Source organism: Diceros bicornis, chromosome 32, assembly GCF_020826845.1.
Source record: "Diceros bicornis minor isolate mBicDic1 chromosome 32, mDicBic1.mat.cur, whole genome shotgun sequence".
Taxonomy (NCBI): Eukaryota; Metazoa; Chordata; class Mammalia; order Perissodactyla; family Rhinocerotidae; genus Diceros; species Diceros bicornis.
The window spans coordinates 3,170,647-3,702,258 of record NC_080771.1 but is presented as its reverse complement, the minus strand read 5'-3'; the positions used below and the strand labels follow the sequence as shown (position 1 = coordinate 3,702,258).

Here is a 531,612-nt window from a genome sequence, read left to right as displayed (position 1 = left end):
GCCGTGCAAAGATAAGGGCTAAGAAGGATTCTAGCACTGGAATTTTTCCGCTATTGATACTTTGTGTGTTTTATTCATCCTTCAATCTTCCTCTATCCCACTGGGCAGTAGAATTAATTGACCCTTCCACCCTCGTTATTTCCCTTTGTAGATTCCTTTATCTTAGCACTTTTCAAGTTTCCAAAGAGAGCCTTCCTTTGGACCAAACCATTTACATACTTTATCTCATTTAATCCTCCAAGATGATATTTTTTAAACTGTGGGTCAAAACCCCTGAGGTCATGAAATCCATTTAATGAGTCATGACTGTTATTTATTTATTTTTTGCGGAAGAAGATTGGCCCCCGGCTAACATCTGTGCCCATCTTCCTCTACTTTATATGTGGGACGCCTGCCACAGCATGGCTTGATAAGTGGTGTGTAAGTCTGTGCCTGGGATCTGAACCTGCCAATGGACTGCCCAAGCAGAGCGCCCGAACTTAACCACTACACCACCGGGCCGGCCCCATGACTGTCATTTTTTTAAAATGAACTGAAGTAAAACAAAAAATATCAGCATCACTGGAAATAAAGATAAGTATTGTTCCACGATTTTTTGTTTTGGTTGTGTGTATGTGTGCTACTGTGTTCTGATCGTAATGTAAGGTGTATACCTAGCTGAGGGTACCAGTAAAAAAAAAGTTTGGAAGTTTGAAAGCCACCAAGGTAGGTGTTAATAGGCTCATTTTACAACTGGGAAAAGTAAAGATGAGTTTGCCCAGGTCTTGCAATTATTGCCATAGCCTGGATTTAAGCCCTAAGTCAAACTATCCCTTTTGACTTCTTGCTCAGTGTTCCGTTTCTCCATCTCCAAGTTTATTCATCACCTTTCCCTTTGACGCCCAACAGTGCTTAGAGGATGGCTATTGAACATCTGTTATATAACAGGCTCTCCTGGGCTAGATCCTGGGGAGGTGGGGAGTGGCACAGACTGATGAATCGGACATTGCAAAGCATTGTGGTAAGAGGGAGCTTTGCTAACTTGCCTTCAAAGGAGACAGTTGTGTTAACTGCAGGGCTTTTGTTTGCCTGATGGGGTATTCAAGTTTCTAGCAAGAGCTTGGGACAACAGGGAAGACGAAGGCCTACCTCCTGGGGTTCTCTCTGTCCATCTTTCATTTTCAACTGTGTTCAGATAAATATTGAACATGCCTTTGAAAGTGTGTGTATTATTAGCCTGTCCTTGGCATCTACATGTATGGATCACGGGGGTCCGGGGGCAGTAAGGGAGAGGGAGAGGAAAATAGGGCCTCATAGTCAGGTTAAAAATTTTGGAACATGAGGTAATGGGAAGACCAAGGGATATAGATTTGTAGAAACATCATATCGATGAGATTTGTCAAGAAGACAGTCAACAAGTATTTAAGGAATGAATGTGCCAGGCACTGGGATATGAGCCGAGAATGCAAAGATCTCTCACTCTTGCCCTCTGTAAGGGTAAAGTTTAGTGTGAAAACAAAAGACAAAACACCAAAGGCTCTTAAAACATCAGTGATAAGATGAAGATCTGCTTCAAAGAGGGATATCCAGTACAATAGCTAACGTTTGCTATATTTTACTATGGGCTTTGGCCCTCCACGTTTGGTAGTTCAGGAGCATTATATCTCCTTTAAACCTCACAACCACAGCTCTGTGAGCCAAAGGGTGTTATCACACCCATTTCAGAGATAAGTATACAGATGAGCAGAGAGTTGATCAGCCCCAAACCCTGTAGCTGGAGTTACTGTCGATTCTTCTCTCTCTCTCTCCCTTTATCTTTTTCTACATGGTACATCAGATCAGCTAGCAAATCCTGTTGGCTCTACCCTCAACATATATTTAAAATTTAGTCACTTCTTACCACTTCCACTGCTGCCTCTCTGGTCCAGGCCTCCACATAACCTGCATTCACCGCAGTGGCCTCCCAGTGGTCTGCTTCTACCCTTGTCCCAAAGACTGGTTTGTAAAACACAGAAAGATCACAGTGCTCTTGTGCTCAGAACCTTCCAGTGGCTCCTCAAAGTGACCACATTAGTGATCTTCATACCATCTCCATAGCTACACCTTCTAAAATAATTTTGACAAACGATATGCCTCCTTACGCATTTTTAAAGTGATGTCTGAAATTTCCGTCATGGGTTTGGATGCTTGTAAAAGATGTAATTTTTGATATATTGTAGTTATTGACATTAGGAAATAAAACTGTTGTATTACTCTTTTAAAGGTATTCAGTGGAATCTAAATACCATGGCAATTTGACACCCACCATCATCCCTTTAAAAATACGTGAATATCTCTTATGAACGTAGACACAAAATTCCTCAAAGCAATATTAGCAAATCTAATTCAGCAACATGTAAAAAGGATTACACAACGTGATGAAGTGTGATTTATCCCAGAAATGCAAAGTTAGTTTGATGTCAGGAAAGGAATTAGTGTAATATATCAATAGGATAAAAGATAAAACCCACATGATATGATGAGATATGAGAAAGTGGAACACTCATACATTGCGAGTAGGAATGTAAAATGGTGCAGCCACTTTGGAAAACAGTTTGGTGGTTCCTCAAAAAGTTAAACATAATGTATGAACCAGCAATTCTAATCCTAGGTATATACCCAAGAGAATTAAAACATATGTTCACAGAAAACCTAGTACACCAATATGCATGGCAGCATTATTCATAATAGTCAGAGTGGAAACAACCCAAATGTCCACCAACTAATAAATGGATAGAAAAATATGGTGTTTCTATATAGTGGAATATTACTAAGCAATAAAAAAGAATAAAGTACTGATAAATGCTACAAAATGGATGAACCTTGAAAACATTATGTTAAGTGAAAGAAGGCAGACACAAAGACAACATATTGTATGATTTTATTCATGTGAAATATCCAGGATAGACAAATTCGTGGAGAGAGACAGAAGAACAGTGATTGCCAGGGGTTTAGGGAAAGGGAAAATGAGGAGTGACTGATAATGGGTATGAGATTTCTTTTTGGGGTGATGAAAATGTTCTGAAATTAGGTAGGGATGATGGTTGCATAACTTTATAAATATACTAAAAACTACTGAATTGTACACTTTAAAAGTGAATTTTATGGTATATGAATTATATCTCAATTTTAAAAAATGGAGAGAAACCCGTCATGATCATCTCAATAGTTGCAGAAAAAGCATTTGACAAAACCCAACAGCCCTTCATGATAAAAACACACAGGAATAGAAGGAAACTTCTTCAACGTGATAAAGAGCATCTATAAAACCCGCAGCTCACGTCATAGTTAACGGTGAATGCTTTCTTCCTAAGATCAAGGAGCGGGCAAGGATGTCCACTCTTACCACTTCTGTTCAACATCACATTGGAGGTTCTAATCAAGCAGTAAAATGAGATCAAAGGAATTTGGGTTGAAAAGGAAGAGGTAAAACTACCTACTTGTATAAGACATGATCTTATATGTAGACAATCCTAAGGAATCCACCAATAAACTGTTAGAACTAACAAACGCATTCAGCAAGGTTGCAAGATACAAGATCAATGTACAAAAATCAACTGTATGTCTCTACACTAGCAATAAACAATCAAAAATGAAATTAATAAGACAATTCCACTTACAATAGCATCAAGAAGAATAAAGTATTTAAGGATAAATTTAACAAAAGAAAGGCAAAACTTGTACTCTGAAAACTGCAAAACACTACTGAAAGAAATTAATGAAGACATATATATATACATATATATATATAAATGGAAAGACATCCCATGATCATGGATTCAAAGACAATATTGTTAAAATACAAGTATTCCCCAAAATGATCTAAAGAGTCAATGCAATACCTATTAAAATTCCAGCTGGCTTTTCTGCAGAAATTGACAAGTTGATTTTAAAATTCATGTGGACATGCAAGGGATCCAAATAGCCAAAACAATTTTGAAAAAAGGAAACAGAGAACTCACACTTCTCTGTTTCAAAACTTACTACATATTTGTAGTAATCAAGACAATGTGGTACTGGTCTATGACAGACATATAGATCAATGGAATAGAATTGAGACTTCAGAAATAAACACTGCATTTATGGTCAATTGATTTTTGGCAAGGGTGCCAAGACAATTCCATGGGGAAAGAATAGTCTTCTCAACAAACGATGCTGAGACAAACTGAATAATAGGAACATGGAGGTGCAGATATCTCTTCGAGACAGTGATTTCGTCTCCTTCAGATGTGTCCTCAGAAGTGGAATTGCTGGATCATATGGTAGTTCTATTTTTAATTTTTAAAATTAAACCTCCATACTGTTTTCCATAATGGCTGTACAAATAGCAATTCTATTATTATTTTTCATTATTATACATCTAAGCACTGAAACCCTTTTTCACGTAAAGAAACAGATGGGTATAGAAGGAATTTTGTAAAAGCAACGTTGCTCAATTCTTTAAAGTCCTCTTGAGTCATCTGTCAGAAATCACATAATAACCCCTCACACCCATTAGGTTGGCTACTATAAAAAAAGGTGTTGGTGAGGATGTGGAGAAATTGGAACACTTGTGCACTGCTGATGGGAATGTAAAATACTGCAGCAGCTATGGAAAACAGTATGGCTGTTCCTCAAAAAATTAAAAATAGAATTACCATATGATCCAGCAATCCCACTTCTGGGTATATACCCAAAAGAATTGAGAGCAGGGTCTCGAAGAGATATTTGTGTATTTACGTTCCTAGCAGCACAATTCACACACACTAGCCACAGGGTGGAAGCAATCCAAGTATCCATTGATGGATGAATGGATAAACAAAATGTGGTATACACACACAGTGGAATATTATTCAGGCTTAAAAAGGAAGGAAATTCTGACACATGCTACAATGTGGATGAACCTTGAGGACATTATGCTAAATGAAATAAGCCAGTCACAAAAGGACAAATACTGCATGATTTCAATTATATGGGGCACCTAGAGTACTTAAATTCATAGAGACAGAAAGTAGAATAGTGGTTGTCAAGGGCTGGGGAAATTCTTGTTTAATGTGTATAGAGTTACAGTTCTGCAAGATGAAAAGAGATCTGCTGGATGGATAGTGGTGGTGCTTGCACAATAGTGTGAATGTACTAATGCCACTGAACTGTACACTTAAAAGTGGTTAAGATGGTAAACCTACGCATATTTTACCAAGATTTAAAAATTTTTAAAAAGTCATATAATAATCTGGGGCCGGCCTGGTGGCATAGTGGTTAAGTTAGCAAGCTCTGCTTTGGCGGCCGGGGTTTGCAGGTTCGGATCCCAGGTGTGGACCTGCGTACTGCTCATCAAGCCATGCTGTGGCGGCATCCCACATATAAAGTAGAGGAAGATGGGCACAGATGTTTGCCCAAGGCCAATCTTCCTCAGCAAAAAGAGGAAGATTGGCAATGGATGTTAGCTCAGGGCTGATCTTCCTCTCACACACACACACACACACAAGTCATATAATAATCTATCAAAAAATGTTTTTATTGCTTTTCTGCTAGATTAGGTCCTCCTCAGTACTGTGGAAACTTCCCCTTTCACAAAAGGATTTTTTACTTGGCCCTTAGCCCTCTCATGTCCTCAGATTCTGGAAAATATAAAAGGCTTTACCCAGACTTATTGAAGGAGAACTAATTTTACCTGGTCCTCCTTCACTTAAAGACCACTTGTTTAACCCAATACACTCAGAAACAATTGGGACAATTGTAATGCTCGTAATTTCAATACATCTTTGCTAATATTTTTTGAAAAATAAAAAAGTTTTTATCTTACAATGTACCTTAAATATATTTTTGTCAAAAACTGGAAGGACCTGATGGAGCTCATTTAATTTACAGACACTTTTCACCATTTACTCTAATTGGCAAAGGCCGTCTTTATGGTCAAACCAATTAGCGAAATCACACTTCGTTTCTCTCAGAAACTTTATTTCCTTTTTCGATGCGAATCCTCGAGAAAATCAACATGAGCCAGAATTGCTTGTATCCAAAGCAGTGCTTCACTCTTAACAGAAATCTGTGCAAGACAGGAAAGGCAAGAGTGTAGGATGGATTTGAGGTGCCTTGGTTTAAGGAGGCTTGGAAGGTGCCCTATTTCACATAAGATGCCCTGACAGTTCCTGCAGTGGGTGCCCAGTCTTCTCTGCCAGGTCCATGCCCTGTCGTAATTCAGGGGCGCGGGAGCTGGGCCTTTCTTTTGTAAACTGGTCCTAGGAGCAATTGTGCAAGAGGGGGGGAGAAGGAGAATGAAGGTCCCAGAGCGAGGGAACCGGCCATCCTTGTTGTCTGGAGCCCCCCACCCTTGCTGTCTCAGTCTGGGGGGTCAGGGGACCTCTCAGAGGATGTGCCCTTACGTTGAGTCTCCCCTAAACCTGCTGTTACCCATCTTCACCATTTTAGTAAATGGCCCAGCATCCACCAGTTGTGCGGCCAAGAAGCTGAGAGTCGTCCTGGATTCCTGTCCTGCCCTCTCACATTCCTTATCCCATCCATCAAGTTCTGTCACCTTGCTTCCAAAATGTATCCCAGATTTCGTCACTTCTCACCTCTCCCCGCATCACCCAAGTCCAGGCCGCCATCACCCTTGCCTGGAAGATTGCAAGAGCCTCTCAACTGTCTTCCTTCCTCCCACCTCCTGTCTTCTTCCTGCAGTAGCAAGAGGGGTCCTGTCCCTCCCTTATCTAAAGCTTCCCCATTGCTTCCCTTTGCACTTAGCATAAAATCTGAGTAATATTCGACCTAGTAAGGTGACCAACTTGTCCTGGGCCACACCAGGACAGTTGGTCACCCTATACAAGGCTCGGTAGGCTCTGACCCTGCCTAACTCCATGACTGCTGCTCACAGGACTCCCCTCCCCCTCCCCTCTCCCCTCCTCCCTTCCTCCACACCCTCACTCCCCCTCCACTTTTGATTTATTTGGTTCCAATCCCGTGGACTCCTTGCTGTTCCTTGAAAGAGTCCAGCGTGTCTCAGGACCTTTGCGCTTGCTGTCTCCTCTCCTTGGAACTCTCTTGCCCTGGCTTGCTCTTGTAAGTTGGGCTTCAGCCCAGTGTCCCCTCCTCAAAGGGGCCCTGGATCACTCCAGCTTAAGCAGCTCTTCTACTGTCACCGCCTGCCCTGGCTCCTTCCTGTTTATTCACTGTGGAATTTGAAGCTCTCTGTGCTTTGCTTTTTTTCCCATTAAAAATAGGGACAGGTGCTACCCCCAAAGGACAGGAGTGGGGCTACAATGAGACCCTCCTTGCCAAGCCCTCAAATCACTGCTGGGACACAGTACATGCTTCATAGCAACAGCCCTGTCTTGTTTTCTTCCTAGCGCCTGTCAATATCTGAGACAATCATGCTTATTTATTTCTTCCATGTTTTTTGTCTGTCTCTCTAACTAGAATGTGGGCTACATCAGGGCGAAGATCTACTTTCCATCTTCACTGCCTAGAACAGTGGCTGGCGCGGATCAAGGGCTCAAGACGCATGTTAAGTGTGAATGAAGCTTGATGGTTGCCAACAAGGTGGAAGCACCTAATGCCACCGAATTGTATACTCAAAAGTGGCTAAAATGGTGAAATTTATGTCATGCATATGTTATCACAATAAAAAAATGAACACTGATGTCGCATAATGCATATTTAATAACTTTCTTAGTTACGGGGAAAAAAAAAAAAAAGAGTGAATGAAGCTGGGTCCGCGCGCCTCAGGAGTGGCTGCTGCTGAGAGGGGCAGGCAGGGCTTGCAGCTCTCTGGGACTCTTTTGACTTCACACTCCTCCTTTTCATTGCCTCTCGCTGGCGTGCTCATCCTCTGGGGAGGTGAGCGGAGGTGGGGACTGGGAATCCCAGGAGACCTGCCACTGAGGTTGCGGTGCTCTGGGAAGAGTTTTGTTTCCTTCACGCGGTCCTTCCGGGGAGCCCTTGGCGGGCTGAGCTCCACACACCGGTTTTGCCCCTCTTCCGTGGACAGAGTGTCTGCAGCTGATCAATACTGTGCCACTCACCAGCTGTGTGATCTCAGGTAGGTTACCGGAGCTCCCTGAGCTTCAGTTATTTCCCCGTAAATGACAGCAGGAAGGGAAGCTCTCTTACGGGACTGGGGTGAGGACTGAATGCGATACAGCACGCACGATGCTTAGAAAAGTGCCCACTCTGTACACAGCAAGTGCTACATAAATGTTAGCTGTCAGTGTTAACATTTTAACTCTCCTTCCATGTACAAGCTGAAAATCTAGGAGTTATGCGTGCCCTGTCTTTGCCCCTATTTCCATTCTTCAAAATGTGTCTTAAATCCACTCGTTGTTTCTTCCACACGTTCTCAAGTGTTGCCTTTCACACTCATTTGCCTGGTCAGGGATATGTGCACTTGCTCCTTATTTCCATATGGACCGCCAGTTGTGCCAGCGCCATCTACTGAATCGCCCACCCTTTCTCTGCTGATCTGCTTGGATGGCTCTGTCATATGTCAAGTTTCTACGTCTGCGAGGGTCTGTTTCCGGACTCTGTTCCATGGACCAGTCATTATTGATGTTCCTTCCTCCTCCTTCCTTATATACAATCCATCAACAAGTCCGTACCACCTCCAAAACACCTCTTGAGTCATCTCCGCTCGTCGCCACTGCCGCCATCATTTCCCAGCGGGACGATTGAGGTGGCTCCCACCCGCTCCCCTCCCACTCCGCTCTGGAACCCACCCCTGGCCATCTCCTTATTGCAACCTACGAGACCACTTTCCCCTTTTAAAATGACAGAATATTTGATATATACAAGAAATATAAAAGGACCACGTGTGGAGGTTCTGAAGCATGACCATGGAACAACCCTTGTGAGCCCACCTTGCTACCTAGGAAACGGAACAGCAGCAAATCCTCTGATGTCCTGAGTGTCCTCAACACTACTGGGAATTCGTTCTTTTTTTTTTTTTAATTTGTTCTTTCAAAATTATTCCTTTGTAGTTTTGCCACGTATATATGTATTCCTAAGCAATTTATGATTTGGTTTTGCTTGTTTGTAAATTTTACAAAAATAGTATCATGTTGTGAATATTTCTGAGAATTGGTTTGTTTATTCACCGGTACTAATTCTAAGATTCACTTGTGTTGATGTGTGTAGCCACGGATCAGTCATTTTCACTGGTACTTAGTAATCTATTGTAAAATCCGTTATTTACGCATTCCACTATTGATAGACATTTGGATTGTTGCTTTTTCTTTTCTCTCCTGTTTCTATTCTGGACAATGCGTGTACATGTCTCCTGGTGTACTTGCATAGGGGTTTCTTCTGGGTCGTGGCTTTCAAATTTTTCCTTTCTACTCTCAGTGAGGATTGTGTGTTATGTCATGACCCAGGATACACAGACACATATATTTATCTTAACTTTCGGTGATGCACCTTGGCCTTTTCTATACAATTCTATTTCATTTTTTAAAAAGATGTTGATGCAGACCACAAAATGATTTCATGACCAACCAATTCATAGTGCAGAAAATCTGGTAGTCTAGTTTAGGTGTATACCCAGGAGTAGGATTGCTGGGTCATGTGGTGTGAACAGTCAACTGTATCATATAGACCAAATTGCTCCCAAAGTAGTTATGATAACTGATCCCTCACCAGCTCCATATGAGAATTGACATTTGCTCTACACCCTTACTTGGTGATGTGAGACTTCTTAATTTTTGCCAATACAGTGGATTTAAAGTGAGATTTCACTATGGTTCATCTTTAGTAATATGCCTGTCCATATCTTTTGCCATTTTACTCTTGTATTTTTTTGTCTTTTTCTTAGTGATTTGTTAGAGTTCTTTATATGTTATGGATACTAATCTTTTACTGGTAATATTTATTGTATCATCTCTCATTTTATATCTTGTCTTTTCACTTCCTTAATCAGCAAAAGATGATGAACAGAAATTATTAATTTTAATTTAGTCAAATTTATCAATAGTTTCCTTGGTAGTTAGTACTTTTTGGATCTTGCTTAAAAAATTCTTCCCTTTTGTAAGGTCGTAAAGATATTCTCCAAAATTTTCTGCTAAATAAAATTTTTAAAATTTAAATCTTTAACCACCAGGAATTTATATGATTCTCTTTATTTCCATATGGATTATCACTTGTCCCAGCACCATGTACTAAATAATCTGTCCTTTCCCCACTGATCTACTCAGGCAAGGCTGTCATGTCAGCCTTCTCTAAGTGTATGGGTCCATTTCTGTGCTCTCATCAGTCCCCTTCATCACTGTGTCTACCCCTGATCAGTACCACAATATTGTAGTTAAGGAGTGTCTTGAGTCTTCTTGGCCCTTTGCTCGTCCGTATATATCCACTTTAGACTCAGCTGGACAAGTTTTCTGACAAACTCTGTGGAGACTTTGGAATTGCACTGACTCTAGAAATTGTTTGGAGGAGAGTTGACATCTTTATGATACTGACTATCCCATCAGTAACATCACATAGCTCTCCATTTTTTAAATTGAAATATAGTTGACATATAACATTGTATTAGTTTTAAGTGTACAACATAATGATTTGATATATGTATATATTGCGAAATGGTTGCCACATCAAGTTCAGTTAACATCCATCCTCACATATAGTTACAAATTTCTTTCTCCTGTGATGAGAGCTTTTAAGATTTACTCTCTTAGGAACTTTCAAATATACAGTACAGTATTAACTATAGTCACCATGCTGTACATTATATCCCCAGACTGACTTATTTATCTTATAACTGGAAGTTTGTACCTTTTGACGCCCTTTACACATTTCACACCCCACCCCCTGCCACCTCTAGCAACCACCCATCTGTTCTCTATATCTATGAATTCAGGGTTTTTTTTTTATTATTATTATTCCACCTATAAGGAAGATCATTTGGTATTTGTTTTTCTCTGTCTGACTTATCTCACTTAGCATAATACCCTCAAGTTCCATCCATGTTGTTGCAAATGGCAAGATTTCCTTCCTTTTTATAGCTAAATAATATTCCATTCGATATATAAACCACAGTTTCTTTATCCATTCACCTGTTGATGGACATTTAGGTTGTTCCCATGTCTTGGCTATCGTAAGTAATGCTGCAGTGAACATGGGGTTGCAGATATCTTTTCAAGATAGTGATTTCATTTTCTTTGGATAAATACCCAGCAGTGAAATTGCTGGGTCATGTGGTAATCCTATTTTTAATTTTTTGAGGGAACTCTATACTGTTTTCCATAGTGGTTGCACCAATTTACATTCACACCAACAGTGCACAAAGGTTCCCTTTTCTCCACATCCTCCCCCACACTTGTTATTTCTCGTCTCTTTGATAGTAGCCATTCTAACAGGTGTGAGGTGATATCTCATTGTGGTTTTGATTTGCATTTCTCTGATGATTAGTGATGTTGAGGACCTTTTCATGTACCTGTTGGCTATTTGTATGTCTTCTTTGGAAAAATGTCTATTCATACCCTCTGCCCATTTTTTAATTGGATGGTTTGTTTTTTGTGATTGAGTTGTATGAGTTTTTTATATATTTTGGACGTTAACCCCTTATCAGATATATGATTTGCAAACATATTTTCCTATTTAGTAAGTTGCCTTTTCATTTTGTTGATGGTTCCCTTTGCTGTGCAAAAGCTTTTTAGTTTGATGTAGTCCCACTTGTTTCTTTTTGCTTTTGTTGCCTTAGCTTTTGGTGTCAAATCCAAAAAATCAGTGCCAAGACTGAGGTCAAGGAGGTTACCTTCTATGTTTTCTTCTAGGAGTTTTATAGTTTCAGGTTTTACATTCAAGTCTTTAATCCACTTTGAGTTAATTTTTGTGTGTGCTGTAAGATAGTGGTCCAGTTTCATGCTTTTGCACGTGGCTGTCCAGTTTTTCTAATACAGTTTATTGGAGCGGGTGTCCTTTCCCCATGTATATTCTTGGCTCCTTTGTTGTAAGTTAATTGACCATGTATGCATGGATTTATTTCTGGGCACTCTATTCTGTTAGCTCTCCATTTATTTAGACTTTCTTGTGTGTCCTTCAATAATGATTTGTTTTTTCCCCATACTATAGATTTAAGAGAGGGATTTTAAAAATGTAAATTAGATCTCTTCCCTTCTTTGGTTATAATTTGATAATGGCTGTCCCTTGCCCTTAAAATAAAGCCCAAATTCCTTACCTGGATATACACAACCTGGCCCTGACTACCTCTCCAATTTTGTCTAACAGTACTGCAACTTCCTCCAGGACTGGCCAGTCTCTCGGGCTTCTGGTCTGTTCCTCTTGCTTACGTTAGAGAAGCTGCAATAGGCAGCCAGTGTTTACCCTCTGCTGGAAGTCTTCCCACCTCCCCACACCCCACCCTCTGCCTGGCTACGTCCACCTCCAATATCTCTACTCCAAAGAGACCTTTTCTGAACATCCTACTCCAAATCATTCAATCGTGCCATGCCCTTTTATCGCCAGAGACAGTGCCCTCTTCTTTTCCCTTCCAACTCTTTATTGCCTTTGGCAGTTGCTTGGTTCATTTATGTGTCTGTTTGTCTAATATCTCGTTCCCCCGAACAGCCTGCAAGCTCCTGAGGGACCTTGGCTGTTTGGTTCACAAGGCACCTGGTGCATTGTTTAGCACATAATAGATGCTCAATGAACGTTTGTTGAAGGAGGGAGAGAGGAAAGGAAGGAGGGACTTCCAGCCTATAGCTAGGAAAGAAGAAACAAAGCCAAATAATGGACATCAGGCGTAAAAATGGGCTGGATTTTGAAAAGGTAGCAGAGCATAGGCCTTGGTGGTTATAGCTTTTTAAAATTACATCATTAATGTAATATAGAATACATTCTAGTTGTCAAAGATTCAGATGATACAGAAATATAAGGAATAGGGGCTGGCCCGGTGGCATAGTAGTTAAGTTTGCACTCTCCGCTTCAGTGGCCTGGGGTTCACCAGTTTGGATCCTGGGCGCGGACCTACTCACTGCTCATCAAGCCATGCTGAGGCGGCGTCCCACATAGAAGAACTACAACTCTACAACTATGATACACAACTTTGTACTAGGGCTTTGGGGAGAAAAAGGAAAAAACAGGAAGATTGGCAACAGATGTTAGCAAAGGGCCAGTCTTCCCCCCCCCAAATATATATATAAAAGAAAAACTACAAAACTCCTCTTCAAACCCACTCCCCATCTCAAGGGTAACCACTATTCATTGCTAGTTTGGTGAATATATTTACAGATTTTTTCTATCTACTTATGTATTTTTGTATATGTACAAAATACACCAATGCACACATAGATTTATTTTTCTTTTTAAAAACCATGAATAGAATCATACCTTACTAATTATTGTGTGAAATGCTTTCTTCATTTAATATTGTGACATGGAGATCTTTCCATTTCAATTCAGATAGATATTTAACCATTCCTCACTTCATGGACAGTTAGTCTGTTGAAATAGTTGACTATTATAAACAAGGCTGAAATGAATGTTCTTTGTATTAGAGTTCTCCAGAGAAACCCAATGCATAGGATATGCATACCTAGAGAGATTCATTTTAAAGAACTGGCCTGTGAGATTATGGAGGCTAGTGAGTCCAAAATCTGCAGGGAAGGCCATGAGGCTGGAGACCCAGAGAAGAGCTGATACTGCAGTCAAAGTCTGAAGGTCGTCTGCTGGTAGACTTCCTTCTTGCGTGGGGGAGGTCAGTCTTTTCTTCTCTTTAGGTCTTCAATTGATTGGACGATGCCCACCCACGTTAGGGAGGGCAATCTGCTTTACTCAAAGTATACCAATTTATGTTAATCTCATCCAGAAACACCCTCACAGAAACACTCAGAATAATGTTTGACCAAGTATCTGGGCATCTTGGCCCAGCCAAGTTGACACACAAAATTAACCATCACATTCATGAAGATATATCTTTGCGCATATGTGTAAACTTTTTTATGAACTAGATTCCTAACAGGGTAATTGCGGTTTCAAGGGGTATGAACCATTTAAGTGTTGATAGATAGATGATGCTGCCGCATTACGCTCCTAGAGGGTTCAGACGGAGAGATGCAGACTCTCTCCAATGGTACACGACAGTGAGTCTGGGCATGCTTGAGCCTAGCTCAGGGAAAATCACGTTGAGTATGTGTTCCTCCAAATCTCTGCTTTGTTTCTGCTTCAGGGCCTTTGCACGTGCTCCTTAGCAGCCTGGAATTCACTTCTCCCTGACAACACCCTTTGTTTGCTCTTCTACACATCGTTCCCCACTGGGCCCCCAATTAGGTCAGCTTCTGCTGTCATAACATCCTATGCTTCTTCACAGCAAGAGTTATCTCCAGGTGGAATTGTGGGTTCACCTCTGGCCCCCAGGTGCACGTTAGATCCCAGCACATGTCAATCCTTGTCAGCCTCAGAGCCTTTCATTTGCTGTTCTTTGCCCGGATCTCCTTCCCCTAGGTCTTCAAAAGACTGACAACTTCTCGTCCAAAACTGAGCTTAAATGTTACCTCCTCAGAAAGGTCTTCCTGACTGTCCCTCTCACCTTCCAATCTCTCTCTGCATTCATTTCCTAGGGCTGCTGTAACAAACTATCACAAACTCGAGTAGCTTAAAACAAAAGCAATTGATTCTCTCACGGTTCTGGGGGCCAGAAGTCTGAAATTAAGGTCGGTATGGTGGGTTCCTTCTGGAGGCTCCAAGGGAGAATCCGTCCCATGCCTCTCCTAGCTTCCGGTGGCTGCCGGCATTCCTTGGCTTGTAGATGCATGACTCCAATCTTCACCTCTGTCTTCACTTCACCTTCTCCTTGTGTCTTCTCCCCTTTTCTTGTCTTGCAAGGATACCTGTCACTGGATTTTGCCCATCCAGATAACCTAGGGTGATCTCATCTTGAGATCCTTAATTACATCTGCAAAGTTGCTTTTTCAAATAAAGTCACAGTCATAGGTTCTGGGTAGACATATATTTTGGCAGCCACCATTAACCATGACACCCTCTATCACATTATCCTCTTTCTTTTTTTCCAGAATGCTTACACATCTGAAATGACGAGTTTATTAATGTTTTCTATCTAATGCTTATGGACTATTAGTGGGTTACGAAGTACAGAGGGTTTGGACTAGCATTTAAATTTGGCATAGAAATTTAAAAGCAAACACAATAGAATAGAAAATATTGGAGTCTATCACTTATAAGGATGAGAGGTGAGACCACTTGCATCCATATGGCTTGAATATCAGGACTGAGAACTGAGGCCACCTGGCTTAATTATTTGTTCCAGGGAAAGCCAGTCCAGGAAGATAAGGCTGTAAACCAATAAATAACTCCACTGTTGGCTTCAGGAAATTCCTGTAAACCTGTTTGGCCAGATAGTTTGTTCACATGGGCAAATAGCTCGGTTATCAATGAACAGTTAACACGACTACACGACAAATCCTCACTTGCGTGGTTACCAATTCTAGACTATAATGTCTGGAATTTTGTCCAGTCCCAGTCAGTTCCTCCCCGAGAGTCTCACCTTGAACCACTTGAGCCTATACCCCAAACCCTATGCATACCTCTCCTGCCCTCCCTCTTCTGAGACACCACCAAGACTATCAAGGTGGTCTTCTCCCTCATGAATTTAGCTGTGTTGGGTGAGCAGGTTTTCTGGTGGTCTTTTCAGGAGCTGACATTCAATAAATCTGGAAGTCCCCCCAGGATCCAGCTGAGACCCCTCACTGACAGTTTTAGATTCTCAACCAGGGAACAGCATGCTCCTGGAACAGCTCTGGAATCTCCCGCACAGGAGTCTTTGAAATCTTACCTATCAGGCGTGTCTTGCAATGAAGCTGATTTCTCTTTGTTGAGCTCCTAAATGTTGAGCTTGATTTGTCTCATAGGAATGAGGAAACCATTTTAGGATTGTCTGATGATCTGATAGGATTTGAAACATTTTCTCCTGGGTGGAAATCTTCCTGTTACTAACAACGTTACCGTGTTATTACTATCTGTTCTCATCACCTCTTATTGTGAGTCTCTAGAGAAAGTTCATAGGAAAGAGCGTGTACATGGGTCTGATTATTCTGGTCTCATGTTGGCCTTGAGGCTGATCAAGGCTCCAGCCAATTCCACTCATGGTGGGAGCTCTCTTCCTGCCTTGCAGACAGCTGCCTTCTCCCTACATCCTCACATGGCCTTTCTTTGGTGTGTGTGTGGGTGGGTGCATGGGGTAGTGGTGGGGGAAAAGTGGATGGGTGAGGGGAAGAGGAGAGAGAGAGAAAGAGAGAGAGAGAGTGCAGGGAGCTCTCTGTCATCTCTTCTTGTAAGGACACTTATCCTATAGGATCCAGGCCTACTCTTATAACCTCATTTAACCTTAATTACCTCCTTAAATGCTCTATCTCCAAATACAGCCACAATGGGGGCTAGGGCTTCGATGTATGAACTTGGGGGCACAAACATTAAGTCCCATAACACACAGTGGAATATTATTCAGCCTTAAAAAGGAAGGAAATTCTGACACACGCTACACGTGGATGAATATTGAAGACATTACGCTAAGTGAAATAAGCCAGTTGCAAAATGACAAATACTGTATGATTCCACTTACATGAGGCACCTAGAGTAGTCAAAATCACAGAGACAAGAAGTAGAATGGTCTGCAGGGAGGCCAGAGGCTGCAGGGAGTGGGGAATGGGAAATCAGTGTTTAATGGGTACAGAATTTCAGCTTTGTAAGATGAAAAGAGTTCTAGAGATGGATGGTGGTGATGGTTGCACAACAATATGAATGTAGTTAACGGGCCAGAACTGTACCTTAAAAGTGGTTAAAGTGGTAAATTTTATGTTATGTATAGTTTGCCACAATTGAAAATAATAATAAAGAAAACTCTCACAAAAAGCGTATAGATTTCCTTGTACTCAAAGCGCTAGAGGAAGAAAAGGTTAAAGTTGTAAAAAGAAAAAAACTTTATTGATGAATTTGGAATAGTTCTAGGAACATATAGTTCAAGGCTTCCAGATCTATATCAATTGGTTCATATGTTAGTTAGACACTTGGCTGCAAAAAATCGGATAGAAAAGTTACAATGGGAAGCTCCCGAGGGTGGCCTAAGAGATCCCAAATTTCCCGGGGAGTCGGAGGGGTTTAGTAAAGCTGCAGACGTTTGACAGGATGTTCTGGGGATTATTTCCTGTGAAAATAGATCAGAGTTTCATCTTGACACAAGAACAAGAAAGATGAATCCATTGAAGATGTCAGGGATAGACTCTGTAACACCTTTTTGGATTTTATTGCTTTTTTTAATGAAGTTTTTTATGGTGATAAAATATACTTAACAAAATTTACTATTCTAACTATTTTTAAGAGTACAGTTCTGGTGCATTAAGTACATTCATATTGTTGTGCAACCATCACCACCATCTGTCTCCAGAACTCTTTTCATCTTGCAAAACTGAAACTCTGTACCCATTAAACAGTAACTCCCAATTCTCCCGTTCCCTCAGCCCCTGGCAACCTCCATTCTACTCCATGTCTCTATGATTTTGACTGCTCTAGATGACTCATGTAAGTAGAATCATACAGTATTTGTCCTTTTATGACACTTAGCATAATGTCCTCAAGTTTCATCCATGTTGTAGCATGTGTCAGAATTTCCTTCTTCTTTAAGGCTGAATAACATTTCACTGTATGTACATACACATTTTGTTTATCCATTCTTCCATTGATGAACACTCAGGTTGCTTCCACCTTTTGGCTATTGTGTGTGAATCCTGCTGCTATGAATATGGGTGTACAAATAACCCTCGAGACCTTGCTTTCAATTCTTTTGTATATATATCCAAAAGCGGGATTGTTGGATCATATGGTATTTCTATTTTTAATTTTTTGAGGAACTGCCATCCTGTTTTCTACAGTGGCTGCACCATTTTACATGCCCACCAACAGTGCACATGCATTCCAATTTCTCCACATCCTCACCAACATTTATTATTTTCAGTTTTTTGATAGCAGCCATCCTCACGGGTATGATTTGTGGTTTTGATTTGCATTTTCCTTACAACTGATGATGATGAGCACCTTTCCTGTGCTTTGTGCCGCGTGTACCATCTTTGAAGAAATGTCTGCTCAAATCCCATTTTGCCCATTTTTAAATTGGATTATTTTTCTTTTCATCATTGAATTGAGAGAGTTCCTTATAAAGAACTGGATACAAGTTCTTCATCAGATATAAGATTTACAAATATTTTCTTAATGGTGTCCTTTGAAGCACAAAATGTTAAATAACATTTTGATGAAATCCAACTTGCCAGTTTTTGAATGCTTGTGCTTTTGGTACCATATCTAAGAAATCTGTTTCTAACCCAAGGTTGTGATTATTTACTCCTATGTTTTCTTCTAAGAGTTTTATTCTTTTGGTTCTTTCATTTAGGTCTGTGATCCATTTTTAGTTGATTTTTGTGTGTGGTACAGTCAAATAGACTTGTTAGTGTCCATCCCTATGATGAACATTCCAGTCTTCTAAGACGGACGATGTGTGGAGCCATGCTGGGGATTGGATGAAATAAAGCTCTGTTCCCTTCAGTGTCTCTTGTTGAATTTCTTTGCTTTGTTCTGCCTTCTCCACTCTCTTTAATCTTGTTCTGACGTTTTTACACCAGGATAATGCACTGGAGTAAGATTCTGGGTGGTGAGAGGTGGGTCTTTCTTTTGTCCAGTGGGATGGGGAGATTGTGCAAGAGCAGAGGGGCAAGGAGATCACAGCCTTCTCTCAGCCCGTTAGATCAGGTCCATTTGGGAAAGAGCACTTAGGGAAGTGGAGGGCCTGAAATTGTCTTCAGAGTATCTATGCTAGTGCTCACGAACACCACAGAAAGTCTTCCTCTCCCGATGTTTGTGTATCCATTTTGAAGAGTGCTGCTTAAGATTCATCTCAGGTGTCACCTTTTCCAGGAAGCGCTCTCTGATTTTCCTCACTCACCTTTGTGTTCCTTCCTCTCCCCCAAAGATCCTTGCACATCACCCTTTGTTTTACTTCTCTAAACTATATGTATTCATTTATTCAACCAACAAATATTTTATTAATTGCTTGCTATGTGCCAGGTGCTGCATTTGGCACTGAAGATAACATGGTGAGCAAAGAAATAGGCATGTCCCTCTCTTCATGGAGCATTCAGTCCAGTGGGGCAGACAATGTTAACTAAACAGCCACACAAATAAACGTAAACTTACAAGTACAGCAGGTACAGGGGAGAGGTACGTGAAACTCAGTATAGTGTGAATTCCCAGGGAAGGACGTGCCCTAAGCTGTCAGGTGGTCAGGAAGGCTTCTCTGAGGAGATGAGACTTAACTGAGTTGGAGGAAGGGCAAGGAGGAGTGAAAGGAGGGTGGTGAGTGGGTAGGCATTCCTGGTGGAGGTCACAGCATGTGCAAAGGCCCCCTGGGCCCGCTCCAAAGTTCCCAGGAACTACTAGATAGATGGGGTAAGAAGACAATTAGAAAGTGAGAGCTGTGCTCAGGCAGCAAAGACCTTAAAAAGGCTTTTCTTTGGTATTCTGCATTACAGAATTTTTAATCTCAGCAAAATCTAAGTTAAGAAAACACAGATGTAAGTCTTCATGATACTGGAGTGCACAATGGCTTCTTAGATATGACACCTAAAGCACAATCAGCCAAAGAAAAAGTAGATAAACTGAACTTTGTCAAAATTAAAAACTTTTGTGCTTCAATGGATACTCTCAAGAAAGTGAAAAAGCAACACACAGAATGGGAAAAAAATACTTGCAAATCATGTATCTGAAAAGGGTCTAGTATCCAGAATATATAAAGAACTCTTACCACTCAACAACAAAAAGACAGCCGAATTGAAATTTGTTCCTACAAAAACTTGTACACAAATGTTCATAGCAGCATTAATCATAATAGCCAAGAAGTGGAAACAACCCAAATGACCATCAACTGAGGAATGGATGAACAAAAGGTAGTATAGCCATACGATGGAATATTATTCAGCCATAAAAAGGAATGAAGTACTGATGTATCACACAACATGGATAGTCCTTGAAAACATGCTAAGTGGAAGAAGCCAGACACAAAAGAGAACATTCCATTCATGTGAAATGTCCAGAATACACAAATCCATAGAGACAGAAAGTATATTAGTGGTTGCCAGGGGCTGGGAGGAGGGGAGAATAGACAGTGACTACTACTAGATTTTTCTGAAGGGTCATGAAAATGTTCTGGAGTTAGATAAGTGGTGATGATTGCACAACTTTGTGAACATACTAAAAAACACATACCATAACATTCGCCTTTAAAAGGGTGAATATTATGTTGGGTGAATTATATTGAAAAAAAAATGGAAAGGTTCCTTAACTTGGTGTTTCTCTTTCCTCTTTATTTTAATGCTTTATTGTTTCTGCCTTTTAGTCTTAGACAGCTCAGCATCTTTTAGGAGGTGGGCAATGCACAAATCAATTCATTAAGAAAAAGAAAAGAAGAATCCCGCTGGCCCCAATCTGGCCTTGGACAGCGTGTTGCGTGGTGGTTTGGTTTCACCATGTCTCCTTTATCAATCAGCGCCTAGTTCTGAAGGACGAGAGAGGGCACAAAAGCAGAGCCGAAATCAGTGAAATAAAATTCATGTTGTTGGTTTTTTTAATTACGCATTTCTTCTGTGATTTTTAGTTCCTATTTACATTCTTTTCTCCAATCCATGGGACATTCTGCCAGCGCTCCCTGGATCTTCTCTAGACGTTTTATTGACTCAAACTTTTTCTTTGGCAAAGAAATAGAGTTTGGAGGGTATCTCTGGGTTGTGATTAGCTGGTCTTCATTGTCATGTTTGCTTGAAAATTGGTATAATAGGGTGCAGGGTGGGGGCTGGAAGCAAGCATTGTGACGTGTAAAAGTTTCACTGTGCTCTCGATTTCAAGAAAATGATTTTCTAATTTAATCCTAAAAAAGGCAATTTATTTTTCTAGGACTTAAGATTTCTTTGTTGGTCAGGCTGCATAGAGGACAATATGGAAGACCTTCAGGAGCTAAAAGGTAAAGTGAAATATCCTTTACATGTGTGTCTTGGTTTTTAGATGTTCCTACGGTAAAATAGCAAAATTAGATGAAGATATCAATGCAGATATCAAGATTTAATTTTGGCAATTGTTGCTGATTTCACTTCAGTTGTGGTTTATATAACTTAAAAAACGACATCCTTTTCAATCTTTTCTCATAGGAAAAGTAATAAATATTTTTTCTAACTTTCATTTTGGAATAATTATAGACTCACAAGAAGTTGCAAAAAATATTTGTTTTTAAATATTCAAACAACACAAAAAACAAAATAAGAAAGTGCAAATCCTCTATAACCCCAACCCTGAGCATATGCCAGTGGTAACAGTCTGGTATGTGTTCCTTAGGCTTTTTGTTATATTGCTGGAGAAGTCTGTAAACAAAGTGAACTCTTGATTTTTGCATGTTTGAAGGTAGTCTGCAAACTTAATTGCTTACGCATACTCATTAACATTTCACCTCTGCAAACGGCAAAATAGACACCATCAGGTCTTTGCACTGTCTTTTTTTTTCTTTTTTTTCGTCACTGCAGTTTTTATACATTACTTACAGGCTCGGTGGCCCTTACTCAGAGCCTAGTTACTCCTAGAGGGCTGGGGTTGGGCCCCACTGTGGCCTTGCTTCTCAAACTTTAGGTGCCTGAAAATCGCTTGAAGAACTTGTTGAAGTGCAGTTTCCCAGATCCCATCCCTGCTATTTTTAAGGTCTGGGCCCCGGGGAGTGGCGTGTTCCTGCTCTTGGTGCTGGAACCACTTTGCAAATCCCGCACCAACACATTGCTGGTCCCGGCTATCTGGGAAACTTTGCAGCCTGCTAAGCCCAGATACACTCGGCACATGATGCAGGGCTGGTTGCTGTGGGTTGAGTCTGGGTGCTTGTAAATGAAGCCCGTGTGGGTCCTGTCGTAGATCTGGGAGCGCACACCAGACTCAGGCCAGCCTACTGCCTGCTCGGCATAGAGCAGGCACTCCTTGGATATCTGCGGGTGGGTGTTGAGTGAATGAACGAATGTTTATTTGCTTTCCCCTCTCATAGTGCATGTGAAGTGGTAAAGAAGCAGTATCATATAGACTAAAGCCTTACACCAAAAGAAAGTGGGAAAAAAATGTAAAAGGAGGACAGAAACATTCAAAATCACAGATGTTTTGGACCATAGATTAGTTTTCCATTTCTTAATCCATTCCCATAAATTATCATAAACTTAGCAGTTTAAAAGAATACAGTTTTGTTATCTTACAGTTTTGTAGGTCCGAAGTGCAACGTGGGTCTCACCAGGCTAAAATCAAGGAGTCAGCAGGCTGTGGTCCTTTCTGGAGAGGCTGTAAGAGAGAATCTGTTTCCTTGCTCATTCAGAATATTGGTAGAACTTAGTTCCTTGCAGTTGTAGGACTGAGGTCTCCGTTTCCTTGCTGGCTGTCAGCGGAGGGCCATTTGCAGCTTCTAGAGGCCGCTTGCATTCCTTGGCTTGAGACCGTTTCCTCCATCCTCAAAACCAACAATGCGTATCCCTCTCACGCTTCACATCTCTCCTCCTTCTCCACTCATCTCTCTGACTGCAGCCAGGAAAGGTTTTCATGTGATTAGATAGTGCCCATCCAGATATTCAGTCCAGTCCCCCATCCCAAGGCCTATGCCCTTAACCGCATCTCCAGAGTCCCTTTTGCCGTGTAGGTTAACATACTCACAGGATCTCTTCAGTTGTGGATGTCTTTGGAGGCCATTCAAAAGAATGCCACAGGCCTGCCACAGGCCAGCTAGGACAAAAGGCCTCGGTAGTTCCTGGGAGCATCACCCCATCATGGGACAGCACAGTTTCTTGTTTCTTTGATTCTAAGATGCCACTCATTAAAAAAAACCTTTTTATTACGGAAAATTTCAAACATAAACTGAAGTAGAGAAACAGTGTTAATATACTGCTATGTACCCATCATTTTATTCCAGTAAATACTGGTTCTTGGCCAACTTGTGTCACCTATCCTCTCCCCACTCCAGTTTGAAATTGTTTTGAGGCAAATGTCAGAAAACATATTTTATCTATATATATTTTTAGAAGATAGGGATTCTGTTTTTATTACATAATCATGGTTTACTAATACAGCTCCCCCGAATCAATGATTTAATAGCATCAAATATCTAAACACTGTTTATATTTTCTTGATTGTCTTATACAATTGTTTACAGTTTGTTTGGATTGAGATCTAAATAAAGCCTACATATTACATTTGATTGACATCTCTCTTTTTTTTATTGTGTAAAATATACATAACATAAAAATGACCATTTTAACCATTTTAAGCGTACAGTTTAGTGGCATTAAGTACATTCACCTTGTTGTGCAATCATCATCACCATCCGTCTCCAGAACTTTTTCATCTTCCCAAAATGAATCTCTGTACCTATTAAACAGTAACTCCCCATTCCTCCTCTCCTAGCCTGTATCAGAAGGTCCTTTTTAGAAAATGTACCATGTTAACCATTTTTAAGTGTACAGTTCAGTAGTGTTATTTGCGTGGTTATGGACAGAGCTCCAGAACTTCTTCATCTTGCAGAACTGAAACTCTATACCTACTAAACAACAACTTCCCTTTTCTCCTCCCCGCCAGCCCTTAATAACCATCATTTTACTTTCTATTTTTATGAATTTGACTGCTTTAGTGCTGTGTCGTTGCCAGCCTGTTGGTGGCGCTCTGGAGAAGGAATGCCTGAGGCACGTGCCTGGCCCCTATTACTCTTGGTGAGCCCTACAGACCTGTCTCCCACCAGGGCCAGTGTTGTGACTGGGCTGGTCTTTGTGTTTTTATCGATCACAGGATGTGCCTGAGCAAAAAACCATCAGAGAACTTTGAGGAACAAGACTTATTACTCACAGTTCCTGGAGAGTGCACGGCACGCCCGAGGGCCACACTGCAAGGGCGAGGGGAGAGGGAGACAGAGAGAGAAACAGAGAGAGAATCCCTGCCTCTGCCTTTATTAGGATCTGAGGGTGGGGTGTCTGAGATTTCGAGGGGTCGCTCAATATTGGTTAATTTGGATCATAAGAGCAGAAGTTAGGGCAGAGAGTGGAGGCAGGGCTAGTTACCGAGATCACCCAGGGTTTTCTGAAAGGGGAACTTTATGGGTGTGGGTGACCTGGTTCTTTATCTGGTTGTTTTACTAGTAGCTGTGTTGTATACCGGGCAGTGTGTTTATTGGGTGTCTTTTGAAATGGATGCCTCGGCAATCAAAAGCTTAAGTCAGGCACTTACACTACATTGAGTTACCTCATATAAGTGAAATCATACAATATTTGTCCTTCTGTGGCTGGTTTATTTTCTTTAGCACAGTGTCCTCAAGTTTCGTCCATGTTGTCTGTAGCACGTGACAGGATTTCCTTCCTTTTGAGGCTGTGTAGTATTCCATTGTGTGCATGATGGTTAATTTTATGTGTTAACTTGGCCGGGCCATGGGTGTCCAGATATTTGGTCAAACATTATTCTGGGTGTTTCTGTGAGAGTGTTTTTGGATGAGATTAACATTTAGATTGGTGGACTTTGGGTAAAGCAGATTGCCCTCCATAATGTGTGTGGGCCTCATCCAATCAGTTAAAGGCCTGAATAGAACTAAAAGAATGGTCTACCCCAGTATGTGAGAATGCTCCAGCAGGTCCGACTTCATCTGCAACATCAGTTCTTCCTGGTTCTTCAGCAGACGGCCTTCAGACTCAAACCGGAACATTGGCTCTCCTGGGCCTCCAGCCCACCAGTCCGCCCTGTAGATTTTGGACTTGCCAGACTCCATAGCCACATGAACCAGTTCCTTGTAATAAATCTCTGTATACACATCCCATTGGTTCTGTTTCTCTGCAGGAATCTGACCAATAACAGTATGTATAAACCACATTTTGTTTATCCATTCTTCCATTGATGGACATTTGGATTGCTTCCACCTCTTGGCTATTATGAATAATGCTGCTGTGAACACGAGTGTGCAAATATCTCTTAGATATTTCAATTCTTTTGGATACATACCCAGAAGCGGGATTGCCGGATCACATGGTAGCTCTATTTTTAACTTTTAGGAGCTGCCAGTCTATTTTCCATAGCTGTTGTACCTTTTCATAATCCTGCCAATGGTGCACAAGTTTTCCAACCTCTCCACATCCCCACCAACGCTTGTTATTTTCTGTTTTTTTGAAAGTGGCCATCCTAATGGGTGTGAAGTGATACCTTAGTGTGGTTTTGACATGCATTTCTCTCACGATTGGTGATGTTGAGCATCTTTTCAGGTGCTTATTGGACATTTGCATTTATTGTTGGAAAAATGTCTGTTCAAGTCATTTGCCCATTTTTGAATTGGATTGTTCGTTTTTTGGTTGTTGAGTTGTAGGAATTCTTTATATGTTCTGCATATCAGTCCCTTATTAGATACATGATTTACAAAAATTTTCTCCCATTTTGTGGGTTGCCTTTTCACTCTGTGGGTAGTGATCTTTTATGTGCAAAAGCTTTTAATTTTGATATAGTCCAGTTTATCTATTTTTTCTTTTGTTGTCTTTGCTTTTGGTGTAATAAAGAAATCATGCCAAATCCAATATCGTAAAGCTTTCCCTCTATGTTTTCTTCTAAGAGTTTAATAATTTCAGGTCTTACATTTAGATCTTTGATCCACTTTGAGTTAATTTTTGTATATGGTATAAGAAAAAAGAGTCCAACTTCATTCTTTTGCAGGTGGATATCCAGTTTTCCCGGTACAACTTATTAAAAGGACTGTCCTTTTCCCATTGAATGATCTTGACACCATGTCAAAAATCATTTAATCCTATATATAAGGGTATATTTCTGGGCTTTCTCTTCTGTTCTACATGTTCTACTGGTTTATGTGTCTGTTTTTACACCAGTACTGCACTGTTTTGATTACCATAGCTTTGTAGCAAGTTTTGAAACCTCCAACTCTGTTCCTCTTTTTCCAAATTATTTGGGCTTTTGAAGTCCCTTGAAATTCCGTATGAATTTTAGGATGGAATTTTCAATTTCTGCAAAAAACGTCATTGGGGTTTTGATAGGAATTGAGAAGGATTGGTGTTAATTCTTCTTTAAATGTTTGGTTGAATTCACCAGTGAAGCCATCTGGTTGTGGGCTGTTTTCTGTGGAGGTTTTTAATTACTGATTCAATCTCCTTACTAGTTATTGGTCTATTCAGATTTTTTATTTGTTCATGATTCAGTCTTGGTAGGTTGTGTGTTTCTAGGAATTGGTCCGTTTCATCTAGGTTATCTAAATTTGTGGTGTATAATCGTCATAGTACTCCTCATAATCCTTTTTATTTCTATAAACCTGGCAGTAATGTCCCCACTTTCTTATCTGATTTTAGTTATTTGTATATTCTCTCCTTTTTTCTTTTCTAATCCAGCTAAAGGTTTTTTGATTTTGTTGATCTTTTCAAAGAACCAACTCTTGGTTTCATTGATTGTCTCTATTTTCTTTTAGTTTCTTTTATTTATCTCTGATCTAACCTGTATTGTTTCCTTCCTTCCACTAGCTTTGGGTTATTTTGTTCTTTTCCTAGTTCCTTAAGTTGTAAAATTAGGTTGTTGATTTGAGATCTTTTTTAATGTAAATGTTTACAGCTATAAATTTTTCTCTTAGCATTGCTTTCACTGCATCTCACAAGTTTTGGTATGTTGTGTTTTCATTTTCATTTGTCTCAAAAATTTTTCAAATTTTCCTGGAGATTTCTTCAACTCTTTGGTTGTTTAAAAGTCTATGACTTTCCACGTATTTGTGGATTTTCAGTTTTCCTTTTACCATTGATGTCTAGTTTCATTCCATTGTGATCAGAAAGGATACTTTGTATGATTTCAGTGTTTTTAAATTTATTAAGACTTGTTTTGTGGCCTAACATAGTCTACCCTTGAGAATGTTTAATGCACACTTGAAAAATGTGTATCTGCTATTGTTGGGTGGAATGTTCTGTAGTGGTTGATATCTCTTAAGCCTTCTTAAATCTACAGGTTCCTTCATCTTTTTTTTTTTTTTTTTAATATTTTGTTGTTGAAAAAGCAGGTCCTTTGTCCTCTAGAGTTTCCCACAGTCTAGATAGTGCCAATTGTATCCTCTGGTGTCAGTTAACTTTCTTTCTGTCCCCTGTATTTCCTGTAAGTTGTAGGCAGATCTAGAGGTGTGACACGATGTGACATGATTCAGGTTCTTTTTTTGGCAACATAATTCCCTAGGTGACACTCACTTCTGTTGAGAAGTACCTAAAGCCTAGCTATCTTTCCGTGTATACTGTTAGCAACCATTGATTTTTTGTCTAGGTCCATTCATTCATTGGGTGTTGCAAGATGTTGATAATCAATTATTATATTTTTCATTCATTATTTATTAGCTGGACTTCTCTGTAGTACCTCTTATAAACTGTTTGGTTATTCTGAGATACAGTTCCAGTTGGAAGGAAAAAACATTCATCTTAATGGTAGCTTTTAAGAGGAAAATACACAACCTTAAATGTATGTATTAATTGTAAGAAGAATCCTTAATTTCAGATATGAAAAAAAATACTGGTCTTATACTTGAGAAAATACAGTAGTGATGATTATAATTGACCTTGAGTAGTCAAGAAACAGCTAAGTGAGGAAAGATTATTTCAGGTATTAAAGAAGGATGAGATGGGTCTAGTACATTTTAGAAAGGCCCATTAGAAAAAGCTTAAAATGAAAAGCTTTGACACTATATGTGTGTGTGTATGAACTCTCTTATACCCCAAATATGCTGGATAATGAAATGTTACCATATATGAATCAACTTTCTTAAGCCATTTAGAACAAGATAGAGTAAAAACACATATGAAAAATTTTCCTAAGTCTATCTGTTTGACATACTTGAAGTATATAAATTATCCCAGAATATGATTTGACAAAGAACACTTCTGTGTATCTAAAGAGTGCTTGTTTTAATATCTGGTATTTTGGTCTTTCCTTTGGCCCATATCTTTTGTTTGGTCATTTCAACAGAATACATTAATTTCCTAGCCCTTGCGGAAGTTAAAGGTATAAATTGTTTCTAGGTGTGGGATTGATTGGTGACCATTAAGCCCTTGCATCTCTGTGGAGTTACTTGGCAACGTTTTTCATCTCACTTCCGATATTGTTAATCAGATTTCCCTGTGATCATGTGCTGACACCTAGGCAGTAACTGAGGGAGGAGGCTATGTTGTGGTTTTTATGTGGCATAGGCTGCTTATCAACTCATAATCCCCAATAATGGAAGGTGTTAATATATCTGTATTGACCAGCATGATCCCCACATATAAGAAATGGTAGCAAAACAGCAGGATGGAGTCAGGTCAGACATTTACTCTCCTACAAAGTAAGGAGGCAACAGAGTCCTAATAGGTTGTATTGCTGGAGATTGGAGAGACCTACAGTTGAAGTTAACGAGATCAACATAAAATGCTTAAGATATGGCATGCAAAATTTGTATATGTGTTACTGATGAAACTCAAGAGTATTTTCCCCTGTCCAAAGAGAGTGGAGCATCTTCCAAGTTTCTTCAAAGAGTAAGTTCAGCTTTGATCTTATTACTTGTAATATGTTTAGGTTATTGGTAATATATCCATATATTGGGGTTTGGATGGAATATATAGAAAAATAGAAGCACTAGGAGTAGCAGTCTTCCTATATTTATGCAGCATTTTCTGAGGAAGAGAGACACATGATCTGGCAGACGTGAGTGTTCTAGATCACTGAGAAGGTGCATTCCAGAAGGGGCCATGGGGTGTAGCGAAGAGAGCATTTGACCAAGGGTCAGGATATTGGAGTTAAGTGCTACCCAATATTTACCTTGTTACCTTGGGCTTCATTAGTAGTTGTTGAACGAACGGACAAACCACATTCTTCCATCCCTTAGCGTTGGTTTACTTACCTGTAAAATACAGATGCCAATCTCTACCCCATGGAGTGGTAGTGAGGACAGATAGAACAGTGGAGATGAAAGATTGTACAACTCTGTTCAAGTACGGTGTTGGCCGAGGAAGTAGAGCGTTCCAGGTTCTAGCTGGGACTGTCAACTCCGTGTTACATGTTATTCAAGCCCTCTCCAGCCTACCATTTTAATTCTTTGGTTACTTGTTATCAGGAGTGAGGGAGCTCAAGGTAGCAGACAGGGGTGTTCTGGTCATTGCGAGGTAGTTGAAAATTCATGGGTTGGTCCCTTGACTTGGAAGTCAGGCTCTGTGGGTTGGGTTGGTGTGACTTGGTTTCCTGGACCTGATCACACCTGCCTGATTGGGGAAAATATCAGGCTTCTGAACTTGCAAAGCTGAAGACCTGTGCAGACCTTCACTAAAGTCAAGATGACCTCATGGGGCCTGCTCAGCTAGCCTGGTCTTTAACACCAACCATCTGAAAACTACCGTGATTAGAATTTTCCTGGGGAAATCTTTGGACATCAAAAGTTACAGAATCAGAAATTTTAGTGTCTTGGAATGAGATTTTCTTCATTAGTATAATCTGAATATGGTAGATGATGTGTGTATATACACACATGTATTTATGTGTATATATAACATTTCTAGTTACATTGATTCATGAAAGTAGTTGCCATAAACCAAGCATGACCAAGCAACTGTTAACTTAATATTAACTGGTTTGAAGAACCTGGTACTCAGATCCAATACTTTCTCCAGTATGATCGTAGTTTCTTTTTGCAAATGCCTGCAGGACCCTGAAAGGATTAGAAAATATTAGTTTCCTAGGGCTGCCATAACAAAGTACCACAGACTAGGGGGCTTCAAACAACAGAAATTTATTCTCTCACAGTTCTGGAGGCCAGAAGTCTGAAATCAAGGTGTTGGCAAGGTTGGTTCCTCTGAGGCTCTGAGCGAGACTCTATTCCATGCCTCTCTTCCAGCTTCTGGTGATTGCCAGCAATCACGGGCACTCCTTGGCTTTTGGCCGCATCACTCCAATCTCTGCCTCTATAGTCACATGGCATTCTCTCTCTTTGTCTTTGCCTCAAAAATTCCTTCCGTGTCCAAATTTCCCAAATGCACTAGTCATCGGATTAGAACCCACTCTAATACAGCATGACCTCATCTTACCTTGATCACATCTCCAAAGACTCTGGTTTCAAATAAGGTCACATTCACAGGTACCAGGGGTTAGGACTTGAACATATCTTTTTGCGAGATACAATTCAACCCACAACAGACAGTAAACTGAATGTTTAAAGTGACACTTGGAAACTGTTTTACCTTGGAAGAAGTTAAGGTTCTTACTGAAGACTCGGGTTACATATCCTATCTCATCTTGTGTTTGAGGAGGATGGAGCAGAGGATGGTACAATGGACAGCTCTTGAAGTTTAAGGTCACTCTCTGTTTACCACAGAGGAGGAATCTGACAGCATTGAGTGCTTTCCATATCATTCATTTCTTTCTTCTTCTTTTTTTTTTTTTTGGTGAAGAAGATCAGCCCTGAGCTAACATCCATGCTAATCCTCCTCTTTTTGCTGAGGAAGACCAGCTCTGAGCTAACATCTATTGCCAATCCTCCTCCTTTTTTCCCCCAAAACCCCAGTAGATAGTTGTATGTCATAGTTGCACATCCTTCTAGTTGCTGTATGTGGGACGTGGCCTCAGCGTGGCTGGAGAAGCGGTGCGTTGGTGCACGCCCAGGATCCGAACCCGGGCCGCCAGCAGCGGAGCGCACGCACTTAACCGCTAAGCCACGGGGCCGGCCCCATATCATTCATTTCTGATAAACATTTGTATCACTTCATTTCTTTTTCTTAAAAATTAAAAAAAAAAAACCAACTCTTACAGCAGTTTCTACCATTTGTGTTAGTTTTTTGAGAATGCCATTAATTCCCACGGAGAATACCTTTTGAATGTGGTGTATGGTATAATTGAGGTCCAGTTCCGAGCTGGCTTTGTAAATCTGATTGTTTTCTCAATTGTGTGCTTTTTTTGAGAGCTAGAATTTTAGGATAATATGTAGATTTGTCTCTAGGCCTATGGGGTTAATATTGTGGACATTTACTCTCTTACTTGAGGAATTGAAACCTTTTCACGTGTTCTGTAAGTATTTAGTGTACTGGCTCTGGGTGAATGAGAAAGGGCACATTTTGAAGGTCATGCTTAGCAGATGTTAGGTGCTCAACAATTATTTATCAATAAATGAAATTGGATTCCCAGCTCATCCAGGTATCCCTAAAGCACGTATCGAATGATTGGCAAACAGGTATAAGGAGCAGAGAGTCTCTGATATCTTTTCCTGAAAAGATACTGAAGAGGAATTAGGAAAAAGTAGACCCATCTGTCTGTCTGACGTGGCGGGGCAGTCAAGGCTCCGTGTACACACGACCTTCGATAGGGTTTTCTAGCACATGGTGCCGGTCTCGGGGGATCAGCCAAGGCCCAAGAAGCATCTGATTTGCCTTAAAAGCTCTCATTCCTGCTAGTCATCTACTTTCCCTCGATGACTTCTCCCAATTACTAGCATCAGCATTTTCTTTCTTCTATTTTTTTCACTTAGATTTTTAAAATAATAAGGGCAAAATGCAATAAAACATTCAAATCGTTGACCCACATCAACACCATTACAGAGAAAAAGCTGTCGAGGTTCCAGAGAATGAGTATCATCTTATAGGTCTCCCTGCGGGGCAGCTTGAAGCGCTGGACGGACGGCGGTTGAGGGGTCCTGGCGCACAGGGAAGTGCGGGTTTTCTGGATGTGGTGGTCGCAAAAGGCCGAGGAAGTTCCAGGTCTGGTTTCTGTAACTACCAGGTTCCTTAACTGCTCGAGACCTAGCAGTCTTCATGCGTGGAATGAGAGGGGCTGGGCGCTATGAAACCTACAAGTCTATTGAGTTTTACAGTTAAAAAAATCATTCACTGTAGCGAATTCATTTATTCTGCAGTTATTCATTAAACACCTAGGATGTGGCTAGTGCTGTTTCAGTTCCTGGGGAAACAGGGACAGACGGACAAAAATCTGTCTTCTAGGAGCTTTTCTACTTGGAATTAGATAATACACAAACAAGCAAAAAGACGTATATGTGACCACGGCTGCCCGACAGTGTGAAGGTCGAGAACAAGGAAGGTGAGAAACTGCCTCAGCCAAGAGGAGCCTGAGGAGACACGACCACTGAACGAGCTGCGGTGTCCCGGGCGGGACCCCCTTGCCTTCCCGTCAACAGGAAAAAGACGTTAGGTAAAAACTCAGGAAACTGGAATACAGTGTGGACCTCAGTTAATAATAGTGTATCGGTGTTGGTTCATTACGTGTGACAAATGCACCACACTAATCTAAGATGCTGATAATGGGGGAAACTTGTTGTAGGTTATGCGGGAACTATCTTATATTGGTACCACCTTCACACTTTTTCCGAAAATCTAAAACTGTTCTAAAAAATAAAGTTTATTTTTAAAACATATATACACACACGTGTGTGTGTGTATGTGTGTGTATGTGTGTAGTATATCAGATGTTGATGAGTCACATGGAGAGAAGTAAAGCCAGCAAGAGGGGGAGGGGAGCACAGGTGGTGGGGAAGGTGAGGGAGGGCCCGACAGAGGAGGAGACATTTGGGCAGAGCCCTGGATGGAGCGAGAGAGTGGGCCATGTGGGTTTGGGAGGACGAGTGTTTAAGACAGAGGGAATGCAAGGGGCAAGGCCCTGCAGGAGAGAGCAGCTAGGCGGCATGCTGGTTGCCATGGAGGGAGCCAGGGAGAACAGATTCAGGTAGGGAATTAGGTCAGACAGGTGGGGGTGTGGGAGGGTAGGATACTGGGGGGAAGGTGCTGGGCAGCGTGAACCTTTTAAGTCTGGGTAAGGGCTTTGGCATCGCCTCCAGGCCAGATGCGGACAAAGCTGTAGGTCTGGCCTTCTTCCCAGTGGCACGGAGCCCGCATCACCGTGGCCCTCCTTCCACAGGCTTCTGACAGTTACCACTTGAGGGCATTGTTAGGCTTTAGAGCAGGGTTCCGACAACTACAGCCTTAGGGCCAAACCCTATCCCATCCGTTTTCTACAAAGCTCTACAAAGGTGAGCCGCACCTTTTCTCTCCCTTCCTTCAGTGAGGTTGCTTCCTACATTCCTCGTACGATTTGTAATTGTTTTGTCACATTCTATATTCCATCCTGGGATCCTCTTGACTTCCTAAGTGATTTGTTAAAATTTGCATACTTTACAGGTCACTATGCCGTGAAGTTCAATGGATTTTGACAAATGCATAATGTCACGTAACTACCTTTACTGTATCATGCAGAATAATTTCACTGCCTGGAAAAAAAAACCCATGCTTCACCTATTCAACTCCCTTCCTTCCTGTCAAACCCTGGCCCCCGCTGACCTTTTCACCATGTCTATATTTTACCTTTTCCAGATGTCATATAATGGGAATCATACAGTAGGTAGCCTTTTCAGACGGGCTTCTTTCATTTAGGAATATGCATTTAAGATTCATCCAGGTCTTTTTGTGGCTTGATAGCTCATATCTTTTTATCTCGTAATAATATTCGTTTTATGGATGTACCACAATTTGTTTATCCACTCACCTACCGAAGGACATCTTGGTTGCTTCCAGTGTTTGATGATTATGAATAAAGCTGCTATAAACATTCGTGTGGAGGTTTTTGTGTGGACATAACTTTTTAAATCAGTTGGGTGTGATTGCTGAATTGTACGGTAATGTTACGCTTAGCTGTGTACTGACCCCTGCTTTTGAGAGTATTACGGGAGCCCCCTGCGACTTTTTTTTTGGTCTGTGTCCCTTTGACAGTGCCGTGTTACTACTCTTTTCCTATTTCTGGAGGCTTGATTGAAATTTCTCCAGAGGAGTGCTAAAATTCAAATTGTTTTCAGTGAAATTTGAAATTATGATGGAACTTCTAAGAGTAGATTCTTAAAAATCTTTTTAATTTTAAAATTTATCCCCAGTGGGTCCTACCCTGAGAACTTAATAGATCAGCTGTCTAATAAGTTGAGGTAATTGAGATACGCCAGTAAGAAGTTAAAAATAATCGTACTTGCATTCCTGCAGGCTTTGGGAGTGACGTGCATTTAATTTAAAATTGCGAGGAAAGTGCTTCGATGGACTCTCTTTCTGTAGATGTTTAAGGTTCTTTCCATGTAAAGACCTCAGAATCTAAATGATTTCTGACCAGCACTAAAACTTGAAACACATTGAAACCATTGATGTTAAAGAAGGAAAAAGATGAAGCAGGAAAGAGGCTCGGATCTTTTTCAGCTTTATTGACGTATAGTTATTGATGTGTAATATTGATGTGCAATAATACACTGCACATATTTAAAATGTGCAGGTTGAGTTTTGACATGTGGATGTCAGGCCAGCTCTACAGTCAAGATCATGAACACAGCTATTACCCTCAAAGTTTCCTCATTCCTCTTTGTAATCTCCCCTTCTCCAAGCAACAACTGATCTGTCACCTAGTTTGCATTTTCTAGAATTTTACATAAATTTATATTTTATGTATATAATTTTATGTAAATAATTCAAATGGAATCATACAGTGTATACTCTTTGGAGGGGATGTTTTTGGTTGCTTTCAGCATGAGCATTGTGAGACTCATCCATATTGTTGGGTGGATCCGTACTTCATTTCTTTATGGCTGAGTAGTATGCCATTTTCTGGTGCTGTGGACTGAATTGGGTTCCCCTATAATTCATATGTTGAAGCCCTAACCCCCAATGTGGCTGTATTTGGAGATGGGGCTTTGAGGAGGTGATTAAAGTTAAGTAAGGTCAAAAGCATGAGGTCCTAATCTGATAGGACTGGCCGCCTTGTAAGAGGAGGAAGAGAGAGAGATCCCTTTCCCCATGTGCACACACCCAGGATAGGCTGTGTGAGAACACAGCAAGAAGGCGGCCGTCTGCAAGCTGGGAAGAGAGCTCTCACCAGAACTTGACCATGTGGGCTCCTGATCCCAGACTTCCAGCCTCCAGAGCTCTGAGAAAATAAACATCTGTTGTTTAAGCCGCCAGCCTATGGTATTTTGCTATGGCAGCCTGAGCAGACTAAGATATATGGATAAGCCGTATTTTGTTTTTTTGTTCACCTGTTGATGGTCATTTCCACTTTTGGCTTCTATAAATAAAGCCGCTGTGAACATTCATGTACAAATCTTTGTGTAGACACGTGCTTTCATTTTTATTGGGTAAATATCTGGGAGTGGGCTGGCTGGATTATGTGTGTTTTACTTTTTAAGAAACAGTCAAACTGTTTTCTGAGGTGCTTGTACCGTTTTACCTTCCCTCCAGCAGCCCATGAGAGCTCCGGGTCCTCCACATCAGTCTTGAGGCTTCAATTTTGAATGGCTCTTCCAGAGGTGGTCCACCCAGATGTGTGGCGAGGGCCCATCGCCTGCTGTCGCGTGGCTAGGAGAGGCGTGGGCAGGCAGCCATTTCGCTCTGGAGCCCTCCCCCATACACTTTATGTTTTTAAACGAGAATTTCCTATGCCTATGGGAATTTACTTTCCGTAAACATTTAGAATGACTTCATATCTTTATCCCTCCTACTGGTCCTTCTGTGATTGCTTTTCCTGATCTTTTTTACTTGCAGACTCCCTGCGTTAAGCCCAGAGTTTCTGGGCTGTGAGGTATTGAAAGGAGCCTGTTTTAGAGTCAGACACAACTGGATTTGAATTTGGACTTCACAGCTTAGCTGTGTGGCAAGTCATATGAGCCTCAGTTTCTTCATCTGTTTTTACAAAGTTTGTGTGGGGAGGTTGATATTAGCCAGCTTGCACGGTTGTTATAAGGCTTAAATATATAAATATAATATTGAAGGCGTCTTCACTGAACATCTGGGAAACTGTATTCATTTCCCAAGATATATTTGTAATTATAAGTTCCATTTTCTGTTTGACAGGCGTTGACCTACTGCCTGCTGAGTAGGAGAGGAACTGAAGTTTTAATGGGTGCCACCAGTGACAGGGAGGCCACAGAGAATATGGCAAAATACAGTGGCATCGCTGGGGCTCAAGGTGACCTTGCAACTTTAATAATGTCCGAGCTGCCTTTGGCCATTTGCGCTGTGCTGGGGATGTGTTTCACGTGCATGTTTATGTACTTCCACAAAGGCAATTCCCTCCTGAGGGCACTTCCCCTATGCAGCCCATCTGGGAATCCCCAACCTCCAGTTTTAAGGAGAAGGACAGGAACACACCATGGCTCTGGGAGGGATGTTTTTCAGGCTTCTGGGGTCCTAGCGAGTGTGTGCACCTGCCTTTCTCAGCGCTTGGGCTGCAGTGTGTGAGCTCAGGCCTTTTGGCCTGCGGAATCCTTTGTCCAGCTGGCCGAGGTGCACTGAGTGCATGGGGCATTCCCTGCCGTGGAGAAATGGGAAGTTATTCTTTGATGTCTGAGCAAGACTGCTCAGCTGATGTTACTGGAGTTGGAAAGGTTGCCCTGAAAGGAGTTGGAGCGGTCAGGTGGTTGACATTACATGGCCAGGTATGCTGGAGCCGGAACTGCAAGGGAAATGGGAGGTCCTGGTGAGGCGGGAAGTGTGGGTCTCGGTAGGCACGGGCTTCCTTTTGCCAGGTGGGGGTGTCTGGAGGCCTCCTCTGCTCTGCCTGACCACTGGGTTCCAAGTATCCTGCAGCGTTCCTCCTTAGAGCCGGCTGGCTTTCTTGGCATCATTCAGTCTAGTTGCTAGGAAGCAGAATAAGGCAAATGCAACTTCCTTTTGACTTACTCACATTGAACCATCTGCTTATTTCTTCTCATGGCCTTCAAACTTGGCGAGGATCAGCGAGAAGAGGGTCGAGTGGAGCATCTGTGCTCCTTATCCCTTTTGGAAGTGGAATGCTTTCTAATAACTCTTTAACCCTCTCAGTCCTAATTCATAATAGGTAATCTTGTTTAGCCCCTTGTTTCTTTCAGCTAACAATTTGGAGCAGGCATTTTCTTCCTAGGTTTTGCCCTTTATTTGTGTCTTAGATTTAGATTTATGTTATTTGTTAACCACACAACTTTTAAATGAAGACAATGGTATCTATTGTGTCAAAATGCATTTGGCATGGAAATATTTGTAACAGTGGTCTTAATCGAAGATATTTAATACTTGGAATTGATGCACCTGAATCATTTAGGAATTTTCTTTCAGAAGCTCCATTGTGGAATTTGTGTCAGATACATCAAAGGTGGCAGATCATCCACGAAAATTTATGGTGATGTTGGTGGAGCATCTAGCAAAGAGAAGCTTTAAAAAAAGAAACCAGCAATTTTTTTTTATAATTACCAAAGACACCAACATTACACACATACTTTTAGGTTTAGTTCAGGTCACTGGGGCATATCAGATTCGTAATGTTGAAGCCCCCTTTTCGGTGAGTTTATCCTGGTCTTTCTTGTGCCAGAGCTCTGCCTTCAGTTGTCAACTCCGCAAAAGCGGTTGAGCAAACAAGCTAGACAAAAATGGAAGCAGACATTACAAAGTAGAGGTGCTGAGAAAGAAAAAGTCTTGAGAAAAGCCATTGTTCGAGTTTTAAAAATCCAGTTTAACTGAAGATTTAATCACCTTCGAGTGTACCAGAACTGTGGAAACTAATGTATAGACTACGGGAAATCATTTCTTCTTAAGTGTAATTTTGTCTTTGTTGGTTTTTTAGCGGTGAGCCATATAAACCTTTTTTGCCAGCTTCTTATTCTCCCCAAGAGGGCTACTTAAAGGAGGGTGAAGACATGCTAAGGCAAAATTTTATTGTTGTGGCTCAATTTGCTAAAAGCTTTAGTAGTAATTTAGATGTGTTCTTACTGTGCAGACCTATGTGTTTGTTAAAATTGATGTTATTAATATTTGCTTTTTGGGGAAGTCCCTCAGGTGAACTTGATCGGATTAAGCCGTTCTGCTTTAACTTTTACCTTTCCAGAGTCATATGGACTCTGGTAACCCAAGCCGACCTACAGACTGAAGAGACTCAGAACCCAGGCCTTTCTCTGTAGGTTTTCATCATCTCCACATGGGCAGCCCACTGTGGGTTATCTGCAACACACCCTAGACTCCCCTCTTCCACACCTCACACTTTTTTTTTGTGCTATCGTCTAACCACTGGTATGTGCTCAAAAAATGCAGATTTATTTTATTATGAGACAAATCAGCACCCCAGAGGCAAGTATAAAAATAAGTCACTTAAAAATGTTTTTTTAATCTAAGGAATGGATAAATAGATATAACAGTGTGATGATAAAAGTGAAAATCCCTTTTCAAAACTCTCCCAATTCTTTTTCCTTGTTTTTAACTTAAATGGTTCAGACTAGTATATTATTCTAGAACTTGCTTCTTTCACTTACCAGTATGTCGTGGAGGACCATTCACCTTCATTGTTTTTGACCACTGTGTAGTATTCCAAAGTGTATAAACCAGTTTTGAAGGTTATCTTGTTAGTTTACTCTGTCTTTTACAGTTCAGGAGTGGGGTTCTTCTAACTATCTAAAAAGGTAAATCAACATGGTGGTTCAGGATTCCTGACTTGGATCTACCTCTGTAGTTTTGGTGTAAGCAGTTTTCCTTGAATTGTATTTGAATTGATTTTTATAAGTATGAACCTTGACAGGGCCTCTCTCTTGCCTGCATTAAAGATGAGATTTGTGTCAGATTAGATTAATAATTCAAAATTGAAAAATGCTTTCCTGAACTGCAGAAGCCCTTGGAAGTATAGAATTCAGGAGTGACTCTTAATGGAGATTAGTTTCTCTCAGGTAACATTTCCCGAAAACGAGACTTAGAACGCTTGCACTGTCAGGCGATCCTGGTCTGAAAGAAGCCTGGAGGCAGAGATGGATGATGATGGCTTCTGTCTGCTGAGGGTCCACTCTGCCCCAGGCACTGTGGTAAGGACTTTACCTGTATTACCTCATTTAATCCTCAGAGCAATACTTAGAGGTAGGTTCTTCTAATATCCCCATTTTACAGGTGAGGAAACTGAGGCATAACAATGTCACCCAGTTAGTAAGTGACAGGGCTGAGATTCAAACCCAGGCAGTTGCAATTTTAACATCATACTACCTCTCCTGGATGACCAGGTACCAGCTTCTGGGGCACCTCCCCATCTCCTCTATTTTACTTAGAGTGGTGGTGGGGTATTTGCATACCACTTCATTGAAAGAAAGTGTGTCAAGTGTGAGGGAAAGCCAGGAAGAACACAATGTAGGAAGGGTTAGGGAAAGCAGGCAGCTAAAGACTGGCCTCTGGAGTTGGTGGCCAGTGTTTGTCAGAGGCAGTAGACAAAGGTAAAGCCTGCTTGGGTGAGGGAGACATCCTTGTGTAGCTCAGGATTCTCAGGGCAGTAGGGGAGTGTGGACTCAGGCAGAAGCTTTGCATCTAAAAGTCTGGAGCTGTGTCTCTGCTCTGTCAGGAGGTTGGATGTGGATGAGAACTCGAATGAAAGTCGTCCAGGGGCAGAGCAAGGGGATCGGCGCTTGCTGGCAGCTTGCTGAATAGTCATGGTTTGAGGGAGCGTGTTCTGCGGCCCCTCTGCCATGCAGCTTGGTGCCTCTGGTAAGAGAAGAGCTCACCGCATCTGCCAAGAGCATTCTCTCCCTGGCAGGACATTCCTTGTAGACAGAAACATTGGTGTCTGGATGCTGGGGAGCTGCAGTAAAAATGCCTGATTTAGGGTACATAGCGCATCTAATTCCCCCTTTCTTCTGTTAAATCACAGCAAAGGGGACTACTTTAGACAGCCAACAGATTACTCAGCATCTGTGCACTATTTCACACGCCTTTAGCAAGGGAACATAGGTTGCCCACAGGAGCTGTAGAGTGTTTAGGAGTAAAGTGAGCAGATCTTGTTGATTCATTTTTCACCCATATCCAACGAAGACCTTCATAGATAAGCACCCCTTCTTTAAAAGATGAACACTTCTGATAAAATTGTCCCATGTCCTTTAGAATACACACCTTAACGTATGAATCTCTGTCTGTCTATATTGGAGTCTTGCTTGACAAAGATCAGTGGCTCCATATAGTTCTTTTCATCATAACAGGCAAGATGAAATGAATGGGGAAGGGCGGAAAATCCCAGAAACTCATAATATTCTAAATTCAGAACAGATTATTGGGCATCATTTTACCTCTAAGTAGACACAGCCTTTATTTAAGTGTCAATATATCGCGCTAGGTGATCTGGTATTTATTTTTTGGCTTTTGGGGACACTTTTAGAGGGAAACTATGTTTGCACAAACTATTATATTTTCATGCATCCAACAGCACTGAAGAATTACGGCAGAATGTGGCAGATTATTCAAAAGGGAATGAAGGGGACCTTGAGCGGTACCAGTGCTTTCCATTAGGTAAGAGTCTTGTTGAGATTCTACTTCTGTTTGCCTTGTCTCTTCTTTGTAGAACCGTTGTCTTTCATTTACACTTTTGCAAGAAACTCTAAAAACCTTCAGTGATTCTTTTGGCCTTGCAAAAGCAAGAATATATCAGTATTTTTCAGATGATGCCAGTGGCAGTGATGCTCGGAAGGAGGGGCTTTCCAGCACTTCCATCAAGGGATTCAGAAATAGTGTGATCGAGAGAGGCCTTCAGAGTGCATTATTGTTTCCACCAACGAAAGACAGAGGTAGATTTACTTCTCTTTCGTGTGTCAAATGAGATTGTGCCCAAACTGAATAAATAAGTGTTCAGCCTTGAGTATGTAAGTCACTGAGAGTTGAGATTCTTGAAATGCTCTCTGCTTTAGGAATTTCAAGAATTATGCTGTTGGGTTCACCAAACTGGTGGTAGAGGCATCTTGTGGTGGGGAGATCTCTGAAGATCACTGTCTTATTTAGCTTTTCTGTATTGCTCGAGTTTTCTACATTGAGCATCTATTGGTTTTATAATCAGAAAAAAAAAAAAACAAAGCTATTTTCAGATACTATGTACCAGGCACTGTTCTGGGGATGCTTTAGTGAACTCACAGACTCCTGCCTCAGGGCGCCGACAGTCTAGTGCAGTACGCCACAAAATTGGCCTCAGCGATCTTTCAGAGAAGGGCTCCTCTCCTTTCTCAACTGCTTGTTGAATTCCTCTCAGCCTTTTCTGTGCTGTTTTTTCTTCAGTGTGGGATGTCTGTTCCTTCTTCGCCTAACTCATGCAGGCAGCTTACGCACAATTGCAGTCTGGTGTTCTGGGAGGCCTGCCCCGCTGTTCCCGCCCTCGAGGCTGTGTCCAGCTCGTCTTTTGGGTCCGTGTAGTGCCCTGATCTCACGCACCGTTGGCAGGCCCTTGAGGGCAGAGGGGGCCTTGCTATGGTATGATAACTGTGTCTCTGCATTATGTTGAGTTCCGTAGTGCTTGGCAAAGAGCCTGGCGTGTAGACAGTTGGTTGCAGGCACACACTCTTACTCCAGGCTACTGAGTGAGTGGCACTGAAGACCCAGGCGTGATGAGGACTAACAGTTCCTCAACAGGAGACCAGACATGCAGAAAACTTAGCTCAGCATTAAGGCAGCATTGTTTTCCCACTTTATGTGAAAATCTGCAATCTTAAAATGACTCAGAATTTTTATTCTTTTATTCTGTGGATCTCCTTTACAGAAACCTACTTTATTTGTAGATAGCATCTTTACTGTAAGATTTCTGAAAGCAATATTATAGCTCCATCTCATTTGGCGGGTATTTGGGGGAGACCTTGGAAGACAGCGTTCTGGAATGAATGAGGTCAGTCACAGCGTGGGGGGGTGGGGATGCCAATTCCTCTGACATGAGAAAGTTATGGAATTTCCCTTAAATAATTGAAAGACAACCAGACATGCCCTGGGTTAATTTGATCATGTAATAATTTAAACCAATCTTGAGGCAGCAAAGACTCAGCTGCCTACTGGCTTTGTTTTTCCTCCACATTTAGCAACTTTGGTGCAATACTCTGCATCAACCAGGGAAACTACGGTCATCTTTGACTAGATTATCTTTCTCCAAACTTGTAGCAAGCATCCCATCCAACTTGTAGCATCTTGTGCGTCTTTTAGAACTGTGACTGACTCCAGCTGTCATTCGCCGGACACGCCCTGGTATTCTCGCCACTTTCCGTCTGCAGAGCCGGGCTGACAGGTATTCATCTGAGTGCAGTGTTTTGTGGTGGGGAGGAAGGAGTCCTGGAGATTCCTCTTCTCTCCCCCTCCATCTGGAGTGGCGTTCAGAAACTGCTCCTCAGACACTACCCCGCCCCGGCCTGGCGTTCCGCGGTTCTGGCGTGCAGCCATGGATTCGGATCCTTGGTGGACGCGGCTCCGGCTCTCCTCTGCCCTGTGCAGTCTGCATCTGCCAGGGAACCCGTGAACTAGGCTGTGCTGCTTGCTCTGTTGTCACTTTGAGTCGGAAAGATTTGTAGTGATAAATTAGTGGGCTAATTCATTCCTTTATACTCCAAAACAGTAATTAATTTTCAAATCATGTCCTCCAACATGAACTAGCATTGTAGTAACTTGGACTCATGGGCTGTCACTCTGTAAATATGAACCGTGTCTTGTTTTTCTTGTTTTCCTCTTGGATTTATTTTCTGAAATCATCCATATTCTCCTAAATTGCCAGAAAAGCATTTTTCCTGCCATCATATTAATTTTTAATACACAAAACATACATTTAACGTGCATTTGTTATATGTAAAGCTCCATGCTAGGCACAGCGAGGAACATAAAGATAATTAAGTGAGAATTCCTATTTGTCCCACATGCAGTCTAGTAAGATAAAACGTGCATAAATAACAAGTGGAGATGGGGAGAGGGAATATGCTGAGTTGTTCCTGCCCTAAGGAGAGTACACACGAGGAGGAGCAGACTACCATTGTGGGGTCCAAGGAGGTGAATCAAGGGGGTTTCAGGGAGAAATGTCATTTGAGCTGGGTCTTTGAGGAGAGGGCCGCTAAGTGTCTAGCAAACAGAAGGGCAGGGAAGGCACCACTGGGAAAAGTGGGAGGAGAGTTGACTGTCCAGAGATCGCAAATTAAATTTGAGAAGAGAATAGGCTGTCTGAAGTTCAGTAGGTTACAAACCTATTAAGACAGGTTGAAGCCATGTCTTGCCAGGACTTTGAAAGCCAGGGTAAGAAGGTTAGGATGCTGAGCAGTTACTGTGGCTTTTTTGAAAGTAGTTCTTTTAACAAGATTACTCAGAGACTGACGTGGAGGATGGATTGGAGGGAAAAGAAATTGAAGATAGAAGATGTGATAGGAGGCCTTTGTATGTTTCTAGTATTGGGAGGAATGGAAGCATAAGCCCAAAGGAGAGGCCTAGGACAGATTCTCCAGGACTTGAGGACCGAGGCAGAGAAAACAGGAGGTCAGATGCCTCTGGGTTTTGATCCAGGGTTTGTTACGGGATGGCTGATGTTGACCAAGATGGTTAACTCCAGTATCATCCATTTGCTCTTTAGCAAGGAATTGTCTCAGTGGATGATCTCAACACGTATTGGTCTATCCCAGGAACTAGTTGTAAATGAGCATTCTCTCATTTTTCTGAAGATAATAGTCTCATCTGTTTTTTAATACAATCTTAAATTTTCTTTCATGGTCTTTAAATTGAAATAACTCCATCAAATAACACTTGAATGATTTCATTTTGAAGAATGCTGGCCACGTTCATGGTGCTTGCCCAGTGTATCCTGCCATCTGAAGACATGGCGTTGACATACTCTGCTTTCTTTATTAAATTACAGACACAGTCAGCCATATGTGGACACTATGTTATCAAAAAAGTAAGTTTCCTTTTGGTTAGAGTTGCCTCCAGTTCTCTTAACCGATTCCATCAGGCGGATAACTTACCCTTGAATATTTTTAACTCGTCTAAGAATGAAAACAAGTTGTAGGGCATGCGTGATTTTTGAAAAAATATAGCATCTTCCACTTCATTTACCTAAATACAGTAAAAATATAGTCTCTCACCTCTCACTTGCATAGATTTATGATGCATCAAAGTATCTGTGGAACAACTGCTTGGCGACATAGATTTTTCTTTTGTTTGACTGAAAGTGACCCACATTTTTATTGTGTGTGTGTGTGTGTGAGTGTGTGTGTGTGTGTTTAAGGGAATACACAATAGTCATAGGTCATCGGTTGTAGGATCATGGCCTCGTGGTGGAAATGACTTACCTTACCTCTGAGTCAGGCCTTGCTCGAGTGCCCTAGGAAGTTAAAGCTGATGGGTCCCCACTTTGTATTCTTGTTGAATAGTCTAATGTAAAACTTTCCTCTTGTACTCTAATTATGCATCATGAGTCTATCAAAGTAAATTAAGCTCAATCTAGAACTATCACTTAAAATAGATTCTGCTTTGGTATACTTTGAAGGTTCACATTTGTCAGTAACTAAACTGGGTCTAGTTGAGGAAAAATGACTCGAATAGGTATCACAGAGTACTCTCCTGTGTATTAGAGGCAAATGAAACTTAAATTGTCTTCACTGCTTCTTACTTAAGAATCCAAAATATCTCGTCCAAAATATTATGTAACCAATTCAGTTCTCTTACGTAAAACTTTGACCAAATCTCGCCACTATCTTTTCTACCCTTGGTGATAAGTCTAAAAGACTTTGTGTTCATCGTTCTCTGCATTCTCGTAGACTACCTTTCTTGCCAACTTTGCCTTTTCTATATATCTCAAACTTTAATTATTCTTAGGCTCATGAGTGTGCACACAAATGAACTCTCTTTTCCTCCCTAAAATACATAGACTTCGGCAGATGTGCACATCCTAGACCACCCTCTTCTCCTCCCTCCTGGTCAGAGCTGCTGCTTCAAGAGAGGAGGGGCTGCCCTGGGGAGGGCTGCCTTGCAGCTCCCTTAGAGCAGACGAGCGTGGGTTTTCTATTCCTCTCGTCTTTGCAGAAGCTTTTGGTGCTGTTCTGTTCAGTCTGGACACACTGAGTTCCTCCCGTGTGCCAGGCACTGGACAAGGTGTCAGACCAACACTGCTTCTTTCTCTGCCCAGGTAAGCAGCAGCCAGGTGGGCCTCTCCAACAGGCCCTGGATCGTTCATCCCAGCTCGAGTCTTCTTAGCTGTGTAGAATTTTCATTGCCAGGTTGGAAGACCTTGTCCTCAGGCGGAGACCTTGTGGAGCGCTAGTAGCTGGATTAGTTTCATGCCCATAGCTTCTGGAGCCTGCAGAGAAGTCAATGTAGGATCGACGTTCCATATCCAGCCGTAATATTGGTTCTGAAAAGAGAAAAGTGAAGAGCCCTTGGTCTCCATCATCTCGGGGATGCCAGGACAATTTTTCTTCTGATCATTCCGTTAGCTTTGCCTCTTTGTAGCCACCCACGTCCACCTGGCCAGCTCTTGCTCAGTACTGTTCTCAAGAGTATGAAACTGCAGTTTTTCAAAGCATAGAAAATGCCTAATTTATTTTAAATAAATAACGATTAAACCACATTTATATCATACGTAAGTTCTGAAAATGTAGAAGGAAGTGCATACTTTCAAAAATTACAAATCCCAGTCTCCTAAGATGGGGGTGGGCAACAGTATAATTTGAACAGGTTGTCAAAGGACTGATCACATCTAGGTACTTAAATGTTTACGTTCACCCAGGATCATGTACGAAATTATCACTAAAGGAAGTAGGTTGAATAAATTGCTTATACTAAAATACTTAAAAAAAAAATAAAGGACTACTTCGAAAAGGCATATAATCTATTTCTAATGTTACAAATTCAGAAAATAGTTTCTTGGGCCAGCCCGGTGGCGCAAGCAGTTAAGTGCGTGCGCTCTGCTGCGGCAGCCCGGGGTTTGCCGGGTTGGATCCCGGGCGCGCACCGACGCACTGCTTGGCAAGCCATGCTGTGGCGGCGTTCCATATAAAGTGGAGGAAGATGGGCACGGATGTCAGCCCAGGGCCAGTCTTCCTCAGCAAAAAGAGGAGGATTGGCAGATGTTAGCACAGGGCTGATCTTCCTCACAAAAACAAAAAAAGAAAAAGAAAATAGTTTCTTTTTCATGTCCAGAATAGTATTGATAAGTACATATTTCATTTCTCATCCATGAATTTAATTATTGACCTTTGATCATAAGTAAAAAGAACACTTTGTTTTCTCCTATAAGCTATGTCTGTTTGAGTAAAATTAGCCTTAGCCGGGCTTCCGTTCACAATGCTCTACAGCCAATAGTTTGTTTCAGACCTTGCACACAGCCGTCATTCACAAGCATGTGGAGCTGCTTCTGAGACGAGACAAACATTTAAAATAGTCAAACGATGTAATGTCAGAGCCTTAAGGCAAATATATATCCACATTTCTTCCTAAATGTAACCTTAATATACAGAGTTTAAGATTTAGCCAAATACTGTAATAATCTCCATTGTAGCTCTGTAGGGCCCCTTGGGTCCTAAATTTGTTCAAACCTGGTGATACATGGCAAGACAGGGTAGGGGGCCTCCCATCTAAAATTAAACTTTTATCAAGTCTTATTCTCAGTAGATAAACCTAGGAGAGAGCAGAAGACACTTATGCATTGACTACAGCCATTCTGTTACATAAAAGCTGCTCTCGGTGTCTAGGATTTATTTTATACGTAATATGTAGGGCCTGGAGCACTCCTGACCTGACCTGGAAAGGCTTTAACAGAGTCTCAGATCTCACAGGCCTGAGCCAAAGACTGCAGACCCACGTAGAGGATGTGGCTTACTCCTTATGCACAGTGACAGAGCTCAAAAGCCCTGCACCAACCAGCATATCAGTCTGTCTTTTATCAAAGTATCGATTATATGACGTTGAAAGATAAATAAAGACTAAGAGGTTTAGGATGAAAACCAGCAGCCCCTCGCGTCACTCTTTCCTCACCTGCTCTGCTCTCTGAAGGCTGCCACTCTCAGCTCCTGGTTGTTTCATCTGTGAACCACGCTCCTCTCAAGTCATATATCCTGATTGCTGGGGCCAAATAAAACACCTTTGCTTTTAGGGTATGTTTTTTTTTTAACTTTTCGAGTAGCCAGTGATGGTTAAAGTTGCATCCTGTCTTTTTTTAGGCTAGGTTTGTTCAGCCCTAGAATTCCCATTGACACACATGCCACCTATCTCCTCTCTCTCTCGTCAGCTTAGCATGACGCTGTCTAATTGTGAAATGAGGGTTTGTATGGAAATGGTAAACCAAGCTGCCACATGTTATAATTTTGAAACAGAATGGAATGTTTGATTTTGAAATCTGACAAGGCACCTGCTGTTGAGGGTCCCAGTCTCTTGAATCAGCAGGCAATCACATCCATACTGAAAGCTGAGACAGTTTAAACGACACGTAGTTAGATTAACTATGGTGTTTTCTGTTTGTTTTTTCTCTTGTCTTTTTGTAAATGTGATTTAAAAGAAATCAGGGCACCCATTTGATGTAAAGCAGGCTCTTTCTTGTCCCTAGTACATCGTCATATGCACCTGGAGGATGCTGGTGGTTAAAGAATACAGAAGATTTTTCACTCAGCGGGAGCATGAGGAACAGGCTGGCATTTCTCTGAGCGCTGGAGGTCTGGAAGACGGCTTCCTGGCCCGGAAGCGCCTGACCAGCTGCTCTGTCCCTTCGGGCATTCGGCGTCTTCTCTTTCTGTGAAGGAGGGAACCTCTGTATAGGAGTGTGTTGGACCTGCTCATCGACTCCATGAAGACCAGGCAAGGACCACTGGAGGGTATTGACACCATCCCTTTTCCCTCCCCATTTTAACCCCCAGAAAATCCTTTTCTGCAAATCCATGTGTGCAAGAGAACTAGGAATTTTTCATTTAGTTGAGAAAATACACCTCTGTAATCTAAAGGTCTCTGATTTGGACATGTTCCAGATAGGAATACACTGTTTCAATGCTTAACTTTTATAGACTAAAATACTTCTTCTAAACCTAAATTTTCTTTTAAACCAGATTTTTCATATGTAAATAGGATGGCTTCTCTATATAGATGGACATGTAGGAAATATTTTCAGTTTCTTACCAGTTTATTTTTCTGATTCTAAGTTTCATTTTTTTTGTTAACTGAGACATTTTTAAGGTTACTTTTAAGTGTATGGTAAATGTGAAGAAGCAGTTCCTAATCTTGACGATCTTAAAGAGCATTCCAGTTACAAGCCAAACTCCTTCAAGTAGAGACTTTTCAGTTTGCTTGTTTTGAGTTAAGTAGGTGAGAAGAAAATACTAACCACTTGTCCCTTGTAGGAAGGAGTAGGTGAAGTTATAGGACCATGTTAAAGCTTTAAAGAAATTGTTCATCTGATAAAATGTAGAAAGTGTTTTATTTTTGTACACTTTTATTGTACTCACTTTTCTGGGTGGAGAGGGAACCCATAAAATTAAAACACAACAGTTTTTTTCTCTGAGTGCTTATTTTATTTATTTTCTATTGAGATATAATTGGCATAAACATTATATTAGTTTCAGGTGTACAGCATTATGATCTGATATTTGTACATATGGTGTAATGATGACCACAATACGTCTACCGACTTATGGAGAAACATCCTGTTTCTCTGATTATAAAAACCTAAGTCAGAAAAGGTGAAGGTCTTCCTTGAATTCCCTGGGTTGTTCTTTACGCATCCGGCTGGCCTCTGCAGCAGGCTTCAGCTGACGGCTTGTTTTCTTCATTTTTCCAGGCTTTGAGACACCAGACCCTTTGGCCAGCAGTGATCATTCGTCAGTTCAGGGTAGGAATACCCCGTCACGGACAAGCTGCCTCCACTTCTTCCAACTCTGGAAAGAGATCCTTCCTGGGCCCTCGGCCTCCGGTTCCTGTCACGGCCCCTTTGTTAGATGACAAGCCAAGAGGAGGTCTCCTCCCACTACCAGGTCCTGGCTTCCCTCCAGGAGAAAGACTCAGCCGTAGCCCTTCTGCTTCTCCGAGAGTCCCCTGAGGAAAGTGGAAGATTCAGAGTCACTACAGTGTTTGTTGTCGTATTTGTAATGAATGTTAGGACTCCAGAAGACCAGGAGAGACCCTCGGGGTTGTGTGTGGGTGACGCTCCTCTTGAATGAGTTGCCTACGCTGTAACACAGGGAGAAGTTCAGAGGAGCTCTTCTACCAAGGTTTGTGGCCAAGTTTAAAGCGGTTTAAACTGGGTTCTCAGAATAAGCACACTGAATCCGGTAGTGTTCCTGAGGCTTCTTTTCTGAGTAGTTGGTCCTACATGGTATCTGACATCTGCCTGAAATGAGGTTGTATGACTGTGGACTTCTTCCACTGTGAGTGAGAGGAACCCGACTCAGTTAGCTTAAAACAAGAAGGAGACCTGACGGGCCTGCATAACTGGCAGTCCCCGGAGATGACTACCTTCAGGCCTAACTGGATCCTGCTGCTCAGGTGCGTTCATCACCCATCCATAATTACCTCTGGGAGGAGGTCTGGGTGGATCCGACCCTTGGGGTGCAGACTTTCAGTCAGGCCCAGCGTTCAGCCCCGTGCCCTGCTTATGCCTCTGTGGTTCCTGGTGCGCCCCGTGTCTGAGCCTTTCCTGCCTTTTGAGGGTAAAGAGTTTTAACTCTGCAGGCACTAGGATGTAGCTTCCCCCACTTAGTCACTGTTCCCTGTGTTCCTATCTTCCAAATACTTGTTTGTACACTCCTGTCTCCTCTCCTGTCTCCTTGTCTATTGGCAGTGGAGCAGAGAAGGAACCGGATGGGGCACAGTTTCAATCTGCCGTGTTGAAGAGGAAGTGGTTAGTGAAGTCTTTGTGGGAAGGTGGCTGTTCACCTGGGCCCTAAATAAAATTTGGCCCTGGGGATGCATTGGTGCATAAGAGGCAATATTGCTTTGGCCTCTTATGTGAACAGGGGTTATCTTAGCCCAACATCTTTCCTACGGGCACAATATTTCTATTCACTCTCACCGCGGATCAACATAGAGGGAATGTGCCCTCTTGCTTTGGTCGCCGTATGTGTACACGTCTTTTATTGTCAAGGTTAGCGCATTGAAGGTCCACGGCCCCGGGACGAACGTTTCTGTGCCCCCTTCCCGTTCTGACCTGTTGACTTTCGGGCTGAGTGAGAGTGTAGCTCTGCATCTTCTGGGTTCCTGTCACAGCCCGTGCCTTCCTCGGCCACGTCTTTGTTCCTTCTGTTCCTTCTGCTGTGCTCACGGGCTCCCCTGTGCCCCAGCCCACCCCTTCTTGGATCACCCACAGGCCCATTCTCACCACCTGGGCTTTCCTGGGAGAAGTGGGTGAATTAAGGAGAGAGGGCTCAGGGAGAAATCTTTTTGCTCTGAGTCGCTTCTCATCCTTGCCATTAGTTTAAAAACAAAACTCTTCCAGACCTTCAGAAAGGGCTAGGCGCTTGCTTCAAGGCCTGAGAAATGTCCTGTTCAGCAGGGTGGGGACCGTCTGCCCGAGCGGGAAGTGCCCGGGTGCCAGACCGCGCGCCAGACCACGCGCCAGACCACGGTGGGCCCGTGTTCTGGGGGGACGGAGGTTAGATTCTGAGGAACACAGAGCTTGCTGTATGGTATGGCCTGTCTGGGGACCTCACTGCTTTGGAGGTTTGAGAAAATGTATTCCAAGCGTCAAAACAGAATGTTTGGAACAAAACCCACTTGTGAGAAGGTGAGAGTGGAGGACCGGGACGTCAGGACAGGCATGGAGTAGACTAAGGGTTTGCAAACTTCTTCTTAAAGGGCCAGATATTTTATAAAATAGAACTATTTTATTTTAGGCTTTGTGGGCCAAGAAACAAAATCGAGGATGTTATATACATACTTATGTAACCATTTAAAATGTAACCATTTAAAAATGAGAAAACCATTCTTAGCTTGCAGATCATACCAAAACAGACAGCAGGCTGGATTTGGCCCCCAGACTCTAGTTTGCTGACCCCTGGAGGACCACTGAGGCACAGTCCGGGCCCAGAGAGGACTTGGTAGAGTGCTGAGGAACTCAGGTGGGGCCTGGTGTGCATGGCGGGGGCTCTCTGCTCAGCCCCTGACCCTTCCCCTTAGGAAATGTCCCCTTGGGGAGAGCAGCTAGAACCGGGTTCAACACATGTCTTCTTGTTTGTGTTTTGGTTACTGTTCTCTGCAGACTGGTCAACCCCAAAGGTCTGTCTCCCCCTCCCCTGCTTCTGGCAGCCCCCTGCAAGAGGCCTGCTCCGTTGGGATGCCCCCCTCCCAAGCCTGCCAAGCCTCCACTACTTGGGGAGAAACCAGGCCTTTTAGCAACACCACCAGCTGAGTAGCCAAGGGAGCGGTGAATGCCGTTCTAGGCTCACGCCATCCAATAGAAGTTTCTGTGATGGAGGAGATGTTCTGTAGCTGCCCTGTCCAACATGGTAGCCATCAGCCACACGTGGCTGTCGAGCACTGGAAATGTGGCTAGTACGACTGAGGAACTGGATTTTCAATTTTAATTAATTTAAATGACTATGGTCACATAGGAATTACACAGTGGTCAGGTGTGGCTAGTGGCTATTCGAATGGTCAGCACGGTTCTAGGCTGTGGGAGGTGTCAAGAAGCTGTAGCAATAGGTAGGGAATGTGTTGTGTTTTTACCGTGTGGAAATCTATTATTTCTTCATCTTTTTCTCCCTCTCTCCTCTTTTTTTTTTTTTTAAAGATTTTATTTATTTATTTTTCCCCCCAAAGCCCCAGTAGATAGTTGTATGTCATAGTTGCACATCCTTCTAGTTACTGTATGTGGGACGCGGCCTCAGCATGGCTGGAGAAGCGGTGCGTTTGTGCGCGCCCAGGATCCGAACCCGGGCCGCCAGCATCGGAGCGTGCACACTTAACGGCTAAGCCACGGGGCCGGCCCCCCTCCTCTTTTTTAAAGCTGCAAATGTACTTAAAAGGGGAAGTATATAAATGCTATCATTGTCAATTGCTGTAAAATAGAATATAACCATAAAAAAAAGAACAAAAGCAGTGTTAGTAAATTCCTACTAGACGCTGTTGCCTGCCGCTGTCTCTGAGCTTTAGACTTGCGCTCCCTCTGGTTCAGAAAGGGGCTTTCTAGGGGTCAAGGAGGTGTTAACGGGACACCAACACTACTGGAAACTCCTTGACTCTGCAGAAGGATTGCAAGAGGTTGGCAGAGGGAGTATCTTCTCATGGGGTTGAATGTCATTTAGTTGTGCGCCTGTGCATAGTTTATGCAAATGCAATCATGTAGACTTATTGGGATGATCATTTCATAGTATATAAAATATATAAGATAAGTGTATAAATAAATATAAAAATATATAAATATATATGGTATATATCAATATAAAATATCGAATCATTATGTTGTACACCTGAAACTAATATGTATGTGAATTATATCTCAATTCAAAAAAGAAATTAGGGGGCCAGCCCGTGGCGTAGTGGTTAAGTTCGCACACTTCACTTTGGTGGCCCGGGGTTTGCCTGTTCGGATCCTGGGCGCGGACCTATGCATTGCTCATCAAGCCATGCTGAGGCAGCGTCCCACATAGAGCAACTAGAAGGATGTGCAACTATGACATACAACTATCTACTGGGGCTTTGGGGATAAAAAAGGAAAAAAGGAGGAAGATTGGCAACAGATGTTAGCACAGGGCCAAACTTCCTCAAAAAAAAAAAAGAAAAAATTAAAAAATAATTTTGTATAGACATGCAAATAAGTTATTTCCAGTGGAGGTTCTATTGACTTCCCTTCTCCAATGTGGAAGAATCCTGTTTTGCTTTGATTTGTACATTTATTTCAATATTTCTGATCTAAAAATGTGATTTTGTTTGGATTATTCTTTCAACTGGTTGCAACACCTTACTGGTTTCCTCTTTAATAGTGAGTTAAATAAAATCTTCAACACATGTTCATTTAAAAAAAATGGAATCATGCAGTATATATTTTGTGGACTAGCTTCTTTTGCTTAGTAGAATGCTTTTGAGGTTCACCCATATTGTTATGAGAGCCCATAGATTGTTCCTTTTTGTCGCTGAACAGGAGATCATTGTGCGGATATGCCACAGGCTGTCTGTCCATTCTCCTGATGACAGACTTCGGTTGTTTCCACTCTTTGGCTATTATGAGATTGCTTATACATGTCCTTTTGTGGACATACATTTTCCTTTCTCTTAGGTAGATACCTAGGAGTAGAATTGCTGGGCAGTAAGGTAGATGTGTGTTTAGTGTAATAAGAATCGGCAGAGTGGCTCTACCATTTTTCGTAGCCACCAGCAACGTCTGAGAGCTGGGGCTGCTCCACACCCTCACTGCATTTTGGTCTTGTCGGTCTTGGATTTCAGCCTTTCCAGTGGGTGTGAAATGTTTGTCACTGTTGTTTTAGTTTACATTTCTCTGATGACTAATGGTGAGCACCTTTTTCTTTTTCATTGTTTATCTGTTTAGGGAAATGGGTTAGTGAAGACTCACAAGGTCTTTTTGTCAGTGTATTAGTGTCCTAGGGCTGCTGTAACGAAGTACTACAAACTGGGTGGCTTAAAACAACACAGATTGTCTCACAGTTCTGGAGGCCAGAGGTCTGAAATCAAGGTGTCGGCCGGGCTGTGCTTCCTCTGAAACCTGTAGGGGAGACTCCTTTCTTGATTCTTCTAGCTTCTGGCAGTTGCCAGCAATCCTTGGTGTTCCTTGGCTTGTAGATGCATCACTGCCATCTCTGCCTCCGTCGTCACATGGCCATCCTCCCTCGTGTGTCTTCATGTTGTCTGTCACCTGTGTGTGTGTTTTGTCTTTCCACAACTTTAAAATAAACCTTTTTCCCTTTGCCTTGAGGCATTTCCTTAGAGTACATGAACATGTAGGTCTTTTCCTACGTGGTGTGAAGTCTTACACGTGGCTGGGAGCTCTTTGGCTTGCTCCATTGGCATTTAGTTCCTGTCCTACCAACTGTTTGACATGGGGCCGGGTGGAAACTCTAGTTAGTGGCCACATACCAGGTTGTAGAGGGACAGGAGGCTGAGAAACTCATCCTCGTGGAGCCCCTGCATCCCCTCCTGCGGGTCTGGCCTCAGGTCTGGTGTGTGCTGGGCCTTCGTCTCCGAGCCCTTATCCTGTCTTAACGAGACGTCTTTAGGGGCGCTTGAGCCCTCCCTTGCCCATGAACATACATAAACTTTCCAGACACATTCAGAGAATCACTAGCATCTACAGGGGAAGGACTTTTTGTTTTCTTAGAGTTATCTGAATAATTTAGGAGAACAAGATTAGAACAGTAACTTGTGTTAAGGTTTTGAAGACAGTGTATATATATTTTGTGTGTGTGTGTGTGTGAGGAAGATCAGCCCTGAGCTAACATCCATGCCAATCCTCCTCTTTTTGCTGAGGAAGACCGGCTCTGAGCTAACATTTATTGCCAATCCTCCTCCTTTTTTTTTCCCCTTTTTCCCCCCAAAACCCCAGTAGATAGTTGTGTGTCATAGCTGCACATCCTTCTAGTTGCTGTATGTGGGACGCGGCCTCAGCATGGCCGGAGAAGCGGTGTGTCAGTGCACACCCGGGATCCGAACCCAGGCCGCCAGTAGCGGAGCACGCACACTTAATCACTAAGCCACGGGGCCGACCCCAAGACAGGGTATATTTTTTAAAAGCACAGATTTTTCTGATGTTGGCTGGTTTCTTCTTTTTTTAAAAAAAAAAATTAGTATTTTTACAAATATATGATATATACACATGGTACAAAATTCAAAAGAAACAAAAAGTAAACAGTAAAAAGTGGTTCTCCCACTTCTGTTTCGTAGCTCTGCAGTTTCTTGTGCCTCCTTCCATGGATATTTACCCACACGCCAGAGTTCGTGAATGTACCTCAAATGGTATGTACTGCAAACAGTCGTCTGCATCTTTCAGTATTTTCTCCATTATACCTTGAAAATGATTGTAAATCAGGTATATTACTGCCTCCTTTTAATGATTGCAATTATTCTGGAGTATAGATGTGCCTTAATAAATTAATAAATTCATCAGATCTTATTGATGGACATTTTAGGTCATTTATAATCTTTTGCTGCTTAAGCAAAAGAGGATTTATTTTGATGTAAGTTGGTTTTGCATTTCCATTATAGAGCAACAAGTTTTAGAGCCAATTTCAAATATTCCTAATTGTTGCTCAACGAGAAATGACAAAACTGAGTTTCTCCTATTAGATAGGAATATAAAGAAACCTCAGGTTGTGAATTTTATGAATGAAATATTTTACTTTGGCTAAACACTCATGCTTATCATCAGGCCATAAATTAGTAGGATAGGTAACATTTGGGAAGGAGGTCCAATGAGGAATATTTTCTGGTGTTGTAGTAGGAAGTTTAGGGTATTATAATAGACACTGATTTATCCCATTGATTTGTCCATGGATTTTGGATAAAAGAGTTTACTAGATTGAAACTTTTTTTTTTTAAAGATTTTATTTATTTATTTATTTTTCTCCCCAAAGCCCCAGTAGATAGTTGTATGTCATAGCTGCACGTCCCTCTAGTTGCTGTATGTGGGACGCGGCCTCAGCATGGCCGGAGCAGTGGCGCACGTGCCCAGGATCCGAACCCGGGCCGCCAGCAGCAGAGCGCGTGCGCTTAACCGCTAAGCCATGGGGCCGGCCCTGAAACTTCTAATAATATTTTTTTCTACAGTCTGCTAAATATATTTTTATTTTCCACTTTAGCCTGTGATGTTTGTTTCAAATCCCTTGGGAACAAAGCAGGTCTGTCTGCGCTGCTGTGTGGGCCGAGACAAGAGCCTGGCTAGAGTCTTTGTCCAGATTTCTCGGGGTCCTTTGATATGTGGCTATATTCATTTCCTATTGTGTGTAACAAGTTACCACGAACTTAGAGCTTGAAACAACTCACATTTACAGTCTTGCAGATTCCGTGGGGCAGGAGTCTGGGTACAGGTTAGCTGGGTCCTCAGTGTCACAGACTGAAAAGCAGTGTATGGGCAGAGACTGGGGTCTCATCTGACACTCAGGGGCCTCTTCCAAGCTCACAGGTTGTTGACAGAATTAACTACCTTGTGGTTGTACGACCGAGGTCCCCATTTTCTTACTAGTTGTCAGCTGGAGACCCTCTCACCTCCTAGGGATCCTCAGGTCTTTGCCACATAGCCCTGTCCTCTCATAGTGTGACTTTTTGCTTTCTTCCAGGCCACTAGGAGAGTCTCTGAGGCTTCACTTTTCTCTCTCTTTTTTTTTTTACAGGAGAAAAACAAACAGAAGTTTGGTAACACGTATACCTCCTGTACACATGGGAGATACCCAGGGAAACTGAGTAACTCCAGGCCTCACCTTTTAAAGGGCTTGCCTGATTAGGTCAGGCCCACCCACCTAGGATAACCTCCCTTTTGGTGAACTCAGAGTGATCTCCCATAATATTAATTGGTTCTACCTACACTCAAAGAGAGGGGATTTTGCAAGGCATGTACAGCAGGGGGCAGGAATCCTGGAGGTCATCTTAGATTTCTGCCTCCCACAGTGGGTGGTTATGAGTTATGAGTGCCGCTCTTATAGGGGAGGTGAGCTAGAATTGTTACAGCTTTTTTCTATATGATGATTTAGTAATTAGGCAATAATGAGCCTTTATTCTTATGTGAGACTGTCCCCAAATCCCAGTAGGCAGGTGTGCAGTTCTGCTTGTCCCCACATTGACAGCCAATTGCTTCCCTATTATTCAAAAACACTGACTTTTCAGAAATGATCTCTCCTGTTAACAGAGTCTTCTCTATTTCTCTCCTTCAACCCTAAAACATCATGCTCTTTCCTTCTAAGCCAAATATCTCAGCTGCTGGTCCTCCACACTGCTGTCCCGCAGTGGGAGGGAGGAGACGTCTCGCTGTGGAGCCTGTAGGGAGGAAGCATCACTCCGTTGGAAACCTCTCTCTCTTCACAGCCACCAGCACGTACTCTGGAATTCTGTAGACTCTTAACTCTATCCCCTTCACGGGTCTCAGGGAGACTGGTTTTGAAACTGACCAGTGCTGCCAAACGGGAACCGGAATATAGTGACAATGCCCTGAAGGAGGGATGCTGGTCAGTGCAGCTCCATTTAAGACGAGAAAGTGCAAGTGGAGAAAGCCTCCTGTCTCAGCACAGAGGGAACGAGTGTCTACAGACTCAAAGTTGGGGGTGGTTTTATGAGGGTTTATAATAACAATTCATTTGTTATTCAGGATCCAGCCAGCGGAAAATAATAAACCTTTAAAAGCGTTGAGGAGGGGCCGGCCCCGTGGCTTGGCGGTTAAGTGTGCACGCTCCACTGCTGGTGCACCGGGTTCGGATCCTGGGCGCTCACTGACGCACCGCTTCTCCGGCCATGCTGAGGCCGCGTCCCACATACAGCAACTAGAAGGATGTGCAGCTATGACATACAACTATCTACTGGGGCTTTGGGGGAAAAAAAATAAATAAATAAAATAAAATAAAAATAAAAGTGTTGAGGAGGTTGCTTTTCTGAATTGAGAAAAAGTCTGCATGTTAGAACCATTGTCGGAGACACATTGCCCCAAACCGCATCCTGATTTCTGGATTCAGAGGTATTAAATCCCGTCCCTGGGGAGGGGTGGTAACAAACTGAGGTGACCTGTGATTTCCTTGAGTCTCTGTCTGGAGATTTCACAGTGGGGTGCCCGGTGGTATGCACCGTGCCGCTTTTTGAACACTTGGGAGGACGGGTAGAGAGACTGGCCCCCTTCTGCCTTGTGAAATGTGCAGCCGTGCTCCAAAGTCTTCCCATATCTGCTCCCTTCACTGCTCGTCTTTGACCATGTGGTGGAAAAATACCAGCTTCTGTCGTAGAAAACTCGAGTTCCAGCCCTGGCTCCATTGGTCAGTCCGGCTGGGCAGCTCATGACGTGGAATGAGCCTGTCTTGTAGTCAGGACCACGCAGATGTGTTTCCAGAGTGACTTTGGGCAGGTCGCATCACCTGTCTGGACCTCTTTTTCCTCTTCTTGTAAATCAGATTAACCTCGCTCCATCCCGTATGGTTAGGAGGGGTAAATGATACAGTAGGAGAAAGGACTTTGGAGACTTATACAGGACTGTAATTCATCGTTTCTGAGATGCATACTATTTCTCATTAATATCTCTGAAGTCATGACATATTGTGTAATTGCAGGCATCTCACCGCGATAATTAGCATTTTTGTTTCATATTGTAATGTGAAATAATGGTTAGTCTCACAAACAATGATGGCGATGGTTATCAATGAGTTACCACAGGTTACAGGTCAGGAATTGACAGAAGCTAAAAGCTGGAAGCTATTAGAGGGGGCAGAGGTGGGAGCCAGCATGGCCATGCCCCGTCTCCCTGCAGGGTGCTTGCCTTCCTTGTCACTTGCACCGGAAGCCTGTGCGTGCTCCTCCCCACCCCAGGCAGCAGTTCCTTTCAGTCAGAGTTCTGGTGGCTTAGCTTCAAACCACCTTCAGCCACTCCTTGGGTTGGAATGTTGGTGTTGTTAAGAAGAAAAGCAGAAACATCCCTTCTCCACGACCCCTGCTGCACTGTGAACGGAGCCTTCTGCCACATCTCCTCTTTCTTACGGCTCTTTCCCTCCACAGTCATCCAAGGCCGTCCCAGCGGCTCCCCGGGCAGGAGGCCCTGTGGTCTGCTCTGCTGTCTTTTTCTTTGGTGGAACTTGTGCACGTCGAAACGCACTTTTGGTCTCCATGGTCTCACAGAATCCTTTTCACACCCCCGGTGGCTTGTCTCTGAATCATTCCCCCGGCTCAGTCCCACCTTCGACAGAGTGGTTTCCCCGGGCGGTGTGTGGACCACCAGTGTTACGTCAGATGACTTTAGGGGGCACATGGACACACTCTTTTGTTATGGTAGTTCACTCAACACCAAACATTGGCTAAACACCTCCCAGGTTCATACATAATGATGTGTAGATGTACATTTTTTATAGTAGTTTTAGTTTGAAAAATTTCAACCTACAGAAAAACTATAAGATTATAATGAATTCACATATGAGTTTCACATATTCACCCATCATTGACATTTTGTCTGACTTGCTTTGTCTCTCTCCCTCCGTATATAATTAATATATATATATACATATAATATCTGAATCTTTTTTTTGTTTAGCCATTTGAGAGTAAGTTGCAGCAAGTGCCCCTCACACTTAGAGACTTCAGCACTTATTCCTACGAATAAAGATATTACTTTCTTAACCATAGTTGTCAAAATCAGGAAATTTGATATCAATACAACGTTATTATCTATGTATACATATTTGCTACACTCTCGGTATCATCTTCTAAAGTAACTCTTCCCCACTCCAGGATGCAGTTCAGGTCACGCCTACATTCAGTTATCGTGTCTCTTGGGTTCCCTTCCTTTTTAAGAGTATAAGCCTCTTGTTTTGTGGAAGACCCTTCAATTTGAGGTCTGTATTTAGTTTTCCAATTACTTTCCTTTTATAACAAGTGACTCTGGTTTTCCATTTTTGGTAATGCAAAATTTCCTTTTAAAATAAATTTATTTAAAATTAACCAGTGAGTCAATTTAAAGAAAAATAAAAGTGAATATGAGTACAAGAGACACAAACGTGGTGACAGTTGTATACGAATGACTGAAATTTGGAAAATCTAGTAAAATCTGTAGAGGGTCCAGAATGCCATCCTCTCCTGGTGCCTGGTGGTGGAGGCCAGCGCAGGCTGCCTCAGGCCGTGGGTCCGTGAGCCTGTAAGGCTGGAGCCAGCCCCAGTGAGCCCTCTGCATCCGCCTCTGCAGCCCCTTGCCTCTCCAAGCACAACCTGTTCCTGTGATTTCCCCATGTCCCACGGATGGTGTTTTCCTCTTTTCTCCTTTTGCCTCAATTCTCCAAGCTGTGAAGCCTCAAGTTCTCACTCGCTTTGAAGCCTTTCCTATGGGGAGTGGGCTGGTCGTCTGAACTACAATCTGCCCTTAGTGGAATCCTACTTTTTCTGGTGGGCTTTTTACTTTTTGTTTTTGTATGTATGTATTTATTTATGTTAAGGTGTGATTGACATACAAAAAAGCTGTACATATTTAACGTATGCATCTTCCTGAATTTGAAGGTAGTTATACTCCCGTGAAACTGTCACCAAATACAATGATCTGAACTTATCTATCACTTCTAGAAGTTTCTTTCTTCTCTCTCTCTTTTTTTTTTTTTTTGATAAGAACATTTAGAATAAGATCTACTCTCTTAACAAATTTTTGAGTATACGATGCAGTGCTGTTAACTATAGGCACTATGCTGTACAGCAGATCTCTGGGACTCATTCGTCTTGCATAACTGAGACAACGTACCTTTGACCAACACCTCCTGACGCCTCCTCCTCCAGCTCTTGGTAATCACCATTCCACTTTCTGCTTCTATGATTTGACTGTTTTAGATTTGTTATAAAAGTGGGATCATGTGGTATTCGTTCTTCTGCGTCTGGCTTATTTCCTTTAGCATGTTTTCCAAGTTCATTCATGTTGTAGCAAATGGTAGGATTTCCTTCTTTTTTAAGGGAAAAAACATGTATGTATATACCACATTTTCTTTATGTGTACGCATATACCACATTTTCTTTACCCATTTGTCCATTGATGGACATTTAGGTGGTTTTTTGGGAATGATTTGTTAAATCTTTTCTTTGGTGAGGCTCATATCTTAGGTCTCCAGCCAGGCTCCAAGTTCCGAGAGGGGAGGGACCCACTCTCATTCTTCAGTCTCCAAAGCGTGGAGCTCCCGGCCTTGAACATAGATGTCTGGGAAGTGCAGCCTCTCTCACTCTCACTGCCTCTCTCACAGGCCTGTGTCGCTCTTTGCCTGGGCCTCTGTGGTCACCCCTTCGATGGTGCCCTCACTCGAGGCCCTCCTGACTGCTGACAGCATCATTTCTATAACACTAAGCCAGTGTTCTGGAAATGGTGCAAATCTAATCCACTTGCCCCTGTGCTATTCCCCACCCCAAATATGTACTTAAAACCTTTCATTGCCTACAGGAGTGTTTTTCAAATTAGGGACACAGACCCCTGGGGTCTTCAAAATTGTATCAAGGTGACTATGAGTTCTACAGAGGATCTTTTGATTTTGTGTTTCAGTTTTAATGATAATCTTCAAAACATTTTTTAATATAATCTTATACTGGATTATCTGGATCACCACTTATAACCGATCCTGTCGTGCAACTTCAGTGCCTGTGTTTCTATTTGGTTTGCTTTGGGGCCAAGAGAACATCCAAAGTGATAGGGTTTTAACTGTTCACACAGTGTTTTTCTCATGCTGTGTGTGTGTGTGTGTGTGTGTGTGTGTGTGTGTGTCTTTGTGTGAGTCTGCAGCTTGGAGAAGCGTGGGGCCGTGGGCTGAAGCCACACTCCTAAATCCAGCTTCAGGGCCCTCCATGCTCAGGCTCAGGTCCACCTCCCCAGCCTCAAGTCTTCCCTCTGTCCATGTGAATCTGTGCTACGGCTTCCTCCTTGCCCCCCCACACTTTTAGTGTACCCACTGAATTCCTTTTCACCTCTCCAGACTCAACTCAATGTTCCATCCTCTCCGAGGCCTGCTCAGACTTCGCCAGAGGTGACATTTCCTCCCTAGTTTCTGTAGTTTCTGGAATGCCCTCAGTGACAGCATTTATCTCATTGATGCCATCTAGGGCTCACTTGCCTGTCTCCCTAGCAGACTATGAGCCCCCAGGGGACAGGACTATGCTCTCTGCCTTTTGGTGCCTGGAACCCAGCAGGTGCATAATACACGCTTGTCACATGGTTTTGTCTAGGGCCAGGAGTTTGTGGTCCCACCAGATGTCCTTTGTCCTTGGAAGTCTCTTCCCATGATATCCTTGAGTTAGTGTCCTAAGGAGCTGGGAGGTTTGCTGCTCTGAGGGATTGTCTAGCACCCTGCCATGTTTATAGTAGATGCTCAATTAACATTTCCTGATTTCTCTGCTCAAGACTGAGATCGAGGGTAATTTCCTTCCCCTATGGGCAAATGTTTTGCAAAGAAAAAAGAGAAATCAGAACTGTCGATTAACTTTCTAAAGAAGCATTACTGGCATATTATTTTGCAGTTTTCCTTAAAATCTGCCTCACTTAGCTATAGCATTGGAGTGTTTGTTGAAATACATTGCATGAGTTGCTTATGGAATATTCTGGACACATTGAAGTTTTCCTTGAATTATTTCCCCAGCGCAGGCTACTCTTGTGCTCACTTGGCATCTTAACCTTTTTTTGCGATGACTCTAGTTATACTTATTCCACAGTATTTTTTTTTTTTTTGGTGAGGAAGATCGGCCATGAGCTAACATGTGCCAATCCTCCTCTTTTTTTGCTGAGGAAGACTGGCCCCGGGCTAACATCCATGCCCATCTTCCTCCACTTTATATGGGACGCCGCCACAGCATGGCTTGACAAATGGTGCATCGGTGTGCGCCCGGGATCCGAACCAGCGAACCCCGGGCCGCCACAGCAGATTGCGCGCACTTAACCACTTGAGCCACCGGGCCGGCCCCTATTCCACAGTATTTTTCATAGCAACCCCCCAAATCCGCTGAGTCTGTCCTGCCAGCTGTGCTCTTTGGCTGCCAAAGGGAACCCCCCCAACGGCCCTTGGTGGTCGACATACTGTATGATGCTCGTGTTCCCTGAGGCTGCTGGGCAAATGAATTGCCTTGACCTTGAACCCTTCTCTCTCCTGTGCTTGTTTGTGTATGATAAACTTTCTGAAGATGTTTGGAAAGTAAATGTTTGAACTGCGCCTCCTTATTTGATCAACCTTTTGCACTCCCAGTTCTGTCGGACTGGAGAGGCGCTGCCTGGCTGGCATGACGGCAGTAGGAGGGATGTCGACAGCGCTCGCTTAAGAAGGCGCCTCAGCCTCTGTCTGCATCTGGATTGTTTCCTGGTACTCCTCTGGCAGAGGCTGGCTGTTAGGTAGAAATTAATGTAAAGGGCATTTTTTTTTGCTGGTAGAGCCCTGCATAGTCTCCCCTGAGAATCACATTGAAGGGCACTGTAATCTCCGGGGATTCTGTTGTCTCAGATCTGACACTTGAGCAGGGTAATAGTGACAACCCTTTTATAATAGGAGTTATAAATACTCAGGGAGTATTATAGGAGCAATATATACTCAAGGCAGGAAACTTGGAAGATTCAGAAACATCATGAATAAAAAAGACACAATTTCAACACCCCGAGGTGGCTGCCGGTGCCTCTTTCTTATGTTTGCTTCCACACATTTTCTCCACACATTTATGGCTTCATTTTACAAATATATCTTACTGTTTCTTTCACTCCTCAGTAGGGCATAAACATCTCACCGTGTCAATATTTGTTCTTTTACTATATGTAGATAGCACATTTTACTTACCCAATCCCTTGTCGGACATTAAGTTTGGGTCTAATTTTCTGTTATTATGGTTATTTTATGAGAAACATCTTCATTCATGCATCTTTGCTGGCATCTCTTTTATAATTTCCCGAGGATGAATTCTGAGAAATAGAATTCTTGAATCAAAGGGAATATATATATTTTGACACCAAAATAAGAATAGATTGACTTAATAAATGTCATTCATGTAGAAAACTAGAGCTTAATCTACAATCCCACAATCAGTGTTGATAGCCGGGCGGCTCTCCTTTACAATTCCTTTCTGCTCTGCTGTGGATGGAATTGGGTTCTGCATGTTGGGAAGCAGCGGTTAAGAACACAGACTTTGGAGCCACGCTGCCTGGGTTCTGATCCCCAGTCCACCACTTACTGGTTATGTGACCCTGGCAAGTCTCTTGGCCTCAGTTTCCTCATCTACAAAATGGAGACAATAAAAGTACCCACCTTATAAACTTGTAATAAAAAATGAAATGAATTACCATACATAAAGAGCTTAGAATAGCTCCTGGCACATAGCAAGTGTTTGCTGTTATTTTATTATCTAGATTTTCACTTCACATGTCACTCTGCATATGAATGAATATGAATCCAGTTCTTCTTTTTAGTGGCTATATAGTATTCCATTATGTACAAGAACGTGCCTTAACGTGTGCGTGCCTGTGTGTGTGTGTGTTACCGGTCTTGTGCTCTTGCTAGTTATCTCCTTCTGATAAATTCCTAGAGCAGAGGTTGATGGGGGCTCGCTCTTAAAGGCTTTCAGATATATATACTTCTGAGTTGTATCTTCAGGAAGAGGAGTTAGCATGCCTGCTGGGCAGTGAAGCCACTGTTTCAGTGTGATTGTGTCTAAAGGAGATGTGCTTTGCTGGGTGGTGTCATCTCGTCACCTGGGCATAAACGGAATTGTGAGAACAATGGCAAACAGAAACTTGAGTGTTAAACCAGAATGGCGGAGACCCGCACAGCTGCTGTGAGGAGCTGCCTGTCAGAAGCCAAGACGCACATCAGCAACCAGGAATTCCAAACGGCCTGGTCGCCGTCACTGTATCTGCCTCTCTTACAGGACATACAATACAGGGAAATTCTCCAAATGAAGGATAATTGTTGGGTTGCGGAGAAGGAATTGTTTGGTTGATTATTTTTGATTGTTTTTGTCCTAATTTTCCCTACCCTTTAAGATATTTTAATTGGAAAAGTAATTCATGGAAAAACTTCCAACTGGTAAAAAAAGGTTTAGAATGAAAAATAAATCCCCCGCCTCCTCTAGACCCTGGTCTTCTTCCCAGAGGCAACCAATGTTACCAGTTTCCTGTGTTCTTCTAGAAATATTCTACTCCTGTGCAAATACATAGCTGTGTCCTTACTGTTTTTCTAGGACTAAGAGTGTGCTAAAGTGCTGCTCTGTGCTTTGCTTCTTTCACATAACAGCATAAAAAGGTTTTCATTTTTCTTAACCTGTGTGAAAGGTATTCGGCATTAATGCCCTTCAGTGGTGAATGAGCAGGTGACTAAGTGATGGAATGGAATACTTCTCATAGAGTTTAGGGGGTAGTGATTTTCTGACCAGCTGCTAATCTTGCTAAGAAAGTCCCGCAAAAGTTAAACGAACAGTTATCTCGGCCCTTCTGCCGTTGCGTCATGCAGACCAAACCTGGAGCAGAAGTTGGCGGGACCTGGCACTTCAAGATGGAGTTGAGCAGCTTGACTGACGAGCTGTGGGTGACTGAAGGGAGACAGTCTCCCTTCCAGCCCCCGTTTCCTCATTTTTGAAATGAAGAGTTCCGTTACAGGGTCTCAGGTGACAGGTGAGCCGTGCGAGGTCAGGCTTTGCCTCGTTCCCCACTGCACGCCCCCCTCCCAGCAGGGCACCCAGATCGCAGAGGGCCGCTGAACGTGCTCCCCTCCAGCTGCAGCACCCTGCCCTTCCCTGTGTCCTTCTCTGTGTCGTCCCCATCACATGCAGGGAGACACGGGCTCTGCCGGGACAGCGGCCCTGACCTCGTGGAATTCAGTCACCGGCAGATCCAGGGAGAAGGGCATTGCCAGAAGGGAGGAGGAGGAATCTTCCACAGCAGCGAGCTGGCTGGTTTATGTGTCCCCATTGTTTGTTTGTCTGTTTGTTTTTTCAGTGGCCCATTTCATTGCCAGGAGAGGCAGCCCACACTGGACATTCTCACCCTGCAGCTGACAGACCTCAATACCAAGCTGTTTCCTGAGACAATGACAGCTACCAGTTATGTGTATACACTGCGTCAGGTGCTTACTCGTATCCTTTCATTTAATCCTCACACTTACCTTCGGAAATAGGTACATATCATCTCAGAGAGGTTGGGTCACTTGGGCAAGATCACACAGCTAATAAGTAGCAGAACTGCAAACCCCACCATGTAACTCCCGTGTAGGAGCAGGGGGCCTTTTGGGGGTAGGTTCACATCTCACTTTGGCTTTTTCTATAAATTATATTGTGTGACCATGGGCAAGGCCTCTCCTCTGGTTGAACAGTGAGAAAGGCTCACATCGTCTCCAAGACTTTCAGAGCTCCGCATGTTAGAATTCTGGGAGGTTGGAGCTGTTTTGCTGTCAGGAGACACATGGCATGTTCAAAGGTCTTTCACTGAAGAGAGTGTGATGAAGGGGCTGGTTACAGAGGTGCGGGAACCCCACGAAGGATGGCGAGGCGCTCGGGGACTAGGAGCAACACAAAGCTGTTGCTGTCCCTAGGCCTGAGGGACCGGGAGGGGCGGTGGAGTCGGTGGGGTCAGCGCGAGCGGAGCAGCGGGAGAGGGATCTCGGGAGCCGTGGCCTCCCACTCGGCCCCCTGTGTCTGCTCCGCACGGCACCGCCTGGGAAGGGCAGCCAGGCCAGGGAAGTCAGGGAGGGGTGCAGTGTGCGCACTTCCCGCACAGAGCGGGCTGGCGTGTGTGGGGCGGACAGAGCGCCCGGCACAGGGGTGTCCGGGCTTGCGGCCTGTCCTCTGAGGAGGCATGCAGTTACACACCCACGGGCACCCGCTGGCAGCCCAGGCCTTCTTCTCAAAACGGGCGGCGAAGCGGCAGGCCGCGCCTCCTCTGATTCCTGTGGGCAGTGCTGATGTTTCTGACAGATGCCAACCTTTCCTGGCATCCGTCCTTCAGGATGAGTTTGGGTGAATGACTACTGCATCTAGAATTTCCCTAGAAATAAATGTCCTTGCTCATCAAGAATTCATCTTGGGCTCCTGATTCCAGGGAGAAAAGGATTCTGGGCCACTCCAAAAACTCAAGCAGGAGGGGTGAGTAGAGGAGGAGAAGTAGCCATCTTTGGGGGCTGCAGTGTGTGATTGTTGCCCAGGGTGACTCGGGTAGTGGCTTCTGGGAGCTGTCACTTCCTGGTACCCACCCCGCCTGGCCCTCTCCAGCAGCCCTTACCCTACCCACGACCCAGGCGTTGCTCCAGGATCCAGCTGGCAGCGGCCCCCAGGGCTGCGGGGCCCTCCCACCAGCCCCGGTGTCCGCTCTGCGCTGCCTCACCTCCACGCCGGGCAGCTGGACACCGAGTGTCCTGCCCGGGCCTCTCTCTGCGACAGCATTCCCGCGTGGTCGCTTCCGAGCCTGCAGGGGGCACGCGGGGAGCCAGCGCGGCAGCTCCCTGCTCTAAGAGAGGATCAATTGTCATCGACTCCTGTCAGAACATGTCAGGGGCTTTAAACGCTTGACTTTGATCCACAGTTTCCACCTTTGGGTCCGTCTCTTAAGGAAATGAAGGATTTGCATTGTGGATGAAAATGTGTCTAGAAATCTGTAAGGGGACTTACAGTCAGAAACCCAACTCACCCAGACTGCAGCAAGCAGGAGACTTTATTAGCTCTCGTGAGACACAAGTCAAGGGGCGTCCGGCATTCGGCCGGCTGGATCCGCGGCTCTCGTGCTGCCCTTTGCTCTCTGGCGGTGGCGGGACTCACACCGGCCGCTCTAGGCTTCCGCCTTGACCTCCCAGGAGCACCGGTGGACAGGACAAGGAGGCCTCTCTTCAGAGCTCACAGCCGACCGAGAGTTGAGTCTCTGGCTCTGACTGGGCCACACGCTCGCCCTGGACACAATCGTGTGGCCAGAGGGATGGAAGAAGGCGGCTGGTCAGGCCTCAGTCACATGCCGTCTCCTGGCGTGGGGAATAAGGCCGTCCCCACATGGACACGCTGTGAGGCAGCAGGGGCTCCCTGGGGATCCCAGGGGTGCTCTTGCCAAAAGAAGGGGAGCGCTGGGAGGGCAAAGACTTCCTCACAGCATCACGTGAAAAAGCGAGAAGCTGAACAAATGACCAGCTCTGGAAGAATGGCTTAAATTGTGGATTATTGATAAGACGGAATACTATGCAACCATTAAAACATATGTTAAAATTAGATTTATGGAGAAAATGTGATGAGAGGATTTATGCTAGAGCGCTTTGGAAAAATAGGTTACAGTGTACATACGCAGTGTGCTCTCAACTGTGTAAAACAGTTATACTTTGAAAAATGCTGATAGAAAATATACAGAAATGTTCATAGTAATTATCTCATGGTGATATGGGTGAATTTCATTCTGTAATCTTTTTCTTTCTTAATTTTAAATACCCATTATATGTATGCCTAAGGAACAAACAGTAACTTTTAAAATCTGAGCTGCAAGATGACTTCCACTGGACCAGCGTGTGGCTGTTCTGCAGCCAGCCGGGGATGAGAATGTGTGACAGGGATGGAGACGGTGGGGCAGGGTGGGGGTGACAAGGAGGGGAGGGGAGGGGGGCAGCTCTGCCAAGGCCACAATTGTGAACCTTGAAGGAGCTGCAGGCAAGCTTTGGCCCAGCTGGAAGCGACCTGTGGGCGGTGCGGTTGGGGGTCCGCAGTGGCTCTCGGTTCCCTTGACAGACAGACTGAAGGTCCACTCTCAGGACCTTGTCCGTTCGTGTGTTCATTCTTTCAGTCAATCACTCATTCATTCAGTAGACGGGTGCCTCTGTGTCCTGGGGGATGTGGAAGGAGACAGGCGTGTCCTCGTCCCCCTGAAGCTCAGAGTCCTGCACGAGGACGTGCGTGCATGCAGATGGCTCACTGCTGGTTTACCAAGTTTTGTGGGCCTGTCGACGCGTAGTCATTGGCAGAGGAGCTTTAGAGAGGAAGCCTACACGCCGTGAGGACACAGAAGCTAATTCTGAGGGAGGGACAGTGGGGTCCCCACACACGAGCTGAGGCGCAGGACAGGACCATGCTTGGCACGAGAGGGAGTGTTAGGCAATGAATGAGCCCCGGCGCTGCCTCCCTGCTCTGAGTGAGGGGCTGTGGTTACCATGCCCTGGACGTCCTAGACAGAAACTGAACGCCTGGGGGGTGGCCAGACAGAGTGGAGTGGGATGTGGGGAGTCCAGGGACAGCAGAAGAGGGCTCAGGGGCCAGAGAGGCAGCTCCGGGGAGGTGGCAGAGGAGGAGCAGGGAGTCATTCAGGCTTCTGCTCAGAGCAGGTGAAGCAGAGAGCAGCCCAGCCGTTAGAGGAGGGGTGGCCCTATGGTCAGGGGCTCAGCTCTCCTATGCAGCCAGCAGTCCCAAGCTCTGAGACCCAGCAAGCTGCAGTTTCTCACCTGGAAAAGGGGACTTCATCCTGCTCTCTCTGGGGAGTACGTGGGGATCAGGGCTAATGAGCCGAAGCCCCTGGGCTGGAGTCAGTGGACTGTAGGGGCACAGTACCCAGGAGAAGGGCGGGAAACAAACCCGTGCCCACTTCCCAGCTGGCACCTTGGCCTCAGCCACACCAGAAGGCAGGTCAGTGTGGCAGATTTTATTTCCTAAAGAGAGCCATGACCGTCTCCCATCCTATGTGTTCTCTTGTGATATGACCTTGCCAATCTGCCTGCCTCCTGGAGGTGAGTCATGAAGCTTCTGCCAGCTCCCCTCCCATCCCTCTTCCTCTCTCTCACCCTCTCTGGGATGTTCACCCTTGGAACCAGGGCCGCCATGCTTCAAGGTAGCCCAGGGCACGTGGAGAGGCCACATGGAGACGTGAGGGTTGACAGCCCTGCTGAGGTCCTAGCCGACCTAGGGCGTCAAAGGTGAGTGAGGAAACCTTTGAGCTGACCCCAGTACAGTCACTGTCTGACTGCTTCTGCATGTGAGACTGAGTGGGAGCTGCCCGGCTGGGTCCAGTCGAGCTCCAGAACCATGGCAGATACCGCGAATGACTGCTGTTGTCTTTTAATAGACTTTATTTTTTTAGACCAGTTTTAGGCTCATACCAAAATCGAGCAGAAGGTGTTTCCCATACACCCCCTTCCCCCACATACACACAGCCTCCCCTACTATCAAAATCCTGAACCAGAGTGTACATTTGTTACAACCGATGAACCTATATTGACACATAATTGTCACCCAGGGTCCATAGTTTACATTAGGATTTGCTCTTGGTGTTGTAATTCTATGGGTCTGGGCAAATGTATAATGACGTGCATGTATCCAGCATTATATCATACAGACTAGTTCCACTGCCCTAAAAATCCTCTGTGCTCTGCCTGTTCATCCCTCTCTCCCTTTCCCCTAACCCCTGGCTACCACTAATCCTTTTACTGTCTCCATAGCTTTGTGTTTTCCAGAATGTCATATAGTTGGAATCATACAGTATGTAGCCTTTTCAGATTGGCTTCTTTCACTGAGTAATATGCATTTAAGTTTCCTCCATGTCTTTGCATGGCTTGATAGCTCAGTTCTTTTAAACACTGATTAATAATCCATTGTCTGGATGTATCATAGTTTGTTTATCCATTCTCCTACTGAGGACATCTTGGTTGCCTCCAGATTTGGCAATTATGAATTAAAGCTGCTGTAAAAACCCGTGTGCAGGTTTTTGCGCGCACATAAACTTTCAACTCCTTTGAGTGAATACTGAGGAGCATGATTGCCGGCTCAGATGGTAAGAGTATGTTTAGTTTTGTAAGAAACTGCCAAACTGTTTTCCAAAGTGACCGTGCCATTTTGCATTTCCCATCAGCGATGAATGTGAGTCCATGTTGCTACACAGTGTTTTGGATTTTGGCCATTCTAATAGGTGTGTATCTCATTGTTGTTTTAATTTGCATTTCCCTAATGACATATGATGTAGAGCATCTTTTCTCTTTTTTTCTTGCTTTATTGAGATGTAATTGACATATAACATGGTGTAAGTTTAAGATATACAACATGATTTGATATATGTATACATTGTGAAATGATTACCACAATAAGGTTACTTAACATATCCATCACCTCACATAGTTACCTTTTTATTTTTTTGTGGTGAGAACATTTAGGATCTACTCTCTTAGCAACTTTCAAGTATACAATACAGTATTGTTAACTATAGTCACCACGCTATACATCAGATCTCCAGAACTTATTCATCTTATAACTGGAAGTTTGTACCCTTTGACCAACATCTCCCCATTTCTCCCACCACCCTCAGCCCCTGGCAACCACCAATCTACACTCTTTCTATGAATTTGGCTTTTTTAGATTCCATGTAAGGAGATTATACAGTATTTCTCTTTCTGTGCCTGACTTCACTTAGCATAATTCCCTTAAGGTTCATTCATGTTGTTGCAAATGGTAGGACTTCCTTCTTGTTTTAAGGCTGAGTTATATTTCAGTGTGAGTGTGTGTGTGTGTATTTTCTTTATCCATTCACCTATCAATAGGCACTTAGGTTGTGTTCATGTCTTGGCTATTGTGAATAATGCTGCAATGAACAAGGGGGTGCAGATATCTCTTCAACATAGTGATTTCATTTCCTTTGGCTATGCACCCAGAAGTGGGATTGCTGGGTCATGTGGTAGTTCTATTTTTAATTTTTTTGAGGAAGGTCTATACTGTTTTCATAGTGGTTGCACCAATTTACATTCCCACCAGCAGTGCACAAGGGTTCCCTTTTCTCCACATCATCCCCAACACCTGAAGTCTCTTGTCTTTTTGATGACAGCCATTCTGACAGGTGTGAGGTGATGTCACATTGTGGTTTTCATTTCCACTTCTCTGATGATTAGTGATGTTGAGCACCTTTTCATATACCTGTTAGCCCTTTGTATGTCTTCTGTGGAAAAACGTCTATTCAGATCCTTTGCCCATTTTTTAATTGGATTTTTTTTTCTATTGAGTTGTATGAATTCTTCATATATTTTGGATATTAACCCTTTCTCAGATATATCATTTGCAAATATTTCTCCCATTTGGTGGGTTGCCTTTTCGTTTCGTTGATTGTTTCTTTTGCTGTGCAGAAGCTTTTTAGTTTGATGTAGTCCTCTTCTTTATTTTAGCTTTTGTTGCTTGTGCTTTTGGTATCATATCCAAAAAAATCATTCCAAGATCAATGTTGAGGGGCTTTCTCCCTATGTTTTCTTCTAGGACTTTTATGGTTTCAGGTGTTATATTTAAGTCTTTAGTCCACTTGGAGTTTATTTTTTTGAGTGGTGTAAGATAGGGGTCCAATTTTATTCTTTTGCATGTGGATATCCAGTTTTCCCCACACCATTTATTGAAGAGACTATCTTTCCTCATTGAGTATTCTTGGCTTTCTTGTCAAGTTGACTATATATGCATGGGTTTATTTCTGTGCTCTCGATTCTGTTCCATTTGTCTATGTGTCTATTTTTATGCCAGTACCATACTGTTTTGATTACCATAGCTTTGTAATGTAGTTTGAAATCAGGAAGTGTGACAGGGCATCTTTTCATATGCTATTTCCCATCTGTCTATCTTCTTTGGTGGGGTGTCTGTTCAGTTCTTTGGCCCATTTTTTAATCAGGTCATTTGTTTTCTTTTTTTTTTTTCTTTTTGTGAGGAAGATCAGCCCTGAGCTAACATTCATGCCAATCCTCCTCTTTTTGCTGAGGAAGACCAGCTCTGAGCTAACATCTATTGCTAATCCTCTTCCTTTTTTTTCCCCAAAGCCCCAGTAGATAGTTGTATGTCATACTTGCACATCCTTCTAGTTGTTGTATGTGGGACGCGGCCTCAGCATGGCCAGAGAAGCGGTGCATCGGTGCGCACCCGGGATCCAAACCCGGGCCGCCAGTAGCGGAGCGTGTGCACTTAACTGCTAAGCCATGGGGCCAGCTCATCTGTTTTCTTGTTGAATTTTAAGAATTCTTTGTATATTTTGGATAACAGTCCTTTATCAGATGTGTCCTTTGCAAATAGTTTCTTCCAGTCTGTGGTTTGTCTTCTCATTTTTATAACATTCTCTTTCATAGAGTAGAAGTTTTTAATTTTAATGAAGTCCAGCTTATCAATTATTTCTTTCATGGATTTTATCTTTTTTTTTTTTTTTGTGAGGAAGATCAGCCCTGAGCTAACATCTGCCGATCCTCCTCTTTTTTTTGCTGAGGAAGACTGGCCCTGAGCTAACATCCATGCCTATCTTTCTCTACTTTATATGGGACGCCGCCACAGCATGGCTTGACAAGCGGTGCGTCGGTGTGTGCCCGGGATCCAAACCGGTGAACCCCAGGGCACCGCAGCGGAGCGTGTGCACTTAACAGCTTGCGCCACCGGGCCGGCCTCCCATGGATTTTACCTTTGATGTATCTAAAAAGTTATTGCCATACCCAAGGATATCTAGATTTTCTCCTCTATTATCTTCTAGGAGTTTTATAGTTTTTCACTTTACATTTTAGGCCTATGATCCATTTTGGGTTAACTTTTGTGAAGGGAGTAAAGTCTGTGTCTTGATTCATTTTTTTGCAAGTGGATGTCCAGTTGTTCCAGCACCATTTGTTGAAAAGACTATCTTTTCTCTATTGTGTTGCCTTGGCTCCCTTGTCAAAGATCAGTTGACTATGTTTATGGGGGTCTATTTCTGAGCTCTCTATTGTAGTCCTTTGATCTATTTGTCTATTCTTTTATCCAATATCACACTATCTTGATTACTGTAGATTTATAGTTCCTCTTGAGGTCGAGTAGTGCCAGCCCTCCAACTTTGTTCTTCTCCTTCAATATTGAGTTGGGGATTCTGGGTCTTTTTTTGTCTCTCCATATGAACTTTAGGATCAGCTTGTTCATATCCACAAAATTTCTTGCTGGGGATTTTGATTGGGATTGTGTTTAATCTATAGACCAACTTGGAAAGAACTGCCATCTTGACAATATCGAGTCTTCCTATCCATGAAGGTGGAACATCTCTCCATTTATTTAGTTCTTCTTTGATTTCTTACATCAGAGTTTTGTAGTTTTCCTCATACAGACCTTGTACATATTTCGTTAGATTTATACCTAAGTATTTCATTTTTTTGAGTGCTAATGTAAATGGTATTGTGTTTTTAATTTCAAATTCCACTTGTTTGTTGCTGGTATCGAGGAAAGCAATTGACTTGTAGTTAACCTTGTATCCTACAACCTTGCTATAATCACTTACTAGTTCTAAGAGGGTTTTTTTTTTAATTTTTTTTATTCATTTATTTATTTATTCCCCCCAAAGCCCCAGTAGATAGTTGTATGTCATAGCTGCACATCCTTCTAGTTGCTGTATGTGGGACACAGCCTCAGCGTGGCCGCAGAAGCGGTGCGTCGGTGTGCGCCTGGGATCCGAACCCAGGCCGCCAGCAGCGGAGCGCGTGCACTTAACCGCTAAGCCACGGGGCCGGCCCTCTAAGAGGGTTTTTGTTTGTTTGTTTCTTTTGGATTTTCTACGAAGACAATTAGGATAATTAGTTTTTAGAGTAGAAGGATGCTTCTTAGAGTAGAAGATGCATCCGTGTTGGGGCATCATGGCCCCAGGTTGCCAGGGGTGGGGTGCTGGGAGCTGAGACCGAAGCTGTCTGGGGAGCTGTGGGTGCCTGGGCTGCCCCAGAGCTGTGTGAGGCAATAGCCTGGTGTTGCAGGACTGGAGATTCAGTGGAGGCAGCCCCTCTCCCCCCGGGGCGTTTTCCAAGCAGGGCCAGGGGCCATGGGTGGCTTCCGTCCTCCAGCCTGCCAAACTGGTGCTAGTGCCTTTTTTCTGTGCTTGGCACAAAGTAGCAGCTTCCAGGCATAAAAGAGCCAAAACCAAACCAAACCTGGGATAACAAAACACCACCTTTTGCAGGAGACATCTGTCGTTTTTGCCTGGGGATCTTCGGATCACAATGCCTTGTTTGGAGAACCACCCCTTCCCAGCTCTCAGCCCCGGGACTGACTTCTCAAGCCTGGGGCTCCAGTGGTGGTCACGTGACTGTGGTCTGGCCAATCAGCGTATCCCACAGGCTTGGCCTCTGTGATTGGTTCAAGGGTGGGCCTGGGACTCCAGCTGGTGGAACCAGAGCCCTCCCCAGGACTTAGGCTAGAACTTACTGGGAATGAGGCAGGCTGCCCTTTCTAGTGAGGATGCCAAATTTAGAATGTCATCCTGGAGCTGGGACTGGGAGAGAGGCACGAGGGGGAAGGCCTGGGGAGCCTGCCTGAGAATGAAGCCACCGCAGAGGAGAGCACAGGCAAGAGAGAAACTGGGCTCTGACGTGAATGTCTGAGGCCTTGGGTCATACGGTGTTGGAAGGCAGCCATGCCTTGGCATTTTCAGTTACGTGAGCCAATAAATCCCCTTTTAAACTTAATCCAGCTTGAGTGGTGTTTGTCACTTAGAAGCGAAAGAGCCTAAACTGCCATCCGCGAAGAACTGTGCAGAAGGCTGTCTGCAGCAGACCTGGTTCTGGAAAGACAAACTCCAGACTCTCAGGAAAGAAGCTGGGTTTGTGCATCTCTCTCTTCCTAGAGCTGGAGCCTTCTCCCTACTGCCTCTAGCCCCCCGACACTCACGCCTGGGCTGATCCCTAAATCCAGCTGAGCCCTGTTACCCACCTGCAGCCCTGCCTTCTGGGAGGGCTGAGCAGCACCTCCCCGGAATGCAGCTGCCTGGGAGTCCGTCTGTCCTTCGTTCTCCTCCAGGAAAGTGTGAGTCCTGGGGAGGTGGAGCCCAGTCTGGCCCCTCCCCACAGGCTCTGGTGCCTTGCCCGCCGCTTGCCTGGTGCTTGGTGAACGGAATGGAAAAAGGAAAGCAGCCCAACAGGAGACCTGATCACCTGGAAATCTGGGCATGGGCAGACTTGGGACAAGGAAAGAGCACTGGACTTGGAGTCTAAAGGCAAAGGAAGGCACCGTGGCCTTGCCGTTTTCCAGTGACTTGCTCAGACCTGTTTGAGCTCCAGCTGCCTCACCCATGGCAGGGAGATCATGAGCCCGGCCCTCGATGGGTCAAGAAAAACACTGGTGAGGCCAGCACGCGGGCCTGTTCACTGGACACCCACCTTGTGCCACATTCTTTACTCGTGCAAGCTCATCCGATCCACTCTGCTACTGGATGGGGAAGCCTGCTTTATTAGCCCTGTTTTACAGACGAGGAAACTGAGGCACAGCGAGGTTAAGTCACTTGCCAAATGCCACACAGCTGGTCAGTGGAGAAGGTTGCAGTTGAGCCCAGATCTGCTGACTCCAGGGCTCTTGTCTCTCTGAGGGCACAGAGGCAACTTGGAACCCATCCCAGGCTCCAGACGTCCCTGAGACGAAGGCCCTCCACCCACACGCGGCAGTTGGTGTCTGGTCCTGGGCGGTGTGCGAGGCCAGCCCATTTCCACTTTTGAGGCTTCCATGCGTTAAAAAGCGAGGAAGCACAAAACAAATTTCTACTGTTGTAGGTTCTTCACACGACCAGATTCAACAGACGGACGCTCCCAACACACACACAACGGTGCCGTCTAACTGTGTCAGGGCAATTAGCATTTTTCTTTTTAAAAATTAATTTACCGGTCACTGAAGGCAACATGGCCAGGTAACGGGACCAGAAGTTTCAGGATGAAGGATGTCCCTCCTTTCCATCCTGTTCCTGTGACTTCCGTAACAGCACTTGGAGGGAAGGTCAAAGGCACACATTTGAGGCCCTTGTCATGGTGAAGGAAGGATGGGCCCAAGGGCTCCCCTCCACCTCGGTTAGGGCTTGGGAGGGGCATCCGGGAGGCAATGCCACGGGGAGTTCAGCCCCGCACCTCCATCCCCATCACCCGCTGGAGTCCCTGCCAGCCCGTGGTTTCCTGAGAACTTCCAGCCACCAGAAGGGGGCAGACTGTGACTTCTGAAGCTGGGACACAATGGGTCTGTGAGGAGGCAGGTGGGAGGGGACGGAGGTGCCAGGCTGCCATCATGACCACGACCACCTCGGGACAAGCTGGGCCCCAGTTGGCTGGGCCTGACTCCCCAAAAACTTCAGGTGTGGTCCGGCTCAGAGGACCCCCCCCCCGTCCTGTGCCCTGTGTCACGTCGCCCAGCGGAGGCAGCCGGGACAGACTTGGCAGTGGGCGGTCTGGCTGCACGCGGGGCAGCTGGGGGCTTGTCTTGAAGCCGATGAACAGGTACAGCATCTTTACCTGGATTGTGTGTTCACTCGGGGGGCTTGAGGGGCTGCTGGAAATTTGGGGTGGGGTAAGTTCCCCCAAGCCACCCCGAGGCCTAGCCCCTGCTCAGGGAAACCCTCCAGGCCTCAGAAGCCTCCAGAGCCACCACACTGCCCTGCGTGGAAGGCACAGTGGCAAATCTCTGAAATGCCCTGGTGCGTCGTGGCTGCAGGAGGGCAGTGCCGGGAAATGGGGGTGCGTCTCCTCCCACTCCCTGACGCCCGGCCCACTGCCCCACAGCCACCACCACAGCACGCAGAGGGCCGGCGGTGTGCTAGGTGTTCCTCGTTGGCCGGCCTTTCAGCAGTAGGTTCTTCCTGGGCCCGGCAGCCAGCCTCCCAGACCTCAGTCCCTACCCAAATCGAGTCCTTTGTGGATTCCCTGCAGCCAGCAGCCGAGGCCTCAGAAAGCTCAAACAAAGAGAATTTTAAAGTGACACAAGCTGGACACGTAGCCACGAGAGGGTGTCTGCCAGATTAAGGCGAGCTCCAGCTCGGGCCTTTGAAGGACACTTGATTTCCCAGGGTGAAGATGGATTTTCACAACAGAATTAAGAAAAGCCTCATCACCCAGACTTGTCTGTCGTGCAGGCCTCGCTGTGGGGGGGCTGCGGGGGAGGGTCGGGGGCGCTGATATTTCTCACATCCCCATTGCACACGCTGCCCCACATGGTGGCACCGATGTCAGAGTCCCAGACCTGTCCCTGCACAGAGCGTCCTGACCCCACGCCCGCCTCCTCTAGCCGTCCTCCACCTGCAGCAGAATGGCCTTTTCCCAGCCCAAGTCCCACCACACTAGCCCCCTGCTTACAGTATTTCCATTACTCCTGCTGCCTCAGGACAGAGTCCGGGCCTTTACCTGCCTCTGTGAGGCCCTACCCACCTTTCCCGCCTGTGGTCACCTGCTTCCCCCCTCTTCCCTCCCACACACCACCAGCTGCCTGCACTGCTTCCCAGCCCTTGAGCCCTTGACTTCCCTTTGGACCATCATGCATTGCCCTGCCTCTGCCTAGACCCTCCTCTACTCTGTGCAGCCAACTCCTCTTCATCCTTCAAGTGTCTGCTTAAATGTGAGGCCCCAGCCCCACATTTCCTCTAAACTCCCACCTCTAGCCTCTTGCTGGAAACCCCTTGACTGGAAGGAAGGGTATCCCTTCTGGACAAGGCCTGAGTCCCTTGGTGAGGCATCTGGACTTGGCATGCAGCATTTGGTCCATTACTCAGTCACCACGCAGACTGGCCCTTTGAGCCATGCACAGTGCTCAGACTTGGGGGCCACCAAGAGGAATAAACACAGCCCCGCTTCCCAGTTCCAAACTTATCCCAGGAGTTCTCGTCCTTTCTGCTCAGGAAAAACTTCCAAATAAATAAATTTTAGAGGCTTGTGGGAAGGGATTAAAGGGCTCAAAGCAACTCTCAGCAGGCAAGAGTGACATGTCACCGGCAGAAGTGGGCGGCGGAGCCCATGGGAGCCCACCCTTTTACTGTCTGCTCAGGGAGTCCGTTGGTGGCAGGACAAGGCAGGGCACCCCTGGCATGGCTGCCAGAGCTAATGGGGAGCAGTCAGAGGACATGGCAGCAAAGCAGTGCCCTGGGAGATGGGACATCCTGTCCCGGCTCCCACTAGTCCCTCTCTGACCCTGGACAAACAGTTAAATCAAAGTTGCAAATCAAATGGCCACAGGGGGCAGACAGCAGCATAAATGAGTCCCTTGTGTAGGGAGAGCCCCACCTGAAGCCCACCTAAAGGGTTGGCTACTCCAGCCCCCGGTACCTGGCATCAAAAGGGGATGCCAGAGTTGCCAGATCTTATGATTGTTTTCAAGAAAATTTTTAAAAATCTGGATTATATATAGAATTTCCCATTTTCAGTGTTGGCTCAAGTAAAACGATGACAACACACCAGAAAGGCAAGTGGGTAGGGCAGTCTCTGGATTAAGCTCTTGGAGGGTCCATCTGTAAAATAAGGGTGCTATTTCCTGGCTGGGGGGCCACCCACAGCCCCTCCCAATGAATCAGCTCCACCCCTAGGCCACATGACCCCTGGCCACTGCTGATTGGACCAGCGAGCGGCAGGCACCTGCCCCAGGGCAGCCAATCCCAGGCTGGCAGCAATTTATGCTGTGACCTGGGGCCCATAGCTGCCTTGGGCCACCCCATCCCCACTCTTCATTCTCCAGGGCCTCCCAAACCCAACCCCCTTTGTCATTCAGATCCGATGGAACCTCCTTGCTGAAGCCTTTTCTGATCACCCTGTTTAAAGTGCCCACCAACCCAGGGCAGGTTTGTTTCCTTCTCCATTTTGTTCTCTGATGTGTCCACAACACCCAGAATGGTGTCTGACACATCACAGATGCTCACCAACTATTTGTTGAAGAGACCAGTGAGTTCCCACGAGAGTCCGTCTCCCATGTCACTCCACGATGTCCTCCCACCCCCCACGTGACTTGTGTGTGCTAGCCTCAGCGAGACTCTTTCTGGCAACCGAAAGAGGCAGATTAAGGTGTGACCTCACTGGCTGTTCTGTGGAGTAAAGCAGGTGACACGGTGACGGGGCCAAGCGCAGACCAGCTCCTAGCAGCTGCTCGATACACCCGTGGATTTGTTTCCTTTGAGGTCTTCTCTCTCTTTCAGTCACTGCCTCCCTTGTGCGGATGTTCCGATGTGAACGTTTTGGGGGCCTCAGCAGACAGATGGAGGCCCCATTTGTCATTTGGAAAGTCCTCTGGGCCGTTCCCGGGCCCCACACTTCCCCAGGTTTGCAGCCGTCCTGAAACCCCGCGCCTCGGCTGGTTCCGGGCCTGCTCGCAGTGTCCAGATGCGGACTATGAGTGTCACGCTGGAGTCTACTGCTGATAAAGAGATCACTGAGCAGCCGGTGCATACTGTGTGTCATCCAAAAAGAAAATCAATTTTAGACATCAGATAAAACACGACGGGCGTTTTAAGAATGTATTTTACAAGCAGGGCACTGTGAAGGGAGCAGGGTTGGTGGTGAGTTGGGGCCTCGCTGCAAAGCCCCGTCAGTGAGGTCTGACGTGGACCCTCCTAGGGGCTCCACCATCTCCGACTCAGCCTCGCAGCCCCACCTGCACCCCCCATGCCCAGACTTGAGGGCGCCTGCAGGCCAGGCTGCTGGAGGCTGGGGAAGCCAGCCAGCGAGGGTCTCACACTCCAGGTGACTGCCACGCTGACGCTGAAGACCCTTCCAGATTGAGAGCCAGGAGGCTGGTGCTGGTCCAGGCCTGGCTGGAGTCTTCTTGGGGACAGTGGGCCATCCACTCTGCTTCTCTGGGACCCAGCCTTCTTTTCTTTGAAATGGGGATAACCACATCCACCCACAAGAGGGTTAAATGAGGTCCAGGGAGGGGTGGTTAAAACACTTTGAAAATAAATCTATTTATTTTAAATAGTAAAACCCTCACATGACAAAAATTTTCAAACAATGCAAAAGACTCTAAGAAACAGAGTAAGTTTTTCCTTCCCGTCCTTGGACTCCTGCTCCTCCTTTCCTCTCCCCAGAGGCAGCCTCTCTTAGCAGCTTCTTGAGCCTATCCTTCCAGAGACGGTCCTTGCATGCACATGCACACTGGTACACACTGTTCTGGACTTGGCTTTTCCCCATTAGTCCTACACCTTGGAGCTTTTCCATGTCCATTCCTAGAGAGTCACTTCCTCCTTTTTGGTGCCTATCCCTAACCACGCGGGCTTTACCACCATCCTGCTAAGCTACACCAACAACTTCCCACCCATCTGAGCAAGGGCTGTGCCAGTGCAGGGCTAGTGGGAGGAGCTAAGGGGAGGGAGGGGCCAGGGGCGGGGCTAGTGGGAGGGGTTAAGGAAAGGGGGCGACCTAGGGGGGAAGGAAGGGGCAAGGTGGAACGGAGAGGAAGAAGAAACAGAAGGGGCTCTGTCCACCTAGCTAGAGATAGATCCTTCAGAGCTGGGATGAGGGGAAGAGGAACCTTACACTATATTGTGAATAATAATAATAACAACAGCTATTATTTATTGAAAAAAAATCCATTGTGCTGATGTTCTATGCTCCGTGATCCAGTCTCCTACCCTTGATCACAGAGTGCTGCAAACAGTGCCGCAGCCAATAGCATGGTCCGGGCGCCAGTGCTTGGAGAGGGGAATCACCCGTAGGCTCAGGTGTCAGGTCAGGGACCTGCAGAAACAGCCCTCTTAGCCTGAAGAGCCTGTGCTTTTGTCCCTGACTGAACCATAATGAAGGAGGATGGTGGTGGCAGGGACCTGTAGCAACGGTTTCAGGGCTTGGCTTTGCTGACTTTTTTTTCTTCTCCCCAAAGCCCCAGTGCGTGGTTGTATATCCTAGTTGTGAGTCCTTCTAGTTCTTCTACGTGAGCCGCTGCCACAGCATGGCCACTGATGGACAGGTAGTGTGGTTCTGCCACTGGGAAGCCAACCGGGGCCGCGGAAGCGGTGAGAGCACCGAACTTGAACCAAGAGGCCATCAGGGCCGGCTCCGGCTTTGCTGACTTTATTCACGAATCTTCTTCCTCAGCCCAAATCTTATTTTGCACCTGTCTTGTAGTGGGAGCTGAACCATCCACAAAAGTGAGGTTTATAGACATCCAGCTCTTATCCTGGAGGAACATCTATGCAGACTGTGCCATCATCCTGAGTGAAGAAACTTCTAGATTCGCGAGGGTCCACTCTGGAGAGGGAGAGGGTCGGGGCCCCTGTGCCCTGAAATTCCCTCTCCTCGGGAACGTCTTGATGTCATAGACACAGGACGATGGTGCCTGCTTCGTAAAGGCTCCCCCCAGGGCTCTGCCCCACCACTCCCTCTTCTTCTCGAACAGGCATCACCCCCGAATCTGCAGACCTGTCCCTGCCAGCCAAGGCCAGGCTGTTCCTGGATCCTCCCGGCCCGCATCTTCTGCGGATGATTGACAGTGAGGTGTCAGCTCAAAGGAGCCCTGCATCACCAGCGGGGGCCTGGCCCCACCCCACAGGTCCTGTTGGACAAACTGCAACAGAATCCGACTCACCCAGACTGTCGCCATACGGAGCCCTCACCCTGGGGCCTGGGAGAGGCTGGCCAAATACTCTGGTATGGTTTCTAGTCCCCATCAGGAACCAGGGGAGGCCTCTTTCCCGGGAGAAGACTAATATTCGATGGACTTGTAAGCTATCTGTTTTATAGTCACATAATCATAATATCTGCTCTGTTGTTTTCACATGTATTTTCTCATTTCACTCAGGGAAGTGGGTAGGACAGGTATTATTTCCATTCAGCAGATGGGGAAACTGAGTCTCCAAGACACTGTGTGTGGGAGATGCGTAGGTTGCCTGCCCCTTAGCCATTCCCAGCCCTCACACAAACACATACCCTTCTTCACCACCGTTTGCTTGTTCTTCCTCCCGGGAGAAGTGGGTCACTTCACAGCCCATAGTGTGATTTTTGATTGATCAAGCTGTGTTGGTCTCCTGCTCTTGCCCGGGACTGACTAAGCACGGGCATGAGATGCAGTGCTGGCTGAGAAGTCTCCTGGGGGCTGTGGGGACGTTTTCCTTGCTTTGTTAAAAGGACCCAAGTTAGGGATACTCCCTTTTATTTTTTGCCTCTGGTCATTGTCGGCTTCATGCAGTTTCTGGAACTGTGGTAGCCACCTTGGAGCCTTGGAGAAAGTCAGCCTAAGGTGCAAGTGGATGTGCTGAGGATGCGTATCTGTTATCTATGGCCACCATAATGCTGCGTAACAACCTCAGAACCTCAGAGGCATTCAGCAAGAAGCATTTATTGCTCATGTGACTGGAGTCTGCCAATCTAGGCTGGTTCAGATCTGCCCCACATGTCTCTCATCCTCCAGCGGGTTCCAGGGTGATGGCAGAGGTGCAAAAGACAACCCCAATGTGCGTGCCATTTCAAGCCTCTGCCACATACATGTGCTAATGTCACATGGGTCAAAGTAAGCCACATACCTGAGCCCAGTGTCAAAGCGGGCAGGGCCAGTGACTCCTCTGGGGATGTGGGCACTGCAGAGTCACAGGGCAGAGGGCGTGGATGAGGGCATAAAGAATAGGGCCATTGTTCTAGTCTACCACAGAGGGCAGGGCAGAGAGATAAAAGGAATCTATTCCTTGATGATGTGCTAGAGTTGCTAAGTTGGCCAAGCCTGGAGCTGCCCTACTTTGGAGCTTTTGGTTATTCAAGAAAAGAAAAAGTTCTCGTTGGTTAAGCCATTTTGAGTTGAGTCTTCTGTTACTTGCAGCCAAAATCACTAATGAGCCCAAAATCACCCAGCTAGAAAGTGGTGGAGCTGAGACCTGGGCAGGACCCTCAGACGCTAGGTCTGAGCCTCTTGCGATGTCTTTCTGCTGTGGCCTTTGCCGTGTACTATAAGCCTCCTGCTCTCCAGTCCCAGGCCATCAGGAGCTATGTCATGCACAGGGCCCAGCGGGGAATCCTGGAGCAGCTCTTCTGAAGCACCGCCCACAGCCCTGCGTGTGGTCTTGGGAAAGGCTCAGGTCTCAGCAAGCCGGGCCGGTTTCCTCTGCGGACAGTGATTACCCCACTGGGGAAAGGGGCCCATGCAATGGCTTCTGGCCTAGGCTTTGGGGCATACCATGTACGAAGACAGCCTCACCCAACAATTCTCTCCATGCTTATCAAATCGGGGCTGTCCAGAGCCATTTGGTCCATCCTCCTGCCCCCGTGTAAGCCCATACCTAAACCACATGAAGCTGATGAGCAGTGAGTCGAGGCCACTGTAATGTTCCCACCAAAGACAGTGGCTTCCCTGGGCCTCCTGTGCACAGAGGACCCACAACAATCCCAGAGGGTCCACAAACCATCTTTAGTCTCCTTCTTTCAGCCCATTCCATGAGATTTACTTGCAAAGGGTAAATCTAATGGATTAGATTCTCCCCTTCTTTCCCCAGGTGGGGAAGGTGGATGTGGTTCTCCACAGTCATACCTTGGAAGAGGGTACACAAGCTAGAATTAGGTTTAGCTACATATAGTGGAAAACCTCAAAATAATAGTGGCTTAAAGAAGATAAAAATTTATTTCTCTCTTGTGAAACAAGTCTAGATGTAGACAGCCCAGGGTGGTAGGACAGCTCTACCACCATCAGTGACACAGGTTCCTTCTCTTTTTCTGCCCCACCAGCCTTGGCATTGGCTTCCATCCTCAAGGACACTGTATAGTCCAAGATGGCTGCCAGAGCTCCAGCCATCGTGACCAGGATCACAGGAAAGTGGAAACACAGGAGAGGAAAAAGGGGCTCCTCTCAGCTCTGTCAGTTCCCTTTAAACATCCTTCCCAGAAGTCCCACTCGACAGTTAAATTCCCTTCTCATTGGTTGTAACATAGTCCCTGGCTGCAAAGGAAGCTGGGAAATGTCTTTTATGCCAGGGAACAATATGATCACCTAAAAATGTTTGATAACTTCAAAGAGAAGGAAGAATGGATGTTGGGGAAAGTAAATAGCAGCTTCTGCCACAGAGAATTCAAACGTACATCTTAGGTCAATGCTTATTTACTGGGCACCTAGTGTATGCGAGGCACGGGGCTGGGCTGTGCCATAAAGAGCTGTGACATAAGATGTGGTCCTCACTTTTAAGGAGCCAACAGTCTAGAGTGGATGGTGGACCACAGCTGAAATGGTTCTCATAGTTATGGATTGTTTTGACAACAGAATGTTTAAAAAGAAAAAATTTGCCATTGTTGAAACTTAGGAGAATTCACAATTGATCTGGATCTTTGGAGTTTCTTGAAACACTTGAAGTTCTGGCGACACCAGACCTGCTTTATGGCATCAATTGGCTAGAGAAGTGGCCGCCCCTCTAGAAAGGCCCCTCTGCTGTTCGCCGCAGGCCCCGCCAAGCTCCATTGCCTCACATGGCTCAAGATACCTGCGTGGCCATGGCAGGCATTTGGGTTTACAACCTCTGCTTGGAGAGGAGGACCCAGATGGGTCTCTGGACAGGTTTCAAATGTCTCTGTGTGGACAGCAAGCTGACCCTGCTGAAACCACCCTTGTAGCTGTGAACTCACGTGAACTTGTGCCTCTCAGGGAGGAAAATGGCTCTGAACTAAAAAAGCAAATCAAACCCACACGCCTTCCAGAAATCCTGAGCTCATCTCTAAAGGAGAGACTGAAGATGTGAAAATATCCTTTTTCAACTTGTCTTTTTTAGAAGGTGTTTCTGGCCTGTGGAGACAGGGCGGGCTGACAGAGGTAGGCCTTTCTCTCTCCCCAACAGATGACCCCCGTGTCGGGCCAGAGGCGGGTCCACCTCGCCAAGGAGAGTTCTGCCAGAAGCTCCCCAAAATTCAGCAGGGACCCCGGCTCCCCACTAGGTTCCCCTTGGAGCAGAGGCCCCTCATTAGTGCTCAGAGCCTTCTGTGCAGGCTGCTCCCGGAAATCTTTCTCTTGAGCCCAGGGCTGGCGAGATCTTGCTGGAACCACCTTCCGTCTCGCTTCAGAGCGCCTGCCTGGCCAAAACAAGCCCGGAGCTGTGCGAGCTGCAGGGAGCCACAGCCATTGTGGGTGGCCTCCCCACTGCCCGGCCCAAGGGCGTCTTGCAGCTATAAATTGAGTAAATTGAAAATGTTACTGAGGGTTGGAGATAAAAGAGAGAGCTGGGTGTCTCCATGAATAAAACATGGGAGGGAGGCCATTTCTTGGAAAAATAGAGAGAATAAATTGTGGCAGATCAATTTTATCTAATTTCTTGGCCAAGCCTCTGACACGCAAATGAATGTGCTCATAATTTATGAGTGAGCTACAGAGATCGCCAGAGGGAAGGGGGCCTGGATCTCTGGTGGAGGAAGGACGGGCATGGCTAAGGCTTTAGCAAAAGTCCACCAAGCTTTTTCTCCGTAAAATCTAAAGATTTAGGAACTCTCCTGGAGAAGGCAAAAGCCAGGCAGAGTACGCTCTGGATTAGTGGGCCTGTCTTTGGGGCCACTTCCTCTGGGCACTCACTCAGTGTCCCAGCCACACCAACAGCCAGCTGGCCAGCCCCGACCACAACAGGCATGGTCAGGCCACCAGGCCTTTGCTCAGCGGGTCTCCGTCACCCAGCACCCCAGCTCACCAGCCAGATTCCCCTCTTGACTTTTGGTTTCCAGCCCGAGTCTTCCCCGGGAGGCTCCAGGGGTTCCCCTTCCTTCTGTGCTCTGGAAAGATGTGTCTGCCCCTCTTGCTTAGAGGTGGCACGCTGGCCCAATCCGACCCACAGATGTGTTTTCTTTGGCCTGAGCAATGACTGTAAAACGTCTGAATCGGTTGCCAACATTGAGAAACTGAGAGATTTCCCATGCGCTTCAGGATGTCAGGCTTCTCGTGAAAGATCAGAACGCTGGTTACACAGGCTTGTGTTTTTGCTGCCAATACGTGGCTGAAATCAAGAAGTAGCAACTGGTCCTTCAAGATGGAGGCTGAATCCCCCAATTTGCTGCAGACTACACTGCTCCCTATTGCCTCTCTGGCCCTGAAGCCAAATGTCTGTTGCCATTTATTATTGGGTTTGCACTGTTGTTTTCTTATAGTGGAGGTAATGGGAAAGTGAAGTATCTCTTCTTGTGCCTCTAACCAAGTGGGAAAGTTGGAACGACAGGGAGAGCAAGTTTCAAGAGGGAGAGGAAGGTACCTATTTGGTAGGAGTGATGAATGACCCCTGCGGCCAACGTGTAAAGAGGGTCATTGTGGGGAGAAGTGCACCAGGCTCATCGTGGCTGAGTTCCCTGCAAAGCCCTGCAGGGCTGGAGTTCCCAGCCTGTTTTCGAAGTCCCAACTCCTTTGTCTCACCCTTCGGGTTCTCTGCTCTGAAACCACAGTGACTCAGAGCTGGGGAGCTTGGACAGGGAGGGTAAGCAGCCCAAGCTGGCCTTTGGAGGCCACTCAGGCCACCCTCCACTCAGGCCACCCTCCCTGTGGGACATACTTTCTGTGGGAGCCTAGGAGACAGGCTCTGCTCCCACTTTACAGATGTGCAGACAGAGGCAGAGAGAGATTGTAAGTCGTGCAACACGGCTGGTCAGTTGGGAGTGACTGGATTTGAACGCATGTCTAGCTGGCTCCAAGCCTGGCTGCACCAGCACCCTTTGGCTCTCTCTCAATGCCCCTTCCTGGGCCTGCAGGATGACGAGTCTTGTAGTCAGAACCAACTAAAAAGCCTGGGTGGACAGTGGCTACACACAAGGCACCACATGATCTGCACCCTCTCCCCTTCCCTCATGACGCTCCTTCTGTCGCTCGACCACGTCAGAAGCAGGAGCTACAAGCTCACACCCCAGCTAGTCCTTCCAGAAGCTCAGTGCCCCTGCCTCTGGGCCTTCGCACTGCTGTTTCTTCCCCCAGATCTTCATAGTTGTGCTTCCTTCTTATCATCAATGCCCCAGTCACCTCCTCCAACTGGTCTCCCTGGTCACTTGTGACCCTGTTTTCATAGATCTCATGTTCCTCTAGAATCACTTTGTTTATTTATTTTGCTTTTGTGCGGATTGTCTCTCTCTTACCCCTAGCAGTTAAGCTCCAGGAGGGCAGAGACCTAACCTGTTCGCCGCTGTACCCTCATAGTCTGCACAAAGTGGGTGCTCAATAATGATTTAAAGATGAGTGAGGGGCCGACCCCGTGGCTTAGCGGTTAAGTGCGCGCTCCGCTGCTGGCGGCCCGGGTTCGGATCCCGGGCGTGCACCGACGCACCGCTTCTCTGGCCATGCTGAGGCCGCGTCCCACATAGAGCAACTAGAAGGATGTGTAGCTATGACATACAACTGTCTACTGGGGCTTTGGGGGAAAAAGATAAATAAATAAATAAAATTAAAAAAAAAATAAAGATGAGTGAAAAGTTGCGTATCCAGGTGTCTGACCCAGGGGAGACTTCAGAGAGGAGGGGTGCTGGGAAGGAGGTTCTATGAGAGTGAGGTGAGATAGAAGGGGGTGGGGGCTGGCACCACTGCCCTCTGAAGTGTCAGGAGGGGTGAGGCTGGCTGCTGGCTCTGAGGCTGCCCAAGTGTCTGCTGGTTACAACCTGACTTTAGAACTCCCGGGGGGTCCATAGCATCCATATCTAGAAGGATTTGCAAGCCCACCAGTGCAGGGACTGCTGTGAGGAGAGGCCACTGGGAAGAGGGTGTCATCAGTTAGGTGGGCTCAAGGTGAGGCCTGGGGTGTCCCCCTCCATCACTCCCGGGGCATCCTCATGGCAGCAGCGAGAATCTGAGCATCCTGGAATGTCAGGGATGGAGGGAAACTGAGGCTCCGAGTGGGGACCACCTGGTCTGGGTCTCTGTGGACACAGGAGTTTGCTCAGGGTCTGCACCTGGGTCCTCTGCGAGTTGAGGGGTGCGGAGGGATGCAGGAACTGTGGGTTTTTAGTCTCCAGATAGATGGAAACAGGTAGAGAAATGCCCAAATGGGTTTCAAAAATTGTGATGTATTTTAAATTTTTGCACTGAACAAACTGACACGCTAATACACTCAAAAAATAGTATGCAAAGCTATCATGCTCTTCAGAAGATAATCATAATGTTTAGAAACAGTGATCAATTCCCGTGTCCTGCTGGGGTGGTCTGGGAGCGAATGGATGTCCTTCGGTGATGGATGTGGTCTCCTTTATTTATTCCTGCCAGCGGGTCTCTGTGGCTCTAAGGGTAGGCCCATTGGGAGACCCTTCAGAGCCCAAAGTTGTGGCCTTTTGTGGGGTGGGAGGCAAAAGCCACATGGCCTCCCTGAGACAGGCCTGGGTCAGAATCCCTCTGAGCCTCAGTTTTCTGATCTAAAAACTGGGCACACTTCTCTGTCCTCTACAGGGCTGAGCTGAGGACGACTGCGTGTGAAGTGCTCAGCACTGACTAAGTGCTGGTTGCTTGCTTCATCCGCAGAGCTGGGATCCATCCCCAAAGCCCCTGTTCTTTCTACACACACTCCCCACCCCCCGACCCCCTAAGCTCATCTCTTGGGAAGGTTTCAGAACTCTGCTAAGAGGACCTATCCCTTGAAAGCAGAAATGGGATTTTTCTTCCCAAATCCGTTCCTTGGGGGGAGTCTTCAAAGAGAATTCTTGTAATTTCCCGTTATAAAATTTTATGTGCAATTACAAACAATGAACTGCGAGCATTAATTGGGCAGACTGGGAGATTTTCTGTTTTTAAATCATGGACTATTTTAAAACCTCCCAGATCCCAAGAAACTGGCCGGAGGCAATAAACTTCCAGAGGGTGGCCCGGGCAGCAGCCCGCCCCTGCAGGCTGCATCTGGGATTCCAGAAGAGGGGGCCGCACTGTGCCCGGCAGAGCTGGAGGCCTGCTCCAGCGACGGGGCGACAGGCTTCCCAGTTCTCCCAGCACACGTGTGTGTGGATAATGGCTTCCCACCCATGCTGCTGCCTGGTCTGTGTCCATCCATGCATCCAACCACACAATATTTCTGGAGTATCTACTATGTGCCAAGCACTGGGCATGGAGCTGTGAACAAAACAGACACAAATCCCTCCCCTCCTGGAGCTGATGCTTTAACAAGGGAGACAAAGCTAGAGGACACGTTAAATGAGAGCATTATACAGTAATTCGGGTGGGGGATTGGACGGGGGGTGCTGCAAGTGGAATAGGGTGGTCAGGGCAGGCTTCCCTGGGAAGGGGGCATCCGAGCAAAGATCTGAAGGAGGCTGGGAAGCAAGGCGCGGAGCCGTCTGGGCTGGAAGTGTCCCAGGCAGAAGGGAAAGAGCGAGGGCAAAGGCCCTGAGGAAGGCCGAGGAAGAGGGGCGGCCGTGCGGGCCTGCGCACCCTTGGGAGGACTTGGAGCTGACTCAGAGGAGCAGGAGCCACCGCAGGGTCCCAACAAGGAGTGACACGTGCTGGTCCCCTTGTGAAAAGGCCTGCCCTGGCTGCTAGGTTGAGAATAGAGCTGCTCCGTCCACTATGGAAGCCACGAGCCACACGTGGCTGTCGAGTCCTTGAAACGTGGCTGGGCTGATAGAGATGTGCCATATGTACGTGCACAGCGGATGCTGAAGACTCACTGTGGGAGAAAGAAGGTAAACCATCTCATTAACTGTTTTAAAACCTTGATTACGTGTTGGAATGATAATATTTTGGATATATTTGGTTAAAATATATATTATTAAAATGTTATCCATTTCTTTTTAGGTTTTAATGTGGCTCCTAGAAAACGTACAGTTCCATACATGACTTGTATTATATTTCTATTGGACAACACTGTTCTAGACAGCGCCAGCCAAGGGCAGAAGCTGGGAGATGGTGAGGAGGCCACAGCCATAATCCAGACGAGGGCATGGCGGCGGAGCCACGGGACACAGCGGTGAGAAGTGGTGGGATTCTAGGCGTATTGGGAAGGGGAGTTTGTGCTTGCTTCACAGACGTGTGTGGAACGAGTACTTGGCACAGGCTCTGCCCACGGAGCTGGGGCGGGGAGATGTGGGGAAGGGAGATGGGGACCAGAGGCTCAGAGTCATCTCATGGAACCAGGCTCTGCTGTGCCCCAGGGAGGGGCTGCTCGTGGTCCAGGCCAGAGGAGAGCTGAGTGTGTGCATGGGGGCAGTGTAAGCCCAGGTCTCGTGTGACAGGTGATTGAATCCGGGGCCTTTACTTCCTCATCCGTAAAATGGAGACAGGAGGGCCCCACCTCCCAGAGCTTCGAAAGTTAAGTGAGTGGTGTACGCAAGGCCTGGCATAGGCTATGTGTGCAATCGAGGGGGTGCCACCGTCATTGCAGACGCGGGGACCATGAGCGGGGGGAGCCGGGGCTGGGGGCGCCTGCTGCCTCTCTGATGAGTCTGCTCTACTTCTGCAAGGAGTCCCCCAGGAACACCTGTACCCGTTTTACTCGAAGTGCGCAGGCCAAGATGTTGGCCCGGTCTGCACAAGCGGAAGGAGCCCCCAGGCCCCTCCCAGGCCACCGCCACGATGGTGGACGGAGGCCTGGTGGCCGTGGAGGAAGCAGCGTGTCCTGCAGCATCCTTGCCGGGTTGGGGGCAGAGGGACCATGAACTGGTGGATGGGGACTTTGGAGGCGGGGTGGTGGTGCTTCGGGGGCGCCCTGTGGTGTGACAGAGGGAGGAAGCTCAGTCTGCGTAATGAGGAATGCAGGCAGTGGAGGGGCTAGGAATCGCAGCCACCCAGGACACGCCTCTGCTTCTGTGGCCTCTGCCAGCAGGGTGGTGGGAGGGAATCTCTGCGTCCTCCTACCACCCCCTTTCAGCTCAGCGTAGTGCTGAGCCGTGTACACAGCAGGTCCTGAATAAATATCAATTGTACAGAATAAGCAAGGCAGTCTTGGGATGTACTAGGATAATGTTTGTTGAATGCATAACAGAAAGAGTGCTGGATAGAAATACGGATCACGTCTACTGTTGATTGAGTTATATGCAACTAACATCTGTCCACTTCTGTCCACCCGCCACCTCCCGGACCCGGGCCTCCATTGCCTTTCACCTGGACACCCACAGCAGCCTCCTGACTGGTTTCCTTTCTTCCACTCTTGCCCCCTCAATCCTTTCTCCACACAGCAGCCAGAGGGTAAGACTTACATTTGAAAATGTAAATCAGATAATGCCGTATCCCTGGTTAAATCTTTCTACAGGCTTGCCTGCAATCAGAATACAATTTTACAAGGCCCTACACGATCTGGCTCCACGTCCCTGGCCAACTTCATGCCTTAACACTCTTGCTCTCTATACCTTCTTTCCTTTCCTAGAACGCAAGTCAGTTCCTGCCTCAGGGCCTTTGCACTTGCTGCTACTCCGCCTAGAATGCAGTTTCCTCCCATTTTTGCCTGGGTAACGTCTCATCATGTCTCAGTGCAAGTGTCTCCTCCTCAGAGAGGACTTCCTTGAGCCCCTCAATCTAAGAAACCCTAAATTACTTCTTATTTGAATACCTGCCTGTCATATGTCACCATCCACAACTTACTTGTTTATGTACTTGGTTGCCTGTGTATTGTGTCTCCCCCACCAGAGTATAAGCTTCCTGAAGCTTTGTCCATCCTTGTCCCATACCAATCCTTTGTCCATACCCTCCCATACACAGCCCAGGGCCTGGAACATAGTAAGTACACAAGAAATATCTGTCAGATGAATGAATGTGCTTATTTGTACTAATCTTGAGCACTCTGTACGTATTATCTCATTTAATCCTCGTGAGGTTCCTCTGTCATCACCATCATGGAGACAAATAAACTGTCTGAGGATTGAAACCTCATGTCAGACTCCACAGCTCGTGCTGTTCAACACTGCATGACACCGTCCCTCAGACCCGGGCTCTGGCCCTGCCTCCCCCAGGAACCGACTCTGTGACCTTGGTCAAGTACCATCTGGCTTGGGGCTTAAAAAATTAAGTGAGATAATATGTGAAATAAATAAGTGACACAAAAAAGTGGGCCTTGGGACAGGAGCCACCGGGCCAAGGGTCTCTGCCTGCAGCTTGGGGGTCCTCCCTTGTCTAGTGAGATCTTCTTTGATCTCCCCTCAGCTCCAGCATCTCCTTCTCGCTGACCCCATCTCGCTAGGCTCCTGTGTGGAGCCCCCTCACCCCCACCCCTCACTCCCTTCTTAGCATTACTCACACGGTGACCTGGTGACTTGCTGGTGGCCCCTTGGCAGGATCCGTTTGCTGGTGGGCATGGCTCCCAACATTGGTTCCTGAACACAGGCTGCACGCAGTGGTGTCAGTTGAATGAATAAGCAACTCCTGTGTGGGGGAGGAGGAGAGAGGGCTGATGCTCATTCCTGCCCCAGGCTCCACGCCTTCCTCTCTAAGTGGGGAGAACTGCACATTTAGAGTCTGCAAGTCCAGAGGAGGGGGAGGCTGGAGAGCCTTGTTTCCAGCACATTCTACGCAGGATGTGCTAACAGCAGTGTTAGTAGCAGCTGCCAGCAGGCTCAGTGCTCACTCACCATCTCAGGTAGTCCCACCTTGAGGTGGGTCCCTGGATCCACCCACATTAGAGACGTGGGCTTACAGGCTCAGAGAGCTCTAGCGCCTTCCAGAGGTCACCGGGCAAGGAGCAGAGCGGGGACTCATGCCCACGTCTGTCTGATTCCGCAGCCCGAGCCCTTGGCCCTCACACTTCCTGCCCGGTCTTGCTCAAGTAGAAAGATGAGAAAGGAAGGAATATGCTCCCTCCCGGTCTCCTGACACGTCCCTCCCTCCAGATGCTGGGTGCTCAAATGCCTCGTCTTTAAGTCAGATTTCCTTGTTATCCAAGACGTAGATATGACCCGATGTTTGGATGCCGGGTTCTCAGAACACGCTCTTACATGAAAGCAGAAGAGACAGCAGACAGACCTAAGAAGCACTTCCTGCCTATAGCTGATAAAATACTGTTCTGGGCAGCTTCCACCTGGCCGAGCTGGAAAGCAGGGCTGGACGCGATGAGACTGAGGTCGCTTGGGCCCAGAGGCTGACTCTCCTGAGCTCCTGGCTCTTGGGACCCACCTCGGAAAGAGTGAGGCCAGCCAGGCCTGAGGCCTCCTGGGACCCACAGCCCTGTGCTCCCGGAGCAGCAGGAGCCCAGGAGGCCTGGAGTGCACCCGGGGGAGAGAGAGAGAGCGTTGGTAAACTTTTCCGAGCAATCTTCCAGTGGCCTGAGCTTCCTCTGAGGACATGGCCTGCTGCTTCTTCAGGCTCCGTCTCCCATGGGTGCAGGGCCCTGGGGAGGGGGCCGTGGGTGATTGGAGCCTGGCAACTCCCAAGCAAACCACGCCCCCCTCAGGGCCCCTTCCAGGAAGGCCCCTGACCCCGGAGCCTCACTTTCCAGTCCCGTCCCTCAGGGACCTGTCCCCTCCCAGGCTGGGGCCCAGGTTGCTGAGCAGAGGCCCCTGAAGACCCTGGGGGCCACAAGACACGTGGAGAAAGCCCCGAGGTCTGTGCTCTCAGGCCCTGTTGCCGGCCCCTCCCACTCGGTGACTGGAGCTGAACTCCCCGTGCTCCTGGAGGGTGGGGCCTCCCCTGGGGCCGTGAAAGCCTGGGTGGAACGTGGAATATCTGAGTAGTTAAAGACAGCAGAAGGATCTGCCAGGAGCAGCTTACAGGCTCTCCTAACACATGTTTGGTTATTTGGATTTCCAAGCACAGGAAGGGAGCCTGCCCTCCCCGAGGGAGGCTGGTGCAGGAGCAGCTCTTTCCTCCTTTCCCCCACCTCCTCTTGCTAGTCTCACCGCATGGAGCCAATCACTCCATCATTCGTTCAGCGGTACTGACTGAGCGCCAGCCCTGAGCCAGGCACGCCAGGCGCCAGGGATACAGCGCTGAACAGGAAGGGCAGAGTCCTGACCTCAAGGAGCGGCAGCCAGTAAGCAGGAGAATAACAGACAAATAAACTGTCTTCCAAAAGTGATAGGCGCTGTGGTGACAGTAAATCAGAACGATTTGACAGAAGGTGATGGGGTGGGGGGACGTGAAACAGGGCAATCGGGGACGGCCTCTCTGAGGAGGGGACATTTCCACTGAGGCCTGATGGATGGACTGAGGCCCGGTGCAAGGGCACAGGTCCTGAGGCAGGGAGTGGCGGAGGAGTTCCAGAGCAGGAGGACGCCGGAGGGTCAGTGCACGGTGGTCAGAGGGCGTCTGAGAGGCGAGGTCAGCGGGGCCCTGTCATGCTGCACCAGGCTGGCTGTGGGCGCAGGATGACTTTTACTCTAATTATCAGAGAAGCCACTGGAAAGCGTTAGCAGGGCATTGCTGTGATCGTTGTTCTGGAGGCTACAAGGGGAGCAGGTCAGAGGGGCGAGTGCGGGTGGGGGAGACTGTTAGGGCGGAGGATGGGTTGGGGGCTCCCTGGGACGCCCGAGGTCCTTCGGGTGCTCTGAGAGAGGCTTGGGCTTCCACTTCAGCCTTTAAGGTAACGATGCTCCCCCAGCGGAGGCATTTGCAACTGGGTTCACCCTGCTTTTTCATTTACCATTTGTGGCCGCCGTAGGGTTAGAAGAGGGGCCAAGGCAATTGCTTAAAAAAATGGTTCTGCTTTCCAGAGTGTGAGGAGCAGGAGAGACGGGACTTCACCTCCGGCCGGGGAAGGCCAGGCCTGGCAGCTGGTCAGTGGGCACCACGACTGGCTTCACCCCAGGGCAAAGCCCAGTGCAGCAGGCAGAGGAGGCTGGTCCCCCCACTGTCCCCCGAACTGGAGCCAGCGCAGCATGACGTGGAAGCTCGCTGCTGTGATCAGTGTGCTACTAGTAATAACCTTCTCTGAGGGATGCACTGGGGCAGCAGCTCATCCCGGGCTCCCGACCATCACCGGGATGGTCCCGTCTCTCATTGTCAGTGGGCAAGGAGTACCTGGTTGTGAATTCTAAAGAGAACCTCTCATGTTAGGTCTGGTGAAGGCAGAGGAATAGCTGGGGCAGGAGAAGGTTGGAAAAGGTGGAGGGGTGTGCCAAGACTTCACTTCTCCAAAGGCTCTGGAAGAACAGGGGTAGAGTAACAAGGATGCATAAAGAGTCCCTTACAATTGCTTAAAATTCTAACTCTGGGCTTCCCCATTCATGAGACTAGATGGTTCTGCCAAGATGGGAGCTTCAAGGGAGCATGGAGATGTCAGCCAGCCCTGAAAACTTCTGGCCGGAGAAATCTGAGGTCACGAATGGCCTCGGGGCAGCACCGAGGTGCAGAGTGTAGATGCTGAGCAGGGCTCTTCTGTGTTTGGATCTGACCCTGAAGAGCTGCTCAGTCAGAAGCAGACCTGGAGACAAGGCGTGGCGTGTGAGTGTGTGTTTAGAGGTGATCTCAGAGTACCAGGAGGGGACTGGGGAGATGAGACAGGGAAAGGAAAGACCAGTGCAGAGTGGGCTTCCAGCAGCTGGAGCTCAGCCCCTCTGGGGGACTCTGGGAATCAGTGTACAGGGTGTGCCCGAGGGTGGGGGAGCTGGGGCATTTATACACCGACTCTCCACCCCATTAGTTGAAGGCTGCTTGTAGGGCCTTAACTCCACAGCACCGAGGCCTGCCATGTGCATGGGCAGAGACAGCTTGAGTGACCAGAAAAAGACCTCAGGCAAAGAGATGGAGGTGCTGGCAGTTGGAGGTCAGGCATTCGGGAGCTGAAATGGCACAGGGGGATGTGGGCGGAGCATCTACAGCGTTTGCTACTGCAAGTTACTTGGCCCAAGCCTCAGTTCTTCATCTGTACAATTAGGAAATTAAAGCAACCCTGTTTTAAAAACATGTCAGAAGCCCTGTCTCAAAGGGTGATGGTGGGATTTAGGGGGAGAACACTCATACAGCTTGATTTCGTGTCGGGCACACAGCACGTGCTCTGCACGCGGGTGCTCCACTCACGTAGCCTCTGATGGATACTCACAGAGTGCCTCACGGCGCCAGACTAGCAGGGAGGGAGACAACGGTGAACACAGATGATTGGCTCCATCCCTGTCCCTGGACCTTAGAATCTCACAAGGAAGACAGTGACAAAGAATGACAAGGAATGACAGGTGTGACAAGGCCGCAGAAGGGCAAGCAGGGGGCGGCCATGGGAGCCCCAAAGGAGGCACCGTTACACCTTAGGAAGGTGCCGTGTGGGAGACACAGCAGCCTGGGGTCTCCCAGAAATCCAACATGGCCCATTTCTTTGGACTGGGTGATGCTTTTGGTTTGTGTTTAGGGATCAAGAGATAAGAAAAATACAAATCTTGAAACACCAGCATCATCTGGTGCAGGGACGGGGTCACCTTGGGAGAGAAGTGAGGGCCTGCCTGGGGGAGTGGGGCTCTGCCTCCTGCCTCACACTGACTCCTGGAGAGACCGAGGCAGATCGGCCTCCCTGCTAAAACAATTCCCTCTCCTTCCTCCTCCACCTCGCCTCACGAAGAGTTGGTCTTATGTGTGAAGTGAGTGGGGGCGGGATTCCACTATTGGAGTTGACACTGTGGGTGCCTGCCTGTAGCCCCTCGGCACTCACCATCGTGGGTGTGCCCCTCTCACGGCCCCCAACTGCCAGCCCTTTATTTCCTCTGGCCCCTGGAGCCCGCTGTGTCTGAGCTCCAGGCAGGCTGGAGGTGGGGAGGAGTCGGCACTCCATGTCCTTCAGGTAGAGCAGCTCTGGCACTCCAGCTGTCTCCCGGCGTCCCCTGCACAATGACACAGCCTTTGAAGGCTGCCCTCCCTTCCCTGCTTCCCTTCCCCACTCCCGTAGTGTGTTTCTTGGCAGTGCCTCCTAAATAATCTACTTGCCCTGGAATCCCCGTCTTGGGAACCTATAAGCAGGAGTGGGGAGGCTGACCTGGCTTTGCCTCCGCAGCCCCTTCCAGTTCTCCTCACCGTCAGCCATGCACCATCGTGAGGCCCCAGACTCCAGGTTCTGCTCAGCGATGCTCTTCATGCCTTACCCACTACCCTCCACCTGGAATGTCTTTCCTCCCCTCGGCAAACTTCACGGATCTTCTTCCACAAGCTCGGCAGCTTGTCACTTTCCCCCTAAGCTCACCTGACAGTTTCTCCATCTCCCTTTGTCACAGATGGATGTGGGGGATACTATTACTTACTTGATATTTTTATTTAAATCAATGTTTTAATCTGCACACTTTTTTTATTGTGGTAAAATATACATAACATAAAATTTACCATTTTAACCATATTTAAGTGTATAATTCAGTGGCATTAAAGTGTGAAACCATCACCACCACCCATTTCCAGAACTTTATCATCATCCCAAACTGAAACTCTGTCCCATTAAACAGTAATCCCCCATCCCCTCTCCCCCAGCCCCTGGTAACCTCTGTTCTACTCTCTGTCTCTATGAATTTGCCTATTCTAGGTGCCTCATATAGATGGCATCATACAACATTCATTCTTCTGTGTCTGGCTTGTTTCACTTAGCATAATGTTTTCAAGGTTCATCCATGCTGTAGCATGTGTCAGAATTTCATTTCTTTTTATGGCTGACTAATATTCCATTGTATGTATGCACCACATTTGTTTATCCATTCATCTGTCGATGGAATTTTGGGTCGGCTCACTTTTTAAAATCACCTATGTCTTAAGCAATAATATCCATGACAGCAAGAGTTGAATGGTATACTTTGTTTTGAACACTCATGAAAATAAACCTATAACTAACAAAGTAAGAAATTAAAAGTGTGTCTGCAACCATGTGAAATGACCCTGCCTGTCACCAGGGTTCACATGCCACTTGGGACAACATTGTAGGCATTTACAGGACAAAACCAAGCCTCATCCATTGCTTTGTCTCTAGGCCTAGCCAGTGCCCAGTACCTTATAGATGCTCAAAATTGTTTGCTGAATGGTTTAGGGCTGGGGCTCAGAGTCTCCTCTGGCTAGGAGAAGCCAGAGCTGCGTTCCTTCAACCACCCAGCACAACCCAGGAGCTCATGTCCCCACCAACTTGTGCTGGGGCTTGGGGCCCTGGAGCCTGGTTATGCCAGCACTGCCTGTGCCCTGCTCATATTCCCTCCTCCCTACCACTTCAGTGCCCACCGGCCTGACCTCCGGCTGCCAGCCCCTGCCTCCCTCTGCCTGCAGGCTTTCTCTGGGCAATAGAGCCCGGTTTGCCACCCACACAGCAGGCTGAAAGTGCCAGAGATTTAACGGCCCCTGGAACTAGCCCTCACCCGATGACTGAGAGTCGGGAGATAAATGCCCCATCCCTCAGCCCCTGGTGGGATAACTCTGAAGTGGTGTGTGCCCCACACTGGCTCCCAGGGCTGCCCACGGGATGGAGCCCTGGTTGACTTCCATGGTAACAGGCTTGATAACAGAGCCGTTGCTGGCTGCCATCCCCTCCCTGTCTGCGTCCCCTCTCTCCCTCCGGTACTTTCTGAGACCACCTCCCAAGTAAACAACTTACACTGGAACCCTTGTCTCAGCCTCTCCACCTGGGAGAACACAAACTAAGACACTGGAAAACATTAGGTTTCAGCTAATTTTCCGTGCCCAAGAAACCCATTTTTTCTTCCTGATTGCTTTCAATGCAGCAATTGGAGTGCGGGTCGGTGGTGGGGAGGAACAGAAATTGCTAGGCTTTCCAGAGGTCTGTTTTCCACAGGGGTTACCCCAACTGGATAGAGCTTCTCAAAGAAATAGAAACATTGTAATTAACATATGAAATCCTTACTTCTGATGTTATTAAATTTGTTACGCTTATACAGTGCAGAGCACATTGAAAAGGCAAATTAAAATGTTATGTGTTAATAAGCCTGGATTAAATTGGGCTTTGAGAACCCGGGAAAGAGGAGCTAGTCCCACATGGACGCCGTGTAGGGTGTTTAAAGAGCCTTTCGCTCCCCTTGAAGCTGCTGCCGCTGAAATTACTCAAGGACACACAGGATCCTAAGAGGACCCTCCCGGTCTGAAAGGATAGACTCTGAGGGTGCTCTGTCGAGTGGATGTTTGGAGGTGGGTTTCTGTACACTTCAGTCCCCCGACAGGAGCGTGGAGAAAGGGAGGGGAAATTAAGAAAGCTCTTGAAAGGAACGGAAAAAAACCCATTCTCAGCAGAGGAAGCCCTAGGAGCTGGAGCCTGGAACATGAGGCTCGCCTGCCATAGGCTCTTGGTGACTGGTGTCCCAAACTTGGAGGACTCGAGTGAACAAGCTTCGTCCAGGATGGGGCTGTGCTGTTCCTGACCCTTGGAAGGGTGTAATGTGGAAACCCAGAGGAAACCGGGAAACAGCTCTCTCCCAGTGAGGTCGCCCAGGGCATCCTGGGCATGCCCAGGGGCTTCCTCCCAGTCCTCCTCCCATTTCCTATGGCACTGGGAGGCTCTCTCTCCTTCTTGGCCTTCCAAACACTGCTCTCTCCCCTGGTCTCCTCCTGCCTCTGCTGAGGATTCTAGATCTCTCTCCTCTGTCTAGATCTTCCCCCTAAAACTTTATGCCTAGTGCACATGGGCTACCTCCACCCAGGACCTCCAAGCACAACATCCCCCAAATGGAGACTGCCCTCTTCCCCCCTGATGGCTCCCTACCCTGTGTCTCATCTATCCTAAGATCCAAGTGAGAATCCAGAGAACCATCCTGATGCTGTATTAGTTATCTATTGCTGTGTAACAAATTGCCCTAAAACTTAGCAGCATTAACGCAAGAAACATCTATCATCTCACACTTATTCTCTGGGTCAGGAATCTGGGAGGGGCTTAGCTGGGTGGTTCCGGATCAAGATCTCTCATGAGGTTGCAGTCAAGATGTTGGGCAGGACTGCAGTCACCTGAAGGCTGGACTGGGGCTGGAGGAATTGCTTCTAAGGTGGCTCACTCATATGGCGGTTGGCAGGACACCTCAGTTCCTCGCCATGTGGACCTCTCCAGCAGCTTGCTTGAGTATCCTCATGATCTGGCAACTGGCTTCCCCAAGAGCCAGTGATCTGAGAGAGAGAGCAAGGAGAAAACTGTGATGCCTTTTATGACCTAGACATACACCATCATTTTTACCATATTCATCAGAATCAAGCCACCAAGGAGAGCCCACACTCAAGGCGAGGGAATTAGCCTCCCTTTTGGAGGGAGGAGTGTCAAAGGGTTTATGGACATATTTTAAAACTGCCACAGATGCTTCCTTGCCATATCTGACCATCCTCAAATCCCATTGGTTAACATGCCTTTCTTTAATTATAAAAGTTATACAGGTTCACTGCAAATGATTTAGAAAACATAGAAAACTAGAAAGCAGGGGAAACACCTCTAATCCTACCGCCTAAATAACTGCGATTTACAATCTGAGGCATTTCCATCCAGGCTTTTTTCTGTGGACCACTGAATTAGTTAGGTGGGGGCAGGAGAGGTGTTGCAAGAGGCCAGCCAGCGCTGGAGCCGTGGGAGCGGGGCCACCCGGAGCTGTGGCCTTAAACTGCCAACGCCATAGAGAGGCAACGGGAGCCAGAGAAATTAATACCCTGGCCTCTCCCTTCTCCCACCCTCTCATCTCCTCCGGTGCCTCCCATTGGCTGAGCCACAGGAACTCAGAGGGTAGGGAGCCTCAGGGATGCAGTCTGTGTGGTGAGACCAGGACTGAGAGGGAGGAGAGAATGAAGAGTGTGTCCAGAGAGGACGGATGGAGAGTCGAGAGCAAGGTGGATAAGCACATTTTAGGAAAATCGGGGTTATATTTTTATATGGTTTTGAATTCTTTTTGTTTTAAATTAAACTTAAAATTATATATTGTAGGAATTTTTCCAAGTCACTAAATATTCTTCAAAATCATGATATATAATGGCTCTGGAACATTCCAGGGACTGACACTTACTGACTTCCCCTCAAGCTTCTCCCCTCTCTTCCCCGTCATGGCCCCCATCTTGGCCCTTGCACCAACTTGCTGGTTCATCTCCCCATCTGTGGCTTCACATCATCCAATCCCTTCTCTACCAGCCTCTGGAGGGATCGTCCTGTGACTCGATCTTTTCATGTTATTTTCTTGCTTAGGACCCCTCAAAGGCTCCCCACGGTTCTTGGGGGGAGCCCCAGACTCTTCCATGTGTCTGGCAAGGGCCTCCAGGCGCTGGCACCTCCACTTCTCCAGATGAAGCCCCAGGCGCTCCCCACAGGCATCAAAGGATCCAGCTACCCTGGTCTCTGCTGATGGGAGGCAGAGCAGTGTAATGGTTAGTGCCTGGGCATTGGAGCTGGGCTGCCTGGGTTCGAATCTCAGCTCTCCTACTTGCCAGCTCTCTGACTTTGCACAAGTCTCCCCAGCTGGAAAACAGGGGTAATGACATGTCTTAGCGGGGGACTCAGTGAGTTAATACATGAAGAGAGGTTAGAATGGTCCTGGGAGCCCTTAAGTGCTCAATATATCTGTAAGAGGTTCTCCTCCTCCTCCTCCTCATTCCTATTCTCTGCACACACTGGAGCAGTTCTGAAACACGGCCTTCCACCAAGAGCCGGGGTCCAGGGCCCCTCCCCTGGAATCTGGGTGGGCTTGTGACTGCTTCGACCGACAGAATGCAGTGGCAGTGATGCCTTGTGACTTCTGAGGCTGGGTTATAAATGGTGGGGCAGCCTCTATCTCCTGCTGGAATGCTCATTATTCCGTAAGGCTGCCATGACGTGAGGCAGCCCACGCTGCACAGACAGGACACGTGTGGACGCTCTGGGCAGCAGTCCTGGCTCTGAGTCAGCCTGGTCCAGTGCCTGACATGTGAGTGAATGAGACTGCAGACGATTCCAGCCCCCAGTTTTGAGCTGCTCCAGCTACAAGCTTTCCAGCTGAGGCCCCAGACATGGAGGACCAGAGACGAGCTGACTCCACTCTGCCCCATTCAAATTCCTGACTTACAGAGTCTGTGAACATAATAAAATGGTTGTTTTAAGCTGTTAAATTTTGTACTTTCTTTCACTGCAATAGATAACTGATACACACACGATGTTCTTCTTTTTCTCTCCTTGGCAAACTTCTGCACATTCTTCAAGGCCCTGGGAAAATGTTGCCTCCTCCTCTGTGAAGCCTTCTCTGATTCCTCCCTGCCCCGGCGGCATCTTCTGTGTGCCTCAGATGGCCCTTTCCTCACTGTGTGGATCTGTTTTCTCACCCGTCTCTCCCCTTAGACCAGGCATCCTGGAGGGTAGGAACTTGGGTCCACCTTTATCTCCCCAACATCTGGTCAAGGTAGTAGGTTCCATTTGCTGAATGAATGAATGAATGAATGAGGCCAGAGCTGTTTCTCCACAGGAGTTGGCCTGCATGACAGAACTATCTGGAAGATATTGGCATAGTTTCCACATGATGGGACTAGCTAGATAGCGGGACAGTGAAGAAAAATCCTAACTTATTCAAATCCTATAAAATCACCTGGGGGGCTTGTGTTCTGCCACAGTGTTCTGCGGTCAGGTCAGCTGGATCACACTCTGTGCGGGAGAGGCTCAGGTCTTGGCGCTTTGAAAATACTTGCTAGGTGATTCTGATGTGCAGCCAGCGTGGAGAGCAGCTGCCGTTCAACCGTGACGACAACATTAATGATGATGCCGGCTAGTGCTTTCTGAGTACTGAGTACCGTGTGCCAAGGGTTGTCCTATGGTTGTTCATGGATTAGCTCCTCTAATTGACACCACAACCCTATGAGGAGAAGCTACAATCCCACTTCTCCCACTTCCTAACAGCTTTACCGAGGTATAATGGACATACAATAAACTACAGCTTTTAAAGTATATAATTTGATGTTTTGACATATATGTGTGAGTGTATATATATGTCAACGCAAATCAGCACAATCAAGAGAGTGAATATATCCATCACCCCCAAAAGTTTCCTTGTGCCTCCTTGTAATCGCCCCCACCTGCCCCTCCCTAGCTCCTTCTGTCCACAAGTAACCACTGATCTGCTTTCTGTCACTGTAAATTAGTTTGCAGTTTCTAGAATGTTATATAAACAAAATCATGCAGTATGTTCTTTTTTGGTCTGGTTTCATTCACTCATAATAACACTGAGAATCTTCCACTTTGCTGTGTATATTGATAGTCCATTCCTTTTCATTGCTGAGTAGTACTCCATTGCATAGAGGTATCACATCATTCCTCATTTTATTTGTTTCTTTGTTTATTTATTTATAATTGAGGTAAAATTGGTTATAACCATCCATAGGTTCAGAAAAATGAAATGACGTGCCCAAGGTCACTTGGCTGGCAAGTCGTGAACTTGAACCCAGGTGGTTGCATCCAGGGTCAACTCATATAATTGCCGCTTCTGCCTTCTCTCTAACTGGGCCATGATGCCCTTCCCTGTGGTAGGCAGAATAATGTCCACCCCTAAAGATGTCTGTGCCAATCCCTGGAATCTGTGAATACGATATGGAAGATGGCAAGGGGGAATTAAGGTTGCCAGCAGCTGACTTTAAGATAAAGACATCATCCTTGGTTGTCCTGGTGGGTCCAATATAATCACGAGGGTCCTTTAAAGTGGGAGAGGGAGACAGAAGAAGAGGTCAGAGTCAGGTATTTGAAGATGCTATGCTGCTGGATTTGAAGATGGAGGAAGGGTCCAAGAGCCAAGGAATGGAGGTGGCCTTACAAGCTGAAAAAGACAGAGAAATGGATTCTCTCCTGGAGCCTCCAGAAGGAACATGGCCCTGTCAACACCTTGATTTTACCCCAGGGAGACCCATTTCAGACTTCTGACCTCTAGATCTGCAAGATAACAATTGTGTTGTTTTAAATCACTATGCTTGTGGTAATTTGTTACAGCAAATAGGAAACTAATACAGTGACCTTGACCAAGTCCTTCTGGAAGGTATGTCTGAGCCCCAGGAGGGCAGCCAGGTGCTGTACGGTGTCCAGGGGCAGCTGGGGCAGAAGGAGGCTATCAGAGGATGTTCACACCCCAGGCCTTGCCCCAAGCTCAGCCCCAAGCTCTGGCTGAAATATTCCCAAGGTCCCAGCGGGGCGGCTGGGAGGTGGGGGTCCTGGAGCTCAGAGATGTCTGGGCAGAACAAATCGTTCCCTAGTTCTTTGCGGGCTGAGGGTGAACATGAGAGGCAGGCATTCTCCATCACCTGAGCCAGACAGACCCAGGCCCCCACTGCCGAGGATGCTGGGAGTGTGGGCATGCTGGCCCAGGGTCAGCCATGCCGCGGGTGCTCAGAAAACAGGGAAGATCAAAGCCCTCGGAGAAGGAGGGCTGGTGGGAGCCTGTGGGAGCTGACAGCAAGTGAGAGCATGCTTAGCTCTCCAGTGTTCTAGGCAGACAACAGCAGGGCTGGCCTGGCTGTGAGGAAGGGGGTCAGGGTCAGCCTCGGGTCAGGAAGGAGCTGGACTTTCCTAACCGCACTGAAGCTGAGGACCGATAGGATGAGATTTATGTGTGCGACAGTCCCCCCGGCTGTTCTGTGGTACAACTGGAGGGGAACGAGATAGGAGACCACCTAGGAGGTGAGCTGCACTTGTCAGCTGAGAGCAATGGTGGCTGGCGCCAGATGGGTGGCAGCGAGCTGGAGAGGAGGGGACATCTTTGGGAGGAGAGGGGCAGCTGACAGCCGGTGGGAAGCCCCCTCACCCCAGGATGAGCCCAGACCTGGCCGTGTTGTGGCTTCAGGATTTGTGTCCCGAAGGCATGAAGGCCAGCCCCCAGCTGCAGTGAGCACACATTCCAGGCCTGGCCAAACCCGGCCAAGTGTGAGGCCGAAAGAAAACAAACGCTGCAAAGCCCCGAATCCCTGAGAGAGTTTAAGGGATCTCTTTATTGTCCTCATTTCTTGGCAGGCAGAATTCCTGTGGAAGTTTAAGAAAGCCTTCCTGAGGAAGGGCGAGAGCTGGAGGCACTTCCTGACCCCGTGAGCATGTTCTCGGTCCACCATCCATCTGGGCAGAAGGAGGGATGACAGTGAGCTGTCCAGGTGGTAACTGGGGCCCAGGTGCCCTTTCCGGCCCTGAAGATGAGACCTTCATCGAGGCAGGGTCTGGGGAGACTGACCCTGCAGAGCTGGGGCACTGATGAGAAACCTGGGAGGTGGGACCCTACCCTGTAGGCTCCACCCTCAAGGAGGTAGCCTTGACATGGTATCCAGGGCCCAAGACTGCCCTGGCTGTCCTCCCACTGACCAGGGCTCTGGGGAGCTGACAGCCCAGTCAGCAGGGCCAGGGGGCATCTGGACAGCCACGGTCTCTCCTCCAGCCTGTCTCTTCCCTGTCCCTGCCATGGTAACAGGCAACCACATCTCCAACTGTTGTGGGCTGAATTGTGTCCTCCCCCATTCCTATTTTCATATGTTGAAGTCCTAACCCCCAGGACCTCAGAATGGGGCTGTATTTGGAGAAAGGGTCTGTACAGAGGCAATCAAGTCAAAATGAGGACATTAGAGTGGGCCCTAAGCCAATGTGACTGGTTTCCTTATAAGAAAAGGGAATTTGGACACAGACACACAGAGGGAAGACCGTGTGGAGACACAGGGAGAAGACGGCCATCTACATCCACGGAGAGAGACCGCAGAAGAAACCAACCCTGGTGACTGTTTGGTCTCAGGCTTCTAGCCTCCGGAATTGTGAGAGAATCCATTTCTATTGTCAAAACTGTGCGGTCTATGGTACATTGTTACTGCCGCCCCCGCAAACCGTTACACCTACCATCAGGGCATTAACAGCAGCGAACATGGACTTCGAGCTTACCGTGTGCCAGGACTGGTGCCAGCCTGATCCCCGTGTTGTCGCTCTTAATCCTCACTGACCCTGGAAGGTAGGGACCAAGGACGTTGTTGAATCCGCCTGGCTCTGCCACCTGCCAGCTATGTGATTTCAGGTAAATCACTTTGCCTCTCTGGGCCTTAGTTTCCTCATCTGTCCACTGGCGCTGGAATAATACCCACATCCCAGGGTTGTTTTAAAGAATGATTTAAAATATAGAAAGGGTTTGGACCAGTTCCTGGAGTATAGTTAGTGCTCACTAAATGTTGGCTATGACTATTCTTCCCATTTTACACATATGAAAATAGAGGTTCTGAGAGGTTAAGTAACTTGTCCAAGGTCACACAGCAAATGATGGGGCCAGGATTTGAATCCAGACAAAGCTGACTCCAAGCAAGCTCCACTTGGCTGCCTCCTCCCTCCCTCCCCCTCTGCTGCCCAGAGCACATGACGACCACCTCTGTGGCTGCACTACCGAAATTGTCGGTTTGGAGTTTGCCTCCCCTGTCACAAGAGCTTTTCCCCTCACAAAGAGCTTCTCTTTGGGGCTGGGCCTTGTCTCCTGTGCCAGAGCACCCCCAGCTCTGAACACGGGCCTCTGTGCATATTTGTGCGGGAACCAGGCTCAAACTGTTCTCAGCCTAAGGTCATCTCCAGCTCCACCCGGCAGTTCATTTCCTCCTCCCGCCCTCACTGCAGCCCTGGGCAGTGGGCAGGGAAGCGGAAGTGAGGTTCAGAGAGGTGAGCAACTTGCCAACGACACACAGCTGGGAGCAGGAGGACAGGGAGGAGGACCCTGCTCTTTCTACAGGCCCAGGTCCCATCCTCTGGCTCACCAGGAGAGGCAGCCCCAGAAGGAGACGAGACTGTGCCTGCGGTCCTGGGGGACCAGAGCCTCGCGACCACGAGTGGTCTGCTCCCCTGAGCAGAGGCCTGTACCAGCACCCCCAAATGCTGCCTCCGCATTGCTTCTGCCATGGTAATAGCCAGGTGTATCTGCAAACCGCTCCCTGGGCTCAGAGGCTTGCAAGCTCAGACACCCACACCATGAGGAGGGCGCGAGGGACGCCTCGGGGCATCTGTGGCCCTCACTGGAGAGACTTGTATCCAGAAACTCAAGAGGTGTCCTGGATCTGCTTCCTCACCTGGTTAGGGGTGGCCCAGCCCACATTTCCTGCGTCCTCTGCAGGCCCTCCTTGTAGCCTCCACTCTGATCCTGTCGTTTATTGCGGAGGTGAGAAAATCCAGCAACTCTGGCCTGCTTAGAGGCCTCACCGCCAGCCCTCCACCTCTGAGGCCCACGAGGTGGGGACATGGTTCCCTAGACCACAGACTGAGGCAGGCCCGGGGTGCTCCTCACCATCGTATGCCCCTTGCCTCCTCACCCTCACTGCCCTCAGGCATTGAGTTGCTGACTTTTTTTCCTTGACAGAGGGCTGGCGACCAAGAAAGGGTTAAGCAGCTCGCAGGCTGATGTGCAAAGACAGAAGACTTCACTCCCGGTGAGCACCCACAGATCTCTTTAATCTGGCCTGTGCTGGAAGGGGGGCCTCTGGCTCACCTTGCCCACTCTGTCCCCTGTCCCAGCACCACCGTCGGCCTGGACAGCTGAGACCACATCATCATGGGTCTCGTCCCTTCCCTGCCACCTGCATGAGCTCTCTGGCCTCATCTGGTCCCTCCCCTCTAAAATCCTTTAAAGTGGTTTGATGAATTAAAGCTTCTTAACCCGCCGTGTGGCCTGCACAATCTGGCCCCCACCAGCCTACCCATGCATGCCGACTTCACCTCAAATGTGCCTCTCTCTGTGGGCCCTGCAGGCCTTGGCGCGTCCCCTCAGCTTGAAATACTTTCCCATCCCCCTGCCCTTCCCCCATTCCCAGCCCACGGCAGACATACCGACAGATCTTGGCCCTCTTTCCTGCTGGGCCCACCTGGAGACCCCGTGCCCCAGGCAGCAGTCCCCACCGATCACAGATGGCACATGAGATGAAACCCATCTGCCATCCCCGCACAAGCTCAGGTCCCAGGGTTCCTCCCAGCTCTCACCTTCTGCTCTCTAAGACTGGTGCAGCCTCAGCTTGCCCTTCTGTAGGATGGGAGAGGAGACCCCTGCCTACTGCCTCATTCTAAGGGTCTGAGAACATGAATCAGCCTGTCTGTCTTCACTCGGGCATCTGTTTTCTCGGGGTTTGCCCTAGCTCACACCCCAGGAGACTTCCTTCTACCTATGGATTTCCACTCCGACCCCTGACAGGCAGCTGAATGCAGGTCATGATGCACCTGTAACTATCGGGATGTTTAGATTACCCAAGTAGCCGCTGGCTTGCTGATTTGCTGGGGCCTCTCTGCTCTCTGACTTGCACTCTCCTGCAGAATTCTGGAGCAGGAATCTGAGCACCTGGCAGTGGAGGCCGAGGGGCCTGCTGGGAGCAGGGCCTTCCCAGGCTGACACGCAGACGTGGCTCTCCTGCTTCCAAGGGCCGAGGGGGTCTCCTCCACGTGCAGGGTGGCCTCCATTAAAACGCTTCAGAGGCAGTTGTGTAGGCTCAGGGATGAGCACAGGACTGAGAGCTGGGAGACCTGGTTTCTTCCCAGTCCCAGTTCTGTCTCTTGGACCTGACCTGTGGGCATCTGGACAAACCTCTGGCCCCCTCTGACATCAGTTTCCCCTTCTGTGCAATGAGTGAGGTCAGAAAGGGAACATAAGCCAGTGTGGTGGAGTCGGGGGCCCAGGGAACTGGCGGCTCGTGCCAGGCCTCAGCAGCCCCACACCGTCCCTCTGCTCCACCCAACTCGGCGCTGCCTTGTGTAAATGCATCCTGTGTTGTCTGATTCTCCAACTGATGAAGAAAAAGTCAGAAATCTGGATTTTGGTGAGACATTTTCTGATTTTTACCTGCTAGCAATGAATTCCAAATTTTATAAAACACTGTGGGACTGAAGAAAACATGCAGTGTGCCAGACTGGGCCCAGGACCCTGCTTGCTAACTTTGGACCGGAAATCTCTGACATTTAGTGCTGTGGTTCTCATTCCTGCTATACACTAGAATTACCCGAGGATTAGAGGAAAGCTGACGCCCCCTCCTCCCAGAGACTCTGACTTAAGGTCTGGGGTGGGGTGTCTTGGTGAGGACCAGGCACCAGATGTGGGCTGAATCCTGGTGGACGGGCTGGGTGACCTGGATAAGTTACATCACAGCGCTGAGCTCCGTCTTAGAGATCAGCCCATGGGGCTGTGGGCAGCGCAGGGAGGAGTCCTTTATGTCACGGGCTTGGCACGTAAATTAAGGGTGAAAAAGGAATTGGTAGCTGCTTTTGACTCAGCACCTTGAATCTGGCCTTGGAAAACAAGCCCACTTGCTTTCAGGACTGAGACAATGGAAACTTGCCCAGGGCTGGGGGACCCGGGTTCCAGCTCCACCTCTGGCCAGCTGTGGAGTTTGGAAAGAGGTTTCCCTGAGCTCAGCATCACCTACTTTCTTTAACAATGGCGTGGCCAGGGCTTTCTTCATTGTGAATGCCAAACATTCACCCCAGACTTATTTGGGGCTGGGGCATGACTCAGCTCAAAGCCTCCGTGTGTTTCCAGCACTCACACTGCCCTAGGGACTCCTCGGGCGGCCTTCGACAGCAGGTATAATGGGCCCATTGGACTGACGGGAAAACTGAATTTCAGGCATTGTGACTCCCTCCGGCAGATACAGGCTGGGAGGAGCAGAACCAGTTTTGGAACCCAGGACCCAAGCGTATCTGGCTCCCAACATTAGGGGGAGATGCCTTCAGGGGCCAGGCAGACAGGGCAGGTAGTGGAAAGAAGGGCCAGCTTTACAGTCAAGGTGTGCCAGGAGTCGACCAGACTCTCTCCTTGACCCAACTCTCATCAGGCTCTTCTGAGCGCTTTACAACTGGGCCTCGACTTGAGGACTTCCCTCTTCGTCTAAACTTAAGAGCCCAGACTCCAGCTGAAGGGACTCACATTAAAAAAAAAAAAAAGTTGTACACAAGCATGCCGGCCAATGAGGGCTCAAGGGTTCCCAGTTGGCGAGCCTTGTAGCCACAGTGAACCGGCCCTCTATTGGTTTCTCCGACTCCAAGAAAGAGAAAGGACCCAGGGGCCTGCGGTGTCGGCGCCCGAGCCATCCGCTGACCCGCGCCCCGCTCCCAGCCGCCGCCCTGAGAGACAAGCCCAGGTCTCGGGCTCCTAGGCAGAACGATCCTGGGCCTGACCTTCCCCTCCCTGGCCCAGCCCCTCCTGCCCCCGCCCTCCTCCCGCCCCCTGCACCGGCCCCTAGACCCTCTGATCTGGCACCAGCCTCCCGCCGGCCGGTCCTCACCCACCTGCCAGCTGGGCGGCCCCTCCGTGGGGGGCCGGGACCTCGACCACCCGCCCCCTCCCCCGCGACCTCTGCCCACCCTCGGCCTCCTGGCGCCGCGCCCCGCTCTCGCAGCTCCGGGGCTCCCCCTCCTCTCCTCTCTCCGCCTCCTTCCCCTCCTGCCCCCGCTGCGGTGGCTTCCTCCTCCTCCCACCCCCCGTGGCTCTGGAATTCCTGGTGGAACCTACTCGCCCGGCCCGCCCCCACACCGGGGTGTGCAAAGCCCCCCGCCGAGTGTGCCGCCGGGTGTGCAGGACAGGGCGTGGCGCGCGCGGCCATCGCTGCGGCTCGCGGTGGTCGTGGCTGTGTCTAGACCTATCTGGGGTGTTTTCACGTGCACACCTGCGTGTTCCTGCATCCAACTGTGTTTATACACCGGTGTATAATTTTTTGTGCACACACAGTGACGCTTGGGGAAACTTTTCTGAAAATCCTGGGCTGGCAGTTTAAATATAAAAAGGCTTTGTTTAATGCCAGAGCCTTTTCCCCAGGCTCTGGAACCCTCACCTGCTTCCCCCTCCCCCCGCAGAGACCTAGAGGCCCAGGCTTTCTTTGGAGGGGAGACAGACTGCAGTTTTCTTGCAAAGAAGAAAAGATTCTTTGCGGTCCACCCCATCCCCCACCTCTCCGTGTCCCTCCCCCCAAAAGGCTTTCTCGGGCCCCACAAGCTCCCTAGGGTGTGTCTCTCCTGGGGCTGTTGAACTCTGAATCTGACCCCTCAAATAGCTGGGAGCGTTAACATGATGCCAACATCACTCTGGCGGAGGAATTCAGGTTGAACTGCCGCCAGCACGTGGGGAAGGCTAAGGAGCAGTGGGGCTGGAGGGTGTCTGGAGGGGAAGGTGGGCAATGCAAAGAAGTGGAGAGCTAGGGGGGCACAGTGAGGGCCCTCAGGGTGAGGACCCCCTCCAAGTGGGGACAATGACACCTGTCTCCTAAGGTACATTTGGTGGCTACACCTGTCTAGCACACAGTGGGTACTAAACGAAGACCACAGTTTTATTACTTAGTTGGGGTTTGGCAGAAGGAGGTACAGAGTAGTGCCGAAGAGCATACACTTTAGGTTCTGGGTTCAAATCCTGACCTCACAATTGTAATAACGTACCCCTTTCTGTGTGCCTCTTTCCTTCTCTGTAAACAGAAGCCAGTAGTGGTGACACATCTCCCAGGGTTATTATAAGGATGAAATGAGTTAATTTACATAAGCAGGAGAACAGTCCCGGCACATGTCTGCTGTGTAAGTTTCAGTTTTTATTACCCCTCTAACACAGGGGTTGGGACCATCTGTTTTTATATGACCTTCCCTCAAGCTAAGAATGGCTTATACATTTTTAAATGGTTAGGAGGGAAAAAAACAAAGACTCATATTTCAGCATGCAGGAAAATATTATGGCATTCAAATTTCAGTGTCCAGGGCGGGCCCCGTAGCTTAGCGGTTAAGTGCGCGCGCTCCGCTACTGGCGGCCGGGGTTAGAATCCCGGGTGCGCACCGACGGCCGCTTGCTCGGGCCATGCTGAGGCCGCGTCCCACATACAGCAACTAGAAGGATGTGCAGCTATGACATACAACTATCTACTGGGGCTTTGGGGGAAAAAAAAATTTCAGTGTCCATAAATAAAGTTTTATTGGAACCCAGACACAGCCATTCGTTTACATATCGTCTACGGCTGCTTTCACACTGCAAAGGCAGGGTTAAGTAGTTGTGACAATGTTAGCTCCACAAGTGTGGGGATTTTTCCGTTTGATCATTAGTGTATCTCCAGTGCCTGGAACATAACAGATAGCCAGTAAGTTGCATGAATGAGTTTGACCCCAGGTAATGGTGGGGCTGAGGCTCCAATGTTCCTGAGCTTGGGGGTTCCCAGTGATTTAAACAGATGCTCCTTTGGAGATCAGAAGGGAGAGTCTGTCCACCCCCAATCCTCAAGGGGGAACCAAGGAATCGGACTGGCTGCCTGGGAAAAACTGCCGCCCACTTTAGCCTGACCTTAGGTAAGGCACTCATGCACGTGGTTCAAGTCGGCTCCTTTCTATCCAGCCAAACCACATGAGCAGGACCTGGGGGAGAGGCAACTTGGGGTCATCGCTGGGGGGTCCCCATCCCTTCCCTTCCACTCTGGCCAAGTCACAGCAGGAAGCAGCAGGAAGGAGTTTGAGAATGGCTTCCTGAGGAGAACTTGACCTTCCTGGGCGAGGTGCTCCATGGCACAGGGATGGTGGAGGATGGACCTCTCCCAGGGGAAAGAGGAGAGAGGAGGCAGAGGAGGCAAGCTGGCAGCACTTATCATGGATTCCACTGGGCTTTGCCAAGGGGCTCTTCAGAGTTCCTAGTGAAAGGTTCCTGTGACAGGTGGCTGGGAGAAATAAACAAATGACCCCAGTGTGAGAACATACATGGGTCCTCCTGTTGGGAGGACATACCAGCCCGTCCAAGTGACTGGGCCTGAGGGCTGCATGACGGAACTCCCAGGGCTGGCAGAGGCTCCTTCATTCAGTGTTTCCTGAAGTCCTGTTGTGTGCTAGATGGCGATGTTGCAGGAATAAGATACAGCCCCTCCCAGGTGGAGCTCACAGCATTCTGGAACATAAATGATTGTAATGCATTGAGATAAGCGCATAGTCAAAGGCCCCCCCAAACAGGCTGAGGACACAGACATTTCACAGAAGAGGAAACCCAAACAGCCAAAAACACATGACGTGAAACTCAATATGACTCCTGGTCCAGAAAAATGCAAATCAGAGCCACATGAAATGCTTGTTTATGCTCATCAGCTCAGCAAAAATAAAAATGGGTGATGTCATTTAGTTCTGGTTGGTGAGGGGTAGAGGGAAGGCAGTCTCGTAAATAATTGGTGGGAATATGAATTGTTACGGCTTTGAGGGAAAAGAAATTTGGCAATATACATCAAAATGTAAACAAAACAAAACAAAAATAACCTTTGTCCAGCAACCACACTCCTGAGTTCCATCCCCAGACTTAAGGATACTACAAGGATACTTATTAAAATGTTCTTTGAAGTGCTAAAAACCTAGAAACAGTTACCTCCAAATGAAAGGTTAAATTGTGATACATCCACACATACGATATTATGTGGCCATGAAAAGGAATGAGTTGGCGTTCTTCCACGTGCCCTGAGGGCTTCCATGATAGATGCTCAAGGAGGAGAGTCAGAGGTGGACGAACGTCCAGCATCTATAATACCATGCACCTTTCATCACGAATACCAGCCCCGCCCCTTCCTATATATGTACTTTTTGTTTGTACATGACCTGTGAGCATGGAGAATCCTTCTGGAAGGCTACACACCAGACTGCCAGCCTTGGAAGTGGGGATTGGGAAGGGGGTAGATAAGTAAGGGGAAGCTGACTTGGTCTATAGCAAAACTGGGAAAGTATGCACTGCATGATGCTGACGGAAAAAAATGTGAGCTCATGTTTTATGTAGGCTGCTATTGGAAATCTGCAAAAGCAAATCTGCACGTGGACAATGAGAAGCTGGTGATGTGGACAAAGGAAAACATTGCTTTAATCTTGGGTGGGTCTGTGGGTAATTTTCCTTCTGGATTTCTGTAGTTTCAATTATAGTGTTTCTTACACAGTGTTTAAAAATCACAGAGAAAAAGGTCATGTAATAGCAACATTATCCCCAGCTGCAAACTGGGCAATTAATTCTGGCTGGGAGAATGGGAAGTTCAGGGGTTTGAACCGAGCCTTGGAAGCGAGATAAGATGGGACATTCTCCATTATTGGGAAACTGACTAAAAATTAAGCTGGTCAGGAAGTGAGAACAACTGTCTACTCCCCAAACCCATTACCAATTGGGCATAACTGCATTCTTTCCAATAAGTAATTCTTTCCAATAAGTAAAATTAATTATTTTAGTGCCTTGGCTGTTCTAGACTTGTTCTAGGCACTGGGGACACACAAGGTCCCTGTCCACATGGAACTTATCATCTAGTGGGAAAGACAGACATTAAACAAGAACAAATAAACATGAGATCAAGTAGTGATATGTCCACAGAGATAAAATGAGACAATGATGTAAACAGCAACCCGGGGCCTGGCACACAGGGAGTGGGTGGGTCCCTGACCCTGGCCGGTGCAGTCATGGTGGTCAAGATAAGGGGTTAGGGAAAGGGGCTGGCTCCTTCCCACTGACCTTGAAACTGGTGGGGCGGCTGGAGCTGCTGGCAGTGGTACTGTCACTGTGGGGAGTCTGAGAATGAAACCACCATGCAGGAGAGCAAGGCAGAGTAATGGAGAGACTGTGTCCCTGGAGATATCCTTTGAATACCTGAATCCTCTCATGCCTGAAGCTGGAGACACACCCTTTTTTGTTTAAAGTAGATCTTACTTGCAAAGGAAAATTCCTAAGTTGTTGTTGTTGTTATTATCATCCCACTGCTTCTACTCTGTGACTTTGCTGGAAGCCCGAGTGAGGCCAAGAGAAGATTTGGCAGTTCTGGCTTTAGATTCCAAAAACCCTGGGATTAGCTTGACAGATACGTTTGCATGGGGAAGGTCCCCAAAAGGTGTGTGTCTTTGTGTGTGTGTTGCTGGATGTTGCAGTCATCTAAGCAGGAGAGCCACAATCTACCCCCGACCCTGTGGACATTCCACCACTGCGGGTGGGCCCTTCAGTGTGCCTAGAGATATAACCCTGTCTGACATGCTGCCTGTCATTCCCAAGGGCACCTGCCCGTGATCACCTCCTGCATGCCCTGCTGGATGTCTCTGCTCACCCTCTGCACCCTGAGGCCCCTGTGGGGCAGGCAGGGCAGCTGACCACCAGGCCCTGCAGCCCTCTACCCTGGAGGTTGAGCATAGCCTGGCCCCTTCCCTTTTGCCAGAAGCTTTGGTCTCCTGGCCCCCTCCCTCTAAAGGCGCCCCTTCCTTTCTGCACCCACTGTTCCAAGGAAAGCAGCAGGTAAATAGGAAGGCAGGGCCAGGGAAGAGCAAGAAAGGCTCAAGTCTTTGGCCTTAAGTGAGTTACTTCTTAAGCTTCAGATTGCACCCCTGTGAAATGGGACTCTTGCCACCTCCACTGCCTGTTCACAGGGCCCTTCCTCCAGGGTCAGATGGTGACTGAGTGCTGTTCATAATTTTATTTATTTATTTATTTTTTCCCCCCAAAGTCCCAGTAGATAGTTGTATGTCATAGCTGCACATCCTTCTAGTTGCTGTATGTGGGACGCTGCCTCAGCATGGTCAGAGAAGTGGTGCGTCGGTGCACGCCCGGGATCTGAACGCCGGCCGCCAGCAGCAGAGCGCGCTCACTTAACCGCTAAGCCACGGGGCCGGCCCTGAGTGCTGTTCAAAAGCCCATATTTCAGTTAAGGTCCTTGGAGTGTGAATGCCCAAACACTGGGGGCTTGTCCAGCTCTGCTGGTTACCCGAGGCAGCCCCCTTGACCCTGTAGCAGTATTTTTAAGCAGGAGGGGCTTAGATCTAGTTGGAGAGGGTAGAGGGTACCTAGGAGATTTGACTTGAAGCTACATTTGAGTAAGATTGAGAAAACATCAATTGTTCATATCAAAGAAAGCCCCCCACCCGACAAACGTGGTAAAATTGAACATGTATTGGGACATATGGGTATCTGCTATGTTACTTTCCGCTTGTTTGAAATCTTCCCTAATTAAAAATTAAAACAAAAGAATTTGAGAGTTGATGGACATTTAGGGGAAGGATGTCCCTCCCCACCAATTGACACCTGATACAACTGTCTGTGGTTCCCAGATACCATCTTTATCTTTCTGTCTGTCTAAACATCTATCCATCTACAATCTGAACATCAGCGCTATGCTTCAGGCCAGGTGTAGAAACTGAAATTAACTGAGCGGCAGCTGAAAAACCTCCAGCTTTGGAGGGAGATCCCCCTTGACTTCAACCCTGGCTCCCTCTCTTAAGGCTGTGTGACTTTGGACAAGTGACTGATACGGCCTCTCTGAGCCTCTGTTTTCTCACCTGTAAAACGGAGATGATAATGGCATATGGGCTTCCACTTAGACGATGCAGGAAGGAAGCTGTCTGCAGGACATCAAGCTGCTCCTTGGGGTGAGGCACTGCGGAGAAAGGTGTGGAAAGGAGGGAGCTTGTCCCTCCCCTAGGCCGAGGGGAGCGTGGTTCTGTGCCCCCCACTCCTCACACGAGAGGCAAAGTTGCTGGGGCGTCCATGGGCGATCGGAGGGCAGAGGAGGAGGAGAGTTTGTTTTCGGGTCTGTTGGCTTTTTGAAGGCGGGTTGGCGCCCCACGGGAGGCAGCGTCCTTACGGGCCACGGCGGGGAGCCTGGCCGGCTCCGCCCTGGGCATGGTGGTCACCGGAGCTCAGCGCTGCGAGGGGCCCCCTGAGTGCGGCAGCCGGGCAGCTGCGCCCCCCACCCCGAGCTCGCGGGCCACGCCCAGGGGCCGCCCCCTCAGTACTGGGCGATCGCGGGGGGCGCCGTGGCGAGGCGGGGAGCTGGCGGAGTGGCCACGGGACGAGGGCTCCCTTTTGCTCGCGCACCACCCCTGCTTCCCTGGTACCGCGGGCAGGCACGCGAGGGTGGGGGTGAGGGTGGGGGTGGGGGGGACCGGGCTTTTCAGAGAAAGATCCAGACCCACCGGGGAGGTCGCAAACTGTCGGCCTGAGACCCAACCCCACTTAAAAACGTAATTAAAATACTTAAACTGGTTGTCAACATTTAACAAGCAAGGGCGCACGGAGCTGCACAGCGCCTTCCCGCCTCTTAGCAAGGGTGCTCGCCTTGGGCTTTCCAGTCTCCTGGCCTCATCCTCCTGGTCAGCTTCACTCTAGAGAACCGAGTTGGTAAGTCTTGCTGTAGTCCTACCCGGGGAACTGCGGAGTTGGGGTGTGCCAGACCACCCACATACATCAGTCCCCTTCGCCTCCTCGACTGTAATTCCAGCAGGCCAGGGACCTTTTTGTCTTGCCTGGCCGGATCCCTGCATCTGGTCCAGTGCCCATCACAAAGTGGACCCCAGAGGTCCCAGATAAATATTTGTTGGGTGAAGAAAACAAATCCTTACATTTACGGATAGTGAGAGGGAACTTTTTGAGTGCTTTACGTATTGGCTCATTTAATCCTCCTAACAGCCCTACACGGTTGGTACTATCACATCCCTGTTTTCGCAGATGAGGAGACAGAGGCACAGAGAAATGAAGTAACTGGCTGAGAGGCAGGGGAGCGGAGTACAAAGCAGGTGTCTGCTTTCGGGCCATCCCGGGTCGGCCTTACCCGTTACTAAAAGAAATGACATGGCGCCTCCTCCCCCCATCCAGCAGCCTCAGGATATTAAGGCCCCTGGCCTGCACCCCCCCCAACATTTCTTTGCTACCTGGTGTTGGAACTGGGAGCCTTGACTGTGGTCAGCTCTGCCATTAGTTGACAGTGTGACCTTGGGCAAGTCTGTTCCCCTTAGACATCAGTTTCCTCATCTTTCCAGCCCAGTGGTTGGACTAGATCATCCCACAGGGCCCTTCCAGGTCTAAAGCCTGAATCCTGTGGCTGTTATAAGGTGCCCTGATCTTTCATTTTCTGCCCTTGACAAACAGGCTCTCCAGGACTCCTTGGCTTGGCTGGATGGCGGCTCTGCTCCCAGGGGAGAAGATGTGGCATGCTGGCAGAAACTTCCCGAATCCTCCCCTTGCTCCTGCTGTGGCCTTGGCTCTGGGCGGGGGCTCCAGGGCGTCTCCCAGTGGGTGCCGGAGGCTGGAGCCGCCTTTGTCTGCTGCAGGAGGCCAGCCAGGCGGCTGCAGCTACAACAGGCCCCTGCCCAGGCCTGGGAGATGGTTTTTTTTCCCTGTGTGCTGCAGCTGGGACCGTTTATAATAGGAAAAAAAGAGAATGACCAGGCCAGCCGGCTGGAAAATAAAGAGACTTAAAAAGAAAAGGGCTAGGCTGTTCTTCTCCTGCAGAGGCTTTGGTTAAGCAGAAAGTTTTAGTTCCTTTCTGAAAGGCATTTGGGCTTTTGAAGTCCCCTGCGGGAGCTCCCTCTGGCCCCTGGGAAGCCAGGCCCTGGCATGTCCCAATGTGCATGACCAGGATGGGGCCGGGGCACTCAGAGGAGGCAGCAGCAGGCCCTGGGAAACAGTGCACCAGGCTGGGTCCACTGGGATCTGAGCCCAGCCCCCTCTGTCCCAGCCCACGTCCCGCCACCTCTCTTTGGTGGCCTTTTGCCTGAATTTCTTCTGCTCCCTCTGGCTTTGAACGCTGGCCTGGTCCTGGTTGGGCCGAAGGGTGGGAGTAAACCCACATCTGCTGATTCATTTAGTCAGAGAACGAGAAAGATTTCGCAAACGGGGAGACTGAGGCAGAGAGAGGGTTTGCCTGAGGCCCCCAAGGAACCTAAACTTCTTGGGTGGCCGTTGTGTGTGCTTTGCTTGTAAATATTAACAGTAGCTAACATTTATTAAGCACTTGCAATATGGAAGGACCCAGTTAGTGAATTCAGGGAACTGGATAAAAAAGATGATTGTGTCCTGAGGCTCTTCTCAGGGAAGCTGACTTACCAGCTCTCTTCTCAGCTTAGTTAGTTCTGGTCCTTGCAAATGAGCTCTCCTTGTCAGCCCAGCCCTCAGCAGGGTCACAGCCACACCCATCACTGAGGAAGGACCACAGACAAAACATCACTAACATTTATCAGGCACCTACTGTGTGCAAAGTGCTGTGTGCCAGGCATGTTACAGCGTGCCCGCCACACGTCGCTGAGGCAGGTCAATGGTGATATGATCTCATTGCTCACAACCACCCTATGCTGTGGGCATTATTCTCATTTTATAAATGAGGTTGCTTTGCCCTGGGATTCGAATCCAGGTCTGTCTGGCTCGAGAGGCTGAGCCCTTTCCATGATACAGGCCTCTGTGCTGCGTGGTGGCCCTGCCTGTCTAGAGCCTGCCTCTGGCTTCTCCGGTCAGCTTGCTTTTCCACTCACCCCCCATTCACTGCACGTGAAGTGGGCACCATCATGTGATAGGGGTGCATGTTAAAGTCTAGGGCTCTGCCCTGAAATAGCTTCCCACCTACTTGGGTGGGCAAAGAGTTTTACCAGTTGGCCTCTGTTGTCCACCAGAAACCCTTCATGTGGAAATGGTTGATTGCACAGAGATGTATTGGGCACCTCCTCTGTATCCCACACAGATTGACAGTTTTCTCCCGATGCTGTCACTAAGTTCTGAGAATCTGCAGGGCACTGGGGCTGTAACGGGGAGCAGGGTGGCCTCAGTCCTGATGACCCTGCTTCCCTCCTCTGTGCCTGTGGGCACTGGGTCCCTAGTTATATGTGTCCGGTGCAGGGACCACACATGCTGATACTCTTCTGAAACCTCCCTGGTCTTAGGCCTGGGCACCTAGTACGTTCTTTTCATGATGGTGGGGGGTGGGAAGAGAAAGGCTACCTGCACAGGAAACAGCCAAGTATTAGACTTTGCAAAATAACCTGAGGGAGTTTGGTCCTGTATGCTCTTAGGTTCTTTTCGGTAAATACTAGTCACAAAAGAGGTTGGAGGTGGCTGAGAGTTTGCTACTCCGGCATTCCTCTCTGCCAGGTGATGGTGAAGGCAGGCCTCTGACCAAAGGCACACACACCCCGAGAGTCATTACAGCAGGACCGCCTCAAGGACAGAACAGGTCCCACAGCCAGTTTTGTCAGCTCAGTGCAGTCCCAGCGTTCTGTCCTTGTAGGTTGTCTGGCCGCTGCCAGGTGAGAGGTGGCTCCAGACGAGCCCACCCCACGCCTGGGCAGGATTCTGCCTGCTCTGCTGGCATCACGCAGTCAGAAGATGGACCCAATTGCTGGGCACAGGACCCCCGACGGATCAAGCTGGGGGACGGGGTGGGGCGTGCCCTAAGGGTACAGGTTACCCCAGCCTCACTGGGTTTATGTTCCCTGTCCAGGCAAGTGGGAGTGTCTCGAGACCCTTTTGCTACACCATACCTTGAAGGCCTTTAGTTTCACCTCTGGGAGCCCATTTCTCAGTCGGCCACATTTTTTGATATCCTGTTTGCTAATTAGCAAAACATTGGTGGCTGATTGAGGTACCGATGGCTGAAGGTCTTGTGACCGGTTCTGGAGTGTGCCTCTGCCTGATACGACCGCTCCTAGTCCGAGCTAAGAAAGCTGGGCATCTCTCACATTCGTGATATACCGAGTTGTTTTTCTTTTAAAGTGAATCACAGACATTGTAAAAGAAGCATTGTAAGAGAACAAAGCAACAAGTGACCAGAGTCAGGCACCCCCAGGCCCGTGTGAGCTGCACACAGGGCAGCCAGAGGTGGTCCCGGCGGAGGCTCTTGGGGCCAGGGCCAGGAGTTTCAGGCTTTCTGAGGGTGTGAGTCCCCTGGGGCCCTCCCGCCAAGTTGGTTTCTCTGCTGCCTTGTGGGTGTTCCTGGCAAAGACTGCTGACAACTGGAAAATTAAATAATTACAATAATGGTGATAAAATAGAAATGGCTTTCCCAGCTGAACAGAAACTGGAGAAGACAAGAGGTTCCCACACCCGACTTATTGTTTTTGGCCCTCTCCTCCCGCAGCCCCCGGGGGGCAGCTGTCAGGCCTCATGGCCGGCCTCTGTGAGTGGTGGTCACTGGGGGGCCCTGGAGACCCTTGGGGACTCTCAGGAGCATCTGCAGGGATTTCTCTCCCCAAAACGCCAGGCCGAGAACTAAGAGCAGAGAAAAGGACTCTCTTCTCTCTCGTCTTACTCTATTCTGAATCCCCAGGAGCTTCAAGACCCAGCTCTCTGGGGAACCTCAGTGCTGCGAACACTGCCATGGAGGTGGGGAGACAAGGATGGTGAGTGGCTGCCCGTTAATAATCAAGGTACCAGGCCATCTCCTGACCTGTTCAGCTGGAGGGCACAGCCACTGCTTCCTTTGTACTCCAGGACAGGAGTGCCCAGGGAAACCTGGATTCCCCGCATAGATGGATTGTTAAAATAAAACAAAAGTGCAAAGGAGGAAAAGGAAAAATCAAGTCCACTCGAACACAAAGCCTTCTCAATAGACCTGAAGCTGCTAGAAAGCTTCTAGAAAGCAGGGGCATGTCTGTCTGTCCCAAGGGAACACCAGGAGAAAGAGGGGCTTGTCAGTGCAAGAATGGAATTTGCAGTTGTGCCACTGGCATCTCTCTCTGGAAATATGGTTGACCTTGAGGGGTGAAGGTGAGAGGCAGGAAGGGAGGAGCGAGAAGGCTGATAATGGCTGTCTGGCCTCATGGCCTTGCTCTGGGCCACACAGGCAGCACTTGCTAACCTGAAATCCTCAGGACAGCCCCAGAGGATCTGTGTTCCCATTTTGCAGATGAGAAAATGGAGGCACAGAGAGTCCCTTGCTGGAGGTTCTCTGGTGAGGCAGCGAGGGAGGCTGATTGGAAGATCGATCAGACTGGCTCCCAGGCTGGCTACGGCCGCCTCCTTTGGCCCTCTGCTCAGAACTTGACGACTTCCCCTCAGAGTCACCCAGCGCTTTTCCACCTCAGGCCCTTTACACACACTGTTCATGCTGCCAGGAACCCTGTTCTCTGTCCTCTCCCCTGGCGCCTTCCTCCTCCTCCAGGCTCTCAGCCAGACCACCACTGTGACCCTCTGTTGTTTGGCCTCATTTACACTATATTTTTCCTTCTCAGGATTGTTCAAAACTGTGATTAAATAATTATTCATGTGGCCCTTTATTAAAAGTCAGTCCCCCCTCTGGAGAGCAAGTCCCCACAGGGGGGGCCTGTGGTCCTGCTTGTGCCTTGTTTGACCCCCAGATTTGGCACACAGCAGGCACACAATCAATAAATAAATGTTGAATAACAAACGAATGAAGGAATGAACTGATTTCCTGGGGGGAGCCTGGGAGGTTAGTCTTCCCTCCGCAAATGACTGTTCCTTAAAGGCTGATGCAAGTTTTCCCGAGAGAGAGTGTGACTTTCAGGTAATAAAACGGTAAACAGAAATCACGAATTCCAGATTGTGTATATTCAAGTGTCATTTAAAGTAAGTGTACGTGTGTGTGCGCGCGCATGGGTGTGTGTGTGTGGAGGGGGAGGAGGTGGTCGTTTGGTCACTTACAGCAAAGCACCTCTTGAACAACTCTGGAGACTCTTGGGGGATACTAGTTCAGAGGCCACAAAAGGACCCCTATCTTATTTTCCTTTATCGGCCTACCTTGTTTTTGTCACCCACAGCCCCTCCTGTGCTCACCACTGCACCGGAGGACCCTGCCTCTGGAAACTGGGGGAGGAAGCCTCACTTGCTGAGTCTGGGGCACATCCTGAGGAGCCTGCAGAAACGAGTGGGGAAAGGGACCACCTTGGGCCAGAGGTGCCCCTCCTCCAGTGAAGTTATGACTCTGAAGGAAGACGCCCATTTGCCTGAGCAAGCTCTTATTTGTTTTCAAACACATCAACTTGTAATTTCTCTTCATTTACGATGATGGGCCCTCACAGTTCACAAAGGGTTTCCCCGCCACTCCTCTCTGTGGGGCAGGAGCAGCTAGCTGCCCACTTTACAGATGAGGAAGAAGAGGCCACAGGGGGCCTTTCTCACAAGGGAGGGGCCCACACCCCTGGCTTGCCTGCCGGCAGTAGGCAGGTGGGGTATAAAACACCACCTGAAAATGACCTTTTTCTGGTCCCAGGTGTCGAGGCTGGTGAGAAGCAAGGCCCAGGCGCAGTGCAGGTAGACTTGCCCTCACCCAGTGCCCCCTGAGACCCTTTCAGTAGGAGCTACAGGATTTTTGCTGCTCTGGAATTTTCCTTAAAACAGCATTTTTCTGGAGTTAAAAAAGAAACAAGCTTCTGAGAATGAGGGCCGGGCCAGGGCGGGGACGAGGTCGAGCTCCCTCCGCAAACTGACTGCCACTGAGCCCGCAGACCGCAGCCAGGTCTTGCGGGGGAGGGCGAGCGTCGGGACGCGACCGCGTGTGACTGCGACGCGCGGGAAGGGGTCCAAAAAACTTCGTGCGCTTCTCCAGGACCCCCAGCCCTTGTGGATTAGTTCGAGATAGGCTATCGCCCGCCCCCCATCCTGTTACCCCACCTCTGGCCTCTGGGCCTTCCGCAGTTCCCTGAGGGCGGAAAAAGGGCAGCGCGGCGGGTCTCCAGCCACCCCTCCCGCCCGGTGACCCCCTCCTTTCCTCCAGCACACCCCTTTCCCACCTCGCTCCTTTTGTCCTTCGCCCTGCCTCGCGGTTCCCGGCTGGGCATGATCCGGAGTCTCCAGCCCCCCAGAGAGCCTGGGCGGGCGAACCGGGGGCTGTTCCCCCTCCTCTTCCTCTAGGAGAGGCAGCCCGCGGCGGAGGCACCCCGGAGCCGAGGCCAATCGCCCCCCTCCCCCAGCGTGTGCCATCTGCCGCCTGTCAGCCTCTCTCCGTGGGCCCCGATCCCAGGCGCCGGCGGGGGTGGGGGAGCTGCTGATTCGGCCCCTCCTTCCTGGCTCCTTCCCAGGCGCCTCGCGGCCTCTGCCCTCGCTTTGGCCCTTGGCACCTCCGCTCAGCCTAACCCCGGCCATCCTCGAGCTGCAGGAGGCGACTCCCACTTGCCTCCTGGAAGGCCGAGATGTTGGACACTCTAGGACGCTAGGGCTGGGAAGGGCGGTGACCCGGGGGATGGCAGCCCTAACTTGGGGAGGGGGCGGCCCTCAGGGCCTGGGTCCCAGTTAGGGGACATCTCTCCCCTGGTCCTAGGGATTCTCGCTGTCTCCTGGTGTCAAGGTGTCCGTCTCAGCGTCGCGTTTCCCCGGTCACCCGACTCTATCTCAGAGATGGCCTTGAGCGCGCGAGCTTGGTCACCCCCCCACACACACACCTCTGTCTCAGGCCGTTCCCGGCACCCGCGGGCCCGCGCTCCCTAGCCGCGGGGGTGCGGGGGTGGCATCTACCTCTGCAATCAGCCCAGCACGGGGTCGAAGCCCGCAGGCCCAGAGAGGAGAGCAGGGCCGGGTGGGACCGCGAAGCGAGCCAAGGGAGGCGCGGGCCAGGCTGGCGGGCGGGCTGGGGAACTGCGGGGCGCAGGCGCCCTGCTTGGGGCGGGCGCCGCTACCCGGCCAGCCCCGGCGCGGCTCTCGGCGGGCAGCGGGTTTTTCCGTGAAAGGTTGCCCTGGGTAACTTGTCTCCGAGGGGACACAGCCCTCCTCTCTCCAAGTGGCAACTTATCGATCCACGAGATTGATAACCCCCAGCGCCGCGCTGCGCACCCGCTCCGCTCTCCCAGCTCTGGGGCGAGCCGGCCCAAGGTGGCGCCACTCACCCGGGAGGGGGGCGATGTCGGTGCTTCTCCTTCACCCTGGACTGGGCCGCCTGCAGCTGGCTGGGGAGGGGGAGGCTTCAAAGGAACGGTTTAGGGGATCTGCCTGGGGAAGACTTTTCCTAAGTCTGAGCCCTTGTGGGATCGGCTCCGAGACTGAAGCCTGAACTGGTTCAAGAGCTGCAGGGACGCGAGGCGCCCCCTGCTGGCTGGGGCAAAACTTCGTGGCATGTAGGAGCTGGTTTATTTCTTGGTCAACCGCAGGGGGAAGCGGTGCTACTGCAATGTTTTGGGGCTAAGATGTTCCTTTTACAGTCTTAACTAAGAAGTGCGCAACCAGACGCGGGAACCCTACAAATGAGGGTGTATGTGGCGAACAGTGTTAGCCTACTGGTGGAAAAGTTTGTGGATGTGGGGCAGGGATGGTCTTCAAACACCGACCAGTGGGCAAATCCGAGCGGGAAAAGCCTGGTCCAGGGATAATCCACGTGCGTGGGGCATAATTTGCGGGGTGACAGCGCTAGGGAAATTCACCCTAGTTTGCCCCACGCCCCTTCCCTCACTTTTGGCAGTTTGTGATGCGAATGCATCTTTCGAGCTCGACAGCACGCGTGGGCCCCGTGTCTGTTCCCTCCTCCCGCCCCCGGCGCCGCCAGCGCCCGAGTCGGGGCCCCGCGTGCCGGTGCGGTGCCCGCGCCCGCGCCGTGCCTGCCGCCGCCGCCGCGGTCCGGGTTTTGCGGGCGGCCAGAGCTGTATTTCCAGCGCTGTCCATCGCTCGGTGCTGTTGGCCCTCTCTCCGTCTGATCCGAGCCGGAGCAGTGCGGGGCGCCCCACGGGATCAGAGCGCTCCCCCGCCGGGACTCCGCTCCTCACATCCTCCTGCTGGGACCCGGCTACATTTCCAGCCAAGCCTGGCTTTATTATGTGTCTCTGCAGTGCAGCCCCAGCAGCCGGATCGGGAGGAGGAGAGCCAGCGACCACAAAGAAGACAGGAGCGCAAGGGAGGCTGGCGGGCGGGCCGGCGCCGGCTGGAGCGCGGAGGAGCCGGGGCGCAGCCGCCGCCGCCGCTGCCCGGGAGGACGGGAGCCCGGCCGCCGCCTGCTCGTCCTCCTCCTCCTCCGCCGCCGCCTCCCCCCTCTCCGAGCCCCTGGTCCATGGAGGCAGCTAGCGGGGCCGGCGACTTGGCACCGGCCTGGGGATCGGCTGCGTGCCGCGCGCTGAGCACCGCAGCCCGAGGGCAGGCAGCGGCGGCCCGGCGCACGGGTTGAGAGATGCCCGGGGCACGGGCGCGCCTGCCCGCCGCCGCCTGAGCGCCCCCGCGCGCCCCTTCCCCCTCCGGGGGGCCGGCGCCGGACGGAGCCGAGAGCCAGAGAAGGGGGCGTGAGCCAGGGGCCCCGAGCTGCGGCTTCCGAGCCACTGCGGCCGTTTCGAGCCCCCCAAGTAGGCTGAGTTGAGGGACTCCCCTCCCCATCCATCATAATCTCCAAACCAGGCGTTTGGGCATTTTTTAGCAATTAATATTTATTATTTTTTTTGTGCGGCAGGGGACAATTTGAAGCTTTTTTTCCCCCGGGGGGGTACTGAGCTTCGGCGCTCTCGACCGCCTCCCGGTCTCCTCTCCCCCGGAGACCCCCTCGGCTCCAGCCCCGTCCCCCCTCCTCAGATGGGTTCATTGTGAGCTCCGCACCGGGCTGCGTGGCCGGACGCCTGCAAACTTTGCACAAAAATCCGGCAAGGGGCGGAGGAGGAGAAGGAGGAGGAGGGTGAGGGTGGCGGTGGGGTGGGGGAGGGAGGGAGGGGGCCGCAGGGGCCGGGGGCCGGCGGGGGGTGGGGAGGAGGAGGGGGGCGGCTTTTTTTTTTTTTTTTTTTTTTTTTTTGCATAACTCGGCTCGGCCGAGTGGCCTCCGGTCTCCCCGCGCCGCTGGGACCGCCGCTGGGACCGAGAGCCCCCGGCTGCCGCATTGCAACAGGCAGGCCCCCGGCGCGCCCCCCGGGCCTCCCTCCGCCCCCGAGCGGCCTCGGCCGGCCCGGGCCTCCCCCACCAGGGAGGCAGCCCCGGACCTGCGATCCGCTCCCCGCAGCCGCCGACCCGGCTGCAAAAAAAAAAGTTTCCGAGAGGCAGGCGGAGGAGAAGGGGGAGAAGGGCAGCCCGGAGCGGCGGGGGGCGGCGGGGGGAGCCGGCCGCGGAGGGCGACGGAGCGCCGGGAGCCCCGGACATGTCCAGGCGGAAGCAGGCGAAGCCGCGCTCGGTGAAAGGTGAGCGAGCGAGGCCCGGCGGAGGCGCGAGCGAGCGAGGAGGGAGGGAGCGAGGGAGGAGGGACCGGCGAGCGGGCGGGCGGCCGGGGACCCGCGCGAGCGAGCCGAGAGGAGGAGGAGGAGGCGGCGGCGGAGGAGGCGGAGGCGGAGGAGGAGGAAGAGGAGGGGGAGGAGGGAGCCGGGAGCGGGAGGCGGAGGCCGTGGAGGGGCGCGCCGCGGACACCCTACCCGCCCGGACCCTCTCCGGGCCCGGCGCCGCCGCCCGCGGGGCTCCTGGGCCTGGGGGCGCCGCCGAGGGGCCCTCGCTGCTCCCTCCGTGCGGGCCCCGGGCCCGCGTGGCCAATCAAGGGGTGCGGGCCCGACTTGGCGGGGATTGCGAATCTCGGCGGCGGCGGGAGGAAGGAAGAGTCGGTGAGGACGGGCGCCGGGAGGCCAGCAGCTCCGAGGCCGCTCTCGCTGGGCCCCCGGCCTCGTCGCCCCGGGACGCCGAGGGCGGCGGGCGTTGCTTGCGCGCGCCCCGGGCGCCGCGCCCTCGCCCCGGCCGCCCCCCCCCGCCCCCTGCCCAGGCCGAGCTCCCGGCCCGGGCCCCCGCACTTCCTGCCTCCTCCACCGAGGCCAACCCGGCCGGGAGCCTCCGCCAGGAGTTCATTGTCTACGCAGCGCCGGCGGGACGCGGGTCCCCAGGGGAGCGCAGCGGCCGCGGTGCGAGCCCCTCCGAGGAGGGCGCCCGGGCCCCGACCCGGAGCCCCGCATCCTCGACACCCAGGCCAGCTTCCTGTATCGGGCCCCCGCAGTGCACACGTTTGTGAGGAGACACACACACACACACACACACACACACACACACACACAGACACCCACCCCTTCGTTTCCTTGCTTTGCTTTCTATTTCCATCGAGGGCCCCCGGCTGGAGTGGGCCCCTGGAGAGGAGAGGCCCCGGGGAGAGGCCGCGCGCAGGCGACTGAGCCCCTCCCCTGCCCTTCTCTCCCCACCCGCTGGCCTCTCCAGGCCTCGCTTGCTGCTTTGTCCCGATTTCCAGCCCCTCGGCTGGGTGCCCGGCTGCGCTGGGAGATGATAGAGGAGGGACGGGATGAGAGTGGTTACGACTCTGGATCCAAAAGTCCCGAGGCCCTTGTCCTCTCCCAACTCCCCTGATGACCTCTGGCCCAAGCCCAGTTCTGCTCTGAAAAGTTCATTTCCTGGAGGCCTGCGCGGGAAGGCGCTGGGGCCCCGCTCCCTTCCTGCCAGCCTTGCTCCTGGCTGGAATGGCTGGGACTGAATCTGGCAAGGAGGGTCGTGAGACACCCGCCATTGCTCTCATTCTAAAGTCCCAGGAGATCCGGGGGCACCGGCTCGGCAGAGACTCTCCTATCCTCTTAGAAGCAGACCAACTCAGTCCCAACTCAGCAAGGCGGCGGCTCCCTTTCCTTTTTCCTTGCGAGAAGCTGGTCTTGTTCCCCTCACCCTGGCAGGCATCCCAGTCCGGGATAGGCTGGCCTGCTCCACAGAACTGGGGGTCCACAGGGTGTTCTGATTGAGGGACAAGAAAACCAGAAGAGAGACCCCAAGAAGGGGACAGGCAATTGTAGGTGTTTGTCCTTTTGCTGAATAGAAGGGCTCTGTGGCTTGCGGTAATATTTAATTTCTTTTCTTTTACCCTGGCTCACTGCTCACTCCTCTAGGAGCCACTTAAGGTGGCCTGGAAGAAAATGTGGAATCAGAAGCTCTGGTTGGAAAAACTGTTTTATTGAACCCAGGCGGTTGATTGGGTTAAAATCTATGTATAGGAGCAGACTTTTCATAAAGGAAGATGCAAAGCTTACCTACCTCTAACCTCAGTCGGTGCCTCCCAACCTTCTTATTTCGGAAGGTGTGACACAGAAAGCAAAGGTAGAGCGGTTTGCAGTGAACAGATGGGTGGGTGTTTCAGAGTTGCTCAAACCTGATTCTAAAACCACTCTGTTTCTCTGAGAAAGACTCAAGAATTGGTCTTCAGCCTTTCATGAAATGAGCCTTGACATGATTTTCACTGAGGGTCTCTCCCTGAATGTACTGTATTTGTGTGGATGTTTGGCAGACAATTCAAGCTAACTGATGGGGGAGGACAGCCAAGTGGGAACAGACCAGTGCAGGCATTTGAGAAGTGTTGTGAATATCAACCTCAGGTGCCTTTCTGCCCTTGGAAGCTGCCGTCCTCTGTTTCTCCCTGTGGTTCTTTGCATTTTCGAAAAGCAGCTACAACCCTTGTCTCTCACCATTTCGCCTTTTATTCAGTTTACCAGGGTGAATAGGGTGGAGATGTGGCCACTTATCAAGGGAGGAATTAAGAGAGAAGATAATTTGAATAGATAAGAGTTACAGCAGGTGATGCATTTATTGCTTTTCAAGAACTGCCTCCCCCCCCTTTCTCAAGCAATATTCAAAAGTGTGTGCTTGACTGTGGACAGCTCCATACCAAGTGTTTAAAACGACGTCTTCACCTTTAAAGATGTTTGAAGGTGCTTCTTATGGAACAGTAGTGCCTTTTAAATTTTATTTTGCCCCCACTGCTGTGTGTCAGGGCTAAGGTAGAGGCATTGTGGACTTCCCCAGCCCGCGCGTTCTGCTGTGAAAGTCGCTTGACTGTAATTCGTAATTGATCTCGGAAATGTGAAAGCCCATAGCAGGAAGGAAAGACAGAAATATAACAATTTCTAATGGATGCTCAGAAAGTGTGATTTGAAAGCACCAGTGTTGCTGCTTTGAAAATCAAACAGGCCTGGGGGATGGGGTGGAGGGGTCTCACTTCCCACTTGGGGACACAACCTCCCTTCTGGACTGGGGTCACTCGTCCCCTCGGGATGTGTGTCCTTTTTTGGAAAAGCCAGCTCCCAGGGAGGACACCCAGCAAATAGGGTAGGGGGCCGGGGCAGTAGGGCAAGGGGGAGAATAGCCCATTGGTTTTCAAAAGCCTTGTGATTTAAGGAAAAAACACCAAAAACCCACAAATGTTACAAAAGTCACATTTTCTGACCGATTTTCCCTCCCTACACCATTCTGCCCCCTTTTGTTTCCTGGTGGTGTGGTGTGGCGGTTGCGAGATGATTTGTTCCCTTTGATAATTTTGGCCTCGTTCTCTGGGGCTGTTCTTATCACATCTCACTGATGTTATTTTGGCTGATGAGACCAGGTGGTTTGGTAACCTGTCTCCCTTCACCTACGCTGCCTCCTCAGATCCATGAAACAGCCTATTCATTTATATGGAAAATAAATACACCTTTTTCCTAGCCTCGGCTTAAAACTTTTGAATAATTTGTAATATAGTCAATTTTGAATAATTTGTAATATAGCAACTGCCTGTTAATTACAATTCTTAATGTTAATTAGCACTCAGGCTGCGTCCATGCACCCCCCCAACCCCAACATCCCAAACTACCCCCAGTGACTTCTCTATGCTCCCCCCACCCCCATTTTCTTCTCCTGCCATCCCATAGCTCCTCGGAAGTCCATCTTATAAATTTCGTGGTCTAGGGACTTGGGAACAGTGTTGTTTGCCCCTGCTCGTGTTTCCATGGAAATAATTGAGATGTAATAAATAGAGGCGTTCTGAGGTTACAGGTTTCTTGATTCAGCTGAGACCACATACAAGTGTAAATTGTTGAGATTTGTTTGGCTAAATGTACATGATCTTGTAGGAAGGGCAGAACAAATCCTTTATAGGTTCTTTAGCTTTCTGTGTGGATTGGAGCAGCTGATATTTACTCCTAATAATTAATCTCCCCCTCCTCAGTAAAGTCACCCATTCCCAGCTTTGGAAGGGCCTGTCTCTCTCTAGAAAACAGTCTTTATGTCTAGTAGCTGCTGTTTAGAACTGCTGTTCTTACACATGTTTCTTTGCAAAAACTCAATAAGTGATAAAATAAGATAACCATGTGCCTCCGGCAGGAGGACCCGGCTATACGTTTAACCGTAAGGTGCGTAGTGTGCATTAATAACGAAAGGTGCAAAATGCCGGTGACTTTACAGTCATAAAGTAATTCGGTAGAAGCAGCCAGCCCTGGCACTGTGGTGGCATGCTACAGCGTGTTAACAGAGGAGGAGGCGGGGGAACCCGGAGAGGAGGAAACTGGAGTGCAGCATCTTTGAGTACGGCGTTCCTAGCTGGGGACCAGAGGCTGGGCATCTGGTTCAGTCTAATAGAAAGTTGCAATAATTGCTATATCGGTAGCCAACTCTTAAGCTGGTGGCTGTGGAATTCTTCCCCTGGTGTAGGATTTAATAGTCTGGCAATTAGATGCATTGATTTCTCTTAACTGTTCATTTGGATGTGTAAATGAAAAGAACCTGCCACTGAGGCTGATGGTGCAGACGTACTGCCTGGCTCTTGGAAAAAGGCTGACTTGACTTAGGTGGTGGTGGTGGTGGTGGTAGAATATGATTCTTCAAGGCAGTGTTGGGGCCAGTTCCCTCTTTTAAAATTTCTTCCCATTTTGCAGTGAAATGAAATAGCACCTGTTGTTCAGATACTGTTTAAAAATAAACAGTGGTGTCCAGTTATGTCTGAAAAGTAAAAACATCCTTTTCTGCTGCAGATGCTTGTAGAATAACATCTCTGTCTTTGACTGGACTCGCATATTTTTGGCAGGTAGTCTGTTAGGTACTAGAGGGAAAAGTCACAAAACACCTTGACTTTGAGTTCCAGAGGGACCCCCTGCTGGAAATTGAGTCAGTTTTCTCCCCTCCTCCTCCTCAGCAATAGTCTGGGAGCCACCTAGACCAGTGGCTCTTTCAAGGCCTGAGGAGGTGTGGGGACATGGCTCTCGGACCCCTGGGCAGGCTAGTGGGCTCTGCGACTCCAGTGGCTTGGAGATTGTAGATAATGAGCTTTCACAAACATTAGCACCTCTTCACTCCCTGCTCCTGGACCCGCAGGTTTCTGTCACCAACTTCTGACATGCAGGCATCTGAAACCGTCTTGATGGTAAGCAAGCAGATGATGGCTGGCTTTTCTGATGGCCCGATCCTTTTTACCACAGTGGATGGGTGGGTTACTTACCTCTTTGCTTGGCCGAGGTTAAGATGCATTTACCTTTCCTGGACCTTGTCCATGGTGCACTGCTGTTTGCAAAGAATACTGTCTTCACTTCTCAAAAACGTTTGCGGTATCTTTCAGGGCTCCTTTCTTATCTGCGGGTCTAGGGTAATTACAACGGAATACCTTGAAAACTGTCAGTGCGCTCCCCATTACTGTGGGTAGCTGGGGAAAACCTCAATACACCTTGGTTGGTGAATTTGGCAATTTCTGCACATTCCTGTCCACTTGCAAGGGCATTTTGTGCATAAACATGTTAGTCGGTAATCAGTGTAGTTTTGCACCCAAAATGGACTAATTAAACCTGGATTGATGAGGTCCCACTTGAAGTTTTTGGCGCTAGCTTCACTTCCCTCAGCCTACTGTGGGAGAGGTAGGGTGGAGCGCAGTGGGGAGATGCTGGTGGAAACTTTTGATTCATAGCTTACCTGCTAGGATCGGTGGCAGCCAATGATTGGGGTTGTATACTCAGTAAATAAAAATACTTTACCTTTTTCAAGGAGCGCCAATTAGCTGATTGCTCAGTGTGGCTGTCTTTAAGGAGAATGCTGTTTTACCTATCTTCTTGTACAAAGGTTTGATTTTTAATGTCTTGTGAAAAGGATTTTCTTTGTCTTGATTGATGTCAGGAATAAAAGCATGATGGTAATATCCCTTTGAAAGCTATTGTACTGTCAGCCCTGGCTGACAGCGGGAGGGCCTCCCAGCGTTATAGATTAGTGCTGTGAAAACACTGACATTTTCTTTGTTACGTTGCTGTTGTCTACTTGCAAAGTCAATTACACAATGTTGGAGCTCAGTTACCGAGTTGACTTTGGGAGTAGCAACATCTTTCATTATCTTCTTAAAGATATAATTTTCCTTTGTGTTGTTGTTTTGTTTTCTTTTTTTTTTTTAACCTGTCTCCCTCTGGTTACTGCCCCCCCCCTCGTGTGAACATGTTAGCTAGGCAAACACTCTGGTTTCAATGGTGACAAGTCAAATTCAAAGATTGCCACGTCATTATCTCTGAATTCTTCTGCTCATTCACATTTCAGTGGCTTCTTATTCATACAATGAAAACAGCAGCCAAGATACGTAAAAAAATCCATCAAATGAGATTACAGTGTTGATAATCTCTTATCAAGTGGGTTGTTCTCTGGATTTGGGGTCCTTGAGGTTGGCAAATTCAGGATTTTCTTTCTTTTTTTTTCCTGTAGACTCTGACCCTGGCTGAACTAGGTTCCTGGATTAATGGGACCCCAGCAAACTGTTTTTTGTTATTGAAGATTTATAAGCATTCTGATTTCAGAGGCCGGGACTGTTGAGTTTTGGACTTAGAATCCTGCATGACATCACGGCTGGGGTGGAAGGGGTCTTGTAAGAGAATTGTGTCATCCATCCCTCTCCCGTTGCAGATGGCAGACGTGGATTATAAGGCGGTCCAAGTGTGCCTTTCCTGGGCGCCCCTGGACTCAGGAGTGATCTGCATTCCCGTCTCAGTGTGGGAATCCTGCTGCTGAAAGGGAGGCAAACCTTGAAATGTTCGAAGCTGGAATAGTCAGGGTGGATGTTTTTATTTATCCTCTGCCCTCCCCTCCATCCCTGCCTTCTCCAGAAACAGAAAAACCTAAATTCCTTAGTTCTCTGAACCCAGCTGCCAAAGAGGCAGTTCCCTGAGAGCAAACAGAACTCGGGGCAAGGAGATGGTGGCCACCAGAGGACAGGGGCCCATCAGGAACCTCCGTCCGAGGACACTGATTGTGGCCCCGAAGTTATTATTACGAACCACCAGACAAGAGCGTGTGATCGCCAGCAATTTGTCAGGACTAATTTTGTTTTTCTCCAATAATTGAAAATTAATGTCTTGAAGTGAAAGCAGATGTTCATGTCATCTTCTGAATTGGGATATAAAATGGGGCTCTGTAGATAGGCTCACTAATTTAACAGCAATTTCCCTCTCGTAGCTAATGGGGGTGTTGGGGCTGGCGTCACCCAAGGACCGGGGCAAGGGGGTGAGAGCTAGTGCCAGGAGCGGGTTGCACAAGTGTTCTTTCTGAGGTGGATGGGCAGAGCCCTGGGGATGAAGGCGTGGAGGGAGCCTGCATTTTGGAGGGAGAATATGTAAATAAAAATATTTCCCTGGGCTATGAAACTTGGAGAATTCACTGTTTTGAGTACTCATTCGCACAAGAAGTATTTATTGAGCGAACTCAAGGCATTACGCTGGACAAGGTGAGGGGAGGCCTGGGTTGGGGAGAGAGTGGAATCATACAGGTTAGTGGACCCTCAGTTTGTCACCTGGAGTAAAGCTGGTTAAAACTGCAGGTTCCTGGGCCCAGATCCTAGAGATGCTCACCCCGCTGGTCTGGGGAGGGGCTCAGGACTCTTCATTTTGTTCCCTTTTTAAATATTGAGGTTAAGATATACATAACATAACATTTGTGAGTGTGGTTCAGTGGCATTAAGTCCATTCACACTGTTGTGCAGCCATCACCACCCTGAACTTTCATGTTTCATCGGCACCCAGGGGGTGGTACGTGGGGGATCTCAGCCCCCCACCCTCTGAGGAGGCCGTCGGTTCAGGGTCTCCGTTTTCCAGGGAGAAATGAAACACGGGGGCTCAGAAGATGACGAGACTCTCTGGAGAGCCCGTGGTGCTCCTCCTTGATCTAGTGTGAGAAGTGAGACGGGTGTGCCGGAAGCTAGGGCAGGGCGTGTGATTAGGACCCCAGTGGGGCAGGTGGGTTGGGCGCGGGGCAGGAGGGGTGCTTAGGAGATGCTGAGTGATCTGGTGACCATTCTCAGGATTAGAATGTTCGTTCTCTCTCACTGAGGACACCATTCCTCTGCAGACTGAGATGGGCTGGGTGTGAGCTTGCCCAGTGGCCCTGGCAGGGCAGATCCCAGAGGTCCCCCCACCTGCCTGTCAGGACCCAGACAGCCCCCTGGCCTCACTCAGCCCTGCATACTTCAGGCTGGTTTGTCTGTGATGAGGAAAGGGGAGGGACAGCTGTTCAGGAACGGCCACTGAGTTGCCTTGACTTCCCTTCCTGGAGCGCTGACCACATCTGGGCTGCAGTCCGGCCCTGCAGACCCTTACACTGTTCTCCTCCTCGGAGGTGCCAGGCACCTTTTTCTCCCCAGTTTTCTCTGTAATTGAAATCTGCCCTTTCGTTACCTGGGCATGAATTATTTTTTGCAGCGTTGTCATTCCCTATCCTGCTGTGAGGTTTATCTCTTCTGTTGATCCTAATTAAATAAAACATCCTGCTCACCTAACTCCTGTTGCACTGAATTTTACCTGCCTGAGGGCAGAGCGATGGCCATCTGGGCTTGGATAGGGAGCAGGGCATGGCTGGGTAAGGGGGCTGGGGTGGTAGTGGGTGTGGCATGCAGGCTGCATGTACCCCTGTGGCCTGGTGCCTGCAGGACCTGTAGCCACCAGCAATGTAGAACGTATTTCTGGTTCCTGAACCAGAGTTATGGCTTTGTCCCTAGTCACTTGGGGCTGCAGGTTTGAACTTGGGGAGAGGAGAGACAATCACCTCGGGGAGAAGAGAGAGTCCCCAGGGAGAGGGTGAGGGAGGAGAGCAGGCTCCCAAAGCGGGGGGAATGGAAAGAGAGGGCAGACTCCTGTCACCTGGAGTGGAGGCTGCAGAGAGTGCTGGGTTCTCTCGGGAGCAGCGAGCCGTCTCCATGCCCAGGACAGCTCTGCTGATGGCCTGTGCCCCTCAGGGAGGGAGTGGCCAGCCAGGGGCCTGGCACACCTATTGGGAAGATTCAGACCTTTACTATTTTTGCCTTTGAACTTCTCAGAATCCTGAAAACCTCAGGTTAAAAAGGAACTTTGGGGGTCACTTCATTCAGACTTCTTTGGGTGTGTCTGTGGCATCCTTAGTTTCATCCAGCCTGGACTTGCACACTTTCTATCTCAGGGAGCTCACTACCTCATGCACATCTGGGCATTTTGGGTTTGAATTTTACCTGTTCTTGTTTCCATTTAGCTGCAGTCTGCCTCCTGTAATTTAGGTGCGTTGGTTCTGGTTCTGTCTCCTGGGGCCACAGGGAGTAACTCAGATCCCCAGTCCCCAAGCAGCCCTGTGGAGAGCTGGCAAGCTCGCCTTCCCCTACTCCCTCAGGGGAAGGATCTCTGTGAACGGGGTGCGGTCATCCTGATGGGCTTCCAAGACCCCATACTCATTCATAGATGGCCTCGACCTAGGCTTCTGGATCCTTGTGTTTCAAAAGGATTTCTTACGTGAATGAGTAAATGTGTAAACTGTTGAGGGAATAAATGAATGAGTGGATAAGTGAATGAATGAGTGAAGAGATGACTGATGAATGAATAAATGAATTCCTAAATGAATGAGTGAGTGAGTGAGTGGACTGAGGGAACACAGATATCCTTGAGGGTGACTTTGATGGTCTCTCCTGCCCCCCTCCACCTCCCCCCCCCGGCCCCTATTCGTGTTCAGGAGGTTTGAGATGCTCCGCCCTGGAGGACTGGGTGCCTTCATGCCCCTTGGGGTTGGAGATGCCTTGCGCCCGTTCTTGCCCTTCACCCTCCGCCCAGTCTGGGGGTGGCAGTGCTCTCTGCTGTGCGATTGTAGCTACTGTTTATCGAGGGCTTTGTGCCAAGCATTGTGCTAGATTGTAAAACGTTGTTTTTAAATAATAAAAGTATATGAGATTTTCGTACTAATTTTAAATAAGACAGAACTTTTTAATTGAGTAAACTCCCCATCCTGCCCCCGGCCATCCTGCCACATTGCCGAGGGGGCTTCGGACTGGACAAATTTGACCCGGCTCAGTGCTGGCCAGGGCTCTGCAGTCCAGCCTCCATTAAACGGCCTTCAGGACCTTTCTCCTCTTTCAGGGACAGTTTGCCCCTCAAAGATGCACTAGGAGTGAGGGATGGGGTTGAGGAAAGCAGGCAGGAAGGAGAAAGTGGGATGTGTTTGCAGGGAACCTGCCAGTAAAATAAAACTCAGAATAAAAAAGAAAGACCTCCTTCTCCCTGAAGGTCTGAGTCAAGACTGATTTATTTCTCTTGAAGGAGAGGGTTGTGGGTTGGAGGAAACATGCTCTGTGATCTTGGGTAAGAGACTCCCTCTCTGGGCCTCGGTTTTCCTGTCTGGGAAATGGGATGCAACTGGTTGGATTAGCTACTTGTCTTAGATCTTTTAGGATTTTAATTCTTGGAAGATAAGAAGGGGAAAACCCAAGAAGCTTTAACTTTAAAATAATACAGGCCCGAGAGACATCGTTAGGTCTTTTCAGATTACTTTTTAAAGTGACCAGTCCACAGAGGGAGAATTCTGAAGAGGCAGCTCTGGGGAATCCTCCCCTGCTCCCCTGGCCCTTTGGAGGGTGGAGGGGAACATGGGACAAGAGAGGAAATGTCGGGGCTTGACTGTCATGTCAGAATCTTTTCAGGGGCCTGAGAGTTCATCTTGTGGTGTCCCTGGCTCTCTGGGCCCCCGGGGCTTTCCCAGGCCTTGTTGGAGCAGGTTCTCAGGTGCTTCTCTAATCCAGGGACAACTTGGGCGGAGAATGACCAGGTCCCACATCTGCCCATCCAGAGCCACCAGCAAGGCCAGCCCTGATCCCCAGGGAGGAGGCTGGAGGGACAGTCATGACCAAGCACTTCCCTGTGCCAGGCCCTGCCTTCAGCTCTTCCCACATGTCCCCCCCAATTCTCACAACAGCTCTCTGATTCATCTCAGTCTCACAGATGCACAAACTGAGGCACACAAGTACCTTGCCCAAAGTCACACGGAGGAGGTTGGCGGAGCCGGGATTAGCCCAGGCCTCATCTAGCTCCTGAGCCTGAGTCAGTCATCATTGCCTGTATTTATAACTGCCTCAAGGGCCGGAAAAGCCAGCAGAGAAACTCGTGCTTTCTCTGGGAGCTGAAGAAGTCCCGGGACCCTGGGCTAGGAGAGAGGGCCATGAGGAAAGGCACAGGGGGTCTGGTCTGTGAAACCCCTCTTTGTAATGCTGCTTTCTGGCCTGTCCACATTTACATCTTAAAAAAATAATGGAATCCCCTCCTTCCGCAGAGATAAGCACTGTTTTCCAGTTATCTTTCCTTCTAAACCCTTTCTGTGCTGCATTGACACAAAAACACATGTGCAGACACCTGGGCAAACCTACCTTTAAACCTGGATAGTCTCATGTGCCGCTTGACCACACTCGCTATGTGTTCTTTTCATGTAGCAGTGCGTTTCCAATCTTGGTTGCAAGTTGGTATCATCTTAGGCACTTAAAGAAATAATATCACCTGGGCCCTACCACAAACCAAATGGTCCAGTCTTTGAGGAGGGGGCCCCAGGTCACTTTTTTTTTAGAGCTTCCAGGGTACTTGGAGTGTGCAGCCAGGGTTAAGAACCGATCGTGTAGGAGATACCATCATCTTAGTGTTATAGACCTGTCCCACTTCAACAGCCATCATTCTACAGAATGGATGTACCAGAATTCACCTGCAATCCTCTATTGATGGACACTTAGCTGCTTTCAGTTTTTCACCGTTATGAACCGTGATGCCGGGAGCATCCTCATTTATAAATCTTCATGTATCTTAGGCTAGATTTCTAGAAGTGGAATTGTTAGGTCAAAGGGTAGTCATTGGAAAAATTTGATAGATAGTTCCAAATTGCCCTCCACAAAGGCTACACCAAATTATCCTTCCATAACAATGTGTGAATGCGTGTTTCTCCCAATCCTTGCTCACATAGGATGTATTCTTTTTTCTCTTTCTTTCATCTTCTTTTTTTCCCGCCTTTTTCTTTTTCCAATCTGGTGGGCAAGAAACAGCTCATAGTTTTAATTTGTACTTCCCTGATTACTAGTGAAGTTGACAATTTTTCTTATGTTTATAGACCATTTTTATTTCTTCTTGAAGAAGGGGCACTGCACTGAATGTGGAGCTTGGGGGTTTGGGCATTTCTTTCCCTCAGCTAGTCCTTTAGTCATGTCTCTTCTTTCTTTCATCCATCTATCCATTCATCCATCTATCACCCATCCATCCATCACCCATCCATCCATTCATCCATCTATCACTCATCCATCCATCCATCACCCATCCGTCCATTCATTCATCTATCACCCATCCATCATCCATCCATACCTCCATCACCTGCCTATCATCCATCATCCATTCATTCATCATCCATCCATTCATCATTCATCTATCCATTCTCCCTCCTTTTCCCTCCTCTCCTCCTTCCTTCTTTTCCCTCCTTCGCCCCCTCCTTCCCTCCTTCCCTCCCTCCCTCCCTTCCTTCCTTCCTCTAAATCCTGAGTATCTTACCTAGGTGAAGACTCTTTGCCTGGGCTCCAAGAAGGGTGCAGAGAACGAAATGGAGGCCATGCCCTCAGGGAGCCCACAGTCTGGAGCGGATGTAGGACCCTAACCACAGGACCAGACAGAGCAGGCCAGGATAGAGGTGCAGGGTGAGGGCTTAGTGAAGCTGGGGGGATTCCTTTTGATAGGGGGAATCAGGCAAGGCTTGGAAGAGGGGGTGGTGTTTGATTTGGGCCCAGAAGGATGGACTCACAACACCAAGAGCAGCTAACATTAATGAGCACCCTCTGTGCAGGCACTGGGCTGTGCCCTTCACAGGCAGTATCTCATTTAATCTTGACCCTCACTTCTGACCGCTCAGGTGGGGGCCTCAGGCTTTCTTTTTCCCCAGCAATAATGGATCTTAGAGACTCCTCAGCTGAGCTCCCTTCTCATGTGAATGGTCAGACTTTTCCAGAGAGGGCAAATCAGCTGTCCAAGGTCATACAATGACCTTGTTGCAGAACTGTGTCTGGGGACAGGGCAAGGATGAGGGAGAGTGTGGATCTTGCTGCTGCCACTGATCCAGGCCAAGGCTTGCCTCGGGACCACCTGGGACCCCAATCTTCTGGGGTGTGGGGGATTCTGAACAGGCAGACCTGGGCTCCCACACCTCATCCCACCCACATTCTCCCACATTCTCGGTGGGCCTCAGCTTCATTTTCTGTGGAATAGGGCCTCCAGTCCCAGGAGAGGGGTGAGGGTGAAATCTCAGGAGGGAGAAAGAGCTTTGTGAAACCGAAAGGGCCGCCCGGAGGGTATTGCGGGAGTCATGCTCTGGAGCAGCCTGACTCGGCCGGCCGTCCTCTCTCTCTCGTCTGTAGGTTTGTGCTCAGAATGCAGCGCCAGAGAAAACGGGCGGCAAAAACCTAGGTTTTAATGTCACCTGCTGGGGTGACCCTACCCTCTTGGAGGTGCCAGGTTGTGAACGAGGCCTCTGCATCCCGCATGTCCATTTTCTCCACCACCCCAAGGACAGCTGCCTTTCTTAAGGCGCCCACTGCCAGGCACAAGGAAGGAGACTGTGTGGGAGGGCATATGCCCCAGAATGGGTGTGCACGTGTGTGCCTGTGTATGTGCGCATGTGCCTGTGTGCATGCACATACATGTGCGTGCATGCATCTCTGTGCATGCACGGAAATGTGTCTATGCATGTGCACATACGTGTGTGCATGTGTGTGCATACACACAGTATATGTGCATGTGTGAGTGTGTGCAGTGTGTACTAGCTCGTTTGCCTCTGTGTGCAGATGTATGCATGTGTCTGTGTGTGAGTCTGTGTGCAGTGTGTACTAGCAGTGTGTACTTTGTGTGCACATATATGCATGTGCATGTGTGTGCATGTGTGAGTGCCAGCCTCCGGGGGAAGAGATTCCTGTCGCTGCTTGTATAGGTCAGACTCTCAGTATCGGGGCAGAGAAGGTGGACATGGGTGGGAGACTTTGTTCATGAATTTGCTTTATCTGTATTCATCTGAGTATTTTTGTAGCATCTGCTCTGTGCCAAGCACCATGCTAGATCTGACCCCACAAAAAGAAAGAAGAAACAGTTCTCTCTCCTTTCTAAGATTCACTTTACCATCTGTAGAGGCATGGTTGTGAGGGTGGGAAATGAGTTTATATTGGTGTTTCCCAAAATATGTTCCAGGATTTTGTTGATTTTCCACCAAAACAATAAAAAATGTTTTCTGTGGCCAAACACGTTTGGCCAACACTGCGTTAAACGGAGTTAAAAGTTTTTAAAACTTTCAAGGCTTCTCAGAGCCTCTAAAATGCTAACGTGGGACTCTCTCGGAGACGTTAACGGTTTCTGATTTCTAGACTTATTTGATCACTTGTCAGGGAATCCTCTTAGCTGGGTACGGTTTGGGTTTCTAGGCTTTTAAGGTCTGTCGTTACCTGTTTGTTCACTCATTCACTTGTTTGTTTCTCCGTCCCACTCATGGTTATGGAGTACCCACTGCGCACCAGGCACTGTTCAAGGTGCTGAGGCCACCGTGGTGGACAGTTTATTCTAGTGGAGGCCCCACCGTCTACAAGTACAAGAATCAGTAACTTGGGGGGATAGTTTAGGGGATAGGGAGTGGTGGGGGAGGCTGTTCAGACAGGGCCATCTGGAGGTGACACTTGAGCCCAGGGGGATGGGGGGAGTCCTGCGCGACCTGGGGGCTGGAAGCCTATGTGGTTGGTGCTTTGAAGGGGCTGGCAGATGTGGGAGGTGGGGGTCCTTCGCTGGGCCTCTGCCTCCCCAGTGAGGCTGGGAGGCCTCACCCCTGGCCCAGGCCTCTTTGGTTTCTATGGCACAGTCCAGGCTCAGAGAGAGACTTCGCTGGGTGGTGTCAGTTCGATGGGGCTGTTTCTGGGCAAGGACAGCTTCTGGCTCCCAGTCCTGCCCTAGCAGCCTCATTGGCACTCCTCCCCAAACCATGTGGTCCTATCTTGGTGTAACCCTGTGCACATCACCACGGAGGGCTCAGGGGATGGTCCCTCCCTGGGCAGGCCAGCTGTGAGCAGCACCCGGCAGAGCCCCTGCTGTCTCCGTGTCCCCAACGCCTGGCGCTGGACGCACATGCCCACCCCTATCTGACAGATGGAGAAGGAGGCCAGGAAGCTCTCGCAGCCCATTGCCTCAGAGGTCCAGCCTAGAATCCAACCCTTTTGCAAGCCAGGCTGTGACCCGAGGCTGGAGGGGTGGGGGAGAGCCCAGATTTCCAGGACGGGAGGTGGGATCTGGGGCCTTGAGGGCCCTCCTGGGGTCTGCCTTCAGAGTTGCCCGGTGTGATCTGGGTCCTGGGAGATGAGGGGAGGGGGCGGGGATGGGAGGAGCGGGACGGAGAGGTGGGGCGACGGGGAGGCCGTCTTGGCTGGGAGAGGGCGCCGAGCTCCGGGGCTGGGTAGGAGGCGGGAGAGGAGACGGGGAGGGGGCGCAGGGGAGGGGGCCTGCGGCTCTTCCCTCCCCGGAGCCCCGGCGAGCCGGCGGGCGCTTGGGAACGCGGCCCCTCCCCGGCCCTCGTCTGCCCGCCCCGCGGGGCGGCCCGGGACCCCTTTGAGGCGGCCGTCCTGGGAACGCGTCGGGCCGCCCCCGCCCGGAGGGCTCCATGGCTGCGGCGCAGTCACTCAGGCCCGGGTCCGGGCACAAAGCGGCCGCGGCGGGGGGCCGGCTGGGAAGGCGCGGGCTGCGGCGCTCGCTCGCGCTGCCCGGGGCGGGGAGGGGGGCGGGCTTGTTCTGCGCCGCGGGCCGCCCCCGCCGCCCGCCCCTCGGAGTCGGGGGCTGTCCGGGCCCAGCCGGCGACCCCAGGACTCCTGAGTCCCGGAGCCGGGAGCGCGGCGGCGGCGGCGTCTAGTCCGCAGCTGGGGGCCGGCCCGTGGGTGGGCTGCGGCCCCCGCTGGCCAGATGTGCGCCTCGGGGGAGCCTTTGGGGACTGGAGCACCGATTGGCCCTGGCTTTGGGGCGGGGCTGGGGGAGGGCGTTTGCCAGTAGCACGGGCCATCCGTGAGTGTATAATAATAAACAGCAAATGTCATTGATTGCTTCTGAGCACTTCACACGCGTTAATTCATTTACGCTTCACAGCAAGCCGTGAGGTAGGTACTGTGATTAGCCCCTTTCTACAGAGGAGGAAACTGAGGCCTGGGGTGGGAAAATAAATTGCCCGTGACCCACAGCTAGGACTAGACAGGGTTTGAAGCAGGCACCCCCAGAGCCGTGGTCTGCCCACGCATGGCGCCCAGGCCTGTGTGTATGGGGTATGTGGTGTGGGAGCGCAATTTTGAGTGCATTTGTCTATGTTCAAGAAATTGCAGACAGAAGGTTTGCAAACAGATCTGAGTCATGATTCTGGGTTTGCCACTTAAAATTCACTCATTCATGCACTGGATGGATGGATACATCCTGACTTCATTCCTTCCTTGGGTGCATATTTCTGAGCCGGCTGGGCAGGCTTATGCTATTGCTGGGTGCACAGTGATGAGTGAGAAGGGCTGGGGCCCTGCCTTCAGGGAGCTGACAGTTTGGTTGGGGGCGGGGTAGTGAGACTGATAAAGGTAAACAGTTACACGGAGAAGTAGTTTCTCCTGGAAAGACTGCTCCAGCTTGTCAGCCTTGGACAGCATTGTCCCGAGGGCATTTCAGAGGAGGTGATGTGTCAGCTGGCCTGGGAGGATGAGGGAGCCACAGAGGGAGGTGAATGGTCCCCTTTGACTCTGAACTCACTCGCAGGGCTGCCTCCCCCTGCCTTGGACCCGGCCATGCACAGGAAAGAAGGAGAAGGAAAGGCTGTGGTTCCTGCCCACGAGGACCTGTTGGGACAAAATCGGGGGGAATTTTGAGTATGTATGTCTGGAGGGGCAGGGCCAAGTGCAGTGGGCTCTCCTGGAAAGGCTGGAGCACAGAAGAAGAAAGATGCAAGGGAGGGCAGTGGAAGAGGTTGCTGGGTGTGGGGTGGCCCGCTGGTCCTTGCTGGGGAGTCCCTAGGGCAGGCCCCTGGGCCTTGAGCTTAAACGACTTCTGAGCATCGCCTTGTCCCAGAGGTTCTCACAGGCACCTCCGAGTACCCAGAGAGCAGGCTGGAAGGCGTCGCTGCCCATTTGCCAGATGAGAAAGGGAGAGCCTGAGAAGCCCACAGCCTTGCCCTGGCTCCCACAGCACATGTGTATCAGCGCTGGTGTCCAGCCATCGGTCAGGCCGCTCCTTTCCAAGTTTCCCATGTCCCATGAACAGGGGTCCTGATCCCCGCCCACTGGGGCCTGGGGCCCCCTCTGCACACTGTTAGGGTTGGAAATGGAGGGGAGATGCTGATGCTCCGTCGCTGTCACCCAAGTCCCTGAGCCGCCCCCTCCCCCTGACCTCCAGCCAGGCCAGTGAGAAAACAGCTGTCCCCACGTGCCTGCTGCGTCCACAGTTCAGTCTGAATCGGTTATCTGAATGGGCTTTATTCTGTATTTCCTGTTTTCATTGCCTCAAAATACCCATTGCTCAGACTCACCCGGGGAGTGCCAGGCCTGTGATGGGTTCTAGGCCTGAGCTCGGATCCCTCCTGGGACGAGCGGGCTGAGGCTGGGCCTCTCCATAGATGTCTCTGTGCATCCTGTCCTGCCTTGTTTTGTTAGGAGCGTTCCAGTCCTGCTCTTCTCGTGGGGACAGGTTCACTGGGACACAAGGGTGGCAGGAGGCAGTAAGGACATTCACTGATGGTATGTATTGAGGCTGACGGCCCAGGGCGTGCTGAGTATTTTATATACATTTTCTCATGAATCCCTCCACAGCCCCGTGAGGTTGGTACCATTACGTTTGCCATCCTGCAGGTGAGGGAAGTTTGAGGGTCAGACTGAAATCCAAGGTCACATGTCACAGCCAGGCTGCCTGACACCATGGTGCCTACTCCAGTCACGCCCAGGGCCACCTTCTTTGTGCCTGGGGGACAAGCGGCCCCCCTCCCCCAGGTGCCCATGCTGGCCTGGGAGACAGACCTGTAAACAGTTATGAACTCTGAGGCTGCTAACACTGCGTCGCCCATGAGGACCCAGCTGGGGGCCAAGTCCACAGCCCCCCCACCTCCCCCTCTCCTACCTGCCTGGGCCTGCTCCTTAAGTTCACGTGGGGGAGAAGCAGCTTGGACAGGCTGGGCGTCGGAGGATGAGGCCAGGTCCTCAAGTCATTTGGGGTGGGTAGTGGACAGGGCTGTACCTGCCTCCTGGTTTCTCGGGAACTGGCACACCCAGCCAGGCCAGCCCCTCTGTTCTGCTAGGTGGAGACGGGAGGTGCTTGCTTGCAGTGTTTAGGGTGGGGAGTCTTCCCTTCTACTGTGTCTCCCTCCTCCCGCCCAGGCCCCAGGAGTCCAGCTGGCTCAGCCTAGGAATCTTGGATGTGGTGGCTGGGGGTGGGTGGCCTTGCTGAGGGACTCAAAGATTTAAAGGGCCCTGTCCTCTCGGCCTTGGGCCTAGGACCTAGGACTTGCCCTGGGAGCCTGCATCTTCTTCCCCCTCAACATTTCCCCCGGAGGTTGAGTACGAACCTGAGAGCGAGCCCCTCCTGGGCCGGCTTTCCTGGCTGCCCTTCAGCTGGCGCCTGTCCTGGCTGAGCAGCCTGGGGGCAGTTCCTCTCCTCCCCCCTGAAATCCCTCTCCCTGGGCACCGACCCTCTGCATTCCCTGCCCTCCACCCCCTCCTGCGCAGCTTCCTGGAACCCAGGGACCCTGGAGGCTTCTGGACCATATCGAGTTGCCTGGGTGGTTGTTGCCCTTTTTTTTGGGCCGTGCAGGGTGGGGGAGCTGGGAGAAAAGCTGATGATTGGGCCAGGGCCAGCCAGGGGTGGAGGCTGACGGCCAGCCCCAGTCTCCCTGAGTTGCACTGTGGCCCCCCAGCCCCTGCCCCTGAGGGGCTGGCTTCCCCTCCTGGCGGAGAACAGCCCTGTTTGGCATTTCCTGCCTCCCTCCCTTTCATTTTGCACCAGGCTCCCCAAGGATGCCTCTAGGGGGACGGGGGTGGGGGGAGTGGGGAGGTGGGGGGGGCCCTCTAACTGTTCTCCTTGGTGACTGGGGCCTGACTTGGCCTGGCACCACCACAGTCCTGCTGAGCCCGGGCCCAGGATAGGGTCAGCTATATTGCACCCTCCTCAGACCGCACCTCCTGGCTGGACAGCTGGGCCAAGCTGGGCCCACCTCCGGGTCTGAGCCAGAGGGCCGAAGCTGGCTGAGAGTGCTCCTCACAGACCCCTTGGCTAGGGGCGGTGGGCTGTGGGGCTATGGAAGAGGCTGAGGGGTTGGGAGAAAACAGAGCCGGGGATAGGAGAAAGGGAAGGATCAACCCTCTGGGGGCAGGGCAAGCTAAGGCCCCCCTGGATTAATTCTGAGGTGATTTTGAGAACCCCCAAGTCCTCGGCAGCCCCTGCTCTGCTCTGCCCTGGCCCCCCAAGGCCCACTGCACACATGGTTTTGCTTTTCCAGGCATCCTCCCCTGTCCCCTCCCTCTGGGTGCCTTCTGAGCTCCTCCGGCCCCTCCCCCAGCCCTCCTGGGCCCCCTCCTTCCTCCTTGACCCACTTTAGTCCCCTGTTGCTGGGGGAGGGGCGCACACAGCCGGCAGCTCTGATCCTGGCTGCCTCCCCCAGCATCCCTTGGGGCGGGCTCTGGATGGAGCCAGCAGACTGAGCCGGCCCAGCCCCAGGGACTGGCACACAGCATGCTCCGAGTGGCAGCCTCCCTGCCCCCTCCATGGACAGACAGTTCTGGACAGCTGCCCCTGCCTGGGCCCCTGGGAGGCCCTGCCAGGGCCAGGCTCTGGTTTCCCCCAGCCCCAGGGAGCTGGGGCTCCAGAGGTCCCTCCTACCACTGCCTCCTTGCCGAGTGCACTTCCCAGAGGGGCACTGGGCAGGGCCAGGCCCCAGCCTCCACCCATTCTTCCCCTAAATCTCTGCTGGAGACACTGGATCTAGGGTCAAGTTCTGTGTCTGCAGTTAATGTGTGTGACTCCGGGAAATCCACCAACCCTCTCTGGGCAACGAGGGATTTGGACCAGATTGCTAACCTTTATTGAGCATTCACTAAGTTTCAGGGACTCAGCTAAGCATTTGACATTTATGACCTCATTGTATTATCACAGCAATGTCGTGAGGCATGCTTTCCTATTCCCTATTTTAAAGATGAGGCCACTGAGGCTCAGAAAGGGCAAGTAACTTGCCTGAGGTCACACAGGCGGTACATGGTGGAAACACAGGGGTTTGGTGAGATGAAGTTTCCTTGCTCTAACATTCTGGAGTCGTCCTAATGCTGGAGCTAACTTTCCCAGGGCTAGTGCGTGGCCCTCTAGGGAGTTGAGAGCCTCCTCCAGGTGTCCTACCTGAGTCCCTCCTTACTCTGTCCTGCTGGCCTGTTGCCTGGGTCCCCAAACCTGCCCCTGCCCTGCAACAGGCTGTGGGAAGCCACGGTGCCAGGCTGCCCCTAGCTGGGAACTCGCCCCACCCGGAGCCCTGGCCCTGTGGTCCAGGCCCTGGCCCGATGTGAGCGCGCTCCGAGCACAGGCTGCGTCCCTGCCTCCGCGCTGCCATCTGCGGGAACCTCGAACCCGCCCGGAGTTTCCGCAGGCCCTCCCCGCAAGCCCCGGCCCAGCCCGGCTGAACCCCCCACACACTCTCCTCCTCCCCAGCCACGCCAGAAAACGAGTGTGAAAAACGGGGCGGGGATCCAAATTTGGGAACCGTGCTTCCCTCTCTCTGCACTTGCCTTTCCCTCCTCGAGCCCTGACATCTGTCCGTCCTCTGGGAACCTGTCATTTCACCACCATTGTCTCGCCGAATAAAGGAGGGGGTGGGCGGGGGCGGGGGGCTCCGCGAGCGAAGTCAGGGCGTCCTTGCTTATTTGCCTGATTTCCCCACTCCAATGTATCTTGTGATTAAACATTTTCTCAGCGCGTTTGGTCAGGGCCGGCCGAGTTCCTCTTCATAAACATTGGCAAGTGAATTTAACAGCCCTGTTTGTATTAGCTGGAGGTTTCATTTGCGTAGTGATTGTTCTTATGAAACAAAATAATCGCTTGCAGTTTATGAAACTGTATAAATACTGTGGGGGGGGCGGGGGGGGGGTCTGGAGCCGGGCGCATGCGCAGGCCGTTCCTCCCGCACGGAAATCAAGCCTGTTCGGGGAGGAAACTCGGGTCCAGGAAGAGCCGAGTGCCGAGAGTTTTCTCCGAGGAGAGGTGTCTGCGGCTCCGAGAGGTGTCTCGGGCTCGAGTCCTGGGCTCTGGGCATTGCCTGATGGGTGGAGCTTGTGAAGGCGGATAAACCGCCCCTACGCCTGTGAACCCCATTCCAGTTGGGGCTCGCAAGGGCCTGGGGTGGACAGAGGTGAGCGGGTGGAAAGCCGCAGACCTGAGCATCTACTCCTTGATGTTGCCGTTCCAGCCTTTTCCATTACGGTTGCAAACTGGGGGCCTGAGGCCCAGTGTTGCCCACAGATACGTTTTGATTGGGTTGTGTTGTGCTGAAAAGAAATAAACCAACATTTAAAAATCTGGAGATTTCACAGAAAAATTCATTTGGATTTCTTGCGTCTCTCTCTCGGAACAAATGGGCAGATCGGGGACTGCTGGCCCACGATCCTGCCTGGCAGCAGTCCTGGCGGTAGGGGTGGAGGCTGCTCCTGCAGGAGGGGTCTGTTCATCACACGCCCTCGTTTACGTGCCTGCCCGGCCCGGGATTTGGGATCCTGATTGCCGTGGGTCTGTTCACCCAGTGTCCTGTAGGCCTGAGGCTCAGAGGTGCCCGGTGCGCCCTCTGGATGCCCTGCGCTAATCTGTTAGGAGACGTCTGCTCAGGCGCTGCGGGGCGGAGGAGCTTCCCCTGGGCCCCCTGGCTCTGCCCCAGGGGCTGTGGGTGCCAAGCGTCCTCAAGTCCATATTGGCCGAGGCAGGGATCTGGAAAAGGAGTTGCTTTAGGAGATCACACCCTTATTCCCAGGAGCTTTGCTCAGAACATTCCTGGCCTCCTCCTCAGCAGCTCCCTTTAGAGCCTACTGCCCCCAGAAGACAGGCGTTTCATGATCTCAGCCTGTTTTTTAGACTCAAGTGACATCGCCCAGCTCAGTCAGCAGACTTGGCCTGAATGGCTTTTCAGCCGATTCTAGCACATTTTAACTCTACTGGTGTTGGGCAGGCCCAGAATGATACCTGGCCCGGAGGGGAATGGTTTGACGAAGGGTCTGGGCTCGAGCTGGCTTCTGAGCTGGGGAATGGTGCCCGGCACACACCCCTGATGCCCCGGCCTCGGCAGCCAGAGCCCCCAGCCGTTTGGTTGCTTTTCTCGAGCCTCCACTTTGTAGGATGAAAAGTCAGAAGTAACCAAGCAAGCGGTGGAATGGGTTAATACCACAGCTGCTTCCCTCTGCAGGGCTCTCCCAGCCCAGGTGAGCCGGGCACCCTGAGGGAAACAGCTTCCGACATGCCTCCAGCCCTTCATCATGGGCAGTCCGGCTGGAAACCGCACTCGGGTCTCTGTGCCCTTCATATGGTGTCCCCCGTTATCCTCCCAGCCGCTCTAGGTGGTGGTTCTGTTTTTTTTTTTTTTAATTAATTAATTTATTTCTCCCCCAAAGCCCCAGTAGATAGTTGTATGTCATAGCTGCACATCCTTCTAGTTGCTGTATGTGGGACGCGGCCTCAGCATGGCCAGAGAAGCAGTGCGTCGGTGTGCGCCCGGGATCCGAACCCGGGCCGCCAGCAGCGGAGCGAGCGCACTTAACCGCTAAGCCACAGGGCCGGCCCTAGGTGGTGGCTCTGTTATCCGCACTTATGGATGAGGGGGCTGAGGCGCTGAGGCCCGAGGTCACACAGCTGGTGAATGGAGGAGTCGGGATTTGAACCTAGGCCTTCTGGCTCTGGAGCTGCTCCTAACCGTGAACCTAGTTTCTCCAACTATGAAGTGGGGAAAATGTCCCCACCTCCTAGGGTGTTGCAAAGATAAAATGAGCTAAGGAAGATTTCATTGTGACCCCTCGCCTCGACTTACTGGAGCAGGCACGTGGACAGGTATGCTGGGTTGCTCTGACTCTTTGTTACTGGATGGGTCCTGAAGTGTAACTGTTTCTCTCCCCCTCCCTCTCGCAGTCTTTATGATCTGTTTTTTGACCATTTCACTGCTCTGGACGGAATTTCTCCTCCAAGATCCCGAGGTTGTGAAATCCTCTGGGGAGAGGATTGCATCTCTGACTGGTGGGGCTCCTCTTGGCAGGGAGTGGCACAGAGAAACCTAAAGAATCTTCTGGAAAGAGGAGAGCAATCGGCTAGGCCAGCCACTCAGTTCTGGTGAAACTGGCTGGCTGACCAGGGGTCATATCAGCTGGGATGCTCTGGGCTGCATGATGTGCGGTCCAAGTCCAGAACAGCTCGAGCGTAGGGGATGTAATATCTCACAGGATGAGAAGTCTGGAGGGAGTGTGGCTACATAGCACTTAGTGGAGCAGTCAGCACTGTCAGCACTGTCACAGCAGGGGCCCAGGTGCCTTCCATCTTTATGCTCCGTCCTGCTCAACTCATTGGCTCTTGCCCTCTGATTTATCTCCTCATGGTGAAGAAATGGCTACTGTGGTGCCAGATATCACACCCCCACACATCAATGCCCAAAGACCAGGAGAGAGAAACTCCCTTACACAGGGCTGTCTTTAGAGGAAGGATACCTTTCCTAAATAGCCCTGCAGTCCCTCCCTGGTGTCTCCTTGATGAGAGTGGCATCCCCTGCACATCCTAGACAAATCACAGGCCAGGGTACGGAGCATCACTCCTGGGGCTCTAGAGGGCCCCAGCTTTCCTTGGATTTAATGGCCTCTGGGGATATCAACAAAATTTGAGTTGGCTCAGCAAGAAAGAAATGGGTGGAAAGGCTGCTGGAGAGGTCCCCAGTGCTGTTGGGACAGGCAGACTCTAGGAGGCCTGTGCCACACCTGTCTCTCTTTCCATGCAAGGTTTTGCAACACCTCCCTCGTCTCCCTATGGCCCTCCCCCACGTCCTAATCTTTCTGGTCCCTCTCTCCTCACCTCGTGTTCTAGGACTACGCTGCTCCCTTGCATGTCTTTCCCTCTTCCCCCTTCCTGCCTGGCTGGGTCCTTTTCATCCTCCTGGACTCACGTTCAGTGTCACCTTTTCTGATCACCTTTCCCCCAAAGCAGGCTCACTGCTGAGAGTCTCTGCTTTTTTTCTCTTAACGTCATGTTAGTTATTCTCTGTAGGAATTTATTTATGTGTTTACTTGTTTACAGTCTTCCTTCTGCACTGGACTCTCAGCTCTGTCTGGATGGGGACGGGGTTTGATGTGTCGGCTCCTGTGTCCCGAGGCTTCGGGAGAAAGGCCAGAGGGCAGGAGGAGGGATTCAGAAAGTGCCTGCATGGAGTAGGCATTTAGTAAACAGCTACTGAATGAAGGACCTGCTACTCACCAGGCCCTTCCTGGATTCTTTGTCTCTTTCCTCTGCCTCGTCTGCTTCTGTCTCTCTCTACCCTGGACCCCAAATTCCTTCTTACTTTCTTTGTTCTTTGAGGAAGAGGAGACACAAAAGGAAGAGGAGAGACAAGGTCCCCATGAGTCTATGGACCTTTTTCTCTTGACGGTGACCAGATTGCTGGCAGGGGCTTCTCCAAGGGCTCATTCTCCGGAAAAATTCGTGTCTGGAGGTCGGGCACACAGTGGAGCACCGTGCGGGTGCGGGCTGAGGATGGGAGCCCTGGGCCAGCCTGTCTGGCAGCACAGAGGCACGTCTGGACGTCTGGATCTGCCCCTTGCCCACACGGGTGGGCTTGCTTCGCCCTGAGGGCGGTTCTTTTTCACTGCTGGGCACCCCCTCCACCCAGGAGACGGGGGTCTGCCCGTCTCAGGGGTGTGGAGCGCGTCCCACTCCTGGGAGAGGCGTTCTTCTCAGCGTTACTGACGCCCAATCGTAAGGCCGGCGTGGGAGCCAGCTGGTCATTCTAGACGACACGAAGATGGAGAGAGATGGCTGTGGTCCTTTTAAGTTTAAAGACAAGGACTGAATAATTTTGAGGAATTTTCCTTGACTGGAATAGTTAGATTGACCGTTGACAGGGGTCAGACGAAGTGGATGGTGGGACACACCCACATAACGTGGACGCTGGTCCCTCTCTCCTCATTGTCCCCATGTCCAGGCCAGGTTGGGCAGCAATGAGGGGTCGGGGCCACAGGTGGAGGGGGGATTCGGGCGGAAGGGGAGTGGAGCGAGTTTAGGCGAGCCTGCCCTGGAGCTCGCACTAATTTGGGTCCTCAGGCTGCCAAAGACATCGCTCAGTTCAGAAGGCGGAGGTCTCGCCCTCAGGTGGAGAAGGAGCTTCCTGGGTCTCCAGATCTCCCCTCCATGGCTGGTTGTATGACAGATGTGGCCTTGCTCCGTGTGCGCAGGCGCACTGCGTCCCCACGGCCGCGCCTGGGGCCCGGCGCCCGCCGGAGGGACCGTCTTGGGAATGCGCTGGTTGCGGTGTGAGCTGAATGACAAAGTGCCGCGTGGAGGGACCGTGGGTTCCCCACCAGGGCTCAGTCTCCCTAAGGCCACCAAAGTGGGGTTGTTGAAGCCAGCGGAGGCCCTCCCAGAGCCTGCTGTTCTTTTGGGGCTGGTGCTTCTGCTGCCTTTTCCTTTTCAGTGGGAAGTGTTGGTGTGAGTAATTATATATATTTTCACAAACTCAAACTATGCTTCATTTAAACTTCTATAAACATGTCTGTATAATTCTAATTAACTGCTCACATAAAGCCATCAGAAAGTTACATGGGGAAAGCTCGTTTGCCAGACTGTTGCCTAAAAGCCAAGGAAAATATTATGTTCTTCCAACAAACCGACTATTCATGTCGACTGTTCCCAAGATAAACAGGAGATATTTGAGGCCAAGTGAGATTTTAAGCCGTGATGGCTGAGCCTCTTGTAAGTGGTGTTCACCAGAGTGTTGGCAGGGTGGGTGGCTTGATTGAGTGATAAATGCTCTTCAGGAAAAATGCCCCGGACTTGGAATGTGGGGTCAGGACCCTGGAGATGTGCCATCTCATGGTGCTCGTGTTAATGTCCACGGGCAGGAGGCCACTCTGAATTAGTGAAAACTCTGAATCAGAGAAGAGTCAATGTATTTCTGTCAAGCTCTGTCAGCAGTTTCTACTAGGGTTACTGAGAAAGTGTGGACGGACTCTTCTTGGGGCTGCTTTCATGAGTGAGTAAGAATGATTTAAAGTTAACTTGCACTTATTCATTCATCTATCTAATCATTTGTTACTGAGCATCTGACAAATGCTGGAGTAGGGCTTCGGGTGTGGCAGTGAATGAAATGTCAACCATCTGTGTCCTCCTGGAGCTGACACTCTGGTTGGTGGGGGGAGACAGTACACAAGGTAAGTGAGTAGACTGCGTGTGGTGTGTTAGTGATCAGGGCTAACGATGAAGGAGGAGAGGCGTGGGGAACTGGGCTGGGAAGGGGCAGTTTTAGATTGGGTCAGGGAAGGCCTCACTGGGGAAGTGACTTTGAATGAAGACAGGAAGGAGGTGATGTGACTCTGCAGGCCGTGGGAACAGCACGTGCAAAGGCCCGGAGCAGAAGCATGCCTGGGTGTCTCAGGAAGGGTGAGGAGGCCCGTGTGCCAGGGGCTGGGCAGGTGACTGGGACAAGTGGGCGATGATGTCAGATAGCCGATGGGAGGGCAGGGAAATTTAATCGACTCTTTTATTATATACAAGAAGATGCTCTGAGAGGCTTGGCAGTTATCTTTTTTATTTCCACAGAATGGAAAAGGCTTGAACATTTTGCAACACTGGCTTAATTGCAGATGATGAGAAGAATATACAAAAATATAGAGAAGAAAATAAAAATACCCCCAAACTTCCCCCTGCAGAGGACTGCTGCTACATTTGGGGAACTCCTTTCAGACATCTTTGTTTTATCACCTCCCTTAACCTTTCTTTCCTTTGAAAGGTCAGAGAGAAAGGCTCAGTCAAGCCCTTGCTTGCGTAGGACTAATTTTGGGATTGAGGATTAAGGAGGTGGTGTTGCATCCTTAAAAAACTTGAAATTGGAGTCCAAGTAGTTTTGGTAAGTTGTCGACAGCAGAAAAAAACTATTGAAAAGTGAGCCACCAGAGGGCTGATGGTTTTGTGTAGACGACTTTCAGCGGTAACAGCAAACATTTGAGTCCTTACTACATCCAGGCACTAGACGGAAGTGGTCTTGATTCAGTTTCCCAATGTTTTAAATTGTAGTAAAGTACACATAACGTAAAATTTACTGTCGTAACCATTTTCAAGTGTACAGTTCAGTGGTATTAAGTACATCCATATTGTTGTGCAGCCATAACAACCATCCATCTCCATAACTCTTTTCATCTTGTAAAACTGAAACTCTATCCCCATTAAACACTAACTCCTCAATCCCTCCTGCCCCAGCCCCTGGTAACCACCGTTCTACATTCTGTCTCTATGAATTTGGCTACTCTAAGTGCCTCATATAAGTGGACTCATACCATATTTGTCTTTGTGACTGATTTATTTCATTTAGCATAATGTCCTCAAGGTTCATCCATGTTGTAGCATGCAGAATTTCCTTCCTTTTTAAGGCTGAATAATATTCCACCCTATGAACATACCACGTTTTGTTTATCCCTTCATCTGTTGATGGACACTTGGCTTGTTTCCATCTCTTGGCTATTGTGAATAATGCTGCTATGAACATGGGTGTGCAAATATCTCTTTAGGACCCTGCTTTCAATTCTTTTGCATATATACACAGAAGTGGAATTGCTGGATCATATGGTAATTCTATTTTTAACTTTTTGAGAAACTGCCATACTGTTTTCTTTTTTTTTTTTGTGAGGAAGATCAGCCCTGAGCTAACATCTATTGCCAATCCTCCTCCTTTTTTTTTTTCCTTTTCTCCCTAAAGCCCCAGTAGATAGTTGTATGTCATAGCTGCACATCCTTCTAGTTGCTGTATGTGGGACGCGGCCTCAGCATGGCCGGAGAAGCGGTGTGTTGGTGTGCGCCCAGGATCCGAACCCAGGCGGCCAGTAGCCGAGCGCGCGCACTCAACCGCTAAGTCACGGGGCAGCCCCCAGCATACTATTTTCTATAGTAGCTGCAGCATTTTGTATTTCCACCAATGGTGCACAAGGGTCCCAATTTCTCCACATTCTCAACAGCACTTGTTATTTTCTGTTTTTTTTTTTTTTTTGATAGTAGTCATGCTAATGGGTGTGAGGTGATAGCTCATTGTGGTTTTGATTTGCGTTTCCCTAATGATTAGTGATGTCGAGCACATCTTTTCGTGTGCTTATTAGTCATTTGTATGTCTTCTTTGAAAAAATGTCTATTTAAGTCCTTTGCCTATCTTTGGATCAAGTTGTTTGGTTTTTTTGTTGCTGTTGAGTTTTAGGAATTCTCTCTATGTTCTGCGTATATGATTTGCAAATATTTTCCCTCGTTCTGTGTCAATTCTCTTTTAATCTCACAACAATTGGATGAAGTCGGGGCCGTTATTATCATTGACAAGAAACCAAGAATCAGTGAGGTTATCAGCTTTCCCCAAATCACACAGATCTTCAGGGACAGAGCTGATAATGGGACCTCAACATTTGAATCTCAGTTCCGGGCAGGAGTTAAGGTTGAAGATGCCCTAAGGCCATCCTCATGAAAACTCTCCTGAACCCCTGTGAAGGCATTTGGTGCATCATGACAGTGAGCCTGACTCCTCCTTCCCTCAGTGGCTTGCCGCGTAGCCCCTGCTGCTGTTTGCTTCTCTGATGTGCTCTCAGGAAAGGCACCTTGGAAGGCTCTCTCTAGGTCCTCGGGGCAGGCTGGACCAGAGGTGGGTGCCGTAATGCACGTAATGCTCAGCCCAGTCCCTGCTGTGGCAGCCCTTTTTAATAAGCAGAAGTTTTTATTATTAGCAGATTCTTCTGCAGCCTTGTTGGGCCTTAGAAAAGGAACACCTGGAACCACCTATGTCTTATAGGGCCAGATGGATTAGACCTGGATGTTAGGGTCTGCTTCTAGCTGCTTCATTCATTCACTCCCTCACTCATTCATATCGAGGTGTAATTTTTCCAGCAAGGAGATTCCCCTGGTCTCAAGTTTCCGGAGGCACCCGGTACAATCTAGATTCCAATTAGCTTAATTGCTTCATATTAGACTTCTTAGAAAAGACTTTTTTTTCCTGCTGATGGCTGCGGTTCCAGGAATGTCTCCCCTCCCCGCACCGTCTTCCTTCCTGCTTCTTTCTTTCAACTTTCTTTCTCCAGGACTGGCCTATACCTCGGTCCTCTTTGTCCTGCTGCTGCTGTGTCCGTTTATGTCTGAGCGGCCAGAGCAGGGTGGAGAAGACGCCAAGAAGAAAATGATTATATGATATATAATATCATATATATGATGTTTATATATAAAACCTTCTTATGTAAATTTTATATATATCATATATATTTTTCTAAATAGAAAATTCCTTTTTGGGTGGTGTGTGTTTCAGTGGAAGAACTGGACACAGACTCTACCCTGAGTTCTGACTCCGTCCCTCTTCCTTTTGCCATCAACACCAGATTTTTTCAAAAGTACTTTTCAACAACCAGAGGAAACTGTTACATCCTGATTGACACACAGGATGTCGGAGCAGCATTCTTACTGTTAAGTGATCAGGATTTCAGCCAAGGGAATATAATGAAATCCACATAAAAATTTATTTACCTAATGAAAATCCTGGAGTAATGCATAAGTGGTTCTCTGATAATAAAATGCAAATCTAAAACTATAACCAGGAGGACAATAATCTTCATTAAACGTATTGTCTAGAGGAAGCCCATGACATCCACTTAACAGTGATTTGATTTGTTTAGTAATTTCCACGTAATATTTAAACTTTATTTCGAGCCTTAAAAACCCGCCCGCGAGTTTCTTTCCCATCCGAGAGGAGGGCGGCTGCCGGTGGGTGAGTGTGCCAGCCTGGCGGATTCTCGGGGCACTGCCGTGGGGCACCCCAGAACCGAGTCCTTTTCTAGGCAGCTTGGTGCCTGGCTGAGAGGTGGGATCCAGGAAGAGAAAGCAATAGGTCGGGTTTCCTTCTGCGAGAGAGACCCAGAAAAGATCCTGTTCTGTAGGAAAACATGAGATCTGAGGACTGGAAAGGCTCGGAGAGGGGAAGTGGCTTGCCCAGGTTTTCCCTTGAGCTCTGGTGCAGCCCCGGTCTCCTGGCCCCGAGTTCCTGCCTCCCGGAAATCCAGCCAGTGCCGAGGACTTGAGTGGTGCCTCCCATCCCTCGAGCACCACGCGGGTCCCTGCAGGTGTTTCCCTGGCCTGGGAGCATCCAACGGCAGCTCCTCCTCAGCCTGCAGTGACTGGACTTTAGAAGCAGGTTGGAAGTGCTTTGGGAGCAGGCTAACCTGGGCGGAAGCCTGGCTCTGCCTCTTGTAGGCTGAGTGACAGGGGCGTGGTCCTCATCCCCTTTGAGGCTCAGGGTCCTCGTCTGGGGAAGGGAGGCTCTAACGCCCGCCTCCAGGACCCCTGCAAGGATTCTGGGGACCGTGTGAAGGAGCCTGTGTGGTGTCTGCCGGGGCTCAGAAGCCTCTTGGGTCACTTGGGAGCATCACAGGGAAGAATTTGTGACTGGGGCCCTTTGCCCAGTTTGAAACTGATGATTCTAAGCCCTAGATGAGAGGGCCGGCCCCACGGCTTAGCGGTTGAGTGCGCGCGCTCCGCTGCTGGCGGCCTGGGTTCGGATCCCGGGCGCGCACCGACGCACCGCTTCTCCGGCCATGCTGAGGCCGCGTCCCACATACAGCAACTAGAAGGATGTGCAGCTATGACATACAACTATCTACTGGGGCTTTGGGGGGGGCGAAATAAGCCCTAGATGAGAAAAATCAGCCTTTGGGATTTTTAATTTTCGACAATGACAAAATCCCAAATAAACAGCAGATTAAGGCTGTTGGAGGTGTGTGTGTGTGTGCACATATATGTACACATGTGCTTGTACGCTTGTAGGTGTGTGTCGGTGAAGTTTTCCCATCAAACATAATGATATTAACACTCTCCCCTAACCTTTTTTTTCCTGCTTTTTTTTTTCCTTTCAAGTTCCAACTTTTTTTTTTCCTTTGGAATGTTGTAGAGCGTTTTGATAATACATTAAAATGAAAAGAAGGTACGAATCACCCATAATCTCTACCAAGAATCTCCTCCCGAAGGCAGCACGGGACTGTGGTTAAGAACACGGGCCTTTTCAAACGCCAGCTTGGAGCTTCCTAGCTGAGCGCCCCGTCCTCTCCGAGCCTCAGTTTCCCTCCCTAGCACGCGGCACTAGCGCTGTTCTGCGAGGGAGTGAAGATTAAACAAGATAACATGTGTGAAGTGCTTGGCGGAGTGCTGGCGCTTCGTCAGTGCCTGATAAATGGAAACTGCTTTGTTGTGGATGAGAAAGGTTGCTCTGAACAGGGGCCTGTGAAATGGAGAAGGGAGGCTCTCGTCCAGGTGGCGGTGCCAGCCGCCCGCAGGCCAGCCGGCCGTAATGCCCGGAGCTTCCATCCAAAGGCTGCCTCAGGTTACTCCCGGCCCATTATCGACGCTGCTCAGAGCTTGGAGCCACTTTAAGTTCAAGGTCGATCACAGGCCTTGTCCCTGACATGGGCCTCTCTGTGGTGCCCGGAGTCATTAGTCACCGGGGTGGACTGACGAGAGAATGCAGATGACTCAGTGCCGCCTATCCCGACTCCACCCCTGGGCAAGGCCTTGCTGGCAGAGGGTCCGCAGTGTCAGTCCTCCAGAGGGATTGGGGATCCATTCACGTATCTGGAAAAGAGTTGAATCCTGGCTCTGCAGCTGACTAGCTAGGCAAGTCATTGAACCAGTCTGAGCCTCAGTTTTCTCATCTGTGAAATGGGAGTAGCAGCACTATTCTCATCTTGGAAGGTTGCTTTGGGGATTCGGTGAGAGTGGACATCTCACTGCCCTGCAGGAAGCCATCCTGTTATTATTCTCCCAGGGAAGAAGGGAGAGCAGGGGAGGGACTGGGCTGAGGGTGGGGACAGGGGAAGCAGGGAGATGGAAGTTGCTAGAAGAGCTCAGTTCTCACTAATGATGTGAGTCTCATCCCTTCTGACCCCGCTAGGGGCCTTGCAGTGGGACATGCATTTGCAGGAGGGAGGATGGGGGAGCAGCATGCTCTTGGCCTGAACTAACTTGTCTTCAGAAACTCCTGCAGGGGTGACTTAGGCCAACCAGGGCCTTTTCAGCCCCAAAGCACCCACGGTTTCGTGTATTGGACGCTGTCCCGCCACACCTCGGAGTTCCTGCCCAGGCTCTTGGAAGTGATTAATCAGTGAGCCAGCTAGGGACTGCGGGAGGACTCCGTCTCGCTCTTCTTCTGGCTTTGCAGCTCTCCCCCACTGTAGGACAGGAGATGTGGTGTGGACTGGTTTTCTCCACGGAACCATCTCTAGGGTAGGACCCCTTTTGTGGGTGTCAAGGCAGACTCACAGTGGCCTTTGAGCCCAGCCTCTGAGGCTGCACGGGGCCTGGGGCTGTGGGGGGTTGTAATACCCTGAGGCCTGTGGAGCCCACAAAAGGGCCTGAGTGACAGCCAGACGAGGCCTTCACACGCCGGGGAGCCAGGGGAGGAAGAGAGAGAGAGCGGCAGGGGCGGAGGGGGGCTGCCAGCCAGGGACAAAGGCAGAGACAGAGAGAAACAAAGGAAGAGAGAAAATCCCCTCTTGTTACAACCTGTGGTTTAAAGAAAAGCGTGGTTTGCAACCTCACCATGCTTTAGAGTGAAACTCTCAGTTCGTCCAACGAAAAAATGCCAAGACCTTTGCAAGCCGCACCTCAAGGCCAGGTGTGACACCCTTGTCCCATGTGATCTGGCCTGGAAGCTTCCCTCACCCATGCGTGGAATTGGTTTGAAACAAGAAGCATCAGAGGCAATCAGCTGCTGCCAAATTTCGGAGCAAACATTTTTCTTTCTGGATTTAAATAATTGCATTGCGTCCTCAGCTCTGGTTCTCCTCTAAAACCAGCCCCAAATGACATTTGGCAGGCTAATGATGGTCTGGTTTTCTCCCCCTCTGCCCTGTGGGGCTTCCTCAGAGTATTTTCCTCAACGTCTGGCCAGCTGGCTTTTAAACGAGTTCATTTTTATTTTTATTTTTTTTGGTTCAGGTCTCAAATTTTATTAAATTTAAATTTTATTCCATTTCAGGCTATAAAATCTCCAAAAGTGGCTTTGAAAGTGAACAGGTTTTGGCATGCTGGAAATAGGGTTACCTCCAATGCAAATAAAAGAGCCTAGCTTCCGAGGAGAACAAGGCTCCGAGGGTTGGGGAAATGTGTGGAGCGGTCAGAGACCGTGGCGTAGAAATGGTCAGAGACCAATTTAAAAGCACATGTATTTTAAAATGGAACATTTTGTGGCCATATGGAACCGATAGCTTTGCCCAAAGCTCAATTCTGGGGATCAAGTCTTAAGAGCTAAACTTGTATCCGACTACTCAAGGTGATTTTTAGCAGACAAATGAAAGCTCCTTTTTGCTTTCTGGTCTAAGGGGACCCTTAATACATTTTTAAATTATTTGGCATTTTGAATTAATTTTCTTAGAATGAAACGAGATTCTTAAATTGGGATCTTGTAGAGAAAAGACAGCCAGGTAATTAGTGAGCTGATCTCCTTTTCTGACATGCGGATGGGGGGGGAGTGAACTCCAACCAAGGTGCACACAAAATCTATTTTAGAGCAAAAATTTCAAAGTAAGCAACACCATCTGTTCTTTAATTATTTCTCCTTATAAAAAAAAATGTCGCTAAATTTATTTGGGTTACTTAGTTGGAAAGAAATGTCTTTAAGACACTCGGAACTGGAGCTTTTAAAGGCAGATTGTCAGCTCTTGTTTGCTAGGTGTCCGAGAACTCAAAATAGTGAAGGCGTTTTAGAGTTGATTTTCTTTCCCAATGCGGCTTGCTCGCCGGCAGGGCGTGGTTATCAGGCTCCTGCAGCTTGGTCCTCTGCGCCTGGTATTTGGGGACAGGGGCTATGGGATCAAGGGGAGGTTCATATTGTAACAAAACAGTGGAGGAAAGTGAAGTGTGAAGCTTTGCCAATCTATTAGCTGATGGAAGTCTGCCCCCCAAAGTGAGGTTAGGCCGCTGGGGGGTCCCTGCCCTTTCTAATGTCCTCACCATCCATCCATCCATCCATCCGTCCATCCATCATCCATCCACCTGCCTGTCCATCCGTTCATCCATCCGTCCATCCATCCATCCAAGATATATTTATTGAGGGCTTACTATGAGCTAGCCACAATATTAGGCCCTGTCTTCATGGAGTGTATAGTCTCTGGAAAAGATGACAGTAATCACATCCACGAATGAGCCTGTGATTATGAACAATAATGCGTGCTCCTGGGAGTCTAGGCCAGGGCCCTCCTCGAGAACTTCTGGCGATGAAGGAAATATTCTATGTCTGTGCCGTCCAATATGGTAGCCACATGCGGCTACTGAGCACTTGAAATGTGGCAAGTGTGACTGAAGAACTCTTATTTAAATTTTGTTTAATTTTAATTTAAATAGCCCCATGAGGTCTGTGGCTGCTGCACTGGACAGCACAGCCTCAGCATCAGCATAACCTGGGAACTTGTTAGAAATGCAGATTCTCAGGCCCCGCCCCAGACCTGCTGAATCAGAAGTCTCTGTGAGTGGAGGCGAGGAGTCTCCGGTTTAACAATGCCTCCAGGTGATTTTTATGCAGCCTTGCTGTAGAGGAAGGTAGGCTGTGGGTGCAATGCTGGAATGCGACTTGGTTGTGGGGTGTGTCAAGAAGTAAGGGAACTGGATCTCAAATTAACAGAAGACTCTCCAGAAGGAGGGATGCTGGAGCTGAGAGTGAACTACGAGTAAGTTGGTGAAGATGGGGGGCCTGGCGTGGGGAGGGGGTCAGTGGTGTTGATCACCGTGCACAGCTCACCACGCTGAGAGGGCTGGGCACATGTGATGGTCTCGGGAAAGGCCAGTGTGTTGGAGCCCAGAGAAGGGGGGTTTGTGAACTGAGGTTGGAGAGGTTCGCAGATAGAAGACCCGGTACTGCTAGCTGTGTCATCCTGGACTAGTGCCTTGACCTCCCCGCCTTGATAAAGTGGAGATAACCATACTTTGCTACTTACTTATCTAATAGGGTCAGAGGACAGATGGATTAAAACTGCAGGTCCAAGCACGTGTGTGCGGGAAAGCCACTGGGATGAGTGGGTGGTCCGGTGGTCTTGTTGTTTTATTTATTTTCTCTTGTTTTCTGACTACCCTTTCCCCAGTTCTCCTACCTCCAGGGTTACAGCTCTGCCTGAGAACCACCCCCTGAGCCTGGCTCTACCAAGCTCTTCTCATTCAGGCTAAGGCACATGGGGGTCCCTGTGGCTCTGGGACCCAACCCTAGTTGGGGTCAGGGACCTGTGTGCCAGGTCCTGCTCTGCATCCTAGGAAATCCTCTCCCAGCATCTACTTCTCTTTACTGAGTTTCTAATCTTGGAGGTGCCTTCCAGAGTCCTCTTCTGGAAGCCCAGGGTGGGCTGAGAGAGTGGACTTCTGCAAGTGCGTTTTAAAATCAGATGTAACCAAATGCCTTTTGGGGAAAGACTTCATAGTAATTTTAGCAGCATCTTTTCTGTTGTCTAGACCTAAGATCAGCACTTTAGGGAAAAGTGTTGAGATACACTTTCCCCTGCCTCCGTCTGCCCTCCCCTCCTCACCGCCAGGACTCCATGCGCCCCCTCCCCGAGAACGTCAGGTGGCCAGAGCCTCAGCGAGCTCCAACTATTTGGCAGCCAAAAGTTTTGTCCCTGGAAGATGCCAGACTTATTTTGAGATCACAAATGTGGTGGATACTTCCTTGCTGGAAAGACACCAAGTGTCTGATCTCAGCTTGGGGATGGTATTTTGGGGGGATATTAGCAGCTTCTTATCTAAAATAGACATGTGCTTTTCTTCCCTCTCAGAGACCTTTGCAGTCAGCTGTGTGTGCCAGTACTTGGAGAGTGGCTTGAGCAGCATAGTAGTTGCTGGGTATAGGTTAGCTACTGCTATTGTTATAATTATTGTTGATATTATTATTAATTTCTGTTTTTCCAAGACTGAAATGTTGCTCAAGTCTCTCCTCTAGACAAAGACATTTACAAGGAACTCTTTGGAATCTTCTTTTTTAAAGATATCCTAGGACAGCACTGTTTGACTCAAAGGAATGAACAGTTAATGGTAGAATTTTAGCCACCTGAGTAAGACACTGATTTGTAGGGAAGGATACCTTCCAAGCACCTCTCATGTCATTTTGACACAATGCCAAAAAACCTACTTAGGAGGGTGAAATACTGAATACACTGAAATAATGGGATGGAGGTTGCAAACTGATAATCCAAGGACTGGAACAGTGCCAGAATCATTTTGTTTTGCTGACTATCAGGATTAAAATTTGTTTGGAATTAGAATGTAACACTTAAAATTTAGGAAAGTTTGCACACAAATCCAGATTCCTGGGTTTTCTTTAAAGTCCTCAGAAGATCGGGCAGCACTGGCCCTAGTTCCTGCTCAGCAAGAGTGGCTGACGCTGCCCGTCTGCACAAGGGCGTGCGTGCTGTCCATCCTGGTGTGTAGCGGTGAGCCCTCCTCCCCCTGTGGGTTAGCTGTCTGGCCCTGGAGGCCTCAAGCGTTGCTGCTACCCTAAGAGTTAAAGGGGCCGTGGCAGTCACAGCTCCCGGTCCAGGCCTGCTCCCTGCCCGCTGGGTGACTTGGCTCCAGGCACACCACTTCTCTGTGCTCTGGCTTCCCCATCTGTCTGGTGGGACATTACACTAGATCCGTGGTTTCCCACTGTGCCCAGATGAACCAGCAGGGGGAGGCTGAGGGGTGGGGTGCTGGCCCCCACTTCTCTTGTCTCTTTCATACTTAAGGTGACGCATTAGACTCTTCAGGGAAAGGTGAGGGAGCCCCGCTGCTCAACAAAGGTTGGGAAACTCCGAGGTCACTTTCTCCTCTGAGCCCATAGCAGCATCTGCCTTTGTCCAGCTGCTTGCTGCCCAGGGGGCTTCTTGTTTTCCCCAGAGGAGTGGTTGGGGGTGTTGGGGCAGGGAAGGGCTAATGACACTTTTGCTAATAGTAATAATCGCTGCATTTACTGAGCAGCATTGTTCTCCTGCTAAGGTAGGGGCTCCCCCACTATTTTGCAGCTGCGGAAACTGAGGTGCAGAGAGGTTGGATAACGTAGTGCCAGAGGTCACGGAGCTGTGGGCCTGGGTTTGTTTCGTTCCAGACCCTGAGGCCCTGACAGCATGCTGCTGCACCTGGGGAGGGAGGCGCGCTGATGTCCGTGTGTGGGAGAGAGGGGACCTCAGGCGAGGCTGGGCTCAGTGGCTGCTTCCTAAGAGACCCAGCCCCTCGTGCCCCATCCCTCTCTGGCAGTCCACACTCCCAGGGAGGTCTGGCTCTGGCTCCCTGCTCACACACCAGGCTTCCCTCAGTCAGAGCCCCGTCTTGGGCCGTGCTCCGGGGTTCACATCGGTGGAGAAACGGGGTCCTAGGCCCGTCAAGCTGTAAACAATTTGCGTGTGTGTGTGTTTTTTTTAAACACATTGGCGTGCAAAACCGTCTGGATCCAGTTGTATAGCCCAGCCAGTTACTTTGGTTGTTCAGGAGGAACTCGGAGGTTTGGGAGTCATTTTGGGGGTTCTCGGACCAAGCATGGTTCCTGTCTGAGCTCAGGTTGCCCACCTCGGAGCCTCACCTCTGCTTCGTCCGCCCCCAGTCCCTGCACCTCAGTGCGTGTGACTCTCCGGGGCTCACGACAGACTGGGCGCCTCATATACCTTGCGGGCGGCCCCGAGGGAAGACGGATTCATCACCCCAATTTGCAGGTGGTGCTTGAAAAGGCTATGGCACAGGCCTGGTCTGAGGTCCCCCAGCTGTTGAGGGCCGGGCTGCGACCTCGACCCAGGGCCTTCTCTGGCCCAGCGCTCGGCCCCCGCAGCCTTCAGCCAGACCTTGGGCACAGCCTCACGCCTGCCCCCGCCTTGTTGCTTCCTGAGTCCTCCGGGGTTTCCAGGAGGAAGAGGTGGGGGTACAGCAAATCCTGCTGATGGCCTTGAGTAAGGAGATGTTTGTTTTTTTCCTTCAGCATCTTCTGGGGAAGCCCACGTGAGGCCTCCTCCCAGCTTTCCCAGGCGTTTATGCAGGTCGGGGGTGTGGACCCCCAGCCCTTGCCGAGAGAGCTCCTGCTGTTCCTGGCTGGGTTTCTGGGTGGGGACGATGGTGGGACCGTCCTGGTGGTCTCAGCTGCTGTGCTGCTTTCCTGTCCGTCAGGGTTCAGTGGTTGCACGTGACAGAAATGAACTCTGGACCCCTTAGGCCAAGAGGGAGCTTACCGGGAGGATAAAGGGAGCTGATGGAGTGAATAGAAGCGGAAACCGGACCCAGGGTAGCTTTGGAGAACAGTGGGTAGCTTCAGGGAACCGCCTCTGGCGAGAGCGCCCCCACCTCCTCCGTCTCCCCTGTTGCTCTGCTCCAGGATCCACCTCTGGGAAGGGCGGAGCATCTAGCCTGGCCAGGTCCCAGGGGCTCGAGGTCCACAGTGGGTGAGAGGTGAGCCCTTGGGGCACAAGCAGGGTGCTGATATCAGAGGCTGGGACCGTGGTACCTGGTGGCAACAGATTGCCTGACTGTCTTGCTGCCTGCGTGGGTTGTCCTGCCATCTTGGAAGGCTCCAGCAGCCCAGGGTCAGGGTGCAGGGTGGGCTGGGGGTGAGGTGGACCATTGCCCGTCAGGCTGGCTTTGGGCTGTGGGCTTGGATTCCCCGAGTCATGACATCTAGGGCACCAGGATGGGCCGGGCCCAGCGCAGTGTCTTCCTGTGCACACAGGGCCACAAGAGTCCAGGAAGTACAGAAACTTCCCCAGAGTCCCGCAGCCTTGCAGGGCTAGACCTGGGGAGGGGACCACGGGGGGCCGGCACAACGCTGCTTCCCAAAGTGCAGCGTTGGTACCCTGGTGGTGTGGCAGGGGATGTTAAGTCAAACCCATATAAACTTAAAAAAAATTAATTGCTAATGAATGCACAAGGCACAAAATTAAAAACTCCCCCAGCCACCCACTTCCCCTTCCTGGAGGCCCCTGGTGTTATGGGTTTCTTGTGTCTAGTTCCAGAGCATTCTTCGTATGTGTCCACATATGAAAATGCTATGTTGTCTCTCCCCTCCCTTATACAAATGGAAGCACCTTCCCTCACCTTTTCTCACTTTCCAGCCTGTTAGAAGTGATTCCAAATGAGTTAATTGAGTGCCGCTTTGTAAGTTAACTTTTTGTCATTGAAGTTGCACATGCCCGTCGTAAGCGTCCAGCTTGAATTGTCATGAACTAAGCACATCCACGTAACCAGCGTCAGATCAAGAAGTGACCTGGCTGGCTTCCTGCCCTGCCCCCGGCGCTGCCCAGGGGTAACGCCGTCCTACATGAACATCTGGGGTTTCAGTAGCTATGTGTTTATTGTAATATGTTTTTAAAAAAACTACAGCCAGCACATCCAACTTAAGATGTCCCAGGCATCATTGCTTAGGATGAAAAGTGTGCTGGGCCTGAGGCTCCTGACTTGGGGAGACAGCAGAGTTGCCTGGGGTGCCCTAGTCCAGGAGTGACGGTGGGAAAGCCTGAGGTTCCCCCTGGGGCCGTGGGGGCCTTGTCTCCTCCTGCTGCTGCTCTCAGCCCAGGCACCCCCCCCCATTCCTACAAGACATTGCTTAGCTAAGGTGGACACCCCCACAGGACAGGTGAGGACACTGAGGGAAAAGGCTCGACATCTACTAGCCTAGTGTGTCCCAGTCAATACCAGTAGCATTGGCTCTGCCCTCTGTCTCTCCTCTCATAGCCAGTCAGGCGCCAGGTACCTGGACCCCATAGAACATAACCAATGCCTGGGAGCCAGGACCCTCTGGCCCAGTGGTTTGGTGTGGGGTTTTACAGTTGGGTAGACCTGGGTTTGAATCCTAGCTCTTCCACTTGTTGGCTGTGTGACCATGGGTGAGTGTCTTAACCTCTCTGAGCATAGGTGTCCTCACTTGTGAAGTGAGGATGGTTAAAAACTCCCCTGCAGGGCTCCTTTGAGGGTTATATGAGCCCACTGTGTGTTGGACACCCAGCCCAGTCCTTGGTGTACATGCTCAGTGAACAGTCGTACTTGTCACAGTTAGAATTGTTGTGCCGCTGGAGGTCTTCTCCCTGTCCGTTGGCCTGGAGCTGCAGGGGAAGCGGGAGAGGAGAGTGGGGACAGAGGTCTGCTTTTCTGCCCTTGTGGCAGCCATCCCAAATGAGCAAATGGCTCTCAGCAGGGCATGGGGAACGGAATCTCTCCCTGGCTGGCTGTGGCCAGCCGTAGCCAGCCGGCCCCAGGGCAGCTGTCCTGTTCCCAGATCCAGGTTCCAGGCTGGGTGGCTGAGGCGGGCAGGTTGGTGGGGGCCTGGGCAGCTGACGGAGCCTCCCGGGGGCCTGGGAGGCCAGCTGCAGCCCCGGAGTGGAGCAGAGTTCCAAGTCAGCCCTTAACCCCTTCTGTTCTCGTGGGCTGGTTGTTCTCCCAGGCCCTGAAGTGGGTCCCCTTGCCTTCGATGGCCTCATTCGCCCTGTGAGTTCCTTGTCAGACCGGGGGGTGTCCCCCATGCGGTGCAAGGACTATATCTGGACTGTGAGAAGTCTAGTTGGGTCTGTTTACAAATTGCATTGATTCCTATAAACATTCAGATCTCTGGCTTCCCGGGAAAAACCAGATCTGACCCTGCTGGGCATGCTCCAGGGGGCGGCTTTGACAGGGCTGGAGGCTGGGGTCATTCCTCACCCAACTGTCCCCCCCACTGTGTCCCCCATTCATCTCTGGGTCCCCCTGGGGTCCTTGGAGACCCTGGCCTTAAGAAGCCTGTGAAGGTCCACTCCACCCTCCTCTCCTCTGCTAGCCGCTTGACCCCTCCCCTGCCAGCAGCCTCACCACCTCCCGAGCAGACCTTCCCCTGCAGCCTCTGCTGAGAGAATCCCAGCTCTTCCTTCTTGAAGTCCCCCTGTGGTGACCTCTCTGGTTGGTTCCCTTTGACTCCTTGAGGCCACACATCAAGCTCAGTCCCTCTTCCCGGTGACAGCCCTTCAGATGCCTGCTGACAGCTCCGGGGGCCCCCTGAGCCTCCCTTTACCAACGTCCATCCTTCGCCTTCCCTCCTGAGACATGGTTTGAAGACCCCCCTTCCCCTGGCACCGCTCCTTGGCCGCCTGCCCGTGGGCCCATGAACTTCCTGCAGCTGGACTGGCCAGCGCGGCCCTGCGTACCCCGAGGGCCATGAGGGCACTCTGGGGTCCCACTTCTGTTAGACAAAGGAAAAGATACTGCATGGGAGGTGCCCCCTGGGGCCGACCACCCAGAATATCTGCGACATTTCCAGGTGGGGCTTCATGGGTCAGTTTTGTTTTTCTTTGTGTGCCCACCTGTGTTTAATTTTTTCCCTACAATCTGGGGATTAAGAAAGGTAGAAAAGCAGAGAGTTGGGATGAATTCACTTTAACTGGCTGGTGGCAGGTGCCTGCCAAGGCCAGGCTGGGGGTGTGGGCAAGGACAAGGGACAGGATGGGCCCTGCCTCGGGGAGCGCACAGCCCGGGGTAGCCTCGCGTGCCCAGGTGTGCCAGCTGAGCCGGGTACTGAGAGAGGATTGTGGGAACCAGAGGGGTCTAGGAAGGCCTCTTGGAGAGCAGAGGTCAGGTGGGGCCTCCCACACGCAGGGGGCATTTCAGGTGATGGGAGCTCAGCGGCCCTGAATGTGTTTGTCCGGCAGGCGGGTGGGCGGATGCCCGGGCTGGAGCATCAGGATATATGAGCTGGGGAGGAGTCCTCGGGGGCAGAGGGACAGGGCCGGGTGGTGGCAGGCCCAGGAGGAAGATGGAGGCCTCTGAAGGTTGTTGTGAAGGTGACGAGCACAATAGCAAGAATGATGATGAGTGGACCAGCAGCACTGTGCTCTGCCTGGTGGCCGAGCTGGGTTGCAGTCTGGCTGGCCCAGTCTGGAGCTGTGTGACCTTGGACAAGTCATTAACGGTCTCCAGCCCTGGTTTTCTCATGTGAGGTGGGAGAAGGTGGCTGTGAGGATTAAACAAGCTGATGTGAGACAAGCGTTGAGCCTGGTGCCTGGTCCCCGGGGTCACTCTGATGATATTCTGTCTCCTGCGGGTCTCCAGTGCGCGGGTGTGCTGTGAGCCTCACGTAGATCTATCCAGGGCACACACCGCCCAACGGCAAGTAGGTGCTGTTGTCTCTCCCATATCGCAGATGCGTACACTGAGTCACAGGAGCAAGATCTACGTCTGGGCCTGGTGGGCTCCACACCTGGGCCCTTTCCACTACACTGCCTGCCTCTCAGAAGGTTCAGGGGTGAGATGCCTGCCCTGGAGGGTGTACCTGGCCCAGATGCCTTTCTAGGGCATTTGGTTTCCAGAGAACACTTTTTAATCTAACAAGGAAGGGCTGCAGGGCTGAGGGTGTCTGTTGGCAGGTGCCAGGCCTCCGTGGGAAATGGGCTTCTCCCGTTAGGAGCTCTAGCATCTGGCATGGGCCGGTGGGCTGGAGGCCCACCCTCAGTCTCCATGGGGTGCCCTGTGGGCTAGAACGGCTAGAAGAGGGGCTGCAGGCTGCTGTTTCTGCCCGGCCCTCAGGTCCTGTTGGTGGCCATCCAGCTTGGTGGCTGTGGCCCATCTCTCCCTGTGGCAGGGCCGGGCTGGGCTCCAGAGGGAGTTCCCCGACCCAGTGGTGCTCCGGGGCCTCCAGGTCCTCAGTCTGCAGAGGGGCCCTGGGCAGCGGGACGGCTGCCGCCCAGCTCTCCAGTCCAGTAAGGATGTGCCGGCTGCATTGGCTCCCTGGGCCCCCGTGCCCTCCACACCCCCAAACTGGAGCGTGTGGTCAGCAGTACCCAGCACAGCTGGGTTGTGACAACGATAAGGGGGATCCGGAGAGACTGTGGAAAGAGCTGGGCCCTGGAGTCCGGGCTGGGCTGACCCCTGTCTCCGACCTCGAAAGCACTTCCCTCCTCAGGCCTCAGCTCTCTCCTCTGTGATCCGTGACACACGGTGCTCCACATCCTGACCCAACACCCTCGAGAAGCAGATGTGACCCTTCAGGGTGAGAAGTGGGTCGAACTCGGCAAAGCTCCGTGCTGACGCCAGTGGCTTGTTTGTTGAGGGAACTTCTGGCCTCATGAGCTAAGACCACCACCACCACTGCCCCACAGTGGGCCCCGTATACTGGGCTCTTCCCTGCATCCTCCCGCATCATCTCATTGCCTCCTCACAGCACCTCCTCGCAGCCCACATTTGTGTCACCCCATCTGACCTACGAGAAGACTGAGGCACAGACAGGTAAACCACGTGCCGGTCTCCCACGCTGGTTAGTGTTGGCGCCATGCCTCGAAGCCCAGGTTGGTCTGATTACAAACCCTGTGCCCTGAGCTGTTAGAGTTTCCTCACAGGCCAAATGCACCGATGAGCTTCCTTGCAGAAGCATGAAAAAGAGTGGAAACTGAGGCATAGTGGGCCAGAGAGCTGGGTGTGACAGGGCAGGACCAGGGCCCCTGGGCTGAGCTCCGGGCTTTAGAGGCCTCTTGATGGCCGTCTGTCTTGGGGCGAGAAGTCTGTGAGCCCGGGAACGTGCCCCCACTTCCAGACAGTTCTCCAGGTCCCCAGGACTCGCCTTGACCACCGTGGGCAGCTGTGGGCCTCGTCCTGGGTTTGTTTTCCCAGGGTGGACCAAGCCTTCAGTGTGCATATCCCCCGGGTTAGGGGGAAGGGGTGCTGTTTGCAGGGAGTAAGGCACGGGCAGGGTTTGGGCATAGGGGTGCCCCTCTCAGTGAGGGAAGGTGCCGGGGTGGGAAGGGGGGGCTGGTGCAGGCTGCAGGCCTGCGCATGTTGGAGGTGGGCTGGGTGAGGGCCCAGGTCCTGCCAGCTGGGTGACTGCCTGACGGACGGGTGAGGTCCTATGTGTGCCTGCTGTGTGGTCCTGGGTGGACACTCCAGCCCGAGACCCTGGTGTCCCTGTCTCCAGCCTCAGGAGCATGCCTCAGGTGCCGTGGGGCTTGGTAGAGGCACTACAAATAGTCTGTAAGAAGAGGAGCATGAGTGGTGTCTTCTGGCTGTGTGAACCACCCGAGGTCCCTCCTCTCCCTCTGGGAGCCGGCCGTGCGCCGCGGAGGGGGGAGAGGCAGCCGCGTCTATATTTGCAGATGCAGGACGGAGACTCCAGGGCCTCGGGATCCTCCCTCATGGACACTCCTCTTTTCCCGCCGTCCTTCTCCCACCTTCTTAGGGTTGGGGGCAGGGGAACCTGGGTGTGAATTTTGGTTCCACTGCCCGTACCCGGAACCTCTCTGAGCCCCCTGCGCAGCTGAGAGGGCTTGGCGAGATGCTGCCCTGAGGAGCCGGGCCTGGGCGGGGTGTGGGGCGTGCGAATACCAGTGGCACCCCCTGCTCTGCACCAGGCAGCCTCCCCAGGGCCCCCGGCCGGCCCCTGCGAGCAGTGGGCCAGCTGTGTTCCTTTGGAGGGTGTGGGGGGAGCTGCTCTGTGTGGATGTCCTCGCATGATGTGTGGGCTGCTGTGTTTTGATCGAAGGGAGCCAGACTGATTTTCCTGGCCCATCTCTCCAGCATCCAAAGCAGAAAGTTAAATAAACACAGCCAAGTATTATCACAGGACACGAGGAAAATGAACTCAGTCCCCACGGGCGGCTCACATCTGGCAAGTGTGGGGCTTCTCAGGGCTGTGGGATGAGACAGATGTGGTTGGAGTGGGAAGGCCTCAGTGTACCAGGGATGCACCTCCTTCCAGGGCCCCGGGCCAGCCTCAGGCCTGAGGGGCTGTAGGCAGCTAGCCTTCAGCTGCATCCCTTGCTGTCCGCCCGGCCCTTTCTGGGGCCTTGCCTTCGGTGGGGCACCCCCCCTGAGCCTTTCTAAGGCTAGTTTTCCTTTGCCCAGCCGGGTGCTTGCACTGGAAGTGCAGCCAGAGAAATGGGCCTGTGCTGGGGAGGCCCAGATGCCCAGGACCTCATGCGGGGAAGTGACCGGGCACACTTGGGAAGCAGCCTTGCTTGTTGAGATTTTCTGTCCCTCTGCTCAAGGCCCATGCTGGGGGAGAGTTGGTAGTTGCTGTGTCCCCTGCCATCCTCTGCGCGGCACTGCTCTTGTCACCTGACACTCAGCCCTCACTGAACTTAAATGGGCTGGGCGGATTCCCGGGTTTCCATACAGGATGATGAATGCGCCCTTTTGGTGGGGAGGAAGTGGAGACGGGGTGCCCTCCCTCCCCATCCATTTATTTGTCAGAGGTAGCCCAGCACTGCCATGCCGGCATTCCCTGAAATGTGACATTCCACATTCCGAATCCTGCGGTGACTCGGGTGGTCGATAGGTGAATGAATTCCAGCCCCCCCCATACTTATGTATTTATTCTACTGTCTATTAGGAAAATGTTACTTTATTTGTTTATTCTAATGTCTGTTAGACAAATTATTAACGCATCAAACGTGTGATTTCATGAGTGGTGCTGCTTAGAAGGAGACTACAAGGAAAGGTATTTAAGTAACAGAAGGGAGTCCATGTGAAGAAAAGCATTCCGTATCTTATGCTGGGCCTGTGTGCCCCTGGCTGAGCTCCCCGGGGGAGGTCTGGGGAGGCCCCTGCCAGCCCTGGAGCCTGACGGCAGAGATGCCTGTCACTGCTCAGGGGTGTGGGCCGGGGGAGACGCCCCCACACCCGCTTTGTTGCTTGTCGTCTTGGGACTGTCAGGCAGGTTCGGACGATGTAGGGCCGCCCTGGTGGGACCAGCTGCCAGGTGGAGGTGCTTGGGGCCCCTGAGGGCCTTCTCCGCATGAATTCCAGCCACAGTGGGTGGGCAGTGGGGCCGAGCTGGGGGACACATCTGTGCCAATAAAATGCCCCCCTCCCAAATCAGACTTATTAAAAGTATTGACTCCTACAACTGTAAAGTATTACGATTGCCCCTCCCCCGGGGACACCCTGTGGGATTACAGAATGTTTGGAAATGGTCATTACCGTTCATTCTTGGGGAAGGCTTGGGGCTTTTGATGTGAAGAAGCAGACGGAAGGCTGGTCTGTGTCCAAAACCAGATGAAAACACTTAAACACACACATGCGCGCACACACGCACATACACGCACGCACACGTACACACATCAGTTTTCAATAAGAGACTCAGTTTCCACTTTGCTGTGTTTAAGATAAACCACATGTATAACAAGGTACTGACATGTATTTACAGTATGTTAGCACAGCGGATAAGTTGTTAAGGGGTCATAAAAAAATATTAGTTTTGGGGCTGGCTGGTGGCATAGTGGTTAAGTTCGCGCACTCCACTTCCGTGGCCCAGGAATTCATGGGTTCAGATCCTGGGTGCGGACCTATGCACAGCTCATCAAGCCATGCTGTGGCGGCATCCCCCATACAGGGTAGAGGAAGATGGGCACGGATGTTGGCTCAGGGACAATCTTCCTCAGCAAAAGGAGGAGGATTAGCAACAGATCTTAGCTCAGGGCTAGTCTTCCACACCAAAAAAAAAAAATATATATATATGTATTATTTTCTACTTTATGGTGCTTCTCTTCAAATGAAAGTGGGAAAAAGGAAAGAGTGAAATTCTGATCACACGCCCTCCTCCCTCTCCACCCCAAACAGCAGACCTATCTGGGTGGGTGCTGTCCCCTTCTCCCCTGAGCAAGGGGCCGGGACGGCAGGCTGTTCCCTGACCCCAGGGCCCGCGGCACCCACCTTCAGGTTCCTAATGCACAGTGGGCTGCTGCCATCCCTCCCTCTGTGTGGGGTGTTGTTGTGGCCCCTCCATGCTCGGCAAAGTGTGCCCTTGGCTTTGTCACCTTCCCTCAGGGTTGGACAGCTGGTGGGTGAGAACCCAGTGTTGCCACCGAAGCAGGATGTGGGAGCCAGACCCTGTCGTAAATCCACATTTATATGCTGCACGTTTCTGGTTAACGAGACCGTGTAGGGTTACTGTATGAAACGAAATATATATGTGAACGAGGAGATTAACCTCAGGGAGAGACGAGATTAGACATGAGGGCAGCCTGGGGGGCCTGGAGCCCTCCAAGTGTTAAGGCCCAGGCAGGTGGTTCCCCAGAAAGGGAATTTTCAGGAAACATCCCGACCCTGAATGGATTTGCTGGGGGTGCAGACACAATAATCCTATTTAGTTTGTGTACTGTGTGCCAGGCTCTGGGCTGAGCTCTTTCCATGTCTTTTTCACTTTGTCTTCAGAGCAAATGGGAATTTTATTACCCCCACTTGATAGACATGGAACCAGCGAGACTCTGAGAGGTGGGGTCATTGCCCTGGGTCACACGGCAAGTGGAGGGAGGGTTTGTGATTGACCTAGGCTGGCACACCCCACACTGGCCTCACCCCCATCTCGGGGGGGGGGTTCCAAAATGAGGAATCATTTCCCCCCCAAACTTCCCCATCAGCTGTGGCTTTTCTGCGACGGTACAGAAGGCCTGGGGAGCTTGGTCCAACAATTCCTGTTAGTTCAGCACAGGCTGCGAGGGGCAGGTGGGGTGGTGGGAAGTGTGTGAGCTTTGGAGCCGTGTAGACCTGGCTTCCAATCTGGGCTCTCCCTCTCATTGTTTATGTAATTTAATGCACTTAACAAACTCATTTATGTCCTAGTTTCCCTATCTGTAAAATGGGCACCATCATCCAACCCTTTTATAGGGCCATTGGGAGGATTAAACCTAAACGTGATAATGTGTGTGAAGACCATTAAGTGACGGTTGTTATTAGTGTCCCTGATGTGTGTGTCCCTTGTGCCCAGTGAACTGGAGGGTGGGAGAAGGAGAAGTAGCGGGTCTTCCTAAAGGGGCTGAGATACAGTTGAGGGCAGCGAGTGATGCTGTAGGATCATGGTTTCTCTTTGCCAGGCTCCTGGGAATTGGGCTCTGGACTGTGCACTTATTAAGCACCTTCTCATTTTATCCTCAGAGCTACCATGCAGGGTCGCTGTTCACAGAGAGGTCCCCTAATTTGCCAGGTCACATGGCAAACTGTGGCAGATAAGAGTTTGATCCTAAGGCATCTTGCTGTGGGCACACCCTGCTGCAGATGAGGCTAACTTCAGTCCTGGCCGGGGTGGTCAGGGAGAGCTTCTCGGAGGAGGTGAGCCCGAGCTCCGCGCAGTTTCCGTCCAGGGGAGCAGGGTGGCTCTGTAGCCGTGGTCAGCCTGACCCTGGGGCTGGGGTGGGAAGCCGGTCCAGGTTTCCCCAGAGGCAGAATCCAAAGTGGGGCTGGGCTGGACCGGGGGGGCTGCCTCGAATTTCCCCTGGTTTCTATTCCCTAGGTTAGGCAAATGCAACTTGACTTTCTTTTCCTGAACTTCATCTTTGAGCAGGGAAATTTTTACTTACATTAAAAAGGAGACCCACGGACGTCCACGATTGTCATTCTTCTTGACATGGGATCGGCATGTTAATGTAAAAGGCAATCAGAATTTGTCTGCGGGTAAAGTAGGAGTTCATCCTCACCCTAGACCACCCCCCAACCCGGAACCTTCCCCGGGGCCGTGACTGTGGACAGAAAGGCCTCGACCCTGAGCTCGGGGCTGTGGGATGTGGATGGCGGTGGTCCCTGCTGTCCGGGGCCTGCCTTTCCTAGCTCCCACTCCTCCTTTGTGTCTGCACTCTGGGTCGTTACTGTTTCCACTTGTTTCTGTCTCACCCTGAGATTGGGATTCATTTAGCATCCTCCATCACGCAGTAATTCATTCATTCATTCATTCACTCACTCAGCTCCTATTATGTGCCAGCCCTGAGGGGCACAATGATGGTGACACTTGTCACCGTGGAGTTCGAAGTCTAACGGTTGACAGTCTAAGCCACAGTCCCTTTTCTCGTCTCTCTCGTAGTACCTCGCTCAGAGTTCTGGGTCGCCTGAGGTACTCAGTGCTTATTAAAGGAGGAAAAGTCCAAACAGACGTTGGCAGTGTGTCTCAAAAGCCTAAAAAATTGGCAGTCCTGCTTCTGGGAACTAATCCTGAGAAAAATCATTGAACAGGCTTGTGGCCGTGTGTGATGTGTGTGGGTGTGTTTTGCAACATGACTTCTCACAGGAGGAAACCACTGGAAGCAGCCTAGGTGTCCAGCGATAGGGCATTGAATTAGTCGTGGAGCCTCCTATGAGGGACTCAGGTCACCATCAGTAATGAGAGTGTTGGTCCATGTTTTTGATGTGAAAAGATGTTCACTATATATTACTGAGTTAGAAAAGCAGGTTCCAGAACCGTTTGTGTTGTTCAGTTATATGTATTGTTACAACTTTCTGGAAAGTGGTAACAATGTATTATACACAGAGAAAGTTGTGCTTTTTGTTTCTCAATTTTAACTCATGTCTTTCCTAGTTTTCTACATTGTACGTGGATACCTTGTGACAGAAACTTTTGTAAAAAGAAAAAGATGCTTAACGTAGGAAACAATAAGAAAAGGGCAGCTCTGAGTGAGTTCTGGGTTTCTGACGTACATGGGACGTGGGGGCCAAGCCTGGGCGGGGGAGTGGGGTGGGTGGGGAGAGCCGGGAAGGTGCAGGGAGATGCTCCGCCTGCCGCCACCCCAGCCTGGCGCCCCTTCCCCACCCCTCCCACGGCACTGTTCCTTTATCCAGTGGGGTGTGACTGTGCACCTCTCTTCCCAGCTCCCTCGGCAGCAGCATCCTGGTTGGTAGTGGGAAATTGGCTGCGGTGGGAGTATTTACACTATTGAAAGTGGCAGATGCTATAAACCAGAGCCCGTCTTCTCCCTGGGAGACCCTGTTACACATTTACCAGCACACCACATCTCACACGGTTTCCCTTGTCGCCCAAGGAGCCTGTGTGCCTGGGGAGACCCGGGAGGATGAATTCTGGTCTTATGTTCCCCTGGGGCTGGCACAGGGAGGGACTTAAGGAATCCTCTGTAAATTTGAATCACTAGGGAGAAAGAAAAAAGAGAGAAAGAGAGAGAGAGGGAGGGAATGAGAGTCTACTCTTGTTGGCTGACCCCACTCAGTCTGGAACCAGAGCTTCTGCTGGTTGAAGGCAGAAGTAAATCAAAGGAGTTAGGATCCCCAGGCCTGGCTCTACCCCATCCTAGCTCCATGACCTTTGGCAAATTGCTTGGTCTTAGTTTCCTTGTTGGTAAAGTGGGGTTAATAAAAGTACTTCTCTCATAGGGTTGTTTAGGCCCGTGGTTCTCAGACTGGCATGCATCAGAATCACCTGGAGGGCTTGTAGAAATACAGATTGCTGGGCCCACCCTCCGAGTCTGCTTGTGTGTGTCTGGGATGAGGTCTAAGAGTCTGCATTGCCAACAGGCTGCCAGGTGATGCTGCTGTTGCTGGTCCAGGACTGTGCTCAGAGAAGCACTGCTTTGGGCAATTAAATGTGTGGAAAGCGCTGCTTACAGAGCTTGGTGCCTGGTGAGGACTCGGTAATGCTTAGCTGCTGATTCAGAGAACCCTGTGCTGGGGAGCGTGGTCTGAGGACTGCAGGCCTGAAAGCTAGGGTACTCGGGTTCCAGGCTGCCGTTGTTACCTCCTCTGGGCCCCACGAGAGCCGTTTCTCTTCTTGGGGACTTTATTTCCCCTTCTGTGAAATGGGTCAGTAAAGGCTTGACCTTCAGGCAGCAGCTGAGGAAACACCTGTAAAAGCCCTCTGAGACGGGTGATTCTGGGGAGGGTGGCGGGGAAGGATGTGAGGGACCCCGGGCCTCGCTGGCATCTTCCTCTTCACCCCTTGGGACAGGCACAGAGGGGTGGGCTGTGGCAGCACAGCGGTCCCTGGGGGCCGCCGACTTACATGGGCCTGGCTTCTCTTCTGATAAAACTGCGAGGGACTCTTTTCAACGAAAGAAGAAAAGAGCCGTTTTAATTCACTTGGGAACCTGGACTTGGCGATGTTGTCTTTGCATCTTCTCAGTTCCTAATTCTGTTTTCCACCAACGTGGACACATCAGGGGGCTTCGTGATGTTTCCTCGTCTTTTCCTGCCCCGTGGCTGGGCTGGAGGGGGCAGAATGAGGGGTGAGTAGGTGGGTGTTCACGGCTTTGAGCTAAAGTCACACCTGGGAACATCCCTACTGGCTTCTGAGCCTGTGGGCTGGCTTCTGGACGGGTGCTCTGGCTCCCCGGCTCCATTTCCTCATCAGAGAAGTGCGGATTTTGAGGATTCTCTCTAAGGGGCGCTGGGAGGATTAAGTGGGAGTTGGTGGGTGAGATGCCCAGCATGGCACTTCGTGCCCCTGGGGCTCAGTGAAGGTTGGGGGAGTCCTTGTCTGGCCCAGATCTTTCCCTGTAAGGATGGACCACTTCCTTTCCAGAGTTCTTGGACTATTACTGGATGTCTTTCTGTTCTCCCTGTTCTGTAGGTAAGCAAGGTGTGGAGAGAAAGGGAAGACAGGGCTGAGCAAGATCCAGACTTCAGGCCCCTCAGCTCGAGATTGGCCAGGGGAACAATTCCTGAAAATTTGCACTGACGTTGCATCTTTTCTTATGTGCTGGTTCCAAAGTCAGCTTTAAGGGGAAAGTCAAGTATTGCCAAAATTGCTGTAAAAATCTCTTACAAAGGTGCTGACTTGGAGACCCACCTACCGTCTCTCCATGAGTCTGTGCAACAGTTTTTCCTCCAACGTTGGAACATACTGCCTTTTTTTTTTTTTTTTTTAAAGCACTAGATCAGGTGGAAGAAGGCTTCTGGTTAGGAGCCACCTTGTCCAAAAATGGATCTCTCTAAATCCTAGAGCCAGCCTCCTCGGGGCGAGGTGCTCACATGAGGGGGCTGTGAGCAGAGACTGATGAGAGGGAACGCAGAGTCCTGTCCCCCCCTCACCCTCACCCCAGACCACACCGTCGATTGTTGAGGATAATGGCAGGTGGTCTTACCGGTGCTGTTCAAATGGTTGGTTTGTTCTCTTTTTGGCAAGTGGTCGGAGAATCATGCGAGTTGAATGTGTTACCTTGTCATGAGATCTCAGCTGCTCTGAGGGTCGGAGCTGCTGCTGAGGGGCTGGCGTGGGGGTCTTGGGTGGTCTTAGCTCTGGCTGCAGAGAGCTTTACTTTTCCAGGCTGTCCCTTTCCCAGCCCCACCCACTGCCCGGAACCCACCCCCACTTGAGAGGGGCCTGGAAAGCGTGGGCCTGGTGATTGAGTTTGTTTGCACTTTACCCTGGTTGTTTTGCCCTGGAGCCCAAGGCCAGAGATGGACATGAGCTAGACTTTACAGGACATTTCTGTGAATTAGAAAAAAGGTTGGCCTTGTCTTTGTGCAAAGGAATAGCTACCCTTTCTCCTGGGCATTCACAGCCCTGTACCAGGACAGCTGCTTGGTGGACAGAGTGCGGGGCCCCCCTCACCACCTCTGCTGGGCCTCTTGCGCAGTGCACAACCTGCACAGACGTACATGACTTGACACTTTTTTGCTCCTTGAGGTTCTTAGTACTAAGTCAGGAGCAGTGACTGACCATGAGTGTCTGGGCTCTCGGTGTGTCCTTTACCTTCCTTGGCCCTGGCCTGGTGTGGGTGAGAGGGTTTCCCTAAGGATGAGCCGAGGAGAGGCAGTGATGTGCCTCTTGCCTGGCTCACGCCCTCTGCTGGGACAGGGATGCCTCTAGGACCCTCTGTCAGGCCATGGTGGGCACAACTCTCCCCTAAGGGTGGGGCGATCCCCAGGGCCAAAGCCAGCAAAGCCCCAAATAAAAGCCATTAGTCCAGTGGTTCTGAAACCATTTTTGGGGATTCTAGATCCTTTTGATGAAGACTATGGATCTTTTCCCCAGAAAAATGCCTGTTTTCACACATGTCTGGAAGCTTATCCAGGGGTGAGGCCTCCTCAGATCCTTGAAGCCAGGCGGAGCAGCTGGCCCTGGTGTGGATTTGGGGTAGGGGAGGGGGCCTTCTGGGCCCTGCTGGCCCTGCTGGGGGCCTCCTCTGGCCCCCGGATCAGCGTTGGCCTCTGTTCATCTCCCTCGTTCACTGCCGGCTGCTGTCTGCCTCGGGACTGGGCCCTGCGCTCTCCTGCCCACCAGGTCCTGCCTGACCGGAGCAGCCCCGGTGGAGCCTCAGCCCTGTCCTGTTTCCAGCCCCCCGCCTCAGCCCTCGCCATCCCCTCTGTTCCCTGCCCCAGCTCCATCTCCTCTGCATCGCAGGGATTTGGGGAGCCCTTGGTGGGGACACTCCTCCCCTGGCCGGGAGCAAGTAGTCCTGGGGAGGTGCTACACACCTGCCCATGTGGTGGGGGCCCCGGAGCTCACAGGCCCAGCACATGGGCTTTGGGTCTCGCTGGTACCTTGTGGAGGGTGGCAAGGCCATCCTGGTGCACAGAGGGGCAAGCTACGGCCACTCCCAGAGTAGAGGAGTTGTGGTCACTATGAGCCTGCTGCTGAGCTGGGGAGACAGCGTCTGGTGGGCTCACGGGCTCTATACTCGTGCGGGGCAGTCAGCCATCCACAACTTGTGACCCCAGAGCAGAGAGAGAACGTGGAGCTCTGATCTATCTGGAGCCCTGATGGAGCCGCAGAATCCTTCTTAACACACCCCGGGAACCATGGTTAATACATTCTGTGCACTCTCCAGTGTGAACACACTGGCCCTGCAGCCCCTCCCCTTACACACACACTTGGCCATGTATCCCCTCTGTGTGTACACACTTGCTGCTGCACCCCCACCCTGTGTATTCACACTCACCCTGTGCCCCTCCCCGTGCTTATACACTTGCCGCTGGGCCCTCTCCCTTTGTGTACACCCTGGCCTTGTGCACCAACACTGTGCTTGCAAATGCTCGTCTTTGACAGGAGGAGTGGGCGTCCCTTTGTTCCCCTTGAGACTGGGTGTGGGAGGAGCATGGATCTTGGCCTCAGTGGTGGCAAGTATCTTAGGGATTAAACAGTGAGAGGTAGAGGCTGAGGAAGTCTCCAGAAAGCACCTAGCTCCCCCGAGGCTGGGCGGCCCCGTTGGGTGTTGTCCATACTGGGCGCTGTGCTGATGGGGTTTTCTCTGAGATGCTCGGCCCTGAGTTCACTGTGCCTCTGTAGCAGCATTCCACGAGGGATGGCTCAGGCCCCCAGAGAGTGCCCGTTGTGGGGTGGGCTCAGGCCTCCTGCCAGGCCTGGCCCCAGCTGTAGGGGAGGCCTTCCTTCCTCTGCCCGCTGCCCCTGCCAGTTATCTCACTGTTGCAGAGACCAGTCTGGACAGAAGAGTCCAGCTGGCGGGGAGGAGAGCCTGTTCACTCTCAGTGTCGGGTAGCACAGGGCTCTGATGGTGGTGGTGGTGGTGGGGTTGGGCATTACTTTTTCTCATCGGGAATGCGTAAAAGATGGTGTGATTATACCTTCAACAACAAGATGCGGGCCAGGGGATGGGATGTTAGTGGGGTGAATGCCAGCAGTTGTAGGAAATTCGTTGATGCCCAGGTCACTAGGCCCCTCACTGTGGGGATGTGGGTCTGGAGATGGCTGTTGTGTGATGCAGCCACTTGCCCGTAGTGATGCCTGCCACTTTGAACTTCCGCAGCCAGCCGGCCCCAGATTACTCTCCTCTTCCCGCCTCTGCGGCTTGTTGTACCCAGGAACGGAGCCTTGAATACTCCCCCGAGCTCCACAGTGGTGCATGTTTTCACATTCTCCTTCCCACGACGGCTGAAGCCAGATCTTAGGGCAGGAAGGATTTGGCATCTTGGGGACATCCTCCAGTTCAATGACTTGGAGGTCACACTTTTCAACCAAAGAGCATTGAGTGGGCCTACATGTGGGGGCTGTTTGTCCTGATACCCGGAGTGCACTAAGGACCGAGGTGGGGCTAGGGTCCTGCATGGATGTCCTGGTACCCATGGTTGACAAGGTCTGGGGACCCACGCAGACCTTGTTGAAGATGTCCGACAAAGTGGCAGCATGGGCCCTTACAAATTGGCAGCAACCTCATAATAGCATCAAGATATATATGTATATTCAAATAAGGAAATGATGGGATGTGAAGGACGCTGATTTTCAAGTGTGGCGATGGAAGCTGTGAACAACTCCTTTCGTGCCTGGCTTGCTCCTGATGGCTTTGAGCATTATCCGCCTGTTTCGGAGGCTGTCTGATTGGAATCAGCTTAGTGAGTAATATCAGTTTTGTTTGACGCGATGTCTAGATTCCTATTTACAAAGCTGCACAGTTGAAAACCCACCCAGCTGTAACTAGCTAAGTAAAACAAGGGCTTCGGTCCCAGCCCAGATGGTCTCTGCATTTCGTTGTCTTGATTCTGAGTTTCTATGCTCAGGATGCAAACTTGGAAAAGAGGGAGCACTTTGTTAGCATTCCTCGGCCTGTTGCTCGTTGACGTGGATGTCCCCTCTTGGGCGCGCTGTGCCTGAGGGTTCAGAGAAAACACGTTCTGCGAGGCTCTGGTGGAGGAGCGAGACCCAGGGTAGATGATAAAGGACTGGTGGATTCCGAGAGCTGTCCCCGGCGTGGCACCAATGCCGCCTGAGTGCTTGGGCCACTGTTCCAGCACACGACAGCCATCAGCCCATTGCATCCTCCCAACAACCCTTTGGCTTGGGTACCATTATTACCTCCATTTTTGAGACGGAAAAATGGAAGTCCAGAGTTTAATAATTTGCTCAGGGTGTTACAGCTAGTTAGAGGCAGAATCAGGATTTGAACCCGATATCTGATCACAAACCAGCCTGCTCGCTAGTCTAGCCTCTCGGCTGCCCGGCGCGCCGGGTGCCTGCCTTCCGCAGGTCGCGTTGGGGTTCCTGCTTTCCAGTCCCGAGTTGCTAGGATACCGGACAGCATCCTCTGGGCCTCAGTATACAGTGTGTTCAGGAGCAGTCGTCGAGACAGACAATCCTGGGTTTCAGCCCAAACTCTGCACGGACTCTTTCTGGCTGTAAGACCTCAGGCACGTCACGCCACCTCTCTGCGAGTCTGTTGACCGGGATTAAACGGAGTAGTGCCTGAGAAGCACTCAGCACAGCGCCCAGCTCACAGTGTTCCCGTGTAGAGACAGTGATGGTGTGAAGAGAACGGGGCGGGACGTGGTAGCTTCAGCCTGCGCACGTGTAGAACTTCAGAGCTCGTTAAATCTGAAAAATACTGTGCCTGCACATTTTCGGCTTAAACAGAGTTCCATTTTACGAAGTCCATAACCCAGCTTTAACATTATTACATGCCCCAGACTGGGATTAATTCCAGGACGAGAGCTTTATTACGCTGTATAGAGTTTCCTCCGTGTTCTCCTAGTGCATGGCCTCCATCTCCACCAGCCTGGCCTCACATGCTGGGGTGTGGGGTGGTGGGGATACCGCATGCCCCCCAGCCTCGTTCTGTGGGCTCTGGGGTGGAGAGGTGACTTGCTTTCTGCTGTCACCAGCCCACGGCTGCTGACCACGGGAGAGTCGACCTCAACATGTCCTGAGGTCTGTCTGGGGGTCAGGTGTCAGTGTGGAGAATAGCACCCCATGATTCGCCAACCTCTAAGGGTGACCTTGTTTGTTTCTTGGAATAATAGGGAAAGCCCTCACATCTCAGTGTGGTCTAAAGGGCTCTTGGTAGCAGGACGAGGCCTGAGGGATCAGGGAGGGGTCTGAGTCTTCACTCTGTTCCTGAGAGCAGCAAATGGCTTCATCTCAAGTGGAGACTGATTACAGATAGTAAAGGCCTGTAGCACTGTGTAGAGAAAGATTCGGATGCTGCGTCCGGTTCGAGACAGTGCTGTGATTGATTCATGATGTCTGCCAGGGGCACAGGGATGGGGAACCCATGGCACTTACTTGCTGTTCACGTTTTATTCTGGTTATTTTACATCTCTGTGAAACTACGCAAGGCCTCTTGGTCGGCTTTGCCCCTTCACCCCCATCATGGGTCTTATAAGGACCCCCCCAAGCGATCCTTCTTCCTTGCCCTGCGCCCCACCCTGAGGACCTGTTTGTACAGCTTCAAAACTCACAGGACCCTCTCTGTTCTCTCTTTCAGTTGAAGAGGGGGAGGCCTCGGACTTCTCGCTCGCCTGGGATTCCTCCGTGACAGCATCAGGTAAATGCCTGGGGCTGGTGGGACAGTTGCTGGGGAGCCCGGGGGGCTGGCTTAGGAACTCAGAAAGCCACCCAGCTGGTTATGGAAATCATATTCTTCGTGTCACCTTCCTGTCTCCAGTCCAGACTACCCCCTGCAACGTGATTTTTATATCAGTTCCATATGGTTGATAAAATCTATTACACACGGAGACTAATATGCCCTTATTCTCCTGGGGCTGCGTTTCCTTCGTGTGGGCACATTCAGATGGGTCACGATGCCCCCACCACATAGGCTTGAAGCTCCCTGCCATGGGTGCCGCTGCACAGCCATTCCAGTCTAATTGCATAAAGGCCCCTTTAGTAGGATGTTTATCTCCAGTTGAAATCAGAATTCCTGTATTTCCCTTCCTGGAAGGGGCTGCTTTGCGTTCTCAGGCTGCAGACCGGAGTCCCTGCCTCTGGGGGGAGGTGATGGGGGAAGCTGAGACTGGTGGGAGCGTAGCCTTGTGGGGTGATGCGGGTAACTTGGCATTTAGGGGACTTGGGTTTTCTGCTCAGTTCTGCCCTTGCATTAGCTCCTTCTCTGAGCCTCAGTTTCTCCAGCTGTAAGAAGAGGCAGCTGAGTGAGGTTTTTCTAACTGTAAAGTCCTATAATTTGGAGCCACCCCTGGAGCTTGGGGTTGCAACTGGCTTTGGGGTTATTGCCAGCTCCTGAGTGGAGGGCACGGCTCTCCTGTTTGCTCTGCATCCGGCCGGCACCCCCCCTTGGCAATGGGGTGCTGGCTCACTGTCCGGCAGGCGCTGGGCTCTCCTGCCTTGTCCCCTGTCCCAGGATCCTGACCAGCTGGCTCTGGCTGGTCAGGAGGAGGAGGGGGAGCCGGAGCCGGTCCAGTCGTGTAGAATCTTGGGCCCAAGGAGACCTACAAGGGAGTCATTTAGTCCCCCTCTTCCTCTTACAGACGTGGAAACTGAGGCGAAGAGAGAGGTTTGCTCTGGGTCAGTAGTTCCAGAAAGGTGGTGTTAGGTGGGAGCGTGTGAACATTTGACATTCAACTGAATGGTTACACATCGAATTTGTGATTTTTATGGCCATTTGTGACTTAAGATGATGCTAAAGCTATTGAAGTGTGAAAATTGAGTTGACGCAGTTTTAAGTAATGGTATATAATGCTTGGATTCAGCAAAAATCGTGAAGATGGTTCACAAATGACTGAAATTTGGGAAATGCTGGAATAGATTGGAGAGAAGGGGAGTGAAGCGCCAGCCCTCGAACCCAGCTTCTTGGACTCTGGGTCTAGTGCTCTTTGCAGCAGGATCTGGACGCTGCTTGGAGAGTCCAAAGGGTCCTTGTTGACCCAGGCTTCGGCACTGTTGTGTCTATAGGTGCCTGGCCCCTGGTGACAGGGGCTCTCTTCACGGGAAAGGCCTTGTTGAAGCCAGAATAGGGGGTTGCTCAAATTCTCAGGAGGAGAGTCCAGGGTTGGGACAGGCTGGGGTCCACACTGGGGAGGATGGGGGAGGGGCTGCGTGGCCCCTGTCCTGCCTCCTTCTGTGCAGGGGAGATGCCCTCCCCATGGTTGCAGGAAACACAGTGAGACTATAAAGCTCCATGTCTCATCCAGGTATCCTGACAGATGTGGGGGTGCATGTGCTCAGGCTTGCTGCCAACTCTGAAGAGGATCCCCACTGTGCTCCAAAGCCCCGCACCAGGAAAGCACCCAACCTGGTGATGTCCATATAAGGTCCTCCCTCCCACTGCTTTCCCAGGGGTGCCAGAGGCAGTGAGGACAGACGGGGACAGCAGTGGGTACAGGGAGAGCCCTGGCAGTGGCAGTGTGGATGCAGAGCCCTGGGCAGGGGCGTCGGGCGCCTGGGCTGCATCCCTAAGGCCGTGACGTATCTGCGATACCACGGGGCTGTGTGGGGCCTGCTGGTCTGCAGTTCTCTGATTGCACAGTGGACTGCCCAGCCTTCGGGCCCCTCTGGGGCGTTCGGGGGTGCCGGAGGTTGTGAGATTTGCCAGTTTCCAGCAAGAGGCTGAGCATGCCCCGTACGTGTGTGCAGGAAGAGATGCACGACTCCTTGTGAGTGCCTCTGGCCCTCGGGGACTCCGTGGTGCCAGTCAGCTGTGGACTGTCTGCTCAGAGATGGGGAAAGAGAGGGCAAAGCATCCCGGGCATTGGAGAATCCGTGCCAGGCAATGGATTGTTTTGTTTTCTTTGGCCCAGTTCTGATGACTTTTTACAGTGCATGCATGTGATAAATTTTCCTTCCCAATTTTGTTGGGCTTGGGCTATTAGAGTCAGCGTGTATTCCCTGAGCACAGGGCTTGTGAGATGGCTCAAATCCTGGGTGGCAGGATGAAGTCACTTTGGGAGGCCGCCCTGGACATGGCTGATGTCACAGTTATTGAGTACTTCCTAGGTATGTGCCAGGTGAGGAGCAAATGCTTCACCTACAGTATCTCATTGAGCCATCGTGATGGTCTTATCTTACAAGGTGGGTGCTGTTTCCAGCAGCAACTCCAGAATTTCTGCACAGGCTGGTTGAGGGGCAGCCATCTGGTGGAGGACAGGGCCAAAGGCCTGGTTGAAGCTGCTTTAGTATAATGTTTTCCATTAAGCTGAGAAAATGTCACTTGGCTGTGTCAGAGAATGGGGGCAGGTGCCAAGGAAGATTATGGGGGAGCAAAGCCTCCCCACGCTGCCCTTGGCACTGCTACTGAGAATTGCCATCCTCATTTGGCGGACGAGGGAAGGAGGCTTGGAGCGGGACAGTTGTGGATCCACGGTCTCCAGCCAGCGAGCTGTGGAGCAGGGACTCGAACCCAAGTCTGCCTGCAGGCAGAGCCTGGGGTTTAACTTCTGCACTGCCTGGCACTGGGGGGTGGGCCGCTGAGCGGAGACCTGAAGGCGCGCATCCTGGGGGCTTTGGGAAGGTCCCTGGTGGTACAGGACCCAAGGTGGCCACGGACGGTCTTTGACTCATCAGACCAGAGGAATGCAGGGTGAGGTGAACAGGGTGGGCTGAGAGCACTTTACCGAGAGGAGTGCAGAGCTGCAGGCATGGGCAGCTCCTCTCTGCGGGGCCCAGCCAGCCAGGGGTGCAAGCTTTGCACTGTGCCTTCTCCCCACTTCCCCCTGGCTCTGGGAGTGTGATGGAGAACTCCAATAAAGAAGCAGAACCCACAGCATGCTCCGTGCTCACCCCTGGCCTCCCTTGCTCCTGGGAACCCTATAGCCACCACCCCAGACACAACCTGGCCTGCTCTGTCTATGCCCTCGAGGTGGGGCCCTGACAGTGATGGAAAGTTGGCCTGGCCTGGCAGGGAGGGGAGCAAAATGATCAGCTCACAGCAGTCTTCTCCGGCCTGGCCAGGGGGTCGCGGGAGGAGGGAGTACAGCCCACTCTTACCTCTCAGCTGGTAGATGCAGGGCTGCTGACAGCAGAGACGGGGGAAGGAGCACTGTGTTCAGAGCCGAGTATGGGGGTGACCAGTAGATGTGGGATTTTAAATCATTTCCCATTGGATCCTGATTTTTCATATCCATAAAATGGGAGATGAGGGGGCAAGAAGGTATTGATGAATCAATAATGAGACAATTTAAGCCGGAGAAATTCTTAACCTGTTTTGAGCTACAGATGCCTTTGAGCCTCCCATGGAAACGTGTGGATTTTCTTCCCAAACACACTGAGCGTTGGGCGTGAAATTTCAGGGGAGTCCACAGATTTCCCCAGCCTCCTCTTCTCCCCACCTTGCCAGGCCAGGGGTTTGAACTCCACAGAAGTGTGGAAGGGCCCAGGGACCCCGAGCTCAAAGGCCCACCCTGGGGGGCTGGGGGTTGGGGAGGGGCTGCGGTAAACTGCGGCACAGGCCCTGCTGGGGCAGCCGGCCCTCAGCGCCAGCCCATTGTGCCTGGGCCCAGAATGGCCAGATCTTCTGAGTTTTTAAGAGAAGCCAGGGCCGGCCCCATGGCTTAGTGGTTAAGTGCGTGCGCTCCGCTACTGGCGGCCCGGCTTCGGATCCCGGGCGCGCACTGACGCACCGCTTCTCCGGCCATGCTGAGGCCGCGTCCCACATACAGCAACTAGAAGGATGTGCAGCTATGACATACAACTATCTACTGGGGCTGTGGGGAAAAAAAGGAGGAGGATTGGCAATAGATGTTAGCTCAGAGCCCGTCCTCCTCAGAAAAAAGAGGAGGATTAACACGGATGTTAGCTCAGGGCTGATCTTCCTCACAAAAAAAAAAAAAAAAAAGAGAGAGAAGCCAGAAAGCTGGACTTTCATGTGAAATCATCAGATTATTGAGATATAACTTACATGTCATACCATTCATCCGTTTAAAGTGTACAATTCAATGAATTTTAGTGTATTCAGAGATGTGTGCCACCATCACCATAGTCAACGTAAGAGATTTTCATGACCTCAGAAATAAACCTGTACCCTTTTGGTGTTGTGCCCTATCCTCCATCATCCCCAGCCCTCAGCAACCACTAGTCTGCTTTCTGTCTCTGTACATTTGTCTATTCTGGACATTTTGTAGAAATGGAATCATATAATCTGTTGTCTTTATTGACTTTATATCCGTGTTGTACCTGAATCAGTCCCTCATTCCTTTTTATGGCTGAATAATATTCCACTGTACAGATGGAGCACATTTTGTTTATCCATTCGTCTGTTAATGGACATTGTTTTCACCTTTTGGCTACTGTGAATAGCGCTGCTATGAACTCTTGTGTGTGAGGTTTTGTTTGAACACTTGTTTTCAATTTTGGGGCATATACCTAGGAGTGGCAATGCTGGGTCATATGGTAGTTCTGTGTTTAAGTTTTTGGGGAACCACTGAACTGTTTTCCACAGCTGCACCATTTCACATCCCCACCAGCGGTAGATGAGGGTTCCAATTTCTCCACATTCTTGCTAACACTTGTTATCTCTCTCCTCCCCTTTTTTTTTGATTCTAGCCTTCTTAGATGTGAAGTGGTATCTCATTTTGGACAACTCATATTTTTGAAAAGCATTGTTCAGGCCAAAGAAGTCCTTCTGCCAGCTGGTTCCAGCCCGGCCACCAATTAGGAGGTTACTAAGTGTGGCTTTACCGAGGGGCCACTGCTTAAGCTTGATGTTCCAGGCCTCTCTGTCCCTTTGTCCCCCAGCCCCCTCAGCGAGGAGGCCCATCCTCCCTTCAGCGCTGCCTCTCTCTTCCTTTTGGAATGAGGCCCTTTGGAACGAGGTCTCTGAGTGGCAGGTGCCAGGGTGATGGTGAGCCCTACGCTGTGGGGTTTCAGGCAACCAGCCCAGCCACACTGAGTGTGCCTTCCTCCCCTGGTCACTGAGTGTGAGCTGGGAGCTGAAGGGCTCGTCTCTGTGTAGCTGTGTAGTCAGTCTCACCCATGTCACCTGCCTCTCCAGGCCGAGTTTCAGGAAGATTGGGCTTCCTTCCAACATGGCTGCTCCAGACCAAGCTGAGGATGCAGTGGGAGGAGGATCTGAGGGCAGTCTGGAGATGGGAAACAGTGAATTTGTTAACAAATGCTCATTGTCAATGCCTGGGCAGGTTAGCCACGTTTATTTCTGGCATGGTGACGGATGCACTTAGTGGTTGGAGAGAAGCGCTCGATGTGACCAGTGGTTTACCATGGCTCAGCAGCCTGAGACCTGACTGGTGTGGTCAGAGTTGCAGGCTTTTTTGCCATGTAACAGATCTCATTGCCCCGGTTAATGGAACCATCACTCCCACATATGACCTGCTTCTAGGAGCCAGGTCTCCTTCTTGGTGCTTTTCATATATAGACACTGAGGCACAGAGATGCTAGTGATTTGCTTCAAGGTCACACAGCCAGGAAGCGGCAGAACCGGGGTTTGAACCCGGGCAGCTCATGCATGAATGCAGCACCCAAACTGTAAATGGCAGACCTGCCTGTGAGAATGTTGGTCCAGGCCCTCCATTTTAGAGGGCACCCAGAGGCTTGGTGAGGGGGGCAGCTCTGTGCCCAGGTTCCTCCTGGGTCAGATGGAGGAGTCTAACCAGGGCCAGGCCTCCTGGTTTGCTGCCTGGAAGGGGAGGAGGGGCATGTTTTGAAGGCCTTGCGCACGTTTCCCATCTTCAAAGGCCAGGCCTGGACAACAGCGTGGGCCAGGCTCTCTGTGGGGACTCACGCCCACCTGACCCCAGCCCACCTCCCCTGGGCCCCTGCTCATGACCGTACATGGGTTGGGCATGGGCGTGGTTTGCCGGGGGAGGCCGGCGTCAAGGCTGCAGGCTCTGGGACCTGCTCAGGTGGGGGATTACAGCGGCGTCTGGCTATCTGGTGTCCTTGAGGAGGGGAGCTGGAAGCCTTTCATTTTCCTTTTAACCAGGTTCTGGATAAGGAGGGTAGGGAGAGGGGTCGGTGTCCGCACTCCTGACAAGGGGGTCAGCTTCCTCACCCTGCAGCCCGTCACCTCCACATTTTGACTAGTGAAGTGGGCGGAATGGTCCTGGAGCCTGGGGCCCCTCCGTGCGGCCCGGCCTGCGCTCCTGAACCTTCTCAGGGCCGCCTCCCCACCCGCCTGTGTTTTCTTAGAGCAGGTATTTATTATTTCAACTACTTCCCAGAAACTCCACCCACAACCTTGCGCTTCTACACACTTGCTATTTACATGCCTCTCAGCCCCCTTTCAAGCTCCATCTGTGTAGAAACAAACCCTCTACCTGGATGACGTCCAGGGTGAATGTGCCGGTGGGCTCCGTGTAGCCCCCCGTTAGCCCTGAGCTTCAGGTGACCCTGGACCCACACATCTTCTGTCTTCGTAGCTGCCTCCGGCTCGTTGGGTGGGTGGGCGTTCATTTTCTTAACTGCCCCTGCCCTGTTGGAGGTTTGGACGGCTTTTAGTTCGGGCTCTTGTAAATAGTGCCGTGACCAGCATCTTCGTGTAGGTGGTCTTTTTCTCTTTGGTTTTTCTAAGGGGCTCCCAGCACCTTTTAACTTTTTCCTGTAATCCTCAAATCAAGGCTGGAGAGCCCGTCCCATCCCCTCTCTCCCCACCTCCTCCCAGGGTTCTTCACCTTGAATCCTTTCCTGAGCGGCCCTCTGCCCTGGGCCCCTCAGTGAGGATGTCCCGACCCCTCCCGCCGTGGTCCCGGGGGTCGCCGGCAGAAGCCGCCCAGGCCCTTGGCTCCGGCTGGCCTGGCTGGTACTTGAGCCCCACCCCAGTCGTCTCAACGCGGGGACATTTTCAAGAAGCAGAAAAGTCCTGAATAGATGTAGAATTTCCTAGCATTTTAAAAACTTATGGAATGCATTTTTATGTGGGGCCGGCTGGGGAGTTTCTCATTAGCTCGGCGGGGGCGTCTGTGGGGAGCTGAGCTGAGTGGAGCCAGGCAGGCTGGGTAGGCAGCCGCGGTGGCCCCGAGCTCACCGGGGGAGCGTGGCAGGCATGCGCCGGCTGGTCTGCCCCAGGACCCCCGGCCCAGCTGGCCTGGGCTGCGCCTTTGTTAGAGCCGCTTCCCGGCACAGGAGGCCTCGGAAACCTCCAGGTGGTGACTGGAGCGGAGAGGTGGCCACTCTGTTACCATGGTGAGCAGCCCACGAGGTAGGGCGTCCGCGTCCTGTGTGCCCATGGAGGCGTGCGCTGGTGTGCGTGCATGCGTGTGTGTGCCCAGGTGCCACAGCTCTGCCTCGATGTGGCATCCTGGGTCCCTGGAGCTGCCCTGGACCAGTTCTCCAAGGGGGATGTGGCGTTTCCTGCCCACCCTTTCCTCTGGCCCTGGACCAGCCAGGCCCCGCCGGGCTGCACTCCACATCACTTCTTCTGTGTGGTGTCTGCCACGCACACGTGTGCATGCGTGTGTGGTGTCTCTCCTGACTCCTTTGTCCCTTGCCCTCAAGCCTGGTGAGTGGTTTCACGTCCGTGCAGTGTGGGTTGTCTTGCCGATTTTCACCTCTCCGGGGGAACTTGGGGCTTCCTTGGAGGCAGGGGCTCCGTGTCATTGGTCCTGTGCCCGGAGCCTAGCGGGCAGCAAGTGCTCTGTCACTGTGCCCCTGCTCTGCACTGTGGTCACCGGCTCGCAGCCCCCCTGATTTGGGGCTGTTCACCCCAGCAAGCCCGGTGTCCCCCTTCTCCTCCCCTGATGCTGTTGGGTTTCCAGGGGACGTCCGTAATGCGACTGTAATGGGAGACGCTGGTCCTCCATTCTCCAAGCCTGGGTGCTCCCTGAGGACAGCGAGGACGCTGTGGTGTCAGCCCCTCCCGAAGGCCCGAGGACCCCGCGGGTGGATGGTGGAAGTTCTTTGGTGACTTGAGGCCTGGCTGTGAGCAGGGCTGCAGTCAGGCGTGTGTGGGTGCGTGTGTGGGTGTGATGGTGATGTTGCTCCTCCTGACTTTGGGGAGGTCTCGCCATGTTGCCCAGCCTTGTGCATCCCAGGGTGGTTTACGCCAGCGCTGCTCAAACTTGAACATGCAAGCAAATCTGGCCGTCTTGTTAAAGTAGATTCTGACTCAGCAGGTCTGGGTGGGGCCTGAGCGTCTGCATTTCTAACCAGCTCCAGGGTGGTGGTGCTGCTGCCTGTACCCCACCCTGAGCAGCGCGGACTTAGAGGGTGTGATGAGTTTAGCCCTCTTGCCTGCTCCCCTGGGCCTTTGCTCTGGCTGGGCCCTCTGCCTATGCAGCTCATTCTTCGAAGCTTAGCCCAAATGACACCTCCTCCAGGAAGTGTACCATGATAGCCCTGCCACAATTACTGTGCCTTCCTTTGCACCCCTGAGCCTGGGGCGGCCGCCCTGATCCTGGCCCTCACTGCCCTCTGCTTGGTTATGTTGTTCCTTGTGTATGTGCCCAGTTCCCTTGCTGCTCTGCTTGCTCCTTGAGGCAGTGACCGTGTTTGATTCTCTGTGTTCCCAGAGCCCAGCCCTGGCGTGGCAACTGGCAGGTACCTGGCAAATGTTTGCCAAGATGGAGAACTTCCCTTCTGCCTCTTTGTCTGTATTTGGCCCTGGCAGTTCAGGGCCAGATTTTTGTTCACTTTGTTAAGAGCAGGAATTGGGTTTGAGGTCAGGATACGTATTAGCTGTGTGACCTTGAGTAAGTTACTTAACCTCTCTATGCTTCCACTTCCTCATCTGAAATGGGGATAATCGTCCTACTTCCTGGGGCCATTGTGAGGATTATATGAGGGAATCCACATGGGTTAGCCTTAGCCCCAAGGCTGGGTTAGCCTTAGCCCCGAGGGTGGGTTAGCCTTAGCCCCGAGGCTGGGTTAGCCTTAGCCCCGAGGCTGGGTTAGCCTTAGCCCCGAGGGTGGGTTAGCCTTAGCCCCAAGGCTGGGTTAGCCTTGGCCCCCTGGGGTGGCAGTGATGCTCTGCACGTTTATTCTTGCTGTTGATAACACATCTAGGGAAGCTTGGACGGGAGCTCAGCTCTGAGCCTGGATCTGTGCAGCAACAGAGCAGGCTCAGATGGGCCGTCCCTCCTCCTTGCTCTGGTCTTGACTGGCAGCCTCTAGACAGCGCTATGGTGGGCAGGGCCCTCTCGCCTTCACCCTCGTGCAGGGTTGGCGTGGAACCGAGTCCTCAGGGGACCATCCTCACTCGTGCTGACCCTGCTTGATGGGTTGCTGCTTGTTTCCCAACCGGAGAAAGCTGGGTGGGGCTGGGGGGTGGAGGGGGCTGGTGGGCAGGGTCTGCTCTGAAAGGCAAAGAGGACTCCTTTGCCTTTGAGTCACGTGATCAGGCTCCTTCCCTGGGTAGGGCTTGGTGCACCGACTGTGTAGCCGTGGGTCAGCACCCAGTAGGAAATGGCCAGCGTCTTTTGGCCAAGCCTGGCTGGTCCTGGCTTCCTGGGTGGGCACTCTGCAGGGCCCAGTTCCTGGGCTGGGTATGGTCAGCACCTCGTCAGCCAGTGTCCTGCTCTAGGCTGTTGTCCTCTCAGCTAAAATTCTCTAAAAATCCTTGAGCGTGCAGGCAGGTGTGGGTGCGTATACACACACACACACACACACACACACACACACACACACACACTCCATGTGTGTATTAGGCTGAACCTGGCTAACTGATGCCTGTCTGGTTCAAAAAACCATGATTTTGTCCACACTGATAATTGTTTTCCTTTGTCGTGGTTGATTGCTGTGACTGATGGCTGCTGGCCATACTGGGTAGTAGTTAGCACATCACACTGATACTAAATCCAGTACGTAGGATACAGTTTTGCTTATACTATTCAACTTCTCTGGGCTACATGCTTTGTAAACCTACAAGCTTGTGGAGACAGGGCAGGCCCTATTCTGCTCACTGTTGTATTCTCAGCAATGAGCTATTATTTCAAGCAACTGTAATAACAGTAACAATACAAAAATAATAACCATCTAGTGAGCAGTCACTGGTGTCAGGCAGGGGCCTGTGGCCCCGACATGCATAACTCATTCAACCCTCCTTAACCACGGGTGGTCAGAAGTATCGTTCCCATTGCACAGATGAGCAACCGTGGCTCAGAGAGGCTGAGAGACTGGCTGGTGCCGGGTTTCACAGTTGGTCAGGCCGGAGCAGGGATTTGAACTTGGGTTGATTTTGTCTGAGTCTCAGGCCCACTCTCTAGTTGCTGATTCATAGTGACTGGGACTCTGTGGAGATACACCATGTCTTTGTGGAGTGCCATACACGGGATGTGCTAAGAGCCCTAATGAGGTCATGATAGTAACACACCACTAGTGAGAGGCTGCAGCGCCAGTGTGGGAATAGCGACGGCTGATGGGCACAGCCCGAGGGTGCTCTTCAGCAGTGATGTGTAAACTCACAGTCATTGTGCGTGTGTGCACGTGCACATACAACACACACATGTACACTTGCTCACAAACATAAGCACATGTGCATATACATTCACACACAGATGCACACACATGCGTATATGAGTGTGCTCACACGTGCCCACACGTACACAGTACACATATGCATACACTTGCAAACAAGCACACGTACAGAGACACGTACCACACAACCATCCACCGCCCTCAGCTTGCAGAAGAGCAGAAAAAGCTTCTTCTGGGATGTCTCTCTTCAAGGATGAGGATGGCTCCCCTGCCCAGGTGGGCCTCAGGGTGTCCAGGTTGTCTCCTTGCTCTCCATTTTCTTTCTTTGGTTTCTTTGTCTTACCCTCAGGGCCTCAGACTTTCTTTCCATCCAGAGATTCGCACCCCTGCTGTTGGACCCAGTGCTGGGCTGAACCGGGTGCAAACATGGACCCCAGCGCCCGTCTGTCTGTCCACTTGCCCGGCCTGCTCTGGCCCCCACGTGTCCCCCACCCCCCAACTTGGACATGACTTCATTTCCACTCTGCACCTGCCACTTTAAGAACCCAGGGGCCCGGTGGGCCTGTCCCCAGGGTCAGGCTGGGGGAGGCTGGGCAGCTGTGGGGCGAAGGAAGGCTTTGTTAGCTCCCAGGGGCTCCTGGAGCCCGGGCAATGCTGGGGAAACTGAAACAAAGGCCGACAATGGCCTCCTTCCCTCCCCGGGCGGCCTCGGAGCCGCCTGCCTGGGCGGCCTCTGGGGGCCCCTGTTATTTCCTGTGCTGGCTGCGGGGCTCCTGGCCAGCGCAACTGGGCAGGAAGCGGGGCAGGGCATCTCCTCCCTGCCCGCTGGGCTGGCCCTCGCAGGCCAGACCAGCCACTTCTGTGAGCGGGGTCAGCCCGGCAGGCCTGCTCCCCTGTCCACCGCTCCCGGCCTGTCCTGCTCAGGCCTGCCCAGCTTCCCAGGAGGGGAAACCTGACCTCTGTCCCACTGATCTCTCCCTGCCGCAGACCCCACGTGTTCCCCCCATCTGCGCAGGGAGGCCGTGCTTCTGGTCCCCGAGCCTCTGTGGGCACAGTGCTCGCCCCGCAGAGCTGAGGGCAAGGCCGGGCCGGGGGCACTGGATTGGTTATCAGTTAATTCATCTGAGATTGTGCTTGAAGTGAGCTTAGATTTACTGTTAGGGTTAGGGGTACAGCTAAGGTGAGGGTTAGGTTTACCAGCCCTAAGGACTAGAAAGACAGGGATCAGAGTGTGAGTTTTGAAGCAAACAGAGCTGTGTTTCAATCCCGGATTCACCACCGATTTGTTCATGATATAATTATCTGTTCGTGTCACACTAGGCCACAATGACACAGTGGTGTCGTTGCCCCCAGGACTCACATCCTGGAGTGAGGAGACCACAAGTAGGTGGACACCCCAGTGCCGCTGTTAGCTCACTGGCTGTGAGGATGGGCTGACGCAAGTCCACCCTCCTGGGCTCAGTCTCCTGCTCTGTAAAGTGGGGGTCCTGATGCCCTACCTTGTTCACTGTTATAAGGACATGTGAGAGCATAGAAGACACGTGTTCAGCACAGTGCCTGGCACACAGCAAGCACCCAGTAAATGCCAGCCCTGGTGATTATTAATAAAATGAGATGAGGTGGCCCATGTGTCATTGGGCAGCTAAAAAAATCGATGAAAAAACTCATTACGTCAGAAGCCTAAGGTAAGGGTCACTATGCCGGTGAGCTTCCTGGCAGCCTAGGCCAAAAGAGAAATATGGTGAAGGGCAGTGTGGCTGCCTCTGTCTGATTCAAGTCCTTGGGACAGACGAACGTTTTTCCCTGGCGCTGAATGTTGAGGAATTTACTGTGCGGATCCTCATTAATCATTGAACAAACAACAGGCAGTGTCTCAGTAACAATCTGGCACACGATACAGAAACATCTTTCCTAGAGTTCTTTCTTAAATTGACCCTGGAAGAGTGCTCAGGGCCTAAGTGCACAGCACAGTCGTGGAGTTACAGCAGGGCGGCCTGGAGGGAGCTGGGCGAGGACGAGGCCGCCTCTGCCGGGCGCATCCTGGGGCAGCTGCTCAGGTTACTTTCCTAAGTGCCTGGTTAAAGGCACTCAAGTGGGTTTCTTGAATGCAGGACCGGAAAGAGTCCCTGCTCTGCCAGTGGTGGCTGTGAGTCTGGAGGAGAGCTCTTCAAATGCTTTTGACCACCCCCGCCCCTCTTTGAGGACCACCTCTCCCCAACTCATGGAGTCTTGGAATGCGGTTTGGGAAGCTCTGTTTCCATCCTTGTGTTTTGAGCTCAGCAGCTCGGGAGACACTGGCCCACCGTGTCCCCTCCTCCTCTGCCCAGGCTGTCATCTGGCTGTGGTTGGTGTGGTTGAGCCTGGGGGTTTCATCGGCTGTACCCACCCCTTGCTCACTTTTTACGGGAGTATCATATTGACTCATTTTATCTGAGTAGAATCCAGCCTCCAGGAGAGGCACAGTCAGGGAAACTGAGGCTCAGAAAGGTTAGGAGGACTCAGGGCCGGGCTCCTAATTCAGGGTCTTTCCACACACACACAAGCCTAAATGCACACACAGACCCGACACGCTCAGGCTCACCCACCCTTTGCTTTGCGTGTGTGTGGACGTTGCCTGTGCCTGAGAGAAGTCCAGCTGGAGCCCCCTCCTGTCCCCTCCCCTCCAGGTTGGCAGGACTGTGGCCTGGCCCCCGTAAGGCCTGCCAGTGGCCACTTGCCCCTGTGTCTGGCGGGCACCCCGTGGAGTTTCCATGGTGAGCTCTCCTTGGGGGCCCCTGGGTGGGACTTTCCATCTGGGTGGAAACTCGACCCGCGGGCCCCGGGAAGGAGGAAATGCCTTTGCCAAGTGTGGAGAGGGAGGGGAGAGAGGCCGCCAGCCCGGGATTCCGGGCAGAGCCCCTGCCTCCTGCACAACCCCAGAGCCCGCGCACCCCAGGGCCCTGGGGCCCGGCTGCCTGGGACCCACCCCTTAGGGGGGGCCAGAGCCCGGGCGGGGCTGCAGCTGCACACTGACTGCCGTGTGCCCCACCGTTGTGGCCTTGAGTTCGTGTGCCTCTGTGCTGTGCTCGCAGCGTGCTCCTGCGGAGATCCCGGCAGCCCGTTGGTAAATGGCTGGTCAGGATTCGAACTCGATGCTTCCTGTCCCCCAGGCCCATGGTGCTTGTCACTCTGCCCCCGCGCCTCCCTCGGGCAGGCACTTCCACGGGCATTATCTTGTAGAATCTTTGACGCAGCACTTTGACCATTGATATTAGTATCATGCCTGTTTCCCGCGTGCGGAAATTGGGCCTCAGAGAGGCTGGGGGTCTCGCCAGAGGTCACACAGCAAGTTTGTGGCAGAGCTGCCTTGCCTCACAGGTCAACTGACCCAGCCCCCTACCTTGCTGACAGCAATATGTGCCTACTTCCCAGTCATTACTAGCTCATTCTGGATGCATGAGTGCCGAAAAAGAGAGAGGGCAGTAACAATTCAAAGAAGTGGGCAGTTGCAATCAACTGGTGGTGGGCTGTGCGGCCCCTCATGGGGCAGGTGGCTGTGACTCTGGGTTTTAAGCTGTGTGTCTGCACCCCTCACGCCTGTGAGGAGCCCAGCACCTCACAGCCATTGTCCTCGTGTGGATGTCAAGCCATGCACGGGAGCTGCTTCTCAAGGCAGGTGACACTGTTGCCTCAGAGGCTGACTCTAGAACCTGCAGGCCCCCTTCCCCCTCTTCGTCCCACGCCCGCAAGCTGGGACCCCACCCAAAGCACCGGGGATGGGCCTGTGTCTGACCCACAGTTTGTGAAGGGGCCACAAAAGTGAAGGGTGGTGCATGGCTCAGCGTGCAAGGGTGGGGGTGTGTGGTGGGTGCTGAATTGTCTCCATCATGGCTGTTACCCTGGATTCTCCCCTGAGCGGCATCCCCAGCCCAGTCCCTGGGCCTGATCAGTGGGGAGATGCCTGCTCGGGCTGTGGCAGAGTTTCCCTAAAAGGAGCTTGTCTGGTGGCGGGGGGAGATTGGCCAGTCTGCTCCTCCTCACCCAGCCCCGGGGCTCCTCCAGCCAGCCAGCACCCTCCATCCCCTGCCTGGGTGCCTTGGCCTCCTGCTGCTGGGGGGAAGGGCCCTTGACCTCATGCTCTGCAGCACGGTGGTCTCCAGGGCTCAGGTCAAGGTCTGGGCTGGTAGCTTGGGTGGCAGACAAGGGGGGAGCTCGGGGCAAGGTGAAGCGCAGGAGCACTGGATGGGGAGTCTGGAGCCCCACGCTCTGGGCTCAGCTCTGTGGCTGGCCAGATTCAGGGTCCACCAGTAGCCTTGGGAGGTCGTGGTGCCCTGGGGCAGGGTGGTCCCCATGGTCTCACTGGAGCATTTTGCTGCGAGAGTCCAGACTGGGGTGGGGCTCCACAAGTCCCAGAAGTGGTCTCTTAAAGGAGTCTCCCCTGTTTCCTCTGTCCTCATTCTAATCCCATGCCTTTGCGTGGGCTGTGACCTCCTCCTGGAATCCCCCCCCCCCCACCTACTCAGAGCTTGCCCTCTGTGAAGCCCTTGCACATGTGTCTCCCCGGGGGCCTGCACTTTCCATGAACCCCCGTCCTGTGCTTCCGAGTCTGGTCCCTTTTCCTTCACTGTTCACAGGCTCCTCTCCCCTGCCACCATGGACCGTTTTCTCTCCTCCCTCCCCTAGAGATCCAGCGTGGGGCTCAGTGATGCTTGCTTCACTGATGGGCAGTTTCTCAGAACATGTGTCACCAGGAAGTTCTGTTGAAGGTCTAACCACCTTCTCAGTGGCTGCCGGACAAGCCTCAGTGCTGGCGCTGCAGGACGCCTCCTCGATGGCCAACGAGGGCTGTGGGCCCGAGTCACCACTGGCAGGATCCTGACGCAGTGTTACTGATGTCACAGGTGTTACTGAGCTCCTACTGGGTGCTGGGCGCCGCTCTGGGTGGTGAACAGGCCGGCAGGGTCCCCCTGCACATGGCACCCACAGTCTAGTGTGGGAACCATGCCAGCAGAGTAAACGAATGGGGACATGGCATTCTCACTGGGAGGTGACCAGCAGGGTGCTCAGTGAGTGAGTGATGGGGGGGAGGGGGGCCATCTGGACCGGGTGATCAGAGAGGCCTCTGTGCTGAGGGGGGCGTCTGAGCAGAGAGGGCGTGAGCCCTGCCAAGGAGTGGGAGCTGTGTTCCAGACACTCCCCACCATGGGAATGAGCTGGCTTATTGAAGGACAGAGGAGAATCACTGTGGCCGGAGGAGAGTGAGCCGGGGCGGGGGAGCAAGAGGTGAGGTCAGGGAGTTGGGGGGGAGGGGGAGAGGTGAGCTCAGGAGGTGAAGGAGGTGGGGGGGGAGGTGAGGTGAGGGAGGTGAGGGAGGGAGGTGAGGGAGGGAGGTGAGGTGAGGGAGGTAAGGGGGGAAGGTGAGGGAGGTAAGGGGGGAAGGTGAGGTCAGGGTGGTGAGGGGGGAGGGGGGAGGTGAGGTGAGGGAGATGAGAGAGGGAGGTGAGGTCAGGGAGGTGGGGGGGAGGTGAAGTCAGGGAGGTGGGGGGGAGGTGAGGTCAGGGAGGTGAGGGGGGAGGGAGTGAGGTGAGGTCATCAGGGAGGTGAGGGAGGTGGGGGGGAGGTGAGGTCAGGGAGGCAAGGGAGGGAGGTGAGGTGAGGGAGGTAAGGGGGGAGGTGAGGTCAAGGGGCTGAGGGAGGTAGGGGGAGAGGTGAGCTCAGGGAGTTGAGGGAGGTGATGGGGGGGAGGTGAAGTGAGGGAGGGAGGTGAGGTCAGGGAGTTGGGGGGGAGGTGAGGTCAGGGAGGTGGGGGGGAGGGAGGGAGGTGAGGTCAGGGAGGTGAGGGAGGTGGGGGGGGAGGTGAGGTGAGGGAGGTGAGGGGGGAGAGGTGAGGTCAGAGAGGTGAGAGAGAGAGGGCGAGAGGTGAGGTCAGGGAGCTGAGGGAGGGAGGGAGAGAGGTGAGGTCAAGGAGGTGAGGGAGGGAGGGGGGAGAGGTGAGGTCAGGGAGGTGAGGGAGGGAGAGAGGTGAGGTCAGGGAGGTGAGGGAGGGAGGGAGAGGTGAGGTCGGAGCAGTGAGGGAGGGAGGGAGGTGAGGTCAAGGAGGTGAGGGGGGGGAGAGGTGAGGTCAGGAGGTGAGGGAGGGAGGGAGGGGGAAGAGGTAAGGTCAGAGAGGTGAGAGAGGGAGGGCGAGAGGTGAGGGAGGGAGGGAGAGAGGTGAGGTCAAGGAGGTGAGGGAGGGAGGGAGAGGTGAGGTTGGAGCAGTGAGGGAGGGAGGGAGGTGAGGTCAAGGAGATGAGGGAGAGAGGGAGGGGGAGAGGTGAGGTCAGGAGGTGAGGGAGGGAGAGGGGAGAGATGAGGTCAGGGAGGCGAGGGAGGGAGGGAGAGAGGTGAGGTCAAGGAGGTGAGGGAGAGAGGGATGGGGAGAGGTGAGGTCAGGAGGTGAGGGAGGGAGAGGGGAGAGGTGAGGTCAGGGAGGCGAGGGAGGGAGGGAGAGAGGTGAGGTCAAGGAGGTGAGGGAGAGAGGGAGGGGGAGAGGTGAGGTCAGGAGGTGAGGGAGGGAGGGGGGAGAGGTGAGGTCAGGAGGTGAGGGAGGGAGGGGGGAGAGGTGAGGTCAGGGAGGTGAGAGAGGGAGGGAGAGAGGTGAAGTCTGAGCCGTGAGGAAGGAAGGGAGAGAGGTGAGGTCAGGAGGTGAGGGAGGGAGGGGGGAGAGGTGAGGTCAGGGAGGCGAGGGAGGGAGGGAGAGAAGTGAGGTCAAGGAGGTGAGGGAGAGAGGGAGGGGGAGAGGTGAGGTCAGGAGGTGAGGGAGGGAGAGGGGAGAGGTGAGGTCAGGGAGGCGAGGGAGGGAGAGAGGTGAGGTCAAGGAGGTGAGGGAGAGAGGGAGGGGGAGAGGTGAGGTCAGGAGGTGAGGGAGGGAGAGGGGAGAGGTGAGATCAGGGAGGCGAGGGAGGGAGAGAGGTGAGGTCAAGGAGGTGAGGGAGAGAGGGAGGGGGAGAGGTGAGGTCAGGAGGTGAGGGAGGGAGGGGGGAGAGGTGAGGTCAGGAGGTGAGGGAGGGAGGGGGGAGAGGTGAGGTCAGGGAGGTGAGAGAGGGAGGGAGAGAGGTGAAGTCTGAGCCATGAGGAAGGAAGGGAGAGAGGTGAGGTCAAGGAGGTGAGGGAGGGAGGGGGGAGAGCTGAGGTCAGGGAGGTGAGGGAGGGAGGCAGGCAGCAGCAGCTCACGTAGGGCCTGGAGTCATAGTGGACACGGGATTTTATTCAGAGTGGAAGGGAAGCTGGGCAGAAGGGAGGGGGACCCCTTTAGCTGTGCGTGGGCACGGGTGAAGCAGACTGATGCACTCATCCAGGTGAGAGATGATGGGGGCTGGGACCAGGGTAGGGAGGTGAGAAGAGGGCAGATTAGGAATTTCTTTGGAGGTAGAATGTGTCGCTGGATTGGATGTCGGGGATAAGAAAAGGAGAGGGACCACGGATGACTCCTGGATTTTCGGCCGAGCAGCTTGGTGGCTGGAGGTGCTGTTCCCTGTGATGGGGGGTCCTGGGCGGAGCTGCTGTGGTGTGGATGGTGGCGCTGGGGCTCCAGTTTGGTTTTGGCCATAAGTTTGAGATGCCTCTTAGACGGTGAATGTGTGGTCTGTGATCTGAGGGAGGATGGGACCGGGGAGGTATTTGCGTGTCCTGAGTGTGTAGCTGGCACTTAACCAGGACAGACACACCCACGGGGGGAGTGAGCCCACACAGAACACAGGAGGTGAGGTCTGCGTCCAGGGAGGGTGAGGAGGAGAGATCGAGAGACAGAGGGTGGTCAGGGAGGAAGGAGGAGACCAGGAGAGGGCGGGGTCCCCAAAACCGGATGAAGAAAGTCTTTCAGGAAGCAGGGAGTCACCGGGCAGGTCCAGAGCTTTCCAGAGTGGCATCCTCTGACCTCGATGGACCAGCTCTTCCTGTAGATGTGGTCATGTTGCTTGAGATCTGTGCAAATGGGAAGGAAGACCAGCCTAGCGGCTCTCATGCTTGACGGCAGCCGGATCTGCTAAAACAGCCTTGGCTTGAAACCGTTCTGGGGCGAGAAGACACGGGGTTCAGGGGTTAATGAAATGAACTCTCGTCTGCAGACTGGCCCGTGTGGGGGTGTCTGTGCCGAGCCCCCCTCCCCGGCCCCCGCCCGGGAAACGTACCCGCGGCCGGACCAGAGGTGGTGTCTGGGCGCGGCAGACGGTCTGCGTTGGCGTCCAGCTGTGAGCGAGCCCTCAGCACTGAAATTGCCAGCCTCGCGCCGCCCGGAGCCAGCCCGCGGAAGTGGGCCAGCCACACCTCCATACAGGATTAGAGGGATGTGTCATGGATTAAAGATCAAAAATGTTAATTAAGAAATGGTCTTTTCTAATAAGATGGCTTCAAGGGCACAGGCCTGAAAAGGAGGAGATTTCTCATTTTGGCAACACGGTTTCTGTTGTAATGAAATTGGTTCACAGACAGTGGGGAGGACCTGACGTAAGTTTCGTTTTAAAGACATCTCCATCCAAATTAATTAGCAATGAAAAACGGAGGGCAGAGCGTCAGGCTGGTAGGCAGGCAGTGTGTGGTGGCCTGGTAGCAAGGCTGCGTGAATTTCAGAGAATTCCGTCTGTATCCAGTGCCCACCACGTCGTTGTGTCTGAGGGCACCTTCCTGGGGGGCCTGGTGAGCTCTGACTGTCTCTAGGGTCGAGGGATGAGGCCTGGTTGGATGCCAGGCCTAACTTGATGGGAACTTGCTGTGTGACTATTGGCTGTCCACGCCCCTCTCTGATCGTTCCTCTAGTTTCCTTTCTTACCAGTTGTGGATGACAATGAAACCTCTCCTATCTGCCTCCCTGGTCTGTTGGATCAACTAGATTCTTAGATAAAAGTGATTTGAAAACTCAAAACTCTCCGTGTGTGTCAATGAGATTATTGCTGAGGGATGGTTTGGTCTATGTGTACCTGATCCAGCCTTGGCCTGCTCTGAGTGCTGCTTTTCGCGCCTTCCCTGGTTTCTGGGCTGTAAACCTCCCCTCCCCCCGCCCCCCTGGGTTGTTTGAATGTCTCCGAAGGGCACCACAGCCTGAGGGTTAAGAATTGGCTTCTTTATGCCAGGTCATAAATTTGAACCCCGGCTTGGCACCTTAGCTGAGTGAGTTGACTTCGAAACCTCAGTTTCCTAGTCTGTAAAGTGGAGCCAGTGGTCCCTGCCTCACAGCAGTGCCGTGCAGGGTGAAGGGGATAATGCTGCAAGGAGCCTGGCTATGGGGGTGGGGCTTAGCCTGCAGCGCGGGGGGCTGCTGCCTCCGTTCCTAAGAAGCAGAGGAACCTGAGTGTGGGTTCCTGATGGGCCCTTGGTTGAAAGCCGGCAGCCTCCCACAGGTCTGGCTCGGGCCTGCTGTGTTTTGAGTTTCCTGGGCCCTCCAGGGGCAAAACCTTGTTCCACAAGAAGCCAAAGGAAGGGGAGTCATTCTGGGCCGGGGACTTTCTCTGCAGGTCCCGAGACTGGAGAAAAGTGTGGATGAGCAGGTCCCAAGGAGGGTCCCTCCCTGGCCTCGGGATCGGGACCCGTCTGTCTGATGGAAGCAGGCGTGTTTCCTTGCCCCCCGTGGATCTTGCTTTCTCCGGCCGTGGTGTGGGGAGGTGGCTTCTGCTGTCCTGCTCTCTCTGGTGGAGAGTCCGCACTCCCCTGCATCCTGCTCCCACTCGGGACTTACTGTGGCTGCAGCCCTCGCTTTTTTTTTTTGTAATATGAAATGACTCTCATTGTCTTATTTAATATTTGCCTTGAACTGCGTTTTTGTCTTATATTAATATCATGACCTCTGCTTCAGTTTTTCTTGCACCTGCCTTTTCTCAGCATTTTACGTTTTTTTCCGTGAAAATAAAAAAAAAATTGTGGTAAAATACACATAACGTAAAATTTCCATCTTAACCATTTTCAAGTGTCCAGTTTAGTGGCATTAAGTGTGTTCACATTGTTGTGCAGCCATCACCACCATCCACCTCCAGGACTCGTCATTTTCCCAAACTGAAGCTCTGTACCCATGAAACACTCACTCCCCATTCCCCCTCCCTCCAGCCTCTGGCAATTTCCATTCTACTTTCTGTTTCTAAATTTGACTGCTTTAGGAACCTCAGATGAGTGGAATCAGACAAATCAGTATTTGACCTCTTGTGACGGGATTATTTCACTTGGCATCATGTCCTCACGCTTCCTCCATGTAGTAGCATGTGTCAGAATTTCCTTCCTTTTTACGGCTGAGTAATATTCCATTGTACAGATATACCACATTGCGTTTATCCGTTCCTCTGTTGATGGACTGGGTGCTTAGTGTTTTCAGGAGCCACCATCCTGTTTTCCACAGTGGCTGTGCCATTTTACAACACCCTCACACAAAGCTCTGTCTGCTGGTGGAGTGAGAGGGACATTGGGGAGCCTGGACTTTTCTTGTCCCTGCCTGAATAAAGGACACTGGTGGCAAGAGCCCAAGGCTTGTCGGGTGTGGCTTTCAGGTTCCCTCAAGCTGGGCAGGGGTGAGGGTGTGGGGAGCTGAGAGCCCTTGGTAGCCCTCCTGGCTTTGGCCAGGAGGTGGACCCCCAGCCTCCTTGCCATACAGTGTGGCCATGGGAGCGGGGACCCACAGACACTGTCCCTCCCCACTTCCTTCCTGGCCCTCAAGCCAGCAGGCCTTCTCTGCACCAGTGGGAGCAGAGAGGGAGCTCTCTGCCCAGTGAGGCTTGGTTGCTGGATGCGGTAATGGAAATGCTTTACACCTCAGCCAGCGCCCGGACAGCTGGTGGAACAGAGATAGTGGGCGAGCTGCTCTGTGGTCTGGTGTCTGCCCTGAGTCAGTGACACCGATGAGGAAAAAAGTCTTGGATTGGACCTGACCTTTAAGAAAGGGAAATTAAAAGAAAAGCATGAACACAGCAATGCAGAGGAACTGCCACTCTCAAGGATCAGATGAATCTCGTAAACGTAACTTTGGCAAAAGAAGCCAGACACAAAAGAGAACGTACTGTGTGTCCATTCATGTGACATTCACAATCGGCCACGCGGTGTCTGGGCATGGAGGTCGGGCCCTGGCCGGGAGGGGCCTGTGGGGCCTGCCGGGCGCTGGGAATGTCTTCTGTAAAAGCTCACCACCCAGTTTGCTTAGGATTTGGGCACTTGACAGCATTTAAGTTAAACTTCAGTAAAAAAGGGACACGAGAAAAAATACAGGAAACAAAACATTTTCATTTCAGAGATGTGGAGGTTGTGACTCTTTCCTTAGCTCATTTCCCCTAAATTATTAGACTAATATATTCCAAGACCAGTCTGGGGCTTGGCCCGACCGGCTTGCGGACTGATGGGGAAGATAAGAAACAAAGGTCACCATGCACGGCTCTGAAGGCGGAGGGTGTTGGGGACCCAGTGTGTCCTCCTGACGTCCTGAGTGACAGTGGTGTGGGGAGGGGCTGCGGGCCCTTCACTCCCCACCACACTTGGAAAGTGAGGTTCAGGCCTTCTCATGCCGAGGAAATTGTTCTAGAATGGGATCCATGACGCCTGTCTCTTCTGCTTCTTCCTGGCCTGGCCTTGGGTGAGTCGCTTGGCTCCTGAGAGCCTCGGTCCTCTGGTCTGGACACAGGGACAGCCTCACGGAGGGTTGGGGACTGCAGCCGGGGTCTGGGTACCTGTGAGGGGCTGTCCACGGGCTTCGTGTGGGGAGTTCTGTCCTGGCGCCTGTGGGCCTCCTGTGGTGGGGGAGACCTGGGGAGGGCAGAGGCCGCCAGGGCTTACGTCCGCAGCGGGGCCTGCCTCCTTGTGGGGAGTGATCCGGTGGGGGATTTTGACTCACAGGTCTCTCCTGTCACAGATGGCCATTGTAAACAGACTGTATCTCCATTGCTCTGGGCCGGGGGCTCCTCTACTGGGTCTCAGCCCTCTGCCTAGCGGGTTTTAAATATGAATTTCTTCATTCGTTCATTCCCCCGATAAACCTGATTTGAACAGGGTTACTGTGCTTCCGGGGGCAGTGTGCGAAGGTGATGACTATCTGGAATTGGGGGGTTAGTGGGAGCGGAGGAGGGGCGGGGTACCACTTTCCCAGCACCCACGTGCGCCTGGCTGCGTGCAGGGTTCTCTGTGCGTGTTGCCCCATTCAGTCCTCGTGACCCCCTGCGCACTGGTTACTGTTGCTCCCTCTTTACAAGAGGGGAAACTGGGGTTGGGGTGGGCTCAGCATGTGCTACTCAAAGTGTGGTCCGTGGACCGGTGTCTCCTGGAAGCTTTAATGCTGCATTTAAAAATGCAGCATTTCAGGCCTCTTTCCAGACCTGCTGAATCAGACTCTGCCTTGGACCAAGGTCGAAGGAGATCCGTGTGCACATTACAGGCCCCCATGGGTCATGTGCGAGCAGGCGGGGTACAGACTCAGGTCTGTTTTCCTCTAACACACGCCCTCGTTAGTCACCATAGTGGAGCCAGAGTGAAGCTGTTCTCAGTGATGGTCCTCAGCGCTGTGCTGAGCACTTTTTCTGGTTTATTGCATTTAATCTCCCCATAGCCCTCTAATGTAGGCACTGTTGTCACCATCTCCCTCTTACTGCTGAGGAATCCAAGGCCTCAGAGAGGTTAGGTAACTTGTCGCAGGTCACACTGCATTTGGGTGGCAAAGAGCTTTCTCAACGTGTGTGTGTGTGTGTGTGTGTGTGTGTGTGTGCACATGAGCACACTGGAGGGGAGATGGTGGTAATGGTAAGACTCCGGGAGTTGGGGGAGATGAAGCAGCAGAGGTGGCAGATGGGTCTGGGGAGAAGTCAACAGAGGTGGGAGACCCCGGCTGCCTCTGCGGAGGTGCTGTCCTGTTGCCTGTAGGGAAACCTTCTAGCTTTTCCTTCAAGAATCAGCTCCACACCCTCTCTTCTGAGAAGCCCTCCCTGATTCCCCCTCACAGTTCGTGGCCCCCTCCTGTGCTCCCATCACCCCTGCTCATTTTCTGCCTTTGCTTCATCACACAGTCTGGTTTGTGCCTCTCCTTGCTAGATGGGCAGGTCCTTGACAGAATGACCACGTCTTGGTCATCTTTGTACCCTCCATCCCTAGCACAGTTGGTTGGTTTCATTCATTTATTTTATAAAAACATATTGGGGGTCTACTGTGTGCTGAGCCCTGGCTTAGGTGCCAATGGTTCCATGGTAAGTAAGGCAGATGTGGTTCCTGATCCCCGGAGTGCAGTCTAGAGAGGAAAGCTCATGAGGAGGGTGACTCACTTACTCACTCACTCATTCATTCATTTATTCATTCAGCAAACAGTAGGCACTGGGGTTATAGTGTAAGCAAGTCAGAGGTGATCCTGGCTCTCATGGAGCTTACAGCCCAGTGGGGGAGTCCCCACCCGAAATCTCTCTTTCTAGACCCAGCGCAGTGAGAGAGACCAGGGCTGAGGGGCAGGGTGCAGCGGGGCCCCCGTCTGGGCAGACAGGACCCCTTCCTGCAGGGAGCCTGAAGGGGGACTCGGAGTTACTCGGAGAAAGGACTTGTCACTTGGGCTGTCTGGCACTCAACTCATTCCAAACCAACAACACTTCCAGCGTTTGGAGATCTTAACTCCAAACGAGCACAGTGGTTAAAAACAGGAAAGTTTGGTATGTGAGAAATGTGTATATATTTGCAAAAGTGCAATTCTATGCTTTAAAAGTTATTACCCAGCAAAGTTCTTTTCCAACTGAGAACTTACACGCGCCGCGCGCTGCAGGCGAGTCTGCCGCAATCCCACAGGGCTGTCCCAGCGTCTGGTCAGGAAGTCGACCCTGGGCTGCCTTGAGGTCACCCTCCAGCCATTTGCTGGCTCTTGAGTCGCATCCCCTCCGTGGCATGGCAAGCTTTCCTTTCATTACTTTTTGAAACTGTTTTATTGTGAAATCAGACACACAGACACCCACCCCACGAAACAAATGTAGAACCAAGTGAATTCTTATAAGGTGGGGTGCCATTAACACACCTCCCAGGTCTAGAGGTAGAACTTTCCAGCCACTCCAGAAGCCCTGTCTGCGTCCTCCATCCCAGTCACCGCCCCCTTCTCATTCCAGAAGTAACCACTTGCCTGACTTTTCTGGTAATGACTTCTTTGCATTTCTTTAAAGTCCTGTGACCCAAATGTGCCCCCATTACCACTATAATTTAGTCACGGAGGGCCATTCTTTAAGGAATATGAGGGAGCACTATTTTTTGAAAGGATGATTATTTTAAACATCCTTTAAAACAAATCCCCAAAGTGGATCCTTTTGACATTTAGGCTCCTGGGTAAACCATTTTCCAGAAATGGAAACTGTTGGCAGGTGGGGCAAGAAGAATATTCTAGTGCCTACCACATGGCAGGCGTCCACTCAGGGTTTGACGAGTGGCTGGACAAGCCAGTGAGGTTTTACAGTCCTTGAGGGAAGAGGTGACTGAGCCCTGGACCAGGGTGACGACAGCTGGAATGGACCGACGGTGTGGAGGGGAGGAACCGATGGACGGTTCTGAGCGAGAGTCGTACATCATTCTTTCTTTGACTTGTCATTTGTAACATATTCCCCCTTCAGAGCATTTTGGGAAATTAATCTCCTCACACCTGCGGTGCCAGGTAAACATGAGTTTGCTGTTGGGGCCGTCCAGCACACGTGTGTGTGTCTTTGAGGCCATTCTTCTTCAGAATTGATGGCAAGGCGGTGTTTCCTGCTGAGCCAGGCTTCTCAGCACTCCACCCAAGGGGAGTTCAGAGGTAGGTGGTCACGCGTCTGCCTTGGTTTGAGTTCCCAAGAGCCCAGTAATGTGCAGAACTGAGTTGAATTCCAGAAGTTACAGGAAGATGAGTTCTATGGGATTGGGCCATAGTGATTTTAAAATGCTGGGTAATTAAGCAGTGTTAACCTTGGGCGTGGGCTGTGCAGTCCTCAGCATGTGGGGGCTCCATGTCCTGGAAGCTTACTTCAAGCAGGTGGATGACACGGCCATCCTCTTAGCTGGTCTCCTTGCTCATCTCGCAGACGTTTACAGAGCCCCTTCCCTGGGACAGGGAAGGTGGCCGTGGTTGTTAGAGCACGTTACAAAGGGCTCCCTTTGCTACAAGTTCATTAACTCCCAAGCGAGGGTAAATAGAGGGAGAATATGGGAGATTTAAATATAGCAAGTTATTAAGTTGAGTTTGTGATAAGCATCACAAACCCGTGGAATCCCTGATGTAGTATTGAAAGTCTAGAAAAATGTGATTTTTGAGATTGGAAATTCTTGGCCTCATTTGTTCACAAACGTTGATGGACAGTCTGTTTCGTCTCTGGCGCGGAGGATACAGAGGTGCTGGACTCGGTCCCTCTCCTCCAGGGGCCATGGTGTCTTGTCCAGTATTGCCCAGTCTAAGGAGGAAAAAGTAACTGCCAGTGCACAGCGAGGCGAGTAATTTTTAAGAAAAACAAAGCACCCCAGCACGAGGCAGGTAGTTTATTGTGTGTTGGTGACACGGGATGGGAATTCTTGCCACCCTTACCCTGGAGCCCAGAGCTGTGCCATCTTTAGGTGGGGTGTCCGTCTCACCAGGACTCAGGCTTTTCCAAAGGTCTCACCTGCTTTAGAAGAGAACTCGAGTAATCATACAGCCCCATGCGTGTGGGTTCTGAAGCCTGTTGGTGTTCACCCTCTGCCCTCCCCCATCTCACTATGAACCTGTTGCCAGAGGTGCTCACAAGTATGCAGAGTCCAGATGGGTGTTGTTCCCACGTTCCCATCCATACGGCTGGTGGGGAGGATGACCCTGAGAGACGGCGGTGCCCGGAGCCGGCTGTGACGGCCCCAGTGCTCCTTGCCTTGGCGTCTGCAGGACTCAGGGGCAGGCTTGCCAGTGTCTATGTATCTCAGGCTGGGTCTGGCTTCCCGCAAGGCTGTCCTCTGAAGACTTGATTGCTTTGATTCTAAGACATGTATTTTGTCATAGTCCAACATTTCTGAAATTGGGGAGCATTTTAGTGTCCATGTATATGTTTAATGAAATGACCCCTCTCTCCCCCCAAAAAGCTGTCGTTAAGTCGGTGGGTGTCATGCATTCCGCAACCTCTTAGACCCAAGGGGCTGTGGGGACCGGTGGTGGATGCACTTGTCTGATGCACACTGCCTCCTAGGAACCGGGTTCCAAGAACCCAGGACTTCTGGGATGTGGACACCTAGTCCTGGACCTGGGTGCGTGTAGCCATGGCACCCGGGGCCTCTTTCTTTCTCTGACACAGCTGCACACACACACGGAGGAGATGGTCAGCAATGAACGCAAGTCTGTTCTGAAAACCCTGGGCATCGAGACCTGCCAGTCGCGTCTGTGGGGCCTGCCCTGATCTTGCTGAAATGCCGCATCTGCTTTCCCTCCCTCCATCCCTCACAACTCTTCAACGCCCCCATTTCTTCCACCTGAAACCTGAACCCAGCCTGCTTCTGCCATTATTTCTGCCTCAGCTGGCCACTCACCCAGTCCCTTCCCATCATCCTCATCTCCTCCGAGGCAGGGCTGTGTCTGGCTCCACTTTGGATCCTCTGAGTGCCTAGACGGGGCCTGACCAGTGGCAGGCACTCCCACCAACACTTGTTGGCTGATTTGTTTATGCAACTGCAGCTCAGAGCTGAAATCTTTCATGCATTTCATTACTGTCAGCATCTGGGCAGTGCAACTCGAAGATTAAACAGAGTTGCAGGAGAGAACTCAGCTCTAAGAATGGCTAATTATTATTATTATTTTTTTTTAACCAACTGCAATTTACAAAGGGTGCGTGGAGGGAAGGAGGCACTGAAGAGCACACCCTCTAAACGAGGGTTAATTAGAAGTCTTCGCGATAGCTAGTGCTCCATCAGCAACAGAACAGCATGTAAATAAATCTAATTTCCCTCCAACTCAACTCGTCACAGGCTTAATTACAGAGCCACAGTGTGTGCGTGTGTGTGTTTTTTTCATTAGCGAAAGAGGGTCATTATTAGCCGTGTCGGGTAAGAATTATTATGAAGAGCCTGGTTCCACCCTCGATAGGTGTCCTCAGAGAGCAGAGAGGAACTTTCCGTGTGAACTAAAGAGTTTCCAATTAAGGTGGCTTGGAGGAAGCAGGCAGCGGCGACGTAAATTAGAAAAAGATCACAGAAAGGGAGAACGCAGGCGAGCGAGCTGGCGAAGGGTTCTGGGAGCCTCAGTTAATTACTGTGTGGAGGGAGAGCTCCTTCTGGGGGCTGGACCCTCTTTTCCCCCACTGTCACTTGCCTGCCCCGAAATCTTGGGTCTTCAAGACCCCTCTGGGGTCCTCTCTTGCATTCCTGCTCCAGAGAGCCGAGAATAAGACTTGCACGTGGGGGGCAGGGCTGGACCACTTCCACCCCCTTAGATGGCTTTTCACACCTCCTTCCCCTCCTACTGGAGAAACGCAGGGAGAGCGAGCTGTCGCGGCCAGGAAGACTGCGCACTGGACGACTGTTGCAGTGAGTGTATTGTTCTAGAAATAAATGGCTGAAAACCCCGAGTCAGAAATTAGTTAACACAAAGGAAGTTGAACCCTACAGGCTGAGTTCCAATTGTCTGCAGGAAGTGCCCTACCCAGGGGGGCCTTTGAGGGAGGATTTAAGACTACTCTGCCTGGTACTCAGTGCACAATATTGGCAAAAAAGTTTTTTTTCCCCTTCTGCCCCCTGCCCCCACCAGCCCCCCACGATGATTACATCTCTCATTAAGCAGCGCAAGGGGCTGCACTTTGTGGTGCTGATAAACCTCTAGTGGTCCAGCAATCAGGGCAGCCCGTGCTCCATGCACGTGTCCTGGCCTCACAGAGGATGTCTGTCCTAGGCTGTCCAGCAGTGGTGGCAAGGAGCTGGCTGCTCCCAGGTGCCAGGCAGAGGGCAGAGCCAGCAGCTCTCGGAGTGGGAGAGAACCTAGAAACCCCGATCATCCAAACCCTCCTGGTGCCGAGGGACCCCAACACGTGTTCTTCTAGGCTCTGCTTGAATGCCTCCAGGGATGGGAGGATCTTCTTCTCCTGAAGCAGCCTAGACCCTAGTGGCACCTGGTTGTCACGTTTATACAACACTTCCTGAGTGTCAGTGATTACTTAATTGAAGGGACGTTATCGGGAACCTCCTCTAGGCCAGGCGTGAGGGAATCGTCAGTGACCTGGGGTGGAGGGTCCTGCCCTCCTGGAGCTTACGGTGGATCTGGTGGCAAGAGACAATAAACCATACGCAGGAAGATCATGAGTGTCATGGGAACGAGAAGCAGAAGGGGTGAGGGGTGGGGAGCACAGTGTCGCCGCCCTGCTGGGACGAGGAGGAGGTGTTACCCCCCAACTTCTGGCCCTGTGTTTATAAAACACTACCGGCCCTGGCCCCACCCACTCATGCTGGCCTTTGATTCCTTGAGCCCCTCAAGCTTGTTCCGGCCCCTGGGCCTTGGCACTAGCTGTGCCTTCCACCTGGGACACCCTTCCTCCAGCTCTCCGTGCCTGGCTTCTTCATGCTGTTCAAGCGTGCTCGATGCCCCTCCAGAGAGGCCCTCTGTGACCGCCCTCGCTGAAGTTGCCTCGTCACCTGTCATCACTTCCCGTCCTGTCCCCCCGCTTCAATTCTCTGCCTTGCGTTTATCACCGCCTGAGATTTTCTGATATTTCATTCCTTGTTACCTAGTGGATTTTGTTGATTCCACTGAAAACTGTGTCCGCAGCCCCAGGACCCTGCCTGGCACACAGAGGCCCACAGTCAGGACCTGCTGAGTGGATGACACGTGAGGCCATGCTGATGCTCTGTGTCACCTTGTGTCATCCTTGCAACAGCCCTCTGCACGGTTATCCTCCTGTTCTACAGATGGAGAAACTGAGGTTCAGAGAGGTTACATCATTAACCTCGGGTCGCACAGCTCGTGAGCTGTGAAGCAGGGATGCCTCTCCAGCTCGTCTGAGGTCAAACCCGTGCTCTCAGTCCCCGTGATGAAGTGGTGCAGGCTTGTCTCCCCCTGGTTGGCCCCATGGGATCGGTTCTGTGCCCTGTGATCTCCTGGAACAAGCCTGCTCACCCTGTGTTCCACGCTTCGGTGGTCTGTAGACAGTTGTCCTGCCCTCCTCCTGCTCCCTTTCTGAAAGCACGAGATGCTTGCAGAGATATCCAGGGCTAGAGTTCTCTGATGACGTTGCCCTTGTCAGCGGTGGGACCCCGGGCCCTTGACCCTGTCAGACAGCGGGTGCTGGGCTGGGAAGGCCCGGGGCAGGCTGTGCAGGCTGGAGAGAGGGTTACAGCTCTGCCCGTCATGCAGGGCTGCTGATGCGCATCAGGCCTGAGCCCGGCAGTGCGGGGGGAGGGGGCACCCGTGTGGTACGCCTGGCGTGCAGCTGTTGGCTGGGGTCTGTGGAAGGCGGGGGATGCCCCAGGCCACCTGTTTTAGATGCCTTCCTGGGCTACGTCACTGCCACAGCTGCCCAAATTCTTGGATTCCTGGGCTAGTGAGTCGTGGGCAGGGTGGATGACGTTGCCACAGAGTTGTAGTCCCCTCAGTCCAGCTTTCATCCCCAGGAACTTGATGTGCAGGGGAGCACCCCGACACGGCCTAGGAGAGCCTGGGTGGGCAATCTAGGGCTCTCGAGACGAGCCTGCTGCTCTTAATTTGCTGCCTCTTTCCTGTGGGGTCTTGGCTAAGACCCTTGTTCTCTGTGGTCTGCAGAGGCCTCTTCACTGTCCCCCTTGGGTGGCACTTTTATCTTTCCAAGGCTAAGAGCCAGTGGTTCAAGAGTTCAAGGATTGCGACTGCAGTGCCCTCCTGGAATAGGCACCCCGGAACCCCACTGTCCAGCACAGCTGGCCTGTTGTGGCCGATCCGTCATTGTCATGAGAAGCAGAGACCATGCATGCCTGGTGCTGTTAGTTCTCTCCCAACACTTGGAATATCAGCACGGTTTGAGTACAGTTTTGTCTTTGATATGTCAGAACTCATCTGGCTCTGGTAACTGTGGGATTTGAACTCAGGTCTGACCTCACAGCCTGTGCCCGTCCTGCCGACAGGCACTCTGATGGTCGAAATGTCTGCCAGTGAGATGTGACCACGTTGAACTGAAGTCCGGAGGCTCGCAATCTGTGATTTGTACCTGATCACCTTCACCCTGTCTTCAGTTTGGTTTTTCATGTTTGTTTTAAATCGGGATGTTCACACTGATTCTGGGCTCCTTCCCAGTCACCGTCCGATTCAAGATTTGATGCCGCGTCCTGGGCCTCCCCCAGCCAACGCCCTCTCTCCTCTGTGCTGCAGACACACAGGCCTCCTTTTGGTTCTTGGAAGATTCCTTTGTGCTCGCCGCTCCCTTGCCTCAGAACACTCTTCTCCACATGCTAATCGGCTGGTTCTTCTCATCGCTCACAGCTCAGCTCTCGCCCCTGCGCCCAGAGAGGCCCTCCCTGACCACCTTGGCTAAAGCTGGCCTCTCCTGGTCCCTGTCCCATCACCTCTTTCATTTCCTTCAAAGTGCTGGTCTCTCGCAGAAATGATTTTGTTTCTCTGTATATCTGGCATCTTTCTCCCCGACGAGAGAGTATGTCTTCCTCCTTCCCTGCTGGGTTTTAGGACAGTCTTTGACCCATTGTAGGTCTCGGTAAATGTTTTCTGAACAAATGGGTGTGTCTTAAATAGATGCTCCTGGGTCTCTCTTCTGGAGAGGAGCATGAGGTTGGCCCTGGGGGCGCAGCCCTGCTTCCTGTGGCCGCTGGTGCCGACTTCTGTGATTCAGAGCTGGCAGCTGGCAGAGAGGGGAAGGTGTCTCTCAGAGGAGCCTGCTTTCCAGAAGCATCCAGCTCATTTCCCCCACCTGGGCTCCCCCAAGGATAGAAGAATGAAAGGCTTCCTGGAAACCCTCCTGGCTTGGCCCCTGGAGGGTGGAAATGACTTGGGTCCTGTGTTTAGCTGTTAGTGACGAAACCCAGGAAGCATCCCGGTGTCATGCCTAGGAAGGGAAAAACCTTCTTGGCTGTTTGTTGGAGGGGAGAGGAGAGGAAGCTGCCAACTGAGAATTCCCGGAGTGGGAATTTTCTAAACTTTCCCAGTCGGTGTGAGGAAGAGGCCCCAATTCTACTCCCACTGAGCAGAAGTGTGATGGTGAGTGTGCATGTGTGTGTGTTTGTGTGTGCACACCTGTGAGTGACACCCAGAGACAGGGCTCCTGGGCCACTCTGCAGGGTCACAGGCTGAGGGCATCTTTCCCTTCAAGGTCAGCTGCCCAACCTCTCCACCCGTGTCCTCTGCACAGAGGCAGTGGTGGACCAGGAAGGTGTGAAGAGAGGAAGGCCGAGGGCGGGGGAGCGGCCATCCTGTGGGCCTGACCCCGTGCTGATGCACGAAGCAAGTTCCTTTCTTGGGAGTCATTGTCAGCCAGGGTGGTGACTGAAAAATTGTGCTGGAGAATCGTTATTATTTCAATTCTATTTTAAAGACACTAGGACAGTACTTAGGGGTTGGGGGATACTGAGGCTGGTTAAATACAGATTTCCGGGCCCCATATTCAGAGAGGGACTGCTGGTGTGTCATCTGTGTTTTCACAGGCCCTCCTTCCAGGTGAGCTGACCCGAGTGGTCCTTGGACCTGCACCTCCAGACACGCCCCCCCCCCCCCCCCCCCCCCCGCCCCGCGCACGCTCAGAGAATCTTGTTAATGCAAAGACTCCCAGGGTGAACCCAGTTGCGGAGCAAGGAAACCTTTTCTCAGATAGAACAGTCTCGCCCTCTCCCCCATTTGTTCCTGGGACCTGTTCATATTTACTTAAGAGCTGGGAACTGTGAGGTTCCCCTCTAGATGAAGCATTAAACACGGACTCTCAAAACGACCCCTGGATGAGATGACCACGGCACGGGGCTGAGCGGAACAAAGTGTGAAAAGGTGACAAACCGGCGTGGTGCTCAGGATCCTGTTCCTAGAAACCGATTGCTGAGTGTGTCCGTACATGCGAGATCTTGTTCATCAAAGTGGTCACAGCGCACACCTGTGTGTGGTGGGATTTCAGGCGATTTTTACTATTTTCTGTATACTTTTCTGTATGACTTGTGTCTTCCACGTCAGTCGCAGTGTCTTTGCATTTAGAAACAACGGCAAAGCTTCATTTTTGTGAGACAGAAGGATACTCAGAAATACAGAAACAGTTCTGGGGAGAAAGCCGGATGGGACTACTGGCTGGCCTGATAGACTCGCAGCATCAGCCCTGAGGTCAGGAAATGCGGGTTCCTGTCGGAAGGATGGGCAGAGCCCCCAGCTTGGGCATTTCTGGGCCGTCCCCAGTCTTTCCTGCGTCCGCCGGGGGTCCCTGTGCCCTGCTTGGCCGAGGTCTCCCGTGGGATCTCACTCCCTGGTGCCCATGTCTTTGGTGATCTTGGTGCTGCTGGTTGCCCTTCTGGAGTGGTGCCTTGGCTTGAGAAGGAGGGGACGCTCCGCCTGCCTCGTCTCTTTACGGAATGCCGTGGAGACGGGATAGCAGCACCCGGGCCGTGTGGATACTTGGCCTTGTCCTTGTGGGAAGGCTGCAGGTCATGGCCGTCTTTGCCGCGGCCTAGACTTCTCTGTTCTCCTCTTTCTGCACCAGAGGGCGGAGCCCAGGGGAGCTCATAACCTGGTGCCCCGGGGAAGCACTCCATGCTCCGCAGGAGCCCCAGTCTCCTGGAGATGGGAATGCTTGCTCTGCCTTCCTCTAGTGGTGTGGCCTTCCCTTCTCTGGGTCTCAGTTTCCCCATCTGTAATTGAGGCTGGTAAGAGTCCCCACCTGATAGGGCAGGAGTCACAGTGGGTGCCTGACGAGATGTCTCCTCTTCCTCGTCTCCCTGCACAGAAAAGGGACTTCACTGGAAAGATTTCCAGAAACTGTTTTGAACTCTGACCCTGGCCATATCTTGCCCGTAGCGAGTGATCATCTGATGTTGCCTGGTGCGATTTCTTAGCAACCGGCTCCTTTGGGTAGGCCCAGCCATCAGATGCTCTCCTGTGGAGACAGTTGGAGTGATTCTTTCGTTCGAGGTGCGCTCGTGGAAGGGGGCCGGGGGTGCGTTCTAGGCAGTACCTGGCTCCTCCTTAAATTAGACTGTTTTCCATTCTCATCTCCCCAAAGGTGGTTTTCCAGACCCAGCTGTGACTCACCATCTCAGCCTATCCACAGGAGGGGCAGAAAATTGGTGAGAAGTTGGAGTTGGAGCATTGATTTTTTTTTTTTTTTAAAAGACATGAAGGTGGAAAATCTGCATTTGCTTAAAAACTACTAACTTGGTGTTGTCCAGCAAAGGGGTCCAAGAGGGTCTGCTAAGGAATGGATGTACATGACTTTAATTCATCTCCATCTACACTCATGCATTTGCCACCCAGCAAATAGTTCTTGTGCACCTACTGTGTGCCAAGCACTGTCCTCTTGTGCACCTACTGTGTGCTAGGCACTGTCCTAGGTGCTGGGGGTTCCACAGAGGACAAGACAGACAGAAGTTTCTGCCCCAGTGGAACTATGGCCTTTGGTACCTTTGATTTTCTCAAGCCAGCAACTCTCCTCCCCTCTTGGCCCCTTCCTCCCTGCCCATCACCCTGGATGGAGGGGAAGGAGCTTGGGGCCGAGGCAGGATCCACGGACCTGAGGACCAGCCCTGGCTCTGCCACTAACTTGCCATGTAGCCCGGGAACAAGACCTCGGGTCTTAGATTCTGAAAAGGCTGTGGATTGGACTGACTCCTTTCTTGGGAACCTTCTCTGTTTAAAGTCCCCCAATTCATTCACCATTTGTCTTTTAAAAAATTTTTTTTGTGTGTGTGTGAGGAAGATAGCCCTGAGCTAACATCTGTGCCCATCTTCCTCTATTTTGCATGTGGGTTGCCGCCACAGCGAGGCTGATGAGTGGTGTAGGTCCACGCTCGGGATCCGAACCCACGAACCGGGGTGACCGAAACGGAGTGCTCTGGACTCAACCACTATGCCATGGGGCTGGCCCCTAAAAATTTTATCATTTAAAAATTTTTAGTGGTTCAGCAATAGTTTTTTTCTATTATAAAATATTTCAGATTTATAAGAGAGAAAAATGTCCACCCAGGACGTACCCACCAGATTAGGGAACAGAACACCATTTATCATGGAGCTCCCCATCACCCTCCACTTCCTCCCCCAGGGCTCAGCATCAGTCATTTCCGTGTGTGTCTTTCGTCTTGAAATACATATATTCTTCTTGAATGGTATATAAATACCATTGGTATACGTTTTAAAGTTTCTATAAATGTTCGCATATTTTACCATCTTACCATAGTCTATCTTTGGCAACTTGCTTTTTTTCTCTCTCAACGTTGTGTTTGGAAGATTCATCCATGTTGATACTTGCAGCTCTCTTCTGTTAGGTTTAATTGCATAGTGTCCACTCTGTGAATGTACCACAGTTTCTCTCTCCATCTCCTGTTCCTGGAAATGGAGATGCTGTCTAAATTTTTTGGCTATTACAGATAATTCTGGGGTGGGTATTCCCGCAGAGAACTGTCAGGTCCAGGAGTTCTCTAGCCTATAAACCTTGCCGTGAAATGACTGGGTCGAAGGGCTTGACTCAGACGCCCTCTGCCCCCACCCCCCATCCGTCAGTTCTGCTCTTTCCCACTGGTTCCAGAAAATGCCTCAGGATTGAGTCTCCGTAGCCCTCCTTGGGTCACAGGCCCATCTCTGATTGGCCGGGTCTGGGTCCTGGCCCTGGCCCGTCCCTGGAGCTTGGAGGTGGGCAGCCCCAAGTGAGCCTCCCTGAGAGTGGGCGGGGCTGGCCCCAGGACAGGTCAGGGTGCTGTGGCAGGGGCTGCACTGCCCAGGGTGGCTTGCCCGTGCTGTTGGGGGAAGTAACTCTTTTGCCTTTACCCTGAGCTGTCTTAGGAACCCTCGTCTCTGTGGGAACAGCAGTGATTGAGCAGATTAAAGGAGGCTTGGTTTGTGTTTCACTCTTTGATATAAGAGCACAACCCAGGGCAGTGGTTTTCAGCGTGTTCTTTCTAGAGATGGGGAAACTGAGGCTCACAGGGGAGTGTCTGTGGGACCCGCTGAACCTGGGAAGATACTCTCTTCTTCTCCCCACGCTTTCTCCCTGCTCTCAGAGGCCAGGTGGCTCCTTTAATGGTCAATCCTGCCGTTTTATAGGTGGGGGGACAGGCAGGAACAGGAGGGGCTAACGTTGCACCTTTTTTGTTTCTAGTCACTCATCTAACACCCTTAACACACCGCTGATGCAGGATGTTGTTACAGATGGGGAAACCGAGGCTGAGAGATGGGAGGTGACTGGACCCAGCCAAGGTCACGCCAAGAGTTAGAGACAAAGCTCAGATGACACCGTAGGCATCTCCTTAGTCCCCTCCAGTGCTGTGTCTGCCTGCCCTCATTTTAGGGTACTTATCCACCTCAGATGGAGCTGGCATTGCTGTCTAGACCCCAGCTGGACCTTCTCTGGGGCGAGGAGATAGTCCACTGGGTCCCCGTTTCCTCAGCTACATCCCCGTGGGTTCCCCACAAAGGGTCCTTCCCTGCCTTTGATGCAAATTCTTGCGCTTTCCTGATAATTTCCTGGGCTCTTCCGAATGCGAGGGGGTCAGCTGCGAGGCGTCTTGGCAATTTATAATTCTTGAAAATTCTGTTTGGTGACATGAGTTAGCATTTAATAGACACCCTGCCACCTCCTCTCTCCCTATTGTGACAAGCTCCTGGCAGAATCCTTCTGAGACTCAGGTAATTGCGCCACGCTGGGAGCGGGAAGACCACGTTGTGCTTGAGTGCATCTCAGAGGCGTCTCCACAATAGACAGTCAGGGATGCGTCTGCTTGGCTTCAAGGTAATGATTTCAACTTAATTTGACCCTTGATGAGGGAGCCCATGTTTCTGGTCGGACGCAGTCTTTCAGTCGGGGCTCGCCTGCCATGCCTTCAATGGCAACACAAATAATTCCTTCATAACAAGTGCCTTTCACAGGGTGTCTGCTGCTGACAGCTAATAGAGAATTATTGCCCCTGAATGCATTTCTGTAATTACTTCCCAGAGATCTGTCTTTGTGTTCGAAGACATTTCACACTTTAGTAGCATAAGTGTTTTGGGAGAGCACGAGCAATAATTATGAACAGTCTTTCCGTGAAAATAAACCTAAAAAAATTATAAAAGCTAATGCTAAAATTGGTTAGAGTCAGGGAGGAATTTCATTTGAATTTGATTCATGTATATTTATTCTAAATATAATAACCTTTCCTGTACGGAAACTTTTTTTTTTTAAACAAAAGTGGTAATGATACAGAGAGCCCGCTGTCTAATTTTTGAGCAATGCTGAAACTGCAGACTGATTAAAAGTGACAAGTTGCTTGAGACTGAATAAGGAAGCATAATCGCGGAGCCCGGATAGGAGACATTTGTGGTAATGGAAAATGAAATGATTCACAGTGTGATCAATAAAAAATTAGCAGCATTTAATAAAAGGTTTCTGCCTCATGTTGACTAAAGAACATAACGAGCAGTTTGAAATCCTAGTTAAGTGACGGTTTGAGGATGAGACGGGGGTGGGGATGGGTGCGGGTGTGTGTGTGCATATAGATCATGGGGATATTGGCCGTCGCGGAGGAGACAGCCAGGCCCCTGGGGTGGGTCTGGAAGTTTCCTTTGCGCTGCCCACTTGACATTTGACCGCTGGTTAATCCTCCCCAGGTCTCCCTTCCTCTTTGTGTAGGAACGTGAGTCCTGGGCACTGGGCAGGCCTTGCCCTCGTTGGCGGGCGTGGGCCCAGCGGCTCCTCACTTAAATTCATCGGCTGGGAGGGGGCACCCGCCTGAGGGATGGCTGTGTGCAGGCTGAGACCCCTCAAACCTGTTGTCTGAGCCGTTGGCTTTGTTCTGTCAGCTGCCTTAGGATCCAGGTTTCTGGAGACTTCTGGAATGTCTTACAGCCCCCTTGTGGGACTCAACACCCTCTTGGGGGCCAGAGGGAAATCAGCAGAAAGCCGGCAGGCCTTAGCAAGTGGATGAGGTTACGCAGAGGCGGGTGAAGAAGCCACTGCTCACACCGGTCCTTGGAGGGGGGAGGGGGGCCTGGATGGCGTTCAGGGGAGCTGGCTTCTGGAAGCCAAGGGTGCCATCATTTGGCTCCTCCTCAGTAGCAACAACATGGTGAGAACCACTCCATCAGACACGCTCCCTTTTCTCCAGGCGCTACTTCAGGCTTCCCGGGAAGGTGGCCACGCACCAGGCTGTCTCCGTGCCCAGCCGCTTGTTAATTTTTAAAGGCTTTATCCAGCCTCGCCACTGTGTCTGGAGGCAGGGGGCTCCTGGCCTCCCAGGCCCCCCGGGGCTGGACGGGAGACCTTGGGGTGGAGGATCACGGGGGCAGCTGGCCTCTGGGTTCCAGCAGTGCCTGGGCGCTCTGCTCTCCGCTCCCCGCGTCCCGGGGCAGCAGCAGGACGGGGGGCCTGTTCCCAGCTCTGCTCCCACTGACCCGTCCCTCCTCAGAGCTGCACAGACCCGTGGCTGGATCTTTAAATGCTAGAGTCGGAAGGGCCCTTCCGGACTGCTTTGTTCATTCCTCCACTCAACAGACGTTGATGGGGCACCTGCTGTGTGCCGGGCCCTCTGAGGGGTGCTGCTGGGGCAGGGAGAGCAGGGGGCACAGCACCCATGTTGACGCTGCCCACCTGGAGCCTGCTCCCTGCACGGGAGGCGATCGGATGTCCCGATTGGATGTCCCTGCAGCCGGAGGAGAGGTGCCTGGTGAGCGCCCAGAGCTCCTGTGGGGGGCCCGACCCCTGGGGGTGGGGTGAAGGTTCTGGAGCTGAGACCTGGTCGGCGAGGAGGAGCTGGCTGGGTGAACTTCTGCATACTCTCTGGTTTTACAGCGGAACTCCTGTAAAGCCCCGCACTCGGGCGTCCCAGTGTCTGAAGCAGGCGGAGTGGGGCTTCCATAGTGTGGAGGTCACGTGTCGGCCTCCTGCCCTCGGGCCTGCCCCTGGCACTGCGACGAGTCGCTAAGGTGCACTTTAAATGTATGGTCCAGGCCTTAATCTACAGATGGAGAAACTGAGGCCCAGAGAGGGAGTGATCTGCCAGGATCCCCCAGCGACCGCCGCGTGGCTGTCTGCTCTGGGTTCCATCTGCCTTTGACCCCAAGCCGCCCTTGCCCGGCCTGGCCACCTGTCCTGCGTTTGGGGTACACACCCCTCCCCTGCCCCCTTCTCTCCCCCCCAGGGGGCTCATCTTTCTGCCGTGGCCACCAGGGGGTGATTTGTGCCCCAGCATCCTGGCCCTGAGTTCTGCTCCAGGACCAGGAGCAATTAGGAGCTCCAGGCCATGGTGCTGCCGCAAATTAGCTGGATTTATCGAGCTCCCCACGCTGCCCCGCTGTCCTCCCTCCCTACCCACCTCCGCCCCGCGCCTCTATCTCCTCCTTCCCAGCGGCCGTCAGAGACAAACATGACAGCAAGGAGAGGGCAGCGTGGTCACAGCCTCAGGAGGTCACGAGGAGGTAACAGTACACAATTTTCCTGGTTCCAGGGTGGCTCTGGCCGACTGTTCTTCATTACTGCATGTGGCGAGATCAGTTTTATTAAGATTGTGAGGCTTGGAGGAGCGACACTGTTAACCACTTGCTGGAAAAATAGAATTTTTTCCTTTTTGGTGGGAGTGTTTGTGATCGCTTTTTGTCCCCCTTCCTGCTCTGCCTCTCCCTCCTTCCCTCCCGCCCATTGGCCATTTTTCTTTCCGCTGCTTCCTTACCCGTCACAGTTGGGAGCCGGGTCCACGGGAAGCTGCCGTCTCTCTCTGCCCCCATAGGGAGCTCCCAAGTCCTGAGCGGGAGGGGGTGATATCATCCTTGTTTTCTAGGTGAGGAAACGGAGGCCCAGAAGTGTAGGTAACCAAGGTCACACAGGAGTGGACTTGAACGCTAGTCTTAAATCTCCAAAGAAGGGACGCTTTCATCACTGCTTAGTTAACCTCCCTGTCTGGTGAGGACCGAGCAGATCACCCTGGGGCGGGGGCGTGGCTCTTGCTGGGCATGCCCCATGGCAAAGACCCTCAGGGGGCACCCCCAGGCTGCATCCAGCCCTGTAAGGCCTATTGTTTCACCTATGCTGTGTTTCTTAAACCTTGAAGTCAACAGTTAAAAATCCAGAGATTTCTGGGGCCAGCCCGGTGGCCTAGTGGTTAAGTTCAGCATGCTCCACTTCAGTGGCCCAGGTTCGGTTCCCAGGCATGGACCTACACCACTTGTCGACAGCCATGCTGTGGCAGTGACCCACATAGAAAATAGAGAAAGATTGGCGACAGATGTTAGCTCAGGGCGAATTGTCCTCAGCAAAAAAACCCAAAAAACAAAACAGCAGCAATGTGTTTGCTCTGAGCCTCAATTTTCTGTGTGGTGACTATGTTTGAGTGGGGGCCACCCCCTTGGATGTGTGTACATTCCCCCCAGCCCTGCCCAGCCATTCTACTCATTTGCATAATGATGTGGGCATTGGAGTTGGGAGCTTCGGTCCACTCATCTTCTGAGTGTCAGAGTGGGCTGTCTCACCCATCTGAGCCTCAGTTTTGCCTTCTGTGCAATAGGTCTAATGGGAACGTCTCCCTAACTGGGCCATAGGTCACTGGGTGAAGGATGCAAATGAATTGGAAGGTCTGGTCTAAGGCAAGTGGTTGCCATCACGCTGGTAATCATTTTGGCCTCAGGTTCTAGAATTCCTGACAACAAAAGAGACATTCTCTGGTCGGTCCTCATCATTTTTGTGGTCAGCCATGGGCCTGTGGAGCGGGAGGCCCTGTCCCCAGTCCTGCATCGTCAGCCAGGGCGGAGCACCCCAGCAGGGCCTGTGTGATGCAGCCTGAGTCATGTTCAGCACGGTGCTGACCATGTTGGAAATTCCATCCACAGAGCCATCAGCGCGGGCAGGGGAGCAACAGGCAACCCCAGATAGCCATTCGGAAGTTGCTTCCTTATTTAAGAAGTGGAACTTGGACAGCAAATTATGTGTTAAAATATTTGCCTACAGCTCTGCTGCCAAGGGCACCCTTTAGGCTGAGTGTTAAATGTTACCCCCGCTGCCTGCACTGCAAATATTTTAAACCTGAAGATAAATAGTGGCTGCTTCGTGGAATTTGGGGCCAGCAATGGATGCACAAGCAGAGTGTCTAATTGGGGTTGGCGGGCTCCTCTCCCAGCCCCAGCCCAGCCCCTCTCGTCCTCCATCCCCCAGCCCAGGAGCGCGTGAGAAAGTGTTCATGGAGACGTGTCCGTCTCTACCAGCGGGGCCGAAACACCAAGCTGAGGCTAAGCCAGGGATTTGACCCAGCCCAGGTTCCGAAGGTGCTGCCTCCCGTCCCGAGCCTCGGGAACATACTGCTAGTGAACCATGGAGTGTAGGAAACTTGCCGGCTGTTAGTTGGAGTATGAGTTTTCTCTTTAAAAAAATGTTGCTCTGGGATAAACTCTCTGGAAATGGTAGACCCTCCCTGGACTGTAGTTCAGTTGGGAGGCCCCCCAACTACATCCAGGGTGAGAGTGCAGGAGAAGTGGGCTTGTGAATTGCAGGGTAAACACGTCTACACTGTCTCCCTGGGGGCTGGCCAGGACAGACCAGAGGTCACGCTGTTTCTGGAGGAGGTGGGCTTGTAATTCGTTCAAGGTCGCACGGCATGGAGGGGAGCCCAGACGTGAGCCCAGGATTTTCCTCTCCTGGTCCACTGGATTTTTTTGTCTGTGTAGACGTTTCTGTGCCTTTCAAGGGGGCATGCGCCCTGACACTCTCCATCCTCAGGAGCCTCCTCTGAGGCCTCCTGCCAGAACCTCCCTTGTGGTATGATTGTCTCTGCCTCCTATCCAAGTCGTGGTGCTGCGCATGTGGGTTTGAATGGTAACAACAGCGGTAAGACAGGATAATCGTAGCTACTGTCTTCTGAAGTTTTACTGTGGGCCAGGTATCACGCTTTGTATGTAATACCTCATTAAAATAATTTAACTTCATTAAATTTTTCTCAGAGAGGGTAAGTGGCTTGTCCAAGGTCCCCTAGCCACTAAGTGATGGCGTGTGGATTTGAACCTAGACAGGCTGGCTCCAAAGTGATTCTTTTCTGTTCTCTCTCTGTCACCTTGACAGAGCCTGGAACGTGACTCCAGCTGTTGGCTGCTTGTGTGTGTTGTTGCTTAATAACCATCTTTATTGCAGTAACTTGGTTCCGTCAGCCCCACTGGAGCCCACTCTACACTGGCATTCCCGACGCTGCCTGTGCAGTTGGGTTCCCTGCTCACGCCTTGGACGTGCCTAGAATTCACTCCCTGGTGGTTCTGATTTCTGTGGAGGTGGATGGTGCAGTCTCCCGTCCACGTCTGATTAGGAGAAGGAATGAGAAGTGGGAAGACCTTCCCAGGGCTCGCCAGCCCCCGGGGCTGACTCTCCTGCCTCCCTGCTCTCACCTGGCGCCCTTCCTGTTCCTAGCATTCCCTCCCGTCCCCGCTCCACCCCTCCCCGGTCCCCTGCACCCTCACCTCACCTTTGCCCACTCCCTTCTCCCCCCACCTGCTCCAGCTCCTCTCAGCTCCCTGGAAACCCCACAGGGCTCCTGGACTTACACGTCTGGTGTGTAACCGCGTGCACAATTCTTCTTGCGTCAGTGGCCATCCATTCAGGTGAGCCTCTCCTCTGCCCCGTGAGGCAGGAGAAGACGGTGTCTGTCATGATCAGGCTCCTCGTTGACATAGGAGGAATCAGGCTCAGGCAGAAGTGTCTTACTCAAAGTCACTCACGGGGTGGGGTGGGGGTACTAGAGCTAAGACTGGAACCCAGGCCTGGGACTGACCCCAGCCCAGGCTGCAGGTCTTACCACCTATCCCTCCTCTTCGGCATTCATTCATTCACCCACCCCATATTTATTAAGCGTCTTCTCCGTGCCAGGCCTCGTGTGGGCTTTGAGGCCACCAAGACGAATGGGACTGTGGAACACCCTGTATGTTGTAGCAATATGGGTGTGTTATGCCTGGCACAGAGCAGACACTCATTAAATATTTGTGGGATGAAGGAAGGGAAGAATGGGCGAATGTGTGTGATTATTGGCACTGGTATATCTCCCGCCTCTCAGACTCTGCCCTTGTTTTCTCTATCCCGGGTGTATGGGGGCTGCTCTTGGCCTCCTGCCTCCACTGAGCAGGTACTCAGCCCTGGGGCCCCAGAGATGGGACTCCTGGAGGCCCCTGATTAGTTCTCGGACTGCCCAGGGTTCTGCGCTGGCTAGCTGATCCCCATGGTCCCTCCCAGGGAGGAGAAGAGGCAGCCTTCTTGGTGAGGTTCTCTCTGACCCACGTGCTGGCGGGGAACCGGGGTCGGAGGGAAGAAACTCTCCGGTGTTCTCAGGCTGAGCCTCTCTCAGCTGGCCCTCGGGAGCTGTGAGGCCCCCACGGCCCTGACTCCTGAGCTCCAGAAGCCTCCCTGAGAAGGTAGGAAATGCCCTGTTCTCAGGCCTGGCAGTCTGCGGGCAGCCTGGCCCCCCGGGCCTCTCCCCTTTCCCTTTATCCTGGCGCTGGACTCAGCCCTGCGGGGATCCCTGTTAGGGTGTGAAGAGTTCCAGGGGAACAGGAGTGTGAAGCCCTTGGTGGAACACACTTGCGGTCCAGGGGATTGAGAGAAGGCCCATGTGGCTGCGGAGACGAGTGCTAGGTCAGAGAGATCAGCAAAACCCCTGCTGGATCTTGGGGGCTGGACAAGGACCCTACATATGACATTGAGGGGCTTACAAATTCCTCGACACTTGGCTCGTTTCTTCATTGAATCTCTACCGTGGGGAGTGGTTAATAGTCAGACATAGCCGTGTTTGAAACCTGCCCCTAGTGGTCTCACTTAAGCATCATCACCTCACAGACCGCCAGTGTGCTCACTGGTAAAATGGGGATACGATGGTGCTCAACTCATAGGGCTGCCTGGCTGGCTGTGCTCGGAAGGCACCTGGCACACAGCAAGTGCTCAATAAATGCTTGCTGCTCTTGGTGGACTCCTGGGCTAAAGGATGGAGGTATGCACGTTGGAAAACAACTAGGCCTTGAGTTGTCCCGGGTGGGGCGTGAGGCTGGGGAGGTAGGGAGCTTGGTCAACAGGACAGAGAGGCTGGCATTTATGGTGCCAATTCCGTTTCCTGTCCCGTGCACGTGGCCCTGAGGGAGCGGGCCCTTTTCGAAATGTTTAGCTTGGGCCTTCCCTGGGTGTGCTTCAGGTTGCCCCAGGCAGCCCCAGGCCTGAGGGAAGGGCGCCAGCAGCCCGTTTTGGGGCAGTCCTTCCCAGCCCTGGAGGCCTCCGTGGAAAAGAAATGGGCTCCTGGCCTGCTGACTTTGCGTCATCTGCCCGGGGTGGTTGGAGAGACCAGCGGGTCAACTGTAGCTCAGGCCCAGGAGGTCACCATGTTGGAAACGCGAGGCAGCACTTGGGATGGGGACTCAGACAGGGTCAGTTGTGGCCTCTGGGCCCAGCCTCCTCTGTGCTCACTTGAGTGAGGACCCGTGGGGACCTCTGGGGCTGGATGAGGATGGGGCGTGGGACAGTCAGGGCCATCTCTGACTAGCCAGAGCTGGGTCAAGGGAGTAGGAGAAGTCCATTCATTCAGTCCCCAGAGGCTTCCTAAGCAGCTGTTCAGGTTGGGCCTGGGAGTGAGGAGACCCCAGAGCGTGCTCCAGAGGGGACTGGCACCCTCTGTCCTTTGAGCTCCCACCTCCCGGGCCTTGGAGAGCTTGGGGCTCCAGCAGGTCCCAGGCCTGGTGGAAGTGGGTGCTGCTTGAGATCAGAACTTGTAGGTTCCAACCCTTGCATGGCTTTGGGTGACCCCTCAGAGCCTCTGTTTTCTCATCTGTGGATGGAAGAATTACACCATTTACTCTTTTTTTCTATTGTGAGGTTCAGATACTGTGGGCCATGAAAGTGCCTTGCAAAGAGTGAAGCCCTGAGCAGGATGGAGGGCTAGCTGTTCTCGAGGTCCTGATTCTGCTGACGGAGCGGAGCGCCCCTCGGGGGCTGGGTCTTCAGGGAAGTCCCGCTCCCCCAAACTTCTTCAGGCCCCCGCGTTTTCCCTCTCTGGCTTCCTGAGGTTCAGGCTGGCTGCCGTGCGACCCCAGGGGACACCAGATGATGAGGTCCCCACCTTTGCCTGCCTCCCCTCTCCCGCCTTCCCATTAGTAGAGGGCAGCAGGGGAGGTGACAGTTCCTTAAAACAAATTTATACTCTTGGATGACTTTATGGGTTTTTGCCTTATAAAAACCCAAGAGTTGACATTCTGATTTATCTACTCCTGAGTCAACAGGATGTACCAGATTTAGAGAGATCAAATGCATTGTAATGTTTGTGGTTCCAGTTGTGGATCAGATGAGCTATTATGGAAAGTGCTGCCAAGTAAATATGGTGAAAAAACCCCCAAAACAAACAAGGGGATAATTTAAATATGTCTATTAAATTGTGTGTTAAGTAAAGTAGCACAAGTGTGGTGCTGAATGTGACTGATTATCTGGAGAGCTGGTGTAGTAGATAAAGCCAGAATTATGGTTCTTTTTTCCTCCCTTCAGAACATTTTGTTTTTTATTGAGGGAAGAGACTGTAAACTAGGAATTTCAGAGATGGCGCTTGACTGTGTAACCATGGTTGTGTGATGACTTATAATGTTGAAGGCTCCAAATGATATTTCTCATTTCTTTGCTTTCTATTTCTTGCCGACGCCGCAGCAGCAGATCAGATTTCCTGAGATAAATATGCTGCCTTGCTTTTAATGGGATTTCTGTATTGCCGGGAGTCGGTGTGTTCTGATAATAAAAGAACCTAAAAATTGTACATCCCTTAATTGGTAAGAAGAGAGATGTTTTGATGGGCCACAAATGGAAACATTGATTTTTACTACCTCAGCGCAGTTCCAAGCGGCGTGTCATGCCACGTTCCCTGCCACGGAAGGCAGCAGCTGGCTCTCCGATGAGCTGATTTGTGATTGCTGCTTCTTGACGTCGGGTGCTTGGAAGTGCGTGTTCCACGTGGATGGGAGAAATAGAGCCCTTATAACATTATCTGTTTCTAAATTGAAATATTTATAGGACTGTGGCTTCCACCTCGAATTGAATGCATTCTTTGCTTTGTTTCTCTGTCTTGCTTTGGCGACCAGCCCTCAGGGGTGTAATGGTTGTGTACTGAAGTTTTTTCTGTAACTGCAGTGTTGTGTGTGACACACACACGTGCACAGACGCATGTGCACGCACACACACACTTTTGCGTATGTGACTTATGTTTGCATAAATATCTTTACACATAATAGAGATGTCTCTCTTTGATTTAAATCAGTGCTAGTTTCTGGACGAGGAGATCTGTTTTTTGGGACAGATTGTGGGAAGAGACAATATGCGCTTTGATTTTCCAGTCTGAGTCTCTGTATTTTAAAGGGCAAGTTTAATCCACTGACATTTATTGGGATTACTGATATATTCTCTGTGTTATATATACCATGCGTTTTTTGCACTTTGACTTACAAGTTCTTGATATGTCCTATTCCTCTCTCAGATTGAGGCTGTGCTGCATTTCCCACAGCTGGGCAGGGACGTGCACTAGACAGGAGTCAGGATGTCGAGTTCCACATCTGGGGTGCTGGGGATGTTGCATCCCCCTGGCTGGATGCCAGGTGCCTTCCCTGTGAAATGGGAATAACAAAGCTGTCCCCCTCTGCGGGCAGGGGGGACCATGATTGCTTGAACCTCCTTTTATCTCTAAGATGTGTGAGACTGTGAGATGGGGCTATGTGTGTGTAATTGTGGCTTTATAAAAGCACAGAACGCTCCATAAACGCAAGGCATCGTTATCATGATTGTTAATTCACTTTTCTCTACAGTTTAGCTACTTGTCTGCACAGTGCTAAGCATAGCATAGGTATTTTACTTTAAAGAAATTGGTGGAATGATTCTAAGGCTGGTTCTCACTGTCTAGGCTGATACCAGGGCACAAGTGAGGGCTTAGGTGCATGTTAAGCTTGCGATCTATCTGTGGTTCTGCAAACACATGTGCTTCCTGAGTTCCAGAATCAGGACATCTTTATGAAGAACTGAACCAACATCACCATATTGGGAGGCTTATTGTATGGAAGGTGAACTTGGCTAAGAGATCTCCCAGCTCTAAATTGCAAGGCTTTGGGAGAAACTAAAAGTTTAGGTGCATTAGGAACAGCTGATGGAGGCTCCAGAGAAGTGTGTAAGAGAATTGTGTTTTTAGGAGATAAAATGATAAGACATTTTCACCTCTGTGATGGGTCATGACCCTCAGCATCCATGCACAGAGGGAAGATGACAGGAAATCCCCCTAGAAGATTTGCACCAAGAATTAAAGAATCTAGTTGAGAATTATGGCACCATATGCTACAACCGCCCCCCCCCATATATTAATACACTGAGAGATGTCAAGAATAATGGACCCTGGGAGGTAGAGTAATTAAATGTATCTTAATAAATGCCGGGCGATTCTTTTAAAACCCTTCCCCAAGACCCTGTCAGCTGACATGGACTGTATTCTTCCTGTTGGCAGGAGGCCTAGAAGGAGAGCCGGAGTGTGATCGGAAAACCAGCCGTGCGCTAGAAGACAGGAACAGCGTGACAAGTCAAGAGGAGAGAAATGAGGACGATGAAGACATGGAGGATGAGTCAATTTACACCTGCGATCACTGTCAGCAGGACTTCGAGTCTCTGGCAGACCTGACGGACCACCGGGCCCACCGCTGTCCTGGAGGTAATGCTAAATAGCGCCGGGATTCTGACAGGTGGTTATACGGATAATTGGACATAGCAACAGCTTGAAGCCTCAAGTGAGATTAAAGAATTAATAATGTAATTTTACAGTTAATGTCATTTTATTGTGGTGTCTTGGGTACCCTGTATCCGCCTTTTAAATGAAATTAAATATAAAAGCAATGGCTTTCCGGCAGGCAGGAATTAGGTGGAGTCACACTGTCCCTGTCCCCTCAAACTGCACTCTATAGTACGTGGGCCTTCAGTGGGTGGGTCTGCACCCCGGATTTCTGCAAGGCCTTTTGGAAACCCAGAAATTAAGAGGCTATTAGTGCAAAGTTAAGCAGCTTAAGTGTGGAGAGCTGTGTGAAGGAGGGAGCACTGAGGCGGGCTTCATGATGGGACGGGAGAATTTCAAAGGCCAGGAAGAGCCCATGCAGAGAGGGACCTGGTCCCACCTCTGTGCTTGGCCTCCTGCTTCTCTGAGTGGGAGGAGAAGGGTGGCTAGGAGCTGTTCCTCTAGACCTGACTGTAACCCTGCTTCCTAGGTGCCTCAGAGAAGGTGGGCAAGGCCATGGTTTTATGGGAGCAATTTAAGACTTTATGAATTGTGTGTGTCTGTGTGTCTGGGGCACGTGTGGTGGATGGGGTGGGGAATGGGGGGCATGTGTATTCCCTGGGGTGTGGCAGCCATGCTACAGGGGTAGGGGTTGACATATTTCCAGGCTCTGAGCAGGGAGTCCAGAGCATCTTTGTTCCTTACACAGCTATCCCCAGACATCTCCCTCCATCATGGTTGTTGATGAAACCCTCTGGATGCCGGTTTGTGGGGAGAGGACCTAAAATCTCAGACCAGTATTCCAAAAGGGACCTGTCATCTGTTTGGGGGGGAGATTTGTTGGTCAGAAGCAGGTTGTAACTCAAAGCCCTGGCTTCCCCTACCTTTCGTGCCATCTTGGCAGTTTGAAAGCCAAATGTTTGGGGAATGGCTATGACTTTTCCTCTAGTGACATCTGTACCTGCATAGTCCTGGCTAGACCACGTCCCCATTCTCAACCTCTGGAGGGAACAGATATCCAAAACAGTAGACCCAAGAGGACTCTTACAGCTTTGGACTTTTGTGGGCTTTGCAAACCAAACCCCAGTCATTTGGAATTTGTGATATTTCAACCAAGAGAGGTGATGGCTAACTTATAATCTTAGAATACTGAGGAGTTGAAAGGGAAAGGTGATTGCTTGACCAAGGTCACATAGCAATTTGTTGGCCAAGCCAGGGCCTCTTCAGGACCCTGGGCTGTGAACTCTATCCGACTTGAGAAAATAATAGATGCCGGTGTATTTCTTGATTTAGCCAAGAACTGAGGTAGACTCTTAACTATAAGAATGAAATATTGTCATTTACTTTAAAAACAATCAATTAATTGATTTTCTAATTAAAAGCTATTCTCTTTGTTTTCTAAATGGAAAAGTCCATGCCATTCTCATCTAGTCATTAAAGCAGGGCCTCTGAGGACCCCTGCTAAGTGATGCTCTGTTGATTCTCACGGCTCTTGGAGTGAGGTCCTATCCCCATCACTCGTCAGGCTGCCCCTTCCTCCAGTACTTCAGAATCAAGATGGTTCTCTTGTCTCTCACCACACTTTTGAGAATGGTGGTGTTTCTAGGTGGAGAAGGGAAAATGTGAGACTTTGGGGCTGTATGTGGGGGTCTGTGCTGGAAATAAGAAATGGTAGCTAATTGTGCTTCAGTCCTGGCTGGGATTCTCTTCCCAGTGGCAGTCTCTTCTCTCTACAGCCTCAGACCTTGGCTGAAATCATGGTAGCCCTGTTTGCAGGGTCTCCAGCCATCCTTATCAGTGCTGGTGGTATCCACCAATACTCCTAACAGGACCCCACTAACAACCTCCATGGGGACACGGGAGCCAGGAATATCCCCAAACCCTGGACCATTGGAAGGGAGTCAGAAATGCCTTGAAAGAGTATGGGAAATGATCTTGCCTAATAGCATCCCTGAGAAATTCATTACTACCCAAGAAAGGTGTGGCCATCTGGGAGAGTCTCCCTGACATGGAAGAGATATGTGAGGAGACCCCCTAGGTATTAGGTTCTTAGGATTACCCAATGACAGGATAGGCCATTAGGAATTGCGTGCGTATTATTCAAAACAGGTCCCTACCCAGGACGCCTTCATACCCTTTGATCATGCAGTGGTTTTCACACTGTGTCCCCTGGGGTGTCTCTAGGACTATTGGGCTGGGTATTGGGGGCTGTTCAACCGAGGGGGCTCTGACACCCTCTCCCATCAGAGCTATTCACTTTAAAAAGTCGGTGTTATACATTTGCCTTTAGCATAAGATGTTGTTTGCAAATTGGCTTCTGCTTTAAAAGTTTGGAACTGGTACCAAAATGCAATAGCAGGCCCTCCCAGGCCAAGCTCACGGGTCTGCTGGACGCTCATCACTGGTCATCTGGTCTCTGTACTGGGGATGACACAGGTGAGCCTCACTGCCCTTCTGGAGTGAACACTCTGGAAGGAAAGGTGACACTTGACAGCCCAATGAAGACCATTTCAGAGGGGGCCGTGGTCTCCGGAGGCTGGGCAGGCTCTGGGTGCTCAGCAGATGTTTCTGAGGGAACAAATGAGTCTTGTTTAGAGGGAAGGTGGGGCTTCCCTGCTGTTGAGAATTTGGGGCCCGAGGGCAATGCCACCTGTCAGTCCTGCTGTCTGCTCCTTGAACAACACTTGTCCCCTGCAGAGGGCTGTCACTCCTGGAGTGTGGAGGTGGCACACCCTCCCCACGCAGGTGTGTCTCAGGAAGGGCAGCCCTTCCAGGCAGTCAGCGTGTTGGGAAGAGGCTGCATGGAGAGGGGTGGGCTGTTTGTGGGGTGATCTTGAATGTGGTCTGCTTTAGCACAGCGACCTCTGGGCTCTTTCTTTGGTGTTTGGGGTTGGAGGGCAGTGCCTTGTTCCATCAGAATCTGGGAGAGCAGCTGTGAGGTTGGGAGAGGTTCTGACGTGGGGATGCTCAGCATGGAAGGGGGAGCCTCCTGCCAGACTGGCGGTGGTGGTATTCTTAAGGAAGACCCCGGGACTCTGCACTGAAGAAATCCTCATTTCCAGAGGCTCTGGAGCTTGGGAAGGCGCCTTCTCCATCGTCCCTCAGCAGGAGTGGTAATGCTGGGTCCAGGAGGAGTTGTTGAAGCCTGGACTTCAAGAACTCAGACAGCCCCACCAAGCCCTGTTCATGGTTCTCTCTCTCTTCTCTGTCTCTCTCTCTCATCGCCTCTCATTTGTGTCTGAGAAACCAACCTTAAACCCACAAGCCCTCAAACACTGCATCTTTATGAGACAAAATGAAACAAGCAAGGATCCAGTTGGCTCTGGTGATCCTCACGCCCCCAACAGCTGTTCAATTTCTCTTTCTTCCTCTCTGGCCCCTGCGCACAGGGTAACAAATGTTTACGTGCCTGGAGTCGTGGGCCCATACCGTTTTGTATTCTGCATTTGTTAACTGAACGTTTTCTGAATGGATTCCCACGTTGGGACATGGTCTTCTCCATTATCATATTTTGGGGAATCCTATTTTAAATAGCACTACTCAAGGGGATACAGCTTGAGTTACTGATACTGGGTCCATATACTATCAAACTATTAAATTTAGACCAATATGCCAGTAGATTAGGGATTTTGCAACAGAGTAGATAAAGGCTGCCTTGATGTGTGTGATGGGCTTGTCTTTCCTAGTGGAGCATCGTTTGTGGGCACAAAGCATTTGGTAGCTGTCTGAACTGACAGAAAGTCCCCATTAATTCAGGTCCTGCTAACGCGAATGATGCTGGAACGGGGAATGAGCTGGTTTACATTGATGCAATTTGTGAAGCCGTGGCCAAGCCCATGTGGGCCCTCTAAACGGTTGCAGGGGGTATTTTTCATCATCTTCCAGGAGCCACAAGGACATCGCCTGCCCTAGAAAGTGTCTCTGGGAACTTCCTGGGGCCCTGCGGAAGCAGGAACGAGAGGTTTGATTTACCAGGGGCTGACTCCAATTTTTTATGTGCTCATTGAAGCAGGTCACCCGTGGACCTTCAGTCTGGATTCAGGGGGAATGTTTTACTGCTCCCTGGTACGAATACTGCCTTTTATGGAGACTCTGTGATTTGGACTGACTGCTGCTTTGGCCCGGATGAGTGAGGCTAACTGCCTGAGGATGTTTGGGTGCTGATCTACGCTGCTGTCATGTTCTAGACCTAACTTTCCCAGCGACACTCCTCATTATGTCGGGAGTGGGCTGGCAGCTGAGTGTGCAGTGGGCCAGTCCTGGAAGCCATGGGTCCCCAGGGCTGGAGCCCCTGATGGCTTTGGGGGGTCCCTGGGCTCCTCTCTAAAGGCGCTGCTGGCATGATTTGGGTTTTCCTTACAGGAAGGGAGAGGCAGGTGGAGTCTCCTTAGAAAGACTGAGCTGTCTAACAGTGGGATCCAGGCACTTCCTCCGTAGAACAGAAGTTCCCTTCAGGACCAGGTTGGAGCCGAGGATGGGTTTCTTCCCTTCAAGCCTTCGTTCCCTGATCTCCGACTCAGGCCAGGCTCCTGGCTGGGTGCAGAAGGGTGGCCCTGAGGCACACGGGGTCCCTGCTGCCTTCCAGGGGCTCAAAGTGCTGCCCTCCCCAACGGCTCTTTCTGCAGCCCCTGCCCCCCACACGGTCCACAGCCCTCATCAGCTTCTGTAGTTATTCTGTGACTGTGTCAATGTGTTTATCACCCGTCTCCCCCACACTGTTGGGCTTCCTGGGGACAAGAGCCATGTCTGTTTTGTCCTAGCCCAGCCCCTGGCACACAGTGGTGCATAATACATGCTTGTGGAATAAAGGAATGATCTCTCCTAGTCTTCACGACAATCCCGTCAGGGAGGTGCTACTTTTCACCATTCATCCCCATTTAACACAGTGGGCGACTGAGGCTCAGAGACTGAGGGGATCTTGCTCAAGGCTACAGAGCTTGAGCTAAGACTTGATGTCTGAACAGCTCGTGCTGAGAACATGGATGGGGACGGTGAGCAATTTCAAACTAAACTCCAGACAGACACAGCTTTTTTGAATACTCAACGTAAAAAAAATAAGAGGGGGGGATTTTGTTCAAACAGCAACAACAAAAAATGTGCTCCCTGGGTGTTAATTTCGCTGCCCCCCTCCCCCGTCGGCTGTTGCCCCTTCCTGAGGATTGGGACCGAGGAGCATTTCCTCCACAAGGCAGACCCTCCTTTTCTGGCGCAGGTGAAGTGCTGCTGTGTAAAAAGCCGGGTGGAAAGTTAATCACACCCTGGTTTGTTCAGCTGTGGCCAGAGTGACCTGTGGGCCCTAATTGCAGAGCTGGGGCTGCGTGGAGGCTGGCACCTTTGCCAGCCTCGTTCCTGTCTGCCGCTGGCCAGAACTTGCCTTTGTTTGCCGGCTCAGGCCCTTTCTTGCTCCAACAGTGTGAGTGGGGGCCCTCCCTGCCTTATTGCTTGGGGCGCCCTTCGTACTGGTTCCATTTGGGCAAAGCAGAGTGGGCGCTGGCCAGCCGCTGGGCGATGTGCTGCCAAGTGCACAGGTGCAGGGCATGAGTTCCTTGTGCCCAGGGGGAGCGTGCACAGTGCCTTGGTGTCAGCCGGCCTCTCACAGGGCATAGGGCCTGGGGGCTCCAGCACAATTAATACCCCCACATCAAGAGCCGTCCTGCATGCAAACAGCATCCAGTTAGAAAACACGGAGCAAGGAAAGGTCCTGCTTACGTTAGCCACGGAACGTGTAAAGACCGGGGAGCAAACCCAGGAAGCAACATTCAGATATTTGGAGAGGACAAACGAACAGAATCAACTGCTGGGGGACACAAAAGAGACTTAAATGAAAAGGCAGACTTTATTCTTGGGTGGAAAGATTCTGTATCATAAATACATCAATTTCCCCGAAATTAACCCATTAACTAAGTGCTAGTTAATGAAAGTAACAATAGGATTTATCTAGAAATGGACAAGCTGATTGTCAAGGTCATGAGGAAAAATGGGCATGCCAGGCTAGGAAGGAAAGTTCTGAACAAGAGGAATGATGGGCCGGGCTGGTAACCAGAGCAGATTTTAAAATATGTTCTGAAGCCGTAGGGTTCTAGGCAGTGTGGGACAGACCAGGGGAATGGAAAAGAGAGCAGAAATGGACCCGAATAGAGCTGGAAATGTAGTGAATGAGAAAGAAGTCATTGCAGATCAGTGAGGACGGATGGATCACTCAGTAATCGGGACTGAGATGCAGCGGCAGTCGTCCTGAGAAAGGGAGGTGGGATCCCTCCCTCCTCCTAACGCCAGGACAAATCCCAAATGGATCAGAAATCTAAACATCGAAAGAACACTTAAAAATATTAAAAGAAAACATAAGTGAGTTTTTAAAAAACTATGATAGTATCAGAGTGGGAAAGCCTTTTCTAAATATAACCCTAAACCTAGAAGCCATAAAATAAAAGACTGAAATATTCAATGACATAAAAATAAAACCTTTCTGCATTGCCAAAACCACGATAAATCAAACCAAAGACACATATCACAGGCAAAAGATATTTTCCTTAATGTGTAAGGAGCTCCTACCAACACTAAGAAAATAACCAATAAATCAACAGGAAAATGGGACAAAGGCCGGGCCGTCCGAGGCTAGCACCTCCTCAGATGGGTTGGGGCCACACTGGTCTTTAGATATTTTGAATATCTCCCATGTGCAAAGGACAGAAACGGAACCAGAAAAATAAATACTAGTTGGATCTTAAACATTTAGAAAGATTCGGAACCTTCTCTGTAGTAAGAAAACTGTCAATTTAAACCACAGGAAAAGACCACTTTTCACCTATCAGATTGGCAAAGATCAAAAAGCTTGCCAGCCCATCGTGCTGGGGAAGATGTGTCCTGATCCCAAGGCTTGGGGTCTTGTTCTCCTCTCTGTTTCCAAGGTAGCCTTGACCTGTGGTTAGAACACGTAGTAGGTACTCAACTAGTGTGTGTTCCCAAGGAGGCTGCAGCTCCGTGAGGGAGAGAGGTGTCCCCCATAAGGCAGACAGTGGAAATGCCGTGGATAAAGGGTTCCGAGGCAGGAGAAGGCACAATGTGCTGTGCCTGTGCATAATAGGTCTTCAATTAATGTGTAACCAGAAGGAGGAGTTTAGAGAAGGAAGAGATGTTTTATGAATTCAGCACATATTTATTGAGCATGTACTATGTCTAGGACCCTTCTGGGTGCCAGGGATGTAGGAACTGTTTATTTAAATAAAACGTAGCTCAGTGGAGAAGGTATTCGCTTCTCAAAAGCCTTCTTTGACTTGGAAGGTGAAGTGCCATAGGTGGCCTTTAAATGGCTGCCTTCCCCCGTGCCTTTCAAAAAAGTATTTCAAGGTACAGAGGTGTCGTTCCCGACAACTCTTCGGGAAGATGCTATGTGTGTTAGCCTGCTAGCATGCTGCAGTTTGGGAGGGAAGCAGATGGGCGACCGGCCAGACTGGGGCTGCCTGGCCCATGGTGAGAGCGGAGCCTCCCTAAATTGCCGGCTCCCTGCCCTCTGAGTTCCCACGACAAGGTGCCTGGGAGGCTGGCAGGCTGCGTGGGGCGGTGGTCCTGTCTGGGCCAGGCAGCAGTGCCCTGGTTCCGGCTGGTCATGTGGAGGGGAGTTGTTTTTCAGGTGCCGGGGTTATTATTCCCGTCCTCTGAAGTCTGCAGGTTTGCAGACTGTGTCCTCTTGACTTGATAATGCAGAGTGAACGCTGCTGTCATGTTGTCAGGCCTGCACTTCCTCCAAAGTTGACACCAAATTCAGCTATATAGAAGGCAGGGGTCAAGGTGGGAAGAATCCACGCTTCTTTGGGTTTCCATGGGAAAAACGCGTCTGTGTGTATGCCTTGAGGTGTCTGAGGGCTCGCCAAGGTGGAGGGAATCTTCTGCCTCTTTCCCGCCCATCCAGCGTGATCACCTGGATGACGTGCTGCATCACTGCAGCCCCGGGTTCTTCTGTGTCCAAGGGTGGGCCAGAGTGGGATCCGGGGTGGTGCCTGACCTCGGGACTGTTTTTGCTGCAAACACCCCCCGGGGTGAGCCTCAGTGAGTGGACCCTGCGGACGCTCTGGGGAGTGAGGGGGCTGGGCTGTGCCTCTCAGGCTGGGCCCTGGTTTCCGCACCTGTCCTGGCAGCAGGCTGAGCTTCTGTTGGCTTCCCGTTGTTAGGCCCAGATGTACACCCAGCAGGACGCGAGGTCTGGGAGGAAAAGAAAAACCCCACGCTGGCCTTCAGGCTGGTTGCACGTGTATTGCTGGTGGGTCTGGGTCCAGCCCGCTGTCACCCATTTCAGCCTAGAAGTTTCCGGAGGGCACGTGTCACATCAGTGAGTAGTGACACCATACCTACTGTATGCCTAGGGCCGTGTGCGTGTGTGTGTGTGTGTGTGTGTGTGTGAGAGACAGAGTTCTTGTCAACAAGGAATGTATAATCCAGCTGGAAGATGACGTCGCTGGGACCTTTTTGGTTGTCTGGCACATAGTAGGGCCTCAGTTGATGTGCTGCAGAGAAACTCAATTCAGCGTGGCAAGCAGAAAAAGTCAGATTCATTGGCTCAAGGAACTGAGAGGTAAGGGTCGCCCTCCAAGGACAGGCCCCAAGGCTGTCTCCACAAACCCCCACCACGTGTGCAGCGGTGGAGGCGTCCCCAGCACCTCCAGGCTTCCACCCTCCTGACTCGGCTGTGCCCGGAGAAGGAGCAGCCACTTTCTCACCGCCAGGACAGAGGCCCTGAGCTGACTCCCAGCGGAGCAGCCGTGACCAAGGCTCATCCTCAAAGGTGTCGCTGAGGCCGGGGGGAGACAGACATGCATATTAGTTGGGCTCAGAGTGGGGGGAGTCTGGGCACTCCGTACAGACCAGTGGGACTGAGAGTTGGGGAGCGGGCTCCCCTGGATGGTGGCCAGGGAATGTGGACGTCTTCTTTAGGAAGAAGGAATTATATGCAGGCAACTATGAAGGAGTAAAATAGTTTCATCAAATGCCAGATTGTCGGGTATCGATGATCAAGTCTGTTCACTTTGCTTTTGATGACGTGGAGTCCTCCCATCTCAGAGCTCTAGGGAGGCAGAGTCCTCAGAGAGCATCTAGCTCAGTGGTCTCTAACTGTATGCTCAGCCCCTTGTTCTCAGACACAGCCAGTGTATAGAGCAGATACATGGAGAGTGCTCTGTTACAGGGTCTGGCAAGTTCTGAGGTCTGCCTGCTTGCCTATCATCCCCCTCCCATCCCCTCAAAGCTCCAGGAAGCCCTGGGGCGGCTCTTCAGGAGCCCCTCAGGCCCGCTGAGAGCACTGGCTGGGCCAGGCTCTTCAGTGAGGTGGACTTGTCCAAGGTCCACAGTGGGTGGGGGCTTGTGGGTGCCCCCACCCCCTTCCGTGTCTGATAATTCCTAGAAGGCAGTGCAGCCCCCGGGGTGGACAGAGAACTGCCAGGCACCTGCACGTTCTCTGGTGGTGGCGCCCTCGTGCAGGGCCCGTCTGGCTCACGGGCTGTTGGTGGGGGTCCCCACACCAAGCCTGCCATCTTGGAGGTCTCCGGACTCACAAAGCTTACACCATGGGGACTGGACTTTTTCTCTGTTTGCTTCTTGTGGAGGAGTGACTTTGACTCTTGTATTCTTTATGGAAGTTATGCCCCTCTCTTGCGGGTCCCACAGAAGCCTGCTCACCCTCCCTTCCCAGAAGCTCTGCTTCTTGGTCCTTTGGGGGTGGAGCTCTGGGAGAGAGGCGAGTCGAGCCCTGGTGGCATCCTCCAGCTGCTGGGCCTCCGGGACATCGTGTCCAGGCTTTGGGCCAGGCTGGAGAAAGGCTGGATGGCCGCTGGGTTCGTCTGGTCGTTGGGCCTGAGTGGTGGGGCGCCCACCTGGTGTGGAGAGGCGGCTGTGAAACCAGTCTGCTGTGCTGTACCTCCGCGGGTGCGTTCCAGAAATTCACATCATCACCACCAGCTTCAGAGGAAAGGAGGGGCCAGCTAGAGTATTCCAAAATCACAATAACAAGATCCTTTTCTTTATTCTGTAGCATTTCAACGTTTCCCCCCAGCGTGTACAGATGTAGCTCCAAAACCTGAGTGTCGCTGAGCAAACTCAGGGCCAGTGTCGTGGAGCTTTTGTCAAGAGTCGCAGCCTCTCCTGTCCCCTCGAGGTCTGCAGTTTCATCAGTCCAGCACCCCTGCCCCTTCTTACCACCTGTCACCGATGGTCAGGATGCACAGAGAACAAGCGCCCCAGAGAGGCATTTCTCCTGGAGGCGCTGGTGCTAATTCCGGATCCTGTTGGGCATAAAGATCTGAAAATTGTGTTCCCTGAGTAATCAATCTCAGTTACCTCCAATTTGAGGTTTGAAAAAGCTTTGAGAAATGCCTGCAGGTGAAAATAGGAATAGCCTCCAGCTGGATCGTGACCTGGTTTTGGGGTAAAAGAGGCAACTAGAGGGAGTTATTCTGCGAGAATCCTTTATTATAGCTGAAAACTATTGATGACCAGTTCCTACGTCCTTTAGTTACAACTCCAGGCACCGCAAAGAACAAAGCAAACCACCGGTCAGAGGAGAAATGTGTTCCTTAGAACCGTAGCATCCCTTGGCGTGTATTCATTCATTCACAGAGTTATTGTTTAAGCACCTACTATGAGCTAGGGGCTGCTCTAGACGCGGGGGATAGAGTAGGGAGTGAGGCAGACACCAGTGCCTGCCTTCTGGAGCTTGCGTCGTGTTAACACCTGACCCCTCACTGACCTCGGCCAGGGCACTCTTAAACTGACCTGTGTGTAGTGATTTTGTTCTAAACCACAGGTTGGTTCCCTCTGTGCTGGAGCTGAGTACCGGCCAGGGCCCGCGTGAGTGGATGGGGGGAAGAACAAGTAGCCGGTTCACCGCCAAACGGTTAGTGTACTTTGAGGCGGTGTCAGCAAAAGCGGGGTGAAGGAGGTGATTGCTCTGTTCCACGTGTTGCTGGAGAGACCACGGCTGGAGAGGGGAGCAGAGGAAGACGGAGAAGGGGAGGCCTCAAAGTCATGCTTGCAGGTTGGGAAGTTAGGATTCTTGGGGGCCAGAATGGGGGTGTCAGAAAATCAAACCCTAACTTGATTAAATCAAGTAAGGGACTTCAGTGGCTCATGTAAATAGAAATTCCAGATGTAGGACTAGCTTCAGGTGTGGCTGAATCCGGGGACTCTGGCAAAGGCCTTAGGATCCAGTCTTGCTGCATCTCCTGGCTCTGATGAATGCTCTATTGGCTTTCAGCTCAGGCCAAGTCAAGTGCTCCGAATGGCAGACCCAGAGATGTTCCCCAGAGGAAATCAGGGTGCTCCTAGCAGAAGGGGGATGGATGCTGTTAGACAGAAGCAGCCCAAAGAGGAGGAACTGGGCCGTTTAACCTCCATTAGCAAAGAGGACAGAGTAGGTTGCCTGACCTCAGGCATAGGTAAGAGCTTGGCCAGTCCCCCCAGTTCAGCTGGTGTCTGCTTCTGTGATGGTGATCCAGGGGTTGATATTTTTACTATCACCTCTGGATAAGACATATTATTGGAGAGGGTGGCCCATTGGAAGCTCTGGCCAATGCTGTGAGCCAAAGCAGTGGGGGAATAGAGTTGAGACCCTCCAACCCCTCTCTCCATTAACTTTGGCATTCCAAGAGACAGAACCAGGACCAATTCTAGAAGCCACAGGGACACCCATTCTGGCCCGCATATAAGGGGCAACTTCCTTGTGGCGAGAGCATTGACAAGCCTGGAGATGAGCCTCAGACGACAGGAGGGGTAGGGGAGTGGGAGTGGGCATGGGGTCAGGGGGCTGGCACAAAGAGGTCGATTTTTCAGGTTCCTCCGAACCCCGAGATCTGTGATTGACATCCCTAAAATGACACCCTAACACAGAAAAATAAAGAACATCCTCAGACAAAATGAGAAACCAACCAAATTTTTCTCCCGCTGGCTGGCTGGGGCGTGTGGTCCAAGGAGAGCAGCCAGCGGGGGGTCAGCCTTCTTTCCTCAGGCTGTGCACACCGGCCTTATTGCTGGGGGGAGGGGGGCGAGAAGAACCCGCCAGTGGCGCTGCGGCAATGGCTCGGGGGGTGCGGAGGGTTCAGAACAGGAAAAGAGCAAGGAAATCTGAAATTTAACTCTGGCACTGGTCTAAAATAAAGCTAAACTATTGGTTGAGTGTTTTGGCAGCATTTTTAAACACTGTATATGCCAGCTCAGGGAAAAAATGTACAGGGGATTATAAAATGCTTCATTTTGTGTTAAACAGTTTTATTTTGGAGTTGACTGGCTAGAATTTGGCTGCCTTTGGAAGTGACATCACTGCTTTGGGGGGGGCATCTGGGAAGACAGGCTGTAGGCAGCCGTGCAGGTAGGGGGATGGTGACTGGCTGGGGGGAGCACTCACATCCCGGCCCCCCGACCCTCTGCCCCCACCATCTTGGATATGAAAGTCTTGGCCTCGCCGAGTGGTTGGCTGTGTGTGTGTTGCTGCTGCTGAGAGATGGGGGTGACGAGGTCAGATCTGCCGGAGCGGGTCTGACCCCTCTGAGGGTGGTAGGGGCTGAGTGGTGAGGAGGTGAGGGGAAGGTGGCTGAGGGGCAGCCAGTAGGGGGGCTGGTGAGAAGAGGTGGTTGGCAGCTGCCCGTGGCCTCCCAGCCCCTTCCCAGCATCTGTTCCCAGGCAGCTTCGACCTGACTGTGCCCCTCTCCCACTGCACTGGGGATGAATCCGCCCCACTGACCTGGTCCTACCTCTAATGGCCTCTCCTCCTCCCACTTGGGTCCCCCTCTTGAGCCTTGGACAGGCCACGATTATTCCCACCACAGGGCCTTTGCACCACCTCTCCCCTCCACCTGGATGGTCTTTCAGGTTGTCGCATGGATATGGATAGCTTCTTCACTTCCTTTTGGGTCTCAGCTCCAACATCACCTACTCAGAGTGGCCCTTTCCGGCACCCCCTCTCCCCCGGCTAAAGTCGCTCTCCTTCACTGTCCATCAAATCATCCCACATGATTTCCTTCATGGCACTTCATGTTATTTCTGATTTTCTTTTTGATTTGCTTTTGGATTATTGTCTTTGCTACTAGAAGGTGATCCCCTTGACAGTGTGTCCTGCTCTGTCTTTCTCAGGCCTGTCTCTGGCCGAGCACAGGGCCTGGCACACAGTAGGTGCTCAGGAAATATTTACTGAATGGTGTGTTGGCAGAGGCCCAGGTGGTGCCGAGTTGTTCCACTCTTCACGCCCTTGGGTGGCTGAAGACCAGGAATTCTTGGGGGCAGTCTCCTCTGGTCCTCCCCACATACTTCCCTCACCCCCGCATACCTCCCTCACACCCCCACATACCTCCCTCACCCCCCCACACCTCCCTCACACCCCCACATACCTCCCTCACCCCCCACTCCTCTCACACCCCCAACACCCCCCTCACAGCTTTCTCAGCCCCCATACCCCCCTCCCAGCCTCGGACATTGTCTCTCCCACCTGCTTCCTGGGACCACAGAACAAACTGGAGGGTGTGCTCTGCTCTTCCCGGGGAGAGGGACGTTTTGCATTTTGGACCTTCAGTGTTTTATGAAGTCCCTACTGTGTGCCAGGCCCTGCCTGGCTAGGTCTCAGGGAATAGCAGACCCTGCCCTCAGGAAGCTTTTGTCCTGGCAGGGGAGACAGACAATAAAGAGGTAGGTAGATAAATGCAGAATGACCGCCTGGGACGCACGAGGGGAGGATGAGTTGGGATGTGCAGGGGGACGGGTAAGTCTAACCGGGTTCCTGCCCCCTGGATCCCACTGTCTCCTGGGGGAAGAGAAGGTCTGCAGAGCTGGGAGGATCCTAAGCTTCCTGGGGGTGGGTTTGAGGAGCACCAATGGGCTGGCAAGTAAGAGACCCGGAGGTGGGTTTTGGAAGTGAGCGCATCCGTCTCGGGGGGTCATGCCAGGGCTGATTTGCTTTCCCCCTGGAAGGAGTGGCAGAGTTGCACGGAAAGGTACAGTCAATGGTCACCAACACCACGGTACAGCCGGGTCACGGGGTGGGGCCCGAGGAGCCCTGGGCGCTGGGGAGTGAGTCACTGGAAGGCCCTGCCCTCTGACCACCTTTGCCTCTGCCGCTTCTCTCATCACTGATGTTTTTAATCTCTCGTGGCTCTCCCTGATGCCATACTCCCTCTGACGTCTTTTTATCACAGTCTTAACAAACACCTTGTTGACATATTTACTTAAAAATTGTTTGGAGGATACCCCCTTAGTCTGGGTCTCAACAGAAAACAGATGGTACATTCAAGCAGGGTAATTGAGGAGCATTTACTAAAGGGCCCTTTAGGAGGTGGGCAGGGGGAAGGGAAGCCAGTGGGGATGGGGGAGCATTTTGGGGACATCCCCGTGACGTTGGAGAACCTAATGGGGTGAGGGGAGGAGCATCTGCTGGCACCTGGCAGAGCAGCTGTCAGAGAGGGCCTCCCTGTAGGAGGGCCCCCGGTGAGAGGCACACACAACCTGTGGTAACCCGGGGAGCACGCCAGGAGAATAAATACCCCACTCTGTCCCTCCCACGCCCCCTCTCTGCTGGGACCATTGGCTGAACCAACAGGAAGGCCGAAGCAGAGGAGCCTGTGGGTCAGCCAGCTTCCCGGGGCACAGAGCAGGGTGGAGGAGGGTGGAGAGGGATCTGGAGGGCCCGATGGCCTCGCCCCTGCTGCCGGGGCAGGCCAGGATGCTGCTGGAAGTCAAATAGTGGAGCTTCACCCCAGTTTAGGAAAGGGGGCGTTTCCTGTGTGGTTTCGTTTGGGGGCATGGGAGCCGGGGCGTTGTCAGGTCGCTGTGGGGTTCTCATTGTGGTTTCCCCTTTTCCCGGGACATGGGACCCATCAGTGATTTGGTCTTGTGCTATTGTACCGCAGTTTATGGGAAGAGAGGAGCAAATTCGTCAGACACGAGTCCTGGCTCCTGGCAGGTGTAGCTGTTCAAATCATGGCCTGAGCTGCCAAAACTTTGTTATTTGCATAAATGAAGAATTGAATAGGTTATCATTCCGATTAACGCCATTTACCGCTTAACTACTGGAGAAACTGGCAAGGAAGGCACTCAGTGGCCGTCACCCCCCTCGGCAGTGTCATTCCATTTACGGCTTCACTGGGGACAATGGCAGGGGAGAAGTCAAGGAAGCAGGAAGGTCAAGGATGCTTCTGGGGAGGCTCTTTGTTCATTACGTATTTATATCGCACGTGGTTTCCATTCTCTGGCTGCGCCGCTTCCGGGACCCCAGAGGATAAGGCAAGGAAACCTGCGCGCGGAGCACCAAAGCTATTTTTATTTGTGCGCAGGGCAAGGTGACGCGGCTGCTGCAGGCCGAGGTTCAGCTCTCCCTGACACACGGAATTGGATATTAAGGCGGAATTAGAAGCTTGAGTCCGAGGAGATCCCTTGTGAGTGATGCATTCAGGATGGCATTATGACTTTCCAAACTGCTTTTGCAGAGAGCAGGGAGGGTAGAGGAAGGAGCCGTTTTGGGGGACAACCCCAGGCCCCCACGTAGCCTTGATGTTGGTCTGTGAGTAGATTGTGAATTGTTTCCCCAAATCAAATTCTCTTCCTGTTGGTTCTTTTTTCCATGACACTTTCCCCACTGGGCATTCATAAGCACTTCCTTCTCCTCTCCAGAAGGCTTTGCAGCCTCCCACTCGCTTATCCACCCGAGCCCCACCCTGACATCACCGTGGAAAGTCCCCGTTTCTCCTCTGACTCATGCAGTGGTCCAGTGCTGCGAGCATCGCTTCATCTTTAAGTGAGGGGTGGATGAGGCTTTCGGTTATTCTTTATTTAAAACAATTTTAGAGACTATTAAATATCACTAACACGTAAATGTATTCTATTTGTAAAAATTTCAGAGATACAGATAAGGCTAAAGTCTCCATCCTGCCCCCCCCACCCCGAGGTTAATTGCAGTCACCATCTTGGCTTGCATGCTTCAAGACTTTCTACTACAAATTTACATAATACCATGTTTCATAGATTCTAAGACACACTTTAACATCTCTGAAATCGAGATGAATCTTACAATTAGTAGCTTGTCATGGTTTAATTGACAATTTTTTGTCTTGCTTTTTTAGTGGTATGTAAAATAATGGTGCATTTTACAATCCATGGTGTCTTAGATTCGATGAAATGTGGTGTATGTGTATCCATAGAAACAATGTTATGTTGATTTTTGATTAAAAAGAATAAATGATACCATATTGGATCACCATTCTGCAACTTGGGTTTTTTTCATGCAGTACTGTGCCTTGGAGAGTTTTCCACATTGGTAAATAGATCTCCCTTATTCTTTATTAACTGCTTCGTGGCATTGCATAGCCATGAAGGTCCATTGGATGGACCACGGTTTATGCAGCTGGTCTCCTGGTGAGGGGCATTTAGGTTGTTTCCAGTTGTTTACTGTAGTAAACGTTCTTGTACGTGTCTCCCTATGGAGCACTTTTCCATGATTGATAGCGAGAAGGGTGCATTGCTGGGGTCAAGCTTTCTTCCATTCCATTCCGTCCCATCCCATCCCATCCCATCTCATCCCATCCCATCCCATCTCATCCCATCCCATCCCATCCCATCCCATCCCATCCCATCCCATTTCATCCCATCCCATCCCATCCCATCCCATCCCATTTCATCCCATCCCATTTCATCCCATCCCATCGCATTTCATCCCATCCCATCCCATCCCATCCCATTTCATCCCATCCCATCCCATCCCATCCCATCCCATCCCATCCCATCTCATCCCATCCCATTTCATCCCATCCCATCCCATCCCATCCCATCGCATTTCATCCCATCCCATTTCATCCCATCCCATCCCATCCCATCCCATTTCATCCCATCCCATCCCATCCCACCCCATCGCATTTCATCCCATCCCATCCCATCCCATCCCATCCCATCCCATTTCATCCCATCCCATTTCATCCCATCCCACCCTATCCCATCCCGTTTCATCCCATCTCATCCCATCTCATCCCATCCCACCCTATCCCATCCTGTTTCATCCCATCTCATCCCATCCCATTTCATCCCATTTCATCCCATCCCATCCCGTCCCATACCACCCTATCCCACCCCATCCCATCCCATCCCATTTCATCCCATCCCATTTCATCCCATTTCATCCCATCCCATCCCGTCCCATTCCATTCCACCTTATCCCATCCCCTCCCATTTCATCCCATCCCATCCAATCCCATTTCATCCCATTACATTCCATCCCATTTCATGTCATCTCATCATCCCATCTCATCCCACAACCCTTACCCCGGTACTTACTTGGTATCAAATGCTGTTTGATACCAAAATGCTGTTTGTACTCACTTGGTATCAAATGCCTGGATCAGTGTTGTGGCTTGAGGTATCTACAAAAGGGAGTCAGATCCTGCCTTCCCAGGATCTCATAGTACATTTGGAAAAATAGGCAAGAAATGAGATTTGGATCAAAATTCCAGAGCATCCCCAGGTGAAGCCTGGGGGTAGGGACATAGGCGTTGGTGTGGTTCTGAGGAAGGCATTTCAGCCCTCATTTTATACTCATTCTGGGGTCCTCTCAGGCTGGCAAGCCCTTCAGGAGTAAGGAAAAGAATGCCTTTGCACTGGAACATGTCACCCCCTGACTTACTGGGGGCATAGTGGGAATCTTCCCCAAGTGGGTTTCTTAAGGCTCACATGTGTTTGGGTTGTTATGGGGTTCTCTCTCTTGTTTTCCCACCTCTGAGCTGAAGAGAGAGAAAAGAGCCACCCAGCCATCCTGTGGCACCTGGTCTGCCCTCCGTGAAGGTGGGGCGTTCTCTCTCACAGGGGTGCAAGAAACAGGGGGCCAGGGAATGGAGGCGGTGGAGGTGGATGGGGCCTCCCTGCCAACTCTTCCGCCTGGGGATTTTTGAGCAGAGAGTGCCCCGAAGGCTGGAATGGCCTCGGGCAGTGCTTCTCAAACTTTTAAGTGCGTGTAGATCAATGGGGATCTTGTGAAAACGCAGATTATATTTAGCAGGTGCGGGAGGGGGAAGGGCTGATTCTGCATTTGTTACAAGCTCCCACGGGATGCAAACACTGCTGGTCTGTGGACCACACTTTGAGTAGCAAGGCCTTTAGGAAGGCTAAGCAAACTCCAGTGGCAGAGAGGACCTGGGAAGTGGAGAAGGAGAGTGGGAGCTGGGGCTTTCCACGGGCCAGAGCTGGACACCTCTGGCTGATCTCCCTTCTTGCGCCAGTAGCTTATTTGACCTTGCACTTCGGCACCCTGCTCTCCAGCACTTGTGTGCGAGTCCAGGCAGAGTGTGTTGGTTTGTTTACAGCTGATGGATTTACGCTAGAATTTCCAGCTGTGGGGTGGCATTGAGAGTAGGATAATTCTTCATTCTGAGGGACCATCCCTTGCTTTGCAGGACATTCAGCACCCCTGGCCTTGCCCACTAGATGCCAGTAGCAACCTCCCTGATTGTTGCAGCACGTGAAAAAACGCCCCTGAAGGGCAGGCAGAGATGCACTTATCTGAGAGCCACTGAGCTGGACACGGCCCTTGTTGAGGGCAGGGACCGTGGCCTGGTCTCCGTGTCCCTAGTGGCTGGCACCGTGCCTGGCACGGAGTGAGAGCTTGATCGTGTGTGTCGTGCGAGAGAAGGTACATGCCGGGCACTGAGGGGGATGCAGGTTCTAATAATCTCCGCCTGCTGCAGGGAAAGCCAAGTTGTGTGCCGGCAGCGTGGCGCCTGTGAGGACAGCACGGTCCTCACCTTGAGGGGTGGCACGGGGAGATGAGACATGGCCGTGATGGAGCACTCGGAAGTTCCTCTCTCTTTCCTGAGCTTTCCTCCGATACTCTGAGGCTCTGTGTTCTCGTGGAGGCTGCCTAGCTCTTGGGCTTTTGATGTGTCTGTGTTTTCTGGGCTGAGCTGCTGGAGAATGAGGCCTGTCTTGTTCATCCTTGTGTCCTCAGGGCCCGGCACATAGTAGGCGCCTGGTAAATGTTTGCTCGAAGAACTATTTGAATTCGCTAGGGAAATCAGCTCATCCCAGGAGCTCAGCGATGGCTGCTTTCAGTGCGCTGATGACTGTGTTTGTAATGTGAACTATCATGCCCGATTCAGTCATGCAGTTATTAATCTATTCATTCGTTCAACAACTATTTCCTGAGCACCTGCGATGTTCTGGGCACTGTGCTAAGGCAGGAGCATGCTGGTGAGCAAGGCGGGCATTGTTCCCTCAGGGGAGCCGGTGGTGTGCTGGGGAGTATCGTTAATCTGAGAATCATACAAACGATGGGAAAATTACAGCGGCTGTAGGCGCTTCTAGGAGAAGGTACATGGTGTTGCAAAGGTCCTAAGAGGAGCTCTGCATCTGGTCTTCTTGGTGGTGCAAGTGGCAGTGGGATATCACGGAAGGCTTCCTGGAGGTGGTGAAGTTGGGGCTGAGATCTGACCCGTATTGCTTACAAGTGCGTGCTTAGGGTACCAGTAAGGCAGGGCCACTCCCACAGGAGAAAGAAGTTCTTTTGCAAGAATTTGATTTAAGGTATTTTTTTAAGGCATTAGAGGATGCACAAATAAATAAATGAATCAATAAAAGTTTTGTCAAGACTTCCTTACACTTATTTAATAGTTTAGCGTTTTTTTTCTATTCTGAATTACATGAGTGTGGAGCATATTCTTTTCTGTATGTGGGGCCTCTAAAAGTCTTGGCCCTGGATCTGGGCTGAGTAAGAGATAAATGGATGAAGGCTGTAGAGAAAAATGCTGCAGACAGAGAGAAGAGCATATGCAAAGGCCCTGGGGAAGCAGAGGTGACACAGTCTGTTGGGAGACCAGCAAGGAGGCCAGGGTGGTAGTTACCCAGTGAGCAGTGAAGTGAGGGTACAGGATGCGGCTGAGAGGTCTTTTGGGGCCAGATCATGCAGGGCCTTGGGAAGGAGTGGGGATTTTATCCTGAGACTAATGGGAAGCCATTGTAAGGGATGAGCCAAAGGGTGACATGATTGGATGTATGTTCTTAGAAGATCACCGTGGCTCCCATCTGAGGGTCATTCTGGCGGTTTGTTTATGGGTTTTTCCTTTGGAGCCAGCAGTCGTGTGGCCTGGGGCCGCCTGTGCTGTGAGGCTGAAGGTGCCATTGTGTGTTGGCACCCAGGCCATACCCCCACTGCTCCGCGTTTCTGGACTCCCTCTTCCCTTTCTGGGTCAGGCAGACGGGCCCTCAGAAGCCAGATGGAGTCAGAAGGCCTTCGGGTGCTGCTTAGGTTGCTAAGTCACTCAAATCTCACTGAAGTGACCTATTTGTCTTCTATCTTGCTCTTGTATTTTTTATGAATGGATGATAAAAAATGTGGCAGAGTCATTTGTTTTCATTTCTTTCTGACACCTGGACTCTGTGTTCGGTGGCAGCCGTCCCTCCAGCGGCTGGAAGTCCACCGTGGGGCCCGGGGCCCATCACACCTGGTTCTGTGGAACAGCAGGACAGCTGAGGCAGCGGCCCAGTCCTCATGAAACAGCGAGGCCCTTTAGAACGTGGGACCCGAGGTTCAGTGCCTGTACGAGGGGCTGGGACTGGTTCCAGCTGTCTGTCTGCTTGGCCAGACACCGCGGCAGTGACTGTCTTGGAGGCAGGAACTTGAAGGCTCCGCCCCATTTGGGACTGAAGCCCTGCCCATCTTATTAACTGTTTGATGGAAGCCAGTTCTTCGAAGGCAACTGTGGCCTCTCATTTGGTGGGGAGTAGTCATGGGTCAGAGCTCTGAGGGACTGCCAGTCTCCAATACCCATGGGACCAAAATCCACGTCTTTGCTCCAGTGGCCATTTGTGGTTGGGTCTGTCCCTGCTTCAGCCTGTCTCACGCTTTCCACCTCGCCGCTGCCCTTGCAGTCTGTTGTGTCCTTGCCCGTGCCATTCTCTCTGCCTGGAACCCCACGCCGCAGTCTGCTTCCTTGGCAAAGCCAGACCCATCCTCCCAGCCTCCCTGGAAGCCATCCCTGACCTCTGAGCAACGGCTGTCCGGCTCCTTCTCTGGGGCTCCCAGGAGCACGGGGCCCACTCCTTTGTCTTCAGAAGACATTTTTCTTGTTGCATGCATCTTAGGCCAATTCGTGGTAGGGGATCTATTAAATAAAGACAAGCCAAAAGAAGAAAATCAACTCCGGCGATAAGCCAGGGATCCAGCCATCATTTTGGCTTTCACCCTTCCGGATTCTTGTTCTGCAGGCTGCTTTTTCTCCACTTACCTGTAGATTGTATACAGCTTATCGTACTGTCAAATATTGTCCTAAAGCCTCCTGTCATCAGCTTCATGGTGTTCCATTGTGTGGCTGTGCTCAGGTATGTATTGCAATCCCCTTTTGCTAGACTGAACACACCCACCCAGCTGTCCACTCAGGGGGCCTGTGAAGGGCGGGGGCCTCGACTTTTCACCTTTGTTCACCCGGGGCCTGGCGTTTGACTGGAAGGTTCGTGGGAAGTGTTTGTTGAATGGATGAGTCCCGCATCTCATCTCTCTCCTGACACAGCCGGAGCTAAGCCTGCATTTGAGGCCTGTTTCTTCTCCTGCTCCCAGTACCCTCCCACCTTCTCCCAGAGACTCCTCGACCCGCTCTGCTATTGTTGGACCTTTAAAAGTCAAGTCCAAAGGCTTGGGCAGTTCGGAGGCTGGAAGGGTTACATGAGTTGGTGGACAGGAGGGCTGCCGAGAGGTCAGTAGCATTGGTGCCTGCTCATAAGAAGCTTCCAGGCCAGGAGGGCACTGGGGAGGTTCTGGGTGGCCAAGGAGCTGCTGGTGGGCGTGAGCAGGAGGGACTCCCATGGGAGGCAGAGGTCCCTGCCAGCTGGGGAGTTTTCGCCTGTGCCCAGCTCCAGCAGCCATGTTGGAAGGCCTCCAGCAGCTGAGGCGAGTGCTGCCTTTGGCGCCTGGTGCGTGTGCTCTGAGGGGCGTCACCGGGCAGTGGAGTGGAGCTTTGCCCTGTGTGATGAGACGCAGACCTTCGTGCTCCCTCAGACCTGCTGGAACCTAGGAACAGAAGCTTTAGTTTATTCACGCATGCACGCGTGGGTTGAAAAAATGTTGATTGCACATCTGTTGTGTAAGGCTCTATGCTGGTCCTTGCCGTCACGGAGCTCCCAGTTTGGGGGTGAGGATACGGGGTGACCAAGCATCCTGGTTTGCCCTGGATGAGGGGCTTCTTGGGATGTAGGATTTCAGTGCTAAGTCTCAGACGAACTGGGACAAACTGGTCGCCCTAGTCAGACATAAACATAGATTCCTGTCATCCAAGGAAGAAGAAGTCAGAACCCAGTGGTAGGTCTGGGGGACTCAGTGAAGGGGGACTCAGGAGAGGTCTCATGCTACAGGCCTGGCACGCTTAGTGGGAGCTTTACATGGAGTTGTGACTTCCTGATGGGGTGAGCCCTGGAAGAGTCTGCCCCGCCCTGTGCCCCCTCCCCCCCAGTTCTTCACTCCCTGACCTGGGTGGTCCTGCTCTGGGCACACCCAGCCAGGTTCTGGGGCACTTTCCAGCCCTCTGGACAGTGGATTCCTGGGGCCTCTCTCAGCCGCCAGGACCAGTCTCCTCTTTGAAGAAGAGGGTTCCCCAAAGTCAGCGTTGGAGGGGAAGTCTGTCCTTCCTCCCGCAGGACTGGCAGAGTGTACCTACTGGGGTCGACTCAGACAGCCCATCCATGGCCTGGGCTTGTCATTCATCCATTTCTTCATTCACTTCTTCCCTTAACACGGTTATTACCGAGCATCTGTTATGTGCCTACGTGATACGTTGAGCCCAGGGCCAGGCACACAGGAGCTGGTGGATACAAAACCCTTGCAGGCCCAGCGTGTTGGGGGGCCTCGGAGCAAGCCAGCTCCAGAAGCTGTAGGATTTCTCGCCAGGGCTGCTGGTGGGAAGGACTGCACTGAATCAGCAGAGCCTTATCCATCCCTAGCTGGCCTCCCCCAGGGCTGATACCCAGGAGGGGGCTCCCCTGCCAGGCACCTCTCTGGAGCTTTTGTCCCCAGAAGTCTGTGAAAGGGCTTGGGAGAATGGAATCTTGCACCCTTCTCTTGGAAAAGCCATTTGTCCATTGAAATGCAATTTACTTCTGAAAGGAGGAAAAAGACTAGAAAGGCCACCAGGGTGAGAATGTATTTCTGGTACCTACAAGCCACCTCCAAAGTTGGTTTCCAGCGTGGAGGTGAAGTCCTGGGAAAATGTAGGCCTGGGCTGGACACTTGGTCACAATCCCTCCTGACCCTCCCTTGCCCCTGATTCTAAATGCTGTTGTGCCAAGTAGAAATGATTTTTATTCCTTAACACGCTTTAAAAAAATTCAGTAAAGGAAAACCCCAAGCTAACAATGTCATAGATAATACAGTTCAAAGAGAATAAATTTACAAAAAATCACAACGAAATTTCTAGAGGAGATTTCTTTGTGTTCCAGTGGCCACGGTGTGGTTGAGCAGGTCGCCTCCCTCACCCCGGTGCACACAGGGGAGGTGCTGAAGGCTGAAGCAGAGCCTTGTAGGAAGGAAAAGGCCCGGTGTTGGAATGTGCGTGCATGTGTGTTGGTGTGTGTGTTCCTATCAACACATGTACACATTTATCAAATTACATCTGCTTTTACCTTTAAAATTTTATGAACACGGCATATGGCACATTATCCCGCCACGGAGCGCGCGCGCACGCGCGTGTGTGTGTGTGTGTGTGTGTGTGTACACACACACAGGCAGGCCTGCTTGGCCCTCACTCCTCCAGTGGCTGAGAAACTCTTCTGGAGAGGAGACCCTCGGAGTGCGTGGGGCTGTGGGTGAGCCGACCTCCCCAGGGCCCCAGCCTGGCCCTTGGCCCACCAGGCCATGAATACATTTCCATCCATCTCCAGCCCCCATCACCTAGGCAGCTAATTCCTCTGAGCCCCTCTGCCTTATTAAAGTCACAGATCACTTTCCCGAGCTTAATGCTGTCAAGACCAGTGCGCCCCAGTTCAAACCCGCTCCCCGCCATCCAGCCTCTCCTGGGGGGCCGGGGGTGGAGGTGAGGGTCCCACCAGCTCCCCCCCCTCCCCGCCCCCTCCTCGGTTCGGTCTGCCCCACCCCTTGCAGTGATCAGTGAGGTCGCCTCAAGATTCCTTCAGTAAAGCCCTTGGCAGGGATACAAGGGCCGTCACAGCTGTGCTGCACAGCCCGGCTTCTGCAGGCAAGGATGGGGCTGGCCCACTCGAAGTGACTCCTCGGTGGAGGGGTGCGAGGCTCGCTGCTGGTTCGGAGAGCACTCCTCCGGTCCCCGGCTGCCTCGGCCTCCCCTGTTATGAAATGTGGATGGTACTGGTTCCAGCGTTGGGAGACTCGCTGGCAGAGCGGAGCGTCTCCAAAGGCCCGCCTTGTGCCTGCACCTAAACACTTCACTGAGCAATCTGTCAACATGTCAGCAACACATGTTTTGTAAAAAGCTTCCAGTGGGAGTAATGACTCCCACCAGGACTTCCAAAATGCTTTGAATTCAGCAGATTTCTATTGCGGGCATCCCCTGGGGTGCCTTTTACAATGCCTACATTTCAGAAATTTGAGCCACAGACCCCTGGGGGTTTCCTTTCATAATGCCTCAAAATGTAGGGTTATATTGTTGGAAGTCCCCATGGGGTCTTTATTAATACCTGAATTCTGAGGAACTGGAAATTACACAGGGCACTGCAGGGGCCCAGATCCACACCAGGAAGAAGAGAAAAACTCTGTGGGGAGATTTTTTTTCTTCATGCAAGAGTGAAAGAGAAGAATTTGCTAAAGGACAAAATTGAGTGTGTTTGAGCTTCCTTCATTTAATCTGCCTTCTAGAACGCTACAGTAAAATCTGCAATGGGGAAGGGGGAAATGACTTTTCTATTTTTAAATCTCACTTTGATATTTTAGGGGCTGGAGTATATTCTCTTTAAACACCCAGTATCGAGGGGTATTGTTTAAAAATAAGTTGTTTTTCTTTTTGGTAATTGAAAATCCCTCTGCCGTGCCCCTTGCCCAGGTCTCCCCTCGTCCTTAGAGCTGTTCAACTCCTGTAGCACGCTCTGGTCTCATTATCATTAACCATTTCTGGTCCGTTTGAGATATTGGCCCGGTAGCTCTCCTCCCCTCCCCTCCCTTCAGTGCATTAAAGATGAGAAAATCAACCTTGGAGATGGTCCAACGCCTCCCCCCCCAACCCCAGAACTGGTTTCAAACCCTCGCTCCCGGTGGGGGCTGTCAGAATAGGAAATATTGAGGTTGCTCATTACTTTTTTGCCAGCATTTTGTTGCTGATGTCTTGAAAGGACAGAAGGGGTGCCCTCTTGTCCCCCAACACCCCCCCCCACCACCACCACCAGTTTTTTCATGTGACTTGTTCTGGCCTCTGCCATCTGCTCACTCACCTTTGGTATTGCTTTTTAAAATTTACAAGACTTCAACATGTTAAGCCTTAGGGTTAATTTCAGCTTCCTTGTTCCCCTCTCAATCTGGCACTCACTGGCTTGCTGAAAAGAGCTCTCTCGCTCTATTTCTATTACATCTCATTGACTGGGATGAGAAAAGAACACTGAGAGAGCTAACTTGCAACAGCCAAGGCCAAGAAATTCTAAGTTGCTGATAAGACCCTCCCTCCTCCTCTCTCCCTCCCTCCTCCTCCCTCCTCCTCCTCTCTCCCGCCCTCCTCCTCTCAGCCAGAGTGACTGGATCACACAGGGGACGCGGGAACTCACATTTTCCCCCCTCGGTGAGACTCCCAGACGGTGCTCAACCATCTGTGGTCCCGTGGGTCCAGCAGAGGGGGCCCAAGGAGGGGGGTCTGCCCATCAGGAGCTGGTTGGGTCAGACACGCACAGAGATCCTCTGCACCCACCCTGAGCGGGCTGATTAATTAAGCAATTGCATCATTGATTCAAGGTTTGTGATGTGGTGCCAGGGCGCTGGCTGGCGCGTTCCTGAGCTCTGCTTCCCTCCCTTGGGCTGTCGGTTGTAGGATCCCTTTCTTTTTTCCAGCGGGATTTTTCTCCTCTGTGCCAACGCCGGGTGCTGGGAGAGGAAAGGAACTGGCCCCCTCTGTGTTCCAGCTGCCCCCAGCCAGGAAGCTCTGGTGGCTCCCGGGGTGTCTTGATGGGGTGGGGCTGAGGGCTCACAGCCCCTGGCAGACCCCAGGGGGGTCCTTTTCTCCTCCCAGCAGGCCCCATGGGCTTCAGCAGGGGCTCGGAGACTCAGAGGGCAAGGAGCCCTGTGGCGCTGATTTGACATTTTTAGCTGAAGACCTTTGTTCAGACCAATTTCCAAGTAGCTTTGGGTTGGAGTGCATTCTGCCTTTCTCTTTTTCTTTCTTCTTCTTTTTTTAAATCCTGGGCCTATTTTTCCGTTTTCTTTCAAAGGGATGAAATAGAATCTGACCCTGGGAATCCCATTCTTGCCATCTCTTTCCCCAAGCCACCCTCTCCCGCCTGACCACGAAGGCCTGAATTTCCCAGGAGCCTCTGGGGCTCAGCCCATCCTCTCCCCGCCCCCTGCCCCAGTCTTCTGAGGGCTGCAGGCTCCCGAGGGGGCCAGTACCAGCTTGGGGCCTGGGTCCAGAGCTTCTGCAGGGTGGGGGCCACCATTTTCGTGCCTCCTTTCTCTTGGAGTCTTTGTCCTTGTTCCGGGGGAGACAGTGAAGTCTCCCTGGATGCTTCCACAGCCTCTGACCTCAGGGTGGAGAGCCACTGCGGTGGGTGGGAGAGCAGTAAAGGAAGAAAATGTAATCCACTTCCCAAGAATACAGACTTTTTCCAGGGGAGGCCCGAGCCATGTGGCGACAGCCTCTAAAATTTTCCCTGGATGGAAGTGGCATTATAAGAGCCCTCCCCCCCAGAAAAAAAAAAACCAAAACCGAAAATGTAAAAACAACCAAAAACCGAACAATAGAAATTCCTTCTCCTTGTGTGCCTCAGAGTAAACAACCAAGACACTGCCTTTGAGAAAGAGGGCCTTGCAAACTTAGGCTCTTTAGAAAACCCATCCTATTTGCCAAAATAGATGGCAAACCTCCTTCCAGCACTAGGATCCTTGTGGTTCCAGAGAGGAAGGCTGGAGGAGGAGGAGTCCTCGAGCCCCACGCAGATGTCCAGGGCTGGGAGGCCGGGAAGCCTCCTCTGGGCAGCGATTTATTTTATTTTTTAGATCTATATGCTTTGGCTGCAATTATTTATTTATTTCCAAAGGGCTATTTTTGGCGTCTGCCCGGGCTCCTTTGTAGCAAAGCCCCCTTTTCTAGAATTTCCTCTCCTTTATTAGAGTTACAGCTCAGCTTGTGCGGCCCCGGGGGAGCCGGCCAGCCGCTGGCAATTTCTCTCAGACACCCAATTACCCCCTGACGTCAGTGCCTCCCCGTCCAGCTCCCCTGGGTGCCTGCATTTTTTCCTTTGTAACACTAATAGCCGACCAGCTAAGTGCCTGTCGGTTCCTTGGCAGAGGAGTTGATTGTGTTTTCGGCTGGATACTAAATCCAAAAACTATGTAAAAATGTCAATAGGTGAGTGCACATTGATTTTGGTTAGTCACAGTGATATTTGAGCCCCTTTGGGGACCCTGTCTGGGGAAGTATTTTACAAGAAAGATAATATAACAGAAAATTACTGGAGCTCCGCGCGTCTCTGGTGGGTTTCTTAGGGGCCCGCTAAATTGCTGTAGAATCAACAAATGCTTTATTAATCTAAATTTGTGGTTTTGTTCTTTCTTCTCTTCAGAAGGTTGGAGTTTTAATGATGCCCGCGGCCAGGCTGGGCGGCGCGGCCTGCACCTTGGCTGCCGGGCTGGGGTCCCCTGGCTGGTAATGAACTCCCAGAGGATTCTGGGAGCAGGGCGGCTGTGTTCCCAGCCGGCTTCCTGGGGAATGTGGAGCAGGCGCCGGGCTTGCCGCTTGCCAGGCCGAGGTCTGTGCGAGCAGATAAAGTGAGGGGCTGAGGGCCTGGAACAGCTGTGCCGGGCCAGGCTGACTGGGAGAGGCTGATAAGGGCCCAGAAGGAGCCCAGGCGGGCGGCGTGGCACCGCCAGAAATCTGACGGGGTATCAGGACTGGCAAAGAAAGTTAAACGCGGCCGGTTCCGGGGGATGGTTGGCGGACCTGCGGAGAAAGATAATGGTAATTGATGGAATCAAAGTCACAACACAGCCTTGTGTTTTCTTGGCAATTAATTCCCCCCTCCCCAATTTCAAGCCCCCTGGCATTCTCAGAGCCCGGGATGCCCCGTGAGCAGCCTGCATGCTCAGATAATCAGCACATGCCCTCCTTGCTTTGTGGGGCGGGAGCCGGCGAGATGTTGCTGAGAACAGAGACAATTAGAGACCAGGTTTTAAAAAACATATTACAAACAAACAAGTCGGGAAAGAAAACCCCACTGAAAAGTTAAGGACGTGTCGCTCTGGGGGCTTATCTGATCTTGCTCTGGAAGGGAGGGAGGAAAATCGATGTCTTTGTCCGAGTGCCAGGCGCTGCATCTCCTGGCTGGACAGGACAATGTGCGTCGGGCCAGTCCCTGCATACACGCACACACACACCTCCCGCATGATGCTGCCGGGGGAGCCCGCGCCGATAATGGGACAGCGGTTTATGCCGGATACAGATGTGCCTGCTCTCCCGCGTGTGTCATCCTGCCCCCTCTACCTTTTGTCCCTTGAAAGTCAGCCCTTCTCGACAATGTGCCAAGCAGGCTGTTTCCGCAGGCTCATGCTGCCGCCTGCTCTGTAGGTAAGGCCTTCAGCGGCCTTTTGTTGTGTACATGCCGGCACACACCTGGTTGCACAGACACGCGTGGACGCGCAACTCCCCACTCGCGCCCGCCCCGCTGCACCACCCGGCTTGCTGGCTCCTCTGCGGGTCCTGCTGTGCCCCAGGGAGCCCCCGTGTCGGCTCCAGGATCTTAAGCAAATAAAACACTCCGAAAAATTTCCCTGGAGTCTTTTGAAATTAAAATCAGTGCGCAATAAAATGGTGTGTCAGTCCAGCACGTGAGGAACAGGCCTCCGAGTAACTGAAAATCATAAAAGGGAAGCAATGGGGGTGATCGGCCTTCCAGGTGATTCTGCGTGCTGCTTGGCATGCGTGCCAGGATCCTCCTTGGTAGGTAATTAGCACTGAGGAAAGGAGCCCTCCTATTGGAATGTGATGCCATAAGCTAGAGGGACTTTTGTCCCCCACCACACATTTTCTGGCCTTCCCTCTTTCCATCTCTGGCGAGGTGACATGGATTCTACAGCAGAAGCCAAGTGACAGAGGGACCCAGTGGGACAGGACTGAGAGGCTTCTGATTTTATTCTGACCCCTTGTTGGGTCCACCCCATCTTGCCTTGGTGACATTAGCCTTGCGTGGAAGCAGTGTCCTGAGAGTGGTCAGAGAAAGGTGTGGGCTGGCGCTCCCCAGCCAGCCTCCGCCCCAGGGCTGCCCGCATTCCTGCATCAGCTCTGGGCAGCTCCCCCTGGGCTTTCTTTCCTCCACAGGGTGGGAGGAAGGAAGCTGGAAAGGAGGCCCCCCGGTGACTTCTGAGCCATCAAAGCCTGGGACAGCACGCCTCCAGGCCCCTCAGCTCCCCTCCTGAATGGGCTCTGCAGGCCGGCAGCTGTTTTGGGGCCTGGAGAGGAGGAAGGGGGCTGGTTCTTTGTCCCTGGAAGGAGGCCTCCCGGAGGCCCAGGCCTGCATGGCGGGCAGCCACGTTAACCTTCCACCCTGGGGGGGAGGGGGCTTGCCTGAGGTCAGGCACATAATGAGGCCAGGTCCCCGGCTGTCCCCTGCCTGGGCTCTGGCAACAAAGACCCAGTCAGGCTGCACAATGACGGGGAGGCGGCTGGGTGGGGGCGGGTAGGTGCTGCCATAGCCGGCCTCTGCGGCCCAGGGTTTCCTTCCAGCCCACCCCATGCTGGGCACTTCAAAGGGGCAAGGGGAGAGGCCAGCCCGGCCAGGCGGGCCTGGGCCTCCTGCTCCCAAAGCCGCCACCAGAGGTGTAAAAACACCTTGAGAACATGGCCGATGGAGTCGGGTTTTTGGAATCTGGCGCCATGGGGAGCCCTTGGTATGGGGTCTTTCTCTGGTAGCCTTGTTTCGCTTTCTTTGTCTTCAGCCAGAGCTCAGTATGGCCCAATTATTTAAATCAGAGCCTTTCAAATCATCAACAACAACAACAATAATACTATCCCCTGTGTGAGGACACATGTCACTGAATTCAGAGCATGTTCTCACCCTGTCTCCGTGACTTTTCTAGCTGCTTGGTGAGGTGGGAGGGCGAGCAGGTGGGAGCATCTCTCCCCTTCAGGTGGGAGGAAGGCAGGGAAAGAGCAGTTCCTGGGCCCAGTGCTCGCTCTTTCCTCCTCGTCTCTGAATTCTCACGGTGACACTGAGAGTCAGGCATTCAGTCCCATTTTACGGATGAGTCCACTGGGCCTCTGAGAGGATAAATAAACGCGCCTGAGATCACACTGCTCCATAACTTGCAAACTCTGTGACTTTTGTTAGTTTACTGAACATCTCCGTGCCTCAGTTTCCTCATCTGTAAAACAGGGCTAGTGATTGTACCTTCCTCATGGGAGTGTTGGGAGGACGCGGTGAGATCCTGTGCGTCAGGGGCTGGGAGTGTGCATGGGGAGCACTAATAAACTGGCTGTTGCTCTGAATTGTCCGGTCTGGATTCTAGTGCCCATCCTCTCGGCTCTGCGGCCAGTGCTCTTTTTGCTTCGTGAACAAACAAAATAAACCTCTATAAGGTTTCTGAGGGCTGATGGGTCTGACCTGCTTGGTGTAGAGCTGGGGAAGAGGCCCAGGGAGGAGTGGGGATGGGGTCGGAGCTCAGGGTGAGGGGGCTATGGGTCTGGGAGCTGGAGGTGCCTCTGAGGACCACGCTCCCCTGTCTTCAGCAGGTGTAGAGGTGTGGGTAGGGGGTGGGTGTAGTTGGCCAGCTTTTGCTTAATTGCAGAGACTCATGTCTTCACAGGATACTGGACCATATTTTGTATCTTGGAAATGCTCGTGAGGATTTATGAGGGCCCTCCCAACCCTGCCCCAAGAAGCTGTTAGGAGTAACCAAAAATTGGCTGCCTGGTCCCCTTGCAGAGGGGTGCCTGCCTGGCCAGAGGCACCAGAGCCCTTCCCGGAAGGAGGAGGGCAGGGCCTCCCCTCCCTTCCCTCGGAGGCCGGCTTGGGTCCTGTCCGTGGAGGGCCCTGTGCAGGAGAGGAAGGTGCAGGGCACTCACCCCTTGGGAGTCCAAGGGCCGTGAGGAGACGGAAAGAACAGGACATCATGGCGCCTGGGCAGCACACTTTGGCATCCCTGCTTGCAGAGGAGCAGAGGTTGGATGTTTTTACCATGTGGGCAATAAAGTGCTTTGAGAAGTGGCTGGGGTGCAAAACCGTGTGCAGCTAGGAGTTTCATAGATCAGATCCTCCTGAAAATGCCCCCAGCAGTTAGGACTTAGCGGAAGCCTCTCCATAACAATTTGGCAGAACGAAGCCTCATGCTTTGTTAAGGGGATTCCCTCTTTCACTTGTCAGATTGTTTTGGAACCCATTCTCTGGCAGGCACGGTGATGCCGAGATGAATAAGAACAGCGTCTGACCTCCATGCGTTGTCACCCTCCCTGTCTCTCCCACTTTCCCTTCCTCCTTCCCTCCTTTCCATTCCTCAAATATGTATTAAGCATCCTTATTCCGTATGCTAATAATAGAGGTCCGCAGAAATGAGCAAGGCTGGGGAGACCCCCTCAGACAGAGAGGGGGAGAAAGGCTTCGGACACTGGCAGAGGAGTGCTCGTGCCATTTGGCTCCATCCTGGGGCCCGACACTAATTGACTCTGTGAACTTGATGAAGTCACCAACCCACTCTGAGCCCCCATTTACAGAACAGGGACGTGGAACTGAACCGTGGTGTTGGTCAGGGACCTTTCAGTTGTAAGGAATGGAGGCACATCTCAGACTGGCTGCAGAAGAAACCTTCAGGCACGGATGGATCCTTAGGAGTTCGTCTTTCATGTTCTCTTTCCTCTGTGTTGGCTTCATTCTCAGCCAGGCTCTTCCTAAGTGGGGGTGGGGGGCAAGTTAACCCCCTCCCCGCAGTCTCTCCCCGTGCATGTCCTCCTTGCTGAGGGAGAACGTATCTTTTTAGTAGTGTCTCAGGATTCGCTCTGATTGGGCCAGATTGGTTGTGTGCCCATCGCTAAACCGGTCACTGTGGCTGGAGGACACACTGCTCTTTGTCCGGGCCTGAATCACGTGGGGGGAGGTGTGTTTGCTCCGGGAAGACAGGGCTGCTCTTAGAGTACGTGGGGACGGGTGCTGGACAGGCTAGAAAGCATGGAGCATTCCACCTCAGTCGTAGGTAAGCATCCTTTGAACTTTGTTCATGCATCACACAGCCTCTGGAGCCTGGCTGCCTGATTTCTAATCCCAGTTCTGCCTCTTACTCACTGTGTGACATTGGGCAAGTTACTTAACTCTCTGTGCCTCAGTTTCCTCATCTGTAAAATGGAACCAACAGTAGTACCTATCTCATAGGGTTGTTGTGAGAATCAAATGAGTTAACCCATGTAAAGTGCTCAGAGCTATGTTTGGACATAATAAGGACTTAAATAAATGTTAGCTATTACTACTTTCGTTAATTCACTCACTTATTCCTGAACTCTCTTGCACTCAGACGAGGTGAATAAATCATAGTTTCTGCCCTTGTGGAACTCACAGAAGGTTTCTATGAATTCTTTTACTCATTTATTCAAGAAGCATTTACTAAGCACTTACTGTGTGCCAGGCACAGTGCTCGGCTATGTTCAAGACACAGGGGTGAGGTTTCTTTACTAATTCTTGGTTTCTCATCTAAACGGCAGGGACAAGGATACCTTCTGCAGAGAGAGTGCGCAAAGAGGTGTGGAAATGTGTTAAAAATCTGGAAGTGGCTTTTTATCTGGTGCGTTGCCAGTGGGTGGGCATTGGCCTGCCTGTCAGGGGTTGTCCACCCCAGGATTGTAGCCTTGCCAGCCCCCTCCCTGTGTCCCTTTCTGGAGCCTTCTCCCTGTGTGGCTGGTGCCCTTATCGTCTGTGCTGGCTGCCAGCAAGATGGACGGGGTGGCTTCAGGTCTTCTATGATCTGGCTGGGGGAGAGGGGGTCAAGCTTGTGTCCAAGTGTTGGTCCTCGGTGGGAGCCGCTGGCCCAGTGGATCCCATTCCCTGGCCCTGCTGGGGCTTGCTTCCTTGTGAGGTCTTGGGCCCGGCTCCACTGTGGTCTTGCTGGGTCGTTTCCTACAGCTCTGTGCACCAGGGATGTACACGGGATTCCGAAGGAGGAGGGCATGGGGAGGGAAAAAACCTCATCATTTTCTCCCTTCTAGCGCAGGGGTGGGGGTACTCACGTGTGAAGTACTCTGAGTAGGAAATGGGGCAGTGGGGCAGCAGGTGCCTCAGCATCAGGAGAACGCTAAGCGATTGTTCTGTGCCTAGCCTCAGCCTCATAATCATCGTAAGGCCACTTACTGGCACTTGCCTTGTGCTAGCCGCCCTGCTGACCCTTTCTCAGATACCTCATCTTTTAATAACCTCAACGTCTCTCTTAGGTATGTACCTTGGGATCCTTTCTTCTTACCTATCAAGAAACGGAGGCCCAGAGATGTTCAGTAACTCGCTCAAGGTTGCCCAGCCAAGACGTGGCCGGGCCTGGTGGCAAACCCATGCCTGCCTGACCACAGATCACAAGTTCTTGGTCAATGAGTTGTACTGTCCCACGGAGTGAATGTTTGCGGAGACTCAAGTGTCTTCCCAGCTGGGAGATGCTCGGAAGGTGGCTGATTTTCTTCCTACAAGTTAGAAATTTTAGGGACCGGAAATTGCCCAGAGGGTGAGGGCCCCGGTAGACTAGAGCATATCTTTGTACATACTGTTTATATGTGTGTACCGACCCTGAGTGTATCTTTGTGGGCTGGGCTCACTGCTTTCTGAAGGACTCCCCTGTCCTGGTCTGGCCAAATCCTTCCCTACCAAGGAACATCTATTGCAGATGCCCTCCCAGGGACCAGAGGCCCCGAGTCAACAGCCGGGGGCCTGCTTCTGAGAAGGAAGTAATCAATGACCCCGATCAGATGCCTGTGCCTCAGGCTGGAGCCGTTGGCTCCTGGGGGAGGTCGCCCCTCCTGTCTCCATACGCTCTCCAGGGTCCGCGTCTGGCAAGACAGGAGGCGGCTCACGGGAGTTCATTAAGTTTGCCCGCAGATCTCCTGGCCCCTCTCTGGAGCCTCCTCCCCTTACCTGCGGTGCTCCAACCCCCGGCCTGGCCTGCCGTCTCCAGCTTGGGCGTCCTGGGGAGGGCGGACCCCAGGCTGCTCTCCCCGGGTCACAGCTGGTTGCAGTTCTGCTGGCCTTCCTGGGCCTGGGCCTGGCCACACAAGTTAGTCTCGGGCGGCAGGGAGCGTGGGGAGGACGCTCCCCTTCATTTTCCTCTGAAATCTGGCGGCTGACTTGTCCTGTCCCCTGGGAGGGAGGGAAGAGGCACGCTCCTTCGGCTTCCTTGTTGCACAGTCTCTGTCTCCCTCTCAGCCTCATCTGGCCCCCGTTCTCATTGGGGATGCCGCTTAGTGCTGCTCTCCCTGCGCCTGTACTGCGGAGGGGCACGGCTGCCCGCAGGCACGGCCTGGGGTCTGTTTGGGGCAAGGATAACTCAATTGCCTAACTCAACAGCACCTCATGGCTGCCTCCTCCAGAACCTCTCTGGTCTGCACCTTTTTATCAAAGGTGTTTCTTATTATTCTTATCATTGTTGTTATTATTTTTGATGGGGTGGAAGCTCTAAAGAATCCTTGGGAGATGACATCACACCCTAGAAAGACAAGCAGGTGATTTGGATCTCCATGGTCCTGTGTTCAAATTCTTTCTCTGCCCAAAGTCTGTGATCTTTAGCAATTAATCTATCTGCTAGCCCTAATTTACCGCTCTGTGAAATGGGGCCACTGTAGCCTCGCCCGCATGGTGGTGGGGGCTTCAGAGGGATTATGAGTGTGAGGGGCCAGCACACCGCCTGGCACATGGGGCTGCAGTCAGGGAATGGTGGTTCTGTCTCCTTTGGCCTGGAACAGGATGTCCCCAAAGGGATCAGACGGGGTGGCGCAGGGTGTGGAGAGGGAGGCTTCCCCCGTGGATGGTCGGTGGAGCAGCGTGCAGCAGTCCAGGCTCCCGTACCTGTGTGGACCCAGGAGAGGCGCCACCCGCAGCCTTTTGGCTGTTGAGCTATCTTGTGGCAGAGCTCCAGGGTCACTGCCCTGGAGGCTCTTGGGGGCTTGTGGGGTCCAGAGATGTGGCCATTGTGAGGGAGGACCCACCCGGGTTTTTCTGTCTAGGGAAGGACAGCCCTCCCAGCTGCTCCTCACAGACACGTCTCCAGTTGGGCCGCCTCCTCTGGCAGCACCTCAGAGGGTGCCCTTTGTAAAGTTATATGGAGATACCAGCAATGGCACCACATGCCTTTGTGACCCCCATACATGCCACATGGGTTGCTCACTCTTAGGGACTGTTGGCCTCTTCCTGGGCATCCTAGAGTGGAGGGAGAGGGCCCAGGTCTGTTCTCCATCTCACTGGCACGGTAGGCACCTCCAGACCTCTGAAGGTCACGGGGAGGAGTCATCCTAGGGAGGTGGGCTTTGGGTATCTCTGAAAATACTTGAGGAGGATTCTCTAGGACAGCAGCGTATCCTTGTCCAGATTCTTTATTATACGACACCATCTCGGGTCCATGTCCCGAGCCACCACACCCACAAACAAGAGCAAGTGCCCCTCGTCCTGCCCCCCGACCCTCAGATCCTCCCCTTGTGCCTGTGTCCACAGCCAGGATCTCTTGAGGTCTCTGTGTGCCGGCCCCAGGAGCCTGGTTAGGGCTGGCCCGTCCCCACCCGGCCCAGGCTCATCCTGGCGTCTGGAGCAAAGCCACCGGCCCAGGCCTCCCAACCCCCAGGAGCCACGGGGCTGCCCTGAGGTGTTGAAAGAAAATCCTACAGCTGTAGCTTGTCTTCTGCTCCCATCCGCACCACCTGTGAATTTGTAAGTTTTTTCTTTTTCAATGAGTCACTCATCTATCATGTGAATAACACAATTATCCTCTATCACTTGTGTGTTTTAAGAATGTCAGTGCTTTATTTCAGTTATTAGATGTCTTAAATGTACCACTCTGTCCTGGCATTTCTTCCTTTATGAAATATACCTGGATTCTCATACCTGGGGAAGACGCGAGCCTCAGCCAGCCTCTGGGAGCTGCCCGCCCGCCAGCAAGGCCTCTTCCCAATGGGCTCCTGCTTGGGGCCTGCAGGTGGCCTCGTGAGCACCATACTCCACTGACTTCACTCCCCCGAGCAAGAGGGCGGACTCCCCCGTGTCTTTTCTGTCGAAATTATCTCCTGGCCCCTCCCCTTGATACAAAAGGCCCAAGTCCCGGTCGAGAGTAAGTTATTTGTCATGCATTTTTAGAGTCCATATTGCAATATTAGCCATGACTGTCTGCTGTGTAGAAAAAGGGGGAGTTTGCGTTTGAAGTTTAATCCAGCTCCTACTTGAGCTCACTCCCTGGGCAATCCTTTTTTCTGCCGCTGAGCTCAAACAGCCGGTCCTCAGGTTTGATCTGCTGCCCCACGGAGCCCTGCCCAATGTGAATTTGAAGAGTTTTTATTCCCCTCTCAACCAGGGAGACTTGCAAAAAAAAAAAAAAAAAGTCACCGTAGTTTACAGCTTCGGCTCCCACGACTGGTCCCGGGGTCCCTCTGGGAGCCCCTCTGGCTGCGGGTGGGCGGGGCCCACCCGCCTCCGGGCCTTCCGAGGGGGGGCCGTGTCCCTTCCTCGCGGTCTCCGAGGATCCCCTTTGAGCTGTCTCTGCTGGTAGACGGCGAGCACTGGGGAGTCTGGGAGTCCTGTCTGGCGTGTGGGGGGCAGAGAAAAAGGAGGGAAAAAAGGGAGGGAAATGAAAGGCGCGAGTTTGTCGGGAACTGGCGCTGGTGGTGGAAACAGGAACCGCGGCAGGACGGAACCTGGTGGCCTTCAAAACTTTTCTTCTCCCCTCTCGCCACATGACTCGGAGGATGCAGGCAGTAATTAAAGGCCCCCCTGGCTCCTCATTTTCTGTGCCCGTGGCTTTGATCTGGCTCATGTTGGGCGGCTATTTTCATTGTTCCTGCCTTTCTTTCATTCTTTTTTGACGGCAGAAATGATGATCTTTGATTCCAGAGTCGGAGGTGGGCAGGAGAGTGTTGCAGGTCTTACATAATGCATCTTTCACATCTTATTTTTAAACGCGGGCATAATCAGGGCTGCGCAGAGGCTAGGCTTGATTTTAACCCGTGTTCGGGAGAGGCGGTTGCCTGCCCCGTGGTGCTGGCCTGGGGGTAGGTGGGGACAGCCCTGTGCAACTGAATGAAATTACTAGAGGAAGCGTTTCCCCCCTCCACCCCTTTCTAAATATAACCTGGAGGAAGTTTTTCCTAATTGTTCCCTTATGGCTGAAGATGTGCTGAGAGTGAGCAGGACAGGGAAGGCTCAGGCCGCATAGCCGGGCTTCTCCTGGCAGCACTGTGGGGGGCCTGCACACTGTTTATTAGTGGATATTAATAAACTACAAGGGACAAGCCATGAGGGGAGGTGTAGAGGTTCATCTACTCAGGTAGATGAAATAAAATGGAGGTGCTTGGCCAGACAGGGCAGGTGGGAGGCAGAGGGGTGGTGTCACCGTCTGATTCATTTGCATGCCCTTCCCTGCTCCTCCTCTCCCGCTGAGCACCTCCCAGTGGGAGGCCCTGTGGATGGGACAGAGGCGAGAAGATGCCTGTGGTCCAGGCCTGGGATGGGGATGCGAGTGACTGCTGCAGGGACTGCAAGCCCGGATGACGATGAGGGTCACTTGAGGGGGCCGGGTGACCGAATCACGTGCCGGCTAAGGGGTGCAGCTGCTCCTCGGTTCCTGCCACCGGCTGCCTTCCTGGAGGCTGGATCCCATGTTGCCCAAGCTTCAGATTTCCGAGAGAAGCCAGAAATTGGCGTCTCTATGGGAAATCTCGTAGAGGAGATGAGAAGGAAGAAGTTGTTCTTGGTCAGAGGACAGCATGGCAAAGGTGGGGGAGGGGAAAGCCCCGAGGGGGTGGCTAGACCCTCAGGCCCCTGGAGCAAGGAGCAGCCAGCAGGAAAGGCCAGAGGGCCTGTGTTCTGCAGCCCTGCAGGGGGCAGAGGAGCAGGCCTGCGGCCTGAGAGTGACCAGCTCTGAGGTGGATGCAGGCTCACTTCTTGGCAGTGAGTTCCACTGGGCTGGAGGGCTCTGCACATGATGTCTGAGGCCACATGTCACCTCCACGGAGTGCTTGTGTTCCTGAGGGTGTGGACCCTCCTGCCGCCATGGGGACAGGCCCCTGGAGAACTGCCTCATCCTGCCTCGTGCCAGGCAGTGCTAATGGTACATTTCCTGGGAGGGTCCGGGGCTGGCCTTTCTGCCCATCTACCCCAGGCGCAATTGCTGGGATTTTCAGGCACTGAGTGCTTCAGTAGATATTGAGTGTCTGCCGTGTGCCAGGCTCTGTGCTGGGGGCTGGGCGTACATGGTGAGCAGGGCAGGCCTGGTCCACGGGGAGAAGGACAGTGGACAAATGGCCACATAACTACTTATGTCATTAGAGACATGTAAGTATCCGGAAGGAAGAGCATGAGGCGTGAGAGAGAGTCAAGTTCTCTCTGAAGAATTGACGTTGAGAATGATGGTGGAAGGATGATTAGAAATAACGGGGGATGGCAGTCCAGAGAGAGGGTTCAAGGACCCCAAGGCAGGAGGGTGCTTGGCAGGTTGGAGGACCGTCTGCCGGCAGTGTTGGGGAGCGTGGCGAGCCAAGGGGGTGCACTGTGGAGAGGGGCGGCGACCAGGCCCTATAGGGCCTCATGGGCCAAGATGGGGGCACTGGAGGTCTTGGCATCGTCAGATTTGCTCTTTGAAGAGCTCACGCCACTGCTCTGAGGAGGATGGGTGTGAGCCAGGCGGGGAGGCCGCGATGATGGTGCAGGTGGTGGAGATGGAGAGCCAAGGGCATATTCGAGAGCCCGTCTAGACGGCAAAACTGACCAGACTTGGAGATGGGTTAAGTATTGGGGGCAAGGGAGTGTGGGGTGCCAGGATGAGCCCTGGGTTTCTGGCTTGGGTATTGGGGTGAACAAAGAGGTCTTCCCTGAAGTGGGGGGCCACGGAAGAGGAGCTGGATTGGGCGGAGAAATGCTTCCCCTGTTCCAATAGGACTGGGCCGGGGCAGGGGCCTGGGCAAGGCTGGTGTGGACGGTGGGGCATAAGTGCCAGGAGCCAGTGCTGGCTGCTGCTCCGCCCCCAAGAATCCACGCTGTGTGAGGGCAGGGACTGCCCTGTTCTGTCCCCCTCGAGCCCACCTACCCCGGTCAGTGTGTGTGGAGGGCCCTGCTCCATGAGGCCACAGAGCAGTTAAAACACCTTGGGACGGGGTGCTGCTTGACCCTTGGAGATGTAGCTCTGGGCTGCCTCCTTCTCCACCTTCTGGAGGGAGGCCCCCGGCCGGCCCTTGAGTTTTCTTACCTGCCTGGGTTGCCTGATGCCCAGATGGAGGCGGCCTGTCTGGTGTTCCTTGCTCCCTTGTAAATCCTTTCGGCCGGCCTGGCCAGGACTTTGAGGCTGGGGACAGCCAGCAGCCGTGTTGATGGCTCATGTGCCCCTGCCTTTCTGGGCTGACGTGGGAGGGCTGTATATTTCCACGTGCCATTCAGGCTGCACACAGATCTGCTTTGCATGATGTGTGCAGAACCTGGCGGTCAGCCTCGGGTTCCCTGCTGCCTGACAGGGCCCCTTCATTTATGGCCACCACCTTGGGCAGCACCCCCTTGCAGCTGGGTTGGAGTAGGAGTGGGTACCGCTTAGCCTGGCGAGAGGGGCAGAGAAGTGGCTCAGGTGTGGGGAGGACTTCCGGGTAGTGGGGTCTTCTGGGAAGACGGGGCTCCCAGATGGGTTTCATACTCTTCATGAGCTGGGTTTCTGCTGTCCGTCCAGGGCATCTCCCCCAGACTTGCTGCCTGGGACCACTCACATGCTGACTAGTGCCTTGGGGGACTCAGCTCCCCCTTTCTTCATCCTCATTCCAAAGGCAGGGTCTCCAAGAGAGACACGACCAGGTCTGGGCAGGCAATGGGGAGGCGCATGTACCACTCACATAGACGGTTTTCTGGCCCGCAGCCTGGGGTCTTCTCATCTCCGCCCTATTTCACTATCCACCTTTGGGCTAATTAATGAATGGCATTACCTTCCTCATGATGGTTTATAATTGTCCCATTGGTTTTCCCCAGGGCAATTTGAGAATCTAAATACCCCTGAAATATCTGGCTGTTATTATAGTTTTACAACCTGAGAATTCAATAGATGAATCAAAGACAACAGTGAGTTGAATTTTGAGAAAAAAAGATCCTCATTATCCAAACCCCCTGTTTTCCTGTTTACATCCTCTCTCTTGGTCGTTGTGCACACACGTGTGGGTTTACAGGATTCTAACGAGAGGGAATCTTACTAGATGCTTGCTCTTCTGCCCAGTGAGGTCACGGTCTGCCTGCCTCCAGGTCCGTGGTCTGTAGAGCTGCTCTTAATGACCACGTGGAGATCCAGCACGGGATGTAGATGAAGAGCTGGCATTGCGCCTGGTGCGTTGGAAGTCACAGGAGCCCTCTCTTCCTCCTGGTTTCCTTTTGGACCCTGGGCCCCCTGAGGGGACTGTTCTCAGTGTGCCTATGGCAGAGACGAAAGAGCTCTGAATTTGGGGACAGGAGAACTGAGTTCCAGCCGTGGTTGCCCCTGAGTGGCTGTGAGTGAACTTGGCGCTTTGTCCCGTGGATGTCAGGTTCCCTTATGTCTAAGTATGAGGGTGGATCTCATCCACCTCTGACATCCCAAGATTTGGGATTCCGAAGGAGGAATATACATTTATCAAGTGTGAGTATAAAGTACAAGAATAGACTTATGCTAAGTTCTTTTTTTTTTGGTGAGGAAGACTGGCCCTGAGCTAACATCTGTTGCCAATCCTCCTCTCTTTGCTGGAGGCCCTGAGCTAACATCCATGCCCATCTTTCTTCACCTTGTATGTGGCACGCTGCCACAGCGTGGTTCGATGAGCAGTGCGTAGGTCCGCGCCTAGGATTTGAACCTGCAAACCCTGGGCCGCCAAAGCGGAGTGCACAAACTTAACCTCTACGCCACCAGGCCAGCCCCGCTAAGTTCTTCTTTGTGGCTCTCACCCAGTTGTGATTTTACACTTATTTGGCATAATTTTCCAGTCATTGTCTGTCTCCTGAATGACATGGCAACTCCGCTGAAGGCCCCAGTGGTGGCACACAGGAGAGTGTAGTCAGTATTGTTGAGTGAAAGGTTAGATAGCAAAGTTGGTGGCGGGCACCAGGCACCCCTCTGCTCCTGTCCGTAGGATTATAATTGGTGAATACAGCGAGATGGCCAGGGCGAGGCCCCAGACTTCTGGGCACTGCAGCTCTGCACTAGAGAGGGGCCCCTTCTTCATCAAGGTCAGAAGCAGCTGGGTGTGCTCTCAGCTCTGAGGTTCCCTTGCCTGACACAGATCCCGAGGCGTGAGGAGGGCGCTCAGAAGGGGATGGGGACTCTGGGCTGGGAGTCCTGGTGGGGGCGGTCTCCTAGACGGCCACTCTGTTGAAGTCCTGACACCTACTCAGAGCCACCGACACAGGGCACAGCTGTAATAATTGTCATCACGACTTAACACCTGTCATTTATAGAGTACTTAGTACGTGCAGCATCCCGTTTCATGATCGTAACAGCCCTGTGAGGTGGGTGTTGTGACCATCATTCCCATTTTACAGGTGAGGGAACTGAGGCTTAGAGAAGTTATAATTTGCCCAGGGTCACACAGCCAGGAAGTGATGGAGATGGTGTTTGAACCTGGCGGCCTTCTCTCAGAGCTCGTGCTCTCTGTGACTGACCCCTCCTGCTTCCGTCAGCTCAGTGACCCCACGAGCCTCGCTCCCTCCTCCCCTCCTCAGCCCTCCTGCTGTGCTCGAGACATCCCATCTGTCAGAGGTTCTGTTCTGGCCAGATGCAGAACCCCTCCTGGGATCCCAGGCCGCGGCAGTTGCTGTAGAAGAGGGGAAGGGAATTCTCAGGCCTCGTCGTGGCTCCAGACCCCGGCTTTGCGAGTATGGCCTGGGAGGGGCTGGCACCCCTAGGCTCTTCCCAGCTGCTGGGCCTGCTGTGCCCATGATGATCCCCCAGCCCACCCTCCTTTCCCTGAGCAGGTGGGATGGGGTTTGCTTGGCCAGCCCGTGAGCTCCCAGCAAGCCCAACAACTGCGTCCATCCCCTGGCTCCTTTCCCCTGTGGTTGAGAGAGGGGCTCGAGGAGTGGGGTGGGAAGGGGGCATTGAGGGAAAGAGGGGCTGGATAAGGGAACGGAGGGAGGGAGCAGGCAGGTGGTGGGACAGCCCCTCTGAGGGAGAAGGGAAAGGGAAGTAGGAGGAAGACTCAGCAGATGTGGGAAGGGGGCGAGAGTTGGCTCCCGAGAGGGAAGAGGAGGGAGGAGGGGAGCCTTGGTGGTGATCAGAGGAAGAGACACCGGAGGGGAAATGGAGGGGAGGCAGAGAGGAGAGGAGGCGAAGGAGGCGGCAGAGATGGAGGGGCTGTGGAGGGGGCCGCGCTCTATACAGAATGTTAGGATGTTAATATGCGGAGGCTGGAAAGCCCAGCATTAGGATCTCCACAACGTCCAGGAGCCGTGGGCAGGCGCTCGGAGGTGGCGGCAGAGCCATGGGGCTGGGCGTGCCCGCGGGCTACGCTCCCTGGCAGCCTGGGCCGGGAGCCGTCGCTTTGAAACCCCTGGCATTTGTGATGAAACGGTCTGGTCTGAGGTCTCATTAGCCTCTGCTTTGCTGCACACACCCTGCCATTTAACCTCCCCGTCCACACTTCCTACGCCAAGTTTGTAAATCTGCCCCGTTCGCTTTATGAAGTTTGTCGGCGACGTGAACCTGGTGGTGTTAATACACACGAGTTTTTTCTCCCCTCTCCTAACCCAAAAGCACCGATTACCTGAGCTCTGCTGCTGCGGGGAAGAAAGTTGCCAAAAGAGACCTGTGTGTCATTCTCCACTTGAACTTGGGAGCGGCTTAGTCTGGACGCTGGTGGATTTCATTTTCCCCAAACTAGTGCAGCCGCTGCCGCTGCTCGGGACAAAGGAAGCCTTCAGTGCTCAGCCGTGTCCCCCAAACCCACCCTTCATTTCTGCTTCCCGTGCCGAGTCTCCCACGTGGTTTTTCTGCTTCGCTTGCCTGAGGCCTGAACCCCTGACCCTCAAATTTGGGGAAGCATTTTCTTAGAAAGGCCTCGCTCGCCGTCTCTCCCCCCCGGTCTTGATCAGCGCAGGCACTTGTCTGGCTTAAAGGCTGTACTTTTACAAGTGGCTGATGAATCCAGATCCACATCCTGATGGCTCCTGACCTGTATACTGATGACTTCTGACCTGCTGGGAAGACTGACCCAGAGAGAGACCCAGTGGGCTCTAAAGCAGTCAGGTCTGGCATTCTTGGGCCGGCATTCACAGGCGTCTCTGAACATTTGTGTGGAGTGAGGATTGATTTTTGTGTCTCCCATCAGATTCTCATAATGCTTTTCATCCATTTATTCATCCATTAATCCATCCATTTGTTCAATAAATAATTGGGATTGGTCTCCCCAAACTGTGTGCCAAGGCATCCCAGGACACCACAGCTAACCCACAGGAGCTCTGTGATATATTTTAAAATTTCAAGGGGAACATGGCAGTACTCAACATCTGCTGGATGTGACGTGAACCACTAGCTCGGGGTTGTCCACCGTTTCAACATTAGATCCCTCTATATTCCTTTTGATGACGTCATATCTTTGCAAAGCTGGGCTTTTGGTGGTCGCTGTGGATAAAAGCAAGTACTACTTGAAAATGAATATGGAAAAATAAGTGAAGATGGCAGGTCCAGTCTGATTGCAAGGTTGGAGAAGTTGCACGTTGCCCAAGGAAAGATGACTGCAGGCCTGTGGGCCGGATTAGGGACTTTACCTTGGAGCAGTGGGAGGGTCTCAAAGGGCTCTTAAGCAGGGCAGAGGCGAGAGTAGACCTGTGCTCCGCAAAGACGCCTCTGGCTGCTGTGTCTGGATTAGATTGGACGTGGGGAGGCCACTGCTCGGTGATTTTTTTCATGGCACCGCCTAAGCCAAAGGAAATACCTAAGAGTTCCCCTTGTTCAAGTGGTCAGGCTCAAGCAACTTGAGTATTTATGTGCTAACAACTTAGTAGCTGTTTGAAAAATAAAACACATAAATTCAAAGAAAAAATATATTTTCATTTCATTCTTAAATAACCAGTTACTAATGGAATGTGTTAAAATGCAAATTCTGATTCAGCCGGTCCAAGTGGGGCCTGAAATTCTGCATTTCTCTCGAACTCCCAGGCAGTGCCGAGCTGCTGGTCCAGGACCGCATTTTGAGTGGGTGACTGAGATGGCTGCTGAGTCTACTGCCTCCAGTCCTCTCCAAACACCCTTCCCACGTCTTTGCGCCAGCCCCACGGCATGAGTTGGAAGGCCAGTTGTCCGTTTGATGTGGTTTGAGGTACCCAGCACAGCTGCCCCCGTCTCCATGAACAGAAATCCTTGCCATGCCTTATCCAGGACTCTGAGCAGCCGAATTCTTGCGCGAGTGTCAAATCCTCGTCAAGAACATGATTGTTCCTGGTTCCTACCAGCAAGGTGGTCTCCGTGGACCTCGAGTGTGCTAGAAATGCTTACTGGGGCAGGATTGTTTGCTGTTTTGTCCTGGCTGTTTTATCATTTAGAGTCACCTGCCTTGTGATGGCTCTGTACTGTCTTAGGCCCAGAATACCAGGAAGTCCAGTGGACTGCCAGACACTCTGCTTCCCTCCTGAAGCCAGATCCCGTTGAAGGGGTTTGCTTTCCATCTCCCGGTCTCAATGGCCAGAGCCCTCTCTTGCCAGCTCCCGGTTGTTATGGTTGTCCAGATCTGGGAGGGTGAGTTTTCTGGTCACGTGCACATCACAGGTGCACACACACACATGCGTGTGTATGCATCCTGGTTAGTGCCTGGCAGAGCTCCGCAGGGGGCAGGGCAGGAGGTCACTCCCGTTCCCACCCCACCGGCTCTTCCCATTCCCTGGGGAATTCAGCCTGTTCTACTGACCCAGTGAGCACACAGAATTGGGGTTGGGGCCCAGGGCTGTGCTGTTCCTGGTTGCTTACTGCATCCACGATCAGTTGGTGTGTTCATTCATTCCTTTGTTCTCTTGTGCTGCAAATGTTTATTTACTAACCCTGGCTGATGTTCTGAGTGGGAGGGCCAAAGTAGGTAGAGAAGACTTCCTGGAGGAGGGAGCACTGGTGTGTGTGCATGCACGTGTACGTAGGCATATGTGTGTCACACACGTGTGTGCAGAGCATGCATGAATGTGTGTGTGCACAAACGTGTGCGCACATGCCTTGCACCTGCACACGTGTGTGTGTATTTGTGTACAAGTGTGTGTGCATGGTAGGAGCATATGTGCAAAGCCTCGGTGCCAACAGCAGCGGCTTTGGAAAGCTCCCTGGCCCGTGCGGATCCCGGGCTGGAGAAGACGAGCTGCTGTTTGGGAGAGCAGATTTTGTAGCTTGGCTTCATGTGCGTGTGAGCACTTGGGTGTGTTTTAATTAACTAGAACATTTGCCTGGAAATGAGCAGCGGCAGCAGCAGGCGCAAAGGCAGCTGGAGGGGGGCGGGGCGGTGGCAGCCGGGCTCCCGAGCTTCCACGTGCCCAGTCCTGGCTGATGGCACCATGGGGCGGTGGGGTGACAAGCAGCCCCTGGTGCTGGTCATTGGCCCAGCAGGGAGGGGATTCTAGGAGTGGCTGAACTCTCTGGAATTGCCAGGACTCCTCTCCACCTAGTCAGAGATGGCCAGGTTAGTGTTCCGGCACATGGGTGGGGACGTGCAACTCTTGACATGCATCCAGGGTGGGCTTTGGACCCGTGAGCCACACAGAACTGACTGACCTCTCTCTATCCCCAGCCTAGTACCTGGCACATAATGGGGTCTCTGTACATGTTTGTTGCATGGATGAAACAACAGATAGAGGAAACCAAGGCTCAGAGAGGTTAAGTGATGTCTCCGGGGTCACACAGCGTGTTAGGAGACCAGCTGGAAGGTTTGACTCTTTTTCCATTACTCTCTCCATCACCCCTGTAATGCTGGCGTGAGGAAACACATTGCATCATTTCAGGGGCATATGAGTACACACACCATGGGTGTGCACACCTCACCTCCTGCCTTGAACAGTTCTTCCACTTGTCTACCCACCATCCTGACCATCAGGGCGGTGGAAAGGGTGGTTTTCCCAGGGCTTCTCAGGGTAAAGTTTTCTCCCATCAAAAGAGAGGTCGGGGAAGGGGCAGTGCTGACTGGGGGTCCAGGGCTGGGCTTGGTCCCGTCCTAAGACAAATTGGTCACCAGGAGTTCATGGGTTGGAGTTATAGAAGAAAATCTCTTAACTTAAACACCAGGCCTCCCCATCCTTGCCATCCAGTCTGTTCCAAAGCCTCGGAGCATCACCCCTTGCTACAGTCCACCTCTTAGCACCTCCAGAGTGGGATGTTGCAGTGGTCTCCCCGCAGGGCCTCTGGCCTTGGCTTTCTCTTTGTCCATTCCACTCAAGGACCCTGCCTGATTATTTTGCTGAAATGCAGGTTGATCCATGTCTCCCTCCTGTCTGGTGGTCCGGGGCCAGACACAGACTCTGCCCCTTACTGGTTTTGTGATTCCAGCAGAGTGACATCATCTCTTGGCGACGTCACCACTCTCCCTGCTTGTAAAGTGGGATGACGTGCTGTGTTCATATCAGCCGCAGCTCATCACGTACACGAGGCCGGAACCACGGACTCCTGTTAGAGACTGAGACTGGCCTGCCGCCCACCAAGGACTCTCCGCATGCAGTGCGCACACACTGGCGGTGCCTTAGGCATGCGGGACGCTGCAGCAGGAGAGGCCTGCGGAACATAACCGATGGAAGGAAAGCAGAGTTCTGTTCTCATCTCATCCTGTTCCTGGGCACCTGCTCGCGGAGGGAAAGAGTGGAACCACGGCACTGTTTAAATAGCTATCTCTCTGCCCTTTTTGCTGGGCGCATAGCTAAATTCACGTAGCCTAAAAGTGCCCGTAATAGAACCCCCATTATATCTACATCTACCCATTATCTATCTGTCTGTCTACCCATCACTGGAACAATTTCCATTCTCATGCCAGTTGCCTTCTCTCGCTTTTGTCCTTGCTGTTATTTTCTCTGCCCAGAATAGTCTCTCTACCTACCCCTTGGCTTTTTATTTTTTCCCAGAAATTAAGACCCAGCACAAGGCTGAGCTGCCCCATGGTGATGTCTCTGATCAGCCAGCCAGAACTGAGTTCTTGGGCCTGACGGGGACCCTTTTATGGTCCCACCACGGGCTGCCTTGTGCTCTTTTCTCAGCCTCCTCCAGAGAGTAGGCTCCTGAAGGCAGGGCCCTGGGCTGCTGCTTCTTGGGCATGCACAGTGGCCAGAACTTGGGGAGTCCTGGTCAGTGATGATTGAGTGGAAGGCAGTATTGGGATTTGCAGCCAAGGCAGGAAGAAGAGTTTGTGCATGCATGCATGCATGTGTGCATGCACGTGTGCACAAGTATGTGCATGTGCACACACGTGTGTGTTTTGGCCCATCAGCCTGGTGTCCCATCTAATTGGGTTTCTGAAGAAAGGCGCCTGCTTTAATTTTTAATTAGAAATCAGAGCAGTGAAGGAATGGGCCAGCACTGCAGCTGGAGGTCTTTCTCAGTGCTGGAGTTCTCCTTAACAAGCACTCGCGGTCCAGGGCAGCCTCTGGGAGGGCCGGACACCTCCGCTCACGCTGATGGGAGTGTCTTAATGCCTACGAAATGATAATGTAATTATTTGGAATTGGAGTGTCAGGATTTCGCCCATGCAGCATTCTTTCCCGCAGTTGAAAAAATTGCTAAGGAAGAGAAATTGGAGATGACCAGGGTACACCTGAGGAGCTGTGGGGTTCCCATGTCTTTTGGAAGAGTTGGAGTTCCTGCCCCTGGGGGTCATGCTGGAAGGCCTGGCCTCTGTCAAGTGGGATTGCCTGTGGTCTGTTTTTCCAGCCCCGGATGTGTTTAGCAGATTTGTTGTAGGTAACGTGATCTGTGCAGACCGGGTCAGGTGGGGAGTAATTACCTGGGCACCAGGGCAGGGCGGGGAGCCTCACCTGCCGGTGGAAAGCTGCCCCTGGGCTCCTGGGCCCCAGCAAGGGCCCCGGGCAGGTGTGAGGATGCCACCAGGGCCTGTGCAGCCTCCAGGTAGGCGCCTCCTGGCAGGGTCGGCCAGAACACTGCACACGTGGTGGGGTGGGCTGTGGACACTCTGGGGACATGCGCAGAAGCTCGAATGTTTTTTCAGGAAGCTTTTAAATTGCGCCTCAGTACTTTGTCAACTCCGGGACACTTTGGGGTGGAGACTGCAGACCGTCAGGCCAGAGGCCGCGGGGCTCCCTGCCTGCCATGCCATGTGACTGCGGGAAATTACTTCTTAACTTCTCTGGGCCTCACTTCCTCCCCACCAGGGTCGCGGGGAAGATAAAAGAGACCGTATAGGTCCATATTCCCTTATCCACAATTCTGGATTCCAGAGAGCCTTAAACCTGAGGTTGTTTTTGGTAACTCATTTGGCAGCAAAATTTGACCTGGCTGATGCGAAGCTATTTATAGTCTTTATTTAATTCACGTTGGTGAATATCTTTATGTCTTGCTACAGAAATATCAATATGCTTGATTGCTTCTGAGGTTCTCAGATACTCAAGAAATGCACAGTGTTACCTTTCTAGAACCTGAAAAAGTCTGAATTCTGGAACACATCTGGCTTTGAGGGTTTCGCGTAGGGGCCTCTGGAGCGGCACCTGTAAGGTGTTGCATAGAGTAATGCTCGCACAGAACAGTGTTCAGTCGGCGTAGGTGGACCCCACCGAACAGAGCAGCATTGCCTGCTCTCTGCCATTCCTTTCTTCCTCTCCCTCTCGCCGTGCAGGGTGAGGCCCTTCCTTTGCCTTTAAGCCATCCTGGCATGGCGTGTGCACAACGTGCTCACACACTGGTGCTGTTCCTCCTGGGCAGGAGGTGGAACGCCTCATAGCAAGTTGATTTGTGCTTCAAATGCGGAGGAAGTCCCAACGTCTGGCCCGGCCCCAGGGGTCGGCCGTAGGATCCGATGCCCGTGGTTTGTCTCCGTTTCAGAGGTGGCTGCTGCCAGGTCTCTAGCTCCTTGTAAGAACAGGGCCAGAAGGGGACCCCCTTCACTCATTGACCTTCCATCTCTCCCGGGGCGCAGTCATCCTTGTGTTGGAGGGACCCTGCCTGGTGCATGCTGACACCATTTCTCATGCACCCCCTGGGCAGCCAGGCACAGCTAAGGAGGGAGGCTCTCGGCCTTCCTAGTGGTGGGAATCCTGTTGACTCTGACACCACCTTCTAAAGGGGCTGCAGGATGTGGAACCACATCCGCCCGTGAAGGAAGGCAATTAGGAAAATTGGAGGTGCACCTCTTTTTATTTATATATTTATTTTTTACTCCTTGGTAAGGCATCTCTTTTGAGATGCTGGCCCCGTGGTGTTTCTGGCCTGACTGCCTAAGGGAACTGAATTTCTCGTAGGGGCAGTGCCTCTGCTTATGTCCTCCAGGAACAATTCCATTCACACCACACCAGCTTTTTAAAGAGCCTCACCCCCACCCAACGATGCTCTAAATGTCTTGCCTCAAGCCGGCTTGTCAGCTAGCTATGCTTTCTCTCTTCTGTTTGGGTTGTAAACCCAGCAATTAAGAAAATCTCTGCTTCAGATGAATTGTAGCTGCCTCTCTCCAGGCTGGCTCAGGATGAGGCGGCGCCCGGATTCACTCTGGTTTCACAGCTTTTGGTGCAGGGGAGGCTGGAGCATTTGGGGAAACTGAGTCTCATATTAGGGAGTACCCTTGTTGGAGATGGCACGGGGGGCAAAAGGGAGCCAGGACTAGAATGCAGGCCCCTGGACTCCTTGTTCCCTGCTCCTCGGCACCCCGGTGGTTTCCTGTCTGAGCCCCTCTGCTGGCGGAGTTAGGCAGGTGGGGGCAGCCCCTGGTGGCCTTGTGAGGTGGGCAGATGCCCCCTCCCATCCCACCTCGCCGGGTCGCCCCCTGAGCTTGGACAAGCACGGATGGAGTCCGCTCTCCTTGCGTAGTTCCCTCTGGCTGTGATCCTGGGGCATCTGTGCGGGTCTCCTGCAGAAGCAGGTTGCCTGAGGGTTGGGGGCTGGGGAAACACTGACATCAACCAGTTGACGATACCTACTGTGTGCTGTGTCGGGTGGCCACGTCTCTCCGTGCTGGCAGAGATGGAGACAGCTCCCAGCTGGAGAGCCACTGCCTGCATCCTGGGGCTCCCGAGGGAGCGTCCAGCCCCGAGTGACCCTCTCCTCCTCTGTGGCCACTGCCTAGACTTAGGGGAACGGCGGGTCCTGCTTGCCCTTGGCGTCTCCTCCCCTTCTTCTCCCACTTGTCCCCTGGGGTCCCACCTGTGGCCACGGTACTTGGCGGTCAACAGAGCGTCTTTACAGCCGTTCCTCTCCTCTGACCCTCACTGCAGCCTGTGGGGTAAGCAGAGCCCAAAGCCTGGAAACCAAGGCTCCGAGCAGGAGGGAGGCTTGTGCAGGACCACCTGGCCCTGGAGCGGGGAGCCAGGACCGGCCGGGCTTCTGTGTGTGGGGTGATGTGGCAGGGGTGGGGACAATACAGCCAACTATTTCTTTCCCTTGTGGTTCTCTTCTGAATCCTTACAGTGAGAGAGTGAAGTTCGGGGCTCTCTGAGGGGCTTCCGGGTCCAACTCCTGCCTCCTGGGCCCAGACCCCGTAGGGAGGGGCCCGTACCCACCTGGGTCTGCTCTGCCCGGCCACATGCCCTGGGCTGCTCCGTCAGCTGAGGGGAGTGTGAGCCTGAGGGGAGTCTATTGGGGCAACCGTCCTGCTGGGTCTGCTTGGGTGTGATAGCCTGGCCCTCTCGGGAAGCCGGTGTAGGAGATGAGACAGGTTTGAGACCATTCTTTGCTCCGCCCACCCCGTTCCCCGTGCTTACTAAGGGCCATCCTTTTCTGTGACACGGGGATAACAATTACACTAACCCAGGGTATTGCTGTGTCAGAATCCTTCCAGAGCACCCATCACCCCGGGCAGTTACTCCTTGGACCGCTTTATTTTATTTTATTTGCTTTTCTGAGTCCCCCTTCCTCACTCGGGAGTAGGACTGGGTAAGAAATTGAAGTTATGGAATGACTAGTCGTGTCACGAGCCTGCTGTCTGGCTGTGCTCTCGGGCCTCCGCGCCCACGTGTGAGTGGACACAGCAGCAGGCGTGTCTGCGGGGCATCCTGTGCCAGGCCATGACCGACACTCTAATCTAGTCGGCACACGGTTCTGCGGGGTGAGATGTTCCTGTTTCCCGTTTTACGGAGGAGGAGGCGAAGGCTCAGAGCTAGCAAGTGGGGGAGCCAGGATGTGAGCCCAGCCTGGCTTAGTTCCCGGGGGGCCGAGCGGCTAGGCCAGCTCTGGGCTGAGACCCTGGCTGCAGGGTGACTGGTGTGGAGGCTGCGGGAAGGGAAGGGCAGGGCGGCATTGGCGGTGAGCCGGCCTTCTGGCCTCCCCGTCAGGCCCGGGAGCTGGGCCACTGGGCCCAGCTCAGCTGGCCACTGTGCGCCCTCTGCCCTTTTCTCTCTTGGCTCCCAGCCCCCCTTCCTTGGCCTTTCGCTCCCCCTCCTCAATTGCCCTAATGACTTAGCCCAGGTGGCAAGTTGCGTGGAGAAACTTCTCCAGGGAAATAAGAGTCCTTGCTACCAGCCTGGGCCTCAGGTGTGCGCACGGCGGCCCTCCCTGGGGATCTGGTAAGCTGGGCCTCCCCGCTTCCAGCTGTTAGTCACGAGCTGGAGAGCTGTGTGTTGTGTGCCTGTGTGTGGTGTATGTAACTGTGTGTACATAACTGTGTGTAGGTCACTGTGCATGGTACCTGACTGTGTGTAGAATTGTGTGTGTATGTCACTGTGGTGTGTGTGGGGGTCCGTGTGTCTGTATATGTGTTTGAGCATGTGTTGGAGGCTGGTGGTGACGGAGGTGTTGACAGCATGGGGTAGGGGCCCGGGAACGTATGGTGGGGGCTTGAGTTACGTCCTTTGCTGATTAAAACCCTCTTTGTAGAACAGAGTTACACACACGTTTAGATAATTAGAACAAAAGCCAAAAGAACAATTCCGTTCAAAGGGACGAAGCTGGGAGGTGGGGGCCCACCAGGGTCTGGGGGGCCACGTTCTGTCTCCCCAGCTCTCTGCGGCCTTCACTGCGTTTTGATCGTGCTGTTTAGAAAATCCCTTTGTTGTAGGATAAACTGACATTGGCCTGCGCATTTCTGCTGTGAAGTTTGCTGTGTTCCGGGGCCCACTCGGGACAGCCAGGCCATTAGGAGCTGATTAAATGAGCTAATTTTAATTTGTTCAGTGGTTACAGATGCAGAGACCTTTCCGTGCCCTTTTCTCGAGGCTCTATTTATTTATTAATTTTTTTCTGACAAGAAAAAGACCTTCAGGTCTCCCTTTTCTCTTCCCATCCCCCCTAAAAAATAAACATATGAAAACATTTTTAACAAGAACTTCAGCTGGGAGAGAAGGAGCTCGAACATGGGCCTCGCCTCAAGGTGCCCATGGGGGCTCCCCGAGTCTGTGAGTTGGGGCGGAGCTGCCGGCGTTGGGCACCCACCACGGCTGAGGGGGAGGAGCCAGATGTGTTTTAGTGGAAACGGTCAGAGCCTTCAGCCTCACCTCCAGGCCTTTGCTTGTGCTGCTGCCACTGCTGCTGCTGTTTGGAACTCTGTTTCCATCCCTGCTTCCTCGGCAAATCCTTATCCATCCTGCTGGTCTCGACACAGAGGTGGCTTTTTCCAGGAAGCCTCTCGCGCCCATGCCAGCCCCTGTTCTCCACAGCCCCGTGGACTTCTCCAGTCACAGCAGTATCACGGCATACAGATGTCTGCCTCCCTCGAGAGGCTGTGAGCTCCCAGGGCAAGAGCCATCCCTGTGTTATTCCCCCTTGTACCCCCAGCACCAAACTGCCTGGTGGGTCGTAAGCACGTCACCAACATCTGTCCAATAACCGAATGAATGAATGAATGAGTGACATTACCTGAACTCCACTACACACCAAACTCCTGATGGCAGCTCCCCGGGTCCCGCCAACCCCGAACTGTCAACCGTAGTCGTGTGCCTCCTCGCCCCGGGCCTCTGTCCCCACGGCTGTGGGGTGAGGATTCAGTGTCGAGGGCCAAGTCTCCAAGAATCAGCATCATGGGAGTGAGGAGCTCACACCTGCTGGGCCCATCACGATCCTGATCCCCAGGCCAAGGTACCGCTCTCGCCCGGCTCTGCCAGAAACCCGACCTAGGCGGCATGGAGGGAAGGGAGGGGAAACTGCGCCGGGAGCTGGCTTTTCACAGCGCTCGTGGGCAAGCGGGCCTTCGGAAGGTAATGTGCCTACAGTGAAGGTGCTCAGAGCACAGAAAGGAGGGGTTGTGTGGCTGCAGCCACTGCACCCCCGTCTTGCCTAAGCTGCCTGGTCCCCTCCCTGCTCTTTCCTCTTTAACAGCACCTTTTGCTCAGGTTGGGGCACTTTCAGCGAGCAGCGGGGCTGTTCTTGGAGCTGTGCAGCAGCTGTGGCCCGGCCAGTTTCCGAGGCCTGGTTTCCATTTGCTGAGAGCGCCTTCCCGCAGACGGCACCCCACCCACCGCACCCAGGGGCCTCGGAGGGGCTGTCCCCCACCCTGTCCTGGCAGCCCCTGTCTCTCTGTGTTCCTACTTTAACCCCAACCTCAGCGACAGGCATTGGTGCCGTGGCTGCCCCAGGCCCCATCTCTGCAAGAATCCCAGACCGGAGGGGGAGTCAGAACTCCCCGGGCGCCCTTGGGGCCCTCAATTGGCTCGACATCTGGCTGAGTGGCCGAGCCTTTGGCCTCCTCTGTCTCCCCCGCTCCCGAGGCCCTTCCTCTCCCCACTAGCTGGAGTCTCTGCCAAGCGCCGCCGGGGAGCAGCGTGCTCTTGGCCCTTCCTTTCCCGGCTGAGGCCGAGGGTGGGGATGCGTCCTGGGGCTGAGGTCACCGGTGGGGCAGTGGGAAGCGCCTCTCCGGCCCTCGCTTGCCCCGCCGCTGGGTGCCGGGAACAAGGGCATCGACCAGCTTGTCCTGGGGCGCCCTGGTGAGCAGGGGGAGAGGTAAGCGGAGGGGTGGGGCTGGAGGGGAAGAATGAATAAAACAGGCTGGTGTCAGCACAGGAACGCCAAGAGTCCCATTAGAGGCTCCCGGCTCGTTGGGAAGCGGAATGTTTGCTCAGAGTGGAATCCATTCCAGAAGGAAGGAAACTTTTCCTGGAGTGGGAGAGGAAAAGTGAGGGGCTGGGAGGCACTGGTGGCCGGGCGTCAGATCTGCATCGGGCCCTGCAGCATGGGGGTGGTGGGGAGCACCCTGATTTCTGGTGGCGCTGCTCTCTGCCTCCCCTGCCCTTCTCTCAGTGCCGCCCCCGGGGGGCTCCTGTCTGCTCTGTCTCCTGTGAGGAGGCCTGGCTTGCATCCCTGATGATGGTTGGCATGCCCTTTGGGCTGGTGCGATCCTGAGCACTTGCTGGCCCCTAGGGGCCTGGCTCCCACCCCCTCCCACACCGCACGTCTGTCCCACTTCCTGCACTGTGGTTTCTGGCCCGTGGCTGGGAGGCTGCGGGAGTGCTGGCTTCTGGGCCCGACCTTGCCACCCACAGAGCCAGCGTGGCCCCGAGCCATCGCCTCCCAGGCATCGGTTTCCTCTCCAGTCACAGAGGTGACGTGCTGAGGGGACACTGGGACGGGCCTCTGGACTGTTGATTGCCAGGCCGTGACTCCTGATGGCCCCGCTGGGGAGCGCTCGGCAGTAAGTGGGTGTTTCTCATGGCTAGCCACTTGTTCTCCTCGGGAAGGGACTGGTGAGTTTCTTTCTGTTTATGTCGTAACCAAGCTACCGAGATGGCAAACTTGGGTTCTGCAATTACATGACGTTTCAGAAGCAAATTGATAGGATAACGTGTTATTATTGGCTACTGGGTTAATAGCTATTTTGGCAGGAGTACCAATCCTGCGTGGCGTTGCTGGCGCGGGCGTGAGAATGGCGCGATGGGGTAGGGAGAAATGGTGGGTGCGTCTTGCATGGAGCAGCAGACTGCGGAGGACCCCAGGGGCCTCCCTCTCCTGGCAATACTTACTTGGAGGACGCTCAGCCCTGATTAGCTGTTGCCGAAACCAAGACCAGAGAGGTTGAGAGACCAGCGTCAGGTCACACAGTGAGTTGATGCTGGGGTTGGATTTTTGGTCCCTGTGGGAACGAACAGCTTGGCCTGTGATCTCTGAAGGCAGGACAGGTGCTTTCTCTCTGAGCATCACGTTGGCATCTTGGAAAATGGAGGTTTGGAAAGTACCCAAGTTAGCCCGCTCTGGCCTCAGGGAATTTGCACCTGCTAGTCCCCCTGCCTGGAATGCTTTTCCTCCAGATTCTGCCTTGGCTTGCTCCAGGTCTCTGCTCGAGTGTCACCTTGTCACCTGTCCAGACTAGCACCCCACCCATCCCTTCACCCTCTGCCTTTCTCCTGCCCTGCCTGACTTGTGACAGACAGATTGATTGCTTGGTTATCAGTCTCCTCTCACGGCACTGTAGGCTCTCTGAGGGCAAGGACTTTGTTATGCTCACTGCCCTGTCCCCAGAGCCCGGAACAGTGCTGGCAGAGTAGGCACTTGGCAATATTTGTAGAAAGAATAAGTGAGTGTAAATTGCAATGTCATTAAAAAAATGGCTGCCTTGTAACAGGTGACTGTTTCTCTCTCCTCTTGGAGGACGGTGGGGGTCGGGGGATCCTGTTACTTCTGTCCCTAAGAGGTGGCCAGCAGGTCCTCCCTTAGGGCTCACGATGACATCATTTCTTCTTGTGAAGGAAGCTTGGAAGGGAATGTGTTCCCGTCGCTGGAGGGGACCACACGTCATGGCAGGGGAGATTTAAGTACTGGGTGGGTGTGGGTTGAGTCTCCTCGAGGTTCCTTCTCTGTTCGGGTTCTGTGATGGGCTCAGGGGTAAGATAGTGGGGTCAGCTTTCTCTGTCCTGGGACATTAGCGGCTCCTACTCCAGACCTGGGAATGGAGTAAGGACGTGGAAAATTGAGGATGCTCCTAGGAAGGGTAAACGGGAAGTGGGGGGTGAGGGTCACCAATGGTGGGGAGCCCCACGGTGAACCAGGGGTCTGCCCAGTGGCCTCTGCTCTTGCTGTTCCTGATTGGAAGTGACATGCAGGGATGCGTCATTGAGTCATTGAGCATTTCCCGTGTGCCCAGCGCTGGGCCAGAGTGCTTCCCCTGGATTATCCGATTGAATCTTCCTGCAACCAGAGGAGCAGAAGGTAGTCTCTGTCCAGTTTTCCCCTTGGTGAGGCTTGGAGAGGTTCAGGAATGTATCTGAGGTCACGCAGCGGTCAGTGATGGAGCTGAGATGTGAACCCAGGCTCTCTGGCTCTGGAGCCCCTCTGGACACGATCCTGATGCCCCTGGAACGCAGGCTCCATGAGGCAGGGCTTCGCCGGGGGTGCTCGCTACCCCAGCACTTGGAGAGAGCTTGGCACACAGTAGGTGCTCAGTAAATAATCGGAGAATGAGTCAATGAATGCAAGGACTTCCCCAAGATGAACAGGAAGTGGTCACTTTTTATTGTTGGCCCGTTAGGCAGGGCAGGAGAGATCCAGGGCAGTGGTGGCCAGGAAGGGGTGACACCCATGTGTGCTTAGCTGGCCTGGCTGCCTCCCAGAAAAACTTACAAGGGGCCTGCATGGCCTTGTGTCCCCAGCAGGAGGGCACACTGTTCCTGGGTGTGGAGTAGTTAGTAGGGAGCTTTTTGGTGAGTTTTAGAGGTGCCTGGTGGGGCAGACACACGTGCACACGTGCACTCTTGCAGACACACACACACACAAACACACACACACACACACACACACCCTCCCCCTCCAGTGTGTGGTGTGGAGAGAAGCATCCACTTGAGGGGTTTTACCAAAAATGCAAACCCCTCGTCCCACCCCAAATCACATGGCTGAGTCTGTGCCTTTAGGAGCGTGGAGTCGCAGCTTATTACCTTATTAAATCTATCCATTTGTTCTGCTCTGGTCTGAATAAATAGAACCACCACCCCCCCACCTCTTCCGTCCACTCCCCTCCCAGGATCTCCTTTGTTTTAATGCCATTTCTTCGGGGATTAGGGCTGAAGCGGGGAGCTGAGCTCGGCCTCCGTCCCTGCACCCCCCACCCTCCATGCACACACATACTCTTGCTCTCTCCTGGGCTCCAAGAGCTTCTTTCAAATAAAAGAATGACAAATGTGGGCCACACTGAAGACTGGAGTAATTGCATTCTGTTATAATGTACAGACACCCCAGGGATCTCGGTGAAACTGGACAAGCTCTGTGGGGCAGCCCCTCTGGGCCCAGGTGGTCAAGCTATCTATTGGTCGTGCTCATTAACTCCTCGGCTTCGAGCTGGAGCCTCCACTCTGCCAACCGTGGGCCTCCAACCGACAGAGGCCTCCTCGCACCTTCTTTGTGATTGGCTTTGTCATTCATTCATTCATTCATTCGTTCTCTCATTCAGGTATTCATTCATATCATAGTTAGAAAGCGCCTTCTTTAGACCAAGCCCTGGGACTTCAATATTTCATCCATCCATCCATCCATCCATCCATCTATTCATCCATCCATTCATCCATCCATCCATCCATCCATCCATCCATCCATCCATCCATCTGTCATCCATCCATTCATCCATCCATCCATCCATCCATCCATCCAGTCATCCGTCTATTCATCCATCCATCCATCCATCCATCCATCCATCCATCCATCCATCCAGTCATCCGTCTATTCATCCATCCATCCATCCATCCATCCATCCATCCATCCATCCATCCATCCATCCAGTCATCCATCCAGTCATCCGTCTATTCATGCCATAGTTACCAAGTGCTTCCTCTAGGTTAGGACTTGAAATGCACCCTTTCATCCATTCGTTCATTTATTCAATCAACAAGCAGATAGTTAAGGCCAGGCACCTGGTGGAGGCTCCCCGGGATCCTGAAATTTGGGTCTTCTCAGGGTTGTCTCCAGACGGTTCTAAGCCAAGAGTACCTGTGGGTAAACCTGAATAACGTTCCTGGGAGAAGGTGAACAATGACAGGTGAAGTGCACTTTACGCGTAGTGCTGAAGGGAGGGGTAGGGAACATGCAGCTCTCCTGCAGCCCTGCCCTGGCACCGACTCGGGGTCTGGCTGGAACCCTCACTCATTGATTCGTTCACTCATGGACATTCAGCGAATGCGGAGGGCCTGCTCTGTGCCCCGCCCTGAGACCAGCTGGTTAGCAGGCCTGCTGGGACAGTGGCCCCTGGCAGGCTGTGGACCTAGCACCACCATCAGGGATGCTGCTCACCTGCGCTGGGCTGGGGCAGCGCCTCCCCTTCCCAGTGTCCGCAGGGGATGCATCGTGTTCAGGATCCTGGGTGATCCATCACTCTCCATCCGGGTGGTCTCTCTCAGTTTATACCCCTGCGTTGTGTCAGTGTACTCAGCCTCCTCTTGTGGGGGAGTGGAGGGAGCGGTTCCCATAAATCCAAGGACACTGACATTCCCTGAGACGGATGAGTCAGGCAGCTGGATCCTCTTGCCTCTGCTCGATTCTGCCTTGGGGCAAGTCCCTCCCAAGACCTCAAGGGCCCCAGAGTCCCCATACGCACAAGGTTAGTTGGCCAGGCAGTCCCAAAGATCTATTTCAGTCGTCTGAGCCTCAGGTTCCTTGTCTGTAAAATGCGTCTAGTGAAAAGATTATGTGTGGTTTAAATGTATTAAGACAAGCAAAATGTTTATGACTAATAATAGAAGTAAGTAAATGAATAACAAAAATTAGCATGGCATATAGTAAGTGCTCAGTGAATATAGTTTCTGATGACAGTTTTCAAGTCTATGTGAGAGTGGGCACAGGTCGGGGGTGAGATGAGGGTGTAAGGAGGTGATGGCCATTCAGGCTGAGAAAGCAGAGGCGAGGAGCAGGGGTGATGTAGGGGCACCTAGGGAAGGGTCAGTGATGCTGAGAAGGGACCAGGGGACGACACGGGCCAGCTGTGATGTCTGCGACTTCAGCTGCCCTGCCCCACACTTGGAAATCGAGTCAGGGGAATGCCCCTGGCCACAGCCACCTCCAGGAGGGTCGTGAGCTGCCAGCCCAGCAGCACCGGGCTCTTTCTTCTCACTGTGGTCCTGACCAGGTGGCCGCCTCCCTGGCTGCTGCCCCTGCCCTCCAGAGCCTTCCCCAGCCCTGGCAAGTTGCTTTAGTCTCCTCCCACCGCAGGCAGAGCTGGGGTGGCCTTCAGTCATTGAGGCTCGACAGCTCGGCAGCAAAGCCCACGATGGCAATTTTTCTGGAGGCTGAAACATGAAAATCTAGGGAAAAATTGGAATTCTCTCTGCTGAGTTGTAGATTTGGATGAGTATAAAGGGTGAGTGGGACCCGCAGAGTGGCTGTGTGGCTGGCGCCAGCACGTCAGCGAGAATCCTAGGGCACCTCCCCTCGCAGGGCCCAGGCCACATCTTCTCCCCTGCCTGCCTCTGGCCAGGCACCGTGCTGGCACACTGCGGCCGCGAAGGCATGCCACCCCCCCGCCCCCGGGATGCTCACAGCCTGGAGGGGAGACGGGACACACCGAGAGCCGCAGTCCCACGTGGAGTGTAGGCTGGGGCAGGGGCCCCACAGTGGGAGACCTGGGCCCCTTTTAGGAAGGTGCAGCCCAATTTTAGGTGGTTCATGCAATTTTTTTTTTCAGTAATTATGTATTTATTTAAATCGACATTACAAAACAATCAGTCCCATCATTTCATCAAGACTATTATTCAGGATTATTATGCTCAGGTAGGTAGCATTGCTAGGCCTAAGGCAGGTGAAGGGACCAAGGTGAGTAATAGTAATGAAAAGAAAGTACATATATAGAGCACATGTCTTGACGGTGGCCTCTCAGTGGCTCAAGCACGACAAGTCCTGGCAAGGGGCACAGAGTGGGCTGTGGAGGCGGAGGGACTCGGCTGCCGAACTTGGTGCCAGCACTTAGCTAAGTGTTGTGGGTGGGTTTTCCGAATACAGAGCCTGAGGCCAGGACGTGGGTCCAGGTTACAGGATGGGGAGGTGCTCCCAGGAAGTAGGAGGGGGGCCGGGGGAGGGGGCAGGGAAAGGGAAGGTCAATATTGGGGTGGAGTGTCGAGGTCACTCCTGCGACCCCGGGGCTCGATTCAGCGGGGCCCTCCGTGCACCTGCAGGACGCCCAGGAAGGGGCTCTGAAGGAGCCCGCTGGCCCAGTTCCCCCTTGAGGGCCACCTCTGGGGGCGTCAACTCCTCACCTTCTGGGCCGAGCTGGAGGAGGCGGACACCTGGAGGACAGAGCGTGGGCTGGGCTTTGGCCGGGCTCGGAGTCCACTGTGGCTGCGGTCGAAACCGGGGGCCGACGGCTGTGCTGTGCGCTCCAAAAGCGCCTGTGCAGCGAGCCCCTTGTCTCTCCATCCTTCAGTGTCCTCTTCTGTATAACGGGACCAAGCTCGTGACTGGCTCACTGAGATGCTGAGAGGCACCTGGCACACCGTTGGTGCGAAAGCACCAGTGTTTTGGGGAGTGCCGCAGTCCTCCCAGACGCGGAGGGTCCACGGTCCTCCAGGTGTAGGGGTGACCCTGAGCTGGGCTGCTGGTGGATCCAACTGAGCCGGAAAGCAGCGGAGCTGTGCTTCGAGGTCAGACAGCGTGCGAGCCTTGTCCCTGGAAGTCTGACCCCCCAGCCCAAGAAGTGTGGCCCCCTGAGAGGTGTCTAGGCTGAAAGTGTGGACCCGCTCTGGACGTCCCCCCAGGGTTCTTGGTGGGGCATCCAGCCTGGGTTCTCAGTGAGGCTGGCTCCATGGGGAGGTGTTCTTGCTTCTGGGCGGGTGTCACCACTCGGTTTCTTTCCCTTAGATGTGGTGATTCATACACGCGTCCCACAGTGGTTAAGAGCACAAGTGACAGGTCGTCACAGGTGTTAAGAGGTCAGGTGACCCAAATTCAAAGCCGAGCTCGGCCACTTCTGACCTGTGAGGCCCCAGACATGTAAATCAACCTTTGTAAGCCTCGGTTTTCTCATCTGCAAAATGGGGTTGGCAATTATAACTCGTCAGCCTGTTGTGACTGTTAAATGAGTCAACAGGTGTGGCATGGAGCAAACACTCCAATGTTTAGCACGTAATAAATGTCATTTATTATCCACATATTATATGCATGTGTGTACATACATGATATACATTAGTCAGTTTTCAGTGTCTGCTGTAAGCTTGGAGCTCTAGGTGAGGGGCACTGTGTGGTTTTCTCTGACACTGGGGTTTGTGAAAATTACAATGTGAATTTGGTCGTCTGTTCATCCGCTTGCTCATTCTTCACCTCACTGAGCACTTCTCTGTTTGCACGTCCAGTAAGAAAGCCACCTGTACCAGCAGCGCTCTGTGGATGAGGTGAGGGGAGCCCAGGGGCCCAGGGTTTTCCTAAGGTCACACAGCTGCTTGGGGCTGGAAGCAGCCCCAGAACCGAGGTGCTGGTCCGGCGCTGGTCCAGCCACTGGGGGCTGGGAAAGGCCCTGGACCAGTCCCATGGGCTGTGCTGCATTCTGCCTGGGGCCAGCCAGACCTGGAGTGGGGGCGGCAGCTCCTGCGTCGGTGAGTTCTGACGGCTCCTGGGGCCTCTGTTGGGGAGCACTGAGCTGAAGAGACCTCTTGAGCCTGGCTCAGGCCCCACCCAGATGCCCTGCCCATGACCTCCCCTTGGCACCTGCCCAGGTTGCTGTGAGCTCAGAGAGCTGAGTGGTGGTCTCTGGGGACTGGGAGCAAGGCCTGAGGGGTGGGGGGCGGCCAAGGCTGGGCCTGCTGTGACAACAGGCTAATAGGACAGGTATTCGCCCATACTTGGCACCTTCTCTCACATCTGCTGCCTGGAGGAGCGGGGGCTGAGTTTGCTGCGACATCCCCCAGGGTCCCGGGGACCCAGCTCCCTGGGTGTGGTTGTGGGGTGTCACAGGGATTGGGGCTGGGACACACCTGGGTTGGTAAAGACTGAGCCAGGACCGGGGGCTCAGCCTGGGCTCTTCGTGCCCATGCAGAGCCTCAGAAAATGGCCAGATATGGACATTATGGGGAGAGAGCGAGGTGGGAGTTTGATGACCCACACCTTGCCTCATCAGGTTCTGCTTAGTCTGATGTCAGAAGGCTTTGCCGTGTAGATGGAATGTGGGTTTTGAAGACCTTTGATTCAGGAGACCTTTGATTTGAGTCCCCAGCTAACTGGGGACAGTGGCAGGAGGGAGAGTTGCCCTGGATCAGATGACCAGAAGTCCCAGGGGGCTGCATCGTTCGCCCATTTCACATTCAGGGCTTCAATTAGATCTGCTCTGCAAGGGAAAGTGGTGTGGGCTTGGGGACGAGAAATAATTTCAGGGGCAAATGCCCAGACTGACCATGCGATGGAGACTTCCACACTCACTCCCGCATGGGTGTCCCAGGCTTTGGTCCTCTGTACCCCTTTGCCATGCTTTTTGCATCGTTTGGGGACAACTGGTGCTATGCTTTACCTAATATTTTTAAGTCAGTTCTCTTTTTGGAAATTAATTCATTTACTTAATTCTGCAAATGGAAATTCAGTATTATTGGCTGTAAGTAGACAGTAACCTTAACAGTAAACTAAAAACAAACCCAAAGGAAACCCCCCTCCAGTTATTCCAGCCCGAAGCTGCTGCTCTCTGGAAGGGCTGAGCCCGGGGTCTGTTCCCTCTGCTGGACTGTGGGCGAGGAGTTGCAGACACAACCTAATGCAGACTCTCCTCGGCCTGAGGTGACGGCTGAGAAGGGCATTGGAGGACCCCTGCCTTGCCTGCTTTGTGTGTCAGTGTTATCAAAGGCCGTCTTGGCTGACCCTAATATCATGACAGGTTCTAACCATGGGGCAGTTCCCATGTTTTGGGGAACACGGGTCAGAGGAGAGCCTATTCCTTCCTCCCAGCCCAGTTTGAGTGCCCCCGCCTCCCAGCACGGCACCTCCTCCGTGCTCACCCTTTCCTGCTGCTGCTGGGGTTGAGCTGTCGGCCACCCACCAGCCTTCCCTGAGGGAGAGCTCCCCAGAGCCCTGCAGGTGAGCATGAGCCGTATGTCTGTGCCCGCACCCTGCAGTCCCAGGACGCGTGGGACGCCATCTCCTTAGACCCAGACAAACTCCACCACATGAGGGCCTGACTCCTAGCGGTGCAGGAGCCCCCGGAATGCTCTGGGACATGGGAGGAGCCAGGCCCTAGGTTGGTTTTGGGTGGGAGTTGTCCAGTGGAGGGGCACCCTTGGTGAGCACTGTGGCCTGAACCAAGGATCAGAGGCTGGGCCCGGTGAGGCATGCTCTCTGATGACAGTGGGGGGCATTGATGGCTTTCTGAAGAAATACGGGATCATTCGACTCCCTTAACTAACTGCTGTGAAACTCAGGGCCCGTGCCCCCTCTGAGTCTCAGGTGTCTGATCTGTACAGTGGGGAAATAATGGTGGTCACTGCATAGGACAGAGGTGAGGATTTCATGAGGTAAAGCTGTGAAGAGCTTGGTGCCATGCCTGACACACACACAGGGCTCTGTGGTTGGTGGCTGCAGGGTGGGGCTCGGAGGTGATTCTAGTCTGAAGTTCAAAAAGGGCTCAGTGTCACCATGTCCCAGACCTGAAAGCATGCAGGGGACACAGGGGCATCCCAAGGACTCAAAAATAGACAGTGATACAAAGAGCCACAATTGAGGGTGAGAAATGGCCCGATGGTAGTGCCCTGAGGTCAGGAAGGGGTACCAATGGTGGCAGAGGGAGTCAGGGAAGGCTTCCTGGAGGCCGTGTCTTAAAGGACAAGTGTTTGTTCCAGGACAGAGCAGGTTTGGTGTGCCACGGTGGCAGTTCGGGCTTCCACATGTGTTGCTCAGCTCCCTCCCCATAAAGGAAAAAGAAAATCCACTTCCTTTCAAAGCCTCCAATGGAGGCGCACCTCTGGATGCCACATACGCCATTCCCTAAAGTTGGCAGAGGAGATGCCTGAACACTTCTCAGAAGCTTCGAGGACTTCCAGATCGTAGCTCTGACTTCTGCAGCTAAACGTGGGAGGGGAGGGGAGGGGAGGGGAGGGAAGGGGAGGGGAGGGAAGGGAAGGGAAGGGAAGAATGCTATCCAAACAAGCTTAATCCCAATCAAAGGATTATTTTCTTACAGAGGAGCTTCACCTATACTTAATAGTTTTAAATTGTTCCGGGTACCAATTAGACTTTTAATTTTGCTGTTCCCTCCGGCGGCTAGAGGATGTGTGCGGTTTGCGTTTAATCAGAGTTGATTTTTTTTTTTTTTTTTTTGGTGGTTCCGGGGGAGGGGAAGAGAGGAGGAGATTGTTTTGGGGTTTCCTTCTGGTCCTGCCAAGGCCGGGGTCTGGGGGAGAGGCACCGGGTGCTTCTGAGTTTCGGGTCCTCTGTCGGACAGTGTGGACGTCCTCAGAGGGCAGACCCCGAGTCCCCTGCGCCTGCCCGAAGGCGGGTTGGGGCTCTGTGGCCGCAGTCCTGCTGGAGAATCCAACGCCGAGTTAAATCTATGGATTCTCCAAAAATTTCTGCAGCGATAGGGTGAGTTATTATTGATTCACAGAGCACGACAAAACATCGCTGCATGAATTAGCAAACAGCTGTTTCTAATTTGAGTTTAGAACGGTACACAGAGGAACTTGTTTCTCTGTTCGCTCCTTTCATTTATAATGAATTTTAATCACCGCTACAGGTGAGAAAAATGTAGAAACAAGCTTGTATCTTGTGGAAGAAACAAAGGAGAGACAGATGCTAACAGATTTCCAGTCTGTGATAAAAGGGATGTTTTGGTACACTTTACATGTAATTAGAGCGCAGCTGTTTCCAGTCCCACGTCCACGAACACGGCCGAATGTGGGCTCTGCCAATCTCCAAAGGGAGTAAAGAAAAACAGTGATTCAACCCCGAAAGCATTTTGCTTTCTCTGAGTTGAGCAGAAAGCCCTTTGCTCCGGCCCTTGGTAGTGCTGTTTCGTGGAAGCTCATGGAGATGACTTCAGGAGCCTCTCTCCTCGCCCGCGTGGGAGGGAGCTAGCAGGGCGATGTTGGGGTGCAAGGGAGGCCCCGGCCAGGGGGCTGATGGGAGAACCTTCCAGAGCCCCTCCGCTGGCTACAAGTGCCCCATCTTTGGGGAGTCTCTCGCAGGGGCCGACTGGGGGGCTGTCCTCCCTGGCAGGAGCTGATTGTGACGCTCCACTTTAGCTAGTTTCATCACAGCCAGCTCTCGGGTGAGTTACAAGTGCTGGCTTTTTTTTTTTTTTTTTCCTGGTCTGTTTAATTTCTGCAATAAAACTCAAGCTCAATTGCATTTTCAATATCAGTGCTAAGTAAATTTGTCTAAGGGATGGAGCGGCCGGGCAGGCTGTGTGCTCTGTGAGGTCAGAGGCTTCAAGGGGAAAGGCGGACACCTCCTTCCTGTCCTGCGGGCTCAGTGGCCTTTGGGGATGGCAGCCCCCTTGGGTGCGGGGGTAGAGGTGTCTGGGAGTCAGATCTCAGCCCCCACCCCTCCACCATGAGCCTGGAGACCCAAGCCTAAGCCCTAGCACGGCTGCTGGTGCCTTCGTTTCTCCGTCTATCAGATGAGAGGGTTGGGCTGAGTGCTCCTGAAGGCGCCTTCTGACTCGGATGTCCTGGGATTGTAAATGGCGGGGACCCCTTGGGCCTTTATGCAGGTCCAGTGCCCTTCACTTTGAAAACCATCTTCTGCACGGGGTAACTGTTGGTCCTTAGCTTAGACCCTCCTGGTTGTTAATCAGAACTCGGGGAGATGGGACCCCTCATTGTCTCCCGTCCATTCAAACCATCGTGGCCATTGCTTCTCCCTGCCCCGTGGCCTTACGTTGAGCCGGGAGCCAGGAGCCAGTGACTGTTTTTATTTTATACACTATAGAGCATTTCTCGCATATAACATTGTACAAATATTCACTTATTTCGTCTGCATGGCAACTCTATAGTTGGGACTATTATTATCCCCACTTTACAGATGAGGAAACTGAGGCAGATTTCTGCATCTGTAAAACTGAAGGAGGTTAATGAATGTGGGGGAACTGGGAGACTAGGCCACCTAGCAGACACAGATGCCTCCAGGGCCAGGACACCATGTGAAGGGGAAAGGGGCCCCGCGGGTCTGGGCAAGCAGACGAGTGAGCAGACCTGGTCCAGTGATGGCACAGAGCCTGTGCTCCCAGTTCTCCTTCTCCTTCAAGAAAAGCCTGAAGTGAAAGTGGATTTAAAAAAATCTTCAAGAGTCCCTGATTTCTAAATGTTGGCATTTTTACAAAATTACTGGTAACTGGATGGCCCCCGACTGTCCGGTGGGAGGACAGCCGTGGTGGTCTGTGTCCCCCTGCTCAGGTCGTCGTTTCTCTCAGTGCAGCTGGCTAGGAGCCCCGGGCTGGGAGTTGAAAGCCCCCAGCTTCTCTATTTACCATCTGCTTTGTGACAACGGGGTGTGACCTAACCGCTCTGTCCTGTTTCCTCATTTGGGGGGTGACCATGCAACTGGTTGTGTAAAGGCAGCTGCTTGAGTGTGAGAGAGGGACACTGATGGGTGGGATGCTGGGCCCATCCCAGGATTCCTGGTGGTGCAGCACCCAGCCTACTTGTAATATGGAATAACCACCACCATCACCATCACAGCCGTACAGAGTTGCTCCAGTGTCAGATGGGGTAGTGGGTGTGAGAGTGCTATGTAAAGTTTTTATTATTATTATTTTTTTTTTGTGAGGAAGATCAGCCCCGAGCTAACGTCCATGCCAATCCTCCTCTTTTTGCTGAGGAAGACTGGCCTGGGCTTACATCTGTGCCCATCTTCCTCCACTCTATATGGGACGCTGCCACAGCATGGCCTGCCAAGCGGTGCCTCGGTGCGCGCCCGGGATCCCTACCTTGGCTGCCAGTGGCGGAGCGCGCACACTTAACCGCTACGCCACAGGGCCGGCCCCTGTGTAAAGTTTTAAATGCCATGTAGATGAGAGGATTTACCATTACTGATAGTTGTATAAGTTACACTAGTAACCTCCTTCATTTTCTTTAGCCGACATTTATTGAATGCTTAGTGTATATGCATTACCCATTTCGTAATTATTATCCCCATCCTATGGATGAGGAAATGAGGGCTCAGAGAGGTGCAGTAACTTGCCCACGGTCACACCGCTAATGAGTGGCAGCTATCTAAGCAAGCCCGTACTCTTACCAACGGCTCCGCTATCTCGCAGGGGCTGATGTCTCCCTGCAATTGACTGAGTCTCTTTAAGCTGACGCTGACAGTTTCGGCTCCCTGGAAGGTTTATCAAGGGCCTTGGTGGCGACTATTTGCTGTCAGGCGGCATTTAGCAGCCCCCAGAGCCAGTTGGGGAAAGGCATGCCTGGCCATGGCCTTTGCTCTGTTGGGAGGTCTGTGGCCCTCAGAGGCTGTGTGCCAGGTGCCCCTTTGAGGTAGGGCAGAGAACGGGATTCCACTCCTTGCCCACTAGGGCCAGCTGGAGAAGCAGCCCCTAAGGGCAAGAATGCCTTCTCCCTCCTCTCAGCTTTGGGCTGCTGACCTCTGCATGCCAGTCCCCACCCCCGTGCTGCCCACTGACCCCCGAGCCCCGAAGCCGCCTATTTTTTCTTGCCAAACTGAAAGAATGATCCCCACTCTCCTTGGCTGCGGCCTCACTGGGGATGATGAGATCATATCAGCAAAGGTACTCTGAGCTCCCTGGAGGAGAGGAGGGTGAATATGAGCTGCTGTTATTTTTGCTAATAGCATAATTCTAATTTAAGATTTCAGGTGGAGCCATATCAGCTTCTGGTAGCCTCCATGGGGCTCCTTGGCCTGCCTCTGAGGAAAGACCCTCTAGCTTCCTCATCCCCTTCCTTCCCAGGGTTGATTCCTCACTTCTCAGGGCTTGGGCCTCTGTCCTTTACACCACACCCTCGTCTGTCCCTTTAGGAAACCCACATATCTGGATGCAGGACTGACAACTGCATGATGAAAGGGGTTTTTGTTTTTTCTTTCAAAGTGCTTCGAAGTGGCAAAGCATTGGTTTAGAGTTGGAACTTTAGACAGAGACTAATTGACAGAGAGGTTGACAGGAGCGTAGAAACCTAAGAATGCTAGGTACTTTCTGCACCCCTCAGAGGACCAGGCATACAGAGCAGGCTCAACAAATATGTGCTGAGTTTTATATACCTAAGCTAGGAGACAGCAGAAAACTGGGATTTTCTACCACCTGCCATTCCTCATTCCTGTACCCAGGGCAGACATCACTAATTGATCACAGACTCTTAAAGTGACAAGGCTCTTAGAGACCAATTCATCTCATCCCTTCTCTCAAGAGTTGGGGAAATGAAGGCACAAAGAGGGGATGTACTTGCCTGTGGTTTTACAGTACCAGAGTCTGAACCCAGTCCAATAATGATCTATGGCTCACGGCTCTGTGCTCTGGGCTCACAGCCCCACCCTCTGGGCTCAAAATTCTACGCTCTGGGTGTGGCTTTGCCTTCTGGGCTTGAGGTTTTGCCCTCTGGAGCATCTTTGTGTGTGTGTGTGAGTGTGTGTGTGTGTGTGTGTGTGTGTGTGTGGAAAATGTTTGCAGCTGAGTAGCTTTGTTAGCCTGTTTCCTGCCTGTAGAATTTGGAGGTTTGACAGGCTTCATTCATTTTGTACTTTCTCTGTCCTTTTTGGTCCAAGCAGTGTTTCTACTGGTATAAAGTTTTCAAGAGCCTGGTGGGTCTCCTGTGTGTGTCATGGGGATCTACTCCATTAGACAAGAGATTCCTCTATAATTCTGTCTCTGCTTTTGGCTTCCTCTGAGATGGCTCTAGGGCAATGCCCCCAAATTTCTCAGATGCTCTCGGGTTTGATCTAGGGATCTGTGTCACTGAATACTCTGACTTTTTGATTTTTCTGAGATATTAGCAAAATGTACAGTTATACCCTCAGCCTTTTCTCTAGAGCGTGCTTTCCTGATAGTGAATCTCTTAATTATAATGTCTTTTGCAACCTGGGTGGGCTGAGAATTTCCAAAATTGTCAATTCCTGGTTCCTTTTTGTTTAACAGTTCTTCTGTTGATATATCTCTTTCCTCTCTACTGGAAGCAGCAAGAAGAAACCAGGCCATGCCTTCAACATTTTGCTTGGAAATCTCAGCTGAATATCCATTTTTATGCATTACGGGTTCTGCTTGCCACGTACCTGTGGGACGGGACGCAATTCCACTAAGCTTTCTGCCTGTCTGTCATAAGGACCCCTTCCTGTTTCCAGTGTCATGTTCCTCATTTCCTTCTAAGGCCTCACCGTCAGTGCCTTAAACGTCTAGGTTTCTCTTAACACCTGGTCATGGTTTAGGAATTTTCTATGGTGATTTCAGTTTTCTCCACTGTACTCCTTACTTCTTTCTGAGTCTTCACCAGCAGAGTCATTAACATCCATATTTCTGTGAGCAGTCTTGGTAAGGCAATGTGGGCTTTTTCTATCACACTCCTGAAAATTCTTCTAGCCGCTGCCCACAGCCCAATTCCAAAGCCACTTCCACACCTTCAGGTCTTTGTCATAGCAGCACCCCACTCCTGGAACCAGCATCTGTGTTGGTTTCCTCTTGCTGCTGTAACAAATCACCATGAACTTAGTGGCTTAAAACAAAGGAAAATTATCATCTTACCGTTCTGTAGGTCAGAAGTCTGACACCAGTCTCACTGGGCTAAAATCTTGGTGCCAGCAGGGCTGAGTTCCCTTCTGGAGGCTCTATGGGGGAATCTGTTTCCATCGTTTTCCGGTGTGTAGAGGCTGCCTGCATTCCTTGGCTTGTGGCCCCCTTCCATCTTCAGAACCAGCAATCGCATCGCTCTGGCCTCCTCTGATACCTCCCTCTTCCACATTAAGGACTCTTATGATTATATTTGGCCCACCCAGGTAATTCAGGATAATCTCTTCATCATAAGGTCAGCTCAGTAGCAACCTTAATTCCACCTGTAACCTTAATTCCCCTTTACCATGTAATGTAACATAATCATAGGTTTTGGGGATTAGGATATGGACATCCTTGGGGCAGAGGTGGTCATGGTTCTGCCTACACAACCTCTCAGTTTGGTTCTGCACAGGCTATTTAAGCAGCCTGCTCTAGCGGCCATCAAGGGAGGCCAGCTACCTTCATTGGTGCCTGGCCTCAGAGCCGGCCTGGCCTGTAATCCACCGCTGACTTTGCCCACTGTAGGACATGACTTTGCCTTGGAGCAGGTGGGATGGTAGAGTGTGGGACCTCCTCAAGCCATAGGGCCTGGCACTGTGCTGCTGCGTGGCCGGCCTCAAGAAAGAGGGAGCAGCCTCTGCAGTGGGACAGGCCGTGAACTGGTGCTCAGGGCCTGGAGAGGCAGTATAGTCTAGTGGTTAGTGAGTGGGCAGAGGGATGTCTGCTACTTGCTAGCTCCGTGTGCCCAGGAAGTTGCTCTCCTTCTTGGAGCTTCAGTTTGCACAGTTATAAAGAGGGAGATGGTAATAGCACCTATCTCACAGTGGTGTTTTGGGAATCAAGTGACAAATTGCTGGCAAAGGACCTGGCTTATAGAAGATGTCCCATAAACAGTAACTACTGTGGTTTTTATGAGTTTAGTCCTGGACCTGTCTGCTTCTTGCTGTGTGGCCTCAGTTTCCCCGTCTATGACATAAGATGAGTGATGGTCTGTTAACTTCCCCTCCCCCTTGTGCCGATGTTGATTCTACACAGGTGGATATACTTGAGTTGAGGTGTATTCTGGGATGGATGGCCAGCTTTGGCACCTGGTGGGAGGCAAGGAACGGGGCAGAATCTCTGTCCCCTTCTTGTCTGTGTCCTCCTCGCCCTCCCAACCCCGCCCCCGGGTCTAGTTTGAGACTGGATTCTGCCTCCGGGGGGTGAGTCCCTGGTGGGCATTGAGACAGTGAGATGTACCCCCAGCCTGGGAGCTCTGGCCTGGTGGCCCTGTCTCCTCCTGGGCTTCATACCATGGAACCAGGCCCCCATCTGGCCTGGAGGTTTGCTGTGGGGGGAGCGTGGGCCTTGCAGGGGCGCTGACATCACAGTTTGCTGGAAGCAGCCCTAGGCAAGGGCCTCAGAGGTTGCCCAGTCCACGCTGTCACACACGCAGTGGCTCAGAAGGGGAAAGTGACTTCCCTAAGGCTCCTCCCCGCCCTCCCCCCCAGCAACAGCTGCCTTTGGGGACCAGGGCTCCTCCCAGATCCATATTCCCTCCAGTGCATAGGCTTCCAGGGGGCAGAGAGATGGATGGGTAAACATTTGGTTTCCCAAGAAGAGATCAGGAATACGCCCAGATACCCCCCTGAGCAGAATTTGTGGCATTTCATGCCTGGGAAGCTACCTGTTTGGGTTCTGGCTGCCTCTGTGGGAGGTGCAGTCTGCCGTGTGCCCCGAGCATGTTCACGTGCCACAGCTCTGGTCACCTGGGCTCTGGGGAGCATTGACCTGCAGTCCCAGGGTGCCCAGGCTGCTTTGTGCCCCCTTTGGGCAGGCCTCATCCTCAGCCAGGGTTGAGCTGACTTCTCTCTGGCTAGAGACCCCTCTCCAGACCACAGCACAGCTCCATGGCATCTTCCAAGGCCTATTTTTTTTTTTTTTTGTGAGGAAGATCAGCCCTGAGCTAACATCCGTGCTCATCCTCCTGTTTTTTTGCTGAGGAAGACCGGCTCTGAGCTAACATCTATTGCCAATCCTCCTCCTTTTTTTCCCACAAAGCCTCAGTAGATAGTTGTATGTCATAGTTGCACATCCTTCTGGTTGCTGTATGTGGGACGTGGCCTCAGCGTGGCCGGAGAAGCGGTGTGTCGGTGCGCGCCCGGGATCCGAACCTGGGCCGCCAGCAGTGGAGCGCGCGCACTTAACCGCTAAGTCACGGGGCCGGCCCCCAAGGCCTATTGACTCTGCTTGAACAATGGATCTTGGGGACCCAGCCCCAAGGCCTCCCTTTCAGGGAGGATGGACAGCTCCCTTCTTGGAGGAGGAAACCTGATGGTTAAAGGCTTCTTCTCTAGCACTGGGAGTCAGGAGACCCTTCCTGCAATTTGCTCAGTGCCCTTGGAACATTCCACTTGGACACTCCTCTGCTCGTGGCCGACATCACCAATTGATTTCAGCACTCACTTCTTCCGAGCCCAGATATGGCCTTAGAATCCTTCTGAACACAGTACTCTAGGCAGCCACTACGAATTTACCATCCCTGGAGGTTCATTTTTCTCTCTGGACCTTCTGTATCATACGGGATTGGCATAAGTGGTTCCTGAGTCCGGAGTCCTGTTTCTCTAAGCTGGGGAGTGGCCACAGTGATCCCAGTTCCTGGAGCTCCTGATGGGGCAAAGGGGAGGCTCTACCTGGAGCACTGCAGAGCTTCCTCCTGTGGTGAACTTGTCTGCCTGGCAATTTTCATTTTCCCAAGAAAATGGTGAGTGGCAAGGAGACCTTTTGGGGCTTTGTGAAGAACTGTCAGGCCTTTTGTGGCTATCACGAAGACAGTCTGGATGGTTGGAACATTGTATGAAATGACCTTTATACTGTCGTGTGTTGCTTAAAGACGGGATACGTTCTGAGAAATGCACCGTTGGGCGATTTCATCGTTACGCGAACTTCATCGAGTGTACTTACACAAACCTAGATGGTACAGCCTACTACACACCTAGGCTGTGTGGTACTAACCTTATGGAACCACCATCGTATATGCAGTCCATCGTTGACTGAAACATCATTATGCGGCACGTGTTCATCTGGAAGGGACCCTGGAGACCAAGGTTTCACCTTCCATATGACAGCAGAGGCAGCCGAGGCCCAGGTCTCCTGGTGGACTCTCTGTCCTGCGCTCTTTCCTATGCCCCTAGCACATCTCCACACCCGCCTTGCTTGCTCTGAGTCAGCCTTCTTTCATGGTCTGGAGTAGCTGGTCAATTTCATTCACTTGAATGGAGCTACCCAGCCCAGGGATGTCCTAGAAGCCTGGAGCTGCCTGGGCATCACTCTTCACCTTCCCATGCGCTGCGGAGAACCCTCCCAGTGTTCCTTCAAGAGCTGTTTATTCCTCTTGCATAGCTTCGGTGACGGGGGGCTCACTTCCTCCTCAGCCTGTGCCTCTTACTGCAGGAAGGTCCCCTTCTGGTTTACTTCTGGGGGCCTATGGGCCAGCCCCTCTCCCTCCTCTGTCCAGGCTTCCTCAGCAGCCCGACCGTGATTCTCTGTAACAGGGGAGCCGTGGAGCTGAGGCTCCAGCCATCTGGGTGGCGGCCACTCTGCTCCTCCCAGACAAAGTGTGTCTGAGGTTGTGTCGGGACGCTGCAGCATCAGGCTGCTGCATTCCCCACCTGTGGCCACGCAAACCTGGGATCTGCCCTGCTCCTGCCTATGATGTCTTCTGAAGCCCAGTTCATGTTCTTTTTTCTGGTTAATTGAATTTTTATCGAAATTTCTCCCCTCTTTTATGCTTGTTTTGGTTCTCTTCCTGCAGCAGACAGCAAAAGCCTCATATAACCCATTTCCTACCAGTCCTTTTTGCAGGATTAGTCATTTTTAAATGACTTTAATCTCCATTTTTGAAAGTGATTTTTCTCCTCATTTCGTTATATTTATTGTACTCATTCCAGGGGGAGGGGGTTAGTCAGTGTTTCCCACTTGATCTTCTCGTGTGACAGCGCCCCCTCCCAGAGGACAGAAGTGGTGTAAAATTGTGAGGGAAAGCACCGACTCAGAGCCAGACTAACTGGGGTGGAATCCTGGCTCTACTGCCTGCTTGCTGTGTGGCACTGGGCAAGTTACTCAGCCTCTCTGTGCCTCAGTTTTCTCACCTGTAAATGGAAATAATAATAATAGTACCTATCTCGTTGGGCTTTTGAAAGGGTTGAATGAGTTAACACATGGAGAGCTCTTAGAAGAATGCTTGGCATATAGTAAAATCTATATAAGCATGTATTTGGAAATCAAAAGGTGGCTGGTTGAGCTGGACTTTCCTTGAACCTGCCTTCTCCATGAGTTCTGGAATGTTCAAGTTGAAGGGGACTTTAAGATTGCCTTTGCCCCGTTTCTGCACTCCTTCCCTTTCTGCACATCTGCAGAGGGTGTGGGCTGTCACAGCGGCGCGTGTGTGGTGTCTCACAGCGTGAGGGGAGCGTTACTGCTGTAAGAAAAGAGACCATCTTCCTCTTCCGACACCCTGCACCCACATCCTGAGTGCTCTGGCTCTGCCTTGTCTCCCCAGCCCGCTCCTGGAGCAGTAGGCTAAGTGCCCACAAAGCAAATGCATTTGAGGGGGCGGGACAGCAGCCGCCAAGGTTAAGGTTAAATGTTGTTAGCATAAAAGCTTTAAATGGGGCCTGTGCATTTGGGACGTAGTGTGTCCACATGCCTGTTTCCCCTGATTGGGCCTTTTCTGTTGAAGGAGCCTTATGTTCATTTCGGTTCGGATGACTATAATCTCAGTAGTTGCTCAGTGTGTCGCTCCCCGAATAATGCGCTTTCCTTTAGTTTTGAAACTTGTTTGCAGAAAAGAAAAGCTGAACAGGCTGTCCCACAATGCCCCTTGGGGACCGTGGCACCCGCAGGTTAAGATTCTCCTCCTCAAAGCTGGGACCAGGGTAGGAGAGTCCTGCACCGCTGGGACACGAGGTGCTCTGGCCGAACACCTCTGGGCATCTGGCATGTGACCGAGGGCGAGTTATTCACCTCTCCAAGCCTCAGCTTTCACAGCTCAAAAATGGGATGTTATTGATGGTTGTGAGGATGAAAAGAAGTTAATTGTGGTAACAGGAGCCCTTGGCACAGTGCTGGCACTTGGGGCGTGCTCAGTACGTGGAGCTGCTGATGTTATTAGCACCAGTGGTAATAATTAGTCCTAATTATTATTATTGGCCAAATAGTGTTTTGTTTAACAGCTTTATTGAAGTATAATTTGCATACCATAAACCTGACTTGTCTTAAGCGAGCAATTCGATGGCTTCTAGTACACTTGCGGAGCTGTGCAGCCCTCCTCACCATCCAGTTTTAGAGCATTTCCGTGGTCTCAGAAGCCTGCCTCTTGCCCATTTGCAGTCCATCCCTGCTCCTTCCTCCAGCCTCAGGCAACCACTCATCTGCTCCCTGTCTCTACAGATGTGCCTTGTCTGGACATTTTACGTAAATGGAATAATAATGCTTTTTCGCATTAATTTTTCTCATCTACTCACAGTGAGTGGTTTCCTTTTTTCAGACATGTAAACTGAGTCTGAGAGGTTAAGAGAAATGCTCACGGGGTGGGCGAGAAAGCAGAGGAGCAGGGTTATGAGTGCAGGTGTCTGCTCTCCTACTCGGGCGGCACGCAAGGCTTGGGAGCCAGTGAACTCGGGCAGAAAGACGTGTCCAGGCTTGGTCTTCCGGACAAGGTGTCTTCCTGTCTCACTCACTCGCGAACTGACCTGGTTCAAGCCGTGCCCTCTGCTCCTCAGCCCTGTGAGCTCCTGCACGTCTCTGGCCTCCCTGGGCCCCTCCCTGAAGTGTAGACAGTAGGGTGGTCCCCGCCGTCCCTTTCAGGGATGGCTCAAAGGAGATCCAGACCGTGACTGCACTGGAGGCTGGACACGTGGGTTCCCTCTCCCTTTCTCACCCATGCAGGTGTGGTCTTGTTCAACTGACCTGTGGAAGCTCGTCCAGGCGCTGGTCAAGGGGCCTGACTGTGGACAGTCCTGGTGCTGTATTTCCTTGGGAAAGTCACTGTGGCTGTGCCTCAGTTTCCCCGTCTGTGCAGTGGGAGGGGCCCGCCTCCCTGGTGGTTGTGAGAAAGCGCTAAGCAGAGCTCCGGGCACACAGGAAGGCCTTTGTAGCCGCTTGAGTGAGTCTGAGCTAAGACTTCAAAATAATAAGAAGCCAGTTGAGCCTGGCCAGGGGGCGGGGGCCGAGCAGGTCCCCAGCTGCCCCAGCTTCAGCCGTCTCCTCCCTTGGGTCCCTTTGTCTGTGCCCCGCGGAGCCCAGCTGGCCAGAGCTGGGGATTACCAGGCAGGGGCTGGGGTGCCTCCTGCCACATCTAATCCGAGGAGCTGGCAGCGGCTGCGCCCTTCCTTCCCATCCGAAGGGCCTGTAATGTGAGGCCCCCAGGGGAGCAGGTGCCCTCGCTCCGGGAGGGTGTTCTGGGGGGCTGTTGAGAGGGGTTCGGAGGTGGGGAGGCTGCCAGAAGATGCAGGCCTCAGGGCTGGGAGCTTTGGAGAGCAGCATCCTTCCAGGCACAGCTTTGCCAAGCGGTGCCAGCTGGGGTCAGGCAGATCTTCACATGGTCAGAGCCGGGGCCTGGGTGGGCACTGGGATGGCCGGTGGGCCCTAGGTGCAGGCTCAGAGCCAGCTCTGAGGGACCCCTCAAGACCCTCCAGCCGGGCTTGCTATCTCTTAAAGTCTTGGGGTTGGCCTGGCACAGCAGAGGCAGCTGTGAGAGCCTGGGGGTGCAGGACCCCCAGGGTCTGTGCCATGCCTCTGCGAGTGTGGTGAGCGTGATGGCATGTGTGAGTGTTAGTGTATGTTTAAGTTTGCATGTGAGCGATAGTGGGAATGATAGTGTGTGAATGGATGTGTGTGCGTGTGAGAGGATGTGACTGTAGGTGGTGGTGTGTGCGACTGTGGGGAGGTGTGTGTTTGTGTCTGTGTGTGAGTAGTGGGGGTGATGTGTGTGTGAGCTGGGTGTGTGTGAACATATGGGTGAGTGTGTGTTTATGTGTGCAGGTGTGTGTGTCGGTGCCTGCCCATGCCTGGGGATGTGCTCCCTGCCCTTCCCTTGCAGAGGCCCTGGGCTGCCTCTGGTCTACGAGGCTTTCTCTGATGGCTACGCTGGGCTGGCTGGGGGCCGGAGCTGCGCGGGCAGCGGTTTCTTTCCTCGGGGTTACGAGAGCAAGGTCAGAGCAACCCATTCTGAGCTTTTCTTTCCCTCTCCCCTGCCCGTAGCAGCCTGCAGTCTGTTTCATTCATTATTAAGTTTTAAATCCACCCAACGAGAAACTTGAGCCGAGGAACTCGCTCTGCCCTGGCTGGCCTGGTTCTGCCCCCGCCATGTCTCAGGGAACTTCACAGGTTTCATTTGCTGCGTCCTGTGTGCCTTTGTTTTTTCATAAGCGGCCAGCCCCTAGTATGTTTGGTTTTCCTCTGAGGCTGGACAGGCCAGTGAAGGCGGGAGGCAGCCCCCATCCCTGGGGAGGGCAGGCCTCGCCGGGTGTCTGTGTGAGGAGAGCCTGCCTCTGTCTGCCACGGTGGATTTAAGGCCCGCTAGGCTCTGAGCTCTGTGGCCATCTGGGTCCCGGTCCATCCTCTAATCAGTGCACCATCTCCCGGGGTCCTGGGTGGACTTGGGGCAAATCCAGGGGTGGAAGGGGAACAAAGAAAACAGCCCCCTTCGGATGGTTTGGGCTGGGAGCCCCACAGACCCTTCTCCTATTTGTGCTCTGGGTCTGATGCCCTGTGCCTGACTTCCTCCTCCTGGGTCTGTCTGCTGCCTGAAGGAGCTGTTTCAGCTTCGTCAGTGCCCCCATCGCCAAAGAATGTGGTACGGCCGAATTCATTAAAGTGCATTTTATTTTCTTGCCAAGTTTTTCCTGTGCCCCTGAGGACCGGTGGGCTCTCCCGTCAGGACTAGGGGTTGGAGAGGGAGTCAGCCCCCAGGTCTTGATCAGGTGATGGGACTTTTGGCCTGTGGGACTGATGGTCCGTGAGGTCATTTCCGGTGACTTTGTCCAGGCTGCCCCCCAACCCCGCATCGGGGAAGTGGCCGAGACCTCACCTCCCGTGGGGGCTACTGTGTCCAGCGAGGCCCAAGCAGGTGTTGCTGAGGGGAAAGGCACGTCCTCTCTGTATCCTGCTGTCCCTCTGCCATCCCCTCTGCAGACGGGAAGGCCCTCGTGTCCACTCGCTTCCGGCCCCCTCCGCCGACTCCCCCGCAGCAGTTGGCCAGCTGCACAGCCTCAGCCCGCGAGCTGTCGAGAAGCTGGCTCTGCCCTTGTTTCTTGGTGGCCCTGGGAATTGCCTCTAATCTCCTCTCTGCCTTCCCCCTGCAGATGGTGACGACGACCCACAGCTCTCCTGGGTGGCCTCGTCTCCCTCCAGCAAGGATGTTGCGTCACCCACGCAGATGATCGGAGATGGGTGTGACCTCGGCCTGGGCGAGGAGGAAGGGGGCACGGGCCTGCCGTACCCTTGCCAGTTCTGCGACAAGTCCTTCATCCGCCTGAGCTACTTGAAGAGGCACGAGCAGATCCACAGCGACAAGCTGCCCTTCAAGTGTACCTACTGCAGCCGCCTCTTCAAGCACAAGAGGAGCCGAGACCGACACATCAAGCTGCACACGGGGGACAAGAAGTACCACTGTCACGAGTGCGAGGCGGCCTTCTCCCGCAGCGACCACCTCAAGATCCACCTGAAGACCCACAGCTCCAGCAAGCCCTTCAAGTGCACCGTGTGCAAGCGCGGCTTCTCCTCCACCAGCTCGCTGCAGAGCCACATGCAGGCCCACAAGAAGAACAAGGAGCATCTGGCCAAGTCGGAGAAGGAGGCGAAGAAGGACGACTTCATGTGCGACTACTGTGAGGACACCTTCAGCCAGACCGAGGAGCTGGAGAAGCACGTGCTCACCCGCCACCCCCAGCTCTCCGAGAAGGCCGACCTGCAGTGCATCCACTGCCCCGAGGTCTTTGTCGACGAGAACGCGCTGCTTGCCCACATCCATCAAGCCCACGCCAACCAGAAACACAAGTGCCCCATGTGTCCTGAGCAGTTCTCCTCGGTGGAGGGCGTCTACTGCCACCTGGACAGCCACCGGCAGCCCGACTCCAGCAACCACAGCGTCAGCCCCGACCCCGTGCTGGGCAGCGTGGCCTCCATGAGCAGTGCCACGCCAGACTCCAGTGCCTCCGTGGAGCGTGGCTCCACCCCAGACTCCACCTTGAAGCCGCTGCGAGGCCAGAAGAAGATGCGGGATGACGGGCAGGGCTGGTCCAAGGTGGTCTACAGCTGCCCCTATTGTTCCAAGCGGGACTTTAACAGTCTGGCCGTGCTGGAGATCCACCTGAAGACCATCCACGCGGACAAGCCACAGCAGAGCCACACGTGTCAGATCTGCCTGGACTCCATGCCCACCCTCTATAACCTCAACGAGCACGTCCGGAAGCTGCACAAGAACCACGCTTACCCCGTGATGCAGTTTGGCAACATCTCTGCTTTCCACTGCAACTACTGCCCCGAGATGTTCGCCGACATCAATAGCCTGCAGGAGCACATCCGCATCTCCCACTGTGGCCCCAACGCCAACCCGCCGGACGGCAACAACGCCTTCTTCTGCAACCAGTGCTCCATGGGCTTCCTGACCGAGTCCTCCCTCACGGAGCACATCCAGCAGGCTCACTGCAGCGTCGGCAGCGCCAAGCTGGAGTCTCCGGTCATGCAACCCACGCAGTCCTTCATGGAGGTCTACTCCTGCCCCTACTGCACCAACTCACCCATCTTCGGCTCCATCCTGAAGCTCACCAAGCACATCAAGGAGAACCACAAGAACATTCCGCTGGCCCACAGCAAGAAGTCCAAGGCAGAGCAGAGCCCGGTCTCGTCCGACGTGGAGGTGTCGTCCCCAAAGCGGCAGCGGCTCTCGGCGAGCGCCAACTCCATCTCCAATGGCGAGTATCCCTGTAATCAGTGCGACCTCAAGTTCTCCAACTTCGAGAGCTTCCAGACCCACCTGAAGCTGCACCTGGAGCTGCTGCTGCGGAAGCAGGCGTGCCCCCAGTGCAAAGAGGACTTCGGCTCCCAGGAGGCCCTCCTGCAGCACCTCACGGTGCATTACATGACCACGTCCACCCACTATGTGTGCGAGAGCTGCGACAAGCAGTTCTCCTCGGTGGACGACCTGCAGAAGCACCTGCTGGACATGCACACCTTCGTGCTGTACCACTGCACCCTGTGCCAGGAGGTCTTCGACTCCAAGGTGTCCATCCAGGTGCACCTGGCTGTGAAGCACAGCAACGAGAAGAAGATGTACCGCTGCACGGCCTGCAACTGGGACTTCCGCAAGGAGGCCGACCTGCAGGTGCACGTCAAACACAGCCATCTGGGCAACCCGGCCAGGGCGCACAAGTGCATCTTCTGCGGGGAGACCTTCAGCACCGAGGTGGAGCTGCAGTGCCACATCACCACGCACAGCAAGAAGTACAACTGCAAGTTCTGCAGCAAGGCCTTCCACGCCATCATCCTGCTGGAGAAGCACCTGCGGGAGAAGCACTGTGTGTTTGACGCTGCCACCGAGAACGGCACGGCCAACGGGGTGCCCCCCGCCGCCGCCAAGAAGGCTGAGCCTCCTGACCTGCCGGGCATGCTGCTGAAGAACCCCGAGGCGCCCAACAGCCACGAGGCCAGCGAGGACGACGTGGACGCGTCGGAGCCCATGTACGGCTGCGACATCTGCGGGGCGGCCTACACCATGGAGGTGCTGCTGCAGAACCACCGGCTGCGTGACCACAACATCCGGCCCGGCGAGGACGACGGCTCGCGCAAGAAGGCCGAGTTCATCAAGGGGAGCCACAAGTGCAACGTGTGCTCGCGGACTTTCTTCTCGGAGAACGGGCTCCGGGAGCACCTGCAGACGCACCGGGGCCCCGCCAAGCACTACATGTGCCCCATCTGCGGCGAGCGCTTTCCCTCGCTGCTGACGCTCACCGAGCACAAGGTGACCCACAGCAAGAGCCTGGACACGGGCACCTGTCGCATCTGCAAGATGCCCCTGCAGAGCGAGGAGGAGTTCATCGAGCACTGCCAGATGCACCCCGACCTGCGCAACTCGCTCACGGGCTTCCGCTGTGTGGTCTGCATGCAGACGGTCACCTCCACGCTCGAGCTCAAGATCCACGGCACCTTCCACATGCAGAAGCTGGCGGGCAGCTCGGCTGCGTCCTCCCCCAACGGCCAGGGGCTGCAGAAGCTCTACAAGTGTGCGCTATGCCTCAAGGAGTTCCGCAGCAAGCAGGACCTGGTGAAGCTTGACGTCAACGGGCTCCCCTACGGCCTCTGTGCTGGCTGCATGGCCCGCAGCGCCAACGGACAGCTGGGTGGCCTGGCCCCGCCCGAGCCCGCCGAGCGGCCCTGCACCGGCCTCCGCTGCCCCGAGTGCAGCGTCAAGTTCGAGAGCGCCGAGGACCTGGAGAGCCACATGCAGGTGGACCACCGCGACCTCACGCCAGAGACCAGTGGGCCCCGGAAAGGCACCCAGACGTCGCCAGTGCCCCGGGTAAGTGCAGGCTGCCGCGGCTCCTTGGGCCACGCTGAGCCCACGGGAGCACCCACACTGAGCTCTGTGTTTCCTGGTGGTGTTCCCCTGAGGAGCCCAGAGAAGCAGCTGCCGTGCAGCCGGCAAGCACATCCGCTCTGCAGTGGACTCGGAGTTTGAACCCAGTATTGCCACTTCCCTTCCAGCTGTGTGACGTGGCAGACATTTATTTACCTCTCTGGGCTTCATTTGTCCAGTGCTCATCTGTGGAAGGGGAATCATAATTGTCTCGACTTCATAGACTTGTCGTGAGGGGCCCGTGGCATGATATGTGTACAGGGCCCGGAACAGTGGCCGGCACATGGCGAGTGCTCCGTGAGTGATGGTGTCATTGCTGTTGGTCTGAGGTGGGAGTATTCACTTGCTTGCTGAGCCTCCTTGGGCAGGTCACTTTGGTCTCTGGGCTTTAGATTCGGGATTCTCTTGATTATCTATCTATCTAATACATGTGAAGGGCTTAATCTGGCGCTTAGGGCTCGATCGTGCTGGCGATAATATCACCAGCTGATATTATCATCATCAACAGCATCATTATACTCAGTGCAGTTGCTGATGCATGGAAGGTCCTAGGAATGGTTCCAATTATGTTATCATTAATGATTGATTAATTGATTCATTCATTCATCAAATTTGTCCCGAGCACCTGTTATGTTTGGGGGTGCCTGGCAGCCAAAGAAAATCAGAAATGGCCCCTACTGTGGGGGCTCTCAGACCAGGGGGAGCCCCAGGCCCATAACCAGTGGGTTTCCATGAGGCAGGAAGTCTGGGCTACCCGAGGGTCCATGCAGGCCCTGGGTACAATGGCCGAGGGGCACCCAGTGGTGGGCCTGGAGCCTGCGTGGCCCTCGGGTGTCAGAGAGAATGGGCCCGGGGCTGCCCACTGAGTCTGTGTTGTCTGTTTCCAGACTGAGGAGATGCCAGGTGGGTCTCAGGAGTGTCTTTCCCTCGAGGGCCGCTGCTGGCGCCACTGGCAGGAGGCAGGATTTGGGGAAAGGCACCTGCCGCAGGTGCCTGCTGGAAGGCGGGGATGTTTGCTGAGGGAGTTTCACTACAGGATCAGAACTGGAGCCTGGGACTGAGATTCTGAAGGGGAGAGAGAGAGAATGAGAGAGAAGTAGGGCTGGAGAAAGTGAAGGGAGAATCCTGGCTCGGCGCCCCACTGAGGCCCAGTGAGCCGGGGAGCCTGTCCGGGATCACCTGGCTGCAGAGAGAAACGCCTGAACGAGGACAGCCGTGGGGCTGGCTGGGGCCTGGGGGCTCTACTCAAAGATCCTTCTGGAGCAGAGAGCTCTGTTTAGGGGCGGTACACCCCGCCCTCTCAGGGCCTTTACACCGAGCTAGGCCTCTAGGCAAGGGTCCAACAGGACACCCACCCGGGGCCCTGAGCACAGGCGCTGGTCACTGCTGCCCAACTCTGTCCCCCTCAGCCTCAGCTTGCTAGCTGGCCACTGTGGGTGGACTGGGGGAGTGGTTGGGCCCTGGAGTCAGATGGGCTGGGTTAAAACCTCCCTCTTCGAGATCCCACCTGTGATTTGACCTCTCTGGCCTCGGTCCTCACCTGCAAAGCCAGAGGGCAGTAGTAATAACAGCAGCCATAGCGGTAGCAACGTGTCTGTCTCTAAAGCTGACAGCACTGGGGGGCACGGGGGGCCATTCTGGTTCTTCAACCAGCGTCTGCTCTGACTGCTCGGTGCCTTCCTCATCAGTAGTTAAATATTGTGACCATTTTCCCTGCTGACCTCAGCATTTTGTGCAGAGGCTTCAGTGTGTAAAGGAAGTGCTGGGCACATGGTAAACATCATTTGATATTTTTCGCATTTATAGTCACAGCTCACAGTTACCAAGGGGTAAGGGTGTGCCAAGCACTTAATATCTGTTCCATGCTTACAACAGTCACTCTACAGACAAGGACACAGATGCGCAGAACCATTAGGTGCTTTGCCGCGAGCCCCCCCACTGTCAAGAGGCAGAGAAGGGATTTGAACCCAGGAAGTGTGTGGTGTCCCAGCCGAGTTCTTGGCCAGCCCTCGACCCAGCACCTCTGCAGCCCGTCCTGGTTGCAGGAGGGGAGAGGCCGGCTGGGGTGGGGTCCAGGGCGGTCATCCCCCACGCTCAGGCAGTAGGACAGTGTGGCAGGGCTGGGCCCCTGCACGCCCTCCTCTCAGGGGCACCCCAGCCCCATCCCTGCTTTTTTCAGCACTGCCTCCCAGTGTGCGGGGTTCCTGGCGGCCACGGGGCTGCTTCTGGGGCCTGCAGAGCCTTGGGCCTGTTGGAGCCTCCTCCCCCGTCTCTGCCCTGGATCCTGCACCAAGTGCCACTTCATAAAGCCCCTACTGTGTGGGCACAGGCTCTTATGTTATTTCCATGGCAGCAACCTGGGAGCCTTGCCATGACCTCTGTTTTGGTAAAGAGGGGATCCAGGCTCAGAAAGATGGAGCCATATACCCGAGGATGCACAGCTGTGGGTGGCAGCGCATGGATTCATACTCAAGGGGCTTGTTTTCTGGGAGCCCGACAGGCCTTCCTCTCCCTGTCCCAGGCCTTGTGAGAGAGGAAGGGAGCTGACAATCACATCTAGAGGCCTGGGCAGATGGACCGTTTGCGGAGAGGAGCTAGACAAAGCCCGGGGACCTCCCCAGCGGAGGCACAGCCTCTGGGGCCTTGCCCCCTGCCTGGGCACGCCTGGGGGCAGGGGCCCAGCTGTCTGTTAGCCCACCTCTCCCTCCCCCAGGACTCACACATGTAAGAGCAGACTCTGGGGGCTGTGCAGGAGCTTGGGGGCTGGCAGGCTGGGCCCCTCCGGAGTGTATCCATAGCAACCAGCTCTCGGAGGACTGGGTTCCCATGGGGCTGAGGCTGCTGTCGCCTGGAGCGTGAAGCGTTGAGGTTTCTACCTCCCCCTCTGTTTATGTGTAATAACAGCATCTCCCCAACTCCAGGCCAGGGTGGGCAGCCCCCAGCCCTCCATCCACTCGCCAGATCCTCACGGCGCAGGTGGGGCAGACTGGGGGCGCTCACACCCATCTTACAGCAGGGTAAACAGACATCCACGTGAGAGGCCTTTTCCAGGTCACATGGGCTTCCTGTCACCTAGACCAGGACTGTCCAGGGCGGTCTGGGGCAGGGAGCTGAGGATGGCTGCTCAGACAGTGGGCTCTGGAGGGAGCCTGTCTGGCATCGGATCCCAGTTCCCCTGCTCAGCAGCGTGGGGCTTGGGCCAAGTGGTTTAATCTCTGGAAACTCCACTGTTTCCATCCCTAAAGTGGAGCTTGCAGAGGGATTGTGAGTGCTCAGAATAAACAGTGCCTGCACACAGTAGGTGCTCGCTAGGTGTGAGCTGTGATCACGGTCATGGAAATGCGGTAGCTCTGGCTGTCTTCCCCCTCTCTCTTTCCCTTCTCCTCTCCTGCCTCCACCCCTCTCAAGTGTGTGCCCTTTCTGCCTGGGCCCCTCTCGGAGGTCGCTGGGGCCACGCTAGGGCAGGCCACCCTGGCCGCAGGCCCTGGGGCTCAGCTTTGGTCTCCCGGCAGGGCCCCGGGGAAGGGGCTTATGGCAGAGGAGACGCTCTGAATGCCAAGTTCTGTCTTTCTGTAATTACGTCTCCTAGCGGTGCCTGAAGCTTCAGAGGACGAGGGGGTCTCTGGGGGCTAGAGAAGGAAAGACAGACCCAGAGGAGGTGTTGGGGTGAGGACTGGGGGCCGGCCAGGGTTGCTGCAGGAGGGAGACGGAGTGAGAGAGTCTTCACCTGCTTCTCCTCGTCCTCGTGTCCCACCAAGACAGAGGACTGGACGGCCCCAGCCGGGTGCCCCGCTGCTCTGGACCTTGGGCACCCCTGGCCTCGTGTGCAAGGCCAGAAGGGCCATCTTTGTGAGGGGCCTCTGGGTATATACATGCCTTAGTGAGTGCTGGTGCTGGTGAACCTGTGTGTGTGAGAGTGTGTGTGCCTGCGTGTGAGTGCACGTGTGTACACTATGCGTCTACATTGTGTACATGAGGGTGTGTACCGGGTGGGTCTGCGCATGCACTTGTGTCAGAGCTGCTGGTGCATCTGTGGGCACATTCAGGAGTGAAGGGTGAGGGGTGAGGCCATCAGGGTTCCAGTGAGAGAGGGGGGAGCCATCTCTGGGGTTGAGGTTGGGTGTGTCAGCCAGTGTAAACCTGTGGTCCAGAGGGGGTCTCCACTTCTCTGAGTGTGTTGCACCCGTGTGTCTGTGTTACAGGGAGCAGGTTGCTGGGGGGTTATGGGTGTGCCCATGAGGGTCTTGGGTCTTGTGTGTTGGTGAGTTGGGGTAAGAGAGTGTACGTGTGTATGCTCACACGTCTGTGTATATGTCCTCGTGTGGGTCCATGCCTGTGCTTGCAGGCTGTGTGTGTGTGTGTGTGTGTGTGTGTGTGTGTGTGTGGACACCCAGGATCTTCTGGCCAACAGTTCCTTTGACCCCTCCCTGGGGAATCCCTGGCGCCTGTTCCCCACCAGGCAGGGCCCAGTTAGCTGGCAGTCCTCTTGTGCCACCGAGGATGCCCATATGGCAGAAGGACATTTAGGGGCAGCCTCTCGTCCTGCCCAGGCACCTGTGATTTATTTTCCAAGCACAGTGAGCCAACTGCATTCACCTGCCCTCAGGAGGAACCACCAAAATCACTTTGATCATGGACTGTCCCCGCACTGATCTGGACCAGCCATGCTTCCACCCAAGCAGAACCATGGAGGGGAGCATGGCCTTCCTCATCCATCAGGCCTGCCCTGGCTTCCTTGGCATGGAGCTTCCTGGGGTGTGCTTCATTCTTGCATTTACTGTTCATTCATTCATTCATTCATTCATTCAAGGGGCTCTTATACTTGCCAGGGAGAGTGGGTGGGGGACACATGTGAGAGGGCAGGAATGATTTTGACAGTGGAGAAACCCAAGGTCATTCTTCTCCAGGAGCACGGACCTGGAGTTGAGCTGAGATGGGGGTTTGGGACAGCATCCCCCCAGAAGACCTCAGTCCCTGCAGTCTCTCCTGGCCTGAACGTCTCCTCTGCCTGTTGTGAGGCCGGACAATGACAATCACAATAAAAGTTAAATAACTATTAGGCCCTCCCTCTGGGCCAGGCCCTGTGCTGGGTGGTGAGGACCCAGGATAGCTGAGTCACCTTTGGCTCGCTTTGTCCCTTCTGCCCTAATAGAGTGCTTTGCACATGTTATTTTGCAACTTTGCTCATTTGTTCAACGAATGCTTCCTAAGCACTTGTCTTTGCCGGCCATGGGACCAGAACACGTCCTGGCCCCCTGTGTGCTCACAGTGCAGTGGGGGTGGGGGCGGGCAAACAAGTCAATTCGCCATAAGAGAACCACGTGCTATTAACTAGATGCTTTCAGCATAAGCTCAGGGGCCTGGGGAGGCCCTGAACTCACTCTGGGGTGGGAAGAGAAGGCTTCTCAGAAGAGGTGACATTTGAACTGAGTCCTCAAGGATGGGGACAATATTCCAGGTGGAGAAAACAGTGGAGGCAAAGGCCTGGAGGTGAGATCAGGCCCTTTAGGCCACTGCAGGTGTGGGTGGAGCCAAGGTGAGAGCTGAGACAGCTGAGCCCCCTGGTGGTTCATCTTGCCTGCATAGTGGAGGGTTGGGCATGAGTGCTCAGCCAAGACGTCCGAAGTCCTTCTCCAGAGGTTGAGGGAGGCCCCATCATCCCAGGAGTCGAAGTGGTCTTCAAAAAGCTTGGATATTTTGAATCCCAATACCACCCCTCCTCCTTCATAAAAACCCACAGCCACAGCCCCTCCTCCACTTGGGCAACACCACCTCTGTGCACAGTGGGCTGGTTTCACGACCACCCAGGCTTAGTTGTTGAGAGTGAGCTCCACCTTTTGGAACTGGTCTTCAAGAAGCTTTGAAGCTTCTTATGATCTCCATTTTTCTGCCTCTACCCACCAAAGGCAGCTGATAATAGCTCCCTGTGTGTAGAAGCCAGCTGTAGGATCACCTGGGGCCTTGTGTGCCTAGGGCAAATGAGGAACTCCTCACTCACCCCTGAGCACCAGAGTTGGTGGGCACAGTGTCCTCTGCTTGGCCACGTGGTTCTTAGGGGGGTAAATAGATGAGAGAGTAGCTGCATGGTAGATGAAATGGTGGGGGGATGGGTGTGTGTGTGTAGATGGATGGATGGGTAGACGGATGGATGGATGGGTAGACGGATGGATGGATGGGTAGACGGATGGATGGATGGGTAGACAGATGGATGGATGGGTAGACAGATGGATGAAGAGACGGATGGGTGGATGGATGGATGGATAGACGGATGGATGGGTAGACAGATGGATGAAGAGACGGATAGGTAGATGGATGGATGGGTGGATAGACAGATGGATGGATGGGTAGACAGATGGATGAAGAGACGGATGGGTAGATGGATGGATGGATGAATGGGTAGATGAAATGGTGGGGGGATGGGTATGTGTGTGTAGATGGATGGATGAAGAGACGGATGAAGACACGGATGGGTAGATGGATGGATGGATGGATGAATGAATGGGTGGGTGGATGGGTGTATGTGTGTGTAGATGGATGGATGGGCAGGTAGATGGATAGATGAGTAGACGGATGGGTGAGTGGGTAGACGTGTGTGTGTGCATGTGTGTGTAGATGGATGGATGGGTAGACAGATGGATGAAGACACAGATGGGTAGATGGATGGGTAGATGGATGGAAGGATGGATGAATGAATGGGTGGGTGTATGTGTGTGTAAGTGTAGATGGATGGATGGGCAGGTAGATGGATAGATGAGTAGACGGATGGGTGAGTGGGTAGACGTGTGTGTGTGCGTGTGTGTGTGTGTGTGTGTGTGTATGGATGGATGGGTAGACAGAAGGTAGGTAGATGGATAGATGGGGAGATAGATGGGGGATGGGTAGATGGATTTGAGCATGCTCCAAGCAGGGCAGCCTCCCTTAGCTTCCTTTCCGTGGTTTTGCTGTGTGTCTCACCCTGGAATGGGGCAATTTCCCCAGGTCTAGCAGAGGAGCAGTTCCCTTGGAGTGTAACCTGTTCCTCCTTTCCCCAGGCTGGAGAGCTGGATTCAGAGGCAGGTGGGGAGAGAATGGCCTGGAGAGATCTGGGAGGGGACCGGGCCATTCCGGAAGTCTTGAGCCAGGACCTCCAGGAACTTTTGTGTTCTGCTCTTTTCTACATCCTAACTGTCTAATTCCTTTCTTTTTTGTTTTTAAACAGAAAAAGACATACCAGTGCATCAAGTGCCAGATGACCTTTGAGAATGAGAGAGAGATCCAGATCCACGTTGCCAACCACATGATTGGTAAGAGAGCGTTCCTCCCACCGTGCTGGGCCGCTCACCGGGGTCTGGAATTTGCGGTGCCAGTCATCATTTCACTGGCTTTTAGGGCAAAGGATGGGGTCGTTGCTGCTGTTTCTGAGACATTTCAAATGGGAGTAAAAACGTCAGAGCTAGAGCACTTTCTCCACCTGAGCCTTCTCGTCGCAGTGCCACTCACATTATGATCAAACTTTTGACAGTCTACCATTTCCCAGCATAAATTTCTCTCCATTTCTGAAATGAAGTGCTTTCCAGTTGTCAAGCACTTGGGGGCAATTACGCTTAGATTTCGTATGTCATGACATGTAATAGATTTAACTGCTCACATTTCCCCACTAAACGTGGTGAATTCCTCAGGCACATTGTCAAAACAGAAAGCTTACAGAGTTATTTCGGTACTTTTCCCACTCTTCTTCAAGTGGTTTTGGGCTTGGGAAAATTCAGCCTTGCTAGAAGAGGAGGCTTCAAAGTCCTATTGTGTTCCCTCTTGGCCCGAGGTGTGGAGGGAAGCTGTGAGCTCTTACTTGCCTTCCGTGGGTGGGTGTGGTCTCCCTGGCAGCTGGGATGCCATCACTCAAAGACAGGGCACAGCTGGATTTCTGGTGGGCACTGGGATGACCCAGAGAGGTGGTGAGTTTGGCAGTGAGGGCCTTGGAAGCTTCTGGAATCCTGGTGCCCTGGGTCTTGGTGGAAGTATGATCACCTTCTCCAAGACCCCCACTGCCTGAGCCGTGAGGCTTCAGTCCCGTGTTGAGCATCCTGACCCTTACTTCCTTTCCACTTTTCTTCCTTTAGCATCTTTTCATTATGGTCTTAACAACAGCCATGCCAACAGAGTACTGTTTTACAAAACCCTTGATTGCACACATTAAAAAATCCATTTACTGTAGAGCTCAATGAATTCTCATGAACCGAGCACACCTAGGTAACCAACATCCGGATGAAGAAGCAGACCGTTCCCGCATCCCAGGAGCCCTGCTATTGGCCCCTCCAGCCCCCCACCCCCGCCAAAAGGTCCTCACCATCCCGATACCTACCAGCATAGGTGCTTCTTGCTGTTTTGGACTTTATATAAATGAGCTCCTAGAGTCTCTGCTCATTCGTGTCTGGTGCCTTTAGCTTATTTATATCATTGCCTGTAGTTGGACATCATCCCTTCTCACTGGTGTATAATATTCCATCATGCGGACACATGACCGTTTATCTGTTCTACTCTTGATGGGCATTTGGGTAGTTTCCATTCTGGAGTTGTTTCAAACAGCGTGCTGCTGTGAACATTCTGGTAGGTTTCTTTTGGTGAACATATGCATGCAGTTTTAATGGGAATATCTCTAGCACAGGATATGGGTATGCTCATCTTCAGTCGATACTGACAGATTTCCAAAGTTGTTTTATGAACTGACGCTCCCCCCGGCAGGGTATGAGAGTTGCTCCGCATCTGTGCCATCATCCACGCTTTACATAAAGAGCGATTGAAAGGCCCTGTGCTCAGGGCGAGTAGGGCTCCCTGGTCCCCACCAGCTGCAGCCTTGCATGCTCAGTGGGTTTGGGTGCTCAGCATCCAGTGACTGGGAGCGGGTTCCTTGAAGGCGCAGACTCGATGGTGTCCAGTGGTGAGGGGACATGAGGAGCCCGAGGAGCCTGCAAGGGGCAGGTAGGGCCCTGGGAGTTTGGCCTGACAAGGAGATTGGTGCCTTTTTAATTTCTTCTGTTTGAAAGCCCCCTGCTGAAGGAGAAGAAGGAAACCCCACCCTGTCAGTCACCGGCTGCTGAGAGCGCTTTCACGGAGTGTCGAGGAGGTGAAGATGAAGATGTCTGAAAATGTTTGCTCTGTAGCAGGTGTTAATGTGCGCTCCTGTTTGTAAGCATGAAGGGCGAGAGCCTGGCTAATTGGACCACAGTGATTTCAAAGGTGGTTCTCCCCCTCCCTTCTCTCTTCCACCTTTCCTTTCATGCAGAGCCTGGGAGCTGTGTGTCCTCAGGTGGAAGGCGAGGGTCTGTTCTTAACTAGAGTTAGGGGAAATCGGAAGGGAGGGTTTGATGGGCCTTTGGGCCTTTGTGTGAGCGGACGGCCGGACTTCCCCAGGAAGGAGTCCTGTCGGGTGGCTGGACAGGGCCCCTCATCCGCATCAGCTTGGCAGTGCTGTGACCTGGCCTGGTTTTCAGGACATGTGGGAGCTGGGGGCCTGGGGAGCAGGCAGCAAGGAGCTGTTGGTTTGAGAGCCTGCGAGTCCAGACGAGACGTGTATGCAATTGCACAAAGTCTCACCATGCAGGCCCTTGGCACGTGGCCGTGAGGCCTGGGCTAAGGACCCCTGTGTGAGCTACACTTCTGGTGGCAGGGTGTTACCTCCTCTTGTTCTAACCTGCCCTCCCCACCTGCTCGTCCTTCCCTGGCCTCATCAACTCGGTCTATCAAAGAATATAGACTGAGCACATGCTGCATGTACAGAGCTGGAGTGGTCTCTGTGGGTGTTAGAGGGCGAAGGGGACACGGTCCCTGCCCCCAGAGACCTTACAGCATCCCAGAGAGGACACCGCAGCACTACCCCGTGCAGTGAGGGGAGGTCACATTGGGTAAGGATGCTAACAGCTGCTGTGCACTGAGCCCCACCACATGCCAGGTCCTTTACGTGGGTGCTAGTTCTCCGTCTCATAGAGGAGGTTTAATGGCTTACCCAAGTTTCCAGCCAGAAAGTAGGGGACTCAGGGTCTGAATAAAAGCTGGGCTTTCTCACTGTGTGTGTCTCCCCTGCCAGAGCCTGTGGTGGGAGAGACCCAGTGCTGTCCTCAGAGGTTCCCTGCCCATGGGGGAGCCTGGTGGGCATCCAGGTGAGCTCAGCTTAGTGAGGTTGATGCTCCCGGAATAGGGCCCACTGGATCCAAAGAGGTCCATCAGAAAGGCCTGGGCGTTGAAAGATGAAGAGGAGTTTTCTCTGTGACAGTGCCATCCCTGGCAGAGGGAGCAGCCTCGGCAAGGAAGGACAGTCGGCAGAGAGCGAGGCCCTTGGAGGGCTCAGTGTCAGGAGGAGGGGTTCCTTGAAGGATGTGTTGTTCTTAGGCTGAGACGGTGGGGAGCACCGTCTGTGGGAGGCTTGTGGGCTGAGCAAGGCAAAGAGGCAAGAGAAGAGGAGGGGGGTTTGAGGAGCTGGAGGAGCCTGACCTGGCCAGGATGGAGGTGTCTCATGTGGTAGCATCGTGGGCAGGGAGGGTGGGGAGGTGGCTTGGGGCCAGGCCACAGAGGGCCTTGAATGACAGGTTAAGGGGTTTGGGTTTGGACTTGACCCTGTAGGCCAGGGTCCGAATCTGGGGTCCCCTTGGCTGATGTTTTATTTGACTTTCTCTTGAAAAACCAGAAAAGGTGGCAGCCGGGGCCCTGCATCCTCACACGCACAGTTGTGGGAGCTGGGCAGCAGCTGGGACTGTGTGTTCCCGGCACCACAGTCCCCACCAGTCCCTATTGTATTTTAGGGGGATGCTTTGCTCATTTGTGTCCCCAGCCTGGTGGCTGTGGGCACCTGAGTTTGCAACTTGGGCTTACACACTAGGGAGCCTTTGAGGGTTTTGGAGCAGGGTATGGCCTGGACTTAGCTGAGTGCTTTAGGGAGATTAGTCTGGCCACAGTGCTGAGGGGAGATGGTGGGAAGAGAGGCCCGCCTGGTCTGGTCCAGAGGGGTGGGAATGAGGCTGGGGAGAAGAGAGGAGGGAGGCGATGGAACCACCATTTGGCTGTGCTGTGTGCCTCATTGGCCCTGGTGGCTGGGGAAGGTGCAGGGGGCGACGGCCGGAGGAGGGAATGGAGAGAGGCGGGCCAGCAGCCCTGGCTGGGGCTGGCTCTGCAGTGTCAGTAAAGACTGTTGGGGCCCAGTGTCCCTGTGGACAGCTTCCCCTGCTAAATGGCCCGAGCCCAGAGTGGCGCCCGGAGCTGGCGAGGGTAAAAGCCCCCCTTAGTGGCACCAAGGGGACTCAGCGGGTAGAAGTGGCACTGTTCAGCTTGGCGGCCTTCTCATCAACTTGGGGCACTGGGGTCTGAGGCAGGGCTCCCTGGGGACCCAGCCTGCTGGAGACCTCCCCTGGGGGATGCTAAACTGGCCTTTTTATGGCGGGGGGCCTCTTCGTGGCTCTGCAGCCTCCAGACCCTGGGAGTTACGACGACTGAGGGACACGTCTCCTTGGAAACATCTCCCAGCCCCCTCTCCTGGCTGATGCCGCCCAGGGAGAGATTCGGAGCCCGTAGACAGGCAAGGGTCTTTTGAAACCTTTTCAGCAGCGGGGTCTCCTTTGAAATCCCCCCTCCCCACAGAGAATGAGGCCCCCTTCTCTGGGCTTGCCCCAGCTTTTGAAACGGTTTTAGACACCCCCTTCCCCAGCTGGCACATCAGAAACTTGGAACAGTCCACAGCTCTGTTCTGCAGCCTCCTGCCAGGATGACCCAGCTCTGCCCAGCACCTCCTCCCCACCTCCCACGGCCCCCACCCACCCAGACTCTGGAAGGATGGTCCGCCTCAGAAAATGGCTCTACTGGAGGCCCCCGCCTTGAGCTCCCCAGGGCCTTCTGAGCCAGAGCTGAAGGAAGGCTTGTAGGGGGCCTGGCCCGGAGGCAGAGCCCCCTCCGATGGCTGCGGAAGGGAGGAGCGTCTTGCCATGTGTGTTGAACATGTACGTACAAGGCATGCACGGCCCTCCTAGGGCACTTGGGGCCCCAGACCCCGAGGAAGCTGACTTGCCGGGGGAGGCCTGCCCTCCCCTCAGCTGCCTGTGGACATCTCTCCTCTTAGGTCATGTGGGTGGATGTCTGGATAAGGGTCTGAGAACTTGTCCTTGAAATAACGAACTTGCTATGACCCAGGTTGGCCCCAAGGGAGTGACTCAGCCTCTGGGCCCTGGTGTCCTTACTCCGGGCTTCACGGGCCCCTGGGGGGAGCCCCGAGGAGGGTCCGGGCTGGGAAGGGACGGTCCTTGGGGAATCTTGTCAGGAACGTTCGCCCTCCGAGTCCTTGGAAAGTGGTGCGGACCCTCTGGCAGGCAGCCAGGCCAGAGCTGGGCCGTCCCGGTGGGGCGTTAGTCATCCTGGAGACGTGATTTTCCTGGTCACGTCGGCCCCTTTCCCTGGGTGCCTCCTAATGGCTGGACTCTGCTGTCAGGGGTGAAGAAATGGGGGGCAGAAAAGGGGGGCATTTGGAAGATCAGCCTCTCCCACCTCCTGCTCAGGCCTTTAAAATGCCCCCGGGCTGGGCAGGTGGCCCTTGTCTGTCCTCCTGCCCCTCACTGTGGCAGGGCCGGCCCTGGTCCACCTGGAGGGGGAGGGTCTGCTCAGGGTTTCTGTGTGTGTGTGTGTGTGTGTGTGTGTGTGTGTGTGTGTAAGAGAGAGACACACAGACAGAGAGAGAGACAGAGAAATTTTCTGCCTTCTAAGTCGTTAAGAACCACGTCCCTGGAGACACAGTGAAAGCCACCTTGCAGACTGGGGACCCCCTCTTTCTGTGGCCGTTTGCACACCCAGGACCCTCGCTGAGGGCCCAGCCTGCAGCGTTTCGGAGGGGAAGGAAGGTCTGGTGTAGAAATCCGTGTCTCACCCTCACACTAGAGGCAGACAAAGCCCCTCAAATATAACTGAAGAGAAAAACACGTGGAATGGAAAAGGAAAAGAAAAGGAGGTGCCTGTTGACTTTCTGCCGGGAACACGCTGCTGAGCGGGGCTGTGTCAAGCTCTTCTGTGGTGCTTTTGATTCAGGTAACACCAGACCCCAAACATCTGTCTAACCTTCACATGTGATAAACACGTCTCCCTCGCCCGGCAGAGGTCATGTTTCAAGTTCTGGAACTGTTCTGTCAGAATAACAAGTTGTACAGAGAGCCTATAATCCAATTCTTTTTTATTTACTTATTTATTTTTGCAAAACCCCAAGAAGGGCATAATCACGTTCTCCCCTAGCTGTCCCCGAGGCCAGAGGACTCTGTCCCCCCCGACTCTGAGTCCATTGGTTGGTGTAAGGAAACCGTTGATCAAGCACTCTAGTCTATAGAGAATCTTTCGGTTCTGGATTTTAAAATAGTGGAAATGTTCTGATTTTCATTCCTTCTTTTTTTTTTTTCCCCTTTTAAGAGGAAAGGCCTCTGTAGGTGAGGTTTCCCCTAATAGTAACCTCAGATCTGTTAACATGATTGAGCACCTCTATGGGCTTGGTGAGGAACCTCTAACCAAGTTGGGAAGATGGTAACCTAAAAGGGTAAATTAATATCATGTCACTAGTTAAGATATGGAAGCTCAAAGAACAAGTGTGTTGCCCAATCTGGGCATTCCAGGAAAGCTTCCTGGAGGAGGTGACACCAAATCAGGATCTTAGAAGGTGAAAAGTAAGGTGGGAGGGGCATTCCAGGCAGAGAACACAGCATAAACCAATTCACAGAGGTCCATGGAGCATGTGGGGAAACTATGGACAATCCAGTATCACCACAGAATGAATTGTGAGGCAGGAGGTGGGTGGATCCCAGAAAAGACTGTGGTAGAGTAGGTGAGAGAAGGTGAGGATGTTGGTTAGGAGGATGTGGGTTGGAGGAACATTTAAGAGGCAAACCAACAGAATTTGGCAGTTGGGTGAATATGGGAAAGGGGAGAAGTCAGAAGTGACTCCAAGGTCTCAGGTGACCAGGTTTTGCGTGACAGGTAGAAGGTGATATCATGCCCGAAGAACAGCTGTTGGGGGCTGGCAAAGAGAGTGATGATGCTCGTAATGATCCGTAACATCTAGTGAGGCTGACTAAGTACCAGGCCTGCTCTCTAGCCGTGCTGTCACACTTACCCCGACAATTCAGGAGGAGTGACAGCTGTGTCCCCTTCTGTACGTGGGGAATTGAGGGGACTTGTCCAGTGTCAGTCAGTTGCAGAGCGGGGATGTGAGCCCAGGCAGTGTGATTGCAGCGCCTGGATCCTCTTACTTCCTGCACGGGAAGGCTCCTCACTCTTGCAGAGCTTGAGCTGTTGACGATTGGGCCTTGCCCTACGTACCCGTGGGCGATCTCGGTGTTGGTGTCTGGCCGGCAGTTGGCCGCGTGGGCAGGGAGCTCAGGAGAAAGGCCCGGCCGGAGGAGGGGTGCGGGGGCGTCAGCGTAGATGGTGAAGGCAGCTGGGAGGAGTAAAGAGCACGGGGAGCGGGGCGTTGTCAACGCCGAGAAGGCCGGGTGCTTCTGGGCAGCAGCGGGCAGAGCCGCCGAGAGGCCCGCGGAGGGAGGCCGAGGAGGTCGGCTGGCCTGTCCTGGGCAGAGGCAGGGTCAGCGGAATCAGATGGAGGAATGAGTTGAGGGGAGGTGGGGAGACCAGCAGTGTGGATTCGACTTTCCAGGTTCCAGGCTGGAAAGGAGGGTGAGGAGCAGGAGCCGGAGGGGTCCGGGGGTCACAGGAGGTTTTTGCATTTTAAGAGGGAGAGACCAGAGTGTGTTTGTAGGCCAAGAGGAGAGCGCCAGCAGGGGGAGGAGGAGGAAGGATGGCGAGGAGATGGCAGTGGAGCCGGTCGTGGAGGGGCAGGGCCTGGCCCCCGGCGCTGTCTTGTGTGGGCCAGCCCAGGCATGGCCTTCTCGCGTTGCTCTCCATGGCGTGGGCTTGGCGGCCTGTGCTGTTCAATAGACTTTGCCGGATGCCCTTTATGGTCATTGGGCTGCTCGGGGGCAGCAGATACGTGAGCAGTGTCCCTGCGTCTGCTTCTGGCCCAGCCTCACTGCAGTGACGGCAGAGAACAGGGGTCCCACGGCCAGTGGTGGCCCCAGGGCTTGGCCTCGTCTGCCCTGAGCTTGCAGTAGGTGCCAGAGCCTCACCCTGGGCTCCGGACGCCCGGCCAGGCCTCTGTTCCTCGTGGGTCCCTGGGGCCCGGTGGGGAGGGAGTGGGAGGCCTCCTCTTCCAACCGCAGACCCTTCTCCTGGCATCAGCCTCACAGGCGCCCTGCCTGGTGCGCTTGCCAGCTCATCTGCCCGGGGAAACCGAGGTGGGAGAAGGAAGTGATTCCCCGAAGACACACTGCAAGTCCTGAGCCTGAGAATCCAAGGTCACTGATGGGAGCGTTTTCTAAACAGAGGCGCCTTTAGGAAGTTACTGATTTTAGTTTATCCAATAGATCTTTATTAAGTTTGCTCACTCTGCTGCAGGGGTGAATGTGAATGAGAGGTAGAGTGTGCGCATGCGTGCACGCACACCCACACACAGAATGGAGACCTCTACAGTGAATCACAGTGGTGAAGAGCACTCGCAGCTCATGGTGGTGTCATGTCACAGCTAAGTTATTTCACCTTTGTATGCTTCAGTGCCGCATCTATAAAATACCCCATCTTAATAGTGCAGAGCAGTGAGGCAGGAATCTTGCAGTGGCAAGTCAGAGATCCAGCTCACACTGACTAAAGCATAAAAGGAGGATTATTGGTTCATGTAACTGAAAAGTCTGGGGATACATTGGGTGACAGGCTTCAGGCATGGCTGGATCCAGGGGTTCCAGCAACGTCGTCACCAGTCTCTCTCCTATCTCTCAGCTCTGCTTCCTCTTTGTTGCCTTCATTTGTAGGTGGGCTCCCCTGGTGCAGGGTGACAGCCAGCAGCTCCTGGCTCTGCAGTCCCAGCAGAGAGGGGCATATGCTTCCTCATCAGCAGAAAAGGTCTCAGGACCAAGGCTTTCTGGCTCAGGAGGGTCTTGAAGCTGCTCACGAACCAATCATTGTAGCCAGGGAGGTGGAGTGGGTTGGTTGGTCAGGCTGGCACGACCTGCCCTCCCTGGATGCTGGGGTGGGCCAGTGTCAGCCCCCTCCCCCAACAGTGGGAGTGGGGAGGGTATTCTTGTAAAGAAAGGGGGTATCTGTTTCCACAAGGAGGGGCAGCACCCCTACCTTTTGAGGGCTGTTTGGAGGATTAAATGAGTTAAAATATATGAAAAGTGCCCAGTACCCTGCTCGGCACATATGAGTTCTTAGTAAGGTGCAGATGTTAAGGTTAATACTATCAGTCCCTGTGGCAGGAACTAATTAAAGATGCTGATGATAATCGAGCCCTTGTTTCAAGAGGACAAACCGAGCCCCTGTGTGGCCATGCACAGCCTACAATCCCAGGTGCCAGCCCATGGCAGCTCAGAGGGTGCTGCCGAGGGCTTCCTGGAAGAGGAAGACTGACCCTCCACCTTTGTCAGTCTCCAAGGGGCTGTGCCTGCGAGATAGACCCAGAAAGAGCCGCTCCAGTCAGAAGGATTTATTTCAGATAGTGATGTGTTCCATGAAGAAAATAAGGGAGGGCACGGGGTGTGTGGGAGCAATGTAAAAACACATAGCTGGCCATGGCCTGGCTGGGGGGGGACTTGCAAGCTGAGAGCAGAGTGCTGACAGTGGTTTGGTTTTGGGCAGACACATGACGGCCGGCTGACCCGGACACTTGAGGCTGCCAGTCTGGCCTCCTTCCCCTGTAGGAAGGGTGGTTTGGTTTTGGGCAGACACATGACAGCCGGCTGACCCGGACACTTGAGCCTGCCAATCTGGGCGCCCTTCCCCTGTAGGAAGGGGAGATCCTAGGGGTGGGGCCGTGTCGTGGTGAGAGGAGCCCCGGGTGCAGAGGGGCCGGCCTGGGGTTCATCGGGTTCTGCTCCTGGTGCCTAGAGGCCCCTTTGGAGGGGCTGTCAGGCTCCCTCCGTCCTGGATCAGCACCTGGAGACTCAAGTCTCCACTCTTTTGCCCTTTCTCTGGACTCCGTGCGGACCACCCACAGAGGGTCGCTTCAGCAGCAGGGCTCCATCAACCCAGCAGCCTGGGGACCTTGCTGTAGCTCCTGTCTGCCTTCCTGCTCTCCTGAGGCACTGCCCAGCCTGGGCGTCTTTGTGGTCCCCTGGCATCCCTTTGCCTGTTCTCTGGCCTCTCCTGGGTCTGTCTTTTACTTCTCCCTGTGTCCACCCTGCCTCTGTCAGTCCCCAGCCCCGGGTGGCTCCAGGCGCCTGTGTCCTGTCCTTCCCTCTTAGGGTTTGCAGATTTCGCAGGTCAAAATACAGGATGGCCAGTTAAATTTGAATTTCAAATAACAAATAATTTTTCAGTCTAAGCGGGACATACTCATACTAAAAATTGTTCATTGTTTATCTGTAATTTAAATTTAACTGGCCATCCTGTCTTTCCCCTGGCAACCCTGTGCCTCTCCACGGTCCCCATGCATCAGGCCGCTGGCTTGGGGAAGAACAAAGGGGCTTCCCCACATCGCCCTTCTTTTAAAGCTCTTCATGGTCCTTTATTCATCCTTATAAGATTTTTAACTTAAAAGAATTAAACTTTTTATATGAGATAACTGTAGATTCACATGGAGACTCACAGATTGATTCTCCCGCACTCTTTACCTGGTGTCCCCTAGAGGTAACAGTTTGCAAACCGAGAGTGTGATGTCACAACCAGGATATTGACAGTGATACACTCAAGCTACAGAGCATCCCCATCACCACAAGAGTCCCTTATGCTGCTCATTTACAGCCATAGCCATTTCCATCCTGCCCCCACGGAAATCACTGATCTGCTCTCCATTTCTATAACTTTGTCATTTCAAGGATGCTGTATAAATGGAATTATACGTAAATTTTCATTATCTTGGGGATAAACGCCCAGGAGTGCAGTTGCTAGGTCTGTAGCACTTGCAAGCTTGACTTTTTAAAAGACTGCCAAATTGGAGCTGGCCCCGTGGCTTAGTGGTTAAGTGCGTGCGCTCTAATACTGGCGGCCAGGGTTTGGATTCCGGGCGCGCACCAACGCACTGCTTGTCCGGCCATGCTGAGGCCGCATCCCACATACAGCAACTAGAGGGATGTGCAACTATGACAAACAACTGTCTACTGGGGCTTTGGGGAAAAAAAAGAAAAAAAGGAGGAGGATTGGCAATAGATGTTAGCTCAGAGCCGGTCTTCCTCAGCAAAAAAAGGAGGATTAGCATGGATGTTAGCTCAGGGCTGATCTTCCTCACAAAAAAAACAAAAAAAGCTGCCATATTGTCTTCTAGAGTGGCTCTGCCACTTTACATCCCACCAGCAGTGAATGAGAGATCAAGTTTCTCCACATCCTCACCAGCACTTGGTTTGTCACTATGTTTCGTTTTAGCCAATCTGATAGGTGTGTGCTGGTATCTCATTGTGGTTTTATTTTGTGTTTCCCTAAAGGCTAAGGATGTTGAGCATCTTTTCATGGGCTTATTTGCCATCTGTTTATCCTCTTTGATGAAATACTTCTTCGTATTTTTTGCTTATTTTCTAATTGGATTGTTGGCATTATTACTGTTGAATTTTGAGAGTTCTTTATATATTCTAGATACTAGTCCTGTCAGATATGTGGTTTGCAGATATTTCCTCTCAGTCTGTAGCTTGTCTTTTCATTTTCTCAACAGGGTTTTTTGCAGAGTAAAACTTTTTAATTTTGATGAAGTTCAATTTAGCAATTTTTCCTTTTACGTCTTTGGTGCCCAGTTTAAGAACTCTTTGCCTTACCCTAGATCCCAAAGATTTTTTCCGAATTAAAAAAAGTTTTATAATTTCACATTTAAGTCCATGACCCATTTTGAATTTATTTTTATATATGTTGTGAGACTGGGGTCAGGTTTTTTTTTTTTTTTCCCCATGGATGTCCAATTGCACCTGCATCATTTGTTGAAAAGACTATAATTCTTCCACCAAATTGTTTTTGCATCTTTGTCAAATATGAGTTGGGCATATTTGTGTGGATCTATTTCTGGGTTTCTTTGATCTATGTGTCTATCCGTCTATCAATATGACACAGTCGTGATCACGGTAGCTAAGTCTTGAAATCGGGTAGACCCAGTCCTCCTTTTTTATTGTTCTTTTTCAAAATTGTTTTTAGCTATCCTAGGTTCTTTGCCTTTCCATATAAAGTTTAAAATAATCTTTCTATATACACAAAAATTCTTGCTGTAATTCTAATAGGAATCGTGTAAACCTGTATATTGATTTGGGGAGAATTGTCATCTTTACCACGTTGAATCTTTCAAACCATGAACATGGTATATCTCGCAAATTATTTAGCTCTTCTTTGATATGTTAAATTATTGTTTTGTACTAGTTCTGTACATGTTTTGATAGATTTACATCTAAATATTTCAATTTTTTGAGTGATTATAAATGGTGTATTTTTAGTTGCAGTGTTCACATGTTCATTTCTAGTATATAGAAATACTGTTGGTTTTTGAATGTTGATTTTGTACCCCTTGACTTTGCTCGACTCAGTTACAGGAGTTTTTTTTGTAGATTCTACAGGATTTTCTACATAGACAGTCATACCATTGGTAAATAGGAACAGTTTTATCTATTTCTTTCCTATCCATGTGCTTTTTATTTCCTTTTCTTGCTTTTTGCTCTGGTTAGAACTTCCAGCACTATGTTGAATAAGAGTGGTGAGAATGGACATCTTTGCCTTGTTTCTGAATTAGGGGGAAAGCATTCAGTCTTTTACCATTATGTATAATAATAGGTGTAGGTTTTTTATAGATACTCTTTATCAAGTTGAGGAACTTTCCATCTATTTCTATTTTTCTAAGAGTTTTTACAGTGAATGAGTGTTTGATTTTGTCAAATTTTTTTTTACTGCATCTGTTTATATAATGATATGATTTTTCTTCTTTAGTCTGTTAATATTGATTTTTGAATATTGAGATAGCCTTGCATCCTTGGTATACACCCCACTTAGCCATAGTTTACGATTCTTTTTCTATATTTCTGAATTCTCTTTGCTAATATTTTTTAAAGATTTTTTTTGTCTGTATTTATGAGGGATATTGGTCTGTAGTTTTCTTTTGTCCTGTCTGCCTGATTTTGGTATTGGGCAATATTGGCCTCATAAAATAAATTGAGAAGTGGTTCTTCTCTTCTATTTTTTGAAAGAAAATATGTACAAAATCAACATTCAGAAACCAACAGTATTTCTATATACTAGCAATGAACATGTGAACACTGCAACTAAAAATACACCATTTATAATCACTCAAAAAATTGAAATACTTAGAGGTAAATCTATCAAAACATGTACAGAACTAGTACAAAACAATAATTTAACATATCAAAGAAGAGCTAAATAATTTGCGAGATATACCATGTTCATGGATTGAAAGATTCAACGTGGTAAAGATGACAATTCTCCCCAAATCAATATACAGGTTTACACGATTCCTATTAGAATTACAGCAAGAATTTTTGTGTATATAGAAAGATTATTTTAAACTTTATATGGAAAGGCAAAGAACCTAGGATAGCTAAAAACAATTTTGAAAAAGAACAATAAAAAAGGAGGACTGGGTCTACCCGATTTCAAGACTTAGCTACCGTGATCACGACTGTGTCATATTGATAGACGGATAGACACATAGATCAAAGAAACCCAGAAATAGATCCACACAAATATGCCCAACTCATATTTGACAAAGATGCAAAAACAATTTGGTGGAAGAATTATAGTCTTTTCAACAAATGATGCAGGTGCAATTGGACATCCATGGGGAAAAAAAAAAAAACCTGACCCCAGTCTCACAACATATATAAAAATAAATTCAAAATGGGTCATGGACTTAAATGTGAAATTATAAAACTTTTTTTAATTCGGAAAAAATCTTTGGGATCTAGGGTAAGGCAAAGAGTTCTTAAACTGGGCACCAAAGACGTAAAAGGAAAAATTGCTAAATTGAACTTCATCAAAATTAAAAAGTTTTACTCTGCAAAAAACCCTGTTGAGAAAATGAAAAGACAAGCTACAGACTGAGAGGAAATATCTGCAAACCACATATCTGACAGGACTAGTATCTAGAATATATAAAGAACTCTCAAAATTCAACAGTAATAATGCCAACAATCCAATTAGAAAATAAGCAAAAAATACGAAGAAGTATTTCATCAAAGAGGATAAACAGATGGCAAATAAGCCCATGAAAAGATGCTCAACATCCTTAGCCTTTAGGGAAACACAAAATAAAACCACAATGAGATACCAGCACACACCTATCAGATTGGCTAAAACGAAACATAGTGACAAACCAAGTGCTGGTGAGGATGTGGAGAAACTTGATCTCTCATTCACTGCTGGTGGGATGTAAAGTGGCAGAGCCACTCTAGAAGACAATATGTAGAATTGGTGTTGATTCTTCTTTAAGCATTTGTTAGAAATCTCCAGTGAAATAATGTGGGTCTGGAGACTTCCTTTCAGGGAGTTTTTAATTATAAATTTAATTTTCTTGCTAGTTATAGGGCTATTCAGATTACCTATTTCATGTTGGTTGAGTTGTGGTAGTTTGTGTTTTTCAAGGAATTGGTTTGTTTCATTTAATTTGTCAAATTTGTGTGTGTAGCGTTTTCATAGTATTATTCTCTTATCTTATTATCCTTTGAGTTTCTTGTAGATAGAATATAGGTGGATCACCCCCTGCCATTTCTGCCAATCTTTGACTTTTAATTTGTATATTTAGATCATTTATATTTAATGTAATTAACGATATGTTAGGGCTTTAGTCTGCCATTTTATATTTTGTTTTCTGTTGGTTCACTCTGTTTTTCCTCTCTGTTTTCTTTTTCCTGCCTTCCTGTGGGTTACTTGAACGTTTTTAAGAATTTCATTTTGGTTTATCTGTAGTGTTTCTTTTTGTACAGCTTTTAGAATGATTACTTAGGTATTACATTGTATAAATATAACTTATCAAAGTCTTCTGGTGTCATCTTTCATCAGTTTGAGTGATGTGTAGAAACTTTACCTCCCTTTATCCTCCCCCATTTATAATCTAATTGTTTTAAGTATTTCTCCAATATATATATTTAGAACCTTATCAGACAGTGTTAAATATTTGCTTCAATCCTCAAACATAATTTAGAAAACTCAAAAGGGGTAGAAAAAATATTGTATTTACCATATTTTTACTGACTGTGGTCTTCCTTCCTAATATTCCAAGATTCCTTCTTTTATCAGTTCCTTTCTGTTTAGAAACTTCCTTTAGCTGTTCTTTTAGGGTAGATCTTCTGGTGACAAATTCTGTAAGCTTGCCTTCATCTGAGGATGTCTTAATTTCCCCTTCATTCCCGAGGGGTATTTCACTGGATATGGATTCTAGATTGGCAGTTCTTTTCTTTCAGCACTTGAAAAATGTTGTGTAACTTTCTTCTGGCCTCTGTGGCTTTTGATGAGAAATCCACTGTCATTTGAATTATTTTTCCACTATGGTAAGGTGCTGTTTTTCTCTCGCTGTTCTCAAGATTTTTCCTTTGTCTTTCATTTTATTATTATTTTTTTTTTTGGCGTACTTTTTTAGTCTACCTTTTTTCTCCTCTCCTTCCAGGACTCTGACCACATGAATGTTAAAGTCCCATCAATCTCTGAGGCTCTGTTCATTTTTTGGATCTATTTTCTCTCTTTTGTTCAGATTGTGTAGTTTTCACTGTCCTATAGTCCAGTTCATCAATTCTTTCCTGTGCCTTCTCCCTTCTGCTGTTGAGTCCATCATTAATTTTAAAAAAATTTGTTTGTTTACTTTTTTCACATCTAAAATTTCCATTTAGTGCTTCTTTATATCTTCTATTTCTTTGCCAAACTATTTCTTTCCTGAGACTTTTCTGTTTTTCCATTTGTTTCACATGTTTTCATAATTGTTGAAGTATTTTATGACAGCTCCTTTAAATTCCTTGACAGATGATTCTGTCTCTGTCAGAGATAAAACATCTCTGTCATCTCAGTTTGGACATATATGGATTGTCTTTTTCCATTCAGTTGAGATCTTCCTGGTTCTTGGTGGGACACATGGTTTTTGATTGAAGTGGGAAGAATTCCAAGTTCATCTCCCCACTAGGTCTCCACTGATACCTCTCGACTAGTGGGAGGAGCATCTCATTCCTGCCCCAGCATGGTTTCCACTGACACCAGGAGGATGGGTAGGGGCACCTTGCTGCTCCTAGGAGGGGTGCAAGTCCAGGCTCCTCAGGTGGTCTCTATGGACACGATGGGGCGGGGCTGTGTTACTGCCCAGCAAGCATGAAAGTCCTGCCTCCCTACTAGGCTTTCTCTGACGCCACCTCAACAAGGGGTGGGGAGGGGGTGTTGGATGCCTTGTTACAGTCTCAAGAGCATGGAAGTCTAGGTGTCCCACTCAGCCTTTGCTGGAGTGGGTGGGGGGCACAGCTTCTTCTGTGGTTTGGCTGGAGCAGAGCTGTTATTGTCTAAAAGTTTCTGCCTTGCCATGCTGCCCCTTTTCTGGTCCTTTCACTAGAGAAAGCAGGCTTTTCTTGGGGCTTTTAAAATCTTATCTGTTGGTGTTTCCCGGGTGCCAGCTTCTCCAGCTCCAATCTGAGATATATGGGTCAAAACGAAACCCCAGGGTCCTCACTGCTATGTCATCTCTTGGGTCCCAAGGTCCCTGGCTGTTCCGCTTTCTTCTCTCCACCTTTCAGAATCTTTTTTTGTTTCTTTCTTATACAATGCCCAGGGCTTTTGGTTGTACTTAGCTGGAGGAATAGGGAAAATTATGTCCAGGGGAGAAATCTGGAAGCTGAATAGGCAACTAAGAGCATCAAGGACGTCTAGACTCCACAGTAACTTCTACGCTAGGTTGTAGGGTCCAAGGGCTTGTGAGGAAATTGGAGCTTAGACTGGGGGTTTGCAGCTCAGACCTGGACCATTTTGAGGACCTTCCTCCTTCCTTCTGCTCCTCGTCGTTTGCACAGGGAGAGAAGAGTGGACTGTGTGAGACTCCTGACTCCCCATTGGTGGCAGTCTTAAACCAGTCCTGGCAGTACCCAGTATAAAAGTTGATGCTAAGAACACCTTGTCCCTGCGTCCAGCGTTGCCTTTTGTTTTCTGCCCTCCGATGATCCTTCTCACTCTGATTTTGTCCTCTTAGGAGCTGATGAGGTAGACAAGCCAGGGTGGGGTCTTACCTGCATATCAGCTGGGTGCTCTGCTAGAGTAAATCCAGAGCTGGGCACGTGTGGGCAGTATTGGTGCTCGAGGGTTGAAGAGACATGCAGTGACCCAGAGCTGGAGACATAGGGTGGAAGAATGATCTAGAACCAATGCAGCTGAGGGCTGGAGGCTGTTGTGGGAATCGGGAGGGGGCAGACCAATGATGACTGGCCATCTGGTGGTCTTGTCCCTTTAAAGGAGGACAGCTCTTGCACAAACCCTGCTTCTCCCACCTGGGCGTTCTGGGTCCCTGCCCTCACTGCCACGGTGGGGTCTCAGAAGCTGTGGTGAAAGCGTAGCACTTGGACGGATATCGGAAAGTGGTGATGTTTCTGGGCTGGTGAGGCAAATAAAAACACAACAGATTGTTTTCGAACCATCAAATGCAAATTGTCAACACAAACATATTTCTGGACCTAACAGTTGAATGTGTGAACTAATTATGGACTGATTAAGAAGAGAAGTGTTCTTCCTTTCAATGACTAATACAGCCCTCCTGCCCAACCTTTTCACTCTGGGAAGAGGATTCTGTGGGCCGCTCTTTTCAAGTTTTAGGGGCTGGTAGAAAAATGCAAGAAACTGTAGCACAAAGCTGGCTTCCAGCAGCCACTTAGGTTTTGATCACCTGTACCCAGAATCTTGGTACGGGTTGGATTCCCATCACGTGTTAACATGTGGTGTAAAGGACCTGTAGCCTTAGGAGAAATCATTGTTTCTGCTGTAATGTGAGTCCGTAGACTCGCTGAGGTCGAGGTCCTCAGTGCACACCGGGCCCAGGTTATCTTCCTGCGTCCACGTTCTCCCAATCCTGTGGCCTGTTCACCACACAGGGCCGCAGTGGGCCACGGAAGGCACTTTCATGTGTACTGGAGCTGCAGAGACACTTCACCCAGTGAGGTTTTCAGAAAAGACTTCTAGTAAGGGGTAGCCTCCTTAAAAAAACAACCCACGTACAGACACACAAACACACACGCACACACAAACCCCTCAGCTACTGCCTGCGGAAAGAGCTTCGACTGTGAGCTTCAACATATGCCTTCAAGATCTGTTTTACTCCCCAAAAAAGATTTTGCGTCTCACTGTAAAACATTTTGGGGCTTCTATCTGCAGCATCAGGATCAGAATCTGGTTTTGGGTATCTGGCTCTGTCTCCCGCTCCTGCGGCAGTTCAGCTCTTCCTCCTGGCGGCCTATTGGCCGCCTTCACGCCCTGCAGCACCGCACCACGTGGGCCCTGCTCGGGTTCGAATGGCCTGAGCGGAGTTTGCAGTCTCTGCTTCTCTGCTTGGAGGCTTGGGAAATCTTGTCTCTGGGACAACAGAAGCATTGCTCCTCAAAATAGATGAACAGATGAATGAAAAGGTAGGCAGAACATGATCCTCACCTGTCGCAGGGCACCTGTGTCCGGGCACTTGGTAGAGGGTGGATATTTAGCTGGACTGTGCCAGTACCACTGCCTGTTAGTTAAAATATTGAAATAGTTCCTAACCTGCTGGCGAAGAGTTTCTGCCCTGAACTCCCTGCCCACAGATCCTCCTCTGTTCCTGGAGCCCTGGCCCTTCCCTAGATCCAGCACGCAAGAGGATAACTCCTGGTCCCTCAGGGCCCGCCGGGCTACAGCCAGGGAGGCTGCAGGTTGAGAGGACCCTGGCTTACTGGTTGTTAATACAATTTGCGTACCAACCCAGCTTGTTACCATTTTTTTACTCCTTCTCTTCCTCCCGCCCCACAGCAAGCGTTTCCCGAATTCTAGCCGTGTGCTGGAGGTCATGCCCCTTCCTCGCTCTGCAGCCAGCTCCTCTTGGTCCAGCCTTGCTTCCTCCTGATCACACGCCCCCACGCCAGGCCCCTTCAGTGCCTGTCCGCACCACGCCTCCCCTGACGTGGTGCTGATGAGCGTTTCCTGTGCTTTCTTGCTACACAGGAGAATCCAGAAGAGGACTTGATGTTGCTCTGATTCTGACCCCCAGAGACGGGACTTTCTGTCCCGTGGAAAGTGGAAAGTTTACTCGTATTGGTCCTTGTGCAGTTTCCATTCTGCTTACGACTTGGGGAGTAGGTTGGCCCTGACGTTTCTGTAGCTGCTGTGACAGTGGTGCGGGTGTGCCGGCCCCCACCCACAGTGGGGCTCACACCGTGGTCACCCCGCTCATTTTCATCACGCACTTGGAATGACACCGGCTTGGTGTTTGGCTGGTGTTTTTCTCATTTATCCCATCACCGGGAAGAAGTTGAGGAGACACCTTTGGGGTCCCCACTCCTCGTGTTTGCAGCATGAGACAGTCTTGAAAGTTCTGTCATTAGGACATCTCTCCCCTTCAATTTGCAGCCGGGTGGCCTGTGGTATCTGGGAGCTGAAAGCTGGCACTCATCCGCCAGCCCTACCTTTGGTGCCCACTGCCTGTCTTGGCACCACCTCCAGCACCTGTGCTGGCCTCGCAGCGACTGTCTTCTTCAGGACGGCAGTTTACGAACGAGTGGGTGCCTGCGGACAGCACCTCACCCAGCTCATGGGCTCACGGGCTCCATGCTGAGCGAGAGGCTCCATTTATTTAAGGATGCCTTAATTCCCCCCAGAGAGGGTCTGTGCCTCCCTCCTGCCCCTCCAGAGGTGGGCCAGGGTCTGCTGGGGGATGGAAGGAGGTGGGGCAGGCCTGGTTCTGTTTTGGGAGGGCAAGCTGGAGTTCCCTCTTCGATAGGGACAATGTCTAGGAGGGTCTTGCTGTTGCAGAAGCCAAGAAGGGCTCAGAGCTGGAAGCTTGTGCACCCCCTGACTTACTTTACTCATTGGGAAGCTGAGGCTCAGAGAGGGGCAGACACTTGCCCAAGCTCACACAGATGGCCGGAAGGTGGGGTGAATGCAAACCAGGCCTGTGCACGCCTGAGTGCCATCTGTCCTCCCGTTCCTTAAGTGCTTACCAAGCGTGCACTTCACGTGCGTTACCCGACTCGTTCATTGGTGAAGCCCCCGGAACTGAGTGAGGGTTTCTCGGGGGGCCTGGGAGTCTGTGTAGTCGACAAACACCCCACCCCTGGCCCCAGGATTTGTACCATCAGAGACGTTTGAGAAGCTCTGGTCTGTACCCCCCCTGCTGGTGGCGGGTGCAGCCTGGCAGGAACCTCGGAGCTGGGTCTCCAGGAGCCTGTGGCTTGGACCCGGGGCCGGGGCTGTGTCTGGAACCCTCCAGGCTCTTGGCAAAGGGAGAGAAGGGTGGGCTGTTGTGAACACTGAGGCCGGTAAATCAAGCCAGACAGCATCCAACGAAAAAATAACAATTTTTTTTGAAACTAATGACCTTATCCCTGCTTTCATCAGAGTAGTTTTGTTCTATTTTCTGTTGTTCTTTCATACTCTGATTTCATCCTCCCAGGAGCTGGCAAGGTAGACAGGCTGGGAGGCTGGGGTAGCAGTGGGGAGAGCGTCCTGCTTTGCTCAGACCGGTTAGTGCAGTGGTCGTGAGCACCAGCAGTGGGGGGGACGCAGGGAGCTCACTGGGGTTGGTGGTCAACATGGGGAGTGGCAGCGCAGCTCCTGAGGCTGGAGGATGGAGAATAATCTCCAGTAGAAGGGCCAGAGGCTGCTGACCATGATCATGTGTCCCTCAGAGGAGCTGAGCTCCTGCCGAAACCCAGGATGCCCCCTTTGGGATGCAGAAATGGAGCGCGATTTAGGAACCTCCTGGGGTGGTGCAGGTATTTAGTATTGACGGAGACTAGAAACGGGGCCACGCGATCACTGGTTCTCAAACTGCAGTCTGAGCAACGCTGGCGTTTCATGCAGGTGGGCTGCGTGGATGTGTGGAGGCTCAGAGGGTGGGACGAGGGGTTGAGAGCAGCTCTGCTCTGTAGTCGGTGTTGTGTGTGAGATTTCACTGGGGAAGTTGGAAGGCTCTGCCCCGGGCCGCTCTGCGTGCTCGCACATGACGCCATTGCTGGTGAGTGAGGCAGACCTGGCTGTCGGGCACTTCTGGGCAGTCTCCAGACCTCTGTGACTCCAGACCTCAGGCTCATCTTCCAGATGAGGGGGGGGCCCTGTCCCCAGTTGCTGGTAGATCTGATGAGGTGTCAGTGGTGACTGGTGCTTCAAGTCTGGGTTGAGGGTCGGAGGTGAGGGACCTGGATGCCCAGTCGGTGGGTTGCCAATGGCGGCCTGTCTCCTGCCTGCCTGTGTGTATTCTCTGACCTGCTTTTTGCTACTTACCCACTGCCAAATCCAGGAGAGTTTCTGCAGCTCAGACATCGTATAATAGGAGAAAACCCAGGGGCCTTTAGTCTCAATGGGTTCCTTGCTATCAAAATCTTCTTCCTGTGCAGGGCACAAGACTTGGAGGTTCCTGGCACCCCTGTGCCCTTCACCAGGGCTCTTCCAGCCCTGCCCCAGCTCCTGGCAAGCCCACAGCTGGACTACTCGGAGGATAAGGGAGGATGGAGGCTGGGTATCTTCTTACTTTTTTGTATAAATTATTCAGTGATGAATCCACTGGATAATTGCTCGTCCCTTCTCTTTTATGTCCACACTGTTGGTGAGAGCCTGGTGCTCTCAAAATGGAGGGAGGACTGGCTACGTAATTTGTGGGGCCTGGTACAAAATGGGAATACAGGGTCCTGTGTTCGGAAATTAAGAATTTCAAGATGGCAACAGCAGGTTATTAAACCAAGTTGGGGACCCTTCTAAATTCAGGCCCCTGGGCTACTGCACGGTCATATACACACGAAACCGGCACTATATAGAGGCAAGCTTCTTTGAGGGCAGGAACCCCACAGGACTCTGGTCTGCAGGTAGGGTTGTGCAGCTTGTATACTGCACAACTCTAGGGGACAGCATTTACATTGTGGTCTGATGGCAGCCCTGCCTGAGGTCACTTCAGCCAGCCCCTGACAGTGGCAGTGATCCAGACCTTTGGGACAGAGAGGTCACTTGGCGATGGGCTGGCGTCCTCCCATCCAGATTCTCCCCTCTCACCAGCATTCTGGAACCTCCCCCTTCCATCCTCCCATCTCCTTGGCAGTTCAGGGACATGTTTCTCCATGAAACTGAGGTGCCGGGCTCCACGCGGGTGCTGCTGGGGAAGCTTCCGCTCGTCGGAGCTGCTCGCCCGCCGGCAGCTCTACTGTTAACCTTTGGGGTTTGCTCATAATATAGAAACTCTCTTTGTAGGTCAGTTTGTCAGTAATTTTGGCAGCCGCGGGGCCACCGAGGGAATGAGGCTTGGTTCCCACTTGCCTCTCGTGCTTGGTTTGGAGACTTTTGCGGAGCCCTTCCCCGGGAGGAATGCTCACCCCTGCCGGAAACGAGAGCTGGTTTTCTTTGACCTGGTTTTGAATCGGCAGGAGCGATTCCTGTATGCTGGGGATGGAATTTGGTCCAAACCTGGCCGGAGCCTCCGGCCTGGGGCCCTGTCTCCTGGGCAGGGGGCACTAGGGAGGGTTTCACTTCTGCTCCCACGTTGGGTAAAGTGGAAGGCTCTGCGGAAACCGGCCCCCACCTGATCCTCCCTGGGCTCGCCGGGGCCAGAGACCCACATTGTGGCCTGTGGACCTGCCCGCTGACCCACCTGGTCCTGCACAGCCCATCTTGACCTCCTGCAGCCTGGGTTGCCGAGGTTCTGGGCATCTTCCATTGTGATCACCTCCCAGTGCCCAGCTCTGTCCTCTCTGCTGGGGGGAGGGAAAAGATGAGTGAATCCTCATTAGACCTGGCCCTCAGGGGCCCTGCGGTGGGACAGGGGGTCAGGGCAGTTAGGTGATGTGCAGGCTGGTGGGGTTGGTTGTCAGAAAGAACAGTGTTCAGGCAGTGCTGAAACAGGAAGCCTGCAGCAGTCACAGAGGGCTTCCTGGCAGAGGTAGTGCTCAACTGGACTCTGGCTCCTCTCTCTGTTATTTTTGGGGGCCTCTAGGGAGTAAGATTGAGAACAGAGCATCTGTAGTCCAGGACAGGAAGTGGAGAGCCTAGGCTGGGATGGCACTGTGGCCTGGAAATTCAGTCCCACCGAAACAATAATTGAGCACCAACTGTGTGTAAGACCCACTGCCAGGATCAGAGCTTGCACAGGACTCCATGGCAAAGCTGAGGTTTGTAGAGTGAGAACTCCAGACCAGCCAGAGAGGTGGGCTGAGTGCCAGGGGAGGGGGTGCCGAGGTGGGAGAAGAGGGCAGGTCGGGGTCTGGGGGGAGCCCCCAGGAGTTTAGAGGAACGAGACTCCCTCAAGAAGGCAGGCAGGCTGGGAGGATGCGCTCCAGCTGCTTCTGTGTCCTGAAGTGTCACCTTTAGGTCTCACGGCCTGCGGGTGGACCCAGAGGGAAGCAGAGCTCAGAGAGAAGCCGAGAGCACCCCTGGGACTCGGAGCCCTGCTCACCGCTGCCCTGCACGGCCTCTGTGTGGTGACGTGCAGCTCGAGAGGGCTGCCTTTTGAGGCTGTGGGGTGGGCGCCTTCCATGGGAAGGAGCTGCAGCCTGGGAGACAGGAGGCCAGGAATCCAGGCTGTCCTTCCTCAGGTGCCTGGTGACCTTGAGCAACTCATTTCCCCTCAGGAACCACCCTCCAGCTGTAACAGGTCGGAACTGGAGGGAGCGATCATGTCACCCGTCAACAGGTTTCTTCCTGGAGGACTCGTTCGAGTTTTGCCATGATGATTACAGTGGTGACGTGATCATAGACAGTTCTACAGTGCTTACTTACTGCCGGGCGCTGAGCTTAGCATGTTACATTGGCTGTCCCACTTAATTCTCACATCATCCCCTAGAGGGAACCCCTATTCTCCCATTTTATGGATGGGGAAATTGAGGACCAGAGAGGTGAAGAGCTTGCCCAGGGCCGCACAGCCACCAGGAGTCAGAGCCAGGGTTAGGACCCAGGGTCTAGCTACGGACCCCATGCGCTCAGCCACCATGCCAAACTGCCCCCATTTGGTCGTGGAGCCCTTTATTTATGGAGCATCTGCCTAGAGGAGCAGTGTCCCCTGGAACACACTTACGGCTGCCACGGCTGCCGGCTCTGGACCATCGAGCTCCTGAGGATCTCAAACGGGGACTTAACTCCATCTCAAGATTCCCACCCATGTGGATCCCTGTGGCGTTGCATAGATTAGTATTCCCCTGTGTTCCTTCTTTCTTCCCTTTCTTTATAAACACCATATCAGAGAAATTTGCCGATGAGACGTCCACCTGAGAACCCCCTCATGAAGGCGGCTGAGTGTTACGGGGATATTCGTGGAATGGAGTTTGAAGCTGCCGGCCGGCCGGAGCCCCTTCTGAGTGAGGATGATTTATTTCGGCAATGTGGTAGTCATTAGTATCTTTGGTGTCGGAGCCTGGGCGCGGGCCTGGGTCTGTGGCCGAGGGAGCCTTCGGGGCCATTACGAGCTAATGGCTCAGTGTGGGCAGAGGCGGCCTGCAGTCATTCTCGCTGCTGGCGGGTCATAAACAGCGGCCGGCTCCCTTCCTGCTCCCGCGAGGGGGCCTCGGCGCCCGGGGGCCTGCTGGGCCTGGGCCCGCCTGGCCCGTCTCCACTGCCCCGGGGCCTCACGTCGCTTCTCAGCTTGGAGAACTGGGGCCAGAAGGTGCCCAGAATTTGTCCTTCTGACGCAGATTTTAGAGGCCTGGGGCTGGTTTGGGGGCTCTCGGTTCTGCTGGCATGGCTTTTGGGGTGTCTTCCTCCAGGCTTCGTGAACTCATCATGTTCTCGTGGAGAGGGCGTGTGTGATGCAGGGGCGATGCGAGGGCCGCCCCAAGTGAGGGGTCATTGCTGCCTCCATGACTTGGGACTGTCTGTCCACCTTGCCCCCTTTCAATGGAGGTCTAACTTACAGATGGTAAGGCCACAGTGTGATGGGGACCACGGACGCGCTTCTACAGATGGGCATGCGCCTAACCAGCACCCACATCAGCAAATAACACATTTCCTCCCCCAGCAGTTTCCCTCGAGCACCCTTCCAGCCCGTACCCCCCAAAGGCAACCGCTCTTCTGACCTCTGCCGCCAGAGATCCGTTTGGCCTGCTTCTGAGCGTCCTATAAACGGAGCCCCCCAGGCTGCTGTCTTTGTATCCTGCTTCAGCTCACTGGTCCATCCGTGAGGACCAGCCTTGCTGGTGCATCAGTCTATTTTGATTGTCATGTTGCAGCCACTGTATGAACATGTCCCAACTTGCTGTGTGTTCTACTGATGCTGGATGTTGGGGTCGTTCTGGTCTGGGGTTTTATGCCCAGTGATGCTGAGCGCATCTGTGGAGGTGTCTTACACTCGGAGGGGTTTTCTGTGGTCACAGGTGCCCACGCCTTTGCTGGCATCCCCAGGAGGGGACTGCTGGCTCGCGGGGTGGGGATTTGTTTACCTTGAGTAGATCAGCCAGTTTTCCGGGGTGGTTGTACCGATCTACCTGCCCACCCTCCCCGCCTGCGAGGCCCTGCCCCTCTCACAACCTCATCCTCCACCCTCCTGCTCATCTCGCTCCGGCCACACCTGTCTCTTCCTGTTCTTGAACACGCGGAGGCCTTCGCCCAGCTGTGCCCTCTCTGTGGAATGTTATTCTCCAGCTCTCCATGCTGCGGCCATCTTTGAATTCATGTGTCACCTCCCGGCGGGGCTGACTGCCCCTGCCCCGACCTCGTCCCTCCATCCCATCTGCCAGTCTTGTTTCCTTCATGGCACCTCTTCCGGCCTGCAGTCATCTCATTTGTTTGTCTGCATGGTGTTTGTCTTTCCACTAGAGCACACAGGGACCTTGTCTATCTCATTCCTGCCCGTGTGCCCAGTGCCCAGACCAGAGCCTGGCTCTAAGTAGGTCTCAGTCATGAGAATAAGAAGAATTGATGGACTTGAGCTTTTCAAACCCACATGTCACATGTATCTCATTTTTCCATCCTTGCCACATTCTTGTGAGGAAGGTGAGGTCGGGGTTATGGTCTGCATCTAACGGGTGAAGGCAGTGAGGGCTGAATGAGAGAGGAGCCCAGACAGGCACCCCTGACTCAGCCCTGAGCCAGGCTTTCCGCCCAGTGTGTTGTTTATGAGTCTTGGCTCTGGAGTCTCGGAATCTGGGTTCAGATCTGGCTCTGCCACTCATTTGCTGTGTGACCTTGTGCAGGTTCAGTAACCTCTCTGAGTCTCAGTTTACATGTCTGTGAAATGAGGGGACTAAAGTGTCTACCGTCAAGGTCGAGCCCAGGGATTGGAGCCTCTTCTTGTATTGGTCAGTTTCTCCTAGACACATGCTTCGGTGCACAGATTGCAATGGGGGCAGTGTCCCAGGGAAGCGTTCCCTTGATTTTTAAAGACTGCCTGGTGACCCTCAGCCTTTCTCTTTGGATCAGCAAAGTCTGCCATTGCACAGGGCCTGGTGGGTCTGTGTCTCTTCCCTCCTCTCCCTCCTTCCCTCCTTCCCTCCCATCTTTCCTGGTTTGTTAATTTCTAATCTGTAAGCAAATTCAAAGGCAAATGAGCCTGTGTGTGTGTGTGTGTCTGTGTGCATGTGTGTGTTTGTCTGTGTACATGTGTGTATCTCTGTGTGCGTGTGTGTCCGTGTGTGCATGTGGGTGTCTGTGTGTGTTCTCCTCAGCCCGAGATGCCCAGGGAGAGTTCAGACACTGGGGCTTCCTTTAAACCACACAGCCTTGCATTCCAGGCAGGAGTCACCCTTCTTTCAAGGGTTAAAGCTATTAGGTTAAACATCCAATTTTTGACCTACAAAAATGGCAATTTAAAATGGTTCCGCCTAATATTTTGGGGCCTTTAGAAGCAACTATTTCCGGTACACGGTTGCTGACTTAATTACAAATGATTTCCAGGACCAACGTTGTCCCCCCCTCACGCTGGGCAGTGCTTGACTGGAGGTGCTTGGAGGTAAAGTGGAGTGTACTCAGCAGACGGCCCTCCCCTTGGACTTCCTGAGTCTCTGCACGTCCGGGAGGGCAGGGCCTGGGCTTCTGGGGGGCACGGGCCCCGCCCCTGGCTTCTCGTGCGGCTGTGTATGCTGGTTCCAGGGGTTTGCCAGCTGGGCTCTGCCAGCAGCGAGGGGCTGGACAGGTCCTCCAGGCCCCCTTTCTCCTCTGCACAGGCCTCCACTCTGGCCTGCGACCCCTTGCCCTCCCCATCCTCTGCCCAGGAATGAAGATCCAAGCACCCAGGGACCTGGCTTTGAGTTGTGGGACAGCTCCCGAATGATAAAAATGAGAAGAATCGTAAAATAAGAAGGAGAGCTACTATTTGTGGGGTGTGTTCTATCCAGGCATCTTAGGTGCATTATTTCAGCTTTCCCCGAAACTTTATAAAGTGGGCATTACTGTTCCCATTTGACGGATTAGGAAGCTGAGGCGAGGGGCGGTTGGGTAACGTGCCTAAGCTCTCACAGCCAGGAGGGGGCGCAGCTGGGAGTTACAGCCAGGCCACTTCACCCCAAGTGTGTCCTCACCAGCCCCTCTGCTTCCTTGCTGCTGCTTCAAATTTGAGGAGCAGTCGAGGAGCAGTTTCCAGGAGGAGGGTAACACAGGGAAAGGCTGTGAGTGATTGACAGGCTCTCCCAGGGGGACCCTGCATTGTGGGCAGGGGAGAGTGGGGGAGGGCAGGAGCCACTGGGGCGGCTCCTGGGGGCGTTGGAGCAGGGAGGGCTGAGCTGTGTTTGGGTTCCCGACGGGGTTGTGATCGCCAAACGGTTGAGCTCTTTTTGGGTGAGGAGTGGGCAAGACCAGGGTAGAGGGCCTGCACCTTCATGAGTGTCGTTGGGGAGCCTTTGTTACATGCTGGGAGGCAACAGCAGTAGAGTGTCTTCGCATCAGAGTGTTTTCTTAGAAGTGGGGATGTCGGATTTAGGGAGTCAGAGAATCCTAGGCTCTGAGCCCGTGGAGCTCTAGCGTCATGACGTTGGGACCTCCCATTTGCACGGTGTCTCAGAGAGCCACGCTCACATGCGTGAGCACCACTCAGTCTTCACCCAGAAAAACAGAACATTCTCTAGAGCATGCTGTCCGAAGGAAATAAGACTTGAGCCACCGTGTAATTCTAAATGTGTTATTACCTGCATTGAAAAAAAGTGAAAAGAAACAGATGAAAGAAAATCTTGTTATTTAACCCAATATATGCAAGATACTATGATTGTAAATATAATCAATTTACAGCTATTAATGAGAACTTTTTAAATTCTTTTTTTCATATTAAGTTTTGAAAATCTGGTGTATTTTGCACTGACAGCACATCTCAGTGTGGACCAGCCACATTTCAAGTGCTCAGTGGCTACACGTGGCTAGTGGCTGCTGCAGCTGACAGGGCCGCTCCAGGTAGGAGAGCCCTCCTTCCTGATAGGAAGTGCATTGTGCAGGGGGTGCTGTGGGCCCATGCGGGAACAGGGGTCCACGGAGATCGTTGGCAAAGGCCTTAATCTCTCTTTGGACTTTGGAAACAGGCATTCCCATCTTGGAGTGCTCCAGCCACCTTGCCTGCTGCTCCTGCTCATATGGCCGCTCCAGGGTGGCCCTCAGAGAAGTGTCTCCCTGCCCAGAGGGAGCTCTGGGGCGGTCAGATGGAGCTCGAAGCCCAAGCAGACCCATTAGGGGAGAGAGGAGGAGCCACATGGCTGCAGCTCCCTCCTGCCTTCTTGCTTCTGGCCCTTGGGGGATCAGAACGCTGGGCAGTGCCTCTTGGCATGTGGCCTCTGCCCGCCGGTCCCCAGAGGGTGACGATGCTGGGGGTAGGGGCACACAGCTCTGTGCCTGATGTCCCCCCTGCCATCATCCGAGGCCACCTTCCCTGGCTGATGCTGTGAAAGCGATTCTCCATCTTTCCTCCTGCAGCCACAGGGAGATAAAAGCGAGGGCTGTGGGGATGGCAAAGAGGGAGCCAAATTATATTTATAATATTAAAGTGAGTGCATTTGTGGCTTGCTGTTCTCCAGGGTTTTTCATAAGTAGAAAAACACAAATTAGCATTTTCCATTTCCATATATTGACTAGAAAAATCGCCTGCTCTCAATTAAGACCTATAGCTTTTGGGATGTATGCAACAATTTTATAAAATATTTACAGCGAGATTTGCATTTTACATGGTGCTACAGTTTTTCTTGTGTTTAGGAGAAAGAGCTGAGGCCTGTGAGAGGAAATACATTCTCTGGAATCGAAGGGGAAGAGAGCTGCGGGCTGTGTTTCTTGCCTTCTCTACATTTCTGACATTGTCTTTGGTCATTACCTAAGGCTGATCCACCCGTGAGCTATTTGTTAGTCCGTTCTCAAAGCCCGTGCTCCTTTGACAAATCTATTACTTTCCCTTTAAAACTTGCCAGAATGGAGCTGTTCGTGGCTTTGTGCGAGATGGAAAAGGAGAACATTTTTTTTCCGAATGTAAAAGCATGCCGTAAAGAACATAGCTATTTCCTGGATAATTTGCAGTTGTATATTTTATGTTAATTTCACCGAAAACACTGCACCCCTGCCAGGTTTAGTAGCGGCTCACTGTGATATGAATAATTTCTAGTGAATCATTTTTTTTTTTCTTCATTTAAGATTTGGCACCTTTTTAAGATTTTAATAATAGCAACAAGGAGGAAGATTTAGAACAAGTGAAACATTAGTGCCAAAGAAATTCACGTTGAGCGCTAATGTAAAATAGCACGAATAATTACATGGAAAACAGTTTCCACAGATGTTTTTCCTTGTAATGTAATAACTATTTACTAAACTGTTTATTTTAGGCCTTTGGTTTATAATAAAATATTTATATATTCTCTGCTGTAATAAAAAAAATATTGACAAAATACTATAGAGGTTTAAAAAGACAATTGATAGGTTCGTTTTCCAGGAAGCGAGAGTGGTATCAAAGTTTGGTGCTATTTCGGTGGGTGTTTCAAGATTAGCGAAACTGGGTTCGTTTTTTGAGTTTATTCCCTAATTTACTGGTTGAGAACTGACTAGGTGCAAAAATTAATATTTTGTTAGCCTACTGTTGGGTAGGGATATTGGTAGATATTTTATTTTCTAAACAGAATTCTTAGCTGTGACTCCTGCCAGTGGAGTGCTAAATCTCAGTTTCTGCTCTCTCCGCGTAAATCAGACGGGCTGAGGGGGTCTGTGGCCGGGGCAGGGGCAGTGGGGGGGTGGTGCGGGAGGATGCTCCTGAGCAGTTCTGCAGAATTTAGATGCAGGTGGGATCAGGCACTGTGCGGAGGTCACTTGAGTCCTGGGGTTTGTAAAGATTTGGCCTCAGCTTCTGTCTGCAGCCAGCAAGGCACGTCCCAGTGTTGGTTTGTGCCCTGTGAGCCCCCATCTGGAGCCTGGGCGGCAGGGACACCTCAGCTCCTTGAGCCTCTCTTTTGTACAGGTGACACAGGAGGGAGCCCCCCACCCCCACCCCCTGCATCACCCCCTGCCCTCCAGCCTGCAGCCGTGATGGGGAGGGTCTTGTCAGGGTCTCTGAAAATGGCCAGAGTGGGAGAGGGAGGAGTTTAAGGACCCAGACAAGAAAGGGGCCTCCAAGGAGTTCTGAAAGAGCCCGTGCTGGCCTTGCCTGCCTGCTTGGAGCAGCTGACTGACGTCCAGTTTGGTAATAACCAGCTGGATTCCACCCCTCCTTGCTCCCAAGATCTCTGAGTTGACAGCCCTGTCCGAGGGTACGGCTCTGGGCCTGTGTGTTGGTTTCTGTTTATTTGATTGTTGTTGCTGTTGAGAGTTTGTGTGCAATTTGTGTCTCTATGTCTGCACATAGTGGGTTTGTGGCTGAGTCTTTTATATACATGCTCAGGTGTCTTTGTGCTTGTGTGTTTTTTGGGTCGATCAAATATGATGTTTGTGGGTTTGTTTCTGTGTTTGGGGTTTGGGTTTGGGTGTGTTTGTGGCCTTGTGTATTTGATTCTGTGTATTTGGATCTGTGGGGTTGTCTCTCTGTGTGCATGTCTGTGTGTGAATGTCTCTGTGTTTCCTTTAGAGAGAGTGTGTGTGTGTGTGTGTGTGTGTGTGTGAGTGTGTGAGTGACAGGCTGCCCCTCTGCTGTGTGCCTGTGCGTTTCTGAGTCTGTGTGTGTGTGAGAGAGAGAGAGAGAGGGAGAGAGAGCATCCTGGGAGAGGCCTGAGGCCTTCCCAGCACAGAGACTGCTGTCTGTGCTAGTCCAGGTGTGTGACTGTTTCTTTCTACCAAACTTTCTGATGGAAGAGGAGGAGCGAGGAGGCAGGGAAGAGGTTCCAAAGGGAAGGGAAGACTGGAATTTTTAATAAAGAGAGAGACAACTGGACCCCGGTCTCAGAACACCCAGAGCAATCTGCAGGAGGAAGTTTGCTGCTTTTGGTTCTTAATCCAGAAAACGTCCTTTCTTCTTGCTGGGGGAGGCCTCTGCCTGGAGACCCCCCCCCCCCTCAGCTGAGGGGCAGGCAACCTGGGGCAGGGGACTTTTCAAGGACTTGCCTTGTGCTGCTAGTGATTTTGTTTTGGGGTTCCATTCTCCTGGCTTGGCCCATCTGCAGTAATCTAGGACAACATTTCAATCTGATCTCCTGCAGAGGAGGGGAGCTGCCTCTGGCGGCCCCTCCCGCGCTGTGGGAGGCCCTCCCCGGCTGGGTCCGGTGAGGAGCTCATCACCCCTCCAGCAGGGACCCGGGACAGCGTCACGGATAGAAATTGCTGCCTTCTGAGCCCCTGGCAGAGTTCTTGGTCTCCTCTCTGGTAGAAGTGATTTTTTTCCTTGTGCTTTGCTAAATAATCTCTACCCCCTTTCCAAAGGAAGCGGCCTTCTTGCAGGTGCCATGCCAGCAGCCAGTGGTCTCTGGCCATTCCCCCCTCCCTGTGAACAGGTTGGGGCTCAGATTTAGATTTTGCACTTCACAAATAGAGAAACTGAAACACAGAGGGATCAGCGACCTGGTTGAGAACACAGGGCAGAGTTCAGGAGCCGGACCGACCTGTGGGAGGTGCTACAGCCCCACCAGAAGTATCTCCAGATGGGGCTTCTTGGAGGGAGGGTCCCCCAACCAGACATCCTGCAGATGAGGGACCGGCTTCCCTAACAACCTCTAAGGGGTGGGGTCTGCTAATGACAGAGCTTTTGTTCTGCTGTGTGAGGATGAGTCTGTGGTTGGAACTGGATTGCTGGGGACAGTAGCAGAGAGGCTGCAGTCGCCACCAGGGGCCCCCCCTCCGCCTCACTCCTCCCCACAACCTTCCCCTGTCCTCTAAATAAATCTTGATTAGGTATTTTAAAGTGTATTGGTTTGGGTTGGGAACAAATGGTTAATCTGCCTGATGACTTCTTCCCCCACGAGCTGTCTCTACTCTGATAGCTTGCTCACCTTCTATATCTTCTCAGCTGGTTTTTGAACATTGGCGGGAAATTGGGCATATGAACTGGGGAACAGAGGAGTAAAGATTGATCTGTTAGAAAGTGATCTAAAACTGGCGAGGAGGGCTATGGGGGAGGGAGGGGGCCGCCCATGGGTGGGTGGGCTCTGGCTAAGAGGGGCATCGTACACCTCTGCCGAGTGGGTCTGAACTTCCCGCGTGCTTTGTCTTTTGTCTGACTATTCTCTGGTTGCGCGTGGCTGGCTTGTGGCCGGTGTGGGTGACCGTGAGAAGCTTTGTGGTGAAGAACTGGCACACAGAGCTGTTTATTTACATTTTGGTCCACTCGGCTCATGGGCCAGGCCAGGGTAAACAGTTCATCCCACAAGTGACTTCTGTGGAAGAATTCTGCCTCTGGTTTCCTAGGGGCATCCGCATCAGGAAGGCTCTGGTGGACTGGGTCCCAGACTGCATTTGAGTGCTTTATCTGTTGAGCAGATGATGATGTCGTGGTGGTGGTTATTATTCTTGTTGCTAATTGGTTATGTTCTTTATAATTTCAGGTGAGTTGCCCCTCTCTTTTTTAAAAAGTGCTTTTTTTTTTTTTTTAACTCAAGCAATGTATTTTCCTTACAAGAAAAAAAAGTGTTGATAAGTAGAAGAGAGAGAAATCACCCTTAATCTCACTTCCCGAGGAAAACTGCTATTAACAATTTGGTGTTGCCTCTCCTGACTGTGTTCATACACGTGTAAACACAGTTTAAAAAACATTTTATTGAAGTTTGATGTTTATACAGAAAAATACACGTATCAATAAATATGTAACGACTTGTTATTGATGCGTAACTGACATACCGAAAAGCTTGAATGTCGTAAGGGTGCAGCTCGCAGAATTTTGCCAGACTGAACCCATCGGTGCAGGTAGCACTGGGTCATGACACAGCATCGCCCACACCCCCATGGCCACCTAGTGCCACCCCCAGAGTAACCACGATCCTGAGTTCTGACAGCAAAGACTGTGGTGCCTGTTTTTATTCCTTTCTGCGAATGGAATCGCTGTGTCCTCTTTTGTACACATGTGTTTAGCTTGAAATGGAGTTACAATGTTCATACTATCTTGTAACCTTTTCCCCACAACAGTATCCGGGCAGAACTTCCCAGGTCAGCCCACGCACCTCTGCACCATCGTTTCCAGTGGCTGCTTGTGTTCCATGTTCAGAAGCGCCACCGTTTAAATTCCCTGTTGGGGCTTTTAGCGTTTCCCTATTATAAACAACTTCCTATGAACATCCATGCTAGACGGGTGACTTTCGCCTTTTCCTCCGGGGACAGGGTGGCCAGGATGGCCGTGGAGGGAGGGGCCTCACTGGGGCCTGGCTGGAGGAGCCCAGGTTGCGAGTGGAGGATGCTGGCATTGCTTCAGTTTGCCAGCTGGACCTCATCAAGTGCGGGTGTTAATTACTGGGAGGCCCCTGGTTCTGTGAGCAGGCGGGGGACGCTGGGGCTAACTCGTGAAACAGGGTCACCTTGAAACAGACGTTTCCAGGGGAAGCAAAACCGAGGAGAAGACCGCGGGGAAGTGCAGGGTCGGGGCACCGGCTCCCCATCAGTCTCCTCTAAGTCACCCTGGGGCCCTGGAGCCTCCGTCCTGGCCGTGTAAAGGATCCCTCTGGTCCCAAGTAACAGTGATATGTGTGTCTTTGTCCCTGGCTTTAATTGGGGTGAGCTGGGACCAGGAATACTCATATCTGTGGCTTACCCCTTTCCAGAACACCCATGGACTCTCAGGCAGCCGGTGATCCCTACTTGTCCCGAAAATGTGGCCTGAGTGAGCGCTGTGGCTCGGGAATGGACCCGGGGTTGGGAAGGGGGGACTGCCTGGCCGTGCCACGCTGGAGGTCGGCTGTGCCATGTGCCCAGGTCAGGAGGGGCCGCCCTGTGGCCCCACCAGGTAAGCTCAGGGCTGCAGGCGAAGCAGGACCAGGTTGAAGGAGAATTAGGTTATTGCATTTCCTCTGTAATTCTTCATCAGGGCTGCTGCCTGGATCTGTTGTGGAAAAATCAATGTGTTCTAACTCCATAATTTTCCAGGTTGCCTTACTCCGAGTACATTGTGCAGGAAAAGGTGACATCTCTGGTCACATCTGTATGGGCCAGATATATATATACATACACATATGTGTGTGTATATATATTATATATGTGTGTGTGTGTGTGTGTGTGTGTGTGTGTATATTTCCTTCCCTCCCTGTCCTTCACCCCCACCCTGTCTCTGCCTCCCAGCACAGGATTCATTGGAATTTCACAACCTTTGCATGCTTTTGTGAAAACACTCATTTGTGTTTGCGCCAGGCCGCTAATGGCGGACGCCAAGGTCTGCGGCGCTTACCTCTGTTCAGCTCTCGTTATGGCGAGGAATGTGCCGTTAATAATGCAACTATGGAACTCAGCTGTGTGGGAGCCAAGTAATTATCCCACTGTAGCGTTCCCGGCTTCAGTGTCATCACAACTGGGGCTTCATTAAAAGTCCTACCAGAGACGGTGTTGTGTGCTGCAGCCTGTATATATATTTTTTCATTTAAATTATCAGCCTTGCTATGGCTCAGAGGTAATTTGACTTTTTGAAACCGCTGAGCCCCTGTGAATTCCCCTCCCCTTCTCCCTCTCGCTCCTCTACCAGCTGATCAGCCCCAGAAGAACAAAAGGTTTAACTGAAGCTATGAAGCATATATTCACCAGCTTCTGGCGTCTAGATAAAAAAAAAATCAAAGTACTCCATTGAACATGTTAATACTGAGCAAAATGCACACAGCCAGACACTAAACCTTTACAGGGATTTGGGCATTTGAAAAGTGATACCCAGATCGGGTCTGGAGCTACGTTTCTCAGCCCAGAGAAGAGCAAGTGTCAAAGGAGGAGGAAGGAATGTTTATAAACGAGTATTAAAGGCAGCCGATGGCCTGCGTCAGAGTTGCCCCCCTCCGTCTTACCTCTTTGTCTGATTTTGGTTGGGTGGGCAGCAGAAGCTGAGATAAGGGCACATCAGAGGGAGACGGGTTTCCCCCTTTGCTCTGGACTCTGAGCTGCTGAAAACTGGCATGCTAAGTGGGAAGAGGGTGCAGTACCTCTTGGAAGAAATGCTGAGAATTGGGATGGTGGTTCTCGTCTTGGTTTCTCCTGATTCTCTGTGGCCTCCTCGGTTTTCAACAGAGGAGGGCCCAGGAGAACCTCAGAAAGGGGCAAGCACCTTGCCACTCTGAGCAGTCCCTTCTCGGGGCCTCCTGGAATTCTCGCATTTCCCAGCTCCCTCCATTTCCGCTGGAGAGCAGCGACCAGATAGAATGGCAGGAGCAGTCAAGTTCCGTGGGTGAATCATTCATCACGAGATAGCAGATAGGTGCCTGACTGGCAATGTCTGCCATGGTTATAAGCATGTTATAAGCAATTTACGATTCAATGCTGGAGAACACATTTTCGTCAGGGAAGAGAATGTGGAGAGTGGAGTGGTCCGAACAGACATCCAGAAGGCTGTAGCACATTTGCGTACTGATGAGACCAGCTTGGGTGGAATTTGCCTCCTTGTGAAGCCAGGAGGGTGTAGCACAATTTGCAGCAGGTTGTCCCCAAATGGAGGGAAAGCTAGAAGAATCCAGCTTTTATTTTATGTGGCCCTCTGGGGGACCCTAAGGGAGCTCTGTCCTTTGGGGGCGAGACTTAGCCTCTGTGTGTGGAAGATCAGAGATGGCTGCCGCCCATCTGGGCGGAGGCCTCAGGGGTGCCCAAAGAAGGAAGATGTTCGGCCCCGTGCACCAGGAACAACCTGCAGGATCCCCGTGGCCTTCTGGTAACTGGCCCCTTTGATTTGGAGCATTGACCCCAGAAACAGTCTCTTGAGGCAGCCCCCCGTCACAGGAAAGAGCCTCTGCCCCAGGCTTGGAATATATTTCCTTTCATGCCTGCTAGTCTTTATCTGCCAACTCTGAGCCAGGCTTTGTGCTAAGTACTGGGGACACAGAGCCCCACTCTAAAGGAATATCCAATCCAATGGGAGAGGTAGACACAATGTGCCAATTTCTAGGTTATATGAATGGGTTAGGGAATGATTGCCTGTCCTGATTATGTGTGGGTGGGGTAGATATGTGAGGATAGAGCATAGTTAGTGGGAATTTGAAAGAAGAGAGGCATTTGAGCTGGGGCTCTGAAGGATGAGTAGGAGTTCACTAGAGGGAATAGAGAAAGATAATTCTAGGTGGTGGGTACAGCAAAAGCTGAGAGGCATTAAAGAGAGCATGTTGTTCCTTGAAACTCTTCTTGCCGGGGTCACCAGTGACTCCTGATTGTGGAAATTGGTGACTTCTGTAGTCCTTTCAGGCCACTGGACCCTGCTGACCAGTCCTAGGACACTCTTCCTCATGCATATCTGACTACCCCCAAATCAGTGGTCTTGGCCCTGGCTTCCTTCTCTCTCACATTCCAGCTGTGTGCTGGCCATCCAGTCAACATGCCTGAAAATGTCTTTACCCTCTCCCATATCCAGCGTCAAAGACCCTCTCTCAGTCTTCTGCCTCAGCAGCAGCTCCCAGATCAGCTCCTTCTGCCCATCCCCACGACCCCTACCCACATGGTGGTTGGACCCCCGTTGCTCAAAAGCTGGCTCTCCCAGCCAGCCAGGCCAGCCAGGCTCCAGCTCCGGGCCGGCCTGCAGCGCCTCGGGCTCTGTTTGCCAAAGAGGCTGTATTCTGATGTCTCGAACATTTGCCAAATGCGAGCCCGGAGGCACTCCGTTCTTTGCTTTTGTTTGTCTGAAGCTGAGGATGCTTCCAGGGCCTGTCTGTCGTGGACAGGGTCTCGGGAGCCCTGTGGAGGGCAGGGGACGCAGACTTAAAGGAACACATTGGAGACTGAGTATTGTCTCCCGAGGTGTGCACGCACTTGGACTCAGGGGCCCAGGACAGAAGCCTCCACCCATTTCTGGGAAAGTACGTCTTTCCCTCCTTTTGGACCATGAGTTTGTGCTCCTGTAAGCCATTTTGGAATCATTTTGGCGTTTAAGCCTCTACAAGGGCCACTTGTCCCCATCAAAGCCAGAGAGGCTGTGCCCGGCGAAGTTACACCCACCAGGAATGAGGTCGCCCCTCCTCCCAGGCAGCTGGGGCTGGGGTTTCAGAAAACAAAGTGCCTGGCGGCCGTCCTCACCAGGAAGGACTCGGGGCGGGCAGGAGGAATCAGCCAAGCATGTTTCAGCGTCGGGGAGCAGCTCGGAGGCCCAGGTCCTGGTTCTTCCCCGTCCGGAGCTGGAAAGAGAGAGGAGGAAGAAGTGTTTGAGTACTGCGCTGCGAAGGGAACAGTCCTGCAGCGGGGCGGTTGTGATATTAGAGCAGGCCTCCTAAGAGATCCCCTGGCTCTGAGCTGTGATCCACACACCACATTCACAGACAGCTGGTCGCCCAGCGTGGGCTGCGCCCGCCGCTCGGAGCTGGCACACTGGCGGGGACCAGGTAATGCTCTAATTTCCCTCGTGCAGATGCGGCCAGGAATATCTTAATTTATTGGTGTGCTGGCATGCGAGAGGGAACGCTGCCTGTGCAGCCTTGCATAACTATTAGCAAAAAATGGAGCTGATGGGGGCTTGACTTTTCCTAAAGTGGGTTTGAAATAATCATCGCCTTTTGTTGTGTTTGGAAGGGCTTGAACAATTCTTAATTATTTAATTATAGACATGCAAGTAATACACTGGGAATGGCCCTGCCATTCTAGGGATACTGAGCAGAGGAAAATGTTTAGTTACCGGAGGAAAAAAAAAAAAGTGGTAATTAAATCGAAGCGTGGTTTGTATCATGCCACGCTACTGCGTTGGCAACGCGGGGCGGGGAGAGCTGGGCCGCCCCTTAGAAATTCTTACGTAATAAAAGTAGCATCAGTAGCATCGCCACCTTCCTCCGGGCGAGGCCTGCAGAGGTAGCAAAGCTCTTTCTTTGTGATTTGCGTGTGTCGTGTCAGGTTAGGGCTCTGGGAAGCAGACGCTCTTGTGCCCATTTAACAGATGAGGAAGTGGAGTCTCAGGACTTGCCCAAGGTCTCTCTTTGGTCAGGGCTTGAAACCACAACTTGTGATTCTGGGCCCCCACAGAGGGCCACTTTTCCTGCCCTGTCACCAGAAGGGGCAGAGCCGAGTTCTGCTTCGCAGTGACTTTTCTCTCTCCAAACAGCCTAGGCCAGCCTCGACAACTTGGGTGACTGTTTGCCTGAATTGTGTGTCTGACTCCGTGGCACGCTTCTCGTGACGGACACCTTGTAATTATCCCGTATAGGCATTCATTGTATTCATATCATTAATTTTGTTTGGGCTATTACATTTGATAGATACATTAAGCATTATATAGTTCTCTTTATACATGAAATTGAACTGCCTTTGAACAGTCAGCCGGCTAATTGCCGGTAATTTGTGTTGCTAACGAGAGGCAGAATAGTGGTATAACATTAGACTCAACAGTCAGTTAACAAATTTGCCGATTCAGATTGCAAAGCTTGCCCTCTGTGGCAGAGGCAGGCTGCATCTCATACGTGAATAGATTTTTAAAAATGCGTACAACTAAAAAACAACAAAGTCTTACCCCCTCCCCCAAGGACTATGCAACAGTGGCTGGCTGGCCAGGTGCGATGGGGAGATAGTGGGTGTGTGGGTCTGAAAGACGTGAGATTTTGGGGGAAACCTGGGGGTGGGAGGGAAGGTCTCGGCTACTCCTCTGGGGCTGAGCTACTGCCTGTGTCCTGAGCCGTCTCCCAGCCGCCCCTTGTCTGTGGGCTGGAGGCTCTGTCCTTTTGATCGTAATGAGATTATTTCAGCATTGGATCTTCCATTTGGGCCTTGCCACCCTGAGGGGCTCTTGGGAGGGGATTGGAGGGTGAGGTTATCCTCAAGTCCCTTCCACCACAGCCAAAAGGTAATTTGGAAAAGGGTGGTGCTGGGGAATTGCTAGTGTGTCGTCCTTGCCTGGAATGCCGTGACCGTTTCTCATCCTCTGCCTTGAGAAAGGCGTGATAGCACCTGGAGAGGCCCGGGGAAGGTGCACTCGGCTAATGAAGTGATTGGAGTGGGGTGGGGAGCTGACGTGGATGAGACAGATGGACTCCTTCTTTCTGGAATGACAGAGACCTGACTATGTCTCCCCCAAATTCATATGTTGAAGCCCCAACCCCCAGTGCCACAGACTGTGACTGAATTTGGAGACAGGGCCTACAGAGAGGTGAGTAAGTTAAAATGAGGCTGACAGTGTGGGCCCTAATTCAGTATAACTGGTGTCCTCATAAGAAGAGGAAATTTGGACACACCGAGACGCCAGGCATGCAGGCACACGGGGGAGAGACCATGTGAGGACTCGGGGAGAGGGTGGCCTCAGGAGAAACCTACCCTGCCTGCACTTTGACCTTGGACTTCCAGCTTCCTGAACTGGGAGACAATAAACTTGTGTTGTTAAGCCACACAGTCTGTGGTATTTTGTTCTGGCAGCTTGAGCCGACTAACACAGACAATCCAGCAGTTCCATCGGAATGGGTTGGGAAGGGTGTGGGAAGGATTTGTTAGAAAAGTCCCGGAAAACCGAGGTCAGCAGCCCCATGACCTTGAAAAATACAGTTTTAGGACAAAGAAAATGATGCCCCAGGCTCTCGCAGTAGATAGTGGCCACTCAGAGTTCATTCTGTAGCAGAGGCCCAGGTCCTGCAAGGGTATCAGTAGGCCTTGTTTCGTAACCCCGTTAGTGACTGAGGGACCCAGGGCTGCTGGGGGGGATCTCTTTGTTCTTTGAAATGGGCTGCACAGAGGCCTCTTGCCCCCTGCACCAGCCATCTACAGCCCCTGTTTCCATGAAAGACTCGGCAGAGGATTGCCTCCTTGTATCTTCCCTCACCGGGCGTGTGGGTGTTGGTGCCTACAAGCCAGCATCTAAGAAAGGGGTGTTTCAGGCCTGGAAGACAACGCCTGTGGTTGTCTGAGGTCACCTCAGCAAATTTCTAGGCCTCGTATCTGCTCAGTGAACAAGCAAGTCTGTGATGGGCACCTTCCTTAGTGCTTCAGGCTCTAACTTCCTCCCGCCCGTTACTCCAGTTCACAATTTAACAGAATTTAATTTCTTTTAACTTATAAAGCAAAGTAGCAGTAATCATTTAGATTCTTAATTTCTGCGCAAATTGTTGCCGTTCCCAGGGTTGCTGGACGTGGTTATGGGACAAATAGCCTAAGCATGATCAGTATGTTATTGGTTGTTCATTGGTGCTGTGTCACTCTGTGCCAGGCACCCTGGTGTTTCTGAGTATAGCTTTGGTGCAGTCTCCACCCTGGAGAACCTTCCTTTCTGGACAGTGGGCTGTGAGCTTGATGATGATGGGGTGTGTGTGTACATGTCATGAAATGAATATACAGTGTGTGAGCACTGTTGTAGGTGGTTAACGTATTTGTAAAGACAATTCTGTCATTAGAATAAAATTGATATGTTTAATGTTTCTGTGCCTAAAAATATTTGCTTTCAAATAATTTTGAATCCATCGACATTTCACACAGAATGGAAATGGTGCTGCCATTGTGACTTTTTTCTCCCTGCTTATGGTATACTTAGCTAATCACAATATTTTTTTCTGATATCAAATGGTGGCTTTATCTGAAGCACCCAAATGTCAATGCCCTGTCAGTATCCCTGGCCACACTGTTTGAGCTCTTCTTTCATCCAAGGATGGGAACGTACAGGAAATGAGAAAACCCACCACCTGCAGTTGGCCAAAATGTCCCCACAACGTGACCATTTGTTGCCACCCGGCCAGTGAGGCCCTCAGGAGGCCGCCCCTATAGCCCAGGATGGTCTCCCTGTGGTTCTGGTCTGCTGGCCTTCCCCTCTGTTTTCCAGCCAGCCAGGGATAGAGAGAGGAAGTCCGAGCTTAGTTTTGAGTAGGATGCCGAGAGAATCTCATCTTTAGAGAGTCTCATATAGAAATCAATACTTGTCAACTAAATTAATAAATTAATACTTGTAATAGCGGCAAGACATTCATGTTTAGACACAGATGGGGAGTGTGGGTCACTGAGGAAACTGTGATGAGCCTGTGAATTAGTGGCGGCGATCAGTTGATGGCAGCATTCATTCCAGAGAGTTACATGTAGAAATTCAAAATGGCACTCAGTCTCTTTCAGCATAGATGGATTTTATTATTTTTTAATCAGAAAAGTAATCCCTGCTCGTGGAGGAAAGATTCAAATAACACAGAAGAGTATACAATCTCCCTTCCTCTTGGCTCCTTCCCCAATTTCCACTCCCCAGAAGTCACCCACCTTGCTTATTGATTTTTATGTGTCCTCCAAGAGTTTTCTATGCATATGCACAGGCATTATTCAAATGGGATCAATTATATTTGTTATTCTGCATCTTCCTTACTTCATTTTTAGTGCTGTACCATGGGCATCTTTCCATATCAACCCATTTGGTTTTACTCCATTAGAAAAATAAAGAGTATGCATAGTGTTTTATTTGATGGCTGCACCATAATTTATTTGATTACATCTTTCTGGCTGGAGTAAAGCATTTGCATGGATGGATGGGGGCATGGATGCCTTTGGATGCCCAGGAGGGCTTCAGAGAGGAGGTGACATTTGGTAGCAGGTTTTGAAGAGTGAGTTGGAGTTTGTAAGGTGAAGCTACTTTTGTTGATGACTGCAGTATGGAAGGAAGTGACACAGGGTGGGAAGAGGAATGAGGGAGACTCTGCAGACTCAGGCAGGGAATAGAGCAGGATCTCTTCCTGCCTGGAGGGGCCCACCCTTGAGTGTAAGTCCTGTAGTTGGAGACCGGCCAGTGTCTTGTGTCCCCGGTTGAGTGTAGGTATGAGGCCGGCCCATGAGAACATTCGAGAATGGTGGGTTGCAGGGCGAATACAGAGTACGTGCAAAAGACCATAGAACTGAGCCAAGGAGCCCAGTGTGTCAGCTGAAAAAAAGAAAGAGAGAAGGAAAAACCCACTCGGCTTCTGGTCACCGGGTTATTGCTCTGGAAATGTTGCACAGATCCGATGCCTGGTGACATGTCACTGCTGATGGAAACCTGGGCTGGCAGGCCCTGTTTTTTAAGCCGAGAGCCTGTCTGCCAGATCGCATTTGGATTGAGTGGCTGGCTCTCCGAGAGCCTCGCTTAATAGAATTGAAAGGAAAGAAATGTTACTTTTCATCACACAAGACAACAAAGAGAAACCGGGAAACGAAAATATTATTTCGTTTGAACAAATTACAGGGAGACTCTCTGGGGCGCTTTCAGAGAGTTAGATGAAGAAAAGCACTTAAATATCATTCCATCAAGCTAAATTTTTAACTACAATTTTTTACAGATAAAATGTGTTGGGAGGATTCAAAGAAGATTAGAGCTCACCTAAGAAACAGTATTCAAATTTTACCAGCTAATGGAGGCCCAGCAAAAACTGTTAATGCCTCTAACTTTCCTCCAAGGGACAGATATTTCAGTATTCTTATAAAAACACATTGAGCTGATTTCATTTCTGTGTCTCTGCAGACTTCATTCGTGTAATTTCAGTAAGTGTTATAAATGTTATTTTAAGTATTATAATGATAATCCCTACCGACAATGGAGATGTGCATCTCAGCCTCCATTCCTAAGGTAATGTTTACCTCGGATAGCACATAATTGTTTGCTTTTTTCACAGTAAACTCTCTGCTCCCAACTGCTTAATCAGCCATGGAAAGAGAGGAGACTTGAGAAATGTTTAATGTTCTTCTGATTGCATTAGTCATGGGGAAGCCCGCATCCATGGGGCTGGAGGAACAGACCGCCCCTCTCCCCCCTCCTTGGTTTTTTTTGGTGAGTCTGTGTTTGTTTTTGTCCCCAGTTCTTAAGGAGGACTGCTGTGGGCTGTGGCAACCGCGTGAATCATTTATTGGTACACATATCACGGCCGGGGCGTAAATCTGCTCAGCTGCTGAACTCTCGGGGCCCCTTCTCTGAGTGCGTTGGGCCGGGTCAGGCCTGGGCCCTCCTCTGGCGGGTCCTGCCGACTCCTGTATTCCGGTCATAGTCCGCGTTTCTACGCTCTCGGGCTCCAGAGCGCGCCGTAAACTCGCTGAGCGCGTTGTCAGCTGCCTGCTCATTGGAAGCAAGATTTTATTAGGCTTTATGAAAGTGAAACTTTTCTACCCTCAGATGCAGAACCTCAGGGGCTTTCTCAGGGCATCGTATAGTATTTGCTTCTCTGGGTTCTTAAATTTCTAAATCCAAATGTGATCAGGAATTAAGATGGAGCAGGGAAGGTTGATATTCACTGCAGGTTGGAAGAATATTTGCTTCTACTGGTCTTAAGTGTTTAGAGCCCTCCTTTCTTCATCTCTGACTGTAGGGACGTTCTGCTTTGAGCTAACTGGTAGCCATGTGTTCTTTAATTCATTCAACAAACATCCATCGAGAGACTGCTCTGCCCCAGGCACTGTGCGGGGCTCTGGTGAGGGAATCAATGTGTTTCCTCCACATTCATGTAGCCTACTGTCTAGCTGGGAAAGCCAAGACTGAACAGGTGGACGAGCCAATATGTGATTACAAACGGAGAGCTGTGTTGTTAGTGCGGGGATGGAGAAAACGGGAGGCCGTCGGTTAGGCTGAGGTTTAAAGGATGAGAAGGGGCCATCCTGGTGAAGAGGCCGTGGCAGGCCGTAAGCTCTGAGGCTGGAAATGCCGCGGTGTGTGGGGCTGGGGTGCGGTGAGCCGCCAGGACCGTGGCTCCAGGGAAGTGAGAGAGGCAGGGCGGTGTCCGGCCTTGCAGGGTATGGTCAAGAACTGGAGTTTTATTCCCTGCAATAAGAAACCAGCACAGGGCTTTAAGTCTCTAGTGACATTTTGCTATTTTAAGCTTGTTAAAAGATTGCTGTGGCTGCTGGTGCAGGTGAGGTCATCAGGGAGCCAGCGTGGAGGCTGACTCCAGGGGGGCAGCCACGGCTGCTGTCCTGGCTAGAGATGATGGCCCGTGGTGGTGCCAGTGGGCGAGGGGGCTGATTCAAGATGCATTTTGAAAGGGAGACGGATGAACTCACATAGCACGCCAAGTACATATAAAGTGTGTGCGGGGCAGTTAGAGGTGTTGGGCTGAATGCCACTGAGTTCCTGCAGTTGGTCAGCCTCTGTGTCCTCCTGTGTCCTCCTACGGGGGGTCCTCTTGCTTCCCAGGACTGACCACTAGGGCGTCTGTCTTCTCCCCTCAGACTGTTTGGAAGCCTTCATGGCGGTCCCCTGAGGAAGGATGGAGCGGGCACGGCTAGTTCCCTGCCTCCCCGGCCCCCATGCATCATGTCACACACTCTCCAGCCTCAGTTTCCCCAGCTCCTCTTGGGAAGGGGATGGAAGTGTGCTCAGCCTGCCTACCCTTTCTCCCCTCCTGCCACACCCACCGACAGCCCTTCCTCCAGCCACCAGTCCGGAGATCCCCAAGGTTTGCAGTATAATTGAGCTCGAGCCTTTAGTTAAAGACCAGGGCCAGGAGGTAGCTGATTTTCCCAGTCCTCAGTGTGGACGCTTGACAGGTTTCCGTGATGGAGACTGGGGAGCCAAGAAGAGAAGCTGGAGTGGCTGATAATTAAGGCACCCTGAGGGCCCCAGTCTGGTCCAGTTGGCCCCAGAAGGGTCCTCCCAGTGGGGCCCGGTCAGCGGGCGCGTGTGCACCTGGAAGGTAGACAGGCTTTTTGCTGATGCTGGGGGTGCGGCAGCTGGAGGGAAGGGGGCCGGGATTAATTGCTGGATAGAATATTCCAAGGGCCCAGGTCTGGGCAAACATCTACTATCTCTCCTCTTTCCCTTGGAGAGAGGCAACAACTGGTTGATCCATCATCTGTGTCTCTCCCACTCTCTGCCTCCCAGGGAACCACCGAGGAATCTAAAAAACTGTTGCCAAAATCAAGGTGTAACCTCCCAGATGTGCTGGTGAGCAGAGCAAGGGGGAAAAACAATGTTTTTGTTTCTCTGAAACACACACACACAACACCTCAGTCCCAACCAAAACTAAATGAATATTTTAACATTAGAGCATTTTGTTCAAGCCAGGAGCACACTGCCTTCCTGGCAAGGCCAGGGAATGACCTGAAAACCTGAATATTTCAGGGAACAAAAGGTCCTTGGGTCTGCTTTCCTGAGAAGGGCCTTAGTCCAGGGTTATTTGAAGGCCATGTGGTTCGGGGACGTGGGGGGCAGCAGGCAGGCTTTCTGCTGCTTCTCCTCCCCTTCCCCTTCCGGGGCCGCGTGCTGTGGGGACTCGGGCCCTGCTCTGTGGCACCAGGCAGCCGCGTGGAGCCACGAGGCCCCTGCCTCCAGCCGCACACCAGGCAGACAGGAGGAGGGAGGGCGAGCGGGCGAGAGGCGTAGGGGGGTGGCTGGGAGATAGAGAAACAAACTCTATTTTCTGCTTGGCTGTGGCGGGAGGGCTCCTGCGGCCCACAAGCTCGCAGAGTGAAGCAATTTCAGACAGGCATGAGTGTCTGTTTTTCCCTGGAGCGGAGACTAAAAACCCCGAAAGCCCCTGGTTTCTCTTCCCTTAATATCCTGTTCTGGAAAGTGCAGTCATGAGAAGGTGGAGGAAATGAAGAAGATCTTAACAGATGGAAGAGGCCCTTGCCCAGGCGGACCGGGGAGCCTCGTCGGGCTGCACGGTGAAGCTGGAGGGAGGCCGCCTCTGGGGCAGGGACAGGAGGTCGTTGCTGAAGGGGGTCCTGGGCAGGTGGCCACTTGTGGACAGATTCAGATTCCTGTCCTGTCTCTGGGGGTGTTTGCTGGGACTGGTGCCACGTGGGTGCCTCAAAGACTGTGGACAATGGCTTGCCCTGCTCCCTGCCCAGAGAGGCGAGGATTTTGGAGTTCTATTGCTTCGTCTCTGCAGTTTCTGCCCTCCCAACGCTCCCTGAGCTGGTGCCTTTCCTCCAAATGCAGGTGCTGGGTACCGTCCCCTCCTGCTCCACCTCCCCCGCCACGGTGTGTGTGCCTGGCATGTGTCCACGCCTTTACTGCTGTGTGAGCGCAGAATTTCAGAACCAGCCCTGGTCCAGGGCAGCTGGGAGCTGGGTCTCTAGAAACCAGAGATGTTGCCGTGCCTTAGAGGGGCCTCTTGCGCCTGCGTGGTGAAGGGCAGTGGGAGCTGCTCCTACGGTGGGGCCATCAGGGCACAGGGAAAGCCTTCTCCCCAAGCAAGGAGGGCCAGGGGTTGCCCGGGGTGAGCAGGGGGCCGCTGACGAGGCTTCCTGCGGGCCCCCCAGTCACTTGGGGGTCCTGGCCCCCCTGCACTTACCTGCTGCAAGTTCTGCAGCGGTTGGACTGTCCTGCCGTCCCCTTCCAGTGTTGCCCCCTCTCCCTTTCGCTCTCCACGTGGCTCCAAGTGAGGTACCAGCCCTCCCTTTCTCTGTGCTTGGGAGGTACTGGCTCCCAGCTGGTCTCCAGGGACCCTGGCCTCAGTAGAACCGAGTGGTTAAGAACATGGACTCGGCCTGGGTTTGCATCTCAGTTCTGCTCCCTCTGAGCTGGGTGGCTGCGGGCAAGTGACGGAACCTCTGTGCCTGTCTCCTCCCCAGTAAAATGGTGGTGATGATGGTACCATCCCCTTCTGGTGGTTGCAAGAATGAAATGGGCTAAGGATGTAATGTGCTTAGAACAATGTTGGCACAGAGTGGTGATGACTGGGTAAAGGTTTGATGCTATTATTGCTGTGGTTATTGTTTTCTTTTCTACAAATCCTCCCCATTCCTGGAGACTCAGAGCGCGCCCCCTGCAGAGAGCCTTCCCAGCGGCCTGGCCCCCACGTCTCTCATTGTCTGTGCTAATCACTTACTGCCGTCTTGTCTGTCTGTCTGTCTCTCGGTCGTTAATGACGTCATATGCATTTGGCACATCTCAGTTAAATTCTGTGTTCTTTGAGAACGAGGACTGGTCTGTCACCCTCTGCACCCCTCATCCCACTCCTGGACTTAGCAAATCCTTAGTAAGTACTCACTTAATTGAATAATGTTAAACTACATGCATTTTACTTCAATAAAAAATATATACAATCAAAGATATATATATGTAGTGTCTGCTCTGTGCTCGACCCTGTGAATCAAGTCACGTGCTATGTTCATATTGCTGATGAAAACATTAGGCTCAGAGAAGGAAACTGACTGCTCAAGGTCACACAGCTTGGAAGGGCAGAGGCGAGACTTGAAGACAGGGCACTGGACTCAGCTAGAGCCAGCCTATGGCCAGCAGAGAGTGTGGTCTCAGGGGGTTCTCAAACAGGGCTGGCTGTCTGAGGGGCGGGCAGCTAGTTTACTAAGGGTTGACCGTGGGCTAGGAGCTGCCATGGCCTGAGTCCCTTTCCCCAAAAGCTTGATGGACTGTTGAGTCCCCAAGTCTATGACAGAGTGCCTGCCACTGGCTAATGTCCAGGGGCAGCCTAAGGGCCTGCTCTTTTATTGGTAGTCATTCAGTTGCACTGGTGCTAACATTAAGTAGACCTGACTTCCTTAGGGCCCAGGGTGACCACAGTGCCCAGCCCAGCCCAGCTTCTGCTCTTGCATGTGTGTCTCCCCTGGTCCCCACCGTGAGCCCACCTGGAGCCATGAGCAACCTTGGATGGCAGCAACTCGTCCACGTCCACTAGTCAGGTGCCGGGGACAGGTACCACATCCTGTCGGATGTTCCCACAGTGCCTGTCTTGGTCCATAGTAGGTACTCAGTGTAGCCAGCAGGGAATATGATGAGGGTAAAGGGATTTGCCTGGTTCTGGTGATTTCCTCCAGAGAGCAAAGGCGACTTCCTTTTCCATGGCTGGGCATGGAGTTTGAGAAACCAGATGAACAGGGTAGGGTGTGAGTATTAGCCTCTGAGATAGTCCCTCCTCCTGTCTTTCTCCTGGGAGTTGGGGTACTCCCTGGGGTGATAGTCAGCCAGCCAGGAGAGACCCGGGGCCACCAGCCCAAGACCAGGCTGCAGGAGGGGGCCCTCCTCCCAGGCCCCCTTGGTCTCTGTGATCTAACTGTGCTGAGAGGATGGCCTAGGCCTTCTCCAGGCCCTGCCTCCTGGAGTCCTGCTCCTCAGAGTGTGGCCCAGTGACCAAAAACATCTCCCACTGAGGAATGTGCTACATTCCTCAGAAATACAGAATCCCAGGCCTCACTCCTGTCCTGCTGAACCAGAGTCTGCATTTGAAAAGACGCAGCTTCACCCAGGATTCACCCACTCGTTCAAGTTTGAGAAGTGCTGCCCTAGAAGCCAGTTCCTCCAGGGCAAACCCCAAGGAAGGTAGGAGAGTGCCTTTGCTAAAACCACACCCACCTGGGTCCATCCCAGCACCCCCCCCCCATTGCTGCGGTACCCCTCAGGGGTGCGGCCTCTCCAGGCCTCACTTTCCTCCTGGGTAGAGCGGGGATCATGGAAACAGTCGGCCTTTCTCCTTGGGCTGCTGAATGAGGATTAGACGTAATAACATAACGTATGTTCTGGCCTTAGACACAGCCTGGTGTAGTGGGTGCTGGTAAATGCCTGTTAGCTCGCTTTAAGAGTGGGCAAGTGGGGCCAGCCCCGTGGCTTAGTGGTTAAGCGCGCGCACTCCGCTACTGGCGGCCCAGGTTTGGATCCCGGGCGCACACCGACGCACCGCTTGTCCAGCCATGCTGAGGCCGCGTCCCACATACAGCAACTAGAAGGATGTGCAACTGTGACATACAACTATCCACTGGGGCTTTGGGGAAAAAAAGGAGGAGGATTGGCAATAGATGTTAGCTCAGAGCCGGTCTTCCTCAACAAAAAGAGGAGGATTAGCATGGATGTTAGCTCGGGGCTGATCTTCCTCACAAAAAAAAAAAAAACAGAATGGGCGAGTGAAGGGGCTGCGGGAGTGGGAGGGAAAAACACTGTGATTTGTGAAGCTGGTTCTGCATTGGGCTTGTTTAGTGGAGCTAAATACCAGCTAGGACTCCGTGTAGAATTATTATCTGGAGTAGCAGGGAAAGGGGAGCCAGAGTTAACGCTGGTGATAGCAATGTTTTTTAAATACAATAAAAAAAAAATGTGTTAAAAGCAAGTAAAACCCCGGGTGATCGCAAATGAATTGCCTAAGTTCTCTTAGCAGATCCACTTTCCTGAGTGATGACTGTTTGTGGGAATGAGTGGCTTCTCCTTTCCTGAGGAGGGGGCAGGGGGGCCCGCATTGACTCCTGGCTCTGGCTCCGGGTCCTCGTGCTCCGCGCGGGGAAGCCACAGCCACGGAGGGTGGGAGGAGGCGCTCCGTGGGCAGGGCCGGGCATCTGGGCCTCCTGGCAGCTTAAATGCCTCTGATTAGCAAGTCGGGCGGGAAGAGGTGCTAAAAAGAATCCTTCCCGCCTCCTCTGCTGGCATGTTTTGAAGGGAGTTCAGTTATGAGACTATTAAAATGTTATTTTGATAATTAAGCCCACAGCTGTTCCGAGGGCGGCAGGGGCAGGCGGCAGAAGGCACGGTGCTCTCACAGGCTCCGAGAGAAAGAACGCAGGCAGGGAGCGCACTGCGGAGGGGGCTGGGCATGGGCCCGGGCAGGGCTGGTTGCAGAGGTGCGTGGGGCCCCTCTCACCATGTCCGAGGGTGCTCCTGGGTGACCAGAGGGGACAGTGGTTCCAGGAGGCCCCCTGTCTGGGGTAGGGTGAGCCTGGTAGGTAACCCCACAGGGATACCTACCAGGCTTCCTTACCATGTTTCAGCATGAACTATCAGTGAAGTAGCTAGATCAGGGGTTCTCAAAGTGGGGTCCCAGGACCAGCAGCAGCAGCGTCACCTGCGAATTTGTTAGAAGTGCGGATTCTCAGACCCACCCAGACCCGCTGAATCTGAAACTCTGGGGGTAAGGACCAGCAATCTGTGTTCTAACAGACTCTCCAGCGGGTTCCGATGCGTGCTAAAGTTACAGAGCCGCTGTCCTTAAAGGTCGCCTGGCAAATGGGGCTTGGCTTGCAAATGAACCCTTCGAGATTGGTAAGGCTTGGCTAGTAATGTGTGGGTGGGGGCGTGGGGATGAACAGCACATAGGCGTCCTTGATCTAGTCCTATTCCTTCATTGTACTGGATGGCAGAGAGAAGCCCAGAGAGGGGAAGTGGCTCGTCTAAGGCCACAGAGCAAATCAGAGCAAAACTGGAATTAGTAACCAGCCAGCTCTCTTGATTCCAGCTCTTTCTGTTAGACTGTCTTTCTGAAGGCTGAGGGCAGGGCTGGGAGAGAAGAGGTTTCAATTGGAAGAGATGAGGTAAGCCAAGGAGAAGCCCAAGAGTTTATCAACCCAGAATGTATTTACCTGCCTGGAGTCTCCCAGCATCCTCTCGTCATGTTCTGCTGGGAGTTACTGCCAATATGAGCATCCATCCACCCACCTACATATCCACCTGTCTATCCATCCACTCATCCACCCACCTATGTATCCACCCATCTATCCATCCACTCATCCACCTGCCTATGTATCCACCTGTCTGTCCATCCACTCATCCACCTACCTATATATCCATCTGTCTGTCTATCCACTCATCCACTTACCTATGTATCTATCCATCTGTCCATCCATTCATCCACCCATCTATGTATCTACCTGTCTGTCCATCCACTCATCCACCCACCTATGTATCCACCCGTCTATCCATCCACTCATCCACCTGCCTATGTATCCACCTGTCTATCCACCCACCTATGTATCTACCTGTCTGTCCATCCACTCATCCACCCACCTATGTATCCTCCTGTCTATCCATCCACTCATCCACCTACCTATGTATCCACCTATCTATCCATCCACTCATCCACCCACCTATGTATCCACCTGTCTATCCATCCGTCCATCCTCTTATCCTTCTACTGCTCACCTCTACCTTCTGTCAGTCCACTCATCCTTCACTCTCCCATTTGTCTACGTATTCGTGCATCCATCCAGATATTCAAGTGGCCATCACTCACCCATCTGCTTATCCAACCCCCACCCACGCATCCATCTATTTCATCAGCCATCCATTCATTAACCAGACATTCCCTCTCTCCCTCCCAGCCTGGAGCCTACTACGTACCAGGCATTTTTATATCATTCTCAACCAAGAGGAGCTTAAGCTACCCCTGGTCGCGTGAGCTGGCCATGTCCTGTAAGACACTGTTGAGCTAGGACCATGGCAGAGATCGGGTCCTCCCACAGCTCTGCCTAGGGCCTCTTGCCAGCGCCCTCCGCTCCCATTCCTCCCAGGGCCGGGCTCCCTCCCCAGCGTGCCTCGTAGGGAGGCTTGACTTACTGCCACCACCTCCATCCACACTTTCATCCCTGCTCCTCTGAGCTGTGGTGGTGGCGTATCACCTGGTCTCCCCTCAACCAGCCTCTCCCAGCTCATGTGCTGCCATTCATATTCTGGATGTGTGCACTCATGCCATTTCTGCACTTGAAAGACTCCAATGGCTCCTCATTGCCTGCAGAACAAGGCCCACGTTGTATTCTGCCATCTGATGCAATCTGTGCTCCTTCCCAGTCTGTTAATCCACCTATGACCCTCTGGTTCCCAACCTCTGCTCCAGCCTAGGCAGGGGATTTGCTGTTCGCGGTGTTTTTGCACGTTCTTCTGCACGTGCTGTCCGCCTTGTCTAGAACGCCTTCACCCCATGCTCCTCACTGCTCCTGCAGAAATCCTCCCCGTGCTCCATGGGCCCTCTCCAGCGCGCCCCATGACCTTCCTCCTGAGATCTGCTTTTGTCTCCCTTGGGGATGGGACGTCCCTCTGCAGAACCCTGTGTCATTTCTGGTCCCACGTCATCACGTGCCTGGCTCTTGTTTGGAAGGCTCGTGCTCACGGTAGATTGCGGGCAGTAGCAGGTCTGTGGCATCTCTAGCACAGCTCACTGCACAGCCCTAGCACACAGTAGGTGCGGCTTCTGAAGAGGGAAAGTTCAGGGCTTAGTTACGTGTATCTAAGACGCATGTTGTAAGTGAGAGACCTCGAAAGGCCTACTGGGGTCTGACTTTTGGGTTAAAAGGCCTTAAACATTGTTGTTTCCCCCATGGGAGCCACAGGACCTGGCACATAGTAGGTGCTTAATAGTTTTTGAATGAAAAGATGAATTAAAAAATTCACTTTAATATTGTTTGTAATCTCAAATACTGACCAAATAATGCAAAAATAATACAAAAAATTCAAAACCCAAAGTGCCCATGAGGTAGTGGTCACTTAGGATTGCAACTGTCTGCTCACTTGTCCAGGTCTGTGGAGTGACCTGTGGATTCTGGTGGGCGGGGGCTGTCTTACTCATTTCTGACCCTCAGTGCCTGGCATCCTGCCTGCTCTTCCGGGATCTGTTCTGCTCCTCCACCCCTAATCTTTGTCTATGTAGGACTTGAAGTGGCTTTCTGAGTGTGGCTCCCATGGCCCTTAGGTAGAGATGCTCAGTGCAGCCCAGGCCCCGCAAGGTCAGTGCTTCCCCTCCGCCCAGTAGCAGCTTGTCTCCAGCACTGGCCCACTCTCTCTGCGTTCCGGCCACACTGGCCTCGCTCCTCACCCGGGCACAGGCCTTTGCTGCTCGCTCGCCCTGGGGCACTTTCCCCCACCCAGCCCGTGCCCCTCACCGCTCTGACTGCGCCCCCGATGCCCTTTCCCTACCCTCAGTGCCTCCACCCTCAGGTTGTGCTCAGGTGGTTTTGCATTGTGTCCAGTGGTGAATAGCTTCCTCCCCTGCTGGACTGTGAGCTCCCAGCGGGCAGGCGCCACCAGGACCTCACGCAGCAGCCTTCTGAGACATGTTGTTTGAATGAATGAATAAAATGATACATGGTGGGCACTTAGTAAATGTTTATGGAGTGAATACATGAATGGCATGTACTAGGCGCCTATCGAATGTTTGTTGAATAAATAAATGAATGAGTGCCTTCTTGGAAAAGCTCTGGCCAATTAAGCCCCCTCCAGACCAGGGAGACTGTCTGTCCATCCATGCCCCTAGCCCTCCAGGAGGCTCTGCGCGGCCAGGCCTCTGACCCTCCTGCCGGCCTCTCACCAAGCACTCACAGTCAGGAGCTGTGTGAGGGGTGGAGACAGAGGCCCTGGAAGCCACTGCTGACATGGTTGTGCTAGGGGAGAGGGTGGGGGATGGGGTCGAGGGTGGCCTTCTGGCCAGAAGCAGGATGGAGCCTCCCCTGGCCTCTGGCCCCTGGAGTCACAACTGCCTTTGCACTTTATGATCCTTTCAACTCCGCAGCCACCCAGTCCAGCCCTGATCCAAAAACGTCTTCCAGAACATCTGTTTTCCTCCTCAATCAATACTCTCCCCAAATAGGGCCAACTTGCTAAATATCATATATAACATCAAACATGCTATCTGGATTCAATTAAGTGATTTGATTGGGGAAGAGTGTGGTAATTAAGCATACTGTTTTGGAGCAAATTGTAGCAAGCTATTTCATTCTTCATTAACAGGCACCTCTCTTGACTCCCCATGAGTTAAAAAAAAAAAGAAAGAGAGAGAGAGGAAGAAAAAAATTAAATAAATAGCTAAATAACCCCCACTCAGCATGATTTACTACAACCCTTATGGGCTTTGATTTCCAGCTCTCTTGTGCTGTGTGACCACAGTGAAGTCACTTAACCTCTCTGAACCTCAGCCTTTTGATCTGTAAAATGGGGATAATAATACCCATCTCCCATGGTTGCTGTGAGGATTAAATGAGATTCTGAACAAGCACGCAGTGGCCCCTCGTGAAAGGGTCACCATGGCGTGGAGATACACTGAGGCTGATGATTCGTGCTTCCTTGGTCAGGGCCGTGTTAGAAGTCCTGTTTCTACCAAGGCAGGGCCTGAAATGCATCTCAGAGTGTTCTGTCTTCCTAGCATATATGGGAGGTTCTGGGAGCAGGACTGAGGAGCTCCTGTTGTATTTCACGCACTGTCCGCAGCTCAGGGAAGCTCAGAGGAGGAGGGGCAGTGTGCAGACTCTGGCGTCAGATCCTGGCCTGCTGCTCAGCAGTGCTGGGCCCCTTGGGCAAGTAAGCTCTTGCTGCATCGATTTCCTCCTCTGTAAAATGGGGATAATAAGAATTATAACTGATCTCCGAGGATTAAATGGGTTTAAAATAGGTGGAAAATACTTAAACAGTGCCTGACACAGAGTAAGCTCCCAATTCTTGTCGGTTTTTGTTATTTTAAGTTTTCATTTCAGAACGGCCCATTGAGGCTGCCAGTTGTTTTCTGTGGGTGCTTCACTCCCAGGCTGGGGACATTCACAACTGCCATCACAGTGACACTAGCTGCCACTTCTCAGGGGCCTACTGTGTGTCATAGGAGACTCAGAGGAGGCGCTGAACATCTGTTTTTCATCATTGTTGCAACAAGCCTGCTGTTACTTTCATCTTCCAGGTGAAGAAACTGAGGCTTTTCAAGTCTCCCAGCAGAGGCCATATGAGCAGCTGGAAAGTCCTAGGGCTGGGATCTGTACCCAAGGCTAGGGGACTCCAAAGCCCCTCTCTTTTCACCTGCCCTGCCACCGCCCAGGAAGACACGCCTTCCAAACCTGGCCTTCCTGGGCATCTGTCTGTTCTGTGCAGACCACTTTTGTATCCGCAGCCTCACTGCATTGTCCACAAGTCTTGGAGGGTCTCTATGGTGATCCCCCTGGAACGAGACCCTCAGCAACTCCCTTCTCCTGGGGGTTCATTCTGGACAGGCTCACACTCCCTGGAAGATGCGAAACTGGTTAAGAGGCTGTTGTCACGTAGACAAGAAGCGATGGTGGCCTGAGGGAGGTGCTGGCAATGGAGGTGGAGAGCAGCGGGTGAGTTCTGGGGGAACCATGAATAATCCCCAGGGTGCTGCGCACAGAAGGTGCTGGAGGAACTCCTTGGAGGGAGTGGGGTCTTTGGAGGGACGGTGTTCTGGGAAAAGTTCTAGACAGGGCTGCTGGTGCTTGATCTGACTCCCTAAGGAGGGAAGGAGTCATTTCAGACAGGGGGACATGAGAGCCAAGGTTTGGAGGTGGGAAGACCTGTGACCAGCCATGGGGACCACAGGAGAGGTGTGACAAGGTCCCTGCCTTCACGGAGCTCCCTGTGTGTTTTGGGACCAGAGGCCTGTGGCCCACAGTGGCTCAAGCAGGGTGACATCCCACACCAGCTGTTCCAGAGTCAGGCAGGCTGTGGATTTCAGTGCTCAGGAGAGGCCGCCAGGGACAGGAGTGGGGAAGGAGGTGATTGAGCCCTCACTGGTCCTGGAGGACCTGTCCGAGCAGGGACACTTGTCATTCATTCGTGCATTTGTTCAGACCATCACTGTACCCAGTACTGTATGGCAGGAGGGCAGGGGGAGGGAGAAAGACAGACAGATGGACAGTAAGGGACAGACCTCTCCCTGGGAGGAACCGAAGATTTAGGAGGAGCACAGTTATCAGGCCTTCTTGAGTTGCAAGAACCTGGACTCTGCTTCAGACTGGCTTAAGGAACCAAGGGAGTACATTCACTGGGCTGGAATGGGAAGTTCTCAAGGTCCAGAGGCCCACCACCAGGACAGGGCCTCCCCAGGTGGGAGAAAAAATGGCCACCAGCCCCTCTAGGCTCCTAGTAGCTCAGCAAGCCCAGGGGAGAGGTCTTTTAACCCTAATCTGGAGATCAGCTCTGATAGGCCAGGCCGGGGTCACATGTTCCTCCCTGAACCAATCACTTTATCCAGAAGCATGGAATACACTGATTGGCCAGGCTGAGTCACATGCTCACCTAGGGCACCAGGGGTGGTGTCAACCTCTGGTGGAGGTTCCCCAAAGGACATCTGGGTCCTTTTTTCCAGAAGAGGGGAGAATAGAGGCCAGCAGGAGTAAAACCAAAGTCCACTCCAGGGGGCGTACGGCTGGCTCTCTGCTGTAGGACGGGAGTCATGTGAGCTGGGTCTAAACATCTCAAGGGAGAGATGGGAAGCTGGGCACCCACAGAGCGGTGGGTCCAGGGAAGAGGGGTCTTCTGGGCCAAGAAATGACGAATTCTGGTGGAGGCCATCTGGGCAAAGGGGACCCCCTTGCCCTCTCAGTTTCCTCACATCTCAGGCAGTGGGTCTTCCTGCTCCTGGACTGGACGTCAACTCTTTGCATCCTCCCCAGCTGTCCCTGTTGAGAATATTCCAGGATGGGAATGGGACTTTTGCTCCAGGCCACCGGTGGTCTGATTCCTGTTTGGCCACCAGGAATGGTGACTGAGATGGCAGGTCTTGCTTTCCTTTGAACCCTTCTGGTGTCTGTGCGGCCTGGTTCTGTCTGGGTAGTGTGTGGTGTTTTCTGGGCAGAAGCCCAGAGCTCAGCCCTGTTCCCGCTTTGTTGAACTATTTGTCAGCATCGTGGGGGATCACTCTGGGAGCTTTGTATCTCTTTTTGGTCCCAAGAGGGAGACAGGTTGGTTTGGGCAATAAAAGGATCAGCTAATGCCATCCTGGGTCACATCAAAGCCACCCAAAGCCAGGTGAGCTGGCTCGTCCTAGCTTCCCAGGCAGTGGTTCAGGTTGTCAGAGGCCCCAGCCCTAGTCCCAGCTGCTTCGACTTGCTGCCTGAGCCCGGGCAAGTCTCCCTTCCGTTCTGTGCCTCAGTTTCCTCATTTGTCCACACAGGAACATGAACACTTTCCAGAAGGTAAAAGTGGGCACATGAGTGATGTCATCAACTTTGGCCCTCTTCTTTTCTGGCCCTAGAGCCTTCGAAACAGCGGGTGAGATTTGCCAGTGAGCTGACTCTGTCTTACCCCTTGTCCGTCCGCTTGCTGTAGCTGGGGACCTCAGAACACATGGCCCTCATTTTAGGACTAACGCTTCTCTCTGCTGGGAGAGTCGGCTGTGAGATTCGTAGGCTGGCTGCTGCCTCTCATGGTTGCTGCCTCCCCCTAGTCCTTGCCCCCCATCCTCCCCTGAGATCTGCCCCTCGCTCCCCCCCCCCCCCCCCGCGCCCTACCTCCCCCAACTCATCCTCCCCCTCCCCCCGCCTTCTGAGGTGGAGCTGGGCCCTGCCACCACCTCCCAGCGCTGGCTGCTGAGCCGTTAGCCTCACTTCTCACTGGCTGCGCATCGGCACAGTAATCATTTTCAGATTTACAAGCATTAAATATTTTAATTTAATGCCTTGGCTCTCTTGTAATTCATGCACTTAATTATATGATAATTACTCAAATGAAAGAGATACAGCTGCTGCCGTACCAATTCTGAGGGAAGACTGGGTTTTGAGTTGGACTGATTTGGGTAGGTGGGTCCACCCCCTCCCCTCCTCCTCTGGCCATTCTTCCCTCAGAGCTGTAGATTCTCTAACAGCCACTGCTCCCCTAACCAGTGCTGGGGCCCGGTAGTCTGCATGCATCTGCTCCAGGAACAGGGTGTGGGCCCTGCCCTGGCTGGTGACCCAGACTCCTGTGGGTACTGCTCTACAAACAGAAACCGAATGGCCGATGAGCAGGGAGGGAGGAGTCTTGGGCCCTCTTTGGGTGACAGAAAGGAAGGTCCCTCTCTGTGTCTGCTCAAGGGAGGAGAGGAGGCTGTGAATGCTGACTGTGGCCTCTGTGGCAGGTGGAGAAGCCAGGGAGCCTGTCTCCTCCTCCATGATGGATGTCTGAGGGTGAGGGTAGAGAGTAGACTTCTCTGAGCATCTCCACTGAAAGTGGAAAGAGGCCTGGGCCTCCTCCCATTGACTCCAAGGGGTTTGCAAAGACAGATTTGGGACAGGTGGGTGGATAGTGCTTTCTGATGGGAGCACCTTCCTTGTTCCTGACACCCTGCCCCTCCTCCTCCCCTCCCCTCCCCCTCTTCCCCTCCTCTGCTCTTCTCTCCCTTCTCTCCTTCCATCTTTTCCCTTTCCTTTTCCTATTTTTCTCCCTTTTTTCTCTTTCCCTATTGACATCTAAAATTGTGTTTAATGCCCGAAGGGTACTGGCTATTTTGTAAGATCTGGGACTATTCATATTTGGCAAGTTATTTCAACTCCTCCCTCCCGGCCATGTTGCAGAGCCCCGTTGGGTCTGATGCTGCTGAGTGCATCCACTAGAGGCTCTTTACGGTTGGTGGCCCCGCAGATTTGAGAATCAGGTGGCGTAGCCTTGGGCCAGGCCCTCCTTGGGTCTGGGGATGGCGGCCCTTGGGAGGCCTTCTGCAAACCCGAGCCTGCTTCTGGGGAGAAAAGCCCCTCCACCTACCAGGAATCAAAGCGAAGGGCCAGTTAGAGGAGTCCTGGGGACGGGCCCTAGTTCCGGGGGTCCGTGGTGCTGTGGCCACAGCTTGTGAAGAGTTGTCAGGAGGGTAGAATTTCCAAGCCAGTAGCAAGTTCAGGCCTCTGAAAGTTTGCTGGCTTTTCGGGTGGGGAACCTCCAGGTCCACAGGATGATCTCTGCCACTCTGGGCCCCTACGTTTCCTAGGCCTGGGCGAGCTGGGCGGTGCACTTCTGCTGAAGTGCACGTTTGCACCGAAAAGGGTTACAAACGGTTCGCCCCGTATGCAGACAATTTTCAGCTAGCTTACAGCAGCTGCGGCGCCGTGCTGATAGATTAAAAGCAGCAACCAGCCCCAGAATGAAGTGTATTAGAACTCCTGCTGGGTCGAGCTGGGGAGAGGCCCACACAGCTGTCATCTAGGCCAAGTTTCCAACTGAAACCTCAAGAACAGGATGGAACTCAGAGAAAAGTTAGCTTTCTAAATGAGGTGGCCGGCTGTTAATCAGGAGAGGGGGGAGAGGGCCCGGTGGAATGCTGGGGATTTAGAAGACAAGGAGGAGGAGGTGATTGGTGGGGGTGTCCCGCCCGGACCGGGAACTCTGTACAGAACCGTGGCTCCCAGGGCCAGTAACAGAGTCTGCTGCAGGCGTAGGCCCGTGGCGGGCGCAGCGTCCCCGTCTCTCGCTGTGCCTTGCTCCAGACGGCTGCTTTGGGAGTTGGGTGAATAAGGACATCCAAGTCTTTCCTCGTTACGTCCAAAGGGCCCCAAGAGCTCAGTGCCACCACACCGTGCCCAGGGCTCCCTGGCTAACAGGACAGGTGTCTCTCGGATTTAGGAGGCTGCACAGGTCTACCTTTTTCCGGGAAAACTCGCTGTCAGAGTCACCTGCTGCCCGTTCCCCTCCTGGCTGCAGCACGGCGGCCCGGGCTTTTTGACTTCAGTTTTGAGGTCCCTAGGGGATGTCTTCTCTCGTGATGTGAAAGGCTCTTGGCAGGGATCTGGCTCTGGCCTGGAGGTGGGGGTGTCTTTCCTTTGTCACAGATGCCACTTGAGAGCCCATCTAGACCTCCCCATTCTTAGACAAATCAGAATGCCAAGGTTAGAAATCTGAGTATGTACTTTATTATTTTTTGTTCATATGTCCTTATTTTTGCAAAAAGCAAAATGCTTCCCACTGGAAGGGCCAGGTAAGTCCTTACTGAAGAAAAAAACAGAATAAATCCAGCTAAACCATTATCACTGGTAGGGTTGTAAATAGCACAGCATACGCCCATGATTCAGTTGCAGGTGTGTATGTGGGACATCATGGTGAACTCATCCATGTCACGGACATCTCCCGCGTCCTCATTTGGGTAGGCTGTTGGCCATGTTAGGGGAGGGGGGCGCTTGTGTAAGTATCAGGTGCGCTTGATTGTTGAGGAAACACAAACCCAGGCAGACAGCCTGCTGTAAAAGTGGCTGGTGTCACACGTCCACTGGGACGGTCTTACACTGGGAAGACGTCTGGTTTCCAAAGGCGCACGCATGCCTCCTGCCCATCAGATGGTGGGAAATGAGCTCAGCTTGTCAGTGGCCTGATTGGAGGCTCCTGAACAAACGTGGAGATGGTGGCTTCTTTCCTGATGTGCAATCGGATTTCAGGGGTTTGTGTGGATTCCTGAGCTGGCCTGCTGGTCAGATGGGTGAGTCGGAGCGGCAGGCTGGCGCCAGGCCGGGGTGTAGGGAGATGCTGTTGGCTTGGTTCACCGTGGTCCATGGTGTGGGTGGGAGCAGTGCAGACAGGTATATGGGCCAAGGACCCAGCTCGGGGGGTGGACCACTTAGGTTTGAGTCCCAGCTCTGCCTCTTGCTGGCTGCATGACCTTGGGCAGGCTGTTTAACCTCCCGGTGCCCCAGTTTCCTCATCTATAAAATTAGGATAATGAGCATGTCTCTCAGGGCTGTCATGCAGATTGAGTGAGATAACATGTAAAATTCTTCCAACTCCGTTTGGGCATTATAAGTACTCAATGAATGTGGCAATTTGGTCAAATTCCTCTTTAATCCAGAATAGTTGCACAAGAATGCTAGAACTTCAAGTCATCAAGTTTGACCGTGGACTCCATTCACAAGTCTCTTCTACAAATGTCCAGCTTTCCTTGAATGCCTCCCATGATGGGGAACTCACCCTAGGCTGCCGTTACAATTGTAGACAGCTTTCTTGGACCCAGTTTCCAAACTCTGTACTTTATTGGCGGTTCTTCTCTGATATAAAGACTTTCCTGACTTTCTTTTCGGTGTGGAGGCTGTAGAAGAGTCGAGAGCTGTCACCCATTGGGTTCTTACAAGGTGCCAGGCACTGTGCCAAGCACGGTACATACATTACTTCATCCGTCCTCCCTAGTCCTGAGGGAAGGTATTATTTTATCTCTGTTTTACTGATGAGGAAACAGAGGGTCAGAGAATTGACTTAAGGGTCACACGGATCTAAGCGGGCTGGTTGGGACTGAGATCAGGTCCATCTGATGTCAAAACCCTTTTTCTTAACCGTTACCCTTCCCAAGCAAGCTCAAAACCAACCGACAATTCTTTGATCTTTTTCCCTGTTTCTCCCCTCTCCATCTCAGCCAGCCTACTTTCCTGCAGTGGTTTCTTCCCATCCGTGTTTTAGTCGCATGAGTTGTGGGGAGTGTAGAGGGCCGTTCCCTCAAGTGAGGCGTTGTATATCCAGTTTCTTGCAGCACCATTAAGCTGGTAGGATAACTTCTGCCTGCAGGAGACAGAAACCACTTACCAATGTTGTACAGTCTCTTAAATTAATAAAAGTAATAATCTGATAAACCGGTTATTGTAGTTTATCCACATAAAGCAGAGTGTGTGCCCGACTTGCCAGCCGGGCCTCAAACCAGTAGAAAATAGCCAGCAATTACCAGAGGCTCAGCAACAGGGCTGCTGCAATCCTGTGGTCTGCAAATTAGGAGAGATAATGAATGTATCCAGAACACATCCTTTTTCAGCAAGTGCTGCATGGATTATAAAATTTATTATCAATAAAATTATTCATTTGTGCCCTATACTGCACTTAATGCACCTGAAGTGAGAAATTAGAAGTGTGTTTAATTCTGGGGGCGGAAGAAAATACAAGTGCAGCAAATTTGTGGTAATAGGAGAAAGTTAATGCCCGGCAAAAAGGAATCCATTTAGTTATTGCTGTTACATTTTGGGGCGAGCCCGTTGGTTTTTCTTTCTTTTTTATTGTAAAAGCATGCAGAGTCACATGAATCCCTGGTTCTAGTATTGCTTTTAAAGAATAGTTAAAGAGAAGTTATGAATTAGGAGGAACATGCAAATGTGAATAATACGTGCATGTGATGTCTGTGTGTGTACACACACACATGTTTATCTATAAAATATATGTATACGTGTGTGTATATATCAACACACATGTACATATCTATATACCTCTCCATACATTCATCCATATACATACACACCAGTGATGTGATGTGCTAGTAAATATTTAACAACTAGCTGTCTGCAAAAAAAAAAAAAAAAAGAATTCTGATTTGTAGCGTTTGCCAATTTCTGTGGTGTAAATACTCCCACCGTGCTGTTTTTGAGATCCCACTCCACGTCACTGAACGGGGTTGGGGGGGGTTGGGGGGGTGGAAAGAGAAGCACTCTGTCAGCTCTTGGGAGCCAGTGCAAACAGTCTCCAGCACGCCACACACCACTATTTTATACACACACACGTACATATTATATCTGTGGTTTAAGAAAAAAGAAAGGAGATGTAAATTATATCCGTCAGTTTGAGCCCCTAGTATCATCTGCTTTTCCTAGGTGTCTACCTCCTTTGGTGAATTTGCATGTGTATTTTACGCGAGTAAAGAAAAGAGCAGGCCTCCCCCCTGGAAACATGCGAACTTTATTTTCATTAATTTCCAAACGCAAAAGAAAGGAGGAAAGACAGGTGAAGGAGCAGGGCGGGGACCGGGCGGGCCTCCCCTCACGTTAGCGACGCTGGTTCGTCTTCAGGCGTGCGGTGCGCTTGCCTCGGTTTTATCCAGCCATTGTTCTTTTTCACACGGCGTTTGCACACTGCGGCGTCTGGGGGATTGCAGCAGTTGGAATATACATGAAAAGAGTTCCGCTCCACTTTTATAAGGTCCCTGGATGGCTTGGACGAGGCCTCAAGGCCCTGTGGTAGAGCCGGCAGCACATTCATATTCCTCCCCATCACCACACACGTGATAGCGCGGAGCCCAGACCAATCGAAAACTTGACAGTAAGCCTTTTGATTTTGCGGGGAAACCTTCATCACGCTGCGAGAGGGAAGGGAATATAGCCCAAACTGGACTTCATACTGTGGCGAGCTTGAAATCCCAGCCCAACCGCAGAGCCGGCTGATTGGAATTGTTGGAAACTGTGTCCAGGAATTCGGCTGCAAGAACTTGGCTCACAGCAACTTCTGTCTTTTTGAAAGAAAAATTGTCAACTGGGAGAGCCACTTGGGGCCTGGGTTTAATCTGTCCAGGCAGTAAAGATTCACGGGAATGACTGGCCAAGTTTCCCTAAAATGTTAGAGCTCCTGCCTACGTGCGGACTCGAGTGGGGGGAGAAGCGGGCTTGATGACTCCGGGTGACGGCTGTCATCACTGTCATGACCCTGGCAGTTGTCACCGGCTTCGACGCTATTGCTATTTTGCTAATCGCCAACCTGCTGCTTGTGAGATAGCAGAGTCAGAGGCGCAGACAAAGCTACACAGAACGTATGTTCTGCTCAGTACCCCTGTCCCAGGCTGCTGGGATGGAGGTGCGTTTTTTTGCGGTACAGCTTGCACCCTGGCAAAGTTACCATGACATTTAGGGGGCCAAGGGCCACAGAGAGGCTGGCATTGAAATCATGCACGTTCACTTGGTAAACCCACCATCAGCAGCACTGTCTGTGTTGGGGGAATGTCCACGGGTCACTGAACTGGGCTAGTGCCTTGATTTCACTCATCTGTATTGGATGGTGTTAGTGAATGAGGGACCCTCCTATGAAATATCCATGAAATTCAAGGATCTTTGGTGTCATTGCCCAGCAACGTCCTGATGATTCTGTTGCAAGGAGACTTTGGTTCAGATGCACAAATGGTGAGGCTTGACGAGGGTCAATAGAGCTAGGAGTCCTGGTGTGCCATCCGTGGGAAACGTACCATGGTCAACCTCTCTTTCCTTGATGGTGATGTGAAGTCCTAGTCCTTTTGTGGGAGAAGATGCATGCTCGTGGGAGAAGATGCATGCTCTTGGGAGAGAGAGAAGTCAGTGATGTTCAGAAATGATTGGGTTGGAGTAATTGCTGCAGCTAGACCGAGCCTGGCAAGGAAATTCCCTGGGGCCTCCTGGGAAGGTTGGGGAGCATCTCTAGCCGTCTGACCCCAGGCTGATACTCGTGCCCGCCTTACCTGATTACCAGGGAAGGCTTTCCTTTCCTTTTTTCTTCTTATTTCTCATGCTCTGCTCTGTCCCCTGATCCCCCATCTCAGAGGCTCCCTCCCCATCTGGCCTAGTTTTCCCAGGTGACCTGACACAGTGTGGCCGTGTGTGCTGAGTGGGGAAGAACAAAGCAGGAAGTGGGGACACCCAGGTATGGAGCCCTGGTTTGGCCCTTTGTGGGGCGAGGCTATAGGTAAGGTCAGTAGACTTCTCTGATCCTCAGTCTCTTTATCTGTGAGACAGAAAGCACCCCAAGCCCAAACCCACACCCTCCTCTCAGAGTGGCGCCTAGGAGCCGAGGGGCACAGGGGCTGATGGGAAGTGGAAGGGCACTTAGACCTCCAGAATTCTCCATCCCGGGGGCAACCAGCTCCCGAGGCTTCTCAGGAGCTCAGATGTGGCCCCCCCTTGGACCATCCCCACCTCTGAGACTCACTTTCCAAATGGTCATGACAGCCACTGCCAGGCTTCACCGAGTGGCTGCCCCCTTCCTCACTCCAGGATACACTTTGGTGCTTCCCGGTGCCAAGATGATTCCAGAAGGGCAGGAACCTAGTAATTTCTCAGCTGGAGAGCGTTGTAAAAATAGATGTCTTCTGGAAGTTGAAAGATTGTCAGATACACACTGGGTCCTCAAAATGTGCACTTCCTGCTGATTTTCATGGACGTTGTGGATGTGGGGTGTGTGGATGTGTGTGTGTATGTGTGTGAATCCCTGAGCAAAATTGGGCAAATGATAACTTTTGAGATGTGTAGATATGCACATGTGCCTGGATCTGTTGATAGGTCCACTGTTGAGCAAAGGGCATGATGTCCTCTCCACGTTGGGGAGGGTCCCTCGGCCACTTCTGGGCCTGCTCCTCTAATCCTGGATCACCCAGTTGGGAAGACTCAGGGCCTTTGCCAGGCCAGCCCAGAGCAATGGCCGTGAAGTTTTTCTGTGCCATGGAACTTTCTCTCCCCAGAGTGAACATCCTAACACTCATTAATGCTTCTTGAGCGCCCGTGTGCCAAGCACAGTCTAAAGGCTTCACATATATTAACTCATTTAAATCGCCCCTTGGCCCTTTGCAGAGGTCGCGAGGATCAAATTCAGGGCTGCTGTGAGCTTTGCCCCTATGGCATGGCCCTGGGTCCCTGCAAGGTCCATCCATGAGCCCAAGTTATGGACACTCACCCTGGGGAGTTGAATGTGGGGCTCAGAATTGATTTCAAAAACAGTACTCACCTTCATTTTACTGAAGGCAAAACTGACTTCAGAGACCCTCGCACTGCAGAGCGATGCTAGGTACTCTGGTCCCAGCTGGTCGTTTGCTTTCCCTGTGACCAGACACACTTCCCTGCCCCTCTCTGGGCAGTTTCCCCATTTGGGGATTGGACCCTCTGGAGCCATCCCTCTACTACGTTGGCCACCCCGTTGCCATGCCAGGGTCCCTTCCTCAGATCTAGCTTCCAGCACTTGATACCTAATGGCAGGAGGTCCCTGACCTGTCTGGGTGGTGGTGAAGAGCTGGGCTGATGGAGGCTTCAGGATGGAGCCTCTTCCCTCCTGACCCCTCCCTCAATTCCTGCTTGCCGGCCTCCAGGCCTCCATTTGCCTGTGGGAGGGGCGGAGCCCTCTGACACCATGTGCCCTTCCTGGGAGATGGTGTCTGCATCTGGGTGAATCCTGTGCTGTGCCTTTCCTGGGACTGGGTGCCCCCTAGCTGCCCCATCACCTTATGGCTCCTCCAGCCTGGAACAGGGGTGCCTCCCGGGCGCGAAGGTTGATGCACGTTCCCTTCCCTCCATCTGGTCCAGCCTTGGCCATGCCAGATCACATGTGTACCCACTGCCAGGCTCTGGGGTCAGAGGGTCAGGGCACTGCCCCTGCACCGCCTGGCTCTGCCCCGGGGTTCCTCCGTCCTGTCCCACCCAGCCTGCAGCCCTCTCCACCATCGCTGACTGTTTGTTCAGCTAAGACAGCCAACCCGGGGAGGAGGAGCAGGCGCTGGGCTGCTGCGTCTGGCCCGTCCCTCCTGCCAGGCGCTCATTTGTATGCAGAAGGGATTAGGCGGAATTTACCATGGCCTCACCCTGGGGAGCCGCTCGCGCCCTAGGAACACTCTCCGAAGGCTGCGTGCAGTTGGTAAGATTAGAACAGGCCCTTCTGCCGGCCGCGTACGCCCTGGTCACTCCCCAGGCCGCCAACATCGAAATCATTTTCATTTATAACCTTTTTGATCATCTAGCCTCAAAGAGGGCCTGCCTTGTGTGACAGCGGGCACCAAAATGGCCCAATTATTTGGAAGAGGAGGGAGCCGCTGCAAACAGTCAGATGTGAGAGACAGGGCACTTGATGTGGGCTCATGGCTTTTTTCTGCCTTCTCCCACCAATATTTTTACAGCTGTTGACATATATTGAGTTACATGTGCCTGGGCTCCCTCCCTGCGGTAGTTTCAAAGATCTGTTCACCATAAAGTGTGCTGTTCTCAAGTAAATGACTGACTTCAAGAAAGCACAGTAGTTTAAATGTTACTATAAATACAGGAGCTAAGACGTTTTAATTATAATTTTTGAGTTATACGGTGTTCTGTAAGTACACCAGGCATTTACAAAAGAATTTGTGTTGAGCTCCAAGACACTGTGCTCTCTTGTGGATAAACGAGTAACTGCAGGTGGCTAATTCTGCAGCCTTGTGACCCGACTCCTGTTTACTTATGGCTGGGAGGGGACAGGGGAGGTTGCGGAGCCCGTGGAAGTCTCAGTTTGGGGCATCCGAATCAATGGCATATGTATTATTGAGCCCCTCCACGTGCAGAGCACTGAGCTGAGGGCTGTGGGGGCCTCCGGCTTGATGGGGCAGAATCTCCACTCTCAGTCCCAGGGGAGAGGACAACTCGCAAATCCATGCGAGAGCTGTGAGAATAGAAAGATGTGTATGGCGGCACTAAGAGGGGCATCTGACGCTGTCTAGGGGCAGGGGAGGCCTTTGGAGAAGAGGTGACACTTCTGCTTTGTCGTGAAGGGTGAGAAGAGACACAGGGAACATTTGGGAGGTGAACAAAACCCAAGTCAGTCTTCAGTGTGAAAGCCAGTGTTCTGAGCAAGCTGAGTTGACGGCCCTGCCTCTGTGCCTGGCTCACCTTCTTGATGACCTTTAGTCCCTCATCCCCCACAACTAGAAAGTTCCAAGGGGCAGTTAGATGCCAATGGCCTGGTGGGCTTGAAAACTCAGGCCTTGGGTGCGTTGAGAGAAGATAATTCCTCGGTGAGATGAGAGGGAGGCCAGCCTGTGGCTCTCATGTTATTGTGGTTTTGATGGGAACAGGCTTTGGGTGTATCTCTTTGTTTATGGTCCAGTGCTGAGGCATTGGGTTAAGGGAAGGAAGCAGACCTGGACTGGGGCATGACTGTCATCCATCTGACATTGACCCATATAGTATTTATCCACCCCCATCCCATCCATCCATCTGTCCGTCCATCCATCCATCCACCTACCATCTATCTACCCATCTGTTCACCTATACGTACACTTGTCTGTCCGTCCACCCCGTTTCATCCATATGTCTGTCCATTGACCATCTATGTAACCGTTCATCCACCATCTATTCATCTGTCCATCCACATCTATCCATCTACCTATCCGTTTATAATCCACGAGGCTTTATAGCATAGGAATTAAAAGCAGAGGTTCTGCAGTCAAATTTCTTGAATTCAAATCCTACCTCTGTCACTTACTAGCATTATGTCCGTGGGCAAACTACTTAACCTGTAAGTTAAGTAACCCTTTTTGTCTGTAGAATGGGGGAAAATAACAGAGCATAGCAAAAGCTCATTCCAAAAATTAAATGAGATGCTACATTCAAAGTGCTCAGCACAATGCCTGGCACATAGGAGGACTCAGTAAATGCTGGTTTTATTTACAAAGTGACACCTGTGTGCCAGACGCTGCCCCAGAGCTCCTTAGACCTCCAGGCACAGGCTCGAGAGGTTCCTCCTGGGAACAAGGGCCTTCTCCTCATAGCGAGGGCTGGGATTCCAGCAGGAGGGACATGATGTGGGCATTAAGGTCTATTAAGGAATGGCCAGTGTATTTTCTCTTTATTGCTGTTTTGGGCGAAAATTCCTGTCTCACATATCTGCCCCTATCCTGTTTTTAGTGTAGGCATTGTTGCCCTGTGTCTATGAGGTCTCTTAAATTTTTCTTAACAATAAATTATAAATAAACATACAAAATACCAAAGAAAATGAAACTCCTTGGTGAGGTGTCTGAGATCCCAATTGCCATGTTGACAAAGCCCTTAAGTGGAAGATGCTGTATGGACTGCAGAAACTCAATGCCACATACATTCTCATTCGTTCCTTCTTTGACTGTTCTCTCACACATTTCTTCTGCCTACACATGTTGGACACCAGCTGTGTCCCAGCCACTGTGCCAGCTGGGTTTGTCCTTAAGATCTCATGTAACTTCACATAAGTTTTGTATCTCTGTAGGTTAATAGACCAGAATCTTGAGGGTGGGTTTCTGTGAGAGTTAGAATTGAGGGTGATCTTCGTCTGTTTTTGTATTTTGCAAATGTTCTGTAGTACCCACACAATGCTTTCATATCATCAGAGAAGCTAAATAAAAGCAGTTGAGCGAAGTCCGAGTCCCTGCCCTCACAGAGCTCACGGTCAGGCAGAACAACAACCACTTACAATGGCCAGAGTGGTGCCGTCGGATCGTACTAATGTAACTGTAATCTCTGAAAACACATGGAAAACACCGAGCTGGAATCTTCTGAAAGGCTGGCCCTTAGGACACCTGGGCGCCGACCAGCAGCTGCCTTTTTGGTTCTTGGCACTTAGAGGACCCCGTTCAAAGTCAGATTGTTTAGACAGGACAAGGCGGGGAGAGGGTGTTCAGCCCACCTCTTCTGCAGGTACCTGGGATTTGGGGAGCTCTGTCCTTGGTCACCCGTTAGGAGACACGGAGCAGGCATGGCCATCGAGGCAAGCTGTGGAGAGTAGAGTGGCACGGGTCCTGCCCCCGGCTGTGGCAGATGTGTAGAGCAGATGCTTGCTTTCAGCTCACGTGCTCCCTGTCCTGCTGTGCTGGGCTGCATCACCTGAGGGGGCTGGGGCTGGGGAGGGGAGGGAGCACGTAGGTAAGCCTTCAAGCTCCTCATCTGTTTACTGAGAATGTGGAGTCCGCAGCTATGGTGACGCGTCTCCTGCCCTCTCGTGGCCTCAGGTTTGGGGTCTGCAGAGTCGGGAGCCATGTGGTGCTTTCTCAGGTTGGATGTGTCATATTCTAAGTCCTTACAGAGTCGGTGATAGGAGAGAGAAGAGGTCATTGTTTTGGGGGGCCAGGGAGCCGAGAAAAGGAATGGGCATTGGAGGTAGGGGTCCATGGAGGGGTGGGGGGTCCTCCCTGCCTCCCAGGTAGGACTGCTCTGGGACAGAGGCATCGCTCTCCCCTGTTGCTGATTTGGTACATGTCTGTGGTCTAGTCACATCATTTTTTGGGAGCTTCAGTTTCCTGTTAAGTAGGGAATCCTTCTCTCGCTTCATCTCGTGAGCATCACTTAAGAAAAAAGTTATGGAAGCATTTCGTAAACTGGGGAGCCCTGTACCAGTGAAAGACAGTATCTCATGAAAAGACTTTTAAAACTATCAGCTAATCTGCTAAGAGAGCTTATTATTAGGAAATACGTCTAAGATTTTATTGCTATGATAGCTGATATTTGTTTATATTTTCAATAATGACCATAATATTGCAACTGCTGTCAATTGTTGAGACTCAATATTGTGTCAGACACTGTGCAGACGCCACCTCTAACCCTGTGACTCCCCCACCTGGTGAGGTGTTATTATTGTCATTATCCAGTGGTGGAGTCAGGATTTGAACCCAGCTCCTTCTGCTTCAGAGCCAGTGCCCTCTCTATTGGGTCTTAATGCTTCCTACAGCACCTTTGACTTTTCAAAATTAATTTTTGATCCTCACAGCAGTGCCAGGAGAAGGGTGGAACCACTGCTTTTTGCCCATTGTGCAGCTAGGAGTAGCCCTGGTGTCCCATGCCCCGGGCCTTCCATCTCTTCTCGCTTGCTCTGTGAACGCTGGTTTCCGGGACAGAGTGGGTCCAGGACCAGTCGGGGACACGGGTTTCTCCTGCAGCCCTCCCCTCCTGGAGGGGTCCAGGGAGCCCCTGGGGGCACCGCTGGTTTCTCAGCGAGGCTTGTGGGGTCTTGACCCGGCCCCCCAGGGAGATCCTGCCGGGCGCCTTCCGTCCCCCGGGACCCCGCACGCGGCTTGCACTCTCTGCTTCCTGCCCTTCCCGATGACACACTTGCTCTTGTCCCTTTGGTTTAGCTGGAAACTGAGCGTGTGTCTTCTTAAATGCAGTCTGACGTGCTTCTTTTATAAATTCTTGGGCATTGCTATTGATTTTTGGCTGAGGATTTCGAAATCCTATCTCTAGGACTCCTGAGATTTGCTTGCTGCAGTAATAATGCATTGTCATTCTTAATATCTCCAATCTCTGACACAATATTCATATCAAGCTGCCGAGGAGTGGCGTCAGCACAGCCTCGGGGATGGCGCCCGGGCACGGCGGGGCTGGCTGCAAGGGCCCAGACAGCACCTCCCTCTCCCTCCAGCCTGTCTGCTCACCGGGAAAACCAATCTGGCTCCCCCATTTGAAGGGGCCTGAGACTGTGTCATGGGATCACTGAGCCTACGGGAGCCGTTGCTTTCTAACCTTCATGGCACAGCTTCCACTGAGGCCCAGAGAGGGGCAGGGGCTTGCCCAAGGTCACACAGTGAGAGTTAGTGGGGGGTGACAGAGCTGGAACCCTGGTCTCCTTTGCCCTTCTTTCACCTGGTAGTTCGAGGGTCACCAGCTCTGTGTCGACAGGGGGCAGGCATTAATGAAAGCAAGGGAAACAGCCTGCGAGTGAGACAGCAGGGGCTACGGGTCCCAGCCGAGCCGTGCCCTTCCGTTGTTGTCCGTGGGGATTGCATCTTGGAGAGTCCACATGTTCTGAGTTTTCAAGAGAAGCCCAAAATCCAGATTTTAGTATAAAACTCGTATTTTAAATGATGGCAACTAACTACAAAAACTGTGACTCATATAACGTGACTCCCCAAAGAGAAGCACAGCTGTGGGCTGAAGGCCATGCATTGTTGATCTACCTGTCTAGACGCTGCTGTTCCAGGCCCCTTCATCACCATTCCACTTGGCTCTGCCCTCTTCTTCCCTCTCAGCCGCTTGTCTTCCAGCCCCTCCCCACTCGGGCTCCCTGTGCTCAGAAGGTCTCCTCGCCTGTCCAGTGGAGAGAGTGTAGGCCTTTCCTTATCAGTCTACTCTCTGGGTTCCAGCGGACACGCACCCTGTGTGTTTTGAAGTGTGTCTAGGCCTGACCCCAGCCCTCAGGCCTGGCTGTCCTTTGTCCTCGTGCGGCTAAGGAGACAGAGCTACTAGCTTGGCCTCCAAGACCTTCTGGTCGAGTCACTGAATAGGTTCCCACTGAGGGATTGTTTTTCTAGTTCTTGGAATTGATGTTGCTCAGACCATAAAAATAAAAAGACCGTGTCCTCGATACTTAGAGTGTGTCTCGCGAATAAGCTGACGTGCGGGGGGAGCGGCTGGGGATGTGTTTTGAGATGCTGTTGGGAACCAACGCCCGGCAGCTTGCCCGAGTGACTGATGCCGCTGGAGGTGCAGGGAGAGGCTTTTGAAACTTTTGGATGGGAAAGCTGGTGGTTGGACATTTGAACTGGGTTGTCAAACAGCTGTGAAAATTGGAGCAGCCAAGAAATGTTGCTTCCTTAGTTGCAAAATAATTTAGTCAAAACGATAGAGAGTTGTGAGCAGGAAGGAGGGTGGTGGGAACCGTGCCTGTCCCCCATTGTCCCAGCCTGAGGGCCTTCCTTTGGGGACCACCGGGAAATGGGACAGGGATTGTCACTCTGGTTGGGACATAATGGTGTCGAGGGAGAGCCCGAGCCGTGGGGAGGTGGTGCTGCTTCTGCGTGTGGCCCTGCAGGAGCCGCCCTGCTCTGCTCTGTCTGTCTCTAGCAGTACAGCCAGCTGCAGATACCCAGCCGTGGGTTCCCTGTAGGAGCCACAGAAGGAGAGTGGAGGATGCTGAGATGCCAGGCAGCGTGCCCAGCCCTCTCTGTGGATTATCACATCAACTCTTCCCAGGCGGCTGTGGGGCAGGTGGGTTGTAGTCCTCAGAGGTAGACTTGTTGGGTCACCTCGCTCCACAATTGTTGACTGAACGAATTGGGAGCCCCTCTTGAGGGCCCTGTCCTCTCCCTGTCTCCTTGTTGTCCTCTCCACTTCACCTTGTCCGCACACAGCACCTTCTTCTGTGCCCACCTATGAGTAGGGACCCAAAGGGGCCAAGGGCCCCCTTGTCCCCAGTGTGGTTGGAAGCGGGCACCGGGAAGTCCAGGAAGGGCTTAGGGATGATGTGGCTGCAAGGTTTGATGAAAGACGCCTGGTGGTCCGGGCTTCGGTTCTGGCTGGGCCACAAACTGTGTGGCCTTGGCACAACGGGCTTCCCTCTCTGAGCCTCAGCGTTCCTTCACTTAAATGAGGGAGTGGAAACAGCCAGTGTTTTTCCAATTGTAGGCTGCAACCATTAGCAAATTACGACATCAATTTAGATGGTCCCGACCAACAAAATGAAACAGGAACTAGTAGGGAAGAGCTGAGTAGATGGAATGGAATAGAAGGGGAGGGGAGGAACGGGATGAAGAAGGAAAAGCAAAAGGAGAGAAAAGGCTGGAGTGTGTCACGCTTATTAGTAAGCCGAAGTGTGGTTTTGTGACCTTTTTTTTGGTGTTGTGTGTGTGTGTGTGTGTGTGTGTGTTAGGTCATGGTGTATATAGTTCTTGCTGTAGGTTGCAGTCTAAAAAATATGAAGAACACAGGTTAGTTGGCCTAGCAACATTCTTCTAAACCTTATGGTTCATAAGTGTAGTTCAGTCGCTGAGCAGACCTTGGGCACGTTGTATCATCTCTCTGTGGCTCACTGTTCTTGTCTGTGAGATGGGAATAATTCACTGCCTTCACAAAGGGTTAGATGAGGGTTAGGTGAGGGAATCGGGTAAAGCGTCCAGCCCATGAGCACACGGTTCATGCTGGCTGTTATTGCTGCAGCTGTGCGTACCTCTTAGACATGAGAAGGAGGTGAAGTGCCAGATTCACCACCCTCGGGGCCCTGCTCAGCCTGCTTCTTGGTGGGAGGAGAGAGATCGAGGTCTGCGGCGCCTCAGTTCTCCGGCAGAGCCCACGGACGGTCCAGGCGCCACAGCTGACACGGGGTTGACGGGGGCGTCCCCGTCCCTGAGCAGAGCCCTGCGCCTGCCTGGGGGAGAGCTCTTCTGTACCATCTGGGTGGACGCTAGGGTGGGCCCCGGGCAAGCCAGGGCACGGCCGGCACCATGGCTGGTCCCTCAGCCTTCTGTGGCCCACAGAACCAGCCTGGTCGGCGGTCGCTGCCCCAGATCTGGGACCTGTGGCCTCCCGAGCATTTCTGTCTTGTTTGCTAGTTTGAGCCTTTGTGCCCGTGGCTCCATTTTGAACCGTGTGAAGTGGGCGCACATCTGTGACAATAACTACTTTTTTTCTGCCACCCTTTTCTTAACATTGCAAGATAGGTCTGTGAAAAGAAAGAGACAGAAATGAGAAAGTTGTAAAGGAAGCTACCTGGTCAGGCTGGCACTGTAGTCAATAGGAAGTCAGCCAGGGCAGGGAGAGGAAGATGACGCTGGGCACTTACTTTGGCGAGGGGGCAGGAGCATGGGGCTGGGTGTGGGAGCCAGAGAAGCGGAGAGGGGACCCTCCGGTCTTTGGGAACTTTCCTTGATTGAGGCCCAGTTTGTCTGGCCGTAAGGAGCAAGGTCACTGGTTGGATGTCCAGGGAAGGCTTTGTGCTCCCGTAGGCAACTTCCTCCCTCTCTCCCTTCTCTCTCCTCCGCCTTCCCGGTCTCCCCTTCTCTCTCTCCCGAGGTGCAGATGGCCACGTTTGCAGGTTAACTGGAACAGCTGGAGATGCATTATTAGTTTCCTGCTGCTCCTTCATATTTGCTTGGATTTTTTTTTTTAACGGCAACATAATTTACAACTAGTACACTGGTGTCAGAGCTAGCGTGTTCTAAATCCGCGTCAGATTTGTGTAACGCCGTTGCTTATCAGTGAATGAAGTCATAATTATTGCTTTGTACCATTAAATAGCATAAATATATAAACTGTTATACAAATTGCAGCAAACGTTTACTCTGGGGAGCTCTAGACCAAATTTTAATGTCGTGCATTTGTCTGGGATGGCAGTTTCTATGGTATATAATAATGTTGATAAATTTTACTGTAGCGAGTGACATTTTAAAGCATTAATTTTGGTGCTAAAAAAATTTCGAAGAATGCTCAGACCGAACTGGGAGGTGCTCTGAGAACCAGCTGAGTGAGGTCGGGTGAGGTGGGGTTTTTCTTTAAGAGCACAACGGGGGACGTGTGTCACCTCCCAGGGCTCTTCTCCACGTGAGAGCATCCCCTCCTCTCTCAACTCCCCAAGGAAGGCAGCAGATACATTTTCCATGGCAATGACGATAATTAATTTCAAAAAATTCAAATCGATTCATTTCTCCCTTAAATTCGAAGCGTGCAAGGGAAAGTGGAAGGAGGACATGGAAAATGCACAATTGGCGGGGAGGGTCCTCACTGTAACCTCCTTCCCAATTATGTAAATTCTGTGTGGGGTGAAAAAAATCCCCATCCTAATTAGAGATGCAACACCTGGCCTCAGACGCCGCTTCAGATGCCAGGCGTGCAGTTGCATAGCCTCCTAAAGCCATTATCGTCGAGAGCGACTTGTGCAGAAAGCCCCAGGACAGCACGTGGCATTTACCTGGTGTGCTCTTTGGGGAGCCGGGTGGCCAAAAGGAGAGCATCACCCTCCGCCTTCAGGAGAATGCGTGGGGACCGAGATTCTCCGCTCTGGAGCTGACCCAGAGAGACGGAGAGCGTGGCTCCAGCTTCCTGCCCGCCAAGTCCTGGGCCTTGGCAAGCTGGAACATTCTATGAGGGGCTTTGTCACCACTGTGTTTTCAGGTTGCATTTTCTTTCTTACATTCCTGACTTCTGTTTTGAGTTCTCTGGTGAGCATCATTGCTCTTCTTTGGAACGTGATAGGATTACACAACCTGGCCCCTTTGTCTTGAGTGGGACCTAGTGGCTAATTCTGGCCAGAGCCTTGAGTGGAGGTGGCCTGTGTCACTTCCAGGCTAAGCATTGAACCCCCAGGGTGAGACCCTTCAGAGTCTCTCTTTTCCTCAGGTGCCGCGACTATCAACGTCAGAGATGAAGCTGTGCCCCCAGCTTAGGAGCCCAGGTGGATTTCATGCGCAGAGTTCCCTGCAGTGGACGTGAAGGGCAAATGAGAAATAAACCTTTGTGGTTTACAACCCTTGCAATTGGGGGTGTTTGTTACCATGCACTCCTAGCCCATCCTGACTGATGCCGATCTCCATTGGTTCCCTTGAACTTCATGGTTTTCTTCAGGTGCTGGGAGTGCTGGGCAGCTCGTTGATTTTTTCCCTTGGAAAGAATATCAAATAGATACAGATGTGTGCCCACTATTGGCAGCAGTGAGGAAACAGGCCTAGAGAAGTTAGGTGATTTTCCTAAGGTCACACAGCTTGTAGGCATCAGGCATCCATGCCTCGCAGTTACAAATATGCTCTTTCCTCTCTCTTACCTTTGAGGATTGGGCAGATAAGAGTGGGACTATGGAGTGTAAGGGATTGGTAGAGACTTCAGGGAATATTTTAACAGCATTAAAATTCAGCTTTTTAGGGGCCGGCCTGGTGGCGCAAGCAGTTAAGTGCACGTGCTCCACTGTGGTGGCCTGGGATTCGCTGGTTCGGATCCTGGGCGCGCACCAACGCACCACTTGGCAAGCCATGGTGTGGCAGCATCCCATATAAAGTTGAGGAAGATGGGCACGGATGTTAGCCCAGGGCCAGTCTTCCTCAGCAAAAAAAAAAAAAAAAAAAGAGGAGGATTGGCAGATGTTAGCACAGGGCTGATCTTCCTCACACACACACAAAAATGCAGCTTTTTGCCTGCAGCCTATGAGCTTTCGCATTTAATTCTGTGCCTCCTAATGACATCGCGAGCTTCCAGAGGAACATTTCTTTAGCCGCTACTGTGTGCTCACTGTGAGTGTCTCTTTGTGATGTCTTGCCCTCGAGTTTAAATCTTGAACTTTTCAATGAAACTCTCACATGCTTATTCCTTTATATCCTCCAACTACCTGATGAAGTCCTTTACAATTAGGATGGGGACTTGCCCTTAGCATATTAGTACTCCGGACCCTGAAGGACCTTGTGAGTTATCTAATCCCACCTCCTCCTCCCACAAAGGAAGACTCTGAGCTCAGAGAGGGAAAGAAGCTCACCTAAGGACACACTGCTGGTAGTTTCTTCATTAAAGAGTCACTGTTTGGATGTGGAGGAAGTAACTGGATGTGGGGGGGTGGTGGCTTGGAGAATGGAGTGGAATGGAGAATAGCCAGGAAGGAAGAAAATGTGATCTCCTTAAAAAATGTTAACTTTGGGGGGCTTAGTCAAAAGACATATACTGTGGACCTACTATGTGCTGGGCAGAGTGCTTGATCATTAAAAATAATCTTAGTGAAAGGATGTCCTGCATTTGTGGGTGTAATAATTTTGAAACTTCTTGCAGACAGTTTAGTTCTTTTTGATTTTTTTAATTTTCTTGTTTTCTTTTTTTGAGGAAGATTGGCCCTGAGCTAACATCTGTTGCCAGTCTTTCTCCTTTTTTCCTTTTCTCCCCAAAGCCCCAGTAGATGGTTGTATGTCATAGCTGTAGGTCCTTCTAGTGGCTCTATGTGGGACGCCGCCTCAGCACGGCTTGCTGAGCGGTGAGTAGGTCCGCGCCCAGGATCTGAACTGATGAGCCCCGGGCCACCAAAGCGGAGCCTGTGAACTTAACCTCTGGGCCACCTGGCTGCCCCGACAGTTTAGTTCTTATTCATGCTTATATTCCTAACACCTGGCCCTGTGCTTTGCATGTAACAGAAATTGAGCATTGAACTGAGTTGCCTTGATCCCTCGACTACCAGTGGTCATCACTAACCACGGTCAGGAAGTTAGTGGGGGCGTTCAGAGCACAGCTCGGGCTGGAATGCCTGGGCCCCGTCACTTACTGTTACCCTCCTCGTAGAGATCTTGTGAGCTCATCCCAGAGGGAAAGTGTTCAGCATAATGCCTGGCACCTAGTCAGCACTTAGTAAATGTTGATAATTGTTGGCCCTCGTGTCCTCTCTCAGAGCGGTGGCCGCTGCGGCTCGCGAGCCCAGCCGTGGCCGCGTCTGTGCAGGTTTGCTTGAGATGCGGGACTGCAGCTCCGCACAGGCAAATCCATTCTGCCCGCTCCCCACGTGCCGTGGAAAATAATTTTGCACCCCAAACTGCAAAATCGCTGTTTAGAGCAGCAATGTCTGCTCGCAGGCGGCGCTGGAGCATCGTTTCAGCGTGAGCTATCGCTCCAGCTGGGGCTGCTCTTCCCCTGGGGCTGCAGGCAGTGAGTGGGTGGGGTGGGGGTGTCCCCCTGGCTGCACATGGTGGGCAGGGCTGAGAATGATGCCCACGTCGTTCATGGGCTCTGAGCAGAGTTGACGAGCTGGGGTGGTCCTGCGGGGCCCTGGGCCAGGGCCCTGTGTGCTGGGCTTGCCCTTGTCAAGCCTGCCGGGCCCCTCCTCTTCTGCACAGTCTCCACTGACCCAGCCCACAGCATCGGGCAAGGGAAAGAACACGGACACGGAGTTGAGCCCCTGGGGTTGTCACTTATCACCTTTTGTGGCCAGGTGAATTAGAAAATGTGTTCCCATCTGTGAGCTGGGACTAAGAATGGTGCCTCTGCCCAGCTTCCTCCCAGGGCTGTGAAAGAGACGTGGGTGTAAACGTGTTCTCTAGACGCCAAGCACCCAGAGATAGTGCAGAGGGTAGGAGCTGCGTGCCAGTCCTGGGCCAGCCCATCCGTGGGCTCTGTGACCTTGGACGAGTTACTTCCTTCATGTCAGTTTCCTCGTCTGTGCAATGGGAATGAAAACAGCACCAGCTTCAGCATTGCTGTGGTATTAGTGACTCACTGTGTGTCAGGTCGGCTTAGCTCCAGGTCTGAACGTGGTGCACACTGGATGATAATCAAGTGCTTACCTGCAGGAGGCAGTGAGCGCTGTGAGGTCAGGGCCCTGCCGCCCTGTTCCCCTGCATGTCACCCGGCTCTGTGCTCTGTACTTGGGTGCTCAGTCAGTACCTGCAGAGTGGGAGAAGGATCTGATCCCCCTGGCATTGCTTCTCGGATGTCTGGCTCCCCACAGAGGCAGAGGCAGGGGCAGAGGCTCCTGCTCCCGGATCACTGCTGCAGGCCAGTGAACGTCTGTCTACTGGAGCAGACCCGCTCCAGAGCCTTTGTCCCTGGGCTACCTTCCCTGCTTCTTCATCTGAACCTGTCCCTCCAAGGCCACCTCCTCCGGGAAGTCATCTGTCATTCACTCACTCATTCATTCAGCAGGTATCTATTGAGCACCCACTATGCACCAGACACGTGCTAAAGTGATCCTCACCTCTCATAGGAGGAATTTCTTCCCTCCTGGTGTTGCCCTGATCCCCATCTCAAATATTTTACCCATCCCTCTTAAGGAGCTGATCCTTCCTGCCTGGTGTTATGTGACACCTGGCTGGTCTCCCTCCTCAAGTAGACAGGAGGTTTTAAAAAACTTTATTGAAGTATAACGTATGTCCAGAAAAAGGCACAAATCATAAGCATACAGCTTGGTGAATTTTCAGACACCGAACTCATCCAGACCAAGGAGCAGAAGCTGATGGCCCTCCAGTAGCTCCTGCATGCCAGTTCCAGCACTGCCTCCCCTCGGGGGCAAGCCCGGTCCTCACCTCCGGACCTGTAGCGTGGTTTTGTCACTGCAGGCAATTTAAAGGCAGGATACGTGTCCCTGTGTCTCTTGGACTTCCCAGCACAATACCTGGCATTTGTTGAGTAAACAAATGGATGCATGGACCAAATGATGCAGGGATAAGAATAATGATGATGTTACTATCATGGTGGCTGACGGTTGTTGCATTCTATCAGCCTGTCCTAATCAGTGCTTTACGGGCTGCCTCTCTGGTCCTACTGAGGTTCATAGGGGTCAGCGGTGCCCAAGGTCAACCAGCCAGTGAATGGCGGTCGCTGTGACCTGGGTCTGTCCGCCCTGAGTCTGGAGCTGGCACTCTGAACCTCACTTCCTGCTGGTTTACAGCCCTGGGTGGTCCCTCCTCACTGGGCCAGCTGGACAGAGGCTCAGCGGGCGACAGAGCTGAGCTGTCCTCGGCAGGCGAGCTGCCGGTGCCTCACTGCCCCCCCCCACCCGCCAGGCGCCCTGTTCCTCCCGGGCTGCAGCGAGCCTTCTGTGTGCCTCTCCAAAGGACAGGGCATATTTCTTCCCAACCCTCCTAAGACCCAGCCCGCACTGGAGGGCTTCATCATTATGCAAATTGGCTGGATTGGCTCTGCCCCCGCAGAGGACTCCGGGGGCGGCAGAAGGACGGAGCGGCCTCCGGAGCACCGGATTGAGCCTCAGATTAGGCCAGCCGATGGGTGGGGGGCCGGGGCAGGAGGTGGCATGGAGATGGGGCTCGTGCCAATGATTTACCCCCCTGGGGAGGCTGCCGGGAATGGGGGCCGGGGACAGGTACTGGGGGGGCGGGCTCTGTCTCTTCACATTCTTGCCAGAGATGTGACCGGAGAAAGACATTCTTTTTGGATTTACTCTTTGTGTATTGAGCCCTTTTATGATTCATCAGTAAGTAAATATCAGCTGAGGGGTGATTTGTTTCTAACAAGCTTATAAAATACTGGCGTCATTTGTGGGCTTATTGGAGTGCTGATTATAAACACTCCCCCTTGCCCACTCCTCTATGTCAAATTAGCATTCAGAAGACAAATATGGGATCTCTGGATCCCTTTCCGCCGGCTCTTCGGAAGCTGTCAAGATGGGAAGGGGCAGCCAGAGGATGCCAGTGTTGGACGGGGAGCATTTAGAACTCACTTACAGACTCGAGGGGCCGGTCCCTCACTGGGCCCTCCAGAGGGTGGGGACCCAGGCGCTGTGAGCCCAGCTGCTCCTCCTGCCCTTCTCGTTGCCAAGTTTCCTCTGAGCGGGCCCCGCCCGGCCCCCGGAGCCTGTCAGCTTCCATCTCACGGAGGGCGCAGATCTGGGCGGGCTGCATCTGGCCTGACCAGCCTTTGGAGCTGCCGCCTGCTCCCTGGGCCAGGCCAGCCTGACCCCATCGGAGGCAGCGGCTGCTGAGAACGTCTGCACTGGCTGTGGGGCCACCACACGCCAGCCTCCTCCCCAGGTGTCATGAGCTTCCCTGCATCTCTCGCCCACTCGGAACCTCACTTCCATCTCCCCGCACCTCCTGGCCTCTGCTCTGTGGCCGTGAGTCATATCAGGTGTGTTCTCCTTGCCTCTGAGGCCTGAGCCTGAAACAAATCCCACCACCTCTCTTGCACCTAGTGCCCCGTGGGGACTGGATGGTGCCTCACGCCTTTCAGAGCAGCTTCACAGCCGTGCTCAGGAGCTAGTGCTGTGAGAGCCCCGCGGGGGCACTCCAGGCTCCACAGATGCCCATGTGCCAGGCACAGCTCTGTCCCCATTGTACAGATGGGGAGACTGGGGCACGGAAAGGTGACTGGCCAGGTCACACAGCGGCACAGCCAGACTTGAAAAGTGGCCTGCCCATCCCACTTGACAGATGATGGAACTGAGTTAGGCCAGAGGGAGTGATCTGCCCCCACGAAGGTGGGGACCCAGCAGGCAGTGAGAAGCCACCTGAATGAGACACGGTGCTGATGCCTGGAGCCTCTGATGGGAAGAACCACAGAGCAGGGACTGAGTGGGGCCATGGAGATCTCTGGTCCAACCACCTCACCTTATAGATGGAGAGACCGGGGCCAGAGAGGGGACGCTGTCATTGCCGTCATTGTCTTACTCATTGATCAGTGGATTAACATTTATTAATTAAAAGAGCTTTTCTTCTATCTTGTTACAAAAGCTATCCATCTGCATTGCAGGAAGACTAGAGAATACAGCCAAGCAAGAATTAAAAAAACATGTCTGCCCTCCAGAGAGGACCCTCTCACACCTTTGTGTGTGCCCTTTCAGCAGTGTTTTCAATAAGTCCCCCTTTACAAAATAGTGTTGTGTTGAGTACCTGGTTTTGCATTTCCACTTAATTGTGTGTGAGGTGGGAGATGGTTAGAATAAAGCCGTACACTGTCCTCTCAGAGGTGTTTGTCCCTGGCCCTCAGGACTGTGGATGGGGACTAAACATTGTCTGTCTCTGAGGATCCCTTCCACCGAGCATACACTGATTGAGCGCCCACTGTTTGCGGCACTTTGCTTGGCCCTGGGTACTGCCCAGGCCGTGGGAGAGAGACGGTAGGCGGTGTGAGTGTGCCGAGGAGGGAAGGGTAGTTCTCGGGTGCAGAGAGCAGGGGCCCCCACGTCAGCCTGGAGATGAGGGGCCAGTGGGCCCGTGTGTTTCTGTCGAGGTGAGAGCTTGAGCCGTGCTCACAAGACCTCTCGCTGTTGGCAGGAGGCACGGAGGGCGTTCCTGGGAAGGCTTAGCCCGTGGGGAGGCACGGAGGTGTGCTCTGTTGTGAACCGGGCAGAAGGCTGCCTAGACCCTCATGTTCTTGCTGGATCCCGGTCCTGCTGACGTGTGCACAGCCCTCTGTAGGCAGATGGGTTTTCTGCTTTTTTCAGCTCTGGACAAGGAGAAGGGAGCCATCCAGATGGAGGCCAGGATAGAGCCAGACACTGTCCCCGCCCAGGGAAGTCATGAGTTGAAGACATGCTCTTGATTTCAGAACCAGAATTCAACGTACCTCTGCTAGAATCTGGCTTCTGGTTTCTAAACTGTCATTAAGGGCAGGCCCTTGTGCATTCGGGATGTGATTAAAGCATGAGGGGAGGGCAGAGAAATCGGCTTTGGATTCCTTTTCCCCCAGAATCTGAGGTTCACATTGTGGGTGGAATTGAGGACTATGGCCTTCGCTGTAATGGGATGTTGAAAATCTCCTTTAATTTGTGGGACCTCAAAATGGGTTCTGGAGGGGTGTGCGTGTGTGTGTCCATCTCCTGATTACATTCAGTGGCGATGGAGGTATCATCTGACCAGATCAAGCCCTTTAGTGACAGCAGGGACTCTGGGTCTTCATACCAGGCCTCTGCCCTTCTGCCCGCCCTCCAGTGGAGCAGATTCTGCACCCTGGGCCCTGGGTCAGCAAGCTGTGATGTGGCGTGCCAGGAGGACTGAGGGCTCTGGTATGGGCCCGGCTGGGCTGCTGGGCACTCGACTCCTGCTGCCTCCTCCCTCCACAGAGGCCTCCAACCGTCTGTCTCCCCTAGAGTTCTGCTGCCCCACCCCAGGGATCCTAAAGGTGCTGATTTGGGGTATTTCCAGGATTTCTGGGTGACTGTATCATCATGCATGGTATGTTCCTTTGCCTGGCCTCCCAGACTCCTCACCTCTAAGCAACTTGGGGGCCACAGACAGTGTCTCATTGGCTGTTACCCCAATGCCTCGCCCAGTGCCTGACGCAGAAACAGTGGCAGCAATGATGGTGATAATAACAATAACACCGATGCTCTGAGGCCCGTTCATCCCCACAACGGTCTGATGAGGTAGGTACTGTGACAGTCCTCATTTTACACGTGGGGACCAGTGGCCCAGGGAGGTTGGGTCCCACAGCTGGATGGTGGCAGGGGGAGGATTGCACCCTGACTCTGAGGCTCTGCTTCTCTCCACGTGCTCTGCTTGTTGAGTGCAGTGGGTGAGCACGCAAGGGACTGTCTCCAGCCCTGAGAACAGCATTTTGGTGGTGGTGGGGGGTCATAGGGCAGACTCGGTCCTGCTGCGTCACCATCTGGCGTGCTGGGGGAACTCGCTCCTAGAGTGGCGTCTGAGTGTCTGTGGACCCAGAGCCACATGTCAGAGGTCGTACGTCTGGGACAGCACTGAGCACTGGAACCCCCAGCCTGAATGCTCCAGGGCGGGGTCCAGAGCCATGGGGTCAGGGTATAAATCTATTAACCAACCAAACTGTTAGCGTTGATTGAGCACCTTATGTTTGTCCGGCCCTATTAGAAACCCCAGACACATAAAAGAACTGATTTTTTGGTCCTCAGAGAATTTATTAGCCAGAACTGTTTGGGTTGCAAGTGACAATCAAGTTAGCTTAAGAAAAGAGAGGAATTTTTTGAAAGATACCTTTTTATGTTGCATGACTATGGATAGCTTTGGGTGCAACTGGAACCAGAAACTCAAACGCTGCCGTGGGACTTTCTCTTTTAAGGTTGTGGTTGGAAGGACAGAGGCCGAGCATGGAGAACTACTTGAATAAAGGCACCGAGTCAGGAATGAGCAGGGCCCTGAGAGGGAGGGGCCAGTGGGGCAGGAGGGGTAGAGAGGAGGGGCGTTGGTTAGGTGGGGCCTGGACCCTCTGGCAGAGGGCATAGCTTTACAGTGGGAGAAAGGGAGCCACTGCAGGCTCTTGAGGAAGAGAGTGAGACGATGGCCATGGAGCCTGGGGAGGATTATCTGGTCAGTGAGTGCTGGATGGACTGAATGGGGAGAGACTAGAGCAGGCATGTTGAGGTGGGGCCGGGAGGGTAGAGAGCAAAGGGTGACCTGCCAGGCGTTAGACATGCTTTTTTATGAGGGTATCTATGAAGCTGTCTTCTCCAAGAAGGAAAAAGGCAAGGTGCCAGCCAGAGCTGTATGGAGGGGCATTTTCCTGCCGGCATGCATGGGCCTCACACTGCTCGCATCTCATCACAGCTAACGGCAGCTGTTCCGCTCGCTAAGCCAGCGTGGAGGGTGCAGGGCTACAAGGGGGTGGGCTCCCCCTTCGCTCCCCAACCTCTCAGCGGTTAGCCGGCTTCCCTCCTTCTGGAACAGTCTTCCTGACTCCTGCTCCTCTAGGGGTGGGGGCTGTCTGTGGCTGTTACTTAACTGCCTCCTTGGGCTAGGAATGGTGTGTGGGACGGGAGCAGACCTTGGGCTTCGGGGGCCGGCCAGGTGGTGGACAGAGCTGGCTGTGGGCAGAGGCAGACTGGCCGGCCTCTGGGAGCTGGACTGTGGGGCCTAAGCTGCCTAGAGACGGCAGGCCCTGCTTCTGGTCTCCGGGTGCTGGGCCCAAACCATCCCAGATAACCATCTGGGAGAACTCAGCTCTGGGAGCTGAACAAATGAACAAGTTAAGTTAAATGTGAGCTTGGGGCATCCAGTCGGCCTCATTTAGTCTAGTCCTGGGTCAGTTGAAGGAAGAAAGAAAGGGCGTAGCACAGTGCGTGCCCTCAGAAGGTGATATTTTGATGGTGGGGGTTGGGGATAGGGAAGGGAGAAAGAGTGGATGGCAGAAAAAAGTTCGACCTAAGAAACCACCTCAGAGGGCCATGTGTGCGACTTGAAGCATTGCTGTCCCTTGTGACTTTTCAGTCGAACTGAAGAGAGAGCCGCTCCCCCAGAGCAGGCTCAGTGCTGGTGTTGTGGCTGGAATCATGTGACGACTTGAAGGATGTGTCATTGATTTGAATGTATTCATTTATTCCACATTGCATTTAAATTTCCAATTTTAGCTTCAATTTTCGTTTTACTTGGGTCACAGCAAAAACCCGGTTCTTTGAGATATCGCCTGCAGAAGCAGAACTAGGAAACTGCACAAACCACTGGGTGAAGCATTACAAATGCAAGCATTGGCTTCCCTCACAAGGAACAGGGCTCAGCCAGCGCAAGGTGGGAATACTCGCATTGGTCCTTCTCTCTCCTGGCCTTGACTGCCAGCAGGTGTCCTCTGCTTGCTGACATTCTGATGTTCTCGGGAAGACGCAGGGAGCAGGGGACACAGGTTGCTCAGTGAGAGGTGGCCCAGTGGTCGTGTGGCACGTGGGCTTCTAGACTAGTGAGTGACCCATTGTTATCCATCAGCCTCGTAACCTATTGGTCCAAAGTTACCCAAATATTTGGGGTACGCCCTTCAGAGAAGCTTCATTCCTCTTGAATGTTCCTGTATTCACCATATTCTTAAATCCCTGAGGCAAAGTGACTACATAATTATTCGGGTTGAGGTTTAAGCTGAAGGTCAGAGGAGTTCACTCACATCCGAGCAGTTTCCCACACAGGGCAGTCACCGACAAGTGCTAACAAGCAAAAGGGATGAGGTAGTCTTTACAGCATTTTGAAACACACATACCGCAATTCGATACATATTTATTGAGCGCCTGCTGTGTGCGGCACTCTGTTGTAGGTTCCAGGATCCCAGCACTGAACAAGACAGAGAGAGCCACTGTGCTCACGTTGCTTGCTGTCTAGCACAGCGCTGTCCAATAGAACTTTCTGCTATGATAGAAATGTTCTATGCTGTCCACATCAGTAGCCACCAGACACATTGCTGTTGAGTACTTGTGATGTGGAACTGAATTTTTAATTTTAACTTTAATTAATTTAGATTTAAATAGCCACACATGGCTAGTACTAACCACAGTGGACATTGCAGATTGAGCAGATGCATACTTTTTAAAACTTTTCAATAGAAATCAGTCATTATTTTCTAGTCTTGTCACTTATTTTTGCCCAGGGAGTTGCTGAGCAGGGGGATGGACGCCCAGGGTCCCGTTAGCATGGTCAGCGGGAGGAAGTGGTGAATGGCGGTTTCCAGGCTGAGCACTAGATCTTCTTGCTTTAAGTATTAGTACCTTCAGGGACAGTCTTGTGTCTACCTGGATGGAAAACTTTTGAAAAACGGTGCTACCTGCATTCTGCATGGGTACGCTGTGTTTGTACATGGGTGGCTGTCTGGCTTTTTGACTCATTGCTGTTGCTCATTTAAAAAATGATCTTGATAGGGGAATAACTGATGTCAGCACCAGAGAAAACCCTCCTAGTGGAAGCGGGGGTAATTCATGTGTCCCTGCCAGGGTCAGTGACCATAAGGATTTTGCAACCTGCCTGTCACGTTGATTGTATGTTATTAGGGGCCATTAATCTGAGGATTATTAATGTGATGGATTTTTACACAGTTGCCTTGTTGTGGAAGATGTAAGTCTGACTATCAGTGATATACATCAGGAGGTGTTCAGTGTGCTGAGGAAGCATAAGCCACTTGTTTTCACCCCGTGGGTCCCCAGGGGATGAGCAGAATCTTCATTTTCTGAGAGCCTTGATCTTTTGCAGGTGGAAGGAGGTGTGTGTGAGGAGGACAATGGAACGCCTTCTTCAGCAGGATGTTTCAAGCCCCCAAAGTCGCAGGCTCTAGAAGTTTGGAGGCAAAGAAGTTCTAAATTCTTTAGAACTCCGAGTTCTCTCTCCCTCGAGTTCTCAGTGAAGGCCCACTCGTCTGTGTGTGGTTGACTTGATCTTTCACTCATTTATTTGCCTTCTCTTGCCATAAGTAGCTGAGATAGGCACCTTGGCGACGTGTCCAAGGCCTGGTTGGTGACTTCTCTTTTGCCAAAGACAGCCAGTCCCTGTGTCCTGAAGATTACAAACCGCCCATGTCTCTGTTACCCACCTTAAGAAGTTCGCAAGCAGGGCCATCTGCAAAGATGGTGCATTTTCTCATTAACCATCCAGGGCCAGTGGCACCTCGGGGCTGGCTCCCTGGCGTGTGGAAGGCAGATCGTAGAGCTGGAAGGAGCCGCCCTCTATCACGTATCCTGTCCAGCTGGGCAGAACTTAGAGCACGGGAGCCCTTAGGGAGCTCTCTGCACGGGCCCAGTGATGAGGAAGGGCTGGCCAGGGCCCGAGGGGGCACATGAACCTGAGTCACACCCTCGTCTTGGGCCCTGCTTGTGACCTCCAAGGAAATCCCAATGAATTTTGACAGAGAGGGACTAGGAGAAGAACCATGGAGAAATATGACCCTTTGGTCACAGGAGCATCAGAGAGTGACGGAGGAGACTCCTAGCGGCCGGGAGCAGGAAGCTGCAGCGAGGCACGGTTGAACAGGGCTTGAAATCTGGACACAACTTTTGCTGCCGCAAATGTGGGGAGTAGAATGGAGGTGGAAGAGGATAGAGACTAGGAAAATGGATGCGGAGGCATTCCGCAGATGGACGTGACATAGACTGAGCAGGGAGCTGGGTGCTGTCCTGAGAGGGTTCCACCGCCCCGGTTCCAGGGTAGCATCACGTCTGAAATAGCAATAGCACTAACTCTGCAGTGGTGGTAGGGAGCACTATAGTCAGTATTCTTTACCGTGTTCTCACCCACTCTTTATAACAGCCCTGGGAAGGGGCGACTTTCTCCCCACTTCACAGAGGAATCAGCCTGAGGCATGGAGGGAAAGCGCCCAGCCCAGTGTCACCCCGAGTCTGAGGTGGACCCAGGAGTATCCTCCTGGCTGCCTGGTCCTCAGCCACGTTCTCTTCTCCACTCCCAGAAGGATCTCATCTTGACACAACAAGGCAGTTGAGCTGTCCTGTCTGCTCTGATGGGAAATCTCAGGGGAGTTTACCCGGACTCATCCTCAAGCGTAACTGACCCCTAGCTAAGATCCATCTGACGTGGCTCTTGGGAGCAGTTGGTCAATGGAACCATCTGGATTCTTCTGATTTGAGTTTGGGGGGAGGAGAGAGCGAGCAAGTACTTGTAACTTAGGATAGCAGCCTCCTGGAGACCAGCCTTGGCCAGATGGCCATCTCACCATGGGAACCTGGGGTGAGTGTGGGCGGCTGAGCCAGCCAGGCCTTCCTGGGGTGTGGGACAGGCGGGAGGGCTTGCACTTTTCCCCCCTCGGCCTGTCTTCCCCCAACCCCATATCGACACCTCCCCCAGGTGTGGAGAGTGCACATCTACCCGGCATCTCTGTCCAGCCTCGTAATTGGGAACACGCCTCTGGCAGAGCAGAGTCTCGTCCGAGCTTGGAATGAAGCCAGGCAGCCTAGTGCTCAAGCCAGGCTGAAAGGACGTGGCTGAATAGCAGGCGGGAGGAGAAATCTCAGAGCCTGACTCCTTAGGTGGACTTATACTGGACGCCACGTGCCAAGAGGATCCATTGCTTCTGGCAAGAATGACGTGAGGGGCGAGGGGAGGGGAACCTTTCTACCTGCATACATCTGCCCACACGTGGACATAGCTTCATTCTGCTGACGTAGGGAATTCAGCCTCCCCCTTTCTCCTGCCAGCCCTTAGCCTCCTTTCCAATATCCACCATCGGTTTATTCTGGTGTCGGCATTGTTGCTGAAGGGGCATGTTCGTGGGTACCTGGGTAAATAAGTATAAATAGTTTTCTTTCTGATATGTGACCGGATTATTTTCCAGTTGATTTCAAGCCTTGGCCCCAAGTGGCCCACAGATCAAAAAAAGATAAGGGTCAGTTACAAGGTTGAGCTCATTCTCCGTTGCCATGGCAACTGACCTCAGGCAACCCTCCGAGGACTACACCCAGCTCCCCAGGTGATATTTTTACTGTCCACACCATCAATCCCAAGCCTTTCAAAACTCAGGCTGCCTAATTGTCAGGGCTCTGTTTTGAAGAGGCTCCGGGTCCCCTGTGGGGGCCCGGTTCAGGCTGCCAGAGCTCATTTACAAGCCTCTCTGAAACACAGGGGACCATGAGATGGGTCCCTCCTGGCCAGAGAGGCCTGGGAAGGTGCCTCCAAGAGAAGGAGGAAGGGCACAGCCCATCCTCCAGGATTAATTAGGAAAATGTGAGCCAAAAATGGGGGTGGCAGTGGGGGGCATGCCTCCTAACAATGGCTGTGTGTTGTTGAGTGATGGGAGGCACTGGGTGGCCAGAAGCACCCTGGCATTGGGGTCTGGGGCAGTGGGGACACAAAGGTGGCTTGAGGGAGTGTCAGCCACCCACCCCAGAGTCTCCAGCAGCCTCTCCAAAGACACTCCGCATCATTTGCATCCCAGTTGTGATAATAAGAAATTGTTTCCTGGTATTAGTTGATGATTTCTCAAACTTCTGTAAAGTGTGGACAAAAAGCGACTTTAGAAAACTTTCCACCTTTGTAGAGATCTGTAACATGCAATCTTGGTAAAAGCAGTGTGATGGTTACGCACACACAGCTTCACGACAGCAGGATTCCTGCAAGATCCGCATCCCCAGAAACCTTTTACAGCGCTCAGTGCTCCTCAAACTTGAAGACACCCCAAATCACTGGGGCACTTTTAAAATGCAGATTGTCCTTCTGCAGGTCTGGGAGCTCCTGAGGGTCTGCATTTCTAACCAGGTCCCAGGTGATGCCAGGGCTGCTGGTCTGGGGACGACACTCTGCCTAGCAGGGATGTAGATGCTCCAGGGCAGCAGGGCCTGGGGTGTTGGGGATCCTGACAATGAACCTGTGGTCCCACTTACACACGCCCATTCCTGCCTGGCCTCCAGGGAAGGACTCTCCCTCAGACTCTGTTTTCTCTTCTGTCAACTCCCAGCCCAAACGTCATCCCTCCCCCTTCCTCTCAGCCTCCTTGGTTAATTTCCTTGTGGTATTTAATGACAAATCAATAGATAAACAGCATGATCTGGCTGCCCAGGTATTATCTGCCCTCTTCTCTTCTGCTCAAAGGTCTCTTTTCCTTACAGAGAACACAAGAGTGAGTCCTCCATTGGCCCAAGTTTCTATATCTTCCTCCACACCTGTTTGTGGTTGGTTATTTATTGGGGCGGTGTCGGAGGGGTCCTCTCCCGGGGTCCCCCTCCTTTCTCCTCGTTTGCCTGGACCAGTGCCGGGCCCTCTGCTCCTCCTCTTCCTTACCTCCCTGTGCCCTGTGTGTGTCTGAGCCTGGCCCCCTGGACCTCAGGGGTCTTGACTAGATATTTGGAGTGGGCCGTGGGCTCAGCCCCTGGTGCCGTGGAAAGGAAGTCTGCTGAAGTTCATTGCCTGAGCTGTAACAGGGGGACTTCAAGCTCGGCGAGGCAGCCCATGCATTCCCTGCATTTCTTCCACTCGCACAAATGCTGTTGCAGGGCCAATGCCACAGGGAGGCTGGCCACGCTGTCAGGTGTGGACGCTGCCTCCTCCCCTCACCTGGGGAAAGTCCCCAGCCCTCCTGCCAACTGGAGGTGATGCTGGCACGGGAACCGCCAGGCTCAAACGTGGAAACTCGCAGGGCGGGTCTCTCTGCCCTCCTTCTCACCTGTGTTTTTGGACAATCAAGGAGCACAGGTCTCAAGTCCTTTTTTGTATTTTCTAAAGCCAGAGAGAGCTGCTTGGGGTGAACATCATGTCCCCGCCCCAGCTCTGCCACACCCCTGGTAGGGGCCCTGCCTCTGCAAGCGTCCCTTTCCTCTTCTGTCCGTCGAGGGAGATCCCCCATGCCTGCACTCCTGGAGCGGGCCATCTTGTGAGGATCCAGAGAGCCGGTTCCTGAAGGCAGGAGCGGGTTTATAAGCCACCAGTCCTGCGAGTTTGCAGGGGACCACTGGTGTATGGTAACCAGCATTTACCAGCTCCCCCACCCCATGTTCCAGGCAGTGTCCTAAGTGCTCTACAAGAGTCATCTATGTCCTATTCCCTGAGTGCCTGCTGGGTGCCATGCCCTGCTCTAGACCCTGGTGACAGCAAGGAGGAAAATAGTCCTGAGGGAGCTTGCATTACTCTTCCTGTGTGAGTGCGAGAGAGGAGGGAGAGAGAGAGAGAGGGAGGGGGAGGTGGGGGGAGAGAGTCAATTAAAAAACAGTCAACGCTGTAACATGCCAGGTGGTGGTAAGCTCTGGCAGGGAAATTAAAGATGGGTGAGGTACTAGAAAGGATGGGGTGGGCAGTTCTAGCCGGCGGTGTCTGGAGAGGCCTCTCGGAGGAGGTACATTTGAGCTGACACCTGAGTGAAGTGAGGGAAGGAGGATGAGGAGATGGTCTGGGGCAGTGAAGGCAGGTGTCCTGTGGCAGAAGGAGGCTGCCTGGCTGCCTTACAAAACCCCTGTGATGAGTCTTCCCATTTTCTAGCGGCTCAGAGAGGTTAAGTCACTCACCCAAGTACAACAGCAAGTGAGTAGGGGAGCTGAGACTCAAACCTGAGTGTTTCTGGTTCTAACTTTTGTGTCCTTAATTGCTGCTTCCTGAATGGAGGTGGCTGATTATGCCCCCTGCTGACACAGGCGGCGGTCACTGGTTCTCTCCTAGAAAGGTATATGCATCGATGATACCACTCCTGGGTCAGCTTCCCTGAGCAGGGTCCCCGCTTAGAGAAGGGCCAGGCGAGGCCCGTGGAGAAGGCAGGAGCAGGTCGGGCTCAGTGCGGTAGAGCTCAAGAACAATGCCCTGTCCACTCCCCACCACAGCCTGCTGCCCCTCCCTCCCAGGCAGCAAATTGTGGCCTCCGAGTGTGTGCCCAGGCTGCCTTTGACATCAGCGGGGCCCACCTGAGCCTCACCTTCAGGATTCTGATAATCAGCTCTCTCTCCTCCTGGCTTCCCCCAAGACCTGTATGGAAATAAGTATGTGTCTGCCAGGGATCAAATGCTTTTGGAGACAAAAGTCGGTACCGAGGACATTACAGGGAGCTATCATCTCGGCACGATGCTCCTGCACAAAGCCCCCTGCTCCTCTTTTGGGCTGACACAGTTTCAGCCTGAAAGGTTCCAGCAGGCTGACTTGGTTTTAAGTAAAAGCACATCCTATTATTTTTTTGGGAAATGAAGTGTAAAATTAACACTTATTATTCCTGAGCAGAGGGGGAAAAAGGAGGGGTGGGGGTGACTCTGGGATTTTCGTGCTTGCTGGGTTGTTCGTTTGGCAGTTTGGGGTTTTATTTATTTTTATGTTTTTAAAATCATAATAAATCAATAGATTCTCGTGCAGCCCCGACTTACTGGGACTGGGAGGCAAGATCTGGCGCAGTGAGCAGGTGAAATCTGCATGCCACTTTACAAATGAGCGGGGCTGCATAATTCGCTTGAGTTGTGTGGTCTCTCTTATGGATGCCTGTCATGTGCTATAAAAAAAAAAAAAAAGAGAGAGGAAGTGATTGTGGGTCTTAACTCACAAAATCCTCCAGCCCCCACGCAGGGGCGGCGGGGCCCGCGGACTCCCAGATAGCTTTGTCATTCTGCTCCAAGGTGTCGACGCTCTCCGTGTGATCTTATATAATTCAGGAAAGTTATTCTTGGAGGGTGCGGCTGTCTGCGGACCCTGCGACTTGAGGTGGAAGGAGAGGCTGTGGGCGCCGGGGGTGACAGCGATGGTGGCAGTGAGTGCTATCAATATCCGCCGGCTGGCTCTATTGGGTCACAGGCGCGAAGGAGTGTTCCACACTAACTAGGGCAGCCCCTCCCCGCCCTCCCGCCTCTCGGCCCTCCCCGTTTTCCTGGACGGTTTTATAGGCAGAGGTGCGCATAACGGACACCCCAGGGAGCCCTTCCAGCCCCCTCCAGTGGGGGAGGGCCTCGTCCTTCAGAAAGAAGATTTGCAAATCAGAAGGTCTGGCCTCACGTGGGGGAGATCCCAGGTCTGTGGGATCCCCTCAGGCTTTATTATTTTTCACCCCACTTGGACTTTTGGCTTGTTTTATTTTCCCTCTGCTCTCTCCTGGCTTGGACTCTCTAACACCTGGGGGAGACCGAGGCCAGGGACCAGCAGCGCAGGCATCTATGGCTCTTGATCTAATTAGCCTGAACCTCACATCACATGGGTCTGGGGCTGTGATTTGCTTAAATGGTAGCTGTTTGGGCCCTGACACCGGCTTTCTGCGCCAGGACCACCGGACTGTGCGCATATTTATGGATGTGGGTGCAGGGTGTAGTTGCGTCTACGAATCAGGGGGGACCGCTGATGAACTGCTCCGCGCTCTGAGAACGGAAAGCCGCTGTCAGACAAGATTTCTCTGATTTATAAGTGGCAGGAGCCTTCTTTGTCCTCTCGGTGTTTGTGTACCAGACTGGCACGTCTCCATCCACAGCCAAGTGGATACAGGCCCCGCTAGGCGGAGCGCAGTAAATCCTCCTTTGCCATCTCAGCCCAGGGATCTGAGAGCCTGCTCTGGCGGGGCTGGGGGAGAGCGCCCAGCCAGGGGCACCTCTACTCCATGAGTATTTCCCCAGCCCCTCCTGCTGGCCCAGGCCAGGCCTGATGCTTTGGGGGCCTGAGGAGGAGAAGACAGCGTCTGTACCCATAGCCTGGTTGCCAGGATCAGAAAGACTCATAGGATGTGGTTACATGAAGCCAGAGTCACTGTGCCCAGCCAGGGGCAGCCGTGTGTGCTGGCGTAGTCAGGGGAGGCTGCCTGGAGGTGGTGTGCTGGTGGAATACATATGGATAGGGAGGGGTTCAGAGTGCCACCCCAGCTGGCTGTGTTTCCTCAGCAAGTGGTCTAATTCTCTGAACCCATTTTTTCCTTCCTAGAAATGTTGTTTTCCCAGCAAGCAGGGTTAATTCTGAGATTCAATTTATCTTATAAACTTAAACTTAATTTTATATTATAAACTATACTAGAAACCTCTGTACAGTTGTCATTTTCACCCACCCTCTACTTTATTGAAGTGTCCACATTCTAATAGGAAGGCCACATATAAAGCTGATGTCTGTTCATTCATTCATTCATTTTCATTCATTCATTCCTTGAACCCACAGTCTGTGCCAGGCACTGAGAAGTGTTGTTTGGAGGGGGCAGGGTTGTGGTGGGGGCTCATCTGTGGCAGTCCGCCACACTGGAGGCCATTTCTAATTATGACAAGAGTCTTCCCAGGGGAAGCGGAGGATGTGCGTGGGGCTCGTGTGCGAGGCCCATGCGTGAGCGAGCTGAGCCCGCCCCTGTGTCCCCAGACTTGTCAATGAGTGCCTTTTCTGCCAGTATAAATGGAAGCTCTGCGTGCATCTCTGGCGGGTGCATGTGGCCTAGTTGCCAGGGCTCCAGGGGCACGACAAACACCCGGTAGATTCCAGCCAGTGGGCTATGTGGGGCAGGCCCACCTGCGCGTGCACATGTACTTACGCCTCTGTGGTGCGATGCCGGGGGGATGGCTGGGCCGGAGGGATGCCTGCTGTCCCTGCCAGCCGCTGCCAGGGCCTGGGGACCCAGGGGCTGGCCGCGAGCCTCAGCCCATCTGTGTTCGTGTCTCGCCACTGGCAGAGACCCTCTGCTACCTAATTCTTGCCTTTGAGGGCAAATTGGAGCACCTGGCGCCTTTGGTGAGGCTGGTTCCCCGGGGAGCCCAAGGGGGAGCCCGTGTCCTTGGATGTCCCAGATAATACTCTCACTGATACCAACGTGCCTGGCAACAAACACTTATTGAGCACTTGCTGTGTGCCAGGGGCTGGTCAAAACCCTTCTCTATTAACTCATGTATATTCTCACATCAACTGTGAGAGGAAGGCTGGGTTTTTTTGTGGGGGGGGAGGATTTGGCTTTTTTTTTAAAGACTTTATATTTTAGAGTTTACAATTGAGGGGAAGATGCAGAGTTTACCTTATACCCACGCCCCACACATGCGTAGCCTCCCCGCTGTTACCATCACTCACCAGAATGGTACATTTTCTGCAAAGATAAACCTGCAGTGACGCTTCACAGTCACCCCAAGTCCCTCGTTTGCCTTGGGGTTCACTCTCGGTGTTGCACATCCCATAAATGTGCAATTTATATATAGGGACACGTATCCATCATTATAGTATCACACAGAGCATTTTCACTGCCCTAACAGCCCTCTGTGCTCCCCCTGTTCATCACCCCCCACCCCCAGCAAGCACTGATCTTTTTACTGTCTGCATAGTTTTCTTTTCCAGAATGTCGTAAAATTGGAATCATACGGTATGTAGCCTTTTCAGATTGGCTTCTTTCAACTAGTAATGTGCGTTTAAGGTTCCTCCATGACTTTTCATGGCTTGATAGCTCAGTTCTTTTTAGCGCTGAATAATAATCCACTGTCTGGATGTGCCAGTTTATTTATCCACTCACTTACTGAGGGACATCTTGGTTGCTTCCAGGTTTTGGCAATTATGAATAAAGCTGCTGTAAACATCCATGTGCAGGTTTTTGTGTGGACATAAGTTTTCATCTCCTTTGGGTAAATACCGAGGAGCATGGTTGCTGGATCTTAGTGGTAAGAGTATGTTTAGTTTTGTGAGAAACTGCCAAATTGCCTTCCTGAGTGGCTGTACCATTTTGCATTCCCACCAGCAATGAATGAGGGTTCCTGTTGCTGCACATGCCCACCAGCATTTTGTGTTGTCAGTGTTCCGGACTCTGACCATTCTAACAGGAGTGTGGTCTAAGGAAGGCTGTTACTGAATGTTTTAGAAAAGAGGAAACTGAGGCGTAGAGAGGTTACGTAACTTACCCAAGATCGCGCAGGAAGTGGCAGAGCCAGGTTCCAACCCTGGATGATGTGACAGCCAAGCTGGAGCGATCTCCTTCCACCCCCTACTGACCACTGGGCTACACCGGCCACAGGCGCAGGCCCCTCCCATCCTCTCTCAGCCCTGTGAGGCAGGGACTCGGGTGGCCCCCGTTTACAGAGCGTGATCTGCTGCCCAAGCCACACATATGAGATGCCAGGATTTGAACTCTGCCCTGCCGATTCCGGGTGGGGTACGAAACCTCCACTCTGCGCCTCTCGACGCTAGTGTGAAGCTGTCGCTCGGGGCACGCTCTCTTCCCCGGTTGCCTTTGAGTGAAGGTTTGGGGTCACAGCAGCTCCCGGTAGGGAGGTGGAGCCGTGTTCTGATCCGGAAGCAGGACAGGGTGTCTGTCCATTGTCTGTGATACACGGGGTAGGCCATCTGTTTCCAAAAATAAAAACAGCGTTTTATTGTTTTTTGCGATATCTTCCAGTGGCTGCCCTTCCCTCTTACAGGAGAATCCCAAAGTTCTGCAGTGGCCGGCCAGGCCCTCTGCGATGGGCATCCCTGTTTCCTCGCCCACCTCACTGCCACCCTGTCCCCGGCCCCTGAGCTTCAGGCACACTGCCCTCTTGCTGCCTTCAAGCCGGCCCAGCACGGGCCCTGTCAGGGCCTTTGTCCTCACCCTCTCCCAGGGAGCTCCCCGTGTTCTCACATCGCCTCCCCAAGCTGTGTTATGTGTGACCATTTTTATTTATTGTCTGTCTTCCTCCCACGAGGGTGGGGGCAAGTGCAGTGTCTGCTCAGTTCTCCACGGAATCTCAGCTCCTGGCAGAGTACCTGGCACATAGTACATGCTTAGTAAATACTCGACTGGATATTTTTAAATCCTGGCTGGATCTCTTCTCTGTGCAGCCCCCACCCTGGGCCCCTCTCCACTGTGGCGTGGTCTCGGGTTCAAGCTGTTGCTGGAGCAGCAGGAGAAAGCACAGTAAATGACACCTTCAAGAGCCAGATATTAGGAGCCAGCTCCCTGGGGTGTGTAAGCCTTGTGGGGCTGGACCATCTGAGCCCCCACACCAGCCCCAGTTCCGGGGATTGGGTAGGGGCTGGCCTGGGGTGTCCTGGGGGCCCACGGCTCCTGCACCGAGGACGTGCTGTGCAGTCACTGACCGGCCGTGGTTCTCCTTGCAGAGGAAGGCATCAACCACGAGTGTAAGCTGTGCAACCAGATGTTCGACTCCCCGGCCAAGCTCCTCTGTCACCTCATCGAGCACAGCTTCGAGGGCATGGGCGGCACCTTCAAATGCCCCGTGTGCTTTACAGGTAAGGGGCCCTGCCGTGTGTCCAGAGCGGAGCATGTGGGAAGAAGGAAGGGACCAGGGGCCCAGCCCTTTAATCGCTGGGCCTCAGCATATGCTCCTGGCCTGACGTGGAGTTCGTGGTGGAAGCCCCGAGGGCTCCGCAGCCCCACCGCCCTGCCTCCTCCACGCAGAGCTGACCCACGCCCTCCCTGTCTGTGCTCTCTGGCCTCTCTTCTTAGGCAGGCTGGGTGGCCCTCCTCACCCCTGCACACACTGCTGCGAGTCCTTTCCCGTCCCAGCCTTGGCCCTTCACGAGCTCCGTGCTGGGCTCTCCAGCCAGCACAGCGGGGCTCTTCTTTGTACACCACCTGGCTCCCTCTTCTCCCTGGCCTGTCCCAGCCCGCGCTCCATCCGTGCTCCAGGCCGGAGGGGTCAAGGGCAGCTCTGCTGGCCAAGTCCCCAGCCCCCAGACTGGCTGCCGGCCCAGGCGAGCGGCTGTCCCAGCCTGAGGCGAGTCTCAGGGGCTCTGCTGGCCCCCCTCCTGCCGCCCAGATGGCAGCCGGTGTGTGGGGGAGCCTGGTCTGCCCCGGCCTCCCCCGACATCTGTTGTCTGCCGCGGCGGGAAGCCCACCCTGGGGAGGGCACCTGGCGGGAGGGGAGCTCGGAAGTGCTCACCTCCCAGACACGCAGCTGCCTCAGGGCCACCTCCTGTGTGCGCCCAGGGCCCAGGCCGCCTCGTGGACGCCTGCCTCCGGGAAGCCGGGGCCGCAACCTGCTCCGGGACAGGCCTGAGGAAGGGGCTCTGCTGTGGGCAACGTCCCCGTACACTCACACCCTCTGGAGTTCCCAAGAGCCTTGGGACGCCCCGTGTCTCTTCCCCCTCAGTCTCAGGAGCCCCCACCCATCTGTCACCATCACACTCTAGGGCTGTGTGGGGGCTGCACCGAGGGGCCGCTGCCAGGTCTGCCGAGCCAGGCCCCGGGGGCCCTGTGTGGGGATCTAAGGACGCCGACAGCAACCTTAACAAGAGGAGTAATTCCTATTTATTGAGCAGCTTCTTGTACCAGACACCGTGCTAAGCTCATTTAGTTCAAATCTTGGCTTTGCCAGCTGCTAGCAGAGGGACCGAGGACAAGTCCTTTAACACTCCCAGTGCCTCTGTTTTCTCTTCTGTAAGATGGGGATAACACCAGTGCCTGCCGCACAGGGCCGTGCTGTACTCAAGGAGCCCACACGGTGAAGGTATCCGGCAAACGATGGTGATGACATTCATTGGGCTAATTATGTGCCGGGCCATCTTTTAAGCATTTTGCAAGTATTAACCCATTTGATCCTCTCAGCCACCCAGTGAACTACATACTTTAATGATCTCCATTTTTCAGATAAGGTAATGAAGCTCAGAGAGGTTAAGTGACTTGTCCAATGTTGCACGGCCCGTGAGTGGCAGAGCTCGGCTTCACTGGCTTGAGCTCCCTCTAGCAGGTGCCAATGCTCCCAATAGCCCATTGTTTGGCTGACTGTGTCCATGGCTGGGTGATCCCTACTTGTGAGCGGAGTGGGGGCAGCCGCTCCGTGTGGCTGGGCTGGTGTCCCCAGAGTTTGGCCCCTGACAGCCGTGTCCGTGTCTAGTCTTTGTCCAGGCCAACAAGCTGCAGCAGCACATCTTTGCCGTGCACGGGCAGGAGGACAAGATCTACGACTGCTCGCAGTGCCCACAGAAGTTCTTCTTCCAGACCGAGCTGCAGGTGAGTGCCCTCACCCGCTGCACACACCCCAACCTTGTCCTCTTCAGGGTGCCCGTGGGCACCGAGGGTCTCGGGGGGAAGCCCAGGTGGTGGGGTCTTGTACTCAGCACCACCCCTACCAGAAAAGCAACAGGTGGCAGGACGTGGCTCGTGGGTCTGGAGCCAGTGGCTGCCCTCCTGGCTGGCGGGTGCAGGGTGTGGCCTCCGGGCCTCTGCTGGCCCAGCGTGCACAGGAGAGCCGGGCTGTAGCAGGGGTGCCTGGAGCAGGAGGCCGAAGGCTTCCATTTGTGGTGTTTCTGTGGCAAGTCCCTGCCCCTCTCGGGGATTCTGTTTCCCTACCTGTATTCCATGACGGTGTTCCACTGAGCTTTGGGTCTGTGGCTGGTGGCCCATGTGGCTTGCATGGCTGAGTCCTGGGTCTGGGGTCTCAGGGCCTCCAGCTGTGCACAGGAAAGCCAGAAAAGTGAGAGCACGGATGCTGGGCTGGGCCCCAACGCAGAGGAAGGGGTTCCTGCCAGGGGTCCCCAGGCTGATGTGGCTCAGGCAGGGCACGGGGCCTTGAGCAGCTTCCTCAGGTCCCCGTCAGGGCCTGCAGAGCTGAGACGGCCCTTGTGAAGGTTGGCTGCCCTGTGGTCCTCCCCAGGCCCCTGTAACCGCTCCCCTCGGCGTCCTGTGGGCCCCCTTCCGCTTCCTGAGGACCGAGATCTGTGTCCCGGTGAGACCGCCTTCTCACCCACTGACTTTTTCAAGAAACACTTGTGACACTGGAGAGGTCACAAGCCCACCCAGAAATACCGCACACGCACACAGAAAAATCGCAAGTGTGCTGTACACGGATGGTGGCATCACACACAAGGGAAGGTTCCACACACACAGTTCCTATACGTACACACACACAGAAACATCACTGTCAAAGTGTAACACCGCACACACACAGTAACACCACAGCCCAAATTGGAGCACCACACGGGCGTCCACAGAAATGCCGCACAGACACACCGAAATGCCATAAACCAAGAAGAACACCGTTTTCAGTTGGGGTACAGGGCAGGTTATGCTGCAGTGACAGACATCCTCTAGGTCTCTGTGTCTTCAAACAAGAAAGGTTCATTTGTTGCTTGTGTTATATATCCAGGCAGGTGGCAGGGAGGACTCTGTTCATGATACTCAGATACTCAGTGATCTGGGCCCTTGGAGGGTCCATCTCCCTTCACGTTTGCGTGGTCGCCAGGCGGGGAGAAGAGGGAGGTGGTGACTCGCCCACCAGCTCTCAAAGCTTCCCCTGGGAAGTGACACATGTTTCCTTCTCTCACGTTGTCTCAGCTAGAGCAAGTCACCCGGCCGTGCCCAGTTTCAAAGGGGGTGAGTCCTGCCCTGTGCCTGGAAGGAGAGGGGAACTGGCTTTTGTCAACAGCCCTAAGGACTGGCACACATTGGCCCACAGGTTGTGTCTCCCCACCCGGAAACACGCCCCCCCCACGTGCCCGTGCAGGGGCTGATCCCGCACTCAGGAGTCACCCCACCCCACCCACCCGCCCCGGGGACAAGGCTGAAGCCGTGGGAGCTGGGGCAGAGTCACGCAGTCGCTCGGGAAGAGCAGTGGTGCCCCTCTTCTGGGGTTGAAGGGGCACAGCCTCGCCCTGTTGCAGGGTACAGCCCCTTCTCACCGTCCCGCAGGCTGTCCCCACAGCCAGGCCCAGGCCCATCTCTCTGCATAGCTGGGGACAGCCATGGTCCGGAGGAAATGAAATCAGGCCCATGGAGGGCACCGAGGGATTCGCCATCTGGCGGTCAGGGTCCTGGTCCCCCAGGCTGGCCCCATGCCAGGGCCAGGCAGGCAGAGCCGACAGGCCTGGCCTCTGACCTTGAAGAGTGCCTGCGCCGTTTGCTGGACAGCTGTTTCTTTTCATTCTGTGGGCAGACCCTCTGAGTTTCTGAAGTCCTTGTATCACTCATGTAGCCTTCATCCCATCACAATGTGGAATGGAGTTGTGGACCCAATTATACAGGCCCAGGCTCAGGCCCAGAGAGGGGGTTCCACTTCCAAACAGCCACCAGCAAGGTAGTGACCCTTCCCAGGGCCTGCTGCTGTCTCCCCACCGATCCACAGACTGAGCTGTGCCTCTGTGCTGAGTACTGTGAGGGGATGGCTGGCTGTCCCCGCTCTCCTGTGACCAAGGGGGATTAGTGCCAGCGTCGGACTGGCAGGCCATCCAGAGGGCCTGCTTGCTCGGACACTGGCTGTGCCCCCGTCCCCCCAGCTGCAGTCTGGGCCTCTGCCTCCCACCCGCCTCACCTGCCTGGCCCAGCTGGCGCCGGGTCCCCAGACAACTGAGACTTTTTCTAGCCCATCACGGCCGGCCTCCATTAAATCCACTAGTGCGTGTAAACTACGGTTTACCTCAACTTCGGACTCACTCAGCTCTCTAGTCCTCCTGCATTGTCCCCGATGCCAGGAGAGGGCTGACCGCTCTCCTCTTATTGGCTTTAAGGTTTTCCCCAGAGAAATTTCCCAGTTCTGCCTCTTTTGAGCTTCGTGGCATCACTGAGCCGGAGGCCTCCCTCAGGATGCAGAGGTGTAGGGAGCGGCGGCTCCAAGCCAGATCTCACTTCGGCTACACCCCCTGGGGCTGCAGACTGTGCCAGACGCCAGAATGGTTCATGTGAGCTGGCGGTTTCCTGGGTCACCCCGCCAGCCTTTAAGGCAGATCCTCAAATGCCAAGAACCTCGCTAAATTATAGCTTTAATGAGTCACTATTTTCTGCAATTAATGATTTTAATTACAGACCATTTAAATGTGGAAGTGCTGTAGCAACGCCAAATCTATGCAAATAATGGCTTTCGTTAAGTAACTCGAATAGTGATTTTCTGGTTTTTTGAGAGGAGGGTTTTGCTAGGCACTGAAGTCTTCATTGTCTTTACGCTGAACTGGGGCTGGCAGGCAAGTATGTTATTTCCCTGGGGTGGCCTGTGGGAGTTTGGGTGGTACAGCAGGAGACAGGCCCGGGCCTTGCTGGGGCCTTGACTGGCTCTGTTGGCCATATGTCCTTTGAGGTCCTGTGGGAGACTCAGAGAAGCTACTGTTCGTCAGCACAAGTGGCTCTGGGCTGAGAGGTCTTAAGAAGACACGCGGCTCAGGGTTGTTCCACTGTAGGACTGGAACTCCTGCTGTGGATGTAGAGGCAGTAGAGGTGGGCTTGGACCCTGGCAAGCTTGGTCTGTGTCAGAGCGATGTGTCTGCCTCCAAAGGGAATGTTCTCTTAGGATGCATTAAGAGGAGCACAGTTGCCAGGATGAGGGAGGTACAAGTCCTGTTTGATTCTGTGTTCACCTGGCTCTGCCCAGAGACTGAGATTAATTTAGAGGATTTGGGACAAACTGGGGCACATTCATAACACGGTGATTAGGAGCCTGACAGGGAACTAAGCTTTGCTGTTCGTTTGTTCAAGGCCTGTATCTGGAGGGCCCACCAAGCACCAGGCACTACATCCAGGAACTGATGAGACAGTGGTGAACGGGACAAAGAAACACCCCTAAGTCCTGCGTTCTAGAGGGATTGAAGGTCACTGTCCAGTGGTGATGGATGACGTAAGAACATAAAACCAAGTAATAGGCCAGAGCGTGATGGGGATGAGGATGGTTACTCCTTGGTGAGTGAGGTCAGGGAGGCCTTCTCTGAGGAGGTGGCATTTGAGCTGAGACCTGGATGGTGAGAGGGAAAGAGTGTGTGGGCGAGAGCCGTGAGCGCCATGCCCCTGTGGCCAGTGGGAGCTGGCGTATTGCAGGGACCACAGAAGGCAAAGTGGGGCCGAAGCACAGTGAGTTGGGGGGGCTGGTGTGAAGGGGGCTGGCAGGTGGGGCCCAGGTCATGGCAGGGTTTGTAGGACAGTGAAGGAGTTTGGATTTTACCCCCATTGTGGTGGGAAACCAAGTAGGGAAGAGGAATGATCTGATTTACACCCTGCGTCAAAATTGAAGAAGTTCGGTTTTTGAAAGACACTGTTAAGAGAATGAAAAGTCATAGACTGGGAGAAAATATTTGCAAATCACATGTTTGATAAAGGACTTGTATCCAGAACATAGTAAAAAAAAAAAACCTCTCAAAACTCAATAATGAGGGGGAAAAATCAATCAAAAAACGAGCAAAAAATTTCAACACTTTACCAAAGATGTATGGATGCTCAACATCATTAGTCAATAGGGAAGTGCAAATGAAGATCACAACATCATGTCACTACACATCTGTTAGAACGACCAAAACAAAAACAGAAAACTCACAACACCGAGTGCTGGCGAGGGTGTGGAGGGGCAGTTGGAACTTGCATACTTCGTGGAAGGAGTGCAGAATGGTCCGGCCACATGGCTGAATAGTTTGTCATTTTCTTATAAAGTTAAACATACGCTTAACATTTGACCTTGCAATCCTACTGCGAGTGTTTACCCCAGAGAACTGAAAACACACTCACACAACAGCCTCTACGTGAATGAGGCTGGCAGCTTTATTTATAATGGCCCTGAACTGGACACCCCCTACTGTCCCTTACCTGGTGAGTGGATAGACAGATGTGGTGCATTCGTGCAGTGGACCACTAGTCAGTAATGAGAAGCAACTGCTGATACGTGCAACAGCCTGGGTGGATCGCAAATGCCAAGTGAGGGAGGCCGGACTCCAAAAGCCCCATACTGTATGGTTCTATGTACATGACATTCTGGAAAAAGGCAGAAATACTGGAATAGGAAACAGACCAGTAGTTGCCAGGGGCTGGAGTGGGGAGAAGAAATAGGGGAGACTAAGCAAGGTTTGTGTGAATGCACACACAAGCACACACTTGCACACACACCCCTGCACCCGGAGGGCTCAGGCTGTGGGATCCAGCCTGACTTGGAGGAGCTCTCAGGGGCCATTTGACCAGGAGTGGACGTGGATGGATTGCGGTGGACGTGTGGGGGCGGTTGCCCTCAAGCATTTTAGGCTCTGGGGTCGGAGGAGGGGTTCTCAACTGGCGTCCAGTGGCCCCAAGGCTTCGGGTAGTGGCAGAGACAACCGTGGGTTTTGGTCTCTTGACACTCATGGCTCAGGCTCACTCTCTGGGGTTTGCTCAGGCAAGACGGGGATTGAATTCCAGGGACACAGGGGTGGCTTTTGGGTGCCGAGAGCAGGCAGTGTCGTTGTTTGTGGCGGCCGTGGTCCCAGGAACTGTGTCCCTTTATCAAGGCAGTGACACTGCTCTGCCTCTTTCTGGCCTGTCCTATGTTCTTCTGCATCCTGACTTTCTGGGCTCTTCTGTACAAGGAGGACGGTGGCCAGCACGGCCGAGGCTCTGGTCGTTTCTGCTGAGACGGGCACACCTGGGTATTTTACCAGAGGGGAGTTAGCATGGGTACTTGGTTACACAAGCAGCCATAAGCAACACCCAGCTCACCCAGAGATAGTGACTGCAGGTAACAGCCCGCACGCAGGCAACAGGTTCTAGATCCCTGGAGGGGGAACCTGGTGGTTGAGCTCAGGTCAGCTGTCCAGCCCTGCTCCAGTGAGCTGTGCCCCAGAGTGGGGCCACACAATACAAACCAGCAGGGGAAGGAGAGCATGGGCTGGTGGACACCACAAATGTCCACATCTTCTGTTTGTCTGCAAATAGAAGAAATGGAAAGTGGTGAGGTCCCTGTCAGCAGAGGTATGCAAACAGAGCACTGGTCCGAAACGCTGCAGGGAGCAGGCAGGGAGCACAGTCTCTGTGAGAGCAGCTCTGTGTTTTAAGCCTTACTCCATCATCCAACCAGCTGTGGGCCTCAGTTTTCTTCTCTGTAAAATGGGGGTCTTAATAGTTTCCTTCCTCATAGTTGTGTGTGTAAGGCCCTTGGCACAGTGGCTGGCACATAGGAAGAGCTGGGTAGATGCTACCTGTTGTTATTTACCTTTATTATTATTATTGGTTTTTTTGGTGAGAAAGATTCGTCCTGAGCTAACATCCGTTGCCAATCTTCCTCTTTTTTTGCTTGAGAAAGATTACCCCTGAGCTAACCTCTGTGCCAATCTTCCTCTATTTTTTATGTGGGACGCTGTCACAGCATGGCTTGATGAGTGGAGTAGGTCCACGCCCAGGATCTGAACCTGGATTGCTGAAGTGGAGCACACAGAACTTTAACTGCTTGGCCACAGGGCTGGCCCCATTATTAGCATTATTTTTACTATTATTATTATTAGCGTATTATTGGCATTAGCCATTTGAGGGTCAGATGACTTTTTAAGGTCTCTCCATTAGAGGTTTGCTGTGATTTCGTGATTTCTGGCCTGAGTTTGAACAAAGTGAGACTCTGAATCCTTCCCTCTGTGGCGCCCAGCCAGGTCTCAAGGCCGTGGGCACAGGAGAGCCACATGGGGCATGGGGAGGAGCTGGGTGTGCAGGGCAGGGAGCAAGGTGGACAGGGCATGGAGTGGGCCCTGAGGCCACAACATGTTTCTGAGTGCCTGTGGCCCGGGCCTTTGCTCTGGACCCTGTTGTCTTCGGCTGTGCCTGGGCTCCGTGGAGGGTGGTATGCAGATTTGGTTGGGGGTGGGAGACGACTCTGTAAACCCCGGACCCCGAAAATGTCAGGACTGTTGGCCTAGCGTTTCCAGCCTCAGGCCTCAGCAGATGAAGGCCTGGGGCCCTATGGGCCCCTTGCCAGGGGTCAGCTTGGCATGAGGAGAGGGGACTCTGCCTACCTAGCCCAGCTGTCTCTGCGTCCCCGTGGACACCTCTGTGCCCACAGGCACTGGGCACGGATGACACCTCCTTCTGTCCTTCCTAAGAGCCTCGCTGCATCCCCTTCACCATCAGCGAGGAGGTGCATGAAGGGGGTGTGCAGAGCTGGCCTCTGACATGTGGACCAGCTCCCCCCAAAACTGGACAAGCAATAGTCATAACAGCCGCCACCACTGGGTGGATCCCTGCTGTGGGCCAGGCCCTGTTCTAAGCATTTTGCACGATGGTCTCAACACCACCCCGTGAAGGTAGGTCCTCTCATCCCCATTTACGGATGTGGACACTGACGCTCTAGAGGTTAAGTGATTTGCCCAGGGTCGCTAGCAAATGGCAGAGCCACATGCAAAGCTGATTGTCTTTGCCACCACGGCAAACAGAAACCCTCCAAAGTTTAAATGAATTGCCATTTAATGTGAGCTAATAGATTTAAACGAGGCCTGCAGTGCTGCGCTATAAAAAGCCTTCGTGTCAGGGGACCCAGAAACTATTTTAGTAGTTGGGCCAAGCAGGTAGCACAAGTAGCAGTAACAGGGGATGCAGAGGAACCTGCTCGCGGGCGGGCCCAGGTGGAGGCGCCCTGGGGCCTGGGCTGCAGGAGCCAGGCCTGGGAGCCGGGTTTGCCAGGCTGGAGCCTGGGGCCAGGAGTCTGCAAACCTTCTTGCAGTGAGCAAGGGGGTGAGTTCAGCTCAGGCCAGGCTTGGGGAGCACCCCTGCATCCCCCCGGTTACGGCAACCTGGACTTGCCAGGCGCTGTCCCAGGGAGGCTGGAGCCGGAGAAAGGGCTCTTGTGGTGTCTGCGACTTCTGGCATCCTGATACCCTCTATGATGAGGCCAGGCTGGGGGCAGCGGTGGGCCTGCCTCGTGCCCAGGAATCTAGACCCCTCGCTGACAAAGCCGGGGGCCGCAGGACGCGCTTTCTGAGCAGGCCGTGGCGGCCAAGCGGCCAGCTCGGCGTTGAGCGGGCGCGTTTAAAGGATTAGCTCACACTGTTTGCTGGTGTGTGCCTAATGGTGCCGCTTCCAGCTACGTGATTACAATTGATTAAAAGCAGAGCTAGGTATTCTAACAAGCATCCCGTAGCCCTTCCAATGGGGCGAGCGCGTCCCAGCCAGGCTGGATCCTGGGCCCCAGCCAGGGGGAGGTGTCTGAGCCAGGGGCATGGTCTGAGCTCCACTAGGACCCTTCCTTCCCAGGCCTTGAGAACATTTGGTTTGCCCCGTCCCCTCATTCTGTTTCCATTTCACAAATGTTTAGTACTCAGCACCTACCGCGGCACCGTCGCGGGAGCCCAGGATGCAGTGGTGAGCAGGTAGACAAGGTCCCTGTCCTCACGGAGCTGACATTCTATGGGAGACCCCAATAATGAGTCAGTACATATGAAACTAGGTCATTCCAGATCGTGGAATTTTGAAGACAATAAAACACTGTGTGATGATGGAGAGTGATGTGTGTGTGTGTGTGTGTGTACGTGCACAGGTGTGTGTCGGGACAAGGGTGAGGGAATGTTGGAGATGAAAAATCAGATCAGGTGGTCAGGGAAGGCTGGCATCTCAACTGAGTCCTGAAGGTTGAAAGGAGCCAGGAGGGGGAAGAGCTGTTCCAGGAGAAGGAACAGCCAGTGCAAAGGCCGGGAGGCAGGACACACTTGCAGTGTCCAGGGGACAGAGGAAAGGGCAGTGGGGCTGGAGGGAGTGAGCATCTCTTGCTTCATTCCCCTGGGCTGTTCTGTCTCGCCTGTTCATTGAGGTGGGTGCTTCCTGGATGCACGGCACCTGCTGATCCTTCTGCTTGAATGCCCTGCCCTTCCCAGGCCTCAGGGCCCAGCTCAAGTCCCTTCTCTGAGAAGCCCTCCCTGATTCTCCCTCCTATGACTTCTCTGGCCCTGGGCTTAACCCCCTGATCCCTTTGCCAATAGAGATGGTAATAACTATGTCTACACCTTACTTCCCACTCTAATGTGACTTTTTGGGGGTGAAGACTTCCTTTGCCATCCATCCATCCATCATCCATCCATACATGATCCATCCATCCATCCGTCTATCCGTCCTCCATCCATCCATCCATCCATCCATCCATCATCCATCCATCCATCCATCATCCATCCATCCATCCATCATCCATCCATCCATCCATCATCCATCCATCATCCATCCATCCATCCATCCATCCATCATCCATCCATCCATCATCCATCCATCCATCATCCATCCATCCATCCATCCATCCATCCATCCATCCATCTATCCATCACCCATCCATCCATCCATCCATCCGTCCATCATCCATCATCCATCATCCATCCATCCATCCATCATCCATGCATCCATCCATCCATCATCCATCCATACATCCATCCATCTATCCGTCATCCATCCATCCATCCATCATCCATCCATACATCATCCATCCATCTATCCATCACCCATCCATCCATCTATCTGTCACCCATCCATCCATCCATCCATCCATCATCCATCATCCATCCATCCATCCATCATCCATGCATCCATCCATCCATCATCCATGCATCCATCCATCCATCATCCATCCATACATCCATCCATCTATCCGTCATCCATCCATCCATACATCATCCATCCATCCATCCATCTATCCATCACCCACCCATCCATCCATCCATCCATCCATCCATCCATCCATCATCCATCATCCATCCATCCATCCATCATCCATGCATCCATCCATCCATCATCCATGCATCCATCCATCCATCATCCATGCATCCATCCATCCATCTATCCGTCATCCATCCATCCATCCATCATCCATCCATACATCATCCATCCATCCATCCATCCATCATCCATACATCCATCCATCATCCATACATCCATCCATCACATGTTTTATCACATTTTTTTTAGCTCCTAGACAGTAGGAAAATAAAGCAAAGAGAACACAAACAGGGAAAGGAGAAAAAGAAGGAGGGTTGCAACTGCAGATTCTAAGAGCCCATTTTTAAAATCCTTGGTCCTTACAAGATGGGTAACCGAGGATCCAGCGTCCGTGCCTCTCTGCGCTGCTGCTGTCAGATCCAGCCAGATAATTATAGCTAATGATAATTAAAAATTAAAAGTGCTCTAGGCACATACTTAGCATTTGACTCTTTGGCTGAGCTTCCTGTGAGCAGCAGCGTCTTCCTCCTTCCTGCTTTAAAGACAGCCCAGTCCATGCCACCTGCCACTGCAGGGGAGCAGGGCTGGGCTGGGCTTGGCCTGAAGGAGCGGGAGGGAGGTGCCCGGTGACACCAGCAGCTTGCACTGGAGTCCTCCCAGGTTGTCCCCTCCCCCATTATTTTCTATTGCAGACATTTGCACCTCTCTGGCCTCAGTTTCCTTGTCTGTAAAATGGATAAGACCTACTGTCTCGGGTTGTGAAGATCGAGGGTTCATGTACCTAAAGCACTTAGTGAGCTCTTAGAATATAAGGCTTCCTATGGGTAATTAGGGCACGTTTCAGGGTACAATCCCTTTGTGTTTCCTGCCTTCCCCACTAGGGCAGGAGCCCAGAGCCCAGCACAGCTCGAGTGCTCTAAGTGTAACAACATGGCGGGGCAGTGCCGTGCCCACACCATGGGACAGTCAGCCTGGCTTCAAATCCCAGCCCCACTGCCGAGCAGCTCTGTGACCTTGAACCAGTCACTGACGCTCTCTGGGCCTCAGTAGGTGGTTGGTAGTGGCAGTCCTTTCCTTGTGGGTGTTGGGGGACTGGAGACAGTGGTGCCTGAAAAGCCTTGAGCCCCGGGTCTGGCTCAGAGTGAGCATCAGCCACTGTCGTCACCGTCATCATCGTGATGACGGTCTGGGTGTCCCTGGGCTTTCGGTTCCCTCCTTCACTGACTCGTTCATTCAGTCCGTTGTGCATGGGTGTGCTCAGTGTAGCCACAAGTGTGTACCGAGTACCTGCTCGGGGCCAGGTGTGTGCAGGTGCTGGGGACACAGAGCCCTGAGTCCCTCGTGTGTTGTGGGGAGAGGGACAGTAAACTGATGAGCACAAACAGAAAGGACACTTACTCTGTGTTTGTGGCATAATAGAGTATAATGTGCTATAATCTAGAAGAGTATTGCAGCAGGTCATCTCTGTCACATCAGATGATCAGCATCAAGGACGTAACTGCCGTACACACAGAACCCACAGCTGGGCCCCAGGTGGCATCACAGGAGGCCGGGAGGCCTGGGCTTTGTCCCTTTCTCACTGTGTCCCCGGGCACTGCCCATCTGTGTCTCTTGGTTTATTTACTCTTGAGTGGTGCTGGTCCTTTCCTGCTCACAATAGTGTATCATCATCTCTTACCACTGCCCCCACTCGGGGCGGCTGAGCCCCCGATGGGCCATGAGTGACGATTTAGGGCTGCATCTGGAGAAGACTGAGGGGTGGGCACTGACTCTGCTGCTTGTCCTTCCGAGGCCCAGGACACAGGCTTCAGCCACTCTCTCCGATATGTTTACAATGAGGCGGCATTTTCTGAATGCTCGCTGGGAGCCTGACTCCATCTCTTCACAGGCGTGGTCTGGAGAGCTCGCAGTGCCGCCGCGAGTGTGGCATCTGATGATCTCCACGTCACAGAAGGGTAAACCGAGGTTCCTCACGGTCACACAGCTGCTGGGGTTGCCGGGCTGTGAACACAGGCAGCCTGACACTAGAGTCTGTGTCCTTAGCCCCAAGGCTGAGGCCGTGGCCTTGCAGGTGACTCAAGCCCTTAGGAGCCAAGGGCTGGGGGCTGGGGGCTGGGTGCTGGGGGCAGGCAGGCCTCACCTCACAGGAGGGCAAGAGGTCCAGAGGTGACTCGGAGGTCGCACGGCTCTCAGGTCATGTGGCTGTCCTGCTCTGGGCAGCCTGGGTGAGCAGCGGCTGCTGTGGTCCCCGCACGGAGGAGCAGCCCCAGGAGGAGCCTCGCCTGCTGTGCTCAGATGCCCTCATGAGCCCCGGGGCTCTGTCTGCCTGAGTGGTGAAGTGTGTGGAGGCCCAGGTGGGGACTCGGGGGGCTCCCCCCACGGCCCAGCTCCAGGCAGAGATGGCACTTGGAATCGGCCTCAGGCTGCCCGTCTGCCCATCGGAGCCTGTCATTCATGCCTTGGGGCAGGGGGCCAACCAACTTTAGAGGGGCACCATGCCATCACGACAGATGGGCACGGGGGAGCTGCCAGGATCCTCAAGCCGGCGGCCATTGTGTGTGCCGCGAGCCCAGCCCCTCGCCGGTGCTGTCCCAGCCAGGACCAAATGCCTTCGGTTTCTTAGAAACAACGATAGTACTAATAACAGTGGGTGCCGGGTTGGTCAGAGGCTCCCAGAGGTTGGCCCTGTACACTGCCCAGCCCCTCATTGACCTAGAAGAGAGGCAGCCCCACGGACGGGAAAGACACGGGCCTTGGGAGCCAGAGGGGTTGAATCTCAGAGTTGCTTCTTCTTGTCACTGTGACCTGGGGCATTTGACCTCTGCTCTGAGACTCAATGTCCTCACCTGGACAGTGGGCCAACACTGCTGCTCCTGGAGGGTTGTTGTGTTGTTGTGGGTATGCAACATCATGTTTGTGAAACATGGAACACAGTCCCAGCCCCAGGAGGGCCTCTCGGAGGGGGTGGCACGGGGGGTAGAACTGATGTGATGTTCCTGTCCCCTTTCATGGATGGGACACTCAATATCCTGTCACACAGCTTGTAAGTGTCAGTGCTGAGCCTAACCCTGGTGGGGAATAATAGTAACAGCGACAACTCCCAGGCACTTTGGGGAGCCCTTTGCATTGATTATCCTGTTTTATCCTTGGGACAGTCCTATGAAGCCAATGCTCTTATTTTGCAGATGTGGAGACTGAGGCACAGCTAGGCAGTGACAAAGGTGGGATCTGAACCCAGGCAGCCTGGCTCCCGAGCCTGAGCATTGAACCACTGCCCTAGTGGCACAGTCAGGCTTTTTTCTGTTGTTGATCCCCCTCACATTCAAAGGAGGCCTGCTTTGTCTCGACACCGCAGTCTGTCTTCCCAACTTGTTGGGAGCAGGGCGGCTGCCTCCTGCCGGGATGCTGAGGTCTAGTGTGGCTGGGTGCTTGGCCCCCCCAGCCGCGAGACGAGACCCGGTGCGCTCGGCGGAAGCTGGATTGCTCTCTTTGGTCGAGCAGGAACAATTACTAATGACATTTAGAAAGAAATTAATGATGAGAAATGCAAGTTGGCATTTCGGGAGCGCCAGTCAGCAGCGCGCGTCAGCACTCACAGGAGAGGAAGGCGCGGGAGGGGGGAGATGGCAGAAATTAATTTTGCTGTGTCAATAATGAATGTGGCCCCACTTGCTCTGCTTCTGGAGTTGAGACAGAATCAGACGTGGCCTGGCTGGGCTCGTCCAGGGCTGCAGTGAGGTTCACTGTGTGCTGTGATGTGGGCTATGGCAGGTGACGGGCTCAGTTTGGTGGCCTTTCAGTGGCACCAGGAGGCAGAGGGGGCGGGCAGGGGACAGCAAGAGAGGAGGAGGTCGCTTTAGGACTGGACCATTTAGGCTCCACGCCAAGCACCAGCTCTTCCAGCTGCATGACTGAGCAAGCTGCCTTGCCTTCCTGAGCCTCGGTTTCTTCATCAGTAAAATGGGGATGATTGGGAGATGCAAAGATAACGTATGAAGAGCAGGCAGCCCAGTTTGGGCACATAGTAGGAGTTCAAGATATGGTAGCTGTTACCGTATTTCACTGACGTGTTTTGAGATACACAGCTGTTCTTATTATAACATCTCTTAAATTGGAATACCTCACTTGTGTGTTATAGTTTAATTGGTTGTACATTTTTGTTCGTTTTGATACATCAAATACTGGAGCACTTTATACCCTTTGGGGTCTTAGAATAGATAAAATATGGCCTTGGTAGGAAGTATGGTGGATGGCGAGGAGGAAGCCAGATGCTGAAGTTGTCTGGGCAGGAAGGGAGCATGCCAACCCCTTCCCTCCCTCCAAGGGCTCCAGAATGTTGGAGAAGGACACACACAGGGAAGAGTCACTGTTACAGCAACATTGAACATTTTTACAGAGCAGAGGGTGACAACTCACAGCCCTTGGCCTGGGGGTTTTGGAACCTTTAAATGGCTGTCTGTGTTTCAAAATGGAGATTTGCTATAATTAAGGTGGCTAACATTTCTATAGTGCTTATTAAGTGCCAGACATTGTTTTAGCACCTTCATACATTAAAACATTCAGTCCTCACAATGCCTCTATTATTAAGATAAGGAAACAGGCACAGAGAGGTTAACTAACTCCCCGAGGCCACAGAGCTGGTCAGTGCTGGACCCAGGCCACCAGCCCCAGATTCTGTCCTCTTGACCACCACACTAAATGGCTTGAGTTCTTGATTTTTCTCTAAATTAGACCTGGCAGCCCCTGGACCACAGTCCTGCGTGACAACAATCAGCTGCCCCCTTTAGACACAAGGATGTGCTCTCTGGTTCAACACAACCCCCACCTGGTTCGATACCCACCTGGGCTCAGTTTGAGGCCCTGTCACAACACGTCACAGTTTGCAGATATTATCTCATTGGCGCCTCAACAACTGGGGAGCACTAGAGTTGCTCTTTACTCGCACCATTTTGCAGACCTGAAAACTGAGGCTGAGAAAGGACGATAAAGAGGAGACCTGCAGGGAGAAGAGGGGCCCGGAGTGGGAGCGAGGGGTGTATCCTGCCCGCTTGGGGTTGGGTGTTTGAGCAGGGGAGGCAAATGGGGCTCCCTGCTCTCCGGCTCAGTGACTGGTCCCCCTGCTGAAACCAGGCCTGGCTGCACAGTCCAACAGCTGCATCCCTGGCCCGTGGCACCATCTTGGTCTCCCCCATCCTTCCTTCTGAAACTGCCATGTTAAAAATGGGGGTTCATCCATGCTTTTGAGTTGACAGTGATGGCAAAGCCTTGTGGTTAGTATTAATTATGATGATATTAGACATCTGTATACCATTTTACATGTTGTAAAATCTTTTACATATGTTATCTAATTCGAAGCTCATTACAAGGTTATGAGGCAGGTATTATTCAGCCCACTTTTCAGGTGAGTAAATGTGTACTTAGAGAAGTGAAGTGACTTGCCTTGGGTCACATATATAGTAAATGGCTAAGGCAGGATTTGAACTCCAAAGCCCATTGTCTTTCCACCAACCCATCCACTCTCCTACCTACTTATTTATTCATGCACTCTTCTTTCTCTCACTAGTCATCCATCTGCCACACATCCGCTCATCTACACATTCATCTGTCCATCCATCCACCATCCATCCATCCACCATCCACCCATCCCATCCATCCATCCATCCATCCATCCATCCATCCATCCATCCATCCGTCCATCCATCCATCCTCCACCATCCGTCGCTCCATCCAGCTACACATCCATTAGTATTGAGTGCTAAGTAAGTGCTAGGAATTACACTGCTTTCATGACACCTTCCTCATATACTCTTAATTCCATGCTTACCTGCTACGCATCCCTCCCCCACCCTAAAGCTGTGTATGCACTTACACACACACACACATGTGCACACATGCCTCTGGTGAGTTGAGCAGGTTAGGACAGACCAGGGATATAGATGATCCTTGGTTTGCCTAATGGAAACCAGCGAGTTCTGCTTGGTAGTGAGAGGGGAGGCATAGGGCAGACGCACTGGGCTGTGGTGGGGCAGGTGTGTGGGCAGTGATGATGTGCCCACAGTTTGGTTGGAAGCTGAGTGTAGACAAGAGGGGCAGATGAGGCATTGCAGGCTGGGCCCCAGTGTTCTTCAGCCCCGTCAGTGGGACAGCTCCTGAGGAGTGGGCAGCCTGTGGAGCCCTGCCCTTCTGGGTTGGGGGGATCACCTTTGCCCTTTGCTTTGTACCAGGCTGGACTTCCTCTCTGGATGGGCAAGGGTGTACACCCAAGTGTTTTCCCAAGAACCGTTGAGATCATTAAATATAATCGGTCTCAGCTGCAGTTTGGATCACTGGAGCATGCCCACAGTTCATCACAGCAAATTAGGCCCATCTTCAGAACTTCTGGCCCTGCAGCCTGGGGGGCTGTCAGCGAGGGGGCTGGGCCCTGTGGGCTCTGGAAGCCATTTTGGGGGTGATGGGTCATGTTTTCTGAGGGGAACCACCCTCAGAATATCTGCCAGAAAGCTCTCCATCCACAGGGGAAATTTTCTAGAAATTTTGAGAATGCAGGAAAGTTTTCCTTTTAGCAAAAATTTGAAGGAAAGTAGAAATGGATATGATGGAGGTCTTAAAATATCATTTATAAAACCTAAAAGCACTGAGTTAGTTTAGGGACCTGAACATGTGTGTTCTGTATAATTAGTGACCGTGTGACCTAGATTTTCCAGGACAGCCCTGATTTCAAGTATTCTGTCCCAACTATTGACTATTTGTCCTGGTTTTTGGCTTGTAAAATATGATGACCATATGTAGAGCTGAGTTTTCTCATCAAATTTTCATGAATACGTTTTTTAAAGTTGTAAAGTCCTGGAAGGATTACAGAAAAATTAAAGGGAAAAATTCCTTCCCACTTTTTTTCCCCAACATGGCAAAACATTAATGTCCATGGGTGTGCCTCATACTCTCCTTCCCGCCTCCCCGACTGCAGTAGCAGAGGAACCAGGGCAGTTCTGTCCAGCAGGGTTTGAAGGCGTCAAGGCCCCAGTCCTCTCGACGTGACCGCAGGGGAGGCCTTTCCACAGGGAGCCTAGGACCCCTGTCTTCAGGGGAAGGAGCCCCCGGTTCTGCAGGTCTCCTGAGGTCCTCTGTTCTTCCTTGGCCCTGCTCTGTGCCACTGACAGTACCGTAGGCTCGGGCACTGCAGAGGAAGCCCGATATGGCACGGAGGTGGAGAAGGTCTTGCAACCACTGCCAGCTAGTGCTCTGTGGTGACGTGCTCCCCGGAAGCTGCAGCTCCCTCCCGTCCAGCCCAGGCCTCCACAGGCTGCGCCTCGTGGCTGCAGTCTGTGCAACTGCCACCTTCCAACCCTGGAACCAGAGAAGTGAGGGCAGCAGCTCAGGAACAGCCCAGCATTCCTGCTGTTGGTGTGGAACATGACCTCTCTCCCTCCCACTCAACCACTTCCCCGCAGGCTCCCCCCCAATTTTTTAAAAAGCGGTGGTAAAAGTCACATAACATGAGGTTCACCATCTTAACCATTTTCAAGTGAACAGTTGAGTGGCACAAAGTGCATTCACATTGTTGTGCAGCCGTCGCCACCATCCACAGAGCTCTTTTCATCTTGCAGAACTGAAACCCTGGCTCCACTAAACACTGACTCCCCTCCCCCTCCCCCCGCCCCTGGCCACCGCCGTCCGCTTTCTGTCTCTGTGAATTTGACTACTCCAGGACCTCACAGAAGTGGACTCACGCAGTATTTGTCCTTCTGTGCTGGCTTGTTGCACTTAGCATAATGTCTTCAAAGGACCCCTCCACTTTTAAGAAAAAAGCACAACATGCCCTGGGCTGGGCGGGGCAGGGGACCTGGAGGAGAGGGGCAGCTCTGGTTCTTCTTCTCTCCCTGACCTTGTCAGTGGAGGCTTTGCTTCGCTCCTGTAGCTTGCTGTCCTTCCAGAAATAGTCATTGAGTTTTTAGCAAGTGCAGGCTCCGAGCCGACACGAGAGCAACAGCGGAGAACTGAGAGACGAGGTCTCTGCTGCAGCTCGTGGCCTAGGGAGGGGCAGTTTCTCACGGCAGGGAGACAGCCAGGTCATGGCAGGATGAGGAAAGTTCTGGAAGGACACCTGTGCAGGTGCAGAGCTGCACCGTGACAGGCGGCCACTTATTGAGTGAGCAGGAAGACCTTTCCGAGGGCGCGGGAATCAGATGGGGAAGAGCCTGGGAAAACCGCAGGAGCATTCTGGGCATCGGGAATGGCAGCCGTGAGGGTCGAGCTAAGAACGAGCTGGGCCCGTTTGGGGTTCTGGAAGAAGGTGGGTGAGGCTTCAGGGCCAGCGGGCACCAGATCTTGTGGGGCCGGCAGGGCCGTGGTCAGGGGTCTGGGTTTCTTCTGGGTATGGTTGGAACCCACTGCGGGATGAAGCAGAGATCTCCCATCGCCAGGAAGAGGGCGCCTGGCGGAAACCCGGCTCATCGGCAGGTGAGGGCTCTCGAAGGGGTCCCAGCAGGGGTGTGAGTATGCACAGGTTAGTTGCACAGTGTGGGGAGACAAAACGCCAAAAACAACAATCAACTCCTGAACTACTTTGCAGTAGGTTGTCAGTGTGATGTTTGTGTGTGTGTGTAATTGTAGGGTATCGTGAGAGAGTGTGTGTGTGATTGTGGGGTATCTGTGAGTGTGTGTGTAATTGTGGGGTATCCGTGTGTGTGTGTGTAATTGTGGAGTATCTGTGAGTGTGTGTGTAATTGTGGGGTATCCGTGTGTGTGTGTGTAATTGTGGAGTATCTGTGAGTGTGTGTGTAATTGTGGGGTATCTGTGAATGTGTGTGTAATTGTGGGATATCTATGAGTGTATGTGTGTAATCGTGGAGTATCTGTGAGTATGTGTGTAATTGTGGGGTATCTGTGAATGTGTGTGTAATTGTGCAGTATCCGTGAGGGTGTGTGTAATTGTGGGGTATCCGTAGTGTGTGTGTAATTGTGGGATATCCGTGAATGTGTGTGTAATTGTGGGATATCTATGAGTGTATGTGTGTAATTGTGGAGTATCCATGAGTGTGTGTGTAATGGTGGGGTATCCATGAGTGTGTGTGGGATTGTGGGGTATCTGTGAGTGTACATGTGTAATTGTGGAGTATTTGTGTGTGTATAATTGTGGAGTATCCGTGTTTGTGTGCATTGTGTGTGTAATTGTAGGGTATCCATGAGTGTGTATGCATGTGCTTGTAGGGTATCCTCGAATGTGTGTGTGTGTGTCTGTGTGTGTGTTTGGGGGTGGACAGAGGTAGGAGATGAGAGGAGCCCTACCACACCACGCTGTGTTCGTTATCACCCCAAGGGGCAGTCCCCCCAGTGCCTGGCTCTCCTCCCCAGGAGATGGGGTGGGGGTCGGGGAGGACTCTCAAGTTCTCTGGAAGAGAGGAGGGAGTGAGGAGATAATCATCAAGACTTGATGGGATCGATGTGGCACACTCGTGCTGTCTCTCCGAGTCGTTGAGGGAGGGGCTGCCTGGCACCCCCGCACGGAGACAGCCATTTTGGCGCCCCTGTGTGACTCTGGGGAAGGTGGGCTTCCCTGGTTTGCTAGCACCTGGGAAACCCTCAGGCCGCATGAGGGACATGCCCACGAGGCAGCGGTACCCAAGAGATGCGGGACGGTTCTGGCCTCAACAGAGCTTCATCTTCTACCCTCCGTGGTCTTCAGAAGGCAAGCGTGCAAGGTCCACATCCCATTCCCAAGGGTGAGGACCCTAAATAATGGGCCACGTGCCGTCTAACGTCATTGCTCCCCACCTCCACCCCTGCCCTAGGCATCAGCCCGGTCAGTGCTGGGAGATGCTTGGGGCATTTTGAAGTCCTCACAGAGTACCAGAGGCCTCGAGCTGGCAGCCCATGGGCCAGATTTGACCTGCAGACGTGTGTTTTTTGTGTGAGGAAGATTGGCTTGATTGGCTAACCTCTGTTGCCAATCCTTGATTGGCTAACCTCTGTTGCCAATCCTCCTCTTTTTGCTGAGGAAGATTGGCCCTGGGCTAACATCCGTGCCCATCTTCCTCCACTTTATATGGGATGCCGCCACAGCACGGCTTGATGAGTGGTGCGTAGGTCCACACCTGGGATCTGAACCTGTGAACCCCGGGCCGCCGAAGCAGAGCACACGAACTTGACCACTACGCCATCAGGCCGACACCTGCAGACATGTTTTCATTGGCCTGCATAGTGCTTTAAACATCAAGACGTTTTATAAAAAAAAAATCTAGATTTCCAGTTTTCCTTACACACTTACCCTGGAGCTGACAAAGACTAGCCCCTTTCCAACAAGGCTTGGGTCTTTGGGATGACACCGTTTCCACCATGCCTTATTGCTTTGCGCCTGGCCTGGGCCGCACTCGCTTGCAGGGTGGACCCGACAGCACCCTGGCCCCTGAGCTGGAGGCCTCCATCCAGGCGGCTGCACAAGGTCCGGGGGCCCTGCCCACCACGGCCGGGTCTCCCAGAGTCAGCCGCTCTTTTTCAGTGCCTCTTCCTTTACTGTGGGCTTGGCGCGCCCACTGATAGGATGCTTCAGCCTTTCCCAAGTGTTCTGTGTGCGTGGTCTTCATTGACCCACACTAAGAACGGCAGGTTGTTTTGAGGTGGGAAGAGAGACTCCTCTCTTGGTCCTGGGGATCCATCTGCCCAGCGCCATTTTTCGTGGCGTTTCGGAACTTCTAGTTGGCCTCTCCTCAGGCTCAGCGGTGGGGTGCTCGGATTCCCGCCCTGCTGCATCAGGTTGGAATCCTACCTTTTCGGTTCTAACTCCGGCTCTTTGAGGGCAGGGGACCGTGTCTTAATTCATATTTGAGATGAACTGTTCCCCAGGGTCCTGGTTCCAAGCGGGCGCTTGGCAATGTGGGTACAATGGACTCCCCAGTGACCCAGGAGGTGGACAGGCCAGTACAGTGTCCCCACCCAGGAGGGGACCAAGGTCCATAGAAGGGAACTCAGGGGCACCTGGCATATCTTTGCTGGAACCCTCAATTCTCAGGTCTTAGTCCCGAGCCTGCTAGGTACCCCGTCCCCGAGGGGTCCAGCTACCAGGGACCCCTACCTCTGTTTGGAGAAACAGCGACAGCGACGGCAGCCAAATTAACTCAGGACTTGAGGCCAGGCGTGGCCTCTGTTGCTGAGGAGGGGCGAGTCTATAGGCAGCCCTGGGGAGATATCATCCTTCTCTGCTCGTGATGACAGCCATCAACTCCCGCTCTCCCCTGCACATCGCTACCTAAAGTCAGTCGTCGCTTCCTGCGATTCTCTGCTCACATCACAAACAGACCAGCTGGGCCCATTTGCACTCTGAAGTGCAGTCCCCAAGTCCCCATCCCCCTGGGCAGGTATTATTAGCTCCCTTGTTTTGTTGGGTGACTCTGTTTCCCGGCCGGGTTCCTAATAGAAGGCTTCGGTTCCCTCCTAATAATCTGTTCTCTGGGGCTTTCATTTCCAAAGCACAGCAGTGCAGAGCCTGCCCCTTTGGGAGTTTATTGGGCTTTTTTTTTTTTCACAACAACATTTTCTCCCACATTGTCCCTGGAAGGAAGATGTTTTCCCGCTCATGGAACAGGTTGTTGGCCCAGCCACCTGCTTTGGTCTTTTGTGTTCTGGGGGCTGCTGGGCATTGGCGGGAGGAGTCTGGAGAGGGCGCTCCCCTCCCCATCTGGGCTCCTGGGAGCAGCAAGGAGAACAGACACCCCGAGGTCACTGCCGTTGGGGAGATCTCCAACAAAAGCAGCCTGGGCCGTGCGGCTCCTCACTGCCCCCGGGTGACTTTTAGGGCCCCCATTCTGCTCCTGCTCTTGGTTCTGCAAGCGCCAGCCCCGCTGCTCCCGGGAGGTGGGCCTCTCCCTCCCGCTCTGCGTTCCGGATGGTTGAAGCTCTCGCAGGAGAGACAGACTTCCCGGTTAATCGGGCTGAGCGGGCGACGCTCACTTCCTGCTGCTCTGGAGTGACAGACGACAGCCTGTCTCGCCGTCTGGGAGGCAGGGCTGGGAAAGCCGCGCACAGCCCCGCACTCCGAGGAGCTGCCTTTGCCTCGAAGGAGAGTCCAGGGCTTTATCCCAGGCCAGCGGGTCACAGCTTCACCCAGGACCCTGATGTCAAGCGGGGTGTCACCTCCCCACGCCACGCCTTTCCCTGTTGTCTGTGTAATCGGGGTGAATGCTGGCTTGCCAGGTGGGGGCCGCGGGGGTGAGCGGGGCGCGCACACGTCATAGCTCGGGCACCCGGGGAGCGGCTGCGTCACCGGGCAGGTATTTCGAGGGAAGATTGCCATCACTCACTCCTAATTTTAATGACGTGCATTAGCTAAATTGTGTTCTGAGTCTTCATTCAGCGCTGTTTATGGCGTGCTCTTGAGTGCGCTTACCGTTTGTCAGAAGTGCAAACTAGTGAACATACGAGCCTCTAAGACAGGCCATCTGTTCATCTTAGACCCTTGGACGATTGTCAAACGCTTCTAAAAATAAGTGCTCACTAGCAGAGAGGGGCTGCCCAGGTGATACGCAGCAGACAGGGAAGCAGGGCTGCCTCTGCGTCTGTGCCCTCCCCAAAGGGAAAGATAGATTGGGTATGTTCTGGGGGAGATTTGAGGGGGAACCCGGGAAGGAGCATAGGGAGATGGAGAGTGTGAAGGCCCTGCTGATACACCTTTTTGGCTGGAGCTGTGAGCTTCTCCCTGTTCCTTGCCTCTCCTGTAACTCCACAGCTCAAATACCTTCGATGGCTCCCCATGGCCCAGATTTAAGGGCAAGCTGCCTCGTCTCGCATCAAGGAGCCTCATCAATAAGGCCCCCACCTGCCTTTCCAGGCTTGTCTCCATGGCACATTCCCTGTGCTTCTGCCAAGCTGAATTATTCATTGTTCCCCCAACATATGCTGCACTTTTCACATTTCACAGGCAGAACAGTGCTGTGGGTAAGAGTGGGTCTGCACTCCGACTGCGTGGGTGCAGACCGGCCCCGCCATTACCAGCTGCAGGACCTCAACTCTCTGGGCCTCAGTGTTCTCATCTGTAAAATAGGGATAATGGCAGTGTTTGACTCCCAGGGGTGTCGTGAGGCTTAAATGAGTGACTACAAGGGAAGGATTAAGCGTGGTGCCTGCACACAGTGAGCACATGATAAATGTCAGCTACGATCATTCTCGGTGTTATTGGCACCTCCACACCATTGTCAGGGTGGTTCTTTCTCCTTAGAAAGCTGTCTCTGTGCACACACATGCACACACCCCAGTGCAAATCCTAACCCAAGCTGTCCTCACAGGGCAGCTGGAAGGCCAGCTTGTTCCTAAAGCATCTCCCAGTCAGAAGTCCTCTCTCCACAGTCTTTTCTTGTGAAATCTCGCCCTCTCCCTCAGCCATGAGCTTGTAAAAGGCCAGGGCGTGCTGTACTCTCTTCTGCCTGCCGCACAGGGTCAGGCTCCGTATTTGTTAATGAACAAATAGCAGAACCCACTCAGTTGCACGTGGCTGTGGTGTTAGCCCGAAGGATCTACCTTTTCCCTGGAAACGGAATCTCCCGTGGTGGAGGCAGCTTCCTGGGCCTGGTCCTGCTCCTGGAGACAGCTCTTTGTAAAGCCAGCCTCCTGAGAGCCGTTGAGGCTGGAGCCCGCCAGGGAGCGGCCTAGTGGCGGGCAGTGGGAGATAGAGGATCGACCACAGCCTCTTTCCCAACTTAGAACTAGAGGGAGGTGACGTGGGGTCAGGCTGAAGCCCGGTGGGTTCTGCAGGTGGGCCGGGTGAGCAGGGTGGGTGGAATGTTCTAGGTGTGGGGGGCTAAGCGTTCTTGCACCCTTAGTCTGCCGCAGGGTGGCAGATGTGAGGGCCACACCATCGACCAGTCCTTTTCTTGGGCCCCTTGAGAGTGAGGGGCTGTGAGTCCAGTCCCTCCCCGCCCCCATGGATCTATGAACTTCTCAGGGAGAGGCTGGAGCCTCTGCCTCTGTGTGCCCAGTGCCCAGCGGGGACCTGACATACCAAGACTCAGTGAGTGGCTGTGGAAGGAATGAATGACTGAGCAAGTGAATGAATGGACGAGTGCACACCTCCCTCCCCCACGGAGTCCCCCATCTCACCAGATATCCCACGCTGTTCCCTGGGGGGAGGGGAAAGCAGTGAATTGTGGGTACTCGGGTTGTGGCCTGGGGCCTTGTGGGGAGGCGGCAATGCCGTGATCAGACACCTGCTGTTCTCCAGAGACAGGACCATCCAAGTGTCCGCCATCTCAGGGGCCCTCCCGAGTCCTTGCTAGCCCTTAGAGGAGGAGCTGGGAGAGGCCCAGTTGACCAGTCCCTCAAACCTCCATGAGGCCCCCACTGCAAGCCCCCCAAAAATGTTTCGTGCCAAGGAGGTACAGCAAGGAAAAAACACTCCCTCTGTCACAGAGCTCCCTGTCTGGTCAGGAAGACTATCTGGACACCATTTATGGAGATCTAGGGGGCACTTACTCTTGGCCAGGCCTGGGAGAAGTACGTGCATGTTATCTCCTGAGTCCTCAGGGCCTCTTGGGAAGAGGGCTCTGTTATTATCCTGCCCCTGACAAACACACAACCCCCAGAGGTCAGAGAACGTGCTCAGGGCCATATGGCTATTAAGTGGCAGAGCCAGGATTCAAACCCAGGACCCAGACCATCTCAGCCCACTAAGGCTCACTGCCTGCCTTGTTAGCACCAATGGGGCACTTGCTAAGGATCAGGCGAGGGGCTAGGACTTTACAGGCATGTTGTCATCAGGGTAGCGGAGCACAGGAGGGGCAGCTGACATGACACCGAGAGTGGCCTGCGATGCAGAGAAGTCCTCACAGCCTGTGCCTGCTCATCTCGGGAGCGCAGAGAAGTCTCCTGTTGCCTCATGGACAGCATTTCCCAGGCCCCCAGGCAGCCAGCTTATTCAAGTACCTCTGGTCTCCCCTACTTGACACTGTGGTGGGTGGGTCTCAAAGGGAGACCATGCAGGGTCCCAGGCCAAGGGACAGAAAACAGCCAAGACCTCGAGAAGAAGGCCCTGGTGCAGACTGGGGAGGGGCGCACCAGTGTGCGTATGTGTGCACACGCATGTGCATATGCATGACTGTTGTGGGCACAGAATAGGGTGAGCCAGGGATGGCTCCTGGGGCTGGTGAATCCAGACTAGAACCCCCCCGAGCCTCTGACAGCCTGTTCAAGTGTGTCGCTGCTCTGAAGGATGGTCCAGCATGAGGTTCCGTGCTCCTGGCACGCATGCTCTGTGCCCAACAGATACGCTGGCTTGAGCTCCAGATCAGGGTCATTTTGCTGCTGAATGCCCAGCAACGAGCATGGTGTCACACAGCAGGGATTCTGTAAAGGTTTGTTGAATGAATGAATGAACGACCATGTAAATGAATGCAAGGGTGTCACAAAGGGATTCTCGGCCTGAGCGCTCTGCTGACGACTTGTATAGAGAGAGGGCTCGGCAGCCCTGACACTGACGGCGTGCCACCCCCTCGCCCGTCACTAACTTGTGTCCTGGGGCCGATGGCCCAGTGCGCCAGGCAGAGGCGCCCGAAACAGGCTCTACCAGAAACCTCCATCCACGAGAGCTGCACGCGCTCTGTGGAGTGGATGGATCTCACGGCAGACCAGCGCCCCCCCGCCCCCTCCTGCTCTTCGTTTTATTTTTCTCACCTGCTCCTCGGCCCACACCTGCGTCTCCCTGGCAGGCAGAGAGGCCCGTGTGGATGCCAGGCCTCCCCTCCAGGCACCTTCCCGTCCTTCCCAGCTCCGGTCCCCAGACCACCCCCGGCCTTTATGATGCTGGGAAGTGTTCATCTGCGGGGTCGGCAGCATCTTTAAAAAACGATTTTCTTCCTTCTCCAAAAGGGCTAAATATAGCACAGGCATAAATAGAGAAATAGACATTAAGCCAAAATGCCCTTGTGAGAAGCATGCGGGTGGAAGGAGCTGTTTAAGAAGGCTTGATGAAGCTCCCGTCGCCAAAACCAGGGCTCCCAGCCCGGGGAAGAGGCCGGCGCTCTTTAGGGTTATGGAGCTGTGCTGATTGGCAGTGGCTCCGCCGGGAGCCGCTCGGCGCACAGGTGTGTAGGGTGATTGGTGAGTCCTGGTGACGGGTCCCCGCCGCCCTCTGCGCCCTTCCAGAGCCTGTGCCCTCAGCCCGTGGAGGAGCTGCTGCCCTCCTCGGCAGAGCACCTGGGCTCCTCAGCATGCCCACTGCACACACACACTGGGTGGCATTGCCCGTTCTCCCGTGCTGAGCTGCCATCTGCACCATGAATCCCACACACGTGTTTGGGTCTGTGGGTCTCGGCCCGTGAAGGGGGTGGGCCCAGCTGGAGTCTCCCCCACCCTCCACGGTGCCCGGGCCAGAGCGGAGCATCCCGCAGGTCCATAATAACACAGTGCTGAATGAATTCTGGTGCCTGGCCCCTCGAGGCCTCAAGTTTCGACATTTCCATCTGCTGCGACATCCTGGGCTTTTGTTCCTGACGAACTTCAGGGAAGGAAGTTGTACCTTTCTGTCTCAGAACCCTCTTTGAGGAAGTTCTTTCTTGAGTCTAACCAAAGAATTACCTGCTACTGCTCCTTAAGAGAGAAGGCTTACTGTTTTCACCTGAGAAGCGACATTTATTCTAGAATTTTCCTAACCAGTGGTCCTAGGTGTAGGTTTCCCCCTCTGGGATTTTTAGGCCAGCAGCCGCTGGATGAGCCAGTGTGGACCACGTGTGTCACCCTGGCCCTATTCTTGGCGTCCTGGTAAGAGGCTGCTTCATTATCCAAAGATCCCTGAACACCCCCTTTCCCCACGTTGATGGTGGGTGGTCTTTGAGGATTCTTTGGGAATCAGATATCGTCTCCGGTCTTCAGCTGCTTATGGGACAAGGTCCACATTCAGGGGCATTCAGGGCCTCCATTGTCCATAGTCTAAGCTGCCCCCAGTCCTCCCTGTGACCTCTGCTGGGAGGTGTACCTGCCTTTGCAGGCTTATTCCAGCCTCCATACCTTTGTCTGTGCTGTGCCTTCCACTAGGAATGCCCTCTCCCCTTTCCACATATCTACATCCTACCCATACACTTATTCACTTATTTATCCTTCCAGTGATTCGTTCAGAAATATTTACTCTGTGTCTACTTGGTACCAGGCCCTAGGAACCATAATTTGAGAACAAGAAAAGAGCTATCCATGTTTCTCTTCCTAACGTCCCTTCTTTTCCTCCTCCCCAACCCCTACAAATAAAGACGGACCTGACCACCCTCAGAAAGCACATGGCCACACAGCATTGTTCATTGACCAGCTGTTGGCAGGGGGGAGGGTGAGACTTCCAAGTTGCTCCTGGGCAGCTGTGCCTGCCACAATACCACGGGTCCTTGTGTGCCCAGCCCTGGGCCAGGGCCTGTGGGGCTGAGCAAGGAAGGGGTGCCCCCGTCTGTGGCTCTGCAGAGGAGGCCGGTCCAGCACTCGGGAGGCACAGAGATGTGTGGAGGTGGGCCAGAAGTGCCAGAGGGGCTGGAGGGATGGGAAGCCACCGTGTGCCCAGAGGACATGGAGAGTGGCTTGGTTGGGAGGGAGGAGAGAGGAAGTGGGAACTAAATCAGCAAAGGCTTGGAAGCCAGGAGGACGGTGTGATGTTGGGTGGGTACGGCCCCCCGCAGGACTGGCTGTCCCTGCGCAAGAGCAGGGAGGTGCCTCGGCTGGAGGGTGGGTGTTCCCATGGAAACCACCGCATCCCCTCTGTGGCCTCAGAAGACCTGCCTGTGCCTCTGGTTCCGTGACACCCCCACCTAGGTACCAGAGTTCCTGCCTGGGGTGGAGTGTGGATGACCCACAGACTGGGGTGCCCATGGGGTGCAGGGCGCTGGGAAGCCTGCCTTCTGGCGCAAGCCCCCAGCTCCCTTGGATTCTAGCTGCCTGGTTCAACCCCTCCTGCTTTGTAGCTGGGTGACCTTGGGCCAGTGCTGAGCCTCTGAGCCTCGTCTTCCTCATTTTACCATGTCCTACCTTGTAAGGCTGTTGTGAGGAGGCAAAGAAGTGCACCTGTAACAGCACGTGGCACCTGTGCTTGTTGACACCAGCCGTGTGGCCGGCCCCAGGGCTGGGGAGTCCAGCAGTGGCTGGCGTCTGTGCTGTGGGTGTCAGCAGGCACGGGCTGTGTGAGGACAGGACCCTGCCTCTCCCTGGCCCTGAGCTTGCCTGAGGGGTGGGTGACGTCATCACGGAGGCCGCAGCAGTGCCTACAGTGGGAAGCGGCTGCCACAGGTGCCCGGGGCCGGGAGCCGGGGTGGCCCCAGGCCACCTGCGGGAGCCTCGGGCACCCGACTGTCTCTGGTCGCCCTCGCGGTCCAGAGCTGGAGCCTAGGAGAGAGACGCAGCGCCACGTCTGACCCCTGGTGGTCATCGGTAGCACTGCAGCCCGGTGGCTCCAAGCCCCAGAGGAGTGGCTGGGCAGCTGGACCGCCCAGGTCTGGGGAGGCAGGAGCATCCCTGAGAAGCTGCCCCCTGTGACGAGGTCATGTGCCGCCCACACACGCGGCTGTGCTGCCCCGGGTGGATTTTGCTTCTTTTCTGCAGGTGCCATGAGATTGAGCACTACCTGAGGTTTGATGAGAAGGGTCTGGATTTGGAACACAGACCACTGGAAAAAAACAAAAACACTGCTGTAGGCTCTTGGAGGCCCAATGCCACCCCCAGCCCCAGGCCACTGGCTCCTATGAAAACACATCCACACTGCTGGCCACTCAGGCTGGCAGGAGGGAGGAAATGCCACAGGCTGTGGGGAGAGGGAAGCGTGTGGCCAGAGGGTCCCACCTGGGCCCTGAATTCTGCACACGGGTCTCCTCGCAGGAGCACCGTCATGTGACTTAAGGGGCAGGCTCCCTCCTCACCCAGCCCTCTCTGCTGGATGACCCGTCCCATTCCTCAGCCGCAGGCACCGCCGCCCACCGCCTCGGCACGTCTGTGCCCCTCGGGTGTTTTTTGGCCGGAGAGCTGCGTGGCACATCTGCTCTCTCCTCCACAAGGCTCAGAGCAGCATGGGGAAGGACTGAGAGGGAGATCTGGGGAAGCCTGCAGGCGATCAGATATAATTTCCTCCTAATCATCAGAGCAAAAGGGAGATGGAGAGGTGAACAGGGATGGTTTTAATTCCTGCTACCTCCCCGGCGTTTCCCCTCTCCCTCCATAGAGCCGGTCTCCATGGTAAGACCTGAATGGTCAAAAAAAAAAAAAAAAAGAAAACAGAAACAATTTATAGGGAGCCCAGGTTGGCAGCAACAGGAACTGATCCCCAAGCCCCAAATCAACGTGGTGTCTTGGCAGCTGCGTCCCCGGAGCACTTTTTCCTTGTTGCATTTTGTTTTGTAATAATCGAGACGCTTTTCTGCGGCTCTCGGCGTAAACGCGCCGAGTGGGAGGGGACGGGCATGCTCTCCATTTTTCTGCCCTCATGCATGTCTCCTTTCTTCGCCTTTGCAGAACCACTCTATGAGCCAGCACGCACAGTGAGGGACCGCTCGACAGGACACCTCTCCGCAGAAGGCTTGCCGGAGACGCCGTGGGGAGGGCCATTTGAACATTACATCCAATCAAAGTGTCATTTGCAACCCAGATGTAAAACTCTAATGATTTGGCCATGAGGCGCTGCTATTATAAGCAGCTGGAAATGAATATTAATGGCAGAGATTAAAAGTATTCCATGCTCAGTATTTTTTATTGTCCTGCTACAGCTAGTGTGCTTTTAGAGTTTCCGCCGAAGACATTTCTAGAGTTAGAGAAACCTGCTTTTTGAGGCTATTGTCCTTTGTTCCTTCATGTATTATATTGATAGTTTTTAAAAAAGGATTAGTGTGATTTTTTTTTTTTTGCTTCTTTTTTTTTTTCTTTCTTGTTTTTCTTTCCCCCCCCCCTTCGGTTAACTACTTTTTAATTGCAATTCTAGGTAATTGTGCATTGTGATGTGATTGCTTGGCTATTGTCTGAATATTTCCTTTTAATTTTTTAATTAAAGACTAATGCTTTGATTGGATTTGCCAGTTCACCGGACAGTGATTAAAACTATGTAATGAATATAATCGGTTTCAGTGCAACTGGATGGTCTGCTTTTAAATGTGACTTAATCTGACCGCAGTAACTAGTACAGTTCAATAAAGGGAATCCATGCGATTAGCATCGGCTGCCTGATTCTCTCCTCCCCTGCCTGGGGCTGTGTGGGGGCCTGTCATCACCCACGGGGTGTGTCCCACTGTGAGTTCCTGTGGACCTGCACACAATAGACCAGCTTCGCTCGGGAAAGAAGCAGCATGGTAACCTAACACGCGCAGTCTGGGTGAGCTGGCAGTGGTCAGAGAAGTCAGAGCAGAAAAGACCCTTAAAGATGAAATTCTCTCATCTCATTTGTGAATGGGGAAACTGAGGCCCAAGGTAAGTGGGCTCACTCATGATGTTTCCTTATTTTTCCCCCTCGGGGATGGCTTTCCCATGTGCTGGATGCAGCCGGTCAAGTGGTTAACCCTTACCTCACCAGGACTCCAGGTGGCACTTGGATTCTGGTTGAGGTGTGGGGATGTGACAGGAGCTGGGGGCTGCAGAGCAGAGCCAGGTGGGAGCAGCGGGTTCCCAATCACAGAGATCCATGGGACGTGGAGGTGCTGAGACCTGTGGCTGGGGCTGGGACTCTAGTGGGGCAGTGAGGTGCCCACAGCACTCCCAGGGGCCCTCCTGCATTTGCTAGCCCCAAGAATGAGGCTGCCCTGACATTTTGCACCCTAGGTGCCTTGCTTGCCTCACATCCTCCTGCCCTGCCAGCACCCCAGGGCCCGCCCAGCAGCCGCAATCCCCCACGTGGCTGTCCTCCCACACCTCCATCACACCGTACTCGGCTGACTTGCCAATCAGAGGCCAGGGCTTCAGGACCTGCTCGGGGAAGCCCTTCCCTGTTAACTTTTCACAAGGGGCAAGAAAATTGGTTATTACCCTCTGCAGAGTGGAAATGAACAGGCAGACAGATTGCACCTAATTATAATGTAATACTAAGTCACGGGCATGGAATTTGGAGCAATTATACCAGCATCTTCTGACTCCCGTATCACGGGGCTCCTGGTGACCTGCAAGAGTTCCCTTCTGCTGTCTCGTCTCTTGCAAGGTTCTCACACGGGTGGGGCGTTTGCTGTTTCAGAAGGCATTTTACGAATCCCAGAACAGACTTCTGCCAGCCTGGGACGGGACGGAGCTCTCGCCCTTAGAATTCAGGGCTCTTGCTTCCCAGAAGCCGAAGGCAGTGAACTCCGATTTTTAGTGCCCTGGAGACTTGGCCGTTTTAGGGGAAGGCCTCAGGGTAAGCATCAGTGTTCCTCAAAGTGTGGCCAGCCACGGGCTGGGCTTGGGTTAGGCTGCCCTGCGTCCACAGCCACGACTGTCTCTTGGATGGTCCTGAGGCTGGGGACAGGACCAGCCTGTCCCAGGGCTTGCCAGATCGCTGTCTCTGGGCCCCTCCAGCTCCAGATCTATCCTGAACCCCACGGAGCCCAGGTGAGTCCTCAGTAAGTACCAATAGAAGATTTGATTTGACGGTTGGTGGCGTAGGGCTAAATTAGTCACTGCCCCCATTAAAAATACAGCGGGGGGTTTAAGAGCTTTTCACGCCGTGTGGGAATCCACAGCGAAGCCGGCGGATGCCTTGGGTAAGGAGAGAGGCGGCCTAGGGGACCGCGAGGTAATGAGGTTTATGGCGGTGACAAGGCAGCCGGGGAACCCCGCCGACTCCCCCTCGCCTGGGCCCATTGTTCTGTGGCTGGGTCTGCCCCCACTGCTTCCGCTGAGAGCCCCTCGTGAATTCGTGCTGGAGGGGACGTGTACGGGGGACGTGGGGGGCCTTTACTGGGATTCATATTCATCACCATTAGGCAGTATTGGGGTGGGGTAGTGCAGGCCTCTAAGCCTGTGCTTTGGGGAGCCCCCACCTCTGCCCAGTCAGAGGATTTGGAACTGGGAGGAGCCACCTTCTCTCTCAGCTCTGAGGGACCTCGAGGGGTCGCTAGGAGGCTTACAGGGGATGATGGCTAGTGAGGGCTGAAGACCTGGCGTGGTCATTGTTAGGAGGACCGGGAGGCTGGGCCTCCAGCACAGGAGGCCCCTTTCATGCAGAGGTGTGATGGAGTCAGCCACTGGTAGTTTGGATGGTGGAGCGGGATATGGCAGTGGGGAGTGGGTGAGGTGACCGGAAGCCTAAGGCTCATTGTCGCGGTGTGTGCACGGACAAACTGTCAGTTTCTAGTGGCCCTGTGGGTAGAGGGATTTTGCCCAGGCTGAGAAATGGACCAGGACCCCTGGGCCACAGATCCCTGTCATTGGGTACCTGCCTAGAGCTTCTAGAAGCAGGTGGATAAAGGTTTTGGTCTCAGTGGAGAAGCAGCCACAGGAAGAATCTACTTGAGTTCCCCCAGCCTTGGAGAACGGTCCTCCTAAACTCACAGTCTATTTAATATTTAGCTTTCCACCATTCCCTTCTAAAGCGTGCACTCAGGGTGGGATCTGCACCTACATGTGTTCATAAATGTGACCAAGACTTCAATCCAGGCCTCCATCCGCCTGGCAGGTGTTTACTGAGCTCCCCTGTGCCAGGCACTGCACGAGTCGTGGGGGACATGGAGAGGGACAGGTGACGTGGCCCTGCCTCACGGAGCTCCCAGGCACAAGACAACCATCTGACACGCAAGCACGCCAGTAAATACCCATCAGGGCATGGTCACAAGTGCCCTGAGGGGCGGGAACAGGAGCTGTGTGAGATGAGTGCGGACGCACAGGAGAGGCAGGGGTGCATCCAGGAGGGGCGTGCTGAGGAAGTGACTTGAGTGGAGACCTGAAGAAGGAAAGGACCTAGGCAGTTGAAAGCCCTGACCTGAAAGAGAGCTGGAAGTATCCTTAGCGATCCCCAGTCATACTGGGTTTCGGTTTTAGACAGTTTAAAACAAGCCCAGAGAAGTTCAGAGTCTTGCCCAAGTTCCCACAGTTCAGGACAGAATTGAGACTATAATTTGGGTGTCCCGCCTTCTAGCCTTGGGTGTCTGACTCCCCTCTGTGGCCTCCTCTCTTCTATTTGTTGAAGGTCAAATTGATTAAATAATTATTATTATTATGAATAAAATGAAGTACTATGTAGGAAAGACTGCTGGCTCTCCTTCTTTTCTTTAATAAATTGTGATTTTTATGTGAGCACATGTTACCTTGGAGAGGGTCAGATTATATACCCTATCCTTCCCAGAAGTGAGGTGTGGCCATATTACTATTGGTGGCCATATTGGTTCTGCTAGTGACATATAAGTAGAAGTGGTATGCACAAATTCTAAGAATTGTCCTTAAAGAGAAGAAATGAGCTCATCCCTTCCCCTTCCTGATGGCTGGAATGTAGATGCAATAGCTGGAGCTCCAGAAGCCATTTTGAACCAGGAGGTAACTGGAAAATGGAAGCCACACATGCGTTGAGCAACAATATAAAAGGAGCCTGGGTCTCCAGCTGTGCCAAATGCATACTAGCTCTGTCTGCCTTCCCAACAGGCTTCTTGAACTTGAGAGAGAAATAAACTTCTTTTTTGTTTAAGCCATTATTATTTGTTTTTGTTTTTTTCTGTTACAGTTAAACCAATTCTTAACTATACAAATTAAAATATATACATATATGGCTTTCAAGTAAGAGCAAATTTAGAAGGTTCAAGGAAAGGGTATGGGATGGTTAAAAACATCTGAAGGCTGAGCGATTGACCCCAGTGACACACTATGGTCATGTCTATTTGGCCCATAAGTACACGGGTTGGGCTGATCTGGGCTGGGCTGTCTGGCTGTTGGTTAATCCAGAATGGCCTCGGCTGGGATGACTGGGGCACCTCAACTCTGTCGTCAGGTTTCATCCCCGGCAGGGTGGCCTGAGCGTGCTCTTCTCAAGGCGCTGGCCCAGGGCACCAGCAGAGCAGGCCCTGTCGTGCAAGCACTTTTCATGCTTCTGCTTGTGTGTCCTGTGTGCTCCTGTCCCATTGACCAGAGGGAATCACACGGCCAAACTCAGACTCAGGGGCAGGGAAATATGCTCCACCTTCTGATGGGAAGAGCTGCAAAATCCCAGGACAAAGGGCTGGATTCAGGGAGCGACGGAGATTTGGGGTCACCAATATAACCAATCTGCCACGGAGCCGAAAGCCCCCCTTCTCTCCTCTGAAGGCAAGGCCTGGTAATTAATAGGTACCATCAGATTGGGAAATGGGCAAGTTGAGGTGTCCAGCTTAGTGCTGATGGGTTGGACCTTGCCTTTGGAGAAGAGAGAGGCGCCCTCAAAGGATTTGTCCCCCAAATGCTTGTTACCTGTCAAAGCAAGTTCCCAGGGCCACTATTTTTACAATTTCAGCTGACTTTGGTTCACTCGGCCTTGCCAGGAGACTGACCAAGGATTACACGCTCTGCACAGCACTCGCAACTTCAGGGACGGGGAGACAACTCGCAACATTTAGTGAAGGCTGAATATCTACAACTCTCTCTTGCTCCGTCTCTCTGCAGAAGCCCCAAGTGGCTTATAGTTTGCCGCGTGGACCCTTGGCTGTTTCCCTCCTCCACACCTTTGCCCATGCCGTTTCTTCCTCCTAGATTGCCCTTGCCTTCTTTTTCACCTGGTTAACTCCGATTTTTAAACTCAGCTCTTTAAACTCATTAAGCTCGCTAAACTTAGGTGTCCAATTCTCAGGGTTAAGATGTGGGCGAGGTGAGTGAAGCCCTCACCTCGGGTGCAAAATTTCAGGGAGGACCTAAAAGCTCAGTAATCAAGAGAAACAATATTTTAATGCGATCTCTTAAAAAACCAAGGTAGCAACCTACAGCCTGCAGGATGGCTGCCTGTTTTTGAAGAAGTTTTCTTGGAACCAGGGCTGTGCTGCGGGGAGCAAGTGAGGCAGGGTCATGCAAACGTAGCCTCCAATCCTGTCTTTATTGAAAATTTTGCTGTTTTGTTCATTGTGGACCTTTTTGCATTAACTTTGATTTTTTAAAACATTGCTTTCAAGTCTTGTTCTGAGTTATTTGGCGTTCACTGCAATTTTGTGCCCAAGCAGAGTGCCTCCCTCATCTCACCCGTCTTGGCCTTGACCATCCTCCAGGCAACCTGGTCTGACCCCTGCAGTCAGGTGAAACGTTCTGATAATAAGAACTCTGATAATAGCTGATGCGTAAGTCTATCACTGGGCATCTGCACACTTTTATAACTGTCTGTCTCTGCGACTGTATCAGTCAGGAGAGGTGAGGTTATGGCACAGGAACAAAAAGGCCCCAGATTATACTGGCTTAACACAACAATGATTTATTTCTCACTCACATTGCGTGGCCATCCTGGACCTCCAGGGGCCTTTCTTCATCGTGGTCACTCAGGAAGTCTGGCTCCCACCACCACAAATGTGCTCAGTAACCAAGACAGAGGGACAACTTGGGAGGGTCTCTCCCTGGCAATTCAGTACTCTTGCCTGGGAGACACATGCACAAACACATACACAGCCCTTCAACTCACAACTCGTTGGCCAGCAATTGTTATATGGCCCCACCCCATTACAGGAGCCAGGAAGTGCAACCCTGCCATGTGCCTGGGAGAGCTAAGAGTAGGCAAGGCTTGGCAAATTGCACTGACACCTGCAGACTGAATTCCCCTCCCCTCCACCCATCCCTGACTGGAATCTCTTTGAGGGCAGAGGCTGACTCTTAGTAAATCGGGGTATATCCAGCCCCTGCACGGGATCTGGAGCAGACAAATATTTACTGAACGTATGCAGAAATTGAGTACAAAAGTGAATCCATGACAATTTAAAGAGCCTAGGGGAAGATAAGCATGTTCATGAATGCATCTTGTAGCCTAAAAGCTGTGCAGTACATCAGACCTGGATTCAACCCTCAGCTGTACCACTTATTAGCTGTGTGACCTCAAGCAAGGCACTTAACTTCTCTGAGCCTCAGTGTTTTCACTGGTAAAATGGGGAAGATAAATACTGTTACCTCACAAAGTTGTGAAGTTGAAATGAGGTCAGAATGATGATGACTTTAAATACTATTATCTGAGCATTCCTATGTGCCTGGCATGACGCACAGGTATTACCTCATTCAATCCACACAACAACATTATCACGTGGGTACTGTTATCCCCTCTTTACAGAACAGGAAACCAAGGCAGAGAGAAGTCACTTGCTAACGCCCCGATGCTAACCCAGGCAGTCTGGCCCCAGGGCCCTGTTCTCAGCCCCAGAAGCACGTTAGCGAGGCGCACAGAACCGGTGGCTCCCGACACATCACCGGGGCTGATTCCAGGTGTGGCCCCGCCGGCTCCGCCTTTGCTGGAGAGACCTCGTCCGCCGGGCGCAGGGGACACCGGACCGGGCGCAGGGGACACCGGACCGGTCCCCGCGCCACAGGTCAGCACCGCCCAGCCCCGAGATGCGGGGAGGGCCCGCCCCTGAGCCCCGATTGGCCGGTTCGGCCCGCCCCCGCCGGCCCCCGAGCGCTGATTGGCCCGCTCGGCGCGGGCCCCGCCCACCCGGCGCTGCCCGGGGCGGCGGCCGAGCGCGAGCGCGCGGAGTGAGCGCAGTCGCGGAGTTATTAATTACTGCAGGGCGCAGAGCGTGCTTCTGTGCACAGAAATACGTGTGAGCGGTTTCTACTTAAACTTTAAAGACAACGTTAATCAATTTTATTTTAACAAAATGACCTTAAGCAGGGAAAAAAAAAATTGGTGTTATTTGCCCAAACAGGCAAATTAATTTCTCTCTCTTGAGAAATCTGAGAAGTTTCCAGAAATAGCTATGCATAATTTACACCTGCCCTGGCCGCTCCTAGTTTAACGCCAAGCCCAGTCACGGGCCCTACCCAGCCGCAGGCCCAGAACGAACTGAAAACAAGAGAGGTCCTTGCCAAGGCCGTGTCACCCCCATGCTGGGGCCCCTCTGCTCCTCGGCCCACCCTTTCCACGACCGGGGGGAACGGACGCTGAGGGGAAGGGACAATGTCCCTGAGAGGCCAGCCCAGCCTCAAGGTCACTGGGAGGAGAGGGGCGGCTGCCCCGTTCTAGGGCCTGGGAATTCTTGGGACTCCAGCGATAACCACCCCTCCAGCCTTCCGGCGCCCCTCTGAGGCTCTGCAAGCGCCTGCTTATTAACGCCCTCCACCTCCTGCCTCGTGAGGGATTCCGGGATGGCAGGCTCCAGAACGCTCAGGAGAGCCTGTGCCGCCTTCCACATCCCTGCCCCCTGGATCTCATGCGCCACACCCCAGGGGCCACACCCCAGAGATCTGCTGGCTTCCAGTGGTCTCCCTGGAGTGTGGGGCTTAGAGGCAGGGCTTGGGGGCCCCTGGAGCTGTGGTCAGTTTCTAGCCCCGCCTTGATCCTTAGTGGCAGTGTGACTTCTGGCAGGCCATTCAGCCTCCCTGGACCTGGGTTTCCCCATGCGTATACAGAGATTGTGTTCCCCCTGCCTGCGTAGGGCTGCTGGAGTGAGGCATGGCATGAGAATCCTGGGAGAAGGTCGGATCCAAGAGGGGACGGTTTTGTCTTTTTGAGCATCCCAGAGAGGAGCAGAGGAACTCAGCTCTGAGGCTGAGGAGTGAGTCCCCTCCCCCCGGGTTTCTGGGCTGGGGTGGGAGTGGGAGGGCATACCCCATCTCTCTTTTCCTCAGATGGATTTGTCTCAGCTTTCATTTCTAACCTCAAGGCCTGTAGAAGATCAAAGCCAGATTCTCAGGCCTCTCTGTGCCTCAGTTTCCTCATCTGTAAAACAGGGATAAGTAAGGTCTCAGGGAGTTGTGAGAATTTGAGGAGATGACATAGTAGGCACTTAGCACAGTTCCTGGCTGGCATGTGTAAGGTGCACATGCAAAAGAGTGTGCACCCCGTTACTGCAGACAGGCTGAGGGCTCCAGAGGCACCAACGAGGCTCTCCTAATGGAAACCAATTTCTGTCCCTAAAATTTTGAGATGATCCGGCTACTGATTTGGGCCGGACAACCCCAGAAATAGAGAGAATTTCAGAGTTCTGGGCTGATAACTGCATTGTATTATGCAAACACGGATTGGGGCCTTGCTGTGTGCTTCTCACGCAGAGCAACAAGCACTGGGCTGGGAGTGACGCTCTTCACTGTCACCATTTCCCTGTGTGACTTTGGGCAGGTCCCTTCCCTGCTCTGGGCCTCACTTTCCTCATCTGTGAAATGAGAGTGTTGGATCAGAAGCCCTCGGAGCTGATCTTGGCTTGAGAGCTCCCTATGCTCGTGGGACTTCCTTGGGAGGGCAGGGATCAAGGGTGGCTTCTGAATCTGCAAAGGGGGTCAAGGATGCCTGTACCCCGGGTTGTGGAGAGGATCTGAGGACATGCTGCACTTGGTGGTGCTTTGCCGTGTGGCAAACACCCGAGGGACAGTTTTCTGAGCTGATGGTTCTCCTTAGAAAGCAGGGGAGAAAATCAGCTCTGAGAACAGGAGGAGGAAACCACCCTGGCCCTTCTGTCCTCTTAACAAAGTAGAGCTCCACTTGGCCCCTTGCAGGAGAACCGGCCCTGGCAGCCTGAGGGCTCCTGGTTGGGCTCCTGGCCCCGTGTCCCCAGGCGCTGTGGGTTTGTGCTGCCTCCTGCATTTCATTCTTCCCTCTCTGGGGCCCAAAGAAGTCCTACTGCTCCTTCAAGGCTTAGCTCAGACGCCCCCACCTGCCCGCCCCTCAGACACCTGCCTGGATTTGCCCTCACTCCTAAATCCTCTCAACACCCAGCACAGTGCGAGGCACACGGGTGCTGCTGGCTGAATTCAGAGTCCTGACACTCCCAGAGAGCTACTCCTCACGTTCTTCAATCTCATTTTACAGTAAAGGAAGCTGGGGCTCAGCTGTATTAGCTGGTGGGTGGTGAAGCCCAGACACGAAACCAGGTCATCTGTCTGCAACGCTGGGCTCTAGCTAGACAAACCATGTGGATGGTTAAAATAAATTGAGTTTTAAAACTTAGTTATTAAATAATAATAGAAAAAGTTTAAAGTATTCAGAAGAATATAAAGTAAAAATCATTAAAAAAATCAACTGTTCCTCCCACACACAGTCATAGTTTCCAGCCTCATTCCCTCCAGAGATAGTTCGTGTACATGAAAGCATACATTTGTATATATCTCTATCCTTTTTTTCACAAAAATGTGTTATCGGGCACATTGTCCTGTAACTTACTTTTCATTCCCTTATCCATGTGCTGTTCCTTTCTCTTCATGTTAGCACACGCAGATCTTATTGTGGGGCGGGGTGGGGGGGAGTTTTTCAATTACAAATTCGATTTCCTAAATAGTTGTAAGATATATATAACTATTCAAATGATCTATTTCTTATTGGGTGAGTTGTGGAAGTCTGTGTTTTTCAAGGAATTTATTCATTTCATCTAATTTGTCAAGTTTATGTCTGTACAGTTGTTCATAGTATTTCCTTATGCTTTTGATGTCTGTAGGGTCTGTAGTGTTATCCCATTTCATTCCTCATATTAGTATCTTGTGTCTTCTCTCTTTTTCTTTATCAGTCTTGTTAGAGGTTCATCACTTTTATTATTTCAAAAGACCAACTCTTTGTTTCATCATTTTTTTCTGTTGTTTTGTGTTTTCAATTTTGTTCATTTCTGCTCTTTATTATTTCCTTCTTTCTGCTCGCTTTGGATTTATTTTGCTCTTATTTTTCTAGATTCTTAAGGTGTCATCGTAGATTATTGATTTGAGACTTCCCCTCTTTTCTAATATATACACTCAGTGCTATACATTTCCTTCTCAGTACCGCTTTGGGTGTGTCCCCAAATTTTAGATATGTTGTATTTTCATTCAGTTTAATGTATTTTTTAAAATTTCCCTTGAGACTTCCTCTTTGACCCATGGATCTTTTAGAAGCATTGTGTAGTTTCCAAGTGTTTGGTGATTTCCCTGTTATCTTTCTGTTATTGATTCCATTGTGGTTGGAGAACACACTCTGTGATTGGCCCATATTATGATCTATCGTGCTATATGTTCCGAGGGCGTTTGAAAAGAATGTGTATTCTGCTGTCATTGGGTGGAACGTTTTATAAATGTCTATTAGAGCCTGGTTGGTTGATGATGTTGTTGAGGTCTTCTATATCCTTGCTGATTTTCTGCCCAGTTGCTCTATCAGTTGTTGAGAGAGGCTTGTTGAAGTATCCAAATATAATTGTGGATGCGTCTGTTTCTTCTTGAAGTGCTATTAGTTTTTGCTTCACATATTTTGCAGCTCTATTGTTTGGTGCATACACATTTAGGATCGCTGTGTCTTCTTAACGATGGAAGTAGATTGATCCTTATATCATTATGTAGTACCTCTCTCTGTTTCTGGTAATTTTCTTTGCTGTACTTTATCTAATACTAATATAGCCACTCATGTTTTCTTCTGATTAATGTTTGCATCATATATCTTTTTCCATCCTTTACTTTCAACTTGTTTATATTATATTTGAAGTGAGTTTCTTGTAGACAGCGTGTAGTTGGATCATCTACCAATCTTTCTCTTTTAATAAATGTATTAGACTATTTACATTTAATGTAATAATTAATGTGTTAGGGCTTAAGTTGGCGGTTTTATTTTTTGTTTTCTGTTTGTTCTCTCTGTTTTCATTTCTCTGATTTCTTTTTCCTGCCTTCCTACCTTGAACATTTTTTTTAGAATTTCATTTTGTTTTATACATGGTATTTTTGTGTATATCTTCTTGTATAGCTTTTTTAGTGGTGACTCTGGATATTACATTATATACACATAGCTTATTAAATCTACTGGGGTCATCATTTAACCAGTTCTAGTGAAGTGTAGAAACCTTACCTCCCTTTATCCTCTCTGGTTTATAATATAATTGTGTTAAATATTCTTCCACACACATTTAGAACCACGTTAGTGTTAAAATTTTTGCTTCAATCATTAGGCATAATTTAGAAAACTCAAGAGGATAAGGAAGATCTATTGTGTTTATTCATATTTTTGCTTATTGTGTTCCGCCTGTCTTCCTCATGTTCCAAGATTCCTTCTTTTATCATTTCTTTTCTGTTTAGAAAACTTCCCTTGGCCATTCTTTGTGGGTAGGTTGGCTGGCTGCAGATTCTCTTAGTTTTCCTTCATCTGAGAATATCTTGATTTCCTCTTCATTCCTGAAGGATGTTTTCACTGGATGTAGGATTCTGGGTTGACAGTTCTTTTCCTCAGCACTTGAGAAATGTTGTGCCACTTCCTTCTATCTCTGTGATTTATGATGAGAAATCCACTTTTGTTCAAATTGTTTTCTTCTCTGGCTAAGATATTGTTTCTCTCTTACTGCATTCAATATTTTTCCTTTGTCTTTAATTTTTAGAAATTTGATTATGAGATGTCTTAGTGTGGATTTCTTTGGGTTCAACTGTTTGAGATTTGCTCAGTTTCTTGAATCTGTACCTTTATATATTTTGCCAAATTTGGGATTTTTTTCAGCCAAGTACTTTTTTGGCCCTACTCTCTTTCTCCTCTTTTTCCAGGATTCTGATGACACTAACGTTAGATCTTTTGTTATAGTCCCATAGGTTCCTAAGGCTCTATTCATTATTTCTTTCAGTTTACTTCTTCTCTTTTGTTCAGACTGAGTAATTTCTATTATTCTATCTTCCAGTTCACTGATTTTTTCCTGTCCCCTCCATTCTGCTGTTGATTGAATGTTTTATTTCACTTATTGCATTTTTCAGTTCTAAAATTTCTACTTGGTTCTTATTTATATCTTCAACTTCTTTGCTGAGACTTTCTATGTTTTCATTTATTTCAGGAAGGTTCTAACTGCTCATTAAAGCATTTTTATTATGGCTGCTTAAAACCTTTGTCAGATAATTTTAACATCTCTGTCATCTTAATTTTCCATCTATTGATTGTATTTTTTCCTTCGGTTTGTTATCTTCCTGGTTCTTGGTATGACAAGTGATTCTTTATGGAAAGCTTTACTTTTTGTGTATTGAGTAATGGGACTCTGGATCTTATTTAAACCTTCTCTTTTGGCTGTCTTCCTCACTGCCCCAGCAGGGGAAAGTGGAGGTGGAGTCACTGCCTCCTTAATGCCAGGTGGGATTGGCATTCCAGGTTCCCCACTCAGCCTTCATTGATACCTGGGGTGGGGGCTCCTGATTACAGCTGGGTGGGGGTGGGAGTTCTGGCTCCCCACTAGGTCCCCAGTGGCTCCTCTCTGAATGGGAAGGGTGGGCGTGCCTAGTTACTGCTTCCCATGTGGTCTCCACTGACACCATGGAGGGGAGGGGCGGCCTTGTTACCACGGGGCGGGGGCACGAGTCCTGCCTCTGATACTAGGCCTCCTCTGATACCGCCCCCAGTGGGAGGGAGGGAGTGGAGTGTCTCTACCGCTGGCTGGGCACTGGAAGTCCAGGCTCCCCTGGCACGGTGGAGTGGGAGGAGGGCCTTGTTACTGAACAAGAATGAAAATCTGGCTTCCTACTTGATCTTCTCTGATTCCCCACCCCTGTGGGGAGCACTGGGGAGCCTCATTAAGACTGTGGGGGTGGAGCCACAGTTTTTTCTATGGTGTTTGGCTGGAGTAGAGTGGTTATTGTCTACAAGTTTTCTGTCTTGGTGGGTGGCCCCTCTATTGATTCTTTTGTTGGGGGGATTTTTTTTTTTGTCTGTGCCCATTGGCGTTTCTTGGTTGCTGGCTTCTTCCGCTCCAAGTCTGGGATATATGAAGCAAAAAAAAAAACCCAGTGAACTCACCATCACTTTGTTCCTTGAGTCCCCAGGCCCCTGGCTAGTCTGCTATCTTCACCTTTCTGAGTTTTTCTATTTTTTAAAATATAAAATGTCCAGGGTTTTTAATTGCACTTAGGAGGAGAAATAGGGAAAATATATCTACTCCATCTTGCTGGAAGCAGAAGTCCCTCCAGATCTTGTTCTTTTCTTATGGCCACGATGGGTCCTATTGGATAAATGAATCATAACTGATTGAACCTATCCCCAATTGTTGGGCACTTATGTTGTTTCCAGCCTTTGTGTTATAAATGATGCTGCAGTGAACAGTTTTATACGCAGATCTTTGTGCCTTTGTGTGAGTATATACAGTTCCAGAATTTGTTGACTGAGGAGATTGGACTTAATTTGGTAGGTTTGTTCTTGGTGTGGAAGATTTTGGTGGGGAAACAAGTGGAGGAACAATGAGAGAGCAATGGGGGAAAGGAGAGTTGGACTGGGACTGACCAGAGAGAGCATTTGCCAGGCCCAGCACCAAATAGACTGCCCCAATGTATGCCAGAGGTGTTACCCAGTTCTCTGGAAAATTCTCAATTGGCCTTGGCCCAACCTAGTCCTGCTGTCCAGGAGGTGCCGCCCTCTGGCTGCCATCTTTCCAGGCCTATTCCCTGAGGTCAGTTTTGGAGAATATGCACCCTTCTCCTCACCAGCTGATCTTGCCCCCACGGGGATGGCCCTAGTAAGGGCCCGAGGAGTCCTCCTGTGGCCTGTGCTTCATTCACAGCATGGTGGAGCTCCACTGACCACACTGCACACTGCACTTTATACCACCATCTCCTGTGGAGCTCCGCCGCATGTGGGAAGGTGGGCTCAGCGAGGTGAGGTGACTCGTCCAAGGTCACAGACCAGGGAGGGAGGGATGCAGAAGTCAGTCCCTGGTGGTCTAGCTCTGGAGCCTGAAGTCAGTGGAGGAGTTCTGGGTCCCAAGTGACATTCTGGAATGGGCCAGACAGAAAAAGATGACCAGATAGAGGGCAGCCTAAGTCTAGGCTGGTGCTGCGGGAGAAGCCCAGAGGGAAGGGAAGTGGGGAGGCGGAGGGGAGAGAAAGCACCTGCTCGCCCCTGGTCACTTGTGAAGGCTTGCGCAGGGCCACAAGGGCCTGCTCACCTGCAAAGGCCTACTCAGGACGATGGCGCCAGAGGGAGTGACTTGGAGGCCTGGCAGTCCCAAGGGGGGCCCCCTGGACTATGTTGTATAGCAACACGTCAGAGGAGGAGTTTGACCAGTCCGCTCTTACTGGGGGCCTGAAAAACATTGTCATTAGAGGTAAAACTGCTTTTAGCAGCCGTGACAAAGGCAGGCAGGCATACAGAGACACACACAGGCCTGCACAGCCAGATACACACACACACACATGCACACACACCCCACAGAGGCATGCAGCAGGCAGATAAATGCAGACTGCCCACTCCGACAAACACGCACACGTGGAGACAGGACCCCCAGACACACAAGCACACATGTGCACGTGCCACACACACCCACACGGCGGCATATGGAGCAACCGTGCCTTCCCCCATGGTTTCCAGGAGGCCCAGCGGGGGGTGCAAGTTCCACATCTGACTTTCCTTGTGTTCGTTAGACTCTTAGTGTAATTAAACGTTACATTGAATAATCCAGCGCTGGCTCAGTGGTGGCAGAGGCAGCTGTGGTGGGCTGGGGGATGAGACGGCTGGATGCCCGTCTCAGTCCTGTACCCTCTCTGCCCACCACTCTCCTCCAGCCGCCCCCTTGCCCAGGACTCCAGAGTGGTGGAGACAAAGAACCCTCGGCCACAGGTCACCTGGTCAGGACTTGAGGGAGGCTGGATGGTGGTCCGGGGAGACGCCTGGGCTGTCCTGTGGCCTAGGAGCTGCTTGTCTCAGTCTCCTGCTGGGGTGGGATTCCCACCTGGGCCCCAGGGGCAGAGGAGGCATCTGGATGCTGGGGAGCCCCTCTGTCCAGCAGAACAGCCACCTTGCTCACCTTTCCTGGGAAGAGGAGGCAAGAGGTGGTTCCTTTTTCCCATCTCTCTGTTCTCTTAAATGGGTCTGTGCCCTCCCCTGGCCTCCCTGGGGGCAGTCCAGTATGGCAGTTAAAGGCCGCTTGCGTGGGTCCTGCTTGCTCTGTGACTTGGGGCAAGTTACTTCACCTCAGTGTGCTCAGTGTCCTCATGGTAAATGGGCATAATAGGACTACTTACCTCATGGGGTTGTTGGGGGGATTAAATAGGCCCTTAAAACAGCGCCTGATCGTAAACTCTAGCAATCAGCTGGCCCAGCAGTTAAACTACCCCTGAGCATGAGTTTCTTACCCACAAAGCTGACCTGGGCCATGTCCACTCATCTATTGGAGGGGAGATATTGGAGCCCATGCCAATGCTATCACAGGGCAATCTCAGTCCCCCTCTGAGGCTCAATTCCCTCATCAGCCTCATCGAATGGGGTTGACGATCCCTCTGGCCTGGCAGGGAGGCAAGGGTAGAATGGGCTACTGCGCGGCGAAGAGTCTGACAAACTGTTGGGTGCTGTACATAGGGGCAACTTGGCCTCCTCTTCTCCACTTCTCTTGATCACTTCAGCCTTTGGGCTCCTGAATCACAACCCTCATGATTCTGCAGCCTGCTCCAGGGAGCACCGAGGCGGGGGCTGCCCCTTGGCTCTATGCCCAGCCAGGCCCCTCTGTGTGGGTCGCCTGCCCCGGGAGTGAGGGCCTGGCATACAGAACCCCAGAGGCCCCGACCCAGGCCCAGCTGGCGCTGGGGTGTCCCGAGTGATTTCACCATGGCCAGCCCCTCTCTGGTGTGGACTTTGAAAGGAGTGCCAGCCCCGAGAGTGTGCCAGCTGGACAATGGGTGGGGAGGGCTGAGGATAAGCCACCAAGGAGGTGATAAGTCAGGCCCACCTGGAGGGGAGAGTGGCTGGAAAAGAACTCTGAGTCCAAATCTTCACGAGAAGCCGGCTCCCGTCTGCCACCGTCAGCCTGGCTCCCAGGGCAGTGAGCTGGGGGGGAGAGGGGAGGCTGACTCGCTTTGTGTGCACACACTCATGCACTGTGCCCACTCACATCTCCATACGTGTGCCCACAGGCACAAACGTGGGCAGGAGCCGAGACATGCCCGTGTGGTTTCCCGGAGTCTCACGTGCAAACCCAGATGAGCCACCCCGGGACATGGCCAATGACACGCATGCCCACAGAGATGCAGGCAGATCTGAACTCACTAGACACGCACAGCTGTGTGCACGTGTGCAAGAGACACGCATAGCACCTAGTGACCACCCGCTGTGGGATTTTCCTTGCTCTGGAGAGATGTGCTACCATGTCTCCCATCCTAGCCATTCTGTACAACAGTTCCGTCTCATCTGTTTTATGGGGGATTCAGAGAGGCCAAGTGGACTGCCCACAGCCACACAGCCCCCAATAGCCCAGCTGGGTGGAATCTTGGGCCCTGATTCCCAGTCCAGCGCTGGCTGTAGATTCTCTCCATAGGAGGCCTCCTGGCCTCTCTCCCCCTGGTGCACTGCTGCAGCTGAGCCATGGGGGACAGCTGGAGAAGGGGGTGCCTCTAGGAAGAAACTGCAACTTCCGAAGGATGTTTTAAGTATAGGGCGTGCCCCTGTTGCCTCCCCATCACCCAGGACTCTGAGCTGTGCAAAGCCAGCTTGTGAATATTCAGGACCCCATAGACGCTCTTCTCTGTTTCTTCCCCTGCTCCTCGTTTTGTGCTGTCTTAAGTGAAATTGATTTTTTTTTTTTAAGGAAAGAGAAATCTGTCTTTTGTTATCCTGCTCTCCCAGGGGCCCCTCAGAAGAGGAGGCCCCCCGCCCAGTTTAAGGGGCATGCCTCAGAACCAATCGCTGCCTGGCACGGTTCCCTGGGTGCTGGGCTTGGGCCCGCTGCCATGTGAGCAGATGGCTGTGATTGCTGGCAACCCGGAGACCCTGCAGGAGAGTCGCGTATGGGTGTTTACAGCATCCTGGTCCCGCCGAGAGCATCAAAATGGCAGACCGAGTGGCGCCTGGCCCACCTGGGGTGGAGGTAGGGGCAGTGCACATTCCTGGAAAAGGAGAAGCAGCCATCTTCTTCCCAAGGAGAACTCTGCCCAGCACCCAGCTCCCAGCACCTATCACCCAGTGCCCAGCACCCAGCACTCAGCACCCAGCACCTAGTGCCCAGCATCCAGCACCTAGCACTCAGCACCCAGTGCCCAGCATCCAGCATGATTCCCTTGATCAAACCCTTGATTCTGGGGGTGTCACCCTCCCTTCATCTCCACTTCTCCCCTCTGCCTCCTTCAAGCACCCTTCCAGCAGTTCCCCAGGGTCCCACTCCTCTCAGAGCTCGTCCACAGGAGAGTCCTGCATTCATTCTGAAAATAGATAGGAGACCCACTGTGTGCTCAAACGACGAGGAGCACAAGAGAGGCCCTCAGAGCCTCTTTCCTCTCCTTCAAAGCCCCATCAGCTTGTACCTAGATGCGTGTGCGTTTGTGGGACGAATGGCTGTCTCCGTCACCAGCCTGAGCCCCCTTAGGGCAGGGTCCCAGCACATAGTCGGTGCTCAATCAACCTTTGTTGAATGATTTGGGGAGCCTGCCCCACGGAGACTACAGTCTAGTGGGAGTTCTCTCCCTCTCTCTCCTCCCTCCCACCCCCTCTTGTGTTCTCTGCATTATTCTGTTTCTCGGTTATACTGAAGCCCCCTGAGGGCAAGGATCATGGCCCTCACCTCCCCAGATGCCTCCACATAGTGGATCTTGTTATATAGATCATGTGGCTGATAGGGAAATGCGCTTCCTCAAGGGCCATGTGGACGTTCCTGGAAGGCAGTTCCCGGAGAAGATCTTCAAGAATGCAAACCCAGCCCTGCGACACTGCTGCCTACAGCCACGGAGAGCTCCCCATTCCTGCTCCTTAGACTGCATTCAAGGCTCTTCATGGTCTGCCTTCCTCCTCCCTTTTTTCCTTTTCATTCATTCAAAAATATTTATTGAGCACCTACCAAGTGCCCAGTTGCTCTCCAGGAGCTGAGGAGGAGACCGCGGATAAAATACACAAAGTCACTGTTCTCGTGGAGGTGACATTCTATTGGCGGGTGGCGTGGAGACAAAGGGCAAACAGACAGACAAATGTATTGTGTGTGTGGAGGAAATAGGAGTTAGGAGGGACAGAGCAAGACATGACAAAGGGAGAAGTGATGGGGGTGGGCAGGGACGGCTTCTCCGACGTTGCAGCAGACACCTGAATGAAATGAGAGCATGACTGTGTGGCCCTCCTGGAGAAGAACCTTCTAGGCGGAGGAAACAGCCACACAAAGGCTCCCAGGAGGGAATAGATCTCAGTCATTGCCACAGCAGCAGGGATCATGGGCTCCAGGCAGTGGTCACGAGAGAGGTGAACCAAAAGCAAGTGTGATGACAAATGCAACTGATGCTAGCTCTGTGTTAGTGAGGTGATAGGGAGCGGTGAGGACTGTGGCAGACATGGCAGGTCGGTAGCAGGCAGCTGGCTGGTGACATGGAAATGCAGGCCCGGAGTGGCCAGAGCTTCTCACGTTTCAAGCAAAGCTAAAATCTTTCTCTCTTAAAATGTGAAATCTTCCAACTTTGAAGTGTTGGAAGCTAATTTAAACATATTTTTAAAAACCCTGCTCGTGCCAAACAAAACTCTGTTACAGGCCAGATCCAGCCTGTGAGCAACCAGTTGGCAGCTTTGGATTCAGCTCTCTGAGGTCCCTGCTGGGCATGATTCTGAATCATGGATCCCAACCCCAGTGGGCAGCCAGCAGTTCAGGGCTGAGGGTCTGGGCAGGGCCAAGGGTCCTCTGGTTCTGATTTTGGAGCCTAAAGGACCTGGAGGGCTGGTCCAAACCCCTGTCTCCAGGGCCCCTCCTCTCCCAGGCCTGCCCCAGTGAGAGCAGCGGCTGGCAGAGAGGGGGCAGACCTCTGCCACTCCCACTCGCCCACTTTTTCTGGCCCCTGGTGGGGTCCAGCGGCCAGCTGGATGCAGCCCTGCCTGAGGGCATGAGGACAGACAGCCTTCTGCTCCACCTTTGTTGGGGACCCCGCTGCTGAATGCGACCCTGAGGATCCCTGCTTGGGCCCCCACATCATAGCCCCACTTGCTCTTGGCAAACTCAGGCGGAAGAGGCTGGACCTGCCCTCGCGGCCCCGCCTGCCCTGAAGACCAGCTCTCCCCGAGCAGCTTCATTAGGAATGATTTCCACACTGACACACACGCGGGCTCCCAGCACCTCCAGCCCGAGCCCTCTGCCGAGAGCCCCCCATTAATGCTAATGGAAGTCCTGTGGCTCGGCCAGGGCGCCCCACTGGAAAGAGGCTTCGGGATGCCCACCCGCAAACATGACCTTTTCCTGTGTAAGAGACAAGATTTCAAAATCAATCCAGCCTGCGGGGCCTGCTCATCCTTACCACACGCGCCGCTCAGGGAAGAGGCCACACGCCCCAGGACAGGCGGGGGCAGTGCTGAGTCGGGGGGGGCACGGCTGGCCCGGCCGGCACACTGGGGAGGTCACTGTCTCGCCCCACCGCCGGAGCGTCTCTGCAAAGGCCACAAGGGAGATATTTCGTGTCTTCACCTGATCCTACCACACCCAGTTGGAGCAATAATGGCCAACACTCATACACAGAGCCAAGTTCCAGACGTGCCACAGAAACACCTGCAGGTTATTCTCACCAGACTGGTGACGTAGGCACCACGATCACCCCATTTCACACCGGGGGAAACTGAGGAAAGAGACTGTTAAGCATTGCTCAGATATGCAGTGGGGCAGTGGCAGTGCTAGGATTTGAACCCCGGGCCTTGCTTGTATCTGTGATGCTCCTCAACTCTCTCTGTGTGCTCAGCAAACACTTGGCAGCCCCCTGCTTTGTGCAAGGCTGAGTCATATATGGTTCCTCCCCCAGAGTCACTGTCCTATGGGGAGGGGATGCCATGAGTCAGCGCAGGGGTGATGGGGTTCTGGAGGAGGGAGGGCAGACCCGGCATGCAGGGGCAGGGCGTGGTCAGGGAGGACTCCCTGGAGTAGGGGGTCTCTGAACAGAGTGGCAGGTGCCCAGGAGCCCCTTAGTGGGTGTTTGGGGGCAGGTGCTTGGGTGCTCACACCTGGGCGTGTGTGTGCATGGGCGGGTCCCTCACATCTGTGTGTGTGTGTGTGGACCTGGAGGCTGGGCTCACGGGCACAGTGCTGCCAGGTGCCCCAGGGACCAGTCAAGGTTCTGAAGGCAGCAAGAGGAGTAAAGAGGGGACCCTCCCTTCTCAGAAGGTGGAGGGGGTCTTTGGGAGCATGAAGGATGGAGATGGAGCTGGGTGTCACCAGAATGGCCACCCTGCACATGGAAGTCACTGTCCCAGCAGGCCTCCCTCTAGGCTTCAGGGTGGACAGGACACACACTGGGGCCCCGAGCTGGACAAGGCCCTCAGGTGGCCTCTCCCTGGCCTGCATAAGTGGTGGTTAGTTTTTGCAGTTTCAATGCCTTTAGGTGCGACAGGCCTCTCTGTTTGCCCACAGTACCCACCCGTCCCTCTTGGTGGACACCCGGCCCACCCCTCCTTCCATGACCCGCCTGGGCCTCTGAAGGCACTTGCTTTTGAGCCCTCTGCTTCAGCAACTTCAGGTTCTTTGCAGAAGAGTCTTCTATACGCAAACAAACCTCTTGATGGCCTCTCGTGGGAAACCTCCAGTGTGCAGCTATGCTAACAACATTTCTCTCTTTCTCTTACTGAAGAGCCCCCTCCCCACCAGGGGTGAGGGCCATTTGTTCACTCATTCAGCAAATATGCAAGGGGCGTTCACTCTGTGTCAGACCCTGCTCCAGGAGCTAGCATTGATGGATGAGCCAAACAGCCAAGGAGCTCCGCCCTCCTGGCGCTTCCATTCAAGTGGTCCTGGACAGGCGGAGGAAGGCGCACGGGCGTGGGGGCAGGGCCTGCGTGGTCAGTCCCCAGACTACCAGCTCAGTCCTCGCCTTGGGTCCTTGCTCCATCAGCTCGCCCCTATGGGGTTGGTCCAGTGGGGATGGAGGGAGGAAATCAGGCAGCAAATCCCGCCTAGAGGATTTGGCACCAGCCCCTGGAAGGTTAATGCCAGCAGAGGATGCTGGGGCCTGGGGCTGTGAGGGGGAATGAAGGGCCAGGAGGAAGGGGTCCCGTATTCTCCCTGAGGCTCACCAGGCGAAGTCACACGGCTAGGAAAGGATGGGTTGGAACCCATGTCCACCTGACTGCAAGGCCAGTGCTGTTTCCACGGTGAGGTGCAGACTCTCACCCTCTCTCCCTTCTGGAATCTGGCCTGTTCTTCACGTGCTCCTCTGTGAAGCAGGGGCCCCAGTTTTGGCATTATTGAAGCCCCTCTTCCATTGCTATGGCCACCACAGAGCCTGGCACGAGTGTTATGTTGATGGGGCTCCTGTGTAGGATGAGCTGGTCTCTTTCCTAACCGTAGGATGCCCGTTCCCCTAGGGGTGTGTCAGAGGCTGGCCCCAAGCTGGGTGCAGTGATATGTACTCCACAGATGTTGTGGATAACTTGTGGATTAATTCACTTGGTCAGAAGCCCACATCTGAGGGGAGCCTGGCGTAGTTGAACAGACCTCTGAAGCCAGTGGCCTCACTGCTTAACTGGCTGCGGGACCTTGGACCCGTAAGCCTCCACTTCTTCATCTGTGGAATGGGTTCCTCGTTCCTCCCCTGCAGGGTGGTGACAAGGATGCATGCAAAGGGAAAGCACTAGAAAGAGCTGTACACATGCCCTTGCGAGCCTCTTCTCCCCGAGACCTGGAGCTAGCATGAGCAGCCAAGAGGGTAGGAAGGGTGGGAGAGCTGGCACGGGAGGAGCATCCATTTGTGAAACGGGGCCCTGAACAGGAGGCTGGGGACGGGGCTGGTGTGGACGCTGGAATTAGAACAGCCTGTGAGTTAGTCAGGCTCTTTTGGTTGCGAGTGACAGAGACACAATCCCAGCTGCCTTCAGCCCAGAGGGAATTTACGAGCTCACAGAAGGGAAATGTCCCGAGACGATCTGCTTCAGGAACGGCTCGACACAGGGCTCAGGTGGCCACACAGGCTCCAGCTTTTTCTCTTTCTTGGCTCTTTTCTGTCATTCTCCCTGGGCTGCGGCCCCTCTTTTGCAAGTGTTCCCCTCAAGCTCGTAGAATAACCACCGGCTCTGGGATTCTATTCTTCCAGGCTCCAAAACATGGGAAAGAACAGGAGGGCTTGCCCAGCAATCTCAGGAAAGCTCTGAGATGCTCTCTGATGGGACCAGTTCACTCACAGGCCTGACCTAAACAGTCACGTGGCCACGGGATGTGATCAGCTGATTGGCCAGACAGGTCATGGGCTCCTCCCGGGGCTGGTGAGGTGCAGCCCAGATCCTGTGGTCTGAGGTTGGGGAGGGGTGGGCTGCTGTCCCTGGGCAGAGAATCACCCCGCCCACCACACTGGACTAATCCAGCCTCTGCTCTCTGACTCTCTGGGAGTCATCTGCCCACCCCTGCAATTCCTACTCATCCTCAAAAACCCAGCTCAAGCCCTAACTGCTGCTGGAAGCGTCCCGTGTACCCCACGTCACCTCCCCTGGGCCTCCACGGTCTGGCAGCCTGTCAGCCTCCGGATCATCACTGCTCCGGCAGGGCTGTCACCACACCTCAGCCTTACTGCGTGTGGGCACATTAGCCTCCTGACCACTGAGGAACAGAGAAGCTTTCTGCTGGTCAGCTGCTGCTGTTGGCCATATATGGTCCACATAACCCAACACCAGGCAAGGCCACGGAGGATCAAAGCAGACAAGACCAATCCGTAACCACGTCTCAGCACAGACAGAACGTGAACTCTGTCCAACCCACAGAACTGCCGGTCACGGGGCCGCCCAAGCCTCTGCCATGTTGCCTACAGCTCTGCCATGTTACTGCGTGCTGACGTGTTCCCTCCTTTCTGAACACCCTAATGCCGCCACAACCAATCGGCAAGGGTACGAGTGTGTCCCGGGTGAGCCTGCGAGTGTGTCTGTGTGAGTGTGTATCTGTGTGTGTCTGTGTGAGTGTGCCCGGGTGTGTCCGTGTGTACTGGTCTGTGTGTGACCCGTGGGTCTGTGTGAGTGTCCCCGGGTGTGACCGTGTGTACTGGTCTGTGTGTGTCCTGTGGGTCTGTGTGAGTGTCCCCGGGTGTGTCCGTGTGTACTGGTCTGTGTGTGTCCCGTGGGTCTGTGTGAGTGTCCCCGAGTGTGACCGTGTGTACTGGTCTGTGTGTGTCCTGTGGGTCTGTGTGAGTGTCCCCTGATGTGTCCTTGTGTACTGGTCTGTGTGTGTCCTGTGGGTCTGTGTGAGTGTCCCTGGGTGTGACCGTGTGTCCTGGTCTGTGTGTGTCCTGGGTGGGTCTGTGTGAGTGACCCGGATGTGACCGTGTGTCCTGGTGTATGTGTGTCCTGTGGGTCTGTGTGAGTGTCCCCGGGTGTGACCGTGTGTACTGGTCTGTGTGTGTCCCGTGGGTCTGTGTGAGTGTCCCCGGGTGTGACCGTGTGTACTGGTCTGTGTGTGTCCTGGTCTGTGTGTGTCCCGTGGGTCTGTGTGAGTGTCCCCTGATGTGTCCGTGTGTACTGGTCTGTGTGTGTCCCGTGGGTCTGTGTGAGTGTCCCCGGGTGTGTCCGTGTGTACTGGTCTGTGTGTGTCCCGTGGGTCTGTGTGAGTGTCCCCGGGTGTGACCGTGTGTACTGGTCTGTGTGTGTCCCGTGGGTCTGTGTGAGTGTCCCCGGGTGTGACCGTGTGTACTGGTCTGTGTGTGTCCTGGTCTGTGTGTGTCCCGTGGGTCTGTGTGAGTGTCCCCTGATGTGTCCGTGTGTACTGGTCTGTGTGTGTCCCGTGGGTCTGTGTGAGTGTCCCCGGGTGTGTCCGTGTGTACTGGTCTGTGTGTGTCCCGTGGGTCTGTGTGAGTGTCCCCGGGTGTGACCGTGTGTACTGGTCTGTGTGTGTCCTGTGGGTCTGTGTGAGTGTCCCTGGGTATGACTGTGTGTACTAGTGTGCGTATTTACTCCACAAGTTCTTGCTTCCTTCCCTCCACAGTTCGGACATATCTCCGCACTTAGACCCCCCCACTCCCAGGATTTGTTTGCACTCGAGGTGGGAGTTCGGGGTCCCACACATTTAATGAGGGGTCTTGCCTTCCATTGGGGAAGCTCTCAGTCTTCCAGGCACATCCCTCTTTGTTAGCTGGGAGGAAGCTTCTAGACCAGGCAGGGTGGGTGAACCATCTTTTTCGCTCAGAGAGGGAGAGTGACTTGTTTAACGTCACACGTGGCTGACTCACCCTAAAAGGGATCTCAGGGACCCTTTACCTAGCCCCTCATTTCTCTGTCCTAAATGGACCTCAGATCAATGCTGTTATCATGGCCCCTGTAAAACTCGATAATTTTCGTTCTTATTTTTAGGTTGAACCATATGAAATTGCCAATATTTGACCATTTTGATCCATAAGAAAGTCAGTTTCATTTGGTTCAAACTAATACCAATTTTTAATTATACGGTACCTGCGACACCCCATCCAACCCCAAAGCTAGCTAGAGCATTGCTGGGGACTTAGGTCCACTTATATGCCTTCCCCCCATTCTGCAGACGGGGAGACAGAGGCACAGGGCGGTAGAGAGACCTTCCCAGGCTGCACAGGCAGTGACTGAGAGCTGAGACTCCGGTAATCTGCTCCCCCGGGACCAAGGCTCCTTGCCTGGAGCCCAGCTCCCCTGACTTCCAAATCCTTTCTCCTTTCCAGAGCCCCACCTCCTGATCTGCTGCCAGCCCAGCTTCTCTGTTAGCTGGAAATAACTCACATTTCCTTCCAAAAAATATTACAAGAGCGTCTACGCTGTGCCAGGCCCAGAGCGTCAAGAAGGAACAGAATAGCTGTGGGCCCCAGCCACAGGCTAGTCAGGGGAGCCGGAAAACCAAGTGCATAACTAAATGTATGCACTCCAGATGGTGAGGTGCGGAGAAGGACAGGAAGGGGCCCCCTCGGGGAGGGAGGACAGGGAGGGGGGATGGGGAAGGCCTCTCTGAGGAGGTGACATTTAAGCTGCCGCCTCCCTGCAGGTCCCTCACGGCTCCCTTGCTTTTTTGAATCTTGTGCTTTTGTGCCGTCCTGACCTCTTGGCCCAGGAGTCCTGACCTCTTGGCCCTTTCCTGGGCCGCGGGTCCGGGGAGGTTTCAGCCGTGAGGTTGACAACCGTCTTGTAACCGGAGCACTGAAATCCCTGCACAGAAGCAGCTCGCCAGGTCCGTGAGACCCACCTGCTCTGCGCGCCCCCTCTCCCACTCCCCCCCAACTCCCCGCCGGTTCATGGCAGGAAGAAATATGAATTTTGACATTTATTTCCCTGGACTCTGGAGGTTGGAGCTGTGGAGTGTGTCACGAGCTGGGCCGGTGTCCGTCTGGGGACGAGGTCTCCAGCTGGGGGGGCTTAGGTCCCGGTGAGACTCCCTGCAGAGCCTTCGGTGTTGGCTGGCAGCTGGCAGGTGTCCGTCAGGGCAGAAACTGCTGCTGACGTGGGGGCCTCTGTGCCCTTTGGGTCCCAGAGCTGGAGGGGTCCTAGTGAAGAGAAGAGAAGAGAAAGGAGGCGCAGAGCCGAGAGTGGAGGCCAAAGGCCACCGAGGCAATGAGAGCCGTGTTCTCGGAGGCCTGGCCGGTGCTGAGGGGTTTGCGGCCGCAACTCATGGAAGCTTGTGGCGCCCGCACGAGTGGGTTATATTATAATCCCTATTTCACAGATGAGGAAACTGGGGCTCAGTGGCCTGCGGAAGGGCACTGGGCTGGTTTTCCCCTCCGGCAGTCTGACCCCATGACCTGTGCTCTTACCTGCAGCAGTCTCTGCTTCCAAACTCACCGGGATCCAGGACCCTCAGACCAGGGCTGTCTCCCTGGAGGTAGCGAGTGCTCTGCCGGGCCCCCCAATTGCACGCAGAGACGGATGGATGGACGGGCACTGAACACGTGGGTGTTGTCTCTGGACCTTTGTCTCTGTGTGTGTGTCGGGGGGTGGGGAGGCTGGGAGGGATTCTGTCTGAGTCCTCTCTCCGCCTGTCTCAGGCCCTCTCTCCATTTCTTGGTTTCCGTCTCATTCTTCTGCCCATGCCCCTTTGCCTCCTCACGTCTGTCTTTCTCTCTCTTTTATTCTCTGTCTAGCTCTGCCCCTCCCTCTCTCCCTCTGTCTCTCTGTCTTTGTGGGCCTCTCCTCTTGACCATATCACTTACTTTATCTTTCTCCTTGGGTCTCTGCCTCAGTTTCTCTCTCTGTCTCTTGCTTCCTGTGTGCTCTGACTTGCTCCTTATTTCCTGCTCTCTCTCTCTCTCTCCCTTCGTCCCTTTGCCTTGGTCTCAGTTTCTCTCTCTCTGGTTCAAAGTATGTCTCTCCTTCACTCTTTCTGGGTCCTTCTGTCTCTCATTGTCTGTCTGTCTCCTTTTCTCTCTCTCCTTCTCTTTCTCTCTCTGACGTTGTCTCTCAGTTCCTCTGTTTCTCTGCCATCTCTGTCCCTCCTCCCTCCCCCAGGATGTGTTTCGTCTGGGGTCTCCCTCCCAGGCTCAGTGAGCCCAGCACCTTCTGGCAGATCTGGCCCCGTGTGACCCTCACATCCTCACACAGAGCAGGCAGGGTCAGGGCTTGGTCCCCGCCTGGCTGGGAAGGCTGAGGCCCAGAGGTGGGCAGAAATGTGCACGTCGTCACTGGCCGGTGAGGGGAGTATCCTGGACTTGGAGTCCGGCCTGTGTGGTCCGGGTGAGCGTGGGCGCCTCTGGCCATGAGCTCACAGCCACGTTTGCCCTGAGGAGGGGAGCCTGCCACACCTCCCAGCCCCTGTCCTGCCATGGAACCCCACTGTCCCATAGGCAGACACACACGAGTGGCCCCACCTGCCTCCGCCTGTGTCCTCTGGGACCTCCCTGGCCTGCTCCATGGGGCCCGGCCCAGAGTGGGTGCTGCGTGGGCTACTGTCTGTGCTGAGAGACATGCAAGATTAGCCAGCACGTCAGCCCCCAAAGCCAGAGGCTGTGGGACCCTTCCCCTCAGCCCTCGGGCAGGGCTGAGGAGACTCTGAGAGACTTAGTTGAGCCTCCGGGGCCCAGAGTCTGCTGCCTGCTTCCTTCCTTGCCCACTCTCCAGCCTCCCCTGTCTGCTGTGTGCCATGACAAAATTATTTTTGAGAAAAGTCATTCAGTAAATCCCCATAGATGGCCTACTCTAAGTTAACTGTGCTGGGGGCTTGTCTGGCCATCTGCTCCTCAGGGGCTCGAGGACAAGAAAGACCCTTCTGAGGGGCAAATAATGTGACTCTGGCCAGAGGAGTCCCCCCAGGCCAGCCCTTTGTCACCTGAGTGAGAGTTAACTGGCTCTCAGGGCAGGGACAGAGGAGCCCCTCCATCTCCATCGTGGAGGGTGGGAGGTGGGGTGAAAGGGCCAGGAGACAGGCACCGTATGAATCTCTGCCATTCTCTGTGTCTTGAAAGGACTTCAAGTTTCCTCAGTTTAAAGGGAAAGAAATGAGTTTCAAGTTGGAAAACTTGATGGGTGTCCAGGGTCTCGGCGCCGTCGTCCGGCCTCGCAGCCCTGGTGGGGGGGCACATGAAAGGCGCCCTCAGAGTGGGGGGACAGAGGCGCCGGCCTGCCCAAGCTCAGGCTAGGGCAGCCCCACCCTCACTTGCTTCAGAAGCCCCCTTGGAAGCCCCCAGGTAAAACCCCTGCTCCCTTCCTTTATCCCAAGCCTCTTTTTTGAGGTTTGGCTGCATTTTTGATCTTAACAAGTCTTTTTTTTTTTTGTCATCTTTGCCAGGGCTTTTACAATGCGATTTCCTTTTATTTTAAAAATGGTGGCTTTCAAGCCTCCTCTCATCTAGGATTGTTTCATGTTTGCAGGTTTCTGGAAGGTTTGGAGCTGGTCCCTGGGTGGGCGTCTTCCCATCTGCTTCTTGCTCTGCTCGTCGGCTTGGAAGGGGTTGAGGCCTCAGAGCAGCAGCCTCCTTTTCTGCCCGTTCCGGCGGGGCCAGGGCGGATGGAGGAAGACGCAGGGCCTCATCCTCCTGCCCCCTCTGAGCTCCCCACTCTCCACTCAGCGGGACGCTTCGTGGTGGGAGGCAGGCTACCTGAGTTGCGGCCTCGGGCGGTGCTTACACTCTCTAAGCCTCAGCTGCCCCGCCTGAGACAGGACAGGGGGAATAGTAATAATACTTTAAGATAATAGTAATAAACAGTAAGTACTTGCTAATATATACTATAAGAGGAGACACGGAAAGTGCTTGGCACAGAGTGAAGGATTAATCACGGTACCTATTATAAGAGGGCGCCTTGGTCTCCCAGAGCTCTGAGAGCTGGCTCTCATCTCTCCATCCAGCTTCAACGGCTGCTTAAACGTCTGCTCCCCACAAAGCTCCAGCCTGGTGGCACGACTCACCCCGCACCTTCCCAATTCTGGATCTTTGCTGGCCCTGTTCCCCCTCCCTGGGACCCTCTTCCATATTTCTTCCTCATGTTGAAAGCCTCCTCCATCCTTCAAGGGTCAGCTCAGTGCCACCTACTCTGGGACATCTTCCTTCAACCCAAAGAAGAATTGTCACTCCTTCTTGGTGGCTATATGATTGGATTTGGTTTTTGTTTTGCTTAGGGATACAGCAAGTGCTGGCGTGGTCTGGCTCTGGATTCGGGGAGATTCGGATTTGAATCTAGTTTTCAGCAGGCACTAGCTTTCCCATTTCCTATCTGCAGCCGTGAGCGTGCTCCCGAATCCCTCTGAGCCAGTCTCCTCATCCGTAGATGGAGTAGATGGAGATGGCTAGACCCTCCATAGCGTCAGCTCCGTGAGAGACGGGCTTTCTGTCCTTACACTCCCCTGTATTTGCAGCATGAGGACATGGTAGGTGCTCAGCAGATAACTTACCATAAATGCATGATCCCTGAGTTTATAGAATTCTCAACTACTGGCATATAAATAATGCTCAATAAATGGCAACCTCTTTATCATGTCCATTATTATTGAGAAACTCATTTATTAACAGATGCAAAGATTCAGTGGCTACTGTGTACATGGCGCTGGGTCGGGCATGGAGACCTCTAGAGGAATGGGGGATGTCTCTGCCCTGGCAGGGGTCCACTGATGAGATGGATCTGCAGACAGAGGGGTGACGTCCCCTGACACGGCAGCGATGGGCCTGGCTGCATGGAGTTTCCCTGGTTCGTCGGCTCTGGAGGACACAGCCCGAGTCCTGCACACACGAAATGCCTGGGAAGTGCCCCGAACTGAATTAAGTGTGATCCTTAGATGCCCATCCTTTGCAAGCTGCCCCAGGTTGGGCTGTCCCTTAACTTAGCCAATCCCCAGTGCCCTGGAGTCAAAAGGCAGCTCTCGCTCTGTCTTGAAGCTTTCTTTTGTAGGCTCAGCTGCCCCAGAAAATCCAAAGTAGGTGTGGGTTTGGGGATGCGAAGTAAGAACTCCTTAGCCCCCTGACCATCAGATGGTGTCTGCTGCTTCCTGTTCTGCTTTGCCTTTTTGCATCCCTATATTCCCCCTAGAAAGCAGAACACGAGGTGTTCCCCAGAATGAGGATTTTCGGACGCTTCTGTCAACAGCCAGCTCAGGCCCTTCAAAATCGTCCGGGCCCCCAGACGCACCTCAGGTTACATGCCCACGAAGCCTGCACCCCGATAGCTGTGGACCTGTGTTTTGGAACCATCTTCTGCAACCAGCCCAGCTCCTCAGGTCCTGCCCCGGCACGTGTCGCTCATCGCCCACCTCCAGGTCGGTATCCGCCCTGCCCGTGGAACTTTAAAACCTTCTCCTCCTTCTCATTATTCTGATTGATGGTGGGCATCTCCTGCTGCTTGTGCAGGCTCCATTCCCCTTCATAGGATCAAACACACCCTTTGTGCTTATCTTCGTTTGGGGAACCACACTCTCCCTCACTTGCCGTCCTGGGGTGTTAGGTGGGATGGACGTTACCCCCGACTCCAAGGGTGGAACGTGTGGCTCAGGGCTACTCAATCAGGGTGTCAAATCCTTCTAACCATGTGATTGGCTCATGGATGCCCACATGGCCAAAGAGAAGACAGTCAGGCCCAGTCCCGACCACTCCTGGGACTTCTGTTCCATAGACTAGGAAAGAGGACCTCCCAGCCACTGGCCGTGGAGTGGGGTGGGTAGAAGCCGGCGGCTGGCAGGGACAGTTTAGAGACAGCCTGCCTGCAAGATATGGAGGAGAGATGGGAAAAGAGAGAGATCTTCGTTCAAGTCGCTGTATTCTGCCCCTCTGACTTACCCCTGGACTTCCAGTTACATGAGCCAATGAAGTCTGCACACACACACACACACACACACACACACACACAGAGGCACCTACCTTTCTTTTTTTTCTTAAGCACTTGGAACTGGGTTTTCACCCCTTGCAATAGAAATATCTGGCCATTTGCTAGAGCCTCCGATGGGCCTGAAATTCTAAGCCCTGGAAGCAGGAAGACAGGTGACGTGACGCCCGCCCACAAGACCCCATCTGAAGTGGGATTCTAAGTCCAGCTGCCCTTTTTTTTTTTTTTTTTTTTTGCTGAGGAAGATTTGCCCTGAGCTAACATCTGTGCCACTCTTCCTCTATTTTGTATGTGGGTCACCGCCACAGCATGGCTGACGAGTGGTGTATGTTCACACCAGGGATCCGAACGTGTGAACCCAGGCAGCCAAAGTTAACCCCTACGCCATGGGGCTGGCCCCCCAGCTGCCTTTTTTAAAACAAAGTGTCCTCTGCCTTTCCCGTTGGCCTTGCCTGGTAGAGAGAGGGGACCTGTCTCCTCCTTATTTGAGCTGAGAGAGGGACATGGCAGAAAAAGGAAGCCCAAACCACCTTCTCTTCTGCTCTGGGGGCTAGGGGGCACTCTCCTTGGGTTTTTATATTGTTTTACCTTTTATTTTTTTCAGATTTACCTTCCTAATTAGGTTTCGCTCAGGCAAATATATTAGGATTAGTTGTAATCCTTGAGCTCACAGAAAGTGAGGGTGGGCCGCCCCGGAGCGGGCTGGGAGTCAGGCAGAGGTGTTTGCTGTGGAAAACCCACTGAGCGAGGAAGCACTTGGTGAGGAGGTGTGGCCACACATGATATGAGTTTCAGCGCATCATTTATTCATTTGTTTAATCCACAGTTAGGGGTTATTAGTTATGTGCTCAGTGTTGGCGATATGGAAGTGAATAGGATGAGGTACCTGTTGTCACGGGACCCCAGTGGGGGCAAAAGGCAAGAGAGCAGGACAAACAAGTGTGGTGAAACAGGTTGCCTGGGCTGCTGGGCCACCAGGGGCTGTGAAGATTGTGTCCTCATCACTGAGGCTGATGCCCCTGCTGCTCCAGTGCTGGCAGGTGGAAGGGACTCCTCAAAGAAGGGTGCTCCCGCTCCCATCTGCCTGTGTTTGGCCTCCCCAGGCTCCAGACCCTCAGCTCGCACCCCCACACCCAGCCGTATTCCCAGAGCCCACCCTCCAAGCCAAGCGGCTGGGCCAGGACTGGGCCCCAGGCTGTGTCGGAGCTAGCATCTTCCCCTCCCAACCATCCAGGCAGGGAAAAGCCTCGTTCACCGCTTCAGACTTGCCCTTTCCTTGGGGTGGGCACCTGCAGGGTCCTCAGTGTCCCTTCCAGCCAGGGGTTGTGGTCAGGACCCTATCTGCTCACAAAGCCCTGTGCTTTAGGAAGGAAGAGGCAACTGTCAATTCTCCTCCCACGAAGCCCCCTGGCTCCAGGGCACGTGTGTCTGCAGCATGGGGGTGGGGGTCGGGGTGGAGGGATGGGGGGTGAGGGGGAGGAGGGGGGAGGGAGGGTGTGGAAGGGTAGCCTTGGTCAGGTCCCCAAAAGTGTTGCTGTACTCTTCCCTTAGCCGTGGGTGCCCACTTACCAGACACTTGCCCACCCAAGAACAGAGATCTGCTCTAAGACGGCTAGTGCTCCACCTCGACAGAGAAGCGGGTCAGCAGCTTACAACAGCTCCTTCTTGAAGCTCTGCCTGAGTGGGCTCTGGAGCTACAGGTCCGGTCCCTGAGGGAGCAGGCCTCTTGGGGACACAGCTGACGGGCTGCCTGGGCCTGACCCCCACTTCTCCCACTGGGTAGAGCACGGGTTCTGCTCCAGAAGGCTGGGTGTTGCCGTCGCTGCCTTGGGATCAGAGCGCTTTCTGAGCTGGGCCGCCATGGTGCAGGGGGAGGTCTGGGCACACAGTAGTGAAGGGCACCCAGACCTTTGCAGGGGGCAAGGGAGCCTTTGGATGGGGATGTGTCCCAGGAGGAGAGCATGGGGCCACCTGCCCTCCATTTTGCCTGTAATCATCACCTACCAATGACCATTACAGGGCCCAGAGCTCCCCGGAAGGCTGTCCTCCCTGAAATTAAAGCCCAGCCTTCTCGGAGTGGGTCAGAGGAAGGTGCTTATGGCCCATCTCTCTCTCTCATTGAGGGGAGTTTACATCTGTTAGTAAATTTAAATGGCCAGTTAAATGGGGTTTAGATGGCCCCGCTAGAAGGTCTGTCCTCTGCCTAATGACTGTGCAGGCCCATTAGCGGTTCCTGGGCTTGAGCACAGGCGTGCTTTGGGGTGACTCCTGCCTCCTGGTGGAGATGTCCCTCCCCCACACCCACCTAGGGCTGGGACACTGGCAGCCAGGAGACATGGGGAGTGACTGCAAGGGGGGCTGGAGGAGGGGCTTTTACAGTCCTGCCTCCCTTGCCTTCTTCCTCTCCCTCTGGTGGGTTGTGGGGGGAACGTGAGCAGGGCCCTGGCTCAGCTCAGGGTGGGGAGGAGCCCCACATCCCACGTTAGAGCTGGGGAAACTGAGGCTCCCTGGTTTGGGAAGAGGTCAGGGTTCTGTCCTGCTTCCTGCCTGGGTGGGCAGAGAGCACCAGGACGGCGTGGGATTCTCGACCTTGGCTGCACATGGGCCTCTCCCGGGCAGCTTGGAACATACATGGACCTGGGCCCTGCCCAGAGATGCCAATGTCACTTGTGGGCGTGGGGCCCGGGCCCAGGTGTCTTTTACAAGCCCCCAGTCTGCTCTGATATGCACCCAGGTTCTCAGACCACAGGGTGATTACACAGGGTGGTCACACAGGGTGGTTACACAGGGTGTTCACCAGGGATGGTCACATGGGGTGGTTAAATGGGGCAGTCACACAGGGTGGTTACGTGGGGTGGTCACACAGGGTGGTTACACAGGGTGGTTACATGGGGTGGTCACACAGGGTGGTTACACAAGGTGGTTACATGGGGTGGTCACACAGGGTGGTAAAGGGAGTGGCTTTGGCCTGAACTGATGCTGCTAATGAATGATGTGACCTGCATCTGCGAGGTGACACAGCCTAAGGCCACAAAGGTGCATCGACAACAACGATATATATTTCCATGGTTCTCACTCTCTGATATTGAGGACTCCCAGAAACCCCCTCACACTGTCACCCATTTGCTTTTGGGACTCTCCAGGCTTGTCCCATGTGTGCTCCTAAACAGACCTGTCAACTATGAAGTGGCACAGGACCGGCCTCTCTATTCTGCGTTGGTGTCCTCCAGACACGTCTACTGAGAAGCTGTGTGGAGAGACCCAGCCCTGATCCGGAGGCCCTGCCCCAGGCCCTTGCTCTCTGCTCCTCCACTGGATCTCGTCCCTATTAGGCACCACGGCGTCAGCTGAGTGTACTTGGACCCACTGTGGGGTCCTCCCGCCTCGATGGGGCTTTCCTGTCTGCTGGCCCACAGCCGTCTCTGAGCATCATGCCTCGATGCTGGTGGGCTGATGCTCTCGAGCTGCCAGTGGGTCCCACATTTTGGAGTCCTCCCCGCCCTCAGCTGCAGTGGGAAAATTCTCCTCTCCCTCCGGCCCTGCTGCTCCTGTCACTGGTCCTGATGGGTCTTTTGAGTTTCAATGAAAACCGTTCTTTCCATTTTTGTTGACAGCTTTCCTCTCTTCTGAGGACTTGGAATATGAGTCTAGGGGGTGTGGTCAGAGAAGACATCTGTGTACCGGACACTAGAATCCCGGGCCCCTCTCTGCCCCAGGCTCAAACTTTTGCTATAAAGCGAAGCTGGTCTGTCTAGCTCTCCCTTTAGAAGGAATTTTATTCAAGGGGGCTTCTCAAATCATCATGCACCTAGACTTCTGATCTACCTAGAACCCAGTACGTCCTGTTTCCATTAGGAGATATGATTTAGGCTCAAGCTGTCCCTTCAGGATCCCTATCTAGCTTGTATCATTGCCCACTCCTGCCCTGGCTCCTGCAGGCCCTTTCCATCTCTCGCCCCTGCCGTCATCCTTGGGCTGGCAGTGTGCACGCACAGGTAGAGCAGATCACACCCTGGGGAAGAAGAGGGTGACCGCCAGCACACCTTCCCTCCACTCCCAGGCCTTCCCCCACACCCGGCATGCCTTCATCCCGGCACACATCCCTCCAGGCAAACCTTCCTCCAGCACACCTTCCCCCCACAATGTCTCCTGCAGCACACCTCCCCCTGCCACACCCCCCTCCTAGGACACTTTCCCCCACACACACCTACCCCCACAAACCTCCCTTCCAGCATGTATACTTCCCAGCATACTTTTCCCTCCCATCTCACTGGCTAGTATAAGGTCACATGGCCACCCTTGTCACTGGTGAGGGTCATAGGACAATCACGACGGGCTAAGACCTGTAGGAGCCCATCCTCTGAGGCACCCCACTGGCAGCAGGCCCTGGGGAGGAGCGTGAAGTCCCGTGAACACCCTCCACACCTCTGTAGACTTGTATTCCTTTCCTGAGGCTGTGTAACAAATCACTACAAGCTTTGTGGCTTAAAACAACAGAAGCTTATTCTTGCCCAGTCCTAGAGGCCAGAAGTCCAGAATCCAGGTGTCAGCAGGGCAGTGCTCCCCCCAAAGGCTCTAAGGACCAGCTTCTGGTGGCTCCCGGTGTTCCTTGGCTCGTGGCCACTTTACTCTGTGGTCGCATGGCCTCCCCCTCTCCTTCATGTGTCTCTCGTAAGGACACTAGTCACTGCATTTAGGCTCACCTGGATAATCTGAGACGATCTCCTCATCCCAAGATCCTTAACTAGTTATGTCTGCAAAGACCCTTTTTCCAAATAAGGTTGATTAACAGATTCCAGAGGTTGGGATATAGGCATATCTTTCTGAGGGCCACCATTAGACCCACTCTTGTCAGCAGAGACAAGGGTGGTGGGGAACTGCTCTCAGTAGACAAACGAGACACCCAAGCATCTAACAGAGGTGGATCCACACGAGACTTGGACTGGTGATGCTGCAGACCTGGCCACGCAGGGCGTGCTTGGGGGAGGAGGAAAGTTGGTCTACTTTTGGGTTTACTTCTAGCTCTCTCTCTGGTTATTTTCCCCATCGTCCCATTTGGTCTGAATTATCTGAATTTTTCTGTGATCGCAGAATTCTCTCATTGTGCCTTGCCCAACGTCTGAAACAGCAAGAGGCCTGCCTGGCATTGAAAAGGAAAAACTTTCTGGAGGACCCACCTGGGGCCAGAAGCCTTGAAGTGCTGTGGGTCTGGGGCTTGTGAAGGGAAGCCGAGATGGGGGAGGGCTGGGTGAAGGCAGGGGACTGGCCCTGAAGGCAAGAGATGGTCTCCTGATCCAGACTCCTGGCCCTCCCCGGGGGGCGGGGATGGTGTGTATGGGGAGCACACGAGTTGCCCACCCTGGGCACTTGGGGTCCTCTCAGGCCCCAGCTGAGAAGCCCCCAGTGCTGCCTTTCCCAAGCTCCCAGCCCTGAAAGCTAGAGGCCCAGGGAGAATAAAACAGCCTGGGCAAAAAGCTCCAAGGCAGTTCAAAGACAGAGAGAGAGTGGGGATGAAGTTTTCAAGCCACATCCAAGGGGAGGGCTTTTCATCTACCAGCCTTTGAATTGGGAATCAAGGCGGGCAAAGTTACTACCAGGTTAAGGTTTAAATGGCACAGAAAGGGAGACGGGGAAGATGAAACGGGGGCCATCTGGCCAGGGGAACAAAGCCGGGGCCCGGCCTGGGCACCTGGCTGCAGAGGTGCGGAGCGGCAGCAGTCCCAGCGAGGAGGGGCTGTGACGCTGTCATTGTTCAGCTTAAGACTGAAGTAATTGAAAGGAAAGGTGAGCCAAGGAGAAGCAGCCTGGATTGTTAGGAAATAATTTAAAGGGAACAGGCCTGTCAAGCAGTTTCTCTTATGGAAATGCCGTCATTGAAGAGGAAGGAAGGGGAGGGTGGGGGAAGCCTTTCATTCTTTGAAAAGGAGTGTGTGTTTTTCCACTCACTAAGTGCAGACTTAAATATCAATTGAAATCCCTTCAGTTTGCAAACTTGCTTCACTCCCTAACTGCCTGGGCTGGGGATCTTCTCCAGAACCTTGGGATTTGGGGGGCTGGGAGTTTTGGAGGGACCACACCGCTGTGTCTGCATGGGTGTTTCATTGTGACACAGGCTCCTGGCTCCCTCTGGAGGCCTCGCTGGTTCTGCCTGGTCCCTTTGCATCTAAATTACCCCTGGGGTACTGCTGCTTGATTGGCTACCAACTGATGACTGGAGCCTTGAAGATAAGAACAGGTGAGTTAGCATCCTTCCCCAGGGGCACAGTACATCTTACACCCACACCTTTCTAGATGAAACTTCCCTGTCCCCAATGTCTGACTGGACACAAGAAGAACATCCCAGATAACACTGTTTTAGTCTTCTGGAGCTAAAACATGCTCAAAATCATACACATGAATTAAGCACCTATTATGTGCCAGACAAAGTCTAGTGAGCAAGACATAGATCCCTATGTTTAGGAACCTATAGTCTAGTTGGGGAGGTGAGCAAATAAGCAATAACAATGTAGACTGATAAGAACGATGACAGAGGAAGCATTGTGGCTGTGGGCGGCCCTTAACGTGGTCTAAGGGCCATCAGGGAAGGCTACCTGAAGGAGGTGACATTGAGCTGATTTGTGAAGATTCATTAGCTACTAGTAAGGGAGCTTCTACTTCCAGCGAAGATGGAGTAACATGGACCAGATTTACCTTCCTGCCTGAAACAACTAAAAAACTGGACAAAATATATGAAACAATCATTTGCAAGACATTGGACATTAAGAAATGAAGGGTAGCGTTCCCTGAGAGATGAGCATCAAATAAGGTGAGCCCCATGATTGCCCTGGCTTACTGCCTTGCGAGAGTTTCCAGGCCATGGCAGAAGGAGGAGGAACCTAGGGGGAGACCGACTGTGTTGAGCAGACAGAGCTGAAAGTCTGGAGACCAAGGTGGCTAGAGTTTGCAAGAGAGAGGATCTGAGAGGAGAAAGCTGCACACAGAGAGAACTCTGGAGATCGGCAGAGAGCCCTCCTCTAGTATTCAGCGGAATACCAATCAGCACATGCATGTGGGGAAGGTAACTGAGGCCCGGGAATGAACCATCCAAAGGGTCAGAGTGAAGAATACTCTAGCTGCATCTAGAAAAAAGCACAAGATTGCTTATAGGAGGACGAAAATATCCAGCGCCCAGAAAGACAAAATTGGTTATGGCCGGCATCCACTTACAAATTACCAGGCACGTAAAGAAGCAGGAAAAGATGACCCAGGATGAAGAGAAAAATGACCCAATCAAAACTGACCTACAACTGAGGCAGATGTTAGAATTCGCAGACAAGGACATTAACACAGTTCTTATGTCTGTATTCCATATGTTTCAAAAGTTAATTAGAGACGTGGAAGACAGCAAAAAGACCTAGATCCAACTACTAGAAATGAAGACTATAACGACTGAGACTGAAAAGTACACTGGATGGGACTAATAAGAGATTACACATTGCAGAATAAAAGATCGGTGATCTAAGACATAGCAATAGAAACTATTGAAAATGAAACAAAGAGAGAAAAAATAATAAAATGAAAAAAAGACAGTCAATAATGTGAGTTGTGGGACAATATTCAGTGGCCTAATATACATGTAATTAGAGTTCCTTAAAGAGAGGGTAGATGCAGTAAACATATTTGAAGTCATAGTGGTCAAAATTTCCCCAGACTTTATGAGAACTATAAACTCAAAGATCCAAGAAGCTCAATGAATTCCAAGCACAAGAAGCATGAAGAACACTACACCAAGGCACATCATAACCAAATTGCTCAAAACCAGTCATAAAGGGAAAAATTTTAAAAGTCAAAGAGAAAAAAAGCCACTATGTACAGAGGAACAAAAGATGACAGCAGATTTCTCACCAGAAACAATGCAAATGAGAAGACAGTGCAGCAATGTCTTTAAAATATCAAAAGAACTGTCAACTCAGAATTCTATACCTAGTGAAAATATTTATCAAAACCGAAGGCAAACTAGAGAGAGGATTCTGAAATATGCTGGAGGAGGGAGCACCAAGAATCTGTGTCCCCACCTAGACAACAATGACACTGGCAGAATCTGTCTGATGTATCTATTTGGGAACTCTGGAGTCTGCTGAGGGCTTGCAGCTTGCAAGGGAAGGCTTGTACAGTAAACTGCAGTTGATTTTGGTCAGTTTCAGCTTGTATGATAGTAGCTATCCATCACTCACCCCCGGCCCTGTGGCAGGCAGCCATGTGCGTGTTCCTGGAGCAGCTTGAATACAGATTGCGGGAGCCAGGATGAGCAAAAAAGGATGCTGTCCTCCAAATATCGATTGCTGCTTTTAATTACAGAGGTGCAGACAAAAGATGGGCAGCCATTTTGTTGCACCTCCCTCCAATGTGACAAGCACATACTTCTCTGGCTAAAGTGACTTCCAGGGGATTTGTCTCTTCATTTTTCTCTTTTTCCCCTTTTGGGAGCCAGACATTAAAGTCTAGGATACTTATAAGCAACTGCATATATAGGGAAAATTAGAAAATGACCACATATATCAAGGGAAAGGCATAGGCTCAGAAAAGACCTGGGAAGACCTTAAATTTTCACCTTAGGCTGATCCTTCGTACAGAGACAGTCTACAATAATAATAATAATAATAATAAAAGAAAAAAAACTATCACAGAAAACAGCAAACCCTGAGGAAGGGAGAGAATCTGATTTCAGAGTTACCACGTTATTAGATTTAAATGTTCAGTTTTCAACCAAAACATCACAAGGCATACAAAGAAACAGGGAAGTATGGTCCATTCAAAAGAAAAAAAATAAATCAACAGAAACTGTCTTTGATGAAGATCTGAAGGCAGATCTACTAAACAAAGAGTTTAAAACAACTGTTATAAAGATGTTCAAACAACTAAAGGAGGATGTGGAGAAAGTCAAGAATATGATGTATGAACGAAGTGGAAATATCAAAAAGAGACAGAAAACCTAAAGAAACAAACAAACAAAAATTCTGGAGCTGAAAAGTGCAATAACTGAAATGAAAAATTCACTACAGGGATTCAGGGGCAGATTTGAGCAGCAGAAGAAAGAGTGAACTTAAAGATAGGACAATGGAAATTGTCGAATCTGAGAAACTGACAGAAAAAGATTGAAGAAAAGTGAACAGAGCCTAAGAGATCTGTACAACACCATTCAGTGGATCCACAAATGCACTGTGAGTGGGAGTCCCAGAAGGAGGAAAGGGAGAAAAGGGCACAGAGAATATTTGAAGAAATAATGGCTGAAAACTTCCCAAATTTAATGAAAGACTTGAATATAAACATCCACAAAGCTCAACAAACTCCAAGTAAGATGAATTCAAAGAGACCCACACCAAGATATATTTTATGCAAACTTTCAAAACCCAGAGACAAAGAGAGAATCTTGAGAGAGCAAGAAAGGAGTGATTCATCACATACAAGGATCCTCAATAGAATACCAGCTGATTTCTCAGGAAAAATTTTGGAGGCCAGAAAGCAGTGGGCCAATATATCCAAAGCGCTAAAAGAAAAACTGTCAACCACGGATCCTGTATCTGGCAAAACTGTCCTTCAAAAGTGAAGGAGAAATTAAGACATTCCCAGATGAACAAACACAGAAGGAGTTTGTGACTACTAGACCTGCCCTGCGAGAAATGCTGAAGGGAGTCATGCGAGGAGTAATGGAAGGACATATGCAGTAACTAAAACCATGTGAACAAAGATTTCAATAAAGGTATATGGGCTAGTATTGTATCAATGGTTTATAGCTCTGCTTTTTGTTTTCTCCATGATTTAAGAGACCAGTGCATTTAAAAAAACAATAGTCTAAAAGGTAGTATTATTGTAACTTTGGATTGTAGCTCCACCTGTTGTATTTAAGGGACTAATGCCTTTAAAAGAATCATTAATTTATGTTTTTGGGCACACAGTGTTTAAAGATATAGTTTTGTGACATCAGCAACTGGATGGGGTGTGGAAGGAGCTGTAAAGGAGTAGAGTGTTTGTATGTTATTGAAGTTAAGCTGGTATCAGATGAGAGTGTTATAACTTTAGGACGTTAAATGTAATCTCCATTGTAACCACAAAGATAATAGCTAGAGAATATACGCAAAAGGACGTGAGAAGGGATTTTAAACATTTTGCTACAAAAAAATAAACTGAACACAAAAGAAGACAGTAGCGCAAAAAACGAGGGGCAAAAAAGCTACAAGACACATACAAAACAAATAGCATAGAGACAGAAGTAAGTTCCTCTGTATCAGTAACTACTTTAAAGATAAATGGATTAAACTCTCCAATCGAAAGACAGAGATTGGCAGAATGGTTAAAAACACATGATCCAACTATATATGCTGTCTACAAGAGACTCACTTTAGATCCAAAGACAGAAATAGATTGAAAGTGAAAGAGTGGAAATAGATATTCCATGCAAATAGTAAGCAAAAGAGAGCAGAGATGGCTATACTAATATCAGATAAAGTCAACTTTAAAACAAAAAATATTATAAGAGAGAAAGAAGGGCATTATATATTAATAAAAAGTTTAATACAGCAGGGAGATATAACAATTATAAACATGTATGCACCTAACGATAGACCATCAAAATACATGAAGAAAACTGACAGAATTGAAGGGAGAAATAGGCAGCTCTACAATAATAGTTGGGGACTTCAATACCCCACTTTCAATAATGGATAGAAGAACCAGACTGAAGATAAGTAAGGAAATAGAGGACTAAGCCACACAATAAACCAACTAGATCTAGCAGACATATACAGAACGCTCTACCCGACAACAACTGCACACGCATTCTTCTCAAGTGTACATGGGAAATTTTCCAAAATAGACCATATGTTAGGCCACAAATTAAGTCCAATAGACTTAAAAAGGTAAATATTATACAAAGCATCTTCTTCAACTGCAACAGAATGAATTTAGAAATCAACAACAGAAGTAAAAGTGGAAAATTCACACATTTGTGGAAATTAAACAACACACTCTTAAACGACTAATGGATCAAAGAATAAATCACAGGGAAATTAGCAAATATACAGAGACAAATAAAATAAAAACACAACACCTCAAACCTTATGGAACACAGTGAAAGCAGTGTTAAGGGGGGAAATTTATAGCTATAAAAGCTGTATTAAAAAACAAGAAAGATGGGCCTGCCCCGTGGCTTAGCTGTTAAGTGTGCACGCTGCGCTGCTGGCAGCCTGGGTTCGGATCCCAGGCGTGCACTGATGCACCGCTTCTCCGGCCATGCTGAGGCCGCATCCCACATGCAGCAACTGGAAGGATGTGCAGCTATGACATACAACTATCTACTGGGGCTTTGGGGGAAATAAATAAATTAAAAAAAAAAAAAACAAGAAAGAACTCAAATTAACAACCTAGCTTCACAACTTGAGGAACTAGAAAAAGAAGAACAAAATAAACCCAAAGCTAGCAGAAGGAAGGAAATAATAAAGATTAGAGCAGAGATAAATGAACTGGAAAATAGAAAAACAACAGAGAAAACCAATGAAACCAAAAGTCAGTTTTTCGAAAAGATGAACAAAATTGATAAACCTTTAGTCTGATGGACTGATAAAAAGGAGAGAAGACTCAAATTACTATAACCAGAAATGAAAGTGGGTGAATTACTACTGATTTTAAAGAAATAAAAAGGATTATAAGAGAGTACTATGAATAATTGTACACTAACAAATTGGATAATCTCAGTGAAATGGACGAATTCTTAGAAATACAAACCTACCAAGACTAAACCACGAACAAATAGAAAATCTGAATAGATTTATAACTAGTAAGGAGATTGAATGAGTAATCAAAAACCTCCTGACTAATGAAAGCCTTGGACCTGGTGGCTTCACTAGTGAATTTCACCAAATGTTTAAAGAACTAATAGCAATATTTCTCAAACTTTTCCAAAATAAATTGAAGAAGAGGGAACACTTCCTAACTCATTCTATGAGGCCTGTATAACTATGATACCAAAACCAGACAGACACTACAAAAAAAGAAAACTACAGACCAATATTTCTTATGAACATTGATGCAAAAATCCTCAACAAAATAGTAGCAAATCAAATTCAGCAGCCTATCGAAAGAATTATAGGTCATGACCAAGTGGGATTTATTCCTGGAATTTCAAGGATGATCCAACATATGACAATCGATCAATGTAATACATCACACTAACAAAACGAAGGGCAAAAAACACACGATCATCTCAATTGGTGCAGAAAAGACATTTAACAAAATTTAGTACCATTTCTTGATAAAATACATTAAAAAAAATAGGAATAGAAGGAAACTACTTCGACATGATAAAAGCCATATAGGAAAAACTTATAGTGAATATCATACTCCATGGTAGAAGACTGAAAATTTTTCCTGTAAGATCAGGAACAAGCCGAGGTGTCCACTTTTGCCACTTCTATTCAACGTAGCTGGAAGTTCCGGCCAGAGCAATTAGGCAAGAAAAAGAATTAAAAGCCATCCAAATTGGAAAGGGAGAAGTAAAATGATCTCTGTTCACAGATGATATGATCTTATACGTAACAAACTTAAAAGATTCTACAAAAAAACTGTTAAAACTAGTAAATGAATTCAGTACAGCAGCAGGATGCAAAGTCTACACACAAAAATCAATTGCTTTTCTATCCACTAACAACGAACAATCTGAGAAGAAAATCACAAAAATAATTCCATCTACAATAGCACCAAAAAGAATAGAGTACTTAGGAGTTAACTTAACCAAGGAGGTGAAAGACTTGTACAGTGGAAACTACAAAATATTGCTGAAAGAAATTAAAGAAGACTAAATCAATGGAAACACATCTCATGTTCACGGATGGGAAGACTTAATATTATTAAAAGTGTCCGTATTACCCAAAGTGATCCACAGATTCAGTGCGATCTCTACCAAAATCCCAATGATGTTTTTTGCGGAAATAGAAAACCCATCCTAAAACTCATATAGAATCTTAAGGGACCCCCGAATAGCCAAAACAATCTTGAAAAAGAAGAACAAAACTGGATGACTCACAGTTTCTTATTTTAAAACTTTCTACAAAGCTATGGTAATTAAAACAGTGTAGCATTGGCATAAAGATGCATATAGACCAACGGAGTAGAAGAGAAAGCCCAGAAATAAACCCTCACATATATGCTCCAGTGAGTTTTGACAAAGATGTCAAGACCATTCAGCGGGGAAAGGACGATCTTTTCAATAAGCAGTGCTGGGAAAACTGGATATTCACATGCAAAAGAATGAAGTTGGACATTACCTAACACCATATAAAAAATTAACTCAAAATGGACGAAGGCCCTAAATGTAAGACCTAAATAATAAAGCTCTTAGAAGAAAACATAGGACAAAAGCTTCACAGCATTGTGTTTGGCGATGATTTCTTGGATATGACACCAAGGGCACAGGTAACAAAAGAAAAAGTAGACAAATTGGACTTTGTGAAAATTAAAAAAAAAATTTGAATCCAAAGACTCTATCAACAGAGTAGAAAGACAACCCACAGAATAGGAGAAAATATTTGCAAATCATATATCTGAAAAGGGATTAATATGCAAGATATATGAAGAACTCAACGCCAAAAATCAAACAACCCAATTCAAAAATGGGCAAAGGACTTAAATAGACATTTCTCCAAAGAAGATATTTGAATGACCAATAAGCACATGAAAAGATGCTCAACGATGATGAAACTGAAAGTAAGCAGAACAAAGCAAATATAAAGATCAGAGTGGAAATCAATGAAATAGAAATAGAGAAAATAGATGAAATCAGAAGCCAGTTCTTTCAGAAGATTGATAAAAATAGTAAACCTCTAGTCAGACTGATCAAGAAAAAAAAAGAGAGGGAAACGACAGAAATTACCAACATCAGCAAATAGAGAGTTAAATGAGAGAGTTTATAGATATTAAGAGGCTAATAAGAGAATATGATAAACAATTCTATGTCAATAAATTCAGTATTTTAGATGAAATGAACAAAATCCTTGGAAGTCACAAACTACCAAGTCTCATCCAAGAAGAAATAGATAACCTGAGTAGCTCCATATATTTTAAAATAATTGAATTTATAATTAAAAACATTCTCACAAAAAAACTGCAGGCCCAGGTGCCTACACTTGTGAATTCTATTGAACATTAAAAAAAGAAATAATACCAATTATACAGAAATTCTTCCAGAAAATTGAAGAGGAGGGAATATTTCCACCTATCCTATAGGCTAGCATTACCCCTATATCAAAATCAGACAAAGGCATTATAAGAAAAGACATTATACAGACCAATTCCTTCATGAATTATGTGTATTTTACCACAATAAAAAAATGAAGGCAAACAGACTTCTTCAAACATACAAAAGCTACAGACTAATAACCTTCATGTTTAGATGTAAAAATTCTAAATGAAATTTCAGGAAATTTAATCCAATAACACATGAAAAGGATAATATATTATGACTAAGGTGGTTTAGCATTTGAAAATTAATCATTGCAATTGGCCATATTCAAGAATTAGGAAATAAAAACTATATGATCGCCTTAATAGACACAGAAAAAGCATTCGATAAAACTCGATATCCTTTCCTGACTAAAAAATTTCTCAACAAATTAGGAATAGAGGGGAACTTCTTTAACTTGAAAAACCTACCGTTAAAATCATATTTAGTAATGAAAGACTGAATGCATTCCTCCTAAGATAAGGAGCAAGACAAGGAAGTCCACTTTCATTGCTTCCATTCAATGTTCTGCTAGAGGTTCTAGCCAGTGAAATAGGAGGGAAAGACAATAAAAAAGAAAGAAAGAAACAGAAAGAGAGAGGAGAGGGAGGGAGGGAAAAAAGGAGGGAGGCAGAGAGGGGTGAGACGGAGGGAGGGATGGAAGGAAGGAAGGAAGAAAGAGAGAGAGAAAGAAAAAAAAAAGGCATCTATACTGGAAAAGAAGAAATAAAAATATATTTATCTGCAGATGACATGGTTGGCTATAGAAAATTTGATGGAATCTATAAAACACCCACAAGAATTAATAAAGATGTTTAGCAGGATTGCAGGATACAAGATCAATATACAGAAATCAATTGTATTTTTATACACGAGCAAGGGACAATAAGAAATTAAAATGAAAAATACCATTTATAGTAATATCAAAAAAGCGAAATACTTAGGAATAAATCTGACAAAGGATGTGCAAGAGCAGAACACTGAACACTACAAGAACATTGCTGAGAGAAACTAAAGAGCTAAATAAATGGAGACATATGCCTTGTTCACGGGTCAGAAGGCTCGGTATTTTTAAGATGCCAATTCTTCCCAAACTTATCTACAGATTCAAAGCAATCCCAATCAAAATCCCTGCAGGCTTTTCTGTTGAAATTCACAAGCTGATTCTAAAATTCATTTGGAAATGCAAAGGGGGAAATCGAATAGCCAAAACAACTTTGCAAAAGACAAAGTCAGGGACTAAATGACCTGATTTAAAGACTTAGAAAAAAGCCACAGTAATCAAGAGAATATGTGCTGGTGTAAAGATCAAGAGATGAGTGAAACAGAACAGAGAACTCAGAAATAGTGCTCCCTCCATGTATGTGGACAACTGATTTTTGACAGAGGTGCAAAGGTGGAGAAAAGATAGTTGTTTCAACAATCAGCGAACAACTGGATATCCATATGCAAAAAATGAACTCTAATCCATACCTCTCATCATATACAAAATGTAACACAAAATGGATCATAACCCTAAATGTGAAATATAAAGCTATACAAATTCCTAAGAAAACATAGAAGAAAATTTGTGACCTTGGGTTAGGCAAAGATTTCTTAGAAAGGACATCAAAACCATGATCCCTAAAAGCAAAAAATCAGTAAATTGGACTTCATCAAAATTAAAAACTCCGTTCTTTGAAAGACATCATTAGAAGAATGAAAAGACAAACTACAGAACGTGATAAAATATTTTCAATCGTATATCTGATAAAGGATTTGTTTCTAGAACATATAAAGAACTTTCAAAATTTAATAATAAGAACACAAATAAACCGATAGAAAATGGCAAAGGATTTGAATAGACACTTCACCAAAGAAGATACATGGATGTCAAATAAGCACGTGGAAAGATGCTCAGCATCATTGTCATTGCGGAAATGCAGACTACTATCACAATGAGGTACCACTAATCATCCGTTAGAATGGCTAAAATGAACAAGGCTGACCCCACCAAGTGTTGGTGAGGAGGTAGAAAGACTAAAACTCTCTTATATTGCTGATTCGAAAAACAGTGTAGTGGTTTCCTAAAAGTTTAAACACGCATGTGTCATGTGATCTAGCCATTCTACTCCAAGGGATTTATCAAGGGAAATAAAAGAGTATGATTGCCCAAAAACTTGTACATGAATGTTCATAGCAGCTTTATTTTTAAGAGGAACAGACTGGCAACATCCCAAACGTCCACTAATAGGTGAATGGATATGCAAAGTGTGGTATATCCATCCAATGGGATATTACTCAGCAACAGAAAGGAATGAGCAACTGATATACACAACAACATGGATGAATTTCAAAATAATTATGTTGAGTGAAAGAAACCAGACATGAAAGTATATATCATATGATTCAGTGTATATAAAACTCTAGAAACTGCAAGCTAATCTATAAAGACAGAAAGCAGATCAGTGTGTACCTGGGTATGGGGACAAGGTGGGAGGGTTTACAGAGTCAGGAGGAAACGTGTGTGTGTGTGTGTGCGCGTGCGTGTGCGTGATGGATGGGTTCACTACCCTGACTATGACGATGGTTTCAGAGGTGTGTACGTGGGTCACAACTTAGCACATTATACACCTTATTTATTTATTTTTTCCGGTAACTTTATTGAGATCATAACCGTATATAACATTGTGTAATTTCGGGTGTACATTATTGTTTATTAGTTTCTGAGTAGACTTCATCGTGGTCACCCCAAGTAGTCTAATAATTGTCCATCACCGTACATATGTGCCCCTTTACCCCTTTCACCCACCCCCCCATCCCCCTTCCCCTCTGGTCACCACCAATCTGTTCCGTGTAAAGTATAATTCAGGAAAGCTGTTTTTAGAAAAAGGAGGGGAAAGTGTTCCAGGCAGAGGTAACAGCCTGTGCAAAGGCCTAGAAGTGAGAGCAAACAGGGTTTTTAAGAAGTGAGAGGGGTTCAGGAGAACTGGGCGTGACATTGAGAGTGGAGAGACAGGAGGCTGATTACTGTCCCAGTGATCTGCTTGCCATATGTTCTGTGCCCCCTTTGGGAGTCTCCAGGAAGCTCTGGACAGTGCCCAGGCCTGGCCCACTGCGATCTTGTGTTTTCTGCTTCTCCCAGGCTCCTGTGACACTTAGCCACTCTGGGGAGATGTCTGAAGGAGCCCGATCCTGGAGGCTGGGGCTCAGAATAGTTAGGCAGGGCATGAAGGAAGGAGGCTGTTGGCTGAAAGAAGGAGAAGGAGATGGGAGGTGCCAAGGGTCATGAGGCCAGAAACTGGAGGGGGTGGCCTGAGGAGTCAGGGAGATGGGTCCCAGACCACACCCCCATGTTGCTTCAGAGCCTCCTTCCCAGCCTGGTGGGGATTTGTGTCAATTCACAAAAGCTGATGCGCAGAAAATTCGTTTAACGAAGTCCAGTTAAACTGGACTGAAAGACGGTCAGACACACACCTTAGACTTGGTCTAGCAGAGTTCTCTGCAGCCATTTCAAGTCCGAAGGCTGGGTGGGGGCCAGAGGGGCTCAGCAAGCAGCGTTTGGGGCAGCTGTGCATTTGCAGAGAAGTGGCAGAAGCAGGGCAGAGACTGGAGTGGCAGAACTGAAACTTCCAGATCACCCGTCAGGAGCCAGGTCAGCCAGTCATTCAGTGAACCGACCTTCCACGACCTGATTTCTGCTCCTCAGCCTGCTGCTCTGGGAGGCATTCCCTGAGGAGGAGCAGAAGTCGTCCTGCCGCTGCTGAAGCCGGAAGGCACTGTCTGGGCAGTGTTGGGTGCGGGGTGTCGTCAGGAGCCCGCTGTGGGCTTAGGCTGTGCTGGGTGTGCCCATGAAGGCAGAGAGAGAGGAAGAAAGGACTGGGCTGGATCTTCCATGGGAGCGGGAAGACAAGAACAGTCAGCAAACAAAACGGTCAGCAAACAAAAGGGTCTCAGAATGACCACAATGTGGCGACATAAAAGATGGCATGGGGGGGTCAGCAGAGGGAGAAGCTGGGCCCCCTCTGAATGTCTTTTTGGGGAGACAGGATTGAAATGCGCCTACAAGATGATTTTAGATTTGTATCAGGAAAGGAAAAGAAGGATATTCCGGGTGGAGGGAAAAGCCCTGAGCTGGGGGTACGGGAAGACATACAAGGGCCAGCACATTTTGTATCATGTCAGTAGTGAGCAGAACTCGCTGTGAAATGACCCTACATAATATGAAAACCACTCCTTGATAAATGGTATGCAGCCAGTCTAGAAATGCCGACAATGGTTGAGATTATGGGTGATAGGGTTTGCATGTTTATGAATCTGTTTCCTTCCGATTTTTCCACCATGAATATACATTACTCGTGCATTTCAAACATGTTATGGATCTGCAAACTAACAAACCTACCCTATTCTCTTCAGTCTGATAATCCCAAGACCAGACCTTCCTGGGACAGTAGCTTGAAGACAGATTGGCTCTCCCTGAGAGATGAAAGCCCAGGGGTGTCCAGCCTCCATCTGTCTGCGAGGCCTCCCAGGGGCCTTGGATGCTCCTACCAGGCCAGAGGCTTGACTGGACGCAGGCCGGGGTGGGAGAATCTGCTCCGGCTGGCATTGCAAGGTGCCAGGCGCACCTGAGCAGCCGGGCAGGTGTGACAGATGCCCCGGACCACATGGAGCTGGCTGTGCCTTGTGCACACACAACCGTCCCACCCCACCTCCCTCCCCAAACCTCCCTCTGCTCCCCGGCTAGCTCAGGTGTGGTGCATCTGTGGCCCGTTGGCAGCTCTCTTGCCCGCAGTGCTGGGGAGCTGTCAGGTTAAAAGCTGGCTTGCTCGATTTGATCCCACATGTGAGCTGTTTTATTTCCCTCTCTCTCCCTTACATGGCTTCGGTGTGCTTTTATAAATATTTCACTAGCCTTGCTAAAGTCTATTTCATCTCTCTCTTAAATTTATTAAATATAAATGCAGCAACAACTCTACTATAAGTCTCTCTTTGCTGTCAAAATCTCAGGCTCCCATGGAAGTAAATATAATTTGCTTTGTTTACCATGGATAATTCAGAGCCCTATCTGCTATAGCAACACCTCCCATGCCCCCAAATCTCCCTGCTTTCACTAGCAGTGGTCTGCCATATCCCCATGTGAGGCACGGGAACATGGGTCCCCCTTTGAAGATGGCATAACAAAGAACCAATAGGGGCTGTTCTCTGAGACTTGCATGGCCAGAATCCCTTGGTCCATCGGTCTCTCAACGGCACCCTCAATGAGTATAGGGGTGTCTGTACTCATCACCGGAGACGTGAGCAGACCTGGAGGCCTGTTTGAGCCGCGCTTTGCCCCTTGCATCTCTCTTGGAGCATCGGTCCCTCTGCTGCAGCTGGTGACCTGGCTAAAAAGGATGTAGACCGCTGTGAAATGATGGAGGATATCCACACCCCTCCCACCCCCAGAGCTGGAGTCAACAGAACCAGGGGCAAGGCAGTAATTCTGGTCCCCAAAAGCAAGCCCCAAGCACCACCCCCAAGACCCCTGCCACTTCCTTTGTTCTTTGTTAATTGCAAAATAAACACAGCCTTGCCCACCAACTGTGGAAAGAGATTCCTGCCAACTGGGGTAACCAGCAGGCAGTGGGCAGGGGCTGCCTTTGGCTCTGGAGGCACTTGCCCTCCATTGGTCACATGTGATTTGCTGGAGAACCCAGGCCCTCGGAGAATCTCAGTGTCAGAGTTGGGAAGCCCCTAATTTAGGGCTTGCAGAGTCAGGTACCCAGGGGGCAGCAGGTCGGGAGAATGAGAGAAGTGGATGTCAGGATGGAAGATACTGGCACGCTTTTTTGCATCTGAAACAGTGAGAAGAGTTTCCTCTTTCACAAAGAACTGGATCTCTTTCACAAGGAAACGTGCCTTTTCCCATTTTTATTTCTTAAAAAAAAATGGTCCTCTCAGTCTGTCCTGTTTCTCTCTACTTTTGGTAGTGAGATTGGTGCAGAAAGTATTGCATTTCCTCTGTCTATATTTTTCTTTGTCTATTTCCTATTTTCCTATAAGAAAATCAGAGGGCAAGCCTTGGCCCAGAACACCTGGTCCTGACTCCTGGCCTAGAACCTTCCACCAAACTTGCTGAGATGAAGGCAGGTGATCACAGGCTCTGAGGACTCAGGTGGGGGTCAGTTACAAGTTTAGAATTAGCCCCTGGAGACTCCCAGGAATTCACATCTGTGCTAAAACTCTGCGTATCCAGAACACTGGCTCTCACCGTGTCTGTGCCCTGGGATCTCTGAGGCCGTCCCGCAAATCCAGGAGAAGAGTGCTGTGTGGACTAGGGGACTTTCTGCCTCCGTGTCCCATCTAGACTACAGTGAGATAAGAGAATTTTTACCCCAGGAGGTGAAAGAGGAATGTTTTGGGGGCTAATATAAGACCTCTGTGAGGTCATCCTCCATTTTATATCAACATGTAAAATCTACTCAGCTTACATTGAATGTAGTTATTTTTTTTTTTTTTGGCTTAAAAATGTTAAAAAGGGTTTAGAATCTTGCTTTTGAAATTATTAGTAATTTTGATTTTACAGTTTTCTTCTCATATTTTAGAGTCAATAACCTTTTTCTTCCTTTTTGGATCTCAAGCATATTTAATGGCCCCTGAAAAATCTATAGGCTCCACTGCTTATGGGATAAGCCGAGCTGAGCCCCTAGGTCTGGGAGGGAAGAGCCAGAGTGGGGGGTTTCGGGGGGGAGGGAGGAAGCCACTCGCCCCGGAACAGCTGAGTACCCCCCTTATCCTGCCTCCCCTGGGGTGTCTCTGGGGGAGCATGCCCCTGGCAGACCCCCGCCAGCCTCCCCTCCCTGGCTGTGTGGGAGGCTGCGAGCCCCCCCAAGGTAAATGACACGGGCAGCGGCGGGCTCTCTGTGTCAATTGCACGATGGCTTTACGTCGTCGTGGAGCTGGTGGCTTCCTGCTCACCGCTGGGAGTGAGGCTATTTCAGGATCTCGCTGCTTCCCTTCTGCACCAGGGAGGGAAGGACGGAGGGCCGGCGGTGGAAGGAGGAGGAGCCAGTGTGTCTCTGCTTGCACCAGGTGCTTCAGAGCCAAACTTTCTTCTCTTTTTCTGTTTCTGCTGCCCACTGCTGGTGGAATGGGTTTGTCAAGTTGGCATAACTTTCTTTGATATGCTTTTTATTCACTTTTTTGGAGTTAAAAAAAAGAAGAGCTCAGTGCCATTCCACTCAAGGTTAGGAAAGTGGCCGTATAAGGCAAAATCTCCTGTAAATTTTAGCAAGTGAATTTTACCATGAAAATCCTGTACATCCTTAGGACCTGGTGGATCCTGAGAATTTAACTTATTTTGTTTCCTGGACATTTTAGCTGTGGCTTCCCTTCCCTGGGGAGTGGGGACAAGGGAAGAGTGACAGCATAAATAAAGGCCCCTCTGTCTGTCTGCCTGTCTTTCTGTCCCTCTCTTTGGCTGAGCTCACTTAGCTGAATTTGGTGAAGATGGCCATGGGTATGAGTCAATTTTGTTGTACTTCGGCACAATAGTTTTATATTGTCAAACTGCTGTGACACCCACTAAAGCAAATGTTTTCACCCCCCCCCCACCCCGGGAGGTGAGTAGAAATGGAACTGATATCTCTATTTTCGTGTGAAGTCTGAGGCTGGAGAAGGGCAGCCATTTGCCTGGCTGCATGGTGAGTAGCTGGGGCTTGAAACAGCGTCTCGGGCCCCCTGTGTGGGCTCCTCCCACCGCCCCACACTCCCCCTTGCCCTGACTTGGGTTCCTGGGAAAGGCCCTGGTCAGCTGGGGTCCAGGCTGGGGTCTCCCCCAACTGCGGCTTGAGAAACTTGAAGGCCTTAGGGTGGTGATTCTCAACTGGAGGCAATTTCGCCTCTCAGGGGACATTTGGCAATGTGTGGAAACATTTTGTTGTCACAACTGGGGTTGCTACTGGCATCTAGTGGGTACAGGCTGTTACACATCCTACAACAAGAGGACAAGGCCCTGGTCCCCCACGATGAATGATGGGGCCCAGAACATCAATGGTGGCGAGGCGGGGCAGCTCTGGGTTAGGGAGCAAATCTCATGTGGTAACAACGGCCACATATTTACTGCCTTCTCCTACACACTCAATCCATGATGCTCAGCCAACGTTTATTGAGCACCTGCTGCGTGCACAGTCCTTGCTCTGCCTCCTCCTGCATCATCTCATTACGTCCTCATAAGGCATGGTGAGGAAACGATCCTCTCTGTGGATAGATGAGAAAGCTGGGGTTGAAGAGGGTAGCGCAGTTGGGGTTCCTCGGAGGGATATAGGATCAACACCTGTGGGCGGTAAACGAAGCAGCACTGGGCAGAAGGAGAAACTGGGCCACAGTGCACCCGTAGCAAAAGACTCAGCGGATCCTACCGGGGCCTCGACGCTGGTGTGGTCCTTCAGAGACGTTTCCAATTGGAAATCCAAGCCATCAGCTGTGGGCACCCCAGGGAGGAGGTGTCTAGGCATGAAGTGTCTCTTTCAGCTCAGGGCAAGACCCTGAGAGCAGCTCAGAGGGGGAGCAGAACACCCACACTCCTAGTAGCTGTTCGCCGAGTGCTTTAGCCCTGGAGGGGGCACGGGCGCACCAGGGCACCCCTACAAGGGGCTTGAGCCCTTGTCCAGTTGGCTCCACAGCAGAGCCAAGGTCCGTCCCTCACTGTGGCACTGGGAGTCCACGGAGACGGAGGTCTTCCAACCCAGGCCTTAAATCCCCAGCATGTGTCAGCCTTTCTCAACCCCATAAGTCACGAATTGGCAACACCAAGACACGCTTTGTGTAGACACCAGAGCACTAAAATATTTTTAATTAATTGCCGCCATTCTAAAAAAGGAGATTTCACACAAAGTTCTGAGTTTCTAGTTTTCATTAAAATATTGGGAGATGAGCCACATTGCAGGGGGCTGGCGCTGGGCAGCAGCGGTCCCCCTTACAAAGTGGGTGGACTTGCCAGTCTGTTGCTGTGCACCTGACCATGACCCTCCATTACTCATTTGTGTCCCGACTCTCACCGTCTACACAGGCTGCTGTCGAAGCCGACTTCTGGGCAGGCGCTGGCCGTCTCTGCCCTCACCCCGTCCTCCCTGGCAGATGAACGCTGGGTTTTCTGGTTCTGTGACCCCGGGCCCCTTGCCTCTGCCTGTTCCCACTGTGGCTTTTAAAGAAAATCTCAAAAATCCCAGAGACAGCTTCTCAGTGAAAACCAACAGGAACAAATCTGCCTTTTGTTCCGGGACATCCCCGCCCTCTGGCTGGCAGAGGCTGCTCCCTCACGCTCTCCCTCTAAGTGGGCTTTGGTTTTCGTGGGCGACTCCATTGTTGCGCCAGCCGCATTGTTAGGACCACGGGCAGGCGGGGCCGGTTGACAGGTTCCTGAGCGCGTTTGCGATCGCGCGAGGTACCCGCTCCCTTCCTCGGTGACGAGTGACCCATATTTCCTCACATGATTCCCCTGCTGGAACTCAAATTGAGTTCATGTTATTCTAATGATATCAGCTGACCTTGAGAATTAGACCAAGAAGCCTGGGGTTATCCTTCCAACTTCCACTGCAGATTCTCGCGATGTGTTTGGAAATACAATCTGCTCCTCGGTGCTCTGGAGTGGGCAGGGGGAAAAACAGAAAACAAAGACTCCAGACTGCTCTGATTTTTAGAAAACGCATCTGGGCAATTTCAGACCATGGGAGGCCCCGTCTCTCTCGGGTTTCCCCCTGCACCCTCGTACTGCAGGCTACAGCCCTGGACTGGACCGCCCTGCCTCTACCTCAGCCCCAGGATTGCCCCTGCCAGGAAGAGGCCTCAACTGGGTCCTTTGGGGCCTCCTGCCACAGCCTCTCCCCGCCCACCCACCCCGCCGGTCTTTCTCCCCAATCCAGAGCGGGTGTCCTGCCACTCCTCTAGCTCCCTCACTAGCTCCCTATTGCCCGCTGGTAAAGTCCAAACACTTTAGCCTGGCATTCAAGGCCCTGAATTCCAGCCCGTCTACATCCTCAGTCCTTCCTGCCAACACCACCCTGAAGCACAGGGCACAGAGTGTCGATGTGCCTTGGTCTACACCACGTTTTTATCCTCTATGCCTTTGCTCCACCGTCCTCTCCTGAAACACTCCTGAACACCTCTCCTATCGTCTCTGTACAAGCCCATCTCACCCTTCCTTCATTTACCTGTTTACCCAGTCTTTCTGGAGCTCTGACTAGGTTCTGATTGGGATTAAGCTGGGGAGGAAAGAGAGACAGTAACCAAGAATATAGATTAAAAAAAATAGCAACAAAATCCCCACGTGATAAGATTTGGAAATAAATAGCATGATGTCCTGGAGACCTTGGTGGGGCCCCCTCTACTGAGCTGGTTCAGGGAAGCCTCAGAATGATGTTTGGGCTGAGACCGGAGGGGCAAGTAGGAAGCAGAAAAGTGAGGGGAAGGGAGCCCAGGCCCAGAGCCCGGGGGAGGGAACAAACGAGGTTGTTCTAGGAACCTACAAGGTGAGTTTCTGTGTCGTCCTGAGGTGGGAGGGCTCTGCACAGAGAGCACCTGTGTCCCTGAAGGCCGGCTGCAGCGTGGGCCGGGGAAAGGCAGGCGGCAAAGCGCCGGGGTCAGAGCCCGAACTCCGGGGCTGGACGGCTGCGCTCTAATCCCCACTGGGCGGCTGTGTGACCTTGGCATGTTGTCTAACTTCTCTGTGCCTCAATTTCCTCATCTGTAACATGGGGCACCTCATAAGGCATAAATGAATTCCTATTTGTAAAGTGTTTAGTATTTTGTATGTGTATTCATTCACCCGAATAGCCAAGGAATTTGTACCTGTTTTGTTTAGGTTTCCATTTTTTCAAATTGTAACAGAGCAAAATACAATTGGAAATCAGTAAGCACTAGTTCTTAGAATAGAATAGAACAAAATGAAGACCAGGGATGTAACCCTCCAAAAACCTGAGCTGATCCGCCCTTCCTGAGCCCAGGCTCACTCTCTGGGTGGTGGGACAGCGAGGGGCCTGCCTGGGGTTTCTGACCTTCCTCTCCAAGTGTCGCTCACAGGGGGAGCAAACAGTTGAAAAGACCCCGGAAACGTGCCCCCTTCAGAGGGGGAACAGCTGGGCCCCTGTTTGGGGGAAGAGGAGAGCCATTTAACCAGGGCTGGTGGGGAGCATGCGATAAACCAGGATACAATGTGGCTGGAATCTCTGCCCTTGTTGAGCGGGAATGTGAAATTAAGCATTCAGACCTGGAAACCCTGCGTCTCCCGAGGATTCTGCTCTCTTGGAAGACAGCACCTCTCCTAGCACAAAGGAAGAGGGAGCAGCCGATGGGGCTGGAAGAAAAGGTGGTCTTGGGATGAAGGAAGATATGCATCGTTAGGGGGAGAGAGGAGAAGAGACACTTGGAGAGGGAGAGGGAAATGGAGTCCACAAGAGACAGACAGAGTGAGATAAATTAGGAGAGACGGGGAGACACAGATAGAGACACAGATAGAGAGATGGGGACAGAGACTGGGAGGCCGAGAGAGAGAGAGACTGTAAGAGACAGAGACAGACAGAAAGAAACTGAGAATAAAAGACCTTGAGACACAGAAGGAGACAGACAAGGAGGAAGGAAACAGAGACGGAGGGATGACCCAGGGTGAACAGTCCCCGTTGAGTGCCTTTGCTTCCACCACTTGCCTGAAGTAAGGCGCAGACCCCCTTCCCAGGTTGTGTTTGGAAAAATTGCCCTCTTTTGCTGCCACATCCAACACCCACCCCCTCACCCCAGCATGCACTTGCACATACGTGTGCACAAACGCACACACACACTCACCATAGTCGGAGTCACATCCTGTGCCCCAAAGCCTAGCGTCGTTTCCCCCGGGCTTCGTGACCTCGGTTGTGCCATCTGTATTGGAAGCTGTTTGGCTCAAGTCTGGAGAGCACGTGTGGTCTCCTTAATGAGGCTTTGCATTTCTTAGTTTGATTTTAACAAACAACAGGAACTTGGGTCCTGGAGTCCTCCTGTCTGCCTTTGTGGCCCCCTTCACTGGGGTTTGTGTTCAACCGCAAGGCTGAGGCTGTCGTCTTCAGCAGGGGTCCGCGGGCCGGCCCAGCTGCTGCCCCGCCAACATTTCTTTCCCATTTCCGGCTCCCGGAACTATTGAGACAGATTTAGCTGGAGTCTAGTTCCATGGGGAGCCCAGAACATGGGATGTCAGAGTGAGGCTCGGTCAGGTAAGGTGCAGCGGAGGTGCTCCATGCACTAAGACCTCGGGATCAGCCCTTTCCTCCAGCTGTCTTGAGCTAGGATTGCCCGGGCCCCTCTGCGACCCCTCAACCCCTCTACCCGCTCCGTGACGTTGGCTGTCACACTAGGGGGCAGGGGGCGGGGGCATTTTGTTAGCTCCAGCCTGGCCTCTGCCAGGCTCAGGAATGTCGGGTCACCATAGCAAGCGCCGATATCATTGAGTCCTTACTGTGTGCTAAACGCTTCACGGGCACATTTTATTCCATCCTCACCATAACCCCAGGAGGGGGGCACTGTCGCTATCCCCATTTTACAGATGCAGAAACTGAAGTTCAGAAAGGTGAAGTCATTTGCCCAAAGTTACCTTGCTCTGATTCCTAAACAGTCTGCGTTACAGTTGTTTCTGTTCCCATCGGGGGTTTCCTTCCTCAGGACATATTGGCCGGAAGATTTGGGAGCCCGTCGCTGAAGGACAGCACAGCAAGTGCACTGGCCTTGGTGTCTCAGGTTAAAATGTCACCCTTCTGGAGCCCTGATCCACACTAAACCCCTGTACTGAGCTCCTCTATCACCCCAACTTTCGTTTGCACACTTCCAAGTGTTACGTGATACATGTGCGTGATCATTTGTTCAGGATCTGGCTCTCCTGCCAAAGTACAGCCCCATGAGGTCGGGGCCATGGTGTGCCCTCCTCACGGAACCCCCGCACAGGGCCCGGCCATCGCAGGCGCTCAGTGAGGACCCGTGGGCTGAATGCGCTCCAGTACCTCTGGCCAGAATTGTGCTGCTGATGAGTGGAGGTGGGTGGCATAAAGGTGGGGGGAATAGATGGGGAGCTTTGTGCTGGAACCCGTGGAGAACAGTGAGCCCTGGGGCACCTGCAGCTCTGGCAAGACAGTGCCACAGATTTCTAGCTGTGGTGTCCTTTTTAAGGGAGAAAATAAAGATATTTGGTGAGCTAACTGTAGCCATTCCATGTGCCTTCCAGTTCCGTCTTATCTAGATCTTGTCCTGGGGCCACACTCAACCCTGGCCCAGCTCTAGGATGTTCTACTTCATAAAGACCCCCATGAAAGAAACCCTCCAATCCTATCCTGTCTCCTAAAATGAAATCCAGGTCCTCATCATGCCTATAAGGCCCTCAGAGATCTGTCGCTGACCCCAATGACCCTGTCTTATAGCCCCCCACGAGTGTCAGTCCAGCCAAAGGAGCCTGCTTTCTGTTCCTCAAATATGCAAAGCTTGACTCTGCCCCAGGGCCTTTGCACTTGCTGTTCCCTCTGCCCCCAGGTCTTTGCTTGGATGCTCCCTCTTATTTCTGAGATCTGAGCCCACATTTTACTTTCCACCAGAAGCAGATCCTTCATTCTACTCCCCACCACACATCCCTCTATCTTGTCTCCCTATTTATTGTTTATGCTTCTCTCTGGGACTTGGCTTATTTATTTATGTATTTACTTGTTTGTTGCCTGTCTCTTTCCCATGAGAATGTAAGCAGCAGGAAGGCACGCCTCTATCTGTGTTGCATCTCTGGAGCTTAGAAAAATGTGTGGCACGTGGTAGGTGCTCCAAGAACGTTTGTAGGACGAGAATGAATGAATGAATGAATGAATGAACAAGCTCTGACTCTAAAGAGGCCATGTACAATATCAAGGTGGAGCAGGTGTGGCCTCAGGCAGGATCACCGACAGGTGGTTTTCACCATGGCCCTCTCCTGGGTGGGGACCTGAGGGTCCCTCTCTTTTGTGTGGCATCCCTCTTGGAGCTCCCTTGTCACCTGCGAGAGGTGAACCCCTCGAGAGAAGGTGGTCAGGGAGTACCCCTCATTTAGCTCCACTGTCCAGTGTCCACGTGGGGTCAGGCACAGAGCAGGTGTCTGAGCTGTGGGTCCACTGCCCTGCTGCTTTGTGGGATTTCCCCCAGGGGAGCCCTTTGGGTGCACTGGGGCTCAGCAGGCCCCTCTCTGGGGTAACCAGCACAACCTGCTCAAAATGAACTCCTTCACGAGGGGTCTGGAGCCCACACGGGCAGTGACCCTGTGCTTGGGAAGCCCCCAGCCTTTCGAGCTCTTGTCACTGAAAATGGCCACCCAGTGCTGCGAGCACCTGCTGGAGGCGAGGTCCTGTGGGGCTGTAGAGACGGGCAGGAGTCCTGCCCTCGAGAAGCGGTTAAAACACAACAGGACAGAAATAAAACATCCACACCGGCAAACGTGTTACAGAAAAAGGATTGGAGGGGGGACATCAAGGTGGTCGCAGTGACAGGTGACTTGTTTGCTTGTCTACATATAATAGAGAAAACATGCGTTGTTTAGGCTTTCTGGAAAAGGTTTTGTTTATCTGTTTTAATACAGCACAGCCTGGGGACAGGGCAGTGTGTGTCCCCCCCAAAGACGGGCCAGACCAAGTGCGCGGTGAACCCGACGTGTGGAGGAGGGGACTTGGGGGCTGCGGGGCCCGGGAAGACTTCGAGGGGAGGCGGGCTTGTGGTGGGCTCGGGGGGGGGGGGGTCTTGTGTTGAGGGAGGAGGAAGCATCAGGAGCCTGGCGCGTTTCTGTGCCCCAGCCCCGTGTGCACACGCCAGGCTGGTGGGGGCAGGGGCCGGAGCCGGGCGAGGCTGCGCTGTGTGTCTTCTGTTGTCCAGGCATCAGCCGAGTTTTTGTTGGCATGAGTTTCTCTCTGAGTGGTGAGTTCCTTGGGCAAAGAACCTGGTTTTATTTGACACTGAGTCTTTAGTGTGAGGCACAGAGCAGGGCTGACAAAATATCTTGTGTGGAAGAAAGAAAAGTAACCGTGAAAATAGCTGGTCCGGTTGAACAGCTGGTTAGCACCTCGTTGCCGCTGAGATCACCTGGCTCAACCGTAGCCCGACCTGGTGGTGAGAAGGCAGTCTGAGTGCCCGTAGCTGGCGCCGGGCAGCCGGCACCTGGTTTGATGGGACTGGCTGGGTGTTCGGCACCCAGTCTGAGTAGTCCCCTTGCTGCCAAAACAGTCAATCACTTTGGCCGGGAAAGAGAGCAGAAGACCAAGCCCACTGACAGCGCTGCGTGGGCTGCCCACTGGCCGCTGCTCTCCTCTCGGCCTCAGGCTGTGTTGGGTGTGGCACACGCGGCCCACGTAAGTGGAGAGCACTGTGCTGCTGCCTCTCCCCCAGCAGCAATGGTGAGTGGAGGGTCCCCCAGGAGAACCCCGGCTGGGCTGCACAGTGCCGCTGGGTGCCCCGACACCTTTCTGAGAATTCTCTGCAGCATCCGTAACACAGGCCCATCTTACAGGCCAGGAGCCAGGGGTCAGAAAGGTCAATCACATGCCGTGGGTCCAGCTGAGACTTGGAGCCGGTTCTTCCGACTCCAAGGCCCAGCTCCTTCCATCACAACCCATGTGTTGGGGTGCCAAAATGTTCGAAGAATATCTGGTCGGATATCAGGCTAAAATGATGGGCAAGTTACGTCCAACCAACCGATCAATTTACCCCTGACTCACGTCCTCAGATGCTGCCTGTGCTCATGTGTGTGCACAGTGAAGTGGTTGAGAGCAAGCCCTCTGGAGGAAGACCACCTGGGTTGGAATCCCAGTTGAACCACTTAGAAGCTGTGTGGCCTGGGGAAAATTAACCGAACCTCCCTGTGCTTTAGTCTCCGAATATGTAAAGGGAACTAATCGTAGCCTATGCAATGGAGCGTTGTCAGGATTAAATGAGACAAGCCACGCGGTGCTGCCCACGGAAAGTACTCAATACATGAGGCTCTGACTTGGAGCCACACACCACGCAATCCTGGGGGACGCAGCAGGGGTGGCTGCCCGCACAGAACCTGCAATGGGGCGGAAAGGAGGACTCACGTGACGAGCCTTCTCCAGCCATTTGTGCTTGGGGTCCTGGGTGCCGGTGGTCATGTAAGTGAGGGGGCTCGGCAGTACCGTGTTATAGTGAGCGTGATGAGATTTGGGAGGCTGTGAGTAGCTCACCGGCCCGCAGGAACCACGACCTGACTGTAGAGAGTGGTAAGTAGAGATAGAAACCTGGATTCACACACTGGCTGAAAACCAGGCGTTGCAGAAAGTAGTTATTGTTTTTTCGCTCACTCACACATTGAACGAGCTCTGCGTGGTGGTTGCCGTGTGACAGGCACATTGTAAAGGCCGGGGCGGCACGGGAAGCTCGTCGTCTGAAAGGAGAGAAGGGCATTAGGCATGCCAGCAGCCTTCAGTGAGGTGAGTGCAGTGCTGGAGGTTTCGTGGGGAACTCGGAGGGTGGGTGTCCAACCCAGAGTGTGCGTGTGTGTGTGTGTGTGTGTGTGTGTGTGTGTGTGGTGGCAGGGGAGGGCTTCCTGGGGGAGAAGATATCTGGGCTGAGTGTTAAAGAGCAAGTAGGACTCACCCAGGACACAGGGGCGAGGGGGCTGGCAAAGAACAGCTAGATAGAGGGCCCAGCAGCAGTGGAGGCCGTGGGACGATGGGCAATGGGACAAGGGTCGCTGCATGGGCAGCTGGGTAGGGCGGGGCGAGTGGGAGGGGTTGAGGGTTGGGAGGGGTCCCACCATGGGGACCTTGTGTGTCTTGGTGAAGAGTCTAGACTATCGTGGGCAATGGGGAGCCTCGGTGGGTGTAAGCAGATCAACCTGGCCAGACGTGCATTTTTGATAGTCAGTTCTCACCCCACTGCCAAAATGGGCTACAGTCTAGGCTGGGTGGCAGAGGGCGGGAGTGGGGAAAGGAGACCAGAGGGAGCAGTAAAGGTTATCAGAGGCTGTGGCCGTCATCCAGGGGACTGTGGTTGGTGGCTGGAACCAAGAAAATGGCAGCAGAACAAACAGGAGGGGGCAGGGGGTGGATTGGGGACAGCGAGTGTACTGACTACGATGCTCCACTGCTGGGACGGATCAAGGAAGAGTGAGCAGTCAAGGACAACGTGGGCATTGGATGCACAAACGAGCCACCAGTGGAGGCCTAGGGTGCGACGAGGGGGTAGGTTTGGGGTCCCTGTGAAACATTCACTGGGATACACCCAGTGGACAACTGAACTTATGACACTGAAGCTTGGGGGTAGATCTGGGCTGAAGATACGGACCCAGGAGTCATCAGAGAGAGAGTGAGAGCAGAGAGCATGGAAGTGAGATGAAGAGTAGGCCCGGCACAGAACCGTGGGGCAGAGGAGGAGGGAGAAGAGCCTGAGACGGAGGAGCCGAGGAGCGGCAGCAGGAAACAGGAAGAGTGTGGTGCTGCGGAAGCCAGGGGAGTCCTGCGTTTGTCAGGATGTGCTCTGTTACGCCGCAGTAACAAACAGCCCCGAGCCTCAGTGCCTTGCCAAACCAGAGATTCATGGCGTAGGCTACAGGAGCATCTCAGGTCCGCTACTGCCCACTGCCAGGACCAGGCTGACACTGTAGCCTGCCCCTGCCACCTCACCAGTCTCGTGGCAGAGATCAAAGGGGACGTGGCCACCTTGCACTGCCTCTGGAAACTTACGCTCCAAAGCAACAGATATCTCTCCTGCTCACATTTCATCCACCAAAGCCAGGCCTGGGCCATGCCCGAGGTCAACACGCAGGGAAGTACAATCCTGCACAGAATGGGGCACAGCCAGCCTGAACAATTACACGCTTGACCACAGATACAGAGATGCAGGAAGAAAGGCGAGATCGACAGGGTAAGACGCGGCCACGGTGGCCAGGAAGATGGAGACTGAGGCACGCTGTCCAGATTTGGCAATTGGCAGATGCCCATCGTCCTCACTGAGACAGGCTGGGTGGAGCAGTGTCCCTACCACAGTGGGGACAGGCCAGCAGCCAGGGCAGACAGCAAGTGTCATCTGCTCTTTTGAGAGGTTTGCAGTGTGGACAAGGGCAGCATCTGGAAGGAACTGCTGAACCACGGAGCAGGGTTTCAGCGAGTCCCCTGCTTCTGCTTTCTCTCAACCCAACACACACATGTGGCAGTTGCTAAACTGGCCACAGATTCTTCCCCAGTTCATCCCCATGCTCATCCGAAGTGACCTTGTAGCTCCCCCCACAAGAGGGGGAGTCTTTCTCTGTCTCTTGAATCTGAGCTGGCCCTGTGACTTGTCATCAGTGGGACAGGAGCAAACCCCCACGAGAATTTGAAAAGGGCCTGCCCTCTCCCTGCTCTTGGAGCCCTGAGACGACTGTGCACGAGCCTAGCCCAGCCTGCTGGGCGAGGAAAGACTCGTGGTCTGGCTGCCCCCTCCCTCCTCCTCATCGCCCTGCCAACAGCCGCCCTGCCGCCCCGCAGCTGACTGCAGATGCACGAGGGAGCCCAGCCAAGATCAGAAGGCCCGTGCAGCAGAGTCCAGCCCAGAGAGCCAGCTTATAGAAGCGTGAGCTCAGTAAATGGTGGTTTTAAGCCACTAAGTTGGGGGTGGTTTGTTTTGCAGAAATAGCCAAGTGATAGACTCTATGTTACTGGGATTTCTAGCAATGAGCAGAATGTCTGTGGGTTAGTATTAGAGGCCTGAGTTCATGCAATTTTTCTCTTGGCATGTCTGTGACTGTAACTACTTTAGAGTAGGAACTGTGTGTTATTTGTTCCTGCTTTTTCAGTCCCTGAACCGAGGCTTGGCGTGCAGTAGGTGCGAGTACATGTTTGTGGAGAGACTGAGTGGATTCTGTTTACAAACACACCGCAGACTCCAGGCTTTGAGTGACTCGGATGTGTCAGCACGGGTTCCTCAACTGTGGCGAATGTGCCGCTCTGGCTGGGCTGTAGACAGCGGGGAGGTTTTGTGTGTGGGGGGATGGAGGGTTAATGGGAACTCTCTGTACTTTCTGCTCAACTTTGCTGGGATCCTAAAACTGCTCTAAAACATGAAGTTTATTAATTTAACACACAAACCCCAGAGCTTTCAGCTGAGGTTGGGGACCTGGGTGGGATAAGTGGCTGACTAAGGCTCCACGATATTTATGGGTAAAGAGAACCAGACCCAGGTCTTCTGCCCCATCACAGAGCCCCGGTCAATTCCGTCTCCATCCCCATAGTTAACTTCCATCCGGTCCTCTCCGCAAGGGGACCACAGTGGCATGCACTCACGTTGACGAGATGATGGATGTGAATATTTTATCTTCCCTCCCTTCTCGTCAAAACCCACATATCGCTCTCCATGGTCAATTTCACTCGCACTCTGTCCGGGGGGCGGCATAGCCTTAGGTATTCAGGTGTGATTAGGCCTCGGCTCTGCCTTTATCAGTGGCCTCACTCTCAGAGACCCTTCAGAGCAGGGACATTCCGATGGTGAGTGGGTGGCTGCCTCACTTGGGCGACTGCTCGTCAACCGCATTGCTTTTACATTAAAATAATAATTTCAGCTGGGGCAGCTGGCGGCTGAACGTTAGCCGCTTAATTGCACCCACCTTTTAGCCTTCCTCTTGAAGATTGATTCTCAGGCTTTCTTAGCATAATACATGCCAGGATCTGTGAAAGCAGAAAGCGGCGCCCTCTTAACCAGAGCAGCAAAGCCAATTGACGCGTTTCACCTGCTAAATGTACTGGCTTTATTGAAAGGTCTTTGGGGAGTTGCTTGCTCATTAAATACACCAAATACAAGATCTCTCCTAATACAGTATTATCTTGGTAATACAGAAGACGTCCCCAACGTGGGCTCAGAGAGACGGAATTGTCAAAGCTTTTAGGAGGCCACGCTCTCAAAGGTTGCGCTTCCCCCCATAAGCAGGTACTCTGCACTTCTGCAATTTGGGGTGCCTCACTCCGCCTAATCCAGCCCATACGTCACCCTTAGATTGCCTCATCCCATCCTCATCACGGTCCAGGCCAAAGTGTGGCAAAAGGTATGATGGCTCCCAGAACTGTAGAAAATTTAAGGTCAGATCTCCTCAGTGCCTTCTAGAATTGAGGAGTGGGAAACGATTTAGAAACACCATCCTGTAGCCAGGTGTCTGCTCTGGCTCCAGGTAGTGGCAGGAGGATTAATTTCGTGGTGGGAGCCGGGAAGGGGACAGCGGCTGGCTCTTCCCACCCTATGTGTTTTGGAACCCCAACCTTAGTGAGAACGTGGGACTTGCTATTCTGAGTTAGACCCTGGCCACAGCCGGCCGAGCCCTGCTTCCAGAGGGCCGCGGTGGGCGCGAGGCCCCCTCCCCCAGTGGAGTGGGGCAGCAGCAGCTCTGAGCCCGCCGGGGCCCTTATGTGTGAGATCTTTACCCATTCACTTCATAAGTTCTGATTGTCAGTTTCGTTCTGAATAAAATCAGGTTAAAAATGCCTTTCCCTCTTCACAAGTTGGGTTCAAAAAAAAAAAAGATTCCATCACTTTCCTGAAAGGATGTGGGTCAGCTAACAGCACAGGAAGTCTCGGATAATTTCCACAGAACAGAAATAGAAGGGAAAGCCCAGAGTGAAGGGGAGGAGAGGGAGCCGGCACACGCTTAGTGAGAGGAGGATGCGCTCTGTGGGACATCTGAGCGAAAGGATTGGCAAGTGCTGGCTTCAGGGGTGTTACAGGGGTGTCCTTGTTGCAGGATAGACACCTCTGCCTGCACAACCCCACCCCCCGCCCCCTCTTCCTCTTGGAACCCCAGTGTTGCATCAGGCCCTGTACTCTCCTGATCGGGGGAGGGGGTCTCAGCCTCTCTTGTGTCACGGACCCTTGGCAGTCTCAGGATGATGCTTTCAAATGCATAAAAGAAAAGATACGGCATTGCAAAGGAAGCCAATTATATTGGAATACAGTCATTAAAATACGTTTTGCACCGGGACGTAGTGATGTGCTTCTTTGTCAGCACACAGAACATCACGGCAGGCCTGACGCCGGCTGTCTCGGGAAGCGGTGATGAACGTAAGTGCTGCTTTGAGGAATCTGCAACAACCATGGCGTGATGGGAGAGACACCTGTGCTTTCTCTCGGTGACCAAGTCACAGGGAGCGCACACGCTATTGTAATTTGTTGCCTACATTTGTAGCTTAAGGATGGTAGAGTTTAGTTAGAGGTTAGCGAAAATAAAGGCGTCATTTCTTTTCCTCCCCAAGTTCACAGACTCCATGAAACAGCCTCGGTGTCCTCAGATTGAAGTGCGGGTCATCCTACTGACCGCAGGGCTGTGAGGAGAGGAGAGGACAAGCCCGACCCGACGTCACGTCTGGAAGTCTGACACAGTCTGTCCGGAGTGCGGGGCAGAGGTCAGGTGAAGGGCGTGGAGCTGGAGTCACGCAGACGTGGAGTCCTCGCCTCCCTTCTGAATCTCGTCTCCCCAGTTCACCGTCGCCTCTGGGGCCCTCTGGGTCCCCATGCTCACTGCTCGACCACGGGCAGGCGCTGCCATTGACATCCCTCTAACCTTCCGCAGCCCAGGCGTCAGGGACCCAGCAGAGTGTTCGCCAGTCCTCGCGGTACATTCTTCATGCCTCTGGTGGATCCATTCCTGGAATTTAAGGACTGATGGAAACAAACCCAGGGTCCCACCCACTCCCACGACCAGATCAGGATTTCCAGACCGTGGAAGTGGTGCCCGACTTGTGGGCACCTTTGGTGTAGACGCCCCCCGTGGGCAATCCCAGCCATCCCCAGGGGTGCCGAAGGGGAGGCGGCAGGCGTGGGTTCAGTCTGGTCTCTGCTGGGGACCTGCTGTGTGCCCTTGCGTGTTCACCTAAGCCCTCTGAGCCTCCGTCCCTCCACCTGTAGAGGGGGCTCCCCGTCTCACCCTCCCCCCGCCTCCTAGATTAGCAGGAGCTCACAGAGCATGGTGGTTAGGGTACCTCTGCCACACACTTGAGGTGTGACCATAGTCTTTACCACTTGGAGCCTCTCTTTGCTCATCCATGAAATGGGCTCGTGAGGCAGATTCCTCAAGGGCTGTGGTGTGAATCAGGAACTCACTTGATAGCTCATGCTTCATGTCTAATGGGCATCGAGAATGTAACCTGCCTCCATCCCAGTCAGTCCCTTCTCTGTTCAAACCTTTCCCTGACTCCCTTCTGGCTCGGCAGCTCACAGCAGCTCGCAAGGCCCTCTCTCCTCACTCACCCCTCTCCCCGCCCCCCCACAGCCCCTCCAACCACGTTTTCCTGGAGCTCCCTGACCTATCCCAGCTCAGGGCCTTTACACCTGCTGTCCCCTCTGCCTGGAGCACCGTCCACGGGTGTGTCTCACGCCTTACCCCTTCTTCGTTTTTCTTCCTGGTACCTACTGCTGCCGAGATGACAGTGTTTATTTATTCACTGGGTGTGATCTGCCTCCCCAACTGCAGCATGCGCCCCACTGTCTCTTTTGCTGCTCCTGCAGTGCCTGCAAGTGGGCCTCGCACATGGTTGGTGCCCAAAATATTTGTTGACTGTGAACAGGCGTTTTGGAGAGATTTGAGAAGAATTGAATAAGAACTGGGTACTAGACAACATTAAGAAATTATTGTTAATTTGGGTGAGTGTGATAATGGAGGTATGGAGGTTAGGGTGAAAAAAAAAGAGGCCTTAACTGTTAGGTACAAACGGAAGTACTTATAGATAAAAGGGCATGCCTGGATTTCTTTTAAATGTTCCAGTTTAAGAAAAAAGTGGGAGTTGAAGCAAGCATGGCCAAATCTTGATACCTGTTAAAATCGGGAAATGAGTACCTTTGGGTTAATCATATTATTCTCTTTTTTTTGGGTGGTTTGAGCATTTCCATAATAAAGAGTTAAACATATTTGTTGACTCATTAATGAGAGAACGGATGGTGTGTAAAATGCACTTAGCCAAGAGCCTAGCACATAAGACACACACTCTTATATTAGCTCCTAATGTGATCAGTAAAAATAGATGAGGGAGAAGATAAGAAAGTGCACTGGAGCCTAGAACACGCTGAATCTGAAGGGGGATCGTTGATGTGGTTGGTGGTGGAGTTATTGAGAAGCAGCCCTCTGAGGGCCACCATCTGCCCCTGGGCAGGGCAGGGCAGGGGTCCCGGCATCGTGAGCCTGTGGCCAACTGACCCTCCACACCTCCTGGAAGGGACTGCTGGCCCCGCTGCTGGTGCTGGGCCGAGCCCCGGGGAGGGCTGAGCAGATTTGAGGAGAGAAATCTCAGGAAACACACTGACAGTGGCCCATGCCTCACTGACTCACGCGTAGCTCTGTGGCTGTAGGTGTAAACGGCACGGGGTGGCAGATTTCTGACGTTGCGACACTGACAGGGCCCTGGGCAGGGCAGGGCAGGACAGCCTGGGGGTGGCTGTGGAGGCACATGTTCACGCAGTGAGTAGAGGAGGCGCGGGGCCCGGGGCAGTCCCAGGTCTCTCTGCCCACCCGGGAGTCAGGCACCCTGGGCAGGCTGGCCTGTCGTGTTTGTGTTCAGACAGGCAGAGGGAGCCCCAGTGGGCTCTCGGCGGGCCAGGGGAGCCAGAGATAGGACCGGGTGTGCCGCCTGGAGGTTCCTGCAGAGGCAGGATTCGCGCTCCAGGGCGCATTCACGTGGTCATGAGGGGTCGGCGCTCCTGGGGGTGAGCAGAGGGCAGGGGGTTGCTGCACAGCCCACCCAGCTGAGTGCCACCTCCTCCTTGGGGATGCCCATTTTGGCAGTGAAGCACTGACGGTTATGAGACCAACAGTTCTGGGTGAGGAGGCCAGCTCTGCCTCTTGTTAGCTCTGCGACCTTGGGCAAGCCACTCACCTTCTCTGAGCCTGTTTTCTCGCCTGGAAATGGGGCCAATGACAGGCCCCACTTCCTCAGGCGTTGTGGGGATGAAGTGAGTAACGTGTGTGCCGTGCCGTGCGTGGTCCCTGGCCCATTCTAGGAGCTCAACACACAGTACTTATTCATTATTGTTGGCTTGGAGGGGCACTTCACAAATATTTCCCAAATGACCCAATTCATTTGGCCTGTAGCCCACTGTCCCCCAGAGGTGCAGAGGGGTGGTTTTTACTGATAGAATTGGGGTGCTGTTACGAGGAGAAGGGTGAAAGGACACCGAGGCACTGCCCCCAAGCTGGTCATCTCCCCGCGTCCAGCCCTGTCTGGCCAGCCCACCCCGGTGGTGATGGACAGCCGCCTCTCTGCCGAGGGGCACAGCAGAGGCCTTCTTCTGCAACAGTATGACTTTTCGGGTGCTTGATCCATGCTGGCACTTTCTATGTGTGACCTTAGTTAATTCTCCCGACAGCTCTGTAAATTAGATATTTTTATTATCCTCATTTTAGGAATGGGGAAACTGAGGTGGCTGGCGATGGAATATCTTTTCCTGGTAGAACCAAGCCTTGACCCCGGAGTCTGAGTGATCGACTGCTGGTTCTCTCTCATCTGGGATAAATTACGGGGAGACTCACCACCTATGGGGGCTTGGAAGGCGGGGAGCACGAAAGCAGCTGGGTCTTGGACCCTGCGCCATGACTTCGGAGGCTGGAAGGAGGACCGTCTGAGACAAATGAAAGGACTCCGGCCTCACTACATAGGAAATGATGTCACCCTGAGTTGCGGTGGCCCTGGCTGCAAGTGCACACTGGTTTGTGATGAAACATCAGGTGACGTGTCCTCCTGGTGCCCTAGGAGGAGCGGGTAGGTATGGTCAGGGCGGGGACGTCCAGGAGGAGCACCGGACTAGCCGCTCCAAGCTCAGCTCCCAGTCCTGATTCTTAGAAGCCTCCATTGCCCTTAGAACATGATTGGTTTGGAGGGTCCCTGTCATCCAAGCCAAGCCCATCAGAGCCAATCAGGGGTGTTTGCTTGAGTGACCAGGAAGCGGCGTTCAGTCTCCCCGCTGCTGGGCTCAAAGCCTGAAAGGATGATTTCGGAGCAGCATAGCCACCTCGAATCCTGAGAGGAGAGCCTGTCAGAGAACAAAGTCCACAGAGGAAGGAGAGCTGAGGGGTGGGAAGAGATCAACCAGCGCCTGATGACACCAGTAAGCTCCTGGATCAAGCTGTATCTGAAGGTAAACCAGCCATGGGCTTGTCAGTTAATAAAAGCTAACACATTACCCTTTTAGCTTAGCCACTTTGGGTTACAGTGTTTGTCACTTACAACCAAAGGATTCCTGACTGCTACAACATATCGACCCCTTGGAAGTTTGAAAACCCATTTGTGGGGGCCGTGGGGAGCCACTGCAAGTTTTTGAGCTGAGTAGTGGCAAGCGCTGAGCCTCCCTCCAGACGATGTCCAGAGGTGCTTCCAGGAAGACGAGAGCAGGCTGGCCTGCACTCAGCCTGGCCTGGCTGTGCTACCCTGTCCCTCTGCCTGTCGCCTCCGTCTGCACGGAGAGTGATGCTCTGAGCATCCACTCGCCTGGCGCTGGCTTCACGCACAAGCGTCCTCTCCGTGAGAGAATGAGCTTCACATCAAAGCGACGCGGCAGCTTTCTTTAAACAAGACAGCCCTTCCCTCTCCCCGCCTTGCAAAGGCAACAAACCTCATTTAGCCACCTGCAAGTTTCTTTTCATGGCCCCATGTCATTATGGAACGCTTTGATGGGGGGCCGGGCGGGAGTGGGGGAGACGCATTCCACCGTTATAATTAACTCATTAGAGACGATGACGCCCAGCCAAGGCCCCTGCCTGCTCGGGGGGTTGAGTGGGCAAGATGTCAGCCTGGGTCCACGGTGGGGGGATCTGCAGCGTGGCTGGGCCCTGGGCTTCTCCGGTGGAGACCATCTGAGCAGGGCTCCAGCTCCTTGCTGGTTTTAAGAACACGCCAGCTGGTGGTCTTAGTGCAAAGGGTGGTCCTGGCTGTCCCATGCATGCCACCAAACACCGAATGCCACCCCTTTACTGTGGCACAATGAGGACACTAAGAGCTTAGCATTTGGCATCAGACACTTCATTGCTCTGTGACTGTTGTCAACTCGTGCCTGTTCCTTCCCTGTAAAATGGGATTGAGGATGCCCATAAAGGGGTAGCAGTGTGTCTGGCCTCTCAGTGTTAGCCACTACTATCCTCATTAATGAGGAGCAGGCTTCCGCCCCAGGAGTCGCAGAAGAACAATGGGGCAAAGATTGCCACTGAGATGGTCGTGAAAAAGTACAGGGTCCTAGGCAGGGCTGGCGGCTGCGGGCTCGGGCTCCTTCCCTTTGCAGGGCTGTCCCCACTGTTGAGGAGCGGGACCCATCACGGAGCTGCTTCCCCAGCAGCGGGAGTGGCTGTCCCAAGCACCCCCGCCCCCAGATCCTTTAACCCACCACTCAGGGGGATTCTGGGACTTTAGGACTGGGAGGGCCTTCAGGGTCTTCAAGATCCCTCCTCGTCACCCCCAGCAGGTGCTAACCTCCGGCATCCCTCCCCTTGCCTTGAAACACACGGGTTTGAGCCCCATAGAAAGTCCAGTGCCTGTGATTCTTGCAAATTCGGGGTGTGGGGGGCTGGTTATAGCCTTCTTGGTCACTCCAGGAAAGTCTTACTGTGCCTCTCTCCTCTCACTGTCACCTCCTCCAGACAGGCGCCTGAGAGGGGAGGTGAAGCCTATCTGCTCTATAGATTCTGCTCTCTGTCCCCGTCCACACCGGCCCTCAGATCCAGCGCCTGCGTGGAGGTGGGCTTTAGAGGAACGTGGGTCCTCTGTCCTGGCTCCTCATACAGCTCTCTTGGCACCTCGTAGGGAGTTGGGGGGATTGGCCGGGAAGGACTTGAATATTCCTGCATCTTCAGCCGTAGCAGCACAGAAACAGCCCTAGTCACACGCTTCTCTCCCTTTCCTTTGCCACGGCCTGGGTCCGCTCTTGCAAGAACCTTCTGCCTGGTCTCCATGTTCCCGGCCCATTTCTCTCCACATGGCAGCCCTGGTGAGCTGTAGAAGTGCCAAACAGATCCCCTGACTCCTCTGTCCTTAAAGCCACCGAAGGGCTCCACATCTAAGTCCCAGCCCTCTTAGGGCCCACATCGTCTGGTTCCACCTGGGTCTTTCCCTCTTGCCCTGCATCTTACGAAGCCCCTCTAGCCCCATTTTCAGGTCCCTCAGCAGGGCCTTTGCATATGCTGTTCCCGCCACCTGAAGCAGCATCCCCTCACCCAACTCCTCTCTATCTCAACGTCTCTTCCTCAGAGGCCATACCCGGCTCCTCCACCCCCCTCACAAGCCCTGAGGTGTGCCGCTCACCCCTGCCCATGGGTCAGCTCTTCCTATCCGTGGGTATCTCTCTCCTGCATTCGCCCAGCTCCCGAGACTGTGGGCCTCACAAGGGCGGCAGTGGTGGGGGGTGTTGTTTTGCTCCCCCTTGTATCCCTGGCTTCTCGGGTAGAACCTGGTACAGGAGGCCGTCACCCCGCCTGACACCTGGCCCATCCTGCCAGGTAACCCAGGGAGATCCGAGCGAATGCTGAGTATCCGGGTGAACCATCCCAGCTCCTGCACTGCACACAATGGCATCTAATAATTAACTCTCCAATTAGGCCCACAACAGAGGCTTAATCTGGGGCTCACTGCTAACGAGGCCGTTCACAGAAGGCCTTCCGTCAGGCCCCAGGCCTGCCCGCTGCCCCACAGCCCCTGCCTTGGCTGCGCCTCAGAGCCCACCCTCTTGCTCACCGGGCCTTGCCCCTCACCCCCACCCCGACTGGGGCTCACCCTCCGCCTCCCCGCCCTGGGCTGTGCGCTGTCCCAGGTTAGGTACCGGGCGAGCCCTGGGCGAGAGCTCTTCCGCTCTGCCTCGCGGCCTCTCTGCGAGGCCGGGCCAAGCTGCCGGGACGGTGCTCCTGGCGGAGCAGAAGCCCCTCATTACGGAGACGCACCAACCGGCTCGCCGCGAAAGCCTCCGGGTCTGCGAACACTAAGACTTAATTGCCTCACGGACACTGGAAGAACGGAGGGGCTTCTCCAGGGAGCGGCTTCTCCTCCCTGTTTTTCTCCCCCCCGGATAATGACAGAACTCGTGACTGATGAAGGGGGCGGACAAACGCCCCTCTTGGGGGCCAATGACAGGTTCCCCCTACATTTAGAGCACGTCCCCTCCCGGTGCCACTCTTCCTCCCGCAGACTCTTCAGAGGTGATTTTTAACTGCCTTTCCCCAGGTGGAGAGAGCAGAGATGAGGAGGGATGAGGCGCCGAGTGGGCTAGGGACTTGCTTGTCCAGCGGCCAGGCTCAGCCACTTTTCCCAGCACCCGTTCTTACTGGGACACACTTGTGGGGTTTGGATTCTCGGTAAATTTGAGGTCAGCATGAAGAGTGAACAGCAGCACAGAAACCCTGTCTCTTGTCCCTGGTCTCCAGGCCCCGGACTGACCTCCCTCCCCACAGCCACACCCGCCTCACTCGCTCGCCTCCAGACTCGCCCAGCTCATCCCCACCTCAGGCCTTAGTGGTCTTCACCCTGCTGAACACGACTCCTAGATCTTCCCATGCCTCACTCCTTCTCGTCATTTGGATGTCACTTCCGATGACCCCGACCGCCCACCCTGTGGAATGTCAAGTTCCCCCTCATCTCACCCTCGTGCTCTCCACATTTGATTTATTTGGGTGTTTGTCAAGCGCCCATCTCCTCTCGCTGAAACACAAGCTCCGTGAGAGCAGCCCTGTCTGTTCACTGTGCTTTCCCGGCGTCTAGCGCAGAGCCTGGTGTAGAAATATTTGTGGAGAAATAGGACGGGACTTCTCCTGCTTGATCCATCCTGTTGGGCCCTGCAGGTCCGGGGGAAGCCTCGCCTTCCCGGGCACAGGCCCCTCCTAGGACTTTGCCGTTGACAATGGGGCCTTCTTGAAGTCACCTCCATTTCCAAGCCGGCCTGGTGGGGCCAGGATAACGAAGCTGCTTTAACATAAATAATTTGCTTCTGAGGTGTAAGAAATGGGGCATATTTTTAGAAGGCCTGCCCTCCTAGGGGACGTAAATGACTTACGAAAACAGATTGTTCAAAGTGTCCTTCAAGAGAAAAGGGAGCCGTGTGTGATGGCCAAAATGGAATTCTATGAATTAGTGCGACTCATTATCCTGGCCGTGCGCACACAGACGCACACACTCGCCCGCTCACTCACTTCTCCTCCTGCCTTCCATTTCACGGTGTTAGCTCGACTCTGAGATAAAACCACCGCAGTCCCTCTTGGCGGCCTCAGCGGCTGCCGTCTGATTGGACGCCTCCCGCAGCCCTGAAGACCAGAGCTTCAAGGAGGAAGCTGCCAGGGACACGCTGAGCCCTCGCTTCTTAAAGTGCGCACCGTAAGTTACCTTGAAAAATTTTTTTTTAAGTATTTTAGGTTCAACAGACACTTGGGTTCCTGTTAACAACTCATTTAAGGAGAAAGTGGGGGGAAGGCATTCAGATCAAGGCTTCTTTGACAACGTGAACCTTCTTACTTTGAATCCTTACGGTGTGGATGGGATGAAAGATTTCGTGGAGACGTAGATGGGGAAACGCGCAGGTGAGACAGCACAGATGTGAGCTATGGCGGAGACGCCGGCATCTTGGGACGGGCTTTGTCTGGCCAATAATGGAGAATAGATATTGGAGGGAGTAGGGGGTGGGAGACCCAGAAAACCAAGACACAAAAACCACTTTTGTGGCCATTGTGTTTCCACTGGAGTCTTGATCTAGGGAAGGCGTGCTGTTTGGAGAACTAATAAGGCAACCGGCTCCTTTGATGAGGCACGTTCTGAAAACCAAGGTCTAGAGGAGTCATCCATTGCTGGCTCCCTGAGGTCTTTCTCCACTTGTCCACGAAATCTGGCCCCCAAGGGGGCATGGATGTGTCTTCTGCCCATCACCCCTGAAGCCCCAGACAACCAGCTCTGGGCTCCTTGTCTGGAAGGGTCATGCTGGCTTCCTGTTGTTCACAGGCTCAACTTCAATATCCCAGTCTAGCAACCAAGGTCCCCTAGGCATTGGCTCCGCTTTGCCCTTCCGTCCCAGTCCCCACGCCTACCTAAGACCTCTACTCCCATCACACCCATCTCTTCCCTTAAGCCTCTTTATTCTTCCTTCCCCTGTGGAAGGCCCCTTCTCTGAGTAGTCTTTCCTTGACTTGTCCCAGGTTTACCTGTCCTGGTAGACCTGACTCCCAGGAGCCCTCTGAGACTAGCCCATCCTCACTGAACCCCTTTTGTGAGTTCTCACACACCGATTCTGTGTGCATTTCACCCACTTCATTGGGTCAGTGTAGTCTACTCTCCCAAAAGGACTGGCAGCTTCCTAGGGGCAAGGGTCCTGCCTTGTAGCTGCTAACACATGCCACAGGGCCTACAGAATGGGCACAACAAGAAGCATAGGCCTCTTCTAAACTGTGAGGAGACAACAGCCTGTGGGCTGGAGAGTGCAGAGGATACGCACTCACCACCTTCTCCTGGGTATCTTCCATCCCTGAGGCTGGGGAGCAGGACTCAAGAGGAACTGCCACCATATTGCTCTCACCTGCTGCCAACCACTCTAAAACATGGTGGACCAGTGGTCCTTGGGGCAAGGCCAAAACTTTCAGCTTCTCAACGTTGCCCCAACTCTTTCTGTTCTGTAACAGTTCACGCAGTGAATAAATAATTGTTGAGTGGCCCACTATGTGCCAGACACTGGGGACTTGGTGGCAAATATGCCAGACACTGTTTCCACTCTCTTGAAACTTACAGACAATGAATCAAGAGCCACAGAAAGGACTGGTTACGGTTGTGATAAATGCAGTGGAGGGTAGGCGCAGCCTGTTCTAAGAGTACAGCCATGTACCGCTTAACGGGGAAACATCCTGAGCGATGCGTTGTTAGGCAATTTCATTCTTAGGCAATTTCATCGTTATGTGAACATGGGGTGTACTTACACAACTAGAAGGTATAGCCTACTACACACCTAGGCTATATGATACTAATCTTAGGGGACCCCCATCATATATGTGGTCTGTTGTTGACTGAAACGTCGTTATGCAGCACGTGACTGTACTCAGACAGACTTAACAATTGCTTCTCGAGGACATTGTCTTACATCTGGTGGGGCCTGAGCAGGCTGCCCAGCTGCGGTGGCAGTGGGGAGCCCTGAGTCTCCTTGTAGGACCACTTGGCAGGACGCTGTGTGTCGGGGGGCTGATGGAAAGAGGTTAGTTCTCCCGGAGGGTCTGTGGTGAGGCTGGTGCTCTGAGCGTGGGGGAGAAGCACCTTTGGGGGGGGACTGTGTCGGCACTTGTTGCTAATACGGAGGGCATCAGAGCAGGAATCAGCTGTCCCTTCAACCGAGGCCACAGCCAGAGAAGTTCCAACATTCTCTGGTCTAAGTGCCTTCTCCTCTTTGACATCAGGGCCTTCTTCTCAACAAGCTCCACATCCTCCAAGGCCTCGATAACATCCGCCTAGTGGTGCTGTTACCACACCTGTTCTATTTCACGTCCTTGATTTTTCTTTAACGGAGCTAGCAAGCTGCCTTGTGCCATGGCTTCTTCTGCAAATGTTCATCCACCCTATCTCATGGTGAATTCCAGGGGGATTCGAATTACGTCTAGTTCTTCTTCGGGTAGCAAGGATCCTGGGTGAGGGCATAAACCAGGTGAAACAAGTATCTGGCGCGCACGCCACCACCTCCTAATTCAGTGGATGTGGCAGACATTATGAATCGATCCTGACACTCATTTCTGCTGTGCCTGGAGAGGGTTTAAAAGCACTTCCTCAGAAGCATCTTCCCTGGTCACCCACCCCCCCCCCCAATTGTTTTCTATGACTAAACCCATTCTTTTCTTCACAGGGCTTGTCCACTTGATAATTATGTATTTTTAAACTTATTTAAGGCCTATTTCCCCAACTAACCTGTAAGCTCCATGTGGTTGGATCACGTCTGTTTGTGCTCATCACAGAATCTCGGGGGCTGAGCAGTCTTCATCACATAGGAAGAGCTCAGGAAATATTGGCTGCAAGTTGACTGAATGCTTCAGTCAATGAGCGACTTAAAGAGAGAACCCCACCCGGCCTCCTTGTCAGAATACCTGGGTCGAGTCCTGGTTCTGTACTTCCTGACTGGGTGTGCCTGGGCAAGCCCTCCCCTTCCCCACACCACTGCCTGGGCTGTTTACGTGGAGGTCTCAGCAGATCTGGGACGACGCCCATCCCTCTGAGCTTGCGGCCACAGGCAATTTTATTTTGAACTTGCAAGTTGGTTTACTTTGGGGGTAGTGGGCTGGTGTTCAGTGTGGGCCCAGGAGACTCGTGTCAGGGGTGGGCGGGGCCGCAGCTCTGCCTCCTGCCTGGGTCCTGGGTGGCAGCCTCCGCAGCTCCAGCCCTGTGGGGCGGGGCCCTGGCCCCCAGGCCCTGGGCTCTGCGCAGGAGGCGTGGCCTTGACTCTGGCCCTCGGCGATTTAGGATGCAGCGGTGGCATCTCTGCCTGCGTCTTAATCTCCTCCTCCTTCGCAGCCTTTCCACCACGGGGAGCAGGGAGAAGGGCGCTGTGTGCACCCCTTTGTTGTTTCTACGGCTGAGGCCAGACGGCCCCTCCCCTCTGGGAACTTGAGGCCCCCTGAGCCTGTTTCTCCGCGGACTCACCCTGCTCTGACCAGCGGAGCCTGCCTCGTGTGTCCTGGGGGAGGCGGATGCCTCAGGCAGAGCGGCTCCCCTGGCCCTGTGTCCCACCGGCCTGGAGCCAGTGGGAATTTGTGTGTTTGTCTGTGGGGTGAGTAGGGGTGTGGGGCTCAGGGATGGCCAAGGGGGTTGGTAGGGCCCTGACTGGCTGTCCCCAATCCCAGAAAGGGGGAGGCTGTGGTGAGGCCGGCCGGGGCCCAGTGACTCTGGGAAGCTGTAGGGACACCCCCTGCCCGCCCCCTGGCTCCCAGTCGGGGTGGAGGGCAAGGAGTCTGGCCTTTCCCCTGGAAGGGCAGGGCCCATGATTTGTCCTCCTACAGGGCCAGTTAGCTGGGGGAAGTGGGTCCTTCCGGCGGAGAAAACAAGCTCATTCTCTGTTAGCAGCCAGGCATCTCAAGTCCTGGGGGCAGGAGGCAAAGCAGGGCCTGGACGTCGGTCCCCCACAGGCAGGCAGCGGTTAGGGTGGTTCAAAGGCTTTCTCTGCCGGGTCCACTTCAGCAGACCCGACTCCACCTGCTCCCCACCTCCCGCCTTTGCCTCGAGCACCCTTCCTCCCACCCCTGCTGGTGAACTTCTATCTACCCTCAAGGCCCAACTCAAATGTCACCTCCTCTGAGAGGCCTCACGTGACTCCTCCAGCCAAGGTTACCTGCTGCCTCTTTGGGTTCCTTCTTCCCTTATTGTGCACGCCCTCAGCTGAGTCATCACTCACTGTGACATTCTTCTCTTCCGTCTTCCTCTAGACGGTGAGCTCCAAGGGCATCATCGTTATGCTGATGTCTGTTATTCCTGCCTGCCTCACCTCCATGTCCCCTTCTACCTGTAATGGCAGCGTGGCAGCCAGCCCCCACGATGACCCCCAGTGGTGCCGGACTCCTGCTCTTCTCGCCCTCGTGTGGTTCCCTCCCACGTTGACTAGGGCTGGGCTGGGTGACCGACAGGACATTGTGTTAGTGATGGTCTGTGACTTCTGAGGTGAGGGCATAAGGGCCCTGAAGCCTCTGCCTTGCCCCCTTTTGGGTGGCTTGCTCTGCGGACGCCAGCCGCCGTGTCATCAGGACACTCCAGCAGCCCTGTGGAGAGGCCCGTGTGGGGAGGTGCCGAGGCCTCCAGCCCACAGCCAGCACCAGCTAGCCGGCTGTGTGAGTGAGGCCCTTGGGAGTGGGACCTCCAGCCCCGGCCAAGCCTTCAGATGACAGCAGCTGGACTGCAGCCCCACGAGTGATCCCAAGCCAGGGCCACCCAGCCACGCTGCTCCTGAATTCCCGACCTGCAGAAGCTGAGATCACCAGTGTTTGGTATTGTCTGGGGAGAAACTCTTACACATAAGAAGTACCTCAGTTCTCTTTGGGCAGCTACCTTCTCCCCTGCGTGTGGCCTTGTGGGACTGTCGCTCACAATGCTCCATCCTCCCTGGACCAAGGAATGGAGGCCTTGACCCTGGAGAGGACAATCAGGCCCTCTCCCTGGAGTTTGCGTCTTGAGCAGAGATGGCAGACCAGGAAGTGGTTGGGCTGATTCTAGAAACTACTTGACATCTCACACTCACACTCACACACACTATATACACACACACTATATACAAGCATGTATACACACATACATGTATATATACACAAACTCACACACATGTATGTACGCACACACATACACACCACACATATATGTATATACATATGTGCACATGCATACACACATACACATGTACATGCATAAACACAAGCACATGTGTGTATGCACACATACAAACCAGATACATACACGTAAGTATATATACACGTGTACATCATGCGTATGTACATACACACACACACACACACACATTTTCCTTTTTTGCCGATTAGTCGGAGTTGACTACTGTTGACAACCAAATACGCTGAATCACTCAGTCACCTCACTTCCTCATCTTCACAGCACCACCAACCATCGCCCCCCTCACTGAAGGTCTCTGTGTGCCTAGAACACACATCACTCAGGAAGTGCTCAGCCACTGTGTGCTGGGTAAATAAAAATTGAGAAATACGAATGATGTCAGGGTTATTTGTTGTGATTTTTTTTCTTTTTTTTTACCATGAGGTTTTCTGGTTTTGTTTTTTTCTGTTTTTTTGAGGAAGATTGGCCCTGTGCTATCTGTTGCCAATCTTCTTCTTTTTTTTCTTTTTTCTCCCCAGAGCCCCAGTAGATAGTTGTGTGTCATAGTTGTACATCCTTCTAGTTGTTCTATGTGGGACAGCACCTCACCATGGCTTGATGAGGGCTGAGTAGCTCTGCGCCCAGGATCTGAACCAGTGAACCCTGGGCCACCAAAGCTGAGCACGCGGACTTAACTGCTACGCCACTGGGCTGGCCCCTATTGTGATTTTAACTTGTGTTTTGTTTGCACTCTTGGAGAAGAATTACAAGCCTGAGCATTCATGATGCTTGGTCCTCCCTCCCTCCCCACCTTCCCAGAGGAGAGGACGGTTCTGTTGGCGGGCCAGGAGCAGAAGTGTCTGCAGACAGTCTGCCTGCTGTGACCTGGCCGCCTGGGATCTGTGAGGTGAGTACTGGGGTGAGAAGAAAGCAGAAGCCATGGGGGAAGGAGGGCCAGCCCAGCTGCGACAGACACGTATCTTTGGGGTGGGCAGTGTCCCGGAGGTGGCAGGCTCTTCCTGAGAGAGATGCTGGGGCCCGTCTCAGGAATCAGGACTAGCCATGGGGACTCCCAGCAGAAATCCTTGGGCCAGCTGGATGCAGACCCCATGGAGCTGCCCATCCTCGGGGGAATTTTTGGCTTTTGTGGGTGGGCCCTGTAGTAATTTTGCAGTGACCAGTGCAGGCTGACACCAGACGCTGGGGCTCCTACGCCCCAGTGTACTGCTCTGTATAATGTCCGGGACCCAGGGGTGTGAGAGAGGGAACCCCACTGAGACTGAAATCAAATTTCCCACCCGTCCGGCACAGCAGGGGCACAAAATCGATTTATCGTAACTCAATTTAGGAAAGTGTGCATTTCTTTTACACCTGTTTGTGGACTAAGGCTCAAAGCTCCCAGAACATCAGCCCTACGGTGGTGGGAACTTTTCTTTTTTGGTCTGTTCTGTGCACTATTGTATTCCAGAGCCCAGTCCACTGCCTGACACACAGCAGGCACTCAGTAAATAGTAGCATATGAAGGCACAAGTGGAAAAGAATAATTTATTGGGCACCACGAAGTGCTAGAGACACTACAGAAACTTCCCTTAGATTCTTCTTTTCACAACTCTAGAAACTTGGTATTCTTTTCTAGTTTTCTCTTCCCTCCTCCCCTCCTCTTTCTTTCCAATCCCATTCCTGCTGTTCTAACGGTTTACACATGTTCTTAGAAACAATGTATTGTCTATATGTTCTCAGAAACAATGTATTGTCTATATGTGCGTGTGTTTAGTTTGCATGAAGGGTAGCGTGTCACGTCTCATCCCGTTTCCCATCTTTTCCACCTGCCACGTGTCACCACCCACCTTCCCAGGCACGGCGGCCCCCAGCCCCCAGATTCCCCGGTCCACACCGCGGGGACACCCTCAATCTCCTCTGACAGAGCTTCTTTGGACTCTATTCCCAGGAGTGGAACTGCTCGTCACTGCGATGTGTGTGTGACTTCACAAGAATGGCCGCGATGGCCCACACTGCCCACCAGCAAGGCTGGAAGCTGGCTACATCTCCGCGTCTGCGCGCACGCTGGCATTGCCCAGCTCACTATTTTCTAGTTTCACAGGTATAAGGTGACACCTCCCTGTGGGTTTCAACTGCATTTCTTGCCCTCGTTTTAGGGAAGAATTGGAGCTTCAGAGAAGTGACGTGCCCAGGGGCCCTCAGCTGGTGTATGCGTCGCTGGGTTGTGCCCACCCCTCGGGGTTCAGGCTGCAGCTGCCCCTGGTGTGGGCCGGCGGCTCCGTCCGCGGCGGGTCACACTCGGGAGCGTGCGGTCTTCCGCTGGGGCCGAGCGCCACCTGGCGGCGGCCTGCGGGAACTGCCGCTGCGGAGGGACCGGGAGAGGACAGGAGGGGAGTGGGAGGGAGGGGGGAGGGAACCTGAGCCGCCTCACTTTAGAGACTCCTATTGTTTGTAACAAACAAAACCAGAACTTTGTCACAAAAGCATTTAGTGTATTTTTAAAAATGTACTTTAAAGTACAGTATACCTGCCTAAAAGGCATAAATCCCGAGGGTACAGCTCAGTGAATTTTCACAAGCGATCTCCAGTGTAACCAGCTCTCCGGGCGCCCCTCCGGCCCCCTCCAGACAGTACGCCCCTCCTCCAGGGGCTGCCACTGTCCTGACTTCCAACACCGCGGTTCGTCCTGCCCGGTTGACTGTTGTGTACGTGGAATTCTGCAGCTGTTCTTTTGTGTCTTGCTACTTTTGCACGATATCGTTTGTGTGGTTCATGCATGCATATTGTTTGTTCATTCTCGTTTTTATGCAGTGTTCCAGTGTGTGCATATACGGCAAGTTATCCTTTCTACTCTGGGGGTATTTGGGTTGACTCAGTATCCGGCTGTATTGGATAAAGCTGCTATGAGCATTCCGGCACCTGTCTGGTGCACATGTGCGTACACTATTCTGCGAAGGGTGTATCCAGGAAGGAACTACTGGACCGTGGGGCAGGCGTGTATTCAACTTGGGTAGACGCTGCTAGTTTCCCAGGGTGAGTGTGCCAGGCTACCCTCCCAGTGGCAGAGTGAGAGGGTGCTGGCTGTCTCCATTGTCACCTACAATTAGCATTGCCACTCTTTCTAGCCATTCTGAGGGGTGTTAGTGCTACTGCCTTGTATTTTTTTTTTATAATTTTATTTATTTATTTTTCCCCCAAAGCCCCAGTGGATAGTTGTATGTCATAGTTGCACATCCTTCTAGTTGCTGTATGTGGGACGCGGCCTCAGCATGGCCGGAGAAGCGGTGCGTCAGTGCGCGCCTGGGATCCGAACCCGGGCTGCCAGCAGCGGAGCGCGCGCACTTAACCGCCAAGCCACGGGGCCAGCCCTGCCTTGTATTTTTAATTTTCATTCCTGATGACTAATGCAATTTCTTACATTCATTGGTCACTCAGCAAACCTCTTTTGTGAAGTGCCGGTAGGAGACTTTCGCCCATTTTTCTAAGTGACCTGCCTTTTTCTTATTGATTTGTAGGTGTTAAAAATATGTCACGTGGATATGAGTCCTTTGTCAGATATATCTTCCCCTACTTGAGTCACTTGCCTTTTCACTGTCTTGGTGATGTCTTTTAATGAGAAGCTCTTAATTTTAATATAATTTATTAATATTTTCTTTTATTATTGGGGCTTTTCGTGGTCTGTTTAAAAAAAAATTTGCCTACCACAAGGTCATGGAGATTGTCTTCTATATTTCTTCCGAAAGCTTTCACAATCTGCATCCATCTGGAACTGATTTTTGCATATGATGGGAGGCAGAGGGTCGATATTTTTTTTCCATATGGGTATTTAATTGACCAGCCTGATTTATTGAAAAGATCATCTTTTCCCCACTGCACCGCAGTGTCACCTTTGTCATAAACCAGGGGATTGTACCTGTGTGAGTCTGCTCCTGGTATATATATCTGTTTCTGTATCTGGTGCTAACTCTTTTAGAAAATGCAGTAGAATGTAACTATTCACCAGGTCATTTCAGAGTTGATAAAATACTAGGATACAGTTTGCTGCAGGTGGCGCTGTCTGCCCATGGGCCCCGGCTTGGGGTTGCTGGAGAACTTTCCTTTCTCAACATTATCTGTGAATTGGGGTTCACTGCGGACTCATTTGGCCAGAACGTCAGGAAGCTGACTCAGAGGCTCCTCGTGTCTGTGGGGTCCACACAGGAGAGCCCTCTGAACCCCAGAGCGCCCGTGTGGCCCCAGCAGCAGGGGTAGGGCAAAGGCTCTTCCTTGAGTTCATTTCTCCTCCCTTTTCTAGCCCATGCTGGACCCCAGGGAAGCCTGCAGCCTGGCTCCACAGGAGCATCTGGAGTCTGAGAGGTGGGGTTCCCACAGCAGACCCCCCTTGAGGGCCTGGGAGCACCTAGCAGTCCCCTGAGGCTGTGGCATTCAACTCAGCACGGGCAGGGGCCGGCCTCCTGCTAAAATTACTTTACTTTGTGCAAAGGGTCGTGTGTTGATGAGCGAGTCCGGGACCAGGGCTTCAGGGGCACGGGGAGAATCTCCGGGAGGCCCCGCTCTCCGAGTCCTCCAGCAGAAGGCAGTGTGGCAGGTCTGCCTCCTGGGCCACCAGCCTGGGCCCAAGCTCTGGCACTTTCCTGGGCAGAGATGGGCAGTGTGGGCTGCAAGGGGCAACTGAGGGGGCCAGGTCAGGGAGGGTGTCAGGCGTGTGGGTTCCAGTGCCAACTCTGCCATGAACTCAGGGGGGTCTTGGGGACCTCTGCACCCCTCTCTGGGCCTCCAGCTCCCCCCCTTGCTCTCTCTGTGTTAGGGATTGAATTGTGTCCCCAAAGGGGTGTGTTGAAGTCTCAATCCCCCGCCCCTGGGAGTGTGACCTTATTTGGGAATAGGGTCTTTGCAGCTATAATTAGATTAATATGAGCTCATTAGGATGGGCCTAATTTACTCTGACTGGTGTCCTTATAAGAAGAAGAGACAGAGACACACGGAGAAGACAATCATGTGAAGACGGAGGCCGAGACTGGAGTGGTGCTGCCACGTGCCACAGCCCCCAGGAGCTGGAGGAGATGAGGCAGCATCTTTCTCTAAGGCTTCAGAAGGAACGTGGCGCTGCCAGTACCTGGATTTTGGACTCTGGCCTCCAAAACTGTGAGGGACTAGATGTCTGTTGTTTTCAGCCACTCAGCCCGTGGTGCTTGGTGACAGCAGCCGAGGAAACCCGTGCGCCTGTCTCTGGGCTCGCCCCTCCAGTCTGTCCTTCACCACATCACCTTCCTGCTTAACACCCGCTGCTGGCTCCCGGTGACACTGGAGCAGCATTGTGGATGCTGATGGCGTCTCCCGCCTAACCAGCCCCGCTGAATTCCTCACTCCTGCCTTCCTCTCTTGCTCCTCACACCTCATTTGAGGCACA

General features: G+C 51.9%; 1 protein-coding gene across 1 annotated transcript; it reads left to right on the top strand.

The window, feature by feature from the left end:
• The first annotated feature begins 126,167 nt into the window (after positions 1 to 126,167).
• Positions 126,168 to 447,748, top strand: ZNF423 (zinc finger protein 423). The gene is made up of 8 exons (XM_058527768.1): positions 126,168 to 126,519; positions 183,453 to 183,512; positions 230,801 to 231,001; positions 309,405 to 312,619; positions 319,875 to 319,959; positions 416,362 to 416,493; positions 418,101 to 418,216; positions 447,056 to 447,748. The coding sequence occupies exons 1-8, from the start codon at positions 126,480 to 126,482 to the stop codon at positions 447,083 to 447,085; spliced, it is 3,879 nt and encodes a 1,292-aa protein (XP_058383751.1). The 5' UTR covers positions 126,168 to 126,479; the 3' UTR covers positions 447,086 to 447,748.
• Positions 447,749 to 531,612: the final 83,864 nt, after the last annotated feature.

What these genes read in the sequence shown, in the direction of transcription:
- ZNF423 (XM_058527768.1), top strand. Translation starts at nt 126,480, where the DNA reads ATGTCCAGGCGGAAGCAGGCGAAGCCGCGCTCGGTGAAAG. An exon ending in TTCCTCCGTGACAGCATCAG is followed by an intron (nt 183,513 to 230,800) that starts GTAAATGCCTGG and finishes TCCTGTTGGCAG; the next exon opens with GAGGCCTAGAAGGAGAGCCG. An exon ending in GGCCCACCGCTGTCCTGGAG is followed by an intron (nt 231,002 to 309,404) that starts GTAATGCTAAAT and finishes TTCCCCCTGCAG; the next exon opens with ATGGTGACGACGACCCACAG.